The 576,716-nt window shown below is 43.7% G+C and overlaps 4 protein-coding genes and 1 non-coding gene across 12 annotated transcripts; 2 read left to right on the forward strand and 3 right to left on the reverse strand.

Annotated features, from left to right (window-relative positions):
• Positions 1–11,369: 11,369 nt before the first annotated feature.
• Positions 11,370–314,227, reverse strand: PHACTR2 (phosphatase and actin regulator 2). 5 transcript variants are annotated; one of them, XM_088454579.1, is made up of 15 exons: positions 314,141–314,156; positions 313,543–313,603; positions 110,782–110,949; positions 83,925–84,005; positions 80,611–80,760; positions 77,854–78,063; positions 77,508–77,687; positions 73,971–74,475; positions 51,840–52,030; positions 48,109–48,265; positions 30,457–30,512; positions 25,705–25,766; positions 24,318–24,455; positions 13,943–14,019; positions 11,370–13,312 (listed from the first exon to the last, which is right to left on the reverse strand). In XM_088454579.1, exons 1-15 carry the CDS (start codon positions 314,147–314,149, stop codon positions 13,297–13,299), a joined length of 2,061 nt encoding a protein of 686 aa, XP_088310705.1. In that variant the 5' UTR covers positions 314,150–314,156; the 3' UTR covers positions 11,370–13,296. The 5 variants fall into 5 exon arrangements, with proteins under 5 accessions (XP_088310705.1, XP_088310737.1, XP_088310807.1 ...); XM_088454611.1 differs by lacking the exon at positions 313,543–313,603 and having other exon boundaries at positions 314,141–314,227; XM_088454681.1 differs by lacking the exon at positions 77,854–78,063.
• Positions 314,228–377,864: 63,637 nt separating this feature from the next.
• FUCA2 (alpha-L-fucosidase 2) lies at positions 377,865–402,311 on the forward strand. The gene is made up of 7 exons (XM_088454865.1): positions 377,865–378,174; positions 387,048–387,235; positions 388,250–388,589; positions 390,962–391,172; positions 394,171–394,361; positions 395,656–395,764; positions 401,911–402,311. The coding sequence occupies exons 1-7, from the start codon at positions 377,966–377,968 to the stop codon at positions 402,070–402,072; spliced, it is 1,410 nt and encodes a 469-aa protein (XP_088310991.1). The 5' UTR covers positions 377,865–377,965; the 3' UTR covers positions 402,073–402,311.
• A 5,493-nt stretch (positions 402,312–407,804) lies between these two features.
• PEX3 (peroxisomal biogenesis factor 3) lies at positions 407,805–450,787 on the reverse strand. Of its 2 annotated transcripts, none has more exons than XM_088454954.1 (13): positions 450,654–450,787; positions 449,056–449,144; positions 440,016–440,147; positions 438,464–438,545; positions 433,395–433,438; positions 429,969–430,090; positions 429,152–429,218; positions 428,973–429,027; positions 426,495–426,663; positions 416,375–416,445; positions 413,799–413,921; positions 413,304–413,400; positions 407,805–409,499 (listed from the first exon to the last, which is right to left on the reverse strand). In XM_088454954.1, exons 2-13 carry the CDS (start codon positions 449,123–449,125, stop codon positions 409,416–409,418), a joined length of 1,116 nt encoding a protein of 371 aa, XP_088311080.1. In that variant the 5' UTR covers positions 449,126–449,144; positions 450,654–450,787; the 3' UTR covers positions 407,805–409,415. The 2 variants fall into 2 exon arrangements, with proteins under 2 accessions (XP_088311080.1, XP_088311154.1); XM_088455028.1 differs by lacking the exon at positions 450,654–450,787 and adding an exon at positions 450,410–450,643.
• On the reverse strand, positions 420,734–420,848 carry LOC148543129 (U5 spliceosomal RNA). The gene has a single exon (XR_015872807.1). It is a non-coding gene; the product is annotated as a U5 spliceosomal RNA (small nuclear RNA).
• ADAT2 (adenosine deaminase tRNA specific 2) lies at positions 450,559–473,101 on the forward strand. Of its 3 annotated transcripts, none has more exons than XM_088455218.1 (7): positions 450,559–450,810; positions 458,094–458,192; positions 462,406–462,510; positions 465,633–465,783; positions 469,049–469,155; positions 472,626–472,698; positions 472,775–473,101. In XM_088455218.1, the coding sequence occupies exons 2-7, from the start codon at positions 458,112–458,114 to the stop codon at positions 472,804–472,806; spliced, it is 549 nt and encodes a 182-aa protein (XP_088311344.1). In that variant the 5' UTR covers positions 450,559–450,810; positions 458,094–458,111; the 3' UTR covers positions 472,807–473,101. The 3 variants fall into 3 exon arrangements, with proteins under 3 accessions (XP_088311344.1, XP_088311415.1, XP_088311267.1); XM_088455289.1 differs by lacking the exon at positions 450,559–450,810 and adding an exon at positions 450,832–450,853; XM_088455141.1 differs by lacking the exon at positions 450,559–450,810 and adding an exon at positions 450,872–450,971.
• Positions 473,102–576,716: the final 103,615 nt, after the last annotated feature.

Here is a 576,716-nt window from a genome sequence, read left to right on the forward strand (position 1 = left end):
GGAGGATATTTATGCAGCTGGCAAGAACAACAAGATAGTAACTAGGTGGAATTCTACCCTCTATATGCTTCAGCGGATGGAGGCGCAGAAAAAGGCCATCCAACACTACACTACGCCCAATGACATAGGGAAAGGAGTGGGAATGCACGTTGGTCAAGTGCAGTGGAGAATAATTTGCGTGTTGTGCAAGGTTCTCAAACCCTTTGAACTTGCCACACGTGAAGTTAGTTCAGACACTGCCAGCTTGAGTCAGGTCTTTCCCCTAATCAGACTTTTGCAAAAGCAGCTAGAGAAACTGGAGGAGGACCTGAAGTGGAGTGATTCCGCTAAGTATGTGGGACTTGTAGATCAAGCCCTTCATTTGCTTCGACAGGATCCAAGGGTCATCAATCTCTTGAAATCAGATCACTATATTTTGGCGACCATACTTAAACCTAGGATCAAGTAATACCTTGTGTCTTTCTTTCCGACGGACATAAATCTGAAAAGATGCAAAGAGCTGGTGGTGAAAATATTGTCAGCTCAAGTGGAACGTGACACGAAAGCATCTCCTCCTTCAGTTTCTACAGCTGCCAGGAAAAAAATTTTTTTCCTAAGAGACCCGCTGGTGGTGATGCAGATCAGTCAGCAAAATCTAATGACATCTGTTTGGGTCTGAAATAACTGCCTACAATGAGTGACATGTCTACCGTGACTTTGTCTGATACGGTCACCATTCAGAGAATGGTGGATGACTATTTTAGGGATAGCATCCAAATAGGGATGTCAGACAGTCCATTTCACTACTGGCAGGAAAAAGAGGCAATTTGGAGTCCCTTGCACAAACTGGCTATGCTGTACTTAAGTTGCCCACCCTCTAGTGTGTACTCTGAAAGAGTTTTCAGTGCAGCCGGGAACCTTGTCAGTGATTGTCATAGCAGGTTACTTCCCCAAAATGTGGAAAAGATGATGTTCATCAAAATGAATTACAAATTCCACAAGGAAGACCTTTAGCAGCACTTAAGTAAAAAAAAGACATTAGCGTTTGACTATGTAATGGTGGATTCCAGCGGAGACAAATTCATATTGTGTGAAGAAGAGGATGCACACACTGATGGGGATGATGATGGCAACATCTAATGCATTTTAAAGCCAGTTTGTGTATGGGATCATTGCCACCAATGTCCACTGCACATTGGCAGCTTGTTTTGTGGGGGGTCCAAACAAACCAATAATTTCAGCCACAAGTGGAAGTCCCTGTCGATGAAGTGATTGGTTTGTTAAACTGTGAATGTCCTGTTTCATATATACAACATAAGGGTGGGTTGGAGGGTCCAAGGACAATTCCATCTTGCACCTTTTTCCTTTCCATTATGTGCTGGTTGGGGCATTGCTGCCTGACATATTTAATGTTATGGTTTATGAATGTCCAGAAATTGTAATGGCCACAGACAGCATCTCCTGCATGCTCCTTTTATTTTTTTTAAAGAAAATTCTGAACCAATTGCTGCTTGTTGTGTCAACCTGATGGTACAAGTCGCACAACAGTGACATTCAGCCAAGGGTTCTCAGCCCTTAAGGCTGCTTCACGACCCAAAGGCCAGCTGTCATCACTCCTCACCAGCCCTCAAGGCTGTAATGGCCGCAACTTGGCAAGAGTTCTAGGCCTCAAGGCTGTTGCAGGACTAATCATAGCTCTGTATTGCACTACTACTCAGCCCAGAGGCTGCATCAACAATTAATTATCAACTATTAATTCTTCAGCCAGTGACTGCACCACCAATTACCAATTCTTCAGCCAGCCAGGGGCTGCACCACTAATTATCAATTCTTCTGCCAGCCAGTGGCTGCACCATCAATTATCAATTCTTCAGCCAGGGGCTGCAACACCAATTATTAATTCTTCAGCCAGGGGCTGCACCACCAATTATCAATTCTTCAGCCAGCCAGGGGTTGCACCAATTATAATTTCTTCAGCCAGGGGCTGCAACACCAATTATTCTTTAGCAAGGGGCTGCACCACCAATTATCAATTCTCAAGCCAGGGGCTGCACCACCAATTATGCATTTTTCAGCTAGCCAGGGGCTGCACCACCAATTATGAATTCTTCAGCTAGCCAGGGGCAGCACCACCAATTATGAATTCTTCAGCTAGCCAGGGGCTGCACCACCAATAATCAATTCTTCATCCAGGGGCTGCACCAATTATCAATTCTTCAGCCAGGGGCTGCACCAATTATCAATTCTTCAGCCAGGGGCTGCACCACCAATTATGAATTCTTCAGCTAGCCAGGGGCTGCACCACCAATTATCAATTCTTCAGCCAGGGACTGCACCACCAATTATGAATTCTTCAGCTAGCCAGGGGCGGCACCACCAATGATCAATTCTTCATCCAGGGGCTGCACCAATTATCAATTCTTCAGCCAGGGGCTGCACCACCAATTATCAACTCTTCAGCCAGGGGCTGCACCACCAATTATCAACTCTTCAGCCAGGGGCTGCACCACCAATTATCAATTCTTCAGCCAGGGGCTGCACCACCAATTATCAATTCTTCAGCCAGCCAGGGGCTGCACCACCAATTATCAACTCTTCAGCCAGGGGCTGCACCACCAATTATCAACTCTTCAGCCAGGGGCTGCACCAATTATCAATTTTTTAGCCAGGGGCTGCACCAATTATCAAGTATCAACTCAATCATATTGTGAGCTGTGAGGTAGGCAAAATTGACTGGAAACGAGTGGAAATAAATGTTATTGAGGTTAATAATATCGTAGGAACAAAAAACGCCAATTTTATGTGACTTTAGCTGTTTTTATGATTTTTTAAGAAAAAATCCAGATCCAAAAGCAAAAACCAAACACGGAGGTGGTTTTGGCAAAACCAATCCAGATCCAAAACCAGGGAAGATCCAGATCCAAAACCAAAACATGGAGGTCAGTGCACATCTCTACTAAATACAACTAATATGATAATCTTTGAGCACCCCATGTGCTATATTATTACAGAACACATTTTTTATCTTCATATATCTTTTTATTAAATATAATATTTTAAGATATAAAGATCTTTTCTAAGTATAAAAACATATATACAACACAAAATGGTACCGACTTTCACATACTGTAGAAATTACCTAATCACCAGATAATAGAAAGGAAAAACAGAGCTAAATAACTCTCAATCTTTTATAGTGAAGATGATTAGTAAAATAGAAGAGGGGTCCCCTCCACTTTGTAAAGCGCTCCTACTCCGGACGTAGTCTGCAAGAGCTTTCCCCTTAATTGTCTCGTTTGTTAAGTGAAAACTAGTCTCAGCAGAATATAGTACAGATTATGTCCCGGTCTAGTTACCAAGCTTAACTTGGTTTTCACAAAATGATTTGCTGGTCTGGTTTCCAGAGAAAAGAAAAGTTCCAGCTGCGGTTTGTATTATACGGCTTGTTTGTATCAGTAGCACAGGTAGTAGTTGTACCAGCAGGTTGATGTTTTAAAAGGTGGGGAGCCACTGGCCTCGTCACATTGGTAGGATCCAAGGTGGGGTACTGCGTTTCAAAAGTCAGCAGCGTCTGGTGATAGGTAAATATGGATCCCTTTACGCGTTTCTCTGTCCAGGTGCAAAGGACAGTTCCATCAGAAGGTAAGTCTGATGCTGAGACTAGTTTGCACTTAACAAACGAGACACTTAAGGGGAAAGCTCTTGCAGACCACGTCCGGAGTAGGAGCGCTTTACGAGTTGAGGGGACCCCTCTTCTATTTTACTAATCATCTTCACTATAAAAGATTGAGAGTTATTTAGCTCTGTTTTTCCTTTTTATGATCTGGTGATTAGGTAATTTCTATGTGAAAGTCGGTACCATTTTGTGTTTTATATGTATTTATCCTTATAATATTTTCAAAAGATATAAAGATCTTTTTTATTTAATAAAAAGATAGATTTTTTTATATTCATGTGTTCTATAATAATCTTTGAGCGCCCCCTGTGATATATTATCATATTAGTTGTGTCACGCCTGTCTGTCTGCCCCTCCCCTTTAGAATGTAAGCGTTCACAAGCAGGGACCTCTTCTCTCATGTGCTACTCCTTACTCCCCATAAGGGCACCTAACACGTGACTGCTAACTCCCTTCTGCTTATTGTGTGTGTTTAATCTCTATTGCAGCAATGTACATAAACCATGTCCTTGTCCTGCACTGTAATCAGGGGCGGATTGGGAATTGAAAGTGGCCCTGGAAAAATCTGTGAAAGTGGCCCTCGGTGTGTGCGGCGAAGGCGTGCGCCGAAAAAGTGGGTGTGGCCTCGTGAAAAGGGGTGCGGCCTAATGCGAAACACCATGCCCGCAAGCCACTCCCCCTGTTTCAGTCACAGTCATACTGGGGCCATGCCTACCTCTCCAGGAGCTGATGGGTATGCCCACAGTCCCTCTCTCCAGTGACTAAGAACATCAAGCATGTGAATGAGTATTTTCTTACCTATATGATTTCTCTGCAACGGGGAATCTCTGAAGAAATTGATCCTCCCTGGACAGGCAGTGTCTTGAGTTGGTATATGCTATTCATGCACGAGATCCCATGGTCTGGAAGCTGTCTGTATGTGTCCCAATAAAACCAATGTTATTATCATGCAACAGAGGTTCAACCAGATAATAAATGTGGGTTTCCCATATTAAACAATTTTATATTAATAAAATATATTTGCTCCTTTGGTTCCATTTACATCAGAATATGGTTTCATTAGAATTGTTATCTTACTGAAGATTACTGTGCCCCAGTGTTTTCTTCTAATAGTATCAGCGTTCCTACCGTCCTATATGTGTGTCTCCAGTACCACCGCCTTGGTGTGTCTCCAACCTATCCTCTCTCGTTTGTTTATTCAACGCTATCACCCTGTGCCTCTCCAGTGCCACCCCCAATTCACTCCGGCACCATCCACCCACAGTGCCATCCTCCTGTGTCTCCCGAGCGCCATCATCCTGCATCTCCTCAGTGGCATCCTCCTGCCCTAGCACAGAATAGCCCTTCTTTCTCACACACAGATCATCTCCCCTTAGCACAGAATACCCTCCCTCCCCAGACAGATCAAATCGCCTCGTCTCCACAGACAGATCATCATTTCCCCCGCCCTTAGTATAGCAGACCCCCCCTCCCCCAGACAGATCATCTCCCCCACCCCTAATGTAGCAGACCCCCATCCCCAGACAGATCATCATCTCCCCCGCCCTTAGTATAGCAGACTCCCACTCCCCCAGACAGATCATCTCCCCCACTCCTAAGTTAGCAGACCCCCATCCCCAGACAGATCATCTCCCCAGCCCTTAGTATAGCAGACCCCCCTTCCCCCAGGCAGATCATCATCTCCCCCGCCCCTAATACAGCAGACCCCCCTCCCCCACAGACAGATCATCTCCACCCCTAGTATATCAGACCCCCCCCTCCTCCACAGACAGATTATCACCCCCTAGACTGCAGCCAAACCCGATTGTCTCCTCTCCACTCTGCCCCCTCCCCAGGCTGTGAAATGAAACTTAAACATGACACTTCACAGCCTGGGGAGGGGAGAGTGGAGAGGATGTGATCAAGCTGACAGACTGCTCTGACCGGCCGCCCATCCCCGCCGCAACTTACCCTCACCGCAGCCACACTGTCACCCGCGCCACTTCACCTCACTCCTCCTTGTTGACGCCGACTATACGCTGGCCTCTCTTCTCGCGAGAGAGGCTCAGACGCGCGGCCAGGCAGTACTGATAGGCAGCCAGGCTCCTTGTGTAAAACACATAGGAGCCGGCTGAGTGACGCGAATCGGGGGGCGGGGACTCAAATCACAAGCGCCCCACAACCAATCGGCCCACCGGGATTTTCCCCGCAAAATGTAATGCCCAATCCGCCCCTGACTGTAATGTACTGTAAATTACTCATTTCTTGTTCACTTATTAGTTTATGTACTCTGTAAGGTGCTGCGGAACACTTGTGGCGTCATATAAATAAAGGATAATAAACGCCTTTTGTTTATTTAATTTTTGATTAATATTTTGTTATCACATCTTCTCATGTACCTCAGTGTTAACTTATTTAATCCAACTTGTGTCTGGTGCTTTCCTAGGTGTTTAATTGCGTATATGCTTGGTGGATGGCTTACCTATAAATGCCTGTGTACAGGCTTTTAAAAAAGTTAAGCTGGATACACACTAAAGATGTGTGTACCCAGCGATGCGACTGACGACCCCCCGCCGTCGGGCTGACATATCGGGTGGCCAGTATGCATTAGAGGATCCGGTGCCCGACCGCCCAATATGTCGGCCCCTACTGAATCCTGCTGCATGGGGTCGTCAGTCGCTTTGTTAGATTGAGTTGACGATGAGACTGACGACGGCCGATATAGTGGTGGGTACACACTTGACAATTTGTCATTCCGATCAGTCGGAGTCGGGCAAATCGTTTAAAATATTGTTGTGTGTACCCAGCTTTATATACCTATATGTAAAAAAACAAAACCAAAAAAAACCATACACATATTTTATATATATATATATATATATATATATATATATATATATATATATATATATATATATATATATATTTACATTAGTGTTATGGACACAGACAACTTTATTAGTGACAAACATTCAAGATGTGTTTTACAACTTTTTTTATTGAGGTAACAATTGTATTTCATTATATAGTAATAAGATCTACACATTGTTCTAAGGCACTTGAAAGTGTGCACAGCAATGAACTCTACAATATAGTAAGACTGTATACAGAACTGATTTTTGTTCGTTATTGAAGTATATAACACAAAATAAACTTATAACAGTACAGCATATATATATAAAAAAAATGATAATACATTTTGTCTTTCAGGTTACACCAGTGGAAAATATATATTATATAATACATATATGCATATTGTGTTACAGTACAGATAAAGAACAAATATTATTCTTTTGCTATTTAACCAGTGTACATTTCCAGTTATTTACACTCACAGAAAATACTACATATAGCAATGAATCACTTATTCACTACAAATCAAAATATCTTCATCTACTGATTACAGCTGCCACGCTAAATAAAACTTTCATAAACACATCCACAAATAAAGCACAATATACACTCCTGTATACATGATTTAAGGCAAATATTGCAATATATCTTAGAGACACCAGAAAGACACATCCTGATGCTGTCATTCTTTTGCATTTACATATATAAATAGGCCATGCTATACAATTCATTATTGACATTATGTAAAATATATAAATCGCTGTATAACGCAACAGTAAGCATGACCAATTAGCTAAGCTGTATTTACTTGTAGATCAAGCTAGTAAGACCATTTAAGCAGTAACTTATCACTACCTTCCTTCTTAAATATTATCCAGACAAAAGCAATCTACATACTATACCTTACCTTACTATACCTTACATTTGTGGAACTTGGTATAGCAAAAAAAGGCCTAAAAATATTAGGGAAGCACTGGCAAAAAAATAAATAAAATAGTAATAATAAAAACAAAATCTCAATTGACTTGTGTCATTGGACTTTACATTTGCAGTAGTTCAGTCATCCAAACTGGAATATATATTGTCCTCCTTTGTCATTAATTTGTTAAAGCCAAAATGTATTTAAACTTTTTAGTCTCTCTTGAAATTATGTCTGTGGGGCCTATGTATCAAACCATTTTTTACATAAAATTATGCAGAAACTGCAGTTTCTGCATCATTTTATGTATTATTCCTATGTACTAATCTGCATCATTTTATGTATTGTTCCTATGTACTAATCTGCATCATTTTATGTATTGTTCCTATGTACTAATCTGCATAATTTTATGTATTGTTCCTATGTACTAATAGCACAATTCAGGATATTTCACATAAATCTCTGGCAAAGTGCTAATTAGCACTGCAGACCGCAGTCCCCATTATTATCAATGGGGACTACAATCTAACCCCTATGTACTAAACGCCAAAAAGCAAAGCTTTCCAGAGTTTAGCACTGGTAATTTACACCATCTTCAGATGGTGTGAACTACTGTAAGCCTATGGAGGCTCCAGGGGCAGGAGAGCGATCTTCCGATCTCTCTCCTGCAGCTGACGCTGTGCGCATTGCGCAGTGACAGCTTCCCCCGGAGAACTCTCACTTCTGTGAAAGACTTCTCCTAAATGCCGGGGATATAACTTGAAGGGACAACTGTTACCGCAACTGCTGTCCCTGCGAGTTCCCCGTAGTACATAGCCGGGATATTTTATTAAAAATGAAAATATTCCTGGCGAGTTAGATATATAATTGCGCAGTACCGCGATTATTAGTACATAGACCCCTAAGCCTTAAATGGAATGTTCATGTATCAGAAGCATCTAGTGCAATCAAAAACCACCGTCATATTACTTACGAAAAATATGTCTTCACCACTGAGGAATGGTTGAAATGAGCACATTTTAATAAAAACTAGACTTAAAAATATAGCAAAATTGTAAATAAAAAGTGGCATGTTTAGATCAAATCATATGAACAAATACAATAGCTCAAATTCCAAAAGTACTGTAGAATTTTCTTTGTGCAAAAAAAAGTGTTAAAAATTATCTAAGTCAGTAAAACAAAAATGACGTGTGCATTTTGATGTTGATGCCACCACTTTAGCTATATCTCTTGTTTGAAAAAACATAACCATTTCAACATTGTCCCCTAAAACCCTTGACTTCAAGATATCATTTTTAAGATAACTTGCATTTATTACAGAAATACATTTATACAACATTTGTGAATCTGGAATGCAAGTTGCAATATTTATTATCTGCTGCTTTTGTGGATCACTTAGGGGTCGTTCCAATTAGGGGCAATGCCCCTACATTATTCCCGAATTGAGCATATTAGTTTGCAGCCTAGAAGTGGTGCGAATAGATGCTACTGTATGTATAGGATTTGTGCGTTCTGCACATCTCCCATACATGGCGTCCAAGCAGAGGGATTCTGCATGGCTAAATGAATTTCTCTTAATCTGTACATTGGTGAATGTTACAGGATGCTATTGTAGAATGATTTTGGCACATAAAATATTACCACTACCACATATCTTGCTAAATAAGACATAATATATGACAAACCTAAAGAATTCAGTATGTAATAGGAACATTTATTTCTAGTAAATGTAAGTATGCAGTGTAATATCTTATTATGTACTACGCAAATCACACTCATCCCTAATTTTAAAGTGTTATTTTCCCGAAACTCATTTAGAAGACTACCGATTGCTGCACCGGGTATTACTACATCCCATGCATGCCGACTTTCTGGCAGTTCCCTCCAGGAGGGAGCAACCAGGTAGCACTGCAGGGGGCGTGGTGGTGGCAATGGTGGGAGGTGTGGGGGATTGGTGGCACGATTGTCATCGTGGCCCCGCCTCCCGCTATACAATGCTGAGATTTCTGGCGTTGTACAGCAGGTGGCGGGGCTACAATGACATGATTCAGCGCAAATTAATCGGCCCCCTCCAAACCACCCACTTTCTCCAGGCAAGGGGAGAGGTTTGGCCAGTCCAGGTGACTTGCCCTCTCTTGCGGGTGACCTGAAGTGCCACCCAATTTTCGAGAGCCCCCCGGCCATTGCGGGAGAGTCGGCATTTATGCTTTATCCAGATTGGGATCTTGAGGTGTAGATGTGGGAAGTACTGAGTTGTAGGTTCCAAAAACAAAATTACATACTTTTAACGTTTCCCTACAACTGTAAGTATGTTTATGAAGTTAGGTGATATGGACAATATATGATGAACCTTTGAACTTTGAGGAGGTTGCTATGGAGATTGCTTTTAGGCTACTAAGTTTAAAGAACTTTAATATATCTACCTTGGCTTCAAAAATTTGATAGTCATTTACAGTTTTTCAGTTGCTTTTTTAAAACATTTCAAGTCATTGTACAATACAAAAATGACTATACAAGCAGTGTGTGTCAGAACAATGTGTGTCATGCCACTGATAACGATTACATTCGTACAGAGCTTTAGAAAGCAATTACCTATTAACTGAACAAGTCTAATACTGTATTTTATAGGGAATGCCTTTAATGCCCACACAGAGCTGAAACACTATACAGAAAATAAAAATCACTAAACATTTTATGCCAATTGCATGAATCTCTTGATGTTGTCCACAGGGGATGTAGCTAGCGCACAATCCTTTGTCTATAAATTATGCTAATACTGGGGCTAGACATTGCTTCTTATATTTTATGATGCTTAAATGTTATTGCCATTTGAAAATATTGTCCTCTCAATATAATAAAGAATATGTGCATAGAAGTATTAGAGCAAATTGTACATTAATACTGAATAATTAGGCAATTTGACTAACAAAAGTGAAGTACTATGGTTAATCATAGTTTGCAGTAAACATGATTTGGCCTATATTACTATGGTAACAGTTGCAATAGTAAAACTGCCAATGTGTTAAAGTATGGTGTGGCTGCGATATCTGGTACTAAGATATATATTGGATAATGGAATAATATGTTAATTTATAATATGGGTTAAAAGTCACTGATCTCTGATGTAATTTAGAAATTAATTTGAATTTAGGATATCTTATATAATACACTTTTTTTTAATGAACACTGTGATGACATAACCCACCATTTATTCTGGTATTAGTTGCAGGAGTTCACACATACTAGCATAACCTGTATTATAAAGTTATTACAAAATTAACATGATTGAATTCAGTCTAAAAAACATTTTTTGGAAGAATCTTAATCGAACACAATAAATATGTTATTTTATACGCCAATAAAAGCTGCACAAGTAAACTTCATCCTTCCAATAACAGCAACAAAGCAATTTCCATGTTTAGCAACCATGGCTCATTGAGCTGAATTTTGCAACCTATCAAAACTCTGCATTTCAAAAAGTAAGGCTAGCAGAATACCTTGGATCAGCGATGAAAGGAGAGGGGTTTAATTCCACCTTACAGATCCTTAGGGCCAAATTCAATTACCTGTGATACTTACTGCGGGTTTGTAGCACCCAGGTTACGTGCCTGTGGCTGTTCAATTATAACCAGCTGTTAGCCTGCACTTAACAAATTTTTGTTCGTACTCTCCTGAGGTGCCAACAGAAATCTGCGGCAAGTAGGGCTTTCGGGGCTTACCACAGCTGCCTGCAACCGTGTAACCCATAGCTACGGGACTTAACCCGGAATTTATGGCTTACCGCATGGGAAACAGACTGCTAACTGAATAGCATTCAACCCGAGTGCATTCAATTCCTCCCCGAGCACTGAGTATGTTTCTGAGATTGAGCTTGATCCCAAGAAATACAATTTGTTTTTAACTTGATGAAATCCAACAACATGATAAGAGTATTAAATATAAAAAGAAAGCACAAAGGAGAACTGAATTTTACCCTTATTTATTTTAACTGTATTAGATAAACACATTTGCTAATATAAATATTCCACACTGCTGATCTTTATCAGGTTTGAAAGCCCAGTGATGGAAAGTGATTCACTCTTGGAGCCTCAAACCTGTTGATGTCATGGGTATGATGTAAAAATGTTTTCACATTACTGACGCTTATGGCTTCCTACTTTCTTTACTACATATAGGATTTTGCAGATAGACAGGATAAATATATATATATGTACATTAGGTATTAGAAGTTTGAGAAGCAGATAATCATTCAGACCAAGTTAAATTCCAAACTAAAACAAATCAAAATTCCAGCAGATGGAGGTGAATTTACATTTAAACACCCTTCGGATCATTTTGACCCAGAGAATAAACTGTTGGGTAAAGGCAGACTAGATGGGACAGGTAGCCTTTGTCTGCAGTCAATATTGCATATATAATTTCCAGTGCCAAGATACATGCATTTGATCATACTATATCCTTTAAGGAAGTTAAGTGCTACTAGTTATTTAATCAGATCTCTTTTAGTGTAAACATTGCAGAAATCCTGCACAACACTATGAAATGGAAGCATATTATAGTAATATTAATGCTCCACATTGTCTTTCTTTAATTCATATATATCGGTCTTAACAGGATTGCATCTATTATTAAGGGCCACTGTAACATAGCTAAAGGAATGAAGACCTCAGACAAGTTCCTGTCTATGTGGAAACATTAAGGTGATTGAAAAAGGACCCGTCGTCTTGTGTCCCCAGCCACTTTAGGTCCGGTAAATTAATGTCTGCCTTTCCGATTTCCCTGATTAGTTTGTAAGTGTTGAGTGACCATGGCCATTGCCCACAACACATACAGCCCTGGTGATAGAGGAGGCATGGCCGAACACAGAGGTGTGGCCACCCACTTGTTAAACCTTTAACTTAAAAACTATGCTTTGTGGTGGCATACTTCTAGAAGGGGGAATTCCATCTCCTCCATAGCTAGCTTGGGCTCCCTAAGCAAGCCTGGGCCTGGGGAATCAGTACCCTGCTCACCCCCTTCTTGGACCTCCTGAGGTCCACGGCCATGTTGTCATCCTTTTGCACTGGAAATGTGATGGTTACGTCATCTTTATTATGTATTTCTGTACAAGTAATGGGGCTGAGTTTTCCAAGTCTTCAAGGACGTAGGTTTCTTTAGGACCCAGGCAATCACACTGTATTCACTGAGGATTCTGGGTATGTTCCTAAAACATTCACCTGTGGTTTTAGATTTAAACAGATTAACTCTGTATATTTTCCAGCAACAATAAAGAAACACTTTATTTTCATCTTTTTCTATAAAAAATATCATCACATTATACATAAACCCATTCATCAAGGAACATGTTGATAAAATGATAGTGTTCCTTTAGATGAGATAATATATGTTATATGGGAATCAGAGAAAACCCCAAATTTTTCAGCTGTTCGCCGTTGCCAGCGGCATCACTTAGAACAGCCATAGAATTTAACAGCCAAGTTCAGATAAGTAACAAGTGATTGAAAGTGCTGTTATATTCAGGCATCCAGAAGTCTGCAGGAAGTATGTGCTTCTCATACGATCACAAAGCTGCATAGACAACTCTGCATTCACCCAATCCCCGCTGCGTGTTTTCCAAGGCATGTCTTCTTTTCATCTTAGTATTTAATAGTGCTCGTTCTTTATCCATACAGTATTTTGTAATGCCAAAAATAAGGCCCAAGGAAGATTTTCAGTTGAAGTATTTACAATGGAAATGTAAAAACAGCCATGACTTCTGTTGTCTCCTCTGTCCTCTATGTTAATGACTGAATTGGACTCAGACACATGTGCACATGATGACAATGGAGCAGTGTTTCTACATCTCCTAACCCCAACTTCCAGCCTGAATTGCGCAACAGTTTTCATTTCACTATGGACGATGAAACCTGAAAAAAAAAAAAAATCATATACAATTTATGAGCTACTAATAAAAATGTAGTGCAACTAGATGGTATGACACTTCTAAATGTTAATGAACAGCCAGTATGTCCTGCTCACTAATAATTCCTGAATTAGGGCCCCATTTATCAACGATGCATGACCCCTTTTCTATATTCAACAAACAAGTTACCGCTGTTTGTCACAGCATCGTTCTCGCCATCTTTAGCTATGCAGTCCCCATTGATGGCAATGGGGATCAGACGCTTCCTTTCCGGCTTCAGGGAAGCCTCCCAGGCACCGCCAGGTCCCTGTGTCATGCACGTGTGCAGATGGACTGTCGCGCATGTGCATTACATAAGAGCTTGTCGTTGGTGGCGTTGGGCTACCAGCAGCCGAGCGGAGGACCTCGCAGATGAGGAGGACTTCGCTGGTCCTCGCCGGAGGGGTAAGCATTGTTAAATACTAGTGGCATTTTCGTTTGTATGACTAAGATAGTAAATGAAAAATGCCGCAGGTATTTACGTTCGTACCTAAATGGGGCATTAGTCTGGAGCAAATTGCTTTTGTTGTTTTGTGGTAGGAAACAATCACTCAGCTTGTGACAGAACTGAATACCAAAAAGAAAAGTAACTCACCGTGTAAACTGCCGACTTTCTTCATGCACCTCCATTTCTGTACTTTTAAACTCATTAAGCTCTTTCCGTATGGCAGCCTGAAAAAAGGAAGAGTGTTTGTATGCAGAAAATAATAACTAACAAGTTAGCCCTTCCAATCTCCAAATATATTTACCATACTGACAAAGGCTAATGTTTTATCTGAAGTTTAATTGAAACATTTCTCTGTTTAGTGACTGTGTATCACAGGTGTGGATTGAAAGGTAGACAGTAAAAAGGTTGACAAATGTCTAGGTCGGTCTTTTGTCCCTGTCGACCTATTGACTGCCTAACATCTGGTGTCTATCTAGACATTGTCGACCTTTTTACTGTCGATCTATAGACTGGATCCTGTATATCACATAGATGAGACTTAAAGTGAGCATTTCAACATAATTTATGTTCATGTTTTACATGGTTGCAAAAAGTCCACGATTTCCAGAGGCAGCCTTGAACAACATTAGCACCAGCTACCCATACTTGCATTTCAGGGAAATTGTGAAAGCAGCACCTATGTGCGTGGTGGTAAAGTGGACGTGTACTGATACATCTGAGAGGCGTGCCATAAAATTGACTTACATCCAGAACTTATACTAATGATCCCATTTGAATGTATATATCTCTGGTTGGCTTTATATAGAACAGCTTTATAATTGGTGTAATGTTGGGTACCCACTAGACAATATGTCATCCGATCCGGCGGATCGGACAACATATCTGACACATCGGCCAGTGTGTACCCACCATTTCACCGACTATGTGCGCTCTCGTGAGTCCTCAGCAACATCCCCCTGGCGATATCACCAGCGGGGGCCATACTACTGAATGCAGCATGGCCCCCGCTGTAGCACCTGGCTGGGTCCCGCCATCGGCGCTGGGTACACATTGCTAAGTGTGTGCCTAGCTTAAGGTGCAATCCATGGGGCATATCTATAATGGGTGCAGGGCGTGTGGAGCGCACAGGCCCCTGGGTCCTGGGGGGCCCACACCGCACACCCTGCACCCATATAGTCTTATACTTACCTGTCCGTCGTCTCCTGAGTGCTGCTCTAGTCAAAGTCCCTAACGAAAATCATTAAATGTGATTGAAACGTTGAAATTATTTTGTGAACATGCTCTAATGTTATGAAGTCCAGGGAGTGCTGCCATATGGGGAGAAAAGTCATCATGGACTACAAAGAAGCAATTGACAAGCAACTTTCCGATTTAACCACATACAGTATGAACAATTGCCTGATAATCCCACGGACCACTATAAGAAAGAATTGGATAATATTTTACTAGGAGCTATATCAGATAACCTCTTGGATAAGAAAACCGTTGCAGCTTTGACACAAGCATTTCCACGGACACATCTGTTCTATACAGTCCCAAAAATCCACAAAGACCAAAAAAAAAAAAAAAAAACCCTGGCAGACCTTTTATATCTGCCCAGAGCGGTTTCTCAATACCTGGATGGTCTCATTCAACCATGGCACAAAAAAACATTCCTTAAGGACAGTGGCGTCCCCTCCCCATGGGGTCTCCCGGTGTGGGGATGGAAGTCGTGTTGCGTTGTGGAGCCGCGCTGCGCCAAAAGGGGACGTGACCTCGCAGAAGGGGCGTGGCCTGTGACTGAGGGGGAGTCTGCACCTTGATGTCACCCCTCGGCGGGTGACACCAGGGTGCAGCCCTCACCCCCCTTGTGACGCTACTGCTTAAGGACACCACTTCGCTTTCGAAAATTTTACAGAACTGACCACCATTACCAGAAAATTGAATACTGTGTACACTGGACGTTAAAAACCTTTACATGGTTATTCTGCATAATGAACGTTTATCAACTACCAGAGAATTCCTCAATCATTTGTCGTACTAGATTCTAATTTAATCCTCAAACTATTAGAACTGACCTTAAAAATAAATTATTTTCTATTCAATGGTACATATTACAGGCAAAGGACCAGTTGTGCCATGGGCTCAAACATGGCACCGGGCTTTGCCAACATCTACATGTTTGCCCAAGAAAAAACTTTTTTCTTTTCAGATCCCAAAGTGGAGGAAAACATTATTCTATATGTATGCTACATAGCTGGCCTCCTGTTAATTTGGAGGGACGGGAAACAACCATTGAAAATGCTCATTGAGAACATTAAAAAAATGGATTCACCAATAAACTCACTTTTCAATTGAGCAACACATTGATAAATTACCAGGATGTCACCATTCGACTCAACCATAATAAAATTACAGCTTACGTTTACAACAAAGAAATGGACCGTAACACCCTTTCGGTTGCAAATAGCTCCCATCCCTCATCTCTTAAGAAGGGACTAGCGCGATCCCAGATGATAAGAGTAGCACGGATCTCGAGTGACCCAGAAGAAGCAAAAATTAAAGTGAACACCATAACTGAGAAGTTTGCTGACAGAGGTTACGATAGAAAAGTGTTACACCAACAAAAAACTGAAGTTCTCAAAATACCAAGGGTGCACCTTTTAATAAATGTTAAAAGGAGTAAAACTCAAAACATGATACCTCTGGGGGCGGAATACACGTTAGCTACGTCTGTCTTACCTACAGCATCAAAAGCACTTTGGCCTATCATTAGGAGCGATAAGGATCTTCCAGGACTGTACAACAAATGTCCTTTAGTGAACTACAAACGAGGCAGAAACCTCAAGGACATTTTAGTTAAAAGTGACATAGCTCCCTTATTAAAAACAAACCCTAATGTGTTCCAGAAAAAAAACAGGCTGCTATAAATGCATATCTTGCACAACATGTCATTTTTTAGAAACCGGATCATCTTTTAAACATCCTCATTCAGAGAAAGTATTTAAGATCTCACATGTTGTGATGTGCACAACAAAATTCGTGGTATAACCTGCCCGTGCGGTTTAAAATACATGGGTCATCATAACACAAGAATGTTCAAGGAGAGGATGGCTCTGCACAGGTCTGCAATAAAGGCAGCGTTGGATGGAAAGGACAGCGCAGTCGCAAGATTCCTTACTTATCCCTTTTTCTTTTCCCTTTATATAATTTTTGTGCTCCCATAAATTATTCACTTGCTTTTAACATTGTTTATATTTATCAGTGCACTTCTTTTAACTTAGCATGCACTTGCATTTCAGCATCTCTCCACCGGGGGAACTGGATAGTATGACTCACTGGTAGCCTAGCAACATTCCCAGAAACCACTGCGGGTAATTGGCACATACTGATGATGTCATCACCTGAGGATCCCCTCAGCGATGGCTGCAATGCACAGCACAGCAGTGTAACAGTATTGGTTACTCCTCCACGTAAAGGTAAGCACCTGTTTTTAACTCTTTTGTATATCACATCATACTTGCCTACCCTCCCTATTCGGCCAGGAGGCTGGCCTTCCTGGCGGCCGCCAACGCGTCCGGCCGTTACAATAAAACCCCTGCAGCGTGGGGGGGACTGTCGCGATTTGCGCTGAATCGTGTCATCGTGGCCCCGCCTCCTATTTCACAATGGCGAAAATCTTGGCATTGTGTAGCGCGGCTAGGCTAAAATGATGCGATTCTGTGTCCACGCCCCCCACTGCAGTGTAGTATCCCTGGCCACACCCCTTCTGCCATGCTGTCATGCCTCCCTGCTTGTCTGACCTGGCTGCCTCCTCCCGGAAGGGGCAGCCAGAATGTCGGCATGCCTGTATCACATCCTGATGAAAAGGCCCCAGAGGCCTTGAAACGTTGAATATTTATGGATTAAAGTCGTTGTGCACCTCATTACGTTTATGTATATGTATATAGATTATATTATAGATATATAGGCACTCCCCAGACTTTATAGCATTAGTATAGGTCCCTAAGGAAAAGCATTAAACATGATTGAAACGTCGAAATTATTTTGTAAACGTGTTCTAATGTTATGAATTCCAGGGATTGCCGCCATATGGTGATGTATTGTGAAAAGTATCTCTTTGTTGGGAGAGCACCCAGGTCGATCGGTCTGTGTCTGTCTGTCTCTAACAACTGAAAAGGTGCGCCACTCCCAGCTTTAATCACACTTTTTTGCTTTCAAATACAACATGCCCCCACCTGTTGGCCATGCCCCTAATTCAGTATGGGAGGACACGCCACAACATACCCTTGCTCCGGGCACCATGTCACCTAGCTGCACCTCTGCATGTTGAACAATATTTTAGGAGATGAATGGTAATGACGAGATTGCTCCTAAAGTAAATCACCTACAGTACTTGTACTAATGATTTGGATGTAACACTGGGTAAATACTTTGCGGTCTTACAATATATGATGCAGATCAGATTGATATACCATGTGTATTATATACTGTGTGCCCGATCGCACAGCAGATGGGATGATGCAATGAATGATGCCATGCTGCTAAATGGAGTACGGAACGATATATTGCGCGGTCATATACCGGATCGTGTAGTGTGTATGGCCGCCATTATATATCCTTCCATTGCATTGTGTTGTTGCTTTATTACATTACTTTGCTCCCATAAGAAAGAAGTGGGTCATTTTTAAGTGTAAAAGACATCTCTTCCGTCTTACAAGCAAATGTTGCTGATAAATTAAAATGAAATACATGTAGATATATAATATGAATACAGTAGGTATATTTAAAAAAAAATAAAAAAATTGTAGATTTCATTCCTAAAGATAATATAAAGAAAGTGACTTGTATCCAAGTTAGTTAGACTTATTTCAAAACAGATTAAGTCGATTTTCAAATATTGCAACTTTTAAGAATGATGTTGTTTTATGCTGCAGACTTCCCTATGTGCTTTTCAGCCTTGTCATACCATACTGTTCTTTACCTGGGGTACAACACAAAGCTGGTCTTTGGATAAAATTGAACCAGTGCAGTAGAAGTTTGTTGTCTTCTAAGGTGTCTAAATTAAACAATAGTGATTCATGACATGAAAATGTGACTGAAAAGCACAGAAGGAATCTAAAAAAGATAAAAGTTACATAAATAATTTATACTCTTTGTTACAAAATGTTATAATTGGGATGGAACGCGTTGAATACAGACAATCTGGACCAACTTGGGCTGTTTCTGTGGAAGTTTTTTTTTTGCCCACCCAACTAAATGAATCTGTAGAGGCCCTGCTATAGTGGGCAGCCAGGGTCACTGGAATAAAATGGGAAGTACCTTCTGGGATTTCTAAACTTGAGACTAACTTGTTTGTATTATTTGAATGTATGCATATCTATTCTTATCTATTAAAGTTGTTTACTTATAATACTACAGTATATTTGCTTCAGTTCACTGTGGCTCTTTGGCACTTATTTTCTATTGCTACAAGTTTTCCTGTTACTGACCGTCACATGCTTTTAGTTGTTTTAATTTGTAACAGTTAAAACTATTTAATGTGATAATTGAGACAGCCAGAACTTACTGCAATTTGCAAACAGATGGATGATTTCAAAGAACAGCTTAATTAAAAGTGAAAAAAAAAAAAAAAGAGAGACATTTGGTAATCCTTTAAGAGCACAGACCAGAAGAAGAGGCAAACATCTAATGAGCTACTCCGGATTCTTCTTTTTGCTGGCCTCAGGGCTGTCAGGGTGTTATGTGCAGACATTGGACTTGGCTTGGCTAAAACTAACACAAGTTATGATCTCTGATGTGGGGATTGACAAAACAAACCGGACTCCTGAACCTTTAATCTGTTTATATCCATTGCTGTTTCTATCCCGCCGTTCTATTCTGTGCATGCAAGTCATACCGTCTGCTGACCCAGTTTACTATTGACCCTCCAAGAACATAAAATATAAAGGCATGTATCATATTTACAGATGTAGAATTTTATTCAAATGAGTCTATTGTCATGTAAAGTAGTGCTGATATTGTGATAACTGAAATTTGTAAAATTAGTCACAATTTCATTGATTTACATTTTGAAAAAGAATATCAACCAGCTTTAGTATAGCAGTGTTTTTGTTCAGACTACACTGACTGCTTTATCCCGGCGAGGGTTAAATAACAGGCGTCTAAATCTAGACGCCGGGAGACCGGCGCCCGGCATCCCGATCGAAGTGATGCCGGGCGCCGAGCACGGACAGCGGCGCAGGGGGTAGGGTTAGGTTTAGGGCTCCCGGGGGGGACTTAGGGTTAGTCACCCCCCCGGGAGGTTAGGGTTACGCTAGGGGGAGGGAGGGTCAGAGTTAGGCACCCCCGGGTGGACTTAGGGTTAGGCACCCCCCCCCGGGGGACTTGGGTTTAGGCGGCGGGGAAGGGGGGGTTAGGTTTAGGCACTTAGAGGGAGGATTAGGGCTAGGCACTGGGGGGAAGGTTAGGGGAGGGAATTAGGTTAGTGAATACTTCCCTTAGGGACAATCAAGATTTTCACCCATGTCGGGCAGCCGCTGTCGGGATTCCAACCGCCGGACTTGCGTCCGGCGGTAAATCATACCACTTCCACTGAAATGAGGCAATGGTATTTCCCATGATCTTATTATATTGCTCATAACTGGAAATTGTTTGGAAAGGGAGTTTGATAGAACCACATATATTATGTCTAATTACTGTGACACTAATTTACTCAAATCAAAATGTGAAATATTAAAACCATACATTTTGTGGAGTATGTGACACACATGCATGAACAAAGACGCACATAAATGGTCTATGCACTCTTCAGGTTCCGGACTCCTCCCTGCACATCTGCTTCCTCTCCCTTCTACAGTACCCAAAAACAAGAACAAGATCTCCTATGCCCTCTCCTAGTAGATGCAGCACCAGCCCCACCTTTCAGGGTGCAGGTGTAAAGCTGGCCATCCACTATACAATTATCTGTCAGATATCTGGCTGGTTGGAACTAAAACCTGGTAATGTATGGGCGCAAATGACAATCGTCCATTTGCTCACAAACAATGGAAAATAGCCAAAAATGGTTGTTCAGACAAATTGGTTAAAACACACATATTTAACCAATTTGAACAATTTTTTTTGTCCTTTTTTCAGTGTTTAAAAACATATGACTGTCATTTGCTCCCATACATTACCAGGTTTTCATTCCAACCAGCCAGATTGGACAGATATCTGACAGAAAATTGTATAGTGTATGCCCAGCTCTGTTATGGCTGGTAATTAAGTCAGTGCAAGTACTGTAGGCACTGGTTTTCATTATGTTACTTCACTAGTCTGGACTATAAACTACTTTGTTCAGGGTCATCTTCACCATTTGTTCCATGTAAGCATATATAAATGTATGTGCATCATGATCCACTTAATGTACAGCACTATGTAATATGTTGGTGATTTATAGTTTATATTAACAATAATCATAGGGTATGGGAGACCGGCAGTCTGGATGCCGGCTGTCAAAAGACCGACAGCGGCATCCTGATGCTCAGAATCCCGACAGGGGCTAGGTAAGTATTCTAACCCTCCCCCCCTTCACCCACTAACCCTAACCCTCCCTTCCTGCACCCCAACCCTCCCGGTTAGTGCCTAAACCTAACCCTCCCTCCTTAGTGCCTAACCCAAACCCCCCGGCGCCGGTGTCGTGGCCACAGGTCGAGATTCCAGCCCCGGGAATTCGCCCGCCGCCATCCCGATCATAGGTAAATCCCACTAAAACCCTATCACACTACCTGCAGCATACCATACAAATGACTCCAAGGGGTCAATCCAATCATTTGCGAAGGGTGCCAGTTGCCGTTGCCACAAAGTTAAAACACCGGCATCGCATATCACACCCCTTGCGGCCTGCTCAGAGCCCGAATTCGAACAATTTTGCTTGGAGCCCTATGGGGCTGCGAGCACTTTTGTGCGAATTCGGGCTTCCATCAAGTGCAGCTGTTGTCGTGATAACTCGCACCCGCAAAATCATCGCAGACAATTGGATTGAGCCCCAAGAGGTAGCAGCAAGGAGCAAACGCTTTATAAGCCTTCAGTTTTATGACAAAGTGATTTGCATTGTAAAAAACAGAGCTCACGGTTTGTGCTAAAATGACCTGCTAAGTAGATTAGTATTGCCGTAACATACTATACAGTAAATGAGCTGGAATGCCCATATTAACCAGCTGCACCATGCAACATACACAGAACTTCACTTATGCTACAGCAGTCTACTCTTATTTACAATACACATCTAAAACAATTAATGATGTTCGCAAACCACTTATTCCAACTGCCACTTTTTATCACTCTAAATACACTACAAAGCAAGAAAACAATGGTGGCAAAACAGTTTGGTTGCGGTATGTATAGTTTTAGCATACCTGCTTTATTACCCAGATTTAATCATCAGCAATACACGTATACTGTAATGGAAAATATTTTAAACATTCTTATATTCAGACGTCAGAGGGACACCTCTCGTACTGTGACATCAACGCACAAATCGTAAACAAAGTGACGCCAGTACTTCATGACGCCCTGCGTCAGAGACCACTCGCATGCAATATCGGTAGAAGAATGAGCATATCCCTTTTATTTATTTTTACTGTGAGCATATCATAAACATATTTGAAAGTGTTGAATGGTTTTTTATTATGTGGTGTTACCTCACTTTTTCCTAGCAATACTAGGCAAGCAGCTAAATTGTATAACATGCAAAACAGCTCTGATACCCAAAGTTTACTTGACTAAAGTACGATTGTAAAATATAAAATAGCTACCAGTGGCGTACCTAGGGCAGGGACGCCGGGGCTCGTGCCCTGGGTGACGTGGGACAGGCGGTGCCACCGGCCACGGTAGGTACAGGCCCGCCCTAGTCAGCCAGTGTATTGCACACATACATTGACGCCAGCGCTAGGTAGTACACTCGTACTACCCTGCGACAATGTGTGTGTTTCAGCAGCCAATGAGAGTCAGACAGACTCTCATTGGCTGCTAGCGTCCACAGCCAGAGCCGGGCTAGAGCTCACTCATGATCTCCGCCTTCCGGCTCCTGCAGTGGGTGATGGGAGAGACATCATGGACATCTCTCCCATAGTACCGAGCAGAACCCAGCAGGAGGCTGGAATAGCAGACAGCGGCGGGTGTGGCATGAGCGGGTAAATCAAGTCAGTGTTATGTGTGTCTATGTATGTCTGTCTGATGCACTATGGAAGGCACTGTATAAGGGGCACAGCATAGGGGGGGATCACTCCTGGGGGCACTGTATAAGAGGCACTACTGGGGCCTTCATAAGGGGGATCACTACTGGGGGCACTGTATAAGGGGCACTACTGGGGGCACTGTATACAGGGTATTGAGGACTTGCATAAGAGGGGCCACTACTGGGGGTACTGTATTTTGGGCCTGCATAAGGGGAACTACATAGGGGGACACTGTATAAGGGTGCACTACTGGGGCACTGTATAAAGGGCACTACTGGGGCACTGTATAAAGAGCACTACTACCTGGGGCACTGCTACTGGGTACATTGCATAAGGGGCACTACTACAGTGGGCTAGGGTAGTGCGACCTGTGCCATGGCACAGGGCATGCTGTTTGGGCCTGTCAATTTTCCTGTATATTATCATTCTTACTTGTAGATTCCTCTTCTTTTATCCCCAGCAGTATCCAGGAGTACCCCTATCTCTTCCCTGGCCCTTCCCCATGAGGCCATGGCCCTTTTTCAGGTGCACTATCTTATATCCTTTTTTAAAAAAATGGAGTGGGAGGGTGCGCCAATGCTCTCTCTGGCACAGGGCACCAAAAAGTCTAGTTATGGCTCTGGGCAGTGCAAGAGGGGCACTACTACTCAGGGCATTAAGGTGCATATATAATGGTAAGGAATGTTTCCACAGTGACGAGAAAGGGTGTGTGTAATGTCGACACGCCCCATTTTTCAGTGGCCACGGCCCTTGTGGACAGAGTTGCCTACCTTTAACGATCTCTTCCTGGGAGAAGCCCGGGTAAGAGAAGCAGGAGGGAGGCAATGGGGGGCGGGGCCTGACGATTAGCGTCATTAAGCCCTGCCCCCTCGCGGTAAAATTGCCGCGATTGGCTAGAATTTGCATAGGGGCGGGGCCAAATGACGTGATTCATGCAGAATCACGTTTTAAGCCCCGCCCCCTACACGGAGACCCGCGATCACCGCGGGTATTCTCCTTATTCTGCCCACTTCACTAGGAAGTGAGCAGAATGTGGGAGAAATGCCTACCCTTCCGGGGGTGCGGGGGGTTACCCGAAAAATCGGGAGCCTCCCACGAAAACCGGGAGGGTAGGCATGTATGCTTGTGGAATATGACCACACCCATAGGGGGGGGGCCTCAATTTTTTCATTTGCCCTGGGCACCAAATACCCTAGTTACGCCACTGATAGCTATACTCAATATGATGCATATTTATACAACACACCAAATACTCAGATTCACATGTGATAAAGTACACCTGAACATGAATGTACACAAAAAATGCTTCATTTATTCCTTGCCTTGTCAGCGGGAGTTAACCTTGCCCAGGGTTTATCTGCTCGACGGTCATAGTCCAGAGAATCTGTAACTTCTACATATTCATTGAAGCACAAGATCCGTCTGGCCTGCAGTTCAGCCACTGAAGGCCTCAGACTCAGCTGTAAATCAGAATCAGGGAAATAAAGCAAGTTGTTGCAACAAACGGCATCAAATCTTAAGTCTATGTTGGATGGAGTGGAACAATTATTTGCTATTGCGCATGCGCCAAAGCTGTACTGCGCACATGCAGCAATTGGTTAGCAACAGAGATCGCAGAGAGAGGGTTTATTTGGAAAGTGAGTGACAGGTAGTCAGAGTTTGGGGGTGGTAACGGGGCTGGCTAGGAAACTGCAGGGCAGGCGTGTCAAGACCATTTTCTTGGCGTGCCCCAGTTCGCCTCTGTGACTTCTTATGCAACTGGAGAGGCCCCAGCATCTTAGGCGAGATGCTCATTCTGAGACAGCATAAGGTTGCTCCGAGGTACGATGTGCGACCAGTGTTTTCAATGTTTTCACTTTTGTACGCAAGCGGCATATGTGAGACGCCGGAGGTGGGAGTTTCTGTGCACAAGATGGCTGCTGATTAGCATATTTTCGCAAGTCTGCTGCGTACAGGATTACAGCAGCGACGAGTACTGCGTGCATCTCTGAAGCAGGCCCAGAGTCACTGAGACATGTAATGATAGTCATAGGATTATTACACTTTCCAAGCTTTGCACTCTCATAGACATGTTCTGTTCACCTACTTCATGGTAAATAAATACATTTTGTGGAACCATGTTTAATAAGTGGCCAAAAACATGCATACAATTAATAAACAATGAAGGTCAAATAAAAATTGCAAAAAATACTAATGTTTATGTGTAATAATTCCAATGCTAGGTCTTATTATTAGAAACCTTTTCTAAAACAAAATGCAGTAGATTATTTGACGATAAATATGTTGGTAAAGTGATGGGTTAAGGAAAGTGGCAGAATACTAGGTGGCATAGGAAGAGGTATTAGTAGCACAGAGAATGAAAGAGGAAGTTATTTTCGCCTCGCTATTGGATGTACATCCTGTGTGGGTCTACAGACAAAAAAAAGTCTGTGGCCTCTCAGAATAATAAATGTGCCGGAAACTCCCCCGCTATCACCATGTGGCCTGACACGTAGAGGAACCTATGGTTACCATGGAGGTCAATAGAATACTTTGCTTTGAACTGTGTTATAGATAAGATTCATCTCCTGTCTAGGCGTTACAGACTGCCCATCCTCCTACTTACATTACATTACATTCCCCAACTGGCTGCACTCAGGTACCAATTCAGTGACCAGAGACCATGAGGTGCAAAAGGATCTGTACCGAACATGGGCTATGGTAACATACCTTCCGTGTAAGCCTTCGCTTCAGTTCCTTTCTTGCTTCCTGCTCCTCCTCTTCATTTTTTTCTGATGCAGAAAGATATAAATAACATTCAGCCAAAATATTATTTTTCAGGTCATTCATAAAAGTAAAATGTCAGAAAGCTATAAAGATTATATATCTGTTTTAAATAAAGGGAAGGTCACTTATGGAGGAGCAAAAATACCCCTTTTCCCCAATGTTTCTCATTCTACAGGTGCTCTTATTTATCTGCTGCGCACATGAATAGGGACATGCTCAGATTTGTTTTTTTTTTTTTATATGTCCCAGAAAATCAATCTGCACCAACGTTTGTGGGACTGGGACCCAAGTGGAAATGGTCAGATTCAGGCTGTAAGAATAAAAAAAAAAAGACACTTCATCCGCTTTTAAGTTTAAGTTTCTGATTTATTTTAACTATGGCTTGTTGCATCCTCTTTTAAATCTTAAATTAATGAGTGGCTACTGACAATAACATTATGTTTCTTTTTTGTGTTTGCATATATTTAATACATAGGGATTTATGTGCTTATAATAGGATCACTCAGTGATCGTACTTAGCACCTGTAAAAATCAGTTTTCAGGGAGACAGTGGCTTTTAGTAGAGATAAGCGGTTCGGTTTTGGCATCGGTTAGGTTCCAATCTGAAAACCGCATCTTATTGGTATCCAGATGTCACGTGTACTGAAAAGCCAATAAGATAAATCCAAACTTTGGCTAATTTTGGTGAAAAAGAATAGAGTTGAACTAAACATGTCATCTCTACTTTTTAGTGTTGCACTTGTGTGTGTCAGATACCAGCAGGGGAGCCGGTACTAATTACCCGGGCCTGGGCTTGCTGGAGGGGCCTGGACCGCCCCCCCTCTTACATCACAGCAGCCCACCACACGCTGCTGTGTGCTGGGCTGCAACTGGGAGACTGCATGCGGCTGCTAAGCCACAGCAGTCTCCAATGCCTGTGGGGGGAGAAATAACACTGATCGCGCCCCCCACTGGCTATGCGCTGGGCAGAGGGGCTTACAGTGCCCCGGCGCTGCAGAAATTTTTTTTTTTTTCTCCTAAGGGGGCGTGGCCACCCCTCCGGCAATTAAGCCACGTCCCCCCTTTTCCCGGCTTGGCTATCGCGGCGCCTGTATACCAGAATGGATTCTTTGTGTGTTTTACTCCTTTCAACTGCAGCTACTACATATTACCTCGTCAACTATGATTATACTTGGACATTTACACATGTAAAACCAAATCCTGGGAGTGCACCCACCAAAAATGAAATGCCACTAAAAATTGTTATATAACTATCAATTTTCAAACAAAAATGTCTCATATCCCTATTTCTACATATATATATATATATATATATATATATGTATCCTCTTGAATCTTTGCTGATCATGCATCGTGCCATGCCGCACGCTGCTTTCGCACCAGGCAATCCTATGGAGTCGCGGGTGAGAATGCAGCACGTGTACCCGCTCACAGGTACGCGACTCGTGCCATGTGTGCCATGATTTACCGCAAAAGCAGTAACATACACCCAGTTGGGAAACCTCCATAGCTTCTTTACCACATGCAACTTGTTTTTCTGACCATATACACCGCCCGCCTCTTGTTCCCTTACTGCTTACCCACTTAACCACCAACTGCAATGGCAAAAATCAACACCATTTATCAAGAAATCTTATCCATCACACTCCACCCTCATTTCTTTCTCTACCTTTACAGATGTCCTGACACTTCTCTCTACCTCTCAAGCCCATTCCCATTCTGCTTCACCATTCCCTCTCCCTGAATTCATGCCTGCACCTAACTCACCTCTATAAGCTGGCACCTTCTCTTCTGTCCATCTTCTATGGTCAACTGAGATGGACATGGCTAAATTGTACAACAATCTCTCCCTAAACTACTCTGCAGCTTTTGACAGTGCCAACCACCCTCTTCTCTGGACACCCAGAGAAGAGGATTGGTCTTTGCAGCACTGTCCTCTCCTGTGTCATCTTCAATTTCTGTAAATAATCCTTCAGTGTGCCAACTTCTGTCATGTACTCCAAATCACTCACTTTACATGTGGAGGTCTCCCAAGGCTTTGCTCTCAGCCTTCTGCTATTCTCACTTTATACCGCTTCTCTCTGTGAACTCCTCCTCCTTCTTCACCTTTAAGCAAAATCTACCGTGCCTCTGCTGGCCTGTAGTCTTCTATTTTTATCCTATGCATTCAACTAGCTCTTTATCATCTCAAGACTGATATCCCAACACTACCGAGAGCTCAACATGTACAAAACGAAGCTCATCAGCTTCCCTTCTCAAAGTGTCACTATTCTCCATCCAAGTCTCACTCACAGTTGACATCACACTCACACCCAGTTCCCAAAGGACCCTAAATTGGTGTAATTCTCAACTTCACCCTCTTTATTCCACACACATTTTCTTCTTGTCTCTTCCTTGGAAACATAGCCAAAGTACGTCCCTCTCTCACTCAGGATTTTACCAAATCCTTATACATTCTATCATTATCTCCTGTCTGGACTACTGCAAACTGCTGCTATATATTCTCCTCCCATAGTTGTCTTTATAACCTACAATACTATAAAAGTCACAGTGAGACTGATCTTCTGTCTCCACTGCACATACTCTGCAAATCTCTATACTGGTTCCCTATTACCCCAAGAATACAAATCAAGCTTCTCACACTCACAAACTACTCTCCCTTAGACATGCCTGGCCATGTCATGAGATACTCTTCCTCTTTTAGATCTATTGGTGACCCGTGCCTTTCTTCCAATCTGATATACATCGCTCACTCACTTCTCCCATGCTGTTCCCCACTTATGGAACACCCTACCCCAGCCATTCCCTATTGCTTCATCATAACATCATTCTTCTCCCTCTGAGCTCTCTACCACCTACAATCCCATCTCCACACTGTGCCCCACTAACTTCTATTGTCTTAGGCATTGCCCTCTCGCTCTAGACTTTAAGCACTCATGAGCCTTTCTTCCAATCTGATATACATTGCTCACTCACTTCTCCCATGCTGTTCCCCACTTATAGAACGCCCTATCCCACTTGACTTTTTTGTCCCTCAACCTTTAGTATTTAAATTGCTTTCTGAAACCCAGCCATTCCCTATAGCTTCATCATAACATCATTATTCTCCCACTGAGTTCTCTACCACCTACAATCCCATCTCCACACTGTGCCCCACTAACTTCTATTGTCTTAGGCATTGCTCTCTCGCTCTAGACTTTAAGCACTCATGAGCAAGGCCCTCACTATCCTCTCTCTCATATCTACACTTCCTTCATTAACCTTGAACAGTGTGTACTCGTAAGAGGTCAATCTGACTGCCCTGAGCTGCAGAATTTTGTGGCATCCTAAAAATAAGCAGCGATGATGGTAGAATGAGTATTTTTCATTTGTACGAGGATACTGCATAGCACTTGTAGAGGATAAGATTGCTTATTGAACGGTTTCTGAATCCAGCTGTTCTTCTTGCCAGTCTATAACTTAATCGAAAAACTTTAGCAAAACTGCACTTTAAATGTGAGTTTTGTTCCTCAACAGTCGGGCAGGGTTTGAAGTTGTCCCTCTATATTATAACAGGCCTGAGTGTGAACCATTGTAAAAATGTTCCTTTAGTTTGTTTGTTCAGCTGTTTCTAAAATCTTTTCCTGGAGGAGATTTCCTGACATTGAAAGCTAAGTTAATAAGGATACAGCGGAAACTTGTATTATAAGTTTCTGCAGTTTCATATGTTAATCAAGCTTTGCTATTCAAAGCCAACACTAAAACGATGGTGTAGCAGCTTAACACATTTCATCTATTCGACTGTCTCAAAAGATTGTTAAGACAGAAAAATAGATGAAATGCGCCAAGCAGCCAAAATTAATTGGAATCTCTCTACAATATTTTTTATTTGCACATTTCTCGGTCTAGGAGAATTTGTTCTCCTGCTGGGTTTAATTCGGCTGATCGAGCTGGCCCTCCCCTCCATACCATCATAGGTCATAACACTTGGCGCACTGCATCTGACCGGAGCTACTTGGATCTGTAAACAACATGTTTATGAACAGGGACTTTTCCGCAAGTATATGGGTGTGCTTTCCACTAATTTTTATGCTATGTGAAGCTGGTTATGTAGCAGTAGACATTTACTATTGGACTTTGTACGTTTCTTATCCGGCCACCCTTAAACTGTAAAAAAGTGTATTTGTTTACTCTTAGTAGAGGACCTCTCAGTCACTCGCAATAAGGGGCATAACTCAACAGCTAACGGATGAATATTTTGTGTACAGTGTGAATTTTTTTTATTTTTTTACTACTAGATCTAACTTTTCTCTGGCAAAAAAGTATTTTAATTAACTAGAACTTGGGGGAGTAATACTATTATATATTATTAAATAACTTTGTCAATGGAATGTAAGAAACATCTTTCAGTTTGTGTATGTGCTTGTAAGTATCAGCATTTGTCTTCTGAATTACCACCAGAGAAATCAGTGATCTAATATCCATTTGGATATGTTCATTTTTATATGATCCTTTTTTTTTTCTTTTTTAGGTGTTTTTATGTTATGTGTATATTATTAGTGCATATCTATATGGATATTTGACTTTCACATATGTCTCACCAAATAAAAAAAAAGTATTTCAATAAACACTCTCTGAATGCGATTATATTGCCTTACGCTAGATCTTAGCGCTGTGTCATTATGTTTCTTATTCCAACACTATAAATATGCTTACGTTTTAAGATGTTTCTTTGCTCTAGCTCTTCAGTAGTTGGCCTTTGACTCAGTCTCCTATAAAATACAGTGAGAAGATGCAGAACAGCGTTAAACAATATGCCAGGTGTAACCAACCATCTATGAATATTGCTTTATGGAGTGCCACTGTACTCTGTAGGGTTTTACAATTAGAAACAAACAATAATAAATACAGGACTGGGTATTAACAGACAAAGATGTAAGAGGGTTCTGCTCACAGGTTTATAATCTATAGAGAAATAGGAGTTACATACATGAGGCTAAGGGTTGCATATTGCATGCTGGTCCAGCCAGATTGCAATGGGAAGGAGAGCCTATCGGAGCTATATGATCCAATCACACATCGATGTTGTTTTTTTGAGTATAGAAGAGAATAAATATACGTTTGAGTGAGTTGTGTAGAGAAGTAATCGGGTAGAAGAGCGTAGGAAGGGGGGAATTAGAGGGTGGTTTGGGAATTTGATAAGCTTGCCTGAAGAGGTGAGATTTCATGGAATGCTTGAATGTTTGGAGCCTAGGAGTAAGCCTTGTTGTACACAGGAGAGAATTCTACAGAGTGAATGCAGCCTGAAAAAAATCCTGTAACTGTGTAACTTATTCTGGGCATTTACACTTGAACATTAACAAAACAAAAAAATAAGCTTCATACAGTGTTATCAAGTCAAACTTGCATTGAATCCTCTTTCCTAGGTCACATTATATAGGGGTCATATAGCCTGTACTGTATAATGTAAGGATATAAGAAGACACAGAAGTTTAGTGAAAATAAAAAGGCGAAAACAAATTGTCAGCCTTAAGAACCACATGTTTACTAATCTCGATTGGATAGTGTTAATGTGATACTAACTGTTAGCAAGATCTGTTATTCTCTTACTGAAGCAATGGAGAGGTATGTATGGAATTCTGGTATAGATAATAAATAAAAAGTGGTGTGTTTGGTTAGTACAGTAGTGTATGGAAGGGACAGTAATTAGGTCAGTATTTCTTTGATCTTAGGTACTGTATGCTATTCAAATAGATTTGCTGAGAAATCAGGGTATATGAGTTCCTGGTGATAATGAGAAACATAGGGGCTTATGTATTAAGCCTTGGAAACAGATAAAGTGGACAGAGATAAAGTACCAATCAATCAACTCCTAAGTGTCACTTTACAGGCTCGGTTTGAAAAATGACAGGAGCCGATTAGTTGGTACTTTGGACCTCATTTATCAACAAGTTTTATCATTCATAACGAGTGATATAACGCATTGGGTATGATAAATGGTGCTCCAGCCAATCAGCACCCAACTGTCATTTTTCAAACAGATGATAGTTGGCAGCTGATTGGCAGGAGCATAATTATCATAAGTAACGAGTTTTATCACTTGTTGTGAATGAAAAAACTCATGGATAAATGAGACCCAAAGGGCCTATTTTATGGATTATCTCTATCCACTTTATCTCTTTCTAAGGCTTAGTACATAGACACCATAGTCTTTAAACAAGATGACTGCACTGGACAACATTTAAGAAACATAAGCACCAATATTCATCTGCTACATCCAGGACCTGCATTCACTAACTCCCTGCCTTGGACAATGACATTTGACTGTTAAATTTTTTACTTCTTCCTTTTATTTTTCTCCCCAAACCCCTATGAAGTTTACAATATATAATAAACTGTCTTTTTACAATCCCTCTATAGTATTACACTAAAGAGGTCCACACATGGAGCATATAGCGGCCGATCCAACAGATTGGAACAATATCACTGCTATATCGTTCCGTGTGTGGGTATGATATCGGCTCCTTCAGATCTTTCATGCTGCTGGAGAAGCTATGTACGATCCCATACATTGCTATGCGGGGGGGAGGGGGGCCGACATATCGGGTGGTCGGGCAGCAGATCGCTCCATGCGTGGGGACCGCCCGATATGTCGGCCATCACATCACCGGCTACACATCGTAGCATGTGTAGCCGGCTTTACAGATATGATGCAGATGGCTAACAGTATTTTAATTTTATCTATGTCACTCACTTCACTCATTGCTAATCAACAGAGCAGGCCTTTAAAGGGATAGTCATTCATACCGGCGTTACCAACGCCGGCTTGCATGCGATGACCGGCCGAATAAATCGCAACGCAAGTGCAATGCGCCATGCATCCCGCTTTAACAGTTTTTTTTATATCTTACAGTGGTAATTATCCCTCTGCTTCTACCAGGCAGTGACAAATCTCGGTGATCATCCCCCACATCTGCACTTCATTCTGGTTCTGCACACTATAAAAATCCAGCAAACCTCAAAATTACCACTGTCACTTTCGTAATTCTTTGTGTGCCCCATGGAATTCAGCATTTGTTTGTAACAATTCTCTAACTATGACCTTGTACTCTCAAACAATGTGAACCTTCTGGCAACAGGTCTCACAGTGGTCTTTACTTCACCAATACCTCCAAGACTAGAGGAAAACAAGGAGGGGAAATTGGACTCATGTCACACATTGATGGTTCTCCCATCTGCTCCTTTTCTTACAATCTCATCATTTAAAGGACATACTATCTGGATTGTTAGGCCCTTCTCTTTGCATGCTGCTGTGATATATTGCCCCATCCATGAATAACTCCTTAAACATTTATCTGCATAAGTAAAAATCTGAGTGAGCAGCACTAAAGCAGCTGGTAAGCGGCTGTCAGCCTCTAACTGGTAAAACTGTATAAATATCTGAGTATAATCACTTACTAAAAGTATGTATTGAGAAACAGATACATAAAGAATAACAATTCACATTTATTACATACAATAAAACTACTTCATAATAGCATAAAAGGAGCTCAGTACATGGTTCTATATTGTCACCTGCTAGATAGACTCCTAAGTTACAGTAGTATATAAAGATGGATATAATTAGGACTTGCTCTTCAAAAGTCTCTCAGAGTTCACGAACAGCAAATGTTTACTAAGTAGTCAAATGATGTAGAACAGTCCTCTTAGCGAAGAATCCGAAGATGGTGGGGGGCTGTATTGGCAATCCACTTGTAGCTGTATAAATGAGTCCAGAGCAGAATTGTCCAAACCCTATAGGTAAAGTATCCGCACAGTTCAGGAGTCACATCCAATATTAGGCAGAGATGGGGATGGATAAAAACTGTTTAACGCATTTCACTGGATGGAGGATATCCAGCTTCATAGTGGCATAATCCAAATGTCCCATGGAAGCTCCATATATACCCCTTTAATTGGGGAAATAGCAATCACTTGTACATGCAACACAAGTACTAATAAACAATCATCTGTTTCTCTTATAAAACGATCTGTTAATGCGAAGGCAATCTTACCCTATCTTTCTAACAGATTAGAGAGTAAAAAATATGAAATAACATATTTTTTACATACTTTCCATATTATTAAATAATCAGTGTATTAGCCAAGATCGTGCATTCTCCCAATCACGTGACTGTTCTTCTGGTCACAAGATGGTGAGTATCCAATCTTGAACAACAATTATATGTTTATATCATACCCCTCTCCAGGAGGGACATAATGCTCTTGTCCTGGACTTCCCTGGTAAGAGGTGGGGCTGCAGCGCAGTGCAAAATTCAAATAGGGGTGCCACACCAACTGCCATTTCACACGCTGCCAAACATCACTGGCTGGGACTCACTGGCAGTTGGTGTGACTCCGCTATTTGAATTTTGGACTGTACTGCAGCCCCACCTGTTGGGAGGTATGCAGATGTATAGTATGGGCCTGAATGTATCACACAGCGCACAGATAATACACATCACTGCTGCATACCTCCCAACATGACCCTCTCCAGGAGGGACACGATGCTCTGGTCCTGGACTTCCCTGGTAATTTATGACTGGTGGAGGCTCCAGGGGTGAGGCTGCAGCACAGTCCAAAATTCAAATAGGGGAGTCACACCAACTGCCAGTGAGTCCCAGCCTGTGATGTTTGGCAGCGTGTGAAATGACAGTTGGTGTGACTCCCCTTTTTGACTTTTGAACTGCACTGCAGCCCCACCTCTTACCAGGGAAGTCCAGGACCAGAGCATTGTGTCCCTCCTGGAGAGGGTCATGTTGGGAGGTATGCTGCTGTGTGTAATGATTACATTTCTGCTCATCCCAATTATGTGTATTGATTTACTGACATGTAGTCATCACATTGTATTTACTATTAATCCCCAATGCCATGCCTGAGATACATAGCAGTGTTCCCCTGCCAGGGCACCTAGTGATGTCATAGTGGCAGCTGATGATGCCACTATTGGAGGTGTGATGGGTATAATAAGGCAGCTGGATGCTTCCTGTGTCATATCTGATATTGTTGGACTAGTGACAGTACAGATATTTCTCTTCTCATTTCTGAGTGGATACAATGATTTTACGATGAAGAAGGCGGGAAATAACCATCCTAAGGACCATCAAATGACTGTAAGTATCTCTTATAGAGCCATGGACTCACTGTATTACTGATGGGTAATGGTAATAAGTCACTGTTATATGACTTAATATAAGTTCGGGGTAGAGATAGCTACATTAGTTATAAATAATCCATTTTCTCTGTATTTATACTATTTACTATGGAGTATTCATTTGTGTTTTGCTTAGTAGCTTTCCAGACTTTCTAATTATGATGTAGGGTTCTGATTTCAAATTATGTAAAATAAAAGTAAAAATATTGTGAAATGCTGTTAAACAAAGGGAAGTGCATCTATATCACGGTTTTGCTTTTCTTTATATTAGTGGTTTTTGTTTTTGAAACATGGGGAAAATTGCATTAGGTCTGAAAACCCGTTTTCGAGTGTAAAAGTCAAATTTGAGTGTTAAAATAAAAAAATTGGCCTATTGATTAGCTGTCCAGTTATCAATCATTAATTCTGTATAGGTGTTAATGCAAGCATTTTTTCGGGACCCCTTGAGTAGGTGAAAAGTTTTGGAAAACCCCTATTTTAAGTTTAAAGTGTCGGGACTTAGGGCCTGATTCAGAGCCGGACGCTCTGAACAAGCGCCCGCTCTGAATCAGGGCTTTTTTTTTTTTTTTTTTGGTGCGTCCTCCTGGACGCTCGCATAGCTGTGGGTTACCACCCACAGCTTATGCGAGCGTCCATGATTATGGTCGCAATGGTCAAGACCATCGGGCTTGCGACGAGACCCATGGTAGGGTCTTGGTGACCGCAAGCCCTGGAGTGATTTTGGCTCTATCAGAGCCAAAATCACTCCCACTGACATCACTAGTGATGTCAGTGGGGCCGGACCCAGACAGTAGGCGTTCCCTCCATCTGGCAGCCACGCCCCTGGCACGCCCACCAAAGGGGGTGTGCTGTCACTCACCATCGACAGCACGTCCCCTTTGGTGCGAGACCCGGAGCGACAGCTTGGCTGTCGCTATCCGGGTCTTGCGCATGCGCACGACGGAGCTCCCTCTGTCGTGTGCATGCGCACTAGGCACCATCGACCCACTTGCGAGCGTTCAGCGCTCGCGAGCGGGTCTGAATCAGGCCCTTAGTTCAGTATCACTGGGACACCCTCCTTCACTGTTTGGAATTTATTACACATAACCAAGTCAGACCAAGACAATTGTCTTTTCTTTCGGAACAGAAATGGCTGGTTTGGGGGATTACCTTGGTATTAATAATCCTGCATTGTTGTTATGTACATATGTTTCATTATGTCACAGGTCGCTCTGCGAATCCGTCCATTTAATAGGACAGAGACTAAGAGCAGTGCCCGATGCATTATACACCAGCTCGGGACGCAGGTAAGAAAATGCTAATAACATTATTTTAATTTAAACAACTGAATTAGTTTAACATTTAACACAGTTAATTATAAAATATTTTTTTTACCAATACACTATTCTTGAATGTATTTTGTTTCATTTTTCACTTTGTGTATATATATATATATATATATATATCCATCTATCTATCTATATCTATATCTATATATATATCTACGTTTATAAATATGATAAAAAGGAAAACCTTTTCTTTTTATCAGAGATTGAACGCTATCCACAGTCCCCATAATACCCATAAGCAATTTAGAGTAATAACCAGTGCCAGGTGTTACCTCTCTGTGCACAAGAAATGGGGAAATCATGGACTGTGTAAATGCTGGGCGTGCTGCAAAACAACATTGCAAGGCTCCTAAGTTGCTCCTTATGGATGGCCATCGACCATTCATGATTCATAATCATCGTTGGTTTATGGCCGATGTTGAATGTTTTTCCCATCGAAGGGGGAGAACCAGATGGTCTCCCTCCATCGATGGAAGAACATAACCAAAAAGTAAGTATTTTATTTTTTTCAAGGTGACGGGACACTGAGCATAGCTCCGCCCCCCAACACCCTCAAAGCCATGCCCCCCGGTTCTGATTGGCCCACAGTCCAGTCAGTCATGGAAAAGGGATGACCATCGTTTGGTGGATCCATCGATGGTCATCCATTGCATAGTTGATTACCATCGATGGCCACTTTCTAATTTGCCATTGATGGTAACCATATTGATGGCAATCCCTACTGCTCCTCGTTCTTACTAACCAGTTGAATATGTTTGTCATATAGGGATGTGACCCCACAGACCAGTAGGAAGTGGTGATCTCTTTCATTATGGCTTCCTATTGGTCTGCATGGTCATGCAGCACCTGCTTTTGCTACATCCTATGAAGTTAGTGTGAGGAGAAGATGTGTCTATGTTTATACTGCAGAGAGGCCAGATAACATCTTCCATCTCACCCTATCTGCCCAAACCAGGGCTCTCGGTTCAGTAGGGATATTTGTCATGCACATATTTTATGGACAGTAACTTATGGCATTTCCCTTTAATAAAGAGGGTATGCTGAGACTTGTAGTTGCACAATAGGGGGCAACCCACTTGAGGCACAATCCAATAAGTTATTATAATATGTCTCACAGTTGGACAGACCCCCAGGCTTATGAGTTAGACCATTCCGTGTCTTAAGGGCCTAAGAACCAGTGATTAGAAGAGTTTATATAGATATCAGCAAGATGTTCCTGAAAACTGTGCTGAGATGCTGATAAATATGACTCTATACTCCCACATCACGTTCCCATATGTGACTTTGCTTTTATTCATTACTATAAACGGGACTTAAAATCTTCTGCTCTAGATGCATAGTTGCTTGTAGAACCTGGTGACATATCATGAACATGTGTCTTCTCTTTCCTTACAGACAGTACTACTGCAGGACCCTGGCGAGGATCCTGATGACGTCCTGCATTGGAGAGGACATTCACCTTTAATGAGGTGTTTGATCAAGCAGCTACCCAGGTGATTGTAATCCTGAACTATTTACAAAGAATAATAAAAGCTAATAATATATATATAATACAGTACTCAGGGACATCTTATGAGACGAGGGTTCCTGTGTGCAGTCTCTGAACGGGTCCCCCTCCAAACCATTGTACGCAAGGTGTAGCCTCTGTTACTGTGCCATAGCCTACTGTGCAGAATTATTGTATATCTCTGGGAAAATGGCGCCACAATGTAGATTTTTTTTGAGGCAGCTGCATGGTAAGTACATACAATAGGTGTATGGAGTGTGGTGTGGGCCTCCCTGGATTCAGGTGCCCATGTGCACCACACACCCTACACCCATTATACATATGGCAGCGCTGCTCATACGGCATCTTGTAATTCAGTGTAGGGCATATATTTACATTATTTTCATGATTGAATAAATATGTCTCATTTTAGGAGCATATCTATCAGTCCACAATGAAGAACCTAGTGGATGATATCATCTCGAGGTACAGTGCTGCTATATTTGCATACGGCCCTACAGGTAATAGAACATAAGTCTAATTGTTTATATTGTATATGTAAAAGTAGTGAGCTGGTGAAATAAGTGTGGGTAAAACATGTGACCATCTGTACTGTTAGTAATTGTGAGCTAGTAGTTTCCTTATGGGCTGTGCAATTATCCAGGTGGTTCCAGAAAGTGAGGCGTTAGGTACATGGCACAATCCGAGCCTGACCACTGAATCCTCAGTCTAGTGATGTCAGATACATGATAATATATGAACTGAAAACATCCAATAAGAGCACAAGTCATAGTTCTTAAGGATAACTCTTCTATTTGGGGCATGGTAATAGTATGACAGAGCCGTAGCTAGGGTGGTGCGGCTGGTGACACGGCACAGAGCGCAACAGCCCTGAGGGCGGAACACCAGCCGCCCACCTCATTCTTTCTCTTTGTGCTGGCACTGGGCAGCTGCTGCTTAAACTGCGATGCGCTGTCACGGTGCCCAGCAGTGTACACAGCTCTTGCTCCGGAGCACAGGTGACAGAACCCGCAGCCTCCCCCACGTGACACTGTGAAAGTGTGACTCAGTCTGAGTCTCCGAATCCCGGCGCCGGCAACATAAAGACCTTGATGCACCGAGAGTCGGATTAAGGGGGGGGGGGGGCACAGGGGGTGAGTACCACCGTGCCCCTCTCTCTCACGGGCCCCCCCGGCAGGAGCAACCACCGATCCCCGCTCTGACACCTGCAGCATTACTCCGAGGAGCAGCAGCTCTCCCGCACTTCTGCTGGAGACGAGGCTGAGCAGCAGAATTGTCCCCTGCGCTGCTGGAGTCTGCCCCCTCTGCAGGTGTGGCAGCAGGGACGGCAGACGCCTGTACGGAGGGTAGAATGTGTGCCCAGGCAGCGATGCTCACCAGCAAGTAAGGCTGCTGTGCAGGCTGGGGGCCCTGCCAATGTGTGGGGCACGCTGCATATAAAGAATATCTATGCAGAGGTAGAGAGGCTGCAGCAGGAACTTACAATCATCCTGCCACGTGCTGAGAGTCATCCAAGCACATCTCCACTCAGGAGCAGCAACTAGGAGCACTGCGTCTTCTGACAGCCGGTGAGTACCCCGATACCCTGTGCTACCCACTGCTGTGTCCTCATACCCATCCACCCAATCATCACATATTTTCCAAGCCTAGGGGCTAGAAGTTATCTTCTCTTCCCCACTGCAGTCAGTTACTATTACTACCAGCCAGGGGCCTGGGCAGCAAGTAGCAAGGCACTGTGTGGTCAGTGAATACTGGAAAGAACCTGCCAGGTGAGGTCACTCCCAACCCTGCATTGCTACTACAAAATGTGCAGCAATAGAGGCAGGCTGTTTGCAACAAAGATGTGGGACTACAAGTCCCAGCAGCGTGCATTAAGCCTGGTCTACACAAACTTGATGACAATAAGCACAGCTCGGCTAGTTGGGGGGAGGGGGGGGCACACCAATGCTCTTCTCGCACAGGGCACCAAAATGTCTAGCTACGGCTCTGTAGTATGAGAATGGTGACAAGTGTGCTAATGCTGGTAAATTGTATTGGATCACATAACTATGTCACAATGTTGTTTTGTGTTGAATAAAAAGCTCCAAAATGTGCATATATTAGATTTTTATATAGCATCTTAATTTATGTTTCCAGTTACGTTTTATGGGCAGAACAAATATACAATAGTGCACAGTCTACCCATTCACTAACAAGCGGTGACATCCCTGAGAGCATGACCTGATGAGCAGCATCCCGATGTATATTGGTTTAGTCACATGATGTCTGTCACTGTTCTTCACTGACAGGACACATTGTATAATTACATATCTGCCATTCTTTCTTGTAACGTCAGTGAGTGTATGCCTAATACCTTTATATTTATCACAGGTACCGGGAAGACCTTTACTATGATGGGAAATGGCCATGAGCCCGTAGTGATATTTCGCACTCTGAAAGATCTATATAAGACCATCGAGGTGCAGAGAGGGCAGAATAAATTCTCTGTTTCATTGTCCTATGCTGAGGTAAATATGTGACATATGCTATTATTATTAATTATTATTATTAATAACCTATATTTATATGGATGCAGCATTTTATGGACAGATAGCATAGAAACAGTTAGAGATACAAGTGATAATAGAGGGGGAGAGGTATGGGGAGGAGAGGTAGATATGAGTATCATCAGCATAGAGATTATATTGGAGGCCAAAAGAGATGATGAGCTCACCTAAAGAGGATTTATAGAGGGAGAATAGGAGGGGTCCACGAACAGAACCTTGGGGGACACCTACTGTTAGTGGAATTGAGGGGGGGGGGGGAGTGGAGTCATAAGAGTAGACAGAGAAAGAGCAGTCAGAGAGGTAGGAGGACAGCCAGGAGAGGGCAGTGTCCAAGGGAATGAAGGATTTGCAGGAGAAGAGGATGGTCCTCAGTGTCAAAAGCAGCAGAGAAGTCGATGAGCATGAGCAGAGAGTAATGGCCTTGGACTTGGCAGCAAGGAGGTCATTACTGATTTTTGTCAGGGCAGTTTCAGTGGAGTGGAAAGCATGGAAGCCAGACTGAAATAGGTCACGCAGGGAGTGGGAGGAAATAAAGCTGGTAATGTGGTAGTAAACAATACACTCAAGGAATCTGTGGGCAAAAGGGAGTAGATAGATGGGTCGGTGGTTGGATAGAGTGCTAGGATCAAAGGTAGGTTGTTTAATAATGGGGGTAATAAGGGCATGCTTTAGTGTAGAGTGGGCAGTGCCAGATGAGAGGGAGAGATTGAGGAGTGGGCAAGATAGGAACAGGCAGAAGGAGAGAGTATCTAAAATAATTTTATTTTATATGCAGTCACTGTATCTATGGGCCTGATTCAGAGCCGCTCGTAAGTGGCCGCTCGTTCGCTCCGAGCGATGTTCACACAAGTGCGCATGCATATGGGTCGCAATGCGCATGCGCCAACCAGTCAGTGCGGTCGGAAATCGAGCGCTCGCAAAATAGCGAGTGCCTGCTAATTTGAGTGACAGGATGAGGCGTTTGTGGGTGCTAACAGGGGAAGGTGCTTGAAAACGGGGAGTGGAAATCCGAACGCAGGCGTGCCAAACGGTCAAAACGGGCGTTTTAAGGGTGTACATAATTAACAAAGCAGCGTCATCGGCCACGTCACTTGGTTGTCTCTTAGCCTGAACTGTTCGCATGATTGCGGTAGGAAAATCCAACCACAAGCACTGCGAGCAGTTCAGATGCTTTTTGATGTACTCGATTAATCTAATAAATAGCGGAGATGACGTAGGATGCGAGCGGCCAGGGGGCGTCTTTACAAAATAGCGAGCGCATGTTTCGTTCGCTCGCTCAGACATAGAGGTGTCAACAGACCGCAAAGAGCGAGCGCTCAATTTAAATATCCGGACCCTTTTTCTGAACGAGCGAGCGCAAATAGCGTCCGGCTCTGAATCAGGCCCTATGTACACTATATGGAACATGCCACTTAAGGATTTTTTAATTGTGTAAAAATAGGGTAATGCAAGTTTATAATATACTAATAACACTATCAATCCACATCTCAGTGTTATTGTGCGCTATACACACTTATTACACCTGCAGCTGCAAATGCTGTATTTCAGCTGGATGCATCTTGAGATGATTCTGGCCCAACAAATGCATGAAATAAGTTTGTGTCCTCCTTGTGTACATTCTACGCACAGATGCAGCCAACTGTAAATGATTCCCCTACATATAATTACATGTAATAATATGTAATTGGTCATAACTAGCAATCACCAGGCCCCGTAACAAGTATGAGGGGGCAACTGAGAATGTATTTTGAGAATGTATGGGGACTGATGGAGAACTGAAAGCTAAGATGAGCCCCTGCCATGTATTTTCCTGCCCCGAAAAAACTTTTCTTTACGATATGCAGCATCTGGAGAACCACAAGTGACACAAGCCCTTTCCAGAGAGTAAAAGTGGATTACACACTTGTTGTGCTTGTATTGCAGAGAGTGATTATTCCTTCATTACATTTTCAGGTCTACAATGAAACCGTTCGGGATCTGCTAAGAACCGTCCTCTGGATGTTTGAACCTTAGAGAGGATCCCTACAGCAACACCAGGATAGAAGGAATTGCAGAGTTCTTCCCCAGCAGTCCTGAAGAGGTGACTATCATTAGTCTGTGCTACCCTTATGCAGCGTCCATGCTCCACCACTAATCATCCCTGTCTATATTATTATTATCATCTTTTATTTATAAGGCACCACAAGGGTTCTTCAGCACTGAACAAGAGGGATACAAATGACAATAGGTTATACAAGTAAAGACTAATATAAAGAGTGTTGCTGTCTGAAAAGAACCTATAAATGTGTGAATGAATAAGCAGAGCCCATGACTATGTGGTCGCTGGTGCAGTGACCCTGCTGTAGCTATAACACATGGGCAAGTGTAACTTTATGAGTTGTTTTGTGTAACTACAAGAGTGTTGGTGCATCTATATTACTTTCTTTTTCAGGCCATCGCATTACTGACTAAAGGGAACAAGCACCGCTCTAAGGCAGCCACAGCTGTCAATAAGAACTCATCCCGCTCCCATGCTGTTGTACAAGTCACTGTAAAGCAGACGAGCATGGATGGAGTGTGCACAGGCCGGCTGTACATGGTAGACCTGGCGGGATCAGAGCGAGCATGCCAGGTATCACTTGTATTTTACATATCATCATTTCTTTGTATTTCCCCTGCAATTCCGCAAAGGTTGCCCATATCAACCAATCAGAAGGTGCTAGGTAAATGTTAAGTAGAATCTGATTGGTTGCTATGGGCAACATCTCCACTTCTAAAAACTCTCACTTTAGTAAATTTACCCCTTACAGTCTAAGCACACACACACAGTAGCGGCTCCAGGCACGGGCAAGCCGGTCCGTCGCCCGGAGCGCTACTGTTTCCGGAGGACGCAGGAAATGCCCACTCTCCCTCCCGGCGCTATAGCACATATGTAAGCTTAGGGGGAGGGAGCGGAGGGTGCAGGGTGTGCGGTGCTGGTCCTCCCTGGACTCAGGGGCCAGTGTGCACTGCACACCCTATACCCATTATGATACACCCATGGATTAAAGCTCTATAAGGTGGAGAGATCAGTACACAATCAGCCAATCAGAAGTGACCAGCTGGTGCTGCTGGTTGTCACCATCATTTTGCATGGTTGCACCAGCACTCCAGCCACTGCAAGAGATAATCTCCAGGCAGGTGTATCTGCCTTCAGGTCTACATCAGTCATAATTATGAGAACACGCCCCCTTTCCTTCCCTTCCTCATGCCACTACTCCAGGGCCTAATAAATCATAAGTGTAAGAGGTGCCAAACTTTGAATACGGACATATGTGCACTGTTTATGGTATGTAGATGCAGTATGAAAATGTGTATCTGACTCAAAACAATAGATGTACGTCCAACACTACCTGAGCCTCCCTCTGTATATGTCTCCGGCTATTTTCTGCAGAACCTCATTCTTCCGGACACGTGACTTCTCCAGCCTATCCTGGATAAGTGATGTGTGTTTAACATGTTGCCTAACAGCCCATCTCCGGCTGTGTTCAGCAGCACAGAATACTTCCGAACTCATAACCAAATCTTAAACATATTATTGGTTGATCACTTGTTAATCTTTCGATGCCAATCTGATCAAAATGAGTTAATTATCAGTCGTATCTGGCTACTCCATATAGCAGACAATAATAAATCATGAGCTTATTATCAGTATAAGACTGGATAGACAAATTAAAACATATGATCCGGTCATAGTTAGATACCTGAAATATCATGTAATTACGAAGTTTGAGATGGGGGCAATATCCTAGAAAATGTCCAATCCCGATCACATGATCAATTTCAACCAATCAAAGCATTATTGAGGTTTATAATAATATATACAATCTAATTTGAAAAAAAAAACATATGGCATCCATATCAGTAGATGTCTGTTTGAAGCATATTTCGAATAGTTCACATCAACCCATGCTCGATCAAGTTTTAAATGAACAGATTTTGTACAAAATGAAAACTCAAACAAAAGAATTAATCAAGTTATATTACATAATTACATAAACATACAATATAACTATCATAATACTGAATTCAGTTCAATGGTCTCATTTAGGCTAACTGGATGCAATGAGTTGAATTGTAATATTAAACCTGTCCCCCCCCCCCCCCCCCGCTGTACTCTGTATTGTTCCAAGGCTCCCAATAGAGAGACAAATAGGGTTCCCACTGTGAGACAAATTATAATGACGTGAAACACTATGGTTTGTATATTGATTTAAGATATTTTGTCTATGTTCCATGAATTGTGTCCGTTGGGTCCTAGTGGTGCGGCCCACATAGTGTAGGCCACAACCACAGGTAAGTACATATATGATGAACAGTGTATTACAATTCATGAAACTTTTCAAAGTGTATTTTTCTTTCTGTGTGGGTAAAGCAATAGTGGTAGTCCTTCTGTCCACATGGGTACACATGTTACATCTGGATTTGCCTCATTTAAAAAAGCCAGGTGGCCTTTGTATTAGCAAATCTGAAGGAGAGTGTTTCTGAATCTGACAATAGATATGATTCAAAGCTTTTATAAATGAGGGGATCTATTAAGGACGGAGTCCAAGAATTGGCTGGATAGTGGATCGATAAGAAAATGATCCCAAGGGAGTTATGTCTATTCAAAGCATCAATATTTCAGGGAGATGCTGTTTATCAACAAGAGTGGGACCAATTATTAGATAATTGCTTTCTGGCATTGATGAAACTAATTTCCAGATTCAGAACAGCTAAGGTGCACCAGTTAGAGTTGATAATATATATGGATAGGTTCACCACATTGCCAGAGTTTAGAGACGAGGACCAACAAGTAAATGAAAGAATAATTAAGTTTGAAAATAAATTATGGAAGTAAAATAAAATAAATGTAAAAGAGATCAGTTCATCTATAGAAACAATGAAGTGAGAAGCTTCAGACATAGAAACAGAATGTATAAGACAAATGATAATATAAAAGTCTATACATCTAGACCAGAAAAAAACGGTCATTCTCTAATATCCCTTTAATGTCAAAAATAAGAAATATGTAAATATATTTGAAAATTTTATGAGTAGAAACAGATTTGAAGTTCTTAATGAAGAATCTAAAGATAGACCATACCGTTCCACAAATACTTTGAGTGCTAGGAGGAAAGAGACCAATAGGGGTAGACCATTGGATTACAGATACAAAGAACAAATAGGTATTAATGATTCAAATGAACATAGGAGATTTTTTAGGGATTCATCCCAAACACAAGAGCTGGGATTCACCAAACATCCATGTTCTGGGATACAATAATACCCCAAAAAGATAAAGGGATGAAAGCCAAGAGGAAGAAGGGTGGGAAAAAAAGGAAAAAATAATTTAAGTAGGATCTAGACAATTACCGTAGGTCATCTGATGGAGAATCCTAAAATGTTTATAATACATTGTCTAAACATTTAGATAATTCCCAACTCTCCCTTCTCAGTAAGTGCCTTAAATTCTCCCCCACTAGTGATCCAAACATTTTGATCTATTTGTCGATTTACTGTAAACAGATACATTAGGACACTATGTTGAAGATGTTATTTTGCCAATAAACATCTTGGTAAACAAGATGATAGCTCGATCCCAATTCTACTAGATAGCACAGACGACGTCCTCCTGCGCTCTCTTCAGGAGTTATGGGAGGAGAGTAACACCACTAATGGAAAACCTCAAAAAATAAACAGAATCTTTGATATAAATTTAAAATGAAGCCTACACTTTTCTTCTACTTCCACTTCACTACCTGCTGATTCAACCCTATCTCTATCTCTTCACAAATCAATTTTTCACTACATCCTATGCTTATTCCATGTGGAACAGCTGTAATCTCTTTCTTCTCTGCTATCTTTCCATAATACTGCAGCATGCTGTAATTACTCCTATTGTGTGAGCAAAACAAAGTCTTAGCCGCTCTCCGTTTATTGTCCCATCTCTCAACAACCATATCCCACCAATCTTCTTGTGAGGCTTGCACCCATTAAACTGGGAACACACTATACGATATATCGTCTGGGATGGATCAGAACGACCATCGTACAGTGTGTACCCTCAAAACCACCCAGTTTATCGTACAATTGATTTTGTGGTCGCATCTTGCCATTGATTGAGCTGCTGGAACGATGCCACGGACTATGCGGTACAGTCTACTTTAGACATGTAACAATATATCGACCTGTCTACAGCAGATCATGCAGTGTGTATGGAGATACGATATATCATTACATCGTATCGCCACACCGCTGGGTCGCCTGGTCATCCAGGTGCGTAGTTAATAATTTGATCACTGCTAAATTTAAAAGTCACTATTTACTCCTAATTATACTTAGCCTAACCTAATTAACACTATTGATGACTTGCTGTTCATACAAACACTGCATTCCCTAGTTCTTCAGAACCTCTTCCTATCTTGATTTCCATTCTACCTCTCAAACTACTTTTTAAGTGTTAATTTCTCTGGGTCCACATCTGCTTCACTTCCTCTGTCAGTAGGGGTACCCCAAGCTCAGCCCTACGTTTATTACTCTATCTTTAAATCTTGGAAAATGAATACACTCTTTTGTGTGTTCAGCCTCACCTCTATGCATAACATATCCATCCTTTACAGATCTTTTACCATCTGTGTTTATCCGCATTACTAAATGCCTATCCGCCATTTCAACTCAAATTTCTTCTAGACATCTCAAATTTAAGCGTTCAAAAATGTATCTATTAATTTTTTCACCAGCCTGCTAATACTGATACCTCCGTTTCTGTTGATAACGTGAAAATAAAGCCTAGCACTCTATTCGAGAAACATCTCTAGAATTTGTGCATTTGTTTCATGCAAAACTTTCATTCATGCACTCATAATCTCCCACATTGGGCGCGATTCAATTCAATGCGACGTTATGTCTAAGAATGCTGGCAAGCAGCCTCGCAGCCGGCACTTTTGTCATATTTCTCCTCGCATCCCCAGGGGGAAGCGAGAAGAAATCTTTTAGCCTGACCAAACATCGCACTGAATAGCTTCGGGAGCTCCCTCCAAGAGCTATTCAACATCGCAATGAATTGAATCGCGGCCAGACTGTTGCAATCTTATCCTATCCGAACTTTTACATTTGTAATACATTTTGAACGCAGCAGCTAACCTAATTTTTCGAGTGAAAATGTTCTTTTACTGCTGCCTCACTCTGCCAGTCCCTTGAAAACATCAAAAAAATAATCTACTACCATAAAAAGCCATTGATAAACTGCACCAATAACTTTCTCTTTGTTTGGATCACAATATCTCCCAAATGAAGCCCTTTGCTCTGCTAAAAATTTGTCCTAGTTGCAATTTCAACCAAATGGACCCCAAACCAATAAGCTGTGTGTGATTGCAGCATATTGTTCCACTGAACAATTTTTCACACTGTAATCTGTCTGGAACAATATGCAATATACAGTATTTAACCTCATGAGTTATAATCTATTTTAGTACAGATTAGAAAGGCAGGACCCTCTGACATCTGTTTTACTTGTATTACGGTGTCCATTCCTAATTGGAAAACATTAGAGTACACTGATACTATATTATATATAAATAACACAGTCACTCAGTCTTGTATGAGAGGGAAGGATATACACCAATTTTTTTTTTATTAAGCAGAATAGTCATTGTTAAGATTTTTATCATTTTATATCATATGACTGCCAATGGCACTGCAGTCAATGGTGATTTACATAATATATATTTAGATCTATTAATAATAATAATTTGGTGGCCCCTGATGTTGTGGGCAATAATTGTATATCAATACCTCACTAGTTTGGTTCCAATCTGCTGCCATAGCTCTTGTCGCTCTTCTTCAGAATTACGTGGCAGAATGTTCTTGTCCTCTAGATCTTTCTTGGATGGTCTGTTTCCAAGTTTGATAGCGAGTGTATCTCTCCGACGGATTTTACTGGCTAATGTGCCTGACAGATAGACACAAAAGTAGATTAACAACCATATGCATTACAGCACGTCATCTTCCTTCAATAGAATTTATGATATAATTCATACATAAATATGTAGTGGCATAATTATAATTGAAAAAGACAAAGCACTGTGTTGAATATTGTTACTGTGCACAAAGAGTCTATATATATCACTAAACTCAAACCTAGGCTCTAACAAGGTATTTTGGACCTTTACTGTCAATAGTGACCAAGATGCTTATGATGTGCCAAATGTCTGCTGCTATGTTCGAACAATTTCTCCAGCCCCAGAGACTGCAGGATGGTGGCAGAGTAGCAAGTCTGCAGTGTGAGTCCAACTCTTCTTCTCGCTCAGATATCTCACCCTCATGGATTTACAACAAAAGGGCAAGCTGATGAAATGCTAGCATCTCAGTGAATGCATTCCATTCTAACAGAATGGAAATCTGACATCTGTGCACACCTTAAAGCCTCAATCAGGACACTTAGGTCAGATATTAGAGCAATAGATTAGAAGACTGATTAATAAGGAACAAAATTTGCAGAACTTCTTTCCTCCCACAAAGATTTTACTAAAGCATATGAGGAGCAAAGTTGAATTTTTGCAAGCCATACAAGACTCCTGTTCACCTTTCCATGATTTTGAATCACGCATTATACTGTGCTCTCTCTAATCTCTCCGTGGTCCTGAAAACATGTAGTCATTGACTACTCTTCCAAATGACACAAATATGGCTTAGATCTGATCTTTTACAGATATCAGTCCCATCTTCTGAAGATTACACAGTGTCCACTTTTGCAATGACTATTCGTTTCTTGTAGGCACTACAAAAATTATTACCAACTCTACCATTTATCCCATAACATGGAAAACCATTGCCCGCTTATCCCTGTAGTATCCCTAGCAGCCCATCACAAAGTATTAGGTTATCTTCTAGTAAGAGTGACCTACTAGTAAATAACACAAAAATGGGGAGTTTATGCTCTAATCTCTCCATGAGCCATGATCCTACCCACCGTAAAGCTAAACATTGCCATGGACCTGATTCAGAGGTGGGCGCAGTCCGGGCACTGCTGCATCTTCAGCGGCAGCTTATCTGAGAATTTATGCTAAAGCCACAGGAACCGTCTCTTGTAAAAAGACGCCCACTGCCGGCATCTCAGATCTGCCTCCTGGGGCTGAAGACGCAGCATCGAATCTACATCGCGACCATCAGGCTGCCCATCGGACATCTGGGCAACCCATAGGTTTCTCAGAATATCCACCACAACTAATCTGCTGAGGCCAGTGAATCTGAAGACACAGCCACTGGCTTCGGCACTCCTCAAACATGGGGCTGACACTCCCCCGTTTCTGCCCCTGAAATGATTACAGACTGTCAATCATCTGACGTCTGCAGATGCACTGTATGCGACAACGCAGGATCAGATCTGCACATGCGCAGTACGGCTTCTGCGCAGATCTAAAACCATTGATCAATTGCAACCAAATCGGACTAGCGTCCACCTCTGAATCAGCCCCAAATTCCTTTTTCAGCTTTGGCTATTTGTCCGATTTGCGTAAGAGCACAAAACTCTACTAGACTCATGGGGGGGGGGAGGGGAATTAAATTCAACGCAAATTGAACAGCGCCAGGAGGGAGGTACCCGAAGCTATTCAATTCAGCACGCTGTTGTGTCGGGGAATGCCGGTTTTTGCGACTTAACATGGGTGTTTAGGCGTGAGAACCGGCATTCTCTGACTAAAGTGCCAAGTGCGCAGCTGTTAGCGACGCGCTAAGCAGGAAAACAGCTGCGCGCCCGGCACTTTTGTCGTATTTCCCCTCGCATCCCCAGGGGGGTGTGAGAAGAAATCCTTAGCCCGCCTAAACATCGCAGTGTATAAAATAGCTTCCGGAGATCCCTCCCGCAGCTATTCAACATTGCTTTGAATTGAATTCCCCCTATGGAGATATTCAACGTTCCATGATTGGGAAAAATAACCTAATCTTAGCCCAAAGCTGCAGCCACAACTCCTGTGAACATAGATAAAAAATGTCCTGGCTGTGTGTACAGCTGTGAGCAAAATACCAGGCACACTACTACTCCGTTGTCAGTTAATATAATTGGTGAAGGACAGCCATGATTGCCAGCAGCTGACGCTCCTAAGATTACTATAATAACTATATAATCTTTCATGTCTCCACCTTCTACTGTCTACTCTCATTCCAACTATGCCACACAACTGGAAGCTACACTACAATAAAAACAGTCACCAATGGCTGGTCTATTATTGGTGACTGATATGCTTACACTTCACAGAAGTCACACATTTTTCCAATCAACATCTAGAATTGTAATCCTGCTACTTTATGCATCAAGTGGTGCACATGCCTCTAAAGCCGGTGTACACATTAGCCGATATGTAGGCGATATGCCATCCGATCCAGCGAATCGGGCCGACACATCGTCATCAGCCAGTGTGTACGCACTACTAACTCCCGTTTGGTCATCAGGTCGGCCCTACATGCAGCTCAATCTGACAATCCAGCTGACGACCCCATGCAGCAGGATGCGACTGGTGCCCACATATCGGGCAGTCGGGGACCGGATCGTGTAATGTGTACCAGCAGCCTGATATGTTGGCCTGTCGGCGGTGCAGTCATCCGTCGCGTCACTGGGTACACACATCGCTAAGTGTGTACCCAGCTTTAGAAGATAAAAGATCGCACAGCCAAATATATCTACAATCGGTTTCATGTCATTTACGCAACTAGTTTGTATCATGATCAGCTAAATATACCACACTGTATGACGGTACTTTATAAATATATTATAATAATAAATACTGCTAGTAACCATTGGGTCTCACCAATAAAATTACATGTATGACTATGGGAAAAGCTTCCACAGGGAGGATAACTTCAAGCCATTTTCTGTGATTTATAAGAATGTGTGCCCAGCCCTTTAAGCTCCTCTGCCTACTGATTTAAAGTATAGGCAACAGTCATCCATTGGATATCTATAGATACCTTTGCCCCTCTTCCACATGTTAGCTGTAGAGATTTGTATACTGTGAACAGTAGAAAATCATTTTATGACCCTATCAGTCTAAAGCTGGGTACACACTAGACAATATTTTGAAGGATTTGATGATTTCTGATGGATTGGAAAGACAAATTGTTCAAATCGTGCAGTGTGTACCAACTATGTTGGGCGGGTGGCACGTCCGTGGAGTCGTCAACCGCATCGTCAGGTCGGCCCTACATGCAGCTCAATCTCACGATGCAGCTGAAGACTCCATACAGTGGGATGCGGCAGGGGCCGACATATCGGGCGGTCGGGCACCGGATCGTCTAATGTGTACCGCCCGTCCGATATGTCGGCCCGTCAACTGGAGGTGGTTGCCCGACGGCTCGCTGGGTACACACATCGTTTAGTGTGTACCCAGTTTAAGAGTGGCTACACTACAACTTAACTCTTGATGAAGGATTACAGCATGTGTTAATTTCAGTAAATGCTTTTCATGCCCATTTAATATAAGCATTCCAAAGGATTGGCTGCATACTGCTGAAATATTAGTAAATCTCACTTTCTGTGCCATCATCATCATCATCGTCATCATCTGTATAGAGGATTGGTCCATCTGAGTCAGAGTCACTGATCTGGCTCTCTTTGCCTTCACTATCTCCATCTGGGTTGACTGAGGTTTCAGAATGTTCATCTGTCATATCATGACTTTTCAGGCTTGATGTGTCTTCTTGGCTTCTCAAAGAAACATCACTATGATAGAGAGCAACAAAAAGGCATTATTGACTGTTATGTATCATAATTACAATGCTTTGCTAAAGTGTCTGGGGAAGCAGTTAATAATAATAAAAAATATCTACGGTATTTGGCATAAAATTATTGGCAACACTCAAAGTATACATGATAAATTACATTCAGTTTATGAAGTATTAGTGACCCACCCCGGCTTTGTGCAGTAGCAATTTTATCTCACCACAGCCCCCGGCATCTCATAACAACCTACGCCATGTCACCACAGTCCCCTGTATCTCACCACAACCCCCTGCATCTCACAATAGCCTCCTGCTTCTTACTCCTGCCCCCTGCATCTCACAATAGCCTCCTGCTTCTTACTCCTGCCCCCTGCATCTCAAAACAGCCACCTGCTTCTCACTACTGCACCCTGCATTTCACCACAGCATCCTATATTTTACCACAGCCCCTTGCATAAGACCACAGCCCCCTGGATCTCACTCCTGCTTCTTACCACAGCCCCCTGCATCACACCACAGGCCTCTGCAACTCACCAGTGTCACCATAAATGCCCCTGCTGCTGTCCTGCAGCTGGCTGGGGCCCGGCCACTGGCATGTGCTAGGAAAGGCAGGAGGATCATGGATGAGAGATTTGTATTGCAGTTACAGTACCATAAGCATTATGAGCAGCATGTAGTGCAGCCTGATACCATATATTCCTCCTGAGAAGAGGGGAGCTACAGAGAAACCCATCCAAGATCGGCAACAGTGGACCCTCAGTGTACATGCTACCTGGGCTCACCGGCACAACGAACAAGGCGCTACCCCGCAAAACAAGGCGCTACCCCGCAAAACTTCTAGCTATAGAGCTGCTACAACGCAGCACAAGGACTGTGGGTGACCCACAAAGTTCCATAGCAAACAGACTACAGAGGCACCTGCCCACACTCTTCTTAGGTGGCTGAACAAAGGAGACACAGGCACCGGTAGAACCCCTTTCCACTGGTTGCCGGGACTTTAACCTGATGTGGACATAATATATACTACAGTGCTTTCAGTGAGTAGCTGACAACACGGACTTTTTTTTAACAAAATAAACATTCTACAAGAAACCCACCAGGGCCTGGGACCCACTGTACTGAACAGCACTTTCAGAGTGTCTCCCAATACCCCAGACACTGGTGAGTATATGTGCAGGACGCCACTCAAACGTACTACCCACACCCAAGTACATATCTCTCACTGTAGGTGTGCATGGTATACCACCTAGTAGGGGAACGTATAGTTAATTACCAGAGCAATTACGGAATAACAATACTTCAAAGAGAAAGTCTTAACCCCCCACAGTGAGAAGGTGTTTGATATACACAACATGCACAGATAATCCTATATACAATACCATTGGACACACACAATTGTTATACTGAATCTATACACAATTTTTAATAATAATAAATACCCATTACTTATAGAATTGCATCCAGTAGGTTTGTTTCACTCACACTCCACACATTAATCAATCACACAATTGAGCGCATCCCCACCCCCAATTCCTTTATAGTAACCATTCCTTTTAGCTAGACCTCTCTATTGGGGTATGCAGTCACTGATACAATCATTTACCAACTAGAGAGTGCAGTTCACTCGATTGCTTATAATATGTAATTCAGATACTGTATACTCTACGATCTGGACAAATGTTAACTTATGTAGTACAGATGTGTCCTCCTACATCTATCCTTAATACGCGATGTAGCGCTACTTGCCTGGCATGAGTGAGCCACCAGGTCCCGTGCAACTCTGCTAGCATGGGGCGTCTATTTTTGCCGAATATGTATCTAAGTCACAATTAAATGAGTCTAGGATGCACCAAGAGACACTGTGATTAATATGATATGTGACACTGGTATATCTGCGTGCGACTGAGTCTGTAAACGGGACATGGCATGTAAGTGGCCGCTGCATCGTAGCATTTTGTATGCGGACTCAAACTCAGTCGAACACAGATATACAAGTGTTGCATATAAAACTAATCAGCACAGACTCCTGGTGTGTCCTAGAGGCATAGTCGGGGAAGAAAATGCAAACAAAAAAAACGGCGCTGAGAGGGATTGTTTTGCGCAACTGCAAAAATTGATGTGCGAGGACACATCTGTACGTTTTGCGTTGAGACGCCCAGATGTTTAGTCATCACAAACACATTTATAAGAGAGAATTTCTAATATTATTCCTTATTTATTTATATAGTATGCAAATTTGCAAATATATAAACCGACAGTCTCTAACAATTGAGAAACTCCTAGCCTCATTACTGTACACAATGACATAGGAACAAACAACTTTATTGACTGCAGTTTACTATGATGGACTATATTTCTATACAGCTTGACAGCAATATGCTGATCTAATAATTTTTAGAGTTTGATTGTATGAGTAGTAGTAAAATGGACATAATTGGCCTACTGAATATACAGGTATTTCCTAACATTCAGTTTCTCACGCATTGCGCAATAAATCCACCCACAGAATAGGCATTGCTGATACACTGACTAAACAGGGACAGTTGGGATGAATGTGTGCGAGTATCTATCCTACAAACGGGAAACAGTCGGGAAGCCGATGGACGGAATCCTGACCGCCGGCTTCCCGACTGTATAATCCCGGCAAGGCTTAAATGACAGGCGTCGAAAACCCAACGGCTGTCATTTTCCCTACGCCGGAAGTCCGACGAAGGTAAGCCGGGCGACGGGCGCGGACAGCCGGGGAGGGGGTGGAGGGTTAGGTATAGGGTTCCCGGGGGGGGGGGACTTAGGCACCGCCTCGGGAGGTTAGGTTTAGGCTGGGGGAAGGGGGGAGGTTAGGGTTAGGCACTCCTAAGGGAGGGTTAGGGGGTAGAATAGTTTAGTAAGTACTTACCTTTCGACGATCGGGATTTTCATTGCTGCCGGGATGCCGCTGTCGGGATTTGAACCATACTGAATCCCCTACAGGATCCTACACACATTTATAACAGTGGATTCAGGACAGAGTGTACACGAGGGAGAGACATGGATGGTCATGCTAGAAGGGATGTGGTCACATCACATTGGGAGCTGTCCAGCTGCTGCAGGACTTCTGACACAATTCAGTGTCAATTGAGAGATACGGGGCCTGATTCAGAGCCGGACGCTATTTGCGCTATTTTGCGCTCGCTCGTCCAGAAAACGGGGCTGGCTATTTAAATTGACCGTTCACTCTTTGCGGTCTGTTGACGCCTCTATGTCTGAACGAGCGAACAAAACATGCGGACGTTTTGTTTGTAAAAAACGCCCCCTGGCCGCTCGCATCATACGTAATCTCCGCTATTTATCAGATTAATCGAGTACATCGAAACAACCAAGTGACGTGGTCGATGACGCTGCTTTGTTAATTATGCACACCCTTAAAATGCCCGTTTTGACCTTTTGGCACGCCTGCGTTCAGATCTCCACTCCCCGTTTTCAAGCACCTTCCCCAGTTACCACCCACAAACGCCTCATCCTGTCACTCATAATAGCAGGCATTCGGTATTTTGCGAGCACACAGTTTTCGGCCGCACTGACTGGTTCGCGCATGCGTACTAAAACCCATACGCATGCGCAGATGTGCGAACATCGCTCGGAGCGAACGAGCGGCCGCTTACGAGCGGCTCTGAATCAGGCCCACTGTTCTATTGAGAGATACATCTTCAGAGCCAGCAACATGGCATGCAGCACTGAAGGGGTCACTGGAGGGTACACATTGAGCAGGTATGGTGTCCTGGAACATGCAATGAGAGTTGCCAGCACAAATTAACCAACAAGTGCCACCAAACACTCACAACAAACATGGGAAAATAAACGTTACTTTACCAGCACTGAAGGGGTGTTTTTAGGGGAGGGGTTACGAAAATATTAGGCATGGGGACCTGGCATGACCCCAATGTGAAGAGGCCATATCACTTCTAGCGAAAACGATATGGGCATCACCATGGCATGGCAGCACACACTCTTCCCAAACCCTCCATCATAAATGTTGTGAGGTATGGATGCATTAAGACAAATCTAATTAATCACAAATTTAAGACACTATAATAACTCAGAACGTGTATAACAGCATTCCTCAACAACTTCCAGCTCACTCTATACTACACACTGACAATGGAGAAGAGTTTGTGAACTGAGAAGCTCAAACAGGGTATAGAACGTAACTGCACCTTATGCTAGAAAGAACAGTACTCTGTGGAGGCAGGATGACGTATGATGGACATGACGTAGACTAGAATACTGTGTGGAGAAGCACTAATTACAGCAACTTACTTACAAGTCGCTACCATCCAAATCAATAACGGCTACAGCTTATGAGCTTTGGAATGGTAAGAAACCAGTGTGCACCATCTCCTATCATTCATCTTCAAATCTATGAAGCAGAATGTATGACAAAAATAGGAAACCACGGTCTGTGTTTTAACGTGTCTTTCTCACCAACAAGTATAACAAGGAGTGATGTACCAAAATGTCTAAAACAGACAAGTGGTGGTGTTGCCCATAACAACCAATCAGATTCTGTCTATCATTTCTCTATTGCATTCTAAACAATGATAGACGGGGACTTCCGGTGGGCGGAGCATCGTGATGGCCGCGTTTTAATGTTCTCTCCATCTCAGCTTGGGAAAATCTATCTGCATCGGAGACCCGATAGCTTTTTTTTTTCACCTACCACACACCACAAATTGTGAAGGAGGGTGTGAGTTTTTAGATGGTCCCAATATCAAGCTGATCGGACCACCCTATCCACCGGAGTCTGGCCGTAACCGTTTGGGCCGCATGGCATGGGCCTGTGAGGAGTGATAACCCTCGAGTGGCCATACACCTACATTGTGCTGAGCCTTATCCCTTGACTTTCCATCGCCCCAAATACCTGCATTCCCCCTTCCTCCTGTGGACACATAGACTGGTGTCTGGGACCCCCTGGAGATCCCCCTTACCGGGGGCGTGCAGCTCGATCGTGTGGTGGTGCGGTTGGGCGGCAGCCTGTGAGGTGTGGGCATCTTTCGACCACTATATCGCTCAGATCCTCTCCTGCCCCAAGACCGATCGGCAATACTAGCCAGGAGAGCGGCTGTGAGGACGGAACGTGACCGCTGGAGTGATCCATTCCGGGCTATCTGACTCCCTTCATCTCCCGACTCCCCCTTGCCTGCTGCCTGGTTTATTGTGAAGAGCGCGGCTGCGGGGACTGAATACATATCCCTGCTGTCCCTTGCCGTGTGGGCTGTTCCGGGTGTAGCGCTGAGGCGGTGGTTGCTGAGGGATCGGTGCTCTGGTCCCCCCTGCTTCTCTTACTCTCCTTTCCTGCCTGCCGCTGCGAAGTGCTGGGGGAAATCACTACCATTCACAAGTGGCGATATATATTCTGCTCCTCCTTACCTGGCGCTTGGACCGCTCCTCCTTGCTGGTCGTCTGGACTGCTCCCCCTTACCGGTGGCCTGGATTGTTACTGTGTAACTGCCGCCTGTACTGTTTACCCTTGCCTGCCGCCTGGTCTTATGCGTAGATCGCGGTTGTAGGGGCTGAGTGCAGTCCCCCTGCTGTCCCCTGAAGTGTGGGCTGTGCAGATTGTGCCCCTGCGGCGGTGGCTGCTGAATATCCGGAACTCTGCTGAACTTATCTGGTCCCCTCCTACCCACCTTCCCTACATGCTGCTTGGTACACTGAGGTGATCCTCAGCTGTGCCTGCCACATATTAGTGGAGACACGCGCTGTACTTCTACTTTCCCTATACCAGTGCAGCCTGTTATCTGACTGCCTGTACCGCGACAGCGACTCCGGGTGGCCGCGACATCTGTCATCTCCAACCAGGGGGTAATCAGCTTCTGTCTAATGTGCCCTGGTATCCATATCCAGCTTTTTCAAGGCTCATCAACTGAACTCTAGTTGCCGTGGGGGTGGTCTACGCGATACGGATGTGGTTTCTCTCTGCATAATCCACACCACCATCCTTTTCTCATTAGTTATATGGGGCTGTAGTTAAAGATTATATATATTTCACTGTATATTATTTTATGCTTATGTGTATAACTTTATAGGTTGCTCTGCTCTACCCTTACTTGATCCTATTCAGTGTTATTTAATTGATACCAGCACCACCTGGTGGATTGTGAGGGTTTGAATGCATGTTCTCTATCATTACACAAATGTCTTACAGTCTGATTGCTAATTCTCTCCTCATACCATATTAGATAATTTAATTTGTTCTACCTGAAACTATCCCAAGAGTAATGTCAACCAATACTCACTCACACCAGTATTTCCCTATATTCAACTGATACTCTTACCATTCTGACCTCAGCAGTACTTTATATCACTAATGGTCCCATTGGTGCTTATTCTGGGTACTTACTTTTGCGTGTGTGGGTGTCGGTCAGGTGGCTGACATGTACATATAATCAACTACTATTTTTTCTAACTTAGCCCCAACACTCCTTGTTATCTCTAGTGACTTCATTGTTACTCATTTTATACTGATTAGTCATTAACCATGTAGTCATTTTTCCTAGTCTTGTCTTGATGTAACTATATCATACAAGAGGGGTTTTTTAATCTAATCATCTATATCATTCTTTAGCTACCTATATCTCAACCGATTTGTAATTGCATGGTATGGAAAGATTTCTATACATGAATACACAATTACCCCAAAGAATGGTCAAATCTAACAAAGGTGGTAATAAATCTCACCAAAACAAAAACACCCTAACTAACACACAACGTAACCTCAATGGAAGATTCTCAGCCTTCGCCATCATTGGCTGCTCCGACTTCCCCTGCTTCTGATATGTCTCAAGATAATCCCCCATTCTTCCAACAAATGGATAAAAAATTAGACAACATCCAAACATCTATTGACAAAAAAATGGATACTATTCAGCTATCCATAAACACAATTTTAACTAAGCTTGAATCCAATACCAAAAGAATAGCCGATTTGGAGCAGTGCACTAGTGACAACGAAGATGCCCTAGCGATATTACAGAACATTGTAGACGCAAAATCCAAAGTAATAGAAGATTTGACTGACAAGTTGGATGATCAGGAAAATCGCAACAGACGTAATAATTTGCGATTCCTGGGAATCCCTGAGTCGATAAAAGGCTCAGACCTCAACGACCTTCTTAGTGTAGATCTGGTGAGTGCGCTCCAGGTCCCAACTACTAATGGCACAATCGCTATTGAAAGATGTCACCGTATTGGCCCTGACCACCAATCTAAAAATAACAACCCTAGACAGGTGATAGCCAGATTCTTGGATTTTCGCGATAAAGAAAACATTCTTCGAGCATATCGTAAGGTCACTTCTCTCAAAATCCGTGACTTCACGGTGCTAGTCTTCCAGGACTTCTCAGCCGTAGTCTCTCTTAAAAGAAGAGAATTTAGTCCTATCTGCAAATTCCTCTTTGAGAAGAGAATTAAATTTGTATTGCAATACCCAGCAAAGTTGAGAGTTATATTAGATGGCAAACCAATCACCTTTGACAGCCCACAGGCAGCTAGAGCTCATTTTAATATGTCACCTAATTCACCTGTTGGGCTTAACCGTTCCCCTCCTAACAGCTGAGTTAAGATGTCCCTCTTTGAGGTGATAATTCACACTTCCTAAGTTGCATTGAGTCCAAGACTTATAGGTTCACCAGTTGATACACTAAAATACATTAAAATTGTTCTGAGTGAAATATCTGTCTCATATCACACTTGTTAAGTTGCATTGAGTCTAAGACTCACAGGTTTACAAATTGATACATAAATTGCTTTGAGTAAAATGTCTGACCTATACCACACAAGGTTTTCTGTGTACCTTGTTCCCTTGTTTTTCTTTTTTTGTACTTCTCTTTCATTCCCCTTCTTTTTCTATCCCCTTTTCTTTCTTGAGCGGTGGATCCAGGGTCCGGGGGGATCCGTGCCTTCACACATTGTCAGTTATTCTTCAAAATACTGCAATAATCAGGAGCCAATTCGTCCAGCGCACTGGGACAGGGCGATGGCTTTAATGTCCAACTCAATACTTACTGCAGGCCATACGAGAAGAGGTATTGGTTGATAACCGACCCTCTATCATTATTTACTTAACTTATAACTAATACTGTTTCTAACTTGCGTTTCCTGTCTTGGAACGTAGCGGGCGTAAATTCAGCTATCAAATGGAAAAAAGTGGTATCGCATATCAAATCATTTAATCCCGATGTTGTATTGCTGCAGGAGACTCATTGGGTGGAGGGACCCTACGCTAATCTATCTGGTCATTGGATTGGTGAGTGTATAGCGGCTCCTTATACTCGAAAAAAAAGGGGAGTGGCAATTCTACTTAACAAACGATTGGAGTATAATATTGTTAACTCTGTCATTGACCCAGAAGGGCGCTTTATTATACTTAGCATACAAATCTTTGGCGAATTGTTCACCATACTCAACATTTATGCCCCAAACGCACCTAATTTTGACTTCTTTTTTAAAATCTCCAATTTACTGATGAAAATGAACACCCCTAATCTAATAATTGGGGTGGACTTTAAACTGGTAATTGACACATTTATTGATAGATCACCAGCTATTCCTTCACGCCCAACTGGGAGGGGGGATGGAATTCGTCTATTAATCTCACACCATAATCTGTTAGATCCTTGGAGACTATTAAATTACAACAGCAAAGAATTTACTTTCTTTTCACACGTACATAATGTGTTTACTAGGATCGATCACATTCTCGCTGTGGACTCACTACTTCCGAGACTACAAAAGGCGTATATCGGGAATATTCTCATTTGTGACCACGCACCCATTTATCTGGATATCTCCCTAAGATCCCCACTTAACACAAATAAACATTGGCGCTTCCCATCCTATTTGTATTCGAAAGATGATTCTAAAGAATATCTTAAAAACCAATGGGACTGCTATAGATCCACAAATGATATACACCAAAACGATCCTGTCTTGTTTTGGTCCGCGGCTAAGGCCGTTATGCGTGGACACGTAATCACTTACGTATCACATAGAAATAAAGAACGTAGAGAAAATGTTCAAAAACTCAACCAAAATCTTAGCGAGGCATACCACAATTATCTAACTGACCCGTCGGACACCAACAAAAACACTTATATAAAACACAAAAATCTCATGGATACCTTCCTTTCTAATGAAGCACAGCTAAAAGTATCCTACGCTAAGAATAGATATTTTAGGTGGGGTAGAAAGGCGGGAAAATTACTGTCACACATGGTCCGCCAACAATCCAAAAGAAAATTTATTTCCAAACTAAAAACCCCTGGAGGTGTTATTACCTCACAATCGGACATAGCAAATAGCTTTCACTCAGATTTTTCAGAATTATATTTAGCTAACCCTGACTCTCCTCAATTAGCATCAACCCTACTCTCGGAGGCGCATCTACCTCAACTAACAAGGTCACAACGGGAGATAATGGAGTCAGATGTGATGGTTGAGGAGGTTCAACGTACCATTCACACACTCAAACTTAATAAGGCTCCGGGACCAGACGGCTTTAGTGGTGAATACTATAAGCTCTTATGTGAGGATCTATCTCCGGCTCTTATGTCCCTTTTCCAACTTATTATAAAGGGTGGGGCGACTTACCCAGACTTTAACAAAGCCCATACTATACTACTGCCAAAACCCAACAAAGATGAGGAGCTGGTGGGGTCTTACCGTCCCATAACACTCCTAAATCAGGAATTTAAGCTATTAGCAAAAATAACTGCTACCCGACTACAAACACTGATGCCTTCCCTTTTAACTCATCACCAACTAGGCTTCACTAATTCAAGACACTCGGTTCTAGGTATTAGATCTGCTATTTCTGCTATTGTTGCGTCTAAAAATTGTACGAACTCTCAAAATGTCTTATTAAGCCTTGACGCAGAAAAGGCATTTGATAAGATAGCCTGGCTCCACCTATATCGGGTACTAAAAGGGAGAGCATTTGGCCCGAGGTTCATCAACCTGATCCAATTTTTTTACTCCAATCCCACAACTAAACTAATTGTTAATAATTTGTTGGGTGCCCCAGTTCCTCTGGCTAGGGGAACAAGGCAAGGGTGCCCTTTATCCCCTCTCCTTTTCAACAGCCCTGGACCCACTGCTATGCATTCTGCAGAATCTTAAAAATTTTAAAGGCATCTCCATAGGCGTTAAATCTCTGAAGATTCTGGCCTTCGCTGACGATTTACTCCTTTTTTTTTTCTAATCCTGAGGATAGTTTGAGGGAAGTCATATCAAAGATATCTCAATTTGGCCTAATCTCTGGATTTTCTATTAACATCCAAAAATCGATAGCTATGGCCTTATTCCCAGTTCAATGTCCTCGGTGGGCTGTTGATTTGAATCTCCAGTGGGCAATTACCTCTATTCCCTATTTAGGCATTCAATTGCCAAAAAATATCTCCTTATTATACTCACTTAATATCACGAAAGTAATTTCTAAAGTAACGGAGGAACTGAATCGTTGGCAGAATCTTCAGTTATCTTTTCTGGGTCGGGCACAACTCATAAAAATGATATCCTTCCCAAAATTACTGTATATTTTACAAGTTTTACCATTAGTATTAACCAATAAAGACGAACAATGTCTGAACGCCACCTTTCGTCGCTTTATATGGAATTGCAATAAACCTAGAGTTAGCCTTAAAGTCCTACAAAAAAACAAAAAAGAAGGGGGAGTTAATTTCCCTCATATGGCTTTCTATAATCAGGCGGTTATCTGCTGTTACATTAGGGATTGGATACACTCTAATAATAATTATGCCAATTCTGAATTGGAACAACAGCTCATACCCGACATCCACCTAGTAGCCTTTCTTCATATGGCAAAAAAAGACATCCCTCCTACAGTATTGGAAAACCAACTGCTAATGTCCACTAGAACGGTGTGGTTCAAGATAAGAAAAGCTTGGAATTTGAATCCCTCCTGTTCTTTGTTTCTGCCTTTTTGTAGAAACCCAGCTTTCCAAAAGGGTATCACCAACTATCCCTTCTGCTCCTGGTCTAGAAATGGTCTCTCTTCACTTAGATGCATTATGGATATTTCATCTCGGAAACCGTTATCTTTTCAAAATGCGATTGAAAAATTTGTGTTTCTCGAAAATCATATTTTTGCATATTTTCAATTGCAACACTATGCAAACATGATCTTACATAACTTATCGGATAATGACTGGACCAACAATTTGGATCCATCATTTTTAAGACCAGGCCAAACATCTAAATTGATCTCTCATTTCTACTCACTAGTACGCTCCCCTTGCTTCTCCAAACCACATCGTACAGGCATATCGTCATGGCAGGAACAATTCCCGCATCTCCAAATTTCAGATATTATAACCACCCTTTCCTATTCAGTGAACACCTTATCAGCAACCACATATAGGGAAATGATATACAAAATATTTTACAAGGGATATGTCTCTCCCTCTCGGGCGAGTGCGGTGGGGTTGTCAGACACCCCATCTTGCCCCAAATGTGGCCAGTCTCCAGCTACGCTCTTTCATTGCCTTTGGAACTGCTCCCCAATCCAGCTGTTTTGGTCACAAATCACTCAATATATAAATCTTCATTTTACCCAATCGTTTGTTCTGACCCCAGAATGGGCGGTTCTGGGCTATTTAGGGTCCGATCACCATCCACCTCTAGAAAATAGGAAAATCCTCACCATAGTATCCAATGTGGCCCGTAAGAGTATCCTGCAGCAATGGATATCCCCTATCCCACCATCCCTTAAATTGTTAGAGGAAAAATTGTTTTTCATTTTCAAAATGGACTGGACGGAGGCCTCTCTTCAGAAGTAACTTCGAGTCAAACGTTTTTTCATTATGTGGGAGAAATATATAGCCTCTCAACCTATTGATATTAAAAATATGATATATAGATGCTTAAAAAGCAACACAATGGCTGCAGGCACATACTAACTATGCTGACGCCCTGCCCTAGTTATGAAACATACGCCTTGATATCTTATCTATGCTGTGTGACTGGTCACCGGTGATGTGTTGCCCCTCGTGCTCTGGCTCGGCCGCTAACCCCCCCTCCTCCCTCTTTCCCTTTTTCATTTGTATTTCTTCCCCTTTATATGATTTAACTCTATATTTTTATTTTATTTTCAAAAATACCTAAAATGTGAGACTTCTCTATTCCTATAGAGCATGTTCTTGAACTTTATACAGTGGTTTATACTTGTTGTACCTTTGGTTCTATATTATTAGGCAAATTTGAAATGAAACTGGCATTTCTTCTATATCCTTATTGTATGACAATTCAAATTAAGAAATGTCTGTTCAAATAAAGCCAAGCAATTGTGTCTTATGTATTTATACTCTAATATGCCATTTTTGTTTCATCAACAAAACTCTGTATACTATATTTTATATGTATTCGAATTACATGTTTGTTTCTAAATCTTTGTCTCAATAAAAATATATTGTTATAAAAAACAATGATAGACTGAATCTTATTGGTTGCTATGTACAACACCGCCTAGTAGCTCTGCATGTACAAACTAGTATGTGTGACAGAATGAATAGAGCTCAAGGAAAGAGATCACCCTGTTATGTGCATCTACAAAACACTGACACAATCTAAAAATAAAAGAGGAAAATTAAAAGATCAAATCCAATCAGGAAAAAGATACCAGCTTGCAGACTCTCATGCAAGAGTTATGCACAAAAATATTGCATCTAATTTATGATATCAGTCTGCTGCAAAACTAGGAAGCCAAGAAACGGGAAACAGCACTAAAAGGAAATTGATTCTTTGTATAAGAATAAAACAAATTATCCCAAGGTTGCAAAGTAGCCTTTAAATGAAATGAAACACATTGAGCACTGCATTAGTTATCAAACAAAACTTTCAAATATTTGAGACTTTGACAAATCATTTGTTCCAGTGATAATGCATGTAAGCATGAGAACACTTACACATCACAGCCAACAAAGGAATGTAAGTACAACACCTATCTATCCAAAATTATTTTACTATAGTATATATGCGGTATAAGGGTCAAAACGGAGCTGCTGCAGATGCCTAGGAACAACAGTTTTCCTACCAAGTCTGCTGTGTGTGGATTTGAGTGCTCAATCAGCATATTGGACCAGAGAGCAGCTGTCAGCAAAAACAGACAGATGTTTTAAGAAGAGGTGGGAGAATGTGTACTTGGAAAGCTCAGCTCTGACTCTTACTGGTTATATTATCTATGTATATTGTGGTAGAAGCACTGGAGAAGTCTAGGATGGCATATATGTGTGTCCCAGATTCCTATCATATGTGTTCTAAAAACCCCAGGAAAAGTCTGTTATGCCTAACAGACCAGAAGTGTCGGCTTTTGGTAAAAGCCGGATAATGGGTCCTAGGGGTGTGGATGTGAGAAGAGAAGGGAGGGCTCCATCCACAGGCCATTCCAGGTGTTGGGCCTTTCAGTCTGAGAGCAGGTTGATTAGTAGTTGCACCTGGAAGTCGCTCAGATAAGCTGTGTTAGGTTTTGGTTCAGTGTCTCACATACCCTGGGGAAGAACAGATACTGAGGTTTGTTCAGAGACACTGTGTTATTTGGAAGTGCTGTGTTTGTGGTAAGGCAGTAGGCCCTGCCACTTGAAGAGAGGGAATAACCTGTCTAGTTAGTGCCCAGACGGGCTAGGATTTATTTTTATGTTTTGTTTATTTTGTTGTTTATACTGCACAATAAAACTGGTTCTGACCAGCTTGCATGAAAACCCTGGACTGGTGTGCTGTTTCCTGGCTGCTGTGTGTAAGGAGGTGTCCATCTACCCCAGGGGAGGGACCCCCTACCCTGACTATATCACAAGTGGTGGAGAATGCGGGCAGACACACGAAAACCTGCAGCAAGTGGAAAAGTTTTGCATTGAAAATTTAAAGAGACAAACACCAATTTGTTGGTTGGATGACAACCTGTGTTTAGTGGAACCCATGAAGGTGGCATCGGTAGATGCTTAGAGAAGCCAGATTCCGCTTCCAACCTACACCTAAAGACAACATGCAGGACATTGTTAATGCCTTGCTCCAAGCTACCAGAGCTCAGCAGGAAACTAACAAAGCTCAGCAAGAAGCTACCAGAGCTCAGCAGGAAGCTACCACAACTCAGCAAGTCGCCATAGAGGAAAACCGCCAGGCCTTAAGAGAGGTGGTACAACAGCTAGTAGTCCAGTCTGGAGATGCTTCCCCTGCTCTTCCAACTCACACACACCATACTGGCCAGTCACTTTCTGCAAAAGATGATCCAGAATGATGATGTGGAAGCGTATCTTACGGCCTTTGAAAGAACCGCAGAAAGAGAGAATTAGCCTAAAGAGCAGTGGGCAAGTCTTGTGGCACCCTTCCTGTCTGGAGAACCACAGAAAGCATACTATGACTTGTGCCTGGCTGATACGAAAGACTATGTTAAATTGAAACAGGAAATCTTAACTCGATTGGGAGTCACAGTATTTGTTCGCGCCCAACGAGTTCACCGCTGGGAGTTCCAAACAGAAAAGCCTCCACGCTCGCAAATGCATGACCTTGTCCATCTTAACACAAAATGGCTGCAGCCAGAGACTCTAACGGGACCACAGATCGTGGAAAGGATCGTTATGGATCGATATCTGCGGTCTCTACCTGCAACTCTGTGCAAGTGGGTGAGCCATGTAGACCCTAACACAGCAGATCAATTGGTTGAACTGGTGGAGAGGTATGTGGCGGCCGAGGAACTGTTGAGTGTGCCCCACCGAGCCCTGATTTCCGCAACGGCGATCTCCCGTGATCACTGGTAAGACTGTTCCAGGGGAGAAGGGTGCTGGCAGTGGAATGTACTTAAGACTGAGGGTTTGGAACATGGAGATAGGCCAGCCAGGCCAGGAAGGTTCCTACCCCGTAATAGACTTGGTAATAGTATGATTCAATGTTTCCGATGTGGCGATTTGGGCCATATTTCTGCTAATTGTTCACTTACCTCTGAACCTATGCAATGTGATGCTGCTTACGTCAATCGCAGAATGTCTTTCTTTGCACAGCCAGCCTGTACTGCTGACCGACAGGCTGGGACAGATAAGCAAATGTGTATAGTTACTGTAGAAGGCAACAGAGTAGAGGCTCTGTTAGATTCTGGTAGCCTGGTTACACTTGTGAAAGCTGAACTGGTGAACCCCTTGAAGCGTAAGGGAAAAACTGTTGGTGTGACCAGCATACATGGGGATACTCACTATTATGTTACTCAAAGAAGTGAACATAGAAACACAATGTGGTTCCGTGATAGTCTCTGTGGGTTTGGTGCATGGCTTGATGTATGATGCAATATTGGGGAGAGACTTTGCTCACTTCTGGAAGTTGTGGGAAAGCCGATTTGTTATAGAAGTAAATAACCCCGACCCATTTGAGAAGGTTACTGATGCAGTAGCAGAGGGAGTTTCTTCAGTGTCTGAGAATGATGGTGGCTCACCAAGTGATGTGCCTCCTACTGAGATGGGAAACGTTATTGAGCCAGTTGGTCATCTGTCTGATCTTGAAGTCTGAAAAGAGGTCTTTGCCGTGGAGCAGTTAAATGACCCTACACTGGTAAAAGCCAGGGAAAAAGTGGGGGAGGTTAATTATAAAGTTTACCAGCCTGGGAAAAGAAAGCCAGAACCGATATACCATGTAAATCTTATAAAACCTTGGAAGGATAGACAAGCTCTGTCAGCCGTCAAAGCCCCTCCACTAAACCTATTGCCCTTGGTTCCCGAAGTGACAGTAGCTAAAACCCCATCGGCAGTTCAGCAGCAGGAAATTAAGGAATTTCTTAGCAGAAATTTGGTTTTGTTATCAGATAAACCGGGCAAAACCAGTCATTAATATGACAATCACTGACCCAGGGATTAAGATTAACCTAAAGCACAATAGGTTACCAGAAGCCCAAAGAGAATCAGTATCTAAAATTTTTTTTTTAAAATTTGGAATTGGGTGTAATTGTAGAATCGCATAGTGGGTGGTCAAGTCCCATTGTGCTTATTCCAAAGCCTGATGGTAGTGTGCGTTTCTGCAACGATTTCCGAAAGTTGAACAGTGTGTCAAAGTTCGATGCCTACCCTATGCCTAGGGTGGATGAACGAATTGAAAAACTAGGAACAGCCAGGTATTTAACCACTCTAGACTTATTGGCAAGTTCTGTTAACTGAGAATGCCAAAGAAAAGACAGCCTTTTCTGCACCAGAAGGGTTGTTCCAATACAAGATGTTGCCCTTTGGGTTACATGGGGCACTGGCTACCTTTCAAAGGATGATGGATAGAATTCTAAGGCTCCATAGACAGTATGCTGCTGCTTATCGAGATGGTGTGGTCATTCATAGTCCTGATTGGCAGTCTCACTTGCCCAGAGTGCAAGCAGTGTTGGACTCCATCTATAGGGCAGGATTGACAGTCAACCCAAAAGGGTGTTGCCTAGGGATGGAAGAAGTAAAGTATCTCGGATACACCATTGGCAGAGGTTTGATAAAGCCACAGCTTAATAAAATTGAGGCAGTACAAAACTGGCCACGACCCCTGAATAAGAAGCAGGTGAGAGCCTTCTTAGGGATTACTGGATATTATAGGAGATTTATACCCAATTTTGCCACCACTGCAGTCCCACTAACTGACCTTACCAAAGGCAAACAGGAAGTCACGGTTAAATGGAGTCCTGAAGCAGAGAAGGCTTTTCAGGGGTTAAAAATTGCATTGTGTATCCAACCAGTTCTGATTACCCCTGATTTTGACAGGGAGTTTGTTGTGCAAACTCATGCATCAGATGTAGGCATAGGAGCGATCCTGTCCCAGAGTAAAGAAGGTGAAGAATACCCTATTTGTTACTTAAGCAGGAAGTTGAATGTACATGGGAGAAACTATGCTACGGTCAGTAAAGAAGCGTTGGCCATAAAGTGGATATTAGAAACTCTCAGGTACTACTTGATGGGAAGGAAGTACAGGCTGACCACTGACCATGCCCCTTTGAAATGGATGTCAGAACAAAGTGAGCAATGGGAGAACAACAAGGTGGTTCTTGGCATTGCAGAACTTTAAGTTTACAGTCGAACACAGGCCAGGAAGCCAGCTGGCCAATGCAGGTGCTTTGTCGATGTGTTCATTGTTTGGGGGCTGCAGTTGTTCCGCCCCACAGGTTGAAACAAAAGGGGGGGGGGGTATGTGGTAGAAGCACTGGAGAAGTCTGGGATGGCATATGTGTGTGTCCCAGATTCTTATCATATGTGTTTTAAAAACACCAGGACAAGTCTGTTATGCCTAACAGACCAGAAGTGTCGGCTTTTGGTAAAAGCCGGATAATGGGTCCTAGGGGTGTGGATGTGAGAAGAGAAGGGAGGGCTCCATCCACAGGCCATTCCAGGTGTTGGGCCTTTCAGTCTAAGAGCAAGCTGATTAGTAGTTGCACCTGGAAGTGGCTCAGATAAGCTGTGTTAGGTTTTGGTTCAGTGTCTCACATACCCTGGGGGAGAACAGACACTGAGGTTTGTTCAGAGACACTGCTATTTGGAAGTGCTGTGTTTGTGTTAAGGCAGTAGGCCCTGCCACTTGTAGAGAGGGAATAACCTGTCTAGTTAGTGCCCATACGGGCTAGGATTTATTTTTAGGTTTTGTTTATTTTGTTGTTTATATTGCAAAATAAAACTGATTCCAACCAGCTTGCACAAAAACCCTGGACTGATGTGCAGTTTCCTGGCTGCTGTGTGTAAGGAGGTGTCCATCTACCCCAGGAGAGGGACCTAACCCTAACCTCTCCTGGTGGTGCCTAACCCTAACCTCCCCTGGTGATGTCTAACTCTAACTGCTCCCTTCCCGCACCCTAGATCTAACCCTCTCCGGGGGTGCCTAATCATAACCCACCCAGGGAGGTTCATAAACCTATACACCCCATCCCCGTGCTAAGTGTGATACTTACTTGTGGTCGGGATGCCGGACGTCAGTATCCTAAAGTCTTCGGGATGGCGGCATCAGCATTATGACGGGTGTCCGAATTCTGGCGCCGGTATATCAATGTCCGGGATCCCGTCCACTGACATCTTCAACGTATCCAGTGTACATATATGTCCAGGGCCGGTGTTAGTTTCTTGCCGATCCTCCTGAATTCTAAACTTGCTCCAATGCTCTGCAGAGCACCTCAGGTAGGCTGGACTAATGTTATATCTAACAGCTACTATGATTGCTGGCCCTGTAAATGTCTGAAGTATTACATACTGTACACTGCACTTTTCATGTGGCAGACTATAGCTTCTTAAGTGCTACTTATGCTCCCTCCATGGACTGGCCACACTCGCTGTCATGCTGAGTACACACCGCACTGACGAATCTGTCAACAAACCGATCCATCGTCAGAGCAGCCGATTTGTAAGCTATACACACACTTATCTATCGGCTGCTCAATATGTCTGGGCTCACATCACAACTGGGCAGGCATTTAACATTGGCCGCCCAGTTGAGATGTTAGTGTCGGCGGTCCCTACAGCCAGTGTACGGGCGGGCGGCGGGTCGCCCGTACCTACAGCCAGATGCACAGATATATTTTTCAGATATATTGCCATCGGCTATACTGCAGGTTGACCCTATAGGTCTGTGGATGACGTTGCTCACAGACATATTGGATGTAAACACCCGCCGAAACACTTGCGTAATAAATCGCTTGTCGAAAAAACAAGCAATATATCGCCAAGTGTGTACCTAGCATAAAATCTAACTTTTGGAAACACCCCTCTATAAATCCTGCATTCGCCCCTGCAGTGTACAAACTTCAGATTGACTACTTGATGAAAGCCATGAATAATCTGAGACCTGGTGAAGAAAACGTGCTATTGCCTGGGGGAGCCACCAGCAGTAAAGGAGAGAAGTAAGAAAACGTTACACAATAGGTAGAGGTCTTCAAATGCATGGGTTATGTGCCCATGTTATGACCATGCTGGAGTCAACTGACTCTGTTCAAAAATGGAGTACAAATGTTGAGATCAGGAATTTTAAAACCATTACATATTACCTTTGAAAACAAAGTGAGGAAATGGAAGTGTCCTACTCAGAATCAGAAAAAAAAAAAAAATATTTGAGAAATAAGATTGTGCTGGAAAGGAAGAGGCAAAGAAAGTGAACATTTGTGCAATTTTAAGGCTGCAAAAATGGAGACATTGTTACCAGATACCCATCATTATTGAAAGGTCATTGGGCAAACTATTGTTCATGTCAACAACAGCAAGCCCAGATATGGCGGCTGTAGTAGGAATACTATGCAGAAAAGGTGGAGCTTCATCTCAGCAGTAACGGGATACTGTAAAGTGAGTAATTCAACTGACATCAATAAGAAATTTGATTTTACAACAATGCCTAGGACAAAGCTAACTGGTTTACGTAGATACAGACAGGAACAGTGACATAAAAGACCGGAAGTCCACAAGCGGATTTGTGTTCCAGCTTTTACCATTATCACTAGATATAGAATAACTAGAAATAATATCACTAGAAATAATAACACTTTCTTCATCGGAAGCGGAGTATGTGTCACTAGCCCAAGCTTGTCAAAAAGGAATCTGGTTACATCAACTTAGTGATCTTGTGGATGGACATGCAGAAATCAACCTTTTTTTCTATAACATGATCAAAATGTATGAAGTTGTTGCAAACAGAAAATAAACCCAATATTCTGTAGTGAACAGCAGAGGATCACTGATCAGTAACTAAGGGAGAAAGGACTCCCAGGCAGTGGCTTAACTAGGGTATTTGGAGCCCAGGGCAAATAAAAAAACGGAGCTGCTCTCCCCCCGCCCAAGTATGTACGTGCGCCGTTGGTGTGCAGCGGAAAAGTGGGCGCGGTCACATGCCACAAGAGGCATGGTCACTGGGAAATGGGGGCGTGTCAACATGACACACTGTTTCTAGCCACTCTAGGAACATTCCTTTCCATATGCATCTTAATGCCCCAAGTAGTGGTGCCCCTCTTGCGATGCCCACTGTAGTAGTGCCCCTTATGCAATGTCCCCAGTAGCAGTGCCCCCTGTAGTAGTGCCCCTTATACAGTGCCCCCAGGAGTGGACCCTTAAGAATTGCCCCCAGTAATGCACCTTTATACAGTGCCCCTTATACAGTGCCACAGTAGTGGTTCCCCTATAAAGAGCCCCCACTAGTACCCCTTATACAGTGCCCCCAGTAGTGGTCCCCCTATGCAGTGCCCCCAGTATTGCCCCTTATACAGTGCCGCTAGTAGTGGTCACTCTATGCAGTAACCCTTATACAGTGCCCCCCCAGTAGTGGTCCCCCGTATGCAGTGCCCTCAATAGTGTCCCTTATACAGTGCCCCCAGTAGTAGTCCCACCTATGCAGTTCCTCCAGTAGTGGCCCCCGCTATGCAGTGCCCCTTACATATATAAGACACACACACTTAAAACAACACACACAACACTTGCCTAAATCCCCCCTCCTGCCACGCCCGCCGCTGTCCGCTCCTCCGTCCTCCTGGCCCGCTCTGCACCACGGGAGAGACGTCATGACATCTCTCCCATCACCCCCTGCGGGACCCGGAAGGTGAAGCTCATGAGTGAGCTCCAGTCTAGCTCCGGCAATGGGCGCAGCAGCCAATTAGAGTCTGTCTGACTCTCACTGGCTGGTGAAACACACACACACCGCCACCGGGTAGTACGAGTGTACTACCGTGTGGGAGCGGTGGTGTGTGTGTGTTACGGTGTAGTGCGGAACGCACTACACTGACTTCAACCAGTGTCATGGACCGCGGCCGGCTACGCCGCCGCTAAGCCCCCCTCCCCTCCCGGTCCGTGCCCCGCTCAACCCCCCCTAGATACGCCACTGCTCCCAGGGCAAGAACTAGCAGTCACGGATAGGATGGGTGCATTGGGAAATTATGCACAGATAGTTTATGAATTAAGGGCATAGCAAGAATGGTACATTATGTCACACAAATGGAACAGTGTGAGTGCCTAGGTTCAGCAGTCCGGAACAGGTAATATTGAAATCAGGTATGACAGCAGTTATTCCACAGCAACGGAAGTGTTAATAATTTTGCATAGCTATTTACTATAAGAAGGGAAAATGGTTGCTATGCAACGTGAGTTTGCTTTGTGACTTCTGACTATGTATTTTCTTCTTCCTATTCCTACGCCTTACTCTCTGTTGTTGCTTTGTTTGAATGCGTTATTGACAAATTGTTCGGCTTATGCAGAATACATCTGAGTGTATGCTTGAAATGTGTACATCTGTCCTCATTTACAATGCCTGAACAAACACATTAGTATTCTAGCAATTTATTACAAGAGAAAAAGCTTCTTCACTTCATTAAGGGCAATTCTTTTTCAGTGAAGCCTTCATTCAGTTCCTTTGCAAACAAACAAAGTGCAGTCATTTCCTAACATTCTTTTCATGTATAACATTAAGGGAGTGATTTATCAAATCTCAGAGAGAGATAAAGTGGAGAGAGATAAAGTACCAACCAATCAGCTTCTAATTGTTATTTTTCTGGCACATCCTGTAAAATGACAGTAAGGAACGGATTGGTTAGTACTATCTCTCTCTCCAAGACTTAATGAATCTCCCAAGTATGATTTATGTGTTGTTTTAAACAAATTATTTTTACGGTGCAAATTGTAAACACCAAGCACTATAAATATGTCCATACTGTAGTACCCATTTATAAACAAACTTATCATGATATACTTTATGGCAATGTATTACCTTATTAATATCTGCAATTTATATAAATGTGTTATCATCAAAATATACCACACACATGCAGTCCTACTGCAGGCAAGTGAAGAATCATAAAGGTGAACTAATGATACTGAATAAACTCTTGTGGCTTTGTCTCAATTTATTAATATTGTTTAACTCATATTTATGAGTCATTCTGCATTATCACATTACTCATATGAAAATCATTTGGTTTCAATGCTTACCTTTGCCCATTATCTTCATTTTTACATGTAATTTCCCCATCCTGTGAGGTTGTTGTGCTGTTGTCACAGTTTCCTGGTAAGTGTGAATCTACACAAACCTCACTGATGTTATTGGATTGGTTCATCTCCTGTGTTGGATCTGCTATGCTGCATGTCGGCTTCACCTGACGGTTTAAAGCAGGAGAAGTGGACTGTGGTCCAGGGACAGAATGCTCTTTAAGGCTGGTCTCCTGTGTCTCAGAGTCCAAGTGGGGTGTAGCCTGTTCTGTCCTGTCCACTTTCTTTTGGCCTGTAGAACTAGATGGGTGTGACAACATAGGTTGGTGTGTGCCATCCACTGATGCAGATAAGGTTCTGCTGGGTAATTTTTTGGCTCGTGTAGTGCTGGATATCCCTGTTTTGGTGGATATCTGTTCCTTAGAAAGTTTAGACCGGGAAGATGATGACCCCAGAGTGGAAGAAGAGGTCTTGGAGGCTGCTGGTTTCTTGCTAAGTGATGGAGCAGCTAAAATAGAAAAGTAAATAAGTATCTGCTCAAAAATCATCAGCAGGTACAGGAACAGATTGCAGGTTTCTGAAATCCTCCCACTAGAAAGACATAGATTATGCATATTGGGGTGAGGAGGGAAGGTGAAATTGCCTGCAGTTACCCATGATCATTAACATTTCTAAAAAATATCAATCCATATAATAAAGTTTGGAATTTTTGTAATGGAACTCAACAAGCCCTATGTGTATTTGCTTTTCTAGAAGAATGTAGAAAATCATCAAAGTACAATGTGTAAAGTTTTGCAAGAAATATCTAATGTCAGGAACCTATGCCATAGGTTGCCAATTATCAATAGTCCAAGGCAGGGGAGCCCATTGTCTCCACTAATTTTTGCTCTAACTCCTGGTAACAGGTGTTTGAACCATGAACCCTCAGTTCCTGGTATACAAACGGTACCTATTTGATGGCATTATCACAGTCATAACTACTAAACCAGAGCCTTGCCTCCACAATATGTTATATAAGAAGGGTTGGGTAAGAAATACCGGCAGTCGGGATGCCTTCTGTCAAAATGCTGACAGCGGCATCCCGATGCTCTGTATCCAGACAGGGGCCGGGTAACCTTCGATCGGGACGCCGTCTGTCGGGATTCCGGTGTTAGTATGTAGGCTGGCATCAGGATTTAGCTGCTTATGTTTAGTCCCCGGTCGGGTTTCTGATGCCGGGTTTAAACAGATGGCATCCCGGCTGTCGATATTCTAACTACATCCCATATAAGAACAACAAGGTCTCTTACTATGAGCAGAACAAAACCAAGTCTGAAGCTCCCTATATAGACACCTGCTGAAACGCTAGAAACCCTCAAACTCCGATATAATTATTCCTGGCAAGAAAGTAGTTTTACAGCAACGACCTGGGGAACAACGTTCCTGTCTCACTCTCCTCTATGCAGATATACCAATACCTCCCTTTCTATGTAACATTAAACATACACTGAATGAACAGCACAAACCAGGCTACCTAAGCAAACAATTAAAACTGTAATACTAAAATTTCTTTATGCTGGCTGATGCACCCTAACATACCACGCTCTATTTACAAATAAGTCTAGTCGTTCCTTCTGTGGAAAGGACACAAGCCCAAAACATCAGCTTTCGCCTTTTATAATTGTAAAGGATATGCAACATTTTAGCTCTCCATACCACATATTTAGCTCTACCATACCACATATTTCTAGACTGGGATGGACTAGGGATCCTTGTTAGCCACTTAGTTCTCCACGTCTGTACCGCAGACGCCTTTCAACTCCCGTTCTGGAGTCTTTTTCAAGGCAAGTCCTAATCTTGAAAAAGACTCCAGAATGGGAGTTGAAAAGCGACAGCGGTACAGACGTGGAGAACCAAGTGGCTAACAAGGATCCCTATTGCCTGGATTATTGCATCGGAGTGGAACCAGTGACGTGCCCGGGACGGACACATGTGTTAACATCATACGCTCTGTAAAGGACTGCCCGTTGACAGTTCTTGCAGCGATCCGGTAATTACTACCTGCGCAGTCACTTTTGGGATACCCATCTATGTTATGAATGCTATTTTATAATTGTTTGTTGGTAATAAATTGTGCTTCACTATATGCATTTGTTTTCTATTTTCTCTGGGGAACTCTGACGGAGATACGAGAGGACATACACCCCTATGAATAGATACCATCTTATGTTTGTTTATTGACTACTGAAGAACTCTGCTGAGACAGATATGTCTGACTTTTTATGACTAATTGACTGTATTCATTCTGTATATGGTGAAGGTGTGGGAGTACCTTTCATAGATCTCATTGACTTTCTGCTTGTCTTCACCTTTGCGCACTTATCCACCATTCCTAACATTTTACATTTTACATAGGGATGGACTAGGGCTGCTGAGCAGCCCTGGCAGACCCCCTGCGTGCTCGCCTCAAAATGGACGTGACCTTGCCTCACAGGGGCGTGCCGCGAGTCATGCCCCCTTCTTTCAGTATCCCCGACCAACCAGAGCACCGGCAGGAGGAGCTCCTTGGCCGGGGTTTGACGTTGTACCGGACCATCTGGCCATCGGCCCTTCTGGCATTTGCCAGAATGGCCAGATGGGCAGTCCGGCCCTGGTTCTAGACAAAGTGAAACATTATTAACCCTATTATTAACCTTTATTTTATATAAGACCTACATATTACAAAGTGCTTTACAAAAAATATATTGAAAATATGAATAGTAAGAGCATAATTTATTATATATGAACTTATGTATAAAGCACCTAATATTATGGAGCATTCACAGAGAATATTCAACTATTTACATCTGTCCCTGCCCCAGCAATGTAACCATAAGGTTAAAGAAGGGGCAGTCTAGATGGGCAAAGTAGTTCTTATCTGCTGTCAAATTCTATGTTTCTATATTTACTTCGACATGAAAAGCACACATTATTGGTGTTGACATCAGAAGCCAATTAATCAAACAGTACGTTTTTGGAGGGTTGGGAACGGTATGCCGGCGCTCGGTAACCAGTCGGTCAGAATCCAGACACTGACAGGATTAGGATACCGACACTTGTCAGTCATTATCCTAACCCTCTCCATCTCCCAAATGATCAGATGTCAGTTAGCCATTGATTGGCAAATTTGTGATCTCTTAGCAACCAGATACATTTTCCAATTGGTATTGGATATAGCAGATAACGGTCTAACAACCAGATCTATGTAGACTGGCTAGATTACATGAGGATCTACTAGTGCAGATGGCCAATCTACCTGAGTATCTACCAGCCAGATCTATCCAATGTATGCAATACCAAATGGAAAAATTATCTGGTTGCTAAGAGCTCACAATGGGAGCTCATGTGTCATTGCGTGGATAACTTATGACTAGGAGACCATCGGTTTAGCATAGCACAATAACCTCTGTTGTATGGAAACATACTGGACTGGATGGACCAATTCTTTATGTGGACAACTGTTATGAGTGAGCAGTAAGTAGTCACTGTACCTACAGTGCACAATAACGGTTCTATACTCACCACTCTCCTGTGTGCCACCTCGGCTTGTTGTTTTGAGTGTTGGAGCAGATAGCTGTTTAGAGATGCTTTTGGCAGTTTTCCTGTTGGAGGGCTCATCTTTCTTATGGCTTGGCCCAGCAGAAGGTGTGGTTGTTCTTTTTGGCTTGTTGTCAGACACTCCTGTGGTCTTTTCAGGGACCTCTATATGAATAGAAAAGATGGACAATGACTTGAACATCATTACGTGTAAAGCTGATACTTGCAATATCTCTTTAAGACTAAAATAAAGTAAAAGTAATGGTAAAGGCATGCCCAGGGATGCACATCACAAACATGCACTGTTTCCAGCAACTCTGCCCAGACTTACCAGTGCTGCGGGGAGTTGCCCGGTTTGTTGGCTTGGGAAGAGTGGCTGGTGGCTGCTTAGTTGCACCACCCGCAGTCTGTTTTGCAGATGCATCACCCTTCTTATGAGTGCCAGCGGCAACTACATTTCTAGGAGGGAAAGGTTTTTTTTTTGTTTTGGGTGGAGGTGGAGCAGAAGGTGGTGGCAATTCTGGGCAGGCGCGACCCCTCTCTATAAAGAAGAAAAGTTGATAGAGAGTCCTACTGACCAGACTTTTATACATTTATAAAATAGGTGGCTGCGCAAATAAAGTAATATAGTTTACTGCAGATTAAATGGTTTTACCCACAAGAAAGAGGCAATTATAGATCAAATATACACCCATATATATTAGACGTATATCTTTAACTGTATCATGATGTATGGCAACATATGACACAAAGGAATAGTTAGGGTATGACAAATTCTTAAAAAAAAAACAAAAAAAAAACCATGAGATCTGTGGAGGAAAAACTTAGAACAATATTCCTTTTAGCACTACAACAAAACTTTAGATATTGAAACTATGACAATCATCTAGTTTACTGACAACATAGTACAAAGAGTCAGCCGACTTAAGAATGGGAGACTTCTATTCTGGTCCAAAATTTTCTTCAATAAAAAAGAATATTACAACCAAGCTGTTTATTGACAAAGTAGAATATAGCTTTTACATAAAAAAAAAAGTCCATATAAAAACACTTAACTTATTTGTACACGCACGTAAAATAAGGGCAAATAAGAGTGACTAGGACTTGATAAGGGTAGAGGCTGATTTAGAGTTTCTGTGACAGTGTGGGCTAATAAAGCTTCCAATAACTGCTTTAAGGCATAAACCACAAAGTACTGTATAAAAGCCTGGCTACTTACATGCTCATGATCATTAATCATCTGTATTTTATACAGCACAATAAAATATAATTGGTGTTGACCCGGATATCCTGCCAGTATATAAATGGAGGAAAAGTCTATCATTTTCATTTCCCTCGCCCTTTAGGGAGTCACAGAGTCACAGGGGCTTTCATGAGAGAAGTTGGCCCTATACTTTGACTTTACAATATATTATTGTTGTTACAGCTTATGTGTAAGTGCGGGTCAGTAGGGGGTGTAGTTATGAGACCATTCCCTTAGTAGTTCTCAAAAAAGTGTAAAGTTTCCCTGATTATTTGTGGGTGTGCTATTTTTACATTCTTAAATTAGACCCGGAGAAGTGAGATCATTGGGAGAAATGTGGAAAATCTGATACACTTGTACATAGCCCAATATATTGTTTTTCTCCTTGGGTTGCACATTTTAACTTGCATTTAATTGTTTTGCAAAACTAAACTATATAATATTTGCATAATGTGTGTTTTAATGGTATTACCCAACATTACTATCTCATAATGTCAAGTTAGTATGTTAAGGGCCTATTTATCACGTATCGTGATTTTTTTCCCAGGGATTACTGTATTATCTATTACTGCCACTTATTGTCAGTGATAATAGATGAATAACTACTATACTTCTGAGTTCTGAGCCAGTTTAGTTACCATCTTCAAATAGTGGTAGAGTTTGTTAAATAGCTCCGTTTTGTAATCCCCATAGAAAAACTATGGGGAAAGTGGTACTTCAGTAAATGGTGAAGATATCGGTGGTTTAGTATTAATAATTCGGCCAAACACGTCATTATGTTATAATTTGCCCCCCCAAAAAATACCTTTTTTGCAGGATTAATGGGTTAAAAATGTTTCAGAAACAGAACTGTAACTCAATTCCACTGACTGAATCTTTCCCCGATTGTGCTCCACTTTCACTTAACTGCTCTATTTTCTCCCAGAGTAATTCAGTTAATAAAGTGAAATGAAATTAACAAGGAGAGTAGTAATATTGTCTTAATGTTTTTACAGATTTAAAAAAACTATGAAAAATATTTGCCAAGATGTATTACAGTATGTATATTAAATACATAAACTAAAACAATTTTTTAAAAAAATGAACCCTTAAAGTTTCTATACACACACACTGACATTTGTGATTTGTTATTTTATTTGCATAATAAAATGCATTTAGACCACTTTGCATATCTGAATGCATTCAATATGCATTTTACATGTGTGAGCAAAGTATTTTTTTTTTCTTTTAAACATACCCCTGACAGAACAGGAAGTTATTGCATACAAGCCCATTCACAGAAAAATCCATATGTACATGCCTCTCATTGCATCTGTCTTAATAACTATGTGACTGACGTGAATCATACTTGCCTACACTACCGGAAGTTGCGGGAGGCTCCCGATTATTCGGGTAGCTCGCCGAACACCCGGAAGTGTAGGCTGATCTCCCACATCCTGCGCGCTTCCTAGTGAAGCGGGAAGGATGGGGAGATTTAATGGGGAATTCACGATTTCCGCCATTTAACCCCGCCCCCTCCTCAGGGAAAGGGGTGGGGCCTAATTGCACCATCAGTCCAGCCCCGCCCCCAGACCCAGCCTCTAGTATGATGTGAATGTATATTTTAACTGTGCTGTTGTGCATCAGAGTTTAAATACACATAAATATGCAAATGTGTTCAAATTTGTTATAATGATTTTTAGAAATTCATCTTAAATGCAGAAATGTTATTCCAGTGTGTACATAGCAGTACTCTTTGCAAAAACCTATAAGCAGTATAACACCATAGTATGGCCCAATGTAATCTTAGATTTGCTAAATTCTGATTATTTTGAATGACTACATTGAGAAACTTTTTTTTTTTACCTTTCTTGTCTTCTGTTTTCTCTTCTACAACAGTTGTTTTTGATGCTATTGCTCCATTTCGAGCTATGGGTTTCTGTTCTTTTGATGGCTCCTCACTTATTGGCACAGTATGACCATTTGAAGTTCCCATATTCAATGGAACATCACAGTCTACAGTAAAAAGGACACCATGTTATTATTTATATAGTGCACACCATAATACATAGAGCTTAACTTTGAACTCGTGATATTAACGTTGAAGCAGCAATGCTAATCACTGTGGGCCTGATTCAGACCCGCTCGCGAGCGCTGAGCGCTTGCAAGTGGGTCGATGTTGCTCAAGTGCGCATGCGCAAGACGGAGGCTGCTCCGTCGTGCGCATGCGCAAGACCCGAATAACGACGGCCAAGCCGTCGTTATGGTTCTCGCACCGAAGGGGGCGTGCTGTCGATGCTGATTGCAGCACGCCTCCTCTGGCGGGCGTGCCGGGGGCGTGGCTTCCCAGACGGAGGCGTTCCCGTGGGAACACCTACCGTGTGGGGCGGGCCCCACTGACATCACTAGTGATTACTAGTGATGTCAGTGGGAGTGCTTTTGGCTCTGATCGAGCCAAAAGCACTCCAGGGCTTGCGGCAGCGAGACCCTACTGCAAGGGTCTTGTCACAAGCCCGATGGTCGCGATGGTCTTGACCATCGCGACCATCATTTTGGCCGCTCACTATAGCTGTGGGTGGTCACCCACAGCTATGCAAGCGGCCAGGAGGCCGCTCCAAAAAGGAGCAGGGACGGCCCTGATTCAGAGCGAGCGCTCCGTCAGAGCGTCCGGCTCTGAATCAAGGCCTGTGCCACAATGATGACCATCAGGTCTATGCTGTAATTCAATGTCAGTCAATTAACAATAAGGGGGTTAGAGCTGGTTAGAGATGAGTGAAAAGTATTGACAGATTTCTAGTTATCATGGGTTTCAGTGTTTTGCAGCTCACAAGTCACACTAAAATCTTTTAGCATATTATGACAAAATGTACTTTTAAAAATTAACAATCAAATCTGTATGCCCTGAAAACATCTTTTCAACCTTTTTTTTGTTTCAGATCGTAATTTAAGATTTTGAAAATTGTTTTATATGGAATAGACAGCGCGGCAAATGCAATCATGGCAAATTGTTATGCTGCATATTGACCTGTATACAGAAGTGTGTATTTTAGTCATGTAGCTAGTTGTTGGATGGAGAGCTGCAGATTTTGGACATTGTACAACAGTATATACTGGACATTGGGTTCTTTGAACTAATGATGTGCATGCCGAACATGGAAATATATACTGTATTCTGACTGGGGGCTACGCTGTACATTGTGCTGTGCATTACATTTTTTAACCATAGTAGTATATCATATACAGTATTAGGTTTATCTGTAATAGTTAGGGGATGTAGTTGGCATCCCGGCGTGCGGGATGCTGACGGTCTTCATACCGGCGTCGAAATCCCAACAGGTCGGGATCCCGGCACCAGTATGCCGACCGTCGGCATACCGAAGGTAAGTATCGGGGTGCAGGGGGAGGGTAGCGTTAGCTAGCGGGGTTAGGGTTAGGTATTTAGGGAGGGAGTGTTAGGATTAGGGTGCGGGGAAGGGGAGGTTAGGTTTAGGCACTGAGGAAGGGGTGTTGGGTTTAAGGTGCGGGGAGGGGGAGGATAGGTTTAGGCACTAAGGGGGGGGGAGGGTTAGGCACCGGGAAGGGTGGGTCAGAGTAAGGGTAGGGGTTAGAAAACTACTCACCATTGAGTCCTATAGGTGTCGGGATTCTGGCTGTCGGGATGCCGCTGTCGGTATTCTGACTAGCGGCATCCCAACAGCCGGGATGTCATAGTACATAGCACAATGGAAATTGACTAGCTGCATATCTATTATAACTGCACCTTTTGAACTCTAGAATAATCCCACATGTTATGGAATTGGATACTGTTAAGGTATTGATATTTACATATTTAAGTTACTACTACTTCAGACAGTTAAGTACATTACAGGGTCTATTTATGAAACCTTGGATGGAGATAAAGTGGACAGATATAAAGTACCAGCCAACCAGCTTCTAGCTCATTTTTCAAACACAGCCTTTGACATGGCAGTTAAGAGCTGATTGGTTGGTACTTTATCTCTGTTCACTTTATCTCCATCCAAGGCTTAGTACATAGACCCCTAAGGCTAATATCTTTTCAACTGTCATACCATACTTACACATGTTCTTTAGGTGATGATTACAATGCATTAAGTATGTTTCTTATGGTGCCCAAATCTGGCCAGACCACTTGATGCCTACTAAGCCACAGGAAAGAGTCTTGTTTGCATTATGAATAATTCAACAGCTATGATGCACATACTGATGCGGCAAAGTGATTAGATATTGATTCCTCACAGCAATCACTTGGCAAGCCACACACACACACACACACACACACGTGCTGAAATCAGGCTACATTAGTCTAAGCAAATCCACATCCATTCAGGGGCATAGCCAGGTGGAAGCAAGTGGAGCGACCGTTCCCCCATCTAAAAATTGGCGACTATGCCGGCCCTTGCACCGTCGGTGCAGTACCTTTTCCAGATCATGAGTTCCTGACAGCGTTGTGGAGGTGATGTAATGATGTTGCCAGAGACTGGAAGAACGTCAGTCAGCACTGCAGAGGACAGAATGAGGTCATGGAGCAGTGACAGGCAGGACTACTGGAGCATGAAGCGATAGCATGCAGCAGGTTAAAGTACATGTATGTGGTGGGGGGGGCGGTGAGTGAAGGTTGGTGTTAAGGACACAATACTTAGAGATTCTGGTGCGGAAGAGGGAGCAACAGATAACATGTAGATGGGAGAGCAACAAAGTACAGAACAGACAAACAAGGGGGAGGGGGCACAATACAAAAACATTGAAATGGTGGTTGTAGACTACAGGACATGCAGATGAAGGGAGAGATGGGTCACAATACAGAACCTAATACAGATAAAACAAATGAGGGGAAAAGTACAATATGGGAAGCATACAGACGGAGGGAGCAGAATACAGATCAGGGGGTTACCAAACAGAACATACAGATGGGGTCTCATGGGCTTTAGGGGTATTATAAGAGGCATGTGGGAAACACCTGGACCTGGGGAGCCTACTTTCTTTGTTCACTCTCTCTTATGTCAAAAGCTCGCTACGCCTCTGCATTCAATGTGTTAAATAGAGAAGTAGCATAGAAGCATATCTGGATCATTTTCAATTCAGTATTACAGATTGTGTCAGGTTAGGAAGAATGTGCATATCACACACGTGTCATAAAATTCCATGGACAAAACTCTCACCATGATCTGGAATTTCTTTGAGAACGCCTCTTCTTATTAGCTCCTCTCGGCTCTGTCTCATGGATATCTTGCGTTCTAACACTGTGCAAGTAAGAGAAGACCAGCGTTATATAGGAGAAACACGTATTCACCTTGAACAATATTGGAATGTAATTGAAACTGTATAAATACCGTTTATGAGTATTGAAATCAACACTACAATCTGGTAGCTTAAAACATAATATGAATGTTAAGAGTATTATATTTTTAAGTAACTGATATTTTATATAGCACCTAAAGATTATGCAACACTTCACATAGAATATTTAATCATTCACCCAGTCCCAGTGGCATTTACTAGCTATATTCTCTACCACATAAACACATATACACTAGGCCTAACTTTGTCGGATGCCAATTATCCGACCTGCACATCTTTGGACTGCTGGGGCACCCAGACGAAACATGCAAATATGGGAAGCGCATACAAGTGCCTAGCGGGAGTGGCTCAGCGTGCGGCGGCAGGCACAGGAGTGGGGATGCGGGTAAGTAAATTATGTGTTTTATGTGTACAGGGCACTACTGGGGGCACTGTATAATGGGCATTAATGGAGGCACTGTATAATAGGCACTACGAGGACACTATTGGAGGCACTGTATAATGGGCACTACTGGGGGCACTGTATAATGGGCACTAATGGAGGCACTGTATAATAGACACTACGGTGACACTATTGGAGGCACTGTATAATGGGCACTACTGGGGGCACTGTATAACGACCACTACTGGGGGCAGTGGCACTGTATAATGGGCACTACTTGGGGCAATGCATAAGGGGCACTAATATAGGCACTGCATAAGGGGTGCTACTGTGGGCAATGCATAAGGGGCACTACTGGGGCACTGCATAAGGGACACTACTGGAGGCACTGCATAAGGGGCACTAATGGAGGCACTGCATAAGGGGCACTATGGGGGGCATTGTATAATGGTTACTACTGGGCACAGCATAAGGGGCACTGCTGGGGGCACTACTGGGGGCACTAATGGAGGCACTACTGGGGACACTGCATAAGGGGCACTACTGTATAAGGGCCACTACTAGGGGCACTAATGGAGGCACTGCACTAATGGGCACTGCATAAGGGCCACTACTACTGAGGGCATTTCATAAGGGGCACGGCTACTGGGGGCATTGCATAAGGGGCATTAAGGTGCATATGAATTAAAAGGAATGTTCCCAGAGTGACGAGAAACAGTGGTGTGTCATGCCCATTTCAGTGACCACACCCCTTGTGGCATCTGGTCATGCCCACTTTTTTGGTGCGCGCAAACGGTTGGGGGGTCCCTCAATTTTTCACTTTGCCCTGGGCTCCAAAGACCTTAGTTACGCCACTGCTACACACAGATAGGGCCCTGTTAGAATCAAACCCATGTACAGAGGCAGTAATGTTAATCACTGTGCCACCATGCAACCCAATAGCATTATTTAATTCTATTATACAAAAGTGATTGCACACCCCAGCACAAGCAAAATGCATACCATCCATACCATTGCACACAAGTTTCAAATGGCCACTACAGTGGCGGTTTTGACAAGAACAATGCGTAGGGAGGCCCATGCACTTGCAGTTCTACGGAAACAACAAATGTTTTTATCAGACGACAATGCCACTGATGCTGGACTGGTATACAGAAAATTAGGTAAACCAAAAGGGTTGGCAAGCTCAGAATCCAGATCTTCACCCCACTGAGAACCTCTGGAACAAATTGGAGCGACTATTGCGTTCTAGGCTGACTCGCCCTTCTTCAGTGTCACAGTTGGTCACTGTACTTTAGGTGGAATGGCAAAACATTTGTTGTCCAAGAACTTGTGGACAGTTTGCCAAGAAGGGTGTCTGCAGCAATCACTGCACGAGGTGGACCAACAAAGTACTGACATCAATAACATCTTGTTGATCTATTTGCGGTCAGTGTCCAATCGCTTTTGTCTACATAGTGTATGTTTGTATCATCTTACAAATTGTAAAAACATACTAAAAGTGGATTACTGAAGAAAAATACATAGTTTCCAAGCTGATGTGTCTTGCATCACTCAAATCCTCACAGGCCGCAGTTTTTTGGTATTACCAATCATTCTGCCATTTGTTATTATGGTTTTGGCAAAGTTGATGAAATTATGAAATAACTGGATGATATTTCTAATATACAGAGAAATTGGTCATAAACACGGCAACCTGTTGGTTGTGGTATCTTTTGCGGACATTTAGAAAGTCGTCAGCATAATACCTACATGTTCTAAATGCTGACGTTCAAAATGTTAACATGGCAAAAGTTGACAGTGGCATTATGACAACAATTGGATTTCCCATTTGGTTTTAGTCTAATCCTAAAGCTTAAACTTAACCACAGTGTAACTGTAATCTTAAAATTGAATGTTGACATTCTAGCTGTCGCCATTCACAATGTCAACATTATGTCAGTGTTAACATTATGAATGTCGACATTAAGACCATGTCAACATTCTGGTGTTGACTTTCTGAATGTTGACTAACTGACAATAATACCCAACTAGTCACCAATTTGCTGTTATCTGTGCAAGTTAAAGAAAGCAAGTTAATGATTTGTTGAAATATATGGTGGACTCTCATTTAAGCTATATATGTGTCCACATACATCTTACTTCCATGTGCTTTAAAAAGCCCTTCTAGTCATGCCATGCCGTGGTGTGACTTGGTAGCACTGAGTGTCTTTTCGTGAGACTTTTTACCTTCAAATAAGTCTTGATCGTAAAGTGGTGCGAATAGGTCACAGCTGCTGACACTGTAACGTAGCACTTCGTATGCAGGTACACCCGCAGTCGCACACAGAATATTGGCATGCCAGATATTTTAATCAGCACAAGTCAATAGTGCGTCATATTCACACGTTTTGCACATAAGATGCAGTTAAAGGTAAAAAGTTGCACAAAAAGACGCTCAGCACTACAGAGTTGCACGGCGCTCGTGCGTTATGTTTAATGCGACTTGTAGCGCACAGAGGTAAGATGTATGTGGATACATCGGTACTTGCCTCAGGAAAGCCAATGCCAATTGCTAGCAATGAGTCTATTCCCACATCTCCTATAGACCTTGAAAATTTGTTTGGGATCATCAGTTTACAGAGCAAGATGGTCATGTTTCTGGAGAAGCAGCAGTTGGCACAGGTGTGAGGTATAGGCATTTCTAAGAACATAAGGAGTTGTGCTGTGTAAGGTTTCATTCTCCTGAGGGGGATTACTGAAAAGAGAGGTGGAGAGGGTGTATTGTCAGGCGTGTTGCTTGTGTGCAGAGGAATTCATGTACATTTTCATTCTGCAAAAGTAATTTTGCACTAGCTCACAAGCTAGTAGGCTCGTCCGGCGTTGAAAGTTGCTTTTTAAGTGTAGAAAAGTATTTTTAGGCACATTTCGAGTAGTGAAATCTTGAGATTTTCTTCACTTCTCCGCAGATCAAGGCTGGTTTGAGGGACCTATCAAGTGCAAAAAATAGGTTGTACACCTTGACGTGCCCTGGATGGACACAGACAATTTTGGCTTTATAACGCTAACAGAATTATGGCGTGACGGCACATAAGTGACCTGTTTGGGGATGTGAGAAGATCAATGAGTTGGTTGGTTCAGAGATAATGCTTCTGGGGTATAGTGATTGTCAGAAGTACCTTCAGGGTTCGTCCTATGGTACTGTATGGGGGTGGGAGTACATCATGCATCCTATGGTATTGCATGGATTGGTGAGGTTACTTCCGAGCTCATTTTGGATGTTCCATACCTGCCCTGCTCCAATTGTGTAGCTAGTCTAAGTTGTTTTTGCATTGTTCTTTGCTTGTTGTTTTTATTTTGTATTGCATTGTGACAGTTTTTCTGGCAAAGGCGGCACAGCAAGGGAAGGCATTGCTCTTTAGACGCCACGGGGCATACAAGGTAGCCACGGGGGCACCTTCCCTTTTGCGAGTTGCCTCTGCCCTTAAGACGGGACATGGGCTTCTTCCTAGAAGTTGGACTTGGTAGAGCTAAGCCAATTAAGGAGTCTGTCCGAATTCTTAGTTCAATTTATGGCTACAGCTGGGAGTTGCAATACTTTCTTGGCCACTCACTCATTCATTTAATTATGATAATATATACAAGTTGTGACCTTACAAAACCACTCACTGTGTCCGTGTATTTATAAAAGGTTGGGGTTAAAGGGAACTTATTAGGATGGTCATGGTACATTCTCCAGTTGATCAAACGATAGGCAGCTGCACAGTGGCGTAAATTCATCCTAGATGCCCGGAGGCAAGTAATAATTTGGTGCCCCCCCGTCACAGCTGCTGACACTAATGTAGCAATTCGCATGTAGACAGGCAATAGGCTGACAGAGGCAGCAGCTGATGGTCTGACAAGGAGCTCTCCACTAGTGTGTGGCTTCTCAGGTGCCGGGAAGGGGTGCCATGTACACTCCAGGTATATAATTACAGCCCTTAGTAGGCTGAATATATTGTGGACAATGTAGGAAGTGCCCCTTCAAAGCTGGAGCCCGGCGGCAGGCGCCTCTGTTGTCTCCCATAGTTCTGCCCCTGCAGCTGCATGGTCCAATAAAGCTAAACTCGTCAATAAGTCTATAAAACACAATCAGATATAGCCGAAGAGCCTTTTACACAGGCAGCCAGATACAGTAAATGAACTGATGCACAAAAACATGACTTCTGATATAGCTATATCATACTGTGTAATATACTTATGAAACACATATACTGTTCCCAGTTTTGCTCAGTACACTGCTTTTTAGCCCACCTATTGTCCATGCACGTTTAGGTTATTAGGAGTGTACCAAGAGTGGAGGGTAGATGGAGGGTAGAATGGAAGGTAGTGGAGGGTAGAATGTGTCCACATACATCTATCCTCTGTGCGCTACAAGTCGCGTCACACAAAGCGCTAAGAATCTTTTCGTGCAATTTTTTACCTTCAAATGTGTAACAGGATGCAAAAGCAGCTTCTGCTGAATAAAATGGTATGCAATATGCCTATATTCTGTGTGCAACTGCGACTGTATCTGCATGCAAAATGGTGTTACAGTATCAGTGCCTGTGGACGCTGTAATTTAGCATATTGCATGCAGATACACCCACATATTGCATGCAGTTGCACACAGAATATAGGTAAACAATCGCAAGACGCTCGGTGCTACAGAGTCACCCCACAGCATAGTGCGACTAGAAGGTCTGTTTAACGAGGAAGGAGGCTAGATGTATGAGGACACATCTGTACACTCATCCAGTTACCTACGGCAGGATCCTGCTGTACCATAACTCTGCCATCTCCGACTAGTGCTTTCAGGCAACTGTCTGACTTCATTGTGTTGAACTCTGTCCCTGCATTAGTGACTATGGGCCTATTTATGAAGCCTGTCCCCTTTGAAATTCATGTGGTAACTACTGTTTCCACATGATTTTAATATCATCGCTATTGATCAAAAGCTGAACATAGGAGATATCAGAGATATATAATGCAGACTACCAAAGCCCCCCTTTTTTAATGGGCAGTCTTCTCAATTTGTAAGCTAATAACATATCAATATTTAGCATAAACGCTACATTTCATATTTCTGATGGCCATGCATGCACATTAGGGGTGTGCACCGGTCACTTTTCGTGTTTTGTGTTTTGGTTTTGGATCTGGATCTTTCTTCGTGTTTTGGATCTGGATTGGTTTTGCCAAAACCACCCTTCCGTGTTTTGGGTTTTGTGTTTTGGATCTGTATTTTTTTTTAAAAAAGCATAAAAACAGCTAAAATCACAGAATTTGTGGGTTTTTTCTGCTCCTATGCTATTATTAACCTCAATAACCTTCATTTCCACTCATTTCCAGTCTATTCTGAACACCTCACACCTCACAATATTGTTTTTATGGCCAAAAGGTTGCACCGAGGTAGCTGGATGACTATGCTAAGCGACACGAGTGGGCGGCACAAACACGTGGCCCATCTAGGAGTGACACTGCAGTGGCAGACAGGATGGCAGTTTGAAAAACTAGGCCCCAAACAGTACATACTGCAAAGAAAAAAAAGAGGTGCAAGATGGAATTGTCCTTGGGCCCTCCCACCCACCCTTATGTTGTATAAATAGGACATGCACACTTAACAAACCAATCATTTCAGCGCCAGGGTCTGCCACATGACTGTGGCTGAAATGATTGGTTCGTTTGGGCCCCCACAAAACAAGCTGGCAATTAATGTGTCCCTGCACAAACTGGTTCTACGGAGGCAAGATGTCGTCCTCATCCTCCTCATCCACCGATTCCTTGGATAAAACAGGAAAAAGGGATTTAGGTGACCCTGGACTGCTTATGGTCTGAGCCAAAGTTTCTGAACTTGACAGTAACTTTTTATGAACACGCTGCAGGTGACGTATAAGGGAGGATGTTCCTAGGTGGTTAACGTCCCTACCCCTACTTATTTCACCTTTACATATGGTACATATGGCAAGACAGTTGTTGTCCGGATTTGGATAGAAATATTGCCAGACCAAAGAGGTGGAATGTTTGGTCTTCTGCCCAGGCATGACCGTGATGTGCTTTTTCATCCCACGGACAACAACTGTCTCCCCCGGAGCCTGATTTAAACAAACCACATCACCATCAGAATCCTCCTCGCCAACTTCCTCCTCAGTGCCAGCTACACCAGTATCCTCATCCTGTTGTACTTCAACAGTGACATCTTCAATTTGCATATCAGCAAGTGGACTGTGGGTGCTCCTTTCAGCACTTGCAGGGGGCGTGCAAATGGTGGAAAGAGCCACCTCTTCCAGTCCAGTGCTGGGAAGGTCAGGCATCGCAACCGCCACCACACTTGGACTCTCCTTGGGGATTTGTGATATCTTCTTAGAACGCACAGTTCTTCGCTGTGCTTTTCCCAGCTTAACTCGTTTGATTTTTTTAGCGGGAGGAGGGCTTCCATCGTCATGTGAAGCTGAACCACTAGTCATGAACATAGGGAAAGACCTTAGCCGTTCCTTGCCACTCCGTGTCGTAAATGGCTTATTGGCAAGTTTACGTTTCTCTTCAGATGATTTAAATGTTTTTTTCAAGGTCATTTTCCTAAACTTTGTCATTTGGGATTGTATGTGCCCTCTACTATGACATTGGGCATCGGCCTTGGCAGACGACGTTGATGGCATGTTATCGTCTATGTCATGACTAGTGGCAGCAGCTTCAGCACTAGGAGGAAGTGGTTCTTGATCTTTCCCTATTTTATTTTTATCGGAGAAAGTTTGGTCCTCAATTTATGTTATATTGATATATACGTGCGGCTAGGGCGCACACAAACACATAAAATAATTTTTTCTTTTTGTTGGAGACTAGTGCACTTTGAGGGTTACACCACCCTTTAAGAAATGAGCCAGCCGGCCCTTTACTTATGGGACACAGGCGCACGCTTGGCACTACTTTGTTGATGCACGTGCGGCTACTGCGCACACAATTCAAACACACAGAAAAAATATTTTTTTTTTTAGCACTTGAGGGGAGCACCCCTGATGGACAGAGCACCCCCTGGACAACACTACAGCACCCCTTTAGGACTGGGACACTGCACAGGACTTTGGAGTGGACACAGCCCCTATGGACAACTGACTGCACAACACAGTCCAGCCAGCCCCTATGGACTTTGAAGTAGTGGACACAGCCCCTATTAACAACAGCAGCACAGCACAACACAGCCAGCCCCTATGGACTAGTTTGAAGTAGTGGACACAGCCCCTATGGACAACAGCAGCACAGCGCAGCGCAGCACAGCACAACACTACTCTGCACTACACTACACTACACAGCCCAGCCAGCCCTAACTCCCACCCTCCCTCTTCACTGTCAACAGCCGAGTGAGAAAATGGCGCCGACGCGGGTACCTTATATAGGATCCAAAACCCGCGAGACTCGGAAGGCGGGATGATGACGTTTTGCCTCGATTTCAGAATCCGAGTCAGGCGGGAAAAGTCGAGCCTGACTCGGATCGGACTCGGATCGGGGGGGCTCGGATTTCAGAAATCCGAACCCGCTCACCCCTAATGCACATATTGCTTTAACTCCTTGTGGCAGACAGAACATCACAGCTTAGGAGCTGTTCCATAAATAGACATTGTTGGAAGCAATATGCAGGGATACAGATCCCCCTCCCGCCTCTCTCTCCACTAGGTCTTTACTAAACAAGTGCACTTCCAGACACCTTGCCAGAAAAAAATAAAACCTCACACCACTCATTAAACCTCACTTGGTTTTGTACCTAAGACGTAAACTCAGGCTACATACAAATGGCATTACAATTCTGCATGTAAGGTGTGTTTCTGATGTAAATGTATTTATTTTCAATGCATATGAAAATAAAAAAAATAAATAAATAAATTCAGCTACACACATTTAAAAATAAAAGGGCAAACACACTTTCAAATGATGTGCCTCTTAAGGTGCATACACACAAAGATTTTCTGTCCAAACATCCAACTAGTTGACTGGTTGGAATGAAAATCTGGTAACGTTAGGGGGTAAATGATGATCAGAAATTTGCACCTAAATGCCAGAAAACAGATGAAAATGGTCGTCAGACACATTCGTTAAATGTTTGATCGAAACAATCTGTTCAAACAGTTTTTGTAAATATTCCGGCGTTTGGGAGCAAATTGCTGATTGTCATTTGCTTTCAGACCTTACCAGATTTTTATTCCAACCAATCAACTAGTTGGATGGTTGGACAGAAAAGCTTCACGTATGTACTAGGGGTGTGCACCGGCCACTTTTCGTGTTTTGTGTTTTGGTTTTGGATCTTTCTTCGTGTTTTGGATCTGGATTGGTTTTGCCAAAACCACCCTTCCGTGTTTTGGGTTCTGGGTTTTGTGTTTTGGATCTGTATTTTTTTTTAAAAAAGAATAAAAACAGCTAAAATCACAGAATGTGTTGGTTTTTCTGCTCCTATGCTATTAACCTCAATAACCTTAATTTCCACTCATTCTCAGTCTATTCTGAACACCTCACAATAGTGTTTTTATGTCCAAAAGGCTATGCTAAGCGACACGAGTGGGCGGCACAAACACGTGGCTCATCTACGAGTGGCACTGCAGTGGCAGACAGGATGGCAGTTTGAAAAACTAGGCCCCAAACAGTACATAATGCAAAGAAAAAAAAGAGGTGCAAGATGGAATTGTCCTTGGGCCCTCCCACCCACCCTTATGTTGTATAAACAGGACATGCACACTTTAACAAACCAATCATTTCAGCGCCAGGGTCTGCCACATGACTGTGGCTGAAATGACTGGTTTGTTTGGGCCCCCACAAAACAAGCTGGTAATTAATCTGTCCCTGCACAAACTGGCTCTACGGAGGTAAGATGTCGTCCTCATCCTCCTCATCCACCGATTCCTCACCCTCTTCAGTGTACATCCTCATCCTCACAGACTATTAACTCGTCCCCGCTGGAATCCACCACCACAGGTCCCTCTGTACGTTCTGGAGGCTGGTCTCCCTGGAAGAGTTGGTAATTCATTTTTATGAACATCATCTTCTCCACATTTTGTGGAAGCAACCTCCTACGCCTTTCGCTGACAAGGTTCCCGGCTGCACTAAACACTCTTTCGGAGTACACACTGGAGGGGGGGCAACTCAGGTAAAATAGAGCCAGTTTGTACAGGGGCCTCCAAATTGCCTCTTTTTCCTGCCAGTACAGGTACGGACTGTCTGACATGCCTACTTGGATGCTGTCACCGATGTAAACCTCCACCATTCTGTCAATGGTGACAGTATCATATGCAGTGACAGTAGACATGTCAGAAAATGTTGCCAGGTCCTTCAGTCCGGACCAGATGTCCAAACTTGGTCCTGCCTGCCCAGCATCACCGCCAGTGAGTTGCTTAGGATACCTAAGTTTTTTCCTGGCAGCCCCAGTTGCGGGAGAAAATGAAGAAGGAGCTGTTGACGTGTCATGTTCCGCTTCAGCTGACAGTTTGTTCACCAGCAGGTCTTTGCACCTCTGCAGGCTTGTGTCGGCCGGAAAGAGAGACACCACATAGGCTTTAAACCTAGGATCGTGCACGGTGGCCAAAATGTAGTGGTCTGATTTCAACAGATTGACCACCCTGGAATCTTGGCAAAGCGAATGAAGGGCTTCATCCACAAGTCCCACATGCCGAGCGGAATCGCTCAGTCTTAGCTCCTCCTTCACTTTCTCCAGCTGCTTCTGCAAAAGCCTGATGAGGGGAATGACCTGACTCAAGCTGGCAGTGTTTGAACTGACTTCACGTGTGGCAAGTTCGAAGGGCTGGAGAACCTTACACAACACGGAAATCATTCTCCACTGCGCTTGAGTCAGGTGCATACCCCCTCCTTTGCCTATGTCATAGGTGGATGTATAGGCTTGAATGGCCTTTTGCTGCTCCTCCATCCTCTGAAGCATATAGAGGGTTGAGTTCCACCGCGTCACAACCTCTTGCTTCAGGTGATTGCGGGGCAGGTTCAAGAGTGTTTGCTGGGGATCCAGTCTTCGGCACGCAGTCGCTGAATGGCGAAAGTGTCCAGAAATTTTTCGGGCCACCCAAAGCGTCTCCTACACGCCCCTGTCGCTTTTCAGAAAATTCGGCACCACCAAGTTTATTGTGTGAGCAAAACATGGGACGTGCTGGAATTTGCCCAGATGTAATGCCCGCACAATATTGGTGGCGTTGTCAGATATCACAAATCCCCAGGAGAGTCTAAGTGGGGTAAGCCACTGGGCGATGATTTCCCTCAGTTTCTCTAAGAGGTTGTCGGCGGTGTGCCTCTTACTGAAACCGGTGATACACAGCGTAGCCTGCCTTGGAACGAGCTGGCATTTCTGAGATGCTGCTACTGGTGATGCTGCTGTTGTTGCTGCGTAAGGTGATACATCTACCCAGTGGGCTGTCACAGTCATATAGTCCTTAGTCTGCCCTGTTTCACTTGTCCACATGTCCTTGGTTAAGTGGACATTGGGTAAAACGGCATTTTTCAGGACACTGAGGACACTATTTCTGACGTTTCTGTACAGTCTCGGTATCGCCTGCCTAGTGAAGTGGAATCTAGACGGGATTTGGAACCGGGGACACACTACCTCCATCAATTGTCTAAATCCCACTGCACTAATGTCGGATACCGGACACACGTCTGACACCAACATAGCAGTCAAGGCCTCAGTTATACGTTTTGCTTCTGGATGACTGCTGTCATACTTCATCCTCCTCGCTATAGACTGTTGGAGGGTCAATTGTTTAGTAAAAGTAGTGGTGTTCCTACTTCCTCTCTGGGATGATGAACGACTCCCAGCAGCAGCAACAGCAGCAGCGGCAGCAGTAGGCGTAGCAATGCAGGATCCTCCGGAGGAATCCCGGATAGGAGAGTCAGTCATGCCAGAGACATGGCCTGCAGGACTACTTCCGATCCTGACTAAGGAGAAAATTGACGAGGAGGGAGTTGACGGTGTGGTTTGCAGACGCTTGGATACAACAGGACAATGGGATTTAGGTGTCCCTGGACTGCTTACGGTCTTAGCCAAAGTTTCTGAACTTGACAGTAACTTTTTATGAACGCGCTGCAGGTGACGTATAAGGGAGGATGTTCCTAGGTGGTTAACGTCCCTACCCCTACTTATTTCACCTTTACATATGGTACATATGGCAAGACAGTTGTTGTCCGGATTTGGACAGAAATATTGCCAGACCAAAGAGGTGGAATGTTTGGTCTTCTGCCCAGGCATGACCGTGATGGGCTTTTTCATCCCACGGACAACAACTGTCTCCCCCGGAGCCTGATTTAAACAAACCACATCACCATCAGAATCCTCCTCGCCAACTTCCTCCTCAGCACCAGCTACACCAGTATCCTCATCCTGTTGTACTTCAACACGGACATCTTCAATTTGCATATCAGCAAGTGGACTGTGGGTGCTCCTTTCAGCACTTGCAGGGGGCGTGCAAATGGTGGAAAGAGCCACCTCTTCCCGTCCAGTGCTGGGAAGGTCAGGCATCGCAACCGCCACCACACTTGGACTCTCCTTGGGGATTTGTGATATCTTCTTAGAACGCACAGTTCTTTGCTGTGCTTTTGCCAGCTTAACTGGTTTGATTTTTTTTAGCGTCATGTGAAGCTGAACCACTAGTCATGAACATAGGGAAAGACCTTAGCCGTTCCTTGCCACTCCGTGTCATAAATGGCATATTGGCAAGTTTACGTTTCTCTTTAGATGATTTAAATGTTTTTTTTTAAGGTCATTTTCCTAAACTTTGTCATTTGGGATTGTATGTGCCCTCTACTATGACATTGGGCATCGGCCTTGGCAGACGACGTTGATGGCATGTTATCGTCTATGTCATGACTAGTGGCAGCAGCTTCAGCACTAGGAGGAAGTGGTTCTTGATCTTTCCCTATTTTATTTTTATCGGAGAAAGTTTGGTCCTCCATTTATGTTATATTGATTTGATATATACGTGCGGCTAAGGCGCACACAAACAGAAAATATTTTTTTATTTTTGCTGGAGACTAGTGCACTTTGTGGGTTACACCACCCTTTAAGAAATGAGCCAGCCGGCTCTTTACTTATGGGACACAGGCGCACGCTTGGCGCTGCTCCTTTGTTGATGCAGTGCACACAATTCACAAACATAGAAAATATTTTTTTATTTTGTTTGGAGTGTACTTTGGGGGTTACAGCACCCTTTAACGGACAAGCCAGCCGGCCCTTTACTTATGCGACACAGGCGCACGCTTGCCGCTGCTCCTTTGTGAATTGTGTGCACTGTGGCTGCACGTCCATCAACAAACACAGAAAATATTTCTGTATGCACTGTGGCTGCACACAATTCACAAACACAGAAAATATTTTTTATTTTGTTTGGAGTGCACTTTGGGGGTTACAGCACCCTTTAACGGTCAAGCCAGCCGGCCCTTTACTTATGACACAGGCGCACGCTTGGCACTACTTTGTTGATGCACGTGCGGCTACTGTGCACACAATTCACATACACAGAAAAAATATTTTTTTTAGCACTTGGGGGGAGCACCCCTGATGGACAGAGCACCCCCCTGGACAACACTACAGCACCCCTTTAGGACTGGGACACTGCACAGGACTTTGGAGTGGACACAGCCCCTATGGACAACTGACTGCACAACACAGTCCAGCCAGCCCCTATGGACTTTGAAGTAGTGGACACAGCCCCTATTAACAACAGCAGCACAGCACAACACAGCCAGCCCCTATGGACTAGTTTGAAGTAGTGGACACAGCCCATATGGACAACTGACTGCACAACACAGTCCAGCCAGCCCCTATGGACTTTGGAGGAGTGGACACAGCCCCTATGGACAACAGCAGCACAGCGCACCACAGCACAACACTACACTACACTACACAGCCCAGCCAGCCCTAACTCCCACCCTCCCTCTTCACTGTCCACAGCCGAGTGAGAAAATGGCGCCGACGCGGGTACCTTATATAGGATCCAAAACCCGCGAGACCCGGAAGGCGGGATGATGACGTTTTGCCTCGATTTCAGATCCGAGTCAGGCGGGAAAAGTCGAGCCTGACTCGGATCGGCCTCGGATCGGGGGGGCTTGGATTTCAGAAATCCGAACCCGCTCACCCCTAGTATGTACCCAGTTTTAATGGTTATTTTCATGTGATAACTTGATAAACAGACCATAACATTCTACTGTACACTGCAAAAAAAATAGTATGATGGGGTAGAGCATTTAGGGCTCTATTTATGAACATTATTTTTACTAAAGTTAAGTGAAAAAGGGTGTTTCACACCCTTTTCACATTATTTTAGTATCACCTATAGTTATTACAGGGCAATTGGAGTAGAATTCGTAAAATTCTACTCCAACCCCTAAGTATCACTTATTTTTAGTAATCAGATCGCATTTCCCATAATTGTAATGGGAAATGTGAACTGTCTGGTAGTTACTAAAAATAAATTGTGAAAAAAAATATGAGATATGGTAAGAACTTACCCTTGTTATCTCTATTTCTACGAAGTCCATAGGGTTCCACAGGATACCTTGGGGGTATAGGTGTGACGTCAGTCGCAGGGCACCAAAGAGTTAAGCTTTCAGCCTCCCAGGATGCACTAGGTCCCCCTCCTATACCCCGCCCCCAGGCCAAGGCACCTCAGTTAGTTACCAAGCCATAGGCCGGAGGAGGAGAAGGAAGAGAGAGAACAAAGATCTGGACACATACAAGAATCACATTCTCACCAGAGGGAGACGGAAAACCGGTGACCAGAGCAAAGCCCATCTGCAGCACAGGTGCGACAGGGCGGGAGTCCTGTGGAACCCTATGGACTTCGTAGAAATAGAGATAACAAGGGTAAGTTCTTACCATATCTCATATTTTCTACTTCAGGGTCCATAGGGTATCCACAGGATACCTTGGGGATGTCCCAAAGCAGTATCCTTTAAGGGTGGGGACGCTCCTGTGCAGAAAGGAGAATCCGCCGCCCGAAGGAAGCATCCTGAGAGGCGAAGGTGTCAAACCTGTAATACCTCACGAAGGTATGGACAGAAGACCACGTAGCAGCCTTGCAGATCTGAACTGCCGAGGCACCACGTCAAGCTGCCCACGAAGGACCCACAGACCTAGTGGAATGAGCCTTCAGAGAAGGAGGGACCGGTAGGCCTTCATGAAGATAAGCTTCAGAAATAGCCATACGGATCCAGGCTGCCAAAGTTTGCTTTGAAGCAGGCCAACCCTTTTTACAGAAGCCATAGAGGACAACAAAGCGTCCGACTTCCTAAACAAAGAAGTGCGGTCCACATAAGTCCTTAAGGCCCGCACAACATCCAAAGAGGCCTCACCCACGGAAAGACCCGGTGAGTTAAAGGCCGGAACAACTATTTCCTCGTTAACCTGAAACTGGGAAACAACTTTGGGGAGAAACTCGGGCCGAGTGCGGAGCACTGCCCTGTTCCCATGAAAAAAACAAGAAAGGGGGTCTACAAGAAAGAGCCCCTAACTCAGAAACACGTCTGGCTGAAGCAACGGCCAGAAGGAAAACAGTCTTAGCTGTTAGCCATTTAATATCCACTGAGCCCAGTGGTTCAAACGGCGGTCCTTGGAGAGTCCTCAGGACCACAGCCAAATCCCAAGGCGCCACAGGTGGAACAAAGGGCGGCTGAATACGGAGAACACCTTGCATAAAGGTGCGCACATCCGGGATTGTAGCAATCCTACGGTGAAACCAGATAGATAGGGCCGAAACCTGTACCTTCAAAGAAGCAAGGCGAAGCCCATGATCTAGTCCCGCTTGCAGGAAGGCGAGAATCCGAGACAGACGAAACTCCCGCGGTGCATAACCTCTCGGTCGACACCACTGGAAGAACGTATGCCACACGCGATGGTATATCCTCGCGGAAGACGGTTTCCGAGCTCGTAACATGGTACACAGCATAGAGCTGGCAAACCCCCAGGACCTCAGCATGGCCGTCTCAACAGCCACGCCGCCAAAGACAGCCGAGTCAGGTCCGGGTGAAGACAAGGACCCTGAGACAGAAGGTCCGGTCGTAGCGGCAACCGCAGAGGACTGTCCACGGACAGACCCTGAAGGTCTGAGAACCAGTGCCGTCTGGGCCACGCGGGAGCTATCAACAGGAGCGTCCCTCCTTCCTGTTTGAATTTCCGGATTACCCGTGGAAGAAGGGAGACCGGAGGGAACAGGTATGCGAACCTGAACGTCCACCGGACGGACAGAGCATCCACCAGAGACGCCCCTTCGTCTCTTGTGCGAGACCCGTACACCGGCAACTTGTTGTTGTGCCGGGACGCCATGAGGTCGATTTCTGGAAGACCCCACCTGTCCACCAGTAGTTGAAAAACGTCCTGGTGCAGGGACCATTCCCCTGGATGAACGTCCTGGTGACTTAGAAAGTACGCCTCCCAATTTAGCACTCCCGGGATGAAGACCGCTGATATGGCCGGAAGATTGCGCTCCGCCCAAACCAGGATCCGAGAGACCTCTACGAGAGCCGCCCGACTGCGAGTTCCTCCTTGCCTGTTTATGTAGGCCACGGTGGTAGCATTGTCCGACTGGACCTGCACCGGGTGACCCTGGAGAAACCGCTGTGCCTGCAGGAGAGCATTGAAGACCGCACGGAGTTCCAAGATATTTATTGGAAGCTCCGCTTCTGTCGGTGTCCACCTGCCCTGGAACAAGTGTGGACCCGAAAACTGCTCCCCAGCCCCGAAGACTGGCGTCCGTTGTCAACAGGACCCAATTTGGAACCCAGAACGGACGTCCCTTGTTGAGGTGGGTCATCTTTAACCACCACGCAAGGGACAGGCGAACCTCCGGGGTGAGCACAATCGTCTGGAACTTCAGAGACTGAGGCAGCCCGTTCCACTTGGACAGGATCAGGTGCTGCAGAGGTCTAGAGTGAAACTGGGCGTATTCCACCATGTCGAACACCGACACCATGGAGCCCAGTAACCTCATCGCCGAGTGTAAGGACACCCGGCGGCTGTGCAGACAACTGCGCACCCTTGACTGTAAAGCAGAGATCTTGTCCTCCGTCACGAAGATCCTTTGCTGTCCCGAGTCCAATAAGGCTCCAAGATGCAGAATCCTCCGAGACGGGATTAGAGTGGACTTCTGCCAGTTAATTAGCCAGCCGTGCCGTTGCAGCAGTGCAATGGTCAGGTCCAAGTGGTGTAACAGGAGCTCTGGAGATCCTGCCACCAATAACAGGTCGTCCAAGTACGGCAACATGCGGACTCCTTGCAGCCGCAGAGAAGCCGCCATGACCGCCATAGCGTCCTGTATGTCCAATGACACCATGTAGTCCCCAGGTTCCAGCGCCAGAATGATGGACCGTAGGGTCTCCATCCGAAACTTCGGGACCCGCAAAGACTTGTTGAGTGCTTTGAGGTTGAGAATCGGACGATATGACCCATTGGGTTTCTGTACCAAAAATAGATTTGAATAGAAACCCTGGCCCCTCTGGGAGAATGGAACAGGCACTATAACTCCAGCCTGGAGCATAGTGTGCAATACCTTCCGCAGCTCCGTAGCCTTGTTCCGGTCTGATGGTAGACCCGTGGTGAAGAATCGAGCCGGGGGTCTGTGCCGGAAGGAGAGGGCGTACCCGTGAGAGACCACCTCCAGAACCCAAGTGTCTGTCGTAGTGAACGACCAACACCGGGAGAACTGCAGCAGGCGGCCTCCCACCCTGGGATCCCCCAAGGGGAGACCCGGACCGTCAGGCCGCAGGCTTGTCATCTGGCTTGGGGGCCGGACGTCTGGTACTCCATGCCTGTTTCCGGGGCTTGACCGATTTCTTAGGGCCAGCCTGTCGAGGAAACGACTGTGGTTTGGGCCTGCCCTGGGCCCTAGACCGAAAGGACGATGGTCCAGAACCAGAAGGAGCAGCGGCCGACGGGAGACAAGCAGATTTGGCTGCCGCCAGCGTGGCCACAACTTATCCAGATCCGGACCGAAGAGAACTTCTCCGGTAAACGGCAACGCTTCCAGACCTTTCTTGGATCTGCGTCCGCCTTCCAGGATCGCAGCCACAAGGTGCGACGAGCAGCTACCGCTGCTGAAGAAATTCTAGACACCAGAGTACTAATGTCTAGAGCCGCCTCGTTGATGTAGGTGGCCGAATCACGGAGATTGCCAATCAACTCCGCTTGTTCGGCCGGACAGTCGGATTCAAAAGAAGCCTCTAATGAATCCGCCCAGCGCTCCATCGCTCTGGCAACCCAGCAAATGGCCATAGCCGGCCGTGCTGCCCCCCCTGCAAGGGAATAAGCGGACTTCAGGCAGATTTCTACCTTGCGGTCCGTAGCATCCTTAAGGGAGGACATGGATGGCATCGGCAATGTGGCACTACGGACAAGACGGGTCACGTGAGAATCCACCTGTGGAGGGGATTCACACTTAGCAAAATAATTATCCGCGAACGGATAAGCCACCGCCAGGCGTCTCTGCGGCTGGTATCTTTTGCCAGGTTGTTTCCACGCCTCCTCTAAATGGTCCACCAACTGACCCGAAAGAGGAAAGACTGTGGCATCGCCCTTCACATCTTTGAAAAAGGCATACTTAGATTTTGCCGCTGGGGGAACTTAAGTCAAGGAATATATACTTTGGACTTAGCATCAGCGTCCTTAGTATGGAAAGGTTCCTGATCGTAAGGATCCAGAATCTCCCCATCATCAGACGTCCCTTCGTCATCCTCATAAGGAGCGGACAGAGACGCCACCGGCCTTTTATGAGGCCGCATCACAGACTCCCCTTGCAATACATCCGACAAGTGCTGTAAAGAACTCGTCAGGGAGTTAACCCACGCTGGCTCCTGAGAACCCGGGAGCGGGGAAATAGGGAGACTGTGGGGTACCACCAATTGTCGTGGGAACCCCTGCATGGGTGACGACACCACAGACTGCTGGGACAAACCCATCGGAGTAAACGCGGGCTGCGGAGCTAACTGGCCCACTAAAGCTGTTAACGCCTGAGCGAAACAAGCCCAGGGCGGCTCCTGTACCGGTGCTGTAACCGTAATAGGCCGCGCCATGGACAACACTGCCGGCAAAGGCCCTCCGCGCTACCCTCCCCCTCCGCTAACGGTACTTTGCACGTGGTACACTGTAGCCGGAGGGGAAAATCACTTTCAGACATGATGGCACCACGTATGTGACCTCTCTCACCAATTAAGTATTAAATAGGCGAGAGACCACCCTGCAGCACCGCACCGCAAGGGCTTTAGCAGAAAGAACAGGGACAGTAATAAAGCTGACAGTTTAGTGAAGAATAGTTACAGGCAGCGCTAGCACAGTCACATACAATGCAGAGAAATAACAATTCCTGCACTAACAGCGCTGATCACTCAACTACACAGACACAGGGCCTGGTAGGACACAGCGCTGCATACACAGACCTGAGCCACAGCGGAGGAGAGGTATGCGGGGGGACCCAGACCACGATGCTTCCTTCCAGACTTCCAGCAGCGTTCACCATGCGTTGCAGAGAAGATGGCCGCCGAGGAGCAGAGAGAAGCTGGCCTGGGGGAGGAGCGCTGACACAGGACCAGTCAGCACAGTGCAGAGAGGGCTGTGTGCAGCGGGGGAGGCGCCGGCTGTGAGACAGGGAAGGCGCGCTCCCCTGGCATGCATTTAACCCCTGGGACGCCGCAGCGCTACCGCTCTGCTGCGGTCCGCTGTCCCAGGGGGTAGTGGAAGCGCAGGTTGGTCGCCTGGCTCCACGCTGCAGCCAGTCCCCAGGGAGCCCCCTGCCTGGGGACTTAGGACCATGTGATCAGCGGGGACCCACCGCGGGACCCCGCTGCTTACCTCTGTCCCCCTTGAATCCGGCCATGGTCCGGAGCATCTGGGGTCACCGCTAGCTGTGACCCCAGACGCCCACCAGCATCCCCGGATCAGTACCGGCGTTCTGGTACCGGCGGGGTGTAGGGAAGACAGCATGGACGTCAGGACTGACTGTCCATGCTGTTCATCCAGATGTGCAGCCACAGCTGCATGAAGAAAAAGCTTCAGGGGCTCTTCTAGCCCCCACTCCAACAGGTGCACCCGACTCCGGCCGGGCACCAAACTAAACTGAGGTGCCTTGGCCTGGGGGCGGGGTATAGGAGGGGGACCTAGTGCATCCTGGGAGGCTGAAAGCTTAACTCTTTGGTGCCCTGCGACTGACGTCACACCTATACCCCCAAGGTATCCTGTGGAACCCTATGGACCCTGAAGTAGAAATACCTGGGGAGGCCCTGTAATAATAACGCCACCTGGAGGTGGCATTATCCAGGGTCTCCCCTGGTTATGGACTCCTACTCTGCTCTAACGGGAAGAGCAGAGCCGGTCCCAGTGATCAGCTGTGTGGTCTAAACAGACCGCAAGCTGATGCACTGTAAAAAAAAAAAAAAAATTGTAAAAAAAAGAATTAACTTACCTGACTCCATGGACCGGTGATCGGGGCTCTGGGTGATGTCCTCCCTCCGGTCAGCTGGTCTCCCATACTGCACTGCGGCCCGGTCATCAGGTGATCGGGTCCCAGTGCAGTATGGGAAATCACCTGATTGGAGGCATGGAGGACATCACTGGAGGCCCGGATCATGCAGGTAAGTGTAATTAAGGGAGGGAGGGAGGGGGGGGGGGGGGGGGGAGTTACAGGGGGTGGGTCACGGGAAGGGGGGGTAGGGGGGTGATTGCAGGGGTCCTCAATCACGAGGGGTGGGGCTTAGCAGCGGCGGCCGGTCTGCGCGGGCACTTTGTCACAGTATTTTTTCCGAGAATACCGTGACTAGTGTGCGTATGGGATTCGAAGGGACAGAGCTTTATCGCAAGCTCTCTCCCTGCAAGGGATTTGTAGTAAATCCCTGTGATATTGCCTGAATTCGCGATGCGAATTCAGTCGTTAATATTAACACTACAATCTGCATTCAATATGCGGATTGTAGTAAATAGAGCCCTTAAAGTGTCCACTCTCCCCCATAATAACACCTACACAAACAAAAGCACCTTCACTTGAAGAGGGGAGTTATTGAATGGTGATCATAAGACAGTAAAACCCTATACTACAGAAATTGAGGTTCTAATACCCAGATCTCCCCTGTCATGGCTTCAATAAACTCAGGGATACCCTAATCTAGGTTGTTTAAATTTTAAAAAGTTATGCCTTTTTGGAGTGCCATATTATTCCTACATGCATTAGGTGTTTTATTTGAATTAGTAAATAGTATATAGCATTAAAAAAAAAGGTCTGGATATTGATGGTGGAATGTGATTAAACTGCTAAAACAGGCTCAGCACAGGTGTGATAAAAGTGTCAGCAGCAAAGGGGTTAAAATGGAAGGTTAGTAATTCCTGCACAAATATGTGCATGCACCAAAAAAATGTACAGTTTATCAAAGGCACATCAGATCACACTCTACAAAACATAAACCTACTGCTCTGCAGGCTGAAATATACTCAGAGTATGGGAAATTTAGACCTTTTCATCAACAGACAGACTGTCCCGCACAAATCTGTTATTGAAGGCTAAACATAAGGAATAAAGTAGGGTTGGACATCAGAAGCCCACCACCATTGGACTTCCACCATCAAAATTTTCAATGTGATGGTAACTAACCATCTCAACAAAAGAATTCGATGGAAAAAAATTATTCATATAATATGCACAAAAAATGCCATCAGTGTGGCTGGCAGTGGGCAGGACTGGGGGCGGGATTGGGTCAGGAATAGTTAAGGCAGCGCTTCAGTTTTGCACCTGTCATTAACCTGCAGCAGCGCTGCTCACTGCTGCAGTGATCTCAATAACACAAACGGCCTCACAACATACAGCAGCCAGGAAGGAGCAAGGGGTGGTGCAGCTCTAAGCAATTAAAGAAACATTCACCCATCGAATCATTACCATTTGCTGGTGACAACATCGGAAATGCCACCACTGAATGGTAAAACAACAATGTGACCGGATGACCTCACTTGCCACCTAATCATAGATTGGGTTTTGATCCCCCATGGACTTGGGGTATCAGGGATTCCCTCTTACCGACAGTGACCGCCTGTCACTGACTCCACCAGCTGCACAGTGGGCGGTTATGTAGTTTCCACCACCAAACTCCTACCATCGGCATTTGGAACCACTTCTTACGTACAACCAGGCTCCTTCCATCGGCAACTGGTACCACTTCTGCTGCGTATATATTGACGAGCTGCGGCCACACCTCCTGATTAGTGTTGGCAGATACCCACTGATCCCTCGCAATGGATCAAGCCGTGCACGGTAGGAGAACGGAATAGCGTTTGGTGCAATTCTGTTGTCGCAGGATTCAGATGCAGTCGTTGTAAAGGCAAAGATGTTTATTGCTCAATAGTCTTAAAAAAAAGACTCTTCCCCTCAGCTTTAAGGGGGTCAGCATACAAAGATATTACAGCAGTTCCTCCTTCTTGATGTTCAAAAAGATATACAACAAACCAGGCTCACAGGCCTTCTTTTATGTCACTCCAATACACATTACCACAGGGGTAAGTCTTCCCTGTGGTTTTTTAACTTGCCCATGGCATGCTCACCTTTAACATTGTCACCTATGGACAGTGGGGAGTGGTCACTCCCCAGTGCCTCAGCGACGCCTCTGGCTCTGCCATGCCTGGAATCAACAAATTGTTCCCTCCAAAATGGACTTCCAGGAATCTGTTAAGGGACCAAGCCTGCCACCTCTGCCTGAATCTGAGCTCTAGAGGTGGGCAACCAAGGTCCTTGGGCAGGGTTTCCTGGCAATGGAGGGGAAGCTCTTTAGAGGTTTAGAGAAAATAATAAGCTGGCTGCCTTGGCCAGCTTCCCACGCACCTCCTCATACCACTTTCAGGCATAAGGTTGCATGGGAGGGCAGCCTGTTTCCCTTGAAGGGGGCTGGGGGATCCAGCAGCCCACAAAGAGCCCTGGATCCCCTGGGACTTTCAGGGAAACCAAAGTAAGTGCTATTTTTACCTTGAATATATTTAAACATTTGTACATTTAAAATTCATCATGTTAAATATATACATCTGGTGTGCCTGCATCACCAGGGTTTCATACACCACGGCACTGCGCTAGACATAAAACACATTATATATATTTTAACAGCTTCCTTTGTTATAGTTTGTGCCCAGCACTCAGTGCTGGGCTGCTAACCATTTTACTGCTGGCGGTACCGGGAGATATGGTACCGCCATGTTTAGTGCTGACATCTTCCTTCACTCATGTCCTCTTTTTCTTCTCTTAGCAAAACTATTTCATGTGATGCTGATTTGGTCTCTTTTCTGCGGCCAAAATAATATTGCAATAATAGGGGTTATTTATTAACATTGCATTAGGCACAAAATCTGCACTTAACAATAGCAGCCAATTATCATTTATCTGTCTAGAGCAAGATATACTATGAAAGCAAGAGCAAGGGCAAAATGGGAACTAAACTAGATGTTAGTAATACAAGTGTTGGATATTTCTACACGTGAAATGGGATATTGTATGGCCTGAGGTGCAGTTGCACTCCATGAATAGATGGGGTACATAAGAGGAGCAATGTGGTGCAAGCAACCCAAATTACCGACACAAACCTCCCAATTTTCCTTATTTTGGCAAGACAGTCCCAATCATTTGTGATATGGGACACAGTAATCTCTAGAACTAATTTCCTTACCACATGAGCACCAACAATATAACTTTCCTAGGCATGTAGATACCGTGTTTCCCCGATAATAAGACCTACCCCGAAAATAAGACCTACCCTTAATTTTGAAACCCGGTCCAAATTAAGCCCTACCCCGAAAATAAGACCTACCTGAACTCATTTTCAGCTGGGAACGCTGCAGAGACCAGCGTTCCCAGTCATGCAGTGCGCGGGTGACGTCATGACGTCACCCGCGCGCTGAGGATCCTGTGCGGCCGCGCCTGCTGGATCATGTTAGATCCAGTCAGCACGCAGGTGAGAGCGACATCCCGGACGGCGGCGAGTCAGGTAAGTGCACTGCAATAAGGGACACTGCTACAGGGGGGGACCTGCATAAGCGGCACTTCCATAAGGGGGCCTGCAAGAGGGGGGGCATGAATAAGCGGCACTTCCACAAGGGGGGGGCATGCATAAGGGGCACTTCCACAAGGGGGGGGCATGCATATGGGGCACTTCTGCAAGGGGGCCTGCAAGGGGGTGGCCTGCATATGGGACACTTCTGCAAGGGGGGGGCCTGCATAAGGGCACTGCTGTCAAAATTAATATAAGACCTACCCCGAAAATAAGCCCTATGGTGTTTTTGTTAACAAAAAAAAAAATAAGACAGTGTCTTATTATCGGGGAAACACGGTAGTATACAGTATAGGTGTACTATAATATAAAATACAGAACAAAGTAGTTTCCATAAGGTAATGTTATGGATTGCGTCTCTGTGTGCAGTGCCTGGTCTTCTATTCTCACTCATGTCAACATCTGTTTTTTTGTGAACTTTAACGGTGCATTGTGATTCATTATAGCTGCTGACAATGTAATCTCATAATGGCCTGGGATTAGCTGGGCAATACAAATTACTGGAAATGGCCTGTATTTAGCTGGCAAAACGCACATGATCCCTGCTGTAAACAAATAGGTCATTTCCAGTTAACCAACGAACATAATTAAACAGTAAAAATAGTGGCATTGTACAGTATATGTATGTACAGAACAGTATTCCACATGTTCATTTACATTAACAGGTTTTGAAAAGTATCAACACTTAAATAAGTAAATTGGAGTAGATTTTCTACAGAAGTACCTACATAACTTTCTAAGGTTTACGTATCAAGCTTTCAGTGAAAAGAGTAGTGGACAACTGGATAAGTTTCCCATAGTAACCAATCAGCATTAAGGTAACATTGGTCAAGTACATTCTATAAGAATAGGTATAAACCGATTGGTTGCTATGGGCAGGGGCGCTGAGAGGGGGGGGGCAGCGGGTACAGATTAACCGGGCCCGGGGTATGGCAGGGGGCCCGGGCCACCGAAAACACACTGCCGTTTTTATTTTTCAATCTTTTTTTTTTTTTTTTTAGCCATTGACTGTCACCAAACCACCGCTAGCAGCGGTGGGCGGCAGGTCGGGGGAGGAGTCTCCCACCACATCGCAGTGTCTGTGTGTCAATGTCACACAGATACTGTCACTTACTTACAGGCCGCAGCCGCGCCGCTGCGGAGCTGATGCACTCGCGAGATGATGACGTCATCATCTCGCGAGTGCATCAGCAGCGCGGCTGCAGCCTGCTGTAACTTGTGACAGTGTCTGTGTGACATTGACGTCGGCTCTCAACACAAGCAGACAGTGCGCACCAGTATCAGGCTCCGGGCAGTGGTGGGCAGGATCCAGGGACTGGAAGATTGCACACAAAAGCAGGTGAACGTGGGCGAGGCATGGGCATCTATGTTGTTTGTGTGGCACATAGGGCCGGCGCTTCCATTGGGCAGCTGCCTATGGGCGCCGGGACCTGAGGGGTGGCAGCTGATATTCAGGCACAAAACACAGTCACTAGAAATCTTCAGCTAAGCGGCAGGTTATGGCCACATGGAGGATCGGGGCGGGCTGTACGATTGTGCAGCACGAGGACCGCCTCTGCACTGTGTCTGAGTGATTTCCGGGAAGCTTCTCTGCCTGCCTCCCGAATCCCGGCTGATGAGAAGGGGGCGGCAGGTACAGAAAGGGCCACCTGAGGAGTACAGGATGTACAACTGGATGGGCACGGGCAGATGGAGGGTGACCAGTGGTTCTGATGTTCATAACAACAAACTGCTGGGATCATTGGTCCCTGCAACAGGGCTAGATTATAATGGAGGAACCTACCCTGGGAAATCCCTCTCAAAGACAGATTCCCCCCAGCAGATTAGCATAATTTCCTCGGCACTGGAGTAGCCCCGCTCCCAGCTCGCTTTCTCCCTTCTCCATTCTTCTATTGGCACCGCATGGCTGCGTTCTTTCATAGCCGGCCAATTTTTACCAACTGCGCAAACTACAGTGCGTGTGCACAAACCAGTCACTGCGATCCAAAAGTGCTCGTTTGTAGTACTCAGCCAGGGTGGTGACAGGGGAAGGACAAGGGAAACGGGTGTGGATGAGCGAACGCAGGCGTGTCAGTGCATTTTAACACCATTATAAGGACGTGCATAATTAAGACGCAATGTCAGCATACACGTCACTTCACTGTCTTACACATTGCGGTGCTCACAGTGCTTGTGGTAGGCAAGCACTGCATGTGGGTTCAATGTCAGCCGATTGTACCAATGTTTTCATACACTTCCTTGAGATGACGTGTGCAAGTGGGCCTCTTATCTCCAGGCTGGTGGGCATCTTACTTCACCCAACGATCGTCCTATGTCTTAGCGTTGGCATATTTACTTTCTCAAGGGCTGCGAGTGCATGCAACCTAGCATCCGGGTCTGAATCACCCCCTTTGTTCTCTAAACTAAACACTCACATGCTAGACACGCCCCCATATATATGCAGCCCTGCCCCTAACATAGTGGCCACACCCCCTCCAGGGGGAAGGGGGGGGGACCCTGGGAAGTTACTGTATCGGGGCCCAAGATTTCTCTTGGCAGCCCTGGCTATGGGTAACGTCACTGGTCAGCTTCTCCACTCATTTCACTGTTTGATACATAATCTTATTTTAGTCAGAAAGTATGACAGACATATCAAAGGTGGATGCATCTCCATTTTATGCCCTGCTACCGAGTACTAGTGTGCAATATACAAAATATAGGGAGTATTCATGAAAGCTTGCAGAGAGATAACGTGGAAAGAGATAAAGCACCAACCATTATCCTCCTAACTGTAAGTTTACAGGCTGTGTTTGAATAATGATAGGAGCTGATTGGTTGGTACTTTCTCCAAGCTTTTGTGAATTCCCTTCATAGAGCCTTTTCCTGCTGTCTAAGGTACATTTTTGGTGGGGTGTAGGAACAGCTTTCTAGTGGCTGTATTTAGTGCAGAAATATTTGTTGTGACTGATATACAAATTTAGGGTTGGGTACGGGATGCCGGCGCTCGCGATCCTGAAGTTGGCATCCCGACAGGGTTAGGATACAGACACCTTTCGGCAAGAATCCAAACCATACCCCTACCTCCCCACAGCCTACACTTACCCCTTCCTCCCCAGTCCCTAAACCTTAAACCTTGCCATAGTGCCTAAACAACACAATGCATCATCTCCAAAAACTAGTTAACAAGCACAATAGATATATAGCTATAAAGGGAATATAAAAATCTAAACGGTTAGAATAAATATGTGTAAACCGCTTATATAAGATAATCAATGAATACATTTGTGTGTGCATTCATCTAACATTAACACCATTCTACCCACCTATTGAGGTTTCACAGAATTTCTCACTGGCCTTCTTCTTTCTCCATTTCCAAGGCTTGAAGATCTTCCCTATGGAGGACAGCCTTCCTTTCCTCTTGAGAGGTGGTGTTTGATTGCCTGAGTTTGGTGCATCACAGTTTCCAATGGAAGATTTGTCCAAACCATCAACTGTTAGGGAAAAAGGGACAGCAAGCTATTGATTGTAAATCCAGCTTATGTATGTGTGCAATTGTATTTAAATTTAGTATATACGCATTATATATATATATATATATATATATATATACACACCCACATACATACACACATTTTATATTGGTAAAATAGAAATCTTTATCACGAGTATATCACAAAATATTTCTAGTCCCAGGACTTTACTGAACATAAAAAGAACTAAAACCTTTCCAGTACAAATAGGTTTTTGATGGGTTTACTAGGTTGAAGAGAACCCTCACTGCACCACGTTTATTAAGTATTATTATCATTCATCATCAATTCACAAGTATCTTTAGCAAATTTCTGCTGTGACACTGCATGTACATTACAGATACATACAGTAGGTTATATGTAAATAACAGTTACATGGATCAGACAGAGAGAGAGGCTCTAACCCCAACCATCAGGTAATGAGTTGATCATCTTAATCCTTGTTATTATAAGTAGTTCCAAAATATGAAGCAATCCCTGCTTGTGTATGTATGGGTTAGGCAATATTGTCACCTCTTTGAGAATTCAGATATTATTAACATTTACATATATAGCACCATTTTATAAAATGTACTTGATAAAATGCTAGCTAGTATCTGATTGGTTGCTATAGGCAGTTTCTCCATTTGTCCACCCTTTAGAAGGCTTGATACATCTCCCCCTCTATTCCAGCTAAATTGATGATTAATTCTAAAACTACTGTATCATCACAGTGGACTATGTCTTGTGCCGCTATAACTCTTCCTGCTTCGTCTCAGAGACGAAACACAGTTTTTATAACAACATTCTGGAGCATGACACGGAGTATGATAGGGGAAGGAGGCTCTGCCTCCCCTGCCTACCCTGACTGCGCACGTCCCGGAGCACTACAGATGAGATGTATGAACATCTCAGCAGCCGTAGTGGGGGAGTGAAAACAATCCCTGCCTGAGCACACAGCGCATCACGTGAGATCTCATGTGCAGCCCAGAGCCCGGCAGCCGCAGCAGGGATAGTGCTGTACCTGCTGTGGTGTTAGGGCAACCACAGCTGTCGATATCGATAGCTGCAGCAGTCGTAATGGTCAGTGCCACTGACTGTTCATACATTGCCCAGCATATCGTCGCTGCGATTTCATAGATAGCAGCGCCAATAATGATGCATAGAGCCCCTGTCATTTACCACCGAACCCCACAATAATACATGGGGGAGAAGCGGTATCAGGGCACATATTGAGCGCTATTAACACTCTTTCCCCATATTGGCCATTCATATATCTCCCCCACAGTGTACTAGAGATGCTAGTCTGTGACTTTTAATGCGCAGGAATTGGTTGTACACACACACACACTGTACAAAGTTGCAGATTACGCACAATGGAACTTGGCGTGAGGAAAGCTGCGGCTATTCCCATGGGAGCCTTTTCTGTACAGATTCAGACTCAGTCGTACACAGATGTACAAATATCGCAAACACTAGCTTTGGCACTTCCAGTAGTTTTATTTGTACATATTGGACACACAGTTTGAATCGTCTGCCACTGAGAGGAGGGAATGGGTATGAATGGGTATTCCCGTCAGCGGCAGGCCGACATCAGCAGAGTTCCGAGCAGCGGAAGCCCGACAGCGCTGGAAATCCTGATCGTGGATAGGTGAGTGAGTATCTACTAACCTAACCCCCCTAAACCTCCTTAGGGGTGCCTAACCCTAATCCCCCCTCTAAGTGCCTAACCCTAATCCCCCCCTTCCCCGCTGCCTAAACCTAAGTCCCCCGGGGCGTGCCTAACCCTAAGTCCCCCCCGGGGGTGCCTAACCCTAACCCTCCCTCCCCCTAGCCTAACCCTAACCCTCCCGGGGGGGTGCCTAACCCTAAGTCCCCCCCGGGAGCCCTAAACCTAACCCTCCCCCCCCGCGGCTGTCCGCTCGCGGTCTCCCGGCGTCGGGGAAATGCGGGCGTCTACATCTAGACGCCCGGCATTTCACCCTTGCCGGGATATGACAGTCGGGAAGCCGGCTGCAGGTATTTAGGCAGTCGGCTTCCCGATTGCTTCCCGAGAGGAGCCATCTGTCGCGACTTGAGCAATAGTGCATGAAGACTCATTTCTAGATATCATTAATTTGTATGTAGTGTTCCAGATTCCAGATTCTATTAATCAACTTCTACCACTGTTTTTAACACAAACATGGGTTCTAACGCCACGTCCAATCTCAGCAGTCAGTGAGGAATCACAACACCAGGAGCGTGGTCTGGGACATCTGCAATATCTAGGAAGTTGTCTGTCCTGCTACAGCTGCTGTTGCTAGGAAAAAGTGTACTCCCCAAAGGGATCTTGAATCTACAGTGTTTATTTATACATGGAAATATCCAAATTATGCAAGCTTTAACTGAAAATCAAAAGAAATTCAGGTGCTGGCATACATATATTAGACTGTGTATACACATATATCATAATGTGTGTGTATTAATATAAATTGCAGGGTATCTAAAAATGAACTTCCTATTGGTTCAACTTTTTCATTTTATGCTCCGTTCTGTAGCCCTAGCTCACTATAGAAAACAAAGAGAAAAAGAGCAATTTAAAAAAAAAGTGCATTATATACTGAATGGCCATCCATACAGGTTACAATATCCTTCACTCACTTGGTCTACGTGACACTGCCCTTTCCTGGCTGTCCAACTACCTCTATGACCGATCTTTCTCGGTTCCCTCTCATGACTTCTCTTCCCCCCCCCCCCCCCCACAGCCTCTTACAGTAGGTGTTCCCAAGGACCTCTCCTATTCTCCCTATATACTTCCTCTCTAGGTGAACTCATGAGCTTTCGACCTCCATAATTATGTTTATGCCGATGATACTCAAATCTACCTTTCCTCCCCTGATCTCTCCCCCTCTCTTCTGACTCGTATCTCCAACTGTCTCTCTGCTATCTCTTCCTGGATGTCCCAGCAATTTCTTAAACTTATGTCTAAGACAGAGCTGATCGTCTTCCCATCCTCCCACATAACCTCACTTCCGACTATTTCTTTATCAATTGATGGCATAATTACCTCATCTAGTCCCAAGGTGCTCTTCTTGGAGTTATCCTGGACTCATCCCTCTCCTTCAAACCACATATCCAGAACCTTTCGCAGCCCTGTCATTTCCATCTCAAAAATATTTCAAGATCAGACCCCATCTCAGCCAGGATGCTACTAAAACCCTCATACACTCACTGGTCATCTCCAGATTGGACTACTGTAACCTCCTCCTATATGGCCTCTCCAAATCCCATCTCTCTCCTCTACAGTCTGTCCTTAATGCTGCTGCACGGCTTATCTTCCTCTCCAAATGCTCTACATCTGCCTCCCCTCTCCTACAAGCCCTCCACTGGCTCCCCTTCCCTTTTAGAACCCAATTTAAGGTTCTCGCGCTCGCTTACAAAGCCCTCACCCAATCTTCTCCCATATACATCTCTGATCTCATCTCCCTTCACTCTCCTCCCAACTAATGCACGCCGCCTTTCATGCCAACAGATTACTTCCTCCCACTGCCAAGATTTTGCCAGCACTGCTCCCCGCCTCTGGAACTCTCTTCCACTCCCCATCAGACCCTCCACCTCTTTGCAATCCTACAAACGTGCTCTCAAGACCCACTACTTCTTCGAAGCCTTCCAGCTATCATCCTAACTCCCTGCTACATGCTCCTTCTTGCCCATCTACCCCATCTGTGTCACACCTGTTTGTCTGCCCCTCCCTTTTAGAATGGAAGCTCTTATGAGCAGGGCCCTCTACCCTCTTGTGTTTCTCCTTACTTTAGTTTCATCTACTTCTTACTCAGCACTAGGGCACCTAACACTTGGATGCTTATGCTCTGTTGCTTATCTGGGTGTTATGGTCGCTAATGTAGCAATATATATTATCCATGTCCTGGTCCGGTATTGTTTTGTTCTGTAAGTCGCTTGTCTACAATTTGTTTATGCAGAGTAATCTGTGACAACAATCTGGCCCCATAACCTACTGGCAGAGTATAGAATTAACACAATGCTAACAATTTGGGCACTGAGCCTATGACCTGTCAGCGGAGTGTGAAGTGCAAGCGGATGTGCTGGGTACAGTAGTCCTCCAGAAAGATTGCTATGGCAGGATATAATATACTTGGCTAAGGTACATGTGGAGTTGAATATGTAATGCAGTTGTTGATGCTGGTGGCGATTAGTCATACTTGGCGACAAACTGACCCCCAGATCGGCATAGCAGGGGGGGCGTGGTGCTAATTTGGGGGCGGATCAGGGGCATGACTGCAAGGTCACGTCATCGTGGCAATGCCCCCGACACACAATGCCATGATTCTCCCGGCCATCCCGAGAGTAGGCAAGTAGTCTAGTCTAGTCCACACGTGGTACAGCCTAACCAGTCCTTAGATTTATTGAACTGGGTGGAACTACAAGTAGCATAACACACAGGGATGTCACAGGTGTAACAGCAGTATGCATATATAGTATATATATGAGCAGCCTGGAGCTTAGGGTGCTGCTGGGCATTGATGTGCCCTGAGCATGATAGCGGTAAATTCACTGGTGGATGGTAGCACTATTTGCCCCCCACTATAGGGGTGATGATACAGTGTATTTTCAGTATCCAGTATGGGCTCTTTATGGCTTTGTGGCTGGTGAGCCTCTTGGGTCCGTACATCCTCATGGAACGCCAAGGAGGAAGAGAGCATGGAGATGCCGTGCATTCACAGTGGCACATGTCAGAGGAGGGACTCGTCTGGCTGAGCTCTGGCAGGTCCTAGTGACTGTCGAGTCAGCATACCTTGCAGGATACTGGATAGGAGGCAGCGCAGGAGCGCTCTCCTTCCAAAAGGAATTATATTGCACTTTGTGCCTGATTCACAGTTGGGAAAACAATAAGAAAGAGCAAGCAACTGTGCATCTTAGTCAAACCATGCTGCACTGCATATGGGGCAAATTTAAAATGTTCAGCATTTAGGAGGGGCATGTCCAAACTGAAATCTAAATTCCAGTGTAAAATTAAAGCTGTCCAGCATCTGTGAACTACATGCAGAAGCAGCCAGTATTTACCCTGCATGCAAAAAAATAAGCATGTATTTGCACCTCTTGCAATGCAACATGGTTTGTCCAGGTACATAGTTACTTGCGCTATCTTAAGCTGAACAGATATCTGCAGACGATGGTCGTTCATACACACTGAACAACCATTATCTGTCTCTGGCCGCGGGTCCTGCTGGCCGGGGGCGTGTCCAGCCACCCTCACCGCGGGCTCTGCTGCATGTGTCAGCAGACCGCCCATACACACTGCTTGATGGACAGATATATCTGCCATGCGTTATGTCTGGGAATTACGTAGTTGATACACACTGGCTGACGACCACCCGATATTTTGGCCGATCAATTGATCGGCCAATATATCGGTCAGTGTGTAACCAGCATTACTCTATTCCCAAATCTGAATCAGGCCCTGTGTTAACAATTACAAATTAATATTTTCTGTATCTACAGGCATATTGAAGTGATACTAGAAACATGTGTAAGCCTAGAAAATAACTGTATATAATGAAAGAACTGGATTAGGCTTTTAAAAATATCAAGGTATATAAATTGTTTCACATTCTGGAATAGGAGCTATATTATTCTTTTGAAGTTAAATGTTTCACAAACAGAACAGAAATATCCCTCTGTGAAACCCAAAAGAAGAAGAGTTCAGATAAGCATGTGTGCATGCCACTCACATGGGACTACATGCAGCTGCAAAAACATTTCTCAAAAGGCCAAGCCCATTTTCAGGTCAAAACATACGCCTCCTTGGTAACTAATTCCTCGAGGAAGGGTTGATGATAAAGAGAAATGTGCAGTGAAAATGAAAGCAGAACTAGTACCAAAAAAAAGAAGCAAACTAATAAATCTAATTATTGTACTGTGTTTAAATCAAATACAAACAAGACAGTTATTTGTCACTGACAAAGAGTAGACTTCAAAATACTCCAAAATATGTGTTGTCTTATATTATAAAGATATACTGTAGTAGCAAAATTCACACGTGTACAAATGTGAATATAAATATCAGTGGTGTAACTAGGGCAGGGCGAGCAGGGTGCGTGCCCGCCCTAGTTAGCCACCAGTGTAGCGCCGACCGCAGTGAGTGCGGTCAGCACTACACATTTACACAGGACCGAAGCTAGGCTTCCAGCGCCGGTCCTGTGCTGCACACCTGAGCCCGTTCCCTCCCCCTGAGCGCTTGCCCAATAGCTCCAGGAGGCGGGCTCAGGCTGTGCATAACACACGCATCTCCGTCAGCGCTGGCGGCGATGCATGTGTTAAACAGCAGCCAATGAGAGTCAGATAGACTCTCATTGACTGCTGCAGCACCCACTGCAAGAGCCGGACTTCTGTCCGGCTCCTGCAGTGGGTAATGGGACAGACGTCATGACATCATGACGTCTCTCCCATTATGTTGAGCGGGAGGACTGGCGGGCGGCGGCGGGTGAGGTGTGAGGTCCGGAGCAGCAGCGTGGATTCAGGTAAGTATGTTTTTACATATATTTTTTTAAAAACCAGTCAGCACTACTGGGGGCACAACGGAGGAGGGGGGTGGTTACCACTGGGGGGACCTCTACTGGGGTGGGGGCACAATGGGGGGGGGGGGGCTACTACTGGGGGCACCATTATTGGGAGGACCTCTATGGGGGGGGCTATTACGGGGGGCACCATTATTGGGAGGACCTCTACTGGGGGGGGGCTGTTACAGGGGGCACTTAATCGGGAGGGGGAACCTCAACTGGGGACCACTACTTGGGGGGGGGGGGGGACTACTACTGGGGGCATTATAAAAGAGGCCTACTACTAGGGGCACTGCACTAGGGGGATCACAACTGGGGGCAATAACAGGAAGGACCACTACAGGGTCACTACTGGGGGCCTGCATCAGGGGGACCACTACTGGGGGCACTACATGGGAGGGGGGGGGGGGACTACTGCTGGGGGCACTATATAAGGGGCTTACTGCTAGGGGCACTGCGGGGACCACTACAGGGGGCACTAGATAGGGGGGGATCACTACTGGGTGCCTGCATAAGGGGGACCACTACTGGGAAAACTGCATGGGGGGGGACTACTGTTGGGGGCACTATATAAAGGGCACTGCATAAGGGGATACCACTACTGGGTGCACTGCATTGTGGGGACTGCTACTGGGAGCACTGCATAAGGGGGAACACTACATAGGGCACTGCATTGGGGGGACCACTACTGGGGGCACTGAGTAAGGGGAACTAATTGGGGGCTGTATAAGGAGGACCACTACTGGGGATACTGTATAAGGGGCACTACTATGGGCTTGCATAAGAGGGACCACAACTGCATACTGGGGGTACTGTATAAGGGGTACTACTGGGGTTAAGGTGCATATGGATAGGAATGTTCAGCGTGAAAATAAAGGGGTGTGTCATGTTGACACACCCCATTTTTAAGTGACCACGCCCATTTTTTTGCGGTGCGTGCACATATGGGGATGTTGGGGGGGGCGGCTCCCTTTTCAAATTTGCCTTTGGCTCCAAATACCCTAGTTACGCCACTGATTATTATATCTTTTTTTTTTTTATTAGGGGTGAGCGGGTTCGGATTTCTGAAATCCGAACCCCCCCCCCCCGATCCGAGGCCGATCCGAGTCAGGCTCGACTTTTCCCGCCTGACTCGGATCTGAAATCGAGGCAAAACGTCATCATCCCGCCTTCCGGGTCTCGCGGGTTTTGGATTCTATATAAAGGTACCCGCGTCGGCGCCATTTTCTCACTCGGCTGTGGACAGTGACGAGGGAGGGTGGGAGTTAGGGCTGGCTGGGCTGTGTAGTGCAGTGCTGTGCTGTGCTGCTGTTGTTCATAGGGGCTGTGTCCACTCCTCCAAAGTCCATAGGGGCTGGCTGTGTTGTGCTGTGCTGCTGTTGTCCATAGGGGCTGTGTCCACTCCTCCAAAGTCCATAGGGGCTGGCTGTGTTGTGCTGTGCTGCTATTGTCCATAGGGGCTGTGTCTACTCCTCCAAAGTCCATAGGGGCTGGCTGTGTTGTGCTGTGCTGCTGTCCATAGGGGCTGTGTCCACTCCTCCAAAGTCCATAGGGGCTGGCTGGACTGTGTTGTGCAGTCAGTTGTCCATAGGGGCTGTGTCCACTCCAAAGTCCAGTGCAGTGTCCCAGTCCTAAATGGGTGCTGTAGTGTTGTCAAGGGGGTGCGCTGTCCATCAGGGGTGCTCCCCCAAAGTGCACTCCAAAAAAAAAAATATATATTTTTTGTTTGTGAATTGTGTGCACAGTAGCCGCACGTGCATGAACAAAGTAGCGCCAAGCGTGCGCCTGTGTCATAAGTAAAGGGCAGTCTGGCTTGACCGTTAAAGGGTGCTGTAACCCCCAAAGTGCACTCCAAACCAAATAAAAAAATATTTTCTGTGTTTGTGAATTGTGTGTACTGTGGCTGCACGTGCATCAACAAAGGAGCAGCGCCAAGCGTGCGCCTGTGTCCCATAAGTAAAGGACCGGCTGGCTTGTCCGTTAAAGGGTGCTGTAACCCCCACAGTGCACTCCAAAAAAAATAAAACATTTTCTTCTGTGTTTGTTAATTGTCTGCACTGTACGTGCATCCTCAAAGCAGCAGCAACAAGCGTGTCTGTCTGTTAAAGGGTGGTGTAACCCTCAAAGTGCGCTCCACAAAGAATAAAAAATTCTTCTTTTTATTTCTGTCTTTGTGAATTGTGTGGGCTGTAGCTGCACGTGCATCAACAAAGGAGCAGCGCCAAGCGTGCGCCTGTGTCCCCATAAGTAAAGAGCTGGCTGGCTCATTTCTTAAAGGGTGGTGTAACCCACAAAGTGCACTAGTCTCCAACAAAAATAAAAAATTATTTTCTGTGTTTGTGTGCGCCTTAGCCGCACGTATATATCAATATAACATAAATGGAGGACCAAACTTTCTCCGATAAAAATAAAATAGGGAAAGATCAAGAACCACTTCCTCCTAGTGCTGTTGCTGCTGCTGGGAGTTGTTCATAATCCCAGAGAGGAAGTAGGAACACCACTACTTTTACTAAACAATTGACCCTCCAACAGTCTTTAGCGAGGAGGATGAAGTACGACAGCAGTCATCCTGAAGCAAAACGTATAACTGAGGCATTGACTGCTATGTTGGTGTTAGACGTGTGTCCGGTATCCGCCATTAGTGCAGTGGGATTTAGACAATTGATGGAGGTAGTGTGTCCCCGGTTCCAAATCCCGTCTAGATTCCACTTCACTAGGCAGGCGATACCGAGACTGTACAGAAACGTCAGAAAGTGTCCTCAGTGTCCTGAAAAATGCGGTTGTACCCAATGTCCACTTAACCGTGGACAAGTGGAACAGGGCAGACTAAGGACTATATGACTGACAGCCCGCTGGGTAAATGTATCACCTTACGCAGCAACAACAGCAGCGTCACCAGTAGCAACATCTCAGAAACGCCAGCTCGTTCCAAGACAGGCTACGCTGTGTATCACCGGTTTCAGTAAGAGGCACACCGCCGACAACCTCTTAGAGAAACTGAGGGAAATCATCGCCCAATGGCTTACCTCACTTAGACTCTCCTGGGGATTTGTGATATCTGACAACGTCACCAATATTGTGCGGGCATTACATCTGGGCAAATTCCAGCACGTCCCATGTTTTGCTCACACAATAAACTTGGTGGTGCCGAAATTTCTAAAAAGCAACAGGGGCGTGCAGGAGACGCTTTGGGTGGCCCGAAAAATTTCTGGCCACTTTCGCCATTCAGTGACTGCGTGCGCCTGTGTCATAAGTAAAGGGCCGGCTGGCTTGTCCATTAAATGGTGCTGTAACCCCCAAAGTGCACTCCAAACTAAATAAAAAATTCTTCTTTTTTTTCTGTCTTTGTGAATTGTGTGGGCTGTAGCCGCACCTGCATTCTCAAAGCAGCAGCGACAAGCGTGCGCCTGTCTGTTAAAGGGTGGTGTAACCCCCAAAGTGCACTCCACAAAAAATAAACAATTCTTTTTTTTCTGTGTTTGTGTGCGAAATGTATGCGCAGTAGCCGCACGTGCATCCACACAGCAGCAGCGCCAAGTGTGCGCCTGTGTCATAAGTCAAGGGCCGGTTTGGACATCTGGTCCGGACTGAAGGACGTGCCAACAATTCCTGACATGTCTACTGTCACTGCATATGATACTGTCACCACTGACAGAATGGTGGAGGAATTATTTTCTGTTTGTGAATTGTGTGCACTGTGGCTGCACGTGCATCCACACAGCAGCAGCGCCAAGCGTGCGCCTGTGTCATAAGTAAAGGGCCGGCTGGCTTGTCCGTTAACGAGTGCTGTAACCCCCAAAGTACACTCCAAACCAAAAAAATAAAAAATTCTGTGAAATGTATGTGCAGTAGCCGCACCTGCATCCTCAAAGCAGCAGCGACAAGCATGCGTCTGTCTGTTAAAGGGTGGTGTAACCCTCAAAGTGCGCTCCACAAACAATAAAAAATTCTTTTTTTTCTGTCTTTGTGAAATGTGTGGGCTGTAGCCGCACCTGCATCCTCAAAGCAGCAGCGACAAGAGTGCATCTGTCTGTTAAAGGATTACATCAGTGACAGCATCCAAGTAGGCATGTCAGACAGTCCGTACCTGTACTGGCAGGAAAAAGAGGCAATTTGGAGGCCCCTGTACAAACTGGCTCTATTTTAACTGAGTTGCCCCCCCCTCCAGTGTGTACTCCGAAAGAGTGTTTAGTGCAGCCGGGAACCTTGTCAGCGAAAGGCGTAGGAGGTTGCTTCCACAAAATGTGGAGAAGATGATGTTCATAAAAATGAATTATCAACTCTTCCAGGGAGACCAGCCTCCAGAACGTACAGAGGGACCTGTGGTGGTGGATTCCAGCGGGGACAAATTAATACTCTGTGAGGATGAGGATGTACACAACACTGAAGAGGGTGAGGAATCGGTGAATGAGGAGGATGAGGACGACATCTTGCCTCCATAGATGTCCTGATGAAAATTCTTTAAAAGAATTGAAACGTTGACAGGATTCACGGTGTGTCCGTGTTGTTTTTGACTTTACAATTGAGTGTCGCCCGCTGCTGCTGTGTATCTGGATATTCAATACTGGGAAGGCACCTCCTTATTACTTTTCTATAGGTGCTAGTGCAGAGTATTTTGGGTTGTTATATATATATATATATATACACACACACATACATACACATACACACATACATACACACACACACACATATATACACAGACATACACACACGTTGCATTCTACAATATTTACTCATTATAAGTAATAACTGAAACTTTTGGAAAAAAACAGGCCGCCTCTAGTGGTGATCATTTAGAACAGGGGTGGGGAACCTTTTTTCTGCCGAGGGCCATTTTGATATATATAACATTATTTGCAGACCTGATGCAGGCCACGACCCTCCGTGTGACATCACACAGGGGCGGGGCCACAATCGCCGGTGATTACAGCAATGCCTGGAGCATCCCAAGGATGCTCTGGGGAGCTGTAAGGGCAGCAGTGTGACCATCTTAAGCCTACTAAGGATGCTCCAGGTGGCACTGCTGCATAGATTCTGGCTGCAGGCTGCCATTCTAGGCACCCTGCTAGCCAGATGAGGCTAGCAGAAAAAAGCTCCAAGGGCCAACCTGCGGTTCCCCATCCCTGGTTTAGAAGGTGCATTGCACAATGCCTGGGTATTGCACCTATGTGTTCTTTGATTATCTGCCCAGCATAAGTCAAGGTGTGTGGCAACTCCCCTGAGAAATGTCTGCGATAGCCCGGAGTATGGCTTCCTATTGAAGCCTCTAGTGATGGGGGTTTAAACTTGGCGTTTCTGTAAAGCACAAAAGAGCATTCAGGCAAGTGGGAAAAGACTTGTGGGTTGCACATGCGCAGCCTGAGTTCAGAGACTCCGTAAAAACAATGCTGATACACTAGGGCGCCATGATGCAAAAAGTTTGGAAACCACTGGCATAGGTGAAACTAGACATTTGCTAGGAGCTTTAGGATTTTGAGTGATATATTTAGATGCTTTTTTTTTTTTTTTTTTTTTTTAACACTCCCATCAAAAGTGGAGTCCTTTCCTGTGGGTGCTGTGAGCTGCCTGTCTAGCACAATAATGGGAGACTGGGATGTGCATGTAAAGAAAGCAAACAGATGTAACATAAGACAAAGAGTCACAGCCCACAGTATATTCATGCGTTTCCTGCCTCCTTCCCAGCCACCCGAATTCAACTGTGATGCGCAAGTAGGTGTTAAGGTGCCCACACACACATAGCGATATTTTACACGATCTGGCCGATTCCAACGTATTGGAACGATGGATCATGTATAATATGGCCAAATCGTGACAAAATCGTGAGTCCCCACTCACGATTACGATGCGATGCTGGCCGTACATCGCATCGTGAGATCTGCCATGCTGTAGGGCAGATCTGACAATCTGGGATACAAATGCACTGGAGAAATGTCTGGCTGCACGAAAGATCGTTTGAAGATTGGACACTGCAAACACCAAATCGTGTGCAGAGCTGCTGAGGAGCATTTTCAAAGGGAAATTGTGCACGATGTCGGATCGTGAGAACATCGCTGTGTGTGTGGGCACATTTAGTGGATCCCTTGCTCACCTGGGAAAAGATGCATCTTGCGATTAGTCGAGTTAGTAGAGTCCTTCCTGATGGCAACAGCAGCATTACTGAAACAGCAGCAAATGATTGCGTCTAATCCAGGTTCCTCAACACATTGGTGACTTTCAATGATAAACAATTATCTTTAAGCACCCTGTTTATTAGCTCCATAGCTATAGCCCCTCCCTCCCTTTTCTGTGTATGGAGTGACCCCCTGCACTGATATTGCTGCAGCTGCCCATTCACCAGTTCAAAGTTGCAGTGGCGTTGCTATGGGGGTGCGGGCCACATCTGGGTGTCACCCACAGAGGGAGTGACACCAAAATGCTGGCTCCTCCTCAGTGACAGCAGCCGGGTGTTGCAGTGTGACATTCTCCTGCAGCACTCGGCTCCTGTCACAGAGGAGGAGAATATAGTGCAGGCATTAGTCTCCGGGGGCAGCCCAGCATCTCTGGGGATTCTGGACACGCCCCCGGAGTGATGTGATCAGGATTTTCTGCGAGACCACGCCCCCTTTATATTAGGCCAGACCCTGTGAGACCTATGCGCGGTCAGCAACCAATACAGCAATGACAGCAGTACCTTGAGACAGAGGGGGCTCATACTGATGGGACAAAAACACAACACAAGATCAGAACGTTATTCTAAATCAATCAAGGAGCTAAGATACTCTCATTACAAACAATGTCTATATATATCTACAGTATGGCATAATTTGTAAAGAAACAGAACTCAAATTACATGCATTGGACGTGATTCTGCATCCATGTGTGCTCTTTTGCTGCTGTAGTGTCTGTGACTTTATGCCAATACAGGCATAAACCCTTGGTGCATACTTGCCGACAATCTGGCTGCTCCTTCCGGGAGGGAGCAGCCAGATCGGCAGAACAGGAGGCGTGGCCAGCAATAGGAGGTGTGGCCGGGCGGGCTGAGGGCAGTTTGGGGGCGTGACATGGGGTGGGGCCACGCGATCGCGTCATTTTGGCTCCGCCCCCGCTACACAATGCCAAAAAAACAACAGGCATTGCGAAGCAGGGGGCGGGGCCAAAATGACGCGAATCGCGTCAGCGGCCCCCCCGCTGCGGGGTTTTAACAGGTACTGGCGGGGGAAGACGGGGGATCGGCGGCAGGCGGGGGAGGCTTGCCTGCCTTTCCGGGGGCGCGGGAGCTGCACCCGTTTATTGGGAGGGTAGGCAACCCTGCCTTGGTGTACATCCGTAAAACTGTGTGTCTGCATGTGCAAGGACTAAGAAGCCCACTTTGAGTGTCTTTAGACATTGAAATACCACTTTGTGCATCTGTAGACGCAATCATCGATTGCACCATCATAACTTGCACCAGCCCCGTGCTAGGTGCAGGTTCTCCGATTGAGTATGGCCTCCAATGTAAGAAGCAGCGAAAAGAGTGGAGAAATGGACCAATCCAGACGTACAGCCTGCAGCATGTACAACCCCCCGGGGGAATCCGGAAAATGCTCCTGCGATGTATTTGGCGCTGAAGGCCTCACCCTCTCAGCGTGACATCATGCGGTCGGGGGCGTGGCCGGTACAGGGCGCTGTGAATACCTGTTATGGCTCTGAGAATTGGAAAGTATGTTTTACCATTAGCCCCCACACTTTTCTCCTGTGCTCCTACAACACACTTTCCCTGTTGCCCTGTAGCTTTCCTGCTCCCTCTTGTGCTTTTTTCACCCTTCACCTTCCTCTTACTCATCTGCTGATGTTTCTAAAATACTGCTGGCTGCTGATGAAATGCGACATGAACAAGGATGGCAGGTACAGGGTAGTTGTCTTATTTTAATATTTTTTCCAAAAGGGTTTATTTTAGACATGAGTGGGTCCTGTTCACCCGAACTTCCAGATCCGAGGCAAGAACCGAGCTCAGCTCGAGTTTTCCCGCCTGACTCAGATCCGAAAATGAGGAAAAATGCGTTATCCTCCCGATGTTTGATTCTCGCGGGTTTTGGATTAAATAAAGGTCCCCGCGATCAGCACCATTTTCACTCCGGCTGTGGAGAGAGAAGCTAGCAGACGTGTAGTCAGTCACTGTTAGTCACTCAGTGTGTGTGTCCAGTCGGGGTATTGGGCTGAAGGCTGCTGCTGTGTTGCCCATAACAGGGCTTAGCCTGCAGTATATAAAGGGGGCTTCCTTCAGTGGGTGCTGCAGCTGCTGTGTCACTTGTCCTGTCAATTAACTGTGGCTGCTGCTGTGTTGTCCTGTCCATCAGGCTAGGGCTGCAGTCCATAAAGGGGTTCTTTGTTGTCCAGGTTGAGGTGCTCTGTCAATTACGGGTGCTATTCCACAGTGTAAAAAAAAAATTAAAAAGTTTTCTTTATTTTTTTGTGTGTGCGCGTTAGCAACTTAGCTACGCTATTAGTTTGGCAACACTGTCACAGTTTATCGTCCACGTATTTGTGACTCTGCAGGTGGTCTGTCCACCCTCAGCAGGGGTGCTTTGTTGCCCATAAAGAAGGGGTGCAATCTGTGTTGTTCATCAAGGGGCTGCTGCCTCATTCAGGGGGTGCTCTTCCCCAGTGTCAAAAAAATAAAAAGTACTTTTTTTCCTTCCTTTTTTTTTCTGTGTGTGTGAGTTAGCAACTTAGCTGCGCAATTATAGTTTGGTGACACTGCCGGCCAGACCACAGTTTATTGTCCATGTATTGTGACACTATAAGTCATAGCGCAGTGTATTATTCTTATTCATAAAAAATATTGTGACACTAAGTGGTAGCGCAATGTTTTACTCATAAAAAATTTTGTGACACGGTAAGTGGTAGCGCAGTGTATTATTCAACTTTTCACTTCTTTCCTCAATCGTGAATAAATTATTAGTCTACATGCCGACTTTAAGACCACCACAAAGTGCTAAATAACATGCGTTATCTATAAAACATAATGACATCGCTGTAAGTGTCAGCGCAGTGTGTTATTCTTTTTGTATTCATAACAATTCTTGTGACACTAAGTGGTATCGCAGTGTGTTATTCTTATTCATAAATAATCTTGTGACACTAAGTGGCAGCGCAGTGTGTTATTCTTTTCTTATTCATAAAAAAATCTTGTGACACTGTAGGTCATTGATACCGCAGTGTAATATTTAAAATTGGTACAAATTCACAAGTGTGCTGTACACCACTTAATTCATGTTTGTTGATATGGAGAACGATCAGTTGAGAGGAGAGCAGGAACCACATACTAGTGCTGGAGCTGCTGCCAGTGCCACCAGGCATGACGATACTAGTCCATCTACATCATCTACTAAAGCCGATGGCTTAAGTCAGGGCAGCTAAAATCAAGAACCAATCTTTTACAATGGCAAAGAAAAAAACACCAAAAGGGAAAGTTAGCTGCAGAAAGACATAAAATTGGCAATATGCCTTTCACCACATGGAGTGGCAAGGAAAGGCTCAGGCCTAGGCCTTTATTTATGACTAGTGGTTCTACCTCTTATGATGATGTAAGCACAAGTGAACATGCTGACATAGAAATCGAGGATGCTTCTTTGGAAGTGCACCAGGATGAGCAGGATATTTGTGTAGCTGATGCCAATACGGATGTTGTTGATGAGGATGTTGTTTGTGTAAATCAGGCGCCAGTGGAAGAAACAGTTATTGCCCATGATAGGGAAAAGCCCATTGTCATGCCTGGGCACAAGACAAAAAAAATCCACTTCTTATGTGTGAAACTGTTTCTACCCAAATCCGGACAACAATTGTCAAGCCATCTGTACCCTTTGTAAAGCCAGAGTAAGTAGAGGTAGGAACCTTAATCATTTGGGAATCTTCTCCCTGATACGTCAATTGCAGCGCATCCATCCAAAAAGTTTTTGTGTTGACTCATCTGCATCACCAGTGGGTTTTTTGGGAAAGTTTAGTTTTTTCTCGGCAGATGCACTTGCTGGAGAAACTGAAGGAGAAGCCATCGCTGCACCACGTGCCACTTGAGCTATCAATTGCTTACCAACAGCTCTTTGCATCTCTGCAGATCATCTGCAGATCTGTGTCCGTTGGGAGGAAAGACACAACGTATGACTTAAACCTTATATCTTAAATCTTGCGTTTACTCTGTTCAGATTATCCACATATTTGTGGTTAAGTGGACAGTGGGTACAATGGAATTTTGGAGGCCACTAATTAAGTTTGATTTTTTTAATGTCCCTGTACAGGTTGGGAATTGCTTTTCTAGTGAAGTGGAATCTTGATTGGATTTGGTAGCAGGGACACAGGACCTCAATTAATGGTCTAAAACCCACTGCATTATTGGCGGATATTGGACGCACATCTAATAAGAGCATTGATGCTATGGCGTCAGTGATCCGCTGTGCAACTGGGTGACTGCTGTCATACTTGCTCCCCCTTGCAAAGGATTGTTTAACAGTCAATTGTTTTTTAAAGTACTACTAGTAGTCTTGCTGGTCCTCTTCTGGGATGGAAATTCACTACCAGCAGCAGCAGGCATAGAGCTCAAGGATTCTTCTGGGGGCAAGGACTGATGTGAATGATTTAAAAAAAAAAAAAAATTGTAAATGCCTTCCCTCCTCCCTTATAAATATGTTTCCTTATGTGCCATGTTGGAAGTTGAACTGCCACGTGTTTGTGCTGCCCACTGCTGCCGCTTAGCTTAGTCAGCCAGCTAGCCTAAACCAGATGAAAACAATATTGTGAACTGTAAGGTGGTCAAAATTTACTGAAAACGAGTGGAAATTAATGTTATTGAGATAATACTGTAGGAACAAAAAAAAAATAAATGATGTGATTTTTACCAGTTTGTCAATTTAAAAATAAAATAAAATACAGATCCAAAACCAAACACGCAAGGGGGCGGTTTTGGCAAAACCAAATCCAGATCCAAAACACAAGGAGATACAAATCCAAAACCAAAACACGAGGGTCGGCGAACAACCCTAGTTTATTTACTAAGCTTAGGGTTCTAAAACACAGCGCTTCCATGTTTATGCAGGAAATTTAAAAGGGCAATGCTTTTACTAGATGTGTTTTGCTAGTAAAATCGTTGCCCTTTAAAATTTCGGCCATAAGCACAATCAGAAGCAAAGGGTTTTAGAACCCGACTCTTCGTAAATAAACCCCAAAAGTTCTTATTTCAGAGATAACCCTGATTGCAGTGAGTTTCACCGGTTTCCGCTTACTTGTACCGCCACAATAGATACTCAGTTAACAGATAAAAAATAATTAATAATTTTAAAAACATGTTTTAGAAGGTATTAATGTGTAGTTTTTTTTAAATAATAATAAAAAAACAATATTACTTATATTGAAACTTGTTGCAGCTTTTATTCCATCTTAGGGGAAATGAAAGCACAAATCTAGCAAGACAGCTGAAAGTCTTGTTTGCATAGGGCATCCTTTATCACTTTGTGCCAATAAATAAAAACTATATATATGTTTTTAATATTTTTTGGTAATTATTGGGACTGTTCTGTTGTTAGCATAGTAAGAACACTTACAATATCAGACTTGCAATTACATCTCACATTTACATTACAGAGCGATGCAAGCTACCCATGTGGATGGACTCCGCTTCCTACACTCTGGAGAAGCAACAGACATGAAGCAGACCAGACAGGATAAAAGCTGTAAGATAAGTGAATTTCAGTGAATGACATTTCACTTTTATTCAATGCCTCTGGCAGGGCTGGTGCAAGGTTTCTCGGCACCCTAGGCAAAACTTCAGCCTACTGCCCCTCCCTCCCCCTTTCCACACACATACACCAATACATACTTTCCTGCCCTCAGGTGAAAGTGTGGAAGTTGCGTCTTAGAAGTTCCACAGCCGCCGCCTGTATTAAGTACAACAAAGATGTCTCTCTGAGACATCATTAATTTTGTCATGGTTATATATATATTTTTTGCATTACTATTGTATCAGGAATTAACTAGGGATAAGATTCTAATATTCACTACTGTGAATTCACTGCAATGCCAGCTTGACACCATATTGATTTGTCCCTTCTTTGTACAATTTCTGGAAGGATTCAACAATATGTATTTCCCTCAAATATTCCCTATGCATGTGTCAACTTTGTCCCCAATAAGTGGCAGTGACCATGAGACTGCACAATATGTATGGGATAATATGCTCCATAGTGTACAGTATGTTATATCAGATTTGTATGTGTTACAGAAATAACAGTAAGTAATATTCATATGACCTGTCTGTTAAAGAGATAACAGTAATACTCATGTGACTTGTGACCTGCATGTGTGGTACAGAGATAGCAGTGAGTAATATTCATGTGACCTGCATGTGTGGTACAGAGATAGCAGTGAGTAATATTCATGTGACCGGCATGTGTGTTACAGAGATAGCAGTGAGTAATATTCATGTGACCGGCATGTGTGTTACAGAGATAGCAGTGAGTAATATTCATGTTATCGGCATGTGTGTTACAGAGATAGCAGTGAGTAACATTCATGTGACCTGCATGTGTGGTACAGAGATAGCAGTGAGTAATATTCATGTAACTTGCATGTGTGGTACAGAGATAGCAGTGAGTAATATTCATGTGACCTGCATGTGTGTTACAGAGATAGCAGTGAGTAACATTCATGTGACCTGCATGTGTGTTACAGAGATAGCAGTGAGTAACATTCATGTGACCTGCATGTGTGTTACAGAGATAGCAGTGAGTAACATTCATGTGACCTGCATGTGTGTTACAGAGATAGCAGTGAGTAACATTCATGTGACCGGCATGTGTGGTACAGAGATAGCAGTGAGTAATATTCATGTGACCGGCATGTGTGTTACAGAGATAGCAGTGAGTAATATTCATGTGACCGGCATGTGTGTTACAGAGATAGCAGTGAGTAATATTCATGTGACCGGCATGTGTGGTACAGAGATAGCAGTGAGTAATATTCATGTGACTGGCATGTGTGTTACAGAGATAGCAGTGAGTAATATTCATGTGACCGGCATGTGTGTTACAGAGATAGCAGTGAGTAATATTCATGTGACCGGCATGTGTGGTACAGAGATAGCAGTGAGTAATATTCATGTGACCGGCATGTGTGGTACAGAGATAGCAGTGAGTAATATTCATGTGACCGGCATGTGTGGTACAGAGATAGCAGTGAGTAATATTCATGTGACCGCCATGTGTGGTACAGAGATAGCAGTGAGTAATATTCATGTGACCGGCATGTGTGGTACAGAGATAGCAGTGAGTAATATTCATGTGACCGGCATGTGTGTTACAGAGATAGCAGTGAGTAATATTCATGTTATCGGCATGTGTGTTACAGAGATAGCAGTGAGTAATATTCATGTTATCGGCATGTGTGTTACAGAGATAGCAGTGAGTAATATTCATGTTATCGGCATGTGTGTTACAGAGATAGCAGTAATATTCATGTGACCTGTATACATGCCTCCCAACTGTCCCACTTTTGTCGGCACAGTCCCGCTATTCAGGGACTTTCCCACTGTCCCTCCCGCCGGCCACAGTGTCCCACGGTGGGGGGAAGTTAGGGGAGATCACTCTGAAGAGATGTGCACGGCATCTCTTCACTGTGAGGGGAGAGCTAGAGGGGCAGCCCAGCATCTCCGGGAGTGCTAGCCTTGCCCCTTTAGTGATTTAAATGGAGGGAGTGCCACACCCCTTTACCAAATTGACAAGTCCTGACTTTTCACTTACAAATGTTGGGAGTGTCAGGTTTCAGCATGGGATCGCAGTGCCGGCTACCCCTGACTAGCTGCGCAGTCAGACGCCCGGTGCGGCAGCATGTGACATGCTGAGTATTATCCCCGGGGCCCTGTTGACTTCCACGCAATCCTCCATATCGGAGTTCCTGCAGCGACGGTCATGGGCACAGCCATATTGTCTGTCTCACCTGACCGGACCCTCCACCAATTGTAGCCTGGTCATCTCTCAACTGACTCTCTCCTCCAGTCTACGGCTACCTAAGGGTATAAAGCAGGACTCCAGGAAACAGAAAGTCACCTGAACAACTTCTCTTTTCCAGTAGCTGCTTGCTTTGGATCGCTGTTCCAGGCTCCAAGCTGTTGTATCCTCAGTATGCTTCACCAGTCTCTGAGATATTTAACTTCAGTCACTACTGTTATTCTCCAGTGATATTCAGCATCGGTCACTACAAATATTCTTCAGTGATATTTGACGTCACTTCAGTGATATTCAACACCAGTCACTACTGATATTTCTCCAGTGATATACTACATTGGTCTCTACGAATGCACTTCAGTTTTACCAACATCAGTGATTACCGATATTCACCACTGATAATCTCCATCAGATGCTGGTCCCTAACAAGGGGGCTGCGTCCTGCTCATTGGGCACAGCTAAAATCCATATCCCAATTGGAGTCGTACTCTGCGCCTCTGGTCAGGTCTTGTCAACACCTGGAAGTAGCCAATGTAGTCGTATGTACTTCCTTCTCATTTATTGCTGCCACCCCCACCTAGTCACCCCAAATCCCAGTCCTCTGACTGGAAACCCCAAGGACCAAGTTGTGACAGAGGTATGTGTATGTATGTTACAGAGATAACAGTAAGTAATATTCATGTGACATGTGAACTGTATACAGTGGGTAAAATAAGTATTGAACACATCAACATTTTTCTCTGTAAATATATTTGTAATGGGGCTATTGTAATGAAATTTTCACCAAATGTCAGCAACAACCCATACAATCCACACATGCAAGGAAATCAAACCATAGATGTCCATAAATTAAGTTGTGTGTAATAATGTGAAATGACACAGGGAAAGTATTGAACACATGAAGAAAGGGAGGTGCAAAAAGCCATGGAAAGCTAAGACACCAGCTGAAATCTATCAGTAATTAGAAAGCAATCCTTTCCCTTGTCAGTGCAAATGAATATAAGCTGGTTCAGTCCCAAATGACCACCTATAAAAAGGTGTCTCATTACCAAGGTGTCACACAAGAAACCTCTCATGATGGGTAACAGCAAAAAGCTCTCTCAAGACCATTGCAACCTTATTGTTGCAAAACATACTGATGGCATTGGTTACAGAAGGATCTAAACTTCTGAATGTTCCACTGAGCACTGTTGGGGCCATAATCCGGAAGTGGAAAGAACATAATTTTACCATAAACCGGTTATGACCATGTGCTCCTCGCAAGATTGCTGACAGAAGAGTGAAAATAATTATATTATTAGAAGATTTGTCCAAGAGCCAAGGACCACTTGTGGATAGCTTCAGAAAGACCTGGAATTAGCAGGTACAATTGTTTCAAGAAAACAATAAGTAATGCACTCAACCGCCATCGCCTGTATGCACACTCACCACGCAAGACTCCATTGGTGAAGAAAAAGCATGTTGAAGCTCATTTACAGTTTGCAGCACAACATTTGGACAAGCCCCTGAAATACTGGGAGAATATAGTCTGGTAAGATGAGACCAAAATTTTACTCTTTGGATGCCATAATACACATGTTTGGAGGAGAAATGGCACTGCACATCACCCCAAAAACACCATACCAACAATGAAGTTTGGATGTGGGAACATCATGGTGTGGGGCTGTTTTTCAGCATACGGTACTGGCATACTTCATATGATTGGAAATATGTACCGGGACATTCTTGATAAAAATCTGCTGCCATCTACCAGGATGCTGAAGATGAAACGAGGGTGGACATTTCAGCAAGACAATGATCCTACACACACAGCCAAGGACACACTCAATTGGTTTCAGAGAAAGAAAATAAAGCTGCTATTATGGCCCAGCCAATCACCTGACTTGAATTCAATTGAAAATCTGTGGAGAGAACTAAAGATCAGATGGGCTGATTCAGACCCGCTTACTAGGATGCGTTTGCATGCAGCCGTCAGCTGCCAAAGTATGCAAATCCCGCAATCGCTAGCGAGACATTAGCACGCCCTCTATGTCTTGCCATGCGATTGCGGTATGTAATTAGACGCCCACCAACCTGTCATAAGATGCCCACTTTCCCTTAGTAACACGTTATCTCCAGGAAGTGTATTAAACAATCGGTAACATCGGAACCATACGCAGCACTTGTGGCTGACCATACCCTACAGCAAGCACTGCAGTGTGTAATTCATCCATGTGATGTGTATGCTGATGCTGCTTCTTAATTATGCATGCCCCTGAAATGGCGTTCATATGCACAGACCCACCTGTGTTCGCACCACCACACCCCCATTTCCATCAACCATCCCCTGTCACCACCCACAAACGGCACGACTTGTCACTCATACTAGCAAAGCGTCGTGTGCAAGGGGCGATCGTTTCACAAATCACGTGGACTAGTTCATGCACTGCGACTTATACACATGCGCAGATTGCAAACATGTGAACGCAGCCTAGCGAATGGGTCTGAATCGGGCCCAGAGTTCATAGAAGAGGCCCACAGAACCCTCAAGATTTGAAGACTGTTTGTGTGGAAGAATGGGCCAAAATCACACCTGAGCAATGCATGCGACTAGTTTCTCCATACAGGAGGTGTCTTGAAGCTGTCATTACCAACAAAGGCTTTTGTATGAAGTATTAAATAAATTTCAGTAAGCGTGTTCAATACTTTTTCCCGGTGTCATTTCACATTATTACACACAACTTAATTTATGGACATCTATGGTTTGATTTCTTTACATGTGTGGATTGTATGGGTTGTTGCTGACATTTGGTGAAAATGTAATTACAATATCCCCATTATAAATCTATTTACTGAGAAAAATGTTGACGTGTTCAATACTTACTGTTATCTCTGTAACACAAACAGCGGGTAAAATAAGTAACTCCTACCTACTCTCCCGGCTGTTGTGGGAGGTTACTGAATTTTTGGATAGCCCCCTGCACCCATGGAAGAGTATTGGGATCTCCCGCATCCCGCTTGCTTCTTAGTGAAGTGGGCAGGATAGGGAGAGAAATGCTGGGAATCGAGGCATAATTGGCAGGACTAATGTCTCCGTATGGAGGAGGTAAGGCTAAATTACGTGGAAAGGTCTAATGACATAGGAACGTGGCCCCAACCTCCGAAGTGCCCAGCTGTGACTCCTTTCCGGCAGATATTACAAGTCAGCAAGTATGCTCTTACTCATATTACTGACCTGCACAGATCATGCACTTTTCTTGTTACAGGTACAGCCTGTGTGAAAACAGCTGCAGCTGCCATGTTTGGGGGCATTTATACCCATTGTCCTATGTGGCCAAAATGTTGTCACATTTCTGTAAGGCTGTTTCCCTAATGTCTATCTACCATTGTTATAGCTCTGCACATAAATATTTCCCAGCCATGTGATTGGTCAATGTCGTTGTTCGTCTCTTCCCACAGATTCCTGACTGTAGATCACCTACCAGTGAAGATTTCCCTACTGCTCCACCAAGTAAGCATCAGAGTGACTGATAGAAGACACAGCTAGAGACAAACTCAGTACAAGTCTATGTGGAACATTCATACATAACACTATACTCCGCATTGGCCAGGACACTTATATACATCCAACTTCATTCCAATGTAACTCAGCCCATTTGGTTTTTCACCTCCCCACTTTGATATATAACAGCCCATATTGTTATTACACAGTGTATTGAAGAAGCTGCTGTACTGGGGGTGCTGGGACATAAGGACAGCGGTAGTTGATGCTTAGCTATAAAGACTGTTATTTAATTTAAAAAAAAGTGCTCAGAGCCATTGTGCATTTCCACTCATACGCAGAGACGTCTCATGATGCGCACGCCTCCGCACCGGCAGCATGTCCACCTAGTTTACACCAAGTCATCAACACCCATATGTACTTGTATATGCCCTGTAAGTACACATAATGACTGGTCTGGGTGGGCCGTGCGCAGAACACACCTTTATGGAGTTTGCCTACGTGAGTATGCCTCATCACACCATGGTGCCGCCTCTCATGTAAGGAATGGTGCATCTGTAATGCGTTCTTCTAACAGTCACACAATTGCCTGCATTCGCTTTCTGTGCATGCGCAGTGCTATACAACAGCTGGGGAAGGGCTTACTCTGCACAGAGTACATTATATAAGGCATGCTAATAGTCATACTGTATCCAGGGGAAGGGCAGCATACATTGCATTTATCTTATCTGCTTTTGTCCCCAGGTTGCGGCACAAATCATCGGCTATGACAACAACCCTCCTCCAAGATGCAACTAATAGACCAACGCTGCCCCTAGAACAGACATTTCGAAATACAACTGGATATCTGGTGGACATTGTTTTGCTGTGCCCAATACCAGATGATGAGGATGAACTGTTCATAAAATAGAGCTTACTCCTCCGGCTATGATTGGAATCGATCAAATATTCCTAGTTGCATGCTTGCATTGCTGTAACTGAACTAATCTCCCATCCTATTGTCACATTTTTAAAGTTATTTATTGGAAAGGTGCAACACACAACGTTATAAAACAGTATACATGACATGGAGAAAGAAAGGGAAATACATAAAAAAAAAAAAAAAAAGTGTAAAAACACAAAATAAAGAGACAAGTAAACAGGAAACTTGCACACTATCTACAGTTATCAAAGTTGTGGTAGACTATGGATATATCCGTTTGTAAATAATGAGAAGGAGTGAAAATATGGACTGGTGACTAGCATTACAAGGGATGGATAAAGGTTGTGGTGGAGAATTAGAGGGAAGGGAATAAAGTAGATAGGGTAAGGGAAGTAATGAGGACACACAGATCTGGATTAAGGCTTTGGGGTCCCAGGGCACTTAATACAGGGGGGCCCTAAAGTCTAAATTTAAAAGCAAAGCATCATCATGAGAGAGAGAGAGACTTACAATGAGGTGATTTTGTTAATAAAAATGTTGGCCTCTGAATCAGGGGCAGAACTATGGGAGACAATGAAGCTGCCTGCCGCCGGGCTATAGTTCTGAAGGGGCACCTCCTTCATTGTCCACAAAATATTCACCCCACTTAGGGCTGTAACTATGTACCAGGAGAATACGGTCGTCGGTCACGGACGCCCAATACATGGCACCACTTCCCAGCACCTGAGAAGCCACCATACACTAGTGGAGAGCTCCATGTCAGACCACCTGCTGCTGCCTTTGTCTATCGATAACGTCAGGTTGGGCATATTAGGGGATGTTTGATGTGCCTACACTGAATGACTGCTCGTTCAGTGTAGGCACAGCACAGACTGTGAAACAACTGCACGATTACAATGTCGTGATTGTGCAGTCGTTTTTGGTCTGCTAGTGGATGTGCGGCATTAGACTTCTCTTCGCCGTGGTGCCACCTCCTTCCCCTCCCCATTGTACTGCCTCCTTGTCCCAGGGGGCTCTGCCCCTAGGACTCCTTGAGGAGTGGACTCCTCACAAGGCAGGCAGAGATCTGAATTAGGGGTGCCAAAATAATATCTTCGCCCTCTTAAACCTAAAACTTTCTGACGCCACTGATTGTACTGTACCTAATTTTCATTTCATATTAAAATGAGTATTTACATTTTAATTTGCCTGAAAGACTGCCTACCTTGGTTTTAACCATACTTGCCAACTATCCCTTATTGTCAGGCAGACTCCCTGAAATATTAGCAATTTCCCTGATTCCCTGAAGAGTCCTGCAATCTCCCTGATTGCACCTTACCCCAATTATTAAGCTGTTGTATAAACAAAAAAAACAGGTATAAACATTTAATTGGGATCATTAGTATAATTTTCCTGCATTGGTTATAAGGCACAATGGGCCCGATTCATTATAGATAGCAACTGCAATCTAGTACACAGTCGGCCTATTGTTGCGTACTGCGCATGCGTACGCATCCCAGTGCACGCCGGCTACACTGCGATCTCACTCAAGCAGAGCACAGTAAGCCAGCGCAGAGTGATTGACGGGTAGTCAGCGTTTGGGGGGTGATGATGGGGGAGTGGTTGGAGAAACGTAGGCGTGCCTGGCCATTGGAACACCGTTGCATGGGCGTGCATAAATTACGACGTTGTTCACAGACATATCTGATTTGCTGTGCAGCGCAGCAGATGAAGATATATCTTGCAGCTATATCGTTTCATCTGCTGGTGTGTACGAGCAACCCACATGCTGCAGGGACCCGGTGGTGACTGACAGCTCAACTGGGTGGGCAAACCTAAATGCCAGCACTAATTGCGCAGGTACATTGCCAGAACAATTGGTAAGTGTGTATACAGTTACCAATATTTAGATAGGTCCGCCTAGTGTGTACCCAGCTTAATAAAATAAGAATGGGCTACAGGAGTATCAAATAACACCTCTGCTCAGCAGAAAAATTAAGGTGTTTACAGGAATAAAGCACTTATCTTGCGAACTGGGAATCTCATTGACCGGTCACTATGGAAAAGTGATTTCAAAGAAATGTTAGGTTAATAAAAATCAATATTATAAAATAAAATAAGCATCGCCACTGCATCTTACCCCATTAGTCCAACAGATTCTCTAGTGCTCATACTTAAAAACCACATACAATAAGCCTTGCTAAGTGACCACTGGTAAATAAAACTATTCTTAGACAATAGGATTGCTGGAATTTCTGTTTTACATATTCATTTCTATTATTTCACTGTGGTTACATGCACTTTTTAACCACATTTTACATAACCGTATAGTGGCTGCTCCAAACAAGCAATAAAAAGACAATACTTTTTTCCATTCTGTCTGCAAATACATTTTTTTTTTTTTTAAATCTAAAAGAAATAGACAGTACAGTCTATTACTCTCTTTTTCCATGAATGAGTTACTGTAAGATGACGTAAAATGTTTCTTTAACTGCAGCTGGTTTCCTGTGGGCTTTTTCTTTTTTTTTATGCAATTCAACTGTACTGCACCAGGCCTAAGCATGATGTTTGTAAGTAGACACTTCTGGTTGCAGACATTACTAATGTCATTACTTTTCACAGGTAGTAACAAGCTTTACCCTTTCATCCTTACCCAATTTAGGATAAGCACAAGAATATCCCTCTACTTAGATTCTTCTGTAAATGAGATCCATTGATTCTTCTGTAATTTGTCAAGTGACATGCTTTTCTGTCAACACCAATTATAATAGGCTAATACTGTCCCTCGGACAGCAATACGCACACCAGGTAATTTATTTCACACTAGTACCTAAAGAGACACTATTAGTTATTGATTGCACCATTCAACCAGTGACACCAGCCTTAAGAAACCTACAGTCAGGTCCATAAATATTGGGAAATTGACAGAATTTTCATATTTTGGCCTCTATTCACCACCACAATGGCTTTGAAATGAAACAAACAAGAAGTGCTTTAACTGCAGACTTTCATATTTAATTTGAGGGTAATTACATTCAAATCAGGTGAAGGTGTAGGAATTACAACAGTTTCTATATGTGCCTCCCACTTTTTCATAATCTCCTGTGCCGCAAAGATAGTGGATTATTGGAACTTTCCATGATCATTAAGTGGATTGGACATTGCTGATTTTATGCACACCGGGTGAGATCCTTCCTCTTTTCAACTTCCATTTTGGACTAACACATGTTAGAGAACATACTGAAGGAACTCCCTTATTTCTTCTACCTTTTAGCAGTTTATACTCTAATATAAATATCAGGCTCATCATTATATGTGCATGCATGTTAATCTATGTCTAATAAATTGTTTTTTTGTTATCTACTAGCGCCATACTTTTTTCCCTTTGTACAATGATCCCTATGGCTATATGTATTTTCTTAAAAGTATCGGTGTATTTTCATCAACAAATCAATCTTACTGACTGCTTTTGAGCTTGTTTACATTTGGATTTAAGGAAATTTTATGGCATGCCTCTTAGATGTAGTAGTACACGCCCACTTTACTGCCACGCTCATGTTATTTTCACAATCTCCTTGAAATGCTTTTTCAAAAGTAGGTAAGTATGGTACACTAACCACTGCCAGATCACTCACCAGACCACTAGTTCAGGTTTTACCCACATAGTTCACCTGGGAGGAGTCAGCACTCCACACCCCTGTGTCATGACAGATTAAATCTCTCAATTCAGTATGCCAATCCAATGGCAAGACTCTCAGGTGCAATATCTAGCACAAGCTTAAAAACTCCATCAGCCGGACTTCTCTCCACTGTACAATTCTGTAATACCATCCAGCTGGCAGGAGACATAACTCCACCCTCCAGTATGTACTTTTAGGAGCCAAAACTGCACACCCCAGATGTAGGTCACACAGAAGAACTGTACCATCTCCATGTGTGGGACATCTCCACATTTAGATACAGCAAACATCTATGAGCTGTACTACATATAATGGTAACAACCTTCCCTAATAGTCTGGAACTGGCTGTATATTGCTTGCTGCCTTGCAGAGCCTGGCCATATCACAATACAGTCCCCTATGCTTTATCCAAAACTTTAGACCTCTGCAATTCCACTGTTTGCCACCAAATATACTGAGGAAAGAGCCTGTGCTCACTAGATAACCCAGCGTATTATTACAGTACATGTATCGCACAGGCAACACAACATAGAAGCTACATATGTATATTTTTATATATATTTTTTTTTAAATAGATTTTTAAACATGAAGAGAATACTGACAGACAGACATGTGGCCATCAAACAGTGAGAAAAACATACATTGGTAGGCTCATAGAGACAATAAAACAAGCAAATACAGAAATTACATTGAAACTGAAGTGAAACTGGACAAATTGAAGTAAAGTTTGCTCGCACCCCCTTCCTCCCATGGTCACACTGAAATAGGGGAAGTCACCCTCAACCATTCGCAAAAGGTACCAGGAGGTATTGCCTAAGGAGTTTCAAATTTGGGTCTGAATATCCATGGAAAGGGTCACAATCAAACTCCCATATTTAAATTTTTTTTTCAGTTTTAGCCCTTTCTTGCACTACCTAAACCCATGCCAAAGAAATAAAATAGTTTTGTGGTAAAAAGTGATAGGACGGTGGGCTCAAGATGTATCCTCACCTGCACAATGTACAGCGGCACAGACCAACAGTAGTAGACATCTGCCTTCCCTTTGAAATTGGAAGCAGTCTTGGGAGAATGCCAAACATAGCCCATTCAGGGGTTAACGACATGTAGTTAAACAAATGTTCTCAGGAATAATTAAGCACTTGCAACCAAAATCTACGAATTAGTGGACATGACCATAAGCAATGGAATAGATTAACTGGGGACTGGCCACATTTAAAACAAGAGTGGGATGTTAAAAGTCCAATTATAAATCTCCTATGCGAGGACAGGATCTGTGCAATATATTGAGAAACATCTCTGTATACATAGTAGAAGAAAGCATATGACATGAGCTAGAATTAGCTTTTAATAAATTGGCTATCTGCAGACCCGGAAACTGGGGAATCCATGCCTGGGGGCCCCCTTGGAAACAGAATAATCTAAAGGTAAATTGGAAGGAAAAAGTATGGCCGGCGGTTCAAATCCTGACAGCGGCAGCCCGGCAAGGATGAAAATCCTGACCGTAAATTAAGGTAAGCATCGCTAACCTTTCGAACCCCTCTAACCCTAACCCTCCCTTAGGAGTTCCTAACCCTAACCCCCCTTCCCCGCAGCTTAACCCTAACCTACCCCCAGGGGTGCCTATAGCCCCCCCCTTCCCCTAGCCTAACACTAACCCTCCCGGGGGGGGCGCCTCCTGGAATGTGAGAGGATCTTTTTATATTTTAAAGGTAACAAAATATCACACCAAATTGTAGTAAAACTATTGTCAGGTAGGTTAATCACCAGTCCCCCTGCTTCAGATCTTACCCGCACAGTGTCCCTAGAAAGAGGTAGCACTACACACCCCAAGCCCTCACCAATGTCAGTCATAGCAATCTCCTCCAGTTTATCAATCAACAGCTAAACCAGGTCAAATTTTCTGCAGGAGCATGAGCAGTAGCCTATCAACTCCAAAGCCTGGACTTCTTCCCATCTGTAGACTCTAACATAATCCATACATTAGTACATAAAGTCATAAACACTACTGAACCTCTGGAGTTTAATTTTAGCTAAAGAGTGGGCTGTCTGGAGTGGGGGGAGGACTGAAGAATGTCAACACCCTCACCATCTATGGTACGCTCATGCCAGGATAACCACTTCATTAAAGGAGATTGGGCAGAGGAGGAATAAACTTTCCATTTCATGTAATGTACTTTGGTATCAGTCTCAGCAATGGAAGTGAGAGAGGGAGTTTCCAATTTTGAGGAATGGTTGCTCTAGCAGCCACCAAAATATACGATCTAAAACAGTGGTTCTCAAACTCGGTTCCCAGGATCCTCCTACACAGTTCACGTTTTCCAGGTCACCCAGCAGGTGCACAGGTGTAATCATTAATCACTGACACATTGTATAAAATCCACAGGTGGAGCCAAGCAGCGGCATAACTATAAATTTTGCTCTGCCAAAAAAAATTCTGTCGCCCCTTCCCCCTCGACATTTTGGTAAAATAATTACAAGGCCATTTACACGCAATTTGGCCTCCAGTGCAAAAGTAAAAAATGTGCTCCCACCCCCCCTAGACAGTTTACAGTATACAGTAGTGCCCGTTATACAGTGCCCCCAGAAGTGGTCCCCCCTATACAGTGCCCCAGGTAGTCATCCCCCTAGGCAGTGCCCCTTATATAATGCCCACAGTAGTAGTCCCCCTTATATAGTGACCCCAGTACTAACCCCCCAGCAGTGCCCCTAGTAGTAATAGTCCTCCCCCAGCAATGCCCCCAAGTAGTAGTCGCCCACCTATGCAGTGCCCCCAGTAGTGGTCCCACTAGTGCCTCCAGTAGTAGCCCCCCCAGCAATGCCCCCAGTAGTAGTCCCCCAACTAGCAATGCCCCCAGTAGTAGTTCCACCCCAGCAATGCCCCCAGTAGTAGTTCCACCCCAGCAATGCCCCCAGTAATAGTCCCCCCCAGCAATGCCCCAGTAGTAGTTCCTCCCAAGCAATGCCCCCAGTAGTAGTCCTCCCCCAGCAATGCCTCCAGTAGTAGTCCACCCCCGAGCAATGCCCCCAGTAGTAGTCCACCCCCGAGCAATGCCCCCAGTAGTAGTCCACCCCCGAGCAATGCCCCCAGTAGTAGTCCACCCCCGAGCAATGGCCCCAGTAGTAGTCCACCCCCGAGCAATGGCCCCAGTAGTAGTCCACCCCCGAGCAATGGCCCCAGTAGTAGTAGTAAACAACCCCACCCAGCAATGCCCCCAGTAGTAGTAAACAACCCCCCCACCCCCTGCCAGACAGACACACACTAAATCCACTTACCTTGGTCAACACTCCAGCATCAGCTCCTCTGTCCGCGTCCTACCGGGCAGGCCCGCACTGCATGATGGGAGAGACGTCATGACGTCTCTCCCATCATCACCCACTGCGGGAGCCAGAAGAGCCTGGCTCCGGCAGTGGGCGCAAGACAAGCAGCCGATGAGAGTCTGTCTGACTCTCATCGGCTGTTGTAACATACACACAGTTGCCAGCGTCTGTGTGTTTGTTATACTAGTGTAGTGCGGTCCGCACTACCGCCCTGCCTGAGTGACTAACAGATGCTAGAGTCAAGTAGGACCTCTAGTATCTGTCTCCTCCTAGGCGGCGGCCATTTTTGGAGATTCCATGCGGACGGCTAGTCCGCATGGAATCTGCAGCCACCTCTCCCCACAAGCCCCCGCTCCCCCAAGCCACCGCAGGGTCTGCGGGGGCTGTAGTTACGCCACTGGAGCCAAGTATATCACTTGTGATTCTGTGAGACCTGGAAAATATGCACGGTTTGGGGTCCTGAGGACCGAGTTTGAGAACCTGTGATCTAAAACATACCACTTGTGTTGCAGAACAGAGGAAGGATAAATAAGAAGGATGTTCAAACCCCGACTCTGGGGGTACAGTCACACCGAACAAACACATTTTATGCAATAGGATTTTGATTGCTCACAACAATGGTTTGATTGTTACAAACTGATATTTTGGGCCAGTTTGTTGCAAAGTATGTAACAGGTTAGGCAGGTCTAAACATGTGTGACCAGCCTAAGTCATAGATAAAGATCTTCTAATTAAGCAAATGATACAAAATATGTAATTTTCTTGTCAATAAAGAACTCACTGAAGTCAAAGATTTCTTATCTTGACTTTGAGAAGTAGCAGAAGTTTTGAGTAACACAGTCTTCTGAAGAATGGACATCAACAAAATATGAACTTTTTCTACTTCCGCATTTCTTCCCACGTGTGTGGGAAAATAGCATTAAAAGTAAATAACTAAATAAATACAATTAATTTAAGTTGTCTGTTGTACCCTTTTATAAGAGCAACCATTATTAGTAGAGATGTGCGCCGACCCCATGTTTTGGTTCTGGACCTCCCCTGGTTTTGGATCTGGATTGGTTTTGCCAAAACCTTACCTCCGTGTTTTGTTTTCGTGTTTTGGTTTTGGATCTGGATTTTTTCTTAAAATAAAACAAACAGCTAAAATCACATAAAATTTTACCTTTTTTGTTCCTACAGTATTAATAACCTCAATAACATTTATTTCCATTCATTTCTGGTCAATTTGGACCACCTCACAGCTCACAATATTGTTTTTTTTCATCTAGTTAAAGGGCCAAAAGGTTGCATCCAGCTTGCTGGCTTAAAACTGATTGATATAATTATTAATAGAGTTGAGGACTGTACAAAGATGATGGTTGGGATACCCTTGAGGATTGAATAATTGATAGTTGGTGCAGCTCCTGGCTGTAAAATTAATAAATTAATTGAAAAGCTATTCATTGGGTGCAGACCCTGTCTGTAAAATTTATAATAAATCAATTGAAAAACAATTCATTGGGTGCAGCCGCTGGCTGTTAAATTGATAATACATTGATTAAAAAACAATTCATTGGGTGCAGCCCCTGGCTGTAAAATTGATAATAAATTGATTTAAAAATAAATCATTGGTTCCTAAACCAACCACAACATTAATTTAAAATGTCAGGCAGCAATGCCCCAACCTGCACATAATGGAAAGGAAAAAGGTGCAAGATGGAATAGTCCTTGGGCCCTCCCACCCACCCTTATGTTGTATACGAAACAGGACAGTTTAACAAACCAATCATTTCAGCGACAAGGACTGCCAAGTGTGGCTGAAATTATTAGGGATGTGCAGGCTCGGATAGGTTCGAGTTTGCACGTTGAGTTCGGATTTTTCCCTCCAAAAAAACGGAACTCAGAAAGAGGCTAAACGTCATCTTACATGGACGAACATCATTATTCCTGGACTTTTGTCCAGGAATGATGATGTTCGTCCATGTAAGATGACGTTTAGCCTCTTTCTGAGTTCCGTTTTTTTGGAGGGAAAAATCCGAACTCAACGTGCAAACTCGAACCTATCCGATCCTGCACATCCCTAGAAATTATTGGTTTGTTTGGACCCCCATAAAACAAGCTGCCAATGTGCATTGGACATGGAAATGAAAATGATCCCATACAAACTGGCTTTACATTACAAGTTGTCGTCGTCGTCCGCGTCCTCATCATTCATGTGTACATCCTCTTCTTCACACAATATTAATTCATCCCCGCTGGAATCCACCATAGGCGCCTCTGTAATTTTTTTATGTAATTGTTGGTAGAGGTCTTCCTCGTGGAATTTGTAATTCATTTTAATGAACATCATCTTTTTCACATTTTGAGGAAGTAACCTCCTACGCCGATAAATGACAAGGTTGCCAGCTGCACTGAAAACTCTTTCGCACTCTAACACACTAGAGGGTGGCCAACTTAAGTAATGCAAAGCCTATTTCTGTATGGGACTCCAAATTGCCTCTTTTTCCTGCCATTACTGAAAGGGACTGTCTGACATGCCTATTAGTCCTCCACCATTCTGTGAATGGAGACCGCATCACACATAGTCACGGTAGACCAGATGTCATTTTTTGGTGAACAATCTGCATCACTAGCATGCTGTAAGGAAAATTTAGTTTTTTCCTGGCAGCTGCAGAAACTGAAGGAGGAGTTGATGATGTTTCACGTGCGGCTGCAGATGACAATTTTTTTTACTAACAGCTCTTTGCATAGTTTTGGATTTCGGTCTGTTGAAAAAAAAAAAACTCACAAGGTATGACTTAAACCTAGGATCCAGAATGGTTGCCAAAATATATTTTTCAGTTTTCAATAAATTGACGACTCTTGGATCCTGGTGAAGTGAATCAAGGGCTTGATCCACCAGTCCGACATACTTTGCGCAATCGCTCCATTTAAGCTCCCCCTTCAGTTTCTCCAGCTGTTTTTGCAAAAGTCTGATGAGGGGAATGACCTGACTCAAGCTGGCAGTGTCTGAACTAACTTCATGTGTGGCAAGTTCAAAGGGTTTGAGAACCTTGCACAACACGGAAATTATTCTCCACTGTGCTTGAGTAAGGTGCATTCCCCCTCCATGGCCTATGTCATAGGCTGTTGTATAGCCTGGATGGCCTTTTACTGTTCCTCCATCCGCTGCAGCATATAGGAGGGTAGAATTCCACCGAGTTACTACCTCTTGCTTCAGCTGAGGGCAGGGCAAATTTAACAGTACATGCTGGTCATACAATCTTCGACAAGCGTTTGCCAAATGTCTAAAACGTCCGGATATTTTGCGGGCCACCGAGAACACCTCCTGCACACTCCTGCAATTTTTTAAAAAATGTTGCACCACCAAATAAATTGTGTGAGCAAAACATGGGACATGTTGGATTTCGCCCACATGTAATGCTCTCACAATATTGGTGGCATTGTCTGAAATCACAAATCCAGAGGAGAGTCCAAGTGGGGTAAGCCATTTAGCAATGATTTCCCTGAGTTTTTCTAAGAGTTGTATGCCTCTTAGTGAAACCAGTTATACAAAGAGTAGCCTGCCTCTGTATCAGCTGTCTTTTGGTAGATGCTACTGCTGTTGTTGCTATTGTAGGCAATACACCTACCCAGTGGGCTGTCACAGTCATGTAATCCTTAGTTTGCCTGTCCCACTTGTCAACATATCAGTGGTCAAGTGGACAGTGGGTACAACGGCATTTCTGAGGACATTAATAATGTTTTTTTTAATGTCCTTGTACAAACTTGGAATTGCTATTCTAGCAAAGTGGAATCTAGAAGGGATATGGTAGCGAGGACACAGGACCTCAATTAACTGTTGAGAACCCACTGCAGTAATGGCGGATACTGGACGCACATCTAATACCAGCATAGCTGTTATGGCGTCAGTAATCCGCTGTGCAACTGGGTGATTGCTGTCATACTTGTTTGCCCTTGCAAACGATTGTTTAACAGTTAATTGTTTTTTGGAGGATACGCTACAAGTAGTCTTCCTCCTGGTCCTCTTCTGGGATGAAGATCCACTCACAGCAACAGCAGCAGCAACAGGTGTAGTCATCAAGGATCCTTCTGAGGAATCACAGATAGGAGAGGAGTCAAGCATGCCAAAAGCACTCCCACTGACATCACTAGTGATGTCAGTGCGGCCGGACCCAGACGGTAGGCGTTCCCATGAGAACGCCTCCGTCTGGGCAGCAACGCCCCCAGCACGCCCACCAAAGGGGGTGTGCTGTCACTCACCATCGACAGCACGCCCCCTTTGGTGCGAGACCCATAGCGACAGCTTGGCTGTCGCTATGCGGGTCTCACGCATGCGCACGACGGAGCTCCCTCCGTTGTGCGCATGCGCATTAGGGCACCATCGACCCGCTTGCGAGCGCTCGTGAACGGGTCTGATTTAGGCCCTTGGATCCCACAGAGAGGGAGCAGGTAGGTGACACTGGACTTGTTACGTTTTGAGTTTTGGAACTTGGCGACAAACACTTTGATATTTGATGAATGCGCTCCAAGTGATACAACAAGGAGGAGGTTCATAGGTGGTTTAGGTCCCTCCCTCTACTAACTTTTGCTTTGCAACGGTCACATATGGCTTGACAACTGCTGCCCGGATTGGGGTGGAAATAATTCCAATCCTGAGAAGTGGATTTTTTTGTCTTTTGCCCCGGCATGACAACAATGGGCTTTGGCTTTTTCAATCCATGGGCAACAGCTGTTGCCTTACTTACACAAAGGACATCCTCGGCATCACCAACATCTTCATCATCATTATCATCATCATCATCATCCTTAGCACCTTCAACTACCAAAATATCCTCCTCCTCCAAGTGCAATTCCACAGAAGCATCCTCGATGACTACATCTGCAAGATGTTGACTGCCCTTCCCCACATTTACAGAGGGCACACAACTGTTGGAACTTGGAGGATCCTCCAGTACACTAGTATTTAGGTCTGGCACACACATGGCAACCGCGGACACACTTGCACTCTCCTCGGGGATTTATGATTTCAATTTCTCAGGGCACACAGCTGTTTTTTCCGGAGCTCTCTTACTCATCTTAACTTTCAATTTTTTAATGGTACCACTACTACTACTACAAGCAGAAGAACCAGCAGTCTTCCTAAAAAAAGACCAAGGCCTTATCTTTTCCTTGCCACTTAGTGTAGTGAATGACATATTGCCAATTTTCTGTTTATCTAAAGGCAAATTTCCTTTCAATTTTTTTTTTGTTAACTTTAGTAAAAGTAGCTTTACCATATCGATGGCGTGACTTAAGCCCTGGGGCATGGGCCTTCATAGAGGATGAGGAAGTTGACGGCCTTGCACTGCTGGCAGCAGCTACAACATGTGGTTCTTGGCCTTCCCTCCTGTCATGTGACAGCCCTCCATATTTTCTACGGTCTTGAAGCAGTGTCACAAGCACCAATAGTGTAGCCAAGGTGCGGTTACAAAATTCACACACATAAATATATATATTATACATATATATATTATACTTATATATATTATATACTCGGGAAGCCAGCTGCCTTAATACAGACAGCCGGCTTCCATATCCCGGCGAGGGAGAAATGCTGGGCGTCTAGATGTAGACACCTGACACTTTCCCGACGCCGGGAGACAGGGCGCCGCTAGCGGACAGCCTCAAGGGGGGAGGGTTAGGTTTAGGGCACCCGGGGGGGGACTTAGGGTTAGGCACCCCCCCCGGGAGGGTTAGGGTTAGGCTAGGGGGAGGGAGGGTTAGGGTTAGGCACCCCCCTGGGGGACTTAGGTGTAGGCTCCGGGGAAGGGGGGGTTAGGCACTTAGAGGGAGAACTAGGGTTAGGCACTTGGGGGGGAGGTTAGGGTTAGGCATCCCTAAGGAGGGTTAGGTTAGGTTAGTAAGTACTTACCTATCGACGATCGGGATTTCCAATGCTGCCGGGCTTCCGCTGCCGGGAACTCTGCTCTTGTCGGCCAGGCGCTGTCGGGAATCATACCGATTCCATAATATATATATGTGTGTGTATATATATATATATATATATATATATATATATATACACATATATATACACACACACACACACACACACACATATATATATATATTTTTTTTTTTGACGGTCCACAGAACTTGGGCCCAGAGCACCGATTGATGACGGCTGGAGTCGGGCAGCACTAGGTTGCGTTGCTGTATCTTGTGCGACTAAGCCTAATATGCACACACACACAGAAGATAAAAAAATATATATTATATATATGTTGTCAATTTATCTTCTGTGTGTGTGCGCGTGTTAGGCTTAGCCGCACAAGATTCAGCAACACAACCTAGTGCTGCTCGACTCCAGTCGTCATCAATCGGTGTTCTGGGCCGAAGTTCTGGACCGTCAAAAAAAAAATAAAAAAAATTATATATATATTTTGTCAATTTGATGGTCCAGAACTTGGGCCCAGATGGACACAGCAGACAGCACAGCACTAGCCCAGAATGGATTAGCACCATCCCAGGACAAAGCAGACAGCACCAGCACCAGACAGCACCAGCCCAGAATGGATCAGCACCAGCCCAGAACACAGCAGACAGGACAGCACAGCACCAGCACCTCTCCCAGCCCTACACTACCCACCCTCCCTGTTCAGTCTCCACAGCCGGAGTGAAATGGCATCCGGTCGCGTGGTCCCTATATACTACCCAGATCATAGAGACGAAAACTCGCGAGCCGTGAGATTTCGTCTATGGTTTTGCCTCGGATTGAGATCCGGGGCCGGCGGAAGAATCAAACCTTCGAAAGAGAAAAAGTGGAGAGATTGCCCATAGCAACCAATACAGATATTTATGCAGTTGAGCGATTATTGACCGACTGCACATGCTTGACGATCACCCTGTGTTTGCTCCAAGCTAATTTAGTGATGCCACTCACAGTGAGGATTTCTTTGCAAAATGAATAACATTCAAGAACTTGGGCCGGGGGGGGGGGGGGGGGGGCGGCTACGGGGAATATCGGTAGGAGTGTCATGACGGTTTTCGGGGTGTGTATCTGCTTACATCTGCGATCCTGTAGGCAGTAATTATGGCACCAGCGTCTCAGTTCCCACGGCCATTCTGTGTGAGAAAGGGGTTACTCAGATCGTTGATTATATCGAAGGATCTGCGAGCAGCAGTGCATATTTGTACGCACTTGCTTGGATCTGCGGAACCGCTGGTGGGCCTCTCAATACATTTCCAGGTGGCTACAGCATTAGCAAATTTTCGCACAGCAGTTGCTTATGGGAACACATCTGCAATTAGCGTCCACATCTAAATCAGGTCCCATATGTAGACTTAAGTCTGGATGTATGAAGCCTTGGAGACAGATAAAGTGGAGCAGCCCAAAGCAACCAATTAGCTTGTTATTTTATAGACTGTGCTAGATTATTGACAGCTTTGGGCAACATCTCCACTTTAGCCCTCTCCAAGACTTGATGCGTCTCTGCTTTAGTCACATATTACACCTACTGTATGACTCTTTATGCTTGGAGGTGCCAAATAAAGGGAAGAAGCGGCAGGCAAACCTAGACTAAGTTTTTTTTATGCCAGGTATTTGCACATACACACAAGCAACAAATGAGATCCTTGGTGATATTAGCTGCTCGTGGTCATGAGATACTGGTTGGGAGCAGTACAGCACCCCAGTAGCTCACTCTTACAGTTCAATGATCTCCAAGCAGTAAGTCGCATACAATATGACCATGATAGGACTGGACACTTTCAGGTGCCATATCTTTTACTACAGGGCTGGAGCGATTAGTCAAACTGGCGTATATGCTGGTGGTGTAGAGCTGGACCCATGGTGAGATGCGTCTGACTGAGCATATGAACACTTTTTTGCATGCTTATCTTTTAGGGGAATGGGATTGAAATACCGACGGCTCAACAACCACCGGTTCAAATCCCGACAGTGGAAGGCAGAGAGTAGGAAATCCCGACGCCCAGTGATAAGTATCCTAACCCTCCCTTAGGGGTGCCTAACCCTAATCTCCCCCCTAGTGCCTAAACCTAACCGCCCTTCCCACAGCCTACACCTAACCCTCCCGGGGGGGTGCCTAACCCTAACCTCCCCTTAGTGATGCCCAACCCTAACCCCCCCCCTTCCCCTAGCCTAACCCTAACCTTCCACGGAGGGTGCCTAACCCTAAGTTCCCCCGGGGGTCCCTAAACCTAACCACCTATCCCCCGGCTGAGTGTGTTATACTTACCCGGCACACGATGATCGGGATTGTGGGGTCGGTGTTCCGATGTCGGGATTGAAATAGGCGTCGGTATTTTGACGTCTATCTTAAGTCCCGTGTCGGGCAGGCAGTGTCGGGATTTAGGCAACGGAAACAATGCCTATTAACTACATCCCCTTTTAGGTGGATGTTCAGACACATATGCAGCCAACTATATATCTGCCCAAAAACATCTTATTGTCCATAAAAAACACGGAATGCACAAGGCAGTTGTATTTCATGTACAATTTGAAATGTACAACTGAGTGTGATATGTTTTGTTGTGCAGACTAATAATATATTTCACTATACAGCTCTCCAATAGGTTCTACTGTGAAGTAAATATTGACATTAAATTTTTTTTAGAATCTCTGAAATTCCTTGTTTTAACATCTGTTTTCTATCTCTGAAGTGATTACTGCATATGAGTAATTACTGCTGTTACATTCTCTATTTTAGGTTGGAGTTTTTTTTCACTAACATCTATTATAGGATAATTCCACGTTCGGACAAGTAGTTTCCACCAAGGATGCACTCCATCCAAGTAGTGAACATTTCAGTTTGTTACCTTAAAATGGCTGTGCAGGTAAAGTGTGAGCGGTGGGACCAATCAGAGTCATAAGTTCTGGGACAGCGTCATCTGACTGCTCCAACCACTAAACACCCCCTTCCCCTCCAAACCATTACATAGCCCCATGAAAGTGAGATTAAACAAGGAGAAAAGACTGCTCGGAGCAGCTCTTGGGGCAACGGAATGAACAGATCTTACATATTTATAAACATTTATTTAGCACTAGAATGGGATGTAGTTGGGATACCTACAGCTGGGATGCTCTCGAAATCCCGGTGCAGGAATCCCCACTTCCGACCAGAAGACGGGTGCCGGAATCCAGACAGCAGTGGAGATGCCTGTTGTCGGAATCCCGACAACAGGCATCCTGATCGCAAGTATAGCGGGGCTGGGTTTGGTGTTAGCCTTTTAGGTTTAGGTGCCATGTTAGGCTGCGTGGGTGGGAGGTTAGGGATAGGCACCACTGGGCGGGGTTAGGTTTAGACACCAAGAGAGAGGGTTAAGTTATGGCTCTAACCGGGAGGGTTAGGGTTAAAGCAAGAGGGTTAGGATACTTACCTAACCCCTGTCGGGATACTGAGCATCAAGATGCCGCTGTCGGTATTTTAACAGCTGGCATCCTGACTGCCAGTATTTCATACCCAACCCCACTAGAATATCACATTGCGCTTTACAATTGTGAACACAATAATAAAACAAGACTGGCTATTACTATTGACAGAGAAGAGGGTCCTGCTTGCAAGCTTGAAATCTATAGATGGTAAGGTAACTAATCATTAAAAATATTAAGCCCAAACATACATATATTACAACATGGTACCAGTCAGCTTTACTTTGGATGATCCAGCATTCTCTAGCGTCCTATAGAGTTAACTAATAAGTATGGTCAGTCTGAGTCAGGCTTGTATAGAGTTGGACTTAAGTCTATTTGTGGAGTGTAAATATAGCATTTCTGCTTATGTGTACAATATTACATTTGTCTAGATTTTAGCATATCTTAGACTTGCGGCTTCTTATGCAGAACACAGACAGGCAAGTGTATGCTGGGTACAGTAAAGGTGGGAACACGTAAATGTAGCATTCCTCATTAAACTTGAGCACAATCCTAAATATGCTTTGTAGAATGTGGATTGTGGGCATGATGTAAAAGCTATGTGCTGAAGGCAATGAGGACACCAGCAGCAGGCAATGAGGACACCAGCAGCCCTATTTAGCCACTTGTGCATTGACCCCTTCATTCATTTGCATTGAGACTCATACATATGTCAAGTTCACACTCACTTTTTCAAATTTCTCATCTATCATTCTCATTTGGACTACTGCATGTACAGAGATTGCAATTAGATGTATAAACTGGTAAAATATGGATGTGGGGTTATTTGTACAATATGTAGATATGTTCTATTCGCTCATCATAGGGGTTAGTTTTGATGCCTCACAGTACTTGGGCCATGTGCTCAACCCCCGTCAGTGCACTTATCTGTGTAATGTTTGTATATTCTCCCTGTATTTGCATGGGGTTCTTTTCAGGTGCTGGAGTTTTCTCCCACTGTCCAAAAACACTGCGAGGTCCAATAGAACAGAGACAAATGTAAATTATAAAAAAATGTCTGCACAGCACTGTGTAGTATGGTGGCATAATATAATAAGGTGGTATCAATATGACTCTTCATTACTTTATTGTGTATGCAGCTGGCTAAATGACTATCAATGTGTGCTGAGATGGACGTATCTTGAGATACAGGTGACTGAAGAAAAGAAAAAAAACAATACAAGGCCCCAATTTCTGCGACACATGCGTTCAGGGCTTATGATACAGCAAACTCTAAATGACACCCATTGTGCTGCTCCTGTGTTTGCCGGTTGTAGTATATAATATATTAAACAATTTAGCTGCATACAAATTAGCACAACAAGCATTATTACGGGATGGATTCAAATCTGCAGACTCATTTGGATAGGTTTGCACTGCGCAACTTTCAGCTTCAAGAGGGCAATTCACAGTCATACGCTTCTGCAAGTGAGTGGGTGTAACTGGGCAGCAACGGGGTGTTTGCAAGTTCTCTGTGGGCATGTAGATGGGTGATCTGCAGAACACACTACTCTGTTACCCTTGCACTGTCCCAGGCCACACTAAAGGAGGCTTTTTATGCAGGGGGCTAGAGACCTCTTTGAGGATTTAAATGTGGCTCCACGCTTCCACTAAATGCCTACTCCATCCCCCAATGATGGTCACCTCCACCACCAGACTCTCTGCAATTATGTATCTCATTAGCTTCCTGGGACTCCGGAGATGACAGGACACAGAAACGCTAGCAGATGAATCTTTTCAACTATACAGAACCACACAGAATGTATTTATTTTTTACGCAGCAAGCCGCATACAAGTTGGGGAGATGTAAGAGCCACTGTTAGAAATATTTGTACACGTGGAAGTAAGAGGCACTGTTACAAATATGTGTACAGGTAACATACATGTTACAAATTATATTGTAATAGGAATACAGCGCTCTATAGAACTATAAGTGATGTCTCTAGCAGCACCACATGAAGAGGAATCCCTGCCTCTTTTTTCTGTGCAATTATATAAAGAATGTGGTGCGCTCTGGGGCACTCCTGTATCTACTTTAAGGGAAGTCTGATGAAACCTCTTCAGTGTTATCAATGGTGTGGTGTGTGAATCCAAAGCATGTACGGTTAGAATGGCATCTATTTCAATCGCCTCACTTTGGGCGGGATGCATGACGCATTGCACTCGGTATGCGATGCATCCCGGCAGTCTTTGCATGCATGCCGGCGTTGGTAACGCCAGCAGGCATGATGATCACCGCAAAGGATCGCTCTCTCGGTAAGAGCGGCCTTTTTGTGATGGAGGGACTTCCGGGTCTATAGTCTATGACCCAGAAGCCCCTCCAGCATCCTTCTGGCATGCGCTGAATGACACATGCACCGTTGGGGGTGCTGGGAGGAATCCCTCTTACAGCACTCTGCGGAAAGAAGCCCATAGGCTTCTATGGGTAACGCCATCAGGAAGATGGCGTTACCCACCGCAACAAAGTGCATCGCATTCCAAGGCTTGGTGCATATGGGAAATGCGGTCAAAGCCGTATTTTTCGGGGTTTGTCCTCATTTCTCACCTTGCTGCATCCCGCTCTTTGTCTAAACGGACAGATCTTGACTTAAGGTCTGTTGGAAGAGTGATCTAAAGGGTACCAAATTGTCTGCAAATATGTCCCAATCCACTGTATAGAAAAAAAATTCTCGAATTAGGTCCAGAAATTTCTGTAGGGAGGGTGATCATCTGTGATCCCGGATTAGAAGCATAACATAACTGTAGGATAGGTGTTCTTACAATAATGGTGGTGATGAAGTATCCCTCATCACTCTCCTCTCCACCTGTCCATTTAGACAAGTGATGAGATTGAATAGATGCCATTCTAACCGTACATGCTTTGGATTCACACACCACACCACTGATAACACTGAAGAAGTTTCACCAGACTTCCTTTAAAGTAGATATGTTACAAATTATATTGGCATCTTAGCGGGAGGGCTATGTCCAAGAGTTAGTTTGTTTAAATGGCAACATATTTTCTGTCCCTGTTACATGGCATTTGTAATTAAAAACTAAGTAAATCTAGATAAGTGTTTTGAAAATTGTTATTTCAAAAATAAATAGAAGATTGGCCATAGAGCCTCTTGCTCAAAAGATCCGTTTATCTTCTGAGTTTCCTGGGATTTCCGTTTGTAATGCTTCCCTCAAACTAGGTCTCTTCGCAGATGATGTTTTATTGTTCGTGACCAACCCGGAGGCCTCGTTGCCTTCACTTCACGCCATTTTAGATAGATAGTTCTAGTGCTGTTATAAATTAAATGCTACTAAAAACTGAAGCTCTGCCTATTAATATCCCCCCTTAACGCTTCAATCCCTGAAAGGATGCTTTCCTTTTACTTAGAAGGAAGAGAGATTCCTAGGTAAGATAAAGAAGAATCTTTCTAATATTCACAATGCTCCTAATATAAATTATGTCCCTATATTGTCCCACCTGACATCCTTGACTAACGCTTGGTCTCCTGGTTGAGCCGTCTAGTGGCATTTAAGATTATGTTATTATCAAAGGTAATGAATCTATTTTGTGCTATTCCTTAGCTAATCCCCCGTAAATTATTAATTCAGATGCAGCGTTTGATGCTCTCTTATATGTGGAAACGTAGAGCACCCAGAATGGCTTATAGTCATATGATTCATTCTAAACCACAAGGGGGCCTTACTCTCCCTGACCTAGATACCATGAGGCCAATCTACTTTCCCAATTATGGGACTGGTTCCTCCCCCCTCGCTCTAAGTCTTTGGTGGACCTGGAACGTGCTTTTCTTCAGTGTTTCCCTTTACCCAACCCTCCTTTGGTTACCCCAACAGCTTCGCCCACAACTTCAATTCTTCCTGTCATATTTTGATTTCTCCCTTCCGACTAGGAACGTTTCCCTTCATACATTAGACAAAACATTGCTCAATCTCCACGTCCTACTGGATATGCTTGGGTATTGAGATTTTAGCATACTTTTTTCCCCCATCCTCTATTTTATAATTTACTGACCTTAGTCTTAAATTTACCCTAGGTTCTTCAGCCTGGTTTTATTTCCTCCAATTTAAACATTGGATTGACTGGATGATTACTGGTCCACTGTGTTTCAGATACCCCCAGATCATGTTTTACGTAGATGATCTAAATCTTCCTCTCATGGCACCATCTCTTATTGGTATTCCCTATTGTCGCCGTCGGCCTTGACAATCAAATCCCCCGTCCAGCTTAAATGGGAGATAGACCTTCAATGGTCTTTCACCCTTTAACAATGGGAATCTATTCATCTTTCTTCTTTTTCCTTATTTAAATGTACTAACCACACCAAAATGCATGTTGAACATTTAAATAGACTGTATTTGACCCCCCCCTACAGTGAAAAGGTATCCATGGTATTTGTATGTCACAGACGGTACGGTGCGTCCCCTGCACACCCTATCCCATGGAGCCCTACTCCTCACTTTAACATAAATGAACCTCCAACAGTGGATTTCGATGCTTTATTTATACAATTATTATCTAAATAGAGGTTTGATGTTCGCTTGATGTCTGTTACCCTTCCCCTTATTTGTCCCCAATTTCCATCCCCTTTTCTTTTCCTTATACAGCTTTAGTCTCCCATATCCAAATATTCCGAATTACAGAATTTTTTTAGCATGACAAATAGTGAAACCTTTTCTTTTTGATGGTTTAATGTACACAAACTTTGTTTAAGGCACAAAATTATTAAAACTATTGTATAAAATTACCATCAGGCTTTGTGTATAAGGTGTTTATGAAACATAAATGAATTTCATGTATGTACACAAACTTTGTTTGAGCCACAAAATTCTTGAAAATATTGTATAAAACAACCTGCAGGCTGTGTGTATAAGGTGTATATAACACAAATGCAATATGGGATTAGATTTGGGTCCGATTCACAGGATATTGCATTATTTTATGCAAATATTCCAAAATACGGAATATTCCGATATCCAAAATACCCCTGGTCACAAGCATTTTGGATATGGGAGACTCAACCTGTAATTGCCTACATATACTCAATAAAAACTTACTGATGAAAATATATATATATAAATAAATCGACAACCAGGCGGCACTCATAATAAAGTGGCAGGAAACCCAGATACACCAACGTTTCAATGGGTTTCCTGCCACTTTATTGATATGAGTGCCGCCTAGTTGTTGATTTACACGTTGTGATCCCCGGAGGGGGCTCATGAGAGGAAGGCACCTGCTTTGTCAATTTTATTGTTGGATGAGGAGTGCTGCTAGAGTGGTTCATTTAAAAGTTCTGCCAAGAACTGAAACGTTGACTATATCAGCCGAGAGTTGTGTTCTTATTTATGCCTGGAGTGCCGCACCTTGCTACATTGTGTATAATTAATTTTATATATATATATATATATATATATATATATAAAAATTGGTTTATACATACTAGCCATAAAATCAGCAATTTGAGTTACGCCATGTTTTTTCCTTTAACTTCTCATTCTGTGGTTCCTGTGTTGTGCAATCTGAAACTGCTTGAAGAGCACAGAAGTGGATAAAAACCCATTACTTTACATGTATTAAAGACCTTAGTTGCAATATAATTATTGTTGAGCACATACTGTGTGTTATATTCCCTCATTGCCTGCTTCCGGTTTATAAGACTGGTCACCTTTGTAATCAATCTGTTATAATTGGACTGGAACTAGGGGTTCCTGTCACTGCATCTATTAGTCTGATACTTGATAGATGTTTGTTTAAAAGAACCAGTGGGAAGACTAGAGTCTTAAAGCTGCCATCTATCCAAATAGCCTGTGCAGTTTGACAAATTAACGAAAATGCAGATAAATAGGAACAGGCAGACAAGGAAAGGGTAAATATTTTTACACATACTATAAAACACAAGTATATTTTATGACAAGTACTCATGATTAATAACAAACTTTGTCATTCGTTATATAAACAAAAAATAAATACAGTTCAGTCTAGTCTATGCTCTGAAGAATTTTAGGAATGCAGCTATACATTTTTACTTGGTAGAAGGAATTCTTAGGTCTGCTACAGGACAACAAACCAACCTGTTGAAGGAGTTCACAAAGATTCCAACATTCCTGGAGCTGGCTCAGGGGATTTGGCCAGGTCAGGAAAATGTCTTAAAAATCTATGCTCTGCAGGATTTCAAGAAAAACGGCATATGCATGTGTCAGGTATATCTGTTTCAAGTTGAAAACCCACACCATTATTGCAGTTCAAACTCTGGTTATTTAGGCGGTTTTATATATTATATCTATATATCTCTATTGAGAAAGAGAGCCCAATGAATAGACAGACAATAAAGATATGTGATTATATTTAATGGTACACTTAGGAGATGCATCAGTATTGTTTCTTGTATAATGTGAAGAGAGAGAAAACAGGCATACAATGGTGATGAAAATTAGCAGGAAATGTAGTGCACTATAAATGTAATATTAGGTGGCTTGGTAACGCATGTAGGATTCAAACAAGGCTTTTCTAGGTTACTCAAAGGTCATCAAAGTTCCTCCATTCTAGAAGATGTTTATATTATGAAATTCATCATTCATAATGCACTATGTTTGTGCTATTACACTACACCATTGGATGCCTCGCTTTCTCTTTCTGCTACCTAGGAAAGTATTTTATATTAATGTGTTGCTCCCCCAGACCTGCAGAAAAGTAGGGGAAGGGTAGGGCATGGGTACAGCTGTAGGATCATTCACAAACCACAATCAAGAGATTGCAGTTTGTGACTGGTCCTTCTGCTCACCCACCCCCCTCCAGAACCATCTAAACATAGGACCTTAATTGATTTTCATCCCTGGAAAAATGGCTGCATGTTAGGATTACGAATAGATTTAGCTACAACAGTTTTAATGCTACATTGTTGGTATTTGTTACTGTGTTTGGACCCAAGGCCAGCTACTTATTGGACTCTTCCTAACACACTGACATTACACTCTGGCAGGGCCGCAACTAGGGGGCGGGGGGCTAGAGGTGCACGTGCACCAGGTGCCGGATTGCAGGGGGTGAAAAAAGCTGACTCGAGGTGGCTTGGGGGCTGCAGACTCAGAAAACAGCCATCAAAAAAATGGCCACCACCAAAGAAGAGACAAATGCTAGAGGTCCTTACTGACCCTCTAGTGTCTGTATCCTCCTTGGCGGCGGCCATTTTTGGATGGCCGTTTTCAGCAAATTCCATGCGGACTAGCCGTCCGCATGGATTCTGCTGAAAACGGCCATCCAAAAATGGCCACCGCCTAGGAGGAGATAGATGCTAGAGGTCCTACTGGACCTCTAGTGTCTGTTAGGCCATCGCAATGCACACAGCGTTCCCGGCACCGGGACGCTGGCGCTGCCGGGAGTAGATGCTGAAAGCGGCATCTTCTCCCGTGAAACCCCCTGGCAACGAGCATAAACCCCCCCATGGCAAGAAGCATAAACCTCATGGCAACAAGCATGTAACCCCTGGCAACAAGCATAAACCCACATGGCAACGAGCATGTAACCCCTGGCAACAAGCATAAACCCACATGGCAACAAGCATAAACCCACATGGCAACAAGCATAAACCCACATGGCAACAAGCATAAACCCACATGGCAACAAGCATAAACCCACATGGCAACAAGCATAAACCCACATGGCAACAAGCATAAACCCACATGGCAACAAGCATAAACCCACATGGCAACAAGCATAAACCCACATGGCAACAAGCATAAACCCACATGGCAACAAGCATAAACCCACATGGCAACAAGCTTAAACCCACATGGCAACAAGCTTAAACCCACATGGCAACAAGCATAAACCCACATGGCAACAAGCATAAACCCACATGGCAACAAGCATAAACCTTATAGCAACGAGCGTAACTGCTGGCAACGAGCGTAACTGCAGGCAACGAGCATGTAACCCCTGGCAACAAGCATGTAACCCCTGGCAACAAGCATGTAACCCCTGGCAACAAGCATGTAACCCCTGGCAACAAGCATGTAACCCCTGGCAACAAGCATGTAACCCCTGGCAACAAGCATGTAACCCCTGGCAACAAGCATGTAACCCCTGGCAACAAGCATGTAACCCCTGGCAACAAGCATGTAACCCCTGGCAACAAGCATGTAACCCCTGGCAACAAGCATGTAACCCCTGGCAACAAGCATGTAACCCCTGGCAACAAGCATGTAACCCCTGGCAACAAGCATGTAACCCCTGGCAACAAGCATGTAACCCCTGGCAACAAGCATGTAACCCCTGGCAACAAGCATGTAACCCCTGGCAACAAGCATGTAACCCCTGGCAACAAGCATGTAACCCCTGGCAACAAGCATGTAACCCCTGGCAACAAGCATGTAACCCCTGGCAACAAGCATGTAACCCCTGGCAACAAGCATGTAACCCCTGGCAACAAGCATGAAACCCCCTGGCAACGAGCATGAAACCCCCTGGCAACGAGCATGAAACCCCCTGGCAACGAGCATGAAACCCCCTGGCAACGAGCATGAAACCCCTGACAATGAGCAAGTAATTTTAAAAGAATTAGAATCCTTACTGTGGGGTATAAAATGGTGTCAGGCAAATATGTAAGTGGCACTTTGGTAATAGGCATTACAGTGTGTGGCATAATGTGTAATGGGCATTATGGTGTGTGGAATAATGTAAGTCACTATACCAGGGACATCTGAGTAGTGCACTGCCTTATGGTGGAGCAAGGACAAACTTCAGGTACAGGAAGGGAGGGGGCGCAAAACTGCTGCCTTGCACCGGGTGACAGATATCCTAGTTCCGGCCCTGACTCTGGGAACCGTGGACAACCTCTGTATATAACTATGCCTTCTGTTACAAAATTTACAATGTTTAACTTATGGTTTCTAAGTATTTTGTCTCTTATTTGAAAATAAAGAGATAATAAAACAATTAAGGAAACCGTAGTTGATAGAATTGTAAGCAACACATCAGTAGAAAAGCAGGGAATTGCTTGACCTGTATGCTCACTGTCTGAAGGCCCTTGACCTGTATGCTCACTGTCTGAAGTCAATGAGTAACATTTGTGATGTAGTTTCTACCTGTTATATGAGCAATAACTGTAAACATGACTAGTCATATCTATACAGTTCTATTCCAATTAGCACCAAAACAACTGACTTAATGAGGCACAGTATGTACAGTATGTGCACACGGGTGTATCCAATTTAACTGTGTTCAGAGTATCTCAGGAAATGGAGACACAGAAGAGATGTCTGGTAAACACACTCACAGCAACAACAGATACCTGTGAAACACACTAGTGTGCACACAATGTTAAAAAAGATGGGTGACTATGAACTGACTGCAGATGAGTTTGGGAACCACTGTAACTGGCTGAGAAATTCACAAAGCAAGCTCCGGAGGCAGGACCGGCACTTCCATTAGGCAGCTGAGGGGGCGGCCCACTGAGCATGTCTCCCAGGACGACAACTACAGCGCCTGCATTATCATCAGTGGGGACCTGCTGAAGAACCAGAGCGACACTCAACAGCAGCTGCCCTCTTGCCATGTTTACCATTGCTGCCGGACAGCGTGTAGCTGTCCAGGAAGATCAGCGTACTGTCATCGGCCGCTGGGGACTGCCAGGGCCAGAGTGTCAGAGTGCAACAGCTGATCGCCCTCTCCCCATTCCCTGCCTTTACCGTCACTGCTGGAGGGACATAGGGAGCTTAGACTTCCAGGCACATTGGACTTATACCTTGTGAGAACCTTGCATTATTACTGGCCTTTGGGGATCCACACAGCCAGAGTTGCAGTTTACAAGAGCAGGGCTGATGGAGATCCGCAGCACCCAGGGATGGCTTAAGGTAAGGTCGCGTCGGGTCATGGGGGGCAGAGGGGGTTTAGGACGTAGGCTGAAGGTCTGCCTAGGGTGTTGGGACACCTTGTAGCGCCCCTGTCCGGAGGGCAGTTCATATCTGATTAAATCCAACCCAATATAAAATCGATTAAGTTTTCCGCAAGGTACCCAATGTGCCATTACAATGGTATGGAAACACCAGCAACAGAAAATCAAATTGCTGCCATTTCAATGATTTTTGTATGCCAACATATGGGACTGCCTACAAAAATCTGCAAGCTCAGGGTAATTGTGGCATAGATGTGCATTTATTCGCGGGTGAATCGTTTTATCAGATAAACCTTTGTAGTCATATTATTAGTAAAGAGACATTTTATAAATTATTTTAGACCTTCCTTTTACCTGGATATAGCAGACAATCTTTTTACAATGGGAAGAAACACAATAGGGCTAATGCAGAGTTGGATGTATGGGATGTAGTCATAATACTGGCTGTCGGGATGCCGGTGCTCAGAATGCTGGCACCGGAATCCCAACACCAGTCAGAATCCCGGCAGCGGTATCCTAACAGTAAGTATTGGGCTTAGGTGGGAGGGTTAGGCTGCAGGGGTGGGGGGTGGGAATTAGGTTTAGGCACGTGGGGGGGGGGGGGAGGGTGGGTTAGGAGTAAGGTTAGGATACCTACCGGTAGGTGTCAGTATCCTAACCCTGTTGGGAAGCCGGCATCGGGATTCTGACTGCCCGGATCCCAAGCACCGGCTTCCTGTACCCAACCCGAATGTACGCCACGTTGCAGAGCATAAACAATGTGAATTTGCACTGCATATGCTTATGAAAATCATATGCATTCCGCTCCCATCTACACTTGTGACTGAAGGGGCGGAGCTGTGGCTTGACGTGGTGATCTTACGGAATCAGTATGAGTTACCGCCGGCCGCATGGCCAGCGGTTCAAATCCCGACAGCGGAGGCCTGGCAGTGAAGATCCCGACAGGTAAGTACTTTTTCTATATACTAACCTAAGCCTTAGGGGTGCCTAACCTCCCTCATAGTGTCTAAACCTAATCCCCACTTCCCCGCAGCCTAACCCTGTCTCCCAGGGGGGGTGCCTTACCCTAACCTCCCCATGGGGTGCCTTACCCTAACCCCCCTTCCCCTAGCCTAACCCTAACCTCCCAGGGGGTGCCTAACCCCAAGTCCCCCCCGGGAACCCCTAACCTAACCCTCCCCCCCTGCAGCTGTCCGCACACGGCTTACCATCGATCGGTAAGTCGGGTGTTGGGCTCCCGGCGTAGCTCTAATGACAGGCGTCAGGATTTTGACGCCGGTCATTAGACACTTGCCGGGATTATACAGTCGGGATGCCGACTGCATCCCCTTCTCACATAGGTAAAGTTCAGTGGCGGTCTTTGAAGTTATTGGTAAAATTGTCAATTTCAAAATGGTAAGGAAAATAATTTCAATTTGCCTGGATTAGTATTTTTTATACTGAATTTACTTTCCAATTTTATTGTCCAAGTATTTGGTTTAGGAAAATAGCCACTAGTTTTTATAGTTATTTTGCTTGGTTTACACTGTTAAAAACTCATAGAAAACCCTGATCATGCAAATTTCAATAGAATGCGCAGGAAATAGTTTTATCCTATTTATAAAGTGTCAAACATACGTACATGATTTTAGGTGCGGTAAAATGTTACATAGAATCAAACAGAAGCACCATAAACTCAATCCATTTTAATTAAGCTCAATATACACTGCAACATTAAATCAGTTTGCATTTTTAAGAGCACAAAAATGCATATCCATGAGCAACTCAGTGCTGTACTAAAGTAAAGTACTGCCAGTTTCAGTATAACAAATGAGTAACGCATCACCTCTAAAATTATAGGGCTATAAAAGGGTCACAGTTAACGTCATTCCACAGCTCTGATTCATCAACTTGTGGTACAGTATATACTGGGCACATTGCTGAATCACTGCTATAGCATAACACTGCATGATAGTTTATTTTTCTCTGACAATTTAGTTCTAGAATGTGTTTACACTCTTGCTCTTAGGTATTCATGCTAATAATGCTTTGCTGATATACATGATGCTAATAGGCAGTATGTATTTATACTTGTGCAGTGTTACCACTTACAGGTTTGTTTCCCCATTATTTACAGAGACATTTTCAGTGATCAGATGTGTTTCTACATTTTGGGATTTTTCCAGGGGAAATTTGATTCTGATCAAGTGAAAGGTCCGTATTCAATTAGAGGCAAAAAGTCTGAATCCGCAAAAAAGTATTGCGGATGACGTCATTTCGCCAGGCAGAAAGTTTCTGCTGTATTCAATTCCAAAGACTTTTCGCGTACACGAAAAGTCAATGCAATGTAAATCGTCGGAAAAGTTTCGCCTATGTACAGCAGGCGGAAAAAAGTGCAGAATTGCGGTTTTGGGGTGTAAACTTCGGGAAACTCCCCTGCACCCTTGGGACAGTCCCCCAAAGATAAACGGTCAAAAAAAAAAAAAATACTTTAGATCACCCCAAAAAAAGTACTTTCATTTTGGGGGTGAAAAAGTTAAAAGTTGTGGGACAAACTTTTAAACTAGCGAAATAGACTTCTGGGGGGACCTCTAATATGGAGCAGGTGTTTTTTTGATTGCAGGTGCTTGCGGCAGGTGGATTTTTAACGTGAATAAAAACTTCACATTAGCAACTTAAAAATATGTTAGCACCCATTTTCAAGTACCCCAAATTTGCTGGGAGAAGTTATTTTCACCAAAAAATACTGCTTAATGCTATTCCTCACCACTTGTGACAATTGGTGCCAATTAACGCATTAACACAACTTAAGTACCCCAAATACCTTCATTAGGGCTAATTGGGGTCATCTATAGTGATCCCCAATGTTGGTGCATCTTTTGGGGGATGTCAGGTTGAGTTCCCCATTCTTGACAGGACTTTTCATCTGTTTCATTTTCGCCGGGTGCCATTTTCGTCTCCTAATTGAATACGGCGAATAGCGGGAGTGCATCCGATACTTTTCCACATGCGATGTAGGCGAAAAGTCCGACATGTGAAAAAGTATCGCGGGTAGGAAACTAATTGAATACACCCCAAAATTTCCCTCTTTAGGTTTGCTTTAGTTTTCTGCACTAATTCATGCCACTGCATTTTAAGTTACATTTTTGACAGATAGTTTACAGGGAATTGTGACCAAGAAAAACCAGATGTATACCAGGAAAAGTAGAAAGAATGTACGTGGGGGATGCATGATCAAAGGTCACATGCATTATTTATTCTGCAAAGTGCAACTAGAACTGCTTAGGCGATTTAACCATATACGTAGGCAAGGGAATAAATTCCTACCCCTTTAAATAATAATCTGTAACAAGATGGTTTAGATTTTACTTTCTCCAATTTATTGTTAAGACACTGTTGCAAACCCTACAACTCAGGAAACATACTAAAGTCAAATAAAATGAATGCGCTAAAAAAAAACCTCACAGAAAAGGAATACATCAGAAAAGAGGCACACAAATCCATAATTACTTTAAAAAATAACTTGTTATATAAACAAAATTATTAAATTTAGTGGACTATTATTAATGAGTGATAAAGCAGCAAAATATATAAAACCATACAGAAATATCAACCTTTGTGGAAGTGAAAAATGGTAAGAAAAGCGAATAAAAATATATTAGGGAAATAATGTTCTAGGTAAATCCTTATTAGTATATGTATTAAAGTGCTGGTTTATAGAAGTAGAGATTTTGCCCATAGCAACCAGAGTCTATTATCTTCTAGGACACAAGTCCAGGACCATTAAAGTCAGAACACACACTGCTGTGTGTGTTTCGCCAGCCAATTTGAATCAGACACTCTCATTGGCTGCTGCACCCACGGCAGTAGTCGGGCTGGAGCTCACTCATGAGCCTTCTGGCTCCCGCAGCGGGTGATGGGAGAGATGTCATGACGTCTCTCCTATAGTGCCGAGTGGGAGGACAGAGGAGCGGACGGCAACGGGTACAGGAGCAGGGATTCATGTAAGTGTTTTGCGTATGTCTGTGTATATGTATTATGTAAGGGACACTATTGCATGGGGACACTGCATCACTACTGTGGGCGCTGCATAGGTGGGACCACTAATGGGGGCACCGCATAGGGGGACCACTATTGGGGGGCACTGCATAAGGGTGCACTACTGGGGGGCACTGCATAAGGGTGAACTCCTGGGACACTACTACATGGGGCACTGCTACTGGGGACATTGCAATAGGGGCACTACTACAGTGGGCATTGAAAGAGGGGCACTACTACTGGGGGTATTAAGGTGCATATGGAATGGAAAGGAATGTTCCCTGAGTGATGAGAAATGGTGGTGTGTCATGTTGACACGCCACCATTTTCCAGTAGCCACGCCCCTTGTGGCAAGTGACCAAGTCCACTTTTTCGGTGCGCACGCCAGGATGGGGGGGGGGCTCCAGATACCCTAGTTACTCCACTGGTGAACTACATTGCGACTCTACGCTGAGATCGGTGTATTACACTAAACTGGTAACCATATAAGCTATTCTGTAGCTTCAACATATTCTAATTTTAAAGACACATACAGAACGGCTAGTGTACCCCTCATGGCTATTGTTCATCTTTACCTCCTAACATTGGTGTTTAATATTACTTCCTGTTGTACCCTCTCTTTTCTGTACCCTATTCATCTTATTGGATTTATAAGATCACTTAAATAAAGGAATGGTACAGTTATGAGTTTTATTTGGATAACATTTTGCACAAATATTACATTTAAGCTAATTTTTAGACTCACTTTAGTTTTGTTTTATCATATGCAGGACTGAGTACAAAACTCAGTAAACAGTACATCCAACAAAATATATAAATAAGTATACTTCTATTATTTAGATAATGATCCCTATTTTCAAAAGTGTTCAATGTCCATTCATGTCAGTCTACAATGAATCATATTCGCACATAGGGCCGAATTCAATTTGAGGCGAAAAGCCGCGATTGACGCAATGTATTCACCCCATTCACGTGTTTTCACTTGCTTACTCAATGTGCGCTGCCGCTTTTCGCCCTGTTCAATTGTAAAACAGGCGATAATGCAAATGGGCGAATGCAGCGACTAGCGGAACTGGCGAAAAGATCATTTTTTGGGGGGAATCAGTCTGTACCCTAAATAAAGCTTAATACACCTGGGGAATCAATACAGAAGTGTATTATTAGCAATAATAAAAGTAATCATGGATCTTATTTTGAGCCAAAGAGCTGTTATATACATATTTGCATAAGTGTGGAAAAATTATATTAAGCAATGTCTTATGAACAATAATTGCTGTAGTTAAATTTGGGGTACATGTAAATGGATGCTAGCATATTTTGGGGGTTGTAAAGTGCAGAATAAAAAATTTTTTAGTACACCTGCTGCATCCTCCTGCAATCCTAAAAACACTCCAAAATACCTATCCCAGTACTTTAGCCCAATTTTCAAACACTTTTTGCATTTTCACCCAAAAATTACATGGATTTTTTTAGGGGTTATTTAGAAATATTTAATAATATGAGATATGGTAAGAACTTACCCTTGTTATCTCTATTTCTACGAAGTCCATAGGGTTCCACAGGATACCTTGGGGTATAGGTGTGACGTCAGTCATCGGGCACCAAAGAGTTAAGCTTTCAGCCTCCCAGGATGCACTAGGTCCCCCTCCTATACCCCGCCCCCGAGCCAAGGCATCTCAGTTAGTTACCAAGCCATAGGCCGGAGGAGGAGAAGGAAGAGAGAGAACAAAGATCTGGACACATACAAGAATCACATTCTCACCAGAGGGAGACGGAAAACCGGTGACCAGAGCAAAGCCCATCTGCTGCACAGGTGCGACAGGGCGGGAGTCCTGTGGAACCCTATGGACTTCGTAGAAATAGAGATAACAAGGGTAAGTTCTTACCATATCTCATATTTTCTACTTCAGGGTCCATAGGGTATCCACAGGATACCTTGGGGATGTCCCAAAGCAGTATCCTTTAAGGGTGGGGACGCTCCTGTGCTGAAAGGAGAATCCGCCGCCCGAAGGAAGCATCCTGAGAGGCGAAGGTGTCAAACCTGTAATACCTCACGAAGGTATGGACAGAGGACCACGTAGCAGCCTTGCAGATCTGGACTGCAGAGGCACCACGTCGAGCTGCCCACGAAGGACCCACAGACCTAGTGGAATGAGCCTTCACAGAAGGAGGAACCGGCAGGCCTTCATGAAGATAAGCTTCAGAAATAGCCATACGGATCCAGGCTGCCAAAGTTTGCTTTGAAGCAGGCCAACCCTTTTTACGGAAGCCATAGAGGACAAACAAAGCGTCCGACTTCCTAAACGAAGAAGTGCGGTCAACATAAGTCCTTAAGGCCCGCACAACATCCAAAGAGGCCTCACCCACGGAAAGACCCGGTGAGTTAAAGGCCGGAACAACGATTTCCTCGTTAACATGAAACTGGGAAACAACTTTGGGAAGAAACTCGGGCCGAGTGCGGAGCACTGCCCTGTTCCCATGAAAAACCAAGAAAGGGGGTCTACAAGAAAGAGCCCCTAACTCAGAAACACGTCTGGCCGAAGCAATAGCCAGAAGGAAAACAGTCTTAGCTGTTAGCCATTTAAGATCCACTGAGCCCAGTGGTTCAAACGGCGGTCCTTGTAGAGCCCTCAGGACCACAGCCAAATCCCAAGGCGCCACAGGTGGAACAAAGGGCGGCTGAATGCGGACAACACCTTGCATAAAGGTGCGCACATCCGGGATTGTAGCAATCCTACGGTGAAACCAGACAGACAGGGCCGAAACCTGTACCTTCAAAGAAGCAAGGCGAAGCCCATGATCTAGTCCCGCTTGTAGGAAGGCGAGAATCCGAGACAGACGAAACTCCCGTGGTGCATAACCTCTCGGTCGACACCACTGGAAGAACGTATGCCACACGCGATGGTATATCCTCGCGGAAGACGGTTTCCGAGGTCGCAACATGGTACGCACCACAGAGCTGGAAAACCCCCGGGACCTCAGCATGGCCGTCTCAACAGCCACGCCGTCAAAGACAGCCGAGTCAGGTACGGGTGAAGACAAGGACCCTGAGACAGAATGTCCGGTCGTAGCGGCAACCGCAGAGGACTGACCACGGACAGACCCTGAAGGTCTGAGAACCAGTGCCGTCTGGGCCACGCGGGAGCTATCAACAGGAGCGTCCCTCCTTCCTGTTTGAATTTCCGGATTACCCGTGGAAGAAGGGAAACCGGTGGAAAGAGATAAGCAAACCGGAACGTCCACCGGACGGACAGAGCATCCACCAGAGACGCCCCTTCGTCTCTTGTGCGAGACCCGTACACCGGCAACTTGTTGTTGTGCCGGGACGCCATGAGGTCGATCTCTGGAAGACCCCACCTGTCCACCAGCAGTTGAAAAACGTCCGGGTGCAGGGACCATTCCCCCGGATGAACGTCCTGGCGACTTAGAAAGTCTGCCTCCCAATTTAGCACTCCCGAGATGAAGACCGCTGATATGGCCGGAAGATTGCGCTCCGCCCAAACCAGGATCCGAGAGACCTCTATGAGAGCCGCCCGACTTCGGGTTCCTCCTTGCCTGTTTATGTAGGCCACGGTGGTAGCGTTGTCCGACTGGACCTGTACCAGGTGACCCTGGAGAAACCGATGTGCCTGCTGGAGAGCATTGAAGACCGCACGGATTTCCAAGATATTTATGGGAAGCTCCGCTTCTGTCGGCGTCCACCTGCCCTGGAACAAGTGTGGACCCAAAACCACTCCCCAGCCCCGAAGACTGGCGTCCGTTGTCAACAGGACCCAATTTGGAACCCAGAACGGACGTCCCTTGTTGAGGTGGGTCGTCTGTAACCACCAAGCAAGGGACAGGCGAACTTCCGGGGTGAGCACAATCGTCTGGGACTTCAGAGACTGAGGCAGCCCGTTCCACTTGGACAGGATCAGGTGCTGCAGAGGTCTGGAGTGAAACTGGGCGTATTCCGCCATGTCGAACACCGACACCATGGAGCCCAGTAACCTCATCGCCGAGTGTAGGGACACCCGGCGGCTGTGCAGACAACTGCGCACCCTTGACTGTAAAGCAGAGATCTTGTCCTCCGTCACGAAGATCCTTTGCTGTCCCGAGTCCAATAAGGCTCCAAGATGCAGAATCCTCTGAGCCGGGATTAGAGTGGACTTCTGCCAGTTGATTAGCCAGCCGTGCCGTTGCAGCAGTGCAATGGTCAGGTCCAAGTGGCGTAACAGGAGCTCTGGAGATCCTGCCACCAATAACAGGTCGTCCAAGTACGGCAACATGCGGACTCCCTGCAGCCACAGAGAAGCCGCCATGACCGCCATCACCTTGGTGAAAACCCGTGGTGCTGTCGCCAGGCCAAAAGGTAACGCCCGAAACTGGAAGTGGTCGCTGCGGATTGCAAACCTGAGGAACTGTTGATGGCGCAAAAGAATAGGGACATGCAGGTAAGCGTATGACGTAGGACATGCAGGTATGTCCAATGACACCATGTAGTCCCCAGGTTCCAGCGCCAGAATGATGGACCGTAAGGTCTCCAACCGAAACTTCGGTACCCGCAAAGACCTGTTGAGTGCTTTGAGGTTGAGAATCGGACGATACGACCCATTGGGTTTCTGTACCAAAAAAAGATTTGAATAGAAACCCTGGCCCCTCTGGGAGAATGGAACAGGCACTATAACTCCAGCCTGGAGCATAGTGTGCAATACCTTCCGCAGCTCCGTAGCCTTGTTCCGGTCTGATGGTAGACCCGTGGTGAAGAATCGAGCCGGGGGTCTGTGCCGGAAGGAGAGGGCGTACCCGTGGGAGACCACCTCCAGAACCCAAGTGTCTGTCGTAGTGGTCGACCAACACTGGGCGAACTGCAGCAGGCGGCCTCCCACCCTGGGATCCCCCAAAGGGAGGCCCGGACCGTCAGGCCGCAGGCTTGTCATCTGGCTTGGGGGCCGGACATCTGGTACTCCATGTCTGCTTCCGGGGCTTGACCGATTTCTTAGGGCCAGCCTGTCGAGGAAACGACTGTGGTTTGGGCCTGCCCTGGGCCCTAGATGACCGAAAGGACGATGGTCCAGAACCAGAAGGAGCAGCGGCCGACGGGAGACAAGCCGATTTGGCTGCCGCCAGCGTGGCCCCAATCTTATCCAGATCCGGACCGAAGAGAACTTCTCCGGTAAATGGCAACGCCTCCAGACCCTTTTTGGAATCTGTGTCCGCCTTCCAGGATCGCAGCCACAAGGTGCGACGAGCAGCTACCGCTGCTGAAGAAATCCTAGACACCAGAGTACTAATGTCTAGGGCCGCCTCGTTGAGGTAGGTGGCCGAATCACGGAGATTGACAATCAACTCTGCCTGTTCGGCCGGACAGTCGGAATCAAAAGAAGCCTCTAATGAATCCGCCCAGCGCTCCATCGCTCTGGCAACCCAGCAAATGGCCATAGCCGGCCGTGCTGCCCCCCCCCACAAGGGAATAAGCGGACTTCAGGCAGATCTCCACCTTGCGGTCCGTAGCATCCTTAAGGGAGGACATGGATGGCATCGGCAATGTGGCACTACGGACAAGACGGGTCACATGAGAATCCACCTGTGGAGGGGATTTCCACTTTGCAAAATAATTATCCGCGAACGGATAAGCCACCGCCAGGCATCTCTGCGGCTGGTATCTTTTGCCAGGCTGTTTCCACGCCTCCTCTAAATGGTCCACCAACTGACCCGAAAGAGGAAAGACTGTGGCATCGCCCTTCACATCTTTGAAAAAGGCATACTTAGATTTAGCTGCTGGGGGAACTTCGTCCTTAATCACCAAGGCTGTGCGGACCACCCGAATAAGTCCAGGAATATATACTTTGGACTTAGCATCAGCGTGCTTAGCATGGAGAGGTTCCTGATCGTAAGGATCCAGAATCTCCCCATCATCAGACGTCCCCTCGTCATCCTCATAAGGAGCCGACAGAGACGCCACCGGCCGTTTATGCGGCCACATCACAGACTCCCCTTGCAACACATCCGACAAGTGCTGTACAGAACTCGTCAGGGAGTTAACCCACGCTGGCTCCTGAGAACCCGGGAGCGGGGAAATAGGGAGACTGTGGGGTACCACCAATTGTCGTGGGAACCCCTGCATGGGTGACGACACCACAGACTGCTGGGACAAACCCATCGGAGTAAACGCGGGCTGCGGAGCTAACTGGCCCACTAAAGCTGTTAACGCCTGAGCGAAACAAGCCCAGGGCGGCTCCTGTACCGGTGCTGTAACCGTAATAGGCCGCGCCATGGACAAACACTGCCGGCAAAGGCCCTCCGCGCTACCCTCCCCCTCCGCTAACGGTACTTTGCACGTGGTACACTGTAGCCGGAGGGGAAAATCACTTTCAGACATTATGGCACCACGTATGTGACCTCTCTCACAAATTAAGTATTAAATAGGCGAGAGACCACCCTGCAGCACCGCACCGCAAGGGCTTTAGCAGAAAGAACAGGGACAGTAATAAAGCTGACAGTTTAGAGAAGAAAAGTTACAGGCAGCGCTAGCACAGTCACATACAATGCAGAGAAATAACAATTCCTGCACTAACAGCGCTGATCACTCAACTACACAGACACAGGGCCTGGTAGGACACAGCGCTGCATACACAGACCTGAGCCACAGCGGAGGAGAGGTATGCGGGGGGACCCAGACCACGATGCTTCCTTCCAGACTTCCAGCAGCGTTCACCATGCGTTGCAGAGAAGATGGCCGCCGAGGAGCAGAGAGAAGCTGGCCTGGGGGAGGAGCGCTGACACAGGACCAGTCAGCACAGTGCAGAGAGGGCTGTGTGCAGCGGGGGAAGCGCCGGCTGTGAGACAGGGAAGGTGCGCTCCCCTGGCATGCATTTAACCCCTGGGACGCCGCAGCGCTACCGCTCTGCTGCGGTCCGCTGTCCCAGGGGGTAGTGGAAGCGCAGGTTGGTCGCCTGGCTCCACGCTGCAGCCAGTCCCCAGGGAGCCCCCTGCCTGGGTACTTAGGACCATGTGATCAGCGGGGACCCACCGCGGGACCCCGCTGCTTACCTCTGTCCCCCTTGAATCCGGCCATGGTCCGGAGCATCTGGGGTCACCGCTAGCTGTGACCCCAGACGCCCACCAGCATCCCCGGATCAGTACCGGCGTTCTGGTACCGGCGGGGTGTAGGGAAGACAGCATGGACGTCAGGACTGACTGTCCATGCTGTTCATCCAGATGTGCAGCCACAGCTGCATGAAGAAAAAGCTTCAGGGGCTCTTCTAGCCCCCACTCCAACAGGTGCACCCGACTCCGGCCGGGCACCAAACTAAACTGGGGTGCCTTGGCCCGGGGGCGGGGTATAGGAGGGGGACCTAGTGCATCCTGGGAGGCTGAAAGCTTAACTCTTTGGTGCCCTGCGACTGACGTCACACCTATACCCCCTAAGGTATCCTGTGGATACCCTATGGACCCTGAAGTAGAAAGTGAACATTTACCACCGAAGGCCTGCCACCCAATGTCAGTAGGTTAAAGGCTACAGACAATGCGTACTAAACTCAATAATATCTGCCATGCTGTGGTTACAAATGCAGGCCTTTGCAGTCGGGGCAGGTGGAACTAGGACATACAATGACCTCAATGTGTTCACTTGTGGCAAACGCACTTAAAAGGAGGTGACGGAAAATAAGTGTTCAGTAACTTGCCTGGACTGCGTGCTAGATTCATAACGTGCAGTGCTACTGAATGCCAGTACAGTATGTACTAATATTCAGCTAAATGTTTCCTTTTACTAAAATCATTGCTTGTTCATTAATTTTATTACATACCGTATATACTCGAGTATAAGCCGAGTTTTTCAGCACATTTTTTGTGCTGAAAAAGCACCCCCTCGGCTTATACTCGAGTCATGCCCGCATGGTACGCTGCTGAGTAGCGTACCATGCGGGCCGCGGTGCAGACTGTGTCACTGTGACACAGCCTGCACCGCGTGTGTAGCGCTGACCGGACGAAGTTCGGTCAGCACTACACACTGCCAAACACACAGCCGCCGGAGCCGGCAGCTATGTGTTTGGTATAATCAGCAGCCGCTGAGAGTCTGTCAGACTCTCAGCGGCTGCTGCTGCTCCCACTGCGGGAGCCATCTTCCGGCTCCCGCAGTGGGTAATGGGAGAGACGTCGTCATGACGACGTCTCTCCCATTATGCAAAGCGGCGGAGGAGCCTGTAGCAGCGTCGGGACCAGGAGCGGTGTTACGGGTAAGTGTTTTTTTTTTTTACATTTCTTTCTACTGGGGGGGCTATTACCGGGGGGTACTACCAGGGGGGGGGATATCGCTACTGGGGGCACTACCAGAGGGGGGGGATTAATAATGGGGGAACTACCAGGGGGGGGATGTTGCTACTGGGGGCACTACCAGGGAGGGGGGGGAATACTGGGGGCACTACCAGGGGGGATGTTGCTACTGGGGGCACTACCAGGGGGGGGTTAATACTGGGGGCACTACCAGGGGGGGGATATTGCTACTGGGGGCACTACCAGGGGGGGGATTAATACTGGGAGCACTACCAGGGGGGGATGTTACTACTGGGGGCACTACCAGGGGGGGTTAAAAACCTAGATTTTTCTGCAATAGACATCTGATCCTTAAGGTTCTTTCAATCCAGATGGCATACAGTAATAATGAAGTGCAGTTTAAGCACATTTGGCCTGATTCAGAGGTGGACGCAATACCGATTTTTATGCAGACCGAGTAATTGTTTGCCATTGCGCATGTATGTCAGCCGCACTGCGCGCGCACAGCTATTGTTTTGCAATTACACCCGCACAGAGGATCCATTAGCAACGTGAGTGACAGGTAGTCAGCGTTTGGGGGTGGTAACAAGGGGGCAACTAGGCAAATGCAGGTGTGTCTGACCGTTTAAACGCTGTTTCTTGGGTGTGCATAAATTAGCTTTTGCAATTCCTTTCGCAGCATGAGAGCTCTTTGCGTGTCATGAGAGCTCCAGCGTCTGGGGCTGGCCTGACAAGCCGTATATGCTGCATGGCTGCCCAATCTGCATCAGTGTTACCAATGTTTGCGCTGTTGTACGTCGTTGGATAGATATGAGAAGGCAGCAGTGGGCGTCCCTATGCTCGGCTGTGCTTTGGTAGGAATTAGCATATATTTCAGAAACTGCAATCTGTGAGAGAATGCAGCAGCAATGGGATGTAGTTACCATCCTGGCGCTCAGAATACAGGCACCAGACAAAGCAGTAAAATATTAGGGTTAGGGGTGTGTTAGGATTAGGGGTAAGGCTGTCGGAGGGGGGGAGGGGTTAGGGCTAGGCTGCGGTTGGGGAAGGCTAAGGTGGGTACACACCTGACAGATATCTGCAGATCGAGTGATCTGCAGATATCTGCAGATGATGGTCGTTCATACACACTCAACGACCATCATCTGTATGCTGCAGCGGGTCCTGGCGGCTGGGGGGGCAGGGCCTAATTGCGGAAGGTGTGGCCACCTCCCCTTTGAAAAAAAAAAACATTTGCGGCGCTGGGGAGGGAGGCGCTGTGTGCCCCTCAGCCCGGCACACAGCCACTGGGGGGAGCGTGATCGCTCCCTCCTTTGGCATAGGAAACTGCTCGGGCTGCTGCTTTAGCAGCCTCGGACAGTCTCCCAGTGCAGCCCAGCACACAGCAGCTGCTGTGGATGGGGAGCTGTGCCAGACCCGGGTAAGCAGTACCCGCTCACAGCTCCGCCCCCCTGCACCCCTGTGTACGGGCGATCGGCTGATCGCCCATACATACTTGCTGATGGACAGATATGTCTGCAGACATATCTGTTCATTGGCTGTGCAGCACAGCCAATGCGATAGGTCTGTACACACTGGCCGACGGGGGCACGATATATTGGCCAATCAATTGGTTGGCCAGTGTGCACCCAGCATTAGGACTGCAGGAAAGGTGGGTTAGGGTTAGAGTAACGGGATTTACCTGCAGGCGTCGGGATTTAAGACTGTCAGGGTGCCGCTGTCAGTATTCTGACCGCCAGCATCCAGACCACAGGGATCCCGTACCCAACCCATTACAATTGCATTAGCATAAATCTCTGAATCAAGCCAATTGTAGATAAAGTATTAAACCTGTAGTGCTGAAAACAAAACTATCACATAATAGAGGTCAGATCAAGCAAAATATAAGTGAGATATAAACTTAGTTACATTTAAACATTTTAAAACAAAATAAATTTCCTTCAAATTAAGGCAAATCTAAACACCAACCGCAGTAACGTATTTCTCTTTGTATCACATGGTGAAAGTATCTGTTTTGTTACAGTCATAACAGTAGAATTAAGTTCTATTTTTCACCAAGCACATTCACGTGACTGTGCACATGCAAAACACAACACATCTGCTATTATAGCACCTTCAGCAAATTCCAGGACACACCACTAATCCTCTTACTGTTTATTTTAATAGGGTAACAACAATTCCCTTTCAGTTACTAGGGTAGATTTTGTAATAGCGGCTTCAAAATGTAGATTTTACAGATGCTTTTGCATTTCTCGCCTTGCTGAGAGACTTGTAAACAAATGGTCAGGTCATTAAAAACTTCATGAAACTTTAACTATGGGTATTTAGAACTATATTATTTAATGATCATACACATACTTCCCAACATGGGTATGGTCACACTAGGTTGTGGCCGCATCATGTTTGTACCTCATTGGGAGGGTATTGTAATGCTCTCTAGTGCTAGGCCATCCCAAATCCACCTACAACAAAAACAGTCCTAAATTGCTATGCAAATGCCAACAGTATTAATAAAACTTATGGGCAGGGGCGTAACTAGGTAAATTGAAGGCCCCATAGCAAAAGTTTGTAAGGGCCCCTATGTACCACCCAAGGGTGAAAAATGTATACAACATGTTTGACAAGGAAGATGAGTACCCTAAGCTCTGGGCCCCATAGCAGCTGCACCCCTTGCACCTAAGGTAGTTATGCCCATACTTATGGGGTAGAATCAGGAAGGTTGGTAGGTATGCCTATAGCAGGGAGATTGTCTCCAACTACTGTTCTAGGCACAAGTCCTGTCTCTACTCACAAGCTGCACTGGAACCAATGGACAAAGAGAACACCTACATCCTGGTGTACCAAAGCTCACTGCACAGAATGGTCACAGCCTTCGCGGTTACCCCAACTAATGAGCAGCTGACATAATGACTAGCAGACAAGGGATATGAAACAATCAGTGCTATGCATGGCACAGTCTCTTAAATTCAGCACTTGCCGAATTAAAAAAAAAAGAAGTAGGAGCATAAGTAGTAGTAAGAGACATTGGCACATGTCAATGGAGAAGACAAACAGAGCCACAAAAACTAATGAACTAGTAGTTTTGGAGCCACCCCTGCTCTGCACTACACATATTGGAGACATGACAGTCATCGTTTATTATTACATATGTAATAGGTGTATACCGGCGCTATATTAAGTGGTTGCATATATTTAAAACACGGATATGTGTGCAATTTTAAATTACATTTATTTCATCCCAATACTGTTAAACATATAACATACTAATAAATGAAGCATAAAATGTCCCTAAAACTTGGGAGCATAAAATCCAATATCCAATGAAATCGCTATTAGGGGACTGTTTGGTCCAATTAATAAGACACTGGTGATAGGACTAATGATGTTCCATATACAGGGTCCAGCGAATATTTACCAAGTGGTTTGTCCTGATTTCTCAGTCCAGATGGTGTATCTTGTGTCCAAATCCTGTTGGAATAAGCACAGAGTGTAGACTGGATAGGACCCACTTGTAGCTGCTTCCCTTAGGTAATAGTAGCCAATGTCCCAGTACCATGTGTCAGAGTATCCAAAATAGGTAAATGGTGTAGTCCCCAAAACGATGAGCGGTGGAGGTAAGGCTTAACGCGTTTCGCTGTCGAATGTATGTCCAGCTTCTTCAGAAGCATATCTCCAATGTATTACTCAAGCTCCTTAAATACCCTATTCATTATGGATTAGGGCAAACAGCTGCGTATCAATTAGCACAATTAATTGCACACACATCCGTTATTAAAAAGGACATAATCAGAGATTAAACATATATTAATGAAGGCAATCCTAAATATATATAGAACCAAATATTAATTTATACAACAATAAACCATTTAGATCAAGTGTACCTTGTTCCTATACACTTTCTGGTTTCATCCGATCACGTGACTGCCACGTGATCCGCAATCGGATCAGGTGGTATACTATCTCATCCACATTGTGTGTCCAATGATGCAAAGCAACGCTCCGACGTGGATTGATCTATGCTCTGTTTGTTGTCCTTCTGCTCATGTGCTGGCACATGTTGCATCTTGCTTTCCCACATTTATTTTTATTAATATATATATATTTTTTTATACTGAGGATGATGTTAACTATCAATAGTGTCATAGAATAAGAACGAAATCTTAATGATATATATGGGGTTTATATTGGATTCACCAAATATGTTGTATTGGTGATTTTGTTTACTTTGTGTATTTTTTCAGATAAATGTATGTAATACACACATAATATGAGATATGGTAAGAACTTACCCTTGTTATCTCTATTTCTACGAAGTCCATAGGGTTCCACAGGATACCTTGGGGTATAGGTGTGACGTCAGTCGCAGGGCACCAAAGAGTTAAGCTTTCAGCCTCCCAGGATGCACTAGGTCCCCCTCCTATACCCCGCCCCCGGGCCAAGGCACCTCAGTTTAGTTTGGTGCCCGGCCGGAGTCGGGTGCACCTGTTGGAGTGGGGGCTAGAAGAGCCCCTGAAGCTTATTCTTCATGCAGCTGTGGCTGCACATCTGGATGAACAGCATGGACAGTCAGTCCTGACGTCCATGCTGTCTTCCCTACACCCCGCCGGTACCAGAACGCCGGTACTGATCCGGGGATGCTGGTGGGCGTCTGGGGTCACAGCTAGCGGTGACCCCAGATGCTCCGGACCATGGCCGGATTCAAGGGGGACAGAGGTAAGCAGCGGGGTCCCGCGGTGGGTCCCCGCTGATCACATGGTCCTAAGTCCCCAGGCAGGGGGCTCCCTGGGGACTGGCTGCAGCGTGGAGCCAGGCGACCAACCTGCGCTTCCACTACCCCCTGGGACAGCGGACCGCAGCAGAGCGGTAGCGCTGCGGCGTCCCAGGGGTTAAATGCATGCCAGGGGAGCGCGCCTTCCCAGTCTCACAGCCGGCGCCTCCCCCGCTGCACACAGCCCTCTCTGCATGCTGCCGACTGGTCCTGTGGCAGCGCTCCTCCCCCAGGCCAGCCTCCTCTCTGCTCCTCGGCGGCCATCTTCTCCAGAACGCATGGTGAACGCTGCTGGAAGCGCTGGACGGAAGCATCGTGGTCTGGGTCCCCCCGCATACCTCTCCTCCGCTGTGGTCAGGTCTGTGTATGCAGCGCTGTGTCCTACCAGGCCCTGTGTCTGTGTAGTTGAGTGATCAGCGCTGTTAGTGCAGGAATTGTTATTTTTCTGCATTGTATGTGACTGTGCTAGCGCTGCTGCCTGTAATCTTTTCTTCTCTAAACTGTCAGCTTTATTACTGTCCCTGTTCTTTCTGCTAAAGCCCATGCGGTGCGGTGCTGCAGGGTGGTCTCTCGCCTATTTAATACTTAATTGGTGAGAGAGGTCACATACGTGGTGCCATCATGTCTGAAAGTGATTTTCCCCTCCGGCTACAGTGTACCACGTGCAAAGTACCGTTAGCGGAGGGGGAGGGTAGCGCGGAGGGCCTTTGCCGGCAGTGTTTGTCCATGGCGCGGCCTATTACGGTTACAGCACCGGTACAGGAGCCGCCCTGGGCTTGTTTCGCTCAGGCGTTAACAGCTTTAGTGGGCCAGTTAGCTCCGCAGCCCGCGTTTACTCCGATGGGTTTGTCCCAGCAGTCTGTGGTGTCGTCACCCATGCAGGGGTTCCCACGACAATTGGTGGTACCCCACAGTCTCCCTATTTCCCCGCTCCCGGGTTCTCAGGAGCCAGCGTGGGTTAACTCCCTGACAAGTTCTGTACAGCACTTGTCGGATGTGTTGCAAGGGGAGTCTGTGATGCGGTCTCATAAAAGGCCGGTGGCATCTCTGTCCGCTCCTTATGAGGATGACGAAGGGACGTCTGATGATGGGGAGATTCTAGATCCTTACGATCAGGAACCTCTCCATACTAAGGACGCTGATGCTAAGTCCAAAGTATATATTCCTGGACTTATTCGGGCGGTCCGCACAGCCTTGGTGATTGAGGACGAAGTTCCCCCAGCGGCTAAATCTAAGTATGCCTTTTTCAAAGATGTGAAGGGCGATGCCACAGTCTTTCCTCTTTCGGGTCAGTTGGTGGACCATTTAGAGGAGGCGTGGAAACAACCTGGCAAAAGATACCAGCCGCAGAGACGCCTGGCGGTGGCTTATCCGTTCGCGGATAATTATTTTGCTAAGTGGGAATCCCCTCCACAGGTGGATTCTCACGTGACCCGTCTTGTCCGTAGTGCCACATTGCCGATGCCATCCATGTCCTCCCTTAAGGATGCTACGGACCGCAAGGTAGAAATCTGCCTGAAGTCCGCTTATTCCCTTGCAGGGGGGGCAGCACGGCCGGCTATGGCCATTTGCTGGGTTGCCAGAGCGATGGAGCGCTGGGCGGATTCATTAGAGGCTTCTTTTGAATCCGACTGTCCGGCCGATCAGGCGGAGTTGATTGGCAATCTCCGTGATTCGGCCACCTACATCAACGAGGCGGCTCTAGACATTAGTACTCTGGTGTCTAGAATTTCTTCAGCAGCGGTAGCTGCTCGTCGCACCTTGTGGCTGCAATCCTGGAAGGCGGACGCAGATTCCAAGAAAGGTCTGGAAGCGTTGCCGTTTACCGGAGAAGTTCTCTTCGGTCCGGATCTGGATAAGATTGTGGCCACGCTGGCGGCAGCCAAATCTGCCTGTCTCCCGTCGGCCGCTGCTCCTTCTGGTTCGGGACCATCGTCCTTTCGGTCATCTAGGGCCCAGGGCAGGCCCAAACCACAGTCGTTTCCTCGACAGGCTGGCCCTAAGAAATCGGTCAAGCCCCGGAAGCAGGCATGGAGTACCAGACGTCCGGCCCCCAAGCCAGATGACAAGCCTGCGGCCTGACGGTCCGGGCCTCCCTTTGGGGGATCCCAGGGTGGGAGGCCGCCTGCTACAGTTCGCCCAGTGTTGGTCGACCACTACGACAGACACTTGGGTTCTGGAGGTGGTTTCCCACGGATACGCCCTCTCCTTCCGGCACAGACCCCCGGCTCGCTTCTTCACCACGGGTCTCCCATCAGACCGGAACAAGGCTACGGAGCTGCGGAAGGTATTGCACACTATGCTCCAGGCTGGAGTTATAGTGGCGGTTCCATTCTCCCAGAGGGGCCAGGGTTTCTATTCAAATCTATTTTTGGTACAGAAACCCAATGGGTCATATCGTCCGATTCTCAACCTCAAAGCACTCAACAAGTCTTTGCGGGTCCCGAAGTTTCGGATGGAGACCCTACGGTCCATCATTCTGGCGCTGGAACCTGGGGACTACTTGGTGTCATTGGACATACAGGACGCTTACCTGCATGTCCCTATTCTTTGGCGCCATCAACAGTTCCTCAGGTTTGCAATCAGCAGCGACCACTTCCAGTTTCGGGCGTTACCTTTTGGCCTGGCAACAGCACCACGTGTTTTCACCAAGGTGATGGCGGTCATGGCGGCTTCTCTGCGGCTGCAGGGAGTCCGCATGTTGCCGTATTTGGACGACCTGTTATTGGTGGCAGGATCTCCAGAGCTCCTGTTACGCCACTTGGACCTGACCATTGCACTGCTGCAACGGCACGGCTGGCTAATCAACTGGCAGAAGTCCACTCTAATCCCGTCTCGGAGGATTCTGCATCTTGGAGCCTTATTGGACTCGGGACAGCAAAGGATCTTCGTGACGGAGGACAAGATCTCTGCTTTACAGTCAAGGGTGCGCAGTTGTCTGCACAGCCGCCGGGTGTCCTTACACTCGGCGATGAGGTTACTGGGCTCCATGGTGTCGGTGTTCGACATGGTGGAATACGCCCAGTTTCACTCCAGACCTCTGCAGCACCTGATCCTGTCCAAGTGGAACGGGCTGACTCAGTCTCTGAAGTCCCAGACGATTGTGCTCACCCAGGAGGTTCGCCTGTCCCTTACGTGGTGGTTACAGACGACCCACCTCAACAAGGGACGTCCGTTCTGGGTTCCAAATTGGGTCCTGTTGACAACGGACGCCAGTCTTCGGGGCTGGGGAGCAGTTTCGGGTCCACACTTGTTCCAGGGCAGGTGGACGCCGACAGAAGCGGAGCTTCCAATAAATATCTTGGAACTCCGTGCGGTCTTCAATGCTCTCCAGCAGGCACAGCGGTTTCTCCAGGGTCGCCCGGTGCAGGTCCAGTCGGACAACGCTACCACCGTGGCCTACATAAACAGGCAAGGAGGAACTCGCAGTTGGGCGGCTCTCGTAGAGGTCTCTCGGATCCTGGTTTGGGCGGAGCGCAATCTTCCGGCCATATCAGCGGTCTTCATCCCGGGAGTGCTCAATTGGGAGGCGGACTTTCTAAGTCGCCAGGACGTTCATCCGGGGGAATGGTCCCTGCACCCGGACGTTTTTCAACTACTGGTGGACAGGTGGGGTCTTCCAGAAATCGACCTCATGGCGTCCCGGCACAACAACAAGTTGCCGGTGTACGGGTCTCGCACAAGAGACGAAGGGGCGTCTCTGGTGGATGCTCTGTCCGTCCGGTGGACGTTCCGGTTCGCATACCTGTTCCCTCCGGTCTCCCTTCTTCCACGGGTAATCCGGAAATTCAAACAGGAAGGAGGGACGCTCCTGTTGATAGCTCCCGCGTGGCCCAGACGGCACTGGTTCTCAGACCTTCAGGGTCTGTCCGTGGACATTCCTCTGCGGTTGCCGCTACGACCGGACCTTCTGTCTCAGGGTCCTTGCCTTCACCCGGACCTGACTCGGCTGTCTTTGACGGCGTGGCTGTTGAGACGGCCATGCTGAGGTCCCGGGGGTTTTCCAGCTCTGTGGTGCGTACCATGTTACGAGCTCGGAAACCGTCTTCCGCGAGGATATACCATCGCGTGTGGCATACGTTCTTCCAGTGGTGTCGACCGAGAGGTTATGCACCGCGGGAGTTTCGTCTGTCTCGGATTCTCGCCTTCCTGCAAGCGGGACTAGATCATGGGCTTCGCCTTGCTTCTTTGAAGGTACAGGTTTCGGCCCTATCTATCTGGTTTCACCGTAGGATTGCTACAATCCCGGATGTGCGCACCTTTATGCAGGGTGTTCTCCGCATTCAGCCGCCCTTTGTTCCACCTGTGGCGCCTTGGGATTTGGCTGTGGTCCTGAGGGCTCTCCAAGGACCGCCGTTTGAACCACTGGGCTCAGTGGATCTTAAATGGCTAACAGCTAAGACTGTTTTCCTTCTGGCCATTGCTTCGGCCAGACGTGTTTCTGAGTTAGGGGCTCTTTCTTGTAGACCCCCTTTCTTGGTTTTTTATGGGAACAGGGCAGTGCTCCGCACTCGGCCCGAGTTTCTTCCCAAAGTTATTTCCCAGTTTCATATTAACGAGGAAATAGTTGTTCCGGCCTTTAACTCACCGGGTCTTTCCGTGGGTGAGGCCTCTTTGGATGTTGTGCGGGCCTTAAGGACTTATGTTGACCGCACTTCTTCGTTTAGGAAGTTGGACGCTTTGTTTGTCCTCTTTGGCTTCCGTAAAAAGGGTTGGCCTGCTTCAAAGCAAACTTTGGCAGCCTGGATCCGTATGGCTATTTCTGAAGCTTATCTTCATGAAGGCCTACCGGTCCCTCCTTCTCTGAAGGCTCATTCCACTAGGTCTGTGGGTCCTTCGTGGGCAGCTCGACGTGGTGCCTCGGCAGTTCAGATCTGCAAGGCTGCTACGTGGTCTTCTGTCCATACCTTCGTGAGGTATTACAGGTTTGACACCTTCGCCTCTCAGGATGCTTCCTTCGGGCGGCGGATTCTCCTTTCTGCACAGGAGCGTCCCCACCCTTAAAGGATACTGCTTTGGGACATCCCCAAGGTATCCTGTGGATACCCTATGGACCCTGAAGTAGAAAATATGAGATATGGTAAGAACTTACCCTTGTTATCTCTATTTCTACGAAGTCCATAGGGTTCCACAGGACTCCCGCCCTGTCGCACCTGTGCTGCAGATGGGCTTTGCTCTGGTCACCGGTTTTCCGTCTCCCTCTGGTGAGAATGTGATTCTTGTATGTGTCCAGATCTTTGTTCTCTCTCTTCCTTCTCCTCCTCCGGCCTATGGCTTGGTAACTAACTGAGGTGCCTTGGCCCGGGGGCGGGGTATAGGAGGGGGACCTAGTGCATCCTGGGAGGCTGAAAGCTTAACTCTTTGGTGCCCTGCGACTGACGTCACACCTATACCCCAAGGTATCCTGTGGAACCCTATGGACTTCGTAGAAATAGAGATAACAAGGGTAAGTTCTTACCATATCTCATATTATGTGTGTATTACATACATTTATCTGAAAAAATACACAAAGTAAACAAAATCACCAATACAACATATTTGGTGAATCCAATATAAACCCCATATATATCATTAAGATTTCGTTCTTATTCTATGACACTATTGATAGTTAACATCATCCTCAGTATAAAAAAAAATATATATATTAATAAAAATAAATGTGGGAAAGCAAGATGCAACATGTGCCAGCACATGAGCAGAAGGACAACAAACAGAGCATAGATCAATCCACGTCGGAGCGTTGCTTTGCATCGTTGGACACACAATGTGGATGAGATAGTATACCACCTGATCCGATTGCGGATCACGTGGCAGTCACATGATCGGATGAAACCAGAAAGTGTATAGGAACAAGGTACACTTGATCTAAATGGTTTATTGTTGTATAAATTAATATTTGGTTCTATATATATTTAGGATTGCCTTCATTAATATATGTTTAATCTCTGATTATGTCCTTTTTAATAACGGATGTGTGTGCAATTAATTGTGCTAATTGATACGCAGCTGTTTGCCCTAATCCATAATGAATAGGGTATTTAAAGAGCTTGAGTAATACATTGGAGATATGCTTCTGAAGAAGCTGGACATACATTCGCCAGCGAAATGCGTTAAGCCTTACCTCCACCGCTCATCGTTTTGGGGACAACACCATTTACCTATTTTGGATACTCTGACACATGGTACTGGGACATTGGCTACTATTACCTAAGGGAAGCAGCTACAAGTGGGTCCTATCCAGTCTACACGCTGTGCTTATTCCAACAGGATTTGGACACAAGATACACCATCTTGACTGAGAAATCAGGACAAACCACTTGGCAAATATTCGCTGGACCCTGTATATGGAACATCATTAGTCCCATCACCAGTGTCTTATTAATTGGACCAAACAATCCCCTAATAGCGATTTCATTGGATATTGGATTTTATGCTCCCAAGTTTTAGGGACATTTTATGCTTCATTTATTAGTATGTTATATGTTTAACAGTATTGGGATGAAATAAATGTGATTTAAAATTGCACACATATCCGTGTTTTAAATATATACAACCACTTAATATAGCGCCGGTATACACCTATTACATATTTTATATTTTGTTGGGGCTGACAACTCCTACTGGCTGCTTTAAATAAAAGCGCATTGGATAATTTTGTATACTTCTATTTATCGTTTATTATTACATAGATTATTTTTCCCCATTTCTAAAAAATACGCACCTCCACTTTATTTTTGAATTGACAAGCACTGTTATAGTTGAGAGAAATTAGCCAACTTTCACTCAAAATTATATATTCCATTTTAGTTAATGACATGTTAGGTGCGGTGAAGTTTATAAACCCAAGTTGTTGGTTTTGTATATGTGCGATTCAATTACCTCGGTGAATTCACCTTTAAGCCACAATATAGTAAGTAACTAAACGACCTTCTTTAATCACACTGTTTATGAATTCTGGCAGGACGCCGTCAATGAAAACAAAGGATCTGTGCTTATCATTGTCATTTCAAGAGGACTTCCTACACCCCTCCCAGCTGGACCACTGGGAACAACAGCCTATGTGAGACAGGAAACATTCAGTATTAGTCACTGCCCTTCCCTGGGCACACTCAGCCAACATCACTTTTTAGGAAGATGAACACATAATGGCCAATAAGGCAAGCAAAATAGCACAGTTGGTGGAGAAAAAGTTAACTGTACATGTACATGGATAGGCCTGATCTAGTGTATAAATGACAGAGTAGATATACATTACAGTGAACAGTGTAAGTAAACTAACAAACTAACCAGGTGCATTTTTTATTCAAACATAAGTATGATTACCAATGAGCAATGCTTAAAATTAGATTTATCGGTAGCATACCGTATCCTTGTTAGCAGTTCGGGAATTGCTAAATTGCTCAGGATTTTGTGGCCAATAAAGAAACAATAAGTGATAGTATACGCCGGGATGTAGCCAGGAAGCCAGCGGTATACCGATTCCCATACTCCATCTGCCCAGGGAGTACTGCACACAATTCAGGATAGAAGGCGTTATTTACTCCCAAATATCACCAATAGCTTTAGGCAATAAGTAATTAGAAATGCACCAAGGGTAAATGTCATTTAGACCCACAGATTTTAGAATAGTTTTTCTCTAAATGCTCACATGTGATAGCAGCTGTAGCAAGTAACCCTTACTGTGAATTCTTTCTACAGTTGCCTTACATTACAGCTAAAATAAAGTGATCTTTTGCTATATAGCACTTGAGTGAATTGGATTCTCTGACTGATCTATAAACACTATCGTCTGACAAGCAGTAAACAGAATATTGATTATTCCTGCAGCAATGATAGAAATAGTTTTTTGCTTTGGCAAACACTTCTCAATTAAAAAGGTTCAGTAAAATACAAATTAAATGATGTAAGATGGCTTATAATGATATTAACAAACATGCAGTATATGTCGAAGACTCACCAGCCTATTTCAAAGGAAGGAGCCCAAGATAGGATAACATCATAAGGGAAAGTTTTCTCTACACACAGCAGACTTCCAATCAGTAATCTTATTAAAGGCTGTCACAGTCACAACCTTTTCTATAGATTTGTCCTGTCAGACACAGGAGCGGAGTGTTACCGGTCAGTGATAACAGAGAGGGACACCACAGCTGGTGCCGCAGGGAGGAGAGAGTAGTTTCTGGGGTCTCTGGGTGCCTTATATTTTTTGGAAAGGGAGACTCACCCCCAATTATGTTGTTGTTATATGAAGACTGAATAATGGAAAGGGGACATGAGCCCAGTTTGGAGAGAAGGAGCAAGAGCCCCACATAAAAAGTAAGTGGTCACTGCAGACTCAGCATCGATAATCTAAATAGAAAGCTGGAAGCCCCACAATAGAGGAAGAGAGAGTATGATGGCCTAATAAGGGAGGGCTGAGGCAGCAGAGGAGCCCCAAAGTGTGAGGGGATATGCTGTCGTGGTGTGTGTGAGGGGATATGCTGTCGTGGTGTGTGTGAGGGGATATGCTGTCGTGGTGTGTGTGAGGGGATATGCTGTCGTGGTGTGTGTGAGGGGGTATGCTGTCGTGGTGTGTGTGAGGGGGTATGCTGTCGTGGTGTGTGTGAGGGGATATGCTGTCGTGGTGTGTGTGAGGGGATATGCTGTCGTGGTGTGTGTGAGGGGATGTGCTGTCGTGGTGTGTGTGAGGGGATGTGCTGTCGTGGTGTGTGTGAGGGGATATGCTGTCGTGGTGTGAAGTGATATATAGTGAATATAGTAGAGAAAAGGTGAGCTAGTGTGCCAAAACAACAGAGGCAGACTTACAGCATAGAAAGCCCTACCAGGGGAGCTGCAGAGTGAGAAGCAGCGCACAGTAACACCTCTGGGGTGTAGAAACTGCATATGAGTGTATGACTTGTGCCTGTAACAATGAAGATCAGGAAGAGTTCGATCATTAAAAAAAAAATAAAAGAAGAAGAGGAAAATGCTTGGAATGACAGGCGCTAGCAAGGAGATGTATATATTATTGTTTTCAGTGGCTCACACAGTGAGAGACAGGTTTCCGAGCACCTAGAAACCCCCACTGCCCACCGATCCATCGACCAAAGCGGAGACTATTTTTTTTCCTTTTTTGAGATAGTGAACCTTGTCGCCGTCTCATCAGAGGTCCGAACAGGCAGTGTCAATAATGGGAGCTGCGGCTACCGCACATGCTCCTTGTAACCACGGAGAAGGCGATGAGTTCACAAGGGTAGCTGTTGTGTTGTGCAGCTCCGCACAGTATAGAACCTGGCGTGTCGCAAGGGAAATGTGGTAGTTGTTCAGCTACTTATATGGGTGAGTGCGGGAAAGTTTCTCCCACTTATGGGGGTCTATTTACGAAGCTTTGGATGGAGATAAAGTGAACGGAGACAAAGTCCCAAACAATCAGCTCCTTTCATTTTTCAAAGACAGCCTGTGACATGGCAGTTAGGAGCTGATTAGCTGTTACTATATCCCTATCCAAGGCTTAGTAAATAAACCCCCTAGGGTGTGTGCACGAGGGTGAGAGCCAAGCCAACCACAGTGGTGGGAAATCAGCTGCTGCATCATATTAATATGATGAGGCTGTGGCATATGTTGGTGGGGCTGGATCAAAAGTGCATGTACATTGAGATATATATTATATATATATATATTATATAAATAAAAAGTCGCACTACACTTCAAAGGTAAACCATAGGTGCAGGGCCAGTTCATAGCATATCCATATCCATCCACTGTTTGATGCTCCACCAGGGGCTCAAGCAAAGAGGCCAGCACTCTGTTTCCAAAACATCATTTTTAATTTTCAAAGTAAAAGGCAGCATGTCAGTTACTTCAGCATATCATACATTACATCTCTCGTATGTGCAAGCATAACTGGGGTCCCATATCATTCCCAGTGCATAATCCCAACAGCTGTTTCGGTTTGTACCGTCGTCAGGGGAGAAGCCATCTCTAAAGTGCATATGCAGCTTATTTATACCCACAAAAATCAATTACCTTTGGGTGTATGGGAGCAAATTTCTGATTGTCATTTGCTTTCATACCTTACCGGATTTTCATTCCAACCAATCAACTAGTTGGTTGGTTTGACAGATAATCTTTACATGTGTGTGCAGCTTTACTTAAAGCCTGCAGGGCCAGTGACCCCTTAATAACTGCCCAGGAAGGGAAAGAGGATTTATTTGAGATGTTTACTTTACATCATATGCCATTAAGAGACATTTGGGCTTCATCATTATTGAGATTGAGAAGTTTTTGTAAGTGCAATATGCTATATTCAGGTCAATAAAATTGAAGGTAGTGCACTCAGTTTCCTCTTTTATTTTGGGTGACAGATGTATGCCCAAAATTGTAGCTGCACGTGGAGTGCCCATTATTGTTGAAGTTGCAGCTATCTGTTGTGGTATTGTATTGTAACAAAAGGGGAAGAAAAGATATTTATATATGCCCATATATGCTTATATCCAATAGGCTAAGTTCAATACCACAAAAGAGATGGTTATTCTACCTGCATTACATCGGTTTGTGACTTCTCTTTTCTGGCTCACTTCTAAGTTTGTCTCCATTGCTTAATTAACTATACTATGTTACTCCTTTATTTGTTTCCTCCTGTTTATCATTTGCAAGTGGAATTAACCTGAACCTCGCTGAGTATTTGCAAAGAGAAGATCTCCTCATTGAACTTTGATATATGTTGGAAATTGATTTTATATGTTTATTCTCATGAGCGCCAAAAGGAACACCGTATTGTTTAATTGTAAATTCAGATTGTTTTCATTGTAAATTAAGTTCATAAAAGGCCACAAATGTGACACACTCACATTATTTATCCAATAGGTTAAGAACAGTTTTCATTTTTAAAAATCGGTACTGTCCACTGTCAGTAAGTGCCTTACACATAGTTCCATCTACTGCATTCTATACTGAGGCAGTTTAGGGTTGTTATAAAATCCCTTTAATCAGGGATACATATGTATGACAAAATGCTCCTTTGAACAAAATTGATAACCATATCCAATTAAAGATTGTTTTGTCTATGCTTCAAAGTGAATTCAATGCTGTTTTTCCACCAAACACGCTTTGGTGAATATGACATGAAAGCTGTTGAATGCAAATCATGTTTCAGTTATCAGAATTTGAAAAGGCCTGAATCATCACTGCATCAGGGCTTGCTTAAATGAGAAAATGAAAAGGCCCTGCTGCAGTATGACGATCATTCAAATGTACTAATTACTAGAAGGGTATCACATCTGCTTTAATTGAGTCTTTTGTGGTGTTGATTTTTTTATTTTTTTTTTATAATAATTACCAAGTAGAGCAGAACTAAACCAGAACTGTCCCTATAGCAGACACAGACCTTAATGAAACCATAAACACATAACCTAAACATTGTCAGACTCCATTGTCAACCAGCATCTAAGAAATAGATTTATACTGCATTCTGGAGTTTGAGCAAATCCTTATAGAATAGAGTGTACACTTTTTCCATGTTCTTTTCCCCATTTCAGAGTTATAGAAAACAGTTAACCTCTAATTATACAGCACACTAGGGGCGTAAATACAGGAGACAATGGAAGGCGGTCGCCTACGAGCGATAGCCCAGAATGGGACACAGGGCCGTTTCTACCAGTACGCATGGTACACTGCTGTGTAGGGCGCCACATAGTGGAGGGCGCCTCAGCTGCGTACCATGCGAGCAGTCTGTGTCTCAGCTACACCGAGTGTGTAGCGCTGACCGGATGGAGTTCGGTCAGCACTACACAGTGCCAAACACACAGCCGCCGGCGCCAGCAGCTGTGTGTTTGCTTTAGCAGCTGATGAGAGTCAGACAGACTCATCTGCTGCTGATCCCACTGCCGGAGCCAGGCATTTTCCGGCTCCCGCAGTGGGTAATGGGAGAGACGTCATAACATAATGCAAAGCGGCCCGGCGGACTGACTGAGGAGCTGATAGCGGCGGCGGGACCAGGAGCGGGGTTTCGGGTAAGTGTTTTTTTTATTTTTACTACTACAAGGGGGGGCACTACAAGGGGGGGATCCTCCACTGGGGGGGGGGGAACTACTACTAGGGGCACTACAGGAGGGGGGACTACTACTAGGGGCACTACAAGGGGGGGGACCACTACTGGGGGCACTATCTAAAAGGGCAATACTGGGGGTACTACATAGGGGGGGGGACTACAACTGGGGCCACTGTTTAAAGGGCACTGCATAAAGGATACCACTATTGGGGGCACTCCATGGGAGGACTACTACTGGGGGCACTACATAAGGGGCTTTATACTGGGGTCACAAGGGGCACTGCACAGGGGGGACCACTACCGGGGCACTGTAAAAGGGGCAGTGCATAGGGGGGGCGCCAAAAAATATACTCACTTACCAAAAAATTTGGGCTAGGGCCGGCCCTGAGGGGACAAACTGACCTCCTCCATTGTTCCAGGTTCTGCTTTATGCACACCAGAGCAGGAATAAACAAGGAACCCAGGGGGCATGTTCTTCGGTCCTCCCTCTCCCAGGGCCCCAACCCTTAAGTCCTGTCTCTAGGGAAGGATCTCCAGTAAGAAAATGGCACCAATATACATAAAAGGGCAGAACCTGGAGTGCATGGCACCTCCCCCCTTTGTTGGTTCCTCCCCCTCACACAAGTGGGACCTGCTTCCTCTGCCGTTGCTGTGGGAGCAGCAAATATTAAGAACGAAAGACCCTGATCAGCAACAGGTAGTGTTTGTGTACTGGGGTGTTGATAGTTAAATGGGGGTGGGGGTCTGTGTCTGGGTGTTGCTTCTGGGTGTTGGCAGTGAATGCAGGGGAAAGAGTGTGTCTGGGTGCTGCTAGGGTTTAGTAGTGAAAGCCAGGGGGAGGGTGTGTATCAGAGTGCTGCTGGGGTGTTGGCATTGAATGCAGGGGGAAGAGAGTGTGTCTGGGCACTTACAACAAACACCAGTATGTATGAAAGCAGATAGCGTAAAGTAAAATCACTCATATTGTATGGTGATGGAAAATCATTCAGATTTATTCAAAATGTTAAGCGCACTTTTGTGGCTTAATGATAAATGATAAACAAAATGATTGCAATGTTTGCTAGATCTGGCGCATGTGTAGTGGAACCAGCCAGAAGATACGAAACAGCTGGGGGTCTTGAGGGGGTTGCTGGAGAGAGGATTTTTCACTCCTCCACTCTGGCAGCCGAGATATTAATACATCTTGGCGTTATTATTTCCGGCTTCGCCTCGATAAGAAGCACAGCAAGAAGAGCTATAGAGGCATGATATATTAGTATATCTCCCCCAGAAGTCTCTATCACACACCCTGCAGTCCATTTTATCAGCAGCCACTTAACCAATTAGTACGTTTTTGGACTGTGGGAATAAAGCTGGAGAATCGAAAGCAATTTGGGTAAGCCCGAAAGGAATGAGCAGCCTTTGATCCAGATGTACATGGTCATGCTGCAGATCAGCCCTGAGTCTGAATTAGCAAATCTAATGCTGGGTACAAACCTTAATCATATAAATCGTTTGAACGAGCAATAAACAACATATCGATGGTGAATCAGCGGGTGTGTCACCTGATAGGTCTGTGAACCATGTCGTTCACAGGTATATCTGATCGTCCCTGCATCACAGCTGAAGACGATATATCTGGCAGATATATTGTTTCATCTGGCCATCTGTATGGCTGACCCCCCCACCCCCTCCCGATATTCCCTGCAGAATTCATTGAATATGACGTCACAAGTGGACTGGCAGATATATCGGGCAGATGATTGGTAAATGCATATGTGCTATTTTTTTGGAAAAAATAACTGGACACCTTAAATTTGTAAAAAAAAATAAAAATAAACCCTTATCTCACCGAAATATTGAAAGCATGAAAATAACAGCATAACTAAGGTAGAAAAACAACACAATCCAAATAAAGACGTAGCTAGACAACACATTTATAATATGCACTACTGTATTGTTTGACCACAATGTTCAAAACAAATCAAGACTGTTTGTCCTCAATTGTGTGTTGTGTGAGACAATTAGATTAGGAGAGTGGAAATGTTGCTTCCCGTGATTACAGATTGTTTGATGTGAAAACATTCCAGAGATATTACAGTGTGATAAAAGGCAAAGCAAAGGAAATGACACGGCTAAAGCTGGTCACAGACGTAACAAGATTATATGTTTTAGCACAAACTATTTAATTTATGTATAATTGGATACATTTTCAATGATACCACATTTTTTCTTGTTAAAAAAAATAAATAGATTTTGAAAAATGATCATGTTAAGAATGAATGTTCACACATGGTTCGGTGTCTCCACAAGATTAGAACACATAGGGCTCGAGACAGTTGAATGCAAATTAAACAGTTCCGGGAAGGACCTCCCGGAGCTATTCAATTCAGCACGCTGTTAAGCCCGACTAAGTATTTTTTCTCGCACCCCTCCTGGGGTGTGAGCAGACATCCGACAAAACTACTGGCGCAAGGCCGTTTTCTGCCCTTAGCGCGGCGGAAACCGCATCGCGCCAGGCAGTTAAGTCGGAGAATGCCTGTTCTCGTGACTAAACACCATGTTTAAGGCGTGAGAATGAGTATTCTCCAACTATAACAGCGTGCTGAATTGAATAGCACCGGGAGCGCCTTCCAGGAGAAATTCAATTTGCGTTGAATTGAAGCAAGCCCACATACTTTAAAGAAATTCAACCACTGCAGTTTAAATTGTAGCATTCTGATATCTCCATCTGATTTAGTGACCCTACTGTCACTCAAACACAATTTGAACACCAGCAAATTTCATTGCGCTTTACATTTGGGAACAAAACAGTAATAGGATAGTAATGAAACAAGACTGAGTAATAACAGACGGGTGTGGTATGTTCATTTGAGTTACTTTGTCGACATGCAACTCGTTGACATTAAAATGCTGACATGGCTGAAATGTCGGCGTTCAACATGCTTAGCATATCGACAGTAACAGTCACTTGCAATAAATAAAAAGTGATCCACACTGGCGCTGCCTTTTCGCTGACGTGATGTCAGCGAAAAGTACGGCATGCGAAAAAGTATCGCAGGTGTTCATGCTCCCCACCAGAGAAGCCAAAGTTTCAAAAAATTAAATGTGATAGATATCTACTAAAAATGTACTGCAAGACTACTTTTCAAGTCGTAATTTCTTGTTGAGAACATATAGAGGGGTACTCAATTATGTGTGAGAATAGCAAAAATCCCGCACCTGCTGGGTTTTTCCTGCAGATGCAGGATTTTTGCTATTCAATTAGGTGCAGGGTTTATTAGTTTCTGAGCGCCGGGAGGTTTTTTTGAGCAGCCCCAGAGCACGAACAGTTAATTCTAAAATCCATATTTTAATGAAAAATGGTCGGGAAATGCTCTGGGATCCCGGCGGCACCCCTCCTAATGACAAATTAAGCAATTGGAAGTTTCCAATTAGCTTAAGTACTTACCTTCTGCAGCGTTGCCTTCTTCCTCCACCGTCGGGAGCCGGGTTTTCTTCAGCAGGTGTGAGTGTGTGTGAGGGTTTGTAAGTGTGTATGAGTGAGTGTTTGTGTGCGCGCACGTGTGTGGGTGACCCCCGGTGTGTGTGACCCTGCCCCCCTATGTAAGTGTAAACCCCCCTTGTGAGAGACCACCTTAGACCCCCGGACATGCAAGTATATTTTCTTTTACGCGCCGCAAGGTTTTCAGCTCTGAAAACCCTGCTACAATTTTTTTTTTTTTTAACTGGATACCACTGGAATCAGGAGCACGCATACTCGCGGTAATCCAAAATGGGACGCAAGGGTTTTTACCTCGCTAAACCTAGCCCCCAATTGAATATGTCCCATAGTAGCCATGTACTGCACCATTGTTCAATACATTTATTTTTATGTTGGATACTACGGATTTTTAATCTTATGGGTGTCACAGACCCAGGTTAACTTTCAAGGGTAAAACATCCTATTAATAGGACATAATTTTTATAGTGTACTTTGAGTAAATATGTCAGAATCTAACTTTTAATGAGTAAATTAAGAAAAATACATGGGAGGAAGGAAATACCACTTCTGATAGACAAGTAAAACCAGGGCCGGATTAAGGTCTGTGGGGGCCCCTGGGCAACAAACTTGTGGGGGCACCTGTAGTAGTTCCGTCCTATGCAGTGCCCCTGTAGTAATGCCCGTTATGCAGTGCCCCCAGTAGTGGTCCCGCTATAAAGTGCCCCAGACCCAGTAGTGCCCCCCCTATACAGTGCCCCTTATATAATGCCCTAGTAGTGGTCCCCCTACACAGAGCCCCTTATATAGTGCTCCCTGACCCAGTAGTGGTCCCACCAATGCAGTGCCACTTATTTAATGCCCCAGTAGTGGTCCCCCTATACAGTGCCCCCAGACCCAGTACTGGTCCCCCCTATATAGTGACCCCAGTAGTCCCCCCTATACACTGCCCCCAGTAGTTGTCCTATGCATTGCCCCCAGTACCCCCATGAAGCGGCCCCCCCTATGCAGTGCCCCTTACACACACACATAAAAAACCCCACAACTTACCTGAATCCCTGCTCCTGACGCGACCACCGCTGTCCGCTCTGGCTCTTCTCCTGCACTATGGGAGAGAAGTCAGCGTCATGACGTCACTCCCATCATCACCCGGGGGAGCCGGTAGACGGAGCTCAGGAGTGAGCTCCAGCCAGCTCCCTCCGTTGAAGCAGCAGCCAATGAGAGTCTGTGTGACTCTCATCGGCTGCTGTAACATACACACAGCTGCCGCCGGCGGCTGTGTGTATGTCACTGTGTAGTGTGGCCGCGCTCACTCCGCGGTCTACACTACACTAGCGGAGGAGACACTAGCGGCGAGTGAAGCCACCGGCTGCACCGCTGCTAGCGGGGGCCCCCTGTGTGTGGGGGCCCAGGGACGACCTCCCCTGTCGTCCGCCCCTTAATCCGGCCCTGAGTAAAACCATGTACAATGGTTGAGGTTGTCTGAAAATCGGTCTCTAGAAGTCTGTGCATTACAAACATCAATAGGTAAAGATCTGGAATGATGGGAATAAAATGAAATCTCAAAGGATAATTATTTGATGACAATGACATTTGAATACTGTACATAAGAAAACCTGTGCACAACAGAAAATCAATTACATTTTGCTTATTTACTCCCAGGAGATACATACTCAGAAGCTGCACTAAACACTATACACCTTGCCAGATGGTACTTCCGGATGATGGATGAAATGAGCATCTATAATAACTGCAGTGGGACAAACCTCTAATGCTTTTATACAAGTGAAGAATGCAGCTGGATGAAAAGATTTAACACTTTGGGCTCCAGTGAATTTAGATGATGGCACAGATATATTTCAAAACCTCAATTGTAAAAATCAAGCAAGAATGACTGCACCATAAGGGAATATATAAAAATAACAATTAGTATACCTGTTAACAGATCACACAATTGGCTTCTCTTGGGTACAATACATTAATCTTGATAAAGTTCTTAGAATAAGAACGAAAAGTGTGGATACCTTTTTCTACTCATCATGTCGTGACATTTGGATGTCCTATACATTGATCAGTACTTGCCGTATAGTGGAAGCTTTATTATTAGCGCTGCAGAGCCCTGCTAATTACATCAGTCGAAGCTGAAAGAGATGGGATACTGAAGCTGACTCACGTTGCTCCACACCTATTGCGGTCACTCCAGGGTTTCAGCTACCGGTGCTGCCCAGTTGAGAGACTCGCTGTCTCACTTCCACAGCCAATATAAACAAACGGACCACCGGAGCTCCAGACTGCCGCTCACCAATACCTATTGCTATGGCCCCTGGACACAGGGAAGCACAACAACTTGCAGTGATTTGACAGGCGGGCATTACGACTAGCCTCAGACAGGGGGCCTGCGCTCCCCAATAATGATTGACAGCTATATGACTGCTTCACACTCCTTGCATTCTACTAGGATTTCATTTTAATTCCATCTAAACACACTTGGGACTGTAGAACTACGGTTTCCATTATATTAGAGGATAGATCTAATAAAACTCACTGGAGTATTATGTGTTTGGACATATACAATAATATAATTGGCAAGTGGTTGTTTTACATATTTTATATTGTACATAATATTCATGTTTAGAATGTAAGCTCTTACGAGCAGGGCCCTCTACCCTCTTGTGCTTCTCCGTTCTCTACTTTCATCTACTTCTTACTCCCCACTAGGGCACCTAACACTTGGTTGCTTTGCTCTGTTGCTTATCTGGGTGTTATGGTCGCAAAATGTATATTATCCATGTTCTGTATTGTATTGTACTGTAAGTCTCTAGTCAACCTATTTGTTTATGTACTTTGTAAGGAGCAGCGGAACACTTGTGGCGCCATATAAATAAGTGATAATAATATTATTATTAATGTATGATTCCTGTGAGATTACTCATTTTTCAGATCTTTTTGTTTTTTGTAATAAATGTAATTCTACCAAAGAGAAGCCAGTTGTGTTATTTATCTGTTAACAGGTATACTAATTGTTATTTTTATATATTCCCTTCTGGTGCAGTCATTCTTGCTTGGTTTTTAGGTATATTTTGGTCGCTGAGCAATTGCCAACTGGCAATTGCTCATTTTGACCTGCTGCAAGTGTGGAATTTTTATATTATAACTTTTTATTTTAGTGCCAAGATCTGGGATAGTTATATCCCTCTTGTTTTCTAAACTCTAAAAGTTCAATACGAGTATCACTTTTGGCAAGACCTTGGTAATCTTACCTTCGATTGAGCGCTATGAGAGTGGCAAGGACAGACTTCCTTTCCCAAACACTGAAAGCTTACAGCATTATTGGTTCGCAACATCTCCCAGCTTCAGGTAATGGACAGACCCAGGGCGAGATGTACTAACATCTCGTCATACTTACCGCAGGACACCGCCTCCCTGCTGATCGCATATGCTCTAACATATGCGATCAGCAGCACAAAGGACAGCTCTTCCGATAAGAGCTGGCCTTTGCGATCTGCCCTGCGCCGTGGACTTGCGAGTTTATGACCCGGGAGTCTATCTGCACATGTGCAGAGTGACGCGACGGCAGTGACAGAGTGACAGAGTGACCCGATCGGATCCCTCATAGCAGCGCGATGTGGTAGAAGCCCATAGGCTTCTATAGGGTAACGCCAGCAAAACTGGCTTTACCCTCCTCATCGGAGCCCAGTGGCCAGCTGATTGATGCATATGGAAAATGCGGTAAACAGGGGTTTCTACTTCAGGGTCCATAGGGTATCCACAGGATACCTTGGGGTATAGGTGTGACGTCAGTCGCAGGGCACCAAAGAGTTAAGCTTTCAGCCTCCCAGGATGCACTAGGTCCCCCTCCTATACCCCGCCCCCGAGCCAAGGCACCTCAGTTTAGTTTGGTGCCCGGCCGGAGTCGGGTGCACCTGTTGGAGTGGGGGCTAGAAGAGCCCCTGAAGCTTATTCTTCATGCAGCTGTGGCTGCACAACCGGATGAACAGCATGGACAGTCAGTCCTGACGTCCATGCTGTCTTCCCTACACCCCGCCGGTACCAGAACGCCGGTACTGATCCGGGGATGCTGGTGGGCGTCAGGGGTCACAGCTAGCGGTGACCCCAGATGCTCCGGACCATGGCCGGATTCAAGGGGGACAGAGGTAAGCAGCGGGGACCCACCGCGGGGTCCCGCGGTGGGTCCCCGCTGATCACATGGTCCTAAGTCCCCAGGCAGGGGGCTCCCTGGGGACTGGCTGCAGCGTGGAGCCAGGCGACCAACCTGCGCTTCCACTACCCCCTGGGACAGCGGACCGCAGCAGAGCGGTAGCGCTGCGGCGTCCCAGGGGTTAAATGCATGCCAGGGGAGCGCGCCTTCCCTGTCTCACAGCCGGCGCCTCCCCCGCTGCACACAGCCCTCTCTGCATGCTGCCGACTGGTCCTGTGGCAGCGCTCCTCCCCCAGGCCAGCCTCCTCTCTGCTCCTCGGCGGCCATCTTCTCCAGAACGCATGGTGAACGCTGCTGGAAGCGCTGGAAGGAAGCATCGTGGTCTGGGTCCCCCCGCATACCTCTCCTCCGCTGTGGTCAGGTCTGTGTATGCAGCGCTGTGTCCTACCAGGCCCTGTGTCTGTGTAGTTGAGTGATCAGCGCTGTTAGTGCAGGAATTGTTATTTTTCTGCATTGTATGTGACTGTGCTAGCGCTGCTGCCTGTAATCTTTTCTTCTCTAAACTGTCAGCTTTATTACTGTCCCTGTTCTTTCTGCTAAAGCCCTTGCGGTGCGGTGCTGCAGGGTGGTCTCTCGCCTATTTAATACTTAATTGGTGAGAGAGGTCACATACGTGGTGCCATCATGTCTGAAAGTCTCTGTCCGCTCCTTATGAGGATGACGAAGGGACGTCTGATGATGGGGAGATTCTAGATCCTTACGATCAGGAACCTCTCCATACTAAGGACGCTGATGCTAAGTCCAAAGTATATATTCCTGGACTTATTCGGGCGGTCCGCACAGCCTTGGTGATTGAGGACGAAGTTCCCCCAGCGGCTAAATCTAAGTATGCCTTTTTCAAAGATGTGAAGGGCGATGCCACAGTCTTTCCTCTTTCGGGTCAGTTGGTGGACCATTTAGAGGAGGCGTGGAAACAACCTGGCAAAAGATACCAGCCGCAGAGACGCCTGGCGGTGGCTTATCCGTTCGCGGATAATTATTTTGCGAAGTGGGAATCCCCTCCACAGGTGGATTCTCACGTGACCCGTCTTGTCCGTAGTGCCACATTGCCGATGCCATCCATGTCCTCCCTTAAGGATGCTACGGACCGCAAGGTAGAAATCTGCCTGAAGTCCGCTTATTCCCTTGCAGGGGGGGCAGCACGGCCGGCTATGGCCATTTGCTGGGTTGCCAGAGCGATGGAGCGCTGGGCGGATTCATTAGAGGCTTCTTTTGAATCCGACTGTCCGGCCGATCAGGCGGAGTTGATTGGCAATCTCCGTGATTCGGCCACCTACATCAACGAGGCGGCTCTAGACATTAGTACTCTGGTGTCTAGAATTTCTTCAGCAGCGGTAGCTGCTCGTCGCACCTTGTGGCTGCGATCCTGGAAGGCGGACGCAGATTCCAAGAAAGGTCTGGAAGCGTTGCCGTTTACCGGAGGAGTTCTCTTCGGTCCGGATCTGGATAAGATTGTGGCCACGCTGGCGGCAGCCAAATCTGCCTGTCTCCCGACGGCCGCTGCTCCTTCTGGTTCGGGACCATCGTCCTTTCGGTCATCTAGGGCCCAGGGCAGGCCCAAACCACAGTCGTTTCCTCGACAGGCTGGCCCTAAGAAATCGGTCAAGCCCCGGAAGCAGGCATGGAGTACCAGACGTCCGGCCCCCAAGCCAGATGACAAGCCTGCGGCCTGACGGTCCGGGCCTCCCTTTGGGGGATCCCAGGGTGGGAGGCCGCCTGCTACAGTTCGCCCAGTGTTGGTCGACCACTACGACAGACACTTGGGTTCTGGAGGTGGTTTCCCACGGATACGCCCTCTCCTTCCGGCACAGACCCCCGGCTCGCTTCTTCACCACGGGTCTCCCATCAGACCGGAACAAGGCTACGGAGCTGCGGAAGGTATTGCACACTATGCTCCAGGCTGGAGTTATAGTGGCGGTTCCATTCTCCCAGAGGGGCCAGGGTTTCTATTCAAATCTATTTTTGGTACAGAAACCCAATGGGTCATATCGTCCGATTCTCAACCTCAAAGCACTCAACAAGTCTTTGCGGGTCCCGAAGTTTCGGATGGAGACCCTACGGTCCATCATTCTGGCGCTGGAACCTGGGGACTACTTGGTGTCATTGGACATACAGGACGCTTACCTGCATGTCCCTATTCTTTGGCGCCATCAACAGTTCCTCAGGTTTGCAATCAGCAGCGACCACTTCCAGTTTCGGGCGTTACCTTTTGGCCTGGCAACAGCACCACGTGTTTTCACCAAGGTGATGGCGGTCATGGCGGCTTCTCTGCGGCTGCAGGGAGTCCGCATGTTGCCGTATTTGGACGACCTGTTATTGGTGGCAGGATCTCCAGAGCTCCTGTTACGCCACTTGGACCTGACCATTGCACTGCTGCAACGGCACGGCTGGCTAATCAACTGGCAGAAGTCCACTCTAATCCCGTCTCGGAGGATTCTGCATCTTGGAGCCTTATTGGACTCGGGACAGCAAAGGATCTTCGTGACGGAGGACAAGATCTCTGCTTTACAGTCAAGGGTGCGCAGTTGTCTGCACAGCCGCCGGGTGTCCTTACACTCGGCGATGAGGTTACTGGGCTCCATGGTGTCGGTGTTCGACATGGTGGAATACGCCCAGTTTCACTCCAGACCTCTGCAGCACCTGATCCTGTCCAAGTGGAACGGGCTGACTCAGTCTCTGAAGTCCCAGACGATTGTGCTCACCCAGGAGGTTCGCCTGTCCCTTACGTGGTGGTTACAGACGACCCACCTCAACAAGGGACGTCCGTTCTGGGTTCCAAATTGGGTCCTGTTGACAACGGACGCCAGTCTTCGGGGTTGGGGAGCAGTTTCGGGTCCACACTTGTTCCAGGGCAGGTGGACGCCGACAGAAGCGGAGCTTCCAATAAATATCTTGGAACTCCGTGCGGTCTTCAATGCTCTCCAGCAGGCACAGCGGTTTCTCCAGGGTCGCCCGGTGCAGGTCCAATCGGACAACGCTACCACCGTGGCCTACATAAACAGGCAAGGAGGAACTCGCAGTCGGGCGGCTCTCGTAGAGGTCTCTCGGATCCTGGTTTGGGCGGAGCGCAATCTTCCGGCCATATCAGCGGTCTTCATCCCGGGAGTGCTCAATTGGGAGGCGGACTTTCTAAGTCGCCAGGACGTTCATCCGGGGGAATGGTCCCTGCACCCGGACGTTTTTCAACTACTGGTGGACAGGTGGGGTCTTCCAGAAATCGACCTCATGGCGTCCCGGCACAACAACAAGTTGCCGGTGTACGGGTCTCGCACAAGAGACGAAGGGGCGTCTCTGGTGGATGCTCTGTCCGTCCGGTGGACGTTCCGGTTCGCATACCTGTTCCCTCCGGTCTCCCTTCTTCCACGGGTAATCCGGAAATTCAAACAGGAAGGAGGGACGCTCCTGTTGATAGCTCCCGCGTGGCCCAGACGGCACTGGTTCTCAGACCTTCAGGGTCTGTCCGTGGACATTCCTCTGCGGTTGCCGCTACGACCGGACCTTCTGTCTCAGGGTCCTTGCCTTCACCCGGACCTGACTCGGCTGTCTTTGACGGCGTGGCTGTTGAGACGGCCATGCTGAGGTCCCGGGGGTTTTCCAGCTCTGTGGTGCGGACCATGTTACGAGCTCGGAAACCGTCTTCCGCGAGGATATACCATCGCGTGTGGCATACGTTCTTCCAGTGGTGTCGACCGAGAGGTTATGCACCGCGGGAGTTTCGTCTGTCTCGGATTCTCGCCTTCCTGCAAGCGGGACTAGATCATGGGCTTCGCCTTGCTTCTTTGAAGGTACAGGTTTCGGCCCTATCTATCTGGTTTCACCGTAGGATTGCTACAATCCCGGATGTGCGCACCTTTATGCAGGGTGTTCTCCGCATTCAGCCGCCCTTTGTTCCACCTGTGGCGCCTTGGGATTTGGCTGTGGTCCTGAGGGCTCTCCAAGGACCGCCGTTTGAACCACTGGGCTCAGTGGATCTTAAATGGCTAACAGCTAAGACTGTTTTCCTTCTGGCCATTGCTTCGGCCAGACGTGTTTCTGAGTTAGGGGCTCTTTCTTGTAGACCCCCTTTCTTGGTTTTTTATGGGAACAGGGCAGTGCTCCGCACTCGGCCCGAGTTTCTTCCCAAAGTTGTTTCCCAGTTTCATATTAACGAGGAAATAGTTGTTCCGGCCTTTAACTCACCGGGTCTTTCCGTGGGTGAGGCCTCTTTGGATGTTGTGCGGGCCTTAAGGACTTATGTTGACCGCACTTCTTCGTTTAGGAAGTCGGACGCTTTGTTTGTCCTCTTTGGCTTCCGTAAAAAGGGTTGGCCTGCTTCAAAGCAAACTTTGGCAGCCTGGATCCGTATGGCTATTTCTGAAGCTTATCTTCATGAAGGCCTACCGGTCCCTCCTTCTCTGAAGGCTCATTCCACTAGGTCTGTGGGTCCTTCGTGGGCAGCTCGACGTGGTGCCTCGGCAGTTCAGATCTGCAAGGCTGCTACGTGGTCTTCTGTCCATACCTTCGTGAGGTATTACAGGTTTGACACCTTCGCCTCTCAGGATGCTTCCTTCGGGCGGCGGATTCTCCTTTCTGCACAGGAGCGTCCCCACCCTTAAAGGATACTGCTTTGGGACATCCCCAAGGTATCCTGTGGATACCCTATGGACCCTGAAGTAGAAAATATGAGATATGGTAAGAACTTACCCTTGTTATCTCTATTTCTACGAAGTCCATAGGGTTCCACAGGACTCCCGCCCTGTCGCACCTGTGCTGCAGATGGGCTTTGCTCTGGTCACCGGTTTTCAGTCTCCCTCTGGTGAGAATGTGATTCTTGTATGTGTCCAGATCTTTGTTCTCTCTCTTCCTTCTCCTCCTCCGGCCTATGGCTTGGTAACTAACTGAGGTGCCTTGGCTCGGGGGCGGGGTATAGGAGGGGGACCTAGTGCATCCTGGGAGGCTGAAAGCTTAACTCTTTGGTGCCCTGCGACTGACGTCACACCTATACCCCAAGGTATCCTGTGGAACCCTATGGACTTCGTAGAAATAGAGATAACAAGGGTAAGTTCTTACCATATCTCATATTTTTACCACATTTTCCGTTTAGAGCATCCCGCCCCCAATGGGAGAAAAGTCTGCCCCTATGGGGTCTATTTACTAAGCAGTGTTAGGAGACAGAGTGAAAAGTGATAAGAAAGTGATAAGGAGCCATCCAATCAGCTCCCCACTGTCATCTAACAGGCTGTGTTTGAAAAATGACAGTTGGGAGCTGATTGGCTGGCACCTTATCACTTTTCACTCTGTCTCCGAACACTGCTTAGTAAATAGACCCCTATATTATATGTGGGAGTAGGTAAACTTGGTAAAGACTTCGCCAAAAAGTTAATTTGTCCTTTAAGCAAGTGACCGTACAGCCAGTTATAACTTAGATACAGTCACTTAATGGTGTTCACAATTTCCATGTATATATTACTGTACACAGACTAGACATAAATGAAATAGATGCTGAACACATCCAGGGGTACTGAAATAGGGGATGGGTACAAAGTACACAGACCTCTCTATTAGTACAGTGCAGAGGAGGTGTATCCACGTGTCCAACCATGTCCCTGTTATGTAGCGGCCACCATAATAACATAGTCTATCCCCTTAAGACATAAATCCCGGCTTTAACCTGGCTCAGAACCCTGGACCCTGAACACAGGTTGAAGCCGAGGTTTCAGCACTTAACCCCTTTCACACCTGGGTGATGGTCCCAGGTTATTCCCGGGTCATCACCCTTCACACCAGATCTGGGTCTTCCAGTGAGGTCATCTCAAGCACTACTGTGGTCACCAATCAAGTCTTTTTATGCATAGAACAGGTCATCAAGATATAAGCTGGGGCACTAACCCGGGTTGCAAGTCCCTAGTCAATTTCAGGGTTGCAGACTCAAGAATCTGACCCCGGTAGATTCTGTTCAGACATAGCCAAGACCTGGGTCGATGTGCATGCACAGGAAAAAGCCCAGGTTTTGGTGTATATCTGAAAAGGGTATATGATGGAGCATTGCCATGCCCCCTACTGAGGCTACACACCCCAGTACCAAGACCTGTTCAATCTCGCTGGTCCTGATCACATCTCAGGTGAAAAGCAGGTGATTTACTTTGAGAAGCTCAAAATAACTGGCCACTTTGTATATAATGGCATACGACCCAATAAAAAAAAAACTCAGACTAGATGCATCAAAATGGCTTAGTGCAAGTAGTGAAGTTTGGCACTTAGGTACAGCTTAAAATTAGGTATTTGCCAATATTTTGATCAAACCATTTTAGCTTGTAACCAAATCACCGGTTCTCATATCTGCAAGTCCTACACAAACATCAAAGTTACAAGCAATAATAAAATACAGTAAATTAAACAAGTGTTTTTTTTGTATACGTATAAATCATTTACTGTGTATTGCCAGGTAGCTGGTAACCTGGACAGTAGGGGAGTGACCAAACTGGGGCATATTTCTTTTCTATTTTGTTTCCAAATATTGCCTAATGACTTAACAGCTGTCGATCCAACCTATTGAAGGCAATTTGGGTGTGTTTTATATACAAGACCATTGTTGCATGTCAGCCTAAATACCTGAGAGGTGAATGCATTTGTGTTTTTGCATTGTTGTGTTGATTGAAGCATAGATGTAAGTGTAAGGCTTGCAAACAGGAGGACCGATGAGTGATGTGATCTGCAATCTTAAATGTTTTGATCACAATATGAGCTAATACTTAAAACTTTTGAATTAGCTAGATATATACACATGTACAATAGGAAGGGTAAGCGCAGACACCAACTATGTTTTTTGTTTATATACCTATAGGGCATGTATGTTGCCATGCAGCTTTTATCCCTGACAGTATACGATAAATTGAGCACAAGCTTATTTCTTTCTATACAGTTTTAAAAGGAGACCTTTCAGAATAAAACTACAGTCCAGGTTTTAATGGATATCCACGCTTTAGTCTAGGTGGTTAAATCAAATTGACTGAGGTACTAATTAAGTCACCTGTGTTCAAGCATGGATATCCTTAAAACTTGGACTGTAATGGCCGCTTAGGATGCTTTAAACATAATGTGAATGCTGGGAAATTAGAGGTTCATTGAATCCTTTGGTGAACACAAGCTAGAACATAAACAATTGTTGTGAATCTCCCGGAAGAGTCATCAATGCTTGTAGCGTACTCTCACATCCAACGAGCGCCCACTGCAAGACACACTACAGAGAATTACTTGGCACCCAAGTGTACAAAGCCTTACAGATACTATATGTAACTAACATTTTTTCTTTAATTCAGACTCCTTGGTGACATTAATAATTATAAACCAGATAAAATAAATCTACTTAGATTTTCCAAGTAGGCAGATTTGTATGGTGACTGTGCAATGACTGTTGTGTCCTTCACATCTGCCATGCTTATATATAGAATAGCCAGGTGGCTCAGCTCACATGGCAATTATAGATGAATATATATGCAAGTTATATGGTGGTATTGCTAATAAATTCTTAGGCAGGGTACACACTGACCAATACATTGGCCGATCAATTGATCGACCAATGTATCTGCTGCCTGTCGGCCAGTGTCTATCCGCGATATGTCGGCGTACGTCACCGTTCATCAACATATCGCATTGGCTGTGCTGCACTGCCAATGGACAGATATTTCTGCAGACCGCCCATACAGACCACCAGTACACACACAGCAGCAGCCGCAGGGAGGGGGGCGGGACATGCCCACCAGCCACTGGAACCCGAGGGCACAAGCAGATGATGGCCATTCAGTGTGTATGAACGACCATCATCTGCAGATATATCTGTCAGGTGTGTACCCACCTTTAGAAAGAAACATTAAAAGTATAAGCTATTATCATATCCAAAATTATGCGTGTGTTTTTGTTTTGTTTGTTTAATTAAACTTTCAGACGTTAGGGTCATTAATGGCAAATGGTGAAAAGGTTGTGTTGGTTATTACCAATCATAAAGCAACTTTCATTTTCTGATTGATACATAACCTCTTTTTTTTGAAAAGGCAGATAATTCACTGTGCCTACTGACCCTCTTATACCTCTTTTCCACCAAAAACTCGGGTCCGACCTGGGTTTTCAGACATGGTTCCAACCCAGGTCAGACCCCATTTACACAGCACCATGGATCTGGGTTAATCTCAGGTCAGCCCCGTTCACACTAAACCTGGGTCTGCCCTGCTAAAGTTGTAAAAAGTGTGAGGTGACTGCTCCACAACCACCAATCAGCTCATTTTAGGCATGACCCAGGTTGGATAATCTAGGTTGCGCCGTTTACACTGCACCATTACCCAGGTCCATCCTGGGTCTGACCCTGGTAGCTACCTGGGTTGGATTGCCGGGTCACTTGACCCGGGTTATGTTTCAGGGACCCTTTTACACTGAGCTGCGACCCAGGTAGACCCAGCAAAAACCCAGGTTTTTGCTCTGGTGTAAAAGGGGTACTATTATGCTCTTGATGACTCTAATACCCCTTTTACACCAGAGCAAAAACCTGGGTTTTTGCTGGGTCTACCCCGGTCGCAGCTCAGTGTAAAAGGGTCCCTGAAAAATAACCTGGGTCAAGTGACCCGGCAATCCAACCCAGGTAGCTACCAGGGTTGGACCCAGGTAATGGTGCAGTGTAAACGGTGCAACCCTGACCTGGATCACGCCTAAAATGAGCGGATTGGTGGTTGTCGAGCATTCACCTCCCACTTTTTATGACCTCACAGGTTTAGCAGGGCAGACCTGAGTTCAGTGTGAACAGGGCTGACCTGGGAGTAACCCAGATCAAAGGTGCAGTGTAAATGGGTCTGACCAGGGTTGGAACAATGTCCAAAAACCCAGGTCGGACCTGGGTTTTTAGTGGAAAAGAGGTATCAGTAGATCCCCTGACAAGATAGTACAGCATGTCTGTACTGCGGCCCACTCCCAAATTGCTAAGGACTGGAAGAAGCTGGACTCTCCAAACTATGATGCTATGCTTGCTTGAGTTTGACACGTTGCAGTGACGGAATACAGTATGTTACTAGCTTGCTTCACAACAAAATGTTTGTTTCATTTGCCCTTTCAGCATTGTTTCCAGCAGTCAGCCTCTCACATGTTGCTGTTTTTTTTTTGTTATTGTACGGACTGCTCAACTGTGCATTATGTTAATTATTCTTATGTGTGTCTGGTTTGTACGGATCCTGCATATGCGGTTGGTCTTTACTGCATGCTTTTTCTCCTCTTGATGTGGTTATAAATAAAGAGATTAAATTTTAATAAAAGGCAGATAAACACAAATTAAAAAGGGCATTATTATCATATGGACAACATGTTCTGTATCAGACAATTATTATTATTAGCTTTTATTTATAAGGCGCAACAAAATTCTGCAGCGCCGTGCAGAACAAAAATACAAAACAGCATAAAACAAGTATCAGTATTAAGTGAAATACATAGTAACAGTTTGGAGCAAGAAACAGATACAGAGAAAGAGAAATAGTAAACACAACCACATAGTTGCAAAAGTGGGAATAATGACAACACATAATGCCAACATATAATAAATAAAAGTGACCCAAATCAGCTGGAGCAAGTAGAAACGTTAGACGGGAGGGCCCTGTGCACAAGAGCTTACATTCTAAAAGGGAAAGAAAGGGAGTGGCAGTACTGGTAAGATACAAGAGAGTTAGCAAAGTGGGTGGGAAGGCCAAATTAGGCAGAGATCTGGAGGCAAAAGTGAAGGGTATACAAAAGTATAGGGGACACTGCTCACAGGAGATTAAATTTATAACTTGGAGACCACATGTGCCCAGAAATGGCCAGTTTAATAGTCTGAATAACCAGATATATAGTTCATCATTTTAGTCTTTACTAGTCATTTGCCATATAATTGTCCTTTGAATTCACATGCCTGAGGGATGAATTAGACAGGTCATTTGCTTCATAAGTGTTAAACAGTACACTGATATAAGGTCTCTTAACAGCTAATTGAGGACCACAATAGTTACTTCTGCAAATCACTTGCTAAACACTAGAGGCAAAAATCAAGAGTTGGCTTTTGTTAATGATCGGTATCAATGTCAAACCAAGGAACAAATAGCAATTTATTGACTTCCTGATACTTATGATGGTTACTGTATTTTGAATATATAAAATCATTTAAACTTGTTAAAAGCTGATAATCAACTATGTTCAATTTAAATAAACTTGTAAATGAATAAATAGATTTGTCAAGATTTTTTTTGGTGAACAAACACAGCAGTGCATAACCAGCTTCAACTTACAATTATATAAAGGGATAAAGTTGGCATTTTAAATGAGAGGCTGCCAGGTATGCACTACTACTTCAGGTGAACACTAGAAGCAGGCATGACTGTTCATTCACTTTGCATTTTAATTGATAAAAATAAACTATTAATCACTTCTATTTTAGAAAGCATTCTTAATTTGCAGCATTTTTTCCACACCTGCCTAAAACATTTGCACAGTATTGTATATACACACACATCCTTTGCAAAATGTTTAAGAATTTTATATCATATTTGCCAAATCTCCCGGAACCTACGAGAGGCTCGCGATTTTTTGGTTAGCCCCCAGAAGAGTAGGCACTCCTCCCGCATCCCACCCACTTCCTAGAGATGTGGGCAAACGGAGGAGAAACTTACCTGGAATTGACGGGTCCGTGAGGAAGGGGCAGTGCATAATGGCATGAGTCTATGATAATCACGTCATTTGGCCCCACCTCCTATTTAAATATGCACAAATCGTGGCATTTTGTTGTGATGGGGTGAGGCCTAATGATGCAAATCACCTGGCCCCACCCCCATCACATCCCACCTGCTTCTCCCGGAGAGGAAAACATCAAGGTTGGCACGTATGTTACATTTATATAATTTGTATAAAATAATGCATATAGCACCTTTCTAGCACAGGGGCTCAAAGTACTTTACATAGGATAGATATGAATGTCTGGGTAAACATTTTAATTTCATTAAATCTTAATTAAATATTATTATTATCGTTTATTTTTATGGCGCCACAAGTGTTCTGCAGCGCCTTACAAAGTACATGAACAAATACGTAACCAGTGACTTACAATACAATACAGTGCAGGACAAGGACATGGATAATATACATTGCTACATTAGCGACTATAACACCCAAATAGCAACAGAGCATAAACAACTGTTAGTTATTATATAGATATGGCACCTAATAATGATGTATATAGTACACTTCTCCCACAGTAACTTAAAGCACCTTACATAGGGTGTGTCAGCCATCGTGGGCTCATTCAGGTACTCATACTGTATATGTAATCATTCACATCAGTCCCTGTTTCATATAACACAAACACTAAAGTCTATTCTTATTTGAAGCCAATTGACCTATTGGTAAATGCTTGCTGGATTATTAAAGGAAACCTGAGTATTTGGAAGAATACAGATAGGGCCCTATAGGAACCCATGGCCTCAGCACTGATAGCAAGCAATGCTAACCACTGCGCTGCTCCATATATATTTTTGAGTTATGCAGCACAGTTGGTGTAATGATTAGCATTACTGCCTCACAGCATTGAGGTCTTAGATTCAATTCCCACCACGGCCCTAACTGTGTGGAGTTTGTATATTTTCCCTGTGCTTGCTTGGGTTTCCTCCTGGTACTTTCGGGTTCCTCCCACAATCCAAAAATATACTGGTAGGTTAATTAGCTCCCGACAAAAATTAACCCTATTATAGCGATTCCCAAACTTTCTTGAATCATGGCACCCTAGAGTATCAACATTTTTTTCATGGCACCCCTAATCCAAAAGTTTGTTATTTAGAAAAAAAATGATTAAAATCAAATTGTGCTTACCTGTCATCCTAAGGGTGCCTACACACTTGGCGATTTTTTACATGATCTGGCCGATTCCGACGCATTGGAATGACAGATCGTGTAAAAAAATGCCCAAATCGTGAGTCCCCACTCACGATCACGATGCGATACTCGTCCCCGCTGGTCACACATCGCATCTTCAGATCTGCCGTGCTGTAGGGCAGATTTGCCAATCTGGGACACAATGCACTGGATGCACGATAAATCTTAAGTCAGATTGGACATTTTTACTCCAAATCGTGTGCAGGACTGCCAGGGAGCTGCCGGGGGAGAGTTCAAGGGAAATCGTACATCGCCAAGTGTGTAGGAACCTTTAGAGGTCAGTTATGTGATGGTGGACAGTTGCATTTCTGTTTGTCCACATATTTTATGTTTTGGCCTCTTACATTGACCATAAATAGTTTGATTTGGTGCTGGACCTCCAACCTGAAGCACCCCTGAGAGTGTCCGGAGGCACCACAGGGTGCCACGGCATACAGTTTAGGAACCACTGCCCTAGTGTGTATGTGTGTGAGCATGTGGTAGGGACTGGTGTGAATGACTGAATATACTCTATAAAGCACTGCAGAATATGTGCGTGCTATATAAATGAATGCCAATAAATAATAAGTATAGTAAAAGGGTCAAAAGATATATTAATAGAACCATTTTCCTGGAATAAATCCACTTTTTTGTACTTTTAAAGGTATGCATGTAAAAAGCTCAAAGAGTAAGTTTGGAAATCTTTTCCCCTGTCCGTCTCGGTTGATTTGTTACAGTCTCTAGCAGAGTGTATCTTGCATAACCTGCAATGTTATGGTGCATACACACGATCAGATTTTTTCTTCAGATATGGACGATAACGATTTAAAAATCGTTCAGTCGTTCATATCTGAAGGAAAATCGTTCATATCTGACATGCCTGAACGATGGACGATCAATGATGCGCGTTCCCGTTTGTCAGATAACGATATCTGACATCTGATGGGTTTGCAGTCAGACTTGGACGATTCCATTCAATTTAATGCAGTCAAAAATCGTTCAATCGTTCAAAACTTTGGTCAAATCGTTCAAATCGTTTAGTCGTTTATCTGACAAATCTGACAAGTCTGACAAATCTGACCGTGTGTACGCTCCATAACTCTTTTCAGGGACTGGACTCGCAGGCACATTGCACACATGGCTGCTCCCCACACTGACAGACTATAAAGTGTGGAAAGCACTTGCCTTTTAACATTAGAAACTTGCTAAATGACATACAGGTGTTGTGGCGGTAGCCACACACAATTATAAACAGAATATACAAGATGCAGGTAGTGCCTATTATACTCTGCCAGAGAGTGCCACTAATACCACTTTCACACAGAATTTTCCCAAAAACCCAGCTTTTACCAGGCATTTGAGTGCCGGGTCATTTTGTTGGTTCCAGCCTGAAACCCCTATTACACAGAAAAGCAAATTACCAGGTCGTACATTTCTACCCAGTAATTTGCTGATCAACAAAGGTATTTTTTTCTGTGTGAAAGGGTCAACCTGGTTCGAAATTGTCGTGTCTCCTACCCTGGTAAATACCAGGGTCGAAGTCCCAAGAATTTTGAAGCGGGTTGACCCTTTCACACAGAAAAAGGACCCATGTTCATCAACAACTTACCGGGTTAAAGTGTTTTACCCATTAATTTGCTTTTCTGTGTGAAAGGGGATTACAAACAAGTGTAAAAAAAAATAAAAATAAAAATATCGCACTTGCTTGAACGTCATACAGCCATGCACAGCGATTTGGTTATGTTTTACCCTCTCTTCCTCCTTGTAATGGCAGTTCTGTGGGTATTGCTTGTCAATATTATTCCTTTCTACACTATTATACTACAATATTATTGTATAATCTTGCTTTTGACATGAGTCTTGCTGTTCTTTGGAGACCCCTTGTTTTGATTAGTTTCTAGGGGCTTATTGTTTTCTTGCTTGTTTTGGGTTGTACTGGTTGTTTGCATAGAAAAAAAAAATCTAAAAAAAAAACCCCCGGATTTCTAAATAAAATTGTAATTGTTAACTGAAATGGCTAGTGTTAAGTGACCACTTAGTTATCACTGTATTTCCATCATCCCTGTGCCACCTGGTCCCAACTCTGTCCCCCAATCCATGTGATCATCCTGCTCAGTTATCCTGCTGATATCACAGAAAGAGCCGGACAGCCCCGTGCATCCAACTTTCAGACACTGGGCCTAATTCAAATGTGGAGGCACTGCCGATATTTATGCAGTTCAGTGACTATCGGGCATCCGCACATGCGTCACTGACGCACTGTGCGCACTAAGGTACCGATTCGATGCTGCTCGCAGTTAGGATTTAATTGCAAAGTGACTGACATTAGACCATTTAAGGCTGGTAACGGGGAGTGGTGGCAAAAACGCAGGCATGTCGTGACTGTTTTCAGAGCATGTATCTGCCTACATCTGCGATCCCGTTCGCAGAAAATATGGCGCTAGTGTCTCAGGTCCCACGGCCATTCTAAGTGACTATAGAGTAATACCCCTTTTACACAGACCTAAAAATCCCGGGTTGATGCGCATCAACCTGGGATTTTTGTCTGTGTAAATGGATCCACCTGGGTCCAGGGACCCGGGGCTCCAACTCGGATACTTTGCAGGGTTGGCCATGGGTCGTTCTTGGGGCACCCTGCGGTGTGATCGGCATCATCTTCAAGCGTTCACTACAATGCCTGAAGAGCCAGGTCACTGCAGACCCAGCCCTGGTGTGAATAGCGCCGACTCGGTAATATCCTGGGTCGGCGCCGCAGTATGAAAGGGATAAGGACAGGGGTCCAATCAGGATCAGACTCAGATGGTTGATTATCGAAGAATCAGCGACCACCGCTGTATATTTGTACACAGTTGCTTGGATCTGCGAGGCCGCCAGTGGGTGTCTCAAAACATTTCCAGGCAGCTACAGCATTACCAAATTTTTACGCATGGCAGCTGTGTACAAAATCACAGCTGCGATTGCTTTAGCGTCCACATCTGAATAAGGCTCATTGTCTCTCCCCTGCACCCTCTGCCAGTTTATGTCTGTACATAACATAAACCAGTGTGTTGGGCACATAGCCCTGGTGACAACCAGTGACAGAGACTTCAGTTTTGTGTCAGCAGCTAAAGCTTTGCACACTCAAAATAACAGACCGACAGGTGAACGGAATCAATTGGCACATACATAATTATCTACCCAACAAATAACAATCTTTATCTGTTAGCATTTTAAACAAATGTCACAAAAAAAAAAAAATGGAAATTAGTAAACTACCAGGCTTTTCTTGATGAATCATTTTAGAGTAGCCTTGGCAATCTACTGTGTGATGGTGCTCACAAAATATTAGGTTTGGCAATTTAAGAGAGTGTTGTCATAAATGTCTCACAACTCTTCAAGTTGAAGGGCCCTATTTTATCAAGAATTTTTTTAGCACTACAGATCACAGTCCCCATTATTATCAATGGGGACTACGATCTGACCCCCTATGTACCAAACTCCAAAAAGCTTTGCTTTTTGGAGTTTGGCCCCATTAGTGTACACCATTGTCAGATGGTGTAAAATGCTTTAAGTCTATGGAGGCTTACAATCAGGAGAGATCAGCCTCCAAGGACACCGACACTGATGCAACATACTTCTACTAATTGCAGGGGATATAACTCAGCTACAGTTAGCAAATAGCAGGGATATTGCCATTAAAAATTTAAATATCCGCCATGACACGGATACTTAATAATTGCAGCAGTTCCTCGATTATTAATAGATAGGCCCCAAAAGCACATAACTAAGCTTTATTTCCGTTTATTTCATAGTCAATAGTGCACATCCTTCCTTTTTTTAAATTATGAAAAGATAATGCATTGCCCTGTAACTATAAGAATGTATGTGAGTGTTGACAGATGCAGATCTGTTCCATATTAATGTCACAATCTATATTGGACAGGAAATCTACCAGTGGAGATCAAGGTCTGATTAGTGTAAAATATATCAAGGTATATTTACTAAGCAGTGGATTTTCAAAATCCCTGATTTTTTACAGATTTTGTCTGCCAGCTTTAAAAGGGCAATAATATTTAAAGCAAATCAAGTCCAATTTTGCATCTACTATTATTGCCCTTTTAAGTATGGTCTGCAAAACAGATAAAATCAGGAGATTTGAAACCCCACCACTTAGTAAATATACAGTATTTTGCCCAGGTGCTCTAGAAAATTAATTGGGAGGCCTACATTGTAATTACAGAAGAAAGAACCTGGTAAATATAAACAATCATAAAACTACTGAAAGTATTCTTGTTTTTGGCGATTCCAGTAGGCCAGAGGTTCCCAACCACGGTCCTCAAGGCACACTAACAGTCCAGGTTTTAAGGATAGCCATAGTTAAGCACAGGTGTCAATTAGTACCTCAGTTATTTGATTTAACCATCTGTGATTAAGCATGGATATCTCTAAAACCAGGACTGTTAGTGTGCCTTGAGGACCGAGGTTGGGAAACACTGCAGTAGGCACTGTATTTTTCGCAGCAATGTAGACATCCAAAGATTCCACACTTTGATCTTTATTAGCAAGTTTATTATCATTTATAAAAAATATATATATATCAAGCACCCACAAATAAAATCATAACGTAATTCAAGATAACAATTGTTTCCACAGGACACATTATTTTCCAGCAATGTGTTAATGCAATTAATAAGAATTACTAAATAGATAATAGTACATCATCTTACACCAGTTTAGGGTGTTTAAACACTTTTACTTGTCAGTGGTAAATTACCACTTCTAAATACACTATGGGATTGATAAGTAATCTGCAAAGTGACTGAATGACTCAATTGCAGGGGAAATACAATGTATCACCTTGAATTCAAAAGGTTCCTTCAGGGTTACCCTGCTCCTCCTACACAATACAGACTTTTATAAACTCCGACTGGGACTAATCGGAATATTTATGTGCCAACAAACAAACGATCAGTTTAGCCGGAAATCACGATTTTGTTTCCCAATAATGATAGTTTCATTCTGTGCCTACTGATTAAAGAAGTGTATTGCTACACAAAACACAATAAATAACCAAATTATATAGAGAAGCACATATTCCACATACTAAAACATGTATATTACAGTCTCTACACTGGAAATAATAAAAAAAAATTAGTGTTTTATCATGAACCATGGTTCTCCCATCACTCTATGATATTGTCGCCATTATTGGCAGACATAAATTAACAGGTAAACGCCCTCTTCATCAGGGTACAGTATCGGCCGAAAAGTTAGAAATGGGTCCGCAGCCCAGGCTAGGGCACATTCTGCCTCTGTCTGATCATCACACTATAGATATGTGTTATGTATACACGGGATCAGTGGGCTGGGATGCGATGGGCAGAGCAGGGCACCACTCATAGCTCACCCATCATAGCCCTGCTGCATACACAGTGTAGCTAGCCGTACTACCCAGCGCTATCTGTACTGGGCTCTCCACAACACATGGGACCAGTTACACAGACTGGAGGTTTGCCTAGTAGTTGTTAGATACACGCAATCATGCAGAAGGGAACTACACATACATGTACTGATATGCACATGTTTTACACTCACCACTGCTAGCCTGCTCAGATAGAGTTGACACGGAGGTCTGGCCCATTGCTTAACTTCCAAGAGGGGCCCCTTTGTCCAGCAATCAGGCGACTCTCAGGCATTCCCAACAACAATAATCCCAGGCTTTCATTTCCTCTCCCCGGCTGGAGTGAGCTGTGCTGCTGTCCCGTCAGAATACTCCTGCTGCCCAGCCGGCAGAGTGTCCGCAGCAGCCTGATGCAGCAGCCCGGGCTCCAGTGCTGCTCAGCTGAATGCCTGTCATTCCTGCAGCAGCAGATTACTGCGGGTCACAGGTCACACACATACACCCTCCCTCTCCCCCTGACTGTGTTATTTAGGTTGTGCTGCAAGCACGATGGTCTCTTAACTCCGCACCATACTCTCCTTCCGTCTTTTTTTTTTGTTTCAAATCACTTTTTTACATCCCTCCCTCACACTTTCCCCCCTCCTCCCTTTACAGGGTTTTTTTTTTACTTTAAATCTCCCTCATTCACAGGCTTGTTCTTTCCATATACAGTATATCTGCCGTTTCTTCTTCATGTAAATGTATCTCTGCCCTCACTTTCTTCCCAGTTCTCTTACCAGAAGTTCTAAACAAAGACGCCTCTGTGAGCCCAGCAAGTGTTAGATGCAGAAAGCAGGGCTTGCTGGCCAAGATGTGCTTGTTGATATGCTAATATTTTTGACACTTTAAAAGCCTTGTGTTGTTCATGCAGATTAAATTTAATTATTTTCCTGAGAATCCGTTTCATTTTCAGCAAGCAACAAATGAGCTGATGACCTATCTCTTCTGCAGTGGCACAGCTGACAATCTTTTTTTCTTTCTTTACACAGCATTTAAACAGCTACTCACTATTATTCACAGGACCCCATTTATTAAAGATACATAACCCCTTTAGCCAGGGGCGAATTCAGGGGTCAGGGCACCCATAGGCACAAAAGTAATGGCCAACTCCCACATCCCAATATTTTTATTTTCATTGTTTTATTATGTCTTCATTTGACAATTGGCAGTTTAAAGCGACAATCAGTTATAAGGCAAAACCAGTCTTATAACTGATTGCTACTTTAAATGTAGCATTGAACTTGATGATATTATGACAGTTCCTTCTTCTGGGAACCTATTACATAATCTCCATGGAGTCTTTCCCTTTTACATTGGACTATTTAGAAGTCCGTGTCTGAGTAATAGGCTATTTATCTCCCAGTTATTCAAAGTGATTTGTTCTGTTCTAGTGATTATATGAAGAAAATCAAAATATGTGACTGTACTACATATGAAATCACATGTTCCCATAAGTCTAACACATTTACAAAGGTAGAAGAAGTACGTTCCATCATTGTGCATAAACCACTTGCAAAAACTGTAGCCTCAATCAAATACAGGCTATTTTAGCTTTCGTGCAGGTACACCTGGGTTGGGTATGAAATACCGGCAGCTGACAGTACAAGGCCGAAGGTGGAGAATCCTGAAGGCGGTGGTAAGTAACCTTACCCTCTCTCTACCCTAGCCCTCCCTTAGTGGTGCCTAACCCTAACCTCCCTGGGGGGTGCCTAACCCTAACCTCCCCTTCCCGCACCCTAACCTAAACCTCCTGGGGGTATGCACCTGACTCAAGCGCAGTGGAGAATGATTTCCGTTTTGTGCAAGGTTCTCCTAAGGCGAGCTCAGGGAGGACAGAAACCTCCCGTGGAGCAGAAGGGCAAAAGCTTTGAACTTGAACTTGCCACACGTGAGCTCAGGGAGGACAGAAACCTCCCGTGGAGCAGAAGGGCAAAAGCTTTGAACCTGAACTTGCCGCACGTGAAGTAAGTTCATACACTGCCAGCTTGAGTCAGGTCATTCCCCTCATCAGGCTTTTGCAGAAGCAACTGAAGAAAGTGAAGGAGGAGCTAAGACGGAGCGATTCCGCTCAGTATGTGGGACTTGTGGATGAAGCCCTTCATTCGCTTTGCTGGGATTCGAGGGTGGTCAATCTGTTGAAATCAGACCACTACATTTTGGCCACCGTGTTCTATCCTAGGTTTAAAGCCTACGTGGTGTACTCTTTCCGGCAGTCACAAGCCTGCAGAGGTGCAAAGACCTGCTGGTAAAAACACTGTCAGCTGAAACGGAATGTGACACGTCAACAGCTCCTTCTTCATTTTCTCCCTCAACTGGGGCTGCCAGGAAACAACTTAGATATCCTAACCAACCCGCTGGCGGTGATGCAGGGCAGGCAGGACCAAGTTTGGACATCTGGTCCGGACTGAAGGACCTGTCAACAATTTCTGACATGTCTACTGCATATGATACTGTCACCATTGACAGAATGGTTAAGGATTATATCGGTGACAGCATCTAAGTAGGCTTGTTAGACAGTCCGTACCTGTACTGGCAGGTAAGACGCAAGTTGGAGGCCCCTGTACAAACTGGCTCTATTTTACCTAAGTTGCCCCCCCTCCAGTGTGTACTCCGAAAGTGTTTTTAGTGCAGCCGGGAACCTTGTCAGCGAAAGGCGTAGGAGGTGGCTTTCACAAAAGTGGAGAAGATGATGTTCATCATAAAGAATTATCATTTCTTCCGGGAAACCCGCCTCCAGAAAGTACAGAGGTACCTGTGGTGGTGGATTCCAGCGGGGACAAATTAATACTCTGTGAGGATGAGGATGTACACAACACTGACGAGGGTCAGGAATCGGTGGATGAGGATGAGGACGACATATTGCCTCTGTAGAGCCAGTTTGTGCAGGGACAGATTAGTTGCCAGCTTGTTTTGTGGGGGCCCAAACGAACCAATCATTTCAGCTACAGTCGTGTGGCAGACCCTGTAGCTGAAATTATTGGTTTGTTAAAGTGTGCATGTCCTGTTTATACAACATAAGGGTGGGTGGGAGGGCCCAAGGACAATTCCATCTTGCACCTCTTTTTGTTCTTTGCATTATGTACTCTTTGGGGCCTAGTTTTGCAAACTGCCATCCTGTCTGCCACTGCAGTGCCACTCCTAGATGGGCCACGTGTTTGTGCCGCCCACTTGTGTCGCTTAGCATGGTCATCCAGCTACCTCGGTGCAACGTTTTGACCTAAAAAGAATATTGTGAGGTGTTCAGAATAGACTGGAAATGAGTGGAAATTAATATTATTGAGGTTAATAATAAAGTAGGAACAAAAGAAAAAGCAAATTGTGTGATTTTAGCTGTTTTTATGCTTTTTTCCAAAAAAATACAGATACAAAACTCAAAACACGGAAGGGTGGTTTTAGCAAAACCAATCCAGATCCAAAACACGAAGAAAGATCCAGATCCAAAACCAAAATACAAAAAGTGGCCGGTGCACACCCCTAATTTATACAGTAGGTATAGATACACTCAATTACCACTTTATAAGATACACCTGTACACCTCAGTAATATAAATATCTAATCATCCACTCATGTGGCAGCAACTCAATGCATAAAATCATGCAGGCATGGTCAAGAGCTTCAGTTGTTCAAACCAAACACGAGAATGAAAAACAAAATGTGCTCTAAATGACTTTGGTTATGGAATGATTGTTAGTACCATATGGGTAAATTTCAGTATATCAGAAACTGTAGATCTGCTTGGATTTTTCCATACAACATTCTCTGGAGTTTACAGAGAATGGTGTGCAAAACCAAAAACATCCAGTTAGTGGCAATTTCAGCAAGCACAGACAACTTGATAGAGAAAAGAAGACAACGGCACAGCGCTCGCAAACGGGTCGATGGTGGGGTATAGCATACGCGCGGCATGCGCATGCGCAAGCCCCGGAGAGAGATCTCTCGCTCTGGGGCTCACTACAAACGGGGCAGCTATCGATGTTGATCGACAGCTCGCCCCGTTTTGTAGGCGGGGAGGGGGGGTGGCTACACAAACGGAGGCGTTCCCGAAGGAACACCTGCCATTTGTGGGAGGCACCAACTGACATCACCAGTGATGTCAGTGGAGAGCTCTCTGGGGCTTGCGACAGACAAGACCCTACCACAAGGGTCTCGTCGCAAGCCCCTATGGTCGCGACCATCACCTGGCCGCACGCTTAGCGAGCCGCCAGGAGGCCACAAAAAAAAAAAAAAAAAGACGCCCTGATTCAGAGCAAGCGCTCTTCAAGAGCGTCCGGCACTGAATCAGGCCCAGTGTTCTGTAGAAGAGCATATCTCAGTGGTTCTCAAACTTTTTTGAATCACGGCACCCTAGTGCATCAGCAGTGTTTTCATGGCATCCCTAAGCCAAAGATTTGTTATTGAGAAATTCTGAAAAAAATGTAGTAAAGCTGTACAGTGAAGTAAATTGTGCTTACCCGTCATCCTTAGGTTTGGTTATATAGTGGTGGAATGGTTTGTGCTTCTTTTTGTGCACATAATAAATTACATTGACAATAAAGATTTTGATTTGGTGCTGGACCACCAACCTGAGACACCCCTGCAAGTGTCCCGAGGCACCCCAGGGTGCCGCGGCGCACAGTTTGGGAACCACTGGCATATCTGAATTTACAGCACATCGAACCTGGTTGTGGATGGTCTTCAGCAGCAGGATATTGAAAAAATGTTGCCTGGACTGACAAATCTCTATTTCTGCTTTGACATGCAGATGGTAGTGTTAGACCAGGCATGTCAAACTCAAAATACCAACCGGGCCGTATATTCAAGGTCTAAGAGTGTGTGGGCCACAAGAATAAACAAAGTCTTATATGCAATTTTGTAAGGGTTATTATTAATAAAAACCAATGCAGTGCCCCCTGTAGTAGTGCCCCTTATACAATGCCCCCTGTATTAGAGCCCCTTATACCACTGTAGTTGTGCCCATTATGCAGTGCCCCCTGTATAAGGAGCCCTTTATAAGAGCTCCTTATGCAATGCCCCCTGTATTAGAGCCCCTTACGCAGTGCCCCCAGTAGTGCCCCTTATTCAATGACCCCTGTATTAGAGCCCCTTACGCATTGCCCCTAGTAGTATCCATTATGCAGTGTCCCCTGCATAAGAGCCCTTATGCAATGCCCCCTTTATAAGAGCTCCTTATGCAATGCCTCCTGTATTAGAGCCCCTTAGGCAGTTTCCCCAGTAGTGCCCATTATGTAGTGCACCCAGTAGTGCCCTTTTTGCAGTGCCCCCATTAATGCCGCAAGTATTGCCCCTTATGCTGTATCCTCAGTAATGTCCCTAGTAGTGCTCCCAGTAATGCCCCTTATGCTGTGCCCCCTCCCAGGATAGAACAGACCCCACTTACCTCTCTCTTACCTCTCTTCATGCTGGCCGCCGGGCATCACTCCTGCGTAAACGCTCACCGCTCACTGGATCTAACTAGATCCAGCAGGGAAGGCCACTCACATTGTGGGTGGAATGCTGCATCACTGTGAACGCTGGCCCCTGAAGTGATCAGAGGCTTCTCTGATCGCTTCAGAGACCAGCGTTTCAAGTTTAAACACAAATATTATGTGGCCCAGTCACCCCTGCCGTGATTGGAGCTGAGCTCTGACCACTGCAGGGATGACTGGGCCACATAATATATGTATTTGGGCCCACATAGTTGGGCCACATAAAATGCTTCTGTGGGCCGAATTCGGCCTGCGGGCCGCGAATTTGACATGCCTGATCTAGACCTTGCCTTTTCCCGACTTGACTGGGCAAGCTAAGGCTGTATGTCCCTTACCGCCACAGTAAGGATACAGACCTAGGGATCATCTCCTGTGTTTCTCCTCTGAGAATAGACGGAATACTCCCAGCAATTTATTAAACTTAATATGACAGAGCTGATCGTCTTCCCACCCTCCCATATAACCTCACTTCCCACTATTTCTGCGCTGTCTTGGAGTTATCCTGGACTCATCCCTCTCCTTCAAACCACATATCCAGAACCTTTTGCTGTCCTGTCTTTACCATCTCAAAAATATTTCCAAAATCAGACCCTATCTCACCCAGGATGCTACTAAAACCCTCATACACTCACTGGTCATCTCCAGATTGGACTACTGTAACCTCCTCCTATCTGGCCTCCCCAAATCCCTTCTCTCTCCTCTCCAGTCTGTCCTTAATGCTGCTGCAAAGCTTATCTTTCTCTCCAAATGCTCTACATCTGCCTTCCTTCTCCTACAAGCCCTCTACTGGCTCCCCTTCCCTTTCAGAACCCAATTTAAGGTTCTCACACTCGCTTACAAAGCCCTTACCCAATCTTTTCCCATTTACATCTCTGATCTCATTTCCCTTCACTTTCCTGTCCGCTCTCTTCATTCAACTAATGCACACCGCCTTTCATGCCAACTGATTACTTCATCCCACCTCCAAGATTTTGCCTGCACTGCTCCCCACCTTTGGAACTCTCACCCACTCCCCATCAGACTCTCCACCCCTTTGCAATCCTTCAAACGGGTTCTCAAGACCACTACTTCATCAAAGCTTTCCAGCTATCATCCTAACTCGCTGCTACATGCTCCTTCCTCCCTGTCTACCCCATCTGTGTCAAACTTGTTTGTCTGCCCCTCCCTTTTAGAATGGAAGCTCTTATGAGCAGGGCCCTCTACCCTCTTGTGTTTCTCCTTACTTTACTTTCATTTACTTCTTACTCACCACTAGGGCACCTAACAATTGGTTGCTTATGCTCTGTTGCTTATCTCAGTGTTATGGTCGCTAATGTAGCAATGTATATTATCCTTGTCCTGTACCTGTATTGTATTGCTCTGTAAGTCACTGGTCAACAGTTTGATTATGAACTTTGTAAGGCGCAGCAGAACACTTGTGGCACCATATAAATAAATGATAATAATAACTGCATAGGTTCTTCTTGTTCAGAAGATGACACCCAAAAAGGAGATCGAGGGGAAGTGGTAATGTTACGATCCTCTAGCAATTGCTAGGACCGAGATGGAGGTGTTGGAGATACGTGGCACATCGAAGAACAAACACAAGAAGTATGGTTAAATCATGGTAGTCTACTAAGTAAATGATATGATGGACCAGTGAAAACACAACATGTCAATGGTGCAATAAGGAGCTGAAACCATAGGACAGTCAATAGAATATACTGTAGGTTTACAGTCCAAACTAAAGTTGTTAAATGGCCAGGAGCCCTAGCTGACAGCAATGCTTGAAACGTGGTGAGGAAGCAGGATTGCTGGAGGGCCTAGAGGGCCTAGAAGACAGCGATGCTTGAAACCTGGTATAGAAGCAGGGTTGCAGTATGGCCTGGAGGGCCTAGCAGACAGCGATGATTGAAACCTGGTGTAGAAGCAGGATTGCTGTATGGCCAGGAGGGCCTAGTAGACAGTGGTGCTTGAAACATGGTGTTGAAGCAGGATTGCTGTATGGCCTGGAGGGCCTAGTAGACAGTGGTGCTTGAAACGTGGTGTTGAAGCAGGATTGCTGTATGGCCTGGAGGGCCTAGTAGACAGAGGTGCTTGAAACGTGGTGAAGAAGCAGGATTGCTGGATGGCCTGGAGGGCCTACAAGACAGCAATGCTTGAAACCTGGTATAGAAGCAGGATTGCAGTATGGCCTGGAGGGCCTAGCAGACAGCAATGCTTGAAACCTGGTGTAGAAGCAGGATTGCTGTATGGCCTGGAGGGCCTAGTAGACAGCGGGGCTTGAAACGTGGTGTTGAAGCAGGATTGCTGAATGGCCTGGAGGGCCTAGTAGACAGCGGTGCTTGAAACGTGGTGTTGAAGCGGGATTGCTGTATAGCCTGAAGGGCCTAGCAGACAGCGTAGCTAGAAACGTGGTTTAGAAGCAGGATAGCTGTATGGCCTAGGGGGCTCAGTAGACAGCAATGCTTGAACCGTGGTATAGAAGCAGGATAGCTGTATGGCCTGGAGGCTGTATAGACAGCAATGCTTGAACCGTGGTATAGAAGCAGGATAGCTGTATAGCCTGCAGGGCTCTGTAGACAGCGATGCTTGAACCGTGGTATAGAAGCAGGATAGCTGTATGACCTGGAGGCTCTGTAAACAGCGATGCTTGAACTGTGGTATAGAAGCAGTATAGCTGTATGGCCTGGAGGGCTCTGTAGACAGCGATGTTTGAACCGTGGTATAGAAGCAGGATAGCTGTATACCCTGCAGGGCTCTGTAGACAGCGATGCTTGACCCGTGGTATAGAAGCAGGATAGCTGTATGGCCTGGAGGGCTTAGTAGACAGCGATGCTTGAACTGTGGTATAGAAGCAGGATAGCTGTATGGCCTGGAGGGCTCTGTAGACAGCGTTGCTTGGACCCAGGGTACTTGGGTCACTTAAAAGCCGGTGAGCAGAATACACGCAGCATGTAGAAAATATAGCTGGAAGTCTGGATGCACAGAGAGCAGTTTGCATAACCAAAAGTTCCAAATGAAAACTCTATAGCCGACAGGGTGGCGACAGTCCAGGAAGTTCAAATAGGATCAGCTGCCAATCAGGCAACACTAGGAGGAAACATGTGAAATCCTCTGACGTCTGGTCTCCTAGTAGCCGGCAACCTAGAAGCCTGGTCAGGAGCAGGAGGAATACTGGCAGGAGACAAGTCCTGGACTGGACATGTAACAGGTAGGAAGTTCTTTCTCTAGTCTACGTTCCCGGAGACGTCAGTCACCATGGATAGCCAATTGCATTAGTTCATCCAGGCTTTCGGGAACTGAATGCTGAACAAGGATATCCTTAATCTGGTCAAAGACCCAGGCGAAATTGGCTACGGAGCGCTGGGTCATTCCACCTGCAGTCCACTGACCATTTGCAAAATTCTGTTTAGTAATCTTCCACTGCTTTCCGTCCCTGTCATAATGATCGGAGACTAGCTTCAGCCATAGCTACCTTATCCAGATCATCATATAGGAGACCAAGGGCTGTAAAAATGGCATCCATGGAATGGAGTGCTGTATGGGTAGTGGGCAACCTAAACACCCAGGTTTGAGGGTCAACATGCAGTAGGGAAATGACTATACCTACACATTGGGTTTCTGAACCAGAGGATAGAGGTCGTAGTTTGAAATATAGTTTAAAACTCTGCCGGAAATTAACAAAATCTTTACGATTCCCAGAGAAACACTCTGGAAGATTTATTTTGGGCTCTCTGACAGTGACTTGAACGGAGGAAGAACAAGCATTTTCAACCCGGAGGGAAAGTTCTTGAACTTTTTGAGTCAAGGCTTGCATCTGGGCTGCAAGGACTTGAGCGGGATTCTGAGTGGGATCCATGATTGCCACTAAATTTTATGTGTTTTAGGACCAGCTATACTGTTATGATCTCCTGATAGATCACACAGAAGGATCAGTCCAAGGAGACCAGGAATAGTGACAGTGGTGATGGCATATTGTTTTAGGATCCAGGATAAGATTCACCTCTGACTAAAGCAATTATGCTGAGGATTATATGAAGTGATGGGGTCAACTGAAAAGGAAGTCCTTATCTAAGGTTAGGCCCAGTGGCTAAGTTGCAGTCTTGTGGGCTGATATGATCTTGGCTGGTTGCAGCTTTGTGGGCTGATATGAACTTGGCTGGTTGCAGCTTTTTTGGGCTGATATGAACTTGGCTGTATGCAGCCTTGTGGGCTGATATGAACTTGTCTAGTTACAGCCTTGTGGGCTGATATGAACTTGTCTGGCTGCAGCCTTGTGGGCTGATATGAACTTGGCTGGTTGCAGCCTTGTGGACTGATATGAACTTGGCTGGTTGCAGCCTTGTGGGCTGATATGAACTTGGCTGGTTGCAGCCTTGTGGGCTGATATGAACTTGGCTGGTTACAGCCTTGTGGGCTGATATGCAGCAGAGACCACTGTGATGCTATTAGTAAAAAAGTCCACACAAGCGCTGAAATGTGACAAAGACCACTATGGTGTTTCAAGCAGGTTGTCCACACAGAAGCTGAAGTGCGGCAAAGACCACTATGGTGTTAAAGACAAGTTGTCCACACAGACGCTGAATTGCAGCGAAGACCGCTATGGTGTTACTAGCAGGTTGTCCACACAGACGCTGAAATGCAGCAAAGACCACTATGGTGTTTCAGACAAGTTGTCCACACAGACCCTGAAATGCGGCAAAGACCACTATGGTGTTACTAGCAGGTTATCCATACAGACGCTGAAGTGCGGCAGAGACAGTTGAGATAGATGCTGGACACGAAGGGCTGGAACACACAGGAACATGAATTCACTCACCGGAAACCAGAAGCTACGTACAGAACGCTATAGCCGGCACCACAGCAGAGAACCAGCAGGGGTAAATAGGAGAAGAATCCAATAAGAGCGAGGCGGAGGTGACGGAGCGGTCAGGTGGACGATCTCATGGAGAAGCACCCCGGCGTCCTTGTCTCCTAGCAACAGATGGACGAGGACCGTTCGGAGCACAGGTGTTCAACAAGACGCCACAGCGACTTGTAACAATTTCCTCTTCGTCTCCTGTCCTACTGAGTCTGCGGCTGCCTGCTCCCAGCTCCTTTTAATGACAGACATCATTATGCTGTAACATCTGCACTGTTGCAGCTGTCTGACTGTTCCCGACTCATCTCTGATGCTGCAGGAAGTCAAGAAGCAGATGGAACTTTGTTTTGAAAAGCCTGCGCAGGGGGGAGAGTGGGAAAACACACTCTCAACCCCTTGTTTTGCTGATTGGCTGGAGAGTTTGCTGCTGGACCTGCCCTCTTTTATCACCCCACTGTTATTGTGCATAACACCCCAGGGATCACTTGTAGGGATGGCCATTGGTGGGTTAGCTATCGATGGTCACCATTGATGGTACCATTGGTGGTTAACCTCAACAGTTTCAATCCATCTACAGGGGAACCACCGATGGTTTAACTCACTGATGCTCATCCCTGCTCTACTACTTACTGGTCAGCAGGCTAATCAGAGGTGGGGGCGGGGCTTCATGGGTCCTGGTGCTGAGTAGAAAGGTAAAAAACATTAAGAAGCTCTGTACCATCAATGGCAGAAAACCATTGTATCTCCGCCATTGATGGCAAAATCATCTACCATCTGTGGATAACCCTACCATTAGACTGGAACCGTGACTCATCGGACCATGCCACATGTTGAAAGGCCTCCAGGGTCCAATTAGCAATGTCACAAGCCCAGGTTAAGCGATATATCCGGTGTCATAGTGTTAACAGGGGCACTCTGGTGTGTCTTATGCTCCCATATCCCATGGAAGCTAAAGAACGCTGCACTGACCTGCTGGATATGCGTCTGGTACCTCCTGCATTGAATGCGGATGTGATTCGAGCCAGTGTCGCTTGTCTGTTACCACAGACAATTCTGGCAAGATTGTGCTGGTCACAATTATTAGGCACCTGTGGTTGGCCACTACACTGTCCATGGTGGGTGCTAATGCCTTCCAATGTGACACCATAGATCGAGCAATGTTGAATGTCTTACAACTTCGATAAAGGGCGATAAAGGGATGCACATTGTCAGCAAAATGATTCAGATATGGTGTGGCATTTTATTGATGCTCAATTCCTATTAAGGAACCTGTGTGCCAATAAAACCTTTCCCACACCATTATACCAGCACTAGCCAGAACCGTTGACCTAAGGCAGAATGGATATATGGATTATTGTTATTTACATCAAAGTCTATACAGGGGGAGCTACATCTAGGCCTGGCCTCTGTCTCTTCCAGTAATTCTATCTTTATCCCCACAGTAATTCAAGTTCCTGGTATGGAGGTATCTGCTACTGCTTTCCTGGATAGTGGTGCGGCAGATAATTTTATGGACAACTCTTTAAAAGTGTCTTCTGAAATCGTGCCTCATCCTATTTCCATTGTTGGCTTAGATGACAGTCCCATGTCCAATGGAGTGGCTAGTTTCCGTTCTCCACTTGTCCGACTCTCCATTGGAGCCCTACACTCGGAAAACATATCCTTTCTCTTACCTCATTGTCATCTGGTTCCTGGGGTTGCCTTGGTTTAGAAATCATAATCCGGTGATTAACTGGCAGACTGGCAAAGTTCTTCGATGGGGGTCTACGTGTTCTTCTAGATATCTTACTATTCCTGTACGAAGTGTCCTGACCGTCAAATCTGACTTTTTCTATTCCTGCCCCTTACCGTGATCTTTTTGAGGACTTCTCCAAAAAAAGATGATAGTCTTCCACCTCATCATGCTTATGACTGTGATATTGAGCTACTACCTGGAGCCAAGTTACCAAAGGGCAGGTTTTATTCTTTGTCAATCTCAGAAAGCGATCTATGCAGGAATATATCCAGGAAGGGTTACAAAAGAGATTCAGCCGACCTTGTAGGTCTCCCGTTGGTGCAGGATTCTTCTTTGCCCAGAAGAAAGATAGGTCTCTTTGCCCATGCATTGATTACCGGGGATTGAATGAGATCAATATTAAAATTTCATACCCATTGCCATTAATTTCCATTCTGTTTGATCAACTCCGTGAAGCAACCATCTTATCTAAAATCGATCTGCGGGGGCCTATAATCTGATCCGGATTAAAAAGGGGGATGAGTGGAAAACAGCCTTCAAAACTCATTCCAGCTACTACGAATGCCTTGTCATGCCCTGTGGACTTTCAAATGCCCCGGCTGTCTTTCAAGATCTCATCAATGACGTTCTTCGAGAGTTCTTATGGGTTTTTGTTATTGTATACCTGGATGATATACTCATTTATTCGAAGTCTCTAGAACAACATTGTCAGCATGTCAGACAGGTATTGCTGAAGCTCCTGGAGAATCAACTCTATGCTAAACTCGAGAAGTGCGAATTCGAGGTCAAGGAAGTCTCCTTTTTGGGATATGTCATCTCCTCCCAGGGATTTTCTATGGACATGGCCATCTTGGACTGGGTTCAACATACCACACTTAAAGCTATCCAATACTTCTTCGGCTTCTCCAACTGTTATAGGATGTTCATCAAGTCTTTCGCTTCCATTGTGGCACCCCTTGTAGAGTTGACCAAAAAAGGGGCTGGCACAGTTAACTGGCCCATTAAAGCTGTTCAGGCTTTTGATTCTCTCAAGCTAGCCATTACCACTGCTCCTGCCCTTTGTCATCTGAACCCAGGTCTTCCATTTGTAGTTGAGGTGGATGCTTCGGAAGTAGGCGTTGGCACCATCTTGTCCCAAAAATATCTTCAGTACAATAAATTCTATCCCTGCGCCTTCTCTCGTAAATTTGCTGCCGCTGAGAGGAACTATGATTTCGGTAATCTGGAGTTATTGGCCATTAAATGGGCATTCGAGGACTGGAGGCACTGGTTGGAAGGAGTGAAACACCGGATCACTGTTCTTAATGATCATAAGAATTTATCTTATATTGAAGAAAAACATTAAATTCAAGACAAGCACGGTGGGCCCTATTCTTTACCTGCCTTAATAACATTATTTCTTTTCGGGCTGGCTCCAGAAATTTGAAAGTGGGTGCTCTTTTACAAAGTTTTCAGCCCATCAAACTAACCACTGCATCTGAGGAGACCATCATTCCCGGTTCTTGGATCCATTTGGTCATGACTCGTAAATGACCTGACACCCTTCAAGCCTGCCAATCGGAAGCTCCTTCAGGAAGACCGTCCGGCTTACTTTTTGTTCCCGAGAGATTGAGGAAAGCGGTGTTGACAGACTTCCATTCCTGTAAGACTAAAGGCCATCCTAGCATTTCAAAAACCTCCAAACTACTCACTCTGTATGGTGGCCAACTTTGCTTCAGGATGCTCATGAATTCGTCTTGGCCTGTGATGTCTGTACTCAAAATAAGTCCCATCATGTTGCTCCTCTTGACCTCCTGCTTCCTCTTTCTACTCCGTCTAGGCCCTGGACTCATATCACCATGGATTTCATTGTTGACCTACCTTTTTCTTCATGATGCTCCATCATTTGGACCGTGGTTGACTGGTTTAGCAAAATGGCACATTTCATACCTCTTACTAAACTTCCGTCTGCCAAAGAATTGTCTGTTTTATTTATCCAACATACAGTATATTCCGTCGTCATGGATTACCAGTGGACATTGTGTCGGACCGTGGAACACAGTTTATTGCCCATTTTTGGAAGATCTTTTGTTCATCTTTAGGCATCAGTCTTAGTCTCTCTTCCGGATACTATCCCCAGTCCAATGGACAGACTGAACGGGTGAATCAATCTTTGGAGCAATATCTCCAGGGCTATGGTTCTAAATATCAAAATGATTAGGTCACCCATTTACACTTGGTAGAATTCGCTTTTAATAACTCCTGTCATTCATCTTTCACAGTGTCTCCATTTTTCTGCAACTCCGGCCTGCATCCTAGAGTTAACTCCTTCGAAACTAATCCTTCAAGGTCTTCTTCAACCTCTGGGCCTGATTCAGAGCCGGACGCTATTTGCGGACGGTCGTTCCAAAAAAGGGGCCGGCTATTTAAATTGAGCGCTCGCTCTTTGCGGTTTGTTGACGCCTCTATGTCTGAGCGAGCGAACGAAAAATGCGCTCGCTATTTTGTAAAGACGCCCCTTTGCCGTTCGCATCACATGTCATCTCCGGTATTTATTATATTAATTGGGTACATCGAAAGGCATCTGAACTGCTCGCAGTGCTTGTGGTAGGTTTTTCTTACCGCTATCACTGCGAGCAGTTCAGGCTAAAAGACAACCAAGTGACGTGGTCGATGATGCTCCTTTACTAATTATGCACTCCCGTTAAACGCCCTTTTGACCGTTAGGCACGCCTGTGTTGGGATCTCCACTCCCCCGTTTTCAAGCACCTTCCGGCTTCAATTACCTAACACACTCAGAATCAACAATACGTTCCATTGTTCCTTACTCAAACCGTTTTTTTCTTCCTCTAGATTCAGTTCCAGACGGTCTCCAAGACCTTCTCCTGTTCTTGTTCAAGGCCATCAAGAATTCATCGTGGAAAGAATCTTGGATTCCAGGTTAACAAGAGGAGCATTACAATATTTAGTACATTGGAAGGGTTACGGACCGGACAAGTGTTCCTGAGTTTCTGAGAAGTCGCTAAATGCTCCTATCTTAAAAAAAAAAGTTTTTTGATAAGTTTCCTGATAAACCTGGTTCTAGGGGTTCCTTAACCCCTCGTCAACGGGAAGGTACTCTTAGAAGTCGCCATGGCGTCTTGTTGAACACCTGTGCTCCGAGCTGTCCTCGTCTGTCTGTTGCTAGGAGACAAGGATGCTGGGGTGCTTCTCCGTGAAATCTCCCACCTGACTGCTCCGTCACCTCTGCCTCGCTCCTATTGGAATCTGCTCCTATTTACTCCTGCTGGTTTTCTGCTGTGGTGCCGGCTATAGCGTTCAGTGCGTAGCTTCCGGTTTCCGGTGAGTGAATTCATGCTCCTGTGTGTTCAGCCCTTCGTGTCCTGTGGGTTTCTCAACTGTCTTTGCCGCACTGTGTGGACAACCTGCTAGTAACACCATAGCGGTCTTTGCAGCACTTCAGCTTCTGTGTGGACAACCTGCTTGTAACACTATAGTGGTCTTTTCCTCATTTCAGCGTCTGTGTTGACTTTTTGCTAATAGCATCGCAGCAGTTTCTGCTGCATATCAGTCCACAAAGCTGCAACCAGCCACGTTCACATCAGTCCACAAGGCTGCAACCAGCCTAGTTCATATCAGCCCACAAGGCTGCAACCAGCCAAGTTCATATCAGCCCACAAGCGTGCAACCAGCCAAGTTCATATCAGCCCACAAGGCTGCAACCAGTCAAGTTCATATCAGCCCACAAGGCTGCAACTTGGCCACTGGGCCAAACCTTAGACAAGGACTTCCTTTTCAGTTGATCCCATTACTTCATATAATCCTCAGCACAATTGCTTTAGTCAGAGGTGAATGTTATCCCAAATCTAAAACTATATGCCAACACCACTGTCACTATTCCTGGTCTCCTTGGACTGATTTATCAGGAGATCATAACAGAAATGAAGAAGAAATAGTCCTATGAAAGTAAACTACAATAGTTAAAGAGAACAGGATAAAAGGGGTGTTTTGTATGTAAAGAAATGCTGGGAGTGTGTGCTTTGGGTACAATAAGGTTCATTTACATTTATTTTTATATCTTTAAAATGTTACATATCTGCAAATGAAAACGATGACGCCTATTGAAATGCACACAGACTTGTAAAACACATTAAGGAAGTCTACTCTATCATATAGTGCAGTGAAAAAGTGGTGACATGAATTCAGATGTGGAAGGCATTCATACGAAGATGGTGCCAGAAAGGAAAGGCCTGTAGAAGTGAGCACTTCAGAAAATGTCAACAATATCCACAACCTTGTCATCACTGACCATTGACTGACCATTTGACATTTAGAAGATGTTACTTACATATCATCTACCCGAATTCAAGCCATATTCACTGAAAATTGTGGCTGCAGAAGGTGGCAGCAAGATGGTTCAAAGAATATTGATGCCTGATCAGAAGAGAATGAGGTTGACATGTTGTGAGTGTCTTTTGGCCCAAAAAACTATTTTAGCAGATTGTTAAAAAACAAAAAGAAATTCCTATTTTGGGGAACACTCTTAGGTATATATGGTTAACTTAATATATCAAGGATGTGTATGGGAAAATATTTTATATATTAAAACATACCTTTTAGTGTTATCTCTAAAATAAAGGGCAAATGGTCTCTCTTAAAATTATGACTACACCCAAAAAGACAACAGACACACACATACACTTAACATAGTGATGGTTTCTCAGTGATCACAGGTGAACAAGCTTCCCCAGTGAAACGTGCATCCTGCTGCTTCTCTCCTCGTACTGACACACGGAGAGTTCTGCTACCTCTCTCCCTGCATTAACACACTGGGAGCTGTTACTTTGGAGCTTAGGAGACCTTCTCATACACTGGTCTCCAGGTATTCTCTTCATTACAGGCAGCCCTCACACGGCGAATCTGACTTCTGCAATGCCGAATAGTGGTATCAGCAGTCACCTAACACCTGGCATGTGAGTGATTGCCTGTATCTGTCTTTGGTTTCCATCAGCACAGCAACCGGCCCCTCTCTCATCTAGTTTCCTCTCCTGGAAGAAATTAGAAAGCAGAAGGTGCCAGGGCATCTGTGTGCTGTACTTTTACACCGCTTATACATCAAATCTGAACATACCCTATAAACTGAATGAAGTACTATTTCGCTTTATATACGGCACTTGGTCTATATATGTTATAACCTCTACTCCATATTTTTACATGTGTTTATTATTACAGTACAGGTTGAGTCTCCCATATCCAAAATGCTTGGGACCAGGGGTATTTTGGATATCGGAATATTCCGTATTTTGGAATAATTGCTTACCATATTGAAATGTCTTAGGAATAGAGCCAAAATCTAACACAGAATGCATTTATGCTTCATATACACCTTATACACACAGCCAGCAGGTCCTTTTATACAATATTTTCTATAATTTTGTGGCTCAAACAAAGTTTGTGTACATACATGAAATTAATTTATATGTTATATATACCTTATACAAACAGCCTATAGGTCATTTTATACTTTATTTTTAATAATTTTGTGCCTTAAACAAAGTTTGTGTACATTAAACCATCAAAAAGCAAAGATTTCACTATCTCAGTCATGGTAAAAATATTCCGTATTTCGGAATATTTCGTATTTCGGAATATTTGGATATGGGAGACTCAACCTGTATATCTAAAAACTGCAAACTCTCACATTCTGTTTTATATTGATTTACTCACTGACATTACATTAATCCTGATTATAGGATTGAGAGACCAATATCATTAATTGCAATATATTGTAAAATGTAATTCCTGATTTCTGTTTATAGCAATAATGACTGCAATGTGATAAAGATTGGACTTATCCTTTTATTAGTCTAATTCAGACTAGAGGCTTTGCAAAGATAGGGTATGACCATATTATTGTGAAGAGCTATTTAGGTGCTCTTTTCATGTTTTGTACAGCGGTACCAAGGAATCATCATTAGAGTGCAATTTATTCATTATTATGCTGCTTATGAATACCTGTAAAAAAGATCTCTTGAGAAAAGACTAATACGTTTATATTGATTTTTGTCTCCATATCTACCAGTAACCAGCACGTATTATGTGCTTAAATAACCCTGATTATTTCGCCATTGTATTGTATAAACTATTGTCAAGTGATCACTGATGAGAAATCATCACTATGTTAAGTGTATGTGTGTGTCTGTTGTCTTTTTGGGTGGACTCATCATTTTAAGAGAGACCATTTGCCCTATATTTTAGAGATAACACTAAAAGGTATGTTTTAATATATATAATTTTTCCCGTACACATCCTTGATATATTAACCATATATACCTCCCCAAAATAGGAATTTCTTTTTGTTTTTAGCAATCTGCTAAAATAGTTTTTTGAGTAGTTTACTTTATTCCAGGGAGCACCGCCAATATAGCATACTTATTGATTGATTTTATTCAATCTATTATTAGCACTTATTTGGCTTAAGACAATTAATTTATATTTATCTTTGTAACAAATTATTACTCATGTAAAGTTCAGTGCCGGATCAAAACATTTTATTCAGTGTCTTTTAGCCACCTATTGTGCAAATCCAACTGGGTTTTTTGAACGATTCTTGATAATGGATGAGACATGGATTCACCATTTAGATCCAGAGTCGAAAAGACAGAGGGCCTGATTCAGAGCCGGACACTCTTTCAGAGCGCTCGCTCTGAATCAGTGCCCTCCTTCTCTTTTTTTAGAGCGGACTCCTGGCCGCTCGCATAGCTGTGGGTGACCACCCACAGCTATAGCGAGCAGCCAAAAAGATGGTCGCGATGGTCAAGACCATCGCGACCATCGGGCTTGCGACGAGACCTTGTGGTAGGGTCTCGTTGCCGCAAGCCCTGGAGTGCTTTCGGCTCTATCAGAGCCGAAGGCACTCCCACTGACATCACTTGTGATGTCAGTGGGGCCGGCCCCAGATGGTAGGCGTTCCCTCCGTCTGGGCAGCCACGCCCCCGGCACGCCCTCCAAAGGGGGCATGCTGTCACTCACCATCGACAGCATGCCCCCTTTGGTACGAGACCCATAGCGACAACTTGGCCGTCGCTATCCGGGTCTTGCGCATGCGCACAATGGAGCCGGGTCCGTCGTGCGCATGCGCACTGGGCCAACATCGACCAGCTTGCGAGTGCTCAGCGCTCGCGAGCGGGTCTGAATTAGGCCCAGAGCTTGCAGTGGAAAATACTCTACCTCATCTCCACCAAAGAAATTTCGGGTTCAGCCATTGGCTGGCAAAATCATCGCTTCTGATTTTGGGATGCGGATGAAATTGTGTTAATTGATTATTTGGATCGTGGAGCCACAATAACTTGCAACTACTACACACAACTGATTTCAAAAGTTTGCAAGACCATCCCCCCTATTTACCAGACCTGGCCCCTAGTGACTTCTTCCTCTTTCCAAAGCTCAAGGCATACATTCGTGGAAAGACTTTTGCATCTGAAGAGGATGTTATGACTGCTGTGCAGAACTGGTTTGAGGACCAATCACCGGACTTTTACCTGAATGAAATCAAGAGGTTGGAGTATCGATGGAAGTGTATGGGAGTAAATGGAGACTAAGGGCCCTATTCAATTAGAAGCGAAAAGCCGTTTTCCATGAAAAAGTATCGCCGATTGCGGCTTTTTGCCTGGTCGGAACTTATCTCCGTATTCAATTCCAGCCGGCTTTCGCCTATGCGGAAATTCAATACAATGGCGAAAAAGATTTGCCTCTGAATAGCAGGTGAAAAGAAGTTAAACTTTTTCATTTAGGGGAGCAAAGGTGGGGAAACCTCTCAGAACCATTGGGACAGCCCCCCAAAGGACAACTGTGTCAAAAAATCCCTGGAAAAAACTTAAGAACACCCCAAAAAAGTACTTTCATTTTGGGGGGCGAAGATGCACAAAGTGGTGGGACAAGCATAAAAACTAGCGAAATAGACTTCTTGGGGGCCTGCAAGGATGAGTCAGGTGTCTTTATGATTGCAGGTGCATGCAACAGGTGCGTATTTCACTTTAAAAAATTTTTTACTTTAGTGACTTTAAAACATGCTAGCATCCATTTACAAGGACTCGAAATTTAACAGGACTACTTATTTTCACCAAAAAATACTGCTTAATGCCATTCTTCACCACTTGTGCAAAGACGCTAATGAGAAACTATTGAAACAACTTAAGTACCCAAACAATTTTATTAGGACTATTCACTCAAAATTAGTTCCAAATATTGCAATAAAATTGTTATGCCAGCCAACTTCGTCAAAGTCTTCCCTTCTAGCCAGTTCCTACACTGAGTTACTGTATAAACATACGACACCTGCTCTACATACTTTGCCACCAGGTATCACACTAATTTTATAAACAAACTATGCTTTTTTCATGGATTGAGGTCTCTTAGCTTAAAGAAACAGAACTTTCTCCAAGCTTATCAGTTAAAGGGCACCTGGGGAATTAACTGAAAATAATTAGCTTATAAATGGTAAAATGGAGTGCAAGAGAAAATGTGACCATAAAATGTTATTATAAAAATAGGCTTTCGACGGTGCACTCAATTATCTGCGGTGCATGAGGTATGTAACCACACCATTTAAATAAAAAAAAGTCAGACACATCCTCAGTTATCTAATTACACTGCAAATCAGGGAATGTTTGTTCCAAAATATTGCAATAAATTGTTAAGACGCAAAACTCCGTCAAAGTCTTCCCTTTTGCCCAGTCTCTACACTGGCTAAATATGAGAAATGCTCTGCATACTTTGTCACCAGGCATCACACAAAACGTATTAGTTGAGTGCTGTGAATTGAAGCCTATGTTTTATTATAAAACTTTCCACCCCATTTTCCCATATATAAGCCAAATCCAGTCAGCTAATTCGCCAGGTGCCCATCTGAGTGCAGAGCATGTAAGACTTGGTGACATCTGCCACTTGGACACCAGCTCCCTTGTACTGAGCCGCGCCTCCTGCACAGGAACCACCTCTAGGGACTTGTACTGAGCTGGCCCCTCTGTTCTCTTTAGTGACTGCCCTCTGGTATTCTCGTCACTGAGGACAGTGCTGCAGCCTCCCCAGATGATACCCCAGGTGTATTGTGTTGGGCTGGTAATCTCAAAGAAAGTTTATTAGGGTTTTTCAGATGCGTTCATACCTCCACTCCCCCGTTTCTAGTGGCCTGCCCCTGTTACCACCCCCAAATGGGCTCTCCTGTTACTTATTCAACTGGGATGTCTATGTTGGGTGAGCGAGCGCAAATGTCAGCCAGCTATGAGCGATCGCATCATAGCAGGCAGGTCTGAATCAGGTCCTTTGTGTGATATCTCTCTCTCTCCTATTACTGTTCGTTATATCTGCAATCCAGCTGTGGTGTTCTCTGTACTGCAGCAGCCCATTTCTTTGTCCTTTACTGGTCCGCATGAGGAAAAGCATTTTCTGGTCATCAAGCTTTTCTAACATACCAGTACACCCAGCAAGCCCAAGAGGTCCCAAACCAAATTTCAACCCTCCTAGTGTCATGACACAGCAAGAATTACAAAACTATCAGTTATGCGTTTGACCTCTAAATGGAAAAAATATGTTATACACAGGAAGTTTGCTGCACATATATATAATAAGGACCCTAGATCCACAAAATTTGGCAGGGTGGTGTTGATTGACCACGATTAGGTTTTTGCCTAGGTTTGAACTTCATCAGGGCCATACACTGTCACACAATACCTAAAATGGGGACACTCTTAAATTACACAGATTTTGAATCTGGCTCAAGAGGAAATTGGCAGTTTGACAAAAACCTGTGTGAAAGCTAAAAAAGTATCCTTTTAACTTCACAGTCTGAGTAAGAGTCAAACTTTATGACTCATGCAAGTTCATATTAAATCCAGAGTTAAATTAGGTACACATCAGACGATGTGTACCCAGCCCGACATCGCGGGCGACAGGACTCGGCAAGTGCATACACACTTGCCAATGTCGGGTCAGACGTGCATATCATGGGTGAACATTAGGCAGTGTACCCAATATGCTGCTCTGATCTGCGGGATCGGACGACATATCGTCTAGTGCAGTGGTTCTCAAACTCGGTTCTCAGGACCCCACACAGTTCATGTTTTCCAGGTCAACTGGCAGGTGCACAGGTGTATTTTAAAAAATCCACAGGTGGAGCTAATTATTTAACTTGTGATTCTGTGAGGAGACATGAAAAACGTGCACTGTTTGGGGACCTGAGGACTGAGGGCCTGATGCAGACCCGCTCGCAAGCAGGTCGATGTTGGCCCAGTGCGCATGCGCTCGATGGAACCGGCTCCGTTGTGCACATGCGTGAGACCCGGATAGCGACGGGCAAACCGTCGCTCCGGGTCTCGTACCAAAGGGGGCATGCTGTCGATGTTGAGTGACAGCACACCCCCTTTGGTGGGCGGGCCGGGGGCATGGCTGCCCAGACGGAGGCTTTCCCATGGGAACACCTACCGTCTGGGGCCGGCCCCACTGACATCACAAGTGATGTCAGTGGGAGTGTTTCGGCTCTGTTTGAGCCGAAAGCACTCCAGGGCTTGCGGCAATGAGGCCCTACCACAAGGGTCTCATCGTAAGCCCGATGGTCACGATGGTCTTGACCATCGTGACCATCTTCCTGGCTGCTCGTTATAGCTGTGGCATGCAAAGGTGTAACTAGAACTTTGTGGGCCACATACCAAGCACTTTAAAGCCCCCCCCCAGAGGAGAGGTAAAAAAACACATACATTTGCCCTTACACAAAGCCCATTCAGGTTATGCCACACAGTAGTACCCCTTATACACATTATGCCATGCAGTAGCAGTGCCCCTTATACATTATGCTACACAGTAATGCCCCTTACACTGCACAGTAATGCCCTTTACACATTATACCACACAGTAATGCCCTTTACAGATTATGCCACATAGTAGTACCCCATATAACACATTGTTCCACATAATAGTAGTGCCCCTTACACATTATTCCACACAGTAATGTACCTTATAACATTATGTCACACAGTAATGCCCCTTACAGATTATGTCCCCCCCAGCAACTCACCTCCCCATATCCCTCCAGCAGCCTCTCTGTGGATTTGGTGCCGGACCACCAACTAATTAGAATTGGTGCACCAACAGGCAGTGGCACACATGGACAGACAGTGTTGGCACAATTTTAATCTGGCGCAGGTCACGAGCTAATCTGAGTTTGTGGACTGGCAGCCAATCTGGAGCCACCACTGTTGATTGGCTACAGGTCCGCGAGCTCTGATTGCCTCAGAACCGGTGGCGCTGTCTCTCTATGTCTGCCTGCCGGTGCACCAGCTGTAATCAGCGGATGGGTCAGCACCACATCAACACCGCTGACACCTGGGCCACCCTCGGCGGTTGTGACTGGACCGGCCCACCTTGTGTACGTGACTGGCATGTTAGCAAAAAGTGGGGTCCTTTTCAGGATCAATGGAATAGGATGAGGATCCCAGCTAGTATTAAATGTCATGCTGTAGTTCATGGATGGCTTTTTACTACTATTATTTCACCAAATTTTGTGGCGACACATTTAGAGGCATATTTATAAAAATTATTTTGTGGGAAATCCCCTGAAAACAGACATTTTTGGGGATACAACAATAAAAATGTATCCCCAGGATGTAAAAGGGGGCACTGCAGCAGATATCATGCACAAATATATATATACACATTCAATTGGCTTCATTAGTGTAATTTCTCTGCATTGAGTATAAGGCACAATGATCCCTCATAGGTGCTTTCACAATCTCCCTGAAATGCATTTTCAAAAATAGGCAAGTATGGTCTGTAGGCTACATTTTCCAGGATCCCTCTCCGGTAATGTCCGCTTGCAAATGCATGGATGGACATTGAGCATGCGCAGTAAAATGATCACATTACCAATCACTTTACTTTTTACACAGTGTAGGGATTGAGCTTCTGTCTCTGCATGTGTGTGTTGGTACACTCCCAAAGTACATTATTTCATATTGCCGCAATAAGCACCAATTCCCGAATAGGTAACTATGCCTCTTAGTGAATGAAAAAAAAAACCATTAGGCAAATGCAGCAGGTGTTACAGTGAGTCAGATAGCTAGCTGCATAGTAATGGATGATCTCAGAGACGCTGCCATCCTATGCCAAACATCCTATGCCAAGAAAATGCAGAAAGTGTTATGGGAATAGTCAGAGGAGTGGCTGTGAAATGATAGCCCATCCCAACGTCCAAAAGCAATATGTATGCATCATAAAATATTAATACATCAATTTTCATTAGCAACATCTTGGAATGACTATAGTAAGCAACGTCCACGGTTCACTTCACTGTCAGTGACTAAGAAGTAGCTTAATAGTTAATATACACTTATATTTTACTGATTTTGTAACTTTTAAAAGGTTCCTTCATTGTTCAAAACATTTGCATCTTAACTACATTCTTGTTAGTTTTTGGGTGTTTTCTCTTAAATAAACTACATGGTTTCTATAGGAAATCAGTTATAACAAGCTGTGTCAATAAAAAAGCTAATATACAGTAGGTTGTGTGCTTGGCCTACTGTACATTGTTAACGGTGCGAGAAAACATGAGTGATCTGTGTGCTCCTTGCATAGTCTACACATGGTTCCCATGTCCCTCCCTCCTCTCATACCACTCTCCTTACTAGTGTCAGTGAGGAGAGACACTGGTAACCGGATGCAGTCATGTGCGGCCGCCGGACACAATCCCGACAGTGTAATCCCGGCAAGGGATCTAACATAGGCGTCGGAATACCGATGCCTATGTTAATCCCGATGCCGGGACCCTGACAGGACGCCGGACCAATCATCCAACGCCAGGAGCATGTATCCATGTAGCCAGGGAAGGAGGGGTTAGGTTTAGGGACCCCCGGGGGGGAATTAGGATTAGGCACCCCCTGGGGAGGGTTAGGCTAGGGGAAGGGGGGGTTAGGCACCCCCCCTGGAGGGTTAGGTTTAGGGTGTGGGGAGGGGGGGTTAGGTTTAGGCACCCTTGGGGGGAGGTTAGGCACCCCTAAAGGAGGGTTTGGGTTAGGTGGGGAAGAGGGGAGGGATAGGGTTCTGCGTTGTTCAGCCTGCCGGTGTCGGGATTTCGACCACTGGGCTCTCGTCCGGCGGTCATTCATACCGATTCCCGGCTAACAACGGAAAAGCTGCCCACAGGGCTCAGCAGGTGAGTATAGCAAGGTGCGGGGGAAGGGGGTCCGTGACGTGCGGTGAGATCAAAGGCAGGGGAGGCACTTTAAACAGCGTAGGCTTCCCCCTATTTACCAGTAACTGTGTTATTATAAGTATCGTCTTTGTATTATTATACTTATTATGAGTTTTACTCATTATGCCTCCCCTGACTGCATGTCCCTGAAAAGGGGTGGCATTCGCTTGGTGGAGCGCAGGGCATAGAAATTTTGCTATGTTGTCTAAATATCCTCCTAAATAAATTAATAAATGAATAATAATCTTGCAAGGAGCTGACTGTCATGGAACTGAGAGCTCGAATCAGACCCACTCGCTAGGCTGGGTTCGCACGTAGCCTGCCGATGTTTGCAATGTGCACATGCATATAAGACGCCATGTGTAAACCAGTCCATCCGATCGGGAAGCGTTCGCTTCCAGTGCATAGACACCTCGCTAGATTAAGTGACAGGACGAACTGTTTGTGGGTGGTGACGGGGGTGGTTGATGGAAACGGGGGCATGGTGGCGTGTACGCAGGTGTGTCTGAGCATCTTAATGCCATTTCAGAAGCATGCATAATTAAGACACAGCGTCATAGTACACATCTCATGGTTGAATTACACACTGAAGCCCTCGCAGAGCTTGTGGTAGGGTATGGTCAGCCACAAGTGCTACGTACGGGTCCGATGGTACTCGATGTTACCGATTGTGGCATACACTTCCTAGAGATGAAGTGTATCACTAAGTGAAAGTGGGCGTCTTAAGACAGGCTGGTGGGCGTCTAAATGCACATCGTGATCGCACGCCAAGACATAGTGGGCGTGCTATTGTCTTACCGTGCGATTGCGGGATTTGCATACTTTGGCTGCGTGCGGACGCATCTAGCGAGCGGGTCTGAATCAGGCAATGAGGGTTGTACTCTTCAGGACTCCCAGGTGGATATTAGGGAATATTGGTGAGGGATATCTTACGATCTGCGACGATGTCACATACTAACACATTATGTTATCCTGAGGTAGTTAGATAATATGGGTGCAATTACCTCAGATATAATCTGGCATTGAAATATGTATTATTAATATTTAAAATACCCTAATTCAGATTGTTAAATGAAATACCCTAATTCAGATTGTTAAATGTGATTGTATTCCTTCAGCATACATTCCAAACCAAATAAGGATCAACAAATGAGCTTTTGCTAACAGAGGGGTACAGTTATTAAATCTTAGTAGAGAAAGTTGAGAAGTTGCCCATAGCAACCAGTTAGCCTCTAACTGTCATTTTACAGGCTGTGCTAGAGAAATGACAGGTCCCACCTATCCATAATCCGCTGCACAAATCTCATTGAAAATGATCCGTTGGCATTTTACAGGCGACCTGCACATGCGCAGTAGGAGAATTGCTGGGAAAATGACCACCGCAGGCTAGAGAGGAGGGGACCCAGATAAGATTTGTTAAATCTCCCCCAGAGAATCATTAAAAGTAAATGACAGTAATCTTTCAGCTACATGCCAAAGAAAATAGGACATAAAACTACAACTTTACAAGGATGCCTCATTGTATAAATCGGGAAGTAGTGAATAGACCGATGGACGCGATGCCGCCGGTCTAAATCCTGACTTGTTCTGCCCGACAACGGACTTAAGATAGACGTCGAAATGCCGATGCCTATCTTAATCCCGATGCCGGAACACCGACCCCCCGCTATCCCTATCGCCCTCTGACGGGTAAGTAGAACACTTAGCCTGGGGATGGGGAAGGTTAGGTTTAGGCTAGGGGAAGAGGGGGTTAGGGTTAGGAAATAGGGGGGAGGTTAGGGTTAGGCACCCCCCCGGGAGGGTTAGGTTTCAGGGTGTGGGGAGGGGGGTTAGGTTTAGGCATCCCTGGGGGAGGTTAGAGTTAGGCACTAAGGGGGGAGGTTAGGCACCCCTATAGGAGGTTAGGGGGGAAAGGGAAGGGTTAGGTTACTTACCTTTCTTTGTCGGGATTTCGACCCACCAATTGCCGCTGTCAGTACTTGATCCGGCGGCATTAAATACCGATTCCGTATAAATCACATTTGCCTAAAGACAGACAATTTATACAGTAGAACTCTGATTATCCTGGGTGCTCTGCTCAGGTACCAGAGGGCGTTACAAAACTTGAGGGAGGCGTGACCATGCCCCTTCCCAAAACTAATTAAAAAAAATACTCCAGAGGAGGTGACGCAGCGCAACTCAGCCAGGTAACATTTCTTACCTGCCCAGTACTGCTGGCCACTGGGCACTTCATGCAGGGCGAGAGAGGAGACTGCTGCTGCCCAGTGGCAGCAGCCTCCCTGGACCCTCAGCAACCCAGCACACAGCAGCTGCTGCTTCTCTCTCTCTCTCTCTGTGCAACTGGTCTGGGCCCCATACCCATTGGTGTTATGAATTATACCTTTTACAAGCATTTAATGCTTATAATACTAAAAATCATTATTCCTACTATTAGCATATAAATTAGCATTTTTACTTGTGTTCCGCTGTGGTAACAATTTATTAAATGATGATCAGTGTGCAATAAAATGTGTTTTTTTTTTATATGCAAGAAAATCTATTGGAGATTGTTGAAGTTACAATCAATGAGGTCTCGGGCGAGATACGGAATTCTCAGTCAATTGCCATGAATCATTCCTGCCTAATCTCATGGAAACTGCGGGAGGCTTCCATTTTTTCAGGCAGTTCCCCTGCACCCCAGGAAGTGGGGGTGGATCTCGTGCATCCAGCCCACCTCCTAGTGAAGTGGGCAGGATGGGGAGATAATACCACCCAGGAACCGCTGACCATAGGGAGGTGGTGGGACTAAAATGTCACCTAATGACATGAGAGCCCGGATCCGCCACCGGAAGTAGCCAGCTGCAACTCCTCTCCGGGCTTCTCTATCATTTTCCATGTTATATATGTAAGCTTTAATTTAAAACATCCCAATTTAATGTAAAACTATAATAACTGGCATTATATGTCCTTAAACCAGTTTTGATCACTACAAATTAATATTAATGTCTCTGTGGTATGTTAAATATTTCAAAATAATATTAAGTAATTTATTAATTTAATAATATAAGCTCAAAATCATTTTCAACACCATCAGCATATTTCATACAGTAAATATAAATTGCAGAAAGAAACATGCTGTTAGAGAAGTTATATCAATTTCAAAAATATATTTAAAGTGCAATAAAATATAAATTGTAAAAGAAAGACGTTATACTGTAGCTATACATTTACAATTTGCTTACATTATACTACACTGCTGTATTATTTGTTGCCAGCTTCTGTGGCTCAGATTGACATATGTAAAAACACTGCCCTCTAATGGCTATTCTTGTAATAGCACATTTTTCTGTGTATTGATTATCCTGAAACAGCAAAAAAATTGTGATGTTTGCTGGAAAACTGCAATCTGCCCATAATTGATCCATCACAATTTTAGAGATAATGCTTTATTAGCCTGATAGGAATTTTAAGAAGGCTTTTGTACATATGTGAGGTCATTATTTATCTTTCAAACATCAGTGGTAAGTGTGGTCTGACTTGTAGATAAGTGTACATACTGTACTCCTGGAATGGGATTGAAATGCCGGTTAAAATCCCGACAGCAGATGCCCGACAGGATCAAGATCCGGACAGGGCAGGTAAGTACCTCAACCTCCCCTGTCCCCCCCCCCCCAACCCTCCCTTAGTGTTGCCTAACCCTAACCTCCCCCCTTAGTGCCTAACTCTAACCTACCCCCAGAGGTGCCTAACCCTAGCCCCATCTTACTGCTCCCTAAACCTAACCCTCCCAGGGGGGTGCCTAACCCTAATGTCTCCCTGGCGGTGCCTAACCCTAATCCCCCCAAAAAACCTAACCCTAACCTCGCTAGACTCCCTAATCCTTCCCCCCCTGCAGCTAATGCTAAGGGCGCCCCAGGCTTACCTTCATTCGGGATGGCGTCCTCTGCGTTCCGCGTCGGGATTATGATAGGCGTCGGTATTCTGATGCCTATCATAACTCCCTAGCCGGCATTCCGCTGTCGGGATTGTGACCGCTGGTCACATGACTACATCCCGTACTCCCAGCCTCCATAAACCTGCATGACAAGAATTCAGAGACTAGTTAACTCAATGCTACTAGTGTCTCATTCCATTTTTTCCATATCTTTGTTTCTTATATTGAAAAAGGGGCATAAATAATAAAGCTCTTATTCTGCATGCATAAACAGCTGCACAGAATCATGCCGGGATCTGGATGCTAATGCAATTCTCTGTACATGACTCCCAACAGTCCATATCTGAACAAGTTATGGCTTTTCTGTTTGGGGGTGTGGTAATATGTAAATCTGGAGATAGTTTAGAAGAATTTGGATGTGGCTAGGGGTATATCTACCACTTGGCAGGGGTGCTAGCTGAGGGGGCAGTGGTGCCACCCACAGCCTAGGGAGTCATCCCATCCTCACTGGGTTGAGTCATAAGACCCCATCTGGCACAAGCAGGCGGTAAATAAAGTTTTGTTTTGTCTTGCGCTGCACTGCTTAGAAGCAGAAGAGCTGCGGGCCCAGGCCTGAAGAAGAGCAGCAGCCAGAAAAGAATAAGGTAAGTGACTGGGCTAGAGCCGTAGGGATGTAAGGGTTTGGAGTGACACAGTGGGCCCCAGAGAGACACGGGGGCCTGGAGAGACACAGGGGTGACCTGGAGGTACAAAGGGGGTTTGGAGAGACACAGGGGAGCCTGGAGAAATACAGCGGTGATGTGTGGGAATGAAGAGACACAGAGGGGTGACATGGGGTGGTCTAGACAGACACGGGGGAGCCTGGAGAGACACATCGGGTACACAGGGGGAAACCTGGAGTGACACAGGGGGACCCTGGAGTGACACAACGGAGGCCTGGAATGACACAGGGGGAGCCTTGGAATGACACAGAGAGGGCATCAGTCCCTTATTTTGCCATGGGCGCTCAGACCCCTAGATACACCCCTGGACATGGCCAATTTTTGTCCCTAGAATATTGCTAGGTGTGAGGGCATGCTCTGCTCTGTATGCACTATAAATGTTTACAATTAATGAAGTAGTGCTTGTAAATGTAAAAGCCTTTCCTTTGCAGGCTACACATCTCCATGTGTTCAACCGCAGTGCAGTGTCCCAAATCAGGACTGTTCCACCGAAATTGGGATATTTGGGACTTATGTATAGATACCAGGAATAATTCCACAGACAAGAAATAAAAGAGAAAGTCCTTTAAGCATTAATTGGCTAAATTTTAAAAAGGACTAACACTAATATACACAAATGTTTTAGTTAGGTTTAGGCTGCAGGGAGGGAGGGAGGGTTAGGGTTAGGTTTAGGCTGCGGGGAGGGAGGGTTAGGTTTAGGCTGCGGGGAGGGAGGGTTAGGTTTAGGTTGTGGGGAGGGAGAGTTAGGTTTCGGCTCTAGGGGGGGAGGGTTAAGTTTAGGCTTCCGGAGAGGGAGAGTTAGGGGTAGGGGCAGGGTTAGGATACCAACCAACAGGTGTCGGCATCCTAACCCTGTCGGGATGCCAGCGTTGGGATTTCAATTAATGTAATATTTATTTCCTGAATTTAACACAAAACCAAGAATGTGGCATGTGTAAATGTTTGGTCACCCTGTCAGTCAGTATGCAGCAACACCTCCATTTACAGAAATCTATCTTTTTCTACCTCTTCTAGATCACACATATTCTTGCATGTGTTGCTGTTTTCAGATAAATTCAATAATGTTCAAGTCTGGGAGATTTGTAGGGGGGGGGGGGCTGGAGGGGGTAGGAGTTTAACTACATTGCCTGGCTCCATTGCAAATGTAGTTCATTAGTTGTGGAGATGATGCAGTCTGCCCCTCCTGAGGCACATGTTTTGCTCTCCACAGGATGAACAGAGCCTGCATGTGCCCAGTAGAGCACTGTTTTAACTACACTTGCTCTGAGGTTACAGTGGGACCAGGCAGTGACAGAGCTATCGCTGTTGCAGGATGTGTGGAGGCTATGGTCCCCCCTGACTTCTTGTCCCTGAAGCCACTGTGCCTCCTGAATTGGTGGTAGTTCCGTCACTGGTGTAGACCACACCTAACTCTTAAGCTTTCATTTTTGCAAGTTCTTCATGCAGGGCTAGCACTACCACTTGTTGAAGCGACTCGAGTCATACTGCATCTAGGATTTTGTACAATTACATTGAATCCATTCGGCCATCCACCTGAACAACCTATCCTGTACCTCTGGCGGCCACACATCCTGAATGCGTTATAGATTAAACCTCATGATTAAAGGTAAGCATAGTGCTCTTTTTGTCAAATGTTTCACCTGTTCTTTTGTTGTTGTGACCACGTGTTACACCTGAGCAGTACATTTCGTGCATTCTCATCAAGGAAGATTTACCTGTATAACATGGAATCACAGATTCTGATCAACCATTAGGCTGATTAGACTGCAGTCTAGGGTGCCAGGACCTGAGAGGGTGCAACACAGTTGACAGCTAGCATATAAAATTAAGACAATTCATTCCCTGTTGGCGTTGGCCACACCAACTTAAAGGGGCGTGTTAGTTATCCAGCCATCCCTAAGTGATGGTGAGGGAAAAGAGTGTCTACTGGATGACTGTGGCCATGTGATCATGTAACTTACTGCTAAAACCAGTGCTATCTGGGCAGCTTGAAGAGCTGCATTCAATTATCTTTAGGGTCTTCCTCACATTCCCTAAAAGTCTTCTTTAACCTCAACAAACCTCATTAGATCAGTTAGATGCCAAGATTAAACATGTCAGTTGTATAACCTTCACATGTGCAGTATAAATGGTGACTCATCGTCCTCTGTGTTAGCTGCATTACAGAGAGAACTACAAGTATATTAGCCTAGGGCATCCGAAACCCTTAATTAGGGCCCACGGAATCAGCTCCTAAACAGATGGAGCAGAGGACAAGTGACCTAATTGGGCACATGTTACCAATGCATCAATGTTATTTAGGCAAGTGCTGAAAGGGCCACCTTTCATTAGTATATGAAAAGATTTATTAAAGCAGGGGTGGGGAACCTTTTTTTTGCTGAGGGAAATTTTTATATATATATAACATTATTCGTGGGCCTGGTGCAGACCACGCCCAATCCATGTGACCTCACACGGGGTGGGCCACAATCGCCGGTGATTACAGCAATATCCGGAGCATTGTGAGGATGCTCCGGGGAACTGTAAGGGCAGCGGTGTGACTGTCTGAAGCGCCCTAAGGACGCTCCAGGCAGCACTGCTGCATAGATTCTGGCTGCAGGGTGCATTCTAGGCACCCTGCTAGCCAGATGAGACTAGCAGAAAAAAGCTCAGAGGGCCAGACCAAAGGATTCCGCCTGAGGTTCCCCATTCCTGTATTAAAGGATTGCTAAAAATGTTTGCTTTAATATTCATGGCGTTTAGATGATCTGTGCATCCCTCAGTGTCTGTCCTGCACATTTCCCTGTATCAGTCATTGGCATCATTAATTACCTTTTGTTTTACAGCTCATTTATGTATATGTACAGTTGTAAAACAACTGCTTTTTGTTAGTACAAGTGCTCCACCAAGTGCATTCCAAGGTGCTATATGGGGCATATGACAGTACACTGAGTGGCTAAATTATTAAGACCACCAGGCGATTCTATGCAAAGTAGCTCTTCCACAGGTATTGCTGACGTAGGATGCCTGTATCTTATGCAGAGAACATTGAAGGGTATCACTCATCAATAATGGGAATAATGGGTAAACAACGCTATCTGGCGGACTTTGAACGTGGAATGATTGTTGCAGCAGCAGTACACTTAATTTCAGCTTATGTACTAATACCAATTATTCACATATCAAAAAAATCATACACTGGGAATGTATATACAGTATTTTGATAGGTGCAACCTATTTATGATAGGGTCAACCAACATTCTCTAGAAAATGTAAGGATAATTTATATAATGAAATCTTGTGCGGATAAAAATCACATTGGCGTGCACATATATCAGACTAAAAAAACTTACACCCACTGAGGATTCATATCCTTGCCCCACTCCCCCTTAAACAAATCTATCTATCTATCTATCTATCTATCTATCTATCTATCTATAAAAAAAATTTTGAGAATGTCTTCCATAGCTCTCAAGGTAAAGCTGCCACATCTTACATAGCTTACTTTTTCAATACTAAATAACTATTAGACCACATAGTGACAACGCGACATAGCAACAAATTTTACATATAACATTCATTGATCTGTTTGTTTGTTTGTTTGTCTGTCCGGTTATGCATTCGGACATCTCTGCACCAATTGGGATGAAACCAATGCAAGGTGGTTCAGTTGGATCCTGGCCAGGTTTTAGGGAGGTTAGGGTCCTGGTCGGACCTCCCGTTAGTGTATGCTGGGCAAACCTTGAACCTGGGAGCCTGTTCTGAGGCTTCCACTGGATGGATTTGGACGAAAACTTTACAGAGTGGTAACATTGAATCCCAGAAGACATACTAGTGGGTTGAGGTCCTGGACGGACCTCCTGTTAGTGTACGCTGGGCAAAACTTTGACCCGGGGACATTGGTCAGAACTTTGACCCAGGGAGCCTGTTCTGGGCCTTGCACTTCATGGATTTGGATGAAATCTTCCTAGATGGGTGGCAACTAGTCTGGGATGCCTAATGGAGTGATTGGGGTCCCAGTTGGACCTCATGGCGGAGTGCGCCGGGCAGAACTGTGACCCAGGCAGCCTGCTCGGACCCGGGGAGCTTGTTCTGAGATTTCCACTGGATGGATTTGGATGAAAACTTCAGAGTGGCAATATTGAATCCCAGAAGACATACTAGGGGGTTCCTGGTCGTACCTCTCATTGGTGTACGCTGGGCAGAACTTTGACCCGGGCAGCCAGTTCTGGGCCTTTTGCTGGATGAATTTGGATGAAAACTTCACAGAGGGGTGGCAATTGGTCTGGGATGCCTAATGGAGTGGTTGGGGTCCCGGTTGGACCTCATGGCAGAGGGCCTTCCACTGGATGGATTTAGACAAAGTCACATTAAAAAAACTTAACTTGAAGATTTAAACCTGGGTATTTCAGCTAGTCTTATATATAAAATTATTTGGTCTTTTTTTTTTGTTTGACTATCCAGTTATGCATTTGAACACCCCTGCACTAATTGGGATGAAACCAAAGCGAGGTGGTCTAGTTGGATCCCGGTCAGGTTTTAGGTGATAGGGTCCTCGTTTGAACTCCTGTTCGTGTACGCTGGGCTAAACTGTGACCTGAGGAGCCTGTTCTGAGCCTTCCACTAGATGGATTTCAACAAAAACTACACAGAGTGGTAACATTGGATCCCAGAAGACATACTAGGGGGTTGAGGTCCTGGTCGGACCTCCCGTTGGTTTACATTGGCAGAACATTGACCAGGGGATGATGGACAGAACTTTGACCCAGGGAGCCTGTTCTGGGCCTTCCACTGGATGGATTTGGACAAACTTCACAGAGTGGTAATATTGAATCCCAGAAGACATACTAGACCAGGGGTGGCCAACAAGTCAGAGGCAAAAAGTCCAAAAATATCTGTAAGTATGTCAAAGAGCCGAGATTATGTGCACGCCGAAGGCACACATGCAAAAAAGGGAGGACGCGGTCACAGGTGCCGGAGCCTACCTACATGATGCAGACAGATGCAACAGGGTAAGAGCTGTGGTTTTTTTATTAATACTTGTGACATGTGGGGGTGGGCTGGAGTGGCCCTTGGAGTAGGAGGGAGAGTGGGGGAAAGTGGCTGGACTGGAGTGGCCTGGGGAGAGAGAGGGGGCTGGAGTATCACATGAGGGTCTGCTGGAGTGACATATGGGGGGCTGGAGTGACACTTGAGGGGCTGCTGAAGTGACACATGGGTTGCTGGAGTGACAAATGGGGGATTGTTGGAGTGACACATGGAGGGGCTGCTGTTGTGACACATGAGGGGTTGCTGGAGTGACATGGGCTGCAGAAGTGACACATGAGGAGGACTGGAGTGACACATGAAAGAGCTGGAGTAACACCAGGGGGGTTGGATTGTATTATGTGAATATTTTTTTTTTACAATGTATTTTTTGTGAATGTGGCTGTATGTTATCTCATATGAAATATATAATATACAAACACTCCTTTCATATGTCATATCATATGGAGACACTTCTTCCATATGTCATAATATAAAGACACTCATTCCATATTTCATACAGTGACGTGTGTTGAAGTCAATGGTTGGGGAGGCACACATGTATAAAAACATTTGGTCTGATTCAGCAAGGATTGCAACTACTAATACGCACGCAATCGGCCGATTGTTGTGTATATGCATCGCAGTGCACACGTGCAAAATGGTCACTGCGATCGGGACTGCGACTAAGCAGACCCATCGCAGAGTGATTGACAGGAAGCCCAGTTTTGGGGTGGTGACGGGGTGGTCGGAAAATGCTGGCGTGTCAGTGCGTTGCATGGACGTGCATAAATTAGCCATTGCAACAGGATATGCAGATTGGGCTCCCACTGTGTGCAATGAAGTTAGCAATTTCTAAGTAAGGTCAGGGGTACTGTAATTTTGTGTGGACCTCAGGGTTACTCAGATTGCCGATGGTCTCACAGAAGATCCAATGCTGCATCTTAGGTTGCAGCATCCGGATCTGTGATGTAGCCAGGAGATGTCCATTTCCCGGTGACTTTCCTACTGCGTATGCGCAAAACGCCGGGAAAATAGCCGCGGTTGCCATTTTCCATGCGATTTGTACAGTGATGCTACCGCTGATGTGGGACTCCGGAGAGATAAGTATTGAATAAATGGGAGCAGAGTGTGCGCTGTAGGTCCCTAGACCCTGGGGCCTGTGTGCACCGCACACCCTACACCCATGATAGATACGCTCCTCTCTGGACTGACCAGTTAGGTGCAGGGCAAGGTTATGGCAGGGGGGCCCTATGCAGTGTCTCTCCCTGCTAGAGTGTTATCGCCCTGGCTGGATCAATTTTATTATGATGTTGACATTTTGACTGCTGAAGTTTTGGTGCCGATCTTATGATTTATCTATATTTTCAATTTCGACAGTTTGGGGTAAATTTACTAAAGTGAGAATTTTTAGAAGTGAGTCTTAGGAGAGATGTTGCCCATAGCAACCAATCAGATTCTAGCTATTACGTTCTAAAACAGACATGTCAAACTTGCGCCCGAATAAACATTTTCTGCGGCCCCAGAGTATGGGCTCACATATATATATATATATATATATATATATATATATATATTAGGGGTGAGCGGGTTCGGATTTCTGAAATCCGAACCCCCCCAAGCCCCCCCGATCCGAGTCCGATCCGAGTCAGGCTCGACTTTTCCCGCCTGACTCGGATCTGAAATCGAGGCAAAACGTCATCATCCCGCCTTCCGAGTCTCGCGGGTTTTGGATCCTATATAAGGTACCCGCGTCGGCGCCATTTTCTCACTCGGCTGTGGACAGTGAAGAGGGAGGGTGGGAGTTAGGGCTGTGTAGTGTAGTGTAGTGTAGTGCTGCTGTTGTCCACTACTTCAAAGTCCATAGGGGCTGGCTGTGTTGTGCTGTGCTGCTGTTGTTAATAGGGGCTGTGTCCACTACTTCAAAGTCCATAGGGGCTGGCTGGACTGTGTTGTGCAGTCAGTTCTCCATAGGGGCTGTGTCCACTCCAAAGTCCTGTGCAGTGTCCCAGTCCTAAAGGAGTGCTGTAGTGTTGTCCAGGGGGTGCTCTGTCCATCTGGGGTGCTCCCCCCAAGTGCTAAAAAAATAATATATTTTCTGTGTTTGTGAATTGTGTGCGCAGTAGCCGCACGTGCATCAACAAAGTAGTGCCAAGCGTGCGCCTGTGTCATAAGTAAAGGGCCGGCTGGCTTGACCGTTAAAGGGTGCTGTAACCCCCGAAAGTACACTCCAGTCCAAACCAAAAAAAAATTATTTTCTGTGTTTGTGAATTGTGTGCGCAGTAGCCGCACGTGCATCAACAAAGTAGTGCCAAGCGTGCGCCTGTGTCATAAGTAAAGGGCCGGCTGGCTTGACCGTTAAAGGGTGCTGTAACCCCCGAAAGTACACTCCAGTCCAAACCAAAAAAAAATTATTTTCTGTGTTTGTGAATTGTGTGCGCAGTAGCCGCACGTGCATCAACAAAGTAGTGCCAAGCGTGCGCCTGTGTCATAAGTAAAGGGCCGGCTGGCTTGACCGTTAAAGGGTGCTGTAACCCCCGAAAGTACACTCCAGTCCCAACCAAAAAAAAATTATTTTCTGTGTTTGTGAATTGTGTGCGCAGTAGCCGCACGTGCATCAACAAAGTAGTGCCAAGCGTGCGCCTGTGTCATAAGTAAAGGGCCGGCTGGCTTGACCGTTAAAGGGTGCTGTAACCCCCGAAAGTACACTCCAGTCCAAACCAAAAAAAAATTATTTTCTGTGTTTGTGAATTGTGTGCGCAGTAGCCGCACGTGCATCAACAAAGTAGTGCCAAGCGTGCGCCTGTGTCATAAGTAAAGGGCCAGCTGGCTTGACCGTTAAAGGGTGCTGTAACCCCCGAAAGTACACTCCAGTCCAAACCAAAAAAAAAATTATTTTCTGTGTTTGTGAATTGTGTGCGCAGTAGCCGCACGTGCATCAACAAAGTAGTGCCAAGCGTGCGCCTGTGTCATAAGTAAAGGGCCGGCTGGCTTGACCGTTAAAGGGTGCTGTAACCCCCGAAAGTACACTCCAGTCCAAACCAAAAAAAAATTTATTTTCTGTGTTTGTGAATTGTGTGCGCAGTAGCCGCACGTGCATCAACAAAGTAGTGCCAAGCGTGCGCCTGTGTCATAAGTAAAGGGCCGGCTGGCTTGACCGTTAAAGGGTGCTGTAACCCCCGAAAGTACACTCCAGTCCAAACCAAAAAAAAATTATTTTCTGTGTTTGTGAATTGTGTGCGCAGTAGCCGCACGTGCATCAACAAAGTAGTGCCAAGCGTGCGCCTGTGTCATAAGTAAAGGGCCAGCTGGCTTGACCATTAAAGGGTGCTGTAACCCCCAAAGTACACTCCAGTCCAAACCAAAAAAAAAATTATTTTCTGTGTTTGTGAATTGTGTGCGCAGTAGCCGCACGTGCATCAACAAAGTAGTGCCAAGCGTGTGCCTGTGTCATAAGTAAAGGGCCGGCTGGCTTGACCGTTAAAGGGTGCTGTAACCCCCGAAAGTACACTCCAGTCCAAACCAAAAAAAAATTTATTTTCTGTGTTTGTGAATTGTGTGCGCAGTAGCCGCACGTGCATCAACAAAGTAGTGCCAAGCGTGCGCCTGTGTCATAAGTAAAGGGCCGGCTGGCTTGACCGTTAAAGGGTGCTGTAACCCCCGAAAGTACACTCCAGTCCAAACCAAAAAAAAATTATTTTCTGTGTTTGTGAATTGTGTGCGCAGTAGCCGCACGTGCATCAACAAAGTAGTGCCAAGCGTGCGCCTGTGTCATAAGTAAAGGGCCGGCTGGCTTGACCGTTAAAGGGTGCTGTAACCCCCAAAGTACACTCCAGTCCAAACCAAAAAAAAAATTATTTTCTGTGTTTGTGAATTGTGTGCGCAGTAGCCGCACGTGCATCAACAAAGTAGTGCCAAGCGTGCGCCTGTGTCATAAGTAAAGGGCCGGCTGGCTTGACCGTTAAAGGGTGCTGTAACCCCCGAAAGTACACTCCAGTCCAAACCAAAAAAAAAATTATTTTCTGTGTTTGTGAATTGTGTGCGCAGTAGCCGCACGTGCATCAACAAAGTAGTGCCAAGCGTGCGCCTGTGTCATAAGTAAAGGGCTGGCTGGCTTGACCGTTAAAGGGTGCTGTAACCCCCGAAAGTACACTCCAGTCCAAACCAAAAAAAAATTATTTTCTGTGTTTGTGAATTGTGTGCGCAGTAGCCGCACGTGCATCAACAAAGTAGTGCCAAGCGTGCGCCTGTGTCATAAGTAAAGGGCCGGCTGGCTTGACCGTTAAAGGGTGCTGTAACCCCCGAAAGTACACTCCAGTCCAAACCAAAAAAAAATAATTTTCTGTGTTTGTGAATTGTGTGCGCAGTAGCCGCACGTGCATCAACAAAGTAGTGCCAAGCGTGCGCCTGTGTCATAAGTAAAGGGCCGGCTGGCTTGACCGTTAAAGGGTGCTGTAACCCCCGAAAGTACACTCCAGTCCAAACCCAAAAAAAATTATTTTCTGTGTTTGTGAATTGTGTGCGCAGTAGCCGCACGTGCATCAACAAAGTAGTGCCAAGCGTGCGCCTGTGTCATAGGTAAAGGGCCGGCTGGCTTGACCGTTAAAGGGTGCTGTAACCCCCGAAAGTATACTCCAGTCCAAACCAAAAAAAAATTATTTTCTGTGTTTGTGAATTGTGTGCGCAGTAGCCGCACGTGCATCAACAAAGTAGTGCCAAGCGTGCGCCTGTGTCATAAGTAAAGGGCCGGCTGGCTTGACCGTTAAAGGGTGCTGTAACCCCCGAAAGTACACTCCAGTCCAAACCAAAAAAAAATTATTTTCTGTGTTTGTGAATTGTGTGCGCAGTAGCCGCACGTGCATCAACAAAGTAGTGCCAAGCGTGCGCCTGTGTCATAAGTAAAGGGCCAGCTGGCTTGACCGTTAAAGGGTGCTGTAACCCCAAAAGTACACTCCAGTCCAAACCAAAAAAAAAATTATTTTCTGTGTTTGTGAATTGTGTGCGCAGTAGCCGCACGTGCATCAACAAAGTAGTGCCAAGCGTGCGCCTGTGTCATAAGTAAAGGGCCGGCTGGCTTGACCGTTAAAGGGTGCTGTAACCCCCGAAAGTACACTCCAGTCCAAACCAAAAAAAAATTATTTTCTGTGTTTGTGAATTGTGTGCGCAGTAGCCGCACGTGCATCAACAAAGTAGTGCCAAGCGTGCGCCTGTGTCATAAGTAAAGGGCCGGCTGGCTTGACCGTTAAAGGGTGCTGTAACCCCCGAAAGTACACTCCAAACCAAATAACAAAATATTTTCTGTGTTTGTGAATTGTGTGCGTAGTAGCCGCACGTGCATCAACAAAGTAGTGCCAAGCATGCGCCTGTGTCATAAGTAAAGGGCCGGCTGGCTTGACCGTTAAAGGGTGCTGTAACCCCCGAAAGTACACTCCAGTCCAAACCAAAAAAAAATTATTTTCTGTGTTTGTGAATTGTATGCGCAGTAGCTGCACGTGCATCAACAAAGTAGTGCCAAGCGTGCACCTGTGTCATAAGTAAAGGGCCGGCTGGCTTGACCGTTAAAGGGTGCTGTAACCCCCGAAAGTACACTCCAGTCCAAACCAAAAAAAAATTATTTTCTGTGTTTGTGAATTGTGTGCGCAGTAGCCGCACGTGCATCAACAAAGTAGTGCCAAGCGTGCGCCTGTGTCATAAGTAAAGGGCCGGCTGGCTTGACCGTTAAAGGGTGCTGTAACCCCCGAAAGTACACTCCAGTCCAAACCAAAAAAAAATTATTTTCTGTTTGTGAATTGTGTGCGCAGTAGCCGCACGTGCATCAACAAAGTAGTGCCAAGCGTGCGCCTGTGTCATAAGTAAAGGGCCGGCTGGCTTGACCGTTAAAGGGTGCTGTAACCCCCGAAAGTACACTCCAGTCCAAACCAAAAAAAAATTATTTTCTGCGTTTGTGAATTGTGTGCGCAGTAGCCGCACGTGCATCAACAAAGTAGTGCCAAGCGTGCGCCTGTGTCATAAGTAAAGGGCCGGCTGGCTTGACCGTTAAAGGGTGCTGTAACCCCCGAAAGTACACTCCAAACCAAATAACAAAATATTTTCTGTGTTTGTGAATTGTGTGCGTAGTAGCCGCACGTGCATCAACAAAGTAGTGCCAAGCATGCGCCTGTGTCATAAGTAAAGGGCCGGCTGGCTTGACCGTTAAAGGGTGCTGTAACCCCCGAAAGTACACTCCAGTCCAAACCAAAAAAAAATTATTTTCTGTGTTTGTGAATTGTGTGCGCAGTAGCCGCACGTGCATCAACAAAGTAGTGCCAAGCGTGCGCCTGTGTCATAAGTAAAGGGCCGGCTGGCTTGACCGTTAAAGGGTGCTGTAACCCCCGAAAGTACACTCCAGTCCAAACCAAAAAAAAATTATTTTCTGTGTTTGTGAATTGTGTGCGCAGTAGCCGCACGTGCATCAACAAAGTAGTGCCAAGCGTGCGCCTGTGTCATAAGTAAAGGGCCGGCTGGCTTGACCGTTAAAGGGTGCTGTAACCCCCGAAAGTACACTCCAGTCCAAACCAAAAAAAAATTATTTTCTGTGTTTGTGAATTGTGTGCGCAGTAGCCGCACGTGCATCAACAAAGTAGTGCCAAGCGTGCGCCTGTGTCATAAGTAAAGGGCCGGCTGGCTTGACCGTTAAGGGTGCTGTAACCCCCGAAAGTACACTCCAGTCCAAACCAAAAAAAAATTATTTTCTGTGTTTGTGAATTGTGTGCGCAGTAGCCGCACGTGCATCAACAAAGTAGTGCCAAGAGTGCGCCTGTGTCATAAGTAAAGGGCCGGCTGGCTTGACCGTTAAAGGGTGCTGTAACCCACAAAGTACACTCCAGTCCAAACAAAAAAAAAAATTATTTTCTGTGTTTAGCCGCACGTATATATCAAATCGATATAACATAAATGGAGGACCAAACTTTCTCCGATAAAAATAAAATAGAGAAAGATCAAGAACCACTTCCTCCTAGTGCTGAAGCTGCTGCCACTAGTCATGACATAGACGATAACATGCCATCAACGTCGTCTGCCAAGGCCGATGCCCAATGTCATAGTAGAGGGCACATACAATCCCAAATGGCAAAGTTCAGGAAAATGACCTTGAAAAAGACATTTAAATCAGCTGAAGAGAAACGTAAACTTGCCAATATGCCATTTACGACACGGAGTGGCAAGGAACGGCTAAGGTCGATCCCTAGTATGTTCATGACTAGTGGTTCAGCTTCACATGACGATGGAAGCCCTCCTCCCACTAAAAAAATCTAAAGAGTTAAGCTGGCAAAAGCACAGCGAAGAACTGTGCTTTCTAAGAAGATATCACAAATCCCCAAGGAGAGTCCAAGTGTGGTGGTGGTTGCGATGCCTGACCTTCCCAGCACTGGACGGGAAGAGGTGGCTCTTTCCACCATTTGCACGTCCCCTGCAAGTGCTGAAAGGAGCACCCACAGTCCACTTGCTGATATGCAAATTGAAGATGTCACTGTTGAAGTACAACAGGATGAGGATACTGGTGTAGCTGGCGCTGAGGAGGAAGTTGGCGAGGAGGATTCTGATGGTGATGTGGTTTGTTTAAATCAGGCTCCGGGGGAGACAGTTGTTGTCCGTGGGATGAAAAAGCCCATCACGGTCATGCCTGGGCAGAAGACCAAACATTCCACCTCTTTGGTCTGGCAATATTTCTATCCAAATCCGGACAACAACTGTCTTGCCATATGTACCATATGTAAAGGTGAAATAAGTAGGGGTAGGGACGTCAACCACCTAGGAACATCCTCCCTTATACGGCACCTGCAGCGCGTTCATAAAAAGTTACTGTCTAGTTCAGAAACTTTGGCTAAGACCGTAAGCAGTCCAGGGACACCTAAATCCCGTTGTCCTGTTGTATCCAAGCGCCTGCAAACCACACCGTCAACTCCCTCCTCGTCAATTTCCTCCTTAGTCAGGATCGGAAGTAGTCCTGCAGGCCATATCACTGGCATGACTGACTCTCCTATCCGGGATTCCTCTGGAGGATCCTGCATTGCTACGCCTACTGCTGCCGCTGCTGCTGTTGCTGCTGCTGGGAGTCGTTCATCATCCCAGAGAGGAAGTAGGAACACCACTACTTTTACTAAACAATTGACCCTCCAACAGTCCTTAGCGAGGAGGATGAAGTACGACAGCAGTCATCCTGAAGCAAAACGTATAACTGAGGCCTTGACTGCTATGTTGGTGTTAGACGTGCGTCCGGTATCCGCCATTAGTGCAGTGGGATTTAGACAATTGATGGAGGTAGTGTGTCCCCGGTTCCAAATCCCGTCTAGATTCCACTTCACTAGGCAGGCGATACCGAGACTGTACAGAAACGTCAGAAAAAGTGTCCTCAGTGTCCTGAAAAATGCCGTTGTACACAATGTCCACTTAACCATGGACATGTGGACAAGTGGAACAGGGCAGACTAAGGACTATATGACTGTGACAGCCCACTGGGTAGATGTATCACCTTACGCAGCAACAGCAGCAGCGTCACCAGTAGCAGCATCTCAGAAACGCCAGCTCGTTACAAGGCAGGCTACGCTGTGTATCACCGGTTTCAGTAAGAGGCACACCGCCGACAACCTCTTAGAGAAACTGAGGGAAATCATCGCCCAGTGGCTTACCCCACTTAGACTCTCCTGGGGATTTGTGATATCTGACAACGCCACCAATATTGTGCGGGCATTACATCTGGGCAAATTCCAGCACGTCCCATGTTTTGCTCACACAATAAACTTGGTGGTGCAGAATTTTCTGAAAAGCGACAGGGGCGTGCAGGAGACGCTTTGGGTGGCCCGAAAAATTTCTGGCCACTTTCGCCATTCAGCGACTGCATGCCGAAGACTGGAGTGCCAGCAAACACTCTTGAACCTGCCCCGCCATCACCTGAAGCAAGAGGTTGTGACGCGGTGGAACTCAACCCTCTATATGCTTCAGAGGATGGAGGAGCAGCAAAAGGCCATACAAGCCTATACATCCACCTATGACATAGGCAAAGGAGGGGGTATGCACCTGACTCAAGCGCAGTGGAGAATGATTTCCGTGTTGTGCAAGGTTCTCCAGCCCTTCGAACTTGCCACACGTGAAGTCAGTTCAGACACAGCCAGCTTGAGTCAGGTCATTCCCCTCATCAGGCTTTTGCAGAAGCAGCTGGAGAAAGTGAAGGAGGAGCTAAGACGGAGCGATTCCGCTCGGCATGTGGGACTTGTGGATGAAGCCCTTCATTCGCTTTGCCAGGATTCCAGGGTGGTCAATCTGTTGAAATCAGACCACTACATTTTGGCCACCGTGCTTGATCCTAGGTTTAAAGCCTATGTGGTGTCTCTCTTTCCGGCCGACACAAGCCTGCAGAGGTGCAAAGACCTGCTGGTGAACACACTGTCAGCTGAAGCGGAACGTGACACGTCAACGGCTCCTTCTTCATTTTCTCCCGCAACTGGGGCTGCCAGGAAAAAACTTAGGTATCCTAAGCAACCCGCTGGCGGTGATGCAGGGCAGGCAGGACCAAGTTTGGACATCTGGTCCGGACTGAAGGACCTGGCAACAATTTCTGACATGTCTACTGTCACTGCATATGATACTGTCACCATTGACAGAATGGTGGAGGATTACATCGGTGACAGCATCCAAGTAGGCATGTCAGACAGTCCATACCTGTACTGGCAGGAAAAAGAGGCAATTTGGAGGCCCCTGTACAAGCTGGCTCTATTTTACCTGAGTTGCCCCCCCTCCAGTGTGTACTCCGAAAGAGTGTTTAGTGCAGCCGGGAACCTTGTCAGCGAAAGGCGTAGGAGGTTGCTTCCACAGAATGTGGAGAAGATGATGTTCATCAAAATGAATTATCAGCTCTTCCAGGGAGACCAGCCTCCAGAAGGTACAGAGGGACCTGTGGTGGTGGATTCAAGTGGGGACGAGTTAATACTTTGTGAGAATGAGGATGTACACACTGAAGAGGGTGAGGAATCGGTGGATGAGGAGGATGAGGATGACATCTTGCCTCCGTAGAGCCAGTTTGTGCAGGGACACATTAATTGCCAGCTTGTTTTGTGGGGGCCCAAACGAACCAATCATTTCAGCCACAGTTGTGTGGCAGACCCTGGCGCTGAAATGATTGATTTGTTAAAGTGTGCATGTCCTGTTTATACAACATAAGGGTGGGTGGGAGGGCCCAAGGACAATTCCATCTTGCACTTCTTTTTTTTCTTTGCATTATGCACAGTTTGGGGCCTAGTTTTTCTAACTGCCATCCTGTCTGCCACTGCAGTGTCACTCCTAGATGGGTCACGTGTTTGTGCCGCCCACTTGTGTCGCTTAGCATAGTCATCCAGCTACCTCGGTGCAACCTTTTGGACATGAAAACACTATTGTGAGGTGTGAGGTGTTCAGAATAGACTGGAAATGAGTGGAAATTAAGGTTATTGAGGTTAATAATAGCATAGGAGCAGAGAAACCAACAAATTCTGTGATTTTAGCTGTTTTTATGCTTTTTAAAAAAAAAATACAGATCCAAAACACAAAACCCAGAACCCAAAACACGGAAGGGTGGTTTTGGCAAAACCAATCCAGATCCAAAACACGAAGAAAGATCCAGATCCAAAACCAAAACACAAAACACGAAAAGTGGCCGGTGCACACCCCTAATATATATATATATATATATATATATAATATGCGGGCCACACCCCTGCCACGATCGGAGCTCAGCTCTGATCGGGTAGTGTTTAATTTATAGGCTGGCAACAGTGGTTTCTGAAGCAATCAGACGCCTCTGATTGCTTCAGAAGCCAGCTTTCCCAGTGATGCAGCTCTCAGGTGATGCCATGACCTCACCCGCATCGCCCGTGACGAGCGGAGCCTACGCCTGCCGCTCCGGATCTAGTTAGATCCAGTCAGCAGCAGCATCTACGCGGGATGGCGTGGACTGGAGAGGTGCCCAGCGGCCATCATGGAAAAACGTAAATACTGCACAGACAGGTGAGTGGGGCCTGTTTTATACTGGAAGGGGCATTACTGGGGGCACAACATAAGAGGCATTACTGGGGGCTCTGCATAAGGGGCACTACTAAGGACATTACTGGGGGGTCTGCATAAGGGGCATTACTGGGGGCACTACTAAGGGCATTACTGGGGGCTCTGCATAAAGGGGCATTACTGGGGGCTCTGCATAAGGTTCACTACTAAGGATATTACTGGGGGCTCTGCATAAGGGGCATTACTGGGGGCTCTGCATAAGGGCCATTACTGGGGGCACAACATAAGGGGCATTACTGGGGCTCTGCATAAGGGGCATTACTGGGGGTACTACTAGGGGCATTACTGGGGGCTCTGTACAAGGGGCATTACTGGGGGCACAACATAAGGGGCATTACTGGGGGCACAACATAAGGGGCACTTCTAGGGATATTACTGGGGCACTGCATAAGGGGCACTAGGGACATTACTGGGGGCACTGCATAAGGGGTACTACTAGGGACATTACTGGGGGCACAACATAAGGGGCATTACTGGGACACTGCATAATGGGCACTACTAGGGCACTGCATAAGGGGCATTGCATAATGGGCACAAATTCAGGGGGCATTGCAAAAGGGGCTCTAATACAGGGTGGAATTGCATAAGGGCACTACTACAGGGGCACTGCATTGGTTTTTATTAAAATTAAACCTTTCAAAATTACATATGATTTTTTATTTTTTTTTTGTTTCGGCCCACACACATTGAAGCTGCATACACACACAATGATTTTGTTACCCACGATTTTATGAACGATTCTATGAACGATTTTCTGTCAGATTTTTTAAAGTGTAATGAACGATTTTTTGAACTTCCCTTAATGAAAATCGTTCAGTTGGTCAGTCAGAATGAATTACAAACTACAAACGGGAATGCACATGAACGATAATCGTTCATCGTTATAACTCAGAAACGTAACGATTTTTTCAACGATTGAATGATAACGATGTCGTTATAGTTAAATCGTTCAAAAAATCGTTGTGTGTATGCACCTTTAGACCTTGAATATTCAGCCCGGTTCGTATTTTGAGTTTGACATGCCTGTTCTAGAAGGTGCTAGTTAAATCAGAGGTTCCCAAACGCGGTCTTCAAGGCTCCCCAACAGTTCAGGTTTTAGAGATAGCCATGGTTAAGCACAGGTGGTTAAATCAAATTGACTGAGGTACTAATTAAATCACCTGTGCTCAACCATGGATATCTCTGAAACCTGAACTGTTAGGGAGCCTTGAGGACCGTGATTGGGAACCTCTCAGTTAAATGTTAAGTAGAATCTGATTGGTTGCTATGGGCAACATCTCTTTAAAACTCACTTCTAAAAACGCTCACTTTAGTAAAGTTACCCCTTTGACTATGTCTTTCATTTTAACAGTCAACATTGTAACCCTGTCAACTTTTCAACCTGTATATATATTAATTGTCTACATCACAGGCTCTCAATCTCGGTCCTCAGGACCCCAAACTTGTTTTCCAGGTCTCCTCACAGATTCAAAAGTGAAATAATTAGCTCCACCTGTGGATCTTTTAAAATGTATCAGTGAGTAATGAACACACCTGTGCGCCTGCTAGGTGACCTGCAAAACGTGACCTGTGTGGGGTCCTGAGGACCGAGTTTGAGAACCTCTGGTCTACATTATGTCCCTAACCTAAACCTCCCTCCCCCTCACCCTAAACCTATCCTCCCCCTAATACCTAACCCTAACTGTTCCCCCTAATGCCTAACCCTAGCCCTCCCCCTAGTGCCTAACCCTAACCTTACCCCTAGTGCCTATCACTAATCCCTATGCCAGCACCGGGATTCTGACTGGTGTTGGGATTCCGGCACCGATATCCCAACTGCTGCCATTTCAACTACCTCCCAACCCTACACATACGTATACTACTGGTTTCTCCTGCTGAAACCTAGCACAAACGCTATCCTTGCAGAACTGGAGGCATCAGCATTAGGCGCAAAATGCATCTTTTTTATAGGTGCATTTTACTCCTGTTTATATATATATATTTTCTGTTTTTATTTATTTAAGCAATGTGGTCACAGGCCACTTGCACCCCAGTCCTGGGAATGGCGAGTGCAGGTCTGCACCCCAAATCTAGGAGTGGCGAGTGCAGTGGATTTTTGACTTTGTTTATGCGGTTAATTTTTATTAACCTTTTGTGATCATAGCTTTCTCATGCACCCCATGTGCAAACTCGTTTATATTAACCTGTGTCAGCTGTCTTTTTGGTAGTGTGATAGAAGCTATGTCAGGTGACTGCCTTACCTTTAAAAGCCATTAGCTGGCAGGTGAGCTTTAAACCAGGGAACATTTTTTCAGTCTAAACTATGTGTTAGCAGCTAACAGGTTTCCATCAGTGTGATGGATAGTGTAGGACCTGCAGAAAGTGGGTTCCCGTGATGTGGGCTGCGGGCTTAAATGCATTGATCAATCCATGAACTAAATCCCCATTATTTATTTACTTATTTATACATCATTGTGAGTGTTTGAACATGGTGAGTGCTGGGTTTTCTGTTTTTATATTTATATATATATATATATATATATATATTTACAGAACAAAGGGCCTGATTCAGAGATGGGTGCCATAGCAACTTTTATTCCATGACCGATTGTTTGCCATTACGTATGTGTGTCAGCTGCACTGCGCACGGCCGCATAGAGGATCCATTCACACAGTGAGTGACAGGAAGTCACCGTTTGGGGGAGGTAATAGGTAGGTGGTTAGAAAAACACCGGTGTGTCTGACTGTTTAAACACTGTTACATGGGCGAACAATAAATGATCCATTATGATCTCCTACGCAGCATGAGAGCTCTCTGCATAATAGGAGAACCGCTGTATTTGAGACAGGTCAGACTTGCTGCAAAGGCTGCATGGCTGGTTGATGTGCGTCAATGTTACTGATTTTTGCACTGGTACGTGACGTAGGACGCACATGAGGAGGCAGCAGTGAGCATCCCTAAGTACGGGTAAGCTTTGGAACTATTAGCATATTTTCACAGCTGCATTCCGTGTGAAATTGAAGCTGCAATCCCATTAGCGTCCATCTATGAATCAGGCCCAATTAAATACACTCCTTAGGAAATGCACTTAAGCACAGCCCATGTATATTTCATTGATGTTAATCAAGTGGTTCTTTTATGAAGATGCAGCAGTAAGCGCATAACAAAAAACAAACTTGCTTCCTTTAGGCTCCTATTCATTATGTTATTTACTGGGGGCCCGGCAGCCACTGATTAACATTCGAGCGCTGAAGCAATTCATCGGTGCTTTGGCACAGAGACAACTGACCAAAAGATCAGCTGTCCCCTTGAATGTCTGATCCGCTACTTTAGTCGCGGTAAAAATTACCACCACCGATTCTGACTCGCCAGGCAAACAAAGCCCCGGCGTCAGAAAAGCTCAGAATACTCACCTTTAGTATAAATTAAGTGATGCTAGTATAGTTCTGTATCTTCCAATCATTGTGCTCCTTATTACTGTTACATACCGCCTAACATTTGGGAATGTGGAATTGGGATAGGTTGTGTAGCTGTAGCAAACTGAGAATGTCACCGGTCAGCATTTTTAGCCAAAAATGATTTGAATCAGGTAGTGCTTTCTAGCTGCATACAGGTTTAGTCCACAAGATCGATATCTCCACTGTATGTGCAGATCCACTGTAATACCCCTTTTCCACCTAAATTCCGGGTCTGACCCGGAGTTGGAACAAAGTTCCTATCCGGATCAGACCCGGAATTTTGCCGGCGTCGACTCAGGATATTCCCGAGTCAGCGCCGCTCACACCGCAGTCGGGTCTGCATAGACCCAGCTTTTGCGGAGTGAAAGTGGTCGCTTGGAGACGTCATCTCCAAGCGCCACTGAAGCCGGACCAATCGGCCGACTAGCAGCGCACTCCAGGTCATCGTTACCCGGAGTGCGCTGTTCTCACAGCAGGGTTTCACGGGCTACGCCCGTGTTAAACCCTGCTGGTTACCTGGGTTGGATTGCCAAGTCACTCGACCCGGCGATCCAACTCTCTCCCCTTTTACACCAGGGAGCTGCCCGGGTTAACCCTTCAAAAACCCAGGTTTTAGCTTCGGTGTAAAAGGGGTATTAGGAGCATTGCAGAGAATTATAAAGATGTGGGTTTTTTAAATATAAATATGCACATTGTAAACATTGTACAATTGTTATAACACTATTGTTATATATGATAAATGACAATGTAAGGTAATGTAAAGAATTTCTTTAACACAGGTCGATTTGAGCACTTGTTACCAATCCTGATTTGACAAATGTGTATATAGCTTTAATAACGAGCATTACAACTTTCAAATAATTTCATCCAAATTTAGGCTTAATACACCTTTTAATGTGAAAGGGCTCATGCTGTGACTGCAAAAATGTAAATAATATTTACGGACACTGCTAGTGTATAGTATTATCTTCAGCATGGCATTCCTGGTCAAGATTTATTTTGCATTTTTATCTACAGCACTAGTTTTCAACAAATACAACTTTAGAAAGATTAGAGACTGAAAATAGGGAATGGGTATGAAGGGTTCATATCCCGACGCCGGCAGCCCGAAGGGAGAAGGTCCCGACAAGGCAGGTAAGTACCCTATCCCTCCCCCTTGTCGGGATTCGGATGTTGGTATTGAGACCGACAGCCGCAACTACAGCCCAAAAATAGATTGTGAAAATTGCATGTGTTTATCCCCCCAGCTGGTTCAGCCTGGTGCTGGTTTTTGGAAAATAGGGGGAACCCTGTGCCATTTTTTCACCTGATTTTCAAATACCAGCGCAGGCTGAACTGTAATGATAGCATTTCATTAAAATGAAATATTTGCTGTATTTACAGATGTGTTTTGAATGCTATTATGCAATTTATTAGAGATGTGCGTGGACCCCGTGTTTTTTGGTTCTAATTCATCATCAAACAACCTGGTTATGATTTGGTTTTGGTTGTTTTGGATTCCTTAACAATCTACAAAAAAAATGGATAAAACTGCTATTGGACCTATTTACATGCAATCTGTTATCCGATTTCGGTATTTAAATCAGAGTTGCCGACTTCCAGCTCCCTCCTTCTGGGAGGGAGCTGTAGGGCATACTCAGCAGGGGGGAGCAAGGGGGCGTGGCCTGGAAAAACATGATGCGTCAACGGGGACGGGGCAAGGGTGTAACAGAGAGAACACGTCATCGCAGCCCCGCCCCCTCTTCACAATGCCGAGATAAATGGTATTGTGAAGCAGGGGACGGGGCCACGATGACGTGATTCAGCGCAAATCGCGTCACCGGCCCCCCACTGCCGGGGGCATCATACTGTATTCACGGGGAGGGGCCAGATGGATCGCTGGGGACCGGGAGGCTTGCCTGCATTTCCGGGGGCCCGGGAGCGGCACCCGATTTTTGGGAGGCTCCCAGCTGAATCGGGAGGGTAGGCAAGTATGATTTAAATCCGAGTTCCAAACTGACTGCTGAACTGAACCGGGACTCTTAAGTTCCAGTGTGTTTGTATTTGAGGAAAACTGAACCGCACATCTCTACTATTTATATTAGAAATTAGTAATAAGAGGTTTGACAAATTGCAGGCCAACATTGAAGCTGCATACACACACAACGATTTTGTTCCCAACGATTTTATGAACGATTATCTGTCAGATTATCTGTTTTTAAAGTGTAATGAACGATTTTTTTGAACTACAAACTATTTTTGCATATTAACTTAATGAAAATCGTTGAGTTGACAAGTGTGACTCTACTACAAACTACAAATGTGAACGCGCATGAACGATAATCGTTCATCGTTTGACTCAGAATGTGAACTATTTTTTCAAATGATTATCGTTAGATATCGTTTAACGAAAATCGTTCAAAAAATCGTTGTGTGTGTATGCAGCTTTAGCCATCACTCCTCATTTTGCTAAGTGGACAGTAGAAACACAGGCACAAACCATTTCACACAGACATTGATAAATGAGGCACATACATGACCCACTTTAGAGCATCCTTGTTCTATTTTTACTGCATGTATATGTGTAGGCAGACGGTACTCACTGCTTGACAATCAGAAAGAGAAGATAAAGCAACTAGTAGAAACAGCTGTGTAGTCACACTAGAAATATTTCACTGGGTTCATTTACACAAAGTAATATGAGAGTACACTATTTTACTTCTCAATAAGTACAAGTATGGCATACTAACTTTAAACAAAAAATTTCAAGGGGGAACTCAATTTAATGCGTCCCTATCGCACCCTGCACTTATGACGGGAAATGCAAGTTACAGTGCGTAATGCCGTGTGTTTAGTTGCAGTAAGTGGCATTCTCTGACTTAAGTGCTGCCGCGATGCTAAACCCGAAACTATCATCATGGCACTAGTTTAGCTGGATTTATGCTCACATCTCAGGAGGATGCGAGCAGAAATACTCTAATCCTGGGTTAGCAGTGTGGCCAGTTGAATAACTATGGGAACTTATTCCCGGTTCATTCAACATTGCATTTAATTGAATCACCCCCATTTTGCGATGATGTGGGAAACATTTTTAATCCAGTGATTTCCAAATTTGGTCCTCAGAGCCCCTAACAGTCCTGGTTTAAAGTGACTTAATTAGTGCATCAGTCATTTTGATTTAAGCATCTGTGCTCAAGCTAATATAGCTTTAAAACCTGAACTGTAAGTGGACTTTGAGAACCATGTTTTGGGAAACACTGATTTAATCCCTAATTTTGAACACACAAATTATAAAATGATCAAGTTCTACATACAAATGTACTTAATCACTTACAGTAACTGGCTAATATTTTTTCCAAATTGTCCCCAAGATTGTAAAGTTTTTTTATCAACTTATGTAAATAAGAGCTATTTAAACCCAATTCAGTATGCAAATTTAATGAAATCATACTCAATAAGGGTTAAATAGGTATTATTTACATTTGATAATTTAAAAGGAAGAGAAGGAAAGCTTCTTTTAGGATCACCCTCCTTCTGTAGTGTCAGCTGAGCCCGGCAGCTGCTTTAGATTAGCCTACAGCAGCTGGCAGCAGGGTCCTCTGACACGGTCACATCAGATGTGACCGTGTCAGGCAACTGGTTAATAGCATATTTACCAACAGGTTGGCGCAGCAGGGGGCGGCTTAAGTGGCCGGTTCAGGAGCGTGCCAGTGTGATCGCTTCATTGCATCCCCGCCCGCCGCTTTACAATGACAATACTATTGCCATTGTAAAGCAGTGGGTGGGGCTATTCAGCATTAATCACGTCATCGCCCTCCAGACCGCCCACTTTTGCTTGAAAAGTGGGTGCAGGCGTGGGGGGGGGGGGCAAGGAGGACGGAGCCACTCTGGGAGACTTGTTTACTCTTGTGGGGGGCTGGGAGCGGCACCCAATTTTCGGGAGGCTACTGGCAGTCACGGGAGAGTAGGGAAGTATGGTTAATAGGCCTACTCATATATACCTACTCAGGTCCATGCCGAGCGAAGTGGGTAGTGAAGTGAGTGGGCCAGGCTGCAGATTACACTATTTGTACTGAACTGTGCCATCGTGGCCTCAGCCCCCAGTCCACAATGCCAGTAGTTGTAGCATTATATAAGAGGGGGGTGCCACGATGGCACAGTTGCACCATCATGCCCCCTACCACTCACTTGTGCATGCGCTGCCCCCAACATCGCCAACCTTGCTGCCAGAAAGTCAGCAACTACTGTATTGGCCAAGACTGAGCCTTTCCCTGTTTGTCTGTTGATAGCCGCATATTATTTTCCAGTAGCTAACACGTATGTGTCACTTCTGGTTTACTGTAGTGTATATATATCAGCATTTATTTATCTTACCATCATGGCCGATAGTACACTTATATAGTAGATAATATGGTCGTCATTATTCATTGACAGCTGCACATCGCGGTTGGCGGCTTATTACGATAGTTGACATGAGAGTGTCATTTCCGGTTTTCTCCCCGCCAATAGACTAATTTATAGTTATATACAGAATCTGACACTAATAATGCAGTTCCGGCTAGATAGGCCACAGCAGATAACCGCAAATCGCAATTGTAAATAATCTGGTAAATCATCACTGGTATATAAAAGGACATTTGGGACTTAGGGCCTGATTCAGAGCCGTTCGCTATTTGCGGTCGTTCGTTCAAAAACAAGGGGTGGCTATTCAAATGATCCGTACGCACATTGCAGTCTGTTCACACCTCTAAGTCTGAATGAGCGAGCAAAACATACGCTCGTTTATTTGTTAAAAACGCCCCCTGGCCGCTCGCACCATACGTCATGTCCGCTATTTATTAGATTAATCGAGTACATCGACCAGCGTATGAACTGCTCGCTATTCTTGTGGTTGGTTTTTGCTACCACAAATTTGCGAGCAGTTCTGGCTATAAAATAACCCAGTGACGTGGTCAATGACGCTGCTGTATTAATTATGCACACCCATAATACGCCCGTTTTGACCTTTAAGCACGCCTGCGTTCGGATCTCCACTCCCCATTTTCAAGCACCTTCCCCTGTTACCACCCACATACGCCTCATTCTGTCACTCAAAATAGCAGGCACTCGCTATATAGCGTACAAACGATTTTTGGCCGCACTGACTGGTTCGCGCATGCGTACTAAAAACCGTACGCATGCGCAGATGTGCAAACATCGCTCGGAACGAGCGTACTGCCGCTAACGAGCGGCTCTGAATGAGGGCCTTAGTTATTATACACCTCGATAAAGACTCAATTTGAGTTGAAACATGTCAGTGCACACTTTGAAGCCCAGGGTCTTTCAGTTAGCCAGGGTGGACTTTGGAGCTTGTACTCCTCCACCATAGCAGGTGCTGCATGTTGTTTCAGATGCAATGGATTGCTATCTATATGCATGCTCACATCATGCTCTCTGGCAGGTGGACTAACCACCATTTCTACAAATCCTACTTCATATTGTGTTGAATATAATTGGAGGAATTTACATTCTTTGCAATAAACATATTCTAAGCTAGCATTTGCCCACATCTTTGCTCGCATGGATATTTGTTATTGCTCAGTAGAACTAATTTACAAAGACAATAGTGGCATCTTATATTGGGATGTATATTTTATATTGCAGATATTGATCACAAAATGTCTTTGTAAACAGTACAGTATTTGCAGTTTTTCCTTCAGGAATTAACACAAAAAGATGCCTGGGGCTACTAACTTGTGAGCAAGCCATGTAAAGCTGCTCATGGGAGATCTATGAGATCTATGGCTGCAGCCCTGAACATTTGTCCCTGCGACTTGATGATCATCATAGCAAAGCAGATGCTTACATGAAACTGCAAGTGCTTAAATTGAAAAGGAAAATTGTTGGGGATAAGGGGTATACGTGGTATAAACACAGTCTCGCCTGCGCCAGACCTGGTTAGTGTCTGTGCCTCAATTAGGTTCCTCTGTAGAGCAGTGACTTTAAGTCGGGTTCCATTGCAAAACTTGTGTGGAGTCAAGTTCCGCAGAAGCATGACCAGAATACCAACTTTCAGTGCAATGCTGTGCGCTGTAAGTCCAGCTGCACTATCTTGTAGATCCCAAATCCATTGCTACTTAACCTACAGTAACTCTGAAAGGTTGCAAGTAACATAAGCAGCGACTCTATGATATGTAGTATTTGTCTTGGTGCAACATCAACTGGATTGACATGTATACTGCAACTGCATGAGCCAAGATAAGCTGCCTGATCAGTGCTTAATATATGGTTGGATTTTCCTGTGAAATAGATATTGAGATATATATATCTATGGATTTCTATATGCATACATATATAACTGTTTGTGTACAGGGTGTGCAATATATGTATATATTGTGTAAATATATGTATATACATATAGTAATTTTGAACTTGAGGAGCCTGTGCAAATTCTGATAAACAATTTTTTGGCTCCACAGTTCATAAACAGTCCCTAAAAGTTTTTGTTCCAAAAAAATAAATTTATATACATCTATTAATTTTTGGTTTGAGGAGCCTGCACACTGCTCGTACCGAGTTTCAAGCGTCTGCTTTTTCCTTTATTGCTTCTCTCCCTTATGTCACATTGAGATAAAACATACCTCAGTTTCTATACAGGTGACTAAGCTATACAATATTGAAAACACAATCCATATTCATCCCCAGGTCAACATTCTGCCCAGCATACACCAACAGGAGGTCCGACCAGGACCTAATCTTCAAGTTATTAAGTTAAGCATTCCAGACTAATTGGCCGGCATCCCAGACAAATTGCCACCCCTCTGTGAAGTTTCCGTCCAAATCCATCCAGTGGAAGGCCCAGAACAGGCTCCCTGGGTCAAAGTTCTGCCCAGCGTACACCAACGGAAGGTCCAACCGGAACCCTAACCCTACTAAAACCTGGCCAGGAGCCAACTGGATCACCTCGCATTGGTTTCATCCCAATCAGTGCAGTGGTGTCCGGATGCATAACCGGACAAACAGACCAATGAAGTTTATATATAAGATTAATTGGTCTGTTTGTTAGGACCTCCTGTTGGTGTATGCTGGGCAGAACTTTGATCCGGGGAGCCTGTTCTAAGCCTTCCACGGATGGATTTAGATGAAAACTTCACAAAGTGGTAACATTGGATCCCAGAAGACATACTAGGGGGTTGAGGTCCTGGTCGGACCTCCCTTTGGTGTACGCTGGGCAGAACTTTGACCCGGGGAGCCTGTTCTGGGCTTTCCACTATATGGATTTGCATGAAAACTACAGAGGGGTGGGTCGCAATTGGTCTGGAATGCCTAATGGAGTGGTTGGGGTCCCAGTCAGACCTCACGGCGGATTGTGCTGGGCAGACCTTTGACCGAAGGGGCTGGTTCTGGGCCTTCCACTGGTGCCCCACCTAAAGTGTTTTCTTTTTCGCTATTTGTTTTTATACTTGTTTCACAGAAATAAGGAGTTCCAGATGTTGAACCTATTGGAACAAGGGGTTCCAGGTGCAGATGTAGCAACCTTGTGGGGACAGCTAGTTTGCCTTCCCACGATGCAGTGGGAGGAGCCAATAACAGGTGGTGGGAGGAGTCAGTAACAAGTGGTGAGTGGGAATCCCTATACCCTGGGAGTGGTGCAGTAAATCCACTCAGGCCACTACAAGAAGAGTAACCGCTACGCAAAATCAGAACCACCTGGTGGAGTGATGCTCTCTGGTCACATCAGATATGACTCAGCATATTTAGACTTTGGGGAAGATATTGCTCTGCATATTAGACTTTTTATAAGATATCACTGTACATATTAGACTTCACACCTTGTATTCTCCATAAACTTGTGACCAGTTATGACTATGGGCCTGATTCAGCAAGGATCGTAGCTGCTAATACGCACGTAATCGGCTGATTGTTGCGCTCTGAGTGAGTGACCGGAAGTGCCGTTTGTAAGTGGTAATGGGGGGGTGGTCAGGCAAAGGAAGCCGTGCTAGTGTGTTCGCATGCTCTTTCAGGGGCGTGCATAAATTATCCACTGCGATAGCATACACAGTGTGAGGTCTCATAGCGTGCGTGGCTGTTAGTAATTTCTGAGTAAGGTCTGGGCTTGTGCAACTGTGCATATGGGTCCGATGTTACTCGATTGTACCAATGGTTTTGCTATTCTGCTAAGTATTATGGATGTGCGTATGGTAAAGCGGGTGTCCTTATGTAGTGCTGAGTTTGTATTGCAATTACAGTGGATTAGCTTGCTATCGCAGTTAAAATCGTACATACGCAGTATTGCGATCCGTAGTGAATCAGGCCCTATGTCTATTAGTTCTGACACCAGACATGGCTCTTAATACTATACTCATACTTGCCTACCTTGTCATTTCTCTTCCCGGGAGAAGCCCGGGTAAGAGAATCAGGAGGGTGGCGATGGGTGCGTGGCCTGATGATTCCCGTCATTAAGCCCCGTAATAACGTGATTCATGTAGAAGTGGGCAGAATGCGGGAGAAATGCCTGCCCTTCCGGGGGGTTACCCGAAAAATCGTGAGCCTCCCGCGAAAACTGGGAGGGTAGGCATTTATGACTATACTTGACATGAGGTCCTGCATCATAATCATTTATTTGTATAACACCATAGAGCCCTTAGCATATGACATTCTCTACATGAATACTGCAAGCAATATATCAATTATATGGGTACAACTGTGCAGAATAATAAATTAATGGATGCAATCAACAGAACAAATTGCATGGCAATCAGAAAAATCAGACATGACAAGAGACATATGCAGAACATGGTAGGGATGGACATCGGAAGGCAATGGTTAGCAACCATCGATGTTCCCGATTTGACGGAAGTACTTTTTCCATCAAATTCCGGGTTTTCAATGGTTGCCAGCCATCCAATGCAGGTTTCTTATGCCAATCTGATAGCTATTTTTTCCCAGCTGTGGACAAATGAAATTGGTGTCTGCAGCATGCTTCTGTGCATGCGCACATTGTAACTATTGATGGTTATACCATTGAATGGTTTTAATGCGATGGCTACTAGTTGCAGGTCTCCGGTGGAAGACTTTTGGATATGGTAAGACAGAGGGTTGATTGTGAAATAAAGGAGGGGACAGAAATCTGGAGCCCCAGCATTTCATCAGACCTCCATTCTAGATGGATAGTGTACCGCAAAATCTGTCCTACATGAATTACCATTCTCAAGGGAAGCTAAGGCCACAGGCCAGGATGCAGACAGTGCATTGATGCCAGGTTCAGAATGGACCAGAAATCTTGTCAAGGTTCCTTCCTGGTGAAATGGGCTGCTGTGGGGATGGCTAGAGCCAGATGTTTGTGGATCTGCTTTCTCAATGGGGGGAGGTGAGTCTGACAATGCCAACATTTGGTTAGGGAGGCATCTTGAGCAAGTATCCACTTTGAGCAAGCCACCTTGAACAAGTATACTTAGACTTGGCAACAGTCATGTCTGTAAATTGGACAGCATTAGATAGGGCATTTAAGAAATCCTTAAGTTTATGGTTGGCTCCTAGATATTGAACAAATGTCAACATTTGCTTATACTGTAAAGCTGGCCACACACTAGACCAACCTACATCCAACCAGACAACTAGTTGATTTGTTGGAATGAAAATCTGGTAAGGTATGAAAGCAAATGACAATCAGCAATTTGCTCCCAAACGCCGGTAAATGGACAAAAACTGTTGTTTGAACAAATTGTTTAGTTCAAACATTTAACACACTTGTCTAACGACCATTTTCATCTGTTTTCTGGCATTTAGGCGCAAATTGCTGATTGTCATTTGCTTTCATACCTTACCAGATTTTCATTCCAACCAATCAACAAGTTGGATGGTTGGATGAAAGTTGGTCTAGGGTGTGGCCAGCTTAAGAGCTTCTGGAGGCTGACCTGCTAGTTGCTTAATAAGCTGGAGCAGTGAGATTCTACTAATACTTGGTCAAGCATTCACCTGGTAGGGTCCCTAGCTATGACTTTTTCACAAGATCCCATTTTTTCTAAAACTAGCTTTGTGACCACTTCAGATCAATTTTATTTTATTTATATTTTGGCTTTCTCTAAATATACTGCTGTTTAATGCATATTTTGTATCACTAGAATTTAAGCCTGGACAATACATTTTCTTTTTTGCACAAATGCTGGACAGCTTTATTTTTTCACTGTAATTTAGTTTTGAGCTTGGACCATACTTCCGACTTTCTGGCTGCCCCTCCAGAAGGGGCAGAGGGTGTGGCAGCAGCATAGGTGGGGAATGTGGTAGTGTGACTGCGTTATCATGGCTCAGCCCTACATTATAAGACTTGCTCACTCTCCCTCGGGAGTGCCACACGATTTTTGGGAGCCTCCCGGCCGGTCCGGGGACAGTAGGCAAGTATGGTTTGGGAACACCCCTTTCATGCTTCCCAACATGACCCATTCCCAGAGGGACAAAATGCTAAGTTCCTGGACTTCCTTCTTAATTCATGATTGCCTTCACCTGTGTGGAAACACCTTTCTTTTCAATTAACTGGTTAAACACAGCTGATGACAAGGAACTGAGAATTTTGGCCCTCCTGGAATGGGTCATGTTGGAAGGTATGCCTTTCAAATGTAAATATCTCTGCACATTTTACATCTGCCCCACTCACAGAGCAACATGGTTTTGCCCAGGTGCAAAGTTACTTGCTCTTTTTTTTTTTCATTTGCTCCCAACTCAGAATCAGCCCTTACCTCTAATATCATAAACCAGAGGTTCCCAAACGCGGTCCTCAAGGCTCCCCAACAGTGCAGGGTTTAGAGATATCCATGGTTGAGCACAGGTGGTTAAATCAAATTGACTGAGGTACTAATTAAGTCACCTGTGCCCAACCATGTATATCTCTGAAACCTGAACTGTTGGGGAGCCTTGAGGACCATGATTGGGAACCTCTGTCATAACCAATGTGTTTTCCATGAACAATGTATTTGTGTTTACTCTGCCTGCTTTTTTTTTTTTACCAAATTAAATGTTAAAAAGTCAGTCTTCTGTATTTCCCCATTGTTACTATTTCACACAAACTATAACTTAAACATGTAGCAATGTATTGTACTTTCTGCAAAGTACTCATTATAGAGCTGCAAATGAACATCATGTAATTAAGCTATTTAAGGAAATATTAGAAAGCACTAACATTTTGCCTATATTCAGCAATGCCAATTATAGTCTATTCTGTTTCTTCAGTTTCCTTGAAAATAAATGACGACACACAGGTGAGCTACAAATCTCCCCTGTGGCTAAGTTCACAATAGACTTGTACAGCTATGAAAACACTGTCATTGTTCTTATTTTTGGCATGTAACGCTCTTCAGTTCAGGGAGGCAGGCAGTACATGACATGCTGTAACCTTGTAGGCAGCAAAGTGACACAGTGGCGCCCAATTATGTTATTCATCGGTAGCTTCAGGGGGAAAAACATTGTGGTGCTCTCAAGATAATTACTGAACAACTTTTGTCATACAAAGGCCACAAAAAGTGCGTGCAGCATAACAAATGAATTAACAGCCATGATCAAAATTGATTGACTCAAGTATAAACTTCACATTCTATCGCTGTGCTTCATTTGGAATCATTTGTCTTTATCCCCTGTACAACATGCTGTGTTCATATTCCTAAATTTAGAAAACAACAACAGAAAAGTCTTTAAATACAAACCTGTAGGAGTTGCTGTTAAACTGCTGTTAAGTGTGTGTGTATATATATATATATATATATATATATATATGTGTGTGTATATATATATATATATGTGTGTATATATATATATATATATATATATATATACACACACACACACAAACCATATTATCCCTTTAAACCGGGACAATTAGGAATTACACAGGTTATGTGGCTGGGTGTGGTAAGTATTACCGCCGGATGCATGGCCGGCGGTTCAATCCCGACAGCGGCTGCCTGGCAAGGGTGAAATTCCCAATCGTCCTAAGGTAAGTATCGCTAACCTAATTCCCTACCCTAACTCTCCTTAGGGTTGCCTGACCCTAACCTCCCCCCCAAGTGCCTAACCCTAATCCCCATTGTAAGTGCCTAAACCTAACCCCCCCTTCCCCGCTGCCTAAACCTAAGTCTCCCGGGGGGGGTGCCTAACCCCAACTTCTCCCCGGGGGTGCCTAACCCTAGCCCCCCTTCCCCTAGCCTAAAACTAACCCGCCCCCCCCCCTGGAGCACTAAACCTAACCCTCCCCCTCCCCGGCTGACCGCGCTCGGCTTACCTTCGTTCGGTATGCCGGGCGTCGGTCTTCCTGCATCTGGTTAATGATGGGCGTCGAGTTTTCGACGCCTGTCATTAGTACCACGCCGGGATTACAGTGTCTGGAAGCCGGCTTCCGGACTACATCCCCTGCGGCTGGCTGATTTCAAGCCTGCATTTCACCTGGTTTTAATCAGCCACCGAACATATGTAATTTATGAGAGTCCCAGGTTTAAAGGTATAGGGGTCAATCCAATTAATTTCGAAGGGTGCAAGTTGCCGTTGCCAAAACCCACTTCTATAATTTTACTCTGAGCCCTATGGGGCTGTGAGCACTGTTATGCAAATTCAGGCTGCAGTCAACTGCGGCTGTTGTGATGACTCGTACCCGCGAGTACATTGCATGTAATTGGAACCTATATCTACATCCTTCAAGATGCATTCTTAATGAGGAACACATTGTACAAATGAACCTGGCACCACGTTGGATAGTGTATATAGGGGCTACTAAGTATAATGAAATACTGGGTCACCTCAGTCCGCCCACGCTCTGCCCATTGCTCTACCCACCCCTTCTATCCTACAGCTAAGATATCTCTTGTCTTGCTGCAGTGGGAGTCTTCAGAAGGGTGTGCACCCCAAGTCCCACTGCAGCCCATTGGGATAGACCTTAGCAGATTATTTGATATATCCATGGTTCCCAAATTAAATCCTCTAGGCACCCTAACAATGTAAGTTTTAAAAATGGTAATGGTACAGCGGGGCGTCAGCGGCCACAAAGGGAGCATAGGTGGCCTGTCGGCAGCTGCTGCACCCACAGGACAACCGAGAGGAGGGAACATGAGGGAGGAGTGCATGTACACTCAGAAGGAATTCTCTCCATATAGGTGCTGGCTGCTGTGGGCGAGGCTATGTACAGTAACATGCAGGAAGTGCCCTGCTTCCTGCAGTTCACATAGACCCGGCCACAGCAGCTGGCACCTATGCCCTCCGCCCTCACATTCCCTCCTCACCGCTGTACGGGGGCACTGGCGGCAACATAAAGAGATAATGTCCCTCTTAGCAGCTGACCTGGGCCTGGCCACTCTAGCAAGCCCAGGGACTGTGTAATTAGTACCTGCTCCCCTCCCCTCTCAGCACCCCTGGTTCTGTATATATTCTCTAACCTAATTAGTAACAGCTTTTTTTTAGACTGCTAAAATAATTGCAGTACTTTACAGAGATTTGTCATTCAATCAGTCCCTGACCCAGTAGATCATACACTATATATTGCCTATCATATGGACACACATACACACTAGGGTTACACTTTTTTGCCAGAAGTGAATTATAGAAACATAACAGTATGTTTTTGTAGTGTGGGAGGAAACCCCCGTAAACGGGAAAAATATATATACTCCACTCAGATAGTGCCTTGGTCAGAAACATGAACTCAAGGCCCCCATACATCAGAGATTGATTGCAGCAATCGTGCAATTTGCAATCGATTGTGTATAAAAATCTTTCCCTTTTTCAATCGATTGCAGATTGCCACAATCGATTGAAAAAGGGAAAGATTGTTATACACAATCGATTGCAAATTGCACGATTGCTGCAATCAATCGCTGATGTATGGGGGCCTTCAGGGCTGTGAGGCAGTCAGGTCTAGATTAACCATTAAGTAAAAATAAGCACATGCCGTATTGTGTGTTTATGAGGCGCAGCCGCTGCCCGCCCAATCCTGAGTGTGCACTGGGATCCGTCCCCGCCCCCGCCGGTGGTCCAGACTCCGGCATGATTGTGTCTCCGAGCGCCCCCCCCCCTCCCGCGTGTGCCTGTCCTGAACGTCTCTGCAGCAGATTCATTACATGCTGCAGAGACATTGTGTCCCCGCCGCCAATTGTGTCCTTCACCGGATTCAGTAACAGCGGCTGGGTCAGTGTGCCGCTGCCAGCCAAATCGCGAGCGGAGCCGTACCCCGCCTCCGCCGGAAGATCTCTGCAGCATCCAGCGTTGTCCCTCTGAACCCCCGCCCGCGTGTGCCGGATGTCCAACTGCCGCTCGCCCCTTCTCCGTGCTGGGCAGAGCTGCCATCAGGGGGTCAGCCATTCAACTGCTGAACAGGAGATAAAGTCACATGGACTACTCTAAAAGGCTGGTAATATACCTATAACATTTGCTGGACAATCATCCGGATTGCCCCGACATCTGACTCCATTTCTTTATATGAATGCTGCTAATAACTTTATGACTTTGTCACATTGGGGGAGATGTATGAAGCCCAGAAACGGTATCAGCGCACGTTATGTGTGCTGATACCGCTTCTCCCCGGTGTATGATCGGGGGTCTGGGCGCTGTCATTATCGGCGCTGCTATCTACAAGATAGCAGCGCCGAGCGGCAGGGCCATGTATAAACGGTCATAACGCATGACCGTTCGGCCGGCTGTAGCTGTCGTTATCGACAGCTACAGCCTGGAGCTAGCCTATCCCCACAGCAGGGACAGCGCTGTCCCTACTGCGGCGGCTGCCGGCTCCACGCGGGGATCTTGCGATACTTGCGAGATCCCGCGCATGCTCAGTGGAGCCGGCCGGGACGAGACACAGCGCATCAGCACTAGGCTGATGCGATGTAGTCTGTAGCGGGTAGCGCCGGAGGGGGGAGTTAACGATCCCCCTCTCCGGCCGATGAGATGTTCTTGCATCTCATCGGTAGTGCTTCCTGCTTCGCCTCGGTAAAGAGGCGAAGCAGGAAGAGTCATATATTTTTCCATGGACAGTGGATTTCAATAGACTGAGATAATACGTATTTTCCATCAACTCAGGATCAGAATACCATTGCTCTTTATTTATTCATTTATTTATTTTATTTTTTCATATAGGTTTGATTTTTTAAGTATGAATTTTGTGTTATGATGTTTTATTATTAATTGACTATTTACTATGAACTAAGCCGTATGAGGTCATTGAACAAGGGAGTTATTAACACGAAATGCAGTAGGGTGGAGTGAGGGTGCTGTCAGTGCGTGAAACTAAGGGAATTACACAGGAAAATACTTATCCTAAAAATTGTAGGGCAGTGTTCTTCCTTCCGTTACAGGCATTGTTAATAATAAGTTTCACGCACAGACAGCGCCCTCACTCCACCCTACTGCATTTCGTGTTATACCCATACCATTTGACCTATAGGGATAGGCCATTAGGACGAGTAGGCAGAGGTCTGTTTGCAGCGCCATCTCTTCATTTATCTTATTCTGGAGTAAGGGAGTTATTAACACTTCTATCAAAATGTATTATTATTATGTGATTATTTATTCTATGTAGTGTGATGCAATTATTTACTGTTAGTGGTACTTATCTCTGAACTACCCATTTATTATTGATACCTAGCGCTGTTCGTCCCACCCTTTTCTTTTCAGTATTGCTGCTGTGCTACCAGAGTATTGGACTATGCATGCTGCCCCCTACCTCCATAGGAGCGCCTCTGCCCAGCTCCCTTCCCACTGACCCCACTCGCTCCAAAAAGTCTACCTCTGAACCCCCTTCAAAGTTGTGCCTCTGCCCTCCCCTCCAATGGTGTGCCTCTGCCCCCCCCTCTTCCCAAAAGTGCCTTGGCCCCCCTCCCCATGTGTACCTAACCCTCCTTCATATTTCCCCTTCAGATTTGGTACCTGGAAGTGACGTAAGTGAGGGCGGAAGTGCAGTTTTCTGCCCATACTGTCCACCAAAAGAAGAAAGTTGTCACCTCACGGGCTCGCTGCGCTCGCCACGCTTCGGGCTCGGTGGCTCGCTTTGCTCGCCACAAGATTATATTCCCCCTCTATGCCCACATGAATGGTAGGGAATGACTTTGGACAGTAGCTGATGAAGTCAGGGTACATCTACGGAAGGGAATCTAGCTGTAACCCTAACCTCAAAATTTTTCATTTATTTTGTTAGTTTTTCCTATTTTCTGTGTATGTGTGTCTGATGGAACATGGAGAGGTCTGAGGGGCATGGGGGAAATGTGTTAGTACTGTGGGGCTGATTTAGAGGTAGCCACTGTTGTACATTTTTTCTCAGTTTGCAGGTGATTGGAGGACTGCGCATGTGCCTCCATACAGCAGAGGGGTCAGTCGCTGTGTCCCGTAAGCCACAGTATGATTGACATGCTTTTGACGTTTTGACCCCATTTCCTGGCTGTACCAAAGCCAGTGGCTGTGTCCTCGGACGCACTTTCACTGTTTTGGCAGTGTGGCTTTTCTGCACATGCTGAGTAACTGAGTTACTTAGATATCTGTTGGGCCGGTGATGTTCGCGCTATGGATCCATGTCTTCAGATGCAACCAGTAGGTCTTAGAAGGCAGGAGTGGGTGTCTTTTTACAAAAGGCGCTATCTGCGGCATTAGCATATGCACGCAGATCTGCTGTGTTCACCTCTGAATCAGCCCCTGTGTGTGTTCCTATTGGTGCTATTCAATTTAGCGTGATGTTGAATAGTGAGGGAAGGGGTTCCCGGAGCTATTCCATTGGCCCCACTGTTAGTCCAATTAAAGAAACAGAAATCCAACTTAAGTGCCGGCCACGATGCTTTCAGTTTAGCGCGGTGCTGACAGCATTGCAACCAACACTTTAGGCGAAAAATGCCAGGTAGTGTGCCTAAACACCTGGCTTAAAGCGAGCTAACCGGCATCTCCTGACTTCTGGGTGCGGGGAGGGGAAAAAAATTGAACAGCACCAGGAACTCCTTCCCTGTGCTATTCACATCATGTTTTATTGAACTGCCCCCAGTGTGTGCATTTTTTTTAATGCAAAGCCTATGTGCGACCATACCCCTCTTGACACGTAACCACTCCCCTCATGATGCACAGCCACTCCCATTTTTGGCACACGCACACACTGCGTTTCCATGCCTCTACTTCAAAATTTCCACTTCGACCACTGCCTAGGTTACCATCAACCCTGCATCAGCCCTATAGTACCACTGTGCAAACAAAAGCTAAACTCACTGATAAGAACGGCTCTTCTACTCACCACTTATTTTCAACTATCCAGAAATTCAGTTGAGAAAGAAGGGGCTCATTTATCAATGAGTTTTATCATTCACAATGAGTTTTAAAACTCTTTTTAGCCACTTAATTTAATAATAAATGAGGGTAAAAAAGAAAGTTTCGGGAAAGTAACTTTAATTAGATGCAGGGAGTAGAACAACTGAACATAGGTGAGCAGTGTTGAGGAGATGAATTTGCACTGCTGTACACTATTCTGATGCCTGAAACAGGCACTAAAATACTTGAGGATCTTCTCCTGTGTTCAGAATCATAGGCGATACTAGCCTTTTGATAATGGGTGGTGCCAGTTCCAAGACCATAACTTATGTTAACTTTAGTGGCGCAAGTTGGAAAACAACGTAACATGTAGTGTATGCGCTCGGCAAATAATAGGCGTGGTCACTGGAAATTGGGGCGTGTCATCATGACACACCACCCATTTCTCGTCATTCTGGGAACATTCCTCTCCATTCTGTACCAAGTTATTTAAAATTAAAAACACAGGTTGACCCTTTTATGTTTGTGAGACTTACAAAAAAAAAAGAATGAATATTACAGAGTAATAAATCACAACAACCTTCTCCCCTACAAAGCTGCAGCCAGAAACATTGCCTTACCTGGGGAAAGCAAAGAATTGCTTTAACTCAAACTCTCTGACGTCTGACCCCCTCTCCTCTTCTGCTACAGACAGGTTGTCACTGACACACAGACTGACTGTAGCGTGGTGGCTGGGTGAAGCGTCCTCCTCGGGGCCTTGGTGCACAGCTCCTCCTCCATTCCTCTTCACAGCAGCAGACTGAGCAGAGCAAGCGTGTGCGCACGGCCTAACGTCACGACGTGCGCGCGTGACTGCAGGATACCATTGGTGCAATGCAGGGGGAGGCGGAGCTGGGGAACAAAAGGTCCTCCCGGTCATGCAATGCAATTGACGCATTTCTGACCGGGTGGGCGTTAATTACATTAACAAATATAGCGGTTTGGTGGCGGAACAGCGAACAAGGCTAATGGGTGGTCAAGGGCACTCCCAGACCACCCGCTAGTTTCACTTATGTTCAGAATTGGCAGCATGTATGCAGTTAGACTGCATCGTGAAAATAGCTGTCATAACAATCGGCAATAATTTGCCCCAGCCAGGGGTGTAACTATGTATTCGAAGGCCCCAAAACAAAAGTTTGTAAGGGCCCCTATGTACCACCCAATAGTGAAAAATGTATATAACACATATAAGTTTGACAAGGAAGATGAGCCCCCCTCAGCAGTAGACCCCATAGCAGCTGTACCCATTGCTTTGCACCTATGGTAGTTAAACCCATGGCACCAGCCCTATCCTTGGCGCAGGAGATCCATGTGAACTGAGAAGGATGGCTGCATACATTCACCTCTGAGTAACCTGTAATTCAGTCTACAAGCCCATAACAAGCTCATGGAACTCTTATCCTGCAAGTGAACATCCAGTTGCCGCTAAAGATGCTATTGTTCTCAGAAGCTTGTTGTTTTACCACACTGACAATGGAATAATCCTCACTCTTGTGAAAATTATTGTGCAGCCACAACATCTCAAGATCTAGCAGTACATCATGCTTCAAATGTTTTGTCAGTTTAATTCCGACTAGCAAGTTATCCAGCAACACCCCAATTCACGGCAAATCTGCAGGAGCTGCTCTGTAGTTTGATACTATTAAAAGTTAATTCTTGTTGCAATTAATCTATGCATGTTTTTCACTAATAGATACCAATGGTTGGAAGCTACACAAGACTCATAACTGTGATGATGATTATTATTATTATTAATAATAATATTATTATCCTTTATACAGCGCCACACGATTAGAGATGTGCAGGCTCAGATTAGTTTGGATTTTCCCGCCAAAAATCAGGTCTCAGAAAGAGGCAAAATGTCATCTTACATGGACAAAACGTCATCTTTCATGGACTTTTGAAGACGATGATTGTCCAGAAAAGATGACATCTTGCATATTTCTGATCCGAATTTGGCGGGAAAATCCAAACTAATCTGAGCCTGCACATCTCTACTTACAAAGAACAGAAACAGTATGAACAGATAACACAGGAACAAAAGTGACAAACCATATAGAACATTGCAGAACATGGACATTGTTTATAAACATTTCTGCACCAGCAGTCATAAAACTCAAATAGGCAGCAGGATGGCGGAACCCAAAGGTTGGGTGCAGGAGTAGGCAGTGGGGAGGATATGGTGGTAGAAGCAAGGGAAGGAAAAGCATATGAGGGAAAAGGGTTCTGCTCGTCAGAGCTTACAGTATAAAGGGTCAGAGTGATCAGAGTTAAAGCCCAGGTTTTATCAATAAGAACGGTCAGGTTTAGTGTAAAAAAAACTCAGTATGCTGCAAGGCCAGGAAATTAAATAATAAGCACAGTCAGTATTAATGCCAGAGGTTTGGTACACTTGGAATCCAGAGGTCAAAGTTTCCGAAACAGGTCAGGTCAGTCCAGAGCAAATGAAATAACACTAGAAACTGATACATGGACACAATAATTTGTTAACACTACAGCCAGTTTGAAAGGTTAATATAGTGGCTCAGTTATTCAGAGCGCCACTGCTGACGTGGCTCATGCTGAGTCCATATAAATACCTCCATCAGAGCACATAAATATCTGAAACTTCATGCAACAATATGATTTTCATAGGGCAACTCCACCAACCCTTGCCTGAGACCTTTGCAGGCCGGCCCTTCTGCACCACAACCTGAATACCAAGTACCAATAAAATCTGCATCAAGTGCTTGCTGTCTAGATGTTTGTAAAGACTGGTTCTATTGCATAACTGTTCTAGTTATACACATATAGCGGATTGTCAAAGTTGCTGCAGTTTATGACAAGCCTCATAACGGCCCAGGTAGAAGTAAGTGTGGTGGGTGGTGGTGGAGGTGAAGCATGAGATGTTTCTACTTCAGGGTCCATAGGGGGTCCACAGGGTTGACCTTGGGGTATAGCTGGATCTGGATCCACTGGCACCACGCAGTTAAAGCTTTGCTGCTCCCAGGATGCACTTGGGTCCGTCCTCCTCTATACCCCGCCCCGGCCACAGGCACCTCAGTTTTAGTTGGTGCCCGGCCGGAGTCGGGTCACCCTGTCGCAGTGGGGCTGCAGGAGCAGCCCCTAAGCTTTATTTTAAAAGAGAAATTTTTTATTTTTTTCTACTTTTTTTACACTGTTAGAGCGGCAGCATCAGACTGTACTTTAGGACGTCCACGCTGCCGCTCCTTCTCCCCGCTGGCGCCGCGACGCCAGTACAGCTTTGGGGATCGCGGCGGGACCCCAGAGCCTGTACTAGCCGGGCTCTGGGGACTCCCTTGACTGCTGCCGGACGCGACGGGGATCAGGTAAGCCGCGGGTCGCCGCGTGCGGCGGCCCGCGGATACTTTCTATGCAGTCAGAAGCCTCCGGTCTCTGGGGACAGACCGGAGGCGCTAGCGGCGGCGGCGGGCTCCCCCTCAATTGAGGAATACCCCGCGTGTCCGCTAGACCACCAGGGTATCAGGCTGGTAGCGGGACCGGCAACCCGGGGGTTAATTGCTAGCCAGGGGAGGCAGTCTTCCCTGTCTAGCGGCTCCTCCCCTCAGCTCAGCACGCCTTTCAACTAGGAGTCTGGCGTCGCTGAGCTGCTCTTATCTCTCGGCCACTCCTCCTCTGAGGTCTCCGGCGGCCATCTTTACTGGCACATCGCGGACTCCCAGGCGGTATCAAGTGGACCGGTCCCCCTGTGTACCTCTCCCCTGCTAAAGGACAGTGTACACAGCGCTATAGCCCTCCCAGACACTGAATCTGGGCGGTTGATTGTAGCGGAAGGTGCAGTGAGTACTAACTTTTCTGCATTGTATCTGACTATTGCTAGTGCTGCCTGTCTGTGACTTATTCTCCTTGCTGTCAGCTTATAACTATCCCTTTCCTTCTCCTACGACCCGGCAGGTGTGTGGGGGAAGGGCGTTTTTCTGAGACACTTATATAAAACACGTATTTGTGGGGTCAGTCACATACTGTTGTGTGCTACACAGTACCATATCTGGGCTGTTGTGTCGCATACTGGTGAGTGCGCGGGTGTTAAAACCGTAATTCCTCTGGTGATACCTATTTCTTGTGATTTACGGTATAATGTCTGATGAGGAGCCTGAGCGCTCTGTGGCTCCTGTGCTATTTTCCTGCAGACGTTGTGCTGCTGGAGTTGATGGGGAGGACTTATCTCAGGATGGTCTGTGCGGGCGGTGCCAGCTGGTACCGGGCCCTCCAACCCCCCTGTATCACAGGACCCTCCTTGGGCGATGTTTTCACAGGTGCTGGCGTCTATTGCGGACCGGTTATCGGTCCCATCAGCGGTCCCTTCTAGAGCGTTACCGCAGCCCACCATCCCCCATTCCCCGGGGGTTCCACAAATGTTGCGGTCTTACCCCGGGGCCCAGACTGTGGGTCCTTACTCGGGACTGCCTGTGTATGCGCAGTCTTCCCCAGGGACGCGTCAGTCTGTAGTGCCTTTGCAGAGTTTTGCTCCGACGGCTCCTCCGCCTTGGGTGGATGTTCTATCCAGCTCCGTACAGAGTCTGGCGGCTTCATCCTCGGCGTTTCAGTCCATGTTGCAAGGTGATGTGCCACCAAGGGTGTCTAAACGTCCGGTTGTGAGTTCACTAGCTGTGCAGTTGTCGGACTCGGAAGTGTCCTCAGATGATGGAGAAATCCATGAGGACTCTGACTCTGATGTCATGGGGCAGGAGGTGGAAGCTAAGTCCTCCATTAATGTTCCAGCCTTAGTTAGGGCGGTGCGGGCTATCCTACATGTTGAGGATGATGCGCCGGCTCCTAGGTCGAAGTTTCCTAATTTTAAAAAGGCCAAGGTGACTTCAACTGTGTTCCCCCTGTCTGATCAATTATCGGATCATATGGCGGCGGCCTGGCAATTACCTAGTAAGAGGTTCCATCCACAGAAGAGGTTGGCGGCGAACTATCCTTTTCCTGAAGCTCATTGCAGGAAATGGGAAACTCCGCCGGCGGTGGATTCCCACGTTACCCGCTTGATCAAAAGCGCGACGCTGCCATTGCCGCCTATCTCCTCTTTGAAGGATCCCACGGACAGGAAGGTGGAGACTTGTTTAAAGTCCATTTATTCTCTTTCCGGGGCGGTGGCTCGCCCGTCCATGGCTATCTCCTGGGTGGCTAAAGCCATTGAGGCATGGGCCAATGCCTTGGAGGATACCTTTCCTGATGAGGCTCCGGATATCCAGAGAGCGTTAGTGGGACAGATGCGGGATGCAGCTTCCTATATTGGGGAAGCGTCTTTGGATGCCAGCCTGCTCACTTCTAGGGTGTCGGCTGCAGCGGTGTCTGCTCGGCGCTCCCTGTGGCTGAGGTCCTGGAGGGCTGATGCAGATTCAAAAAAGGGTCTGGAGGCCTTGCCTTTTAATGGTGATTTACTATTTGGTCCGGATTTGGACAAAATAGTGGATACTTTGGCTAAGTCCAAGTCGGCTTTTCTCCCTTCGGCCTCTGCGCCGGCTAAAGTGAGGAGCTCTGCCTTTCGGTCCTTTCGGGTTCAGGGTAAGGCCAAGGGCCAGTCCTTCCCGAGACATTCGGCGACCAAGGCCGCACCCAAGCCCAAGAAGCAGGCATGGAGTGCTCGGCGCCCTTCTTCCAAGCAGGAGGATAAGCCTGCTGCCTGATTGGACGGGTCTCTCTCTGGGGGACCCCAGAGTGGGAGGCTGACTTCTCCAATTCGCCCAGTGTTGGCACAATACCACCACGGATGCCTGGGTTCGAGAAGTAGTCTCTCAGGGGTACGCCCTGTCTTTTCGGTTCAGGCCGCCCCACCAGTTTTTCTGTACGAGTCCTTCTCTGGACAAGACCAAAGCTGGTCAGATTCAGGTAGCTATAGAATCCTTGCTACAAGCAGGGGTCATTGTTCCCGTTCCGCAGTCTCAGCGCGGGACGGGGTACTATTCTACTCTGTTTCTGGTACAGAAACATTACGTTCCATCATTCTGGCGATGGAACCCGGGGATTATATGGTCTCCCTCGATATCCAGGACGCCTATCTCCATGTGCCCATAGCACCGGCACATCAGCGGTATCTGAGGTTTGCTATCCTGAACCATCACTACCAATTTCGGCCGTTGCCTTTTGGCCTTTCCACGGCTCCGAGGGTGTTCACCAAGGTGATGGCGGTTATGGCTGCCCACCTTCGGGGTCAGGGTCTACGTCTGTTGCCGTACCTGGACGATCTTCTGCTGCTGGCGAGCTCCCCGGAGGTGCTTCTTCGACATCTCCACCTGACCATTGCTTGTCTTCAAGCACACGGGTGGTTGATAAACTGGAAGAAGTCCTCCCTGATTCCATCACAGCGGATGGTTCATTTGGGAGCCCTGCTGGATTCTCGTCAGCAACGGATTTTCCTGACTCCAGAGAAGGTCTCCTCCCTGCAGCTGCGGATACACAGTTGCCTGAGCAGTTTCCGTCTGTCGGTCCATTCAGCTATGAGAGTTCTGGGGTCCATGGTGTCGACATTCGACATGGTGGAATTTGCCCAGTTCCATTCCCGGCCCCTGCAGGGGCTGATTCTATCGGAATGGAACGGGTTACCTCACCGGATCCGCTCTCAGATGCTGGTGTTGTCCCCGGAGGTTCGGCAGTCTTTGGCTTGGTGGCTTCAGACGGCGCATCTGGTCGAGGGGCGCCCCTTTTGGATCCCGGACTGGGTCCTGCTCACGACGGATGCCAGTCTTTGGGGTTGGGGGGCAGTGACCGGCTCATTATCGCTTCAGGGTCGTTGGTCCGCGGAAGAAGCACTTCTCCCCATCAACATCCTTGAACTGCGGGCTGTGTACAGGGCCCTGCAGTCGTCCGGCCCCGCTCTTCACGGAAGGGCGGTTCAGGTGCAGTCCGACAACGCCACCACGGTGGCATGCATCAACCACCAAGGGGGAATTCTCAGTCGGGCAGCAATGTCGGAGGTGTCTCGCATTCTTGCTTGGGCGGAGTGTCACGTTCCAGCGATCTCGGCAGTCTTCATTCCCGGAGTCCTCAATTGGGAGGCGGACTTCCTCAGCCGTCACGACGTGCATCCCGGGGAATGGTCGCTTCACCCAGAGGTGTTTCAGCTACTCGTGGACAGGTGGGGGCTGCCGGAGCTGGACTTGATGGCCTCCCGTCACAATCACAAGTTGCCCGTTTACGGGTCAAGGACAAGAGACGCAGGCGCCTGTCTGGTAGACGCTCTGTCGGTGAAATGGACGTTTCACCTGGCGTATCTGTTTCCTCCGATATCCTTGCTTCCTCAGATTCTGCGGAAATTCAAGCAGGACGGCGGCACGCTCGTGCTGGTGGCTCCGGCGTGGCCCAGACGTCCTTGGTACTCCGCTCTGAGGTGACTCTCCATCGACGCTCCGTACCTTCTTCCTCAGCAACCTGTTGTCTCAAGGGCCCTGCCTTTACCCGGATCTGGGTCGGCTGTCTTTGACGGCGTGGCTCTTGAGACAGCCGTCTTGAGGTCTAGGGGTTTCTCCAGTTCGGTGATTGGTACCATGCTTAGGGCACGCAAGCCTGCTTCCGCGCGGATTTACCACAGGGTGTGGCGCACTTATTTTCAGTGGTGTGAATCCAGAAACTATGATCCGCAGGTGTTTCGGGTTTCCAGAATCTTGGAATTTCTTCAATCGGGTTTGGACCTCGGCTTACGCCTGGCCTCTCTGAAGGTTCATGTGTCTTCTTTGTCCGTGTGGTTTCAGCGACGGATTGCTACACTGCCAGACGTTCACACCTTTTTCCAAGGTGTTCTCAGGATCCAGCCTCCCTTCGTGCCTCCGGTGGCTCCGTGGGACTTGGCGGTGGTGCTGCGGGTCTTGCAGGGTCCTCCTTTTGAGCCGCTTGAGTCGGTGGAGCTCAAGTGGCTGACATTTAAGACCATTTTTCTCCTGGCAATTGCTTCTGCCAGGAGGGTTTCAGAATTGGGGGCGCTTTCCTGTCGCTCCCCTTTTCTGATTTTTCACCAGGACAGGGCGGTGCTCCGCACTTGTCCTGAGTTTTTGCCCAAAGTGGTCTCAAAGTTCCACATTAATCAGGAACTTGTTGTGCCAGCTTTTCAGTCACCTGAGCTTTCCGCTGGTGAGGCTTCCTTAGATGTAGTCCGGGCACTTAGAATCTACGTGGACCGGACTGCTTCGGTTAGGAAGTCGGATTCTTTGTTTGTTCTCTTCGGTTTTCACAAGAGGGGTTGGCCTGCCAACAAACAAACGTTAGCCCGTTGGCTTCGTTCAGTTATTTGTGAGGCTTATGCACAGGAGAGTTTACCTGTGCCAGCCTCTGTTAAGGCTCATAGACGTGGCGCCTCCGCTGTTCAGCTGTGTAAGGCGGCTACTTGGTCTTCAATCAGACGTTTTTGAGGTTTTATGCGTTTGACACCTTCGCCTCTCAGGATGCATCCTTTGGGCGCCGGGTACTCCTTTCAGCACAGGAGCGTCCCCGCCCTTAGTTGAACTGCTTTGGGACATCCCCAAGGTCAACCCTGTGGACCCCCTATGGACCCTGAAGTAGAAAACAAGAGATATGGTAAGAACTTACCTTTGTTATCTCTGTTTCTACGAAGTCCATAGGGTCCACAGGGCGCCCGCCCTGACGCACCTGGCTTCAAATGGGCTGTGTGGCTGGTCACCGGTTTTCCGTCTCCCATTTCTGTGAGTATGGTTTCTTGTGTGTGTTCCAGACTTCCTTCTCTCTATTTAGTCTCCTCCTCCGGCCTTAGCTGCTTACCAACTGAGGTGCCTGTGGCCGGGGCGGGGTATAGAGGAGGACGGACCCAAGTGCATCCTGGGAGCAGCAAAGCTTTAACTGCGTGGTGCCCGTGGATCCAGATCCAGCTATACCCCAAGGTCAACCCTGTGGACCCTATGGACTTCGTAGAAACAGAGATAACAAAGGTAAGTTCTTACCATATCTCTTGTTATTAGAATGGAAATAAAGCATGATTGGAGACAATTGGATAGCATTAAAATATAAGAAAGTGGCAATGTATGAGGATTGCAATGATACAAGAGAGGTTGCAGTGGGATGACAATGAGACATGAGAATGGACAATGATAGGTAGCAATGAGAGGTGACAATGAACGTAATGAAAAGGAGCAAACGTGATATATATACATATATATTGTGACAGGGTCAGCATAATTCCACATGAGGTAAATGTGGAATATCCAGATCTCCCAGATTTGGTAGAGCAGTGGCATTAGTAATGTATAATATCCAGTTCAGGAGTTGCCTCACTCAAAATCTAGAAGGCAGCTGATTACAGACACCTGTGAGAAGCTGGATTAAGAACTGCAGAGACACTGGGGAAACTGAGCCTGATGGTGAGAGAGTCACCCAGCTTATAGGCCCGGTGGTGACTAGTGTTAGGAGCCTTGGACCTGCGACTCCACTGAAGAAATATATTACTGTTTGGAAGACTGTGTAACTGCTGTATACCTGCCTGTGGTGAGCAATAAAGCTACTGAGGGATTTTACCCGGCCTATGTAATTCTTGTCACTATATATATATATATATATATATATATATATATATATATATATATATATATATATATATATATATATAGTGTGTGTGTGTGTTAAAAAGATTAATAGCTATTTAAAAGACACAAATGACTTTATATCAGGCATAAATGTTTTGCAGAAATTGGACAGAGAATCCATTAAGGTTACAGTTGATGTATTATCATTATATACAGTCATCCCACACTCTGAGGGTATTGCTAACATCAGAGAGGGCTAGAAAAAAATAAAAATTGTTCCCCAGCACACTGCAAAAGGACAGCAATAAGATTCCTGTAGTGCTATTTGGAGGATTCTGGGGTACCTTCAGGTGAGTTGGCTCTCACGTGGCATAACAGTATGCAATTATATGACCCAAAGTCATATCATGTAGCAGTAGGGACTAGATTAAACCCCTCCCTTTCATGCACAAGTGAAAGACCATTAAATTGATCTGAGCAGCCACTATTTTATATGACATCAGACAAGTGGTAATCCTCTGATAGAGTTTTTGATTAACTTGCTAGAACTCACTTAGGGGCAGATGTACTAAGCTCTGGAAAGTGATAAATTGGTAAGTGATAAAGGAATCTATTTACTAAGCTTTGATAGGAGATAAAGTGAACAGTGATAAGGTACCAGCCCATCAGCTCATAACTGCCATTTTTCAATGGCTGGTACCTTATCACCATTCACTTTATCTCCTAACACAGCTTAGTAAATAGACCTCAAAGCACCAACCAATTAGCTTCTAACTGTCATTTTTCAAACACAGCCTGTAAGATGGCAGTTTGGAGTTGAGTGGCTGGTAGTTTATCACTTTCCAGAGCTTAGTACATCTCTCCCTTTGTCTTCTAATTACTTCAAGTATGGGGATCAATATTTCTACAAACTGAAGGCACTGCAATGGTCAGTAACATCACCCCATCATATGGAAATTTATATATGGACACCTGTAGAAATACTTACATCATTCCAAAATTGAGAAAATATTGTTCATTTTTGACATTACGTTGATGATGTATGTTTAATTTAGGTTGGGTTTAAAAACTCTCTGAATGAAATGTTAAGATATTTGAATAACCTTGATACACCTATCAGGTTTACTTTGGCATCGAGTTTATATGAAATTACATTTTTGGATGTTACAGTTTACACCACTGACAAGGGCTATGGGCACAGACTTTACAGAAAACTGACCAATCACAACACTTTATTATTTGTTGATAGTGACCATCATTTCCAATTAAAGGAGATCTCCCTGTATCACAGTTCCTAAGGGTTTTATATAATGATTTGGACAAGTCCACTATGAAAATACAACTTGTTGAGATGAGGTCAAGAGTCCTGGAAAGGGGCTATAGTCTTGAAGTGATTTCATGATGTCTAACTATGGCCTATAAAATATACCATCACTGTAATGCTAACAAAAAGACAGCGGGACAAATCTGATGACATGTTTCTCTTTATTACTACATATGATACAGCAGGTTCTATTGTTCATAATGATATTAAACAACATTGGCATATTGTTACCACAGACTCAGTTCTCAAGAAACATTTACTGAATAGAAGTCTTATAAGTTATAGACAAGGTCCAAACTTGAAAGCAAAAACTTATGCATCCTGAAATGTATCCCACACAATGTGTCTCCACTTAGTCGCCATTCCAGAAGCCAGGATGTTATTGATGTATTAATTGCATCACTTGTAGAAGTATGTCTGCGGGCGACTACTTCCTTCATCCACATATGGTATTTAAGATTGAAATAAACTATCAATTGACATGTACATCTAAGAACATTCTATATATTTTGAGTTGTATAGGCTCTTTTGTATATGTCGGTAAGATAATTCGATCATTCCTGGATAGGATGGCAAACCACAGGTCTTCTATATGTGGAGCTCTCAACAATGGAGAATCTAATAAACCAGTGGCTAGATATTTATTTGAGGCTAAACAACCACTGGCTTCATTAAAATGTATGATAATTGATTGGATCTCTCCTGCTAAAAGAGGAGGTGATCGTGCAAAAATGCTCCTCCGTAGAGAGGCAAAATGGATCCACAAGCTGGATACAATATGGCCCTGCAGTATGAATGAGTCTGTACACGTTAGATTGATATAAGTTTGGGGCACACTCCCTGCTTCTTGTGTATTTTTTTTACTTTTTCCTTTTTTGTGAATTTTTATTTTTCTAAAGTAAGATTGGTCTGTTAATGTTAAAATGTTTTTTTTTTTTTTTTGTACCTCTGTTTACTCTGGGCGAGTATTCTGGCAATATGAAATGCTATATCATCGTGTTACCATTTAATATTTATTTTTGCAAAGCTAATATAGTCTGTTTAATTATAATGTTCACTGCTGTTGTTTTGTTTCTCCACTTTGTATTTATAATTATAACTTCTATTCAGTGTTATGCCGCAATTGCAATGTACTTCCTGTTTGTGTTCCACAATGAAAAGCATGGCCAGCCATGCGTCACACTGTGGTACAGGTATATGGGCGTTGTATTCTGTCTGCGCATGCTCTGGTGTGCATTCCAGGCTGGTGGTGCCTCTGGTTTCTCCAGTTCCCCCGGTCTGACGCACATTCATTTTACTGAGATTGCTCCTGCATGCCTATATCTACATTTATTTATTTATTTATTACCAGTTATTTATATAGTGCACACATATTCCACAGCGCTGTACAGAGAATATCTTATCATTCACATCTGTCCCTGCCCCAGTGGAGTTTACAATCTATATTCCCAACCACCTGCTCCCACACATACACACTATGGGCAATTTTTTGTTGGGAGCCAATTAACCTACCAGTATATTTTTGGAGTGTGGGAGGAAACCGGAGTAACTGGAGGAAACCCGCGCAAGCACAGGGAGAATATACAAACTCCACACAGTTAGGGCCGCAACAGGTAGGCAGTAACGCTAACCATTACACCGTCCGTGCTGCCCCATTTAGTAAGCTTTACTTATTAATATAATGCTAACCATGGCTAATATTTGTTTGTATATTTAGACGTTTGACTGGTGTTTGCACTACGTTTGTGACTGGTATTTACTTCCGGTTTTGCCCGCTTTTGGTGCATTTTGAATCTTTTGGGGTAGAGTTACATTCTGATTTGGAGTGTGGTTTGTTTTATTGATGGTGTGTATATATATATGGGATAATGGGGGAGTTGTACTGAGCCTTGGAAATAAATATAGTGGGGAGAGATAAAGTACCAACCAATCAGCTCCTAACTCCTAGTAAGCCTGTAACACGGCAGTTAGAAGCTGATTGGTTGGTACTTTATCCCTCTCCACTTTATCTCTCCCCAAGGTTTGGTACATCTGCCCCAAATGTCTCATGCACTGATATCTTGACAAAGGTCCATGTTAACGCCGAAATGTTGATGTGAAATTATATTATGACACCTGCTGAACAAAACCTGCTATATATTGTGATGATTATCTGTCAAGGGATTCCTGGACTAGTAAATATCCTTCAATGATCTGTCTGGTATGTGTCTCATTTGGACATAAATGATGTCATCACGGTTTCGGCATAACAATACTGTACATATGAAACAAAAATTCACAATAGTGTAAAAAGATCAAAGATGGTGGGGCAATTAGTGATAAAGTGGCAATAATAAAATGCTCTGTGTCTATATAGAATACAAGTCTACGTGTGTACATATATATATATATATATATATATACATACATACGTGTGTGTGTATGTATGTATATATATATATATATATATATATATATATATAATATATATATATATATACACAAAATTTGGGGTGCACTCACCAGGTTTCCAGGTTTAGCAGAGCAAGTCCTTTAATTAAGAAAACATAAAGGTATAATCAAGGCACACATACTATAAGTACACAAGCTACAAACCTTAAATACCCATACAACCCAGACACCAATACACAAAAAGTGTTACACAAAACCCTAAGTGGATCAATAGGTTTCCTACACATATAATAAAATTATGTCAATAAACCAGTTCCACATCTTACACATTCTACAGGAGCCAACCGCTTCCTCATTAGTGTTCCCGCGCACTCCCTTTTGGAACACACATGAAACTCACTCCACCGGAAGCGCTCGTTGGTGGATATCGGAGGGAGCATCACTTCCTCCGATCCCCCTTAGTGGCATAAACAGGCACAGATATGCTCTCCAACTCCAACAGCGGAACTCAAATGTTCCACTGTGTTTGTGTTTCACGTGCGTTCCACCATGGGGTGCGCGCTGAAACACAACTTGCACAGACGGTGTAATGGTTAGCATTACTGCCTCACAGCACTGAGGTCGTAGTTTCAATTTCCATCATGGCCCTAACTGTGTGGAGTTTGTATGTTCTCCCTGTGCTTGCGTGGGTTTCCTCCGGGTACTCCGGTTTCCTCCCACACTCCAAAAATATACTTGTAGGTTAATTGGCTTCCAGCAAAAAATTAACCCTAGTGTGTATGTGTGTGTGCGCATGTGATAGGGAACATAGATTGTAAGCTCCACTGGGGCAGGGACTGATGTGAATGGCCAAATATTCTCTGTAAAGCGCTGCGGAATATGTTCGTGCTATATAAATAACTGGTAATAAATAATAAATAATACTTATAATAAAGCGGTTTTCACCTATGTGAGTGCAGCCCTGCCCTGGAATAAATATATATAATGCTTACGTACACATACCCGGGGTTGAGTAAAGGAGCGGAGCAGACTGGCCGCTGGACAGCAGATTTCATCTGCCGATCCTAGCTCTCTGTCTGAGGAGCTGCCGTGGCCAGTGTGGACACAGAGACACAGCTGTCTTTGGGGTATATTTGCTAAAGTGAGAGTTTTTAGAAGTGGAGATGTTGCTCATAGCAAAAAATCAGATTCTACTTAACATTAATCTGCACCTTCTAGAAGATAATAGCTAGAATCTGATGGGTTGCTATGGGTAACATGTCCACTTATAAAAACTCGCACTTTAGTAAATATACCCCTTTGTCTCAGAAAAAAAAACAAGTGTTGTGGGTACTCAGACATCGCCGCCATGTGCACCACTGATGTCATTTACTGTATTTGTTTAGCATACAGTAGTCTGAGTATGCCAGAAATCTGTGTGTTTTTGTGGTGTAGACAAATGTGGGTGCAAGCAATACAGTAGAAGGAATACACAGAACCGATCACAGTGAGCATCTTATTAAAAGTTTAGATGACAAAATGTGACTACTAAAATCGTCTGCTCTTTAAAAATAGAGCAATCACACTATCTATGAATCTATCTGCAAATGGCCTTGACATGCCATATAAGCTTTGTTCTTCCCGGAAAGGCTTTTAAAAGAACACATAAAACTGCAATTGCAGAAGGGCTCTCAAGTTCGAAGGTCAGGCTACTGACATTTGACAGAAAGCTAATGATGGCCGCCATCACAAGGACAGGGAAGGTCTGCGATAGCTGGAGCTAAATACTCTGATGCATTGATTACAGATCATCTAAGAGCTGACATTACTCCTGTAAAATACATTGCAACAAACTTTGGAAAAATACAATTACTTTGATCATTCATAAAGATCTTTGTTTATTAGCAGCATTCTCTGTACTTCTGCTGGACAAATACCAACACTCTAAAAGCTTATTTGGCAGAGTGATCCATTCATGACAGGTTTGATTTGGTGACCTTGACAATTGATTTATTAGTACATTCTATAGCAGGGGTGGGGAACCTTTTTTCTGCCGAGGGCCACTTTGATATATATATATGAAATATATATATCCGGGGAGCTGTAAGGGCAGCGGTGTGACCGTCTAAACCATCCTAAAGATGCTCCAGACAGCACTGCTGCATAGATTCTGGCTGCAGGGTGCCATTCTAGGCACCCTGCTAGCCAAATGAGGCTAGCATAAAAAAGCTCAGACGGCCAGACCAAATGACTCCGGGGGCCTTATACGGCCCCCTGGCCTGAGGTTCCCCATCCCTGTTCTATAGCAATATTTTCACACAGAAGTGCAGAACATTTGCATCCCCTACTAATTGTCTTCTTCCATAATCGTTTATATTATTTTGTAAGCTGACAATCATTGTATAAATGCAATGCATAATCTTGGTTAGCATTTATCAATAAAAAAATACATATTTATGTAGAAATTTATATGGACCTAATAAAGAGGTATTACTGAGATGTAAAAGACAGTGGTTTAAAGGTGAAAACGCAGCAATTTGCGGTGGTTTGAATCCACTCAAAACACCAGAAATGTGTAAATCTAGCTCTAAGGCTCAGTTAGTAACAATGCAGGTAGGCAGAAAATATCCATTATACAAAGACTTGTGAAATAAATATTACACTAGAAAAAAGGATTCTGAATTTGTAGTGTGATTTACATGCCTGAGTTGAAATTGTGTGTAGTTTAGCGGTGTGACAGTATCAGTACTTTCCAACACTTTAATTGTGTAAATTAGGACAGCCATGGTGCACCAATGAAAAGGCATAGGGTTACTACTTATCTGGGATTACTCCAGACAGTCTGTAAATCTGGTCCTATGTCCAGAGTCCAGGATGTCAGTAATCCTGGTTGGGCAGTGTCTGGAAATCCACACTATGAGGTAATGCAATCTAGATCCCATCATGGACCTCTCTGGTCCGGCATGTGGCCTGCTGCTGCTCTGAGTCAGACGATTGCCGTCCTGTCACACAGTGCTCCAGTGCCTTTGCATCTCCTTAAAAGGGAATTAGAGGGCTGTTGCTGGCACATAGAGGCATGAGGGGGCTCTGATGCTATATAAAGGGGGCATGTGGATGGAATCTGATGCAATACATTTATTTTCTGTTTACATCACAGTGGTAAGAAAATGACCTGAAATCTGAGAAATAACATGATTGTAACCTTACTGTGGTTTTGGCCACTGCCCTAACCATGCCCTTTGTCACTTCACCTAATTGGGAATCTGAAAATAAAACGCTGGTAATCCTACAAGGGGATGTGTAATCCCGACGCTGGAACGCTGAGGACTTCATCCCGAACAAAGATAAGCCTGGGGCGCCCTTAGCGTTAGCTGCTTATTGGTGGGGGGGGGGGGGGGGAGTTAGGATTAGGGAGTCTAGTGGGGTTAGGGTTAGGTTTATGCATGCAGAATAAGAGCTTTATTATTTATGCCCCTTTTTCAATATAAGAAACAAAGAGATGGACAAAATGGAATGAGACACTAGTAGCATTGAGTTAACTGGTTTCTGAAATTCTTGTCATGCAGGTTTATGGAGGCTGGGAGTACGGGATGTAGTCATGTGACCAGCGGTCACAATCCCGACAGCGGAATGGCGGTTAGGGATTCATGATAGGCTTCGAAATACCAACATCCGTCATAATCCCGATGCCGCAACACCGGGGACGCCATCCCGAACGAAGGTAAGCCTGGGGCACCCTTAGCATTAGCCGCGGGGGGGTGGAGGGGATAGGGAGTCTAGCGAGGTTAGGGTTAGGTTTTGGGGAGGGAGATTAGGGTTAGGCACCCCTAGGAAGGAGGGTTAGGGTTAGGCAACCCCCGGGTTAGGTTTAGGGAGCGGTAAGAAGGGGTTAGGGTTAGGCACCCCCGGGGGGAGGTTAGCGATATGAAACCCACAACCTTTATCCCCCACCCTGCATTACTACATGCATCTATCATTAGTACCATGGTCAGGATAGACATTACAACAGTTCTAATTGTCTGGGGCAAGCAGCCGTATATGCTATGGTGACCCTGAAGTCTGTTAGTGAAGACAGAAAGTTATTGCAGACATCAGGAAGGCCAACAGTCTAATAGTCTGAGGGACATATTTATCAATTAGCACAATGTTGACATGTTAAGTATAATCTTTAATTGTGGGGATAAGAGATGACTCCTCAGCCAGCACATTGCACCCAGGTGAACAGAGTATCCAATTTTTTAGAAATACGGAATATTTGGAAAAACTGAATATTTTTTTTTTTTTTTTAGCATATCTGAGATAGTGCTTTCTGATGGTTCAGTGTACACAAACTTTGTTTAAGGCATACAAATATTAAAAATATTGTATAAAATTACTTTCAGGCTCTGTGTATAAGGTGTAAGCATTAGCTAACAGAAACGAGCTTGCTAAATTGCAACATATTGCTGTCCACATAGAAAACTATGGGAATGGCTAATGTGAACATTTTGTACTGAATGTAGGTGATATATCTGACATCTCCTCCATTACATTATTCTCATATAACATCAATACTTCAGTTTGCTAGAATCATGTGGAAATAGTTGCTTTAATGACATAACTTACTTGTTGAATAGGCCTTTATTTAAGTTAAATTCAGAAAAAATTATTTAATTTTAAAGCTGTAAATTGGCTATATACTAGATCTGTTAATATATTATATTACATATTTTACAGTGTTTTACAGAGAATTATTCATCCACCTCAGTCACTCTTACTGTGGAACTTACAATGCAGGGTTCTCTTTACCGCACAAACACACAAGCTAGGGCCAATTTCACAGAAAAAAAATAATTATCCTACCATTTTGTTTTTAGACTGTGGGATGACGACGATGCACGCATGGACCAGTGGTGTCAAATTCGGGCCATCCAGCTGCAGTGGAACTACACATCCCAGCATGCACTGACACAGTTTTGCTACATTATTAGGTCATGCTAAACTGTAGCAGGGCATGCTGGGATGTTTAGTTCCGCTGCAGCTGAATGGCCCGAGTTTGACACCCCTGACATGGACAAAACCCACACAGACATGAGGAGAACATACAAAGTTGTGCTACCATGAAATTTGCCATAAACATTGAGAATATCATAGGATTCCCTTTCACATTGGCAGGCAAGTGTTTAAATGTAGCATGTACTCTAATAAGTAAGAACTTTGGTGGCTTATGCTGAGATGGACGCCTGCAGGGGAGAAATACAGTAAAGACAAGCAAATTTGACATAGGTTGCAGAGCTGGATGTATCAGAAGATGCATTCAGCTCTGCATCGGTAGTATACACCTCAGGTTAACACCAAAAAAGAACAGTAGTATATGCGCCTAGTTTACTTGAGATTTGGCTTCATAGTGTTAGCAGTAAATGCTAACACAGTTCCAGGACACAATTTGTAACCAATATAGTACTGTAATGCATATTTATCTACTTTCCCACAATGTCTGGGAGACTCACATTTTTTCTGGTAGTCTCCCCGGACGCCCGGAAGAATAGTATAACTCCTGCATCCTGCCCACTTCCTAGTGGGCAGGATGGTGAGTGTAAGGCCAAGTATTGCGGATCTGTGTGAAGAGGGCAGGGCCAGTGTGATGCAATTCAATGAGAATGGCATCATTATGGCCCTGCCCCCTCATCATATACCTTTGATTTGCGTTATGTCACAATGGGGATGAAGCTTAATGACCTGGAGCTTCTGTACCCGCCCCCTTAGTGGCCAGCTGAAACTCATCTCCCAGCTTCTCCTGTAGAGGATTTAATAAAAGTTGGCAAGTATGACTTAATGAAATATCATATACATAAGACAGGTCTATGTTTAGACAGTTTTATTAATAATACTAATGTAACCCTTGGATATTTATTTTAATATATTGTGCCTCTACCCAAGCTTAATGTAATAGCAATATGGCTAATAGGCTAGCTTGAGAAAGCCTATAAATTTATATGTATAAGAATGTATTAACTACTGTATGACAATAGTATTGGTGTCACTTTCATATAATAAATTGCATCACATATAAGGTATTCTGTAACGGGATGTAGTTATGAGACCGGTGGGCACATGTCCGCCGGTCTCAATCCCGACAGCAGAATCCCGGCAAGGGATTTAACATAGATGTCGAAAATTCGGAATGAAAGGGATAACGGGATACTCTGCAGGTAAGTAAAGTTTTTAAACAATGTAACTTTCTCATATACTTTATGAATGGAATACATGTAACTTTACAAGGTAAATTATATTTTACAATATCAGTGTTTACTACACTGTAGTTATCTAGTAATATCAATAATATAACCTTTTAACATTTACTCTCCTGAATACATAACACAGTAGCACATATTTCAAATAACAGTGTGAGTGTAATGTCCAAAACCCCCCCTTCACTTCCTGCGACACATCGATGCTGAAGTAGATGTGGTTTAGTCAATGTGTAAATTACACTCCACATGCACTAGATCCTTAGTTTTTTTACAAATAGTAAGTATATAATAATGGATTCCTGGAACGCAGTAAATGAATCCCTGTAAAACACTGACCTTTACGTTAGTCCGTAATTAGCTGCCTTTGGTTATGAATCCGGTTAGCAGTCCTGACAGCTTACGACTATCTCCTTTAAGATGAAATATATTTATATATATATATATATATATATATATATATATATATATATTTATTTATTTACAGTCCAATGAAATGTTAGCTAAACAGAGTTCAATACATGGGTGAAATGTTTCTCAAGTAATAGCTACTTTCCCTTATTACTAGGTTAGGTGACACTGGACACTTTGTATTAACAAGGTAACTAAATATAGGAGTTTGTTCTATTCCTTCAGAGTTTATGCTATGTAACTAAATGAAAGTACTTTGTATCCTTAGGAGTTCAGGAATTTTTAGAAACTTTCCTCCTCTCAATAAATGCAGCCACTTGAAGATACCTTTCCAATAAATTATATAAGCATATAGGTATGCACTAATAGGCTGAAGCACTCGGCTCTCCTGTATTTATGTTTCCACAGGCTAGGTAGGTTTCTTATTAATAGTATATGCCAGTGTCTAGTAGGCCTGGGTAACTGAAATTATCCCTGTACTGATAGAGCGGTAGTGATGTAGTGAAGGGGTAATATGGTTAGCACTACTAACAAGAGGTAACAGCGCTGCTGCTGTTAGCCGATGGCTAGACTAGGTGATATCAAATTGGCCACACCCCTTATCTAGTAGCAATCTTTGTCTAAAGCAGCAGGTGGCTCTCCTTTCTCCAACAATACAGTGCCCCAGAGGTTTAATATAACCAGGCTCCTCCATGGCACCCTAGTATGGGCACCAGTAGCGGGAACCGCTTATTCTGATTCGTCGGCACCTAAGTGCTGACGTAGCACCTTGGCACCGCTACAAACCCCTTACTGGTCTCACGCTGCCTGACTCCCTGATGCCGTTGATTACACCTCTACTTAAGCAGTGCCGGCAAGCCAGGTTGGTGTGCTCTGAAAGGGGGAACCGCTCACTGGCTGCTCAACTGACAACCCTGGCTTATATAACCCTTGATTGCCACATGCCTCCCTCCTACAGTTTAACCCCTATATTACCCTGCATGCTCCAGCCCCCCTGCATTAACATCTGCCCAACCATTACAATACCTCACTTCAATTACATACATAGTAGTTACCTACATTAACAATTCCTATATTAGCACATTTTAACACATATATGTTACCTCATATACTCCTTAGATATATTTTAAATATCTATAAATTACCAAGTAACCATAAACTTCCCTCTTTTATCTATTAGCCCATAGTATACTAGGGCTACACTAAACTCACATGTACCATGTAAAATACAAATGCAAACAAAAATAAAAGTACTAATTAAGTTTAATTAAATATAAACATCTGTTCCCCTTTAAAACTCAAATGGGAATTTTGCGTGTTTTGCAACTCATTTACATAAAGATATGCACTTGGCCCATGCTTACAGCAGCGGTGCAGAAATGTAATTATCGAGTCTAGAGCCCGATAGTTGATAAATATGCCCCTCAGTGCCGTATCTGGACAGCAGTGCGCCCTGTGCAGCACTACCGCCCCTCTCGCTCCCCCCCGCCCCCTTTCTCCCCCTGAGCGCTTACCTTTCCCTCCAGGGGGTGGAGGGAGGGCAGGAACCTCCGCAGGCATTCTTGGTGCGCCACGCACCACTGCAGGAGGTCTCTTCGTGCAGACCTCAGTAGCCGGGAAGTGTGTGGCTAGTGACCCTGGAGGATTCAGCCCTGTGCAGAGGCACCGGCCGCACCACCCTCCCTACGGCCCTGATGCCCCTGAGTGTAGGGAGTCATAAGAGCAAAATACGTTCCAGTCACCATAGGAACAGATGCAATTTAAACAACCACCCTCGCAAATTGTGCTCATGCCCAACTCTACATGAGCACCAAGGCCTGATTCAGAGGTGAGGGCAGTGTTGATGCCACAGTTTTTTCAGTCTGCGTATGCATCCCAATGGTTAACACTCTAAAGGTGTGTACACACAGGGCCTGATTCAGAGCCGACGCTATTTGCGTTCGCTCGTTCAGAAAAAGGGGCCGGATATTTAAATTGAGCGCTCGCTCTTTGCGGTCTGTTGACGCCTCTATGAGCGAGCGAACGAAACATGCGCTCGCTATTTTGTAAAGACGCCCCCTGGCCGCTCGCATCCTACGTCATCTCCGCTATTTATTAGATTAATCGAGTACATCGAAAGGCGTCTGAACTGCTCGCAGTGCTTGTGGTTGGATTTTCCTACCGCAATCATGCGAACAGTTCAGGCTAAGAAACAACCAAGTGACGTGAAAGATGACGCTGATTTGTTAATTATGAACACCCTTAAAACGCCCGTTTTGACTGTTTGGCACGCCTGCGTTCGGATCACCACTCCCTGTTTTCAAGCACCTTCCCCTGTTACCACCCACAAACGCCTCATCCTGTAACTCAAATTAGCAGGCACTCGCTGTTTTACGAGCGCTCGATTTCCGACCGCAATGACTGGTTGGCACATGCGCATTACGGCCCATACGCATGCGCAGATGTGCGAACATCGCTCGGAGCGAACGAGCGCCCACTTACGAGCGGCTCTGAATCAGGCCCACAGTACGATATCTATAAATGATATGAACGATAAATAATTCATATCGTTAATTTTTATGCAGCGAACAACAAACGATGTGCGTTCCCACATGGATGATAACGATATCTATGATTGTCCGTACATGCAGGCCAATCTGGACGATTTCATCATGATTTGCATGTACAGAAATGTGGTAGGATGACTTCACTGAAAGTCACTGTGGGTGAAAGGGGATCATTAAATATATAAAGGAATGGGGGAGATCATTAAATATATAAGAGATGGGTCATTAAATATATAAGGGGTGAAGGGAGATCTTTAAATATATTATATATGGGGGTGGGGGTGATGTGTTGTTGAAAGGGGGAAAGAGACAATCATATATATGAGAGAATGAGTGGGGACATTTACAACACATAATAGAATGGTATATAAGGGGGGGGGACACCTTTTGTCCATGGTACTACAAAGTCTAGCTATGGTACTGGAATGTGCCCCTGCTGCAGGAGTGCTGATAGAACTAGCGCTGCTGCCTTATGGAGGTGTAGGGGGAGGAGGTACGCAGACAGTGCGGCGGTGCTGACAAAAGGAAGAGGGCCCTCTAGTCTTAATTGCCCTGGGCCCCCCGGATGTTTAATCCTGCCCTGGCCCATTGTAGGTGCTTTCGGCGGTGAACAGGGGTCAGCATGGGCACTTTAAATGATTTGCGTCTACACCAGCCCCATACACAGCAAGCTGTGATGCACTGTGTGTTCTGACACCTTTCTATCATAGCCAGCGTTAGATTTTTCAGCAATTTGTGCTGAAGTAGCTCTTCTGTGGAATCGGACTAGACGGGCTAGCCTTCCCTCCCCACGTGCATCAATGAGCCTTGGGCGCCCATGACCCTGTCACCAGTTCACCGGTTGTCTTTTTGGGTCACTTTTGGTAGGGACTAACCACTGCATACCGGGAACACCCTACAAGACCTGCCGTTTTGTAGATGCTCTGATCCAGTCGTCTAGCCATCATAATTTAGTCCTTGTCAAAGTTGCTGAAATCCTTATGCTTGTGCATTTTTCCTGCTTCCAACGCATCAACTTCAAGAACTGCGTTTTCACTTGCTGCCTTATACAGTATATCCTATCCCTTGTCAGGTGCCATTGTAACAAGATACAGTAATCAATGTTATTCACTTCCCCTGTAAGTGGTTTTAATGTTATGACTGATGGATGTAAATTACATTTTATGTAAACATGTTCAAATATTGAAATAGGTATTTATATATTATGTTTTATGTACACACAGACCTAAATGCATGTGGGTCCATTGCACTTTGCGGTGATGTCATCATGCATATTTGGCATTATGATCTCCTCTGTGGATCAGTGTATTTCAAGGCCTTAAAAGTGAACTCTGAGGATGTCTCAGACCAAGGTCTGGTTAAGGTGGCCCACGCTGCTGCCATCTATCTGGCGAGATAGTGGACTCAAAGGTTTCGATAGGCCTCATCAATTCCAACTGTAGTGGTTAGATGAAAATAATTGAATCTTTCTCGTACATTACATATAGTAAACATGCCCCCTTCATTTCAAAGGTTAATTTAATGACCAATCTCTTATACAGCATATCAAAAACTTGGCTGTACAGACTTTAAGGACACCACTGACTATAGTGACAACCGGTGGGAGTCCATTGACAGCAGGGGATGCAGTCAGGAAGCCTTCCAGACTGTCAAATCCCGGCAGTGAATCTCGCCGCCTGCCATTAAACCTACGGCGTGAGCCCGATGCCCAGAATACCGAACGAAGGTAAGCCGGGCGATGGGCACGGACAGCTGCTGTAGGGTTAGGTTAAGGGCTCCCGGGGGGGACTTAGGGGTAGGCACCCCCCGGGAGGGTTAGGGTCAGGCTAGGGGAAGTTGGAGTTAGGCACCCTCGGGGGAGGTTAGGGTTAGGCACCCGGGAACGGGGTGTTAGTTTTAGTTACTTACGGGGGGGGGGGGGTTAGGGTTAGGCACTAGGGGGAGGTTAGGCACCCCTAAGGGAGGGTTAGGGTTAGGTGAGGGATAAGGTTAGTGTCACTTACCTTAATCCCCTGTCGGGATCTTCACTGCTGCCGGTGGTATTCATACCGATCCCGACAGCAGCACATGCGGGTGCAGCCACCATCTATGTGACAGGCACATTACTATCTCGATTTTCCTACCTAATAGTAAAGAGGACTTCACATATAATATATCCTATTTTGATTGTTTCATTTCCCTTGACTCTCTTTCTTTCCATTTGTCATACATATCTTCATGAATACCTCACTGGTTCTCAAAACTCTGCATTTGCTTGGTGATTAGCACTACAGAAAGATGCAGATTTCTGTTACTTATATGGTCCATACAATTTATTAAAAGTGTAATGGTAATTAAAATATGATAACATTAAATACCTTTAAATTTGGAATGTATCAAACTCAGGTTTCCACTCTGTATTCAGACCAAGAAACATCCTGTCTCAACCCAATCCCGGAAAAATTGTCCAAACAAAATCAGAATTCTGATTTTACAGTAGAGGGTGAAAATCTTGTCTTTATAATATAAAGCTATTTGAGATATTCTAGTAAATCAGAATTCATTTAAGAAATTATCTGAAACTTTGAGGTGGATTTTAGCTGCGATGAGTACTAAAGTAGGAATTAGAGTAAAATATTCTATCACCTTTTAGGGACCCTTTTTTGAAATTAACAGTCCTTATCACGGCAATAAGGAATGTTTTTCCATGGCTACTTATGAAAGATATATTGCTGGAACAGCAGCTCTGATAAAGGGCTGTCCCGGTGAGGATCTCAGCAATAAAATGTTAGCTATTAATATCACTTCACTGTATTTTCTGACACTGCGCTGCCATTAGGCAACACGTGCAGTTTATCATTTGCCCACAACTGTGGATAGAGGCTGCCAGGGAGTGATCTAAACTGAAGATGGTGTTAGCCAATGGGGACAACATGGACCTTAATAGATTTCTGTACAATGCAGACAGCACCAGTATAGGGCCGGATTAAGCCTTCAGGGGGCATGGGGCACTTAGGACAGCCCCCCCCCACTCCTTCAGCCCTCCCCCTCTTATCAGTACCACCTCCACTGATCATCCGATCCATCCCCACTTGTTGTTCAGCCCACCCACACTCAGCTGGCCTGTCCCTACTCTTCTTCTGGCCCGCGCCCACTCACCCAGCCCTTAGAAAATGCATAAGACTGTACAGTGCTGCAGTGTTCTTCGGTCCCCGTACCCATCCTCATTAATCTGGCTCTGCACTACTGTCACAATGATTGACAATGCTCATTTTGTTGTTGTTGTTCTATTGTGAGTAGACTTAAGCCCATGGTAGGGTAAGGGGTTTTAACTACAGCATGCTCATTTATGAAGGGTAGACTTGAAGATGAGATATATTTAAAATGTGGGTGTGTGTCCGCCTTCAATAACATAATAAGTTCTCCTAAATATCATCATTGTTCACCACTTCAATATACTAATGTAGACGGGTGCTTCTTGGTAGTGTTCATTATGTTTCATGCAACAAATAAAATTCTCCATCCTTTGCAATCCAGTCCTTCCATCTGGTGCTTCTCAAACAAGTGTCTGAATCATTACTGAATTGCAAAGAACATTAACTCTTTCCTGAAATAATGCAACAGTAGATGACGCAGCAGAGAGGGTAAAATTGCCTCTATACGAGATGATAGCAAGGGAACAAACAGTGTGAGTAATCTTTACAAGCTATTCTGCCATGCAGGGATCCTTACAGTGTATTACATTAAAATGTATAATTTGGATTATCTGTGTATTCATGGGTGTGGTAAAGAAGATCGACAGTGTCTAGAAAGGCACTCAATAGATTGACAACAGATGGTAGACAGACAATAGGTCGACAGGGACAAAATGTAGACACACATATGAGCAACACAAAAATGGTCGACACCTACCTAATCTTCACCCTAACCCTCCCCCTAGTGCCTAACCCTAATGCTCCCCCTGGTGCCTAAACCTAACCCTCCCGCTAGTGCCTAACCATCCCCTTCCGTAGCCTAGCCCTAACCCTCCAGCAAGTGCCTAACCCTAACACCAAACATTTTTTAAAAATGCATCAACCATTTGTCCCTGTCTTTTGCACTGTCCACTATTTGTCAATTTATCCTTTTGTCTCTCTCAACCGTTTGTTCCTGAAGACTTACTGCCGGTTGACAGGGCTGGCCCTAGCCCAAATTTTTTGGTAAGTCAGTATATTTTTTGGCTCCCCCAGGCATATTGCTGCGCGTGCCCAAACAAATTAAGGGGCCGTGGTTTCATGGAAAAAGCCATAACCATGACACACACCCCTTTCTCGTCACTCTGGGAACAGTCCTTTCCATTCCATATGCACCTTAACACAGTCTCCCCAGTAGTGCCCCTTATACAGTACCCCAGTATGCAATGCACCCCAGTAGTGGTCCCTCTTATGCAGGCCCCAAGTAGAGCCCCTTATACATTGCCCCCAGTAGTGGTCACCCTTATGCAAGGCCCCAGTAGTGGTCACCCTTATGCAGGGCCCCAGTAGTGATCTCACCTATGCAGTGTCCCTTATACAGTGCCCCCAGTATTTGTCCCCCCTGTGCAGTACCACTTGTTCCCCCAGTAGTAAGCCCCTTATATAGTGCCCCCAGTAGTAGTCCCCCATATGCAGTGCCTCCTGTAGTGGTCCCCCCTATGCAGTGCCCCAGGAGAGGTCCCCCTTATGCAGGACTCCACTAGTGCCCCCAGTAGTGATCCCCCCCCTATGCAGTGCCCCCAGTAGTGGTCCTCCTTGTGACCCCAGTACTAAGCCCCTTATATAGTGCCCCCAGTAGTACTCCCCCCTATGCAGTGCCCCCAGTAGTGGTACCCCCTATGCAGTGCCCCTTATATGGTGTATCCAGTAGTAGTCCCCCCCCATGCAGTGACCCCAATCGTGGTACCCCTTATGGAGTGCCCTTTAAACAGTGGCCCCAGTTGTAGTTACCCCTAAGCAGTACCCCCAGTATTGCCCTTTATATAGTGCCCCCAGTAGTGGTCCCCTGATGCAGTGCCCCCAGGGATAGTCCCCTCCTTCTAGTGCCCCTAGTAGTAGTACCCCCCTTGTAGTGCCCCTAGTAGTAGTCCCCCCCCCTTGTAGTGCCCCCCCCTTGTTGTGTCCCTAGTAGTAGTCCACCCTTGTAGTAGTCCCCACTATGCAGTGCCCCCAGTGGAGGTTCCCCCCTTGTAGTGCCCCCCAGTAGACACACACGTAATACAAATAAAAAAAACCCACTTACCTGAATCCCCGCTCCTGCTCCCGCCGCCGCCATCCGCTCCTCCGTCCGACCTCCCAGGCTGGGCCGCTCTGCATTATGGGAGAGACATCATGACGTCTCTCCCATTACCCACTGCGGGAGCCGGAAGATGGAGCTCATCAGTGAGCTCCAGTCCGGCTCCGACTCTCATTGGCTGCTATTTAAAACAAACACACAGCTGCCGGCACCGTTGGTGCCTGACCCTAAACCCCCCTTCCCCTTGCCTAAACCTAACCCTCCAAGGGGGGGGGTGTCTAATCCTACGTCCCCCAGGGAGTCCCTAATCCTAACCCTCCCACCAACGGCTAAGCGCTCCCGATGCCCGGCTTACCTACGATTGGTATACTGGGCATCGGGATTTCAGCGTGGGACTGGTGATAGGTGTCGTTATTTAGACGCCTTTCGTTAGTCCCATGCCGGGATTTCACAGTCAGGAAGTACCGACCGACGGCTTCCTGACTACATTCTGATCATCTGGTGTTGACCCATTGAATGTCTATCTTGACACTGTTGATATTTATTCCGGATATCATATCCATTGTACTTTTATTTTCATTACTTTGAACAGAACACATTGGACATAAACATAAATGTCTGTGTTATTATCAGTGTATTGTGCTTATGCTCAGCGGGGTCAAACACCTCTGCATGCACACTACACTGATGCTCTGATATGTGAACAAACCCTCGCTCACAGCTGTTTAATGAAAGTAAGGCCCAAAGTAAGTTTAACCCTATGATTATGTGAAATAAGAGCTCAAGCAATAATGATGAGCACCAGCACATGTGTCTACTTTTCCTTCATTTTCAGGAGACTCACAAATTTTGGGGAGCTCTACCAGACTTCAGTGGGCAGTCTGGTGGGTTGATGACACCATTCATACCGAATCATGTCATCATTGCCCCTCTCCCTGTGGCACATTGCTGCAAGTCGTGCCACGGTACAGCATGGATGGGCTGTGATGATGCTAATTGCTGCACCACACCCCTCCTGGAGGAAAATTCTGTTAGTATGCACCAGAATGAAGTGTACAGATCAGAACAATACTTCAATTTTTAAACCAGCATAAAGACAATGGTGTGGTGAGTGCTTCTCTGCACAATTGAATGTGAAGGTACACTAGTGGTTACCAACCTTTCAACAAGTCGCCAACATAAATGAAATCCAAGTGTTAATGCTGCGAGCTGTGTAGACACCTGCCTCCACAATAAGTGCCAGTGCAAAGGCTCCAATCTCCTTTGCAGATTGGGACAAATATGCTGAGCATTGGGCAGTGCTTCAAAAAGTGGGATGGTTGGTGGATGGGGTTAATGCTTCTGTACATTTCAAGTTGACCTCATTATTTTGCAGTATTTACTTATTATGATCTCTCTAAAATTAAGCAGGAGCTGTGCATTCATGGGCAATGTTTCATGATAAAGGCAATATTCTCTTGAGTACAGTACAATCAGGCTGTTCTAATAATTTATCACCGTTGGAATCCTGAAAAGTGTCATCACTTCCGTATAACCTCCATAGTTTGCAAGGAAAAATCAGCATGAGAGACATATCCTGTAAAGCTGTGGAAAGCCATTTTGGTGCCTGCTCATGACTAATTCAATATGCCAGTACAACAAAAAATTATGGTGATATCTAAAGGGTTGGGCATAAGCAGCATTATGTCTCACTAAACTAAGGAGCACAAATAGTATTCAACTACCCCTGCCCCCTATCACCCAAAATAAAAAAAACCACCATAGTGGATTTTAAAAGACAACCCGCCAAAACTAAAAATTCTGTTGGGCAGATTCACCAGGACCCCCAACTAGCTGTAACTTTCCTACACCACAGTCTTCTTCCTATTTGTTTACATGCCGCACCTTCATGAACTTTTCATTGCCCCCTACTGAAATAAAGAGAGAACGACGTGCAGACTGTTAAAGCCATGTGGAATCCTCGAGCAGACCAGCTGCTATAACATTTGTATTTTTTTTTTTAGCTTTGAGTGGAGTTATTCATTAAGTTATAAGCAAATAGTTGGCTTTATTATTTGACATGGGTAAAATAATTAGCAAATTTTCTTTGTAGTTTTGTTAAAATTGAGGCATAAAAATAGGATTAATGTGAAAGGTTTACATGGTGGCCTCAAACACTACTGTTTGAAAACACTATAACAACAAAGATAAATAAAATTTAACAGATGATTTGATGAAAATATAACTTTTGGGGCAATTGTTCACAAACTTAGATGCAGGAAATGTGTTCTTTTCTATTGGTTAAATACAGGTTATATTTAAATGATGTAATTAGTACAAAGCATGGAGAAATATGCTCACCAATGACATTGCAGACAATCAGTGAGAACAGACCCATTGGAAGCAGTATATAGACAGCAACAATTAGATCTTTTTGAGAATATCTTTCCACTAATCCATATATGGGTGGCATTAGCTATTTGCTGTAAATGAGGCTGAACCAAATATAAAATAATATATCTCGTCTTTCTGGCAAGCACAGAGCACATACGTGGTCACAAATGTCACTGACTTCCCACATAACGCCTTCTTTAAGAACAAACAGCATGCATTATTATAACAGGGAGCATGAAGAAGAGTCATCAGAGAGAACACTGGAGGCTGACAGAAGCACATGACTTCATAGCATACATATTATTATTATCAATATTATTATTGTTATCATTACCATTATTATTAATAATAATAATAATAATTATTATTATATAACTAATTTAACTGGATTACATTTCTAAACATGAAAAGAGGAAACTTACTTTTTACTGTACATGAGAGAAACATTTCAATGTCGGTTTATACCTTTCTACACATCAGCATCTACAGAGATTTTATGCTTACCTGATATTCCAACCATAAAAAGTTAATATATTATAATTTGTAGCACAGTACAATCTCTCTCACTCTCTATACATAAACATATTATACACTCACATATATGTTAAATATTTTCTAAAATACAGTGTATAAAGAATACATGCACATGGCATACAAATATATGAGCAAAGTTAAAGATGGACTGTTCCTTATGAGTATTAGGCTCTTACCCCTGCTCCTGTGTGTGCTGCATGTATGTAGTTGTCTTCCCAGCAGTGCATCTGTGACAAGCTAGAGAGAAGAGGCTCTTTACATCCCAACCAGTCAGTTAATTATCATCTTCCTGGATGACAGAAAGCAGAGTACAGCTGGCACTGCAGTCACATCCTCCCATCACGCTCTCTATCTGTAGTATTATCTTCATGTTATACCCCAAACTGTGGTGCAGTGTTTTCCCTATTGTCATTTATTTAGCCTGTCTATTCAGGAATGGTACAGTGTTAGACCAAGAGAAAAAAAAATGTCATATTTACTTGTACCTTGGAAAAGGCAGCAGTGTATACATAACATCATAATATGAAACATGTAAATGGGATAAAACCCATAACACCCAAAAAAACAATAATAATATAATTGCATAAATATACACAAAGCGTAAATGCGGTGATACAGTAGATTCTGCTGCACAAATACTTAGAGAAAGCAGAATTCAGGCCAGCTCATTGCTACTGTAACCCTTACACTGACTATATAATAAAAAATCCATTTACGGAAAGAAATGTGGAAGTGGAGAAAGCGTATATCTGAGAGTCTGCTCTCTGTACTTACCGGTATCATCCATTTGTGTATGTCTTCAAGTATCCCAGTTGTGCTGAGTGGATGCCTTTGATTGTCTGTCTCTCCCCAATAGCTTTCACTGTCACTGCCCTTTCCTGCCCTTCCTCTCTGATAGGCAACCTTTGCAGTGCACACAATTCTTGCTTTAACAGCAGCAGACACAACACCAGGAATTTTAGATCTCCAAGGATGACAAAACAGCCATTAGCTCCATTATAGGCTGACTAAAGCAGTCTGCTCCTATTGAGGAGGTACTTGAAGCCCCATGGATTCAGTTCTATTCTGAGCAAGTATAGTAGGGGAGGGGGAATCAGCCTCCCAGTCCTCACTATTATCACATAGAAGTTGATTCTAAACATAGGTATTTGAAGGATAAAATCTGAACGCTTAATGGCCTGAGGATGAAAATGTGCGATCAATCAAAAGCTGTTCGTCTATACATTGAAACTTCAATCTGAATTTACTGCCCAGGAATACAAGTTTGGAATTGAAAGCACAAAAATAAAAATACTACTGTTTAACTCCTTCAGTGAAAGATTGCAGGAGAGATTAACAAATTAAAAAATATAGCTTTTAACTGTAGTAATTGCTATGTTTAATGATAACATCATCATTACATGCAAATAGCATGTTATCTACTGTACTAGCGACCCACCCCAGCTTCGCACGGGAGCAATTTTGAATTTACGGCGATAGTCTTTTTTAACCGAGGTCTTATGAGATTGGCTTGTAGTTGATGCCATTAGTCGTTCTTCCTCTTGACGTCAACAGGAAAAGATTTACTTTTGACGTGAAATGCAAAACGGCCAAGTAAAGTTGTCCATGAGGAAAACAGTTTCCACTTCAGCCTTAAGTGTCTGTCCTTGTGTTTTATTTATTGTCATGCCAAAGCAGATTCTTACCAGGAATTGGACTAATTTTTCACGTAAAATGAAATAGGAACGGTAAAAACTGAAGTTTTGTATCAGTAAACAGGGCTTACATTAATTTTTCTGGAGAAACCAGATAATACGTATCAATCTCTACATGGTATAAAATAAAGTCCATCTTTATATCATTAATGGTTTAGGCAGCATAAGCCAAGAAAGTGCTCGAACGTCTGTTTTTTCATTGACTTGCTTCACCGAAATTGTCACTGCTCTGCTCCCTTTTATCATACATTAATATTTCATACACCTTCCTCACAAATGCTCTATAGAACAGTGAAAACTGCATAAAAATCCGTCTAGAGGTTTTCGAGATTAGCCCAAACAGACAGATGCCTACCAGGGACTTTATTTTATACTATATATAGAAGATCTGAGCATCCTAAGCCATCATAAAGCCAACATAATTAGTGCTAATCTGCAACAGTCTTTTAACTTGTGATGTTATAATGTGTCTGTAGTTAATGGTCCCTGCAGCAACTTGGGAAGCGTACATTTTGTCCTTTCCTCCCTTGACATGGTTACTATATGGCAGGTCCAAGGCCTTCAATTCAATGACAATGATGTAAGTATATGTTCTACAGAAATGAGATTAATGCCTGTCTGATGTGTATTTAATGCACCTTCCTCTATTAACAAACCATACCCCTCTGGTGACTGCAGTCGGAGTGAAATAGTGCTCTGGGTGAACTGCCAATGATGAGCTGGATAGACTGATATAACTCAGGGTAATTTGTCCTGTCAGTGAGTGGTAGGTGAAGATGACATCACATCCAGGGACCTAGAATGAGGTGGGGGAATCATGGTCTCCCTCTGTGCTTTGGGAAGTAGGTACATTGGCAGCTATCATGAGGGCATCAGAGTGAAGATACATTAGTTTGCAGGATTTTATGACCTGCAAACATTCCAGGAAATAGAATTGCCAGCTAACAACAGCTGGTGGACCACTGGAACAAGGTACAGTGATTAAAATTTCACTTGGCTTCTTGCTACAGAGGAGGGCGGGGCTGCTCTCTGAGGTAATGGTCATGTGACCGCTCAAACCTGCCCTCAGGAAGATTTATTGGAAGCCTACTGATGACAATCCCAAGCCTAGACATGGTTAATGAGGGAAGGTACACCATTTCAAACACCAGGCAAAAAGACACTGACATGAATCTTTACAAGTTGAACTCTTTACTGAACTGGTAACAAAAACATATAGTTTGGATATATGCAATGCAGTGATAAAACAATAACAGCCTGAAAAACATCCACAACTATAGGCCCAAATGCTATGAAAGAAAAATAACAGATGTCAACTTGATCATAGTTTGGGCAACCAAATAAGAAGAAAAAGAGAATAATTTGATGTCTCTAGCTCTTGACACATGTGACTTATCATTCTCCCCTGGCACACCCTGAAGCAACAGTTGACAGAGCAACCTAGAGACCTAGCAAATTATAGGATGGGTGCTATTGGTGGCAATCCTATTTCCAAAAACAAATAAAATTAGCAACTTCAGCTGGTGGGCTGTTGCCTGGACTATATAGTGGTTGCCTGGAAGATTGGTTGGTCTCTAATAATGTTTGGCAAACGCATGCTCAAATGACCAACGAGTGTCGTGCATTATGACATGTAGTATCATTTGCTGCTGCACTAGAGGTGACAGCATCCCAGAAGAAATGTCCTTTAAATTTGGAACTGTGAATGCTTTTGTTTTTTATATAATATTATTATTATCAATTATTTATATGGCGCCACAAGTGTTCCGCAGCGCCTCACAAAGTACATGAACAAATAAGTAACCAGTGACTTACAATACAGAGCAGGACATGGACATGTATAATAAACATTGCTATATTAGCAACCTTTACACCCACATAAGCAGCCGAATGTTGGTTGCCCTAGTGGGGAGTAAGAGATAAATTAAATTACAGTAGGGAGAAGCACAAGAGGGTAGAGGGACCTGCTTGAAAGAGCTTCCATTCTATAAGGGAGGGGCAGACGAACAGGAGTGACACAGATGGGGTAGGCGGGGAGGAAGGAAGATGTAGCAGCAAGTTAGGATGAGAGCTGGAAGGCTTTAATTAAGTAGCGGGTCTTAAGAGCTTGTTTGAAAGATTGTAGAGAGGTGCAGAGTCTGATGGGGAGAAGGAGGGAGTTCCAAAGCTGGGGAGCAGCGCGGGCAAAATCTTGGAGGCATGAGTGGGAGGAAGTAATCAATTGGCATGAAAGACGGTGTGTATTAAGTGAACGAAAAGGACGGACAGAAGAGTGAGGGGAGAGGAGATCAGAGATGTAAATGGGAGAGGAATGGGTGAGGGCTTTGTAAGTGAGTGTGAGAACCTTGAATTGGGTTCTGAAAGGGAAGGGGAGCCAGTGGAGGGTTTGTAAGAGAGGGGAGGCAGATGTAGAGCGTTTGGAGAGGAAGATGAGCCGAGAAGCAATGCTGAGCACAGATGGAGAGGAGAGAGATGGGATTTGGGGAGGCCAGATAGGAGGAGGTTACAGTAGTCCAATCTGGAGATGACCAGTGAATGTATGAGGGTTTTGGTGGCATCCTGGGTGAGAAAGGGTCTGATCTTGGAAATATTCTTGAGATGGAAACGACAGGACTGCGAGAGGTTCTGAATATGTGGTTTGAAGGAGAGGGAAGAGTCCAGTATGACTCCAAGACAATGCACTTTGGGACTAGATGAGATAGTTATACCATCTATTGATAAAGAAATAGTGGGACATGATGTTATGTGGGAGGGTGGTAATTGGTATGTAAGTAACTATTCATCCTCTAATTGTAAAGGGTTTGGCAGGCCAAAGGAGGTTACAGCAAGTAATAAATAAGTGAAGCTTCAACTCTTAGTGGCGCAATAAGTTTGAGCTGAGGTGTGTTTTTAAACAAATAATTGGATTTGTCTCGTATTTGATTATGTCAAACTAAACTATACAATTTTCAAAGGAGGGCATTTTGGGTCAGTAATCTATACTAATATAATAAGAACTTTGTGTTTGTCTATTTGTCCCAAGTTGGCGCAAAAACTACTGAACCGATTTTCATTAAAGCTGCATCATTGTGTGGTGGAAACTCCTAGAAATAACCTGCACTTTGTTTCATCTCCATCCCTCAAGTTAAAGCTAAGCAATTACAAAAACAAAATTTAGGACATAATCAATGAAAGAGATAGGTGTGACACCATGCGTGCGGACGATAATTACTCTGGGCTCGTGTTCATTTGAATAGGATATGCTACATAGCAGTCTGTGCATAGGACACACAGTGACATTGGTGTGAGTGGTGGGTGAATAGGATAGGCTACATAGCAGTCTGTGCACAGGACACACAGTGACATTGGTGTGAGTGGTAGGTGAATAGGATAGGCTACATAGCAGTCTGTGCACAGGACACACAGTGCCATTGGTGTGAGTGGTAGGTGAATAGGATAGGCTACATAGCAGTCTGTGCACAGGACACACAGTGCCATTGGTGTGAGTGGTAGGTGAATAGGATAGGCTACATAGCAGTCTGTGCACAGGACACACAGTGACATTGGTGTGAGTGGTAGGTGAATAGGATAGGCTACATAGCAGTCTAGGACACACAGTGACATTGGTGTGAGTGGTAGGTGAAATGGATAGGCTACATAGCAGTCTGTGCACAGGACACACAGTGACATTGGTGTGAGTGGTAGGTGAATAGGATAGGCTACATAGCAGTCTGTGCACAGGACACACAGTGACATTGGTGTGAGTGGTAGGTGAATAGGATAGGCTACATAACAGTCTGTACATAGGACACAGTGACATTGGTGTGAGTGGTAGGTGAATAGGATAGGCTACATAGCAGTCTGTACACAGGACACACAGTGACATTGGTGTGAGTGGTAGGTGAATAGGATAGGCTACATAGCAGTCTGTGCACAGGACACACAGTGACATTGGTGTGAGTGGTGGGTGAATAGGACAGGCTACATAGCAGTCTGTGCACAGGACACACAGTGACATTGGTGTGAGTGGTAGGTGAATAGGACAGGCTACATAGCAGTCTGTGCACAGGGCACACAGTGACATTGGTGTGAGTGGTGGGTGAATAGGATAGGCTACATAGCAGTCTGTGCACAGGACACACAGTGACATTGGTGTGAGTGGTAGGTGAATAGGATAGGCTACATAACAGTCTGTACATAGGACACAGTGACATTGGTGTGAGTGGTAGGTGAATAGGATAGGCTACATAGCAGTCTGTACACAGGACACACAGTGACATTGGTGTGAGTGGTAGGTGAATAGGATAGGCTACATAGCAGTCTGTGCACAGGACACACAGTGACATTGGTGTGAGTGGTAGGTGAATAGGATAGGCTACATAGTAGTCTGTACATAGGACACAGTGACATTGGTGTGAGTGGTAGGTGAATAGGACAGGCTACATAGCAGCCTGTACACAGGACACACAGTGACATTGGTGTGAGTGGTAGGTGAATAGGAGAGGCTACATAACAGTCTGTGCACAGGACACACAGTGACATTGGTGTGAGTGGTAGGTGAATAGGATAGGCTACATAGCAGTCTGTACACAGGACACACAGTGACATTGGTGTGAGTGGTAGGTGAATAGTATAGGCTACATAACAGTCTGTACACAGGACACACAGTGACATTGGTGTGAGTGGTAGGTGAATAGGATAGGCTACATAGCAGTCTGTACACAGGACACACAGTGACATTGGTGTGAGTGGTTGGAGAAGATGCTGCTGCCACCAGTCTGTATAGCGCTGTTGGTCACTTGGGCCACTCCCGCAACAGGACCCCTATGCAAAGCAATACAACTATAACACCTTAAATGAAAAAAAATGTTTCCTGTGCAGAATCAACACACCCCTCCTACATTAAATTTTTTTTGTCAGAAGCCGAATTTCATCGTGGACGAAGCCAGGGCCGGATTACGGTTTGAGGGGGCCCTGGGGCAACAATTTTATGGGGGCCCCTATTAATATAATTGTATATATTTATATATATATATATACATACAGTCACACAGAAAAACACATATATACACCACACATGCATGTGTCACACATACTGTACATTACACACAAACATACATACACAAGTCACACACACACATTTCACACACACACACTTACCTTGCACCATCTGCACTGCATGTTGTGGATGGGGAGGGGACCTGGCAGGAAGGCACCATGTTATTAAGCTACGCCCCCTTGTGGCTTTGGCCGCGATTCGCGGGTCAATCGGAAAGGGGCGGAGCCAAATGACACAATTGTAATGGAAATTCAACATACTGGCTCTGCCTCCAACCGATTGACCTGCGAATTGCGGCATTTTGCCGTGAGGTGGGCGGGGTTTAATAACGGTGCCTGCTCTTGTGCAGCTACAGCTGCTGTGTGGGGGCCCTTTAGGTGTGGGGGCCCCGGGACAACCGCCGCTGTCGCCCCCATTATAATCCGGCCCTGGACGAAGCCACGGGCAACAGCTAGTATAAAGGTTAGAACAGGTTTTATATTCAGAGTACTAGTACATTGTGGATTGGGTAGGAAAAAATGGTAAAACATGTCTTCAGTTAGCTTTGGTGATAACAACGTAAGAGCTGAACCATAAGAGCAGATGGTGGCTGATACTAGGCCCACTTCATATTTGACAGTCAAAAAGTCCAGGAGAGAAGCTGATCTAGCTGTATTAGCAGCACTATGCCATGCATTAAAGTCTCTAGTTATGGCAGAATATCTGGTCCTTGCAATATTAGTACTATATATTTAACAAATTACCCCTGTGTCCACTGCTGCCACCAGGGTTGCAGGGAAGATCTGCTCCACGGGAGGGGGGACCCTGTTTTTGGGGGATCTCCACTTTCTGAGGATTGCCAGCCCAGAGCTGACCAGTTTGGGGCTGGAAAAAGCTTTGTCAGGGAGCCCCCACACTGTGTGTCTCCTTGCTGTGGCATTACCACCCGACTGGTTCAGCATGGTGCTGGTTATAGGAAAATAGGGGCAACCCCATATCTGTGCTTAACATATGTCTAATACATAAGGACACCTAATAACGTGCAAAAAGTGCTTTTACAAAGGCAGAGAAATATAATAAATACATAATACCAGAAAACAAGTGCAATTTCATATACTAACATATTAAAAACACTTATTACAGGTAGGTGATACAATCTATAATATTATAACCTAAAATAGATGGTAGCAAATAATAAAAACCACTTAAATTCAAAATCACTTGACATTATCAGCAGTCGTTTCTGGTCCGTTCCCGGGAGACCTAGTGAACAAACTGCATGTGTGATCTTGGAAGTGTGGAAACGGCACCCCTATTATCTGGTACATGGGCTTATTTTATGTTTATGGTGGATTTTTATTATTATTTTTAAATTTGTATAAATTTGAATAAAAAGTTACTTCACTATAATGAGCATTTTCTCCTTCCCTATTTGACCTATTCTTTGTGGTGTACTGAGTCGGAATACTGAGCCGGCTAAGAACAAAGGAAAAAGTGGACTTGGATTGAATACTATTTAATTCTACTTTGGAGGAATCAACAATTGTTCTGGATATTAACTTGTTTGGTTCTTATATGTAAGGTTCTTCTCAGGAAGCCATTAATAAGGACTCATTAATATCCCAAGGAGGAGCGCAGTATCACTGGGCTTGGCTAAATCTTCATTTTATTTTGATAAATATAGAAAAATAAGTTAATTGCAGTGATAGAAAATAGGACTTTTTGGTGTTATATGATAAATAGACCACTTATTAATGGAAACATTTTGTTTTACTGATAATGATGAAATGTATGAATGTTGAAGCAGGGACCTGGGGATATAGAATATAGACTACAATAGAGCACATAATAAGCTACACCTAATGCAATCCATTATTTCAAGAAAATAGCTAGAATCAGTGTTAAAAAGGGTTCCAACAAATAAAATATAACCTAAATATGTTTTCACGATATCAGCATTTTTTTCCACTTAAATATGCGTTCTGGAGATCTTCAATCCTTCATACGGGCTCTCAAGACCCATTATTTCATCAAAGACTTCCAGCTCTCATCCTAACTTGCTGCTACATACTCCTTCCTCCCTGCCTACCCCATCTGTTTCACCCCTGTTTGTCTGTCTCTCCCCCTTAGAATGTAAGCTCCTATGAGCAGGGCCCTCTACCCTCTTGTGCTTCTCCTTACTCTACCTTAATCTACTTCTTACTCTCTACCAGGGCACCTAACACTTAGTTGCTTTGCATTGTTGCTTATCTGGGTGTTATGGTCGCGAATGTAGCAATGTATATTATCCATGTCCTGTAATGTATTGTACTGTACTGTAAGTCCTTGTAAATCAATCTATTTGATTATGTACTTTGTAGGGCGATGCGGAACACTTGTGGCACCATATAAATAAACCATAATAATAATAATGAACGGGTTCACAATGGTCAATCCAATTACCCGCGATCACACTGTGGGTGCGAGTTAGCACGGCAACAGTCGCAACTTTATGGCAGCAATGAACTCACTCAAAACTACTTGCAGCCCCTTATTTGGGCTGAAGCGGGCTTCGAGGGGTGCGAGATGTGATGACGTTGCTGGTGTTTTAACGCCATGGCAACGTCAGCTCGCACCCTTCGCGAGTAATTGGATTGATCCCCAAATATGTAAAGGTCTCATTTGCACAGGGGGAACATTCATAAAAAGCAATGAATGTTACTTGACAAGAGTGAGAATATACAATTTTATATACTTTGAACATTTAGCTGTATATTATATTATGTAGAAATATCCAAAATCAACAGATCCTTACAAAAAAAGATCATGCCACTGGATTACACAAAAATTAATTTGGAAACAGTAAACAAATGTAATATTGATTATCACATATAAAAAAAATAGTCAGCTATTAGATATTTGCTACTGCTTTTTCAAAAGATCTGCGATAGCACTGGTCAATCTTTACCAAGTCTTATCCAAAATTGGCTAATTGGTGTAGAGACCGCCCTTGATTGGCTGCCCGGCAATTACAGTAAGTACTCACCAGAGTTTAACTAATTTTTCATCAAGTGCTTTTCAACACCAGTCATTGCATTTTTTTTTTTTTAGTTCTATGCAAGGATTACAAAATGTATCTTTGTATTAGTTTGCAAAAAGAAAGAAGGAGGATTTTAGGTATTCATTATGGAGGAAACCTTTTTTTTAATTATAGGGCAATTACTTTTTTTTTAAGAGGACACAATTATTTTTTTCCGTAGGACTGGGGACTATACTATTAGTTCCTATAGGATTGGAGACACAATTATTTATTTGTACTAATGGGGCTCTACTTTGATATTTATTATGAGAATCCAATGGCCAGAGTTACTGTACCTGCACTCAGCCTGTAATCTCTAGGTGCAGGGAAATAGTCTTTTTTTTTTTCAGGCCCGCACCTAGATCATCAGGCCCTATGCAGAGTAGGCTGGACTTTTATAGGGACAATGTTTATTTCAATTTGTTTTTCATATTGTGACAGACAAGATATCTGAAGCAGCATGCAGTCTGAGCTATCTCACCTGCGTGACCCACGTTTTTAATGCTTTTTTTCTCCAAGTCGCCATTTGATAAATTGGATGTTCTGCTATATGCCAGGTCTAAATATTTGGATTATGGCTTTAGACCTGGCTGCTTTGATTGAGTTGCTTTAGTTGGATTTAATGTTAAGTAAATTGAATGTTTTCAGCACCGCAGCATGGCTCCCCGGCGTACAATACCAGCCCAGTCCCTGAACATGTGATGTCACGTAATGGGGTGGGGCGCTGGCAAGGAGAAAGTATACAGCTTCCAGGATGCTCCAGGCAGCTGTACACACTGAAGGATGCAGGGGCCGTGGGGCAGCAATGGGATATTGGCTTTAATTCTACTAATCTAAACATACAAAAATAAAATGCACGTTCATGCCATTAATACACTCATTAATCACAGATGGCCCTGTGTGCTGACTGTATTCAGCATCTGTGCAACTGCTTGATAAACATACAGTGCATGATAGTACAAAATAATTTCTTGTCCATGACAGAAGGAGGACAAAAGAGCATATAACCTGGATCAATCATAATTAATTTGATCTACAGAATTTAACTATTTCAAAGGTGATTTGCAAACCGGCACAATTCTTATACTCAATCAGTAGAATATTTTCTATTTAATTTTGCTTTGAAAGCCAACAGTGTAGAGCTGCTTGGGGTTAAAGAAGATTTATGTTTCTTGGTGACACATGTTTACAATTTCAGATTTGCTATTTCCGATTCTACAGTAAAGCTTTTAGGCTCAGTGTACTAAGCTAGCTCTTGCAAACAATGTATTGTTGTTTATCATCTTTTGTATTAAACTTGAAGTATACCATGACATATGATAAGTCACCTTGTCATCATGTACATTCACAAATGTATTAATTCTAGTCATCTAAAATATTCTAACAACCAAAACATCAAATTATTTGACTTTATATGTAAAACTCAAACAATTGCTCTCTGTATTGTCACTTAAAATGCTCCCTGTGTTATCCTATTATAAATAAAATATTTTGTTCTGATAAGATTAGGAAACATTTTTATAAATATTTGTGTCATTTCTTGTTCTTTTATACAAAATAAACTGTATCATAATATTAGAGGCCATATAAAGGCAAATATTGTCTTTTAATAAACAGTTAAAAATATATTTTCACTTAAATTTTCTTTTTACAAGAGTATTGTAGAATATAAAAGTGTATAGATATATAACACTAAAATAAAAGTCAAGCAAAGTGAAGATTCTGTATACTACCTGCAACACACTTACAACGGGATGAAGTTAAAATCCTGGCTGTCGGATGCCGGCACTCCAAATGATGGAGTCGGACTCCCGACACCAGTCAGAATCCTGGCGCTGGCAATCCGGCGGTAAGTAGTGTGGTTATGGGTAGGGTTACGGTTAGGCACCAGGGGAAAGGTTAGCTAGAGGGGAGAGTTAAGGTTAGGCGTAAGAGGAGAAGGTTAGGTTTAGGCACTGCGGGGGGAAGTTAGGTTTAGGGTGTGGGGAGGGAGAGTTAGGTTTAGTGGCAAGGGTAGGGTTAGGATACTGTCCGACAGGTGTCTGTATTTTAGCCCTGTGGAGATGCAGGAGTCGGGAATCTTACTGCCAGGATCCTGAGCGCTGGCATCCCATACCCAACCCTTACAATGTACCTATTTTTTAATTTTTGCCACCTGGGAGGGTTAGAGTTAGGCTGTGGGGAGAATTGGAGGGGCTAGGGTTACACTGTGGGTGGGGGAAGTTTTGGTTAGAGGGAGGGTTACTGGTAGGGATTAGGGTTAGGGATAGTGGGTAAAATACCACTGGCCCCTCAGAGGCCTGAACCGGAAGTGACGATCATACAGTATGATCACTGATGCTCAGAAGCTGCACTGGAGCCGCTGGGAAAAAGTAAGACAACTAAACCATCAGAGATGGTTTGTTGACAGTTGATCACGTCGATATATAACCCGGGTACACATGTGGAATGCTAACGTGGTCACAGTTGTATATTTCTGTCCGATTCTGAGTTGGCGGGACCTTTGCCGGAGCTCACTTTTTGAGTGAAATGGGCAATTCGAGCAGGAACTGGGCAGGCAGTGACAATGCGATCGCCCAGAAGAGTTCTGTCTTGTGGGAATGTTGTATGCGTGTACCTAGAGTTTCGTGCTATTCTGATTCATGGGTACAGAGAATGGAACCTGTATCAGACGGATCTATAGCATTTAGCTTGGGGCTGGTGCAAATGCTGATACTAATGATGGCGGTAGTGGCTGTGGACACGTAAACAATGGTCGGAGCAGTTTCTCGCTTGAAGCCACACTGATCCTTGTATAAGCCCTACCCAACCTCCATTAGCATAAGGTAGTAAATCAGACTGTCACGGCTTCACACAGTTACAGTCAATTTGCATCCAACTCAGAATCTGGTCCTAAACTGCACATGTTGTTCTGCTAGTTCAGGCAACATCAGGGGAATATTGCACAATCTCAAGGATTGCCACATGTATAAATTATTATTGTGGAGATTGTACATGCTGTGCTGTGTTACATATTTCCATTTTGATCTTGAATGTGATCTATAGCTCAGAAAAGCTATATGATGTTTATATTAGACAGCAGTGTACTTCTTTGTGACTGTTACTAGTATTAGTCATAGTTGCAAATTTGTGCTGAGTGGCCTGGTTTTGATATTTTCAAAACATCATAATCATCATCATCATCCCCACCAGTTCACCAGTCCTGAGTACCGCCAGTGACCCATTTTCACATGTCCCATTAATGCTTCTTACACATGATCGGAAAATTCAGAAACCTGTTGTAACTCCAAAAGCAATGAAATGCTGATCATTAAGGATGATGCCTTAATGGATGTGTTCCTTGCGTAATACAGATATGGTATGCCATCACACCTTGTGGTTAACTGCATATTCAGCACTCTCACAGAGTGGGATTGCTGTCACTCACAAAATGGTGGAGCTGCGCATTCATAGGTGTGCTCAGCATTTCATTGCTTTTTGGGGTTTGAGTGGAAGAGTTACAAGAGGTTTCTGAAATTGCAATCATGTGTAAGCAGTCTTAATGGAACATGTGAAACCGTAAGTTTGTTTCGTCTATGGACTTTCATAGCTTTTCAAAAAGTCAACCCCCCCCTGCCTAGCATAACCAGCATCAGGCTTTTTTAAAACTGGGGGACAAAAAACAGGGGTCTCTGATATATAATGTACCAGCACCGGGCTCTTGGACCCCGGGTTGGTTGTAAAAATTAGGGGAAAAAATGGCATGGGGTTCCCCATATTTTTAGAACAAGCACCAGGCTCCAGTAGCTGGGGTGTAATGCCACAGCCAGGAAACCTGCTTCATGGGGGTGCCTCCAGCAAAAGCATTCTCACCACACACTAGTTAGCCCAGGCCGGGGATTCCTGGGAAGGTGGGGATCCCCCAATAAAGATTACTCCCAATTACAACATTTTTTGTTTATTTTTTTGCCCTGGAATTTGGCATGCAACACTGGGGGACAGGTCTACATGTCCATGCCAAATTTTAGATCAGTACGTCCAATACCTTTTGAGCTGTAGCACCTCAAACACTATATGTCCCCCTCTCAGGAAATCCTTATGGGAGAATTCTGTTTATTCAATTCAGCCTTAATATAAGGGCACAACTGTAATATATATAGTGGCAATACAAAGCTAGGTGGCGATAGTGAGCCACGGATTCTGTGTGGGTCTGGAGAGATCGCCCACACAGGGTAGAAATAGTAAGAGCGACCACGCCTAGAGGCTGCCTTGTGTACAGAGTTAAGGTGAGGCTAACAAAGCAGACCAGTCAGGCTGCTGAAGGAAAAAATTAACAAAATGTGTTGAAGCGCTTGTTTGAAAATAAAACAAATAATGCTATAAAATCTTTTAATAAAACAATTGAACAAGATACATATTAATACAACAATACTGGTTTCAATGCTCTTAAACTTTGCTTTTCAGCTCTTTATATAAACATAAGGTATATTTACTCCCTATGGAATGGAAGGGTGCATGGATGATTTTCTATATAAGAAAGGAGTCCAAATCCTCATAAGTCGAGAATCTAATAGTACCTGACACAGTAGATGGATGTGCATAAAAAATGTTGAAAAAATTGGTGGTACTCACTATCCTGATAGCTGTGTCAGTGTAGGTGTACTTAATCCAAAAATAGAGAGGATGTCCTTTTTACTTCCAGGTGGGCTTTAAACAGATATATCCTGTGATATCAGTGTTGAATAGTTCACCAGAGATGGAAGGTTAATGTCACTATAAGGAGTCGTATATTAAATGAGGTACAGTGTCTGTCTGAATCACACACTCACCCCAGACGCTGTCTCTCATATGATCTCTAAGGTGTAGCGCAACCTCTACGTGTATTGGAAGCATATGTGGTCTGTCTCAATCCTCAATTGCCACTTACCCTGACACTGGCTTTTAAGTAGTCCATGTGGTGTAGCACTCTACTGCCGGTCAGCGGGAGCGTGAGCCCTGAGTGTGTTATTAGGTATATGGTCCATCCCAGTCTTCATTTCGCCGGCTACCCGTTTAGTTGCAACAGACGGACTGCGGATTGGACAAGAGGGTTCTGGAGAGCTCACTCACGGGATCACATGCAGGTAGTGAACAAAGTCCCGTAAGGTTGATTCTGTGAATGCGGCAATCTCATAGGTAAAAGGCAGATAGATCTCCAATGCACAGGCAGTCTAGCAAAGCTTGCAAAGTTCTCCTTGATGCATTTCTCCGGGTTTTGGGGGTCCCAGTTTCTTTAGAAGGTATCCAAGTAGGACTGTGGCAGCTATAGAGGCCAGTGGAGGCCAGCAGGTCAGTGTCCAGACCTGCAGTCAGACATGGAGGATGACAAAACTTTGACTGTGTCTTTTGTGAAGCTGTAACAGCTGAGTTGCAGGCCTGGAGGCCAGTGTCCATACCTGCAGGAGGCAGGGTGGACCACAATAGAGACTTTGTGTGAAGGCCAGGATTGAGACTTTTGAGAGACTGCGTTATATTTGCAGACTAGCTGCCCATTATAGTCAGGGTTCAAAAAGTAAGGTAGTTCCCTGAATGTGGGGCTAGGTTGTTTATTATTCTTCTTCCTGAATGCTGACAGTAAAGATCCATTTATTTTCATTTAAACCTGGAAAGCTCCATGTGGGCCCTTATTATGCACCCAGACAATGAACCACTGACCCACTCCTGAGCTAAATTAGCTCAAGTTATCACTATATATATATATATATATATATATATGTGTGTGTTGTAAGCAGCAGTGCAGCCAGCAACAATAAGGCAACATCCAACAAGGTACAAAGGGCCTTGCTGCCCTTGCAACGACCTTGAGGCCCAAATGGTGGAGATGTAGAGACCCCCCCAGAGAGTGAGACACTATAGATAGATGTAGAAACTCCCCAGAGAGTGAGAGACTGTAGATAGATGTAGAAAACCCCCAGAGAGTGAGACACTGTAGATAGATAAATAGATGTAGAAACCCCCCAGAGAGTGAGAGACTGTAGATGGATGGATAGATGTAGAAACCCCCCAGAGAGAAACACTGTAGATAGATGTAGAAACCCCCAGAGAGTGAGAAACAATAGATAGATGTAGAACCCCCCAGAGAGGAGGAGACTAGATTTAGAATCCCCCCATAGAGTGAGAGACTATAGATGGATAGATAGATGTAGAAACCCCCAGAGAGTGAGACACTGTGGTTATATAAATGTAGAAACCCCCCCAGAGAGTGAGACACTGTAGATAGATAGATGTAGATACCCGAGAGTGAGAAATTGTTGATAATGTAGAAACCCCCAGAGAGTGAGAGACTGTAGATATATAGATAGATGTAGAAACCCCCCAGAGCATGATAGACTGTAGATAGATAAATGTAGAACCCCCCCAGAGAGTGAGACACTGTAGATAGATAGGTGTAGAAAGCCCCCAGAGAGTGAGACTGTAGTTATATAGATGTAGAAACCCCCCAGAGCATGAGAGACTGTAGATAGATTAATATAAAACCCCCCCAGAGAGTGAGACACTGTAGATAGATGTAGAAAGCCCCCAGAGAGTGAGAGACTAGATATATAGATAGACAGATGTAGAAACCCCTCAGAGCATGAGAGACTGTAGATAGATTAATGTAAAACCACCCCAGAGAGTGAGACACTGTAGATAGATAGATGTAGAAAGCCCCCAGAGAGTGAGAGACTGTAGATATATAGATAGACAGATGTAGAAACCCCCCAGAGCATGAGAGACTGTAGATAGATTAATGTAAAACCCCCCCAGAGAGTGAGACACTGTAGATAGATGTAGAAATCCCCCAGAGAGTGAGAGACTGTAGATATATAGATAGACAGATGTAGAAACCTCTCAGAGCATGAGACTGTAGAGATAATTGTAGAAACACCCCAGAGAGACACTGTAGATGTAGATACCCGAGAGTGAGAGACTGTTGTTAGATGTAGAAACCCCCAGAGAGTGAGAGACTGTAGATATATATATAGATGTAGAAACCCCCCACAGCATGAGACTGTAGATAGATAAATGTAGAAATCCCCCAGAGAGTGAGACACTATAGATAGATAGCTGTAGAAATCCCCCAGAGAGTGAGAGACTGTAGATATATAGATAGATGTAGAAACCCCCCACAGCATGAGAGACTAGATAGATAAATGTAGAAACCCCCCAGAGAGTGAGACACTGTAGATAGATGTAGAAAGCCCCCAGAGAGTGAGAGACTGTAGATAGATAAATGTAGAAGCCCCCCAGAGAGTGAGACACTGTAGATAGATAGATGTAGAAAGCCTCCAGAGAGTGAGAGACTGTAGATATATAGATGTAGAAACCCCCAGAGCATAAGAGACTGTAGATAGATAAATGTAGAAACCCCCCAGAGAGTGAGACACTGTAGATAGATAGATGTAGATACCAGAGAGTGAGAGACTGTTGATAGATGTAGAAACCCCAGAGAGTAAGAGAGTGTAGATATATAGATAGATGTAGAAACCCCCCAGAGCATGAGAGACTGTAGATAGAAAAATGTAGAAACCCCCCAGAGAGTGATTCACTGTAGATAGATAGATGTAGAAATATTCCAGAGAGTGAGACTGTAGATGTAGAAACCCCCCAGAGCATAAGAGACTGTAGATAGATAAATATAGTAACCCAACAGAGTGAGACACGATAGATGTAGATACCTGAGAGTGAGACACTGTTGATATATGTAGAAACCCCCAGAGAGTGAGAGACTGTAGATAGATAGATGTAGAAAGCCCACAGAGAGTGAGATACTGTAGATAGATGTAGAAACCCCCCAGAGCGTGAGAGACTGTTGATAGATGTTGAAACCCCCAGAGAGTGAGACACTGTAGATAGATGTAGAAACCTCCCAGAGAGTGACAGATGGTAGACAGATAAATGTGGAAACCCTGCAGGGAGTGATAGACTATAGATAGATTTAGAAACCACCCAGAGAGAAAGACACTAGATAGATAGATGGATGTAGAAACCCCCCAGAGAGTGAGAGACTGGGTAGTTTCTACATCTACAGTATCTACAGTCTCTCACTCTCTGGGGGGTTTCTACATCCATCTATCTATCTAGTGTCTTTCTCTCTGGGTGGTTTCTAAATCTATCTATAGTCTATCACTCCCTGCAGGGTTTCCACATTTATCTGTCTACCATCTGTCACTCTCTGGGAGGTTTCTACATCTATCTACAGTGTCTCACTCTCTGGGGGTTTCAACATCTATCAACAGTCTCTCACGCTCTGGGGGGCTTCTACATCTATCTACAGTCTTTGGGTAGTTTCTACATCTACAGTATCTACAAAGACTGTAGATAGATGTAGAAGCCCCCCAGAGAGTGAGACACTGTAGATAGATAGATGTAGAACCCCACAGAGAGAGAGAAAGACTATAGATAGATGGATACATGTAGAAACCCCCCAGAGAATAGACTATAGATAGATAGATGTAGAAACCCCCCAGAGAGAGAGAAAGAGAGACTGTAGATAGATCACATACAAAACCAAAACTTACTTCCTCTGTAGGATCCCAGCTATTGATCCTCCTGAGTGGGGTCTCTGGAATTCCCCCGAGTCAGATTTCTCCCCCATGCTGCATGCTCCCGCCTCTGAGCTGCATGCTGTTCCTCAGCTACTGTAAGCTTTCAGCTTGTGGTCAGCACTGTAGGGCCAACTTCTGGCAGTTGTTACAGCACCAATGGAGATGGGAGCATCTAGTGGGACCTGGCAGTAGTGCATTCAGCAATGACACTAACAGCAGCTCTATTCTGCACCCAGCCGGCTCATAAGAGCCATCAGCCAGTCGGAGCTTTAGTTAGAGTGTCTGCCAGCCAGTACTGATCGGGTGCAGGGGTTCTGGGTACTCCAAAACTCAGAGTCCCAAGAGAAACAGCTGCATGAAGCCAGCATGGGTGATAAACCAGAGTATAGGCATTAGAGGGAGGACCAATTACAAGTTGAAATTAAGAAATTGACACTTGTGTGAGAGAAATTGATTATCCAGAGGCAAGAGAAAAATGGCTTCAAGTAGCAGCCCCCAGGACTACATTCTAGTCGGAGTGGCACATTAGCAAACCTTTTTACAGTGTAAATTTACACGTATAGTAGTGCAGTTTTAATAGAGATTTAAAAAAAAAAAAAAAACATTTGTTTTTAATATAAATGCATATATAATAGCTTGAATTTTTAGATTTCATAGTTTAAGTATGCCCCCCTCCTTTTTTGGATCAATAGAAAGTGTCAAATAGCTTGTCCACAATGACATATTACTACTGACGGGAGTATTAGATTTCTCTTTATCCAGCGATAATGCATGGCTTATTACATTATGTTATGTGATTGCTGCACAACAGGGAGAGGGAATTATCATCTAACACTGCTGCTGGAGCGCTAAATTGTGTACAATCATGAGAAATAACAGTACCATTTATTTCCACTCACACTGAATCCCAGTCCCCAGTGGTGCTGCCATGATGATACAGACACCAGTTATTTTGCTTTCCTTTGTTATTTATATATGGACATATAAAAATATTCAAGTTATTATTATTAAATTTTGTTTATAGGGTGCCACAAATGGTCCCGCAGCACCGTACAGTAGGACAGTAAGGGTACACAGAATATAAACAGAGCACAAGTGCCAATTAGCACCACAATTCTCAGTAAACAATACATCTGGGAAGCAAGGTGAGCAAGGGAGTAATCGATGAAAGGTGGAACCTGTCTCCAAATAGTGACAGCACAACTAACAGGAGTAGAGCCACTGGAAGAGACAAACTGCTATGAGCAAGAGTAATTCCAGGCTAAATGGCCATTGAGCAGGTGAAGTTGTTATTGAAATGTTAGAGAAGAGGGCTCTGAGAACAGGTGGGAGGAGGACCCGACTCCTAGGAGTTTACAATCTAGGGGAGATGGGCGTGAGCATGTGGATGGGGACCTGAGGGCAGGAAGTTGGCGAGGTAGAGATGACTGAGGTAGGAAGGTGGGGTGAGCGAACTGGTGACAAGTTTTTGTGATTGAAGGGTATGCTTTAATGAACAAGTGGGTTTTCAGTGCACGTTTGAAGATATGCAAGGTTGGGGAGAGCCTGATAGCACAAGGGAGCTCATTCCAGTGAATTGGGGCTGCACAGGCAAAATCTTAGATACGAGCGTGAGATGCAGTAACCAGGGTAGAAGAGAGGCTAACCAGAGAGGGTGGGAGGGAGTATGTAAGGAGATTAGGTTGGAGATGTAGAGAGCAGTGGAGTTAGAGAGGGCCTTGTATGTGAGGATGAGGTGTTTGAAGAGGATCATGGGGATATTTTTCATCTATACAACAGACTTCCTGTCAGTAAACTAACATAAGGACAATGCTGTCATCCTCTACTATTAGAATATGGTGTCCTACAGGGCATAATACATTGTGTTCAACTGATTACTAAATGTAAATACCAGTATCTGTCAAGATCTTCGATCTACATACATACCTTCCATCAGTTAAAGACACAAAATGGGGACAAACAATATTAACTGCCAAGAGCACCAGGACCTCACTTCCACAGTATCATTTGCCATGGCCCCTCCAGTGTTGCAAACTATCAGTAATATCAAAATATGACAGGAGGGGGGGGAGCACTGATGCTATTTCTCGCACTGGGCACCAAAATGTCTAGTTACGGCTCTGATCCTACAGCAAGCCCGCTATCAATCTGCTTAAGAGGTCTGTGCAGGCTTCGTTAGGTGTAAATAATAAGAAAAATCCATAACAATCCTCAGACCTCTCATCCTAATTTGGTGTTGGAAAATTGGGGGAAAATAATAGCGTGGAGTTCCCCCGAATTTCCAAAAACTAGCACCAGGCTGAACCACCCGGGGGTGTCAATGGTATAGCAGGGAGACACAAAGGGGTATATACAATTACCCGCGGGACTTCTCCCGCGAGTAATTTGGGCTCGAAAGTCCCGTGGTGCGGGGTTAAGCTGTTCAATAAAATAGCTTTTTCCCCGCGCCGGTACATGTACCTTCGCTCGCGGGAACACACTGTTTCCGCGAGAAGTGCGGAAACAGTGTGTTTTTCTGATGCGCGCGAGGCCAACAAGGGCGGCTTCGTGCAGCTGTTACCTCGCACCTACATGAGGTGCGAGGTAAAGCACGACAGCGGGGGACTCGCGCGCGGGGTCTCGTGGACACCCGCGCGTGGAGTCCCCATTAATTGACTCACCACCAGCGCAACAATTAGTCGCGGGGTAAACCCCGCGGATAATTGTATATACCCCATAGTGTGGGGTTCCCCTGCCATAACATTAACCAGCCCCAAACTGGTCAGCCCAGGGCTAGATATCTTTGGAAAGTGGGGATCTTGAAAATAAAAGGGGGTCCTCCCTCTCTAGGAAATACCAGCCTTGGTGGTGGTGGATGCAGGATTAATAGTAATAAAAGAGATAAAAAAAATTGCTAGCTACAGGTAGATTTCAAGTCCCAGGGTGCCTGCCGCAGCATGTGTGGCATTACAAGTGCCAGCATGCCCGGACATTAAGGGCCCACTGGCACCCATAGTCTATCTGTAAAGAAAATATTAAAATAATTACAAGACTTAGATACTGACTGTTATAATATTTTATTACAAAACCCCAAAATAACAGATTACTCGAGGACACTGCCATACATATTAATAGGAAAGCTCTGATTAGCTGAGACTTGAGAAACAGTTGATATGGCAGTGTCTGCTCTTAGCCAATCAGCACTTCCCCATTCATTTCAATGGCAGTGTCTGCAAGTGACCTGTCGTTTCAGAGTGGTACTGTACACAGTGTACAGTGCCTGTCCAGTGGGCTCTGTACATCTTTTTTATTTTACCACGACCATTGGATGCCTACTTAAACCAAAGCCCATCCAAGGATTTGTATGTAATTGGTTTATTTGGAATGTGTGGTTTTTCTTTGTAATTTACAATTGGTGTCCGAGTCTGGTAGCTCCTTGGGAGAAGGAACCCCATTTTATTTTCGGTTAACGTGTCAACATTTTAACCATGTCAACCTAATTGTATGTGGACATATTGGTTGTTGGCCTAACAACCATGTCTACATTCTGACTATCGACATTCAGAACCTGTCGACATTCTGCATGTCGACCTTACAAATGTTGACTAGTAATACCACACATGTGCTGATACAAACCAGTGGAGGTACAGTATAATAACACATTTTCAAAACTATAAAACATAAAAATATTAATTCAAAAGTAAATAATGTCATATAGAGTTATATTTAAATACAACAAACTAACTTAATGCAATGATGTATCTAGGCATAAGCATATTTATACAGAATGGTTGATGATGGTTTCCTTTTAAGTTTTAAATTGATGAAAAAACTGTAAATGTCTTAAGGAGTTCAGTTCAGCAGAGTAAGAAATATACAATTATAGGTTACCATGAAACACTTGCTGTGATGTTGTGTTGGAAGCTAAAAGGAGAAGTGTAAATGCGACAAGCAGTGGGTGTTACTGCTCTCAACAGGAGGTTCATAACCAAGTGTCAGAACAAACAGTCATCACAGCGTTAAATGAACATGAACAATTAGTGGCTTTTAGTACTTTAGTGCATACTGTTCAGATCTATATAAAGATAAAAGCAATTTCTGACTCACAAGAAAATAATATACATATTGGTTCACAAATGTAGGAAGAGGCAGCTAGTGTTTTTCAGTTCTTGACTAACATGCAAGACACATAATGGGTTTTGATAAAGCTGTAAACTGTAATCTATCTCTCTCCACTGCTATCCTTCCATCTGGAAAAAACACAAATAATTCTGACCAAGGCGCTCTCTCGGATTACTGTTCCATCTCTCAACTCACATGCCCCTCCAAGCTTCTTCAGAGGCTAGCTAACGCTCTCCTAACATGCTTCATTAACTCACACTGAATCTATTGGCCCAGCTTCTGTCAACCTTTTGTTTCAAAACACTCCTCAGAGACTAAATTATGGTGTTCGATGATTTGATCACTGCTAAATCTCAAATACACTATTCAATTCAAATTCTCTTGGTGGCAGCATGTCATTGACACACGGCCAGCACCTGATTTAAATAGCCGCCCCTTATTTTAATTGACAGCCGGTTCACAAGCCAGGATTGGCTGGCGGCCAGTGCTAACTTTCAGTGTAGCTCTCTGCTTCGTCCCAACCGTCGATGCTCCCGACTTTGTCCCAGCGCAGAAAGAGAGGGGAGGGGGTGAGAGGGGGATTCAGTTAGAGATAGGAGCAGGCAGGGGTGACAGAGGGAATCAATTAGAGAGAGAGGCAGGGGGTGAGAGAGGTAAGCAGGCAGTGGTGCAGGAGGTGAGAGGGAATCAATTAGAGGGTAGCATGCAGTGAGAAGTGTGGGGGTGAGAGGGGAGTGAGAAGTGCAGGGGGTGAGATGGAAGCAGGGGCTGAAATGGTAGCAGGGAGTGAGAGGTGTAGGGAGTAAGTAAAGGAGAGAGAGAGACGTAGTTGATCACACACAAAGGAGAGCATATAGGGAGTAAGAGGGTTACCTAGGATGAAGATATGGACACACGAGGAAAGTGACAGACAAAAGAAATAGATAAGAGAAAGGAAAAGAGATACATGGAAAACATAAGAGAGGTGAGCAAACTTTGTTGAACATATCCTACTACATAGTGCAATGGTATGCATTCGGCATCCCAGCGATCGGGATACCGATGCTTACATTACCGGCACCAGAATATCATCACTGGTCAGAATTCCAGCACCGGCATCCTGACTGCCAGGATACTGAAGGTAAGCAACGGGTTGGGGGGGAGGGGTAAGGTTTGGGGTCAGAGTTAGGCATTAGGGAGAGGGTTAGGCACTAAGGGGGGAGGGTTAGGTTTAGGGTGCAGGGAGGGGGAGGTTAGGGTTAGGCACCAAAGAGGGAGGGTTAGGGTTATGGTAGGAAGAGGGGGAGGGTTAGCATACCAACCAACAAGTGTCGGTATGTTAACCCTGTTGGGATCCCGATGTCGGGACTCTGACCGCCAGGATCCTGACTGTCGGTATTCCAGTGCAACTATTGGCAGGGGGGGATTCAAACTTCCACAACCCCACCTCTAAATTCTCACTTTTAGCACTGTATATAGTATATAATATATTATAATATGAGATTCATAATATATATATATACTATATATATATATATATATATATATTATGAATCTCATATTATAATAATTTCCAGTCAATTTTGACCACTTCACAGCTCACAATATTGTTTTCATCCAGTGTAGGCCAAAAGGTTGCACCAAGCTTGCTGGCTGACTAAGCTAAGTGACAGTAGTGGGCGGCACAAACACATGGCGGTTCAACTTCAAACATGGCACATCTAGGAAACAGAGTGGCACTGCAATGGCAGACAGGATGGCAGTTCAAAAATAAAGTATACAATGCTGTAGAATGTTTTCATTAATTAATAACTAGATCAGAGGTCTGAGGGCAGTACAGGGACTATCTAGTGGAAGAGAGATTGATTGATTGATCATTTTTTACTACTACTATAAAAAATAAACAAATCCAGGAAGTGCAAAATGCTATTAAAAAACAATCACCCAAAATGGCTGAAAAAAGTGCATTCCTTGATTGATTGAACAGCCAAAAAAATTGAAAAGAAAAGAGATGCAAGATGGAATTGCCTTTGGGCCATCCCACCAACCCTTATGTTGTATATTATAAAAGACATGCACAGTTTATTAAACCAAGTACTTCAGCAACAAGGACTGTCACTTTTGTGGCTGAAGTCCTTGGTTTGTTTGAGCCCCCACAAAACAATTTTTTGGAAGGACTACCTCCAATCATTAATTAGGGAGTTGATGTTGAAGGTGTTGGCGGTTAAGATTGCATGTGCTGGTCCAAACTGCTGGTAGCTGATATTTGACTGCTTATTATCATTATTTTACAAATTATTATCATTTTGTTAAATAAATTGCATGAACTCGTTGCAAATGACATGACATGGAGGAAGTGCCTACATGGTTAATGTCCCTACCACTACTAATCATTGCCTCACAAATGTTACAGATGCCTTCACAAATGTTGTCAGGGTTTTGGTTTAAATATTTCAACACTCAAGAGGTGGATTTTGTAGTCTTATTATTTATTTATTAACAGTTTCTTATATAGCGCAGCAAATTCCGTTGCGCTTTACAATTTGAATCAACATTAGCATTTTACTGGGTTGTAAAAGACATACATACATGACATACGTAAGACACATACATAAGGGTAAAAGGCCCCTACTCATAAGCTTACAATCTGTAGGGAAATAGGTGTTGATACACAAGGATAGGTGCTATATATTGCAAATTGGTCCAGCCCGATTGCAGATGTTCTTGGTGGGCTGTATGATCCAATCACACTGGAAAGTTGGCCTAGGGTTAGAAGGAAGTAAAAATTGAAGAAGGAGAAGATGTGATGGGTGTTTACTATAAGAAGAGAGTTAGATATGGAAGCTATAAAAGGTTATGTGGGCGGTTCTGGAATCTGATAAGCTTGTCTGAAGAAGTGAGTTTTTAGAGAGCGCTTGAATGTTTGGAAACTAGTGGAAAGTCTTATTGTGTGTGGTAAGGCATTCCACAGGGTTGGTGCAGCCCAAAAAAAGTCCTGTAACCGTGCATGGGAACAAGTAATGCGCGGGGATGAGAGACGCAGATCTTGTGCAGAGCGGAGATGTCGGGTTGGAAGATATTTTGAGATAAGTGAAGAGATGTATGTTGGTGTGGTTTGGTTAATAGCTTTATGTGTGAGTGTAAGTATTTTAAATTGAATACGGTAGAAGACCGGCAGCCAATGGAGGGACTGACAGAGTGGATCAGCAGACACTGAACGTTTGGTGAGAAAGATCAACCTCGCAGCTGCATTCAAAATGGATTGTAGTGGGGAGAGCTTGTTTTTGGGAAGACCAATAAGCAGACTATTGCAATAATCAATGCGGGAAATAATGAGTGCATGTATTAAGAGTTTTTGCAGTGTCTTGCGTAAGATATGGTTGAATTTTGGCTATGTTTTTTAGATGTATGTAACAGGATTTGGAGACAGATTGAATGTGGGGAACAAAAGACAGTTCATGACAGTGGCTTTCTTTTTATCACAAGCAAGAACTGCTGCCACTGGTGGCTGACTTACACAAACAACATCCTCATCATCAACATCCTCATTAGCATCAGATAATACACAAATATCCTCCTCATCCTACTGTTGCACTTCCTCCACACTATCATCCTCAGTTTCTATTATGTCACCATCTTTACGTGTGCTGCTCATCCCCACATTTGCAGAGGGTGCAGAAATGGTGAAAGAAGGCTTCTGTACGAGTACAGTATCAGAAAGGTCAGACTAACACATAGCACTCATGGATACGCTAAGGGCGATTGTCGCCCGTCTTTGCATGCGTATGCATCGCAGTGCGTGTGTGCGAACCAGTCACTGGGATTGGGAATCCTGCGTTCGTTGTACACAGATTGAGCATTATTTTGAGTGACAGTTAGTGCCGTTTGTGGGTGGTAACAGGAGAAGGTGCTTGTGAACGGGGGAGTGGTGCTGCGAACGCAGGCGTGTCTGGCCATCAAAACGGAGTTTAATGGGTGTGCATAATTAGCATGGAAGCGTCATTGTACATGTCACTTGGTTGTATTTCAGCCTGCAGTGATCGCAGTGCTTGCGGCGGGGTAGGGTCTACCTCAAGCGCTGTGTGCAGCTCTGATGGCTCTCGATGTTACTGATTAAGCAGACACTTCCTGGAGATGACGTGTGCTAAGAAAGAAAAGTGGGCTTCTTTATACTCCGGCCTGCGCTCACTGCTATCGCTCTCTAATACATAGAGGGCGTCCTTACACTAGATGGTGCGATCGCGGATATTGCATACCTCGCCCCATTTGACAGCTTAGCGTCCGGGTCTGAATGAGCTCCTCTGTGTGTGTCAGTTGGTATATATAATAATCCTAAATGATAAGACTGCATGGGTAATTATAGATTAATCACTGAATAATGATGATAATGAGAGATAAAGTGCAGCTATTGGAAGAGAATGAATCTGAAGTAGAGGAAAACAACAAGAGAACAGTTTCCTCCAAAAGTGCAAGATACAAACTAGTGGCATCAAGCACATACGATTCCACCTAGTTTTAGTATTCTCAGGGGAAGAGTGAGGAATAGGCTTGAGGCCAGGGCCGGTTTTGGGCATCAGCGAACTCGACACTTGCCTAGGGTGACCTAGCTCCAGAGGGGGCGCTTAGAGTTATCACTTATCTGGGATTACTCCCGACAGTCCAGAAATCCGCCAGACTGTCCATGGTCCAGATGGGCGTAGAGATGTGTCCCTCTGGGGACACATCTGTTGCCAGCAATAGCGCCGATGAAGCAGTGGCTGCAGCTTTTAAAATTTTGCATCGGCCGTAAGCTAATGTAGAGCAGTAAAGAACCCATACATCTACGATACATCACCGATTCCCATTCCAATCAAAAAGTTATCCGAATCGATAAATCAGGCTCCAACATTCTGAATTTCAGTGATAAATCGGGGCTATTGATGGTAGTATATGGAGACAATCAGTCAATTTGTCGGCTGTTACTAGTAAAATGATAAGCCTTTCAAGCTTGTCAGATCTGCAAATCACTTAAAAATATCTGTATGTACAGTATGGGTGCAGAATGGTAGATTGGGGAATCTTTACATTGGACAAAAAAAATCACAGAATCTCTGAATTGTTTCTTTGAGATTGCTCACTAGGCCATTGCTCCACATATTACAACTGGATTTTATTAGCTGACGTGAGCAGCGAAAAGCCAGTGCAGTGGTGGAGGGGCAGCATAGAAGAGCTCCCAAAGAGGTACAGAAGATGCCGCACAGAAGAGATGACCTGACAGGAAGAAGATCAAAGGTGCCGGAAAGAAGACTGGAAGAGCAACAGAAGGAAGGTAGAAGAAGCCGGGTCAAGCCAAAATACTCCAGGATGCATAAGCCCTGGTGGCAAGGGGCTCTTGCAAAAGAGCTTATACTGACCCCCTAGCTGTCCAGGTGAAGTATGGAGTGAGTCAAGTAGCAGACAAAGTCAAGCCTGATCCATAAGGCTACCTGAGGAGCTGCGCTGACCCTTAGAGGGAAGGCCTGCCAAGATTGGCAGAGTGGGTAAGGCCCAATGGGATACCCTTTCCTCATTACCACCCTAGAGCATCAGGCAATTGGGTGTTAGGCCAGTGGTATGCAGTCAGGGGGTAGGCCCAAGGGTATGGGGAACCTGCTAAAACATTCCCTAGGGCAGCAAATTAATCAGGATCAGCTCTAGTTGAGGCAAATTCATAAAGAACGAGAGAGAGAGAGAGAGCTGTTGAAGTCAGACAGTACAGAAGTGAGTAGAGACGATATAAATTTCTCTGCAGAGAATGATAATATTATTCTCTTGCACATTGCAAATAACCAGCCTGTTCTTCCAACTCATGACTAGGTAATAGCAATCCAACTCAGGTAAGACATGTGGTTTTGCAAAGAGCTTTATACTCTACATCAAAGCTTGGGGATGTCAATGTCATCTGAGCTCACAGAAGGATAATGCTGTAAAGCAGGTCTGGACAACCTGTGATCCTCCTGGGTGTTGTGAAACTACAAATCCCAGCATAACTTGCAAATTTTCAGCTATTATTTATCTGGCAAAGCATGCTTGTGGTTTCACCACAGCTGAACAGCACTAGGCTTTTGTAAAGCAAAAAGGTCAGAGTGCAGGTGTCACAAGCCGCCGCGCTGTCAATGCTGTGCGGGGTGAACGCCGGGCAAGCCTTCGCTGAAGTCTCCTCCTTCCTCCTGTTAGGATGTATGGTAGCAGCATATTGTTTGCAGTTCCAGTCTCAGTTGCTACTGAGGCTCTGCACTAATTACTGCCTGTCTGTGTGCAGTATCAGGTGCACACTAATTCATTCTCCTGTCTGTGCACAGCCCAGGTGCACACTAGGCTGTCATTAGGGAGGCTTGCTCTGGTTGAGCCCTGTTTCTGTTAAATTCCAGCCAGCCCATCACTCCATGCCAGTGATAGCATTTCATGTGTTTCCGGTTTTCGTTTGGTCTCCTGTTCACAGTCAAGTTCCAGTATCCAGCTAGCTCCATTGTTCCTGCCGTTTGTGTCATCTAGGTGGCACGGTCCACATTTGCACTACCTGACATTTGTGTCATCTAGGCAGCACGGTCCATTCCTGCCTCTGCTGTTTGTGTCATCCAGACGGCACAGACCGCACTCAGAGTCCAGAGTGCGCAACCCAGCATCCTGTGTACGCAAGCCTGTGTACAATCGCTTGTGTCATCTGGGCGGCAATAAGCACACCTCAGCATCCTGTGTATGCAGCCTTGTGTACTACCGCTTGTGTCATCTTGGCTGCATTAAGCGCACCTTAGCATCCCGTGTACGCAACTTTGTGTACTACCACTGGTGTCATCCTGGCAACACTAGCGCAACACAGCATCTCCTAGCCAAGTTCTTCTGCCCTCAAGGCAGCAACTCAGCCCAGAGGCTGCTATGGGCCCAAAGGCCACATCACAACTATTTGGCCCACAAGCCTCATCCAGACCAGAGGCTGTTACCGGCCCAAAGGCCGCATCTCAAAGGGGGCGTGACCTAATTGTTTACCTAATTGTTTACCCCTCAGGTAAAAATTAAAAAAACAAGAAAAGTTTTCCAGCGCTGCGTGCTGGCGAGCGGGGCGCTGTGAGCGCCCTCAGCTTGGCGCATAACCAGTGGGGGGCACAATCAGCTTGATCGCTCCCCCCACAGGCAAAGGAGACCGCTGTGGCTGCTTCTTAGGAGCCACGAGCATTCTCTCAGTGCAGCCCAGCACACAGCAGCGTGTGCTGACTAGTGTGATGTAAGAGGGGGGGAGCGGTGGCGGACCAGGCCTCTCCAGCAAGTTTGGGCCCAGGTAATTAGTACAGGCTCCCCCCCTCTCGGCGCCCCTGCACATGGATACAGTATCTGTACATCACTGTCAATTTGTTTGTTCTTCTCACCTCTGATACACTAAAGATGTGGCAGGTTCTTTTCTTCTGCCATGGATCACCTAGCTTGTTACACACAGCATATCAGACAGATTAATCTTAACAAAAGTGTTACTTGCAATGGCAGTCTTTATAACCAAATCCACCACTATCACCTTTTGCTAGGTGTGGTATGAGAAGTCGACATTCAGAAGGTCGACAGGTTTTGCAAAGTCGACATGGACTCTAGGTGGACAACTAATATGTTGACATTCAGAAATGTCGACATGGTATAATGTTTACATGTTCATGTCGACTTTTAACGCGTCGACACCAGCATGTCGACATACAGTTTTTTTTTCTTATTTTTACCATACTAAAGCTAACTAATCCCTAACCCTAACTTTAATAATAAGCAAAACACTGCAGGATGACATTCTGGTGTCGACATGTTAAATGTCAACATCATGAACATGTCGATATTTTAACCATGTTCAAATTTTTGAATGTCGACATATTGGATGTCGACCTAAAGTCCACGTCGACATTCTGACTTTTATTCTATCTTCAAATAAATCCTCTGAATTTCTAAGCATTCTGAACAGTATTTCTTACTATTTTACATTTTTCCAGCTGTGCGCTGCCTTTCATCACCCAACTAGATAAAGTTTATATTTCTTTGATACAGAAAAAGGTGCAGGCAACTGCTGTGAGAGTTTATAGACTATGGCCCTCATTCAGAGCCGCTCGCTAGCGGCAGTATGCTCGTTCCGAGCGATGTTCGCACATCTGCGCATGCGTACGGTTTTTAGTACGCATGCGCGAACCAGTCAGTGCGACCGAAAATCGTTTGTATGCTATATAGCGAGTGCCTGCTATTTTGAGTGACAGAATGAGGCGTATGTGGGTGGTAACAGGGGAAGGTGCTTGAAAACGGGGGAGTGGAATTCGAACGCAGGCGTGCTTAAAGGTCAAAACGGGCGTTTTAAGGGAGTGCATAATTAATACAGCAGCGTCATTGACCACATCACTTGGTTTTTTTTAACTCAGAACTGCTCGCAAAATAGCAGTTGAAAAAACCAACCACAAGAATAGCGAGCAGTTCATACGCTGTACGATGTACTCGATTAATCTAATAAATAGCGGACATGACGTATGGTGCGAGCGGCCAAGGGGCGTTTTTATAAAAAAAACGAGCGTATGTTTTGCTCGCTCGTTCAGACTTAGAGGTGTGAACAGACCGCAATGTGCGAACGGATCATTTGAATAGCCACCCCTTGTTTTTGAACGAACGACCGCAAATAGCGAACGGCTCTGAATGAGGGCCTATGTGTACTTGGAAAGCTTGACCATTCATCCCAGTCAGTGTTCCTGAATGAAGGCATGATTACACAGTAGACAATTTGGATAATGTCTGTTCTTGCAGATAGGTCTGATGATGTGTTGCCCATTACTCTGTCATTTGGGGCTGCCATTTAAGAGTGCCAAGACAACATTTACCTGACCCCAGTACTTATGGGAATGTGAATAAGTGCAACTGCATGAGACAAAGCTGCAATAACTCGGCATGGCTATACATCCCTGACAGGCATGGGGCACAAAACAGACCAAGCAGGCACTTTATACCTGCCACAGCCCCTTCTCTGCCATACTTTATACCCGCCACAGGCTCTCAGCCATTAACAAAATATTGTAACAACCCACTCCCCAAAAATGTTTTACGTTTCATCGGTCTTGATTGCCGCTGACCCATATTAATTCTACACATAAAGGAGCAGACTACTGTTCACTGCCAGTGCTTGGCCATAATAGATAACGTACAGCAGCTGTAATGTAGGAAAGGTTTAAACTAGCTTAGGGCCTGATTCAGAGCAGGACGCTATTTGCGCTCGCTCGTTCAGAAAAAAGGGGCCGGCTATTTAAATTGAGCGCTTGCTCTTTGCGGTCTGTTGACGCCTCTATGTCTGAGCGAGCGAACGAAACATGTGCTCACTATTTTGTAAAGACGCCCCCTGGCCGCTCGCATCATACGTCATCTCCACTATTTATTAGATTAATCGAGTACATCGAAAGGCGTATGAACTGCTCGTAGTGCTTGTGGTAGCATTTTCCTATCGCAATCATGCGAGCAGTTCAGGCTAAAAGACAACCAAGTGACGTGTTCAATGACGCTGCTTTGTTAATTATGCACACCCTTAAAACGCCCGTTTTGACCATTTGGCACGCCTGCGTTCAGATCTCCACTCCCCGTTTTCAAGCACCTTCCCCTGTTACCACCCACAAACGCCTCATCCTGTCACTCAAATTAGCAGGCATTCGCTATTTTGCGAGCACACGGTTTCTGACCGCACTGACTGGTTGGCGCATGCGCATTACGACCCGTATGCATGCGCAGATGTGCGAACATCGCTCGGAGCGAACGAGCGGCCGCTTACGAGCGGCTCTGAATCAGGCCCTTAATGCTATATAATTTCCATGCATTTCTGACTGTGCCATTTATGTTGCATATGTAACAAAGATTTATTTTACTTTCCCACCCACACACAAATTTTACATTTCTCACTTAATCTCTGCTTTGAAAGGTCTGTAGAAGGTTGACTGAAAAAGATTTATATAATTATTCAAAGGTCACCCATTACGTCCTACGTATCACTAAAGATATTATATAGAATGTTCAATGGTGAAAATGTACCTTAAACTACGGAAGTGTTATAGAGGAAAACTGATCACGGCCTCATTGGCCTCGGACTACAGTAATCACTGATGTCTTTGAGATTTTGTGGGACTGTAACTTTCCCAGTGTGATATTATGAAACCAGTTTGTAGACAGGTTTTCATAAGGAGATCCTAGACCAACAACAATGATATCTCAGATAATTGTCTCTATAGCTGGGTACGTACACACTTGTTGAGCCAAATCGGAATGACAAATCGTGCATATGGTGCAGTGTGTATGAACTATATGTGCGTTCCCATGGTCGCATGCAACGTCGTTAGGTTTGATGCTGCACATCAAACCTGCCAATATCGCATGTGGTGCCATGCAATGTACTGAAGGACGGAATAATCAATCAGTCCGTTATTCATTACATGATTCTGATGTGTACCCAGGATCCGATATGTCACATCACTCAGTGTGTACCCAGCGTGAGACAGTACAGTTAAGCTTTAGTTTTTTAAATGAGGACAATGCCAATGCAAGAAAACCTGGGACCTCATTCAGAGTTGCTCGCAAGTGCTGTGTGCTCGCAAGTGGCCCGATGGTTTGCAAGCGGGCATGCGCACGCTTCATTCTGCGCATGCGCGAACTACTCTGCGAGGGCAGCCCGCTTGTTCGCCCAGCAAAGACAGCCCAGTGAAATGAGTGACAGGAGAGGCTGTTTGTGGGTGGTAACAGGGGTAGGACACTAATAACGGGGGGAGTGGAGGTGCAAACGCAGGCATTCCTGAGTGTTTCAATGCCGTTTTTAAGGCGTGCATAATTAACAGGCAGCGTCATAGTACACGTCACATGCTTGTTTTTTACACTGAAGTCCTCGCAGTGCTTGCGGCAGGGTAAGGCAACCACAAGCGCTGCGATCGCTACCGATGGTGCTCGATGTACCAATGTTTTAATACACTTCCTGGAGATGACGTGTGCAAGTGGGTGTCTCAACATAGGCTAATGGGTGTCAGCATAAACAGAGCGATCGCTCGCACAGTCAAAGTGGGTGTGCTTATGCCTTGGCGAGCGATCGCTTCCCATGACGTCACTTTGAAAAATTTGCATACGCTGGATGCGAGCGAGCGGCCGCTTGCGAGAGACTCTGAATGAGGTCCCTAATCTTTTGCATAAGCTACTTCATTTACAATATACCAAAACATAACAAATGTGTATATCTGTACAAAGGGCTTAATTCACATTTGTGTTTCTCCAAATAGCAAACATAAAAAGCAAAGCCAAAAAAAAACATAAGAACATGTAAAGATTAGAGAGAAATAATAAATAGCCAGAGAGCAAACATAGTACATTGTACTATGCATTTTCCACTGCGACATATGTCCCTATAACATAGCAAGTGTAATAAACCATACATACATGAATGTTCCCTCTCATTCAGGACAATGGCGCATGCAGTACTACCCTGAAGCAGAACTACAACATCTGTGAGTACTGCCTCTAGGCAAGCAAGCTAAATCTTATAGATGGAAGGAAAAACCTCTCAGGGGAGCCTTTATAGGTATAAATGAATTTGTTACAGGGCATAGTGATGCTAAGCAAGTTAGGTTCAAATAGTAACCTCCTAGAGGGCCATCTGGTTCACATCTATGGGGGACATCTGGCTTGAAATGTGCTAGATGCATTGGAGACATAGAGAAAAGGGGTACGATATATAGGGGTCTATTTAAGATGTAATGCTATTTTGCCCTTGTGAGTTTTATCTGTTATAGACGTTATTTGCAGCAATGACATGAATTTTCTGGGCAATTTATCAAAATCCACCTACTTTGATGAGAGTCCCGGTGAAGAGTGACTAGTGAAGTGATAGCTTTCATTATTTATTACTTTACTGCCAAGTTTGGATCTGGCTCAATTACAGCACATGCTTTATCATCGGCATGAGTGCCAGAGAGGGAGCTAAAGATCGCTTTCTGGCAAAAAGGAAGCCTACAGGCTACAATGGAGGTCAAGCTTTACTGAGCTTGGTAAAATGGGAACTGCGATGTTCTGCTGGTAATTATTTAATGCAGGTGATATGTACATAAATACATGCCCCCGATACAGTTCCAATAATCAAGCACAAACGGCAGTCTCTGCTTGATTTCTAAAGCAAATCACAATGATAAATAGGCCTCATAGTATAGTCAGCCAAGTGCCTGGTGTTAGTTCTTCTAGGACATCCACCCATTCTGAATTATCCTAATGGTATACGTTCAGGAAGCCGGCGGCCGCAATGCCGACCGCCGGCTTCCAGACTACTTAATCCCGGCGAGGGTTAAATGACAGGCGTCTAAATTTAGACGCCTGTCATTTTACCGACACCAGGAGACCGGCGCCCGGCATCCCGATCGAAGGGATGCCGGGCGCCGGGCACGGACAGCCGCGCGGGGGGGGTTAGGTTTAGGGTTCCAGGGGGGACTTAGGGATAGGCACCCCCCTGGGAGGTTAGGGTTAGGCTAGGGTAAGGGGGGGTTAGGGTTAGGCATCCCCGGGGGGAGGTGTTAGGGTTAGGCACCCCCCCGTGGGACTTAGGTTTAGGCATCGGGGAAGGGGGGGTTAGGTTTAGGCACTTAGAAGGGGGATTAGGGTTAGGCACAGGGGGGGAGGCTAGGGTTAGGCACCTTAAAGGAGGGTTAGGGGTAAAATTAGGTTAGTTTATACTTACCTTTAGGACGATCAGGATTTCCTCCTCTGTCGGGCTGCCGCTGCCGGCGGTAAATCATACCGAATGCATCCTAATGACTGACTTTTCATTTGTATATTTCATTGTTGCCATGGAATAAATGTAACTAGCTAAAAGTATACTAAAATGCTATATATATTATATATATATATATATATATATATATATATATATATGAGTTTTGTTGCTTTCCTTATTTTCAAAATCATCTGAACTTAAGGTTTTAATTAAAATCACTAAAGCTGCTTCTGAGTTTAAATAATAATAATATATTAGATATAATATGTATTAATGTCATTGGGCACAAATTGGGGACTTGGCACAATGCAAAATATAAGGTTCTAGAATGGTACCAATGCAGGCATAACACTGCATATTCATTACATACTATACAGTATAAATGAGAACATCCATTTCATCACTTATTTAATTTTGCAATATTACAATATTTGGAATTTACCTAGAGCTCAGCAACATAAAATCTATGGATAAAATAATCCTCTAAAAGATGCAGTAAATGCATTACAATCTGAAAGCACAAATGACTACGAAATGTAAAGTGTGTTTACCTGACCCGGTCACTCTAACCTTGAGCAGTCTGACTTGTAAAAACGAAGAGGTATCACTTTTAGATCTAGCTCTGGTAAAGAGATCCTGGAAGGAAAAGTCAGAATGAAGAAATGGAGAAGACATCTCTGATCTTAGCTGTGTCTTGGCTGGAGTCCTTGCTAACCGCTTTACCATGGATGACCATGTTGTTGCCTCCAGTACGCAGCTATTGAGGTCATCTGTTAGCCATTCACTTTCCTCATTCAAGGAGGAATTTGCCATTATTCTTGTTTAGCTAAAGAGAACACTGAAGCAAAACTAAGAGCAAGTCAACTAATTAGAAAGCATCAGAGCCTATGTACAGGAAGTAACCACATCCCATTGCAAACTTCTTTTGTTTTAATAATACCACAATACACCACTGTCATAAAAACGGTTGTACTAACATTAATTGTACTTTCTCTACTATGTTGACCAGCAGCAGCAATGATCAGTGGTTCGGTGCATTTTATGGTAGAGAAAATGTTTTGATATCAGAAATGATTTGCATTCATTGTGTAAGGTTTTTTTTTAAATTAAAACCTATGAACAAAGAGGGCAATTCAATTGTTTTGTTGGCGGTGATAATTAATGGGTGCCCAGTGTTACAATTCAATTCTTCTGGGTGCCCATTAATTATCGCGGTCTTCACGCCCTATTAGACCGGATTTAGCTGTGCAAAACTGCTAAACCCGTCTAAAGTCCTGGTTAGGACACCCAAACTACTGTTTAGATGCCCTAACCAAGGGTTTATCGCACATTTTTGCTTGCAAGCAGAAATGCCGGCGTTGGCGGCTATTGTGCCCAAACGGAGCAACAATTGAATTGCTCTTTTCTGCACCTTAAAAAAAAATTGCCACCTTATAAACAATTGAATCGCTACCGCTGTGTCTAGTGAGATGGGAGCAACTTGCAACATTTTTTTATAGGGAAAGGGTTGTAAACTGTCAGCAGCCCATGCTTTCCCTACTTAGATAAAATTAATGTATGAAGGGTCATCCTAAAGTGACAGAAGATTGGACTTTGAAGTGATTTTCTTTTCTTTCCACAAGGCACATTTCCAGCTAGACCAGCAATTCCACAAACATCGGCATAACTAGGATGGGTGCAGGGTGTACAGTGCCCACACCGCACACCCTGCACCCATAGCCTCTACTTACTTCTTCACTCGGAAAATGGCATGTGCCACTTTCCGGAAGGCCTGTGCATGTGCAGTAGAGAAATCACCATAAGATTGTGCTAGAGCGTACTCGATGCATGCTCTGGTAAGAGAGGGGGCCTGCACGGGAACTGCACATGGCCCCCTCCTCTCTTAAACCACCCTTGTCCACAAAAATGGGCTTTCTATAGGTAGGTAGTGCCAAAAGCCAGAATATGGCTGTTCACCTGTTTTTTTTGCATAGAGCAACAAAGAGCACACAGGCATATTCGCACAACATGAAAGTCACTGCAGTTCATACATGACCCTTAGTGACTTATGCAATTTATTATTTTATATATAAAATATTTATTTTATTATACACCCGTGCTGATGTGTCCTGTTTTTTTTTTCCCTTATGAGAAAAATGTCTTGTTATGTTATGAGCCTCCATTACGTCTCAGCACGGCTGCGCCTGGTAATAAGCACACTTGAACTTTAAAGTGTTACAGAAGTACATTAGTTATTTGTAACAGTGCAACAAGTAATTTCTGTATATGCACCATGTGGACAAGATGGTGGAACAAACATTTGGATGCAGTTATTATGTGTTGAGGACTATAGAATGCTCTCTACACACCTCAAGGGCATTCTATAGCGCCAAACATCAGCCTAAAAGCGATTACAATCCATCAGCCTCAAAAGCACAAGGGAGACGGGCTTAGACCACTATTACTAGGTTGGTGAGTATTTACCTTTTCCCTCTCTTCATATCACCATTGGGGTTTGAGTTGGGTTCCCCAGAACTTGGGTGGAGTATTACATTTCTCCTCAACCAGGGTGGTGGGTTAGGAAATACTAATGATGGGCCATACTTAAAACATCATTTATTTATTTTTAAAGCATCACTCCTTCTTATCTTCCATAGGAGATTGCTTGCAGTCTCCTGAAGGAAAATAGTGTTTGGCAGGCTGAAAGAAGCCATTACTGACAGGTGCCGTTGCAGATAATTCTTGTAACTAGGGCAACTGTGGCTTCTGTTCTGTTGTATTTGGAATAGGGAGGTCATCAGAGTAAGCTTTACTTTGCCACCAGAATATGGTCTACATATTATTATTATTATAATTTATTTACATGGCGCCACAAGTGTTCTGCAGCGCCTTACAAAGTACATAAACAAATAGTTTAACCAGCGACTTACAGTACAATACAACACAATAGAGGATGAGGACAAGGATAATATACATTGCTACATTAGCGACCATAACACCCAGATAAGCAACAGAGCATAAGAAACCAAGTGTTAGGTGCTCTAGTGGTGAGTAAAAAGTAAAGTGCCCTGGTGAGTAAGAAGTAGATGAAAGTAAAGTAAAGAGAATCACAAGAGGTTAGAGGGCCCTGCTCATAAGAGCTTACATTCTAAAGGGAAGGGGCAGACAAACAGGTGCGACACAGATGGGATAGACAGGGAGGAAGGACCATGTAGCAGCAAGTTAAGACGAGAGCTGGAAGGCTTTGATTTATGTACTGTGGGGGTGGGCATTGTATGGGACAAAAGGGTGCTCACCAAAATATGATCTGTATTGTGTAGTTTCAAAATGTTTTCACCAGAGGAAGCTCTAATTAGGATACTGTATGTCAAAACTCACTATATGTACAATGAGTTTGTTGACCTCACAACGCAAGTGCTAGGATTCCCACATGGGTTTAAAGCTCCTTACATCATTTTGCCTGTATGGGTTATAACTTTAAATATGCCGCTTACCACTCTAGAGGGCATTAAACCTGTGTCGAGATCCTGGCACCTGCATTGTGAGGTTGACATATTCACTGTATAAATAGAGAGTGTCAACCTCCTGTACCCAACCCCTAAAGGGGCCAGCAGAGTGGTTCCACGTTGCATTGGTAGCACCATAGGGGGTGCAGTCCTACAATGAAATATGATGATTGGCATTTCCACTCAGACTGGGAACACCACAGTTCCACTTATAGCCATTGTGGGTAGAGAATGTGGCTGGCAGGAGCAGTCACAAACAGGTTTTTGTAAGTAGATGACCCCAGTTGATCATCACTGTGTGGTTGTGCAATCTCATAAGGCTTTCATATAAATGTCAGGGTGTCACTGGAAGATTAGGGGGAGGAGCTCACCAGAGTAAATTCTGTATTATACTGTGGAAGTGGTAATCACCACAAAAAGCACCTCAGTGAATTTGGAGGTGTCACCTAAATAAACGATGTATAATACTGGGGACAAAGTAACATCTGCATTGTACTTAGGGAGGTGGGGATTAACAAAATAAAATTCTAGTTAATATGTGGTGAGAATATTTCACTAAAGGTCATCACATGGCAAGTTTTGCTATAATTTCCACATTTATTGGGGGGGCATACTGGACAGTGAACTAAATATAACTCTTTTTGACACAGCAAACTTTTTGTCAGTTTGTAATACATATTTATCACAAAAATCACTAGCTGCGTATATTTCTGGATTTTTTTTCTAATGAGTAGTACAGTAAGTGTTAACTTACAACTTGGCTTGGCCGATCTCCATAGTTCTATACATGTGGGAGTTGGCTTACTGGTTTGTGCATATACAGTGGAACAGATAGGAGTTTATCCAACATTATTATTAACATTTACTTATATAGCGCTAGCAAATTCTGTTGTGCTTTACAATTGTGAACAAAACAGTAATAGAACAGTAATAAAACAATTCTGGGTAATAATAGACAAAGAGGTAAGAGAGCCCTGATTGTAGTCATATATTCTATAGATAAAAGATGGTGTTACCAGAGCAGGATTATCATGGGCAGTAACCTCTTGTATAGAGCGATGCAATAATGAGTCCTATCGTCAGTAAAAGCAGATGCTAAATAATAAGTATATTACAAAAGATAGATAGATATTAGTAGGTATTAGTCTAAATCACTTTACGTACCTCCAAACTTATAAAGAGACAATTTTTTAATGTCCCCTTCAACCAGTAGTGTACATATTTTTTATCGCCTGTGCAGATGTAGATACACTTCTTCTCAAGTTTACAAAAATAAAAAATGCTGTTTCATAAAAGCAAAGTAATATTGATGCTGTACATTTATTAGGAGTTTTACTGCTGCATTTGTAGCTACAGTATGTACATTATATTATGGTGCTTTATGATGATAGGTAACAGAAAGCCTGATGAAGTATGAGCACATATTCTGTTCTGCATTTATTTTTTTCAGTTAACAGGTATAGCAAAAACTGCAGTTGTAAAGACTAAAGAATCCAGATGTGCTTTAAACTGATGCCTTTAATTTTGTCTATATCGCTGACATGAAATCGCCTTTTCATACAACTCTTTATTCATATTGAAGGCTCTGGGAAGTTGTTTAGCAGAGCATCTTGCCCTAATTTGTAGGCACATCTATCTCTTGGCCAGGAAGCTCTGAGCAGCCTAGTTTTTGTGATTGACACTGAACGTGCGAAAGCAATTTCCTCCAGAAAGGTCATGCTGCTTAAAATTAATTTTAGATGGCTCAGAAGTGAATTTTACAACAACGTTGTTGAACCTTCATTTAGCGAAGGAAGGATTTCTGCATTTCAGTTGGGAAGTGATTGATTGATATATTTTACAAATTGTGCTTAATATATCTTGATGTCAGAATCAAAGCAGGTAAGCAAACAGGATTTTATGGGAGGTAGATCCTTCACTTTGTTACATAACAGAATACATGTAGATACATGTGTGACCACTCTAGTGCTGCGCGCGATGACATTAAGACAATAGTGTACAATGGTGCTTAGCATATACAGTCAGGTGCAAAAATATTGGGACATTGACAGAATTTTCATATTTTGGCCTTTATTCATTACCACAATGGCTTTGAAATTAAAAAACAAGATTGCTTTAACTGCAGACTTTCAGATGTAATTTGAGGGTAATTACATCCAAATCAGGTGAACGGTGTAGGAATTACAACGGTTTCTATATGTGCCTTCCACTTTTTAAGGGGCCAAAAGTAATGGGACAAACTAAACAATCCTACAACTAACTTTCACTTTTTAATACTTTGTTGCAAATCCTTTGCAGGCAATTACAGCCTGAAGTCTGGAACGCATAGACATCACCAGACGCTGGGTTTCATCCCTGGTGATGCTCTGCCAGGCCTCTACTGCAAATGTCTTCAGTTCCAGCTTGTTCTTGGGGCATTTTCCCTTCAGTTTTGTCTTCATCAAGTGAAATGCGTGCTCAATCGGATTCCGGTCAGGGGATTGAATTGGCCATTGCATAACATTCCACGTTTTAGCCTTAAAAACTTTTTGGTTTCTTTTGCAGTATGTTTCGGGTCATTGTCCATCTGCACTGTGAAGCGCCGTCCAATGAGTTATGAAGCATTTGACTGAATATGAGCATATAATATTGCCCAAAACACTTCAGAATTATTTCTGCTGCTTTTGTCAGCAGTCACATCATCAATAAATACAAGGGAACCAGTTCCATTGGCAGCCATACATGCCCACGCCATGACACTACCACCACCATGCGTCACTGATGAGGTGGTATGTTTTGGATCATGAGCAGCTCCTTTCCTTCTCCATACTCTTCCCATCACTCTGGTACAAGTTGATATTTGTCTCATCTGTCCATAGGATATTGTTCCAGAAATGTAATGGCTTTTTTAGATGTTGTTTGGCAAACTCTAATCTGGTCTTCCTGTTTTTGTGGCTCACCAATGGTTTACATCTTGTGGTGAACCCTCTATATTCACTCTTGTAAAGTCTTCTCTTGATTGTTGACTTTGACACATATACACCTACCTCCTGGAGAGTGTTCTTGATTTGGCCAACTGTTGTGAAGGGGTTTTTCTTCGCCAGGGAAATAATTCTTCTGTCATCCATCACAGTTGTTTTCCGTGGTCTTCCGGGTCTTTTGGTGTTGCTGAGCTCTCCGATGCGTTTCTTTTTAAGAATGTTCCAAACAGTTGATTTGGCCACACCTAATGTTTTTGCTATCTCTCTGATGGGTTTGTTTTGATTTTTCAGCCTAATGATGGCTTGCTTCACTGATAGTGACAGCTCTTTGGATCTCATATTGAGAGTCGACAGCAACTGATTCCAAATGCAAATGTCATACTTACAATCATCTCCAGACCTTTTACCTGCTTAATTGATAATGAAATAACAAGGGAATAGCCCACACCTGTCCATGAAACAGCTTTTGAGTTGATAGTCCCATTACTTTTGGCCCCTTAAAAAGTGGGAGGCACATATAGAAACCGTTGTAATTCCTACACCGTTCACCTCATTTGGATGTAATTACCCTCAAATTAAATCTGAAAGTCTGCAGTTAAAGCACATCTTGTTTGTTTCATTTCAAAGCCATTGTGGTGGTGAATAGAGGCCAAAATATGAAAATTCTGTCAATGTCCCAATATTTATGCACCTGACTGTAGATGTGGGAATAAAACATGGGCTTTGTCATGTGGAACAATGCAACAGTCATACAAATATGAGGTGTCAGCTCCAGTGGCGTCACAAGGGGGTTGCGGGCCGCACTCGGGTGTCACCCGCTGAGGAGTGACACCAAGGTGCAAACTCCCCTCCAGTGACAGGAGCCGGGTGCTGCACTGTAACATTAAGTGCAGCACTCGGCTCCTGACGTGAGGGAGTCTGCCGGCACTGCACATAAGGATACCACTGGTCAGCTCATCTCTTATGTAAAATAAAGTGTTTTTAATTTGCCCCTCTCCACCAGCACAAATGTTGTGCTGGAGATAAAAACACACATATACACACACACACACACACACACACACACAAAGAAAAAGCATCCCTCTGACAAAGTCCATGTGACGAAACGCGTATGGACGTGGCTTGGCGTGGTGATGTTCCTGGTCCCTAAGACTCTGTGGAGGAACTTGGGGCTTTATTCAGAGGTTCAATGTTTGTCCAGTGCGCATGCGCACGAGGGAGCCGGCTCCTTCGTGCGCATGCGTGAGATCCGCTACGACCGACAGCGCCGGTTGTAGCGCGTCTCTTTCCAAAGGGGGCGAGCTGTCGATGTTGTTTGACAACTCGTCCCATTTGGAAGGCAGGCCGGGGGGGGTGGCAGCCCAAACGGAGGCGTTCCCATGGGAACGCCTGCCATTTGGGGGAGGCCCCACTGACATCACTAGTGATGTCAGTGGAGAGCTTCCGGCTCTGACAGAGCCAGAAGCTCTCTGGGGCTTACGACAAGTGAGACCCTACCCTAGGGTCTCGTCGTAAGCCCTGATGGTCGCGATGGTCTATGACCATCGCGACCATCACCCTAGCGGTCGTTAGAGCTGTGGGTGTAAACCCACAGCCTAACGACCGAAACAGAGGCGGCCGGTCCGGATGCAAGCGGCCGCCCAGTTTCTGAGCGACCGCTTGCATCCTCCGACCGCCTCTGAATGAGGGCCTTGGTGCTTTGCTGGAGAAATGCATTATACGCGTTAACCTGCGGTGGACTAACCGCCATTGTTGGTACGCATGCTATTTTTCAGTGCCTGACGTGACTGCTAAAATAAAAATATTATACTTTTAATACACTATGTGGCGCTCCCTCTATTCAGTTTTTTAGAAATATATATATATTTGAGTGACCTTTATACACATCTATGCTGGATTCAAAGTGCGGTCCTTTATTCTTGTCTGTATTTCATGGATTGGGTGGGGTGCATGTGGTATGTGACCATATAAAAAAACAGAGGATCTGCAGTCACCATAATAATAACACTACTCAACAGCCATTTTGTATCTGACATGATATATATCAAGTGCCATGTCATTTTGCAGGTAGCATCCAAATATACCATCAGAAATGTGATATCACATAAGGTTTTTGAGATATTTAGAAAAATTTTAATTCAAAATTTAAAGTATTTAAATACAGTAAGTGCTCAGCTAGACTCCCTTCTGCCTGCGCTATGGGGTATGCATCCTGCCCAGAATTCTCATCCTCTATGTCATCAGAATCCCACTCATCTTCCTCATTCTCCTCCATGTGCTGGTCCTGGGGCAGAAACCTCCTAATAGCGCTGTATGCCATGTTGCTTGCTGGCTCCTGTCCCAGCTCCCGGCCGATGTGCAGAAGGGGAAGTAAGCAGGAAGCTCCCCGGACTGTACCATAACCATCAGAATCCAAAGGGTTTTCTCACAGTGGGCTGCTTGTGATGCAGCCTCTGACTCTGTGTCCCAGCTCTCTGGCTGATGGCTGATCACCGTAAGGAGGTATGCAGCTGGGATCGGTTAAAATACAGACAGTTGGGATGCTGGCACTGGAATCCCGACATCTGTCAGAATCCTGGCACCGGCATCCCGACGGTAAGTACTGCAGTTAGAGGGAGGGTAAGGGTTAGGCACTAGGGGGAGGCTTAGGGTTAGGCACTAAGGGTGGAGGGTTAGGTTTAGGGTATGGGGAGGTTAGGTTTAAGAACTAGGGGGAGGTTAGATTTAGGCTGCGGGGAGGGAGAGTTAGGGGTAGGGGGAGGGTTAGGATACTGACCGAAAAATATTGGTATCCGAACTTTGTCAGGATGCCGGCATCAGGATTCTGACCGCCGAGATCCCGAGCGCCGGCATCCTGTACCCAACCCATGTGGCCCTCACACCACTGGCAGTGACCAGTGCAAATGGTGATTTCACCTTTGTTTTCATTTTTTCATTGTAAATCAGCGGTATTCTTTTCTTGTTTTCGTTATTTCGTATCTTTGTGAGTAAATTTTTTGTGCTCTTTGTAAATTCATGGGTGTGTAAACCATCTTGATATGTGTGTAGTAAGTTCAAACCAAAAAGTCAAAGAAAGCCTATTAGCGCCTAGATAAAGAAGACTAATAAAATGTACTTTAACTGTGCTCTTGGTGATCAGGATAAAATCTGGGCATCCCATATTTCTTACATAACCTGAGCAACTAATCTGACAGAGTGGTTGAAAGGAAATCGCTGTATTATTTTTGTCTAACTAGTATTGCTGGGAATTCCAGTAGAACTAAGCACACTATCACTTGAGAATGTAAGCTCTTGCGAGCAGGGCCCTCTACCCTCTTGTGCTTCTCCTTACTTTATGTTCATCTACTTCTTACTCACTACTAGGACACCTACCTAACACTTGGTGTCTATGCTGTGTTGCTTAATTGGGTGTTATGGCCACCTATGTATCAATATATATTATCTATGTACTTGACCTTCATTGTATTGTATTTTACTGTAAGTCACTTTTTGGTTATGTACCTTGTAAGGTGCTGCGGAACACTTGTGGCGCCATATAAATAAACGATAATAATAATAATAATAAAGTGTCTACGGTGCTAAAACCTGTGCCTCATGGAGAAAGGCTGTCTGTTCCTGTACCTCGTGTGTGTACCAGTGAATCAGGGACATCAGAGTACAGCGAGTCAGAAGATACAGAAATTACAGCAGAGTATCACCCCAAAACTCAAGACAAATCACCTCTCATCTTAAAAACAGGAAGAACTGAATGATTTGGTTCGTGACTTGAAACTGTCAAAACAACAAGCTAAACTTTTGGGTTCTAGGCTGCAACAGAGGAACCTTCTGGCTCAAGTTTTAGAACAAGAAGCTTTACTTTGGCCACATTTTGTGAAAAGAAAATTCAAAGTGTGTGTACTTATATTAACGGTTTAATGATTAAGTTTGGTGTTCAGCACAATACTAGTGATTGGCAACTGTAGTCTGAAAGCAGTGTTACTCCATTGTTTCAAGTCACGGTCACGACTTGTCTCCCTCCAGAAGTTCACCGTTGCAGATGCTGTTGTTCCTCAGTTGCTCGGTGATCAGCACGCCTCAGGACGTCACATGCTATCCATGGCACTGTGTGATTGGGCGGTCTTTCTATTTGTTCACACTTGACTTTTTCCGCCTCGCCGACTATAGCGTTCCTGTGGGTTCTTTCGGCTCAGCTGCACGACTAGTATCCTGTTGCACCTCATGGAAGGGAACTATGATTTTTCAGCGATATCTCCTTGCTGTCTCTGGCTTTCGTGGCCTCTCCTACGCTCCCTAGCCGCACCAGTAGCTCCCGTGCTGTCCTCTGGCTTGTTTAGCCTCTCCAATGGCTCCTTAGCCGTACCAGTTTCCTGCGGCTCTCCAAGCCGAATTATTTAATCTGTATCAGTTACAGTATTTGTATTCTCACCTGCAGTACACTAATCAGTGCACCAACTTGTACACAAAACTGTGTACCGACTCGTCAGGACATTGTACACTAATTGGTACACAAACTTGTACTCAAACCTATGTACCAACTTGTCAGGATGTTGTACACTAACTTGTATGCAACCAGTGTACCAACTCGTCTGGATTTTGTATGTCTATCAGTAATAACGAGTTTGCGGTTTAGTGTACTGGTTCTCTAAACCGCATCATCGGCTCTCAAAGCCAAGTCAATTATTAATTCTCTTCAATTCTGGCTCCAAGCCACACTATCGGTTCTCAAAGCCGCATTGATTGTGTACCATCTTCTGTACTGGCTCCAAGCCGCATCATCGGCTCTCAAAGCCAAATCAATTATAAACTCTCTTCAAATCTGGCTCCAAGCCACACCATCGGCTCTCAAAGCCACATCGATTGTATACCATCTTCTTTACTAGCTCCAAGTGACATCATCGGCTCTCAAAGCCAAATCAATATCAACTCTCTTCAGAACTGGCTCCAAGCCGCATCATCGGTTCTTTAAACCGCATCAACTTTTGTTCTATCTTTACCATGGGCTTCCAAGGCACACTTTCAGTTGACTAACCTGTTCCCCCAACCTCACACGTCCCTGTACCAGTATCCATTCCTACTGATACTCTCACCACTGAATCCTCTTGTTCCTCCATGTGAATACCTCGAGCTGTAAGCCCAGGTGGCCGCCTAAGTACCGGTGAACGCGTCCCAGTTCTAAGGGAACAACGGGTGATTGTTAATGGCAGAAAACCTTTTGCTAGCCTGGTTCTAGAATTTCCACACGGAGTAGACATTGGATTTGTAACATCCATAATGGGAACAAACTCCCTTCAGCACTTCTGGCCTATGCAGTGAACAAGAAAGAAACTTAGGAAAGTATGGTGTTGGTGGAGGCAATCAAGTATAAGGATCATGGATTGAATCTTTGTTGTGGCTTAAAGGTAGTTGTACTGCTGTTAGGTTTCCAAGGTGGATTCACAAGGTACTGATGTACCCAGCTATAACGTGGCATCACAGCGCTATCTCTCACGCCACGCATGGCGCGCCACACACCACGCCATGAGTCACGCCACAAAGAAAGTTTATTAGTGAAAAAAGTCATTACGTGTAATACAACATTTTGCCCACCAGATGTCACTTTTCCTAAACTACATGGCGCATGCGTCTGATTTCATTACGTGTAATACAACATTTTGCCCACCAGGTGTCACTTTTCCTAAACTACATAGCGCATGCGTGTGATTTCATTACGTGTAATACAACATTTTGCCCACCAGGTGTCACTTTCCAATGTACCGTATGGTATGTTCTGTATCACCGGCCGATGATTGTTTGACAGAAGCTTAGACATTAGACTTTACAAACTACAGAACTCTAGTAATGGGTGAAGCGTGTGGCCTAGCTGTCTAATGCCTAGTCTCACTGCTTCTTGTTCCTAGTCTCACTCTTCTTGTTCCGTGGCTTCGAGACCTTGATAATACAGTATGTTTTTTCATTTATTTTTAAAATTTTCACTTAAAATATTCAGTATTCAATACAGTACATGTGGAGCGCATGTCTGCCCAGTGCTTCGGGAGTCAAACAGCGAAACTAGGATTTTTATTATAGTACATACAGTACTGTACCTTAGAACGCAAACTTGCGTCAATGCCGGCGCTGACATAAACGTGGACATTATAGTGATTTATTATGACCATCAAGTGGCAATGGGCCCTGTTAAAGAGACTGGTTTCTGTATATCAAACTGACTGCGCGTTTAAACCGCAAAATTGCGTCAATGTCTGCGCGTGCCCAGTGGTCGGATTTTAATCACAATGGAATGTGTGCCCCATGTCCAGTGGAGCCAAGCCATACATTAAGTAGCGCTATTTTATGGCACATGCCCAGTTGTCTGTATTGCTAACAGTACTGTTGAATTTTCACACTAGTGCCATTCTGCACTGTCCGAGACTTACAGTACCGCACAGTATACACAATAGTAAATTCATTACTACATAAGGTGCTACAGTAGTTGACTAACAGCAGTTTGTAGGGCAGATGCAGAGCGCAAACTTGCGTCAATGAAAATGCTGTCCTAGACTTGGTAACATTAGTAATTTAATATGTTTAGTAACTGATAGTTGACTGTGTATAAGAGAGGGGTCTCTATAGTACAAACTGACTCGGCGTTTAAACCGCAAAATTGCGTCAATGTCAGCACAGTTTGCGTTGTGGTAACTTATAGCCAGTTCTGATGGGTTACGGTAAATAAATAGGATCTCTGGCGCGTGCCCAGTGGCAGGGTTGCAATGCATTGCCAGTGGTGCTGCGCCATAGCCATACCCTTGTAGCGCTATGGCTATGTACTGTACGCCATGGTGTACAGTATGGAATATCATACTGTACAGTACCGGGTCATGATTCACACACAGTGAAAGTGTGTTATTATTATTACACTGACTGTGTAATAATAATATTAAAAATAAAAAGTGTAACCTTGACTGTCTAATAATAATGAAAAGCTTCATTATTAAGCTTCCTGGTTTCGAACCCGGGTTGTACAGACGTCTGCAATGTAGAAGTTCGATTTCTTACCTCTACGCTACAGACGCCTGAGTACTGTACTTCATCGTATGGTACTATAGATGTCACATAAAGTACTGTAGAGGACTAGGAGAGACTTGTGAGCAAGGGCTTAGGTGATCCGTCTTGCTTACACTTCTCTCCTTATGTTCGAGACCTTTATAATTTAATTTATTTTTTTAATGTTCACTATAGTACTGTAGTTCAGTCTTGTTATCCAACCCTTACAAAAATCAATCTATTGTACTGTAGATGTGCCGAGCTACAGTACTGTAGTTTGTTGCTCCATACGGTATGCCATACAGTATACCGCATTGCTAGTTGCGCGCTACACTGTGGCGTATTGAGTCTCATAGCACTGCGCATGCCCAGTTGTCTGTATTATACGGTACTTACAGTACAACTGTAGTTGTAAGTACAATACGGTAGACATTGTAGTGATTCCCTGACTCTAGGAACTACAGTACAGTAGATGCAGTAGTCTAGGGGGCTAATGCCTAGCCCTACTGCATCTACCATTTTCTTGTCCCGCTGGTTCGAGACCTTTAAAGTACATACTGTATACGGTAATTTTATTTTGTTTTAAATCTTCACTAATACATTATCCAGAAATTCTGGTATTTCTATGCAACAGTACTTTGGCCAAAAAGTCTAACCTTGTTAATAAAAAATAAAAAGTGTAACCTTTCAAGCTACGAACCCGCAAAAGGGTTGTACAGGCAGCGTAATGTATTGGTTTGATTATTTGCCATTACACTACTGCCGCCTGCAATACCAAGTTTGCACCTGGCTTGAGTGTTTCCTACATGGCGCATGCCCAGATCTACTGTATACCCATTTAGCGCTTTTTTTTTTTTTTTTTTTACTAAACTCAGTACATTTTATATATTAGGGGGTAAATGTACTAAGATGGTAGTGATGCAGAGCCCTGTCTCACATTCTAGACAGTAGATTCACTAGCAGTTTCTGCAGTTATGAAATCACTATTCTGTGGTGCTAAATTGTATGGCACCGTCAGTTTTGAATATTCAGTACAGGCACATTCATAGCGGCACACTAGTTGTCCTAGCAGACGGGGGATGGTGTCCTTGGCAATGGTGACAATTCCTATCATTTTTCAGGACACTAGGGCAGAGCTGACTGCTTACAGTAAATGGATTAACAAAGCTTCCTTTATTATGGTAATGTGAGGCTCTTTGCTTGCTTTGGGGGAAGGGACCTGATGCACTGTGTATGACTGTCGGCCCACTGGGCATGCGCCAGAAATCCCATCGCAACCCTCCAACTGGGCATGCGCCCGCCAGAGATGGAAATGCAACAGAATACAACACTGTACCGACTGCAGTAATACAGCCAACTGCGCATGCTCAGTGATAGCATAGCGCTACATGGCGTATGGCTTGGCGCCACAGATCCCATTGTACCCCCCTCCATTTGTAATCCATCGCAGATGGCTGACAGCCACCATAGCGCCAACCGTGTAATACAGAGAGCTCTCTCTCATACAGATCCCACTACTACCGTACTTAGTGTGCAAGGTTGGAGCAGCATCACCAATGTCATAAGTTTGCGATGCAACGCTAATTTGCGCTTCAAATGCACAGTCAGCTTTGAACACAGAGCGCTCTCTCACAGACGGAAACCACTCTCAGACACAGTCCAAGGGACATAGCCATAGTGAACTCGGCTGAGACCGCATATGCATTGTCGCATGTTTGCGTTTTGCGGTTTTGGTCGCAGTTTGTGATGCAGAGCCCTGTCTCACATTCTAGACAGTAGATTCACTAGCAGTTTCTGCAGTTATGTACATACTGTACGCCATACAGTAGTTTCACTATAGTGTCAGTGACAGTGACAAAAAAAAAAATATACGGTACGGGATATTCTTTTCCAGGGATCGAACCCGGGACCATAATTCTACCAAAGTGATCACCTAACCACTAGCCCACACGACAGCTACAGTGAACCACAGAGAGTGGCCTCATCCTTGTGCACTCCTCCCGCTGCTGTTTTTTAATAAAAATTAAAAAAAAATTGTCATACTGTAATGCATCCCATATCAGTGAAAGCTGTGCAAGCATCTCATTAATCTACAGTATCGGTTATACCGTGACAACAACTCAGGCAACTTCTCTACTATTCAGTTACTGCACCGTACCGTATGTATAATACAGTATGTGCAGTGATTTGCATCCTGTTATAAGATGTTACGTACGGTACAGTACTACAGTGTATACTGTATTTGTATATTATGCGACATTAAAAATACAGTATGGGTTGTGCGTACATGAAAATGCTGTGAATGTGATATCCACCCAATTTACTGTAAGTTTAACATTATGGCATTCTATACAAAGCATTCAGTACAGTGGAGCACTCGCCACCCAGCGGTTAAGCACTATATTACATGCAATTACAAAAGTGGAGCACTCGCCACCCAGCGGTTAAGCACTGTATTACATGCCGTAGCCACGGTATTCCACAAGTCCATGGCGCGACTCAGAGGCCTGAACGCCACGCCACAAGTCCATGGCGCGACTCACGCCACGCCATGAGCAACAAAATAGCTGGGCAGATCTGTACTACTGTTTTTTGTGTTTATGGGACAGCAGAAGCTCTAAAATCCCTATAGGGTCTATTTACTAAGCCTTGGATGGAGATAAAGTCGATGGAGATAAGGTAGCAACCAACCAGCTCCTGTCATTTTTCAAACACAGCCTGTGACATGGCAATTAGGAGCTGGTACTTTATCTCCGTTCACTTTATCTCCATCCAAGGCTTAGTAAATAGACCCCTATATCACAAAGTGGGCAGAGAGAGAAACCTATGTTGCTGGAGATAAAAACATACATTGGTTGAGCTGTATAAAATCATTTTACCTCCACTTCACATTAAGTTGGGCCTAATAAAGAATTTTGTGAAAGCTCTGGATAATGAAGGCCAGGCTTTCAGTTATCTGAAGGAAAACTTTCCAAAGTTAAGCGAAGCAAAGCTAAAACAAGGCATATTTGTTGGCTCCCAAATAAGGTAACTGCTTACAGATTAAATATTTACCGCTAAATTGATGGCTGCTTGGTCCTCCTTTAAGGCTGCTGTGTGTAGATTCTTAGGGAATCTAAAGGAGGCAAACTACATGTTAATTGTGAATTAACTATTAGACAACTACAAGAATATGAAATGTAGAATGTCACTTAAAGTTCACTGTTTACATTTCCATCTAGACTTTCTCCCTGTCACCCTGGGTAGTGTAATGGTGGGTACACACATAGCAATATAAATGGGCGATTTGAACGATAACGATATCGTTTAAATCGTTAATTTTTGGGTCCCTACAAACTCACTGATGAGTGGCCACATATGGACAATAGCGATATCGTCCATCAGCCGTGCATGCAGGTCAACTTGCTCGATATCGAGCAAGTTACTATAGGGACCCGCGATCATTGATCGCGGGTTGCTATAGTAGTCAGTGAGTAGGTGGTGTGCTGGATGATTGATATTGATCACCCAGCACACCAGGGAGGGTGCAGGACGATCAGCCCGTGATATCGTATCGCTGGCTGATCGCTACGTGTGTATGCACCATATGTGATGAACAAGGGGAACGTTTTCGCCAAGACATTCTGACAATGGAGCACCGCTACCAAGGACACTGGGATCCTGCAATGGTGGGGAACTACTGCTGGTCCCCTCTTATACCCCTTTTCCACCCAAACTCCGGGTCTGACCCGGAGTTGGAACAAAGTTCCTATCCGGATCAGACCCGGAATTTTGCCAGCGCCGACTCGGGATATTCCCGAGTCAGCGCCGCTCACACCGCAGTCGGGTCTGCATAGACCCGGCTTTTGCGGAGTGAAAGTGGTCGCTTGGAGATGATGTCATCTCCAAGCACCACTGAAGCCGGACCAATCGGCCGGCTAGCAGCGCACTCCAGGTCATAATGACCCGGAGTGCGCTGTTCTCACAGCTGGGTTTCACGGGCTACGCCCATGTTAAACCCTGCTAGTTACCTGGGTTGGATTGCCCGGCGTTCCAACTCTCTCCCCTTTTACACCAGGGAGCTGCCGGGGTTAACCCTTCAAAAACCCGGTGTAAAAGGGGTATGAGAGAGACCAATGAGAGACTGTACAAACGGAAAGCATCCTATTTCCCTAAAGCAAAATTACTTTACATTTTATTAATAATTACATTACGGCTAATTTGGATTGTTAAGAGTCTCTGAAGATTAGTTTTTGCAGTTTTTAATGGGTTTTGTAGTTTTATTAGTATTTTAACGAATATGATGAGAATACTAAAATCTATAATGATTAATTGAGATTTTTACTTATCTTACTTTTTTCAGATATAGCTATTACTGCTTTTAGTATTTGTGTGTACAGTATCTAAAAAATGTGATGTGATAGAGAAAATCAGATTTTTCCACTGAATTCAGCATCCCTAAATTAAGCAATAAAACACATATTAACATGCCAGGTGTAAAGAATTGGTTAAAATTTTGTTGAGTAGTGTAATTTATTCACCATTTGAGAATTACACAGATTATGTTGCTGGCTGACTTCAAGTCTCCATTTTAATCAGCCACAGAACCTGTGTATTTCACGTGTCCCAAATTAAAGGGATGATATGGCAAGCCTATATACAGTATGTGTGTATAGTGTATATTGTGGTGAGAGGGGTTGTCTCTCACCTGAATTGCCCACATTCCTGTGGGATCAGCTCCCTCCAAGGGAGTCTGGAGTGAAGCCTGTGCGTACTGAATTAGCAGTGGAGGTGTGGAATTCCAGGATTTTACATTTACACAGACCCAGTTGGAATAATCACTGGAGCACAGGAAGGGTTTAAAACTCTCACACACCTTATGCTCCTTGCTCCTGATCCCGGACAAGATGGCCAGAAGATAGGCCAGGGGTGGTGGCTAGCATTAAGGTATCAGGACCTGGAAGGTCCATAGATATTGTAACTGCTGACTGTTAAGCACAAGAAGTGCTGTGACATTTACTTTTATGTTTATTTGCTTATTTTCTGTTATGTGCCTGTGTGTATCTAGGCCTATGCTAACGTATGCTAAAGTACAGTGTTTGCTGCCATTAAAAAGACACTGCTTCACCGAGTACCTGTCTGTCAGGAGTCCTCATTTCTATACCCCATGTTACAATATATATAAATATACATTTATATATCTATATAATAAGTGAGAAAGTGTGTGTGTGTCTGTCTGTTTGTCCTTTATGCACGGCCAGAGTTATGTACCCAGCACCACTAAATTTGGGATGGTGGTTTAGTTTGACCAGGATTAGGTTTTTGCCTAGGTAGGAACTTTGGCAGGGCAACACACGGTCACATAATTCCATAATACTGAGACACTCTTAAATTACAGAAAGTGCTGTGTTATATCACTTTTCCATCAGCCGCATACGGAGTTAGTCAGCTGTCTATGTTTGCATGATAAACTTTTACATTTAGTAGTGTGCATTATTAGCATTTCACTCACTGTCGCATCTTACAGCAGCCATCCCGGGGTCTTAGCAGAGTGCCTGGTTGGCTCATGAGCAGCTAAGCACTTGATACATTCAGACTATGGCAGACAGCATAATCAATCTACAATCTTTGATCCTGGCAAAGCTTATTTTACAGAGATTACAAACAGCACGGGAAATTGATTGCAGCCACAAAGTGCACTGCAGGCAGGCCCCCTTCTGTCCGGGAACAGGACTCCAGTGCCTGCATTCTCTCCCTGATGGCAGCCCTGCTTGACATGGTCTTCAATGTTGGTCTGCAGAGTTATTTCAGGGGGTGATTCAGCTGTGGATGCAGTGACAGGGATAACGCAGATTCCTGATTATCAGTAATCTGCAAATGCGCATGATCCATACTGTGCATGTGCAGTACGGGTCTGCGATTCTGCACGCAGTCCGCCATCAGACTGTCAGTGATTAACAGTCTGCTGTCACTTCTGGGCATGTCACCTCCGTTAGGGGAGAGTGGAAAGACCAGGATCTACGTCGGCTGATGGAGATTTCCTAGGCACTTTTACTCATCTGCGGCGCACAGCTTGCATGACCCCGTGGTCACTCAGCTGGTCGAAGGGATCGCAGATGATATAATGCTGCGTTTTTGGACTGTTAAGAGCCATCGTGACAGCTCATATCTGCTGCAGGTTACAGCCAAAGCTTAGAAGGTAAAGACAGCAACAGTGAGGTTATCCAGGCTCATTGTTCCCAGCAAGGAAGCCTCTGTGAACATGCAGAAATCACCTTATCATAGTGGTAATTACCAGAAACTCGTTTGCTCACATGGGATTGGCTTTCACTTCTGCCTTGCCGGAGATAGTCGTGCTATCCGCTTCCTGTACCCGCTGTTTGGTATTCCTGGTTTCTGTCCTGGCTCTACCTTGTGTTACCAGCATACACGGTCTCTAAGCAACCTAGTAACAAATCCCCAAATGTACAAAAGTGCAAATAAATACGTGTCATTGACATAGTCATACAGAATACAGTAGTATGGAATAAATACATATTAGAGACAATAAAGCAACAATATATATGCAACAAGATTCAAGTGTATGCTGATGTCACTTCCGAGGGGACAAGCCTGACATGCCGGACACGAGGAAGCGGCGTCCTAGCATCACCAAGAGTCTTAGGTATTTAAGAGGGTCAGTTACTTTGTTTATATATATATATATATATATATTATTTTTTTATTTTTAATATTGGTGTTATTGGTAATTTTGATTATGGCGGTCCTGTATCAATCAAGACTCGATAGGGATGGTATACCGCCAATTAGAGATGGTATACTATACAGTATATTAAGGATGGCCACTGACCATTGATGTTTTGCAAATCATCAACGGTCTATGACTGATAACAAGTGGTGTTTTGCCATCCCTGACGGGCACCGATGCTGCATCATTGATAGCAGCCCCCAACCGATGTTAAAGAAACATTGGTGATTGCAGAGTCAAACAATCAATGATTTTTTTAGCGATGGTTGCCTCATTGACCATCGATGGTACCATCTATGGTACAGCTGTCAATAGCTATCACTACAGTATACCATAAAAAATGCTATTTTTATGGTATACTGTGTTTAAAAAAAAGATATATTGTTTTTAATAAAATTGTGTTGGATAAGTTCTATAAAGATGTTTTTAACATAATTCAATCATAAAAAACCCGACAATTTCTGAGCGGTTTTTGGGATAAAATATTAAGGGCCTGATTCAGAGCCGTTCGCTATTTGCGGTCGTTCGTTCAAAAACAAGGGGTGGCTATTCAAATGATCCGTTCGCAAATTGCAGTCTGTTCACACCTCTAAGTCTGAACGAGCGAGCAAAACATACGCTTGTTTTTTTGTTAAAAACGCCCCCTGGCCGCTCGCACCATACGTCATGTCCGCTATTTATTAGATTAATCGAGTACATCGACCAGCGTATGAACTGCTCGCTATTCTTGTGGTTGGTTTTTGCTACCACAATCTTGCGAGCAGTTCTGGCTATAAAATAACCCAGTGACGTGGTCAATGACGCTGCTGTATTAATTATGCACACCCATAAAACGCCCGTTTTGACCTTTAAGCACGCCTGCGTTCGGATCTCCACTCCCCATTTTCAAGCACCTTCCCCTGTTACCACCCACATACGCCTCATTCTGTCACTCAAAATAGCAGGCATTCGCTATATTGCGAGCACATGAATTTCGGCCGCACTGACTGGTTCGCGCATGCGTATAACGATCCGTACGCATGCGCAGATGTGCGAACATCGCTCGGAACGAGCGTACTGCCGCTAGCGAGTGGCTCTGAATGAGGGCCTAAGTGTTTAAACAATCATGCACATGCGCACACTGGCAGCGACCAAAGGACCCCGCCGACAAGGAGGACGTCGCCGTCGACATAATTATGAATAGCAGTGGCATATGCAATACTAAACAAATTTGGTATTTAGGCTTGTTAATAAATGGGGCCCTCTCTCAGTCCAACCCTGCCCTGCACCTATTACACTGGGGAACAAAAACATTTTTTTTTTCTTGCCAAGTATTTAAGATTGGTTTAAGAGTACACGCAGGTCCTATTTTCGCATTAGATCTTCGCTATAGCTGAATTGCTCCAGTTTTCAAGTTAATGAAAAATTATAAAATTAAATTATTTTCTCCATTTGAAGTACCTTACTAGTCTGGGCCTGCTTTACTTAACAGAATCGACTTAGTTTAGCTTTTTTAACAACTACCCTCTTTCAACAATAACAAGAATTAGTTTTTTTGATAACGTAGCTGGTAGTCACGTTTGAGACATATAACACATTCATATCTCCTCACTAACGCTGGGAGGAGGCCCTCTCTCTGTCCCACCACAACCTATTTCCCGCTGTTTGGGCTTGTTTTGTTCAGTACGTCCTCGGCTTTTGTTGGGAGTTAGCACTGAATGTGTGAAAGAAAACGTTTTCAACGTAAAAATGAGTTCTTCTCGGAGACGGTGTACTAACAATCCTGATGTTTTTTGTTATATTTGTGGCAAATATAGTGTTGCAAAAGAAAGAAAAAAATATAACAGTATTCATAAAACAAGAATATCAGGCTTATTTTGGATGTCACATAAGCCAGCAAGACAAGATTTGGGTGCCTCACAAAGTTTGTTAAACCTGCGTGGAATCACTCCGCAATTGGACTAAAGGTGATCGAAAAAGGCTTAATTTTGGCATACCTATGATGTGGTGTGAGACAAAAGATCACTTGAGTGACTGCTATTTTTGTGCTGTAAATGTGAAGGGTATGAATCGATTTAACAAACGCTAATGGGACTACCCAAGTATGAATTCTGCAAAACAAAAGATACCACATAGCGAATATTTACCTGTACCATCATTCAGTTCTTTGTGCAAAGTTGAATGTGATGATGTGGAAATGTTAATTTCATCCAGTGCAAGTGATAACACAGATGAAATTGAGTTTGAAGAAAGTTCCTCTACTCCCAACAAATTTTCTCAAAATGAACTAAACGATTTCATTCGTGACTTGAATTTATCGAAAAAAGGAGCTGAGCTTTTAGCATCTAGACTTCAAGAAAAGCACAGTCTTGAGCCAGATGTTACTATAACGTCATATTGAAATAGAGAGCAAGCCATACAGCTGTTCTTTAGCCAAGATAACAATCGTGTGTATTGCAACAATATTCCGTAACTTCTCCAGATGATGGGCTTACCAGAATATCGAGCAGGTGACTGGCGGCTCTTTTTGGATAGTTCTAAAAGGAGCTTAAAATGCGTATTACTACACAATGGGAATAAATTTGCTTCGATTCCTATTGGTTATTCAACAAACTTAAAGAACAGTATAAAAATATCAAGTTAGTCTTAGAAAAAATTGCTTATTCTCAGCATCAGTGGTCTGTTTGTGTCGATTTAAAAATGGTAAACTTTCTTCTTGGGCAGCAAAGTGGATATATTAAATATCCTTGTCACATATGCTTATGGGATAGTCGTGCAAAACAAAAGCACTGGCAGCAAACCGTATGGCCTCCAAGAGAAGTTATAACTGTAGGAGAAGCCAACATAAATCATGAGCCCTTAATTGACAGGGGAAAAAAATCATACTGCCACCTCTCCATATCAAACTGGGTTTAATGAAACAATTTGTGAAAGCATTGGACAAGTCTGGCGATTGTTTCACGTATATTTGTCGAACATTTCCATTTCTGAGTATTGAAAAATTACAGGCAGGAATTTATGACGGCCCACAGATACGGACACTGGTGAAGGATCCAAATGTTACCACATCTATGACTGAAACCGAATCTGACGCATGGCTGAGTTATGTGTCTGTCATTCAAAATTTTTTAGGCAATCACAAGGCAGACAACTATCCTGAATTAGGCCACAACATGCTAAAAAGTTTTGAGAAAGTAGGTACCAACATGAGTATTAAAGTAATTTTTTTGTACAGCCATTTAGATCACTTCCTGTCCAATCTAGGAGATGTAAGCTAAGAACAGGGTGAACGGTTCCATCAGGATATTCAGGTAATGGAAGAAAGATATCAAGGAAGGTGGGATCGTCACATGATGGCTGATTACTGTTGGAGTCTGCAGAGGGACTGCCCGCATCAAGAATACAAAAGAAAATCCTACAAAGAATGGTTCTCATAGCTTCCTAACACTTATGTAATTATCCTGTGTATTTTTATAACATTTTACAAATCAAATTTAATCAGAATAATCTATTTTTAACATTGTTTCATTTAATTTTTCATAAATATTAGACATATGCATATCTCAAAAACTAGAGCCAATTGAATAATAAGCATGGCATATTCATGATCAGGAGCACAAAATTAATCGAAATCGACTCTTATGCTGCATACACATGGTCAGATTTGTTGTCATATATGAACGATAACAATTTTTTAAATTGTGGATGAAGGAGGTGAACCGCGCTCACTGATATGGTTATATGGTATGGGGAGAGAGGGGTGAGGGTGGGGGAAGGGTGTGTGTGTGGAGGGAGAGGGATAGGGAAGGGGATGTGCGTGTGTCTAGATGGGGGGGGGTTTGGGGAGAGTAAGTGCTGCGCCTGTGGTAGGAGTACCTGATCCTACCTGGATAGCGGACAAGTAATAGGGGGGTAAGGCGCGCTCTTCTGTGGGAAGTAGGAGTGTGTGTTGCGTGTGGGTGTGTAAGGGATGTCTAAAAGAGAGACTGAGTCGGTAATGTTGGGTCAAAAGCTTTATTTGAGTAGGCACAGTGCTGCTTGAGAAACAAATGACCCTGGGGTGTAAGGGGGTGTAGATAGATGCGTGCACGGGGGGGAAGGTGGGTGGACCCTTTTAGGGGGCTCCTTGCTGTGCAGTTCTTGACCAGCACGTAATCCCTGTTGGACCTTTGGTCAACAGTCTTATCGCCCGGCAATGTGGTATTGGAGGGTGTGGTGGCGGCGTCCCGCACAATGTGCAACTTACCTACCGGTAGGTGCCTTGGTAGGCGTTGCGATATGGAGATGGTGATCGGCAGTCTCTGGTTGTTGTGCAGCGTTGTGGCTTTAGACTGTTCTTTCTGTGCTGTGTCTCTTGGAGCGGTTGTGCCACGTGGTGATGGTGGTGGCGTTCTTGCTGGCAGACTGGAGATGTCTGCGTCAGCTCGGTGTCTGTACCCGGTATGGGTGGGTGGACTGTGACGGGCTGGCGGCACCTGGGATCGGTATTCACGCTTGTGCCGAAGTGTAGGCTCCGCGTGTGCCGGCGGGACGACCGGGGGTGGGAGTTTGGTATAGGTGCTGCTGGAAGCCGGGTGTGCCTGTGCCCGGGTGGAGGGCGGGTAGCGGCGGGGTAGCGGCTCCGAGATGCGGGAGGCGCGCTGCTGGCCGGACCATGTGCCGCGTGTGCCGGCGGGGCAGACCGGTGTGGAGTCTGGCGGCTGCTCGCAGCTCCTGGCAATGAGGTCACTGGGTTGCCGCCGGAAGTGGTGTGTGCACAAGGCGGGGGTGCCGCTCGCCGAAGGTGCTGGCGGCTCCTTGTGACGCACCACCCTGCGTTCAGCTGGGGGGATTGTTTAGCTGAGTAGAGTGCGGACTTGGATGAGTAGACGGTGGTAGGTGTGGGTTTCGCCAACGCGTTTCGGCGTGTTGCCTTATTCATGGAGGTTACTGGGGCAAGTGACTGGATCTTGTAAAATACAAGTGTGGGGATGGGTGTGTGCGGAAGTGGCCAATGAGAAGGGGATGTGTGTGTAGTGGGCGTGTGTAGGGGGTGACGGACATGTGGGGGGGGTGGTATGCAGATGGCCAATCAGTATTGTTGTCCATATGAGCAGATGTCTGTCCTACATATTGAAGAAAGATTGGTCAGGTAAATGGGTGAACTGGCAGGTGCGTAGGCGGAATGTGTTTGAGTTAAATATGACGGGGCGAGTGGCAGATGGAGTGAATGTGGGACGTGCTATTGTGTAAGGGGTTGCGCTGGTGTCTTTCTGCTTAAGCCGGTGTGTTGGTAGGTTAGGTGGTGCGGGCTGAGGTTTGTTATGTTTTGTGATGTGTGTGTGGCAGTGACTGGGTGATGTTGGGGTGTGTGCTGCTGACGGTTTATTAGGAAGCTCTGGATAGCTAATGAGTACCTGGGGTATGTCGACTACTGGGCGCTCAGGTGGTGGTGTTGGTTCATGGAGGCTGGGTACAGTGGGTGGTGGGCATACTGTGTGAGGGGAGGCGTGGATCAGGGGTAATTGGTGGATGTATGCCATGTGATCTAGAGTGAGGGGTGTATGGCGTGTGGGATGAGCGATGGTATGCGGGTGTATTGGGCCCGTGGTTGGTCAGGTGGGTGGTTTAGTGTGTTAACTGGTGATGGGGAGGGGTGTTGGAAGGGTGGGTATGGATGTAGCGTAGGTGATGGTGTGGTGGGGTGGGCAATAGGGTGGATTTAAGGGGGTGGGTTGGTGTGTGCGGGTGTGGTGGTGTTGAGGTGGTATGGGTTGGTTGTAGGGTGAGGGTGGTATAGGTGTGCTAGGTGAGCCTGGGTATGTGGGGTATGTGTGGATATGAGTGTAGGAGGGGGTTCTTTTTATTGTAGGGGTCTTAACTAAATGGTGGGTGTCGAGAGAAGTTAGGTAGATAGTGTTATTACTTGCTGATTACTGACTTTATCTCGTTGTCAATGTTGAGGCCGGAGGGAGCTAAGGTTTGTAGTGTAATGATCCATTTGAGTTCTTCCTTGTTAAGTATACGTGTGTGGTCCCCAATCACATCCCTCCACCGAAACAAATACAGACTACATTAGACAAAGGCACACCCAAAGGAGGCTTTTATCACTGCGGGACTTGCTCCAACTGCACAAAACTACACTACAGGAGTACAAAACCAACTACAGTCTTCACTTCCACTGAAACGGGCACCACCTACAAAATACGAGAACACATCACATGTCACACAAAAAATGTGATCTATCTCATACAGTGCCCCTGCAACAAGCAATACGTGGGGAGAACTATCAGACCACTACACACCAGAATCAAAGAACATCTCAGGAACATCGTTAACAGATCAGACAGTCATAATATACCATTACATTTCCTTGAACATCACCACAGCAGTACCATAGGCCTACAGTTCATAGGGATCAGACACATGCAACGAAATTGGAGAGGGGGGGACCTACAACCAACCCATACCACCTCAACACCACCACACCCGCACACACCAACCCACCCCCTTAATTCCACCCTATTGCCCACCCCACCACACCATCACCTACGCTACATCCATACCCACCCTTCCAACACCCCTCCCCATCACCAGTTAACACACTAAACCACCCTCCTGACCAACCACGGGCCCAATACACCCGCATACCATCGCTCATCCCACACGCCATACACCCCTCACTCTATTTAGATCACATGGCATACATCCACCAACAATTACCCCTGATCCACGCCTCCCCCCACACAGCCACACCCCACCCCGATATTAGACCCCCCTAGGTTCACTGCTTCCCCTCCGTAACATTCCCACACTCAGAGTATGCCCACCACCCACTATACGCAGCCTCCATGAACCAACACCACCACCTGAGCGCCCAGTAGTCGACATACCCCAGGTACTCATTAGCAATCCAGAGCTTCCTAATAAACAGTCAGCAGCACACACCCCAACATCACCCAGTCACTGCCACACACACATCACAAAACATAACAAACCTCAGCCCGCACCACCTAACCTACCAACACACCGGCTTAAGCAGAAAGACACCAGCGCAACCCCTTACACAATAGCACGTCCCACATTCACTCCATCCGCCACTCGCCCCGTCATATTTAACTCAAACACATTCCGCCCACGCACCTGCCAGTTCACCCATTTACCTGACCAATCTTTCTTCAATATGTAGGACAGACATCTGCTCATATGGACAACAATACTGATTGGCCATCTGCATACCACCCCCCCCACATGTCCGTCACCCCCTACACACGCCCACTACACACACACATCCCCTTCTCATTGGCCACTTCCGCACACACCCATCCCCACACTTGTATTTTACAAGATCCAGTCACTTGCCCCAGTAACCTCCATGAATAAGGCAACACGCCGAAACGCGTTAGCGAAACCCACACCTACCACCGTCTACTCATCCAAGTCCGCACTCTACTCAGCTAAACAATCCCCCCAGCTGAACGCAGGGTGGTGCGTCACAAGGAGCCGCCAGCACCTTCGGCGAGCGGCACCCCCGCCTTGTGCACACACCACTTCCGGCGACAACCCAGTGACCTCATTGTCAGGACCCACGAGCAGCCGCCAGACTCCACACCGGTCTGCCCCGCCGGCACATGGTCCGGCCAGCAGCGCGCCTCCCGCATCTCGGAGCCGCTACCCCGCCGCTACCCGCCTTCCACCCGGGCACAGGCACACCCGGCTTCCAGCAGCACCTATACCAAACTCCCACCCCCGGTCGTCCCGCCGGCACACGCGGAACCTACACTTCGGCACAAGCGTGAATACCGATCCCAGCTGCCGCCAGCCCGTCACAGTCCGCCCACCCATACCGGGTACAGACACCGAGCTGACGCAGACATCTCCAGTCTGCCAGCAAGAACACCACCACCATCACCATCAGCACGTGGCACAACCGCTCCAAGAGACACAGCACAGAAAGAACAGTCTAAAGCCACAACGCTGCACAACAACCAGAGACTGCCGATCACCATCTCCATATCGCAATGCCTACCAAGGCACCTACCGGTAGGTAAGTAGCACATTGTGCGGGACGCCGCCACCACACCCTCCAATACCACATTGCCGGGCGATAAGACTGTTGACCAAAGGTCCAGCAGGGATTACGTGCTGGTCAAGAACTGCACGACAAGGAGCCCCCTAAAAGGGTCCACCCACCTTCCCCCCCCGTGCACGCATCGATCTACACCCCATTACACCCCAGGGTCATTTGTTTCTCAAGCAGCACTGTGCCTACTCAAATAAAGCTTTTGACCAAACATTACCGACTCAGTCTCTCTTTTAGACAATTTTTAAAATTGTTCCTATCTGAAAGAAAATCTGACATGTATGGCCTGCAACGATGAACGATGCGCATTCCTGTATGCCAGATAACGATATCTGACATCGTCTGTGTTTGCAGATTTTGACGATTTCATTTATTTAAATACTGTCTGAAATTGTTCAAATTGTTGGTAAAATTGTTCATCTGACAGATCTGACCGTGTGTATGCACCATTAAATCCCTGGCAACAGATTGACTGTTCCCCAGTGTTATAGATACGCCCATGAACTGGAGCCCTACATATTATATGGGGGTTTTATTAGCACTACTCAGGGGCAGAACTATGGGAGACAATAGAGGTGCCTGCCGCCGGGCTCCAGCTCTGAAGGGGCACCTCCGCCATTGTCCACACCATATTCACCCCACTTAGGGGTGTAGCTATGTACCCGGAGTGTACCGTCACAGCCTTCCAATACATGGCACCCCTTCCTGGCACCTGAGAAGCCACCATACACTAGTGGAGAACTCCATTTCAGACCATCAGCTGCTGCCTTCGTCTATCTATAGCCTGTCTATAGCCTATCTGCATGTGAATTGCTTCATTACAGTGTCAGCGGCTGTGACGGAGGGGGGGCACCAAATTATAACTTGCATACGGGCGTCTGGGATGAATTTATGCCGCGGGCACTACTTCCTATTTTCAACGTTTCCTTGTCTTATTGTTGTAACCTCTAATGACCTAATTTCAATAGTATACACATATATAACGTTGGATCTAAATAGTATAACAGGCAACATGTACAGTACTATAACGTCGGTGTTTCCTGGTGCAGTGAGGTCCTGTTAGGATACACTGGCAGGCTGGCTGCCCTGCCTGCAGCACGTTGTTCCCTGTTTCCTTATAGCACAGCGGTCGCTTCGTCATGTGACAGCGAGCACACCACAGAGACAGAGCACGGGAAGAAGCCTTCGCTGCCGCTTCACAGTAACCACTGGCACTGACAATGTCCTGGGAGCCCCTCCCTCTGCTGGCCGCCCTGCTGCTTCTCCGCTCCGTACAGGCCGCCGAGGCTGCTGCCACAGTTACGTATGAGCCCACCTGGGTGTCCCTGGATTCCCGACCCATCCCGGACTGGTTCGATGACGTCAAGTTTGGGATCTTCATTCATTGGGGCGTATTCTCCGTCCCAAGTTTCGGGAGCGAGTGGTTCTGGTGAGCAGTAGCGGCTGCATAGGGCACATTACTAGTATGTAATAGTATGTATGTACCGGCTGCTTACTATATAATAGATTGCACCAGCAGCGCTGCCTATGGACCACTGGGCAGTGGGCCCGGAACACCCACATTTGGCTCAGGTGCCAACTAACTAACCCTGACTTTCAGGAACAGTCCCTCAGTTAGAAAACTTGTACCTATAGAATGTTGCTACTGGTACTAGTAATACCAGGCACAGATTTGTAATTGCTTTATGCAGTTCTTAAGATACAATATACTTTTTATATATGCTATATAAGTGTCTCACTATTACAGTGGAACGTAATGATATTGTTATCATATACCATTTGAATTTTACTGTGTAAAAGAATTCCTGGGGGAGGGACTTTTCTTTTTCTTTTTGGTTGTTGAATTTAATAAAAGGCACATTTCCAGTGTAGCTCACACCTGTTATAGTAATGCTGGCCACATAGGGGCATATCCAAATAGGCGCAAGGTAAAAAAACTTTGCGCCCAATTTTTTATTACCCCGAGTATGCGCGCTCCTGATACCTGCCGTATCCAATTAAAAAGAGTGGTTGCAGGCTTTTCAGAGCACAAAAAAAACCCTGTGGCATGTAAAAAAAAATTGATACTCACCTGTCCGGTGGTCTCCACGGCTCCTGGAGGCCTCCCCTCCATCTTGTCACTGGGAGGTGGCTGCTGGAGTTCAGGGAGCTGGTGGGAGACGCAAAGGCTAGTGGGAGATGTAGTTCTCCCAGCGTCGGTTCTACTCACACCGGGAGGGGGGGGGATTTTGACTCCTACCGGGGGTCACTCCCACACAAACTCATGCGCACGCACACACAAACACACATGCTCAGATACTCACCCTGCTGAACAAGACTGTTCCCGATGCTGGATGCAGAAGACACCGCTTCGGAAGGTGAGTAATTCAGGACTAATTAAGCTAATTGAAAACTACCAATTGCTTAATTAGTCCTCAGTGGGTGGCACTGGGATCCCAGAGCAAGTCCTGCTGATTTTTCCTATAATTAATGACTTAAGGAAAAATCAGACTTGCTCTGGAGGTGCGAGAAAATCACTGCGTTCCATTCTCAGTCACCTAATCGAATAGCAAAGCCCCACGGCTGTGGTTTTTTTTTTAAAGTCCGCCCGCAATTGGATTTGCCCCATAGGTTTGTGGTCATCTTTAGTAATTTTTTACCAAATTTACTGACCATTGTGACCTGCATGGCCCCATCCTGACAGATCAAAATCTGAGCCAAAAAATTTGGAATTCTCTCCGTAGGGTAAATCCGGTTGACCCTCAAGCTCCTTCTGTCATGTGTATGATATTGACTACACACCTGTAGTATCACAGCAAATTGGGCTAACACTGCTTTGTTGCCAGTGATATTTTGTATAACCACTGTTGGCTTTTGTGTATAGCCTTTATCTAATACCCCTTTAACAGAACACGTAACGACTCAGGTTTTCGCTATGTGTGAATGCAAACGACTTGGGTCCACAACCCTGCTCTCTACCAGGATCAGGGACTGAGACCCGTGCAATTCACTGGTTGATAAATCCGTATATTTTCTTGGGTCGTCAGTCTGAAATGGGCTTGAGTGACCCAACAGGCTGCAATGAAACTGGAAGTGATCTGGCCCCTTCACCTGATAGACGAGCAGCTGGATCGTTTGACTTGAAACCCCATGTGTGGAGCCAAATTGAAGGCTTGTTGCTCAGATAGACCCAGGAGGTTCTTGGATCAGCTTGATCCATATACTTAGCCATGTTCTTGAATGGCAGGATCTGCTTCCTGATTTAACCCACTCAGTCACAATTTCCGATGGCAGCATTGGCTGATTCTTCCACTAAAATGGGTGTTATTGGGACAGATGTTTTGGAAAATCAGAGTGTGCCCTATTTTGTCATGAGAGGGACAGTTGGCAGATGTATTTGCTCTGCAAATTGTTTTGAAGGTAAATGCAAATGTAATAGTAAAATTATTGTTTACTATTATTAATAATAATCTTAATGAAAACAGTATCTTAAAGCTGGTCCCATTGAGGTGCAGCAGAAGTAATTTATGTTCTTGGACTCTTTATTGTCAGCTGACACTATTACATAATAAATAATCACCTGCGTGTTAAGGCTAAGTAGCAAAACAAGATTTTACGCTTCCTGATTTACATACTAGTGTGATAAAGGGACATACCCTTCTTAGAGGCATGGCCATTTTTTCCATTTTATTAATATGAGGCTGATATTTCAGGTAGAAAAACAATTATTTTTTTGTTTCTTTTAGTGTTCATTATATTTATTGACCTATAAGTACTTTTGAAGGCGCACATCCACTACCCAATTAAACAGAGCGATTGACAGAGCGACATCGTTATCGTTCAGTCGCTCGTTAATCGGGCACAAATCGGGCATGCAAATGTCAGTAACAACCAGAGATGCGTGCTTCCGCTGGTCGTTTCCGACATCAATCATTGCCCTAATAAGCCGGTCAAACTGCCGATAACGACAGATTGGCCATGTTCGGGGATGATGGAGGTGCCTACACTGAACGATATATCGTTCAGTGTAGGCACTGCACAGCACAATGAACGATAACGTTATCGTTCAGCCGTTTTATTGTCGCCTAGTGGATGTGCCCCATTAGTTTATGAATAGATCATTCAAAGAAACAGTCATAATTGGCGAATTGTTTGAGGAAACAAGTGATCATTAGAATATTGTTTACCATAAAATAGATGAGTGAGTTGTTAATGAAAATAACAAACTATGTAAAGTTGTTACTCTGTGGCATGGTGGTGTGGTGACCTTTAGTTTCCTCTCACAATTGACATACTGACAGGTAAGGGGTCTATTTATTAAGGTGAATCAACAGGGGCTCTTTTTCTGCTTCTCAAAATGTATAAACACACATTCCATGGAGGAATTTCTCCATCAGCATCTCACTTTATGTACACAAATACCGCCTGCTATGAAGGCAGTGTGTGCAAGCATCTCAGTATGGCGTTAGACACAATTATATAGTACCGGAGAGGAGAATCCCTCCTCACTCCCGTTAGCCTGCTGGTCTCGTCCTCCTTCTCCTTTGCATCTCTGGGGTCCGCCAATTAATAATGGGCGATATAGGTGTTGCAGCAGGGACATTATGCGGGAATATGCAGGATGTTGGAGGTATGCCAGAATATGATGTTCTTAGAAGAAAATGTAGCAATGTTGTTCTTTGGAATGTGTTTCTTTAGAGCAGGCCTGACCAACCTGTGGCTCTCCAGCTGTTGTGAAACTACAAGCCCCAGCATGCCATGCAAAAGTTTTGCTATTAGGGAATGCTAAAACTGTGGCGGGGCATGCTGGGATGTGTAGTTTCACAACAGCTGGAGAGTCATAGGTTGGCCAGGCCTACTTTAGAGAGTTGCAGCTGCAGCATGGATCTAAAGCACTACACTATATGTGTACTCAGCGACGGCACAATATATATTGCGCCATCCATACACACTGCACGTTGTAGTGGATGATGGCGCAGTGTGTCATTCTATGCTGCATTTAGCAGCATGGCGTCATTCATCGCATCGTCCCATCTGCTGTAGATACGTGTCTATAAGTCCTGCACTCTTCTTGTAGATATGTAAGCAGCACAGCAGATGGGACGACCCGCGTACACACTATGTTATCCACACAATATATCGTTCTCATCAGCATCGGAATTGTATATCTTGCGAGGGATTGCACAGTGTGCACCCACTTTAGCAGAGCATATGAGGCCTTAAGGTAGGCGATGTGTATACGATGCCATAGCATGATATATTGCATCGTCCATACACACTGCAGTGGACGATGGTGAATGTATTGTTCCTTGCTGCATTTAGCAGCTTAGCGTCGTTCATCGCAACGTCCCATCTGCTGTGCAGCAAATCAGATGGGATGATGCGAAGAACGAATCACGAGCATGCGCGATCAGGCGTACACACTATGCTGTTGCTAAAAATGGAAACGCACATACCCAGAGGTGTGAGTTAGCAAATCACCTCTCCAGTGACTGATATCCAAGATTCTGCTGCAAAAAGCGATATAATCTGACCCAAAACAGCAATTGATAATAAATATAACCCTTAATTGGCTAATGGACCTGGTGTTTGTGGTTGGAAAATTAGAGTGTAAGTTCCATTGGGTCAAGGTATGAAATGGATGAATGAATTCTAGCTATACAGCATGGCAAAACATGTTGGCACTATGTCAAAGGAATATAATATTTTAATAGTTAACTATTCTATAAATCATTGCCAGCTTTCAAGGCTATAATGCATTGGCATCTGCTATATTAACTGTTTTTCACCATTCAGTATCCATTACATGAAACATTAAAGTTTTGGGTGTCTCAGGATGTAGATACGTATCTGTACGTCTCACACTCTCCCTGTAGATATGTAACTGTACGTCCCGCACTCTCCCTGTAGATATGTAACTGTAAGTCCCGCACTCTCCCTGTAGATATGTAACTGTAAGTCCCGCACTCTCCCTGTAGAGATGTATGTGTACGTCCCACACTATCCCTGTAGATATGTAACTGTACATCCCGCACTCTTCTTGTAGATACAGTATCTCTATATCCTGCACTCTCCTTGTAGAAATGTCTCTGTATGTCCTGCACTCTTCTTGTAGATATGTATGTGTACGTCCCGCACTCTTCTTGTAGATATGTATGTGTACATCCTGCACCCTCCTTGTAGATATGTATGTGTACGTCCTGCACCCTCCTTGTAGATATGTATGTGTACGTCCCGCACTCTCCTTGTAGATATGTATGTGTACGTCCCGCACTCTCCTTGTAGATATGTTGTACGTCCCGCACTCTCCTTGTAGATATGTATGTGTACGTCCTGCACTCTCCTTGTAGATATGTATCTGTACGTCCCGCACTCTTCTTGTAGATATGTATTTGTACGTCCCGCACTCTTCTTGTAGATATGTATTTGTACGTCCCGCACTCTCCTTGCAGATATGTATCTGTACATCCCGCACTCTGCTTGTAGATATGTATGTGTATGTCCCGCACTCTACTTGTATATGTATCTGTATGTCCCGCACTCTTCTTGTAGATATGTGTACGTCCCGCACTCTCCTTGTAGATATGTATCTGTACGTCCCACACTCTTCTTGTAGATATGTAGGTGTACGTCCCGCACTCTGCTTGTAGATATGTATGTGTACGTCTTGCACTCTCCTTGTAGATATGTATGTGTACGTCCCGCACTCTCCTTGTAAATATGTCTCTGTACGTCCTGCACCCTCCTTGTAGATGTCTCTGTATGTCCCGCACTCTCCTTGTAGATGTCTCTATACGTCCCGCACTCTTCTTGTATATATGTATGTGTACGTCCCGCAGTCTTCTTGTAGATATGTATGTGTATGTCCCGCACTCTGCTTGTATATGTATCTGTACGTCCTGCACTCTCCTTGTAGATGTCTCTGTACGTCCCTCACTCTTCTTGTAGATATGTATGTGTACGACCCGCACTCTCCTTGTATATGTATCTGTATGTCCCGCACTCTTCTTGTAGATATGTATGTGTATGTCCCGCACTCTGCTTGTAGATATGTATGTTTACGTCCCGCACTCTCCTTGTAGATGACTCTGTAAGTCCCGCACTCTTCTTGTAGATATGTATGTGTACGTCCCGCACTCTCCTTGTAGATTTGTGTCCGTCCCGCACTCTTCTTGTAGATATGTATGTGTATGTCCCGTACTCTGCTTGTAGATATGTGTACGTCCCGCACTCTCCTTGTAGATATGTATCTGTACGCCCCACACTCTTCTTGTAGATATGTAGCGTTCCCGCTAGGCTGTTTTAGCGGGGCGCGGCGCCCTGCCCTCCTTCTGGAGGGCAAAAAGCACCCTGCCCTCCAGGAGGAGGGCAAAAAGCGCCCTGCCCTCACAGCCTGCGGGAGCCGTTCTCACCCGCGGGACGCAGTGTCCCGCGGGTGGAGAAACATGCGGTGACCCGGTCACCGCCGGAGAATAGACGCCGGGCGAATGCGCCCGGCATCTATTCTCCCTGTCTGCAGGGCTTGGGGGCTGCCCGACGTGTCCGTAAGCGCCGGGCACGCCCCCAAGAGTGACGAAAAGGGGACGCCCCCTTTTCCGATGACCACGCCCCCTTCTCGGTCGCGCGCGCGCGGGCATGCCCTCTCTAGCTCCGGCGCCCTGCCTCCCGCCGGAGCTAGAGGGAACACTAGATATGTATGTGTTCGTCCCGCACTCTGCTTGTAGATATGTATGCGTACGTCCCGCACTCTGCTTGTATATGTATCTGTACGTCCCGCACTCTTCTTGTAGATATGTATGTGTACGTCCAGCACTCTTCTTGTAGATATGTATGTGTACATCCCGCACTCTCCTTGTACATATGTCTCTGTACGTCCCGCACTCTCCTTGTAGATATGTATGTGTACGTCCCGCACTCTCCTTGTAGATATGTATGTGTACGTCCCGGACTCTCCTTGTAGATATGTCTCTGTATGTCCCGCACTCTCCTTGTAGATATGTATCTGTACATTCCGCAATCTCCTTGTATATGTATCTGTATGTCCCACACTCTTCTTGTAGATATGTATGTGTATGTCCCGCACTCTGCTTGTATATGTATCTGTACGTCCCGCACTCTTCTTGTAGATATGTATGTGTACGTCTTGCACTCTCCTTGTAGATATGTATGTGTACGTCCCGCACTCTTCTTGTAGCTATGTATGTGTACGACCCGTACTCTCCTTGTATATGTATCTGTATGTCCCGCACTCTTCTTGTAGATATGTATGTCCCGCACTCTTCTTGTAGATATGTATGTGTACGTCCTGCACTCTCCTTGTAGATATGTATGTGTACGTCCCGCACTCTCCTTGTAGATATGTATGTGTACGTCCCGCACTCTCCTTGTAGATATGTATGTGTACGTCCCGCACTCTTCTTGTAGATATGTATGTGTATGTCCCGCACTCTGCTTGTAGATATGTGTACGTGCCGCACTCTCCTTGTAGATATGTGTCTGTACGCCCCACACTCTTCTTGTAGATATGTATGTGTTCGTCCCGCACTCTGCTTGTAGATATGTATGTGTACGTCCCGCACTCCTTGTAGATATGTATGTGTACGTCCCGCACTCCTTGTAGATATGTATGTGTACGTCCTGCACCCTCCTTGTAGATATGTCTCTGAATGTCCCGCACTGTTCTTGTAGATATGTATGTGTACGTCCTGCACCCTCCTTGTAGATATGTCTCTGTATGTCCCGCACTGTTCTTGTAGATATGTATCTGTACATCCTGCACTATCCTTGTATATGTATCTGTATGTCCCGCACTCTTCTTGTAGATATGTATGTGTACGTCCCGCACTCTCCTTGCAGATATGTATCTGTACGTCCCGTACTCTCCTTGTAGATATGTCTCTCTATGTCCCGCACTCTCCTTGCAGATATGTATCTGTATGTCCCGCACTCTGCTTGTAGATATGTATGTGTACGTCCCACACTCTGCTTGTAGATATGTGTACGTGCCGCACTCTCCTTGTAGATATGTGTCTGTACGCCCCACACTCTTCTTGTAGATATGTATGTGTTCGTCCCGCACTCTGCTTGTAGATATGTATGTGTACGTCCCGCACTCCTTGTAGATATGTATGTGTACGTCCTGCACCCTCCTTGTAGATATGTCTCTGAATGTCCCGCACTGTTCTTGTAGATATGTATGTGTACGTCCTGCACCCTCCTTGTAGATATGTCTCTCTATGTCCCGCACTCTCCTTGCAGATATGTATCTGTATGTCCCGCACTCTTCTTGTAGATATGTATGTGTACGTCCCACACTCTGCTTGTAGATATGTGTACGTGCCGCACTCTCCTTGTAGATATGTGTCTGTACGCCCCACACTCTTCTTGTAGATATGTATGTGTTCGTCCCGCACTCTGCTTGTAGATATGTATGTGTACGTCCCGCACTCCTTGTAGATATGTATGTGTACGTCCTGCACCCTCCTTGTAGATATGTCTCTGTGTGTCCCGCACTGTTCTTGTAGATATGTATGTGTACGTCCTGCACCCTCCTTGTAGATATGTCTCTGTATGTCCCGCACTGTTCTTGTAGATATGTATCTGTACATCCTGCACTATCCTTGTATATGTATCTGTATGTCCCGCACTCTTCTTGTAGATATGTATGTGTACGTCCCGCACTCTCCTTGCAGATATGTATCTGTACGTCCCGTACTCCCTTGTAGATATGTCTCTCTATGTCCCGCACTCTCCTTGCAGATATGTATCTGTATGTCCCGCACTCTGCTTGTAGATATGTATGTGTACGTCCCACACTCTTCTTGTAGATATGTATGTGTACGTCCCGCACTCTTCTTGTAGATATGTATCTGTATGTCCCGCACTCTGCTTGTAGATATGTATGTGTACGTCCCACACTCTTCTTGTAGATATGTATGTGCACGTCCCGCACTCTTCTTGTAGATATGTATGTGTACGTCCCGCACTCTTCTTGTAGATATGTATGTGTACATCCCGCACTCTTCTTGTAGATATGTATGTCTACGTCCCGCACTCTTCTTGTAGATATGCACCTGTATCTCCCGCACTCTTCTTGTAGATATGCATCTGTATCTCCCGCACTCTTCTTGTAGATATGTATGTGTACGTCCCGCTCAACAATTACATGGCATATTTATATTTTCCAGTGTAAAACAAGAATTACATGGTTGTTTATTGCAAGAAAATAACCATTAATGATCTGTATATTGCCAATGTGAACTGCTTCAGTGTGGTTAAATAAAATAAATTTCCCTTTTGTGTTTAATATTGACCATACTTTAGGTGGTATTGGCAAGGAGAAAAGTCGCAGCCTTATGTCAATTTTATGTCAAATAATTACCCCCCCAACTTCAGTTATGAAGACTTTGGACCTCAGTTTACAGCAGAGTTCTATGATCCGCAGCAATGGGCAAGCACTTTAATGGCCTCAGGGGCCAAGTATGTTGTCCTTACTTCAAAGCACCATGAAGGTAAATACAGAAGTTTCCATACTATTACTATACATTATTTAATAGTGGTATCGTACTTGGCAGCACTTTAGAATATAGACATTTTTAATACATACAAATCAAATATTAGGCTTAAGCTGGCCACACATCTACAGATTATCTGTCCAACCAGCCAACTAGTTGATTGGTTGGAATGAAAATCTGGTAAGGTATCAAAGCAAATGACAATCAGCAACTTGCTCCCAAACGCCAGAAAATGGACAAAAACTGTTGTTTGAACAAATTGTTTAGATCAAACATTTAACAAACTTGTCTGACAACCATTTTCATCTGTTTACTGGCATTTAGGAGCAAATTGCTGATCATCATTTACTCCCATACATTACCAACTTTGGAATGTGGGTAGTTTTTGCTTGCGTTTGGGAGGATATTGGATTTCGTTTAGGCTCCCACAATTTGTTCACTTGTGGCAAGTATAACTAAATAGAGCAGTCCATATTCTGAAATATGCAGCAAGTACTAGAGCGAGTGAGTATAGGGTCGTTGAAAACAATGATTTGTATGTTCAGTTATATTTTTTTATGTGTTGTACTATTTTTAAAAACACTACTACATTAGTGGGTATGAGGCCTAAAGTTAAAATTTTATGTGGGACATAAGGTTTTGATTGTAATGCAAACAGCTTAATTGTTACTTACATAAACATGGACTTATAGCAGACTCTCCAACATGATCCCTTCCATCCGGTACAAAATGCTCTGCTACTGGACTTCCTTCTTAATTGATGATTGCAGACACCTGTTCTGAAACACCTGTCTCCTCTACTACCTAGTTCAACACAGGTGCCTGCAATCATTAATTAGGTGGGAAATCCGGGAGCAGAGCAATTTGTACTGGGTGGAACGGGTCATGTTGGAGGGTAGGTTATAGCCATATATGAAAGAGTGATACCATAATAGTTTATTAGTGACATTGTATATTTTTAAGATATTTTTTAATTATACAACAATTTACAAACATTTTTTCCTTGTAAAGGTTACACCTTGTGGGGTTCCAAAGTGTCATGGAACTGGAATTCTGTGGATGTGGGATCAAAGCGTGACCTTGTTGGGGAGCTGGCTGAAGCCATCAGGCAGACTACAGATATGCACTTTGGACTTTATCACTCTCTTTTTGAGTGGTTCAACCCTCTTTTTCAACTTGATAAAACTAACCTTTTCCAAACAAATTATTTTCCAAATGGTAAAGCATTGCCTGAATTATATGAGATCGTTATGAAATATAAGCCAGAAATCCTTTGGTCAGATGGAGATGGTAATGCCCCATATACTTACTGGAACAGCACTGGTTTTCTGGCTTGGCTGTACAATGAAAGGCATGTTGCTAATTTTTCATAATTCACTATACACAATAAGGCAGAGGGTCCCCTGGGGGGAAATTAGGGTTAGGCTACTTACCACCGATGTCGGGATTCTGCACCTTCGGGTTTCCAGCGTCGGGACTTGAATCGGCGGCTATTTCATACCCAACCCCATCGGACATCTGAGTAACCCTCATTCAGGTTACTGAGAATGTCCAGCAAAATCACGCTGCCGGGGACAGTGAAGCTACAGCATGCCCAGAAAACTGGGCCACTAAGCCCCCGTTTTATAGAAACGCGCCTTGTAGCAACATTCAAACGCAAGCAGCATGTCAATTATGCTGTGACTGTGGAGCACTGTGACCGATTTTGCAGGAACAGATCTGCACATGTGCAGTGTGGCTCCTGTGCATGCACAGATCTGCAAAACGGTGATTTACATAAATATCGAATTAACAAAATCTCCAAATTCGTCCAACTTAATAACATTGAAAAAATGATACAAAGAAAGTGGTTTTCAGCAGATTCATTTGCATGTAAGTTTATTTTTGTGTCATTATAAGCGGCTTTTAAAAATTTGTTAAAATACACCTGTATCTCCCACCTGCAAGTCTAACAATGAACCCATTATTCTGCATTTTGCTAAATATCACCCCAAAAATGACATGTCATGATTGGCCATTTGAAGCTAATTAAAAACATCCAAATACAAAACAATTGTATACTGCGCTCTAATACTTATGTTGGGACATTAGTATACAAGTCAAATTATATGCATAAAAATGTATTCAATAACAATATGACAAAGCCATAAATTAAGTAAACTAAAACAATTTGTACATAAATCTTATAGTATCACATATAAAAATATCTGCAGCCAGATTCACAATATGAGTATATTATATTCCTATTACATTGAAAAATGGTATCCAACAATAAAAAATAAAAAAAAGAGTTGATCAGACTCTCTGTATATGTTGTTAAATGGGAGTAATAATTCCCATTTACACGGCAAAATTGTTATACTCCATTAGATCATTGTAACGGGCTATTTTTCTCCATCGAAAACAACTAAAGGAGAGCTGGTTTTAAGCCGCAAACTTTACATTGTTGTCAGAGAGAATCTCCATGGAATCATCACTGAGATACTAAATTGCAACAGTATCAGTTATGTGGATACAATTAAACCACAATCTGGAATTAGATACTGGCAACTGTAACATTTGACTTTTAGATTGCTAAAATATAGCTGCTTCATACTGGAATTATTACTCCCATTTAACAACATATACAGAGAGTCTGATCAACTCTTTTTTTATTGTTGGATACCATTTTTCGATGTAATGGGAATATAATATACTCATATTGTGAATCTGACTATTGATATTTTTATATGTGATACTATTAGATTTATGTACAAATTGTTTTAGTTTATTTAATTCAGGGATGGGGAACCTCCTGCCCGTATCATTTGGTCTGGCCCTCAGAGCTTTTTTCTGCTAGCCTCATTTGGCTAGCAGGGTGCCTAGAATGGCACACTGCAGCCAGAATCTATGCAGAAGTGCCATTTGGAGCATCCGTAGGATGCTTCAGACGGTCACACTGCTGCCCTTACAGCTCCCCGGAGCATCCTCAGGATGCTCCAGGTATTGCTGTAATCACTGGCAATTGTGGCCCCACCCCCATGTGCCATCATGCGGAGGGGGCATGGCCTAAACCAGGTCCACAAATAATGTTATATATATATATATCAAAATGGCCCTTGGCAGAAAAAAAGGTTCCCCACCCCTGATTTAATTTATTGCTTTGTCTTAATTGTTTATTATTGAATAAATTTGTATGCATATAATTTGACTAGTGGTAAACTAATGTCCCAACATAAGTATTACAGCACAGTATACAATTGTTTTGTGTTTGCAAGTGAGGTTGGCAATCACCTCTTCCCCTTACTGCTGCATTAATACTTGTTCCTCCTGCTTGCCTATTGCTGGGTGTATCTCTTTCTAAAAACATCCAAGTGCCTAATTAATCATTACAGGGATGTCCCAGGGGTTCTGAACCAAGTCCCAACATTTTTACCTTAAAATAGGTATTCTTCCAAACATTAAACCTGCTAAAGGACTGTGATAAAAAAAAATCTGCATCAAATCCTGTGGAAAATTAATTCGGCTTAATATGCGTGGTTAAGCGGATACCAAGAAAACTCGCACACAGCTGCTTTAATGTGTATTTTGCCACATTAACCTTTGTAAACTGGTTAACGCAGCTAATTGAATTGGCTCCTCGATGACACTTATTACATAGGAGCTGTGTTAATTGTGGTTAGAATATTTTGTTGTCACTGCAGATAATTTTTCACCCATACTTCTTTTCCTCACACACTTTAGCCCAGTTCGAGATATCGTTGTAACAAATGACCGCTGGGGAACTGGCTGTATGTGTAAACATGGTGGCTATTACACGTGTAGTGATCGCTATAATCCAGGACACCTACTACCCCATAAATGGGAGAACTGCATGACCATTGACCAGCGCTCCTGGGGATACCGAAGGAATGCCTTAATCTCTGACATGCTGACCATTGAACAGCTGGTACAGGTGGATATCTTTTTGAAATGTTTGATTATCAGTATTAGTAAGCCACAAGTAGTGATAGGTTCATGTCTGTTTTAAAACAGGGCGAGGAAAGATTCAAAACAAAATGGCAAGTTAGTCATTTTTACCCCTTTGCCGCTGAGTCTGTTTTGGTTCTTTTTGGGCTGGTCACTTTCCATCATCAATATCAGTCATTTATTTGTGCAGTGCACACACAATAAATTTTTAGTTTTTTTAGAGGACTTTTAATTTTCATAAAATATCATTTATTTGCTTATCTCTCTTTATGCACAAAAAAAGAAGTACAGGTGCTCAACTCCAAATCATTTTTGGGGCATGGGTCCTCCTGGATTGCTTTGGCTGATCTGTTTCAGGGCACCGTATTATAACACATTTTAACCCTTCACTGTTTGTTTATTATATATGTACTTCACTTTTTTATTTTCATTCTTTATATGCAGCCTTGGCTGCTCTTAACTAGCTCTTTTACACTGCACTTTTCTTACTATGGCGGTGCCCTGGAGCGGCTTAGCTGGGCCAGTTTGAGGGTGTCCTGCGCTCTGGATTTGAATCCTAGTATGTTAGGGATCTACCCGACAGAGGTTACCTGGATGCGGTGGGTAGGCCCATAACCTTGGCCAAGATTATGCCAAAAACCTCTATTCATTGCAAAAATGTATTTATTTATTTATATACAATCAGTTAATTTGGAGTTGAGCACTTGTACTTCTTTTTTGTGCATATATCAATTGTCTCCACAGGTAGCACCTCCTATTATATATATAAATATATATATATATATATATATATAATGTTCAAGGTGTGCAGTCTGAGGTCCATTTCCCATATAAACTTATCTCTCTTTACATAACAAATAAAATCTACACCAAAGACCAAAACTGTTTTTAATTGAAATTGCAAGTAAGTGAACTAAAAGCAAATGTGTGTCATTTTTTCGTAACCATTACCAAGAAATTCCATAAATCCACTTTTCCACAACCTCAAAAAGCAGGATATGCACTTGGAGGATGTATTTAATTATGGTAGCCCAACAAGGCCTATCAATGACAAATAAACAACCTACGGCATCAACCTTTTTTTTATTGATGCCAGGATGGGGGTGATCTGGACATTAGAAACCCCGTCTTTGGAAATCATGCTTTCTGTAGTGTAAGGCAGTGGTTCCCAAACTAAGTGGGGTGCCGCAGGGCATTTGCAATTGTGTCGTGGAATGGTAGTCCAGGGCCAAATTAAATTATTTTTGGTCAATGTGATTGGCAGCCACCAGCACTGGATTTGCCTATCATAAAATATGTGGACAAACAGAAGCACAACTGAACCTTAGGATGACAGGTACTGTAAGCACAATTTCATTTTTGCTGAATTTCTCAAAAATAAACTTTTGGCCTAGGAGCACCCTAAAAAACATGTTGATGCTCTAGGGTGCTGTGAATGTGTATGGGGGTTATTTTCTGGCGATAACCAGAAAACAACTACTAGGGGGGGGTAATTCTTTGAAAATAGGGGAGTCCTCTCTTTCAAACAAAGGTGCTGTTGAGTTTGTAGGTGTTAGGATGGACAGTTAAGTATTTTTTAATGCCTCCCACTAATCTCCTGGCTCTACTAATGGTTCTGTATTGCAGTTTGATATTGTTTGATGATTACATGTGATCAGAAGACAACCACTAAGGAGACACTAAATTTGAAAGAGGGGACTCTCGTTTTTCAAATGAGGGGATCAGTGGGTTAATTTAAGGCATTATGGGGGAGATCCTCCCCTATCAGTTATCATCTTACTTATTTCTGCAGAGTAAGGTTTATTCTCTGATGATCATAAATTAGAATGTGGGGACTCTTTACTCTCAAACTTAGCTTCCCCTAATGTTTGGGTGCCAGGATTGTGGAGACAGAATGCTTTTAGTGCACATACCCATTCTTTAGCACTTTAAATTTGCTGGTAATGTCTCTGCTGTGATGGAACAGGGCTTAATAATATTATCACAAGCCCTCTCTCTACCCCTAGGAGTCACTCAGCCCCACCTCTGGGTCTTGCGGCAGATACCAGCAGTAGGTGAAGAATGGTGCTTGTCCTTAGCACTTTAATGCACATTATAAGGATGAGTCCCAATCCTCCTTACTACTAAAGTAAAGGGGATTAAATCTGAAAGTATGATACAGTTTTAGTACGTGCTAGAAGAGTAAACTAGAGTTTTACTAACGTGAATTTGAGGAATGCATATTATATCATTGCTAGTAAAAAATTATCGGTAGGGCCTAATTTGTCAGATCTGCACAAGACCTCAGTTCCAGCACCTATTTTGAACCCACAGGGCCAAGATTTGTGGGAGCAAGCGCAAATCAAACAGGATAGCCATTAGATATAAAATGTCAATTAGTTTAAGGCAAAAATGAACTGCTGCTTTAAATCTATTCACTATCTAGCCGGAATCACGATGGCTACCGCAAATACAAGGCTAATACATTTAGGCCGATCTTTAATGTTCAAGGATCATTTATAATGCCATATTACCTGCAATTTGAGCTGTGATTATAGGAGATTTAAGAAGCAGAAAAAGAACAAGCTGTATTACAAATATCTTTTTTTTTCTCCTCTTTTCTGATTCTATTGATTTGTCATTCAAAGCCCTCCTATGTTAAACTCGTTTTTTAATTATTTAAAAATGTTTTGTAACAGATTTTAAAGTCAAGTCCTGCTTATTTTTACCACCAGGAAACAAGGGAATTGTCAGTAGTGAGTGGGGGGAGTAGCATGAGTTTATTTGTAGACATCTTGCACCTGGGATACAGCTCTTCCTATACTGTCACCTGGCTGCTTTCATAAAAATGCAGGTGGCCTTTGTGCAATGGTAAGTGTTCTATAGAAATACTGACATTTCAGATACAATCTGCTGGATTCTGCATTGTTATTGTGCTGCTACTCATAGATTACCATGTACTGCAGTATAAATGTGTGTAATCCATTATTACTTGCACTTTGCAGGAGTTAGTTGAAACTGTGTCTTGTGGTGGAAACCTGCTGATGAATATTGGTCCCACTCATGATGGCAGAATCCCTGTAATATTCGAAGAGCGATTAAAACAGATGGGAAAATGGCTTAAAGTCAATGGGGAAGCTATTTACAGCACAAAGCCTTGGAGAGCACAGAATGATTCCATAACTCCAGGAGTTTGGTGAGCGTAATGTCATATATTTTGTCCTGTCTTATATTTATAGGAGTTGTACACTTTGAGACAATTTTACATTTTATTGATTTGTACATCCTGCAGCTTCTACAGAATACATGACTGGGTTTCCATTTATTTAGATTGTCAATGCTGTATTTTGGATACAATTTATGCAGAGCAACTCATTTTCAAATTCAGCAAACAAAAAAAAAAACTTGTCTTAGTGAAAAAGGCAAACAGAAGCCAGAATGTAAAGCAATATATTGTTCAGGAGAGCACCAAAGAATGGATAAACATTAGTCCACGTTACATGGAACATTCCTGTAAGCTGCAGAGAAGGGGACTGTATTTTTTTGCTGCATAGTAATCGTTCCTCATCCTGTAGGTGCCCACACTGAACGATATGTCATTCAGTGCAGGCATCCTCCTTCATCCCTGAAGCGGACCAATCTGTTGTTATCAGCAGATTGACTGGCATGTTCAGGCAATGATTGATGTCGGAAACGACCAGCGGGAGCGCACATCGCTAGTCGTTAGCGATATTTGCATGCCCGATTTGTGCCCGATTAATGAGCGACTGAACGATAACGATGTAGTTATCGTTCAATCGCTGGTCGTTTCCGAAATTATACTGCCCAATTTATGCTGGATTAATGAGCGATTGAACGATAATGATATCGTTCAATCGGTCATTTTAATCGGAAAATGGAGACGCGGCTTTACGTGGTATTTATGTTAGATTGATTTTTTGCATGATGAGGCCTATAATTACATTGCGACATTCTAATTAGGAAATGTGTAAGTTGCTACATTGCTTATGCTGGGCATACACTATACAATTATCTGGCAGATCATCCAGATTGTACAGTGTATGCAGTCAACCGATTAGACGGGCATGCCGGATCGTCTAGCATGTAATTTCAATGCAATATTTTCTACCTGAAAATCATCCGCATTAGTGTATGCACTGCCGTGGCCAACAGACAGACATTTCCCCTGTTCCTTCACAGGGCAAGGAACGGGAAATGTCTTCTCCCCTTGGAAGTAGATATCATGGCCCATTTACTGAGTTATCTCACAGTGTATGGCCACATTATCAGGCTGTCAGATAAAATGCCTGTCGGTCTGGCAGGCATTTATCTGTACGTGTATGCCCAGCATTAGCCACACTCTCACATTTGATAACTAAGTTTCTGTCTTTTTGTTATTTTTCTTTGCTGTTTACAACTTACTTGCATCTTGTCAACCTTAAGAGCCCACTTATTTTTGGAAAGCTTATTAATGAAGAATTTAACTACAGGTATACATGTAGACCCAAAGAACAATCTCTTTATGCCGTATTCCTGACGTGGCCCTCCAGCTGGAGCTTACTACTTGGGGAACCCAGAGCTACCAGCGGACAGACAGAGGTATATTTCTGCTCTTTAGAGATGACTGTTTGAAAGTCTAAGCTTTAGGTTGTGGTCAGTGAACATATAACAAGTTCTCAGCAGTATTCTCACTGACTTAGGCCCTGATTCAGACCCACTCGCAAGCGGCTGTCCGCTCGCAAGTGGGTCGATGTTGTGCACTGCGCATGCGCACGACGGCGGGAGCTCCGTCGTGCGCATGCGCCAGACGCGACGAGCGAAGGAAAGTCCTTCGCTCGTTGTGTCTGATCAAAGGGGGCGTGCTGTCGATGTTGATTGACAGCACGCCCCCTTTGGTGGGCGTGCCGGGGGCGTGCCTCCCTGACGGGGGCGTTCCCAAGGGAACGCCTACCGTCAGAAGCCGGCCCACTGACATCACTAGTGATGTCAGTGGGAGTGATTTTGGCTCTGATAGAGCCAAAATCACTCCGGGCCTTGCGGTTGAAAACCTCAACCGCAGGCTCCGGCTCGCAGTTTCGATGGTCGCGATGGTCAAGACCATCGCGGCCATCAAACTGCACGCTCGTATAGGCTGTGGGTGGTGACCCACAGCTATACGAGCGTCCAGGGGGACGCTCCATAGTTATAGAGGACGGCCCTCATTCAGAGCGTGCGCTCTGCTCAGAGCGTACGGTCTGAATGAGGGCCTTAATTCCTTACATGGTTTTTACCTAAAATAATATATTCTCAACTGAACAAGTCTAAATGTATATGGTATACACTTATACATATCACTTTGATAGTTCAGTGGTTGACTTTTCAGATGAAGTTGGATCCCACTTTTAATGTCTATTCGCATTATGCATTTAATCGTGGTGTTACTATATATTCACAGCGCATTTAGTGCATGTACACTGTTTGGTGACTATCATTGTTGCCAGGTGACTGGGTTAGTGCTGCGACCTTGGAGACTAATGACAAATCGTCAACAAGTAATACTGCTGTATCTTACACTAGCTACACATCAGAACGACGTACAAAAGACGCGATGGTCGTTCCATTTCCCCTCATCCCAGATTAAATGATATATACACTATGTAATCCTCCAAACGACAGCACAATATAACATGTTGTTGGATTGCATATGATTAATCATTGCTTCTCTACACTATGTGTGGTCGTCAATACACACTGAGCGATGTGCACCACATCCATTACGACATATTCCCATCTGACGTGCAGCACATCAGATGTGAAGATGCGATAAACGATGCACGTGAATGTGCGATTGAGCGTTTTCAGGAAAGGAAAAAAAAAACTTCTTTAGAAATCAGTTTAGTATGATCTACAGTATAAATGCGGTCACACACACTCAGAAAACATTGGCCCTCATTCAGAGCCGTACGCTCTGAGCAGAGCGCACGCTCTGAATGAGGACCGGCCTCCATGAAAATGAAGCGTCCTTCTGGACGCTCGTATAGCTGTGGGTCACCACACGAGACCATCGCGACCATCGAAATTGCGAGCCGCAGCCTGCGGTTGAGGTTTTCAACCGCAAGCTCCGGAGTGATTTTGGCTCTATCAGAGCCAAAATCACTCCCACTGACATCACTAGTGATGTCAGTGGGCCGGCTTTTGACGGGAGGCGTTCCCGTGGGAACGCCCCCGTCAGGGAGGCACGCCTACCAAAGGGGGCGTGCTGTCAATCAACATTGACAGCACGCCCCCTTTGATCGGACACAACGAGCGAAGGACTTTCCTTCGCTCGTCGCGTCTGGCGCATGCGCACGAAGGAGCTCCCTCCGTCGTGCGCATGCTCAGTCCAGAACATCGACCCACTTGCGAGCGGACAGCCGCTCGCGAGTGGGTCTGAATCAGGCCCATTGTTTCAATAAACCCAACTCTCTTGTATTGTCCTCATACACTATTGCTGCAGGTCCCAATGCGACTTTGATATGTGATACATGTATAATGTATATGTGTGTGACTGAGTTTGTATCTGTATATGAAGTGCTGCGATGCAGCGGCCACCGCTTTTTTTCACGCCAAGTTCTGTTGTTCTTCATATACAGACTCGGACATTCGGCATAAACTGGCGGCTCACTCACACCAGGCAGCTCGCAGCACATGCCGCATTGAGGCTAGGGAGTACATTTACTAAGATGGGAGTTCTATTAAGAAGTGATGTTGCCCATAGCAACCAGATTCTACTTCTTATTTATCTAGCAACTTCTAGAAGATAATACCTGGAATATAACTGGTTGCAACGGGCAACATCACTTCTTAATAGGACTCCCATCTTAGTAAATTTACCCCTAGGAGTACAGAAACACACTACCATAATAACATTATGGTTAGTGCTTATTTACAACAATCAAGAAGACTTTTGGCAAATAGAACAGCTGCTTTTGTGATTATTGGAGATGAGCTCAGGCTCTAAGGGCCTAATTTAGACCCGCTCGCAAGCGGGTCGATGTTAGCCCAGTGCGCATGTGCACGACGGGGGCGGCTCCATCGTGCGCATGCGCAAGACCCGGATAGCGACTGCCAAGTCGTCGCTCCTGGTCTCGCTTCAAAGGGGGCGTGCTGTCGATGTTGAGTGACAGCACGCCCCCTTTGGTGGGCGTGCCGGGGGCGTGGCTGGCCAGACGGAGGCGCGTCCCATGGGAACGCCTACCTTCTGGGGCCGGCCCCACTGACATCACAAGTGATGTCAGTGGGAGTGCTCTCGGCTCTGATAGAGCCGAAAGCACTCCAGGGCTTGCGGCAGACGAGACCCTACCACAACGGTCTCGTCGCAAGACAGATGGTCGCGATGGTCTTGACCATCGCGACCATCTTTTTGGCCGCTCGCTATAGCTGTGGGTGGTCACCCACAGCTATACGAGCGGCCAGAGGGACGGCCCTGATTCAGAGCGAGCGCTCTGTCAGAGCGTCTGGCTCTGAATCAGGGCCACAGTTCTTTTTAAGTGAAAAGTAGTAAGTCTCTTAAATTGTATCAGCGTAGCATTTAATAAGCCTTTATCTCTGGATTATGAAAGGGCTTTGTGTGTACTGACTTACTCAGCCCATAGAAGCCATGGCTTGGCCCCCTGAACAAATCAAACCATTCATTTCCTGGGTGTCAAAATCAATGCAGGACACTTATTTCACTAAAAAGAATTAAATAATTTATAGGGGTTGAAGAGAACCAGATCACAGAGTAAGTGTGGACATAGGTGCTGTACAGTCTTGTCCTTCTGCCTGTGGGTCCTTGGGCTCTAATATTGAATTTTAATGGTAATCTAGCTAGGAGCAATAGAGGAAGATTTCAGATGTTGTGAATGTCCTCCTTAAAAACTAACTATGGGGAAAGACTATAACCCAGTCCCTGCCTCTCCACAGGGTTCCCTCTGAGGATCATCAATTAGTTTTTCTTTTTGGCACACCAGGTTATTATAAATATCTTTAATAAAAGGCAGCAAATGGAGAGGTGGAAGTGTAATCTTATGCCTTAACCCTATGTATCATTTTCAGGATGAAGAGGCTTCTAAGTAGTGTTCAGTGCCTAAAATTGATATGGCTGTAGCAGATTGTTCTGCTCCTTCCACTGTTCCACTACAAGATGGCAGTTCACTGAAGGATCATTTGTATCGGAAAATAGAAAGTAAAGTCACTTTGGGGGACAGCACTTAAGTCTGGTGTGCCTATACCTTTAGTGCCTGGGCACTTACTGCATGGATAGATACCCTTCATAAGGATGTGCAAGAGAAAAGAAATATAAAATAATAAATTAAACACATTAAAATGATGCAAAAAGAATGATTTCCACAATCAAAAAATTGTTTAACCACAGTTTTGTGTCACGCACGGGCAATATAAAGACCTCTGTTGAGATCGCGAATCGGGGGGTTAGGATAACCTGTGAGGCAAATGATGGAAGACTATGACAAAGTCTTCTAATTGCGGCCAAACCCAGGTTTGGCTAGACCTGTCCAGAGGCGCAGAGTCTAACTCACTTAGTGGTTTTCTCCAGTGACCCCCTCCAATCGAGATTTGGGTTTCGCTGCACCAAGTGAGCAGGTCGCGGCCCTCTGGACAGGTACCTGGGAGTGACAGAAGACCAGATCTATATTAAATAAATACACTGGTGATGAACGGCATGCTTGAACACTGGTGATGAACGGAAGACTTAAAGACTGGTGATGAACTTGAGATTGCTTGAACACTAGTGCTGAACGAAATACTTGAACACTGCAAAATGTACTGGGAATTGTGAGAGGTCCAGGTGCTGATTTGCACAGAAAAACACAGAGGAAATGGACACAGGTATGTACTGGGAATAGGCAGAGCTTCAGCTGGAAGCTAACTAGCAATTAGCACAAAAGCTGACACCACAAGAACACAGGGAGGTAATTAGAGAGCTCAGCAGCACACTAAAAGAGAACACAGGGATTACAAGAAACACTGGAGTTCTGTGAAAGCTGAAGTAACACGCCCGGGAATTAGCATAGAAACTAATATAAGTAGCTCTGGTGGTCGGCATGAGGGCTGCAACAACTGTAGATTCTTCTTGGGAAACACCAGAGAGCATAGTAATCACTGGAACAGCGAAGTTGATCAGGCAACTTCCTGTTGCAGGAGTCAGACCTAAATACCTCTAGGCAGTTGGTCATTGGATCAGCTGACAGACCGCAGGACTGCCATTGGAGGAGACCGATCAGGTGAGATGAACTAACATGGCTGCGCCCATGCCTGCTACCACAGGAACCAGGACGCATGCATGGAAGCCCTAGCAGGGAGAATACTCAGCCTTAAACTCATAACTACAACTGGTGCCTGAACGCCTCAGAGCCTAAAGACACCAGTTCAGCGGTGAGTAAAGGCCGATCCCAGGCTGCATCCTGACATTCTGTTTGTGCGTTGTTTGTTACTTGGTGGAAAATCTATATTCAGTGATTAAAAAAAGTCACCAGAGATAGATCCCATTATTTGCTGCAAAACAGTATAACTAGCTGTAATCCTTCCTCTTGCCAGTACTTGGGAAATGCATTAAGCCAGGGAAGCAGAATTTTTGGCAGCTTTGGGATACTGCATCAAAGTAGCCATTTTGTTTCTTCAGAGGGTAAGGAAGGTGAGCCAGGGCCAAAGGCCTTGCAATGACCATTTTCTGGATCAACCTCCATGGAGTCCTGTGGAGGGCAGAATTCAACATTGTATGTGTCAACATTGTATGTGGGAGTGGACACTCACCACTCAAGGTCACTGGGTTTGTGACATCAGCAAAATTAAGGTACATTCTATACCCCTAGGGAATATCTTTATAGGGTCCAATGAACCTGGAGGCATTATGGAACAGCTTACAGACTTGGGAACCGATGTAGAGTTCCATTTAAGTCCATTTTGTGGCTCTACAGCTGTGAGCAATTACAGGCAATTCAGAGTTGTACTCAACTCAGTCACACTTGAAGCTGAGTGAATGTAACTGGATGGCAATGGGGCGTTTGTGTGTAGGCTAATTTGAGTATGGGCATGTAGTCGGAGCTGTGGGGTATGCAGAGATAGGTCTGACCTCTCACACTGGGTATATAGTGATGCAAGTGCACATTGATAATGATGATGGCTACCGCCACAAGTGTATGCAAAGGGGTAGTATACACATACCGAGGGATCTAAAATAATTTTGTGTAAAGTAGCCCAAAGGCTACAATGGGAAACGTCATCTAATAATGGTGTTAACTATAGGGTGCAAGCTCCGGAAAGTTGTGCTTGATTCATGCTACCACATCACAGCCCCATAGTAACCTATTGGGGCTGCAACAGATAACTCCAATATGATGCGGTAATCCTCTGAAAACTACAGTTTTTGTAGGATTTACTGTATTTTTATTTTTGATACATCTTGTACTTGCAAATATCAGTTCTAAAGGAGTAGCATTGCAGTGTTATTCTGGGTGCCTGAAGCCAATAAGAGGAGTCAGCGTTTTCAGCATCAGCTGCTGTGGTGAACTGCACTCTAGTTAACTAGTGATGCTTGAAAGCGGCAATGTGGTGGCATGTGCATTTCCATCCCATTCCCTAGTAACTAGTGTGGTTCTTACAATAATGTGGTCTTGCACCTCAGTTGATGTCATTAAATAAGTTTGTGATTCAAGTTAAAATCATGAAATGACATTACAACAAATACTTTCTCTATTATATGATCAAAATTATGTTTTTTGTTTCAGGTTCAACTGCTTGGATATGAAGGGAACCTTAACTGGGCATCCACAGGAGAGCAAGGAATGATCGTGTCACTGCCTGTACTCTGTCCCTCACAGATGCCTGTTCAGTGGGGCTGGACTCTCAAGATCACCAAACTAAATGAAGTTATATTAAATACTACTTGATTGACAAGGCTGGGGACACTGTAAATGTTTAAAGTAGTCAAGTAAAGACTTCTTTAGGATGCAACTCAGGATTTATTTTTAAATGAAAACCATTTTAGTGTGTTAATGTAAAAAAAACAACAACACATGTTTAGTTTGTACATTGAAAAAATATTCTCATAATTAGATATGAAATTACCAGTTAGGATATAAAAAGTAAATGTAATATGTACACGACTGTCACTAATTAAAAATATATGTACAGGTACTCTTTACATGACTTGTTGATGAACATTACTTATGCTCATATTGCACACTTTTGAAGTTTAACATAATCCAAAATGAACATGGTTTTTTTTAAAGAAATTCTCCATTTAGGAAAATCTTACAGTACCATAGACGAAGCAAGGTTTCTCCAGAATAACAAAAAAGGAACAATTACTGTATATAATCATTGAGCATAAACCTCACAATTGAAACAAAGTAGCATTTTAGGTCTGGATAGAGATGAATGTATAGAGAGAAGAAGGGAAGAAGCAGGTGTAGACAGAGGGGAATGAGTTGGCGGGGCAGGCAGGAATTGGGGGATAGGCTATCAGATGAAACAATTCAAAACGTGACTAACGATGGTAAGGAAAGGGACAACAAACATAGTTTTGTATAGAAATGCAACTTCAATGTTATCAGTGTGTAGGGTGAGTAAAGAAGCGGGATCTTCTACCAGGCACGCTAAGCCCAGTACTATTAGTAAACTAAGAACTTAACTTATCTATTCCAGGTGTTGAAGTGGCTGAGTGTCAACTAGAAAGAGGTTGCTGATCACTATGGCTGCAGAATGCCATGAACTTCAGGAGATAGGTGGTCTAACTAGGGCAAGGAAGGGGGAAATAATAAGAGAGAAAAAGAAAGCAAACAACATATCAAAAGAATAGAGATTAAATTTGCTCTAGATTGTCCATATTTTTGATTCAGCGTTGTACGTTCTTGCCACAACAACTGCGATCCTTTATAAAGCTGCTGTGTGAGAATATGCAAATATCGCAGCCGCTAGAATATCTATTGAGAAGCCAACCAGCATCTTTGCATATCCAAGCATCTGCGCACAAAGATGCAGCATCAGTCGCAGATCATTCGATGTTAGCAGTACTGAGACGCTGGAGCCATATGGAGCGTATGGGGTCACAGAAGCAGGATGCGACAGACCCCTAAAACAGTAGCATCACCCCTGCGTTTTTTTCCGACGCACCCCTCCCCAATTACCACCCCCAAACGCTCCCCGACTGTCAATCACACTGTGACCATGGTAATGTACCTTAACGTATGCGCAGACGGCCGATAATCACTAAACTGAGAAAACATCGACATAGCGTACAATTCTGAATCAGATCCAAAGACAAAATCCACATAAGTGGCAATGGGAGTCCAGGAGGGCCTTTGGTGGTAGTGTTTCTCTACCACCACTATACTTCCTTGATATATACTTATGTTTTCACTTTCATTTTTTGCTCCAAGGGTCCAAGTTGTCAGAAGCAGTGCAATTCTGGTTAGCTTGATTGTAGATTTAAAGCAGCTAAACCAGGATTGTTTTGCTTTTTAAATTATTGCCACTTTGAATGTGCAAGGTTGATAATTACAGGTACAGAGCTATTCTGGCTCTGGGCATTTTGATATCAGAGGACCAGTGCTACTTTATTGCCCCAGCTAGTTGGCAATTGCAGGTACAGCACTTGTTCTTAAAGGCAGGCAGTTGGTGATCACTGAATACGGACAATGCACTTCCTATGTTAGCTGTGGTTCATCTGTTATAATTACCTTTGATTAGAATAGTTGATCTCTCCCATACTGTTCCACTATAAATGAGGTGGAAGCCTCCTTAATCGTACCTTTATTTTAAAAATAATTGTATTCATTATCGTGGTTGTCAGTATTCATAAACAAAAATGAAACAAGTATTTTCCACTCATTCATATTTTGAAGATGCTCTCTTGAGCACTCCAACATGCTCTCCTTTTTTCCGCCACTTCAGCGATTTACTCCCATGCTATTTCTGTGGAATGCATGGCTACAACGCCAGATTGTACAGCGCTAACGATGTATGGGGCTTAAACAACTACGCACCATCCTTCCCAACCTAGATAGATTATTAAGATGTGTACACACCTAAAGATTTTCTGTCCAACCATCCAACTAGTTGATTGGTTGGATTGAAAATCTGGTAACGTATGGGAGTAAATGATGATCAGCAATTTGCTCCTAAATGCCAGAAAACAGATGAAAATGGTCGTCAGACAAGTTTGTTAAAAGTTTGATCTAAACAATTTGTTCAAACAACATTTTTTGTCAATTTTCCGGCATTTGGGAGCAAACTGCTAATTGTCATTTGCTTTCATACCTTACCAGATTTTCATTCCAACCAATCAACTAGTTGGATGGTTGGACAGAAAATCTTTACATGTGTACCCAAGCCTTACTCTGCACAGGCACTGATGCCTAATCAGAAGGGTTCTCTCTATTCTGATCAGTTATAATACAGTGCATCCGGAAAGTATTCACAGCGCTTCACTTTTTCCACATTTTGTTATGTTACAGCCTTATTATAAAAAGGAATAAATTCATTTTGTCCCCAAATTTCTACACACAATACCCCATAATGACAACCTGTAAAAAGTTTTTTTTTTAGATTTTTGCAAATTTAATAATAAAAAAAAAGAAATCATATGTAAATAAGTATTCACAGCCTTTGCTCAATACTTTGTTGATGCAACTTTGGCAACAATTACAGCCTCAAGTCTCTTTGAATATGATGCCACAAGCTTAGCATACCTATCTTTGGGCAGTTTTGCCCATTCCTATTTGCAGCACCTCTCAAGCTCCATCAGGTTGGATGGGAAGCATCGGTGCACAGCCATATTCAGATCTCTCCAGAGATGTTCAATCGGATTAAAGTCTGGGCTCTGGCTGGGCCACTCAAGGTCATTCACAGAGTTGTCCTGAAGCCACTCCTTTGATATCTTGGCTGTGTGCTTAGGGTCATTGTCCTGCTGAAAGATGAACAGTCGCCCCAGTCTGAGGTCAAGAGCGCTCTGAAGCAGGTTTTCATCCAGGATGTCTCTGTACATTGTTGCATTCATCTTTCCCTCTATCCTGACTAGTCTCCCAGTTCCTGACGCTGAAAAACCTCCCCACAGCATGATGCTGCCACCACCATGCTTCACCCTTAGGGATGGTATTGGTCTGGTGATGAGCAGTGCCTGGGTTTCCTCCATAACGCCTGGCATTGACACCAAAGAGTTCAATCTTTGTCTCATCAGACCAGAGAATTTTGTTTCTCATGGTCTGAGAGTCCTTCAGGTGCATTTTGGCAAACTCCAGGCAGGCTGCCATGTGCTTTTTACTAAGGAGTGGCTTCCGTCTGGCCACTCTACCATACAGGCCTGATTGGTGGATTGCTGCAGAGATGGTTGTCCTTCTGGAAAGTTCTCCGCTCTCCACAGAGAAATGCTGTAGCGCTGACAGAGTGACCATCGGGTTCTTGGGCACCTCCCTGACTAGGGCCCTTCTCCCACGATCGCTCAGTTTACACGGCCCGCCAACTCTAGGAAGAGTCCTGGTGGTTCCGAACTCCTTCCATTTATGGATGATGGAGGCCACTGTGCTCATTGGGACCTTCAAAGCAACAGATATTTTTCTGTACCCTTCCCCAGATTTGTGCCTCGAGACAATCCTGTCTCGGAGGTCTACAGAAAATTCCTTGGACTTCATGCTTGGTTTGTGCTCTTGACATGCACTGTCAAGTGTGGGACCTTATATAGACAGGTATATGCCTTTCAAAATCATGTCCAATCAACTGAATTTACCACAGGTGGACTCCAATTAAGCTGTAGGAACATCTCTAGGATGATCAGTGGAAACAGGATGCACCTGAGCTCAATTTTGTGCTTCATGGCAAAGGCTGTGAATACTTATGTACATGTGATTTCTTAGTTTTTTTTTTCTTAATTAAATTTGCAAAAAAAAACTTTTTACACGTTGTCATTATGGGGTATTGTGTGTAGAATTTTGAGGACAAGAATGAATTTATTCCATTTTGTAATAAGGCTGTAACATAACAAAATGTGGAAAAAGTAAAGCGCTGTGAATACTTTCCGGATGCACTGTATGTTACATTTATAACTGAGACGGTTTAAAATTAAATTAAGAGTGTGGTCAGTCCTATAGGACTGTATTATCACCGCATGTAGTGGAGACTCTTGCTGCATGTGAAATACCTCCCATAAATCTTTAGAAATGTACAAATGCTGGACAGCAGGAGAGTCCCCCTTAAGGTAAGTCAGGATGGTTGGGAAGTATATGGGTATATAGTATTTAACTTTACCAAAACAGGGGCATGCATTGATAATCAAATATGTGCACTGTGAATTTTTTTTTCCCTCCTACCTGTAGGCCATGGGTAACAAGAGAATTTATGAAATTGCTGCATATTGCTAGTGACCTTTCAAAGCAATGGTCTAGCATTGGCCCGAGGACCGGGAATGCTGCCAAGTATCATGGCCCAATCGTGAAGTGAGTTTTTACTGCTGCAATAATGGCTGTACTCCTACACTGTATGTCATGAGAGGATTAAAAACCATTGTATATTGCCAATTAATCTTTACCCTACAAGCCTCTGGATAATAAATTTGGCAGTTTGGAAGGCAAAGTCGACAGCAATGTGTGACGGTTTCAAACCCACAAACATAAAAAAAAAAAACCAAAACACTGCTTGATTAATTTTTTCCATGGGTTCCTCTAATATATGGTCGTGAGATTTTTTGTTGAAAAGAGGAGATCTTCCCTTCAAGATATAGGTTCCATTATGTATAAATGCACCACTAACAATATCTCTCTGAAATCAATAGTGACCATCATAGATCATTGACATCAATGGAAGGCACCATGTGTTCTCTCTCCAGAGGCACCATAATCATTGATTTACTCTTTAATGGCATTTGCCTCCTATAGTATCCTGCAATTATACATATGCACTTGGTGTATAGTATACAACCTCTCTCTATGTCATTACAGCATATTATACTTCTCTTTACAGGGCAGATTACAAAAGTTTTATTTCTGAGTTAGCTTTTACATTATGAAGGTTTTGCTGGTAGAGGATTACAGTGTTGCTAGGTACATGTCACAGAATAAACCAATGTTAGAATATTCACCTGGCTTGCATCAACAGCAAAGGTGCAGATTCTAACAAGCCCCTGGTCTTCACCAACCTCTGCTGTGCCAGGAATTAGGAAGTTTAATGCGCAAGGTCTGATACAGAAGCAGAGTATGGATAAACCTGGGGCATCATCAGAAAAAAAGCCAAGACAAGCCGGTCAGAACCAAATCTTCAGAATCCATGTGAAATCAGCAGCAGAATGTCAGGAGCCAAGTTGGATCAGATACACAAGAATTAAACGGAGTTCAAGATACAGATAACCAGGACAATGTAACCCATTAACCCTGTAGTATAGGATGTCAGCCCAATTACACTGCCACAGATCTGTGCAGTAAGCTGCCTTAAATACCCAAATTCACATTGGCTGGGGTACTTGACATTAGCAGACGGTTTGATTTTTTTTAAAACCAACAATTACATACATAAGAAACATAAAATTGTAATAACATTATTAGACAAGTGTAGCCAAATTAAAAAACGTTTAAATGTTTTTTTTTCTGCACATTAAGTATAGCAGACAGGATATTATTTAAAAAAGCAACTTTATTGAAATACAGACATTTCATAGGCTAAATTGCCACTTTTCAATTAAAAAAAAGATATCTACAGTAGGCTGCATACAGCAACTGTGTTACAGTATTCAAAGCTCTCATAATAAACAGCTTGAAATGGTAAAATAAATTAGAATCTCAATTACCGTACTCAAAAGAACAAAATTAATCTAATATTTGAACCTAGTTAATATATTAAGTAATAACATGAAGCTCTACATAACATTAATAGATCTCCAGGTTTCAAATGTGATACAGCCAGGCCAACAAAAATAAGTTTTACCATGAGTGCAATAGTGATAGAAACAAAATGTGTTGTCTATAACCCTAAAGTGCCCTATATTAAATTAAGGGGTTGATGTATCATGCAGTGAAAAGCGTGGAGAAGTGGACCAGTGGAGAAGATGCCCATAGCAGCCAATCAGCTTTTATCTATCATTTTATAGGATGTACTTAATAAATGCTACCTCAAAGCTGGTTGGTTGCTATGATCCACTTCTCCACTCTTTTCACAGCTTGATACATCACAGTTGAACCAGTAAACACAGTAAATAGATCATCTATGTTCCTATGAGGAGACATGATGAGATGGGTTGAGAACCACTGACATGAGGATGCTATGATAATGGATTGCAGCATTTACTGTACTTTTATTATGGTCTGATAAAACTTTGGATTTTTAAATACATTTTACTGACATTTTTCAACTGAAAAATACAAACTAATCTAATCAAGAAGGATTAAAATGTCAGGTTTATCAATTAATCTCCCCGCCAGTCTATATAATGCGGCATACATATGCCTATCTGTCCGATCACTATACTTATAACTGTAAGTGTATTCATGTTACATCTGCTTGTCTTGTATGTTGCGATTGTGTAAAACACTCTGGGGAAAACTAATTTTTCATTCATTCTTAATACAATTTATTATCAAAGAATAAGTTTAATCTGGCTCCAAGAAACATGAAACAAAATGCTGAATATAGAACACTGCCCTGTCTTTATCCACATTAGGACTACGGTCCAGCACAGAAGTGATACAAATTTGCATACTGTGTTGTCTTAACAAATGCTTTTGGTGGCTGCAGCCATCTTATTTTATTTTTTTAAATACAATCCTATTTTTACCATTAATAATTTAATCAATAACAATAAAATCTATTACAATTTAACAATATGCTGGTTTCAACAAAGATAGTACTAAGGCCTTTGGTCGAAGGAGGGGTTCATTACCAAAGCCCCCTGTGTTAATCATGCCACATTCATTTTTTTTGTACTGTAAAGTGTAAGGTTTTTTCTGTACCCAAAATGCAGATACATAAATAAATCTATTATATTTTTAAAGTATACTATATCATAGACTTGTCACAGGCGATATCCTGGTGAATGACATAAAAAGGGTGCTTCATGCTGTACTGAGTAGGAAATATTTCCATTACCACTGCAACATGTTACAGAGTGTGAAGGGTTCATTCTTCCGGTCAGCACAGACATTTTACCTTATTTAAATTAAAAGGAATGTCATATACAGTCTGTAAACATTGATGTTCCTCTGGGTTCTTAGGAGAGGACTATTACATGAGTACACAGCGGGATAAAATGTTATTTCGCAAGCTGCTGGGGTGTGCTAAAAGCCTCATACACATTGGCAGCAAAGTCCTTTACTTGTTCCATGAGTAAGAGGTCCTATGAAATAACCATAATGAAATGATGGCAATATAAAGTAAATCAGACATACACACATACTATTGTGCCATAAGCACCTGTTTGAGAGCAATGGGAAAAGTTTGCAATGGGACATCATTACCAGCTCTCTCACCTATACCACATTCCATTCCATGGATCCACTATATCAGTATAAAATGGCTTGTTCTCTTAGTATGATACAGGGCAGTACTTAACAGAACTATCTGTATCACGTCTTCTCTGCTCACCAATAGATAAATCCTTAGTGATGAGACAGCACTTACCATTCTAACTAGACCCCTAAGGACGGGATGTATCTTAAATATTATAAGCGATACATCCCACCCCTTATCACATGCAGAGTGACACTTATTAACACCGTATGCATGATTACTTACGAACAACAACGCACGGGACAGCTCTTCCTATAAGACCCATTCCTCATGATGTGAACATATCCTGGTTTATGACAGAGCCCTATTGCGCATGCGCAAGCCGGGTCGGGGACGGACAGAGATCTTTCAGATCCCTCTCCGGGGATTTCAGTGAAAGGAAGTCCATAGGTTTCTATAAGCAACTACATCTATAGGAGGAAATTCCCTATCGGGTACGAGTTAAGGAAAGTTTTGCTTGATAAATATGGAGATTGTGGCAAACCTCAGAAAACTGCAGTTCTCGGAGGTTTGACTGCATTTAACTGCTTAGTATGTATCGCCCCAAGAGGCCTATTTATCATTAATGATATAGTCCCTGAAAAACCCCTGTTTTCGCAGATAACCGTAAATAATTAGTATCCCCCAGATGTATTATGGAGGAACCGAAGCACATACCTTCGATATCTGCTGCGGTCACTCCATTTTCAAAAGCAGCCACAACCCCCCATAGGTTTCTATGGGGGTGCGATGCTGTTGGATTTACCAAGCTCCGGAAGCAAAGCATTCTAAAGATGATGTTGTGATGCTGTATCCTATGGGCTACACATTGCAACAATTATCACTGGAGTCCCAGCACAGGAGTGAAGAGACCACTGTAGTGGTCACTTTACTCCAAGCACATCGCAGGGACGGGCTTCTTTCGGAGCCCCTGTGCCTGCGGGTGCTCTTTTTTAAATTTGGCCAATAATATCACAAACTGCAATCATGGATATATATGTGGATTGTTTAAATGTATTTAATATCTTATGTATAGACAATTACTGAGATTTTCTCATTAATTAGGTTAGAGTAGAGGTAGAGAAACGGACTGACATCCAAAAGGTCCCGGGCTCTAATCCCATTACATCTAGTTAAATTATTTATAGATTTTTTTATATTTTTTAAATAACATTTTATGCATTACTAAATGTGGAAATAAGTAAAAACTATTTATTAAACACTCTGAGGAAACCGGGAGTGTGCTTGTGCCCGGAGAAACACGTCAAGGATCCACACCACCTGCTGCTTTGGAGATTGCCCTTTACGGAGCTCCTGCCGGCTATTTAGCCAGCTCCATTGGACATCAGCGAGCCGCTCGCCCTACACTGACCCAGCTCCGTTATACACCTGTGAGCCGCTCTGCTCCAAACGGCATCTTACTGAGATTACTGTGGGACAAAGACTATCCTAACCAAGTGGAACATATACCGGAATAGAGGAATCCAAGCCTTCCGATGGACCCTCTCCCTACCACGGACAGACGGTCCCACACCGGCGTGTCGGCTGCTTTCACCCGCTGGTGAATCTAACAGCGTCTGGAAAAGGCTAACATCGGACATCCACCCCTCGTCCCACATATTACTTTGCAAGTATATTAGCTGGCATACACCAGCAACTATTTACTTTACCTTTAAAAGTGAACTTACCCTCTGTTCATATACGTGACTTTGAAACTGGGAATAAGTTGTGTGACTACTTACCTATTATTAGTCACACTATTACAGTGAATTGCGGACTGCCTGAGATCAAAGTGTATTTTGATACTGCACAGGACGTCTTATTGTATTTACATATGTCAGTTTTCTATCTCCTTTTTTTTTTTTTTTTCTATTATACAGTGCCTTGCAAAAGTATTCACCCCCGTTGCATTTTTCATGTTTTGTTGCCTCACTACCTGGAATTAAAATGGATTGTTTGAAGGTGTCCATCATTTCATTTACAGCACATGCCTACAACTGTGAAGTTGTGTTTTTTTTATATTGTGAATCAAGCAACATTTAAGACAACATAACAGAAAACTTCAGCGTGCATAACTATTCACCCCCCTAAAGTCAGTACTTTGTCGAGCCACCTTTTGCGACAATTACAGCTGCATTCCTAAAGGCAAAACTGCTCCAGCTCCTTCATGTTGGATGGTTTCCGCTTGTGAACAGCAATCTTCAAGTCTGACCACAGATTCTCAATAGGATTGAGATCTGGGCTTTGACTAGGTCATTCCAACACAATTAAATGTTTCCCCTTAAACCACTCGAGTGTTGCTTTATAAGTATGCTTTGGGTCATTGTCCTGCTGGAAGGTGAACCTCCATCCCAGTCTCAAATCACAGGCAGACTGAACCAGGTTTTGCTCAAGAATATCCCTGTATTTAGCACCATCCATCTTTCCCTCGACTCGAATCAGTTTCCCGCTCCCTACTGTTGAAAAACAGTCCCACTGCATGATGCTGCCACCACCATGTTTCACTGTGGGGATGGTGTTCTTGGGGTGATGGGATGTGTTGGGTTTGCACCAGACATATTGTTTTCCTTGGTGGCTTAAAAATTAAATTTTAGTCTCATCTGACCAGAGCGCCTTCCTCCATACATTTGGGGAGTCGCCCACATGCCTTTTGGCAAACTCAAATTGTGTCTTCTTATATTTATCACTAAGTAATGGCTTTTCTGGCCACTCTTCCATAAAGCCCAGCTCTATGGAGTGTACAGTTTATTGTGGTCACATGCACAGATACACCAGTCTCTGCTGTGGAACTCTGCCGCTCCTTCAGGGTTACCTTTGGTCTCTGTGCTGCCTCTCTGATTAATTCCCTCCTTGCTCAGTCTGTGAGTTTTGGTGGGCGGCCCTCTCTTGGCAGGTTTGTTGTGGTACCATGATGGTGCTCCAGGGGATCATCAAAGATTTGGATATTTTTTTTATAACCCAACCCAGAATTGTACTTCTCAACAACTTTGTCCCTGACTTGTTTGGAGAACTCCTTGGTCTGCATGGTGTGATGCATCTTGCTTAGTGGTGTTGCAGCCTTTGGATCCTTTCAGAAAAGGTGTGTTTATACTGACAGATCATGTGACACTTAGATTTCACACAAGTGGACTTCATTTCCCTAATTATGTGACTTCTGAAAGTAATTGGTTGCACCAGAACTTTTGAGGGGCTTCATAACAAAGGGGGTGATTACATATGCACATGCCAATTTTCAGAATTTTATTTATAAAGATTCTTTTTTATATATTTTTTTCTCATTTCACTTCACCAAATTAGACTATTTTGTGCAGATCCAACACATAAAATTCAGATAAAAAAAAATAAAATTACAGGTTGTAATGTAACAAAAAAGGTAAAAAGCCAAGGGGGTGAATACTTTTGCAAGGCACTGTATGTACTAAGTATTGCTTTATATCCTGCTATTTTTCAATCTAATAAGGATTCATTGAAATGTCACTTATAACTTTTTATTGAGAAGAATTTATACATCTAGAAGAATTTTTAATGCCTTCGTTGGGATTCTGAACGATGGGGTCCTGAGCGCCGGGAAGCCATACCCAACCCTACACATTAACATGTTCTAGGCACAATTAATCAAATACATTCTGAAGTATAAATGTATGCGTTTTACCTGTACAAAGTGATTGGGCATCTCACTACATATGGAGTGGATCTGTCCATTAACGATAGGAATAATTTTGGCTACTGGAAGACTAATGTTAGAAAGGCTGTACAAAAGAGAATAAAAAACACATTAATAAAGAGCACAGGTGAAAAGAATTAGATTTTGATTATTATATATAGTGAGAATCTTTGTATTTTATTGTATGTATAAAATATTGTATGAAAAAATATATATCAGCTATATTTTGTTATTTGGATTAAATATATACGTAATATTTAACAGCTTCTTTTTTACAAAAACATTTCATCAACTGCAGACAAAAGATATTAGACAACACCAAAGAAATATGCATCCTGTATAAAAAAAAGTGGTATTTGTCCTAATACCTTTACATTCTGATCAAGCTGCTAACATTTAAGCTGTAAGCAAGTGAACCTAGGGTTTTACTTAACTTCAATCTTACTAGTAAAGGAACGTTTGTGAGGAAATGTAAAAACGTACCTGTGTGCTGAGCTGTCCTGATTCCCTTCTTGCTCGTTAGGTCGGAAGAACTCTGCAATACTGTCAAGAAGCCTTCCAAATCCTCGACTTAGGCATGAATTCAACACTGTGCTAAAGTCCTGGCTGTAAAAACATTAAGTGAAATCTACAGTGCACTTTACCATAATAATATTAGAGAATAATTTTAAAGGGCTTCTAGCATGTCTTAATGTTTATTTTTATTATGATATTTGTTGTATTATTATTATGTTATGTTACTAATAGAGACATGCAGATTAACTGATAAATATAAGTGTTATGTTCTGTTTTTTAGACTTTATAGAATATCTATTCTACTTGCATGCTGTAATTCATATGATGTGGTTACAGCCAATCCCATCACACCGCATAGCATGCATGTTTTGTTCTGCCTCATGCCTAAGCCAAGTCCAAATACCCATCTTTGGGGAAGATATGAAGGACTGAAGTAAAGGGCATGATACTTGCCGCTCCAATTTGTGTCCAAATAACAGTGACCATGAGCACTGCACATCGTGGCAGACATGAGCGAGAGTACTTCAAGTGCTGCGCTGAAGTGAGCAAATAGCGTATGGCAGCAATAGGTTTCTGTAACTTAGCGGGGAAGATGGGAGGGAGGGCTGACCAAGCTGGTCCAGAGTATGTTACATGCTAAGCGTGTTGACCCTCAATTGGGGGTAGTGGGAGCTGTGAGCAAGGAGGCTCACACTGCATGACATAGACAGACACCACTTTATGATAGACTTGGACATTTACCACTCCTTTGATGTGCAACAAGTACATTTTGGGATGGTAATATTTCAAAGAATAGTAAAGAGCTAGTCATGCGTGTAGTCCACAGACCTACAGATCGCAATGCTATTCTGAGCAGCAGATTACACAAGTACACAACCAATGTGATGCCTGACAATCCACTCTGAATTCAATAAACAAAAAAACTAATTTGGGGGCGATTCAGTTAAATGCGATTTGAATATTGACGGGAAGGAGTCCCTGGAGCTATTCAATTGACCGTGCTGTGCCCTGCATTCTCCAATTTAAGTGCCAGCCGCGATGCTGTTAGCAACTGCACTAAGCCAGAAAGCAGCACTGCGGCACTTGTTTAGTCGGATTTCTGCTCACACCTCAGGAGGGTTTGAGCCGAAATCCTCTAATCAGGAGTTTACAGTGTGGTCAATTGAATAGCTCCGGGAACTCCTTCCTGGGGCAATTCAGCAATGCACTGATTTAAATCACCCCCAATGAGGGAATAGGGTGAGATGGGAGGAGACTGGAGGAATAAATAGGGGGAGAGATGGGAGGAAAAGAGAGAAATGGGAGGAATAAATACAGTGAAATATGGGAGAAAACCTAAGAAATAAATATATAGGAGGAGACTGGATAAATAAATAAATAGGGGGGAGACACGAGGAAAAAATAAATAGGGGGAGAGACAAGAGGAATAAATAAATAGGGGGAGAGACAAGAGGAATAAATAAATAGGGGGAGAGACAAGAGGAATAAATAAATAGGGGGAGAGACAAGAGGAATAAATAAATAGGGGGAGAGACGAGGAATAAATAAATAGGAGGAGACAAGAGGAATAAATAAATAGGAGGAGAGATGGGAAGAGACTGGAGAAATAAATAAATAGGAGGAGCGATGGGAGAAGACTGGAGGAATGAATAAATAGGGGGAATGACGAGAGGAATAAATAAATGGGGCAAAGATGAGAGGAATAAATAAATAGGGGGAGAGATGGGAAGAGACTGGAAAAATAAATAAATAGGAAGAGACACAAGAGGAATAAATGAATAGGGGGAGAGATGGGAGTAATGGGGGGAATAAATAAATAAATACGAGACGGTAGGAATAAATATATAGGGGAAGAGACAGGAGGAATAAATAGGGGATAGATGAGACGACTAGAAAGAGTCGGGGGGGGAATAGATTGCAAGGTTGAGGAAGAGAGGGAATGATACCCCTACAATGCTTTGCACTATAGCTAGTTACAAGATAACTGACAGTTCCAAAATAAAAGTGACAAAGAAAAAATATAAAAGAAATAGCACATTTATTAGTCTTTGTATATTATCTCTATCTGCTTTGAAATCCATGATAAATCCCATCTAAGCGGTTAATAATATTTTATTTAGAATTCTAGCTGCTATGTGGTTACAATGTGTTAATAAATTTGACCTGGAAATAAGGATTTCCTAATCCTGTGAGTTAAAAAGTGGAGTGTATACATAACCAGAGGAAGGATGCACCAAACAACATGCTTAAACATGTGGCAAATATCTATAACATCTACGGGGCCGATTCAGTTAGATGTGAGCTGTTCTTATAAACGCAACTACCGTCGTAGGCTGATCTCTGCCTACATTTTCATAGGCTGTGAGCAGAAAGCAGCCTCTGAAACACATCCTGGGATGCCCCCACACTCAGCCCACAAGTAGAAAAAACATCTGTACAACTACACCCAGGGTCATGTGAAGTTGATCCACTAGTATACATCTGTGCTAGAAGTATAAAAGTATAATTCAAAGCAGAAGCTGCTTGCAACATCCATGCTGTACCTTTCCAACATGTCTCTGGTTTCATTCAGTAGCCGAATTGTAGTGACATCTTTCTCGGTTAGGCCACATGCCTAGTAAAAACAAATGAGCACATATATCTTCAGCAAATTACTTTCAAAAACTCAAGGCAAGCAATTCATATTTCACTATATTTCATTGGGATACGTTCAGAATCCCGACAGCGGGGATTACAGCGTTCACAATGCAGACGCCTAAATCCAGACACTTCTCAGAATACCAGCGCCAGCATCCCGACTGCTGGGATCCCAAAGGTAAATAGCAGGGTTAGAGGTTAGGCACTAGGGGGATGGTTAGGGTTAGGCACAAATTATAGATTATATAGAATTGAATCCCTTGTATTTAAAAGTGATATTAAAGTACCACATGCCAATTATAACCTCCTCACCAAAAAAACGAATTGGAATATAATCTAGCCCCTAAAGCTTTATCATAATTACTACAAGTTAGTACTAGTGCCGCTAAATTAAATTTAAATACTTTAGCTCAAAATGAATCCAATACCCTCAAATTGTATGCAATGCCCTTTACACACAAGTAAGTACTGCGATATACCTAAGACAAGACAACAAGAAAAAGAACCATGCTAAAGATATGATAAAAGTAGGTAAAAAATGTTTACTAGAGTAAAAATATATAGACACAAGCCTCATCACTTCAACAATCCTGCATGAAAAAAATAATTGAGATCAAAAAACAGGATTTTGGTACTTACCGATAAATCCCTTTCTCCGATTCCACAGGGGACACTGGAGTTCAAGACAGTGGGGTATAGACGGTGGTAGAGCAGAGCCTGGCACTTTAAATAATTCTAAAGTGTGACTGGCTCCTCCCCCTCTATGCCCCATCAGCCCCAGTTTAAGAACTGAGCCCGAGAGGAGACGGTAGACAATAGGAAAATGAGGAGAAGGAGAAGACCACAGAACGGAACAATACCGACTGAAGAAGAACAGAGGAACCCTCTGCAGGGAACACATGCAGTCACACAACTAGATAAGGACCCAACAAAACGGCAGGAACGCAGCGCTGGGCGGGCGTCCAGTGTCCCCTGTGGAATCGGAGAAAGGGATTTATCGGTAAGTACCAAAATCCTGTTTTCTCCTTCATCCACTAGGGGACACTGGAGTTCAAGACAGTGGGGACGTCCCAAAGCCAACCTCCCGGGTGGGAAGCGCGGAGTACTTGCCGACCTCCCGGCCAACCGAAACAGGGACAGCCCAAGACTGGAGGCATGTCGTAGAGCCAGGAGACAATCAGAGCTCCTTGCTGAACAGTCACAGACATTCCACAACTTACAGCGTAAATTCAATGGAATACGGCTAGAGAGAGTACCCGCAGATGAAAAGCATCAGAACACCGTAAGCTCAGCCAAAAATAGACCAAGCAAGACCGTTGGGAGCAGAAAACCCCAACTAGAATCCATAGAATGGCAGTAACATGAGAACAAAACTCGAGAAAACCGTATTAGCGACAACTACAGGAAGCTGCAACAGTCTCAGACAGCAGAATCCCAGCACTGCGGGACATCATATAGATAAAAGTATAATGAGACCAATATACAGAGACAGAGCTGGACCTGTCCACAGACTCCTAACAAAGCAAACAAGGAGGCAAGAATCACGACCTAACAGTCGCCCTGAACCATTCTCGAGGTCCAACTACTAAAGGGTTGGTAACCAGTGGAAGGTTTAAACCATAGAAGTTGTCAACGAGTGGAGATCCCACTGGCATGAGGCAGAGGCGGATACGAGAGGATTGAGACTACAATTCCTTCCAGTGGGTCAGACGGCAGTACCACCCATCCTGTCAAACAGCAGACAACTTCCTTCATGATGGTAGAGTGTAATCAGTACCAACAACTGGCCTGAACATAGTATGAAAACACCCAGGATACCCTTAGCAGAAAAAGAGCACGGATGCCACCTCCACCCAGGGAGAGCTACCAATATAGGGAAGTATCCCATCCGCAAGGCTAAAGCACTAGGACAACTATGAAGGTACCATTCAGGTACCTGTCAGTGTGCTGAATTATCAACAGATACTGAACAGGAAACAAACCAGGCCCCCTGTATGGAACATAGAGACTGTCACACTTTATAGTAAAGATGTGCATTAGCCCATAGATGTACTTCAGTCCATAACCCCAACAGATTCCAGTAGAATAGGGTCACAAATCTCAATGTTGCAATTATGCACCCACACACCAGGAAAGCTCTAAAGTGTACAGCCAACTGATTTAAAAGAGCGGAAGGCTGCTAGGACAGCAACTAGGGTGCATAAGAGAGAACAACAGCTATGTCAGGATGCATGAAAAAGAAAGCATCTGCCGAGGCATTAGTGGGGTAAGCCCGCTTACCTGTGAGCGACCAGAAGCCCTCTGGACGCTATGTAGGATGTCACTGACCTTATTCATCTCATAGCAAACCACCACGTCAGGTACAGAGAGTAGCCTCAGTGGCAAAGATCAATGCTCTACAGCACGGACTTCAGTCTGGAGATGCTGCAGAAGAAAATACTGTAGAAACTAGCAAATTGTTAATGGAGACAAGAAGGTCGTACAACAGGACGCTATACCTGAGCCTGTTCCATTAGGGATATGTATCCATATAGAGATTACACATACCCCAAAAACGGTCTGCTAGTGTACCCTTACATTAACACTTATAATGGTGAAGTGTGTATTACGCCCACAATCTGATACAACCCAGGCCAGACCCTGCCTATATCGACGGGTGGCCCTAGGCCTCATGTAAATTAACTAAATAAGCCATGAGGATGGAATAGATCCTGGATTCTCTATGTACTGATAGGAAATGTACCCAAGTGACCTACAGATACCTATTGTAGTGAGATATGCGACAAGACAATAATATAAGGTACCAGAATCGATACCGAGAAAAGTACCTGTACATAGACATAGAATGCGTTAATTATCCCAAGTAAAGAAGAGATATATCCGTAGTGATAACGCCAGTCAGGGGCAAAAACAGATTTCTCCAATTATTAGGAAAATTCATACAAGGAACGGGAATATATCAGTATATATACACATTCACACATATAAACATAGCTGCATGAAAAGGCAAACTCTCTGAAAGGAAGAGTTAGTACCGACATAGTAAGTCACTTGTCAAACTCCTGCACCAGGAGATCCGCACGCTACATTACATATATATATATATACACATATACACACATACACATATCCCGCACCAGGAGATCAGCATGCTATATCTATATATACACACATTGCATTCCTAGTGTCTTACAAGTTTGTTACTAAGTGCGCCCTAGAGTGTAGTTGTAATTAATAGGTCCCCTGAAGTGGACACTGTAGATATAGACTGATGGAAACAGGACTATAACCCGAGGCGGGTGTAAGTACATATCCTTATATACATGTGTGGACATACAGGAAGGCCCCTGGACATGTATAGAGTCCATACTAAAAGCAATGCCGTAGGAGTCTCTGACTATCCTATGTAAGCTGCAGAACATGTCTCTAATCTATAGAGCCACCATATAATATGTATGGATATAAGCGACAGCTTCTGGTAAACCCTGGCAGCTTTCCAGACGTGGAATAAGATGTATCTTAATGAATGTGGAAGTATAGGAATACCTACACATATCCATAATTATATACATAATATACACACACCACCCAATCCCTAGGGAGAGATGGTGTAAAGCGGAGTTATAGAACAAACGACCAGATCAGGAGAGTCCAGCCTCCCATCGCAGCATCCTCTTTAAATATACTAGGTATCAGACGTAAAACTGATAAGAACATATCCTACCCCTGCTTTAATGGTAAGGATAAGAAGCAATATATATATATATATATATATATATATATATATATAATAATATATACATATACACACACACATACATCTGTATATACACACACACATATATATATACTTAACACATACATAAATCCCTACATGCCTACGCGTACCTACATACAAGATTAGTAGGTGGCGATATAATTTGAAAAATATAACACGGGCAATAGTTAGAAGGAACTGAGCCCCAGGTCTAAACGCAGGGTTAGTACAAAATACAAGTATATACATACATGTGGCTTACCTCCACACAGGGAGACTACTCATGTGCCGCGCGTGGACGTCATTCTGCTACGGTGTTGGGGCAGGAAATGTTAGCAACGTACTATCCCAGACTGATTGCGATCCTGGGACTCTTCCGTTACCGGTGTACTCGCTTTATCAGGTGTGCCCTTCTGGCTCCAGATGATGGAAATCAAAAGATGACCTCAGTGATGTGAGACAGCAATGCCAACCACTACAACGGCCATACGTTACTTCTTGTGTGTGCAGCCCAGCAGCTGCCGGGCATCAAAAAATTACATGAAACTCATGATTGTTCCTCTCCACGGAAATCTTAAGTAAAAGGCGAAAGATTTATTCGATCTGAAGAGAAACCACAGTATAAGGGAATAAATAAGATATAAATCCCTATAGATGCACAGATGCATACCTTCTAAGGTAAGCACCGAAGGCTGTTGAGATTTAACATATGTGCAGCCACATATGTGCATGAGAAGAGTACGGCTCATTCTTAAGGCGAGCCAATGTGAGGCATAAGCCTGGGGATGGGACGCACCCTTGTGCTAACCTTGGGTTAAAGATATGCAATAACCGTCATTTCTGGCAGCAGCCAGAACAGTGGCCCCAACTATTTAGGCAGAGTGATCTCTGGCAGCTATAGATGCAAGAAACACACTGCATTATTCTGTTACACATCAAGCATATTTGCCCCAGATGTTCAATGTAATAAGCCTGTCGCACCTGGAATACCCAGGCGGTCTCCCATCCAAGTACTAACCAGGCCTGGCGCTGCTTAGCGTCCAAGATCAGACGAGATCGGGCGTGTGGCCGTAGGCGCTGATAGATATGTGGTGGGCAAAGTGGCATGGACACAACCTCTATATTAGGCTGTGGCATGTTCCTCCCCGTGCTTCAGGGTGCCTGGGACCCGGACACTCACTCTATAATAGTGGCGGCGGGTCCTTTTTTTTTTTTTTTTTTATTATATAATATTAAACCAGTACACTGCCCAGTTCCGTAGGGGAACTACTTGCAATATAACCGAGATGAGGCAGAGCCAGATCTCTATAAGGACTGCAGGTTAAAGTACAAACTCCACAGTTGTGCCGTTAAACCTAATAAGACCAGGTGCTGTAGGCTTAAGGAAAGAAAAAAACGGTAGAGGCCATATGCAAGCACAGGGAGAACATACAAACTCCAAACAGCTAGGGCGTACTGGGAATAAAACCCACAACCCTGTTAAGGGTTGCACCCCCCACACAACTCCAGAGTGAGGATGCAGGTGATGCTGGCAATAAGCCCCGGCTCCTTTTAAGGCAGGTGCATATGCTAATAATACTCCTGGAGTATGGCGGCATCTGTGCAAGCCAGCATGAAGTAGACTCTGCCCCTACTATAATAAGCGGGCGGGGCGCAAACAATGTATAGCAGGCATAAAGCGAGTGGTGGAGCGGGAATGAAATAGACAGCGCCGGTGCAATCTTCATACAAGCACCGGCGCCGCAACCCGCAGCCGAGAGCGCTGTGAATAACAGCCTCGCTCCCTGGCGGTTGTGTGCAGAAGCCAGCGCTCCTACAAGCACCAGCGCGGCAGGGAACAGCCGCGCTGAGTAGCTCCCTAAGCCCCGCCAATTGGTGCTATGTAGACTCCCTTATGGGAGTAGCGGGGCGCGGCAGGCTCCCTCCTCGTGGGGATAGAGCAGAGGGAAGATTCGGCTCTCGTGAGAGCAGCAAACAGAGCGCTGTCAGGCTCTATAAAGTAAGACAGCGCTCATCGTGCAGGGATCAGGCATGCTGCTAGGCAGCAACATTACAGACTGTCTGAACAGTCTCCCTGTACTGGTATCCGCGCTCTATGCGCGGTAGCTCCGCCCCTTGTAATAACGCTAGCGGCGTTACAGGATTCCAGGAGGGGATATACTACAGTATATGCCACATGAGCCTGGGAGGGGGCGGAGGGGCCGCAGATTAAACTCCGTTTCCCATAAGGGGAACAGAGCTATACTTACCACTGCTGGCATCAGGGCTGCGGCTAGGCATTCGGAAGCACGGACACAGCCTCTATATTAAGCTGTGGCGTGTCCTCCCTGAGCTACTGCCAGGGTGCCTGGGACTCCGACACGCACTCTTTTTTTAGTGGTGGCGGGTCACCTGATGCCTCCATGTAGCAGGCTGACAGACGCAGTACTCTGTCAGCCTGTCCTCAATGCTTTGTGAAAGCTAGAAATTAAAATAAAGGAAAATAAAAGAAAAAATACTAAGAGTGGGCTGGAGCTCAGCCCTATGTGACCGGCTCTCTCGGGCACATTCTAAAAACTGGGGCTGATGGGGCATAGAGGGGGAGGAGCCAGTCACACTTCAGAATTATTTAAAGTGCCAGGCTCTGCTCTACCACCGTCTATACCCCACTGTCTTGAACTCCAGTGTCCCCTAGTGGATGAAGGAGAAACATTTCAAACACTGACAGCGATAAAAGTTAAAGTATATCAGAAGATACAATAACTGTTGTCAGGTAGTAAAATAGGTTTTGTGACTATGGGGTATATTTACTAAAGTGCAGGCTTTTAGAAGTGGAGATATTGCCCATAACAAGCAATAGAAGGTGCTAGATAAATGTTAACTAGAATCTGATTGGTTGCTATGGGCAACATCTCCACTTCTAAAAACCCGCACTTTAGTAAATATACCACTTTGTTCTTATTGATGGTCTTTTTCCTTCAGCCATACCTCTGAAAACGTACTGAATGAGGAGGCTGCAGTTAGACATTGCTACAGGTGATAAAAAAAATGTGTTAAGGACAAGTTGGAGAAGAAATGAAAAGTTTGGCAGAAACAGGGCAGACAGAATTCAAAGAGCTGTTTCTCTTCAGTGAGGTACAGGGAAGGAAAATCAACAGTGTCTCGACAGTCAAAAGGTCAATAGGGTCAAATAGTCGACAGTTAAAAGGTCGACATTGACTATGGTCAACAGGGACACAAGGTTGACACACAAATGGTTGACACAGAAAAGATCAACACATGGTTTTTCATAATTTTTCATGAATTTTATGGTTAGGATGAGGGCTAGGCTGCAGAAGGGGGTGGTTAAGGTTAGGCAAAAGCGTGAGAGTTCGGGTTTGGCACAATGGGGAGGGGATAGTATTAGGCATTAGTGTGAGGATTAGGGTTAAAAAAAAAAAAATGAGTCGGCCATTTCTGTGTCAACCATTAGACTCTTTCAACCTTAGTCTATGTCAACCTTTTAATTGTCGATCTTTTGGCCATGTCTACCTATTGCCTGTTGACGACGTACCTACTACTGTCTATTTAAATACTGTACATATTTCAATCCACATCCATTTGCAGAAATGACCTCAGGTTAAATTTATTTTTGTGTCTGTCTTATGCTAGGCAATTCGTGATTTGTTGCAATGCGAGGACCGGATTCAGATTGCAATGCCGATATTTACGCAGAACAAGCGACTGTTAGCAATTGCGCATGTGTGAAAGCAATACTGCACATGCGCAGCAATTTGTTTGCGATAGGGGGAGGCAACGCAAACGCAGGTGGGTCAGTACCGTTTAAACTCTGTTTCAGGGACATGCATAAATTAACCTTTGCGATCTCCTTCGCCGCATGAGAACTCTCAGTGTGTCAGAGAGACGCAGTGTTTCAGATAGGTCAGGCTTCTCTAAAAAGCTGCGTAGCTGCCCAATCTGCATCGATGTTCCAAATGTTTACGTTGTCGGATGGATATGAGAAGGCAGCAGTGGGTGTCCCTATGCTTGGAGAAGCTATGGAAGACATCAGCATATTTTCACTATTGCGATCTATGAGAGATCGCAGTCACAGTTGCATTAGAGTAAATCTTTGAATCAGGCCCAGAGTCCCTATTTTGTGTGGCTTATTTTTTTTCAGGTTCACGTCTGGTTAATTAGTAGCAATGAATGAAGTCGCTGAAAAATTTAGATTCACCGATTTCAGCAACTTTATTTTTTATTATAATGCTACTATTTTTTGTTATTACCGTGCCTTTATTAAGAGTCTTATTTATCTTCCTTTAAACTATATTTGGAATTAAGGAAAATAAAAGGAAACAAAACATATCCACGTGCATCAATGACAGAGTAAAATAATAGTGTGACCTCAGTAGCCCCAAATCAATAATGCATCTGAGACTGGGTTCGACAAAACCCGGGGGCCAGGTCGCCATGGCGACTAAACTTTGTTGCCCGGCGACCAGATTTTTTAGGGAGGGAGGATCGGAGGAAGCAGTACCCCAGCAGAGATTCATGGGCGCCCTTTTCACAGGAGTGCATGCGCTGGCAGTGTCTCCTGCGCTGACTCCTCTGCCTGCGGTGACACTGCTCTCTCTTCCGTCCCGTCTGTCCGGCTGCATAGACCTCCGGTAAAAGGTTCTACCCCCGTGCTGTGACGCCATATTTAAAGGTCGCTAGGCACCGGGTGTTTAATAAAAAAATGTGTTTTATTGCTGCTGTAACCGGGCCCTCTCTGTGGCTACGGCAGCACAGAGTGGTAACCCCCATCATCTCCGGTGGCTGCGGCAATGGGGGACCATGTGGTGTCCTGGACTGCAGGGCTAAGTGGTACACAGGGGAACCGGGTTAGCCGGCTCCCTGTGTAGTGCTGTGCGCCGACGCTGGCGTCCACAGCGCAGCGATGCAGAAGGGGGCTGTGTGCCGGCTGTTGGGGAGTGGGAGCTTAGGTCCCGGCTCCCCAGCATTAAAGGGCGGTCGGAATTGAGTGCCACACTGGGGGTGGGAACTGGGCGCACGAAGCCTCTTTGTGCTCCCAGCTGGGGAACGGGAGCCTAGCTCCCGGCGCCCCCAGCTCCACAGGGCCGGTTGTGCACACACTGGGGGAAAGGGAGAGCCCGCTTCCCCGATCCCCAGCGTGGAAGGCGGCAGTAAACCGCTGCTGCTGGCACGAGTGTCCCAGCGCAGCAGGACTGAGAGCGCACACCCTGTGCAGTGAGGCAGGGGCTAGGTGCCTGCATGCCGGGGGACAGGGAGAGCCAGCTCCCTGTACCCCCAGCACTAAGAAGGGGAACAGCAGCTGAGCGCTGCTGGGAGAAAAGGTACAGCTGGGGCATGGTCCCAGGCTGCAGAGCTGAAAGCCCTATACTGGGAACTGGGATCTCGGCTCCCAGTGTCCCAGCACGGCAGTGCTGATTTAGTAAATTATTAACTGTGTTTTTAAGAATGGTGGTCTGGCTCCTACTCTTTCATCCTGGCTCCTAGATTGTAGAAAAATTTGTCAAGCCCTGATCGAATATAGATAAAGCTGACCAATCAGGGGGCTACAAACTCATATTGTTAAGAAATATTAATTACTTGCTGCCGTGTAAATATTGTACATGAACGCTAGTCATTCATATAGCTTCTCACAGAGGAAGTTATGCCAAAAAAAAAAAAAGGAAAGTTGAACTATGCCTAGATCGGCTTGATTTGATATGAAACAGATAGTTCCAATCCGATTCTCAAGTATTAGTTCACATCTATTTTTCTTAAATTATACATTTTCACCATCCTCTCCTGGGGGGTATATTTACTAAAGTGTGGGTTTTTAGAAGTGGAGATGTTGCCTCCTGCATTACCACAGGGACCACCTATATACAATCCTGTAAGACTAATACAAAACATAGCACACATATTAAACTTAGGAAACAAAGTCCCCAAGCATACAGGCCAGACTGAATTTGCCAGTATACAGCAAAGCACCAAGCTTGGAAGTAATCAGTACAGACCCAATCTGTTCAGTGTAGTGAACCCCAACTGACCAAGAAAGAGTGGCATGCAGGGAAATGTAAAAAAAAGAAAAAATTTAAATAATTACGTTACTAGAGTAAGCACCACTACATCTCTCAACAGGCTTATACAAAAGATGTATCCCAAGGATAGCATGCTCATAGTACGAATCTCAGTGATTGAGCAACAGTTACTTTGCTGGGACTTTAACAATGTTAACAATACAGGAACAAATAGTTAATGCAGGTTAGAAAAACAAGCCAGATTCCAACTATAAATACCTGTGATGTCAATGGGTTCTCTTCATCCGGCATCATGTAACGGCATAACTGTGACTTGTTGGGTGGGTCTTCCAGACCTGGGGTCTGATGACATTCTTCTACCAGCCTACGGATTTCCCCAACATGTTGCTCCAAATCCGCGAGTGAAAGGGAACGCTTTAGAGACAAGCTGGAAAAAGTAGAGAAGCCCCCTAAATCACACCAATTTTATTTACTTATATAGTGTCAAGACTGATATATATATATATATATATATATATTAGCCTATAGACAGGCACAAACCTCCCTGTAATTGATGGCCCAGGTGCACAGAAAAAAACACAACAAAAGGATATGTTTACATAGACAAACAAAAGATGCAGACACTCAAATGGGACTTGTTCAGAACTTATCTTAAATGAGCTTAAGAAAGGAGTGTGGATTCTCTGGAAAATTGCTGCTGAGCCTTCACTATGACGGAATCACTGCGGACAACTTTTTTAATATGAGTTGGCCCACATGACCAGCAGCACTGTAGACTGGTGGCAGTAGCACCTTCACCTACCAGTCACACCAATGTCACTATGTGCCCTGTGCACAGACACCTATATAGCCTGTCCTATTCACCTACCAGTCACACCAATGTCACTATGTGCCCTGTGCACAGACACCTATATAGCCTGTCCTATTCACCTACCAGTCACACCAATGTCACTATGTGCCCTGTGCACAGACACCTATATAGCCTGTCCTATTCACCTACCAGTCACACCAATGTCACTATGTGCCCTGTGCACAGACACCTATATAGCCTGTCCTATTCACCTACCAGTCACACCAATGTCACTATGTGCCCTGTGCACAGACACCTATATAGCCTATCCTATTCAAGAGAACGCAGGCCCAAAGTACATCTCCCCCCTTACCGACCGACCGCACGGTGTCACACCAATCTCTTGCATTGATGATGTGAATACATTTTTTTGATGTTATTACTCAGCTTTCACTTGACGTATGGAGATGAAACAAAAAGTGCAGGTGATTTCTAGGAGTTACCACTACACAATGATGCACAATTTCATGAAAATCAGTTCAGGAGTTTTGAGCCAAATTGGAACAAACAGACACAACGCTCTTATAATATTAGTATAAATATATTTTCCGAAGTGCATTATTCTGTTGCAAGAGACCACTGTCATCAGGGAATACCACTGCTCTGAAGAGGTGTATTTGGTCTGCAACAACGTTTAGGTAGATGATGCATTTCAAAGTAACATCCGCATGAATGCCTGTAAACAATGTTCTGCTTTCCCAGCAGAACATTGCCCAGAGCATCATGGTGCCTCTGCCGGTTTGCCTTCTTCCTATAGTGTATCCTGGTGCCATCCCCAGGTAAACGACGCACACCCGTAGTGTACCTGGGAAAGAGATGGCCACACCCGGTCGTCCACATGATGTAAAAATAAAAAATATGCTTCATCAGACCAGGCCACCTTCTTCCATTGCTCAATGGTCCATTGTAGGCTCTTTCAGTGATAGACAGGGATCAGCATAAGCGCTCTGATCTGTCTGCGACCAGACAACCCCATACACAACAAGCTGTGATGCACTGTGTGTTCTGACACCTTTCCATCATAGCCAGCATTAACTTTTTCAGCAATTTGTGCTACAGTAGCTCTTCTGTGGGATAGAATCAGATGGGTTAGCCTTCGCTCCTCACGTGCATCAATGAGCCTTAAGCGCCCATGACCCTGTTGGTGGTTCACTGGTTGTCTTTCTTTGGACCACTTTTGGTAGGTACTAACCACTGCATGCCGGGAACACCCCACAAGACCTGTCATCACAATTTGTCCCTTGTTAAAGTCTCTCAGATCCTTACACTTGCCCATTTATCCTGACTCCAACACATCAACTTCAAGAAATGAATGTTCACTTGCTGCCTAATATATCCCACTTCTTGACAAGTGCTATCGTAACAAAATAATAATGTTATTCACTTCATCGGTCAGTGTTGTTTATTATGTTATGTCTGATGCAGGGCCATAACAGGGCTTAAATGTGCCCTGTGGCAGCCCGGCGCACAACGTTGGGCGCTTGATGTCATTACGTCGGTCCCGCCCCTCCGTGTGACAGCAGCGCTGACTTGGCGTGCCCCGAGGATGCTCCAGAACAGTTGCGCACACTACAGGGTGCCTGACTGCAGTGTCTAAAGGATGTTCTGGCTGAATAGCAGGGTGCCATTCCAGACACCATGGGACGGAGACGATGCCACCCACAGAGTCCTGCGCTCTGTGCGGTGGCACCAGTCGTACATCTCTAGTTACAGTCCTGGGCGTATGGGTGCATACACTGTATAACTCCCAGTCCTGTGCAGATGTAGCTACACTTGCTGCTGTCAGTTACTATCTCCTGTGACAGACTAATACAGTAGCAGGACTTGTAAGATGGATCTCTATTAATAGTGCTCAACTGTAACATAAGAACATTAAATCTCATTACCTGCCAAACACCCTCTGGACAGCGTGTTTCACAAGTGTGATCAGCTCGGTCAGACCTGAGATAAAATAAATGACAGATGATGTTTTTTACTTCCTGCAGCATTTCAGATGTTCTGGCACTAAGTGACAGGTATAAAATCAGCTAGCTGAAGGCCAGCAAAATGTGTACTTGAGTCATACCGTCTCCTAGGAAGTGCTGAATACTGGACAAATATTGCTGTTGCACCTCAGGTGATGCTTGAAGCCCCTGGGGAAAAAAAAAAAAAAGAACATAATTTCATTAGTGTAAGCACTTTAGGTGGGATAACATAGCAATACCTCTGTGCTCCTTATGCTTTAAAAAATAAAATCACAATTTGCAGTGATAGAAATAGTGAAGAATGAAAAGGTTGCTTATCCTTTTTTGATTTAATATGTGAGCTTTCTCCAGTTAGTAGGTCTACAATATTTTTTTACTTTTTTCTTTTAACCAGTAGGAACCATACACTGTGAGGATAAGGTCTTGTGTATCTATGCATGTTCCTTATTGCTATTAAATGCAAATTACCAGTGTTAGTGAATAGAGAGACACAATCTGGGGCACCCTACAAATGAGTTAAATCTCAGTGTTTTTTTTCATAGCATTTGGCTCATTGATCATGGCAATACTTAGCTCTCCTGCATTGATCGCACATCTGTACAATAAAGCTGCATGACTATAATCTGTTCCTGTCTCCGCAATGAACCCTAGAACTGTCAGTAACAACCTGGGTCCAACAATGGCGCCGAATAGCAGGGATGGCTTTGGGAAATATACTGTGTTCACCACAACAGTTTCAGTTAGTTGTGAGGGCAATATAAGGACAGGATTTCAACATTTCATTATTGCGAAGACCCCCACCAGGCTGTCATAATTTTCTGGGGAGAACACTGTAACATTAGTGTTATAATATAATAAACAATCTCAGAGTAAGAGACAAACAAAAAGACAGCGTGCTCATGCGTGCTTCCTACTTACCATGCAGTTTTTCCCCCCAGAATTATCCAGGTAGATATATCCACCGATAATGTTTAGTTGAACCCGAAGGAGAACAACGAGCATACATGTACTGTAAACAGCTACTACACTTCTAGTGAAACCTGGGAAATGACAAGGAAGTACACTCATTGATTACTGCGATATAAACCTGTATATATGGCATAACCATTAAGAACATTAAAATAACCTATCTTAAACTATGACGCTAGCTGCCAAAGCAGATGCAAATACATATTCCATATAACTTGTGCATTTGAGAAGAACTTTAAGATCATCAAGTGAAATATTTTACATTCAGCACATCATAACATGTAGCTTATTTATTGTGACCCAGCGCTTGAGTTCTATCACTTATCAAGTCAAAAATATGCACTTTCCAATTTTTTGATCCCAGTACCTGTTATCATAATGCCTAATGTACTAAAGCCTAGCCTGATGGAAACTATTTTCAATGTATCTGTTCTGGATTTGAATGATTGGTCATTTAAACTAGGGGAGTAATTATTTTAATGTTTATTTTCTTTTTAAATCTTATTTTTTTTTTTTTATCTTTAGCTGGTGGGTAATTTTTTTTTATATGTGGGTTTTACACGTTTAGTTGTTCCCTTTTGGACTGCAGACAGATAAAGCCCAAATAAGAAAATATATTTTCTCCTGTGTAATGGATCAAGATAGAAGAATTTCTTTAATATTTAATAAAAATAAAATGATGAACAAGGGTTTTAGGAGTCTTTATTTTGTAAAAGTTTATATAAATATTATGGTTGTTTACTTATTTTTACACTTTTGGTATAATGTACAGAAGTCTCACTCTACTCGGAACACTATGGGGGATATTCTATTAGCGATAACCCGTTTTTCTGTGAAAAGCTTTCACCGGAGAAAACTTTTTGTTAAAAAAATCAGTATTGGGCTATCCTATTAGCTGGCGTGTTAGCAGATCAAAGATCAAGATCAGTTGCCTGTGTGTACGATGGACAGTGTTAGCTGGGGGAAGTGGATGACATCAGCATGCAGAACAAGGACATTCACATTGTTTTCTACCATCCATCAGGACCAAGGACCTAATTTCAGAAGAACAACAAGGACTCAACCTGAGTTCCAGGAAACTGAATGCAATTGAATTGACAACATCATCAAGTGGACGATCACACAATAATCAACCTAAACATTCTGAGGAGATTTCCCATCTTTTGTTCTCATTGAGCCCCTCTTTTTCACCATTAAAGTGAAATAAGGTAATATATGCATCAGACAAAAAATGTAGCCCAAACTTTGCTGAGAACAATGGTTTTGTCAGAAGGCTCTACCACATCCCCGTCCTAAGATATTTTCATTTGCATATATGTCTAGAAACATGAAAATCACTGTCTGCCATGATTTAAAGATGGCCACCATTTCGAAAAGGAAGCAAGTAAAAAAATAAAGATTAGCAGTTTTGAACTATTGGCATATAAGGGAAATAACTAACAAAAAATTATATTTTTTAAAAATGGTCAAGCAACTGTTTTTGTACCCATTGTTGTTGGATTGACCCATTAACCTATTGTACTCTACAGTATAAACAATCACCAATAAAATTATAGCACCTACTAGGAATATAAACGGTTATGTTCATTTCGGGATTGTGAGATTATAATATTAGCAATGGGATCTTTCCAAACATATATTTGAACAATGAAGACAGTAAATAGTTTCTTATATGTACAGCTTTAAAATAAAGATAAATAAAGGAACACATCAATAAAGTCATTAAAAAGAGCATTGCTTTCTCAAGCCTTGTTCCAGGATATCCCATAAAGACTTGATTGGGCTGATATCTGGTGACGGAGGAGGCAATTATATATGGAGAACATCAGTGTCATACTCATCAAATCATTAGGCAAGCACGTGTTCTATATGGCATCATACTGGAAGATACGCCTCCTGTCATTGCAGACAGACAGCAACATGAGGTGATGATCACTTAGTGACATTAAGTAGCTACAGGTTGAGTCTCCCATATCCAAATATTCCGAAATACGGAATTTTTGTAGCATGACTGAAATAATGACACCTTTGATTTCTAATGGTTCAATGTACACAAACTTTGTCTAAGGCACAAATTATTATTGTATAAAATTACCTTCAGGTTCTGTGTATAAGGTGTATATGAAACAAATGAATTTCACTTCTGTACACAAACTTTGTTTGAACCACAAAATTATTGAATATATTGTATATATAAAATTACCTGCAGGCTGTGTGTATAAGGTGTATATAACACATAAATGCACTCTGTGTGTATATTTGGGTCCTATTCCCAAGATATCTCATTATGGCATGCAATTATTCCAAAATACGGAATATTCCGTTATCCAAAATACCTCTGGTCCCAAGCATTTTGGATATGGGAGACTCAACCTGTATTAATTGAATAGCTGCATCCAAACCGTACCAACCCACAATGTTAGTTAACCGCCAGAACTCTTTACAAGTTCTCAGGGCATCTAGAGATCAGAGCACATGTACACTCTCCTGTGTGTCAAGAACAGGATAAAGTATAATTCATCTCAACATTTCACCTTCCTCCAGTGCTCAGCAGTGAGTTGCCTATCCTCTTTGCACCTCTGAATTTGTGCATGTGCATTGCCAGATGTAATGTGTGGTTTATGTCTTGCAAACAGACTATGATACCCTGCTCTGTGGAGTTATCATTGGACCATTTATTTATGAAACATAGCCAAATGTTACAATTAACTGATCTGCAGTTCCTCCCTTTTTGCCCTTCTTTATGAATGCAAAACACTGGAAATGTGCTTCCACAAACTGCAGCTCTTTGCTAATGATGTTATACTCTCTCGTAGATCTATGTTGACGTGCCTTTAGGATTGCTTTGACAGCCAATGTCCCTTTGACATCAAACTGCTCATGATACATTAACAAGTTGAGCAGTCTTGCTCACTGAAGCTCCTGTCAAATGCACCCCAACAATCACCCCTCTTTCAAAATCTCTGAATTCTCCACTTGCAGTGATGATAGTCACCAAGAAGGGCATTTTCCTAATACATGGCCCTGACCATGCTTGGATGTTATTTGATGGAAGAACTACACCTGTATGGAAGCCCATGCTTTCAACATACATGGTGTCCCTCATTTTCCCATGTGTTTCCATTGTTTGTCCACTACCTGTATTGAGAATGGATTTATGGATAATTCTCAATTTTGCATTCCCACACTAATATTAGTCACCAAAAGAAATAAAGGTACAACTAGGTAAATATTCATATATCAGTATATGCAATATAGATCATGCAACTTTGAGAGGTTTACACCTTTACTACTCACAAACCAAACTGATTTCACTAAGAAGGTTTAGATGTGTCAAAAGTGAACAGATCAAACACAAATCTCATTCTGACTTACTAATAATCTTCAAATCTTCCCAGATTTCTATCTTGTTTGGAGGTCTGCAGAACACAAATCAGAGTTTGATTAATTAATCCATTGCCAAAAACATACTAGAAATCATTCATCCTCACAATAAAAGCACACGTTAAATATTATGGAATTGGTACACAAAAAGTGCCCGATTTGTAGAGTAAAAGGAAATCATGGTACTTATTACTTTTTTTTCTATCTACTAAACCATAAAATAGGTTTGCTACACAAGTCAGTTTGCGCTGTTTTTCACAGTGAGCATCACTTACAAAATTTTACAAATGCACCCTTGCACTGCCCTAGTCTGCCCCCACCTGATAATCAAATTTTCCTGTGCCAATACTCAGCTCTTTATAATTGTAGCTAATAACTGCAGGAGCCTGCACAGTATTCATTGGAGCAGAGGTGAATGCAGGAAAGCACACTCTCCCTCCGCTTGCTTTGCTGATTAACTGGAGCTGGTCCCGAGGAACCAGATTTTTTGGCACCCTACTGTCACTGTTATAAGCCTCGCTAAAGAAGCAACATTTCTAACCCAAAAATGGAGATCAGATAAATTCCCAATATCATCACTCCAGTCTCTGCCTATCCGTTCCCTTCCCACCGTGTCCTCCTCCTCTCCACCATTGGGGACAAAGTAGATTATCCTCCTATCCTCATCTTTACCATCCACTTGCTCTCTGGACCCCATTCCCTCAAATCTTCTAAGCTCCCTCTCTCCTAAAAACTACTCCCACCTTGCCCATCTCTTCAACCAGTCACTCTTGTCTGACAATGTCCCCTCATTCATCCATCATGCCACACATCCTTAAGAACTACAGATTAACCCAGGATTCTCTCTTACAACCACTCATATCTCTTCTCCCTTATGCCTCCAAGCTTCTAGAAAAATGGTATATCACCAATTCACCACATGCATCTCCACTCTTGACCCTCTTCAATCCAGTTACCATTCCCTCTACAAAAATGTCACCATAACCTTCTCACTATCTAAGCCAATGCTTAAGTCTAATCCTCCTATATCTGTGTAATACTGTTCACATTTATCACTCGCTTCTATCCTTCAAACTCTCCATTCCATCGGTCTCTGTTAGTCTGTCCTCTCATGGTTCTCTTACCTCACTAATCATTTTTGTCTTTACTTCTGATTCTGCATTCCACCCCCCCCCCCTTCCATTAGGGTGTCCACAAAGATTTGTCCTTTGCCCCTTCCTATTCTCCATTTATTCCTCATCCATTGGAAACCTTATCAGCTCTTTTGGTCTCCAATACCACCTCTACGCTGATGACTCTCCCTAATTAATTATTTCCTGGGTATCTTCTAGTCTTTCTACCATCTTGTCCTGTATATTCTAGCTCTTTCATAAACTAAATAATCTCTCATCTCCCCAACTCTATATTTTTGATAATAACATCTACCTGCCCATTAAGTTTGCTGCCTGGGTATCATCCTTGACTACCCATCCTCCTTCATCCCTCACATTCAAAATATCTCTCATTTCTGCAATTTCCAAATCTGCAACAACTCTAGGATCAGGTACTTTCTCACAGATATGCCAACAAGACTCTAATCCAAGCACTCATCATTTCTCAACTCTACTACTGTAACCTCTTCAATGTGCACTCAAAACAGAACTTAGAGCCTACAGGCCCTCATCCTAATCTTCACTTACCTCTCCACCCTTGACATGCAGTTCTAAACATTTCACCCTTTAACTGTTTCCCATCCCTTTAGTAAATAAGCTTTAAGTGGCAGGGCCCTCATTAATCTTGTTCCTCCTTTAGCACTATCCAAGCCAACGGTGTACCTCTAAACTTGTGTACTGACCATCGCTTGTCCTACATCCTCGTTCTACACAGTCTACATTTATTTATATAGGTACAAGATATAGCAATATAATTACACACTTTTGTACTTCTATGTCAAGTTACACTGTTACTATGTATAATACTTGTACGGTAGTGTGGAAACTTTGTGGCACTTTATAAATAAAATAATATTGTCATCCACTAATTACAGATACTATTTCTTATAACTTATCACTATCACCTCATGTGGTAAGGAATTTCACAGCTTTACTACCGTTACAGTACAGTACCCATCCATGTGCATGGGTATTAGGCAGACCAGTGTGCCTAGCCTGAAGTCAGCAAGGAATTCTCTCATCTAGGTAACCGGGGTACAGTGGTTAGTATTGCTGTCTCACAGCACTGGAGGCAGGAGTTTGATTCTCCACCAGGTACCTACATGTGTGGAGTTTCTATGTTCTTCTGTGTTTGCATAGTTTTCCTCCAGGTACTCTGGTTTCATCCTTCACCCTGTGTAGCTTCTGAGGCTGCAGCTGAGACTGCTGCTTCTTCTACCGCCTGTTATGCTGGCTCCACTGAAATATCCTGGGCTTAAGGAGGTAAAGGTGCCCTCACCCCTTTCCTTATTTTGCTGCCCCTGTATCTCTGAACTATTGTTCAGGGCTACCCTGCTAAGTTTTAACTGCTCTGTTTCACAAAACACTATGTTCCTGCTGTGGTGGGGGGTCAGTTAGCCTCTGGCTCCATGCAGTCCTCTCCTGCCTTGCCTGAACCCACGGATCTGCTTCTCCACGCCATTACCAATTTGGAAAAAAGGGTGACGCATCAGGTAGCAGAGATACAAATGACTTTCCCTTCTCTGTCAAGATATGCAAATTATGAGGGATAGGATTGGTGAGACTGAGAATTGTATATATCTACCCTCGAGGACTGTAGTAATCCTGTCCCTGGCCACCAGACCTCCTTGAAATCTCAGATGGTAGTGTCCCAGCAAAAGCTTACGGATATTGACGGGTGCCGCAATAATATTCCTCTTGCTGGTTTGCCTGAGAGAGCAGAAGGTGTTAATCCTGAGAAGTTCCTGGAATCCTGGTTGGCGGCTGCTTTGGCTGAGACTGCTTTACAGAAGTTTGCAGTTGCTATTGAACAGACTCACCATGTACCAACACAAACTCTTCCGTCAGGAGCTCCCCCACAGAAATTTGTTGGAAAGATTCTGGAACAGGCTGTTGTTCTTCGCATTGCTAGGACTAAAAACCCACTGGAATTTATTCGTCAGGGGGTTGCAGTTTTTCAGAATTTCTCTGCTGATGTCCAAAACTCCTGTTCCCAATTTGCCCAAGTAAAGAGACATCTGCGTGACCTACAGCTCCACTACTCCATGTTATTTTCTGCTTGCTTATGGGTAGTTTCGGGAGGCCATACCCATTACCCATTTCTTTGAATCTCCCCATGAGGCTGCAACATGGCAAGATCTGAAAGCCCCTGGTTGGGGTACTCCTCCAGGACTGACTTTCGTGCACATACGTATTATACTTTTGTACTCTATTACATTGTCTCTTTCTGAGTCTGCTTAATTTTTTTATTCTGTTTAAATGCTTTATTACTGTTATATCAAGTGTATATATTTCACTAGTTCGCTGGTAGTTAAGTGCTTCCAGAGTATGACCGCAACCCTTTTCTCCTTGTTTTCCCATTTGATCTTTGTATGTTCTGTTTATATGTTCGGTGAGGATGTTTTTTTTTCTATTTATTTTTTGTTTATTGCCTTTGGGAGTTTCTATATTAACTTTTTTTTTTCCTGGGCTGGATGCACCATGACCTTAATCTGTGTTGGAGGTTTGTTAGGTACTCTAGTGCAGTTGAGGTAGGAGTTTGTTTAGGGATCCAGGCATGCCGTGGTTGGGGGTATGGTATACAGAGTGGGGGGAAGAGGGGGAAGGATGTTTGAGGTTTTGTGTAGTTGTCCATATTTTAGAGATAATGGCTGATGTGTACTTTGTTAGTTTTATGTATCTACTATCTATTGTTTTAAAATGTCAGATTATAAAAGTAGTTACGTTGTAATAATAAAAAGCTCTCGTTTAATATAGTGTCCTAGAAGTTATTATTATCCTCAGAATGTGTGTAAGAAACAACACAAACTTTTTAGAATCATGGCCCTAGAGTATCAGCATTTTTTCCAAGGCACCTCTGAGTTTCTTATTGAGAAATTTAGCAAAAATTAAATGAAATTGTGATTATATGTCACTCTTAAGTTCAGTTATGTGGTGGAGGACAGGCACCCCTGCAAGTGCCCTCAGGCACCCCAGGGTGCCACGGCACCCAGTTTGGGAACCACTGGGCTAGACTAATCTTCCTAGCAAATCATTATTATATTGCTTCTCTCATGGGTTGGGTACAGGATGCCGGCGATCGGGATTCTGTTGGTCAGAATCCCGACGCCAGCATCCCGACAGGTTAGGATACGGACACCTGTCCGTAAGTATCCTAACCCTCCCTCCCTGCTGTATTTAAACTATATCCCCTCCCATCTGTTAGTCCCTAAATTGGTTGCTTATATTTTACTGAATCCAATAAAAAATATTTCTATTAACATGCAAGGATATCAACCAAACTACATAAACATACAACTCTTCTCTTATCTCAAAATATCTCCAAACTCAATACCTCTGCTCTGTGTTTCTCACCCACATTCATTATCTTCTCTCATTCATGGTTGCAGGAGTTTTTTCAGGCTGCACCCAATCTATGGAATGTCCTCCATCACACAGCAAAACCATCCACATAACCACCCTAAAATATAGTACCCAATTACATCCTCACTATTCTATTCCACCACATTACCACTGATCTACACAGTTCACAGAAAACTTACGTGTGTTACTATTGTATACTCGGCCAAGCCTCCGACCCCAGACCAACCTTGCTGTATGACTAGATCATAAAAGCTCAACAATCACTTTTACTCTTGCAGTTTGGTTTTACCAATATGTGGCACTTAACCACGTGTATTAAAATCCTGTTATCCTATAGAGTCTAAGCTTGCAAGTAGGGCCCTGTCTGTTATTGCCTAGTCTCATTTTTATTACTGTTTTTGTTCCCAATTGTAAAGCATCATGCTGGCATTATACAAATGTTTATAAATAAATAATAAAATATATGATAACCTATTTGTTAAAACCATAATAAAGAGTTTCAGGAAACTATGCTCTATAAATAGACAATATTAATAAAAATAATACCTGTTTTTCAGCAGACTGGTTAGACTCTCTGAATTCAGCTGCTGCATTAAAGCTTCTCTCAGAGCTGGGAGCATTGATAATACTATGAAGGAAAAGAGAGAGAGAGACGCTAAAAGGGTTTATTAAAGGGCTCTTATTAATGACTGACACAAGTTAATTTAAAAGCTACTCATGTCCGATTTAAAAGCTATTACTTGGAAAAGACGCCGGAGTACTCCATGATGATGTGACCACAAGATTAGAGACTATGGTTGACACAATAAGCCTGTATGCATTTATGTCATAAATGGGGATGCACTCCTTAGAAAAAATAATGTGATCAATAACAGTCTGTGAACAGTGCCACAGAATGCAGCACTAACCACTTGAACACAGAACTACAATGCCCATAAAGCACATCAATAGTTCAGCAGATAACAGAAGGAACTATGGGCATTGTAGCTTAACATTTGACAAAACAATGTGAAATAGAAAATAATTGTGAGAACTGTTTCCAAACTATTGCTGCACTCTTCACCTGCAACGTTGCTGATGGACATTTGCATGACGCACTGTAATTACCGCTGCCATAGGTGGCAACTACAGATTTTCATATGGCCCTTTTAAAAAATTATGAGGTGCTGCTGCCTTAATGCAAAGGTCCCTGATATGATCTGTGTGTGATCACAAAGTGCAGTGTATAGTCTGTCAAAACATAACATATATCTGCTGCACTCAGCGCATAACTAAAGAACTCCTATCAACAGCAGAAACTTGATTAAAAATATATAATGATGACTAAAACAAAAAAAATTAACTCAACAGGGAAAAAATAAACATAGACTGACAAACTAACATACTATTACTATAGCACGTTTGCTGATTGTGGCCAAGGGACAAGAAAAAAAAACCCCATAATACATCATAAATCAACTGAATTTACATATACATGTAATGCAAAAAGTAGGCAAATCCACTTGAGAGCACCAAATTCCTGTACCTAAAATAGGGGAGGGGGCAGAGCATTTCTACAAAGGATGACATGACGTACAGTCCTTGCAAAAATTGAGTGTAAAATTAGCCAGTCCCCTCAGTCATGCCGTTCCCTTATTAAGCCAACAAATTTATATTCTAAGGTCCCAGATCCATAAACAATGCACTCTTACTACACGAGGTTGTATATGTACTTACAATAAATGTGTTTGTAGTTTTAATACTTTATTTTGCTGACCGTCTGAAACCAATGATCCTGGATGTATTTTAATAGGAGGCTATTTATTAATCAGTTATGTCCAACACTTCTCTGAATGTATTTTAATTCCATTAAGTATGTAACCTGTTGTAATGGGGAAAATCTTACATAATTTAATACAGTAATAATAATTTATTTTATGTAAGGTGCTGCTCTGTAACCACATAACACCAGCCCTCCCTCAGCAAAAGGTAGGGCTATAGCTGGTTTAGTAGTATGCACTATTATATTATTCTCCTGTTTACCATATTTCTTTTTTGGGGATTCAGTTACCTTCTAATAATCACTTATTGACATATAACATTAAACACTAATAGAGACCTGTCATGTTGCATGTTCTCTGGTTGCTCTCAAAATGATACTGTCTCCGTGCTTGTGCAATGTATTCAGCTGCCTCTCTCTCCTGAATTTCTCGGATTTTCTTTTGTGCATACTTTACCAGGAGGTAAACACCTAGAAATTAAATTAAAAAAAAAAAAAAAAAAGAAAATTATTAAAAACCATATACTGCATATATCACTTGCTTCAGGAAATGTAGGGACGCTGGGTAAAGAAAGCTTCTTAAAAAACTAGGATGATTCACATGCTACCGGAATCCGTTTGCATTGTGGAAAAAGCTGTAATAGAAGTAGTCCTTCAATCTGAGTATTCAATATGAATATGGAATCAAACACACATACTGGAAAGGTACAGATGCTGGGTGTTTGGATTCTCAGTAAGGTAACTTTTTTTCCTGGAATTAGTGGAGTTTGCTTTTATGGCAGGTACAGAAAACATAGGCCCTCATTCAGAGCCATATGCTCTGAGCAGAGCGCACGCTCTGAATGAGGGCCGTCCTCCATAATTATGGAGCGGCCTCCTGGACGCTCGTATAGCTGTGGGTCACCACCCACAGCCTATACGAGCGTGCAGTTTGATGGCCGCGATGGTCTTGACCATCGCGACCATCGCCACTGCGAGCCGGAGCCTGCGGTTGAGTTTTTCAACCGCAAGGCCCGGAGTGATTTTGGCTCTATCAGAGCCAAAATCACTCCCACTGACATCACTAGTGATGTCAGTGGGCCGGCTTCTGACAGTAGGCGTTCCCTTGGGAACGCCCCCGTCAGGGAGGCACGCCCCCGGCACGCCCAGCAAAGGGGGCGTGCTGTCAATCAACATCGACAGCACGCCCCTTTTGATCAGACACAACGAGCGAAGGAAAGTCCTTCGCTCGTCGCGTCTGGCCCATGCGCACGACGGAGCTCCCGCCGTTGTGCGCATGCGCAGTGCACAACATCGACCCACTTGCGAGCGGACAGCCGCTTGCGAGTGGGTCTGAATCAGGCCCATAGTTTCTTAGTGTTAAACAGCAACTATTTCAGAAAAGTGTTGTAGCCAAAGGCCTCATTATCAGAGCACACTCCTCATACTGTATGTGTGCCGTACACATTGAATTTACAAAACCCAACCAACGAGTTTGGCTACTCACCCTGTGAGACATCATCATAAAACTGTCGCCCAAGATAAAAAAAAAAAACAACTGTCTCAATATCTCAGAGTGTGGGCTCAAAATTTGCCTGATACTAACCAGATAAAAATAACTCGCATTGCTACTTGGCATGCTGGTAAATGCAGTTTGTAGATCACCACAATTGACTTGTGTGAGATATTTCTATGATGGCAAATGCAGTTAATAGGCCTAGATCATCATTACCGACGTGTGAAGGACATTTACATGTGGGTAAATTCAGTTAGTAGATCACCACTATCGGCTTGTGCAGGACATTCATATGTTGGTAAATGCAGTTAGTACTGTAGATCAACACTATCGGCTTGAGTGGGATATTTCCATGTCTGATCACATAATGAATATGTATTGATCAGATATTTCCTGTTTTTATTTGAAGAGAAGGGAAATCAAGAAGGGTGCGTTAAATAGGATGTGAAATAATATGAGATATGGTAAGAACTTACCGTTGTTATCTCTATTTCTACGAAGTCCATAGGGTTCCTTGGGGTATAGGTGATGACGTCAGGCATCGGGCACCATAGAGTTAAGTTTTCAGCCTCCCAGGATGCACTAGGGTCCCCCTCCTATACCCCGCCCCCGAGCCAAGGCATCTCAGTTACGTACCAAGCCATAGGCCGGAGGAGGAGAAGGAAGAGAGAAAAAAAGATCTGGACACACACAAGAATCACATTCTCACCAGAGGGAGACGGAAAAACCGGTGAACAGAGCAAAGCCCATCTGCAGCACAGGTGCGACAGGGCGGGAGTCCTGTGAAACCCTATGGACTTCATAGAAATAGAGATAACAAAGGTAAGTTCTTACCATATCTCATATTTTCTACATCAGGGTCCATAGGGTATCCACAGGATACCTTGGGGATGTCCCAAAGCAGTATCCTTTAAGGGTGGGGACGCTCCTGTGCTGAAAGGAGAATCCGCCGCCCGAAGGAAGCATCCTGAGAGGAAAGGTGTCAAACGCGTAATACCTCACAAAAGCCCGAGGACCATGAGGCAGCCTTGCAGATCTGGACTGCAGAGGCACCACGTCGAGCAGCCCACGAAGGACCCACAGACCTAGTGGAATGAGCCCTCACAGAGGAAGGAACCGGAAGGCCTTCATGAAGATAAGCTTCAGAAATGGCCATACGAATCCAGCCTGCCAAAGTTTGCTTTGAAGCAGGCCAACCCTTTTTACGGAAGCCATAGAGGACAAACAAGGCGTCCGACTTCCTAAACAAAGAAGTGCGGTCAACATAAATCCTTAAGGCCCGCACAACGTCCAAAGTGGCCTCACCCACTGAAAGATCAGGTGAGTTAAAAGCCGGCACAACGATTTCCTCGTTGATGTGAAAACTGGAAACAACTTTAGGAAGGAAACCAGGACAAGTGCGCAGCACCGCCCTGTTCCTACGAAAAATCAGAAAAGGGGGTCTACATGAGAGAGCCCCTAAGTCATCAACACGTCTGGCCGAAGCAATGGCCAGAAGGAAAATTGTTTTAGCTGTCAGCCATTTGAGGTCCACTGAGCCCAGTGGTTCAAACGGCGGTCCCTGGAGAGCCCTCAGGACCACAGCTAAATCCCAAGGCGCCACCGGTGAAACAAAAGGTGGCTGACTTCTGAGAACACCTTGCATTAAGGTGCGCACATCAGGGATTGCAGCAATCCTACGATGGAACCAGACGGATAGGGCAGACACCTGCACCTTCAGAGACGCAAGGTGAAGCCCATGGTCCAGTCCCGCCTGTAGGAAAGCTAACACACTAGACAGACGGAACTCCCGAGGAGCATAAACTCTCGGCCGACACCACTGGAAGAACGTATGCCACACACGATGGTAAATCCTTGCAGAGGATGGTTTCCGAGCCCTTAGCATTGTTTGCACTACAGAGCTGGAAAACCCCCTGGACCTTAACATGGCCTTCTCAACAGCCACGCCGTCAAAGACAGCCGAGTCAGGTCCGGGTGAAGACTAGGACCCTGTGACAGGAGGTCCGGGCGTAACGGCAACCGCAGAGGAATGTCCACGGACAGTCCCTGGAGGTCTGAGAACCAGTGCCTCCGGGGTCACGCGGGAGCTATCAACAGGAGCTGGGATTTTAGACTCTGAGGCAGTCCATTCCATTTGGACAGGATCAATTGCTGCAGAGGTCTGGAGTGAACCTGGGCATATTCCACCATGTCGAATACTGACACCATGGAGCCCAGTAACCTCATCGTCGAGTGCAGAGACACACGGCGATTCTGCAGACAACTGCGCACCCTCAACTGCAAGGCAGAGATCTTTTCCCCCGTCACAAAGATCCTTTGCTGTCCGGAGTCCAATAAGGCTCTGAGGTGCAGAATCCTCTGAGACGGGATCAGGGTGAACTTCTGCCAGTTTATCAACCAGCTGTGCCGTTGCAGTACCGCAATGGTCAGGTCCTAGTGGCGTAGAAGGAGCTCTGGAGATCCTGCCACCAACAGAAGGTCGTCTAAGTATGGCAACATGCGGACTCCCTGCTGCCGCAGGGAAGCCGCCATGACCGCCATCACCTTGGTGAATACACGTGGTGCTGTCGCCAGCCCAAAAGGTAATGCCCGAAACTGAAAGTGGTCGTTGCGGATTGCAAACCTGAGGAACTGTTGATGGAGTAAAATAATAGGGACATGCAGGTAAGCGTCCTGTATGTCCAACGACACCATGTAATCCCCAGGTTCCAGCGCCAGAATGATGGACCGTAGGGTCTCCATCCGAAACCTCGGCACCCGCAAAGACCTGTTGAGTGCTTTGAGGTTGAGGATCGGACGATACGACCCTTTGGGTTTCTGCATCAAAAACACATTGGAATAGAAACCCTGGCCCCTCTGGAAGAATGGAACAGGCACTAGAACTCCAGCCTGGAGCATAGTGTGCAAAACCTTCCGCAGTTCCAAGGCTTTGTTCCGGTCTGATGGAAGACCCGTGGTGAAGAATCGAGACGGGGGCCTGTGCCGAAAGGAGAGGGCGTACCCATGAGAAACCACCTCGAGAACCCAAGTGTCTGTCGTGGTAACCGACCAACACTGGGCGAACTGCAGCAGGCGGCCTCCCACTTTGGGATCCCCCATAGGGAGGCCCGGACCGTCAGGCCGCAGGCTTGTCATCTGGCTTAGGGGCCGGACGTCTGGTACTCCAGGCCTGTTTCCGGGGCTTGGATGATTTTTTGGGGCCAGCCTGACGGGGAAAAGACTGTGCTTTAGGCCTGCCCTGTAAGGCCGAAAGGACGACGTACCTGAACTGGAAGGAACTGCAGCAGACGGGAGACATGCAGATTTGGCTGCCGCCAGCGTGGCTACAATTTTGTCCAGATCCGGACCAAATAGGACTTCTCCATTAAAAGGCAAAGCTTCCAAGCCCTTTTTGGAATCAGCGTCCGCCTTCCAAGATCGCAACCATAACCATTGCCGAAGAAATCCGAGACGCCAGGGTACTGATATCCAAAGCCGCTTCATTGATATAAGTGGCCGAATCCCGGAGATTGCCTATCAACTCGGTCTGTTCAGCCAAACAGTCGGAATCGAAAGACGCCTCCAAACTATCAGCCCAGCGCACCATAGCTCTGGCCATAGCCGGCCTAGCTGCCCCCCGCAAGGGAATAAACGGACTTTAGGCAGATCTCCACCTTATGGTCCATAGCATCCTTCAAGGAAGACATGGAGGGCATGGGCAATGTGGCACTACGAACTAGGCGTGTCACATGAGAATCCACCTGTGGAGGGGATTCCCACTTAGAAAAATAATTATCCGCAAACAGATAAGCCACCGCCAAGCGTCTCTGAGGCTGATACCGTTTGCCAGGATGTTTCCACGCCTCCTCTAAATGGTCCACTAACTGACCCGAAAGAGGAAACACTGTGGCGTCACCCTTAATATCCTTAAAAAGGGCATATTTAGACTTGGACACCTGAGGACCTTCAACCTCAATCACTAAAGCTGTGCGGACTGCCCGAATAAGTCCAGGAATATACACCTTGGACCTAGTGTCCGATTCTTTAGTACGGAGAGGTTCCTGGTCAGAAAGATCCAGAATCTCCCCATCATCAGACGTCACGTCGTCATCCTCATAAGGAGCGGACAGAGACGCCATCGGCCGCTTATGTGGCCTCAACACAGACTCCCCTTGTAACATGTCCGACAAGTGCTGTACAGAACTTGTCAGTGAATTAACCCACGCAGGCTCCTGAGAGACTTGGGGAGGGGAAATAGGGAGACTGTGGGGTACCATCAATTGTCTTGGGAAACCCTGCATGGGTGACGACACCACTGACTGCTGGGACAATCCCATCTGTGAGAACGCAGGCTGCGGAGCTAACTGGCCCACGAGGGTTGTAAGCGCTTTGGCGAAACAAGCCCAGGGCGGCTCCTGTACCGGAGCCGTGACAGTAATTGGCCGCGCCAATAAATAACACTGCCGACATAGCCCCTCTGCGTTACCCTCCCCCTCCGCTATTGGTACCTTGCATGTAGTACACATAAGCTGGAGAGGAAAGTCACTCTCAGCCATGATGATAAGTATGTGACTCCTCTCACTGATACTTGTTAGTACAGTGTGAGACCACCCTGCAATCACCGCACCGCAAGGGCTTTAGCAGAAAAAGATCAGGGACAGTGAAATGGCTGACAGTAGAAAGTGAAAGTACAGGCAGCAGATGCTAGCAGAAGTCACATACAATGCAAAGAAATCAATTCCTGCACTATCAGCGCTGATTCTCAACTACGCAGACACAGAGCCTGGTAGGACACAGCGCTGCATACACAGACCTTAAGCCAACGGAGGAGAGGTATGCCGGGGGACCCAGAGCGCGATGCCACCGATCTTCAGTGTCCAACAGCGCTCACCATGCTTCCAGGAACGATGGCCACCGAGGAGCAGAGAGGAGGCCGGCCTGGGGGAGGAGCGCTGCCACAGGGCCAGTCAGCAGAGCAGAGAGGGCTGTGTGCAGCGGGGGAGGCGCCGGCTGTGTTACAGGGAAGACGCACTCCCCTGGCATGCATTTAACCTCTGGGATGCCGCAGCGCTACCGCTCAGCCGCGGTCCGCTCAGCCGCGGTCCGCTGCCCTAGGGGGGTAGTGGAAGCGCAAGTTAGGTACCTGGCTCCACGCTGCAGCCAGTTCCCAGGGAGCCCCCTGCCTGGGGACTCTGGACCATGTGTCAGCAGGGTCCCACTGCGGGACCCCGCTGCTTACCTGCTGCCCCCTTGGATCCAGCCATGGTCCCAAACATCTGGGGTCACTGCTAGCTGTGACCCCAGATGCTTACCAGCATCCCCGGATCAGTACCGGCGTTCTGGTACTGGCGGGGGTGTAGGGAAGACAGCATGGACGTCAGTACTGACTGTCCATGCTGTACATCCAGATGAGCAGCCACAGCTGCTTTGAAGAAAACTTCAGGGGCTATCCTTAGCCCCCCTCTAACAGGTGCATCCGACTCCAGCCGGGCAACAAACGAAACTAAGAAGCCTTGGCTCGGGGGCGGGGTATAGGAGAGGGACCCTAGTGCATCCTGGGAGGCTGAAAACTTAACTCTATGGTGCCCGATGCCTGACGTCATCACCTATAACCCAAGGTATCCTGTGGATACCCTATGGACCCTGATGTTGAAAGACAAAGGTTATCATACAAGAAAAACAGAGATTGCAAGGAAAGAGGGAAATATATTTGCGGGAGACATGAATCCTCCCTGTGTAGAATGCTTAGTGGTGAGGCTGCATTATTCATTGGGGTTGCAATTTTATGCTACTGATCCCTCTTTGTTTGAACTTTATTTTAGTAGCACTGTGCTTTTAATACACATCTTGGCAGCACTGCATTTGTTTAACTTGTGAAGTATGTATGCGATTATTTCAGATTATCTTGGATATTCTCTCTTTCCTGATTGTCTTTTAGTGATTTGTGTGCAATCAGTGAACTACACGGGTCAAAAGAAGATTCATTCTATTTCCTGCACTACAGCCAGTGGAGAAGGGACTTAACAAAAGACATGCATACTTGACTCAAACAAATCATATTTATATTGTATCAATGCTTACTAAACTACCAAATATGTCCCCATATACTGGACTAAAAAACACAAACATAACAAAAATGTATAATAACATCAATTAACACTAATACAAATAAGTATAATACACTCCCAGCACACAACAAATGGTATAACTCATCTTGCACATGACATCCGAAAACTCAAACTTATGTCCCTATACTGTATTCTAAAACACACACTACATGCACATTATAGTACATATATTTACCCAGAAATATGTTTTGGCACATTAAACTAATTATAAATGAAAAATATATTCTCTACACACTTTACTAATATCACAAACATGACACTACACTAAATCCACAATGATGCTCTTCACTGAACACTAAATGCAAACAATGCCTTTTTATGTGCAAGTGTATCTGCATATGTATCCTATTGCATACATCAGGGATTGATAAATCTAGCTAAAATTGGGTAACTGCATCAAACTCCTGGGGAGCCACTGTGCCCTGGGTGAATTGGGACATTTGTACTTATCCTGTATCATTCATAGAAGAATGCAAAGAACATAGGGCAGGATTCAATTAGCGGCGACAATATCGGTCGATTTTTGTGACGATATTATTGCACCCACGATAATAGGATAGACTGAAAAGTTTTCTCAATCTCAGACCAGGTGAACAAAAAAAAGCAAAATCCCTATTTTTCTCTACAAATGTGGAGATTTCTTTCAGAACCCTTCGGCCCCCCACCCCTAATGCTAAATTACCCAAAAATGTTTTCGTAAGTTGCCTACTGTGGGGAAAAACGACTGCGCAAATTTTGGGTGAAAAAATAAAAAAAAAAGTTGAAAATGATAGAAAGCTATTTTCGTGTCGGAAAAAAATGCAATTTTAAAAATAATTAAAAGCCGCCTGCTGTGACCGCGTGCTATGTTTAAAACACTTGACGCATCCATCAGGCCCCCAGAACAATCAGACCCAATACGTTAAAACCATTTTCAATGGGTTTTTTTTTTCACCCAAAATTTGCGCGGTCATTCTTCGACAAAGTACGCAACTTACAAAAAATTTTGGAGTCGTTTATATTTAGGGTAGGTGTCTAAATGGTTCTGAAAGAAATCCCCACATTTTTAGGCAAAAATAAGTATTTTGCATTTTTTTTCTTCTGGTCTGAGATTGAGAAAACTTTTCACCTGTTTTTTTGGCAAAAAACTACAGATTTCTCAGTTTTTTGGGCGAAAATCGTCAGTTTTCGCCACGAATTGAATACAGCCCATAGTCGTAAATGTGTGGTTTCCACCTTTTGGATCTCATTCAAATGATTTGTCCTGAATAACAACATGGCATTTTTGCATTTCAGGTCATATTAAGCAGGAACGTTTCTATTTTCCTACCTACTTTAATCAGTTAATCAATATTTAATTCCGTAGACAGGGCTAGCGAAATCCCAAGTGGCTTAAGTGCATAAAAATTGAGGTCAACTGATGCACTTATTCCCTGGCTTAAGAATAGATCATGCTGGCATCTAGAATTCTACATTACTTTGTCCAACCACTGTAGATGGAGCATCACAAGAAATTGGTTATATATATGATAAAATGGCATAAGTGCACCAGGACCATACTTCTGCCTTTTAGTAAATGGCTCTTAATGTTGCTACACACTACAACAAAATATGGCAGCAACCAGGAAAGTAATAAACTTCAAATACACTTTAACAACGTCCCCCACACATAACAGGTTAGTAAAAAACTATCTTGGTTTGAGAACACCTTTAAAATCTATTCACTTCACTTTGTACAAGGTTTATTTGTATCCAGTTTATTGTACTCTAGGATTTAACAAACATGACAAGAAAGTACCTCCAGCAAAAGCACCAAAGTAAATAAACTTTTTCTTGTGGCGTTTCAAGAAATTCCAAACAGAGAGCATAGCTTACTTAAAAGCTGACCTGCAAATGATATAAAAGACAAAGAGAAAAACTGCAATTCTGAAACTTAAAGAAAAAGACACAAATAATTTTCTCTTGTTAAATGAGTAAAATTATGGGTGCATGTGTAGTACGATTTATATGTGCACAGTCAGGATATCATATCGAAGGGAGACACTGAGAGTTTAATTAGCCTAGTGCACAGGTTCTCAAACTCGGTACTCAGGACCCCAAACAGTGCATGTTTTCCAGGTCTCCTCACTGAATCACAAATAAAATAATTAGCTCCACCTGTGGATCTTTTAAAATGAGTCAGTGAGTAATGAATACACCTTTGCACCTGCTGGATGACCTGGAAAGTGACCTGTGTGGGGTCCTAAGGACAGAGTTTGAGAACCACTGGCCTAGTGACTTCAAATACACCAATAAATTAACCGTCTTGTAAATTATAAATTTCCAGAGGAATCGGGGTGAGAATATATGCACATTAATGGTCATGTGTACAATTGTAAAGTAAAAGTAATCTCGGTTATTCTTTTAATTAAATAAAATGTATATATATTTGAAATGACCTGCATGTCTGACATCTTATTGTTTACAAATATATTTATTCTTCAAAATTCATGTAATATGTAGCAGTCTTTGATTGATGCATATAATTGCTATTTTGCATTTTCTTATAGAAAAAAAGCATTGGCTTCTCCAGATATGAATGTCAAGTTATGCATCTGTGTAGGACGGGATGTAGTCAGCATCCCGGCATGAGAGATGCCGACGCCAAACCCCCCAAAAGCGTGGATCTCATACCCAACCCGTGTAGGACTATGTGTCAATGTAGTCTGATTACAGGCCATCACACTATACCATCATTATCCCACTCCTATGCTGGGATCTGAGTTACGTCACCATCGAATACAACCTAGTGTCACCCCATTTGTTAATATGGTTGGCAGTATGGATAGGTATTCTGTACATAGGCAACACGAGGTGTCCTATGGCAGAGGCCTCTACTATAACAATAAGAGGGTGGAGTAAGGGAACATGACATCACTAGTAAGGTATTTTGGGAATGTCTGCTGACACTCAGGTTTATCAGGTAGAGTCTGTATTTCTATTAAAACTGATACCATAAATCAGGAATACATACACTGTAACGGATACAGCAGATACAGTCCTACTATGTGTACATGCTATATAGGGGCACTCCTAGCAGTAGTGTGTGTAGTACTGGGACAATGCACGTGTAACTATAGTATGCCTCAGTCACTGGGTTTCCCAGGTCTCACCTACAGAAGCAGCATGTCTCACACAGCCTGTGTGTTATATACACATACATATGCTGCATAGGTCATTAGTGCTGTGATAAGTACACATAAAGTAGAGGAGGGACAGGCAGAGACAGCTGCAGCACAGAGTGAGCGCCGTGACCGGTCGCTACATGTGGGGGAAACCCATGATGCCCCCTCCCCCTTAATGTGGTTACTACATGGCCAGTGTCTGTGCGTCATGTATGTGCCGGGCGCCTCATACTCAGCTCTCAGCCGCCGCTCTCCCCGGGAATAAATCAAGTGTAGACACAGAGACAGTGCACCTAGCAGCTGGTTCCCCCGGATACAGAGACGCTGCTTCCTAGTTCCGGGCGACATGTGATGTGACTGTCACACTTTTCTCTCTGCAGCAGCAGCAGGTGAGCGGAGGAGGCAGAGCCATCACCTTATTGCCTGAGTGGGGTATGGCGATGTGAATGTTCATGTATTGGCTGAGGGGCAGAGAGGAGGCCATAAGCTGCGGTGTCCATATACAGCACATGATGTTTGTACCCCAGTCTGCCATATGAGCTCTGCAGTGGTGGGTTATGTAACCAAAGTCGCTTGCTCCTCTTTACTCAAATATGGTTAATGTTCTATACCGCTAATATAAATAAATATGTACACACACACGTCCTTTACGTTAAATGTTTTTTATATTTTGCCTGATCACTGTCAGTTTGGCATAAGACAAGTAAGGTATAGTTAGGTTTTATACTAACTTGCAGTATGTGGGGTTGCAGCTATCTGCATAAAAAACAGGGGGAACGGTAACCAACATGATATCTGTTTTATTGAACTGTATTCAGTTGTCTAAGTTTCCCTTTGCCATCATTGCTTGGTTATCCCTGGATTTCTTTGTTATACGTTTTACAGCTGTAGGTGGAAATAACACTATTTCAGAGTTATGTCACTTCTATAGTGTTGTTCACTAATACTCTAACCCAGTGGTTCTCAGCCCTCAAGTTTTTCCAACAGGTCATGTTTTAAGGATTTCTGTCTGTGGAAGCAGGTAAGATAATTCCTGACCCAGTAACATAGATTAACTCACCTGTGAATGATTAAAGACATCCACAAAACATAGAAAATAAATCTCACTGATAGCATTAGCAGTTCCTACCAATATATTCATGAGAGCTTTGGGGTGCAATAACTAAAGTGCCCGACTATCCCGTATTTTACACTCTATGGCTGGGTACACACTACACGATGTGTGTACCCAGCGATGGGACGACATAATAGAATGCTATATTACACTGTCCGTACTCGCTTCATGATGTGACGTTCCATGCTGTATTCAGCAGCAGTATGGTGTTGTTCATTACAGTATCCCATCTGACGTGCAGCACATTAGATGGTAAGATGCAATAAATGACCAACGTTAACGTACAATTGAATGTACACACTCTATGATCCGAATTATAGCTCCTTCTGCTTCAAAACAATAAATTGCGCAAGTCCCTCCCTAAAACTGGAAATCCACATTCTGACAACACTGTTTGCAATGAATAATACAACTCAATAGATCATGCATTGTTGCATGACACTCTCCTTTGAAAGTAAGAGAATTGTCATCAAACGTCCATGACCATTAAGTTTTTGGGGTACACACAGCCAGCATGTTCAGGCGATGACAGATGTAAAAAACGACCAGCAGGCACGTGCATTGCTGCTTGTTTTTGACTTTTAAATGCCTGATTTTCGAACGATTACTGAGCGATTGCACAGTTACGATGTCGGAATCGTGCAATCGCTCAGTAATGTCGCGTAGTGGATACACGGCATTAGACTCCGCACCTTCATTCAAGGTGAAACTGACAGTCTTGAATCATAAACTTTGTAGTGTGACGAAGTGTTACTTATCACTGCCAAATTCAAATCTAGGAGCTTCTGTAATAGAGTGCGATCTTTGCCGTTGTGGGTATGAGTCTTCCCGTATTTTTAATGCGGCAATCATTTTAAAGGTAAAGTTTTGCCTTTAAACTGATTGCCGCTTTAAGAATATGTGAAGACTTTCAGGAGTTCCGACAACGGCACCAGATCACACCCTATTACATAAGCCCCTTAATCTTATTACGCCCACAGAACAGACAATTTTTGCATGCGTGCACTACTAACCACCTCCCAGACATTAGTGGGCGTTACCGTAGAAAAATTAAATATCAATAAACTAGTCATTTGGACATGATATATGCCGGGTCGCCCCAGCTTACCCCAAGCTGCAGACTTTTCCCATCTCTGTTGTGGCTGTTAGAGCCACTGGGGGTGCAGGCCTGGGGCACACGTTTTGGCTTGGACTGCGCATGTCGGAAATGGGACAGACCTAGGATTATTTTATAGACGTAAGACCATACAATTTCACTAAAAAAGAAAGGGATGCATATAAGATGTTAAGATAAATTTTATAGTGAAACCTCAGAAAAGAAGTGTGGCGAAGATCTGATTTAGTTACGGAACACCTTAAAGATATCAAGTGTGAATGCCACTGTTTGATTGCTATAAGTCCTATAAAATCACCTCCTACAGTGATCACAATCAAGGGTGTATAAAATACTTATAGTAGATGGTGTAACATTTTAAACAGAACTTTTTGTTCAGAGAAATTTTACCTGCAATAACATGCACTGTGACTACTAGTGCTGGGCATCCACTATACAATAATCTGTCCAATCTGGCTGGTTGGAATGAAAACCTGGTAATGTATGGGAGCAAATGACAGTCGATCATATGGTTTTAAACACTGGAAAACGGACAAAAAACAATTGTTCAAATTGGTTAAATTTGTGTGTTTTAACCAATTTGTCTGAACAACCATTTTGTCTGTTTTCCAGTGTTTACCAGGTTTTCATTCCAACCAGCCAGATTGGACAGATATCTGAAAAAAAATTGTATAGTGTATTCCCAGCATAAGTTATGCAATTATTTTCATTAAACAATGGGAACAACAATTGATATGAGAATAAATGGTTGATTTGAAGGGAATATGGTTCTCGTTTTGACTTTCTTAGGGATGTTTGTCTAGGCCAGTGTTGGCTAACCTTGACACTCCAGCTGTTATGGAACTACATAACCCAGCATGCACTACTACAGTTCTGCTATTAGGGCATGCTAAAACTGTGGCAGGGCATGCTGGGATATATAGTTCCATAACAGCTGGAGTGTCAAGGTTAGCCAACACTGGTCTAGGCCATACAAGTGTTTTAAAAGAAAGATCTGGTGCTAACCTTTTTTATGTTTTTTTTTTTTTTTTTTAATACAAAATTTGTCTGATTTTTGAAGCTGCAATCCTATGTGGGGAATACAAATGACCCAAAAGAAATAAAATACCTAGTAAATAGAAGCGCTTTCTGATTACACATTTATTAAATATTGGACGCACATATGAAATAAAGTGCAGTGGTCAGCAACCAATAAAATCGCATATAAAAATTGTAAAAACGTTTTTTTATATATCTAGCCAAACATCACCGTATGTGTGTGTGTGTGTATATGTGTATATATAATATATATATATATCTATATCTATATATATATATACACATACATACTCTATCAGGTGCATAAATATTGGGACATTGACAGAATTTTCATATTTTGGCCTCTATTCACCACCACAATGGCTTTGAAATGAAACAAACAAGATGTGCTTTAACTGCAGACTTTGAGATTTAATTTGAGGGTAATTACATCCAAATCAGGTGAACGGTGTAGGAATTACAACAGTTTCTATATGTGCCTCCCACTTTTTAAGGGGCCAAAAGTAATGGGACTATCAACTCAAAAGCAATTTCATGGACAGGTGTGGGCTATTCCCTCATTATTTCATTATCAATTAAGCAGGTAAAAGGTCTGGAGTTGATTCTAGGTGTGACATTTGCATTTGGAATCAGTTGCTGTCGGCTCTCAATATGAGATCCAAAGAGCTGTCACTATCAGTGAAGCAAGCCATCATTAGGCTGAAAAATCAAAACAAACCCATCAGAGAGATAGCAAAAACATTAGGTGTGGACAAATCAACAGTTTGGAACATTCTTAAAAATAAAGAATGCATCGGAGAGCTCAGCAACACCAAAAGACCCGGAAGACCACGGAAAACCACTGTGGTGGATGACAGAAGAATTATTTCCCTGGTGAAGAAAAACCCCTTCACAACAGTTGGCCAAATCAAGAACACTCTCCAGGAGGTAGATGTATATGTGTCAAAGTCAACAATCAAGAGAAGACTTCACAAGAGTGAATATAGAGGGTTCACCACAAGACGTAAACCATTGGTGAGCCACAAAAACAGGAAGACCAGATTAGAGTTTGCCAAACAACATCTAAAAAAGCCATTACAGTTCTGGAACAACATCCTATAGACAGATGAGACAAATATCAACTTGTACCAGAGTGATGGGAAGAGAAGAGTATGGCGAAGGAAAGGAACTGCTCATGATCCAAAACATACCACCTCATCAGTGAAGGTGATGATGACTGCTGACAAAAGCAGCAGAATGAATTCTGAAGTGTTTCAGGCAATATTATATGCTCATATTCAGTCAAATGCTTCAGAACTCATTGGTTGGCGCTTCACAGTGCAGATGGACAATGACCCGAAGCATACTGCAAAAGCAACCAAAGAGTTTTTTAAGGCTAAAAAGTGGAATGTTATGCAATGGCCAAGTCAATCCCTTGACCTGAATCCGATTAAGCATGCATTTCACTTGATTAAGGGAAAATGCCCCAAGAACAAGCAGGAACTGAAGACATTTGCAGTAGAGGCCTGGCAGAGCATCACCAGGGATGAAACGCAGCGTCTGGTGATGTCTATGCGTTCCAGACTTCAGGCTGTAATTGCCTGCAAAGGATTTGCAACAAAGTATTAAAAAGTGAAAGTTAGATTTAGGATTGTTTAGTTTGTCCCATTACTTTTGGCCCCTTAAAAAGTGGGAGGCACATATAGAAACCGTTGTAATTCCTACACCGTTCACCTGATTTGGATGTAATTACCCTCAAATTAAATCTGAAAGTCTGCAGTTAAATCACATCTTGTTTGTTTCATTTCAAAGCCATTGTGGTGGTGAATAGAGGCCAAAACATGAAAATTCTGTCAATGTCCCAATATTTATGCACCTGACTCTGTGTGTGTGTGATAGATATATATATATATATTTCTTCCTTTCTTCCTTTCTTCCTTTCTTCCTTTCTTCCTTTCTTCCTTTCTTCCTTTCTTCCTTCCTTCCTTCCTTCCTTCCTTCCTTCCTTCCTTCCTTCCTTCCTTCTCAGGAGGTAAGTGGTTACCCATACTGCAACATGGGAAAATGTAATTCATGAAATTTACCAGTCTGTTAAACGAAAGTGAATTTTTTATTTGTAAACTTGTACCATCACATGGTTACAGCTCGTTATACAATTTGTGTGTTTAGAAACTTTTTTTTTTTTACGTATAATTGTTGTTTGCTTTCTGTAATATACGTTTTCAGTGAAATTCTTATGTTTTTAGCTTGAGTAGAGTTTATTGTAGAATTTCTATGTTGCCTTTAACTGGGTAGAAAATTTTTTAGTTCAAAAATGTAAATTATGAATTGAATTATTACTGTCCTTTTATTTTTTTTGTAACATATTCTGCAGATAATGTACTTTGCAGCAAGCCAATTAATCTTATTACATGTATGGGATGTAGTATACAAAAACTCATTAAGATGGTTCCCAAAGCAAGAAAATAAAAAAGGAATAAGGTGAGGCTTCTCACTGATAATGCCACACACAGGAATGATCACCAGGAAACTCATTCACACACACAGTGACTAAAAATTTAGCAGGTTGAGAATATTAATGAAAGTATTTAAGTGTGTAGACTTATGGTGCGTACACACGGTCATACAGCACCACGATCAGATAACTATCGTTATCTGATCGTCCTGCATGTGTTGAATGATCCTTATCGAGCATCCAACACATGCATTAACCCCCTAATGACCCGTAATTAACGATCGTGGGTCCCTATAGTAAACATGCTAACCTGGTTGATATCGACCAGGTTGGCCTGCATGCACGGTCGATGGTCGTCATCGACCATTCGTGCCCACGCATCGACCATCGTTTGGTCGTTTGCAGGGACCAGAAACTGTACGATTTTAATGAGATTATTGTTATCGTTCAAATCGTGCAGTTTATCTGATCATGTGTACGGGCCATTAGATATTTGTGAGAATAGTTTACTTAAATCAAAACATGCATACTTAAAGGGAAAAGGGGAATTGTGAGGCCCAAGCACAGGTGGTTTAAAGATATGAACATATGCAAAACAGTGATATAGCCCACTATTAGGATATTGTTCTTATCCTCGGATAAAAAGTAACTCATGTGGTGGTGCTCCCCTGAAAGTACATATAGTTATGTCAAACAAAAAAAGAAGAAAGAGAACTTGTGTTTCTGGGTGGGCACACTTAGTGAAAATGACTAAAACTTAGCTTTTATTTATAAGGTAAAATGTTTGTTACTTCAACAAACAATATAGAGCATAAATTAATTATGAGCGATGGTACAGCAAAAATATTGGTAATCTAAATGGTACAATGATCTGAGTGTCAATACTCAGTAGATTGTGGCAATTAAATACAGGTTGAGTCTCCCATATCCAAATATCCCGAAATACGTACGGAATTATTTTGGCATGACTGAAATAATGAAACCTTTGATATTTGATGGTTCAATGTACACAAACTTTGTCTAAGGCACATATTATTACAAATATTGTATAAAATTACCTTCAAGTTGTGTTTATAAGGTGTATAGGAAACATAAATGAATTTCATTTCTGTACACAAACTTTGCTTGAGCCACAAAATTATTGAAAATGTATAAAATGACCTGCAGGCTGTGTGTGTATAAGGTGTATATGACACATAAATGCATCCTGTGTCAAAGAAATTGGCTACTATACATATTCCAGTGTAGCTGTTCAAAAAATATACTGTCAGCGTTGGTAGTTAACCCTAGGACCAGGTATCGCAAAATAAAAGCTACTGCCTTGTAAGCATATCAATGGGCAGCTGTTGCTCCTTATGTGGCATGCTTTATACAAGGAGTGAGCGTACCCCTGGGATGTGAATAAGTGTAACCCCTGGGATGTGAATAAGTGTAATGGGCATCTGCTGTTGTCTCGTAGGTTAAGGTGACCCCTGTTAAATCAGCACAGGGATCTCCAGAACCATCGGCTCAATGAGAGTACCCAGAAGTATCAGAGAACGTTAAATAAGAGTAAATGAGTAAAAACAAAATCTAAGAGAATGCAGAATTTGTCACTATCAATAAACTGTGTACGCTGCTGCTCTCCACGTGCTAATATGCATTGGTGGGGGGTGGCATCAGAAAGAAAAAGTTTAGCGGGATATATTACTCCTATGGTAGTGGGGAGACCCAGGTACCTGAAAGTATTGCAGGGCAGGATCTCAAAACTCACACCCCCCCCCATGGCAAACAACACCCACTAGATATAAGAGCGATACCTGCAATGACAATTGGAGTCATCGGCCGGGAGTCATTTCCACTAAGTGTGCCCCCAGAAAAACGAGTTCTCTTTCTTCTTTTTTGTTAAATCAAAACATAAGATTTTTATTTTTCTTTTAGCATTATTTATTTTGTTCAGTTGAAGATAAAAGTAGTAAAATCTCTTTTTCAGTGTTTTTTACTGAAAAAAATGGACCATAAATATTGTCCAAAGGATCAACCAGAGATGACTGAAGAGATGAAAATTTGGATGGACAAGGCCTTTCAAATGGTATGGCACTAGTATAAGACCACCATAAATGAGATCTGCAGTTTTTCCAATTAACAGGCCAACATTGCTTCATAACCAGTTTCCAGGTTTTACCTTTAGTAGATATATTTACAAAGCAGCGGCTTTTGTAAGCTGAAAATTTAATGCCTCATTCAGTGTAAAGGCCAGCGGGCTATATACTGAATGTGAGTGCTGCTTTAAATTGGAGCTCCAACCCACCAAGAAGCTCTGGCATACAAAAGCCACCGCTTAGTAAATCTAGCCCATTGACTCACGTAAAGATATAATGGTGTTTAATCCATGCTCTTAAAGTTACACTACAAAAAACTGAAAACAAAGTGAGCTCTCTTCATGAGGTGTACGCTGGACTAAATGTTAATGATTACAACAATAATCTTTATCAAATAACAAAGTTTTTAATATCATTAAATAGTCTCCCAAAAACCAAAATATTAAAAATGAAAGTGAAAAAGGTATGTAAAGAAAAGTGATTAAAATATTGGTGCTGCTACTGACAGTTAGCGGTCAATTAATTTAGCTGCGAGGTGGCGAGTTAATGTTGCAGTGATGTGGAAACACCAGTAACAGCAAATCTCGCCCCCGCCCCCTCATGGCAGGATCATAGAAACATAGAATTTGATGGCAGATAAGAACCACTTGGCCCATCTAGTCTGCCCCAGTTTTAAACATATTGTTACTTCAACCCTTATTGATCCTTGCTTCTTCTGAAGGATATCCTTATGTCTATCCCATGCATGTTTAAATTGCTCTACTGTCTTAGCCTCTACCACCTCTGATGGGAGGCTGTTCCACTTGTCCACTACCCTTTCTGTGAAGTAATTTTTCCTCAAATTTCCCCTGAACCTACCACCCTCCAGTTTCAGAACATGTCCTCTTGTTCTAATACTTCTCTTTCTTTGAAGAATGTCTCCTTCCTTTACCTTGTTAAAACCCTTTATATATTTGAACGTTTCTATCATGTCCCCCCCTTTCCCTTCTCTGCTCCAAACTATACATATTAAGATCTTTTAGTCTTTCCTAGTACGTTTGTGGTGTAGACCTTGCACCATTTTTGTTGCCCTTCTTTGTACAGTTTCTAATGTATTAATATCCTTGTGGAGATATGGCCTCCAGAACTGAACACAGTATTCGAGATGAGGACGTACCAATGACCTATACGGTGGTATTATCACTTCTTTCTTTCTACTACTGATTCCTTTCTCTATGCAACCAAGCATCTGACTTGCCTTCCTCATTGCTTTGTTACATTGCTTGCCTTTAAGTCACCTGAAATAGTGACTCCTAGATCCCTTTCCTCTTCAGTAGTTTCCAGTATAGTGCCATTAATACTATATTTAGCCTTTGGATTTTTGAGACCCAAGTGCATGATCTTGCATTTTTTGGCATTAGACTGTAGTTGCCACGTTCTTGACCATTCCTACCTAGATCATCAATCATTTGTTTTACCCCTCCTGGTGTGTCTACCCTGATGCATACCTTTGTGTCATCTGCAAAAAGGCATAGTTTCCCTTCAATACCATTTATAATGTCACAAATAAAGATATTATAAAGCACTGGTCCAAGTACAGATCCCTGAGGTGCTCCACTGGTAACCTTTCCCTCTTGAGACTGCACTCTGTTTACTACAACTCTCTGTTTTCTATCCTGCAGCCATGATCTTATCCATTCAACTATCTTTGTATCCAATCCCATGCTTTCCAGTTTATTTAACAGTCTGGGATATGGAACAGTGTCAAAAGCTTTACTAAAGTCTAGATAAGCTATATCTATGTCCTGGACTCCCTGATTTTTGTGTGTAGCCGCACTTACGGGGGCAAGAAATTTGAATTGTTCCCTTAGAATTTTAAGCCAATCTTACTTCTACTTATCATGTTATAGACTGTATTAGATATGATCGCTAGAAACTGGTTGCTATGGGCACCTTCTTCACTATTTATAAGGTTTAATACATTCCCCCTCCCAAACTTCCCTTAATCTGATATTCAGTTATGTAGAAGTAATGCAAAGTTATATGTATTAAGGTTGTAAACTTCTATGGCATCCCTCCATGCAAGGGGTCATGCGGATCTACAGTTATTTCTTATTCACAAAGATTTGGCTAAATTATATAAAAGAGGGAATGTGATACAGATGTCAGTAAACCGTGTGTTATCATTATAGTACTGACATCAGGTCATTTTCACAAACATATCTGACTCCTCCAGTGTGGCGGACTGTGAAAGTACAATCAACTAATAGCTTATAAGCATTATATAGAAGGATTCCCTATGTATAAGGAATAATTACAGATCAGCAGTCTCTTGCACAAAGGGACCTGTGCCAAACCTTCGTCTCTAACTCCTTTTTGTTTTATTACTGTCAGATGCCACATTCCTTAGAATGCGTGCATCAATTGTGTTAAATCTATAGCTTCCATCTGTGTAACTTACCTGAACAACATACAGTAGTACCATGAAAAGATTTTAATCAATGTGCTACTAATATACTGACTATTGTCAGCTCACGATTTATGCACATCCACAGACCACTCCTTATGGAGGAATGTGATTTGGGAAGTATTAGCTAGCACTATAATATGTACTTATACATATAATTTAGAAGGAATCGCTATAGATCATGATCCCTTGCAAGGATGGACCCAATAAAAAGTATTTATCCGTGACACATATATCTCTTGCATGGAGGGGTGCCTCTGTATCTAGCAGAACTGATAATAGGGAAGAACTGAGAAAAGCTCCTTGTTTTATAAAGAAACCACCCTCTGTTAGAACCCAGACTGCACTAGTGTCAGTGGCTATCACATTGTGCCAAGTCATGTTTAACAGGAATATTGATTAGTTTATGCTGAATGCAGGCCTCATGATGCAAGATGTGCATATCCTTTTGTGAGAGCTCTGCATGTGGAAAATGCAGTTACTTACAGAAAATGTTGCTGACCTGTAGAGACAGGTCACCCTAGTAGAAGTCAAATGCCGTAGAAAGTAATATACACAGGAATAACCTCTACCTATACACATACTTGGTAAACTGTGGATCGGGACGATAATTGCTTAATGTATGCCATACATAAGACTGCAGATTAGTATACACTAAAGCTGGGAACACACTGTCGACGGATCTTCTGACATAGCTGATCAGGTAAGCTATACAGAGTTACCGATCAGCCGCTTGATGTGTGTACTCTGACATTATAACTGAGCGGGCATTTCAGTTTGTGGCTTTCAGTCACCGGCGGTCCCTGCAGCAAGTGTATGGGTGGATGGCGGACTGCCTATACACACAGTCAGATGCGTCGACATATCGGCCATCTGCTGTGTTGCAGATGCGATATGTCTGAACGATGTCATTCACAGACATATCGGGGGTACACACCTGTGAGGATACCGGGTGACCTGGGTATCCTGGGGTTCAGGGATCACACAGTGGAGCAGGTTATAATGAAAGAATGATGAACTTTAATCATGGAGACACAGAAATCCAGCAAACAGTAAGCAGGGTTATATCATTACAGTCCACTCAGAGTTCAGCAAAGTCCTTTCCAGCTGCTGTATATCTCCTCCCTACCTGGCCAGCGATGACAGCTGTAACAGGGCACACACAGCTGCTATATATCTTACACACCCTTGCTGTCTGCTGCTGACAAACTTCCTGTATGAGACATGCAGACTGAGGGCTTCAATTTAAGAACACAGAACTGGGTCATAACTCTTTTCAACTTGCAGGCAAGTCCTAGAAGTCCTTTTCCCTTGTGCTCACGATATTTCGGCTTTGAACGCCCGATTATATAACCTCAGTGTGTACCCAGCTTTATGGAGTTGACAATCGCATCTTAATAGACCACATGATTTTTACAAGTTTTACATATGTCTTTTAAAACCCATCTTTTCAAAGATTCCTATTGAATTTACCCTCTGCATGATTACTGTAGGATTGTTTTTGGGGGACAAGTCTACATGTTTCAGTGGACTGTCAAATTTCCATTTATGCCACACTCTATAGAATTTTCAGCCACTTTAGTTTTGCATTACTGCATGTATGCACATACATCCCTGCTCAAATAGGAAGAGCTTCTAGCTGTCACAGTGAGCTACTAACTTTCTGTCTGATGGTAAATTTTATATTCAATATATTTATAAAAATGATATGGCTGTCACTGAATTGCTGGATTTTTCAAATGATACTCTATTTTTAGGCAAAGGATGCTTTGGATAATGGCGAAGTTCCTGTTGGATGCCTCATGGTTCATGACAAACAGATTGTGGGAAAAGGGAGAAATGAAGTAAATGAAACAAAGAATGTAAGTTATCATATGCCGAAGCCATGTATACCCAGAAATGCATACATGTGCAGGAGTAGAAAACATTGTGATATTTGATATGTTGTTATTTGACAAGATTACTCCTAGTACAGTATATAACATTTTTGAATGCAGAAGTTTATATTTATGTTCTGTCCAGGGGCAGGGCGGTCTTCCAGAGGCCCCCACACCACAAACATAGGTAGCAGCTAACGGTGAAAGCCCCGTCCCCTCGCTGACATAATAGGGCCTAATGCCGTGGAGTGCCTGCCCCCATTAAAAGCCTGCCCTGATGCTCTACATAGAGGTAGGAAAGTGTGTGTGTTCTCTTGCTCGCTCTCTCACCTGCTCCCTCCAAAGCTGGGTACACACTGACAGATATATTGGCTGATCAATATATCTGGTGCCCGTCAGCCAGTGTGTACCAGCGATAAGTCATGAGAGAGAAAACATTCTTCTTTCTTTCTTTTCTTTTCTTTCTTTTTTTCTTTTCTTTTCTTTTCTTTCCCTCACTCCAATCACCTCCACGGCCTTCTGCACGTGCCAGAGGGACTTCTGGGTGTTAAACCTGGAAGTGCTTCTGTCCGGAGCCATTTCAACAGCTCTTATTGGGAGAGTTGTCCTTTGCGATATTCTAGGTAGATACCGCGGTAATAAACCACAGTGTACCTGAAGACAGGCGGGATGTACCAAATCCTGCATTTGCCCCTAGCAGTGTACTAGATCATGTCCGCTATGCTGCTGGGAGTCTGTCCCCAGCAGTGTTGCAGACATGAAGTAGTATGCTGAGACCTTGCTGGTCAGTGGAGAGTCCGAAGACAAGGTAAGGGGCATAGTAGTCATTGTGTAGGGCCGTAACAATTTTATTGATTGGGCCCCCACAACTTGGTTGCCCCGGGGCTCCCACAAGCCTTAATCTGGCCCTGGTTCTAGCTCACACTTGCTAGAGTGCAGGTTGTGTCATGTCCCCTCCACTGATTGGGTATGCAGTTGGGAAGCCGGCGGACCTAATCCCGACAGCCGGCTTCCCGACTGTCCTATTGATATGCCAAAGCTTGTCATTAGACATACGCCGGGAGCCCGATGCCCGGCATCCCGATCGTAGGGATGCCGGGGGGGGGACTTGGGGTTAGGCACCCTCCCCGGGAGGTTAGGTTTAGGCTGTGGGGAAGGGGGTTAGGTTTAGGCACTTAGAGGGGGGATCAGGGTTAGGCACTGGGGGGGGAAGGTTAGGGTTAGGCACCCTTAAGGGAGGGTTAGGGGGTAGAAATAGGTTAGTCAATACTTACCTTAGGACGATCGGGATTTCCTCCTCTGCTGGGATGCCGCTGTTGGGATTCCAACCGCCGGGCATGGGTCCGGCGGTAAATCATATCGGTTCCATTGATTATACTGTGCTACTGTCTCCAAGATTTTTTTTCTATGTACAAAGGTACCAGTAGTCAGAAAAAAGGTACTTGCATAAAGTTACAAGTAGATAAAATATATTTTATTAATTTCTGAAATTATTTAACTGATTTCTTCCAGAACTAGTTATAAGAATTAAGCATTTGGCAAAACATAGGTGCCGGTAATGCTGTGCCATCAGCTACAAAGCACAGTACAGCGTAGTTCTAGATATGGTCCCTAATTAGATTAGAGGGTGTGGCTCCCCTGTTTCAATTTTGGACTGTGCTGCAGCCCCACCCCTGGAGCCGCCACTGTCTGTCACACACTTAGCACACAGTCACTGCGGGGGCACTTTCCGATATCCCTGTATAAGGAGAAGGATATATATATATAAAAAAAAAAAAAAAAAACTCGCCACAATTTGTAAATTACTTTTGTAAGTTGTCTTGTTTCTTGTTCTGAATATCATTTTAGGTGTGTTTACCAAATAGTTTGTGTTTTAATTTTTTTTTTTTTTTAAGTCGTGTGTGTGTGTGTGTGTATATATTTGTGTGGTGTAATTGTGTGATTTTTTTTTTTTTGTTTGTGTGTTTATGTTAACATCCAGTCGTCATGTTTTTGGTAAGGGACATCACAATTCCCCATATCCCAATTGTTTGATATTCCTATCAATCTTTCCTGTCAAAATCAATTTATTTACCTGCGGTTTCAGCAATCGCGCCTGTCTGAGTCTAGTAATTTTTTGGGTGGGGTTGCCGGCAGTGTTACGTTCGTTTTCAAAACTACTGCTTGATAAATCCAGGGTTTCTATTCTATTCTTTTCATGGTTGAAAACCTAGATGTACTTTTTATATTAATTTCAATTATATTGCAAAGTATGCTTTCTGCAGTTTTGCATGGATTTTAGTAAATAAGTGGGTTGCAAATCCGCCGGAATTTAGAACCCGTGGCTTAGTAACCTTATCCTATAGACCATAAGAAAAGCGGAACCCTTTGTGTGCATCAAAATGGAAATAAAACTGATGCTCAGAACATCAAAAGAACCGAATATGATATTATACTAACTAGTGTTGTTAATTCGAGACTGTTTGAAAAGCTCTCTGTATTGTTATTTAATAACGGGAGGTAGTTGAAATGCTGGCTGTTGGGTTAACGGCGCACAGAATGCGGAGGGTTAAGGTTAAGCACTAGGGGGAGAGTTTAGGTTTAGGCACTAGGTAGAGGTTAGGTTTAGGGTGCGGTGAGGTTTAGGGTTAGGGCACTTACCGTCCGTTGTCTGTATTGTTACCCTGTTGGGATGCCAGCGTCAGGATTCTGACTGCCAGGATCCCGAGCGCCAGCATTCCGTACCCAACCCTTAATAACATGCAATGATTACTGATCTTTTGTAAACAATTAGATCTGTCTTTATGCAATCTAAATGCACTATACTTTGAACAGTGTAAGCCCAAACTGCAGATTCTAACAATGGCTCTGTCTAATGGTGTAATTATTAGTAACTTCTACAGCGCAACTTAAACCTCCCCTTTTCCTTCATGTTAGCATTGTGTTACTGCAGACTTCTGCCACTTGAGAGTAGTTAGGCTAAAAAAAATGGATTTATCCTTTAAATAATGACTGTAAATTAAAGCTTGAACCATACATTGGACATGTGATTGCTTTAATAATTTAATTGGTAAGTGCTCCATGTTTGCCTATTATTGTCATAGTGTATCCTGCTTTGTCTGTTATAGGCTACACGCCATGCAGAAATGGTGGCTATTGACCAGGTATCGGACTGGTGCAGGAAGAATGGGAAGAACTCGGTGCAGGTGTTTGAAAATACAATTTTGTATGTAACAGTGGAACCATGCATCATGTGTGCTGGGGCTCTGCGTCTACTTCGTATCCTTTAGTAGATGAAACTTAATTTGTAGGGATGTAGGGACACAGATGGGATCATCACTCTGAGGTGACATATTCTATTTGCACACCTGGTAAGAAATCTCGTCTCTTTACTACATTATACTTCTATTTTTGAGTACTAATGAATGAACTGATTAGCTAACCTCTGCCAATATGCTCATTGCATTGAACTGTGTGAGTATCACACCATATGACATTACCGTGAACACTTTCCATCAGCAATGTCTAATCATTTCTCATGTATTATTTTTGAAAAGGAGCCTGCATGGGCAATATAGATTTAAATGACGTTTCACAGATTTTGTTGTGATTGAATACATATGTAGTAAATAAAAGACAGATATTATTGAGATGTTCATTAATTCTAACGTGCAGCTTACTTTTCCGTAAGCTGCATGTTCGAATTAACGAACATCTCCATAATATAAAGAACAAGAAAGAGAACCACAGTGTACCCAGACATTTCAATGAAGTACACAACAGTGATCCATCTAAACTAGGCTTTGCGGGTCTTAAACAAATTAAAATACCATGGAGAGGAGGGAATTTAAATGAGAACCTGCTGAAAGAGGAAACTAGGTTAATCTATCAACTAGGTACCCTGACCCCCTAAAGGTCTAAATATAGATTTTGATCTATATCCCTTTTTGAAGTAATCACCTATTGTACATCATCTATCTTTTCTCTATCAGCCCTGTTATCAATCAACAGTATGGGTATCTATCCATTTATTATTTACTATCTTCATTTATTCTTTTAAATATATCTTGTATGTATTTTATTTTAACCACACGTTTATACTAGATCACCATCCCCCACTTACTATTCTATTACTAATGTAGATATATCTGTTTAATTTACCCAATATATGTACTTTATTTCTAACATATACTTTGATATTATATTAGTATAAAATTATGTATTATACTATTCTTTAGTGTGGTATTGTATTGTTTTATGTCTGTATGTTAAATGTTTTGTATGCTGTGACAACATCTTCTTGATAGTTGAATTATAGATGTTATGCCTCTACACATATGGATTCCACATGGGCAACTATTAGTAGCCTGGACGTCTGAGTATGTAAGGGCGGAAGTGACATCCGCCAGTCTGTAATAAAGTGCCGCAGCTATGAGGATAAAGGAGAAGGAAGATCAAGTACTATGCTTTCATAGGGAGATGAGGGCAACTACTAGCAGCATGGAGGCTGAGTATGTAAGGGCGGAAGTGACATCCGCCAGTCGGTAATAAAGTGCCGCAGCTATGAGGATAAAGGAGAAGGAAGAGCATGTACTCTGCGTCCTAACGAAGCCTGTTTACAGGCGAAACGCGTCGATTGCGGAGGACACTGATGGCACGCTGATTCAGACCTGAACGGTCACACCACGCATCCCTGTCTGCCGGCAGACCTTTCTGTATTTCCCTCCCGTGGATTGGATTACACGCATCGGAGCCTACATCTGTTTTGGTCTATTCAGACCTCAGTCTGCCCTAATACTAGGACAGCTTTGTTTCCTCCTATATGGACTAGATCAGTGATTCCCAACCTCGGTCCTCAAGGCACACCAACAGTCCTGGTTTTAGTGATATCCATGCTTAAGCACAGATGGTTAAATCAAACTAACTAAGGTACTAATTAAGTCACCTGTGCTCAACTATGGCTGTCCTTTAAAACCTGGACTGTTAGTGTGCCTTGAGGACAGTGGTTGGGAACCCTTGGACTAGATCATCAGCAGGTAAATCCTTGCTACACAGTTTTATTCCATCTGGACATTGATTTTTTTATTTTTCACCATTTCTCTTACATGAGTGATTTTTATGAACTAACCAAAATAGTAAGACGCTGCATTGCGATTACTGGTAGACACATCATTACAGATCTTTTATCATAGATACTCTATTTATGTTGTATTGTTTGTATGTGGTCTTTTTTGTGTTGTATATGTACCGGTTATAGCCCTTTTTCTTAGTGTGTACACACTACCGTATATACTCGAGTATAAGCCGAGTTTTTCAGCACATTTTTTGTGCTGAAAAAGTACCCCCTCGGCTTATACTCGAGTGAAGTGTAGCGCTGACCGGACGGAGTTCGGTCAGCGCTACACAGCACAAACACACAGCCGCCGGAGCCGGCAGTTGTGTGTTTGCTGTAATCAGCAGCCGCTGAGAGTCTGTCAGACTCTCAGCGGCTGCTGCTGCTCCCACTGCAGGAGCCATCTTCCGTCTCCCGCAGTGGATAATGGGAGAGACGTCATGAGTAATGACGTCTCTCCCATGCAAAGTGGCCGGAGGAGCTGTTAGCGGCTGGACCAGGAGCGGGAGTTTCATGTAAGTGATTATTTTTTTTTATTATTATTCTTATTACGTCTCTCTCTACTGGGGGGGGGGGGGACTACCAGGTGGCAATTACTACAGGGGGCACTACCAGGGGGCGATTACTACAGGGGGCACTGAAAGGGGGGATTGCCATTGGGGGAACTACCAAGGGGGGATTACTACTGGAGGCACTGAAAGGGGGGATTACCACTGGGGGCACTACCAGGAGGGATTACTACTGGGGGCACAACCAGGGGGAATTACTACTGGGGGCACTCGACTTATACTCGAGTATATACGGTATTTATATTGTATTACATTATATATGCTAGGACAGACTTTTTGTCCGATTTTTTATTTGATTTGAATATTAAATATACTATTAAGTTTTTCTGTGTTAGTGATTCTCTTTGTAGCATAGTGCCATTCTACAGTTGGTGAGCGCTGGGAAATTCTGTTATATTTGTCATTAATTGGGCACTGTTCTTGATGGTTCACCCAGCACATATCAAGGTGCTTGCATCCTGCCCTCTCTCGGGAGCCACCTTTAAAAACTAAGGGTGCAGAGAGATGGAAAAATCATAGGAGCACTTTATGCAAAGTTGATGCCATCAAAATTTAGTATTGTCTGTTTTAATTAAATAAAGTATTAACTTTTATCTCCTAAAATAATGCCCAGGTTTGTATAATGTCATATTTCTCACAGTGCACCTGGAAATTTGATGCCATTAAAAATATAGGGTGATATCTAATACCAGCTCCGAGCTACTGCAAGATTCCACTTGTCGAGTTGAAATGGCAGTGCAGCACTATGCACAGCAGGAAACATTGCTGAAAATCTCACAAAAAATCACAAAGCTTGATAAGCAGTCATTAGGTGTCAATTTTGGCCATAAAATACAGCTATATCTCCTTGACAATGGCTTATAAATCCCTTTGGTAGTATATGGGTGCAGCAACGAACGGTTTGGTGGATGTGGATCAGTTTTAAATATAGCCGGAAATAATATTCCAAATTCAGGAGCACGGTTCAAGGTATGAAAACCACAATTTGATTACACTGGTAAGCGGGTTTATAGTTACAGGTTGAGTCTCCCATATCCAAATATTCCGAAATACGGAATTTTTTTGGCTTGACTGAGATAATGAAACCTTTTGATTTTTTGTGGTTCAATGTACACAAACTTTGTCTAAGGCAAAAATTATTAAAAATATTGTATAAAATTACCTTCAGGCTGTGTGTATAAGGTGTATATGTAACATAACTGAATTTCATTTCTGTACACAAACTTTGTTTGAGCAACAAAATTATTTAAAATATTGTATAAAATTACCTGCAGGCTGTGTGTATAAGGTGTATATAACACATAAATGCATTCTGTGTGTATATTTGGGTCCCATTCCCAAGATATTTCATTATGATATGCAAATATTCCAAAATACGGAATATTCCGTTATCCAAAATACCCCTGGTCCCAAGCATTTTGGATATCGGAGACTCAACCTGTACTAGCATTTCTATACATGTCTGTTTAAAATGGTAAAATAAATTAGTCTGTATAATATGCTCAGTGTTTAATCTTTCAAGTCACATTTTGTGTAAAATAACTTATGGATATGAATGTTTTAGTCATCCTTTTGCTGTAATGCACGCTTGTGTAAGATGAAAAGTAAATGAAAAAGCTTGTTGCAATTGACTTGATCACCGTTAAGTTTTGTTCAAGTTAAGAGGTCAAATTCCCCCACAATGCAGAGTACTACCTGCCATCACTAATAATGCTAACATGCAAAATACTTGCATAAAATCCCGACTTTATAGTGTTAATTTTTAAAATTCAATTACATTGCTGAAATTGTAGGTTAGTAATACCCCTTTTACACTGACATGAAAATCCCGGGTTTTTGCACATGAACGCGCATCAACCTGGGATTTTTGCCACTGAAAATGGCTCGACCCGGGGATCCAACATGGGAAGCTTTATAGGGTTGGGTACGTCTCTCCCTGCAGTGTAAAGTGCGCGATCTGGGTCACGAAGACTCGGGTCGTGCCGCATGCTACCTGATTGGCCGGCTGCAGTAGAGCTTGGAGATTACATCATCTTCAAGCGTCCACTGCAACGCCGGAAGACTCTGGTCACTGCAGACCTTGGTCCGATGTGAATGGCGCCGACCCGGGAATAACCCAGGTCAGCGCCTCAGTATGAAAGGGGTCATGTCAAGGGTCTGATTGGGGTTGGAACAGTGTTCCAAATCCCGGGTCAGACCCTGGACTTTGGAAGTATTTTTGCCATACAGTGATACCCCTTTTACACCAAATACATTTGGCGTGACCCCAGCTAAACTGTAAGAACATCACTAAATCTAAAACGACACAAAAAATAGTGATTTGCTTTGGGTGGAGTAAAGGCCAAAAACTAATGACTATTCACATTTAAGGGGCCTATTTATTATGTTAATTATCGGGTGCCCCACTAATTAACATTCTATCTCTATTTATCATTGCTCCGTTGTGGATACATCTGATCTGAAAATCAGCTACTGTATTTTCACTAATCCTTTCACTGCTACTTCCGTAGCAGTGAAAATTGGCACTGCCGTGTCTTACTCGGCAGTGCTAGCGCGCCTGCATGAACTAGGGTCTAAGCAGGCGCACCAAGCTCCGGCATCCGGTGGAAGGAGCCTGGTAGTGGCGCAGGGATCCAAATGGCTCCCTCTTAGCAACCCGGGTCTCCTTCCCATAGGGAAGGAGTAGGGAGCGGGAACACAAATGCCTGAAGATGTTGACTGTTACCACAGTCAAGCTCTGAAAATATTGCATTTTCAGAGCTTAATGAATTTAGGTCTCCATACTAGTGTATGGGGACTGATCAGAGCTGAAAGGTAAGTAGATCATCTCTTCTGCAGTACCTTTTATGATGAATGGCCCCAATACATTATTTAAACAAAAGTAGATAAAGTTAATTTTCATCCGCTTCAAATTAAGTAATGATGAATAGGCTCCTTTTGTATGAACATTTAATCAGACACCTCCCTAGATTATGTGACGGGGAGTGTGATTGCAGATTGTTTCTATCTTCTTTACTTCTATACAAGTCCTCAGGGATGCGGTTAAAATGCCGGAGGGGGAGGTTAGGTTTAGGCTATAGAAGGGAAGTTGGGGTCAGGCATCGGGGAGGGAGGGAGGGTTAGGATATCGACCAAAAAAGTGTCAGTATTCTAACCCTGTTGGGATGCCGGTGTCTGTATTCTGACCTCTGGGATCCCGAATGCTGCAATAAGCTAGTGGGGTCTGGTGTCTGTCTGCACTACTCTCCTGCTGCTAGTGTGGTGTTTGTGGAATACACACTGCTTGTATGAAAAAGGAGCATCTGGCAGACCTGAAAATCAGTTTTGGGTTGAATTTTCTTTTAATATATTATGCAAAAGAAGAGACATTTTGCTAGTTCTGTATAATGCTGCCTTTCTGACCCATTCTGATTCATGTTCATTTACAGTTTGGGGGTTATTCTGATCTGCATATAAACGTCCCTTTTTTAAACTAACAACATTTTTCTTGACTAATTTATTACATTAGGAAGAACTGCGATATGGGGGAGATAACTCTACATGCTGCATTTTTAGAAGATACACCAATAGTCTGTTTATATTACAGTGGTATGCAATAGGGACAGTTATTTTACAGATACAGTTATGTAATATATAGTAATGCAACAAAATAAGAGACCATCATGAATATCAAAAATCACTGAAATCAAATCCGGGAAAATGTGTTTGAAAGCACCAATTGGGGAAATTATATAAGAAGATTTCAAATACTTAAATATCGGCTACAGTACAGTCGAGAGTATCATAAAGAAATGGATAGAATATAGCACAAGTGTGCATTATCTCAAAGTGAGTGTCCATCTTGTTGTGACCAGGGTTCTTACAAGCAACGCAAAACACTTCCGTGTGTATGATGTGGGGGCAGATGGAGCAGACATCATGCACTTGCACAATCCTTTGTAAAGGGTTGCCAGGTACTTGGTACCTGCTAAAAAGCATGGTTACCTGGTAAACATATGTGTTGCAAAGCTAGGCACATTATGCTATTTTATGACAATTCTCAGAACAGAATCTGTAAGTAACATCACAGTAAATGTGATCATTCATCTTTGGCCTCTTCCTCTATAAAAACAATCACTCTAATGATAAAGGGTGTAAATTGTTAATCATTACTGTGATCGGTATCATATTCCATCAGTGAAGAACAGCATTATGTCAAAGGTCTTTGGAAAACAATTTACCATGTCAGACTCCTACAGGAATGTGTTTCTGAATGCCACATTGTCTACTATAGTGCTGTAACATAATACAATTCTCTTCTCATGGTTCTAAGAACTAAGCTCCAGTTTGTGTGGTGTTAGTAGCCTGTATGCTATTACTTGTAGACTGATCAATACTGTATGTATCCGTTTGTTGTCCTGCTGTTTGATATGCAACATTACATACTATTGTGTTAACAGTGCGTAGCTGGATACAAAGCTGAGAAAGCTGTGGAGATGCTTAAAACCTTCTATAAGCAAGAAAACCCTAATGGTAGGTATATATCTATTTATTTCCATGTTTTAAATAGAATGATTCACAATAAATGTTTTCCCTTTTATCCTTTCAGCCCCAAAGTCAAAAGTTCGCAAAAAGGAGTAAACCTCAAAGGATTTCATATAGTCCGTGTGAAGAAAAAGGACCACTACATTTACAACACACAAGTTGTATGTAAAGTTCCCAAGCAGTGATAGTCTTCAATTTGTATATAAATAGACAGAAATAAGTCACCTCCAAACTGAACCAAAGTACCAGAAAGTGTCACCACACTTTATGAATTAAATGAAATACATAGAACGGAACCTCTTAAACCTGGTGCCTGTTACTAAAGGTGCATACACACATAAAGATTTTCAGTCCATCCATCCAACTAGTTGATTGGTTGGAATGAAAATCTGGTAAGGTATGAAAGCAAATGACAATCAGCAATTTGCTCCCAAACACCGGAAAATGGCCAAAAACTTGTTTGAACAAATTGTTTAGATCAAACATTTAACAAACTTGTCTGACGACCATTTTCATCTGTTTTCTGGCATTTAGGAGCAAATTGTTGATCATCATTTACTCCCATACGTTACCAGACTTTCATTCCAACCAATCAACTAGTTGGATGGTTGGACAGAAAATCTTTACATGTGTACCCAGCTTAACACTCCACAATACTGGTAGTCTCTGCATTGCTTACTGGGGGTGGCGCTACAATGATGCAATTGCATTGTCACACCCCCAGACCCACCCACCTCTGCCAAGCCCCATCCATCACCATCCCAGACCCACCCACCTCCAATGAGCCCCGCCTTTCTCAGTGCCGATTTGGCCAAAAGGTCGGCAACTATGGCTGAAATAGACAAGTGTGGGCTTCCAAACATTCAACAGACATGATGTAAGTATATGTAACCTAAAACAAACCAAATCTAGTGCAATAAGTAAGTTGCTATAAAACCCAGTGTCCTCACTGTGATAAAATCGTATAAATAGCTTTTGTGGGATACATTCCAAATGAATGAAGATGAAACTACAACCAAGGCTGTTATTCTGTTCTCTCTTGGTATTAAACTTACAACTCTCCTCTCCCAATGACTATAAAGTGTTCCCTCTCAGGACGACATGGACAGTTTATTCCAAATAGGAAATGAAAAATTCCACATAGTATAAATACTTAAAATGTATTAAAAAACAACCTGGAACCAGACATACATTGTAGAATATTCCTACACAAAATCTAGATAGAACCGTAGTATTTCTTGGATCCTTGTGATGTAATAGCCCGGGCACAGGTCTGAAATTTCATTCCTTCTCCAAACTTCCACAGAAGGAGTCGCAACCTAATTCTCCCCTGCTGTTTTTTCTGTCATTAAGAATAAACACATTTTATTGTTCAATTATATTATGTTCATTTGAATAGATCCCTGGTACAGTGATCGCACTGATACAAAAGCAAATGCGCATCCCAGGGACCCCTCACTTGAAAAACTTGGGATCCTATGTGACCATTTATGGGTCCCATTAAAAGGTGACACATGGAAGTACCCACAATCCACTGCTCCATGTCCCATAATTCCAGGAACCACCCTTGTTTGGAATACAAAGGACCAAGCCTCCATTTGGTATAAAGACTTTCTATCCAGCGCTACTAAGCTTCTGGTCCATACTGGAAATGAGCAGTAAAACCAAACAAACCTCGTTTTGAGATTTTATCTGGTATAAAAGCTGAAACAGTTTAAGGAATCAACACCACTTTAGAAAAAGAGTACTCGAAACGCATAAAGCAGTCGCCAGGGACTATTGTAGGGACCTTGGAAATCGCTGTATCTAACATCTGCCAGGACTTTCAGACAGACCTTGGGGAACACGCATTACCATTCTGATATGCTATCTAACATCTGTCTAGGCGGACCCCCTTGAACTGCATGACCATGCTGTGATTCCTTTGGTTTATTGACATGTTTTCATATTCATGTTTTTATGTGAGTGCATTATGTATTTTACAATAAATTAGTCTTTATGGACATGCTGCACTATCTTTCCTATTTTTTCTGTTCACATATTGGTCTGGAGATTTGCTTAGAATATGCTCTATGCTATCTGGTGATCCATTTAAGGTTGAAAGATCTATTGAACTGGCCTGTCATACAATCATATCCAGTAGTGGCAAACCCACTATGGAAGAGACTTCTATTCCCCCTTATTCATCTATTCTGAATTGAGTGTTTTTTTTCAAGTCATATGTATTACACTTTTTTTTTTTTTTTCACCTGTAACATCTGTTGAGAGAATGTTATTGAAGTGAGTGCCCATAAGTGATTATTCATTATTACATACATTTGTTATATCTCACACATTGGAAGGCCAATTACTCCTGATCTAGTGCTCATAAGGTCTGATTCAGTGATCAACACTACCACAAAACAATTCGCCCACAATTGCGAGTAACCGCAATTATACAGACTGCAGCATGTTATGACCCACTGTACGCTCTATCGTATGCAATTGCTAAACAGAGACACAAACCCATCAACCAGCTCATCTAAATTATAGTGGACAGAGGGCCTGATTCAGACCTGGACGCTATTTGCAGCCGCTCGCTAGCTAAAAGGGCCGGATATTTAAATCATGTGCTCGCAACTGCATCGCGTAAAGCCGCCCACTAAGTAAGTGCCAGCGGCCGCACTATGTGCTCACCACCTGTATAAAGACGCCCCTTTGCCACTTGCAACACACGTCCTCTCCAGCAGTTGCAGGATTAATTGGGAACATCGAGAGCCATCGGAGCTGCTCGCAGCGCTTGTGGTAGCCTTTTTCCACCACATCATTGCGAGCAGTTCAGGCTAAAATACAACCCAGTCACGTGTGTAATCACGCTACTTTGCTAATTATGCACACCCATTAAACGCCGTTCTGACGGTCGGGCACGCCTGCGTTCGCACATCCACACTCCTGTTTTCAAGCACCTTCCCGCTATCACCCACAAACGGCACTATCTGTCACTCAAAATAGCAGCCCGACTGCGGGCTACGGGCGAGCACTTTCCCATCGCAATGACTGGTTCACGCACGCGCATTGCGACTCATACGCATGTGGAGATTGTGAAAAATCGCTCAATGTGAGCGCAGCTTAGCTTCAGGGTCTGAATTAGGCCCAGAGGGCAAGCAGCTGATCGCATATCCCTAGAAAAACACAACGTACAGAAAATCTGCTACAGCTAGATGTAGTATTGGAATGCAGACATTAAAATCTGTTGCTGTTAACCTATGCATACATCAGTCTCTCTAATTATCCCTTTTAATTGAACAATTAAGTTCTTATTACTACAAAGGCACATTTATTTAAACTTTACTAGTTTTTCCTCTATTTTAATTAGGCGTGTACACTGTGATTTTATAGATTTACACTATACTACAGGTATATACTAAGATATATTTAATGAGACATATATAAATGTTATATGTATGATAGATATTTATAATCTAAAACAACTATATAATGTTTTAACTGTAGGCTATTTGTGTATAATCTGTTTATATTTTTGCTTTTTATTTAGGATCTATAATAACCACACAACACATTTTTAAGTTTTTTACTGTACAATTGTGTACATTTTTAACAAATCATTTCAACACATTAATAACATTCAAGAAATATTGCAATTCTACATAAACATTAAAATCTCTATTTTATGCTCAACTTGAACTCCTCCTTTTTAAAGAATTTACATTCAAAAACTAGATTTGATAAATAGGTGCATCATTAAAGTGTCATGATCCTGACTAATTTTACTCATTTGTCCTGTGACTTACCTCTGCCACCTGCTCTGCAGGTTAGGATATCCAGAATTGCCTGGGAGATCTGTTCAGCTGCAGGTTGCAGCATGTGTCTGTGTTGCTAGTTGCTGGATTACCTTTCTGGACTGATTGTGCACCTTTACAGGCATAGTTTTGCAAGCTAGCTAATATGCTGGACCTGAACTGCAGACATCATGCAGATGTATTGTTCCTAGTCCTTTAGTGCTTACCATTCTCTCTGCATGTCCAAAGTGTGCTCCACCCCTGAGTTCCGTCCAAAACTTTCTCTGGGCGCAGCCATGACAGTGTGGTTCAGCTGTCTGATCAGTCTCCAATTGGGAGCCAGCCAGCAGTCACCTGAATCTCTCAGCCTATCCCTGAATGGCCAGGGGTATAAAGGAAGCTCCCCGAGCACGTCCCTGCAATAGCTGGTTCGGCTCATCCCAGCGTCCCTGCAATAGCTGGTACGGCTCATCCCAGCGTCCCTACAATAGCTGGTACGGCTCATCCCAGCGTCCCTGCAATAGCTGGTACGCCTCATCCCAGCGTCCCTGCAATAGTTGGTTGTGATCTGGATCCCAGCAATCCTGAAATAGCTGGTTCTGCTCTGCATCCCAGCAATCCTGTTAAAGCTAGTTCTGCTCTGCAACCCAGCTATTCTGTGTAGCTGGCTCAGTTTCGCCATCTAGCCTACCCTATCTAGCTATATTACTTACTCGTCTGGTTCTGAATGAAGAAGAGTTATAACCAGCCTTCTAGTTTTTTGCCTAGCCTCTCTAGTCCCACTCCCGTGGCAACTCCTATTTCGAGTTCACTCACAAATGCCAGACTGACATTAAGTTAATTAGGCTGTCCAGGGCCAAAACTAGGATTTTTGTCACCCCGGGCAAGACGGTCATTTGCCTCCCCCGCACACACACACAAAAAAAGAGGGCCGCTCCCGAAAAGGGAGTGGGGAGTTGAAACGGCTATTTCTCTTACGCATTATGCCACACTAGGTAATGGCCCTTATCACGCATTATGCCACAGTAATGCCCCTTATATATAACATGCCACAAAGTAATGGCCCTCACACATTATGCTCACCTCCCCCTGTTTCACTCCAGCAGGAGGGCTCAGAGTCAGTCAGGCTGGCACAGGCGGCCGTGCACATGTGCTTACGAGCTGCTTCTCTCTCTTTCCCCCCTCCCCCGGCAGCCGCTCCCAGAATACCCTGTGCAGCAATGTTATGCCCTGCCACTGGCATTCTGAAAGACTGTGACTCCCAGCAGCCGCTGACACACAGTAGCTGTTCATACTTGCCATGACCAGTTACTGTGCAGCAGCGGCTGTTGGGAGTCCCGGAGTCCGAGAATGCACCAATGGCATCCTTTGAAATCAGGGGCTTGGGGCAATTGCCCCACTATCTCCCCCCCCCCCCAGTTACAGCCCATGGGGGTCCTTGTACAAAGCCTTGGTGAGAGAGAGCGGATGGAAATAAATTACCAACCAATCTGCTTCTGTCAATTTACAGGCTGTGAGGGCTTGATATAGAGCTGGATGGAGAGCAGCACACCAGCGGCTGTGCAATTTCATCTATTTAAAATGTACATTCATCAGGATGTGTCTGTATGAAACACACACCTAGCTGCATCTGTAATCCATGCGCTGCAACCAAGGTCAAAGCCTTGGATCACCATCTACACCCTGGCCTCGTCCTTCCCAAAAATGTGGACAACATGCTGCATCTTTGTGGGGTCTACGAGCAAGATTGCAGGACCTGTTCTAGTCATGCGCAGAATGGTTTTTGCGCATGTGCATACCCTACACCAGGGGTCTTCAACCCGTGGCCCGTGGAGGCGGACTGGGCAGGGGAGGAGGACAGGATGTAGGGGTCTCCTGCAGCCAGCTTCCTGTGAAAACACAAACGTCATCAAAAGTATACTCAATCTTTATAAAAAACATTTAAACAAATAAGGAATCTAATAATCATTAACATAAATATAGTAATTTCAAATGTAAGTTTGCAGCAGTGTTGAGCTTACCATTGTGATAATACAATGAAACAAGCTAGGGAAAAAGGGGGGTGGGGATATCCTAAGCACTGGTAAAGAACACTAGATAGCAATATAGGAGGTAGGTACATTGCAAATATATCCAAATTGTAAAGAAATAACACTATGTTATGAAACAATTTCTGGTTATGGAGGTGCCCCTTGAGAGTGATATGAATAAGAAGCACAAGAGAAAGAAAGTACTCTCTTTTATAGGGCACTCAACCTACCTCATAAATAAAATATAACTTTTAATAGTATGCCAATAAAATCGTGAAGATGATAAGTCTTATAATATCACAAGAAAATTATACATACAATACACATAAACACAAAACAACATAGACAAGATAACTGGTCACAATTGGACCCAGTTGTGGAAAATACTGACTGACATGAGTCAAGAAGATAAGCATATGTCCAATGTTTTGACTCTTAGTATATCACTGTGTCAGACAGTTGGCGAAGTTAGTCAGAATATGATAATATATATCCAGGGTAAAAAATCCCACAATGGCGTGTTTTGACCACCTAATAGAAACACAGCATAATCAATTGAAAGTTGGTATTAACTTATATACCAGGTAATATAAGTCCTAAAAATAAGAGGTATTATATAACACAAAACAACTGGTGTTAATGGTATATATAAACACTGTGAGCAACAAAGTTCTGGTTATAAAATGATATTTAAAAGCCAAAAAATGGCTATAGATCAGAGTACACAGTTATCCTCCTCAGTAGTATATCCATATATTGAATCATCTAGAAAAGCATGAATGGCTATCTATGCAATATCACCAAATGAGGATATGAATGGATAAACAAATAATTCTGTTTTTTGTAATTGGAAAAAATAATATTCAGAAAGAGAGTCTCTCTATTCTGTATGGCAGGAATGGCTGCTGCAAGGTGTCTTACTATATGCATAGAACACCCTGTGAGCGGATCCCTACCTATACATAGAGATAGAATTGAAAGATTATAGGCATCTGCTGTTGTGCAGTACGTTGGGCAAGTGAATCTGGTATAATCAGTGCAGGTCCACTTACTTTCATCCGCAGAATGAGAGTGCCTTAGCAGGAAAATTGTGGAGCCCAGACGTGCGTTTCGCCAGGAGGCTTTCTCAATGGGTGGCCTGCAGGAACCAGTGTTCACTCCGGGTATATCCGGGCGGCGGCCAATGAAAACATAGAATTCATGATTGACATTTTGTAGAGCCAATTAGAGGGGATCTTGCGTTCGTCCAATCATAAGTAAGTGTTATGATGGACATATTAATAAGCCAATCAGTATAGATTCGTCCTACGTGCTCAGCAGAAGAGCATGGCTAATTAGCATTTGTAAATAAAACAAGCCTGGTTGCTTGATTATACCTTTTGGATGCTGCATTTCAAAGTATTATATGCATTGCCTATTTGGGAGCGGTGGGAGATCCATATACACGTGTATGCACACACGCATGTGTGTGCATGTGAATTACATTTGATATGTGAACCTAAAAATTATATAAAAAAATGTTAAAGTGAAAATATATAATGAGAGGAAATATGTATAATATAAGTGAGTATAAGTCGAGCTGTTAGCTGTTTGTAAAATAGGGAATGGCAATACATAAAGATATGCGCATATATGATCTAGTATGCACGAATGTATACATTCCCATGTACACACATATGCATGCATATCCCTTATCCTGGAAAAATTGTAATATTATGTATATGTAGATTAAAAGAAGAAGACATGATGCTGATAATTATAATGTTGTGTATATATAAATAAAAAAAGGACAAAACATAATGCAAGTAATATAAATAGATATGAATTTCATGTAGAGGATATTAGAGTGATAGGCATACATGAAAAATAGAGTAACTGTTCATCCCTGGAGATGCTCTGCCAGGCCTCTACTGCAAATGTCTTCAGTTCCTGCTTGTTCTTGGGGCATTTTCCCTTCAGTTTTGTCTTCATCAAGTGAAATGCATGCTCAATTGGATTCAGGTCAGGGGATTGACTTGGCCATTGCATAACATTCCACTTTTTAGCCTTAAAAAACTCTTTGGTTGCTTTTGCAGTATGCTTCGGGTCATTGTCCATCTGCACTGTGAAGCGCCGTCCAATGAGTTCTGAAGCATTTTACTGAATATGAGCATATAATATTGCCCGAAACACTTCAGAATTAATTCTGCTGCTTTTGTCAGCAGTCACATCATCAATAAATACAAGGGAACCAGTTCCATTGGCAGCCATACATGCCTACGCCATGACACTACTACCACCACCATGCTTCACTGATGAGGTGGTATGTTTTGGATCATGAGCATGTTCCTTTCCTTCTCTTCTCTTCCCATCACTCTGGTACAAGTTGACCTTTGTCTCATCTGTCCATAGGATGTTGTTCCAGAACTGTAATGGCTTTTTTAGATGTTGTTTGGCAAACTCTAATCTGGTCTTCCTGTTTTTGTGGCTCACCAATGGTTTACGTCTTGTGGTGAACCCTCTATATTCACTCTTGTGAAGTCTTCTCTTGATTGTTGACTTTGACACATATACATCTACCTCCTGGAGAGTGTTCTTGATTTGGCCAACTGTTGTGAAGGGGTTTTTCTTCACCAGGGAAATAATTCTTTTGTCATCCACCACAGTTGTTTTCCATGGTCTTCCGGGTCTTTTGGTGTTGCTGAGCTCTCTGGTGCATTCTTTCTTTTTAAGAATGTTCCAAACAGTTGATTTGGCCACACCTAATGTTTTTGCTATCTCTCTGATGGGTTTGTTTTGATTTTTCAGCCTAATGATGGCTTGCTTTACTGATAGTGACAGCTCTTTGGATCTCATATTGAGAGTTGACAGCAACTGATTCCAAATGCAAATGTCACACCTAGAATCAACTCCAGACCTTTTACCTGCTTAATTGATAATGAAATAAGGAGGGAATAGCCCACACCTGTCCATGAAATAGCTTTTGAGTTGATAGTCCCATTACTTTTGGCCCCTTAAAAAGTGGGAGGCACATATTGAAACTGTTGTAATTCCTACACCGTTCACCTGATTTGGATGTAATTACCCTTAAATTAAATCTGAAAGTCTGCAGTTAAAGCACATCTTGTTTGTTTCATTTCAAAAGCATTGTGGTGGTGAATAGAGGCCAAAATCTGAAAATTCTGTCAATGTCCCAATATTTATGGACCTGACTGTATGCATGTCTGCACATGTGTATACCCATCGACCCATATCTATGTGACCATGCATATGATCGCGCGGTCACATGTGCATGTGTGCATATGAATGTAAGAGCGAAAAATTATAAGAACTGAGGTCAATTTGTAATGCAAGTTACAAACTAGATTCATAGAAAGATTGGAATAAAATTCTAATGGATTTGAATGACGTGTATTGACGAATAAAGGCAAACTCAAATATAAAGAATGTTGAATGTGATAATGGTGGAAAAAATGAATTATTATAAAGAGACAATACAGGAATGCACTGTAGTTGTTTCCTTCATTAATCCATAGGGAGTTACTGTATTTAATCTGAGGATCCATTGACTTTCTCTTTGTAACAGGGTTTTATTTAAATCGCCTCCTCTGATTCCCAATCTGACATGTTCTAATCCGAAGGCTTTAAAATCTTGAGAGGATCCTTTGTGTATCTTCAGAAAATGTCTTGCAACGGAGGTTAATTTTCTCATCTTCTGTACATCGGTTGTGGCATTTCTCACATTGCCAACATGCTCCAAAATTCTCTGTTTTAAGGTCCTTGATGTCATTCCTACATATTAGGGGTGTGCATCGGCCACTTTTCGTGTTTTTGTGTTTTGGATTTGGATCTGGATCTTTCTTCGTGTTTTGGATCTGGATTGGTTTTGCCAAAACCACCCTTCCATGTTTTGGGTTCTGGGTTTTGTGTTTTGGATCTGTATTTTTTTTTAAAAAAAGCATAAAAACAGCTAAAATCACAGAATGTGTTGGTTTTTCTGCTCCTATGCTATTATTAACCTCAATAACCTTAATTTCCACTAATTTCCACTCTATTCTGAACACCTCACACCTCACAATAGTGTTTTTATGTCCAAAAGGTTGCACCGAGGTAGCTGGATGACTATGCTAAGTGACACGAGTGGGCGGCACAAACACGTGACCCATCTAGGAGTGATACTGCAGTGGCAGACAGGATGGCAGTTTGAAAAACTAGGCCCCAAACTGTACATAATGCAAAGGAAAAAAAGAGATGCAAGATGGAATTATCCTTGGGCCCTCCCACCCACCCTTATGTTGTATAAACAGGACATGCACACTTTAACAAAGCAATCATTTCAGCGCCAGGGTCTGCCACACAACTGTGGCTGAAATTATTGGTTCGTTTGGGCCCCCACAAAACAAGCTGGCAATTAATCTGTCCCTGCACAAACTGGCTCTACGGAGGCAAGATGTCGTCCTCATCCTCCTCATCCACCGATTCCTCACCCTCTTCAGTGTTGTGTACATCCTCATCCTCACAGAGTATTAACTTGTCCCCACTGGAATCCACCACCACAGGTCCCTCTGTACGTTCTGGAGGCTGGTCTCCCTGGAAGAGTTGATAATTCATTTTTATGAACATCATCTTCTCCACATTTTGTGGAAGCAACCTCCTATGCCTTTCGCTGACAAGGTTCCCGGCTGCACTAAACACTCTTTCGGAGTACACACTGGAGGGAGGGCAACTCAGGTAAAATAGAGCCAGTTTGGACAGGGGCCTCCAAATTGCCTCTTTTTCCTGCCAGTACAGGTATGGACTGTCTGACATGCCTACTTGGATGCTGTCACCAATGTAATACTCCACCATTCTGTCAATGGTGACAGTATCATATGTAGTGACAGTAGACATGTCAGAAATTGTTGCCAGGTCCTTCAGTCCGGACCAGATGTCCAAACTTGGTCCTGCCTGCCCTGCATCACCGCCAGCGGGTTGCTTAGGATAGCTAAGTTTTTTCCTGGCAGCCCCAGTTGCGGGAGAAAATGAAGAAGGAGCTGTTGACGTGTCACTTTCCGCTTCAGCTGACAGTGTGTTCACCAGCAGGTCTTTGCACCTCTGCAGGCTTGTGTCGGCCGGAAAGAGAGACACCACATAGGCTTTAAACCTAGGATCGAGCACGGTGGCCAAAATGTAGTGGTCTGATTTCAACAGATTGACCACCCTGGAATCCGGTCAAAGCGAATGAAGGGCTTCATCCACAAGTCCCACATGCTGAGTGGAATCGCTCCGTCTTAGCTCCTCCTTCACTTTCTCCAGCTGCTTCTGCAAAAGCCTGATGAGGGGAATGACCTGACTCAAGCTGGCAGTGTCTGAACTGACTTCACATGTGGCAAGTTCGAAGGGCTGGAGAACCTTGCACAACACGGAAATCATTCTCCACTGTGCTTGAGTCAGGTGCATACCCCCTCCTTTGCCTATGTCATAGGTGGATGTATAGGCTTGAATGGCCTTTTGCTGCTCCTCCATCCTCTGAAACATATAGAGGGTTGAGTTCCACCGCATCACAACCTCTTGCTTCAGGTGATGGCGGGGCAGGTTCAAGAGTGTTTGCTGGCGCTCCAGTCTTTGGCACGCAGTCGCTGAATGGCGAAAGTGGCCAGAAATTTTTCGGGCCACCCAAAGCGTCTCCTGCACGCCCCTGTCGCTATTCAGAAAATTCTGCACCACCAAGTTTATTGTGTGAGCAAAACATGGGACATGCTGGAATTTGCCCAGATGTAATGCCCGCACAATATTGGTGACGTTGTCAGATATCACAAATCCCCAGGAGAGTCTAAGTGGGGTAAGCCACTGGGCGATGATTTCCCTCAGTTTCTCTAAGAGGTTGTCGGCGGTGAGCCTCTAACTGAAACCGGTGATACACAGCGTAGCCTGCCTTGGAATGAGCTGGCGTTTCTGAGATGCTGCTACTGGTAACGCTGCTGCTGTTGCTGCGTAAGGTGATACATCTAACCAGTGGGCTGTCACAGTCATATAGTCCTTAGTCTGCCCTGTTCCACTTGTCCACATGTCCTTGGTTAAGTGGACATTGGGTACAGCGGCATTTTTCAGGACACTGAGGACACTTTTTTTCTGACGTTTCTGTACAGTCTCGGTATCGCCTGCCTAGTGAAGTGGAATCTAGATGGGATTTGGAACCGGGGACACACTACCTCCATCAATTGTCTAAATCCCACTGCACTAATGGCGGATACCGGACGCACGTCTAACACCAACTTAGCAGTCAAGGCCTCAGTTATACGTTTTGCTTCAGGATGACTGCTGTCGTAATTCATCCTCCTCGCTAAGGACTGTTGGAGGGTCAATTGTTTAGTAAAAGTAGTGGTGTTCCTACTTCCTCTCTGGGATGATGAATGACTCCCAGCAGCAGCAACAGCAGCAGCGGCAGCAGGAGGCATAGCAATGCAGGATCCTCCGGAGGAATCCCGGATAGGAGAGTCAGTCATGCCAGTGAAATGGCCTGCAGGACTACTTCCGATCCTGACTAAGGAGGAAATTGACGAGGAGGGAGTTGACGGTGTGGTTTGCAGGCGCTTGGATACAACAGGACAACGGGATTTAGGTGTCCCTGGACTGCTTACGGTCTTAGCCAAAGTTTCTGAACTTGACAGTAACTTTTTATGAACGCACTGCAGGTGCCGTATAAGGGAGGATGTTCCTAGGTGGTTAACGTCCCTACCCCTACTTATTCCACCTTTACATATGGTACATATGGCAAGACAGTTGTTGTCCGGATTTGGATAGAAATATTGCCAGACCAAAGAGGTGGAATGTTTGGTCTTCTGCCCAGGCATGACCGTGATGGGCTTTTTCATCCCATGGACAACAACTGTGTCCCCCGGAGCCTGATTTAAACAAACCACATCACCATCAGAATCCTCCTCGCCAACTTCCTTCAACAGTGACATCTTCAATTAGCATATCAGCAAGTGGACTGTGGGTGCTCCTTTCAGCACTTGCAGGGGGCGTGCAAATGGTGGAAAGAGCCACCTCTTCCTGTCCAGTGCTGGGAAGGTCAGGCATCGCAACCACCACCACACTTGGACTCTCCTTGGGGATATGTGATATCTTCTTAGAACGCACAGTTCTTCGCTGTGCTTTTGCCAGCTTAACTCGTTTGATTTTTTTAGTGGGAGGAAGCTGTGAAGCTGAACCACTAGTCATGAACATAGGGAAAGACCTTAGCCATTCCTTGCCACTCTGTGTCGTAAATGGCATATTGGCAAGTTTATTTTTCTCTTCAGATGATTTAAATGTTTTTTTCAAGGTCATTTTCCTGAACTTTGTCATTTGGGATTGTATGTGCCCTCTACTATGACATTGGGCATCGGCCTTGGCAGACGACGTTGATGGCATGTTATCATCTATGTCATGACTAGTGGCAGCAGCTTCAGCACTAGGAGGAAGTGGTTCTTGATCTTTCCCTATTTTATTTTTATCGGAGATAGTTTGGTCCTCCATTTATGTTATATTGATATATACGTGCGGCTAAGGCGCACACAAACACAGAAAATAATTTTTTATTTTTGTTGGAGACTAGTGCACTTTGTGGGTTACACCACCCTTTAAGAAATGAGCCAGCCTGCCCTTTACTTATGGGACACAGGCGCACGCTTGGCGCTGCTCCTTTGTTGATGCACGTGCAGCCACAGTGCACACAATTCACAAACACAGAAATTTTTTTTTTATTTTGTTTGGACTGCCCTTTGGGGGTTACAGCACCCTTTAACGGACAATCCAGCCGGCCTTTTATTTATGGGACACAGGCGCACGCTTGGCACTACTTTGTTGATGCACGTGCAGCCACAGTGCACACAATTCACAAACACAGAAAAATATATTTTTTTATTTTGTTTGGAGTGCCCTTTGGGGGTTACAGCACCCTTTAACGGACAAGCCAGCCAGCCTTTTACTTATGGGACACAGGCGCACGCTTGGCGCTGCTCCTTCGTTGATGCACGTGCAGCCACAGTGCACACAATTCACAAACACAGAAAAATATTTTTTTATTTTGTTTGGAGTGCCCTTTGGGGGTTACAGCACCCTTTAGTGGTCAATCAAGCCGGACCTTTATTTATGGGACACAGGCGCACGCTTGGCACTACTTTGTAAATGCACGTGCAGCCACAGTGCACACAATTCACAAACACAGAAAAAATATTAATTTTTTTTACCACTTGGGGGGAGCACCCCTGATGGACAGAGCACCCCCTGGACAACACTACAGCACCCCTTTAGGACTGGGACACTGCACAGGACTTTGGAGTGGACACAGCCCCTATGGACAACTGACTGCACAACACAGTCCAGCCAGCCCCTATGGACTTTGAAGTAGTGGACACAGCCCCTATGGACAACAGCTGCACAGCGCAGCACAACCCTACTCTGCACTACACTACACTACACTACAACACTACACTACACTACACAGCCCAGCCAGCCCTAACTCCCTCCCTCCCTCTTCACTGTCCACAGCCGAGTGAGAAAACGGCGCCGACGCGGGTACCTTATATAGGATCCAAAACCCGCGAGACCCGGAAGGCGGGATGATGACGTTTTGCCTCGATTTCAGATCCAAGTCAGGCGGGAAAAGTCTAGCCTGACTCGAATTGGCCTCGGATCGGGGGGGGCTCGTGGGGGTTCGGATTTCAGAAATCCGAACCCGCTCACCCCTACTACATATGTTAGTTTACAGGAACATTCAAGGCAATATATTACCCCCATCGCATTGCAATTAATAAATTGCTTGATCTCAAAAATTCTATCAGTCATATCAGTTATAAAGTGAGTCTTTCTTTATTATGTGTTCACAAGCTTTGCAATTACCACATGGATACGTCCCCTTGATTTTAGTGATCTTTCGGGGATTTTTGCTAAAATGGCTTTGTACAAGAGAATCTCTCAAATTGGTAGATCTGCACCAGCTGAAGGCAGGTTTTATTTCAAGGGCTTTGCTGAAGTCTTCATCCATAAGCAAAATGTGCCAGTGTCTTTGGATAATATTTTGTAATGTTTTCCACTGCTTTCAAAAGTCACCTACAAAACAAATTTTGTTGGTGCTTAAATTTTTTTGATGAGATGGAAAAATAAGATCTTCTCTCTTCATTTTGGAAGCCAGGAATCTAGCATTCTTGATGGATTTCCTGCTGTATCCTCTTTTGCGTAGTCTTAAGGTAAGTTCCTCGCTCTTAGGTAGACATCTTCAGAGTAATTGCATCTAAGACGCATAAATTCTCCTTTGGGTATATTTCTGACCGTTGATGGAAGATGGGAGCTGTCGTGATGTAATACGCTGTTGGTTGCCATTTCTTTCCTATAGAGCTCTGTTGTAATGTTACCCTGATGATCTAAGGTGAGTTTGAGATCAAGGAAATTAGCCGTCGACTTACTCTGGGTATAGGTTAATCTCAGGTTTAGTTCATTATTATTTAAAGTTGAGATAAAGTGGTGGAGCTCTTCTTCCAAACCTTGCCATATCATGAGTATGTCATCTATATAACATAGCCACATGGCTACGTTATTAGTGAAATTTTCGATTTCTTCCCTGAAGAGATTCCCTCTCCCACCATCCGAGGAACAGGTTGGCATATGTGGGCACACAAGCCGCGCCCATCACTGTTCCTCGGATCTGCAGGTAGAATCTGTCATCAAATGTGAAATAATTCTTAAAAAGGATAAACTCAAGGATTTCCAAGATGAATTCATGAAAATCATCCATGCCTTCTGTGTTGAGAAAATATTTCACTGCAGCGATACCTTCACAATGTCCTATACTCGTGTAGAGTGATTCCACATCCAGAGTAACTAGGAATTGATCTTTATCCAAACGGACATCATGTAGTTTCCTTAGAACATCTGAGGTGTCTTGCAGATAGGAGGGTAGAGAACACACATGATGTCGGAGGTATCTGTCCACGAAAATACTTGCTTGTTCAGTGAGACTCCCTATCCCTGATCCAATGGGTCTACCCAGTGGTTTGGTGATGTCTTTGTGTATCTTCGGCAGCATGTAAAATGTTGGTGTCTTCGGATGTTTCACCTGTAGAAAATTGTGTTGTTCTTTAGTTATAATGCCTCTTTTATGGGCATCATTGATCATCCTATCATAAAGGTAAAATAAATTATTTATGGGGTTGAACATGAGAAGTTGGTAACAGGTTTTATCCCCCAGTTGCCTTTGTGCCTCCAGTAGATATTGGTCTTTAGACCAAATTACAACATTGCCCCCCTTATCTGAGGGCTTGATTACTATGTCCATCCAATCTTTCAAATCCTTCAGGGCAGATCTTTCAATTTTACTAAGATTCTCATTGACATGATGTTTCTCACTCTTATCTATCTGTAGGAGATCCAAATCTCTGGAAATTAGGTCCATAAAGACCTTAACTTCCGGACAGATGTGATCCTGGGGTGTAAAGGTGGATCTCTTTTTGCATGATGGATTTCTGTTCCGTGAGGTAGTTTGGGGTCTTGTGTTTCCTTCATCCGCCAGTTCCTCTAGAATATTAAGTGCTTCCAGATCTTCCTCTGTATTTGGTGTGTAAGAGTGTTCGGAGTTCAGCTCATCTTGGTCAGAGGCTTCAGCCATATTCATTTGTGTTTTCTTATCTGAGAAGTATTTGGTTAATAAAAGCTTTCTGCCCAAGAGTCTAAGGTCTTTCTCCCATTTAAAGTGGTTGAAGGTGGCTATTAGTGAGACGATAAACTCCGGCTTAATAGATTAATTTGTGTTTCCGTAAATGTCTTGTCTGATAGGTTAATAATTTTAATGTTATCGCTGGTTTTTAATTATTTTTCTGTGCCCTCATTGATTGTCTCAAGGGTTGAGGGGATTCTCATATTCTTGGCTCTCTTCCTCTTTTTCTTACCCCTCTGTGTCCTTCTCCTCTGGTGGCTGGGTATTTCCCCTTTGTCCCTCTGCTTTCTTCTAAAAAAGTGAAGGATGATCTTGGTGGGGTTAGGGAGCTTTCCTCAGTGCCGGATGATTCTATATCCGATGAGCTGTATTGTCTACTCTTATTTTTATTAAATTCCCTTGTTGGAAAATTCCACTTGAAAATATTGCCTGTTGTAAAGTCACTTTTATCCCTCAAGAATTTATTTATTTTCCTCTCAATAAGGATCTTCTCGTATGTATTCAAATCCTCCTTACTTTTCTCAAAAGCCTTCTGAAAAGTATCCTCCTTCTCCCAGTTTTCTAGTTTTTTACCCAGGGAATTAATTTCCCTTTCACATTCCTCTAATATTAAGAAGTCATGTTTCATTAATATATTCATTAATTCATGGGAGCACTTTAACAGGACTGTTTCCCATTCTGTCTTCAAATTTTTGGTAGCTAGATCAAAAGTAGGAAAAATCTTTGGCCTAATGTCCCCTTGGTGAAATTTTGTGTTTTAAATAACTCTCAAGTGTAGTCAAATTCCAATTTGTTCTCATTTGTCTCTGCAGTATATCTTTAAGTTTTTTGAAATCCTCTTCCCAATTTTTATTTTGAGTTAGATCTGATATAGTGTTGGGGAACATGTTGTCTAGTTCCTAGTTAATATGATGATCAGTGTGTTCTAGAAGACCTGCGTCAGGATGTAGGAACACTGGATTATCCAGAATATATAGAATGAAACAAGCTAGGGAAAAAGGGGGGTGGGGATATCCTAAGCACTGGTAAAGAACACTCTACATAGCAATATAGGAGGTAGGTACATTCCAAATATATCCAAATTGTAAAGAAATAACACTATGTTATGAAACAATATCTGGTTATGGAGGTGCCCCTTGAGAGTGATATGAATAAGAAGCACAAGAGAAAGAAAGTACTCTCTTTTATAGGGCACTCAACCTACCTCATAAATAAAATATAACTTTTAATAGTATGCCAATAAAATCGTGAAGATGATAAGTCTTATAATATCACAAGAAAATTATACATACAATACACATAAACACAAAACAACATAGACAAGATAACTGGTCACAATTGGACCCAGTTGTGGAAAATACTGACTGACATAAGTCAAGAAGATAAGCATATGTCCAATGTTTTGACTGTTAGTATATCACTGTGTCAGACAGTTGGCGAAGTTAGTCAGAATATGATAATATATATCCAGGGTAAAAAATCCCACAATGGCGTGTTTTGACCACCTAATAGAAACACAGCATAATCAATTGAAAGTTGGTATTAACTTATATACCAGGTAATATAAGTCCTAAAAATAAGGTGTATTATATAACACAAAACGACTGGTGTTAATGGTATATATAAACACTGTGAGCAACAAAGTTCTGTTATAAAATAATATTTAAAAGCCAAAAAATGGCTATAGATCAGAGTACACAGGTATCCTCCTCAGTAGTATATCCATATATTGAATCATCTAGAAAAGCATGAATGGCTATCTATGCAATATCACCAAATGAGGATATGAATGGATAAACAAATAATTCTGTTTTTTGTAATTGGAAAAAATTATATTCAGAAAGAGAGTCTCTCCTAAAAATAAGGTGTATTATATAACACAAAACAAGTGTATATATAAACACTGTGAGCAACAAAGTTCTGGTTATAAAATGATATTTGAAAGCCAAAAACTGGCTATAGATCAGAGTTTTATGTTTTCTCCCTTTTTTATCAATATATATATACACAACATTATAATTATCAGCATCATGTCTTCTTCTTTTAATCTACATATACATAAAATTAAAATTTTTCCAGGATAAGGGATATGCATGCGTATGTGTGTACATGGGAATGTATACATTTGTGCATACTAGATAATATATGCGCATATCTTTATGTATTGCCATTCCCTATTGCCATTCCCTATTTTACAAACCGCTAACAGCTCGACTTATACTCACCTATATAATGAGAGGAGATATGTATAATATATTTTCACTTTAAAAATTTTTAATATAATTTTTAGGTCTACACTTTGTTGCTCACAGTGTTTATATATACCATTAACACCAGTTGTTTTGTGTTATATAATACACCTTATTTTTAGGACTTATATTACCTGGTATATAAGTTAATACCAACTTTCAATTGATTATGCTGTGTTTCTATTAGGTGGTCAAAACACGCCATTGTGGGATTTTTTTACCCTGGATATATATTATCATACTCTGACTAATTTTGCCAACATTGGACATATGTTTATCTTCTTGACTCATGTCAGTCAGTATTTTCAACAACTGGGTCCAATTGTGACCAGTTATCTTGTCTATGTTGTTTTGTGTTTATGTGTATTGTATGTATAGTTTTCTTGTGATATTATAAGACTTATCATCTTCACGATTTTATTGGCATACTATTAAAAGTTATATTTTATTGATGAGGTAGGTTGAGTGCCCTATAAAAGAGAGTACTTTCTTTCTCTTGTGCACTGTGATAATACACATAAGATTACAACTAATGCAATCTTAGAGAAACAAGTGTCTACAAAATGGCCACATGCCAAACAATGAATCAAGATGGCTCCTCCATCTAATTACATATACAACAGCACTTGCACATAACTAAACACATACACCTGCATACTAATAAAAGACACAAAAAAAAGCATAATTACTGCTCCTAATGATACTCCACTGGTGAAACATAGATAAGAACCACGTGGCCCATCTAGTCTGCCCCATTTTTAAACATATTGTTACCTCAACCCTTATTGATCCTTACGTCTTCTGAAGGATATCCTTATGTCTATCCCATGCATGTTTAAATTGCTCTACTGTCTTAGCCTCTACCACCTCTGATGGGAGGCTATTCCACTTGTCCACTACCCTTTCTGTGAAGTATTTTTTCCTAAAATTTCCCCTGAACCTACCACCCTCCAGTTTCAGAACATGTCCTCTTGTTCTAATACTTCTCTTTCTTTGAAGAATGTCTCCTTCCTTTATCTTGTTAAACCCCTTTATATATTTGAACATTTCTATCATGTCCCCCCTTTCCCTTCTCTGCTCCAAACTATACATATTAAGATCTTTTAGTCTTTCCTGGTATGTTTGTGGTGTAGACCTTGCACCATTTTATTTGCCCTTCTTCGTACAGTCTCTAATGTATTAATATCCTTCTGGAGATATGGGCTCCAGAACTGAACACAGTATTTGAGATGAGGATAATACAACCTATACAGTTGTATTATCCCTTCTTTCTTTCTGCTACTGATTCCTTTCCTTATGCAACCAAGCATCTGACTTGCCTTCCTCCTTGCTTTGTTACAATGTTTGCTTGCCTTTAAGTCACCTGAAATAGTGACTCCTAGATCACTTTCCTCTTCAGTAGTTTCCAGTATAGTGCCATTAATACTATATTTAGCCTTTTCGGAGACCCAAGTGCATGATCTTGCATTTTTTGGCATTAAACTGTAGTTGCCACGTTCTTGACCATTCCTACCTAGATCATCAATCATTTGTTTTACCCCTCCTGGTGTGTCTACCCTGTTGCATACCGTTGTGTCATCTGCAAAAAGGCATAGTTTCTCTTCAGTACCATTTGCTATGTCACAAATAAAGATATTATTATTAAGGTGGATGCGTAAATCTGGCTTCCTACACCCGAGGTCACTCCAGCACCATTCCAGTCATACAATGGAGCGGTGGGACAGTAGCTCCTGGCCTAGGCGCCTCCGCACATAGCGGTGTACAGCAAACTTCACCAAATTGGTTACATATGGTACAGCATGCCCCAAACAGCTGTCCATAACCTCATTGAGAATGTGGAGCTCCAGCTGAGTGAAGCATGCAGCTCTCATGATGGCTATATGAAGACTTTGGTGTTCTCTGATTGGCTGTCTACATAAAAGTGGCTTTCACAAACAAAACTCAAAGCATACTTTCATGACCTCACTGGACAACCATTTATTCTCTGCTGAGCAGCTTCATGGATCATCTCTGTGTATGGCTTACTACAATTGGACATCTGATGTATCACACTTACCCCTGAGACCTATGTAGCACCTAGCAGGTTGAACTAGCAAATGCTGTTTGTATGTTGAGTGCAGGATCTGTTGGCGCCACGTTTACGCAAAGTGCTTATGCATGTTTACGTTTATACGCATGTACATGTAAAAGCTACGCAAGGATTTTGAAACATGGCAGCCATGGCAGACGAGCAGGAATTAGTGAACTTACAATACCTATATGAAATTGTAAGGGAGCAGCAGGACATACTGCAGGAGCTACTTGCAGATGATGATCGTAATACTGCTGCTCCTGAATTAGCAAATGTTCCTCCTCCAGCTCCGATTCCACAATCATCACCTCCACGAATCTGGCAGAACTGGAGAAGACATTGCAACAGACTCTGCAGATGATGCCCCTTGCAACCGTATAAAGCCACCTATTACCAAGAGGGAAATTAGGTCCTTGTCCAAGAGGAGATGTCCAGATTTTATAGTGGAACAAAAGTTGGGCGTAAAGATTATGGGGTCAATTCATCAAACGATAAATGGCCCTGTAACCATGCAGAAACTCTAGTTTTCGCATATTTAAGTTACTGGGCCATTCATCATCAGAGGTCTGATAGGACCCCCTTGGTATTCAGCAAATGCCAAAAACTGATAGTTTTTGGAGTTTGTTGCCAAAAAAAGCGCCATCTTCAGAAGGTGCTTGTTCTCGGATCCCCGCTCCTTCCTATGGGAAGGAGATCTGGTGTTGCGAAGAGGGATCCGAGCGGATCACTCCGCCGCCGCCTCACTACCTCCTCAGCGGCTTTGCGCATGCTTGACCTGAGGTCACGCATGTGTAGCCGGGACATTGGGGAGCAGATAGTAACGCAGCTACAGAAGTAGCTGCAATACTAACCACGGGGACAACTGTTTTTCGGAGCAGTTGTCCCCTCACCAAAGCAGTGATGAATTGTACCGGTGTCACGTTTCCCCCACTGTGAGTTGGATACTTAAGTATCCAAACACATTGAGACCAATACTTCATTATCGGAGGCCATACGGCCTTCAATGATGAATAGGCCCCTGTGGCTTGAAATTACCCAAAAAGTTAATTTGGTGGGCTCCATCGTCCGGGATACCAAATAATGTTTGTAAAGGCCCCCATACATCAGCAATCGATTGTGGCAATTCTGCAATTTGCAGATGATTGTATAAAAAAATCTGCAATGTATGGGCATCACAGATCGCAGATTGCAACCAAAAAGTACTTGGAATTGTTAAAATAGAATGTCCAACAAGTTGGATTTCACAGTTCGATTGGGGCTGTAGAATGCTATAGTGAATGGAGATGATCAACAGATTTGCAGACAGTTACTAGTAAAATGATGGGCCTTTCAAGATTGGCAGATCTGTGTTTGCTGAAAATTATCTGCAAATCACTGAAAAAGATCTGTAGTGTATGGGTGCAGATTGCTGGATTGGGAAATCCTAACATCGGGCAACAAATGTTCAATTGCTGATGTATGGGGACCTAGAGGTGGTGATTTCAGACTTTAAATGATGTGTTTAGAATCTTTCTTGTTTATGCTTATTGTAACCACTGAGTTGTGAAGGAACTACATATATTTTGTTTGCATAACTTAAAACAAAAATACTACAAGAAATCACTACTACAACATATATAGTAAACTTGAAATGGGCTTATTGAAGATATATATTTTTAAAGATTGGCCTAACTTCAGTTTTAATATTATTTTCAGATGGAGTGAGTTTCGCAGCAGACTGAGGAGTGTGCTGTATGGAGCTGGCAAGTGGGCCAGGTGGTTCCATCCCTCAGTCCTTGGAGTTGACCCCACAGAACTTGTTAATAGTGGGGTCCGTAGAATGAAAGAAGTTGATAGGCGTAAACTTGGAAAATCTCGCTATGCCTGCCATGGAAATTCCACATGCTGAGTGAAATCATCCAAGGACTGAGGCATATTAAAAAATGACTACCAGGCCCCCCTTCCAGCTCCGTAGAAGTGGACCTGTGCACTGCCCAGCCAGGAACCAGCACTGGGCAGGGCACATGAAGGTCCATGAGGATTCGGCTACCTTCATCTCCTCAGTCTGCTGCGAAGCGTCCTCACTGAGAATGAACTTTTTTGGTAGCTTTAAGCCAGATCATTCTATGATCTTTACAACATAACGAATTTTAGACTAATTCACAATTCGGACATTGCCTCTGATGAAGGCCTCCGTATATCTCTTATATAGTAATATGTGGCAATTGCTTGTTGCCATTGACATCATCAGTTGTGACTGTTGTGATGATTTCTCTAGTTCTGTCACACATATTTAGAGGTGATGATTATGTCGGTGGATGTGGAGGAGGAACATTTGGTGCAGCAGCAGCACCACCGCCATCATCACCACCACCACCATCATCATCCGCAAGTTTTATAACCCTTCAAATTCATCTAGGTATTTCCCTGAGAAAAAAAACACAGGCACTGTGTTTTTTTTTTTTTATAATTATTTGACTTCACCCCAAAAGGTGCATTATTATTATTGTAAATATTTTTTTTTTGTTTCACTCTATGAGGTGTATGTGGTTTAAGTTGAAAAAATATCCTTTGTTTAATTTTTAACATTATTACTTTTTTAATGTAGCAAAACACGTTATGTTCTGGTTTTAAAATTATTTTTGTATTAACAATTGTTGCGGGTAAGTTCCAGACAACCAATGGGAGACTGAGATGTTGCAAATAAGTAAGCTTTTATTCCAGGCTTGAAAAGGCAGAGCCAGTGTAATGGCTTTTTACAGAAGTCAAACACAGTTCAGGAACAATAATTCAGCTTACATAAGACAACACAGCAAGCAGAGTATTCACAGCACAGTTAGGGTTCATATTGTCCAGCACAGAGAGAGCTGCTGAAGGTGCAACCTCTCCCTCACATTCCCCCTGACTTACTCAACTTACTAGGTTTTTATACTTTAGCTGGTCCTTATTGAGGTAAGGGTGTGGTTCTTCCCTGGCTATAGATGATTTGCCCGCAGCAGAAGCCCGACTCTCCAGCCCAGTTCAGGACAAAAAAAATTTGCATTCATATGTAGACGTCCCAGTTTAAGCCGGACTTTAAAAGAAAAAGGCTGGAAAGCCAGGTACCACCCTGTCATTCTTGCGTTAGAATCTTTCATAGACTGTAACCATTTTAACTGTGCATAATCAGTAACCATGGTAAACCTGGCCCCACAAAGATAATATCTCAATGACTCAAGAGCCCATTTGATAGCGAGGCATTCTTTTTCTATTAGAGAATACCTAGTAGAGAATACCTTAGTAGAATAGCTTTCTACTAAGATATAGAATAGGGTGTTCAATGCCATCAAACCCCAAAACAAAACTACCCCCAAGCTCACATCTGAGGTGTCTGTATGACAATAGGCTTGGTAAAATCTGGGGACTTTAAACCCAGGTCTTTACATAAGATGTTTAATTTTAGTGAACGCAGAGTGACAGTCCCTAGACCACTCAAGTTTATTTGGGGTAGAATTTTTTAAACGATTTGTTAAGGGAGCCACTAAGGTTGAAAATTTAGGCAAAAACCTTCTGTAATAGCCTGCCAAACCCAAGAAGGACCTTAACTCTGTCTTGGTAGTCGGAACTGGGGCATCAGCTCGGGCCTGTACCTTACTCACAAGGGGCTTCATACTGCCCACCACATACCCTAAATACTTGGTTTCACTTTTACCTAGAACATATTTCTTCAAATTAGCAGTTAAACCTGCCTCTCTAAGACTGAAGAACAGCCCTAAGCCTATTAACAATGCTTACTATATATGACAATATCATCCAAGTATGCTGCAGCATAATTCTGTGAACGAAGCACCCGGTCCATTAACCTCTGAAAAAAAACCAGGGCACCAGGCATTGTTTACCACTGAAAGAGAGCCAACGGAGTAGAAAAAGTGGTTTTGTTCCTAGCTTCTTCTGTCAGCTCAATTTGCCAATATCCCTTTGTAAGATCAAGGGTAGAAATCTATCTGGCCGAACCTAACCTATCAAGCAGGTCGTAGACTCTTGGCATTGGATAGGCATCAAATTTATACACTGCATTACCTTTGCGGAAGTCTATGCAGAATCTTGGAGAACCATTTGGTTTCGGGACCAAGACAATGGGGCTACACCAATCGCTAGAAGACTCCTCAGTTACTCCTAACTTTAACATTTCTTGTACTTTCTTGATTACCTGTGCTTGTTTTTCCCTTGGAAGCCTATAGGGTCTTTGTAGAACTACTACCCCAGGTGGGGTTACAATGTCATGTAAGACTAAATTGGTCCTCCCTGGTTTATCAGAAAAAACATTGATAATTTTTTAACAAGGTTCCCCAAGGGATGTTTCAGCTTGTCTGAATCCAAAGGTTCAAGGGGTGGAGAGGCCCCATCGGACTGGGGAATCTATGGACCAAGGTAACTATGGTCATTACCAGGGTCTACAAACAATACCTCTTTATCCTTTCAACAGATTAACATGGTAGATCTGCCTACCTCTATGGGAGTCAGGTTGAGAGATTTCATAATTTACTAAGTCAACCTTTCTAATTACTTCAAATGGCCCTTGACACTTTGCTAGTAACTTACTTCCCTGAGTAGGTAAGAACAAAAGGACTTTAATCACAGGTGAAAAAACTTGACTTCGGGCATTACGGTTATAGAGACGTTTTTGAGCCTCCTGCGCATTTGCCAAATTTTACCGGCCCAATTGACCTAGTAGGTCAATGCGATTACACATCAGGACCACATATTGAAGGATGCTTTTGCCCTCTATTGATTGTTCTTCCTATGCTTCCCGCAGAAGGTCCAGAACACCCCGGGGCTTCCTCTCATGAAGAAGCTCAAACGCTTCCCTGATTGCAAATAACAAATAGGGTGGAGGCTCATCCCACTTTTTATTGTGTTTTAAAAACTTCTTTAACATAGAATCTTTAGACTAAGCCATCCGTTTGGGGATGATATACTGAGATTGTGATAGATTTAATTTTAAACAACTTTAACACCCCCTGCATTAATTTGGACATGAAGTTTGTCCATTGGCTGGTAAGAATTTCTTTAGGTAATCCAACTCTGGAAAACAGCTCTAATAACATAGACTCTACCTGTTTGGCTGTAGCGACCAGTAAAGGAAATGCCTCCGGATAACGGATGGCATAGTCAACCACAACTAAAATGAATTTTTAGCCTTTAGATTGTGGTTCAATTGGACCCACTAAATCAACCCCTATTTTTTCAAAGGGGACCCCTACAATTGGGAGAGATATAATTGGGGCAGGAGACGGTAGGTTTACTGTTGTCTTCTGACACTCTGTGCAAGCGGAGCAAAACTGTGGGATCTCTGCATCAACACCTGGTAAATAGAACCGGGTGATTATTCTCTCCACCATCTTATCCCAACCCAAATGACCACTCCAAGGACCTGCATGGGCTAAAACTAGAACCTGCTTTCTGAAAGGGCCCGGGACCACCAACTGTTGTATCACCTCCCCAATTTTCTTGTCTAGTCGATATAAAACCTCTCTATGCAACACAAAATGTGAATATTTTTCTTCTGTTACATGTGACAACAGAACACCATCTACTGAAATTACCTGTTCAAAGGCCCTTTTTAAAGCAGGATCTTTCCATTGGGCTTTTCTTAAATCCGGCTGTGGCGGAAGGAGAAGTGTTAAGACCTCTTCATTAATATTACCGTATATACTCGAGTATAAGTCGACCCGAATATAAGCCGAGGTGCCTAATTTTACCACGAAAAACTGGGAAAACTTATTGACTCGAGTATAAACCTAGGGTGGGAAATGCAGCAGCTACTGGTAGTAATCCCCCCCTGGTACTGTCCCCAGTAGTAATCCCCCCCTGGTAGTGCCCCCAGTAGTAATCCCCCCCTGGTAGTGCCCCCAGTAGTAATATCCCCCCCTGGTAGTGCCCCCAGTAGTAATACCCCCCTGGTAGTGCCACCAGTATTAATCCCCCCCCTGGTAGTGCCCCCAGTAGCAATATCCCCCCCTGGTAGTGCCCCCAGTATTAACCCCCCCTGGTAGTGCCCCCAGTAGCAACATCCCCCCCTGGTAGTGCTCCCAGTATTAATCCCCCCCCTGGTAGTGCCCCCAGTAGCAATATCCCCCCCTGGTAGTGCCCCCAGTAGCAACATCCCCCCTGGTAGTGCCCCCAGTATTCCCCCCCTCCCTGGTAGTGCCCCCAGTAGCAACATCCCCCCCTGGTAGTTCCCCCATTATTAATCCCCCCCTCTGGTAGTGCCCCCAGTAGCGATATCCCCCCCCTGGTAGTACCCCCCAGTAGTAGCCCCCCCAGTAGAAAGAAATGTAAAAAAAAAAACACTTACCTGTAACCCCGCTCCTGGTCCCGACGCTGCTACAGGCTCCTCCGCCGCTTTGCATAATGGGAGAGACGTCGTCATGACGACGTCTCTCCCATTACCCACTGCGGGAGCCGGAAGATGGCTCCCGCAGTGGGAGCAGCAGCAGCCGCTGAGAGTCTGACAGACTCTCAGTGGCTGCTGATTATACCAAACACATAGCTGCCGGCTCCAGCGGCTGTGTGTTTGGCAGTGTGTAGTGCTGACCGAACTCCGTCCGGTCAGCGCTACACACGCGGTGCAGGCTGTGTCACAGTGACACAGCCTGCACCGCGGCCCGCATGGTACGCTACTCAGCAGCGTACCATGCGGGCATGACTCGAGTATAAGCCGAGGGGGTGCTTTTTCAGCACAAAAAATGTGCTGAAAAACTCGGCTTATACTCGAGTATATACGGTACTTATTTGAACCTCAGCATTATTCCCCGTGCCACGAGGGTTACCATGGACATCAGCATGCATAGGCACCTTAGTAATGACAGGTTCATCAGAATTATCAGATACATTGACATGAGCAGGAACATCAGCATTGCGAGCAGTAGTATTATGGGAAAAGACCTTTTGTCTCAACAAAACATCACAAGCAAGCCAGTCTCTGTAATCACTTCTCCTTTGTTTTGTAGATTTAGGAGCCATTACCCGAGACAGAAACAAATCTGGGAAGAAGGGAAATGTCTCTCCAGGGTTCGGTGCAAGCATCTGTTTCTCCAGAAAAACAAGAGCCCAGAAGTGAGGCCAGTCACAACCTATTAGCACAAGTGCTAATAACGAAGGATACACATCCCCACATGTAGTTTGGCAGTCTTTCCCCTGATTATCAAAGGGACCATGACAACAGCAAAGGCCAGAACATATCCATGCACACAACAGATAAGGATAGTTCTTGGGTCAACAACAACTCTGGGGACAACAAATACCTTTGTATCAGCATAGTAGCAGAGCCAGAGTCCAAGCCCTCGACCAGTCTATTCCCGACTTGCACACGTACCTGTATTCTAGGCAGAAGAAGGCAGGTCTCTACAGCTGTAAAGCTACTGAAAAAAAGCAATCCATCTGTGGACATGCCCATTCTTGATGCCCACCTTGGCCACATGAGGAACACACTTGAGCTAGAGTTATTGGGGAAGTCCTCAACTCTGGACCTCCAACTTCTGGAAAACGGGCGGCCATCACCTTCCCCATAGAAAGACTTCTGGGTGAAAAACCTTCTTTACGTGAAAAGAAGGGTGAAGATGTGGGCCTCAATTTCCCTGAAGCCATCGTCTGTGAGGGGTACTGGTGCCTATCCGCATCCATACGTGGGGGCACCTTATACCGAGACAATGCCTGCTTGAAGACAGATGGGGAGACTCCGGCATAATTAAAGAAGATTCTCCATACCATCCTGCTCTAGCAAGGCATTTTTCACTAGCTAGACAGCGGAATCCAAACTCTCAACTAGATGCAGCTGGACCCAGTGAGCAACTTGGGCAGGGAGAAGCACAACAAACTGTTCCAGAGTGACCAACTATACCAGCCAGGCAGAATTTTGATGGACCGGCTGCAGCCATTTAACTGCGAGGTCGGCCAGTTTCTGGGCCAGGACGCTTGGCCTTTGAACAGGATCAGAGGACACAGACCTGAATTTCCGCTGGTACGCTTCTGGATAGAGGCCAAACCGATCCGCTATGGAAGCCTTCACTCGGTCATATATTTTTACATATTCCAGGGATCGGCCTCCTCCATTAGCAGAGGTGCAATCCGTATGGCCCAGGAATCTTTGGGCCATGCTTGCAAGGTAGCACCCCTTTCAAAATTGATAAGAAATGCCTCCACATCATCTGAGGCCTGCATTTTGGGAGTACTGGAGCAGTTACCACTGCTTGCTGCTGTTTAAAGAAGTCCAACATTTACTGCAAAATTACTTTCATGGTGGTCTCTTTAGGATCCCTGGCACAGGGCTCACTTTATCCCATTTCTGACACCATAATGTTACTGGTAAGTTCCAGGCGACCAATGGGAGACTGAGATGTTGCAAAAAAGTAAGCTTTTATTCCAGGCTTGAAAAGTGTAAGGGCATTTTACACAAGGCAAACACAGTTCAGGGACAATAATTTATACATGAGATGGCACTTCAAATGAGCAGGGTATTCACAGCACAGTCAGGGTTCAGATTGTCTAGCATAAAGAGAGCTGCTAAAGGTGCAACCTCTCCCTCACATTCCTCCTGACTAATTCAACTTACCAGGATTTTATACCTAATGCTGGGCATACACTATACAATTATCTGTCCAATCTGGCTAGTTGGAATGAAAATCTGGTAATGTATGGGAGCAAATGACAATCGTCCATTTGGTCACAAACACTGGAAAACAGACAAAAATGGTTGTTCAAACAAATTGGTTAAAACACAGAAATTTAACCAATTTGAACAATTGTTTTTTTTGTCAGTTTTTCAGTGTTTAAAATCATATGATCGACTGTCATTTGCTCCCATACATTCCCAGGTTTTCATTCCAACCAGCCAGACTGGACAGATATCTGGCAGATAATTGTATAGTGTATGCCCAGCTTTAGCTGATCTTAATTAAGGTAAGGGTGTGGTTCCTACAGGCAGTTAATCTTTTCCTAAGAATGTGGGAGAGACCCACTCTGCCACAACTATATATATTATAATATAATTTTATTTTTTGCTAAGTGGAAGTGATCAAGAATAAGAGTACAAAAACCTGTGCAGTGCTCCGAGTAGTGGTCCTCCCCCCTATGCAGTGCCCCCAGTAGTGGTCCCTCTTATGCAGTGTCCCCTGTAGTGCCCCTTATATAGTGTCCCCAGTAGTAGTCCCCCATATGCAGTGCCCCCAATAGGAGTCCCTCCTGTGCAGTGCCCCCACTAGTGGCCCCCCTTATGCAGTGCCCCCAGTAGTAGTCCTCCCTATGCATTGCCCTCAGTAGTGGCCCCCTATGGAGTGCCCCCAGTAGTGGCCCCCCTATGCGGTGTCAGTGCCCCTTACATGTATAGGAGACACAAATAAAACCCCACAACACTTAACTGAATCTTTACTACTGCCCCGCCCGCCGCTGTCCGCTCCTCCATCCTCCCAACCCTCTCTGCACTATGGGAGAGACGTCATGACGTCTCTCCCATCACCCACTGTGGGAGCCAGAAGGCGGAGCTCATGAGTCAGCTCCAGCCCAGCTCCTGCAGTGGGTACAGCAGCCAATGAGAGTCTGTCTGACTGTCATTGGCTGCCAAAACAATCACACTGCCGCTGGGTAGTATGAGTGTACTACCCAGCACTGGCGGCAGTGTGTTTGCTGTTTAATGCGGTCCGCACTACACTGACCAGTGTCCAAGACTGACGCGGGCCCAATGGCGCCCAGGGCACGTACCCGCGACCCCCCCCCCATTACGCCGCTGTCAACCATGACACATAAGCTCAGAAGTGTTCTACACTACAAACTACTAGAACAATTGCACTAACTGCAATAACAAAACAGACCACTTCAAATACAACATACAGCAAATGTATGCAATAAGTAGGCATTGCATAAACATTATACTTTAGGCATAATATAAAGTTAACTGATTGTAATCTAGCTAGACTGCGCACCTGTCTTCAGCCATGATTGAGCATGTGTCGATGGTTATCGATGGTTCTCTGAAGCACTAGTTCCTCGTCATTAGAGTTGCGTTACCAAAGACTTACTCTAGCTGGACTTCGCTGATGCTTGCATGCAGGGTATTTGCTCCATAATAAATCGCAGGTGCGATCCAAGACACGCCCAGCACACTCCTTCGGCAACACCCATGAACACGTCCATATCTGCGTGAAAAATGAATTCACACCACACCCTGGAACTCACAATTTTTGCTGTGCCTTCTCCGTGTCTCTGCGTGTGTGATCCCTGGCCCTGATTCAGAGCCGGACGCTCTGAAAGAGCGCTCGCTCTGAATCAGGGCCTTTTTTTGGTTTTTTTTGTGCGGCCTCCTGGCCACTTGCTTAGCTGTGGGTGACCACCTACAGCTAATGCGAGCAGCCAGGATGATGGTCGCGATGGTCAAGACCATCGCGACCATCGGGCTTGCGATGGGACCCTTGTGGTAGGGTCTCGTGGCCACAAGCCACAGAGAGCCGAAAGCTCTCTCACTGACATCAATTGTGATGTCAGTGGGGCCGTCCCCAAACGGTAGGCGTTCTCATGGGAACACCTCCATCTGGGCAGCCACCCGCCCACCAAAGGGGGCGTGCTGTCACTCAACATCGACAGCACGCCCCCTTTGGTGCGAGACCCAGAGTGACGGATTACCCGTCGCTATCCGGGTCTCGCGCATGCGCACGACGGAGCCGGCTCTGTTGTGCGCCTGCGCTCTGGGCCACCACCGACTCGGTTGCGAGCGCTCAGTGCTTGCGACCGGGTCTGAATCAGGCCCTCTGTGAGACAGTAATCGCAATCTTATCGCTACCTGTGAGCAGGGAGGATTTCACTCATGCATATTGTCAAATCGCTCGTTCTGTGTAAATAATGGCGTCATTTTCTGAATCAGGTCCATAGGATGCTCCTTTTTTTCATTTGTATACTATGATCATCTATCAGAGAGAACTAATGAGAGAAATGGTTTATGAGGCATTATGTTTCTTTATTACACTATTAAATGTTGATCCAAACAACATAAATCTTGTAAGTGCACAATGACCTTTCCCATACTTAAAGCTGCCACATATACTTAGTTATACATTAAAATGTCAGTTGTTTAAAACATGTGAATACTGAGCAGCCACATATGTTCCAAGCCTTGAAGTTTTTAATACAATGTACAGTAAAAGTACACATCAATAATAACTTTTTATTTTCTCAGGTCCATTCAAATGCCTACCAGCAGCACACCTAAAGACTTTTACCATCTTGTTGGATTTTCTGTTTAGCCTGACATGTCTAAAAACAACATTTTTATCTATAGTTAGTAAATATGTTGACTATCGCATATTGCTGTAATATGGTACACCATGGATCTTCAACTTCCCACTTTTCATTAACGACTCTTTTTTTTTATTTTTGACAATCTGCTGCAGAGGAGAGTATGCGTAAACTTTAAGGCTTGGAAAGAAGTTGCATAGATGGAAAGAACAGAACTGCTCTACTTCCACAATGAGTTGGTTCTCTAGTAAAACAAACTTCCTGCTGCCAGGTCATGGCTGGTCTATCTAAAAGAATAATCCAACTAGGGGTTAAAGTGGGGCGGAACTGCGTTCTGTCACTTCAATTTGGGGACGGAACCAGTTCTGCCCGCTCCAACCCACTTCAGCCCGGCGCCACAGGGAGACTCAATTTGCCAGGCACTCGCTGAGATTTTACCAGCGGGCGCCCAACTCCTTCCCCGCAGCGCCAGTGGCAGCTGGCACCACTACTGGGGCACTGCATAAAGGGCACTGCTACTGTGGGCATTGCATTAGGGGCACTACCACTACTGGGGGCATTGCATAAGGGGCACCACTCCTGGGGGCACTGCTTAAGGGGCACCACTCCTGGGGGCCCTGCATAAGGGGCACTACTATTGGGGTCACTGAATAAGGAACACTACCACTGTGGGCATTGCATAAGGGGTACTACCACTACTAGGGGCACTGCATAAGGGGCACCACTACTGGGGCACTGCATAAGGGGCACTATCACTGGGCACTGCATAAGGGGCACTACCACTGTGGGCACTGCATAAGGGAAACTACCACTGAATAAGGGGAACTACCACTACTGGGGGCACTGCATAAGGGGCACCACTACTGAGGGCACTGCATAAGGGGCACCACTACAATGGGCATTGCATAAGGGGCACTACTGCTGTGGGAATTGTATAAGGGGCACTACTACTGTGGGCATTATGTGTATTAGGGGCACTATGACTGTGGACATTGTGTAAAAAGGCACTGCTGTGTGTCATACATGATTAAAGGAATACTATGTGACGTAATGTGAATCAAGATTGTGCTACTGTGGCATAAATTGAATTGAGAATACTATTCTGTGACCACACCCCTTTCCTTTGAGACCATGCCCTTGTTTTTTCAATGCGCGTGTCCCTTTTTAAAAAATTTTAAAAAAAAAGCGCCAAGGGGGGGTGGAGAGTTCCACCACTTCTGGATCCAACGTAGTTGAAGGTGCCTGCTGGTAGTTTTTACCTGGGTTGTTGGTAGACAGGATGAATGCAGCTGAAAATCAGGATGTGTGTTTGAGATTAACTTCAAGGCTTAGAAAGAAGTCACATTCTTTGTGGGGGAGGGAGTTGCTAGAAAGTATAACACTAGAAATGAAGAGAAACAGAGGAAGAGAGAGAAACAAAGCAAGAGAATCTGAACAAAATGCATGAAAGGCCACGTGAGGAATTATTTGTGGAGAAGGGTCTAGTGAAGGAGTACAAAGGGCCCCAAACTTGAAAGGATCGGTGGAGACCTGGAGTTGAGGTAAGCCATCCATAATCTTCTCCATTACAAAATGCCAAGTTTTATTGATAACTGTGGAGAGGAGCAGGATTTTCAATACATCTGGCTGCGTTAAGCATTTGGGTCACCAAGTTGTCCTCATACATGTCAAAAGGAGGACCCAAGAAGAAGGACCACAATGTAGCGATAATGGGGGAATGCAAAACATCATGTGCAAGGTCTGCAATAGAATGAGAAAATAGGACTATTTTTGGGCAGGTCCACAAAATGTGAATAATTGTACCTTGATTCCTACAAAGGGGAGAGGTAGAGCTATAGACTAGTGGGAGTCACATACCATTGATAATATATATTACAGAAATTCTCCTGGACTAGCGTAAATATGTAAGAAGGAGCAATCCGCTTTCATTTCACCCGGGGTCACCTAAATCATTATTCCACTGGAATTCACAATGGGATATGGAATCCTCTTTTGAGAGGAGGAGGGAGTTTTAAAATGGGAAATCATACCGAGTTGTAAAGGTCTACGGTAACAGGGACTCAAAGGTATTCATGGGACGAAACAGATCCGAACGGTAGAGAGAGGTGACAAAATGGCGCAATTGGAGATTGTAAAATAAATTAACTTCAGGAACGGAGAATGTCACCTGTAGAGCACCTAGAGAGTTGCAGCCAGCAATATCCAACATGTCCACCACAAATCGGACACCCCTAGAGATCCAGAGAGTAGAACAGAAGAGGGTCAAGCCCAGAGGAAAGTCAGGATTACCCCAAAGTGGAGTAAGAGTGGAAAGGTTACAGGTCATTTTGTAGCACCTGGTATTGGAGTCCCAAATGTGACAGGTAAAACTAATAATCAGGTGAGTAGGACAGAATAGAGGTCGGGACATACCTATATGGGAGGGTAAGGAAGCCACTGCACATGTCAATGTTTCCCCATGTTATTTTTTAATAACGTTTAAGTGGATTAACACTATGTGGAATTTTTCATTTATTTTTTTAAAATAAACTATTTATGTTGTCCTGAGAGGGAATGCTTTCTGGTTGTTAGGACTAAGGATCCCCAACTAAAGAGGAGAAGATGCATACATAATTTTGGTAGAGATCTTGTAAGTGTAATACCAAGAGAGAACAGAATAAGAGTCTTGGTTGTGGTTTCATCTTCGTTCATTTGGAAAAGGAACACCTGTATCCCACCCACAAAAACTGTTTATTTGATTTCTATCACATTGTGGACACTATAACCTTGATATCTAACTTACTGTTGGCTATAGCTCTTTGGTATGCACCAGTTGACACTTGACAAAGTTTCTCCACATTGCTGTTCAATAGATTTAAATGAAGCTTAAGTCTGTTGTGAATTATGGACAGAAAAGTTTGTTCAATGATAAAATCCTTATTTAATGTACTATATATTTTTTGTGACTAACTCCTAAAACATTTACCGTATGTTTCTACAGTATGCGTAATTTGTGGCTTTTCTATAAAAAGCACATCGTATTTGCATACATACAACTGAAATATACTGCAATCTGAATGCAACATCACTAGTAATACACAATAGACCAGAAGAGGTCACCACAGCTACATACTGGATCCTTAAAACTGAAGTCAAGAAATAAAACATATCATCTACTATAAATGTTTCACAAGTGCATCAGTGTAATACTTATTTGAGCAGACCTGTGGTTATATCTTTTAATTAAAAACCTTATTTGATTTTTTTTTTTTTACTGAAACCACTTGATTGTGGGGAGTTTTATGTATATATTTAATGAAGGTTGTGGTTTGACATTTTTCTGCATTTTAATGTTTGTTTGTTTTTTTTTAGAAAATATGTATGTTTATTTTTATTTACATTTTCAAGGATGTAGATTATGATATATAGTAAAACCTTTAAAACTTGGCCGATCCTCATGTATTTATTTATTTTTTAAACTTTGCATTATGCATTACATTAGACCATTAATTAGAATCAATATTTTTTAATTCAATAATGTCTTCATGTAATGAAATTAATATAATAGTGGAATTATGGCCATATTATAACGTAAAGTCCTTAGTTATCTTACATTGTAACATTTGCCCCTGTTGAGATGTCCTATTTACCATTTCTCTTTGCCTACAAATGTTAGGTCTCTTCTTCCACATTACTTACCAGTACTGACCTTTTCAGTGGGCTGTACCATACATCCACATTGCATACAGCATGAAATTAAAGAAAATTAGTAAATAGTCATATATTTTGCCATAATGTCTATCAGCAAATGTTTTAACATACAAACTGAAATGAAGACTCTTAGGGCTGGTTCTATTTTGGCAGCATAACAAAACAAGGGGAGTACCTTTGTACCTGCACAAACAACTACAATAACAAAAATTGTCAGTTTCTAAATATATATGGACTTAACTGAAGCTCCACAATGTTTTGACAAGTGCTACAGTACTTACAGTACAAACAAAATAATGTTTACATGCAAGATCTTTACCAGCAAACATCAGGACAGAGTCCTAAAATCACAGAACTCCTATATTAATTATACACAAAGTTCACGGTGAGGGATGTAAGTTAAAATCTAATTTCCTGTGAATCGTTCTTCATTATAGACCTTTGAGTCTGACTTTTGTTGTATCATGCCTGAAGGCTCAAACACTAGGCAATGTGTGTGATGAGCGATATTGGCCAGGTCGGGGTGCCGACATCGGTAAGTGTATACACACTTCCCGGTGTCGGCCACGATGAACGACGGTGGGGGGATATCGTTATCACCACGTGGGAGCGCGCATCATCGATCATTCAGTGCATACAAACTGGATGATATGAACGATATATCATTGAACGTTATCATTCATTTTTATCATCCAGTGTGTGCGACCTTTAACAAACCTAATTTTAATGAATATTAGGAACAATAGAAAACTGTCTGTAAAGTTTATTTTGTGCTCTTTGCAGGTGCTGGTTTGCTTGAGATCTGGATTGGATTGAGGTCTGGATTGTGGTCAAATCCTATTTATGTCATTTGGGGGCATTAGTGCCCGTGCCTGTCGGGCCAACATATCGGCTGGGTACACATTGCTCAGTGTGTTCCCAGCTTAACAATGTTTCTGGCCAGACAGATACTAAGGTCTAATTGACTTGGGGGAGATGTATCAAACCTTCTAAAGAGGAAAAGTGTAGGGTTTGTCCATAGCAACCAGTCAGCTTCTAGCTATCAATTATCAACTACATTCTATAAAATAATAGAAGCTGATTGCTTGGAGCAAATGTCTACTTTAGAAGGTTTCATGCATCTCCCCTATAAATCATTTACTGTGTGTCATCTCAACTCTACAGTAGTCAGACTAGGGCACTGCATCCTGCACATTCAATGAAAAATGTAATAGTCCTCAAATTGTAGGTACAGGTGAGATGGTCGCTAGATTTAAAATAGTAATTGGTTTTATGCCTTAAAACATATTTGCTGATTTATATTTAGCAGCTGTCTCACCGGAATCACGCAAGCGCCCAGAAATTGCAGGTTATTGCATTTGGCAATGTATTTGTCCTACTGGTGCATCATCCGTCCCTACTGTCATGGTACAGTACCTTGGTTAGGTACCAGGTCAGTCTAGAATAAGATGGTGCAAACCATCACCTCAATCACTATCTGAGATCACTCTCAAGGTCAACCAAGTACTGGCAGGCATACTGAGGGGTCTATTCATCAAATGATAAATGGCCCATTAACCATTACCAAGCCATTCACCATCAGGAGTCCGAATAGGACCACCTGATATTCAGCAAATTCCAAAAACTGAAAGTTTTCAGAGTTTGCTTGCGATAACAAGTGCCATCTTCAGCACAGGGGGTGGCTGAGGGGGACCTCCACACTCTCGGGGGAAGAGGCCTTGAGTGGGTGCCCCCGGGCACCTCTGAAGAGCCCTGACACATCCACCTGTCAGCACAGGTTTCTGTCTTACATTAAAAATAAAATAAATGCAAAAAAGGTCTTGTTCTGTAGACAACTGCATATATATATTTATATTATCCCAGTTCAGAAGATGAAAGCTTTATTTTACCCAGAGTCTGGTGCATAGTTAGCTGCTTGGGGACTAGAGATAGGACATTTGGTGACATCTATAAAGTAAAGTAGGGTACAGCCTGTTTTTAGTTCATAGTAACCCCCTTGTCTTAAGTCTTAAGGAGCCTTAATCGGGCTCTGAACACAGTCACCAATTCCCAACCTAGGCACAGTGTTACCAGCACACCTGCTCGAGTACCCTTGCCGTGAGTTCAGCTGCTGGTGCAGGAAACATACACTACAAGCAGTACTCTTTCAGTGATCTGCCAGCTCCAGGCTTGTGCAAGGCTACTCTGATGGACAAATCCTGTGCAGCTTTACCAGCGCTCTCCTACATCTAGAGCTGGTGAGTTATTATACTGCGTAATTATTGTGTATCATCACTGCAGCCATTAGATTAACTGTATTTGGCAGTGACTCCTGTATGAAGGTAACCACTAGCACAGGAGTGGCCAACCAGTTGGAGGCAAAGAGCCAAAAAATATATGTAGTCAAGTGAAAGAGCTGATAGCAGGTGCGCAGGCAAAAATGGGGCATAGCCTAGCTGTCAGGCCACGCCCCATTTTGGTGCGCATGCCTTTGGTATGACATTTGCAGGAGCATGACCTTGTGTCACACTACCATTTTTAGTCATGCTGGGGGTGAGCCCAGGACATTGATAATACACATTTTACATAATCTTCTTAATGTACATTTTTCACTGTTGAAGTGAAAAAAAAAAGCCAGAGCAATATAGAAACCATTGAAATAGCCAAGTTCACATAAAATACCCAGAAACAAGCCAGATCCACATAAAATACATAATGAAATCCAGAGCCACATAAAATACATTGAGAATGCCAGCGCCCATTATGCTGTGCCCGCTGTAGTTGTGCCCCATATGCAGTGCCCTCCTGTAGTTGTGCTCATTAAGCAATGCCCCCTTTAGTTATAGCGCTTATGCAATGCCTCCTGTAGCTGTGCCCATTATGCTGTGCCCCCTGTAGTTGTACCCCTTCTGCAATGCCCCCTGTAGTTGTGCCCATTAAGCAATGCCCCCATTAGTTGTGGCCATTATGCAATGCCCCTGTAGCTGTGCCCATTATGCTATGCCCTCTGTATTTGTGCCCCTTCTGCAATGCCCCTATAACTATGCCCATTAAGCAATGACCCCAGTAGTTGTGGCCCTTAAGCAATGACACTGTAGCTGTGCCCATTATGCTATGCCCTCTGTATTTGTGCCCCTTCTGCAATGCCCCTGTAGCTGTGCCCATTATGCTATGCCCTCTGTATTTGTGCCCCTTCTGCAATGCCCCTGTAGCTGTGCCCATTAAGCAATGACCCCAGTAGTTGTGGCCCTTAAGCAGTGCCCCTGTAGCTGTGCCCATTATGCTATGCCCTCTGTATTTGTGCCCCTTATGCAATGCCCCCTGTAGCTGTGCCCATTATGCAATGCCCCAGTAGTTGTGCCCTATCTGCAATACCCCCTGTAGCTATGCCCATTAAGCAATGCCTCCAGCAGTTGTCCCTTGTAGCTGTGCCCATTAAGCAATGCCTCCTCTAGCTGTGCCTCTCCTGCAATATCCCTGTAGTTGTGCCCCCTAAGGAAGTGCCCCCAGCACTAGCTCCCACTCCCCGCCCACACCCCTATGAAGAAACTTACCTTCATGCTGGCACTGCTCCACGCTGTCAGGGCTCCCGAGTCCCGCCGTCGCTGCTGCTGCTTCCGCCACCTGCTGGATCTAACTGGATCCAGCAGACGCGCGGGCGCCTCACATTGCGGGTGACCTCATGTTGTCACCCGCGCACTGCATTACTGGGAACGCTAACCTCTGAACCGATTAGAGGCTTCTTTAGTCTCTGATGGCTTTAGAGACCAGCGTTCTCAGTACTAATGGGGATCTGCAGACCGCGAGCCGGGAGCTGCATTAGAAGTTCAAAAGAGCCACTTGCGGCTCGACACTTTCATGCCCGATTCATGCACGATTAATGAACGATTGCACGTTTACGATGTCGTAATCGTGCAATCGCTCATTAATATCTGCTAGTGGATACGTGGCTTAACAGTAGCTTTGGCAGTTTGTACAATGGGTTCGGTACCCTTTCATCATAATATGGGAGAAATCAGATATGTCACATCCCTCCCCCTTGGGGGTCTCGCCCCTTTGGCGCATGACTAATGTCCATATTAAAAACTTTTGGGGGGAACACCAATGCTCTTTCTGGCACAGGGCACCACATGTCTAGTTACGGCTCTGGTGTGTACATGTGTATAGATCTGGGTAAAGTATAAGAGATGAAATATAGTTATATATTCTGACTGTGATAAAGTTAGTGGTGTACCACATGGATTAGTGTTGATCCCTGGCCTATGTAATATGTCTATTAATGACCTTGTTGTTAACCCAGTAAGAAAGGTCTCCTTAGTAATTGATGACACTAAGCTGTGTTGGGGTATCAACATTATCAACAACATAGTAACTCTACTGAATGCTTATTGAAAAGGACTTTTGAATTACAGATTCAATTTAATGTAGCTTAATGTCAGGTTATATAATTGACATTATTATTATTATTATTATTATCAGTTAGGCAAACGGGAAGCAATCGGAAGCCGACTGCCTATATACCGGCAGCCGGTTTCCCGACTGTCTTATCCCGGCAAGGGTGAAATGCCGGGCGTCTAGATGTAGACGCCCGCATTTCCCAGATGCCTGGAGACCGGCGCTCGGCATCACGATCGTAGTGATGCCAGGCGCCGCGAGCGGACAGCCGCGGGGGGGGGGTAGGTTTGGGGCTCCCGGGGGGGACTTAGGGTTAGGCACCCCCCCGGGTGGGTTAGGGTTAGGCTAGGGGGAGGGAGGGTTAGGGTTAGGCACCCCCGGGGGGGACTTAGGTTTAGGCAGCGGGGAAGGGGGTGGTTAGGGTTAGGCACTTAGAGGGGGGCTTAGGCACTTGGGGGGGAAGTTAGGGTTAGGCACCCCTAAGGAGGGTTAGGGTTAGGGGGGTTAGGTTAGTGGATACTTACCTATCCACGATCGGGATTTCCAGCGCTGTCGGGCTTCCGCTGCGTCGCTCTCTGCTCCTGTCGGGCCACCGCTGACGGGAATCGAACCGCCCAGGGCAGCCAAGAGCCGCGGCGGGCCGGGTGACAGGGGGCATGGCCTAATCAGGGGAGGTGTGGTCACGTCCCCTTAGGAAAAAAACACAGAATAAAAAAAACATTTTAGCAGCGCCGCTTCACTGGGAGGGGGGCACTATGAGCCCCTCAGCCTGGCGCACAGCCAATGGGGGGTCACGATCAGCATGATCGCTCCCCCCATAGGCATAGGAGACTGCTCCAGCTGCTGCAAGCAGTCTCCCACTGCAGCCCAGCACACAGCAGCGTGTGCTGGGCTGCTGTGATGTAGGAGGGAGGGGGGACGGTGCCAGACCAGGGCCCCCGCCGGGCCCCTCCAGCAAGTCTGGGGCCGGGTAATTTGTACTTGCTCCCCCTCCCTCTCGGCGACCCTGGAACCGCTGGCCATGCGGCCGGCGGTATATCATACCCATTCCAGGCAAACAAGGTTTTTTTACCTTTGGAAATCTTGCGTATAAATAGATCTGAAGTCAAAACAAAGATTTATGTAGTGAACTTTTCCTACCTAGGACAATACAAAGGAACAAAGGATTATGGATCATCATGTGCAAATGGTAGACAGATCATTTCACCATCAGCATTGGTAAGAATGTTTAAGTTGAGGAATTCACTGACTGAATATAAATATGGAGTGGATGCTTACATGAAATGGTTTCTAAGCTATACTTAGTAACTAAAGGTGCGTACAAGCGGTATGACACATCACCATTCCAATCTGAAAAGAGGTGATCAGGATGAAGCAAATTCTTTTGGAAAGATAAGTATCCGTTTATACATATGGAAATTGGCTTATATTAGTGGCGCTTAGATGTGGTTCTCCAGTTACACATTTTTAATTGAACATAGGAGTGGGGTATATCCTATTGGGGGATCTGACCCTAGCAGCCAAGGCGCATTTGTTGAAGCACCTTATTCGAGTTAAGCACCCGGTATGATATTTATGAATGATATGAACAATAATGATATATTGTTCATATCATTACTTTTTGTGCAGTGAACGACCAACGATGCGCTTTCCCACATGAACGATAAACAATATCTATGATCGTTCATACATGCAGGCCAACTTGCACAATATTGTCAACTTTGACTTTTTAGAGATGTGGCAGGATGACTTCACTAAAAGATATCTTTCAAGTCGTTTGTGGTACAGATTGTACCGTGTGTATGCAGTTTAACTTTATCGGAGTAGTTGATCCAGGGAATATATCTGGTTGGAATTGAAATTTTAGAAAGGCACGTATTTGTAAGTGCGGGGCAAGTAATCCAGTTTCTGACGGATCTCTTGCCCCTAGCATGGTGCGGGTGCAAGGGCAGGTACTAATGATAGTTGGAGGCCTGGTGTAATCAAACAGTGGGTGGCATGAGTTTCTGCATGCATGAACATGATTCACCACATTAGTTGAACCAGTAATGACATAAAGTAAAACGGACTTCCATGCCTGCAACTATAGCCACTTTGCATTTGAATCAGCCCAACACAATTCAGTGTATAAAAAAAACAATGTAATAACCAGTCGGCGCTAGTGTAATAAACTTTAAATAAGAAGATAATGAATACTTCCCTTAGTTCTTTACCTTTGTATCATAGATGGTCTGTTTCTTTCAGTAAGTATGAATCATGTAAGACATAAAATCAAACATAAAACCATAGTGTAATCAAGTTAACACAATTTATTTCTACTACAAATATAAAATTTCCAAAATAAAACGTCCATGTGCAAATTTTGCTATAATGCACAGAATTCAGCATGATGCTATAACAGGTTATGTGAGGGGAAATTACCAGATCTTCCTCATAAAAAGGGCCCGTAGATGTTATAAGATGGAGGTCTCCAGAAACCTCATGGGGACACATTCTGCCTGAAGAGAAAGTCTGAAGTCCTTTTTTAAATCCCTCAATATAGTCACACTGTGACTATAAGATAAAGAAATATGGGAAGTATTCTTTATCTTCTTGTTTAAAGTTTATGACACTAGCGCAGACTGGTTATTACATTGCTTTTTTCATATTTCTGATGGGTTACTGTTGGGTGTGACCTTTTATAACTGATCAGCTGCTGTTATAGTGTAAAGGCACCCAAGGTCACACTAAATTATATATAATACAATTCAGGGTATGTACTACTTCAGACATACACAGAGCCAGAGATTTCAATAAGTCATTAGATACTTATTATTTTTTTCCTGTATATGGGCGCCATTCCACAATCCAAGTCCCCTGCTCTGTGTAGCATTTTTGGAAGTCTAGGAGTCTCGGGGAGTTGGATAGAGGGGCGTAACTATTACTGGTGTAGCTGGTGCACTGCATCCTAAGAACCTGGGTACACAGGGGCCAGATGAAATTGAACCATGGACTCACACCAGAAGTTCCGTCCATAAGCGAAACTACATTTGGTAATGGATGGTCCCAGTTTCAACCCTTAGGGCCGCCGCACAATTCACATTATGTCAAAAAACAGTCCCCACAATTCTCATTATGCCTGCAGCAGCACCTACAATTCACATTATGTCAAAGAGCAGTCCCCACAATTCACATTATGCCAAAGAGCAGTCGCCACAATTGACATTATGCAAAAGAGCAGTCCACACAATTGACATTATGCCAAAGAGTAGTCCCCACAATTCACATTATGCCAAAGAGCAGTCCTTACAATTCTCATTATGCCAAAGATCAGTCCCTACAATGCACATTATACCAAAGAGCAGTCCTTACAATTCACATTATGCCAAAGAGCAGTTCCCACAATTGACATTATGCCAAAGAGCAGTAACCACAATTCATATTATGTCAAAGAGCAGTCCCAGTAATCACATTATGCCAAAGAGCAGTCCCCACAATTCATATTATGTCAAAGATCAGTCCCTACAATTCACATTATGCCAAAGAGCAGTCCCCACAATCACATTATGCCAAAGAGCAGTCCCTACAATTAACATTATGCCAAAGAGCAGTCCTTACAATTCACATTATGCCAAACAGCAGTACCCACAATTCCCATTATGCCAAAGAGCAGTCCCCACAATTGACATTATGCCAGAGCAGTCCCCACAATTCATATTATGTCAGAGCAGTCCCCACAATCACATTATGCCAAAGAGCAGTCCCTGCAATTCATATTATGTCAAAGAGCAGTCCCTACAATTCACATTATGCCAAAGAGCAGTCCTTACAATTCACATTATGCCAAAGAGCAGTCCCCACAATTCCCATTATGCCAAAGAGCAGTCCCCACAATTCACATTATGCCAAAGAGTAGTCCCCACAATTCCAATTATGTCAATGAGCAGTAGCCCGCAATCACATTATGCCTAAGAGCAGTCCCCACAATTTACATTGCGCCAAAGAGAAGTCCTCACAATTCCCAGTATGCCAAAGAGCAGTCACCACAATTCACATTATGCCAAAGAGCAGTCCCTAAAATTCACATTATGCCAAAGAGCAGTCCCCACAATTCTCATTATGCCAAAGATCAGTCCCTACAATTCACATTATGCCAAAGAGCAGTCCCCACAATTAATATTATGTCAAAGAGCAGTCCCCACAATCACATTATACAAAAGAGCAGTCGCCACAATTTACATTATGCCAAAGAGCAGTCCTCACAATTCACATTATGCCGAAGAGCAGTCCCCACAATTCCTATTATGCCGAAGAGCAGTCCCCACTATCACATTAGGCCAAAGAGCACAAAAAACAGTCCCCACAATTCATATTATGCCAAAGAGAAGTCCTTACAATTAACATTATGCCAAAGAGCAGTCCTTACAATTCACATTATGCCGAAGAGCAGTCCCCACAATTCCTATTATGCCGAAGAGCAGTCCCCACTATCACATTATGCCAAAGAGCAGTCCACACAATTCACATTATGCCAAAGAACAGCCCCCACAATACTCATTATACCAAAGAGCAGACACTACAATTCACATTATGCCAAAGAGCAGTCCTTACAATTCACATTCTGCCAAAGAGCAGTCCCCACATTTGACATTATGCCAAAAAGCAGTCCCCACAATTCATTTTATGTCAAATAGCAGTCCCCACAATCACATTATGCCAAAGAGCAGTCCCCACAATTCACATTATGCCAAAGAGCAGTCCCCACAATTCACATTATGCCAAAGAGCAGTCCCCACAATTCACATTATGCCAAAGAGCAGTCCCCACAATTGACATTAAGCCTAAGAGAAGTCCCCACAATTCACATTATGCCAAAGAGCAATCGTCATAATTCACATTATGGCAAAGAGCAGTCCACACAATTCTCATTATACCAAAGATCAGTCCCTACAATTCACATTATATCAAAGAGCAGTCCTTACAATTCACATTATGCCAAAGATCAGTCCCTACAATTCACATTATACCAAAGAGCAGTCCTTACAATTCACATTATGCCAAAGAGCAGTCCCCACAATTCACATTATACCAAAGAGCAGTCGCCACAAATGACATTATGCAAAAGAGCAGTCGCCACAATTGACATTATGCCAAAGAGTAGTCCCCACAATTCACATTATGCCAAAGAGCAGTCCTTACAATTATCATTATGCCAAAGATCAGTCCCTACAATTCACATTATACCAAAGAGCAGTCCTTACAATTCACATTATGCCAAAGAGCAGTTCCCACAATTGACATTATGCCAAAGAGCAGTAACCACAATTCATATTATGTCAAAGAGCTGTCCCAGTAATCACATTATGCCAAAGAGCAGTCCCCACAATTCATATTATGTCAAAGATCAGTCCCTACAATTCACATTATGCCAAAGAGCAATCCTCATAATTCACATTATGGCAAAGAGCAGTCCACACAATTCTCATTATACCAAAGATCAGTCCCTACAATTCACATTATACCAAAGAGCAGTCCTTACAATTCACATTATGCCAAAGATCAGTCCCTACAATTCACATTATACCAAAGAGCAGTCCTTACAATTCACATTATGCCAAAGAGCAGTCCCCACAATTCACATTATACCAAAGAGCAGTCGCCACAATTGACATTATGCAAAAGAGCAGTCGCCACAATTGACATTATGCCAAAGAGTAGTCCCCACAATTCACATTATGCCAAAGAGCAGTCCTTACAATTTTCATTATGCCAAAGATCAGTCCCTACAATTCACATTATACCAAAGAGCAGTCCTTACAATTCACATTATGCCAAAGAGCAGTTCCCACAATTGACATTATGCCAAAGAGCAGTAACCACAATTCATATTATGTCAAAGAGCAGTCCCAGTAATCACATTATGCCAAAGAGCAGTCCCCACAATTCATATTATGTCAAAGATCAGTCCCTACAATTCACATTATGCCAAAGAGCAGTCCCCACAATCACATTATGCCAAAAAGCAGTCCCTACAATTAACATTATGCCAAAGAGCAGTCCTTACAATTCACATTATGCCAAAAAAGCAGTACCCACAATTCCCATTATGCCAAAGAGCAGTCCCCACAATTGACATTATGCCAGAGCAGTCCCCACAATTCATATTATGTCAAAGAGCAGTCCCCACAATCACATTATGCCAAAGAGCAGTCCCTGCAATTCATATTATGTCAAAGAGCAGTCCCTACAATTCACATTATGCCAAAGAGCAGTCCTTACAATTCACATTATGCCAAAGAGCAGTCCCCACAATTCCCATTATGCCAAAGAGCAGTCCCCACAATTCACATTATGCCAAAGAGTAGTCCCCACAATTCAAATTCTGTCAATGAGCAGTAGCCCGCAATCACATTATGCCTAAGAGCAGTCCCAAAAACTCACATTATGCCAAAGAGCAGTCCCCACAATTCTCATTATGCCAAAGATCAGTCCCTAGAATTCACATTATGCCAAAGAGCAGTCCCCACAATTAATATTATGTCAAAGAGCAGTCCCCACAATCACATTATACCAAAGAGCAGTCGCCACAATTTACATTATGCCAAAGAGAAGTCCTCACAATTCACATTATGCCGAAGAGCAGTCCCCACAATTCCTATTATGCCGAAGAGCAGTCCCCGCTATCACATTAGGCCAAAGAGCACAAAAAACAGTCCCCACAATTCATATTATGCCAAAGAGAAGTCCCTACAATTAACATTAAGCCAAAGAGCGTCCTTACAGTTCACATTATGCCGAAGAGCAGTCCCCACAATTCCTATTATGCCGAAGAGCAGTCCCCACTATCACATTTTGCCAAAGAGCAGTCCCCACAATTCACATTATGCCAAAGAACAGCCCCCACAATACTCATTATACCAAAGAGCAGACACTACAATTCACATTATGCCAAAGAGCAGTCCTTACAATTCACATTCTGCCAAAAAGCAGTCCCCACAATTCATTTTATGTCAAAGAGCAGTCCCCACAATTCACATTATGCCAAAGAGAAGTCCCCACAATTCACATTATGCCAAAGAACAATCCTCTTAATTCACATTATGGCAAAGAGCAGTCCACACAATTCTCATTATACCAAAGTGCAATCCCTACAATTCACATTATACCAAAGAGTAGTCTACACAATTCCCAAACTGCCAAAAAGCAGTCCCCACAATTGCCATTATGCCAAAGAGCAGTCCCCACAATTCATATTATGTCAAAGAGCAGTCCTTACAATTTACATTATGCCAAAGAGCAGTCCCAGCAATTAATATTATATCAAAGAGCAGTCGCAACAATTCATATTATATCAAAGAGCAGTTCCCACACTTTACATTATGCCAAAGAGCAGTCCCTACAATTCACATTATGCCAAAGAGCAGCTCTTACAATTCACATTATGCCAAAGAGCAGTCCCCACAATTCATATTATGCCAAAGAGCAGTCCCCACAATTCCCATTATGCCAAAGAGAAGTCCCCACAATTGACATTATGCCAAAGAGCAGTCCCCACAAATCATTTTATGTCAAATAGCAGTCCCCACAATCACATTATGCCATAGAGCAGTCCCCACATTTCACATTATGCCAAAGAGCAGTCCCCACAATTCACATTATGCCAAAGAGCAGTCCCCACAATTCACATTATGCCAAAGAGCAGTCCCCACAATTGACATTAAGCCTAAGAGAAGTCCCCACAATTCACATTATGCGAAAGAGCAATCCTCATAATTCACATTATGGCAAAGAGCAGTCCACACAATTCTCATTATACCAAAGATCAGTCCCTACAATTCACATTATACCAAAGAGCAGTCCCCACAATTGACATTATGCAAAAGAGCAGTCGCCACAATTGACATTATGCCAAAGAGTAGTCCCCACAATTCACATTATGCCAAAGAGCACTCCTTACAATTCTCATTATGCCAAAGATCAGTCCCTACAATTCACATTATACCAAAGTGCAGTCCTTACAATTCACATTATGCCAAAGAGCAGTTCCCACAATTGACATTATGCCAAAGAGCAGTAACCACAATTCATATTATGTCAAAGAGCAGTCCCAGTAATCACATTATGCCAAAGAGCAGTCCCCACAATTCATATTATGTCAAAGATCAGTCCCTACAATTCACATTATGCCAAAGAGCAGTACCCACAATCACATTATGCCAAAGAGCAGTCCCTACAATTAACATTATGCCAAAGAGCAGTCCTTACAATTCACATTATGCCAAAAAAGCAGTACCCACAATTCCCATTATGCCAAAGAGCAGTCCCCACAATTCACATTATGCCAAAGAGCAGTCCCCACAATTCCCATTATGCCAAAGAGCAGTCCCCACAATTCCCATTATGCCAAAGAGTAGTCCCCACAATTCAAATTATGTCAATGAGCAGTAGCCCGCAATCACATTATGCCTAAGAGCAGTCCCCACAATTTACATTATGCCAAAGAGAAGTCCTCTCAGTTCCCAGTATGCCAAAGAGCAGTCACCACAATTCACATTATGCCAAAGAGCAGTCCCAAAAACTCACATTATGCCAAAGAGCAGTCCCCACAATTCTCATTATGCCAAAGAGCAGTCCCAAAAACTCACATTATGCCAAAGACCAGTCCCCACAATTAATATTACGTCAAAGAGCAGTCCCCACAATCACATTATACCAAAGAGCAGTCGCCACAATTTACATTATGCCAAAGAGCAGTCCTCACAATTCACATTATGCCGAAGAGCAGTCCCCACAATTCCTATTATGCCGAAGAGCAGTCCCCACTATCACATTAGGCCAAAGAGCACAAAAAACAGTCCCCACAATTCATATTATGCCAAAGAGAAGTCCTTACAATTAACATTATGCCAAAGAGCAGTCCTTACAATTCACATTATGCCGAAGAGCAGTCCCCACAATTCCTATTATGCCGAAGAGCAGTCCCCACTATCACATTTGGCCAAAGAGCAGTCCCCACAATTCACATTATGCCAAAGAACAGCCCCCACAATACTCGTTATACCAAAGAGCGGACACTACAATTCACATTATGCCAAAGAGCAGTCCTTACAATTCACATTCTGCCAAAAAGCAGTCCCCACAATTCATTTTATGTCAAAGAGCAGTCCCCACAATTCACATTATGCCAAAGAGAAGTCCCCACAATTCACATTATGCCAAAGAGCAATCCTCATAATTCACATTATGGCAAAGAGCAGTCCACACAATTCTCATTATACCAAAGTGCAATCCCTACAATTCACATTATACCAAAGAGTAGTCTACACAATTCCCAAAATGCCAAAAAGCAGTCCGCACAATTGCCATTATGCCAAAGAGCAGTCCCCACAATTCACATTATGTCAAAGAGCAGTCCTTACAATTTGCATTATGCCAAAAAGCAGTCCCAGCAATTAATATTATATCAAAGAGCAGTCCCAACAATTCATATTATATCAACGAGCAGTCCCCACACTTTACATTATGCCAAAGAGCAGTCCCTACAATTCACATTATGCCAAAGAGCAGTTCTTACAATTCACATTATGCCAAAGAGCAGTCCCCACAATTCATATTATGCCAAAGAGCAGTCCCCACAATTCCCATTATGCCAAAGAGAAGTCCCCACAATTGACATTATGCCAAAGAGAAGTCCCCACAATTCATATTATGTCAAAGAGCAGTCCCCGCAATCACATTATGCCAAAGAGCAGTCCCGAGAATTCACGTTATGCCAAAGAGCATTCCGCGCTATACTTACTATACCAAAGAGCAGTCCCTACAATTCACATGATGCCAAAGAGCAGTCCCCACAATTGACATTATGCCAAAGAGCAGTCTCAACAATTAATATTATATCAAAGAGCATTCCCAACAATTCATATTATATCAAAGAGCAGTCCCCACAATTTACATTATGCAAAAGAGCAGTCCCTAGAATTCATATTATGCCAAAGAGCAGTCCCCACAATTCTCATTATGCTAAAGATTAGTCCCTACAATTCACATTATACCAAAGACCAGTCCCCACAATTCCCATTATGCCAAAGAGAAGTCCCCACAATTGCCATTATGCCAAAGAGCAGTCCCCACAATTGACATTATCCCAAAGAGCAGTCCCCACAATTCATATTATGTCAAAGAGCAGTCCCCGCAATCACATTATGCCAAAGAGCAGTCCCCACAATTTACGTTATGCACAGAGTAGTCCTCTCAATTTATACCATACAAAAGAACAGTCCCCGCAATTCATATTATGCTAAAGAGCAGTCCTTACAATTCACATTACGACTAAGAGCAGTCCCCACAATTGACATTATGCCCAAGAGAAGTCCCCACAATTGACATTATGCCAAAGAGCAGTCACCGCAATTCATATTATGTCAAAGAGCAGTCCCCACAATCACATAATGCCAAAGAGCAGTCCCCAGAATTCACGTTATGCCAAAGAGTAGTCCGCACAATACTCATTATACCAAAGAACAGTCCCCACAATTCATATTATGCCAAAGAGCAGTCCCTATAATTGACATTATGCCGAAGAGCAGTTCTTACAATTCACATTATGCCAAAGAGCAGTCCCCACAATTTATATCATACAAAAGAACTGTCCCCACAATTCATATTATGCCAAAGAGCAGTCCTCACAATTGATATTATGCCAAAGAACAGTCCCCACAATTCATATTATGCCAAAGAGCAGTCCTCACAATTCATATCATACAAAAGAACAGTCCCCACAATTCATATTATGCCAAAGAGCAGTCCCTACAATTGACATTATGCCAAAGACAAGTCCCCTCAATTTACATTATGCCAACGAGCAGTCCCCACAACTTATATCATACAAAAGAACAGTCCCCACAATTCATATTATGCCAAAGAGCATCCCTACAATTGACATTATGCCAAAGAGCAGTCCTTACACTTCACATTATGCCAAAGAGCAGTCCCCACAATTCCTATTATGACAAAGAGCAGTCCCCACAATTGACATTATACCAAAGAGAAGTCCCCAATATTGACATTATGCCAAAGAGCAGTCTCCACAATTCATATTATGTCAAAGAGCAGTCCCCACAATCACATTAAGCCAAAGAGCAGTCCCCAGAATTCACGTTATGCCAAAGAGCAGTCCGCACAATTGACATTATGCCAAAGAGCAGTCCCTACAATTCACATTATACCATATAGCAGTCCGCACAAATCCCATTATGTCAAGGAGCAGTCCTTACAATTTACATTATGCCAAAGAGGAGTCCCTACAATTTACATTATGGCAAAGAGCAGTCCTTACTATTCACATTATGCCAAAGAGCAGTCTCCACAATTCCCATTATGCCAATGAGCAGTCCCCGCAATTCATATTATGCCAAAGAGCAGTCCCTGCAATCACATTATGCCAAAGAGCAGTCCCTGCAATTCACATGATGCCAAAGAGCTGTCCCCACAATTTATTTTATACCAAAGAGCAGTCCCCACAATTCATATTATGTCAAAGAGCAGTCCCCAATATCCCATTATACCAAAGAGCAGTCCCCATAATTTATATTATACCAAAGAGCAATCCCCACAATTCACATTATGTCAAAGAGCAGTCCCCACAATTCCCAATATGCCAAAGAGCAGTCCCCACAATTCATATTATGTCAAAGAGCAGTCCCCACAATCACATTATGCCAAAGAGCAGTCCCTGCAATTCATATTATGTCAAAGAGCAGTCCCTACAATTCACATTATGCCAAAGAGCAGTCCCCACAATTCAAATTATGTCAATGAGTAGTAGCCCGCAATCACATTATGCCTAAGAGCAGTCCCCACAATTTACATTACGCCAAAGAGAAGTCCTCACAGTTCCCAGTATGCCAAAGAGCAGTCACCACAATTCACATTATGCCAAAGAGCAGTCCTTACAATTCACATTCTGCCAAAAAGCAGTCCCCACAATTCATTTTATGTCAAAGAGCAGTCCCCACAATTCACATTATGCCAAAGAGAAGTCTCCACAATTCACATTATGCCAAAGAGCAATCCTCTTAATTCACATTATGGCAAAGAGCAGTCCACACAATTCTCATTATACCAAAGTGCAATCCCTACAATTCACATTATACCAAAGAGTAGTCTACACAATTCCCAAACTGCCAAAAAGCAGTCCCCACAATTGCCATTATGCCAAAGAGCAGTCCTCACAATTTATATTATGTCAAAGATCAGTCCCTACAATTCACATTATGCCAAAGAGCAGTCCCCACAATCACATTATGCCAAAAAGCAGTCCCTACAATTAACATTATGCCAAAGAGCAGTTCTTACAATTCACATTATGCCAAAAAAGCAGTACCCACAATTCCCATTATGCCAAAGAGCAGTCCCCACAATTGACATTATGCCAGAGCAGTCCCCACAATTCCTATTATGTCAAATAGCAGTCCCCACTATCACATTATGCCAAAGAGCAGTCCCTGCAATTCATATTATGTCAAAGAGCAGTCCCTACAATTCACATTATGCCAAAGAGCAGTCCTTACAATTCACATTATGCCAAAGAGCAGTCCCCACAATTCACATTATGCCAAAGAGCAGTCCCCACAATTCACATTATGCCAAAGAGTAGTCCCCACAATTCAAATTATGTCAATGAGCAGTAGCCCGCAATCACATTATGCCTAAGAGCAGTCCCAAAAACTCACATTATGCCAAAGAGCAGTCCCCACAATTCTCATTATGCCAAAGATCAGTCCCTAGAATTCACATTATGCCAAAGAGCAGTCCCCACAATTAATATTATGTCAAAGAGCAGTCCCCACAATCACATTATACCAAAGAGCAGTCGCCACAATTTACATTATGCCAAAGAGCAGTCCTCACAATTCACATTATGCCGAAGAGCAGTCCCCACAATTCCTATTATGCCGAAGAGCAGTCCCCACTATCACATTAGGCCAAAGAGCACAAAAAACAGTCCCCACAATTCATATTATGCCAAAGAGAAGTCCTTACAATTAACATTATGCCAAAGAGCAGTCCTTACAGTTCACATTATGCCGAAGAGCAGTCCCCACAATTCCTATTATGCCGAAGAGCAGTCCCCACTATCACATTTTGCCAGAGAGCAGTCCCCACAATTCACATTATGCCAAAGAACAGCCCCCACAATACTCATTATACCAAAGAGCAGACACTACAATTCACATTATGCCAAAGAGCAGTCCTTACAATTCACATTCTGCCAAAAAGCAGTCCCCACAATTCATTTTATGTCAAAGAGCAGTCCCCACAATTCACATTATGCCAAAGAGAAGTCCCCACAATTCAAATTATGCCAAAGAGCAATCCTCTTAATTCACATTATGGCAAAGAGCAGTCCACACAATTCTCATTATACCAAAGTGCAATCCCTACAATTCACATTATACCAAAGAGTAGTCTACACAATTCCCAAACTGCCAAAAAGCAGTCCCCACAATTGCCATTATGCCAAAGAGCAGTCCCCACAATTCATATTATGTCAAAGAGCAGTCCTTACAATTTACATTATGCCAAAGAGCAGTCCCAGCAATTAATATTATATCAAAGAGCAGTCCCAACAATTCATATTATATCAAAGAGCAGTTCCCACACTTTACATTATGCCAAAGAGCAGTCCCTACAATTCACATTATGCCAAAGAGCAGCTCTTACAATTCACATTATGCCAAAGAGCAGTCCCCACAATTCATATTATGCCAAAGAGCAGTCCCCACAATTCCCATTATGCCAAAGAGAAGTCCCCACAATTGACATTATGCCAAAGAGCAGTCCCCACAAATCATTTTATGTCAAATAGCAGTCCCCACAATCACATTATGCCAAAGAGCAGTCCCCACAATTCACATTATGCCAAAGAGCAGTCCCCACAATTCACATTATGCCAAAGAGCAGTCCCCACAATTCACATTATGCCAAAGAGCAGTCCCCACAATTGACATTAAGCCTAAGAGAAGTCCCCACAATTCACATTATGCGAAAGAGCAATCCTCATAATTCACATTATGGCAAAGAGCAGTCCACACAATTCTCATTATACCAAAGATCAGTCCCTACAATTCACATTATACCAAAGAGCAGTCCTTACAATTCACTTTATGCCAAAGATCAGTCCCTACAATTCACATTATACCAGAGAACAGTCCTTACAATTCACATTATGCCAAAGGGCAGTCCCCACAATTCACATTATACCAAAGAGCAGTCGCCACAATTGACATTATGCAAAAGAGCAGTCGCCACAATTGACATTATGCCAAAGAGTAGTCCCCACAATTCACATTATGCCAAAGAGCACTCCTTACAATTCTCATTATGCCAAAGATCAGTCCCTACAATTCACATTATACCAAAGAGCAGTCCTTACAATTCACATTATGCCAAAGAGCAGTTCCCACAATTGACATTATGCCAAAGAGCAGTAACCACAATTCATATTATGTCAAAGAGCAGTCCCAGTAATCACATTATGCCAAAGATCAGTCCACACAATTCATATTATGTCAAAGATCAGTCCCTACAATTCACATTATGCCAAAGAGCAGTCCCCACAATCACATTATGCTAAAGAGCAGTCCCTACAATTAACATTATGCCAAAGAGCAGTCCTTACAATTCACATTATGCCAAAAAAGCAGTACCCACAATTCCCATTATGCCAAAGAGCAGTCCCCACAATTCACATTATGCCAAAGAGCAGTCCCCACAATTCCCATTATGCCAAAGAGCAGTCCCCACAATTCACATTATGCCAAAGAGTAGTCCCCACAATTCAAATTATGTCAATGAGCAGTAGCCCGCAATCACATTATGCCTAAGAGCAGTCCCCACAATTTACATTACGCCAAAGAGAAGTCCTCTCAGTTCCCAGTATGCCAAAGAGCAGTCACCACAATTCACATTATGCCAAAGAGCAGTCCCAAAAACTCACATTATGCCAAAGAGCAGTCCCCACAATTCCTATTATGCCGAAGAGCAGTCCCCACTATCACATTAGGCCAAAGAGCACAAAAAACAGTCCCCACAATTCATATTATGCCAAAGAGAAGTCCTTACAATTAACATTATGCCAAAGAGCAGTCCTTACAATTCACATTATGCCGAAGAGCAGTCCCCACAATTCCAATTATGCCGAAGAGCAGTCCCCACTATCACATTTGGCCAAAGAGCAGTCCCCACAATTCACATTATGCCAAAGAACAGCCCCCACAATACTCGTTATACCAAAGAGCGGACACTACAATTCACATTATGCCAAAGAGCAGTCCTTACAATTCACATTCTGCCAAAAAGCAGTCCCCACAATTCATTTTATGTCAAAGAGCAGTCCCCACAATTCACATTATGCCAAAGAGAAGTCCCCACAATTCACATTATGCCAAAGAGCAATCCTCATAATTCACATTATGGCAAAGAGCAGTCCACACAATTCTCATTATACCAAAGTGCAATCCCTACAATTCACATTATGCCAAAGAGCACTCCTTACAATTCTCATTATGCCAAAGATCAGTCCCTACAATTCACATTATACCAAAGAGCAGTCCTTACAATTCACATTATGCCAAAGAGCAGTTCCCACAATTGACATTATGCCAAAGAGCAGTAACCACAATTCATATTATGTCAAAGAGCAGTCCCAGTAATCACATTATGCCAAAGATCAGTCCCCACAATTCATATTATGTCAAAGATCAGTCCCTACAATTCACATTATGCCAAAGAGCAGTCCCCACAATCACATTATGCCAAAGAGCAGTCCCTACAATTAACATTATGCCAAAGAGCAGTCCTTACAATTCACATTATGCCAAAAAAGCAGTACCCACAATTCCCATTATGCCAAAGAGCAGTCCCCACAATTCACATTATGCCAAAGAGCAGTCCCCACAATTCCCATTATGCCAAAGAGCAGTCCCCACAATTCACATTATGCCAAAGAGTAGTCCCCACAATTCAAATTATGTCAATGAGCAGTAGCCCGCAATCACATTATGCCTAAGAGCAGTCCCCACAATTTACATTACGCCAAAGAGAAGTCCTCTCAGTTCCCAGTATGCCAAAGAGCAGTCACCACAATTCACATTATGCCAAAGAGCAGTCCCAAAAACTCACATTATGCCAAAGAGCAGTCCCCACAATTCCTATTATGCCGAAGAGCAGTCCCCACTATCACATTAGGCCAAAGAGCACAAAAAACAGTCCCCACAATTCATATTATGCCAAAGAGAAGTCCTTACAATTAACATTATGCCAAAGAGCAGTCCTTACAATTCACATTATGCCGAAGAGCAGTCCCCACAATTCCAATTATGCCGAAGAGCAGTCCCCACTATCACATTTGGCCAAAGAGCAGTCCCCACAATTCACATTATGCCAAAGAACAGCCCCCACAATACTCGTTATACCAAAGAGCGGACACTACAATTCACATTATGCCAAAGAGCAGTCCTTACAATTCACATTCTGCCAAAAAGCAGTCCCCACAATTCATTTTATGTCAAAGAGCAGTCCCCACAATTCACATTATGCCAAAGAGAAGTCCCCACAATTCACATTATGCCAAAGAGCAATCCTCATAATTCACATTATGGCAAAGAGCAGTCCACACAATTCTCATTATACCAAAGTGCAATCCCTACAATTCACATTATACCAAAGAGTAGTCTACACAATTCCCAAAATGCCAAAAAGCAGTCCGCACAATTGCCATTATGCCAAAGAGCAGTCCCCACAATTCACATTATGTCAAAGAGCAGTCCTTACAATTTGCATTATGCCAAAAAGCAGTCCCAGCAATTAATATTATATCAAAGAGCAGTCCCAACAATTCATATTATATCAAAGAGCAGTCCCCACACTTTACATTATGCCAAAGAGCAGTCCCTACAATTCACATTATGCCAAAGAGCAGTTCTTACAATTCACATTATGCCAAAGAGCAGTCCCCACAATTCATATTATGCCAAAGAGCAGTCCCCACAATTCCCATTATGCCAAAGAGAAGTCCCCACAATTGACATTATGCCAAAGAGAAGTCCCCACAATTCATATTATGTCAAAGAGCAGTCCCCGCAATCACATTTTGCCAAAGAGCAGTCCCGAGAATTCACGTTATGCCAAAGAGCATTCCGCGCTATACTTACTATACCAAAGAGCAGTCCCTACAATTCACATGATGCCAAAGAGCAGTCCCCACAATTGACATTATGCCAAAGAGCAGTCTCAACAATTAATATTATATCAAAGAGCAGTCCCAACAATTCATATTATATCAAAGAGCAGTCCCCATAATTTACATTATGCAAAAGAGCAGTCCCTAGAATTCATATTATGCCAAAGAGCAGTCCCCACAATTCTCATTATGCTAAAGATTAGTCCCTACAATTCACATTATACCAAGGAGCAGTTCTTACAGTTCACATTATGCCAAAGTCCAGTCCCCACAATTCCCATTATACCAAAGAGCATTTCTTACAATTCACATTATGCCAAAGACCAGTCCCCACAATTCCCATTATGCCAAAGAGAAGTCCCCACAATTGCCATTATGCCAAAGAGCAGTCCCCACAATTGACATTATCCCAAAGAGCAGTCCCCACAATTCATATTATGTCAAAGAGCAGTCCCCGCAATCACATTATGCCAAAGAGCAGTCCCCACAATTTACGTTATGCACAGAGTAGTCCTCTCAATTTATACCATACAAAAGAACAGTCCCCGCAATTCATATTATGCTAAAGAGCAGTCCTTACAATTCACATTACGACTAAGAGCAGTCCCCACAATTGACATTATGCCCAAGAGAAGTCCCCACAATTGACATTATGCCAAAGAGCAGTCACCGCAATTCATATTATGTCAAAGACCAGTCCCCACAATCACATAATGCCAAAGAGCAGTCCCCAGAATTCACGTTATGCCAAAGAGTAGTCCGCACAATACTCATTATACCAAAGAACAGTCCCCACAATTCATATTATGCCAAAGAGCAGTCCCTATAATTGACATTATGCCGAAGAGCAGTTCTTACAATTCACATTATGCCAAAGAGCAGTCCCCACAATTTATATCATACAACAGAACTGTCCCCACAATTCATATTATGCCAAAGAGCAGTCCTCACAATTGATATTATGCCAAAGAACAGTCCCCACAATTCATATTATGCCAAAGAGCAGTCCTCACAATTCATATCATACAAAAGAACAGTCCCCACAATTCATATTATGCCAAAGAGCAGTCCCTACAATTGACATTATGCCAAAGACAAGTCCCCTCAATTTACATTATGCCAACGAGCAGTCCCCACAACTTATATCATACAAAAGAACAGTCCCCACAATTCATATTATGCCAAAGAGCATCCCTACAATTGACATTATGCCAAAGAGCAGTCCTTACACTTCACATTATGCCAAAGAGCAGTCCCCACAATTCCTATTATGACGAAGAGCAGTCCCCACAATTGACATTATACCAAAGAGAAGTCCCCAATATTGACATTATGCCAAAGAGCAGTCTCCACAATTCATATTATGTCAAAGAGCAGTCCCCACAATCACATTAAGCCAAAGAGCAGTCCCCAGAATTCACGTTATGCCAAAGAGCAGTCCGCACAATTGACATTATGCCAAAGAGCAGTCCCTACAATTCACATTATACCAAATAGCAGTCCGCACAAATCCCATTATGTCAAGGAGCAGTCCTTACAATTTACATTATGCCAAAGAGGAGTCCCTACAATTTACATTATGGCAAAGAGCAGTCCTTACTATTCACATTATGCCAAAGAGCAGTCTCCACAATTCCCATTATGCCAATGAGCAGTCCCCGCAATTCATATTATGCCAAAGAGCAGTCCCTGCAATCACATTATGCCAAAGAGCAGTCCCTGCAATTCACATGATGCCAAAGAGCAGTCCCCACAATTTATTTTATACCAAAGAGCAGTCCCCACAATTCATATTATGTCAAAGAGCAGTCCCCAATATCCCATTATACCAAAGAGCAGTCCCCATAATTTATATTATACCAAAGAGCAATCCCCACAATTCACATTATGTCAAAGAGCAGTCCCCACAATTCCCAATATGCCAAAGAGCAGTCCCCACAATTCATATTATGTCAAAGAGCAGTCCCCACAATCACATTATGCCAAAGAGCAGTCCCTGCAATTCATATTATGTCAAAGAGCAGTCCCTACAATTCACATTATGCCAAAGAGCAGTCCTTACAATTCACATTATGCCAAAGAGCAGTCCCCACAATTCCCATTATGCCAAAGAGCAGTCCCCACAATTCACATTATGCCAAAGAGTAGTCCCCACAATTCAAATTATGTCAATGAGTAGTAGCCCGCAATCACATTATGCCTAAGAGCAGTCCCCACAATTTACATTACGCCAAAGAGAAGTCCTCACAGTTCCCAGTATGCCAAAGAGCAGTCACCACAATTCACATTATGCCAAAGAGCAGTCCTTACAATTCACATTCTGCCAAAAAGCAGTCCCCACAATTCATTTTATGTCAAAGAGCAGTCCCCACAATTCACATTATGCCAAAGAGCAGTCCACACAATTCTCATTATACCAAAGTGCAATCCCTACAATTCACATTATACCAAAGAGTCGTCTACACAATTCCCAAACTGCCAAAAAGCAGTCCCCACAATTGCCATTATGCCAAAGAGCAGTCCCCACAATTCATATTATGTCAAAGAGCAGTCCTTACAATTTACATTATGCCAAAGAGCAGTCCCAGCAATTAATATTATATCAAAGAGCAGTCCCAACAATTCATATTATATCAAAGAGCAGTTCCCACACTTTACATTATGCCAAAGAGCAGTCCCTACAATTCACATTATGCCAAAGAGCAGCTCTTACAATTCATATTATGCCAAAGAGCAGTCCCCACAATTCATATTATGCCAAAGAGCAGTCCCCACAATTCCCATTATGCCAAAGAGAAGTCCCCACAATTGACATTATGCCAAAGAGCAGTCCCCACAAATCATTTTATGTCAAATAGCAGTCCCCACAATCACATTATGCCAAAGAGCAGTCCCCACAATTCACATTATGCCAAAGAGCAGTCCCCACAATTCACATTATGCCAAAGAGCAGTCCCCACAATTCACATTATGCCAAAGAGCAGTCCCCACAATTGACATTAAGCCTAAGAGAAGTCCCCACAATTCACATTATGCGAAAGAGCAATCCTCATAATTCACATTATGGCAAAGAGCAGTCCACACAATTCTCATTATACCAAAGATCAGTCCCTACAATTCACATTATACCAAAGAGCAGTCCTTACAATTCACTTTATGCCAAAGATCAGTCCCTACAATTCACATTATACCAGAGAACAGTCCTTACAATTCACATTATGCCAAAGGGCAGTCCCCACAATTCACATTATACCAAAGAGCAGTCGCCACAATTGACATTATGCAAAAGAGCAGTCGCCACAATTGACATTATGCCAAAGAGTAGTCCCCACAATTCACATTATGCCAAAGAGAACTCCTTACAATTCTCATTATGCGAAAGATCAGTCCCTACAATTCACATTATACCAAAGAGCAGTCCTTACAATTCACATTATGCCAAAGAGCAGTTCCCACAATTGACATTATGCCAAAGAGCAGTAACCACAATTCATATTATGTCAAAGAGCAGTCCCAGTAATCACATTATGCCAAAGATCAGTCCCCACAATTCATATTATGTCAAAGATCAGTCCCTACAATTCACATTATGCCAAAGAGCAGTCCCCACAATCACATTATGCCAAAGAGCAGTCCCTACAATTAACATTATGCCAAAGAGCAGTCCTTACAATTCACATTATGCCAAAAAAGCAGTACCCACAATTCCCATTATGCCAAAGAGCAGTCCCCACAATTCACATTATGCCAAAGAGCAGTCCCCACAATTCCCATTATGCCAAAGAGCAGTCCCCACAATTCACATTATGCCAAAGAGTAGTCCCCACAATTCAAATTATGTCAATTAGCAGTAGCCCGCAATCACATTATGCCTAAGAGCAGTCCCCACAATTTACATTACGCCAAAGAGAAGTCCTCTCAGTTCCCAGTATGCCAAAGAGCAGTCACCACAATTCACATTATGCCAAAGAGCAGTCCCAAAAACTCACATTATGCCAAAGAGCAGTCCCCACAATTCTCATTATGCCAAAGAGCAGTCCCAAAAACTCACATTATGCCAAAGAGCAGTCCCCACAATTAATATTATGTCAAAGAGCAGTCCCCACAATCACATTATACCAAAGAGCAGTCACCACAATTTACATTATGCCAAAGAGCAGTCCTCACAATTCACATTATGCCGAAGAGCAGTCCCCACAATTCCTATTATGCCGAAGAGCAGTCCCCACTATCACATTAGGCCAAAGAGCACAAAACACAGTCCCCACAATTCATATTATGCCAAAGAGAAGTCCTTACAATTAACATTATGCCAAAGAGCAGTCCTTACAATTCACATTATGCCGAAGAGCAGTCCCCACAATTCCTATTATGCCGAAGAGCAGTCCCCACTATCACATTTGGCCAAAGAGCAGTCCCCACAATTCACATTATGCCAAAGAACAGCCCCCACAATACTCGTTATACCAAAGAGCGGACACTACAATTCACATTATGCCAAAGAGCAGTCCTTACAATTCACATTCTGCCAAAAAGCAGTCCCCACAATTCATTTTATGTCAAAGAGCAGTCCCCACAATTCACATTATGCCAAAGAGAAGTCCCCACAATTCACATTATGCCAAAGAGCAATCCTCATAATTCACATTATGGCAAAGAGCAGTCCACACAATTCTCATTATACCAAAGTGCAATCCCTACAATTCACATTATACCAAAGAGTAGTCTACACAATTCCCAAAATGCCAAAAAGCAGTCCGCACAATTGCCATTATGCCAAAGAGCAGTCCCCACAATTCACATTATGTCAAAGAGCAGTCCTTACAATTTGCATTATGCCAAAAAGCAGTCCCAGCAATTAATATTATATCAAAGAGCAGTCCCAACAATTCATATTATATCAAAGAGCAGTCCCCACACTTTACATTATGCCAAAGAGCAGTCCCTACAATTCACATTATGCCAAAGAGCAGTTCTTACAATTCACATTATGCCAAAGAGCAGTCCCCACAATTCATATTATGCCAAAGAGCAGTCCCCACAATTCCCATTATGCCAAAGAGAAGTCCCCACAATTGACATTATGCCAAAGAGAAGTCCCCACAATTCATATTATGTCAAAGAGCAGTCCCCGCAATCACATTATGCCAAAGAGCAGTCCCGAGAATTCACGTTATGCCAAAGAGCATTCCGCGCTATACTTACTATACCAAAGAGCAGTCCCTACAATTCACATGATGCCAAAGAGCAGTCCCCACAATTGACATTATGCCAAAGAGCAGTCTCAACAATTAATATTATATCAAAGAGCAGTCCCAACAATTCATATTATATCAAAGAGCAGTCCCCACAATTTACATTATGCAAAAGAGCAGTCCCTAGAATTCATATTATGCCAAAGAGCAGTCCCCACAATTCTCATTATGCTAAAGATTAGTCCCTACAATTCACATTATACCAAGGAGCAGTTCTTACAGTTCACATTATGCCAAAGTCCAGTCCCCACAATTCCCATTATACCAAAGAGCATTTCTTACAATTCACATTATGCCAAAGACCAGTCCCCACAATTCCCATTATGCCAAAGAGCAGTCCCCACAATTCTCATTATGCCAAAGAGCAGTCCCAAAAACTCACATTATGCCAAAAAGCAGTCCCCACAATTAATATTATGTCAAAGAGCAGTCCCCACAATCACATTATACCAAAGAGCAGTCACCACAATTTACATTATGCCAAAGAGCAGTCCTCACAATTCACATTATGCCGAAGAGCAGTCCCCACAATTCCTATTATGCCGAAGAGCAGTCCCCACTATCACATTAGGCCAAAGAGCACAAAACACAGTCCCCACAATTCATATTATGCCAAAGAGAAGTCCTTACAATTAACATTATGCCAAAGAGCAGTCCTTACAATTCACATTATGCCGAAGAGCAGTCCCCACAATTCCTATTATGCCGAAGAGCAGTCCCCACTATCACATTTGGCCAAAGAGTAGTCCCCACAATTCACATTATGCCAAAGAGAACTCCTTACAATTCTCATTATGCGAAAGATCAGTCCCTACAATTCACATTATACCAAAGAGCAGTCCTTACAATTCACATTATGCCAAAGAGCAGTTCCCACAATTGACATTATGCCAAAGAGCAGTAACCACAATTCATATTATGTCAAAGAGCAGTCCCAGTAATCACATTATGCCAAAGATCAGTCCCCACAATTCATATTATGTCAAAGATCAGTCCCTACAATTCACATTATGCCAAAGAGCAGTCCCCACAATCACATTATGCCAAAGAGCAGTCCCTACAATTAACATTATGCCAAAGAGCAGTCCTTACAATTCACATTATGCCAAAAAAGCAGTACCCACAATTCCCATTATGCCAAAGAGCAGTCCCCACAATTCACATTATGCCAAAGAGCAGTCCCCACAATTCCCATTATGCCAAAGAGCAGTCCCCACAATTCACATTATGCCAAAGAGTAGTCCCCACAATTCAAATTATGTCAATTAGCAGTAGCCCGCAATCACATTATGCCTAAGAGCAGTCCCCACAATTTACATTACGCCAAAGAGAAGTCCTCTCAGTTCCCAGTATGCCAAAGAGCAGTCACCACAATTCACATTATGCCAAAGAGCAGTCCCAAAAACTCACATTATGCCAAAGAGCAGTCCCCACAATTCTCATTATGCCAAAGAGCAGTCCCAAAAACTCACATTATGCCAAAGAGCAGTCCCCACAATTAATATTATGTCAAAGAGCAGTCCCCACAATCACATTATACCAAAGAGCAGTCACCACAATTTACATTATGCCAAAGAGCAGTCCTCACAATTCACATTATGCCGAAGAGCAGTCCCCACAATTCCTATTATGCCGAAGAGCAGTCCCCACTATCACATTAGGCCAAAGAGCACAAAACACAGTCCCCACAATTCATATTATGCCAAAGAGAAGTCCTTACAATTAACATTATGCCAAAGAGCAGTCCTTACAATTCACATTATGCCGAAGAGCAGTCCCCACAATTCCTATTATGCCGAAGAGCAGTCCCCACTATCACATTTGGCCAAAGAGCAGTCCCCACAATTCACATTATGCCAAAGAACAGCCCCCACAATACTCGTTATACCAAAGAGCGGACACTACAATTCACATTATGCCAAAGAGCAGTCCTTACAATTCACATTCTGCCAAAAAGCAGTCCCCACAATTCATTTTATGTCAAAGAGCAGTCCCCACAATTCACATTATGCCAAAGAGAAGTCCCCACAATTCACATTATGCCAAAGAGCAATCCTCATAATTCACATTATGGCAAAGAGCAGTCCACACAATTCTCATTATACCAAAGTGCAATCCCTACAATTCACATTATACCAAAGAGTAGTCTACACAATTCCCAAAATGCCAAAAAGCAGTCCGCACAATTGCCATTATGCCAAAGAGCAGTCCCCACAATTCACATTATGTCAAAGAGCAGTCCTTACAATTTGCATTATGCCAAAAAGCAGTCCCAGCAATTAATATTATATCAAAGAGCAGTCCCAACAATTCATATTATATCAAAGAGCAGTCCCCACACTTTACATTATGCCAAAGAGCAGTCCCTACAATTCACATTATGCCAAAGAGCAGTTCTTACAATTCACATTATGCCAAAGAGCAGTCCCCACAATTCATATTATGCCAAAGAGCAGTCCCCACAATTCCCATTATGCCAAAGAGAAGTCCCCACAATTGACATTATGCCAAAGAGAAGTCCCCACAATTCATATTATGTCAAAGAGCAGTCCCCGCAATCACATTATGCCAAAGAGCAGTCCCGAGAATTCACGTTATGCCAAAGAGCATTCCGCGCTATACTTACTATACCAAAGAGCAGTCCCTACAATTCACATGATGCCAAAGAGCAGTCCCCACAATTGACATTATGCCAAAGAGCAGTCTCAACAATTAATATTATATCAAAGAGCAGTCCCAACAATTCATATTATATCAAAGAGCAGTCCCCACAATTTACATTATGCAAAAGAGCAGTCCCTAGAATTCATATTATGCCAAAGAGCAGTCCCCACAATTCTCATTATGCTAAAGATTAGTCCCTACAATTCACATTATACCAAGGAGCAGTTCTTACAGTTCACATTATGCCAAAGTCCAGTCCCCACAATTCCCATTATACCAAAGAGCATTTCTTACAATTCACATTATGCCAAAGACCAGTCCCCACAATTCCCATTATGCCAAAGAGCAGTCCCCACAATTCTCATTATGCCAAAGAGCAGTCCCAAAAACTCACATTATGCCAAAGAGCAGTCCCCACAATTAATATTATGTCAAAGAGCAGTCCCCACAATCACATTATACCAAAGAGCAGTCACCACAATTTACATTATGCCAAAGAGCAGTCCTCACAATTCACATTATGCCGAAGAGCAGTCCCCACAATTCCTATTATGCCGAAGAGCAGTCCCCACTATCACATTAGGCCAAAGAGCACAAAACACAGTCCCCACAATTCATATTATGCCAAAGAGAAGTCCTTACAATTAACATTATGCCAAAGAGCAGTCCTTACAATTCACATTATGCCGAAGAGCAGTCCCCACAATTCCTATTATGCCGAAGAGCAGTCCCCACTATCACATTTGGCCAAAGAGCAGTCCCCACAATTCACATTATGCCAAAGAACAGCCCCCACAATACTCGTTATACCAAAGAGCGGACACTACAATTCACATTATGCCAAAGAGCAGTCCTTACAATTCACATTCTGCCAAAAAGCAGTCCCCACAATTCATTTTATGTCAAAGAGCAGTCCCCACAATTCACATTATGCCAAAGAGAAGTCCCCACAATTCACATTATGCCAAAGAGCAATCCTCATAATTCACATTATGGCAAAGAGCAGTCCACACAATTCTCATTATACCAAAGTGCAATCCCTACAATTCACATTATACCAAAGAGTAGTCTACACAATTCCCAAAATGCCAAAAAGCAGTCCGCACAATTGCCATTATGCCAAAGAGCAGTACCCACAATTCACATTATGTCAAAGAGCAGTCCTTACAATTTGCATTATGCCAAAAAGCAGTCCCAGCAATTAATATTATATCAAAGAGCAGTCCCAACAATTCATATTATATCAAAGAGCAGTCCCCACACTTTACATTATGCCAAAGAGCAGTCCCTACAATTCACATTATGCCAAAGAGCAGTTCTTACAATTCACATTATGCCAAAGAGCAGTCCCCACAATTCATATTATGCCAAAGAGCAGTCCCCACAATTCCCATTATGCCAAAGAGAAGTCCCCACAATTGACATTATGCCAAAGAGAAGTCCCCACAATTCATATTATGTCAAAGAGCAGTCCCCGCAATCACATTATGCCAAAGAGCAGTCCCGAGAATTCACGTTATGCCAAAGAGCATTCCGCGCTATACTTACTATACCAAAGAGCAGTCCCTACAATTCACATGATGCCAAAGAGCAGTCCCCACAATTGACATTATGCCAAAGAGCAGTCTCAACAATTAATATTATATCAAAGAGCAGTCCCAACAATTCATATTATATCAAAGAGCAGTCCCCACAATTTACATTATGCAAAAGAGCAGTCCCTAGAATTCATATTATGCCAAAGAGCAGTCCCCACAATTCTCATTATGCTAAAGATTAGTCCCTACAATTCACATTATACCAAGGAGCAGTTCTTACAGTTCACATTATGCCAAAGTCCAGTCCCCACAATTCCCATTATACCAAAGAGCATTTCTTACAATTCACATTATGCCAAAGACCAGTCCCCACAATTCCCATTATGCCAAAGAGAAGTCCCCACAATTGCCATTATGCCAAAGAGCAGTCCCCACAATTGACATTATCCCAAAGAGCAGTCCCCACAATTCATATTATGTCAAAGAGCAGTCCCCGCAATCACATTATGCCAAAGAGCAGTCCCCACAATTTACGTTATGCACAGAGTAGTCCTCTCAATTTATACCATACAAAAGAACAGTCCCCGCAATTCATATTATGCTAAAGAGCAGTCCTTACAATTCACATTACGACTAAGAGCAGTCCCCACAATTGACATTATGCCCAAGAGAAGTCCCCACAATTGACAGTATGCCAAAGAGCAGTCACCGCAATTCATATTATGTCAAAGACCAGTCCCCACAATCACATAATGCCAAAGAGCAGTCCCCAGAATTCACGTTATGCCAAAGAGTAGTCCGCACAATACTCATTATACCAAAGAACAGTCCCCACAATTCATATTATGCCAAAGAGCAGTCCCTATAATTGACATTATGCCGAAGAGCAGTTCTTACAATTCACATTATGCCAAAGAGCAGTCCCCACAATTTATATCATACAACAGAACTGTCCCCACAATTCATATTATGCCAAAGAGCAGTCCTCACAATTGATATTATGCCAAAGAACAGTCCCCACAATTCATATTATGCCAAAGAGCAGTCCTCACAATTCATATCATACAAAAGAACAGTCCCCACAATTCATATTATGCCAAAGAGCAGTCCCTACAATTGACATTATGCCAAAGACAAGTCCCCTCAATTTACATTATGCCAACGAGCAGTCCCCACAACTTATATCATACAAAAGAACAGTCCCCACAATTCATATTATGCCAAAGAGCATCCCTACAATTGACATTATGCCAAAGAGCAGTCCTTACACTTCACATTATGCCAAAGAGCAGTCCCCACAATTCCTATTATGACGAAGAGCAGTCCCCACAATTGACATTATACCAAAGAGAAGTCCCCAATATTGACATTATGCCAAAGAGCAGTCTCCACAATTCATATTATGTCAAAGAGCAGTCCCCACAATCACATTAAGCCAAAGAGCAGTCCCCAGAATTCACGTTATGCCAAAGAGCAGTCCGCACAATTGACATTATGCCAAAGAGCAGTCCCTACAATTCACATTATACCAAATAGCAGTCCGCACAAATCCCATTATGTCAAGGAGCAGTCCTTACAATTTACATTATGCCAAAGAGGAGTCCCTACAATTTACATTATGGCAAAGAGCAGTCCTTACTATTCACATTATGCCAAAGAGCAGTCTCCACAATTCCCATTATGCCAATGAGCAGTCCCCGCAATTCATATTATGCCAAAGAGCAGTCCCTGCAATCACATTATGCCAAAGAGCAGTCCCTGCAATTCACATGATGCCAAAGAGCAGTCCCCACAATTTATTTTATACCAAAGAGCAGTCCCCACAATTCATATTATGCCAAAGAGCAGTCCCCAATATCACATTATAGCAAAGAGCAGTCCCCATAATTTATATTATACCAAAGAGCAATCCCCACAATTCACATTATGTCAAAGAGCAGTCCCCACAATTCCCAATATGCCAAAGAGCAGTCCCCACAATTCATATTATGTCAAAGAGCAGTCCCCACAATCACATTATGCCAAAGAGCAGTCCCTGCAATTCATATTATGTCAAAGAGCAGTCCCTACAATTCACATTATGCCAAAGAGCAGTCCTTACAATTCACATTATGCCAAAGAGCAGTCCCCACAATTCCCATTATGCCAAAGAGCAGTCCCCACAATTCACATTATGCCAAAGAGTAGTCCCCACAATTCAAATTATGTCAATGAGCAGTAGCCCGCAATCACATTATGCCTAAGAGCAGTCCCCACAATTTAAATTACGCCAAAGAGAAGTCCTCACAGTTCCCACTATGCCAAAGAGCAGTCACCACAATTCACATTATGCCAAAGAGCAGTCCTTACAATTCACATTCTGCCAAAAAGCAGTCCCCGCAATTCATTTTATGTCAAAGAGCAGTCCCCACAATTCACATTATGCCAAAGAGAAGTCCCCATAATTCACATTATGCCAAAGAGCAATCCTCTTAATTCACATTATGGCAAAGAGCAGTCCACACAATTCTCATTATACCAAAGTGCAATCCCTACAATTCACATTATAACAAAGAGTAGTCTACACAATTCCCAAACTGCCAAAAAGCAGTCCCCACAATTGCCATTATGCCAAAGAGCAGTCCCCACAATTCATATTATGTCAAAGAGCAGTCCTTACAATTTACATTATGCCAAAGAGCAGTCCCAGCAATTAATATTATATCAAAGAGCAGTCCCAACAATTCATATTATATCAAAGAGCAGTTCCCACACTTTACATTATGCCAAAGAGCAGTCCCTACAATTCACATTATGCCAAAGAGCAGCTCTTACAATTCACATTATGCCAAAGAGCAGTCCCCACAATTCACATTATGCCAAAGAGCAGTCCCCACAATTGACATTAAGCCTAAGAGAAGTCCCCACAATTCACATTATGCGAAAGAGCAATCCTCATAATTCACATTATGGCAAAGAGCAGTCCACACAATTCTCATTATACCAAAGATCAGTCCCTACAATTCACATTATACCAAAGAGCAGTCCTTACAATTCACTTTATGCCAAAGATCAGTCCCTACAATTCACATTATACCAGAGAACAGTCCTTACAATTCACATTATGCCAAAGGGCAGTCCCCACAATTCACATTATACCAAAGAGCAGTCGCCACAATTGACATTATGCAAAAGAGCAGTCGCCACAATTGACATTATGCCAAAGAGTAGTCCCCACAATTCACATTATGCCAAAGAGCACTCCTTACAATTCTCATTATGCCAAAGATCAGTCCCTACAATTCACATTATACCAAAGAGCAGTCCTTACAATTCACATTATGCCAAAGAGCAGTTCCCACAATTGACATTATGCCAAAGAGCAGTAACCACAATTCATATTATGTCAAAGAGCAGTCCCAGTAATCACATTATGCCAAAGAGCAGTCCCCACAATTCATATTATGTCAAAGATCAGTCCCTACAATTCACATTATGCCAAAGAGCAGTCCCCACAATCACATTATGCCAAAGAACAGTCCCTACAATTAACATTATGCCAAAGAGCAGTCCTTACAATTCACATTATGCCAAAAAAGCAGTACCCACAATTCCCATTATGCCAAAGAGCAGTCCCCACAATTCACATTATGCCAAAGAGCAGTCCCCACAATTCCCATTATGCCAAAGAGCAGTCCCCACAATTCACATTATGCCAAAGAGTAGTCCCCACAATTCAAATTATGTCAATGAGCAGTAGCCCGCAATCACATTATGCCTAAGAGCAGTCCCCACAATTTACATTACGCCAAAGAGAAGTCCTCTCAGTTCCCAGTATGCCAAAGAGCAGTCACCACAATTCACATTATGCCAAAGAGCAGTCCCAAAAACTCACATTATGCCAAAGAGCAGTCCCCACAATTCTCATTATGCCAAAGAGCAGTCCCAAAAACTCACATTATGCCAAAGAGCAGTCCCCACAATTAATATTATGTCAAAGAGCAGTCCCCACAATCACATTATACCAAAGAGCAGTCGCCACAATTTACATTATGCCAAAGAGCAGTCCTCACAATTCACATTATGCCGAAGAGCAGTCCCCACAATTCCTATTATGCCGAAGAGCAGTCCCCACTATCACATTCGGCCAAAGAGCACAAAAAACAGTCCCCACAATTCATATTATGCCAAAGAGAAGTCCTTACAATTAACATTATGCCAAAGAGCAGTCCTTACAATTCACATTATGCCGAAGAGCAGTCCCCACAATTCCTATTATGCCGAAGAGCAGTCCCCACTATCACATTTGGCCAAAGAGCAGTCCCCACAATTCACATTATGCCAAAGAACAGCCCCCACAATACTCGTTATACCAAAGAGCGGACACTACAATTCACATTATGCCAAAGAGCAGTCCTTACAATTCACATTCTGCCAAAAAGCAGTCCCCACAATTCATTTTATGTCAAAGAGCAGTCCCCACAATTCACATTATGCCAAAGAGAAGTCCCCACAATTCACATTATGCCAAAGAGCAATCCTCATAATTCACATTATGGCAAAGAGCAGTCCACACAATTCTCATTATACCAAAGTGCAATCCCTACAATTCACATTATACCAAAGAGTAGTCTACACAATTCCCAAAATGCCAAAAAGCAGTCCGCACAATTGCCATTATGCCAAAGAGCAGTCCCCACAATTCACATTATGTCAAAGAGCAGTCCTTACAATTTACATTATGCCAAAAAGCAGTCCCAGCAATTAATATTATATCAAAGAGCAGTCCCAACAATTCATATTATATCAAAGAGCAGTCCCCACACTTTACATTATGCCAAAGAGCAGTCCCTACAATTCACATTATGCCAAAGAGCAGTTCTTACAATTCACATTATGCCAAAGAGCAGTCCCCACAATTCATATTATGCCAAAGAGCAGTCCCCACAATTCCCATTATGCCAAAGAGAAGTCCCCACAATTGACATTATGCCAAAGAGAAGTCCCCACAATTCATATTATGTCAAAGAGCAGTCCCCGCAATCACATTATGCCAAAGAGCAGTCCCGAGAATTCACGTTATGCCAAAGAGCATTCCGCGCTATACTTACTATACCAAAGAGCAGTCCCCACAATTCACATGATGCCAAAGAGCAGTCCCCACAATTGATATTATGCCAAAGATCAGTCTCAACAATTAATATTATATCAAAGAGCAGTCCCAACAATTCATATTATATCAAAGAGCAGTCCCCACAATTTACATTATGCAAAAGAGCAGTCCCTAGAATTCATATTATGCCAAAGAGCAGTCCCCACAATTCTCATTATGCTAAAGATTAGTCCCTACAATTCACATTATACCAAGGAGCAGTTCTTACAGTTCACATTATGCCAAAGACCAGTCCCCACAATTCCCATTATACCAAAGAGCATTTCTTACTATTCACATTATGCCAAAGACCAGTCCCCACAATTCCCATTATGCCAAAGAGAAGTCCCCACAATTGCCATTATGCCAAAGAGCAGTCCCCACAATTGACATTATCCCAAAGAGCAGTCCCCACAATTCTTATTATCTCAAAGAGCAGTCCCCGCAATCACATTATGCCAAAGAGCAGTCCCCACAATTTACGTTATGCACAGAGTAGTCCTCTCAATTTATACCATACAAAAGAACAGTCCCCGCAATTCATATTATGCTAAAGAGCAGTCCTTACAATTCACATTACGACTAAGAGCAGTCCCCACAATTGACATTATGCCCAAGAGAAGTCCCCACAATTGACATTATGCCAAAGAGCAGTCACCGCAATTCATATTATGTCAAAGAGCAGTCCCCACAATCACATAATGCCAAAGAGCAGTCCCCAGAATTCACGTTATGCCAAAGAGTAGTCCGCACAATACTCATTATACCAAAGAACAGTCCCCACAATTCATATTATGCCAAAGAGCAGTCCCTATAATTGACATTATGCCGAAGAGCAGTTCTTACAATTCACATTATGCCAAAGAGCAGTCCCCACAATTTATATCATACAACAGAACTGTCCCCACAATTCATATTATGCCAAAGAGCAGTCCCTACAATTGACATTATGCCAAAGACAAGTCCCCTCAATTTACATTATGCCAACGAGCAGTCCTCACAACTTATATCATACAAAAGAACAGTCCCCACAATTCATATTATGCCAAAGAGCATCCCTACAATTGACATTATGCCAAAGAGCAGTCCTTACACTTCACATTATGCCAAAGAGCAGTCCCCACAATTCCTATTATGACGAAGAACAGTCCCCACAATTGACATTATACCAAAGAGAAGTCCCCAATATTGACATTATGCCAAAGAGCAGTCTCCACAATTCATATTATGTCAAAGAGCAGTCCCCACAATCACATAAAGCCAAAGAGCAGTCCCCAGAATTCACGTTATGCCAAAGAGCAGTCCGCACAATTGACATTATGCCAAAGAGCAGTCCCTACAATTCACATTATACCAAATAGCAGTCCGCACAAATCCCATTATGTCAAGGAGCAGTCCTTACAATTTACATATTGCCAAAGAGGAGTCCCTACAATTTACATTATGGCAAAGAGCAGTCCTTACTATTCACATTATGCCAAAGAGCAGTCTCCACAATTCCCATTATGCCAATGAGCAGTCCCCGCAATTCATATTATGCCAAAGAGCAGTCCCTGCAATCACATTATGCCAAAGAGCAGTCCCTACAATTCACATGATGCCAAAGAGCAGTCCCCACAATTTATTTTATACCAAAGAGCAGTCCCCACAATTCATATTATGTCAAAGAGCAGTCCCCAATATCACATTATACCAAAGAGCAGTCCCCAGAATTTATATTATACCAAAGAGCAATCCCCACAATTCACATTATGTCAAAGAGCAGTCCCCACAACTCCCAATATGCCAAAGAGCAGTCCCCACAATTCATATTATGTCAAAGAGCAGTCCCCACAATCACATTATGCCAAAGAGCAGTCCCTGCAATTCATATTATGTCAAAGAGCAGTCCCTACAATTCACATTATGCCAAAGAGCAGTCCTTACAATTCACATTATGCCAAAGAGCAGTCCCCACAATTCCCTTTATGCCAAAGAGCAGTCCCCACAATTCACATTATGCCAAAGAGCAGTCCCCACTATCACATTTGGCCAAAGAGCAGTCCCCACAATTCACATTATGCCAAAGAACAGCCAACACAATACTCGTTATACCAAAGAGCGAACACTACAATTCACATTATACCAAAGAGCAGTCCTTACAATTCACATTCTGCCAAAAAGCAGTCCCCACAATTCATTTTATGTCAAAGAGCAATCCCCACAATTCACATTATGCCAAAGAGAAGTCCCCACAATTCACATTATGCCAAAGAGCAATCCTCATAATTCACATTATGGCAAAGAGCAGTCCACACAATTCTCATTATACCAAAGTGCAATCCCTACAATTCACATTATACCAAAGAGTAGTCTACACAATTCCCAAAATGCCAAAAAGCAGTCCGCACAATTGCCATTATGCCAAAGAGCAGTCCCCACAATTCACATTATGTCAAAGAGCAGTCCTTACAATTTGCATTATGCCAAAAAGCAGTCCCAGCAATTAATATTATATCAAAGAGCAGTCCCAACAATTCATATTATATCAAAGAGCAGTCCCCACACTTTACATTATGCCAAAGAGCAGTCCCTACAATTCACATTATGCCAAAGAGCAGTTCTTACAATTCACATTATGCCAAAGAGCAGTCCCCACAATTCATATTATGCCAAAGAGCAGTCCCCACAAATCCCATTATACCAAAGAGAAGTCCCCACAATTGACATTATGCCAAAGAGAAGTCCCCACAATTCATATTATGTCAAAGAGCAGTCCCCGCAATCACATTATGCCAAAGAGCAGTCCCGAGAATTCACGTTATGCCAAAGAGCAGTCCGCGCTATACTTACTATACCAAAGAGCAGTCCCTACAATTCTCATGATGCCAAAGAGCAGTCCCCACAATTGACATTATGCCAAAGAGCAGTCTCAACAATTAATATTATATCAAAGAGCAGTCCCAACAATTCATATTATATCAAAGAGCAGTCCAAACAATTTACATTATGCAAAAGAGCTGTCCCTAGAATTCATATTATGCCAAAGAGCAGTCCCCACAATTCTCATTATGCTAAAGATTAGTCCCTACAATTCACATTATACCAAGGAGCAGTTCTTACAGTTCACATTATGCCAAAGACCAGTCCCCACAATTCCCATTATACCAAAGAGCATTTCTTACAATTCACATTATGCCAAAGACCAGTCCCCACAATTCCCATTATGCCAAAGAGAAGTCCCCACAATTGACATTATGCCAAAGAGCAGTCCCCATAATTGACATTATCCCAAAGAGCAGTCCCCACAATTCATATTATGTCAAAGAGCAGTCCCCGCAATCACATTATGCCAAAGAGCAGTCCCCACAATTTACGTTATGCACAGAGTAGTCCTCTCAATTTATACCATACAAAAGAACAGTCCCCGCAATTCATATTATGCTAAAGAGCAGTCCTTACAATTCACATTACGACTAAGAGCAGTCCCCACAATTGACATTATGCCCAAGAGAAGTCCCCACAATTGACATTATGCCAAAGAGCAGTCACCGCAATTCATATTATGTCAAAGAGCAGTCCCCACAATCACATAATGCCAAAGAGCAGTCCCCAGAATTCACGTTATGCCAAAGAGTAGTCCGCACAATACTCATTATACCAAAGAACAGTCCCCACAATTCATATTATGCCAAAGAGCAGTCCCTATAATTGACATTATGCCGAAGAGCAGTTCTTACAATTCACATTATGCCAAAGAGCAGTCCCCACAATTTATATCATACAACAGAACTGTCCCCACAATTCATATTATGCCATAGAGCAGTCCTCACAATTGATATTATGCCAAAGAACAGTCCCCACAATTCATATTATGCCAAAGAGCAGTCCTCACAATTTATATCATACAAAAGAACAGTCCCCACAATTCATATTATGCCAAAGAGCAGTCCCTACAATTGACATTATGCCAAAGACAAGTCCCCACAATTTACATTATGCCAACGAGCAGTCCCCACAACTTATATCATACAAAAGAACAGTCCCCACAATTCATATTATGCCAAAGAGCATCCCTACAATTGACATTATGCCAAACAGCAGTCCTTACACTTCACATTATGCCAAAGAGCAGTCCCCACAATTCCTATTATGACGAAGAGCAGTCCCCACAATTGACATTATACCAAAGAGAAGTCCCCAATATTGACATTATGCCAAAGAGCAGTCTCCACAATTCATATTATGTCAAAGAGCAGTCCCCACAATCACATTAAGCCAAAGAGCAGTCCCCAGAATTCATGTTATGCCAAAGAGCAGTCCGCACAATTGACATTATGCCAAAGAGCAGTCCCTACAATTCACATTATACCAAATAGCAGTCCGCACAAATCCCATTATGTCAAGGAGCAGTCCTTACTATTCACTTTATGCCAAAGAGCAGTCTCCACAATTCCCATTATGCCAATGAGCAGTCCCCGCAATTCATATTATGCCAAAGAGCAGTCCCTGCAATCACATTATGCCAAAGAGGAGTCCCTACAATTCACATGATGCCAAAGAGCAGTCCCCACAATTTATTTTATACCAAAGAGCAGTCCCCACAATTCATATAATGTAAAAGAGCAGTCCCCAATATCACATTATACCAAAGAGCAGTCCCCATAATTTATATTATACCAAAGAGCAATCCCCACAATTCACATTATGTCAAAGAGCAGTCCCCACAATTTACATTATGCCAAAGAGCAGTCCCTACAATTCACGTTATGCCAAAAAGCAGTCCTTACAATTCACATTATGCCAAAGAGTAGTCCCCACAATTCCTATTATGCCAAATAGCAGTCTCCACAATTAACATTATTCCAAAGAGTAATCCCCACAATTCACATTTTGCCAAAGAGTAGACCCCACAGTTTTTTTTATGCCAAATATCAGTCCCCACAATTAACATTATTCCAAAGAGAAATCCCCACAATTCACATTTTGCTAAAGAGCAGTCCCTGTAATTCATATTATGTCAAAGAGCAGTCCCCACAATCACATTATGTCAAAGAGCAGTCCATGCATTTCGTATTATGTCAAAGAGCAGTCCCCACAATCACATTATGCCAAAGAACAGTCCCTACATTCCCATTATGCCAAAGAGCAGTCCTTACAATTCACATTATGCCAAAGAGCAGTCCTCACAATTTATATTATACAAAAGAACAGTCCCCACTATTCATATTATGCAAAGAACAGTCCCTGCAATTGACATTATGCCAAAGAGCAGTCTTTAAAATTCACATTATTATGGCGAAGAGCAGTCCCCACAATTGACATTATGCCCAAGAGAAGTCCCCACAATTGACATTATGCCAAAGAGCAGTCCCCACAATTCTCATTATGCCAAAGATCAGTCCCTACAATTCACATTATGCCAAAGAGTAGTCCCCACAATTTCCATTATACCAAAGAGCAGTTCTTACAATTCACATTATGCCAAAGACCAGTCCGCACAATTACCATTATGCCAAAGTGAAGTCCCCACAAATCACATTATGCCAAAGAGGAGTCCCCACAATTTACTTTAAGCTAAATAGCAGTCCTCACAATTTATATCATACAAAAGAATAGTCCCCACAATTCAAATTATTCGAAAGAGCAGTCCCCACAATTTATATCATACAAAACAACAGTCCCCACAATTCATATTATGCCAAAGAGCATCCCTACAATTGACATTATGCCAAAGAGCAGTCCTTACACTTCACATTATGCCAAAGAGCAGTCCCCACAATTCCTATTCTGTCGAAGAGCAGACCCCACAATTTACATTATGCCAAAGAGAAGTCCCCACAATTGACATTATGCCAAAGAGCAGTCCCCACATTTCATATTATGTCAAAGAGCAGTCCCCACAATCACATTATGGCAAAGAGCAGTCCCCAGAATTCACGTTATGCCAAAGAGCAGTCCTTACAATTTACATTATGACAAAGATCAGTCCCTACAATTCACATTATGCCAAAGAGCAGTCCCCACAATTCATACTATGCCAAAGAACAGTCCACACAATTACCATTATGCCAATGAGAAGTCCCCACAATTGACATTATGCCAAAGAGCAGTCCTCACAATTTATATAATACAAAAGAACAGTCCCCACTATTCATATTATGCCAAAGAACAGTCCCTACAATTGACATTATGCCAAAGAGCAGTCTTTACAATTCACATTATTGTGCCGAAGAGAAGTCCCCACAATTGACATTATGCCAAAGAGCAGTCCCCACAATTCTCATTATGCCAAAGATCAGTCCCTACAATTCACATTATACCAAAGAGTAGATCTTACAATTCACATTATGCCAAAGACCAGTCTCCACAATTTCCATTATACCAAAGAGCAGTTCTTACAATTCACATTATGCCAAAGACCAGTCCGCACAATTGCCATTATGCCAAAGAGAAGTCCCCACAATTCACATTATGCCAAAGAGCAGTCCCCACAATTTACTTTATGCCAAAGAGCAGTCCTCACAATTTATATCATACAAAAGAACAGTCCCCACAATTCATATTATTCGAAAGAGTAGTCCTCACAATTTATATCACACAAAAGAACAGTCCCCACAATTCATATTATGCCAAAGAGCAGTCCCAACAATTGACATTATGCCAAAGAGCAGTCCTTACAATTCATATTATGCTAAAGAGCAGTAACCACAATTTTATCATACAAAAGAACAGTCCCCACAATTCATATTATGCCAAAGAGCATCCCTACAATTGACATTATGCCAAAGAGCAGTCCTTACACTTCACATTATGCCAAAGAGCAGTCCCCAGAATTCCTATTATGCCGAAGAGAATTTCCCACAATTGACATTATGCCAAAGAGAAGTCCCCACAATTGACATTATGCCAAAGAGCAGTCTCCACAATTCATATTATGTCAAAGAGCAGTCCCCACAATTTACTTAATGCCAAAGAGCAGTCCTCACAATTTATATCATACAAAAGAAATGTCCCCACAATTCATATTATTCGAAAGAGTAGTCCTCACAATTTATATCACACAAAAGAAAAGTCCCCACAATTCATATTATGCCAAAGAGCAGTCCCTACAATTGACATTATGCCAAAGAGCAGTCCTTACAATTCATATTATGCTAAAGAGCAGTAACCACAATTTATATCATACAAAAGAACAGTCCCCACAATTCATATTATGCCAAAGAGCATCCCTACAATTGACATTATGCCAAAGAGCAGTCCTTACACTTCACATATTGCCAAAGAGCAGTCCCCAGAATTCCTATTATGCCGAAGAGCAGTCCCCACAATTGACATTATGCCAAAGAGAAGTCCCCACAATTGACATTATGCCAAAGAGCAGTCTCCACAATTCATATTATGTCAAAGAGCAGACCCCACAATTGACGTTATGCCAAAGAGCAGTCTGCACAATTCATATTATGTCAAAGAGCATTCCCCACAATCACATTAAGCCAAAGAGCAGTCTCCAGAATTCACATTATGCCAAAGAGCAGTCCTTACAATTGACATTATGCCAAAGAGCAGTCCCTACAATTCACATTGTACCAAATAGCAGTCCGCACAAATCCCATTATGTCAAAGAGCAGTCCTTACAATTTACATTATGCCAAAGGTCAGTCCCTACAATTCACATTATACCAAATAGCAATCCGCACAATTCATATTATGTCAAGGAGCAGTCCCCGCAATCACATTATGCCAAAGAGCAGTCCCCACAATTTACATTATACCAAAGTGCAGTCCTCACAATTTATATCATACAAAAAACAGTCCCCACAATTCATACCATGCCATAGAGCAGTCCCTACAATTAACATTATGCCAAAGAGCAGTCCTTACAATTCACATTATGTCAAAGAGCAGTCCTCACAATTCCCATTATGTCAAAGAGCAGTCCTTAAAATTTACATTATGCCAAAGAGCAGTCCCTACAATTCACATTATGGCAAAGAGCAGTCCCTACAATTCACATTATGGCAAAGAGCAGTCCTTACTATTCACATTATGCCAAAGAGCAGTCTCCACAATTCCCATTATGCTAAAAAGCAGTCTCCACAATTGACATTATGCAAAAGAGCAGTCCCCGCAATTCATATTATGCCAAAGAGCAGTCCCTGCAATCACATTATGCCAAAGAGCAGTCCCTGCAATTCACATGATGCCAAAGAGCAGTTTCCACAATTTATATTATACCAATGAGCAGTCCCCACAATTCATATTATATCAAAGAGCAGTCCCCACAATCACATTATACCAAAGAGCAGTCCCCATAGTTTATATTATACCAAAGAGCAATCCCCACAATTCACATTATGTCAAAGAGCAGTCCCCACAATTTATATTATGCCAAAGAGCAGTCCCTACAATTCACGTTATGCCAAAATGCAGTCCTTACAATTCACATTATGCCAAAGAGTAGTCCCCACAATTCCTATTATGCCAAATAGCAGTCCCCACAATTCATATTATGTCAAAGAGCAGTCCCCAATATCACATTATACCAAAGAGCAGTCCCCATAATTTATATTATACCAAAGAGCAATCCCCACAATTCACATTATGTCAAAGAGCAGTCCCCACAATTTACATTATGCTAAAGAGCAGTCCCTACAATTCACGTTATGCCAAAAAGCAGTCCTTACAATTCACATTATGCCAAAGAGTAGTCCCCACAATTCCTATTATGCCAAATAGCAGTCTCCACAATTAACATTATTCCAAAGAGTAATCCCCACAATTCACATTTTGCCAAAGAGTAGACCCCACAATTTTTTTTATGACAAATAGCAGTCCCCACAATTAACATTATTCCAAAGAGAAATCCCCACAATTCACATTTTGCTAAAGAGCAGTCCCTGTAATTCATATTATGTCAAAGAGCAGTCCCCACAATCACATTATGTCAAAGAGCAGTCCATGCATTTCGTATTATGTCAAAGAGCAGTCCCCACAATCACATTATGCCAAAGAACAGTCCCTACATTCCCATTATGCCAAAGAGCAGTCCTTACAATTCACATTATGCCAAAGAGCAGTCCTCACAATTTATATTATACAAAAGAACAGTCCCCACTATTCATATTATGCAAAGAACAGTCCCTGCAATTGACATTATGCCAAAGAGCAGTCTTTAAAATTCACATTATTATGGCGAAGAGCAGTCCCCACAATTGACATTATGCCCAAGAGAAGTCCCCACAATTGACATTATGCCAAAGAGCAGTCCCCACAATTCTCATTATGCCAAAGATCAGTCCCTACAATTCACATTATGCCAAAGAGTAGTCCCCACAATTTCCATTATACCAAAGAGCAGTTCTTACAATTCACATTATGCCAAAGACCAGTCCGCACAATTACCATTATGCCAAAGTGAAGTCCCCACAAATCACATTATGCCAAAGAGGAGTCCCCACAATTTACTTTAAGCTAAATAGCAGTCCTCACAATTTATATCATACAAAAGAATAGTCCCCACAATTCAAATTATTCGAAAGAGCAGTCCCCACAATTTATATCATACAAAACAACAGTCCCCACAATTCATATTATGCCAAAGAGCATCCCTACAATTGACATTATGCCAAAGAGCAGTCCTTACACTTCACATTATGCCAAAGAGCAGTCCCCACAATTCCTATTCTGTCGAAGAGCAGACCCCACAATTTACATTATGCCAAAGAGAAGTCCCCACAATTGACATTATGCCAAAGAGCAGTCCCCACATTTCATATTATGTCAAAGAGCAGTCCCCACAATCACATTATGGCAAAGAGCAGTCCCCAGAATTCACGTTATGCCAAAGAGCAGTCCTTACAATTTACATTATGACAAAGATCAGTCCCTACAATTCACATTATGCCAAAGAGCAGTCCCCACAATTCATACTATGCCAAAGAACAGTCCACACAATTACCATTATGCCAATGAGAAGTCCCCACAATTGACATTATGCCAAAGAGCAGTCCTCACAATTTATATAATACAAAAGAACAGTCCCCACTATTCATATTATGCCAAAGAACAGTCCCTACAATTGACATTATGCCAAAGAGCAGTCTTTACAATTCACATTATTGTGCCGAAGAGAAGTCCCCACAATTGACATTATGCCAAAGAGCAGTCCCCACAATTCTCATTATGCCAAAGATCAGTCCCTACAATTCACATTATACCAAAGAGCAGATCTTACAATTCACATTATGCCAAAGACCAGTCTCCACAATTTCCATTATACCAAAGAGCAGTTCTTACAATTCACATTATGCCAAAGACCAGTCCGCACAATTGCCATTATGCCAAAGAGAAGTCCCCACAATTCACATTATGCCAAAGAGCAGTCCCCACAATTTACTTTATGCCAAAGAGCAGTCCTCACAATTTATATCATACAAAAGAACAGTCCCCACAATTCATATTATTCGAAAGAGTAGTCCTCACAATTTATATCACACAAAAGAACAGTCCCCACAATTCATATTATGCCAAAGAGCAGTCCCAACAATTGACATTATGCCAAAGAGCAGTCCTTACAATTCATATTATGCTAAAGAGCAGTAACCACAATTTTATCATACAAAAGAACAGTCCCCACAATTCATATTATGCCAAAGAGCATCCCTACAATTGACATTATGCCAAAGAGCAGTCCTTACACTTCACATTATGCCAAAGAGCAGTCCCCAGAATTCCTATTATGCCGAAGAGAATTTCCCACAATTGACATTATGCCAAAGAGAAGTCCCCACAATTGACATTATGCCAAAGAGCAGTCTCCACAATTCATATTATGTCAAAGAGCAGTCCCCACAATTTACTTAATGCCAAAGAGCAGTCCTCACAATTTATATCATACAAAAGAAATGTCCCCACAATTCATATTATTCGAAAGAGTAGTCCTCACAATTTATATCACACAAAAGAAAAGTCCCCACAATTCATATTATGCCAAAGAGCAGTCCCTACAATTGACATTATGCCAAAGAGCAGTCCTTACAATTCATATTATGCTAAAGAGCAGTAACCACAATTTATATCATACAAAAGAACAGTCCCCACAATTCATATTATGCCAAAGAGCATCCCTACAATTGACATTATGCCAAAGAGCAGTCCTTACACTTCACATATTGCCAAAGAGCAGTCCCCAGAATTCCTATTATGCCGAAGAGCAGTCCCCACAATTGACATTATGCCAAAGAGAAGTCCCCACAATTGACATTATGCCAAAGAGCAGTCTCCACAATTCATATTATGTCAAAGAGCAGACCCCACAATTGACGTTATGCCAAAGAGCAGTCTGCACAATTCATATTATGTCAAAGAGCATTCCCCACAATCACATTAAGCCAAAGAGCAGTCTCCAGAATTCACATTATGCCAAAGAGCAGTCCTTACAATTGACATTATGCCAAAGAGCAGTCCCTACAATTCACATTGTACCAAATAGCAGTCCGCACAAATCCCATTATGTCAAAGAGCAGTCCTTACAATTTACATTATGCCAAAGGTCAGTCCCTACAATTCACATTATACCAAATAGCAATCCGCACAATTCATATTATGTCAAGGAGCAGTCCCCGCAATCACATTATGCCAAAGAGCAGTCCCCACAATTTACATTATACCAAAGTGCAGTCCTCACAATTTATATCATACAAAAAACAGTCCCCACAATTCATACCATGCCATAGAGCAGTCCCTACAATTAACATTATGCCAAAGAGCAGTCCTTACAATTCACATTATGTCAAAGAGCAGTCCTCACAATTCCCATTATGTCAAAGAGCAGTCCTTAAAATTTACATTATGCCAAAGAGCAGTCCCTACAATTCACATTATGGCAAAGAGCAGTCCCTACAATTCACATTATGGCAAAGAGCAGTCCTTACTATTCACATTATGCCAAAGAGCAGTCTCCACAATTCCCATTATGCTAAAAAGCAGTCTCCACAATTGACATTATGCAAAAGAGCAGTCCCCGCAATTCATATTATGCCAAAGAGCAGTCCCTGCAATCACATTATGCCAAAGAGCAGTCCCTGCAATTCACATGATGCCAAAGAGCAGTTTCCACAATTTATATTATACCAATGAGCAGTCCCCACAATTCATATTATATCAAAGAGCAGTCCCCACAATCACATTATACCAAAGAGCAGTCCCCATAGTTTATATTATACCAAAGAGCAATCCCCACAATTCACATTATGTCAAAGAGCAGTCCCCACAATTTATATTATGCCAAAGAGCAGTCCCTACAATTCACGTTATGCCAAAATGCAGTCCTTACAATTCACATTATGCCAAAGAGTAGTCCCCACAATTCCTATTATGCCAAATAGCAGTCCCCACAATTCATATTATGTCAAAGAGCAGTCCCCAATATCACATTATACCAAAGAGCAGTCCCCATAATTTATATTATACCAAAGAGCAATCCCCACAATTCACATTATGTCAAAGAGCAGTCCCCACAATTTACATTATGCTAAAGAGCAGTCCCTACAATTCACGTTATGCCAAAAAGCAGTCCTTACAATTCACATTATGCCAAAGAGTAGTCCCCACAATTCCTATTATGCCAAATAGCAGTCTCCACAATTAACATTATTCCAAAGAGTAATCCCCACAATTCACATTTTGCCAAAGAGTAGAACCCACAATTTTTTTTATGACAAATAGCAGTCCCCACAATTAACATTATTCCAAAGAGTAATCCCCACAATTCACATTTTGCTAAAGAGCAGTCCCTGTAATTCATATTATGTCAAAGAGCAGTCCCCACAATCACATTATATCAAAGAGCAGTCCATGCATTTCGTATTATGTCAAAGAGCAGTCCCCACAATCACATTATGCCAAAGAACAGTCCCTACATTCCCATTATGCCAAAGAGCAGGCCTTAAAATTCACATTATGCCAAAGAGCAGTCCTCACAATTTATATTATACAAAAGAACAGTCCCCACTATTCATATTATGCCAAAGAACAGTACCTGCAATTGACATTATGTGAAAGAGCAGTCTTTACAATTCACATTATTATGCCGAAGAGCAGTCCCCACAATTGACATTATGCCCAAGAGAAGTCCCCACAATTGACATTATGCCAAAGAGCAGTCCCCACAATTCTCATTATGCCAAAGATCAGTCCCTACAATTCACATTATACCAAAGAGCAGTTCTTACAATTCACATTATGCCAAACACCAGTCCCCACAATTTCCATTATACCAATGAGCAGTTCTTACAATTCACATTATGCCAAAGACCAGTCCGCACAATTGCCATTACGCCAAAGAGAAGTCTCCACAATTCACATTATACCAAAGAGCAGTCCCCACAATTTTCTTTATGCTAAAGAGCAGTCCCCACAATTTATATCATACAAAACAACAGTACCCACAATTCATATTATGCCAAAGAGCATCCCTACAATTTACATTATGCCAAAGAGCAGTCCTTACACGTCACATTATGCCAAAGAGCAGTCCCCACAATTCCTATTATGTCGAAGAGCAGTCCCCACAATTGACATTATGCAATAGAGAAGTCCCCACAATTGACATTACGCCAAAGAGCAGTCCCCACAATTCATATTATGTCAAAGAACAGTCCCCACAATCACATTATGCCAAAGAGCAGTCCCCAGAATTCACGTTATGCCAAAGAGCAGTCCTTACAATTTACATTATGCCAAAGATCAGTCCCTACAATTCACATTATGCCAAAGAGCAGTCCCCACAATTCATACTATGCCAAAGAGCAGTCCCCACAATTCCCATAATAACAATGAGAAGTCCCCACAATTGACATTATGCCAAAGAGCAGTCCTCACAATTTATATCATACAAAAGAACAGTCCCCACTATTCATATTATGCCAAAGAACAGTCCCTACAATTGACATTATGCCAAAGAGCAGTCTTTACAGTTCACATTACTATGCCGAAGAGCAGTCCCCACAATTGACATTATGCCCAAGAGAAGTCCCCACAATTGACATTATGCCAAAGAGCAGTCCCCACAATTCTCATTATGCCAAAGTTCAGTCCTTACAATTCACATTATACCAAAGAGCAGTTCTTACAATTCACATTATGCCAAAGACCAGTCCCCATAATTTCCATTATACCAAAGAGCAGTTCTTACAATTCACATTATGCCAAAGACCAGTCCGCACAATTGCCATTATGCCAAAGAGAAGTCCCCACAATTCACATTATGCCAAAGAGCAGTCCCCACAATTTACTTTATGCCAAAGAGTAGTCCTCACAATTTATATCATACAAAAGAACAGTCCCCACAATTCATATTATTCGAAAGAGTAGTCCTCACAATTTATATCACACAAAAGAACAGTCCCCACAATTCATATTATGCCAAAGAGCAGTCCCTACAATTGACATAATGCCAAAGAGCAGTCCTTACAATTCATATTATGCTAAAGAGCAGTAACCACATTTTATATCATACAAAAGAACAGTCCCCTCAATTCATATTATGCCAAAGAGCATCCCTACAATTCACATTATGCCAAAGAGCAGTCCTTACACTTCACATTATGCCAAAGAGCAGTCCCCAGAATTCTTATTATGCCGAAGAGCAGTCCCCACAATTGACATTATGCCAAAGAGAAGTCCCCACAATTGACATTATGCCAAAGAGCAGTCTCCACAATTCATATTATGTCAAAGAGAAGTCCCCACAATTGACATTATGCCAAAGAGCAGTCTCCACAATTCATATTATGTCAAAGAGCAGTCCCCACAATCACATTAAGCCAAAGGGCAGTCCCCAGAATTCACGTTATGCCAAAGAGCTGTCCTTACAATTGACATTATGCCAAAAGAGCAGTCCCTACAATTCACATTATACCAAATAGCAGTCCGCACAAATCCCAGTATGTCAAAGAGCAGTCCTTACAATTTACATTATGCCAAAGATCAGTCCCTACAATTCACATTATACCAAATAGCAGTCCGCACAATTCATATTATGTCAAGGAGCAGTCCCCGCAATCACATTATGCCAAAGAGCAGTCCCCACAATTTACATTATACCAAAGTGCCGTCCTCACAATTTATATCATACAAAAAACAGTCCCCACAATTCATACTATGCCAAAGAGCAGTCCCTACAATTAACATTATGCCAAAGAGCAGTCCTTACAATTCACATTATGTCAAAGAGCAGTCCTCACAATTCCCATTATGTCAAAGAGTAGTCCTTACAATTTACATTATGCCAAAGAGCAGTCCATACAATTCACATTATGGCAAAGAGCAGTCCTTACTATTCAAATTATGCCAAAGAGCAGTCTCCACAATTCCCATTATGCTAAAAACCAGTCTCCACAATTGACATCATGCCAAAGAGCAGTCCCCGCAATTCATATTATGCCAAAGAGCAGTCCCTGCAATCACATTATGCCAAAGAGCAGTCCCTGCAATTCACATGATGCCAAAGAGCAGTTTCCACAATTTATTTTATACCAAAGAGCAGTCCCCACATTTCATATTATGTCAAAGAGCAGTCCCCACAATCACAAAATACCAAAGAGCAGTCCCCATAATTTATATTATACCAAAGAGCAATCCCCACAATTCACATTATGTCAAAGAGCAGTCCCCACAATTTACATTATGCCAAAGAGCAGTCCATACAATTCACGTTATGCCAAAATGCAGTCCTTACAATTCACATTATGCCAAAGAGAAGTCCCCACAATTCCTATTATGCCAAATAGCAGTCCCCACAATTAACATTATTCCAAAGAGTAATCCCCACAATTCATATTTTGCCAAAGAGTAGTCCCCACAATTTTTATTATGCCAAAGAGCAGTCCCCACAATTAACATTATTCCAAAGAGTAATCCCCACAATTCACATTTTGCCAAAGAGCAGTCACTGTAATTCATATTATGTCAAAGAGCAGTCCCCACAATCACATTATGTCAAAGAGCAGTCCCCACAATTTACATTATGCCAAAGAGCGGTCCCTACAATTCACGTTATGCCAAAATGCAGTCCTTACAATTCACATTATGCCAAAGAGTAGTCCCCACAATTCCTATTATGCCAAATAGCAGTCCACACAATTAACATTATTCCAAAGAGTAATCCCCACAATTCATATTTTGCCAAAGAGTAGTCCCCACAATTTTTATTATGCCAAAGAGGAGTCCCCACAATTATCATTATTCCAAAGAGTAATCCCCACAATTCACATTTTGCCAAAGAGCAGTCACTGTAATTCATATTATGTCAAAGAGCAGTCCCCACAATCACATTATGCCAAAGAGCAGTCCCTGCAATTCATATTATGTCAAAGAGCAGTCCCCACAATCACATTATGCCAAAGAACAGTCCCTACATTCACATTATGCCAAAGAGCAGTCCTTACAATTTACATTATGTCAAAGAGCAGTCCCCGCCATCAAATTATGCCAAAGAGCAGTCTCCACAATTCACATTATACCAAAGAGCAGTCCCAACAATTTATATTATACTAAAGAGCAGTCCCCAGAATTCATATTATGTCAAAGAGCAGTACCCACAATCACATTATGCCAAAGAGCAGTCCCCACAATACACATTATGCCAAAGAGCAATCCCAACAATTCACATTATGCCAAAGAGAAGTCCCCACAGTTGACATAATGCCAAAGAGCTGTCCCCACAATTCATATTATGTCAAAGTGCAGTCCCCACAATTTATATGATACCAAAAAGCAGTCCCCACAATTCATATTATGTCAAAGAGCAGTCCCCCAATCACATTAAACCAAAGAGCAGTCCCCATAATTTATATTATACCAAAGAGCAGTCCCCACAATTCACATTATGTCAAAGAGCAGTCCCCACAATTTACATTATGCCAAAGAGCAGTCCCTACAATTCACGTTATGCCAAAAAGCAGTCCTTACAATTCACATTATGCCAAAGAGTAGTCTACACGATTCTTATTATGCCAAATAGCAGTCCCCACAATTAACATTATTCCAAAGAGTGATCCCAACAATTCACATTTTGCCAAAGAACAGTACCTGCAATTCATATTATGTCAAAGAGCAGTCCCCACAATCACATTATGCCAAGAGCAGTCCCTGCAATTCATATTATGTGAAAGAGCAGTCACCACAATCACAATATGCCAAAGAACAGTCCCTACATTCACATTATGCCAAAGAGCATTCCTTACAATTCACATTATGCCAAAGAACAGGCCCCACAATTTCCATTATACCAAAGAGCAGTTCTTACAATTCACATTATGCAAAAGACCTGTCCGCACAATTGCCATTATGCCAAAGAGAAGTCCCCACAGTTTACATTATGCCAAAGAGCAGTCCTCACAATTTATATCATACAAAAGAACAGTCCCCACAATTCAGATTATTCGAAAGAGCAGTCCCCACAATTTATATCATACAAAACAACAGTCCCCCCAATTCATATTATGCCATAGAGCATCCCTACAATTGACATTATGCCAAAGAGCAGTCCTTACACTTCACATTATGCCAAAGAGCAGTCCTCACAATTCCTATTATGTCGAAGAGCAGTCCCCACAATTGACATTATGTCAAAGAGAAGTCCCCACAATTGACATTATGCCAAAGAGCAGTCCCCACAATTCATATTATGTCAAAGAGCAGTCCCCACAATCACATTATGCCAAAGAGCAGTCCCCAGAATTCACGTTATGCCAAAGAGCAGTCCTTACAATTTACATTATGCCAAAGATCAGTCCCTACAATTCACATTATACCAAATAGCAGTCTGCACAATTCATATTATGTCAAAGAGCAGTCCCTCAATCACATTATGCCAAAGAGCAGTCCCCACAATTTACATTATGCCAAAGAGCAGTCCCCACAATTCATAATATGCCATAGAGCAGTCCCCACAATTCCCATTATGCCAATGAGAAGTCCCCGCAATTGACATTATGCCAAAGAGCAGACCTCACAATTTATATCATACAAAAGAACTGTCCCCACTATTCATATTATGCCAAAGAACAGTCCCTGCAATTGACATTATGCCAAAGAGCAGTCTTTACAATTCACATTATTATGCCGAAGAGCAGTCCCCACAATTGACATTATGCCCAAGAGAAGTCCCCACAATTGACATTATGCCAAAGAGCAGTCCCCACAATTCTCATTATGCCAAAGATCAGTCCCTACAATTCACATTATACCAAAGAGCAGTTCTTACAATTCACATTATGCCAAAGAGTAGTCCCCACAATTTCCATTATACCAAAGAGCAGTTCTTACAATTCACATTATGCCAAAGACCAGTCCGCACAATTACCATTATGCCAAAGAGAAGTCCCCACAATTCACATTATGCCAAAGAGGAGTCCCCACAATTTACTTTAAGCTAAAGAGCAGTCCTCACAATTTATATCATACAAAAGAATAGTCCCCACAATTCAAATTATTCGAAAGAGCAGTCCCCACAATTTATATCATACAAAACAACAGTCCCCACAATTCATATTATGCCAAAGAGCATCCCTACAATTGACATTATGCCAAAGAGCAGTCCTTACACTTCACATTATGCCAAAGAGCAGTCCCCACAATTCCTATTCTGTCGAAGAGCAGACCCCACAATTGACATTATGCCAAAGAGAAGTCCCCACAATTGAAATTATGCCAAAGAGCAGTCCCCACATTTCATATTATGTCAAAGAGCAGTCCCCACAATCACATTATGGCAAAGAGCAGTCCCCAGAATTCACGTTATGCCAAAGAGCAGTCCTTACAATTTACATTATGACAAAGATCAGTCCCTACAATTCACATTATGCCAAAGAGCAGTCCCCACAATTCATACTATGCCAAAGAACAGTCCACACAATTACCATTATGCCAATGAGAAGTCCCCACAATTGACATTATGCCAAAGTGCAGTCCTCACAATTTATATAATACAAAAGAACAGTCCCCACTATTCATATTATGCCAAAGAACAGTCCCTACAATTGACATTATGCCAAAGAGCAGTCTTTACAATTCACATTATTGTGCCGAAGAGCAGTCCCCATAATTGACATTATGCCCAAGAGAAGTCCCCACAATTGACATTATGCCAAAGAGCAGTCCCCACAATTCTCATTATGCCAAAGATCAGTCCCTACAATTCACATTATACCAAAGAGCAGTTCTTACAATTCACATTATGCCAAAGACCAGTCTCCACAATTTCCATTTTACCAAAGAGCAGTTCTTACAATTCACATTATGCCAAAGACCAGTCCGCACAATTGCCATTATGCCAAAGAGAAGTCCCCACAATTCACATTATGCCAAAGAGCAGTCCCCACAATTTACTTTATTCCAAAGAGCAGTCCTCACAATTTATATCATACAAAAGAACAGTCCCCACAATTCATATTATTCGAAAGAGTAGTCCTCACAATTTATATCACACAAAAGAACAGTCCCCACAATTCATATTATGCAAAAGAGCAGTCCCTACAATTGACATTATGCCAAAGAGCAGTCCTTACAATTCATATTATGCTAAAGAGCAGTAACCACAATTTATATCATACAAAAAAACAGTCCCCACAATTCATATTATGCCAAAGAGCATCCCTACAGTTGACATTATGCCAAAGAGCAGTCCTTACACTTCACATTATGCCAAAGAGCAGTCCCCAGAATTCCTATTATGCCGAAGAGCAGTTCCCACAATTGACATTATGCCAAAGAGAAGTCCCCACAATTGACATTATGCCAAAGAGCAGTCTCCACAATTCATATTATGTCAAAGAGCAGTCCCCACAATTTACTTAATGCCAAAGAGCAGTCCTCACAATTTATATCATACAAAAGAAAAGTTCCCACAATTCATATTATTCGAAAGAGTAGTCCTCACAATTTATATCACACAAAAGAACAGTCCCTACAATTGACATTATGCCAAAGAGCAGTCCTTACAATTCATATTATGCTAAAGAGCAGTAACCACAATTTATATCATACAAAAGAACAGTCCCCACAATTCATATTATGCCAAAGAGCATCCCTACAATTGACATTATGCCAAAGAGCAGTCCTTACACTTCACATTATGCCAAAGAGCAGTCCCCAGAATTCCTATTATGCCGAAGAGCAGTCCCCACAATTGACATTATGCCAAAGAGAAGTCCCCACAATTGACATTATGCCAAAGAGCAGTCTCCACAATTCATATTATGTCAAAGAGCAGACCCCACAATTGACGTTATGCCAAAGAGCAGTCTCCACAATTCATATTATGTCAAAGAGCATTCCCCACAATCACATTAAGCCAAAGAGCAGTCTCCAGAATTCACGTTATGCCAAAGAGCAGTCCTTACAATTGACATTATGCCAAAGAGCAGTCCCTACAATTCACATTGTACCAAATAGCAGTCCGCACAAATCCCATTATGTCAAAGAGCAGTCCTTACAATTTACATTATGCCAAAGATCAGTCCCTACAATTCACATTATACCAAATAGCAATCCGCACAATTCATATTATGTCAAGGAGCAGTCCCCGCAATCACATTATGCCAAAGAGCAGTCCCCACAATTTACATTATACCAAAGTGCAGTCCTCACAATTTATATCATACAAAAAACAGTCCCCACAATTCATACCAAGCCAAAGAGCAGTCCCTACAATTAACATTATGCCAAAGAGCAGTCCTTACAATTCACATTATGTCAAAGAGCAGTCCTCACAATTCCCATTATGTCAAAGAGCAGTCCTTAAAATTTACATTATGCCAAAGAGCAGTCCCTACAATTCACATTATGGCAAAGAGCAGTCCCTACAATTCACATTATGGCAAAGAGCAGTCCTTACTATTCACATTATGCCAAAGAGCAGTCTCCACAATTCCCATTATGCTAAAAAGCAGTCTCCACAATTGACATTATGCAAAAGAGCAGTCCCCGCAATTCATATTATGCCAAAGAGCAGTCCCTGCAATCACATTATGCCAAAAAGCAGTCCCTGCAATTCACATGATGCCAAAGAGCAGATTCCACAATTTATATTATACCATAGAGCAGTCCCCACAATTCATATTATGTCAAAGAGCAGTCCCCACAATCACATTATACCAAAGAGCAGTCCCCATAGTTTATATTATACCAAAGAGCAATCCCCACAATTCACATTATGTCAAAGAGCAGTCCCCACAATTTATATTATGCCAAAGAGCAGTCCCTACAATTCACGTTATGCCAAAATGCAGTCCTTACAATTCACATTATGCCAAAGAGTAGTCCCCACAATTCCTATTATGCCAAATAGCAGTCCCCACAATTCATATTATGTCAAAGAGCAGTCCCCAATATCACATTATACCAAAGAGCAGTCCCCATAATTTATATTATACCAAAGAGCAATCCCCACAATTCACATTATGTCAAAGAGCAGTCCCCACAATTTACATTATGCCAAAGAGCAGTCCCTACAATTCACGTTATGCCAAAAAGCAGTCCTTACAATTCACATTATGCCAAAGAGTAGTCCCCACAATTCCTATTATGCCAAATAGCAGTCTCCACAATTAACATTATTCCAAAGAGTAATCCCCACAATTCACATTTTGCCAAAGAGTAGACCCCACAATTTTTTTTATGCCAAATAGCAGTCCCCACACTTAACATTATTCCAAAGAGTAATCCCCACAATTCACTTTTTGCTAAAGAGCAGTCCCTGTAATTCATATTATGTCAAAGAGCAGTCCCCACAATCACATTATGTCAAAGAGCAGTCCATGCATTTCGTATTATGTCAAAGAGCAGTCCCCACAATCACATTATGCCAAAGAACAGTCCCTACATTCCCATTATGCCAAAGAGCAGTCCTGACAATTCAAATTATGCCAAAGAGCAGTCCTTACACGTCACATTATGCCAAAGAGCAGTCCCCACAATTCCTATTATGTCGAAGAGCAGTCCCCACAATTGACATTATGCAAAAGAGAAGTCCCCACAATTGACATTACGCCAAAGAGCAGTCCCCACAATTCATATTATGTCAAAGAGCAGTCCACACAATCACATTATGCCAAAGAGCAGTCCCCAGATTTCACGTTATGCCAAAGAGCACTCCTTACAATTTACATTATGCCAAAGATCAGTCCCTACAATTCACATTATGCCAAAGAGCAGTCCCCACAATTCATACTATGCCAAAGAGCAGTCCCCACAATTCCCATTATGCCAATGAGAAGTCCCCACAATTGACTTTATGCCAAAGAGCAGTCCTCACAATTTATATCATACAAAAGAACAGTCCCCACTATTCATATTATGCCAAAGAACAGTCCCTACAATTGACATTATGCCAAAGAGCAGTCTTTACAGTTCACATTAATATGCTGAATAGCAGTCCCCACAATTGACATTATGCCCAAGAGAAGTCCCCACAATTGACATTATGCCAAAGAGCAGTCCCCACAATTCTCATTATGCCAAAGATCAGTCCTTACAATTCACATTATACCAAAGAGCAGTTCTTACAATTCACATTATGCCAAAGACCAGTCCCCACAATTTCCATTATACCAAAGAGCAGTTCTTACAATTCACATTATGCCAAAGACCAGTCCGCACAATTGCCATTATGCCAAAGAGAAGTCCCCACAATTCACATTATGCCAAAGAACAGTCCCAACAATTTACTTTATGCCAAAGAGTAGTCCTCACAATTTATATCATACAAAAGAACAGTCCCCACAATTCATATTATTCGAAAGAGTAGTCCTCACAATTTATATCACACAAAAGAACAGTCCCCACAATTGACATTATGCCAAAGAGCAGTCTCCACAATTCATATTATGTCAAAGAGAAGTCCCCACAATTGACATTATGCCAAAGAGCAGTCTCCACAATTCATATTATGTCAAAGAGCAGTCCCCACAATCACATTAAGCCAAAGGGCAGTCCCCAGAATTCACGTTATGCCAAAGAGCTGTCCTTACAATTGACATTATGCCAAAAGAGCAGTCCCTACAATTCACATTATACCAAATAGCAGTCCGCCCAATCCCAGTATGTCAAAGAGCAGTCCTTACAATTTACATTATGCCAAAGATCAGTCCCTACAATTCACGTTATACCAAATAGCAGTCCGCACAATTCATATTATGTCAAGGAGCAGTTCCCGCAATCACATTATGCCAAAGAGCAGTCCCCACAATTTACATTATACCAAAGTGCCGTCCTCACAATTTGTATCATACAAAAAACAGTTCCCACAATTCATACTATGCCAAAGAGCAGTCCCTACAATTAACATTATGCCAAAGAGCAGTCCTTACAATTCACATTATGTCAAAGAGCAGTCCTCACAATTCCCATTATGTCAAAGAGTAGTCCTTACAATTTACATTATGCCAAAGAGCAGTCCCTACAATTCACATTATGGCAAAGATCAGTCCTTACTATTCAAATTATGCCAAAGAGCAGTCTCCACAATTCCCATTATGCTAAAAACCAGTCTCCACAATTGACATCATGCCAAAGAGCAGTCCCCGCAATTCATATTATGCCAAAGAGCAGTCCCTGCAATCACATTATGCCAAAGAGCAGTCCCTGCAATTCACATGATGCCAAAGAGCAGTTTCCACAATCTATTTTATACCAAAGAGCAGTCCCCACATTTCATATTATGTCAAAGAGCAGTCCCCACAATCACAAAATACCAAAGAGCAGTCCCCATAATTTATATTATACCAAAGAGCAATCCCCACAATTCACATTATGTCAAAGAGCAGTCCCCACAATTTACATTATGCCAAAGAGCAGTCCCTACAATTCACGTTATGCCAAAATGCAGTCCTTACAATTCACATTATGCCAAAGAGTAGTCCCCACAATTCCTATTATGCCAAATAGCAGTCCCCACAATTAACATTATTCCAAAGAGTAATCCCCACAATTCATATTTTGCCAAAGCGTAGTCCCCACAATTTTTATTATGCCAAAGAGCAGTCCCCACAATTAACATTATTCCAAAGAGTAATCCCCACAATTCACATTTTGCCAAAGAGCAGTCACTGTAATTCATATTATGTCAAAGAGCAGTCCCCACAATCACATTATGTCAAAGAGCAGTCCCCACAATTTAAATTATGCCAAAGAGCAGTCCCTACAATTCACGTTATGCCAAAATGCAGTCCTTACAATTCACATTATGCCAAAGAGTAGTCCCCACAATTCCTATTATGCCAAATAGCAGTCCCCACAATTAACATTATTCCAAAGAGTAATCCCCACAATTCGTATTTTGCCAAAGAGTAGTCCCCACAATTTTTATTATGCCAAAGAGCAGTCCACACAATTATCATTATTCCAAAGAGTAATCCCCACAATTCACATTTTGCCAAAGAGCAGTCACTGTAATTCATATTATGTCAAAGAGCAGTCCCCACAATCACATTATGCCAAAGAGCAGTCCCTGCAATTCATATTATGTCAAAGAGCAGTCCCCACAATCACATTATGCCAAAGAACAGTCCCTACATTCACATTATGCCAAAGAGCAGTCCTTACAATTTACATTATGTCAAAGAGCAGTCCCCGCCATCAAATTATGCCAAAGAGCAGTCTCCACAATTCACATTATACCAAAGAGCAGTCCCAACAATTTATATTATACTAAAGAGCAGTCCCCAGAATTCATATTATGTCAAAGAGCAGTACCCACAATCACATTATGCCAAAGAGCAGTCCCCACAATACACATTATGCCAAAGAGCAATCCCAACAATTCACATTATGCCAAAGAGAAGTCCCCACAGTTGACATAATGCCAAAGAGCTGTCCCCACAATTCATATTATGTCAAAGAGCAGTCCCCACAATTTATATGATACCAAAAAGCAGTCCCCACAATTCATATTATGTCAAAGAGCAGTCCCCCAATCACATTAAACCAAAGAGCAGTCCCCACAATTTATATTATACCAAAGAGCAGTCCCCACAATTCACATTATGTCAAAGAGCAGTCCCCACAATTTACATTATGCCAAAGAGCAGTCCCTACAATTCACGTTATGCCAAAAAGCAGTCCTTACAATTCACATTATGCCAAAGAGTAGTCTACACAATTCTTATTATGCCAAATAGCAGTCCCCACAATTAACATTATTCTAAAGAGTAATCCCAACAATTCACATTTTGCCAAAGAACAGTACCTGTAATTCATATTATGTCAAAGAGCAGTCCCCACAATCACATTATGCCAAAGAGCAGTCCCTGCAATTCATATTATGTCAAAGAGCAGTCACCACAATCACAATATGCCAAAGAACAGTCCCTACATTCACATTATGCCAAAGAGCATTCCTTACAATTCACATTATGCCAAAGAACAGGCCCCACAATTTCCATTATACGAAAGAGCAGTTCTTACAATTCACATTATGCCAAAGACCAGCCCGCACAATTGCCATTATGCCAAAGAGAAGTCCCCACAGTTTACATTATGCCAAAGAGCAGTCCTCACAATTTATATCATACAAAAGAACAGTCCCCACAATTCATATTATTCGAAAGAGCAGTGTCCACAATTTATATCATACAAAACAACAGTCCCCCCAATTCATATTATGCCATAGAGCATCCCTACAATTGACATTATGCCAAAGAGCAGTCCTTACACTTCACATTATGCCAAAGAGCAGTCCCCACAATTCCTATTATGTCGAAGAGCAGTCCCCACAATTGACATTATGCCAAAGAGAAGTCCCCACAATTGACATTATGCCAAAGAGCAGTCCCCACAATTCATATTATGTCAAAGAGCAGTCCCCACAATCACATTATGCCAAAGAGCAGTCCCCAGAATTCACGTTATGCTAAAGAGCAGTCCTTACAATTTACATTATGCCAAAGATCAGTCCCTACAATTCACATTATACCAAATAGCAGTCTGCACAATTCATATTATGTCAAAGAGCAGTCCCCGCAATCACATTATGCCAAAGAGCAGTCCCCACAATTTACATTATGCCAAAGAGCAGTCCTCACAATTTATATCATACAAAAGAACTGTCCCCACTATTCATATTATGCCAAAGAACAGTCCCTGCAATTGACTTTATGCCAAAGAGCAGTCTTTACAATTCACAATATTATGCCGAAGAGCAGTCCCCACAATTGACATTATGCCCAAGAGAAGTCCCCACAATTGACATTATGCCAAAGAGCAGTCCCCACAATTCTCATTATGCCAAAGATCAGTCCCTACAATTCACATTATACCAAAGAGCAGTTCTTACAATTCACATTATGCCAAAGAGTAGTCCCCACAATTTCCATTATACCAAAGAGCAGTTCTTACAATTCACATTATGCCAAAGACCAGTCCGCACAATTACCATTATGCCAAAGAGAAGTCCCCACAATTCACATTATGCCAAAGAGGAGTCCCCACAATTTACTTTAAGCTAAAGAGCAGTCCTCACAATTTATATCATACAAAAGAATAGTCCCCACAATTCAAATTATTCGAAAGAGCAGTCCCCACAATTTATATCATACAAAACAACAGTCCCCACAATTCATATTATGCCAAAGAGCATCCCTACAATTGACATTATGCCAAAGAGCAGTCCTTACACTTCACATTATGCCAAAGAGCAGTCCCCACAATTCCTATTCTGTCGAAGAGCAGACCTCACAATTGACATTATGCCAAAGAGAAGTCCGCACAATTGACATTATGCCAAAGAGCAGTCCCCACATTTCATATTATGTCAAAGAGCAGTCCCCACAATCACATTATGGCAAAGAGCAGTCCCCAGAATTCACGTTATGCCAAAGAGCAGTCCTTACAATTTACATTATGACAAAGATCAGTCCCTACAATTCACATTATGCCAAAGAGCAGTCCCCACAATTCATACTATGCCAAAGAACAGTCCACACAATTACCATTATGCCAATGAGAAGTCCCCACAATTGACATTATGCCAAAGAGCAGTCCTCACAATTTATATAATACAAAAGAACAGTCCCCACTATTCATATTATGCCAAAGAACAGTCCCTACAATTGACATTATGCCAAAGAGCAGTCTTTACAATTCACATTATTGTGCCGAAGAGCAGTCCCCACAATTGACATTATGCACAAGGGAAGTCCCCACAATTGATATTATGCCAAAGAGCAGTCCCCACAATTCTCATTATGAAGAAGATCAGTCCCTACAATTCACATTATACCAAAGAGCAGTTCTTACAATTCACATTATGCCAAAGACCAGTCTCCACAATTTCCATTATACCAAAGAGCAGTTCTTACAATTCACATTATGCCAAAGACCAGTCCGCACAATTGCCATTATGCCAAAGAGAAGTCCCCACAATTCACATTATGCCAAAGAGCAGTCCCCACAATTTACTTTATGCCAAAGAGCAGTCCTCACAATTTATATCATACAAAAGAACAGTCCCCACAATTCATATTATTCGAAAGAGTAGTCCTCACAATTTATATCACACAAAAGAACAGTCCCCACATTTCATATTATGCCAAAGAGCAGTCCCTACAATTGACATTATGCAAAGAGCAGTCCTTACAATTCATATTATGCTAAAGAGCAGTAACCACAATTTATATCATACAAAAGAACAGTCCCCACAATTCATATTATGCCAAAGAGCATCCCTACAATTGACATTATGCCAAAGAGCAGTCCTTACACTTCACATTATGCCAAAGAGCAGTCCCCAGAATTCCTATTATGCCGAAGAGCAGTTCCCACAATTGACATTATGCCAAAGAGAAGTCCCCACAATTGACATTATGCCAAAGAGCAGTCTCCACAATTCATATTATGTCAAAGAGCAGTCCCCACAATTTACTTAATGCCAAAGAGCAGTCCTCACAATTTATATCATACAAAAGAACAGTCCCCACAATTCATATTATTCGAAAGAGTAGTCCTCACAATTTATATCACACAAAAGAAGAGTCCCCACAATTCATATTATGCCAAAGAGCAGTCCCTACAATTGACATTATGCCAAAGAGCAGTCCTTACAATTCATATTATGCTAAAGAGCAGTAACCACAATTTATATCATACAAAAGAACAGTCCCCACAATTCATATTATGCCAAAGAGCATCCCTACAATTGACATTATGCCAAAGAGCAGTCCTTACACTTCACATTATGCCAAAGAGCAGTCCCCAGAATTCCTATTATGCCGAAGAGCAGTCCCCACAATTGACATTATGCCAAAGAGAAGTCCCCACAATTGACATTATGCCAAAGAGCAGTCTCCACAATTCATATTATGTCAAAGAGCAGACCCCACAATTGACGTTATGCCAAAGAGCAGTCTCCACAATTCATATTATGTCAAAGAGCATTCCCCACAATCACATTAAGCCAAAGAGCAGTCTCCAGAATTCACGTTATGCCAAAGAGCAGTCCTTACAATTGACATTATGCCAAAGAGCAGTCCCTACAATTCACATTGTACCAAATAGCAGTCCGCACAAATCCCATTATGTCAAAGAGCAGTCCTTACAATTTACATTATGCCAAAGATCAGTCCCTACAATTCACATTATACCAATAGCAATCCGCACATTTCATATTATGTCAAGGAGCAGTCCCCGCAATCACATTATGCCAAAGAGCAGTCCCCACAATTTACATTATACCAAAGTGCAGTCCTCACAATTTATATCATACAAAAAACAGTCCCCACAATTCATACCATGCCAAAGAGCAGTCCCTACAATTAACATTATGCCAAAGAGCAGTCCTTACAATTCACATTATGTCAAAGAGCAGTCCTCACAATTCCCATTATGTCAAAGAGCAGTCCTTAAAATTTACATTATGCCAAAGAGCAGTCCCTACAATTCACATTATGGCAAAGAGCAGTCCCTACAATTCACATTATGGCAAAGAGCAGTCCTTACTATTCACATTATGCCAAAGAGCAGTCTCCACAATTCTCATTATGCTAAAAAGCAGTCTCCACAAGTGACATTATGCAAAAGAGCAGTCCCCGCAATTCATATTATGCCAAAGAGCAGTCCCTGCAATCACATTATGCCAAAGAGCAGTCCCTGCAATTCACATGATGCCAAAGAGCAGTTTCCACAATTTATATTATACCAAAGAGCAGTCCCCACAATTCATATTATGTCAAAGAGCAGTCCCCACAATCACATTATACCAAAGAGCAGTCCCCATAGTTTATATTATACCAAAGAGCAATCCCCACAATTCACATTATGTCAAAGAGCAGTCCCCACAATTTATATTATGCCAAAGAGCAGTCCCTACAATTCACGTTATGCCAAAATGCAGTCCTTACCATTCACATTATGCCAAAGAGTAGTCCCCACAATTCCTATTATGCCAAATAGCAGTCCCCACAATTAACATTATTCCAAAGAGTAATCCCCACAATTCATATTTTGCCAAAGAGTAGTCCCCACAATTTTAATTATGCCAAATAGCAGTCCCCACAATTAACATTATTCCAAAGAGTAATCCCCACTATTCACATTTTGCCAAAGAGCAGTCCCTGTAATTCATATTATGTCAAAGAGCAGTCCCCACAATCACATTATGCCAAAGAGCAGTCCCTGCAATTCATATTATGTCAAAGAGCAGTCCCCACAATCACATTATGTCAAAGAACAGTCCCTACATTCACATTATGCCAAAGAGCAGTCCTTACAATTTACATTATGTCAAAGAGCAGTCCCCGCCATCAAATTATGCCAAAGAGTAGTCTCCACAATTCACATTATACCAAAGAGCAGTCCCAACAATTTATATTATACTAAAGAGCCGTCCCCAGAATTCATATTATGTCGAAGAGCAGTACCCACAATCACATTATGCTAAAGAGCAGTCCCCACTATACACATTATGCCAAAGAGCAGTCCCAACAATTCACATTATGCTAAAGAGAAGTCCCCCCAGTTGACATAATGCCAAAGAGCTGTCCCCACAATTCATATTATGTCAAAGAGCAGTCCCCACAATTTATATGATACCAAAAAGCAGTCCCCACAATTCATATTATGTCAAAGAGCAGTCCCCCAATCACATTAAACCAAAGAGCTGTCCCCATAATTTATATTATACCAAAGAGCAGTCCCCACAATTCACATTATGTCAATGAGCAGTCCCCACAATTTACATTATGCCAAAGAGCAGTCCCCACAATTTACGTTATGGCAAAGAGCAGTCCCTACAATTCACGTTATGCCAAAAAGCAGTCCTTACAATTCACATTATGCCAAAGAGTAGTCTACACAATTCTTATTATGCCAAATAGCAGTCCCCACAATTAACATTATTCCAAAGAGTAATCCCAACAATTCACATTTTGCCAAAGAACAGTCCCTGCAATTCATATTATGTCAAAGAGCAGTCCCCACAATCACATTATGCCAAAGAGCAGTCCCTGCAATTCATATTATGTCAAAGAGCAGTCCCCACAATCACATTATGCCAAAGAACAGTCCCTACATTCACATTATGCCAAAGTGCAGTCCTTACAATTCACATTATGCCAAAGAGCAGGCCCCACAATTTCCATTATACCAAAGAGCAGTTCTTACAATTCACATTATGCCAAAGACCAGTCCGCACAATTGCCATTATGCCAAAGAGAAGTCCCCACAATTGACATTATGCCAAAGAGCAGTCCCCACAATTTACATTATGCCAAAGAGCAGTTTTCACAATTTATATCATACAAAAGAATAGTCCCCACAATTCATATTATTCGAAAGAGCAGTCCCCACAATTTATATCATACAAAACAACAGTCCCCACAATTCATATTATGCCAAAGAGCATCCCTACAATTGACATTATGCCAAAGAGCAGTCCTTACACTTCACATTATGCCAAAGAGCAGTCCCACAATTCCTATTATGTCGAAGATCAATCCCCACAATTGACATTATGCCAAAGAGAAGTCCCCACAATTGACATTATGCCAAAGAGCAGTCCCCACAATTCATATTATGTCAAAGAGCAGTCCCCACAATCACATTATGCCAAAGAGCAGTCCCCAGAATTCACGTTATGCCAAAGAGCAGTCCTTACAATTTACATTATGCCAAAGATCAGTCCCTACAATTCACATTATACCAAATTGCAGTCCGCACAATTCATATTATGTCAAAGAGCAGTCCCTGCAATCACATTATGCCAAAGAGCAGTCCCCACAATTTACATTATGCCAAAGAGCAGTACCCACAATTCCCATTATGCCAATGAGAAGTCCCCACAATTGACATTATGCCAAAGAGCAGTCCTCACAATTTATATCATACAAAAGAACAGTCCCCACTATTCATATTATGCCAAAGAACAGTCCCTACAATTGACATTATGCCAAAGAGCAGTCTTTGCAATTCACATTATTATGCCGAAGAGCAGTCCCCACAATTGACATCATGCCCAAGAGAAGTCCCCACAATTGACATTATGCCAAAGAGCAGTCCCCACAATTCTCATTATGCCAAAGATCAGTCCCTACAATTCACATTATACCAAAGAGCAGTTCTTACAATTCACATTATGCCAAAGACCAGTGCGCCCAATTGCCATTATGCCAAAGAGAATTCCCCACAATTCACATTATGCCAAAGAGCAGTCCCCACAATTTACTTTATGCCAAAGAGCAGTCCTCACAATTTATATCATACAAAAGAACAGTCCCCACAATTCATATTATTCGAAAGAGTAGTCCTCACAATTTATATCACACAAAAGAACAGTCCCCACAATTCATATTATGCCAAAGAGCAGTCCCTACAATTGACATTATGCCAAAGAGCAGTCCTTACAATTCATATTATGCTAAAGAGCAGTAACCACAATTTATATCATACAAAAGAACAGTCCCCACAATTCATATTATGCCAAAGAGCATCCCTACAATTGACATTATGCCAAAGAGCAGTCCTTACACTTCACATTATGCCAAAGAGCAGTCCCCAGAATTCCTATTATGCCGAAGAGCAGTCCCCACAATTGACATTATGCCAAAGAGCAGTCTCCACAATTCATATTAT

The sequence above is a fragment of the Taudactylus pleione genome, unplaced genomic scaffold, assembly GCF_031769625.1.
Source record: "Taudactylus pleione unplaced genomic scaffold, aTauple2 ptg000006l, whole genome shotgun sequence".
Lineage (NCBI taxonomy): Eukaryota > Metazoa > Chordata > Amphibia > Anura > Myobatrachidae > Taudactylus > Taudactylus pleione.

Coding starts and splice junctions, on each gene's coding strand:
- PEX3 (XM_088454954.1), bottom strand. CDS start 449,125: ATGCTCTCTGTTTGGAATTTCTTGAAACGCCACAAGAAAAAGTTTATT. Junction 440,148..449,055: donor CTTTGGTGCTTTTGCTGGAG/GTACTTTCTTGT, acceptor TTTAATTTCTAG/GTGTTTACCTCCTGGTAAAG. Junction 409,500..413,303: donor TGCCCAATCACTTTGTACAG/GTAAAACGCATA, acceptor GTTATTTCATAG/GACCTCTTACTCATGGAACA.
- FUCA2 (XM_088454865.1), top strand. CDS start 377,966: ATGTCCTGGGAGCCCCTCCCTCTGCTGGCCGCCCTGCTGCTTCTCCGC. Junction 378,175..387,047: donor TTCGGGAGCGAGTGGTTCTG/GTGAGCAGTAGC, acceptor ACCATACTTTAG/GTGGTATTGGCAAGGAGAAA. Junction 395,765..401,910: donor CTACCAGCGGACAGACAGAG/GTATATTTCTGC, acceptor TTTTTGTTTCAG/GTTCAACTGCTTGGATATGA.
- ADAT2 (XM_088455141.1), top strand. Junction 458,193..462,405: donor TGGACAAGGCCTTTCAAATG/GTATGGCACTAG, acceptor CTCTATTTTTAG/GCAAAGGATGCTTTGGATAA. Junction 469,156..472,625: donor ATTCAGGAGCACGGTTCAAG/GTATGAAAACCA, acceptor TTGTGTTAACAG/TGCGTAGCTGGATACAAAGC.
- PHACTR2 (XM_088454579.1), bottom strand. Junction 77,688..77,853: donor GGCAACTCCCCGCAGCACTG/GTAAGTCTGGGC, acceptor CTATTCATATAG/AGGTCCCTGAAAAGACCACA. Junction 24,456..25,704: donor AGCGAAGGCTTACACGGAAG/GTATGTTACCAT, acceptor TCTGATTTACAG/CTGAGTCTGAGGCCTTCAGT.